At 39.1% G+C, this 551041-nt stretch overlaps 6 protein-coding genes and 2 pseudogenes across 12 annotated transcripts in view; 2 read left to right on the top strand and 6 right to left on the bottom strand.

Moving 5' to 3' along the window:
* Positions 1-59966, bottom strand: part of LOC127448657 (plexin-A1-like) — a 204745-nt gene extending 144779 nt beyond the window's left edge. Inside the window, exons 1-2 of the mRNA XM_051711354.1 lie at positions 59852-59966; positions 9182-10541 (exon numbers count right to left, since the gene is read on the bottom strand). Coding sequence (XP_051567314.1) covers positions 9182-10357 — 1176 coding nt within the window. The 5' untranslated portion in view covers positions 10358-10541; positions 59852-59966. The remainder of the gene's footprint in view (positions 1-9181; positions 10542-59851) is intronic.
* A 69728-nt stretch (positions 59967-129694) lies between these two features.
* LOC127448680 (transmembrane protein adipocyte-associated 1 homolog) lies at positions 129695-150629 on the bottom strand. Of its 3 annotated transcripts, XR_007898566.1 has the most exons (16): positions 150466-150629; positions 149437-149614; positions 147874-148006; positions 147567-147653; positions 147202-147274; positions 146525-146604; positions 146334-146444; positions 145446-145506; positions 145233-145335; positions 141619-141699; positions 139515-139846; positions 134885-134976; positions 134678-134726; positions 133595-133644; positions 133211-133329; positions 129695-132995 (listed from the first exon to the last, which is right to left on the bottom strand). XR_007898566.1 is itself a non-coding variant. In XM_051711403.1 (11 exons), the coding sequence occupies exons 2-11, from the start codon at positions 149598-149600 to the stop codon at positions 139612-139614; spliced, it is 1128 nt and encodes a 375-aa protein (XP_051567363.1). In that variant the 5' UTR covers positions 149601-149614; positions 150466-150629; the 3' UTR covers positions 137958-139611. The 3 variants fall into 3 exon arrangements, 1 of the variants encoding a protein (XP_051567363.1); XR_007898567.1 differs by lacking the exons at positions 129695-132995; positions 133211-133329; positions 133595-133644; positions 134678-134726; positions 134885-134976 and adding an exon at positions 135015-135032; XM_051711403.1 differs by lacking the exons at positions 129695-132995; positions 133211-133329; positions 133595-133644; positions 134678-134726; positions 134885-134976 and having other exon boundaries at positions 137958-139846.
* Positions 150630-159432: 8803 nt separating this feature from the next.
* Positions 159433-162377, bottom strand: LOC127449617 (tripartite motif-containing protein 75-like; annotated as a pseudogene).
* Positions 162378-169704: 7327 nt separating this feature from the next.
* On the top strand, positions 169705-177858 carry LOC127449619 (uncharacterized; annotated as a pseudogene).
* Positions 177859-179555: 1697 nt separating this feature from the next.
* Positions 179556-206444, bottom strand: LOC127449620 (phosphatidate phosphatase LPIN3-like). Its single transcript, XM_051713142.1, has 21 exons — positions 206396-206444; positions 195574-195774; positions 193878-193973; positions 193568-193794; positions 193056-193163; positions 192435-192543; positions 191072-191271; positions 190518-190660; positions 190206-190344; positions 188710-188894; positions 188384-188477; positions 187991-188060; positions 187828-187920; positions 187543-187616; positions 187109-187241; positions 185762-185910; positions 185580-185666; positions 185270-185422; positions 184919-185033; positions 184732-184835; positions 179556-183406 (listed from the first exon to the last, which is right to left on the bottom strand). Exons 2-21 carry the CDS (start codon positions 195763-195765, stop codon positions 183262-183264), a joined length of 2616 nt encoding a protein of 871 aa, XP_051569102.1. The 5' UTR covers positions 195766-195774; positions 206396-206444; the 3' UTR covers positions 179556-183261.
* A 1423-nt stretch (positions 206445-207867) lies between these two features.
* On the top strand, positions 207868-214525 carry LOC127449272 (myosin regulatory light polypeptide 9). Its single transcript, XM_051712597.1, has 4 exons — positions 207868-208023; positions 211236-211436; positions 211663-211824; positions 213745-214525. The coding sequence occupies exons 2-4, from the start codon at positions 211253-211255 to the stop codon at positions 213918-213920; spliced, it is 522 nt and encodes a 173-aa protein (XP_051568557.1). The 5' UTR covers positions 207868-208023; positions 211236-211252; the 3' UTR covers positions 213921-214525.
* Positions 214526-214805: 280 nt separating this feature from the next.
* On the bottom strand, positions 214806-235423 carry LOC127449271 (homeobox protein TGIF2-like). 2 transcript variants are annotated; one of them, XM_051712596.1, is made up of 3 exons: positions 235400-235423; positions 227940-228202; positions 214806-219003 (listed from the first exon to the last, which is right to left on the bottom strand). In XM_051712596.1, exons 2-3 carry the CDS (start codon positions 228159-228161, stop codon positions 218053-218055), a joined length of 1173 nt encoding a protein of 390 aa, XP_051568556.1. In that variant the 5' UTR covers positions 228162-228202; positions 235400-235423; the 3' UTR covers positions 214806-218052. The 2 variants fall into 2 exon arrangements, with proteins under 2 accessions (XP_051568556.1, XP_051568555.1); XM_051712595.1 differs by lacking the exon at positions 235400-235423 and adding an exon at positions 235176-235304.
* Positions 235424-239666: 4243 nt separating this feature from the next.
* Positions 239667-477072, bottom strand: LOC127449054 (disks large-associated protein 4-like). 4 transcript variants are annotated; one of them, XM_051712158.1, is made up of 16 exons: positions 476850-477072; positions 453939-454000; positions 453508-453558; positions 315669-315716; positions 305196-305687; positions 300256-301034; positions 295960-296186; positions 280957-281055; positions 278445-278592; positions 276554-276797; positions 252005-252408; positions 251620-251711; positions 247744-248243; positions 244184-244275; positions 243222-243377; positions 239667-241799 (listed from the first exon to the last, which is right to left on the bottom strand). In XM_051712158.1, the coding sequence occupies exons 5-16, from the start codon at positions 305617-305619 to the stop codon at positions 241581-241583; spliced, it is 3384 nt and encodes a 1127-aa protein (XP_051568118.1). In that variant the 5' UTR covers positions 305620-305687; positions 315669-315716; positions 453508-453558; positions 453939-454000; positions 476850-477072; the 3' UTR covers positions 239667-241580. The 4 variants fall into 4 exon arrangements, with proteins under 4 accessions (XP_051568118.1, XP_051568117.1, XP_051568119.1 ...); XM_051712160.1 differs by lacking the exons at positions 453508-453558; positions 453939-454000 and adding an exon at positions 242511-242547 and having other exon boundaries at positions 241620-241799; XM_051712157.1 differs by lacking the exons at positions 453508-453558; positions 453939-454000.
* Between the last annotated feature and the right edge of the window lie 73969 nt (positions 477073-551041).

Raw genomic sequence — 551041 nt, forward strand, 5'->3', positions numbered from 1 at the left:
AGTACTTCCCCCTTTGTGGGAAGTTTAAAAAAAATGTTTGTCATATTAATAAATATAAATATTTTGACATTTTTTATATAAAGAACATTTTGTTCAGGTCAAATGGAGTAGCCCCACAGCAAACGTCTTGATATTCTTAACTCAAATCTTTATGATGTTTTATGATTTCTTTTCACCTTTTGAAATTAACGATTAAGTAGTGTACACGTACATAGCATTTTTAATGTCATTAAATCTTTTTTGTTGTTGTTGTCGAAAATGCTATGCTATGAATCTTTTCCAAAAAATTGTAAAACCACATGGACTCAAAGATTACACTTCTATGAACTTGACATGTGCTCTTTTAAATTCTGTTGTGGTACAATGGATAATGCCATACACACCACTAGAGGGTGCCACTTGCTTACACAATGCTGACTGAAGCATTGGCTGTATGCAATCTATTTTTAAGCTTTCAAGGTTAAGTAATTGTGCAAGACCATTTTGCAATTTCAATCTTAAATCAATCATGTAGTCTTAATGGACACCATATCAATGTCTAAGAAGTCAAAGTTTGCTGGTTTCAGAGAGTTTTGGATGGTTTTACCTCATCATGTATAGCAGGGGTTCTCAAAGGGGGCAGTAAATTAGTAGAGAAGGGGGCATTTATCAGTCATATTAATCAAATCTATTGTCAAGTTCCTTTCTGCATACAAACTTTTATCTAGACTTGGAATATACCAGTTCTCTATTATACGGGTTGGTACGCATTTGTACCACAGTTCATCTAATTCTGAAGTCTAGAGACGCATCTGAAGTATCTGGTTTAGTGGGGTCAAACAGACAGGTGGAGTCACAACCTCCGCAAATGCACCTGTATGGCTCTATTGATGGATACAGCCAAAGTCTTTTTAATAAGTCAGTTCACTCGGCAGCCATCTTTGGAATGCTCCTGGGCAGCAATTTTTTTTTTTTCTGTAAATAAGCGGCATGCAAGTGCAGCTCCTATCTACTTGCATGGTGAAAGTCCGAAATCTCCAAAATGGTTGGTCAAGATCACCATCAAATAACATTTTAAATCAGCAGTCAAATCTGACAACACTGGTATCATAAATTGCACTTCTTTGCCTCAGATTACGCTAAAAACTGAATTTTTTCTGCTCGTATAGCTAATGCGCATTAGTGTTCTTAAGTTGATTGACAGGCGATGTCTGTATCTAAATTTTATATTACATGTTCTTACGAGTGCCAATCCTTCTATATTCATTATTTCTGGATTGTGCATTTGAATTCACAGAGTTTTTACAAAGTGTAATGATAATCGTCATATCGGTGGTTTAATGCTTAAAACCGATTTGCAGATGGTTTTAATTTGGTCAATAATTGGCCGATTAATCAGTGCATTCCTAGTTTTAAAATAGATTTTTTAAAGATTTCTCATTTTTTATCACCATGGACAAACTTGTTTGTCAACAAGCCTTCTACAGATAACATGTTTTTTTTAAAGCATTAAACATATTAAAATTAAACACATTCTGCTCCAAACCAATCATGAATCATCCAAGCAGCAGCAGATTCCAAACATTCAGTTCTAATGGGTATGAAATGTGATTTTGTGTTCCAGTGTGTGTCAGCATGCGTGTTACAGGTGCTGTGCTTTTTGTCAGGCACACGGCATTAAATAGGTTAATTAACAGTCTAGGCCTACATCTCTGACGTCAATGCAACACTGTCCAAACATCACTGGTAGACAAAACCTATTAAAACAATTAAAAAATGATCTAGATAAAGAAATAGTTTCAATGCAATCATTTACTCACTCTAATCATTCCAAACCAGTATGACATTCTTTCCAAAATGGAACACAACAAGGGTTGCAATACATATAAAATTACCAAAAAAGTGTCATAAAAGTACTCTAGATTACTTGTGCACTATATTCCAAGTATTCTGATGTTATATGATTGCTTTGTCTGAATGGAAAGGAATGAAATTTAAGTCATTATGCAAAGTGTCACATCAATATCAGTCACATGACATGAGAACCAATGCTATTCAGCATCACTATCAACAAGCCTAATGTACATTTCAATATACGAAATGAATGACATTTTAGAGCTACGTAGTAGAAAAGAAAATTCAATATATAACGAATTTTGCATGGTCTATGCCTTGAAAAAAGCTATTAGAGAATTTGAAAGGCTGAGAGTGGGAAAAAGAGAGGGACAGAGAGAGAGATTGAGCGCTCCAAAAGAGCTTTCGTGAATTATAGAGCACAAGCCATACATACTACATTTACGGTGCATTACTGGAGATTGACAGCCCGTGGTAACCGTCTGCTTTAGTTGTAATTAATGAATCTTGAAAATTCTACAAAAATACTTTTTTTATTGCACTGGTTTGGATTTGGACAAGTAAATTATGACAATTTTCATTTTTGGGTGAACTAAACGGCCATTACGAAAAACAAACAAAGTGTGTCATGTTGTAATGTCTCATTACATGCTAAATGGTTTCAAAAATCATAATTATTAGGGTGCACGATATATCAGTGGCCGATATATTACTGGCCGATAACAGAAAATCTAAATATTATTATCGCGCCGATAATGGAATCCCTGCGATATTTTAGCCAATAATATTTTACAGTTTATTTACTTGCAGCTGAAATACTCTGACTGCCTGCGGTGTCTTTCCTTCAGGCAGAGACTCGGGCAGTCTCAAGCCCACGCATACACATCATGTCTGTGTGAGTGAGAGCCAAGCTTATGTTGCTCTGTGAGGATTATTTCAACATCTCTGCACATTGTTACGTTGTTTTGGGGCTGGTTTTAGTCATCTGCTGTAAGTAACAATGGCATTTCTCATATTCTGTTTGTTTCATGCATGTATGCATGTTACATAGGGGCTATCGTTTTCACTTATTACTTCATGAAACATAAACAGAATGTGGGAAATAGCACATCATTACTTACATCACAGCATTGTGATTAAAACAAGTCCAAGCACAACCTAAAACGGAACATTTAATAAATTATACAGTGGAACTGTCACAGATGAGCGCTGTAGCAAACATCTGTGAATGAGATGCGCATAAGCACAAGCATGCACATTCTTAACACACACAAACCACCGCTGCACTCGCAGTCCTGCTGCCGGCACTAATACACCATGTATACAGAGATTAGGGTTTGTTTTGTGTGTTTTGTTGTTTAATAATCGTTACATGCAGTTTATCGCCTCATTTTGGTTTAATGCATTACAGCTGTTAGAAGTTCATTATTCCCTCTCTGTGACTGAGTCACCAGGATTATCGTAAACATCTATATAAATCGGCACCATAATTTATGCAAGTCCATTATTTATTTATTTCTCATTTAAATCAGCATATATCTGTAATAATGGTTCATTGCTATGGTAACCTGTAAACTGGGACCATTATCCTCCAACTTACATTCACAAGCTAGAAATCTGGGTGTCTTATTGGATTCTGAAATAAATTCTGTGGTCAAAGGAAGATTTTTCTTCAACTTAAATATTGCTAAATTAAAAACATTTTTATATTTTAATGATTGGAAACTGTGATACATGCTTTTATTTCATCAAGTCTGGACTATTGTAATGCACTTTATTTCTGTGTTACTCAATCGTCTCTCTCACACCTTCATCTGGCGCAAAATGCTGCTGCTAGGCTTCTGATTAGTACCAGAAAATGTGATTCTATTTCTCCTGTTAGCCTCACTCCACTGGCTTCCTGTTTTAATACAGGATCCAGTTCAAAGTATTACTGTTTGTTTACAAGGCCTTGCATGATCTGGCACCTTCTTATATTTCTGATCTTATTTATCTTAAACAGTCCTCTAGATCTTTACGTTCATCTAACAGCTTACAGTTAACTGTCCCCAGGTCACGTTTGAAATTAAAGGGTGACAGAGCCTTTTCAGTCACAGCGCCCAGGCTTTGGAATAAGTTGCCTTTTCATATCAGGTCTTCTCCTACTCTTGATTTTAAATCTCGTCTTAGAACGTACCTGTTTGTTTTAGCTTTTAAATCAGTGTAAATGTTAGTTTTGTTATTGTCTTGTGTAGTTGTTTTATCTGGTTTATTGTACAGCACTTTGGTCAACAGTTGTTGTTTTTAAATGTGCTTTATAAATGTGACCGACTGACTGACATATATGGTTCATGTTACATCTGTCAAACCTTAAATATCAGTCCAAATTCTAAGCTTTTAAATGACACCTATTTTAAAATGAGAAGATTTTAATGAATTAGCAAGCAGTTCCAGGTTGAAGGATGAAACATTAAAACCTTTTTTTATTATTATTTAAATATCGGTTATTGGTATCGGCCACAATGAGCTGTGAGTTATCGGTTATTGTATCGGCCCAGAAATTCCATATCAGTTAACTTCCCTCTGTTGGTATCATCAGCATTAATGCAACTGACGGATGCTTAAGGTATATTTTGTGAGTATGTGTTCACTGGGAATCGAACCCATAGCCTTGGAGAGTCGAGTCTTGAACAGCGCTATTTCAGTGGCCCGTGGAGTTACTGCCTAGGTAGAACATTCACTTATGAAGTTCTATGATGTCAGGATGCTGCTTTGGAAAGCAGCTGCTTAAGCAAGCAATAGGCCTTGAGGCAGCTCAGTAGGTTTGGGAACAGAGCATGTATCTATTTTTCATTCTGCAAAAAGCCTTTCATTCTCTAATATTCCACCCGCTTAGAGCTGTACTGATAGACTTTGAATATAAAGAGAGAAAATAGAAGATCAAACTGATTTGGGACAAGACCGAAAAATAAAAATGGGCATCTTTATCTCTGAGTGCCTGGTTAAATGAAAGCCATTCTTCGCCACTGAAAGCCCCGGGAAAGAGAAAGAGAGTGAGATGAACAGAGATGAATGAGGAGAGAGAGATAAAGAGAATGAGGGAAAGAGAGGACAAAAAGCAAGCCATGGTCCCAGAGGAATCTGATGGCGGAGAAGATGGGATCAGGACTCGCTAAACGAATTAGAAAGCATGAGCGAGAGAGTAACTCATGAAATTTACTCAACTCCACTAATGATGTTCCTGTCCGTCTGAATAATGGAAGCACTCGGGAGAAAGACAGCACAAGAGAAAGATCGGGCGCTTAAAAGAAACAGGAGGCGGGTGACAGGAACAGTGCTTGTGATATCAACATTCTACAACAATTTAATGTTCTCTATTACACACAAGGTATTATCCTAGTTTTGAGGTTGTTGGTGATCATTTTACCGTAGTCTCATCCAGATCCATCCAGGGCCAGGAACGGAGTTGTTTTTAGCCTCTCTTCCCTTACTGCATAAGACACATTTCTTAATCAGTGTTTTCCAGTAAAAATATCTAAACTTTTAACTGCATAAAATATTAAACCTTGTTTTCACTTACCCAAATGGCAAATAGTCTTTCTTGCTTTAAGCATAAATCTTGTTAAATCTTTTTAAACTGAGGTGTAAAACATGAAAGAAACAATTAGCAAATTCAAAATAAACCTAATTCAAAATATATTCCCTAAAAATAATTCTTATTACCTTGTCAAATAAATTTTACTTGCTTTAAAGGGATAGTTCACCCAAAAATGAAAATTCTCTTTTTATTTACTCGCCCTCATGCCATCCCAGATGTGCATGACTTTCTTTCTTCTGCAGAACAAAAATCATGATTTTTAGAAGAATATTTCAGCTCTGTTGGTCCATACAATGCAAGTGAATGGGTGCCAAAATATTGATGCACCAATATACAGGGCTCCAGACAAAAAGAATGAGCCATTGGCTCCTTAACTGAAACATCAAGGAGCCACATGGCTGTTTTTAGTCGCCAAATCATATAACTGCTCAATTTTGATTGCTGTTCAGAAACAAGAAGCAGAAGAAAAGGAAGACAGCTGATAACCCATTAATCAAATGTTTAATAAACAGTATATATAGTTGAGAAGATACACAAATTTGCATTCCCCTTTTGTCTCATCAGTGTTCACACCCCTTTCATAATTTATACAAATATAAACATATGGTAACATAGTAGTGTGTTGCCTTCTTGAGCATCAATCAATGTTTGCACCTTGTGTAATAGTTGTGCATGACTCCCTCAATTGTCTTAAGTGCCAAAAGCTGTATCTCATATATATATATATACAGTGGTATATATACAAGTGGTGCAGGACTTTTAATTATAAAGCTCGAAATACACATGGGACTCCTATTTTGAAATGTCTGCGCTCCCAGCTGTGAACACACTGATGGATGATTAGCTGTAAAGTGACTGATTCAAACTGCTAACTTGAGCTCCTGCGTTCACACCCTAAAAGACCTGGTTCAAAAGAGTAATTTGGTCACTAAACATTAGTCGATGAGAAGAGTCTTGGTCGACTAAGTTTTGATTGGTCGGTTGGTTGCAGAAAAAAAAAAAAAAAAAAAACTCCACAGGAAATCGACAAACACCGGTATTACTGCTGGTTGGATGCTAGATGGTACTATGGGGTAATTTTCGTTAAGCAGGGTTGGGGTTAAGCCTACACAATAAAGCAAGACACCTTGATTTCAAACTTTGAACTTTATTTTTTATTTATTTTAACTAAAAATTCAAATGAAACTGGAAAAAAAATTAAGTGCAATTAAAATGTGTGTTGTTCAACTTTTTGAAAGATGGCTTTACAACAGTTGTGAAGAGCAACATCTCCCTGGCAAAGAACCTACTTAATCTGAGCATTCTCTACCGGTCGGGTATTTCATTGTCCGGGAAAATACATCATGTGTGTGAATACATTTGTTTTCTTCCCTCCTTCACTATATATATATATATATATATATCTCCAATTACATCAGCAACCCCTGGGCTGAGGGGTCGGTGAATATTCTTGCTTTAGTGATTTTGCATTAAATTCATTTATTTAAAAAATATATAAATCAAACACATTTCTAAATTCAAATTGCACTCCAAACGAAATGAAAAAGCAATTAAAATAATGAAGTGATAAAATAATAATATATATATATATATATATCACACACACACACACACCTTTCCATTTACCGTCAGGCAAGTATATGTCTAAACCAGCAGGCGGAAAATTACTTACACAAATGAAGAAATAAAAACAATTATAAATGTAAAAATAATAATTATAATGATGATAAATCACTGAAATATAAATCATGGTTCGAGGTGAAAGTGTTTTTTGTATTATTTTATGTTTTAATCACAGATGTATAGGCTGCAGAGTTGTGGTCACAATGAACTGTTCTGTGGAAATGAAGCGAACTGAACTCAAAGCACCTCCTGAGCTGAGATTTCTGAGGTCATCTGCAGCACTCATATATGATACTGTTTCTGTCTTCTGAAAAAAATTCAGAAGACAGAAACAAAGAAAGAGTGAGAACTTTTATATGCGCGTGTTCCACAAGACTGCGCGCCTCCGTACAAACATACAGTCGCATAGACGGCATTTCTGTCATCTGTTCTTAATATAATAAAGTGAGTTTCTTCTAGCGCGTGTTTGTGTGTCTATGGGCAAATTATTTGTAATATTAATTTGCTAATAATAATAGCCTAATAACAATAATAATAATTTAATACATGGGAAAACGAGCCAAATATCATCTTGACATCATCAAAGGCATCAGCTATTGGCGATCACTTTGACCATCGTTGATCAATGAGATCATCGTCTGTCAGCAAAACCCTAATGTGCATTTCTCTCTATAAATTAACAAAATGTTCAGACAGTCTCCTTGCTGGTTTTTCCAACACATTCAGAATCATTACAGCTTTTGCCGGTGTCACTGCGGCTCGCTTCGTGCATGCGCTTGTAAAATGTATATTTTAAAGGTTCATTATTACAGTTTAGTGTTTCTCTGTAATGTAAAACAGTGTTAGTAATGTTACTTATAAAATTTCTCAGCCCTGGAACTCAAACCATTTTCTGATGCCCCCCAACATGTATATATTTAAGTAATTAAATTAGTTTCATAAATGTGCAACTAGTCGACTAATGGCTTAAATTAACGCCAATCTTTGGTCGGGGGCAGCCCTAGTCATAACTCTCTCGTGCTGGGTTTGTTGTTGCATGCGGTGCAGCTTGCTTATCACAACAGAATGGGTGAAAAGTGGATCGAGACACACTGGTGGTGCACGCTCAATAACTGATGTATTCAATAACTCACAAGATGATATCTGACAAATCCGCTTATGAACACACACAACCCTACTGTCGCCAATGGTGACTAGATTTTAAATTATTGTCGCAATCGATTATTTTTGGTCGCATTTGCATCCAATTTAGTCGCAGTCTGGAGCCCTGATCATAAAAGTAAACCATATGACTCCAGTGTTTTAAGCCATATTTACAGAAGTGATATGATAGGTGTGGGTGAGAAACAGATCAATATTTAAGTCATTTTTTGCTTGAAATTCTTCTCCCTGCCCAGTAGGGGGAGGTATGCATGAAGAATGTGATCTGTTTCTCACCCACACCAATCATATAGCTTCTGAAGATATTGATTTAACCACTGGAGTCTTATGGATTACTTTTATGCTGACTTGATTTTTGGAGCTTCAAAATTTTGGCACCCATTCATTTGCATTGTATGGACCAAAAGAGCTGAGAAATTCTCCTACAAATTTTAATTTGAGTTCAGCAGATGAAAGAAAGTCATACACATCTGGGATGACATGAGGGTGAGTAAATGATGAGAATTTTCATTTTTGGGTGAACTATTCCTTTAAGGAGGGTAAGATATTTTTACTGGAAAACAAGACTAAGAAAAATATTTTTTGCATTGCTCCCATTGGGCCAAATGAGTAAGCAATACCAAAAGTATACTTTGATTTTCCACATGCCACTACGTCTTGCAAATTTCGTCATCAGCACAGTTGAGATGGAACGCCATGTGGAAAAAACTAAGTATACACCTAACCTACCAAGGACATTACTGGACCCCCTCATCACAGGCCTCAGGACAAAGTCCCATTTGCCCCTACCCCTCATCACGGCCCTGGTATCAGCTAAAATTTGTCCACTTATAGCTACTGGAAAAAGTCACCCTTTGCACCAAGATAATGGGAGCTGAACTCTTGGAGGGGACATTACCAAAGCACAACCATCCATCCAGCCTAACTAATCAATTGTCGTAGCCATGCAGTGTTTCTTAATGGCCTGCCATCAGAAGGTGGACTTACCGAGTTGATGCATGGTAGCTCCTTGTTGAGTAGCCAAGGCAAGGACAGCCTGCCCTCTCCTCTATAGCATGACTGAATCCTTTCCTTGATTTTTTCCTTGATTCTTGTTAGTGTAAACAGGCAAAGTGCCGACTCTTTAGGAGGCTTGGCCCGGTTCTTCTGGCCTTGAGAGAAGACCGTAAACAATATGTCCTCCTGCTCGGACACTCCCAGAGAGTTTGCAAGTTGCCTTCCAGGTTTGCTCAAGAAGGCATCCTGGATTAGTCGATATTCCACTCCATCCTTGGTGCATCCAATAGGGAATTCCACGTAGGAGTAGAACCTGGGATCATCAATACAAAGTCTGACAATCTTAGAGGTGAAGAACTGTTCTCCGCTAGCATCAGGAGAAGTTAGTTGGGTATCCAGCTGCAAAGTCAAGTAGTAGACAAACTGTTCACTGTTAAAGCTGTACATGTAGTAGATGTCAAATGCTGGGAATTTGGACAATGTATCCGAGGGAATCTTGAGCTGTGAAGAGACAAACTCGTCCTGGTGGACAAAGCTGAACATGTCCGCATCCTCCTCATTGGCCATCAATTTACGGCTGGAAAGGGTTGGAAAGTACTCTGATTTTCCATCGATGGGTGTTCCGATGAAAAGCTTGCTGGAATGACCCTCCGAGATGATGACCCCAGACATGGTTCCAGACTCAATGACGCTGGAGAGATAGTGCTCCTTACGGTGGTGTGGTTCACCAAGCTTAAATAGATCATCCAGCCGCAGAAACTGGCAAATGCCTTGCGAGGTGCTTCCGCAAGCAATGAGACGGTTTTGGGGATAGTCTATTAGCAGCAGCTTGTTCACATTGCTGTTTGGGGCAAGGTCATGGGAGCATAACTGTACACTTGGAGGTGGATAGCATTTCTCGTTGTCCACCACTGGACCTGTCATATGACTCCTCAACTTGGTCAAGTTGCTAGAGAACTTGTAGATCCAGTTTACTGCACCAACATACACATCTCCTGTCTTGTTATGGATGGCTAAATGTGTCAGACCCCAGTCCGGTGGCGAGAAGGACTTGAAAGGCTCTGGAGCTCCTTCAGAAAGGTGAGGTGATATAGAGATAGTCAGCAACCCAAGGAGCACTACCGTTTCTGGGCGAATAGTGCAATGCGGCCCCTGTGGAGGCCACATAATTGCACTGGACCAACAAGGCTGTGTTGGTCCACGTTATTTGTCTTCAGTCGGGGACTGCAATCAATTAATTCAACAAACAAGAAAGGGAGGCAAAACAGCCTTTAATGTTCCAATGTTTCCTTTCCTTCTCTCAAAACAGTCCTCCACTTTAACATCCACCTCAATTCTGCATTCAGGGGTCCTGCAGGGCAGAAAACACAATATGAGTGCAAATGGAACATATCCGATTGATTATGCATCAATTTTTCAAAGCCAAAGAGCAGGGGAAAAGAGTTTAAGACTGTATCGTTCTGTCTACCACAACAAATGATTTAGACTCATGTGGTCAAATGAGGTGAACCGTGTCAACTTTTAATTACCAAGACGGATAGCTCTGAGAGTGAAGATGGAATAGAGACACACTGTACACAAACTCGTCACTAACAGCACCGCAACTATAGAGTTGGGCCTGCCACATCCATCATCACAAACTGTCTGACAGCAGATTTGTGTAGATGAAGTATGCATGTACAGTACATGGTGGCGTAATTTTAGAATAGAGCTGTTGAAAAAACAATCAAGTCCAACGTCAATGAGTTCTGAAAATTTGCACTTTGAGGATTGCATGTTTTTCCCTTTTCCTATTCACAGCTCTTATTTTGAGAACAGTTGTTGCAGTATAAAACTAGAAAGAGTTACACATCAGCGCATTGACAATTCACTGATATTTGTACGCAAAATGAATATATATTATATTTTGTTGCAATGTGGTGACAGACCATACAGCCTTACAGTTAATATGTGGACTTCAAAACTATTGGGACACTTTATCTTAAGATTTATCTACTCAGAGTATTAGTATGAATAGGACCATAAGTTTAAGTGTAGATGTCTGAGATGGCACAACAACAAAGCCAAGGGGTTGTGTGGCACAGTGAATGAAGATCCAAGTTGGTATCCCAAAGGTATTAGGTTCGAACCCTGCATGGGGCAACAACATTGTGCCTTTGATAAAGAAACTTAACCAAGTTATTGCAGGGGGGTTGTCCCTGTAAGCGTACTGGACATATCTTTGGGTGAAATTGTCTGCTAACCATGCTTCACTTGCTTGAAATGGTCTCCAAGCATGGGGAAGCTGGTCTTAAGCTAGTTTCCTCATCAGGCAAAACTAACAAGCGCCCACAACCCCTCTAAAACCAGCAAATAGACAAGTCTGACCAAAATAGGGTACCAGCTAAGACCAGCAAACCATCTAAAGCTGGTTTATTAAATGACTACTTACTAACATAGTTATTAGAATAAAACACAAACTCCATATCACAACAGAATCGTTTTCATTTTCCAAGGAATGGAAAATGCATCAAATCAGAGTTCACCATTTTCACTGGAACGCTTTCCAGCTTCATGAGAGAGAAAAATTAACAACAACAAAAAACACTACCACACCTGGAGTCGCAAGTTCGAATCCAAGGAGTGCTGAGTGTCTCCAGTCAGGCTTCCTAAGCAACCAATTAGCCCGATTGCTAGGGTGGGTAGAGTCACATTAGGGTAACCTCCTCGTGGTCGCTATAATGTGGTTCTCGCTCTTGGTGGGGCACGTGGTGAGTTGTGCGTGGATGCCGTGGAGAATAGCGTGAAGCCTCCACACGCGTTAGGTCTCCACGGTTACGCGCTCAACAAGTCACGTGATAAGATATGCGGATTGATGGTCTCAGACGTGGAGGCAACTCTGCCACCCGGATTGAGGCGAGTCACTATGCCACCACGAGGACTTAGAGCGCATTGGGAATTGGGCATTCAAAATTGGGGAGAAAAGGGGGTGAAAAGAAAACAAAAAAAACAGGAAAATCTCAGTAACAGGCTTGAGCCGGAGGCCAGTGAAAACTGTGAAAAATAAAGGAAATAAAAAGATAGAGGAGACGGGAAGAGAGAAATTAGGAGGAATGTTTTCCTTTCACTGTCCTTTTCTTCGTCCATTTCTTATCCCCATTGCTATTTTCCTGCACGGGTGACTGAAGGCTGCTTATCAGTCCATCATTCCCCAAGGATGGGATGATGGGAAGTGGCGTCATTCTGCAAATCTCCAGAAACATGGGAGCAAATGGATGGGAAAAGGGAAAATGTTCCTCTGTCCATCAGCAGAAGACTATTAGAACAATACAAATTCAGACTTCAGAAATGAGCCACTATCAGAATATTTCTTATAAAAACATTTGAATTACTTTATTTTTCATCAGAGATGAAATAAAATACAAGTAGTAATCAGTTTCCACCAAAAGACCATAATTCCTAGTAAGTTACTGCTACTACTGTAAATGGCTATTAACGTCTAACCATGGCACCACAACAGCACCTTTCTGTAAGCGAAGTCATGACATCTGTGCTCTGAGATAGTGTGTGCTATTGTGTGCATGTATATGTAACACAGAGCAAAAGGAAAATGGAGAGAGACACAAACCTGAAGGAGATTTTCTCAAAACTAATTTTTCTTCATTTGAGCGTATCGCTCATGACAGAGTCAACCGTAAACATCAAAATAAATTGCATCTGTGTGCTCTCCTATTGTTATCTGCCAATGGAACAGAGAAAATGTGATCAGACCTGCATTCTACAAACAGAAGTACTCATGGCGAGTGAAGCGATTACAAAATACTTTATTCTGTTAGAGATTCTTTTACCTTATACCAAGTATAAGGGAGGAAGAAAAAAAGAACAAAGAAAAAAAAAACTTTATACCATTCTGCCTCAGACATGTCTGATGACTGAATTATCAATCTCATTAATAGATAAAATACATTTTTTCCAACATCTCTGGAGGGTTTCTTTCATCTTGAGCTTTTAGATTCATAGATTTCCCATGAGTGAAACCCACTTCAAACGATCAGCACCAGGTTAAATGATGACAATCAGTGGATCTATAGTGCAAAGACATTATAATCTTTGGCCACATCCACATTTATACATTTTTGTTAGAAAACGCATTGATTTCACAACGTTAACACCTCTCATTCAGACTAGAATGGCATTTTTATTTTTATATTTACATTTTATTATATTTATATATATTATTTATACATTTTATTATTATTATTATTATTATATAATAAAATGTAATAAGAATTTTATGACCTGATTTTGCATTTTGTGACCTGTGTTTTTTTTTTACATTTAAAAAAAAAATGTCGTCTTACAAAAGCATCAGCATTTTATCAATACAGTCATAGAAAAAAAGAAGAGAAAGGTACATAAAAGTAATAACAGTTGTACTGCATTTATGTAGATTTAAATAAAAAAAAAATACGTCTCAAAAATCACCATAGAGAATGAGAATTAATAATAAAAAAGTACAATTTAGCAATGCATTACATTGATAAGACTTTTACGGAAAAATGTGTGTAACTGTCATGAAAATAATGTCACAATGCAAAAAATATTAATCGTCCTAAAAATACGCTTCATTTTCGTTATGCAATATATAATTACTTATTTTCTTCTTTTGATTTTGGGTTGAAATATGACCTGGCCTTGTTCTTGACAGGTTTTCAAAAAACCTGTCAGCATAAGAAACATGATACTGAGTTAATATGGAACTCAATTCATTCCCCATTTTTCCCACTGCCTGAGGACAGAGTTAATCCTGCGAGTCTTTTCACAACTCCTCTGCTGTAGAAAGCAGAGCATAAATTTACACACTGCAGACAGACCTGTAAACCCATCTCCACAGATAATGGCGAGCGGTGGCAGAGCGGCCCACTGATTTATTACTTGTGGCATATCAATTACAACACTCGCCTCTCAGATAGAGAGAGAAAACATACAGAATACACTCTGAAACACACGAGATGCTGTTTGCATGCAAAAACACACATATGCACATAAACGGGCGCTATATCCACAAACAGGTATTTTCAGACACACAATACACACAGATAGGCATTCAGAATGCCTTGTTTACACCTTCCATTTCCATTTGACTCATTATTCCATCACACTGCCTAAAGTTAAGACTTTTTTTTTTTAGAAGAATTAGTAAGGCTGAGCATCAACACAGATTTCCAGATTTGATTAGATTCCAATTCACAAGACCTCAATTAAATTCCGATTTGATTAGATTATGATTAATTTGGGACTATTTCCTTTATAATGTCCAAATAGCTGGAAAAAAATTAACGATTATCAATAACAATTCCAAATCACAAGCCCTCAGCTTGATTCCTATTCCGATTCAATTTAATTTGATTATTGATTCCAATTAATTTGGGTATATTTCAGTTTGCTTACAGATGAAAGAAATTTGACAATTCTCAATACTGATTCTGATTCACGATTTGTATATGATTCAGTTTCTATTTGATTAGATTCTGAATTAATTAGGGTCTATTTCAGTTATAATGTCCATTTTGCTGAAACCAATTTAACAATTCTAAATACAGATTCCGATTTACAAGCCCTCGGTTTGATTCCGAATCTGATTGAATTTGATTTGATTAATGATTCCAGTTAATTTGGTTACATATGAACCCAATTTGATGATTCTCAATACCAATTCATGATTCCCTATGATTCAATTTCGATTGGATTTAATTAGATTCCGAATTAATTTGGGTCTGTTTCAGTTATAATGTCCTTTATCTGAAACCCATTTAACGATTCACAACACAGATTCTGATTCACAAGCCCTCGATTTGATTCCGATTAAATTTGATTATCAATTCCTATTAATTTGGGTACATTTGAGTTATAATGCCCATTCCAAGAATTCCACACACTATTGCACTTGTGTATATGGTTGTGTGACAATAAAAGTGATTTGATTTGATTTGCTTACATATGAAAGACATTTGACGATTCTCAATAATGATTCAAGATTCGATTGATTCCAATTAATTTGGGCATATTTTAGCTATAATGTCCACTTCGCTTACGTATGAAAGCAAACTAACAATTCATTAATAATGATTCACAAGCCCTCAATTCGATTCTGTTTTCCATCCAATTTGATTTAGATACTGCTTAATTTGGGTATTTCTGTTATAAAGACCATTTTGCTTACATATGAAAGCAATTAGACTATTCTCAATACCAATTTATATAACACAAACAAAATACTAATTTGAGCAAAGACTTTCAATGACTAAAGTAATTTTTCAAAACAAGTAACTGGCCATAATAAAACGATAACAAAAAACAAAAAACAAAAAAATCAATAACAAGCAAAATAACAAATAAAAACAATAAAACAAATATACAAATTAAGAAAATGTATTCAAGTACTCCTAAACATTCAGAAATTGAAAAAAAAAAAAGTAATGAAATGTAACACGACTGGTCAATCGCAACTGATGTAATAAGCACCCCTGGCATAAAAGAACGATCTTGTGATTTTAAGAATCGTGATAAATCAGAAAATCTTTTTACCTAACCCTTAACATTTGATGCAAAATAACTATTTCCGAGATTAAAACTGGATGCCACTCATGCGACAATGTAGAATAGTACAGCTTGAAGCATTTCTCACTGCACTACATTAGGGCTGTCGCGATAACCGCAATATTGTAATACCATGCTACTGACAAGCCAACTGCAGAGTATGGCAAGCAACCGCCGCAACCGCTATGTTCACATTTTTTTCATGAGGCTATGCCCTCCTTGTTTTACACTTCATAAATGTGTATTGAATGTTAAATAAATTAATAATGAAAACAAGAGTTAAGAGTGTAATTTTTCCCTCCAACTTTCTGTTCGCATCCGGTGCTGTTGAGTTTCAGTCCTTGTTTTTTAAGACTGAAACAATGGCAGCTGCTCTGGTCCCAAAACCAAATGTAATTTCGCCAGTTTGGGAACATTTCGGCTTTCAACCGAATGAAAAGGTAGAGCCAGCCAATTTAGATGAGGCAATATGCAAAATCTGCTCCAGAAAGGTCCCTGTGAAACGGGGAAATGCATCGAATTTGAGGTCTCACCTAACTACCTAACATCCAGCTATCGAAGCACAGCTGCCACAACCAGCACCAAGTCGCGGAACAGCCTCAAGGTGCCAACCGACAGTTAGGAGTGGCTAAAGCCTTTGCACGAGTTGTCAAATACAGCCTCTAAGCTAAACAGCCCCTGTTGCTGGCTTGCTGGGATGATTTAAATGTATTTTTTCATTTAATAAAAATTTATTGAAATGAATAATATTTTAAAATGTAGCCTATATTGTTATTTTGTTAATAAAAATAAATTATGCTAATTTCAGTTCAATAATTTAACAGCCAGTAGGCTACTCTGTGCAGGATATTTAATGAATATGGCATTGCAGCCTGCCTGTATTCTGTTGCTAATTACTTAATAGATGTAGGCCAATTTCAGTTCAATAATTTAATGGCCAATACTCTGTGCAGGACTGCGCTACAAGATGGGGCATGACCAGCGACACCAGCATCTAATTCCAAGCTGGCAGGACATCGCTGTCCTTGAGTCTGTGAATGCGGCCTTGAAACCCGCGGCTGAGTTTACGGATCTGCTGTCTGGCTAGAGCTATGTTACCGTGTCATCAGTCAAACCAGTCCTGAAACTCCTGACTGGAGATGTTCTGAAACCATCAGATGGGGACACCACCTTAACATAGGACATCAAGCGAAAGATGTGCAGTGTTCTCCAGGAGATACAAACCAGCTGCCTTACAAAAACTGTTGGCAAAGGCCTGCTTGCTGGTCCCTAGATATAGGGGGGATCATATCGATGACACTGAGGAGACAAAATACACACTCATCTAAGAGATGCTGCGAGTGGAGGACAGAGGGAGCGGTGCCAATGTGTCAGCGGTTAGAGACAAAGAGCACTTTGCGCAAGCGGTGGTGCCACCTGCAGCAAAAATAAAGACTCTTGGAGACCTGTTGAAGTCACGGACAACCACCTCCGCGTCCATACATAAGAGAGCTCGAGCAGATACTGAATGCACACGCTACCTACAGGAGGAGCCCATAGTCTCCAACGCAGATCCACTCGCCTGGTAGCGTGATAACCAGGGTAGATTTCCTCTGCTCTCCAACGTCGCCCGCAAGTACATGTGCATTTTTGCAACGAGCACGCCATCATAGAGAGTTTTTAGTGCCACCGGGAACATTGTTACCCCTCTCCAATCCTCTGAAACCACAAAAGTTGAACATGTTGGTTTTCCTAGCATGCAACAAGGACATGACAACCCAGGTCTAAATCATATAGACTTTATTCCTTATGCTAAAGAAAGGAATATTTCGTTTTCATTTATTTTTTTACAATATCCAGTGCCTTTTATATTGCATTAGTTTTGCACGGTTACAGTTGCACAAATACTGGCTCTTTTTTAATTCATTAAGACTGTGTTCCATTGTGATTTGGCTCCGTAGATTTGCACTAAACAAGCCTTAACAATTTGCTTTATTTTCATTTGACAATTAATATTTAGCCTAGGCTGGCTAGGCTTAATCCTTCTTTTTTTTCATAAAGGAGAAAAGGCATGTAGCCTACCTTGCGTTCTTATTGCACCTTGTTGCCCTTCTGTGTTCTGAATTTAACAATAAACAAGTATTTAATTTGTTTTAAAACTGTGTCATCTTTGTCATTTAAAAAGCAACAATATAGGCTACATAATAATAATATCCCAACAACAGAGCTTATTTATATAAGCAGATTTATATAAAATCAGGATAAATGAAAAATTAAAAAAATGGCGCTAAAACCGCATATGCTAAGCCACTCAAAATCACCGCAAGGGAAATTCCTTCACCACGACAGCCCTACACTACATACTACTGTACTTTTTAAAGCTAAAAGAATATATCCTATAAAGCTATAATTATTTTCTTAAAAAGTATTATTACTTTAAAATCATCCAATGAGACAGAACAGTTCCTCAAATTGAAGTATCACCTTTATAATATACATACACATACTATAGTTATATAACACTAAACACACCATACATACAGTTGAAGTCAGAAGTTTGCATACACTTAGGTTGAAGTCATTAAAACAAATTTTTTAACCAATCCACAGATTTAATATTAGCAAACTATATTTTTGGCAAGTCGTTTAGGACATCTACTCACAATTCCAGTTGGTCAGAAGTTTACATACAATAAGTTAACTGCACCTTTAAGCAGCTTGGAAAATTCCAGAAAATGATGTCAAGCCTTTCGACAATTAGCTTCTGATAGGAGGTGTACTGAACTGGAGGTGTATCTTTGGATGTATTTTAAGGCCTACCTTCAGACTCAATGCCTCTTTGCTTGACATCATGGGAAAATCAAAAAACCTCAGAAAAAAAATTGTGGACCTCCACATGTCTGGTTCATACTTGGGGGCAATTTCCAAACGACTGAAGGTACCACGTTCATCTGAATAAACAATAGTACGCAAATATAAACACCACGGGACCACGCAGCCACGCATGAAATCATATGTGTAATACACTGACCCCACTTACATGCATTTAAAAAAGCACTACACACCACAGACAAAACAGCCGTCCACGTAGGCCCAGCACAGTGGGAAGCACGTGGAGACTATTTATTTATTTAATTAAATCGCAGCCCTTGCGGTTTGATAATCCCACTGGTTCATATTGCGATTTCAATGTTATTTCAGTTAATCGTTCAGCCCTAGTATGGTGTACGACAATTCCATTCCAAAACACTATCCATGCAGCAAACACACATGCTCATTTCACAGCTGTGTGATTACTGACAAACTCTAAGCGATCGAGGACGGGGCAGGATATGATACGAAGAGCATAGGAAGTGGCCAATCATCAATGACACACTCATTTCACAGCTCGTTATGCCACTAATTAAACACTGTAAATTAGCTTTAGATAAACAAACTGATGCCATGACTGAACATGCTTGTTTCTCCAGCTTTTCACTTAAGAAACAGTGATCTGTGTTTATGTAGATGTGCAGATATATTAATGCACAGGACAATCCAACACTTCTGATCTGTATGTGTACGCATTACAAAAATGTACCACATTACCACAATTTTAAAGTAGCAACCACAACTTTGGCATTTTGTCCGATGGTAAATTCTTGTAGGTGAGGGGTAAAACAGGATGTGCGAGGAGGGGATGGTAAATAAACAGGTGTTGTTTACACATCTCTTTAATGCCTGACCCCTCAAGCAGAGTAAAAAAGCCCCCTCACCCCTAATGTCCAGCCCTATCCCTTCGAATACAGCTTTAAGCTTCCTGACAAACTTCTTTCAGACAAACTGCCATGACTACATTTTAATAGAAGTAAAATTAAATAAGTAATGGAAAAAATCATTAATAATTGAATTAGTGAAATTAACCTTAAAAAAATAACATAATAATAAATAAAAATAAGCTTTTATTTAGAAACTTTCTTTGCTGCTTGCATTTTTTTCAAAGTATAGTTTCTTTCCCCCAACTCTGCTTATTTCCAGTAGACGTTCTTGACATGGGTTTGCATTTGATTTTCTTAAGAGAAATAATAATAATAATGCCCTCTAACGTGACTGGCGTTTTTTGTTTTTTGATATAAGCTCTATTATTTAGATTTCATAATTAAGTATAGGCATTGGTAAACCGCATTCAGTTGACGTATGGTCAGTGGTAAAACCATAAATGAACATATCGCAGGCAGGTGTGTATACAATACAACAACCTCTGATAACAGCAAAGATGACTGTAAATTCCTCACTTTCTTTTTAAATGCGATTTTTTTGCTAAATCAATATTTTACGATGTGAATGCACTCCATACAAAAAAAAAATACAAAAAAAAAGTTTTTATTACTGTTCGCATATATGTTAAAAGCTTCCTATTCTCATTTACTAGCGAGTCTAAAGCCTTCATGGCATTTTCATGGCCGTGGATTATGATAATTGTGAATGAACGTGCATGCACGCTCTATTTACGAATGTTTGGAATTCACTATGGCTGCAACTAATGATTATTTTGATAACCGATTAATCTACAATTATTTCTTAGAGTAATCGGATAAAAAAGAAATTTTATTTCCTGTATTTTATTACAATATTTTTTTAAAAACAGAAATGATAAAGGGCGCAAGGATTTGGTTCGATTTACATTACTGAATGCATGATTCTATACTCTCACAAAACTTTGAACAAAGCCTGAATCATGAAAAGTTACATTTGAATTTATTATTATTATTATTTTCAGTACATACTGTATGTAAAACAGTTCCTTTTATTACTTGTAAAACTTTGCAGAACAAAAAGTACTGTTCATTAAAGAGTCAAATGATCCATCAGGATGGAGTGGGACAAAAAAAACAGCCCAGCAGAGGGCAATGGTGACATCAGAATAAAAATATTAATAATTCTGCCCAGCTAACATAATTATGTTAGATACATATGCTTGTACACAGTCACTGATTACTGATACATTTTAAATTAATATGTATAAAAAAGTATTATTGCTGATTACAACTATTCTTTTCAAAATGATGTGTATGATTATCCAGTGAAATAATGTTTGTTATAAATTTACTGGTGAAATCAGACATTACATTTGGCATTATCAGGAGGACTTTCAAATATCAGGACCCTTAGCTTTATTATATGTTATATTCAGCATTATATACAGTTTAATATAGTACAATCATCTGTAAACGCAGTGCAGATTCACTCTCGTGCTGAAAAGTCGCATCCCGGTATTACTGTATTACATGTGCTCACATGTTGAGAAACGATCTAAAACATTTTAAACCGCATACTTTGACCTCTGAGACATCAGCGTGACATCAATGAAAGCTGCAAAATAGATTACATTGAAACTGAAAGCACGGTATGATGTTGCACGAGTTTAATCAAAGTTATTGCGCTCCCTTTCTCCATTGCGATCGGTTTGATTGATGTGGATGCGAGCGCTCACTCGCTTAGTGAAGTTTAACAGAGACTCGCACGTGATAAAAACAAACAGTTTTGCAAAATACGTGGAAACACGGGCCTGATTTTGAATTCATAACATGCATACATTAGAAAACAGAAAATAGCAGTAAAATGGAAGTCATGAGCTGGAGAGAAACAACTCTTAAGCGCATCAAACAGCACAATCACTCGGTCAACGCTCTTGATGCAGCAACCTCTCCGGATTAAACTGTATGCTTATTATGATCTTCTTTGAAGTGTTTATAAAGTGCTCTCATGCGCTGCACATCTTGGGTCATGTTTTTTTCACTTCAACTCGTCTCCATTGTTTTTCAAATGAGTTTCATCATGCAACACATTTTTCACCAGGCTGTAAAGTGAAGTCACTGACAGAGCTTCTGCGTGCTCGTGGCATATATCCAACCAATCGATAATGAAATTCGTTGTCGATGATTACCTTTATCGATAATAATCAATTTTATCGATTAGTTGTTGCAGCCCTAGAATTTACATAACATACACAAGATGTACTAACAAATCTGTGGAATTCGAAGCGTTCGTGAATCCGGCGGAAAGTTTTCGGGAAGCTCCATTTTACGTGGAAATTACTCCCAATTCTTTTGTATATTTGCGAAATTTTCATGAATGAGGCCCATAGTGGCCAAATCAAAAGCGCAATAAAACCATCACAATATTGCTTAAAAGATATCATCTTTTAAAAATAACAATATTAAATTTTAATTTTAACTTAATTAAAAAATTGTATCACTTTAACATCACTAAAATCAAATATATGTGGTAATATATTTGTAAATATTCAAAATATCGCGCAGCCTTACTATCCATGTACACTATATGGCCAAAAGTTTGTGGACACCCCCTTCTAATTAATGAATTTGGTTACATTAAATCCAGTAAAGAAAAATCTTAATGTTTCTTTATGTAATGGCTTGGGCTTTTTGTGCTTCCAAATTTGTGGCAACTGTTTGGTGATAGCCCTTTTCTGTTCCAGCATGACAATGCCCCTGTGAACAAAATGAGGTCCATACAGAAATGGTTTACTGTGTCTGGCGTGGAAGAAATTGACTGGCCTGCACAAAGCCCAGACCTGAAACCCACTGATCATTTTTGATGTGAACTGGAACAGCAGCTGTAAGTCAGGCCCCATCGACCAACATCAGTTCCTGACCTCACTGATAGTCTTGTGTCTGAATGAGAGCAAATCCCTGCAGCCATGTTACTACATACAGTATAGTGGAAAGCCTTCCCAAAAGAGTGGAAGCTGTTATTACAGCAAAGGGGGAAATTGATGCTTAAGGTTTTGAAATCAAATGTTCGTCAAGCACATATGGTGTCCACAAACTTTTGGCCATATAGTGTATCTACCAAGCTACCAATTTATGGACCTACATTAACTGTTGTATAAATATCATTATATAATGACAGTCTGACAGACACTAAATTTGACAGACACTAAATATTGTCCATATCAAAATGTTGTCCTCTGAAATGAAAACATCCTACAGCTGCACAACAAATAATGTTTTATTAATCACAAACAATAACCTATAACCTTTAACTACTGGATCAACAGAGACAAAGTGTATGTTGACTATGCCTCAGCTTTTTTGTATTATGACTTGACAGTCAAAGGACTTCATGCAGAAATCTCCAGAAGTCCTTCTCAGTAACATGATTTGTCTAGAACCGCAAATCAAAGGCATTTACGTTAACGTCCTTAAAACCACCAAATTGTAGACTAAGGAGGAGAAAAGCAGAACAGTTTGTCTTAAATTATTTCACAAAAGACCCAGGTGAGACAAAGCGAGTGAAATGTTCCATTTGTTTTCTTGTCTCTCATTTCATCTCAACTCTCATTTGTGACCTTTACACACATATAATTCTATTCTCTTCAGCGTCTCATTTGCTGTGGATTCGTGCACAAGTGTGTATGTGTGTGTGTTGACACGATTACTCTGAGATAATGAATGAGTGTGTGAGCTCTCTGGTCTCTGTTCAGCATTCTCATTATCAGAAAGGCCACATTTGCATCTTAAAAACAAATTAAACTGTTGCAAATTGACTTGCAGATTTGTGCCAATGCAGACAGACAGAGAGAGAGACAAAGTGTTTTGTTTATAGCAGGTGCTGATGGTCACTTCAGCGAAAGGTGATGTCACTCAATTAGACCCGCAAAAACTTTAATGGTAGAAAAAGAAGACTGAGAGTAGAATTACTCTAGTTTAGAGATGCAAAAAAAAAAAAAAAAAAGGAAAAAGAAAAAAAGAATGCCATTACCATGTTTTTTGGACATGGTACTGTGGTAATATGTTTTTTTAACATGACCTCTACTTTTGAGGGAGAAATATTTGGAAAAAAGAAATGCAATCCTCGTTGGATTTACTGCCCTCAGCAGCCTGTTACCTAATGATGAGATCATTTCATATTCTAACAGAACAGAGCTTGCAAAAGGTGTGTTTACACAGACATTATGAGTTGTGTTGTAATTAACCGTATTTTTTTCTAAAAGTTCAAATCTGAATTAAAATGTCGATGTTTTTTATTCCCCAAAAAGGACCAGCAATTAAGAGCCATTCATTCCGGAGGTAGCGCTGAATGTTTTTGCTTTAAGTTCAAAAGAAGCGTCTAATTAGAGACATTTGTTTGGGAATCGGGCTACACTGATCGGCTTCAAACAGCTTAAAATGCAGATCATCCATAATAATATTAATAATAAAACAGAGGTAAAGACAGTGGTAAAGACACTGGCTACCACCCCTGGAGTTCGCTAGTTCGAATCCCAGGGCGTGCTGAGTGACTCCAGCCAGGTCTCCCAAGCAACCAAATTGGCCCGGTTGCTAGGGAGGGTAGAGTCACATGGGGTAACCTCCTCGTGACCGCTATAATGTGGTTCATTCTCGGTGAGCCGCGTGGTGAGTTGAGCGTGTTTGCCGCGGTGGATGGCGTGAAGCCTCCACACGCGCTATGCCTCCGTGGCAACGCGCTCAACAAACCACGTGATAAGATGCGCGGGTTGACGATCTCAAACGTGGAGGCAACTGGGATTCGTCCTCCGCCACCCGGACTGAGGCAAATCACTACGCGACCACGAGGACTTAAAAGCACATTGGGAATTGGGCATTCGTAATTGGGAGAAAAAACAAAACAAAAAAAAAACACAATCAATACATTAACAATAACAGGGTAGCAGTGATACCATGAGAAAGAGTGTGTTCGTATCCAGTATATAACTGTGTGGTTTGTGGCTCTCCAGCTTTTAACAAGCAACAACCAGCAACAAAATTACCACATGCATTTTACCAACCAGCTCGGAGCGCGAAAAACTTCCTGACTCAACTAGACCGACCAGCTTGACTTCTTCACCGCTAACGCGCACAAAGAAGTTTTATTTACATGTGTGCATGATATCAGCATGTGGTTTTTCTTGCACACTGGACTCGATTTTGTAACACCTCTAACTGATCAAAGATTTACATCAAGGAAATACAGACCAAAACACTGGTGACATCATCTCTTTCTCCTGACTGACACAAACAAGAGCGATCAGTGTATACTTTCAGAAAGAGGCTGAACAAATGAGAGAAAGAAGATGCCCAAGTGTGTATTTTTTCTGCAGCACTGTCAAGTATGTGAAGTTTATGTACCTTGATACCCCATATTCAATCAGACTTGCTGTATATAAGATCATGTGAGCAGTGTCTCACCCTTCTAAGAGGTTTATACAACTGGCAGAGACAGAAGCCATCACTGTGCAACACATTTGCGTCTCCTGCAGTCAACATGCTGATTTCTCATCTGAACCTCCAGCGATGAAAACAGGCTGGGTGCGATGTGATTGGACGGCACCCTGCGATCAGGAAAACACAAGAGACCGATGCAGAGAGAAATTGCATGCGTGCTATCTGAAGACAATATGTATCTACTGAAGTCAATCAATAAATGTGCTTAAAAATACTACACATTCCAGCTGTTTTCTCACCTGGTCTGTTAATATAAACTCTAATTTTAAACATGACCAAATATCAGTAGGCTAAATAATAATAACATCATCCAAAACATTAAAAAAATCTAATAAAAATATAACTCTGCAGTAACAACTACGGTTAGTTGGCATACTGGAAAATAAAGCATCTCTTTGTCTCTTTAAAATAAAGGATCTCTGAGCTTAAACACACACCCACAACATGAGGGACGGCGTTTGCTGTCATGTGTGTCAGTGGTTTCGGGGATTACATATATAAACCGTGTGTTGTGATAATACACAGTCATTCTCCACTCTTTGACACTGAATGATACATTCACACAGGACACAATGACTGATGTTAACTATTACAGGAAAGGCATAAACCCACAACAGCGTATTGATTCATTCAGGATATAAAACATTAGCCAGCTCACAGTTTCACCAGACATATTCTAATAACCAGTGGTTGACCGATATATCACCGAGGCCGATAAATCGGCTGATATTCTGACTTTTTTAATTACCTGCATCGGCCGATAAATTTTCCCTTTTGGCCTATTTGTTTCTTGAGGGCGCAGAGAATCACCTGCTTGCATGTGAAGCAACTGAGACATGTAAACGACCAGTCACGGTTTGTTTTGTTGTTACATGCCATCGTGTTACTACAATAATAGACCGGTGTGTGTAACAATGTCATCTGAACGGTCCACATAACAGAGCCGCGGCAGACGCGTTTGAGCTCATAATGTTAATGTGCTCGCCTGTTTCATTCTCCCTCTCTCTCCTCAACAGTTCCCTGTCACTTTTAACTGTCTTGTCTAATGACAAAAAGGCAAATATCAATAAAACTAATATCATATACCGTCTGCAAATATGCGCATATCTCTTTTAAACAGATGTAATAAACCAACCTCACACAACTTCAGCAGATCCAGCATCATGTGGAGCGCTCATTTATTTACCTCTAAAGCATGTATTCTAACAGTCACTCCTCTACAGTTCCCTGTCACCTTTAACTTTCTTATCTAATGATAAAAGGCAAATATGAATAAAACTTCTATTATATACCATCTGCAAATATGCAGACATCTCGTTTAAACAGATGTCATTCACGAACCTCACGAAAATCCAGCGTTTTTTTTCCTCCATCGAGCGCTCATCTAATATCTTCCTCTGAAATGCATATTCCATCAGCCAGAATCAAAAACTTCAGGATCAGGATCAAAAGTTCCTCTGATTCACAAATCATGACGGTCTGATCTGTGACAATCTAAGTAGGCGATTCAGGCCGTTTAAACTGTCAGCAGATGGATCCGCACGAGCGTGTGTGTGCAACTTCAAGGCTGCGTCTGAAACCAGGAAAATGCTACCTCCGGAGGCTGTATATGGAGATACGATGAAAATAAGGTGCCTACATTTTCGGATGCAGCCCAAGGTAAAAGCGCTTCACGTGTGCTATAAGTAAATGTCTTATTCACTATGTACTGAATGTACAATTGGTTTGATTCTGTATTTTTGGAGTAAATGCGACTGTTAATGTGGACATGCTATCCATGGTTGCTGGACTACTATGTGTACTGATATTTCCTTCTTCCTAATATAGTAACAATTTGCAAATAAATAAAAATGTTTATGACTAAACAGAAATCTGAAGCAACTGCTATCTGCCATTTAAAATACAATATTATTTTTTAGTTTTGTGTGAAATTGAGTAAATATAGTGCTATATAAGAGTTTCTGTTTTTTTAGGAATTTTATGTTTGTTATTTACTATATTAAATTGTGTGATATATCAACATTGTTTCAGCCCATCGACCACCCTGCTCTCTGGATATTAAAAAAGGTCATTAAAAAACCAATATCGGTCAATCACTACTAATAACTAATTAGTCATTTTGGAGATTAAATGGCAGAGTGACTAAAAGTATGCATAACCAAATGGAACAGAGCGTGGCAGTGCCCGCACACTTTTTCAGCCATCCCATTCATTTCTTCCATAGGGATTTTGGTAAGACATGAATCAAACCAACGAGCTCCATGGTGAATCATAACATTACAAAGTTTGATTTGAAGCAAAAAAGTATTTGAAATTTGGACAAAAAGACAAAAGTACAAAACTGTGTGCTTAACGTCTTTAAAGGGGGAATAAACCAACAATCCAATGAAGCACTGCGAATAATGTAGCCTAATCGAAATAAAATTTCTTGATTATAAGTATTAGAAAGAATATATTTTCAGATATATACAAGTAGTTTGATCGAGTTCCCGTCATGGGAGTGAGCAGTCGCTGCAGAGCTCTTTTGGCGCGTTTCTCTGATTGGTGGATCTTTCTCTTGAGGATCATGGGTAGTGTAGTTCATCAGCTGTTGATGAAAAACAACAAAAATAGAATCATTTAGTTCTTATCACACATAGCATGGATGCGGAAAAGATGCCATTAGACAATTTTCGCTCATCCGAATCACTTCTGTGAGACACTCGCTGAACTGAGAATTTATTATAAAACACAGAACATCACGGAAGCTGACATTTTTGGTATAAAATTTATGTATGAATGCACAATTAATCAAAGTAAAATTGTAATATACACAAGTATAATGATTAAACCACAAAAGGCTGAGATACAAATAAATATGCAGTCTTCATGTGGTGCACTCTTCAAAATGACTGTGTGAAGCCGGCCACTCATTCACTGACATAATCCTGTGTGCTCTTTGTGTGCTATAGATGACAAACAGCAGACCACTCGTTCACGGTAAAGCGCGCAGCACATTCAGACTATATATTTAATTAAATCAAAGCCTTTAACGGTTTGAGCACATTAAGCTATACAGTGAACTGCTTAGCCGGAAGTGGGAAGCTGACGTTAGGGTTAGGGTTATACAATAAAACATATAAACTAAAAATCTTTCATTTGGCTTGCCACCAAGATAAAACAATCTATTTAACTTGAAGCGTGAAATTGAAGAAGAAATATTTTACTAATGTTTAGTAAAATGTTATATACAATGTAGTATTAGTAAATAATAGTAATAATAATAATAATAATGAATCAATAGTAATTACATATATATATATATATATATATATATATATATATAATTCATTTGATTAGACAGTTATTTATGATAAAATTAAACTTTAAAAAAAGGAATTCAGAAAAAATAAAACGGAAAATACAGAATTTGGGAAAAAATCTAATGGATTTCATAGGGCCCTATGCAATAAATATATATGGAATTTGTACATTTGTAAGAAGCCAAAGTTGACCACAAATATTGTAATTAACATATTTGCATTGTTCCAAGTTAGAAGAACCTCTGCATAATTAACAGCATTAGCCGAGAATTTTTTCCTATGCAAGCAAAATGGATATAATATATATTTCAATGAAATACTGAAAATAACTGATAAAAACTGATAAAAACTGATAAATAACTTCATAACTGAAACTTATTAAACTTTATTTTCAGTATAAATCAGAATTTATTCGAAAATGAATCAAATCAAATTGGGAAATATGTATCAATACCAAGCCCTACTTTTTAGACTGTACAAGACATACAAGTATAAAACAGTGGGCAATGTCAGTTTATTCAGAATCAATATTGGCTTTTCTCAAAATATCTAAACGCCCACCAAAATGTTAACCAAGAAACTAGACTGTGCTTCTGTTGGCGTGTGTTTGTGCATGTTGTGTGTGTTAGTGCGAGTGTGTGTAGAGCCGCTGCCAGTGACAAAATGATTTGGCCTGGTTCTTTTGTTTCTGTCTGGCACGACCCGTTCATCCACTACCCGAGCCAACAAAGCTGTGTGAGCAATCTCCAGGACAGCTGCTGTACCGCAGCCTGACGACACCCCACGCACAAACCTGTTGGATCAGAGCGGAAAGGCACGAGAGGGAGTGACCTGGTCACCCGGTGTAATCTGGGACAATCCCACAACAGATAATAAAACCAGATGCGCAACATTCCCTTGGCCGTGAGAAACGCTTGAGAAACAGAGAAACTGACAGGGAGAGACTGAGGGTGGACGAGCTTCCGGTATCATTCAGTCACAACATTTATTCATTTAAACATTGTCTGCAATGTGCAGTAAGAAATTTAGATTACTCATCCGTGATTTGTGATAAAAGAATGCATGCCACCTCACTGGACAGAAAACAAAACTATGACCAACCGAATTCCATCAAAATGTGTCAATCAGTTTGATCACACCCGTTTTATGAGTGTGAGATACAGTCCTGGCCTGCATGTCTCCTGAAGCTGGTCGGCCCACCATGAGCAGTGGCGGGTGAATGGGTCAAAGTGCACTCAAAGGGTTATAAAAAAAAAAATACAATGAGGCTTGACATTTTCATCTCTGCCAAGATTGTGCCTACGATAAGATTGTGCTAAACTAAAGTTCTAAAACCTAAAAAGCAAGATCTATTTTTTATGTTTGAATGTAGGAAAAATTTATATAATTTAAACTACAGTTAAAAATGTTATCAAATTAAGTATTAAATTAATCACCCCATTAATACTATTAGTATTGTATCAGAAAAACAACAAGCTCATTAAGATGTAATTGTGTGGGGGCCTGGGTAGCTCAGCAAGTAAAGACGCTGACTACCACCCCTGGAGTTCGAATCCAGGGCGTGCTGAGTGACTCCAGCCAGGTCTCCTAAGCAACCAAATTGGCCTGGTTGCTAGGGTGGGTAGAGTCACGTTGGGTTAACCTCCTCGTGATCGCTATAATGTGGTTCGCTCTTGGTTGGTGCGTGGTGAGTCGTGTGTGGATGCCGCGGAGAATAGCGTGAAGCCTCCACATGCGCTACATCTCCGTGGTAACGCGCCCAAAAAGCCACGTGATGAGATGCGTGGATTGGCGGTCTCAGACGCAGAGGCAACTGAGATTCATCCTCCACCACACGGATTGAGTCACTACGCCACCACGAGGACTTAGAGCGCATTGGGAATTGGGCATTCCAAATTGGGGAGAAAAAATAAAGAAATAAATAAAAAAGTAATTGTGCCTAAACTGGTGAGTACAGTAAAATATTTTTTTTTTTTACATCTGAATGAATAAAACTAAAATTAAAAACAAACTAAAATAAACTACCACCCCAGAAAAACAAGCTTGTTAGGATTCAATTAACCACTAAAGCTCTTTAAGTCAACATGAAATCAAAACAGACCCTGTTTATGCTCTAAATTAATGTCTCTGGTCTTTAATATTCAGTAAAGCTAAACAAAAATATTAAATAAAAAATCTGAAATTGTATCAAAATTTAGGAACTTTCTCCACCTCTGAAAAGACTTAAAAAAACAACAAATAATATGTCCAATTCTCCACCAAGGTGCAGTTTCTACCACAAAAACCTTTGCTCCAAAAACAACCACAAAAGCAAACAAACTTCAATGAGCTTCTCTGTGAAGATGAACCACCTGCAACACAGTTAAACGGGTTAGCCTGAATAAACTGTCGCTGCAGTTCGATCTCTACCTTCATTAGCATAAGCCTTTCGCATGGGATAAACGGCTTCCGTTCAGTGTGTGGCGAGCCAACCCGAAGAGTGAAGCGCCGCTACATTCCACCAGCAGCAAACAATCCAATGGCACATCATCACTCGTGACTCTCTGGACCTTTGACAAACACAAAAGCAGCGAGGACAAAGAGCGTGAGATAATATGAGGCAGATATACAGATGAACACAGGGCTTTTGAAGGGGTCATGGGTGGATGGGGTGGGGGGCATGTGTTCGGGTGGGTGACGCTGCATTCCAGAGGGATACTGAACTGCATTCCAACATTGTTGGCCAGTGCCATGGAAACACACTGGCAGTGGGTGGTAGACTGATATATACTGTGTGGCGGTAGAAATATGGCTGGTAGAGATTCTACCATAGCACTGTGTTCCAGGTTAATTACAAGTCAAGCTCAATCAACAGCATTTGTGGCATAATGTTGATAATCAAAGAAAATAGTTTCAACTCTCTCCCACTTTCAATCCCTAGTTAAAATAAAGTTAACATCTTGCATCTCCGACCATATGGGGGGTCCGTGGGCATGCTACCCTGTAAGAAAATTTTGTACATTTTAAAGTTAAATACTTCCATCTGGTGCACTTTGAGAGCAAAATTAATACAATTTTGTGCTCTTAAGCTGCAGTAGGCAACTTTGAAATAAATCGAATTGTGAGATACAGCGCCCCCAATTCTTCCCCATATACATGATGCTCAGACTGCTAACGATAGCTAGCTAGTGAAGCCATAAGCAGAGTAACGTTATGCCAGTTAACCTAGTAACGCTAACGTTAATTTACGTTAATCATCATGATTAGGGTGACCATATTCAAAAATAATTTTCACCATTGAAGGATTGGGGTGGGGTGGAAAAATAGGGTTCAAAACAGTGTTACTATGAATGCAAACTTTAATACAGTGAAAAAGACACTATTAGCATAACATAAATATATACAAATAAATAAAAATTTCCAACATTCTTTTGAATGTCCATGTACTAAAATAAAATATTTGATGCATTGAATGTACCTTCATTTACTAATAGTATTATTTTGAATGGCCATGGAAAATGAAGCTCAAAAGTAGTCCGTTAATTTACCTGATGAACTTTCACCTTTTGCTGACCCTTTATGCTTCGCAGAGCTAATGTGTGCTTCTAAATCACTTGCACCTTTATTAGCAACTGACACATAAGTGCCAGCTTTACATGTCACACATTCTGCTTTCCATGGATCTCAACCTGGACGAAAGCATGGGAATTTTTTGTGCAAATCTTCTGTAAATTTGCACTTTCGTTTGAGCATCGTTTCCACACAGCTGTCATTTGCTGCTACTGTCAAGCAACTGTTTGATGCCGAACACAACAGCACTTCGCGCGTTTGCGGAGAGATTGACAGGCAGGAATTTGGCCAATAGTTGCTGCAAGCCTCTTATAACTGACCAATTGGTGTGCGAGAAGGCGGGACTTACAAAGAGGGGTTAAAGCAATGTAAATATACGCGCACACACAATGAAGTATTAGACCAGATCCACATCATAATGCAACTAAAGCCGAATCCTGGACATTTTTGCAAATTTAGAAATCCCAGCCGGACGCTTTTTTTAAGGTCCGAAAAAGAGGACATGTCCGGGAAAAAGAGGACGTATGGTCACCCTAATCATGATTCTAACTTCAGCAGTAATATTAACTGTTTGCTCTTGTACACTGATGATAATAAATTGTGTGTGGAGTAATGTATAAATGCAGTGGATCCATTTAACGTTAGTTAACGTTACTTACCTCAAAGATTTGTCGTCCTCCTCATCCAAATAACGTTAGACGGATTCAGGAATTCTCCAGTGCATATATCTGCGAGTGTGTGTGAACACGTGAGTTTACTGAACTGACTGGAGCTGACTGGTGCGCGAGAGAGCGCAAAACACAACCTTTTATTTTATGTTATTATGAGACTGAGAAGTGTAAAAATGTTTTCGGTTCATTATGAGACCGTGGCGGGGCAAATTAGACTGTGGTGGGTCTAGTCAATTAATGGGAAACACTGATCTTGCGTCTATATTTTTGAAACAGTAAATATTTTAATGTTTATGGACTGGCCCCATTCACTTCACTGGTTAGGAATAAAGCCTCAACTGAACAAGATATCCCATCGCGGCACAACAGTAATGACTTCATGAATTTCTTTACTAATAAAATTTAAATAATCAGAAATAAAACTGGAATTATGCAATCGTGTCACAGTACCACAGAAAACAGTATCTCATAATTTTGCTCATGAGCAACTTCAATCCTTTGCTCATGAAGAGCTAACAAAACTTAATGAAACATCAAAAGCCACAACATGTATGTTAGATCCAATTAGTGCCCGCCCGATATATCGGTCGATAATAACTTTTTATTCCATCAGTTACTGCCTGGTCGGAGGCTGCCGTATATATTTAGTTTATATGTAGGGTTACGTCCTACATAAATGTAACGGTGCAACGATCAAATATTTAATAGAACGTAAATTATGACTTAGTGCCCATTTATGCCACAACTAGACTAAGTTGTAACGTACGTATAGCTGGTGCAACCGGCCCCTGATGTTTATTTAGCTATTTATCTTATTTTAATGTATTCTTTATTTAAATGGTCAGCAACTGACTGATACTAAACAGTAATACTGATGTTTATTTAGCTATTTATTTTATTTTTTATTTATTCTTTATTTTAATGGTCAGCCATTGACTGATACTAAACATACAGTACTGATGTTTATTTAGCTATTTATTGTATTTTTATTCTTTATTTAAATGGTCAGCAACTGACTGATACTAAACAGTAATACTGATGTTTATTTAGCTATTTTTTATTTTATTTATTTTTTTATTCTTTATTTTAATGGTCAGCCATTGACTGATACTTAACATACAGTCCTGATTTCTATTTTATTTTATTTATTCTTTATTTAAATGGTCAGCAATTGACTGATACTAAACAGTAATACTGATGTTTATTTAGCTATTTATTGTATTTTTATTTATTCTTTATTTTCTCAGTGTTCATTTCTAGAATTTGTTGACAATGTATAATAATAATGTCAAATGTTCTTTGATAAAAATATTTGTTTAAGAAAGCAGCCTTCCGAGTACCTTTGCATAGTCATATCAGTGCAAAATCGGTGAAAAATCCACATAGAAAAGGTCTGTTTTCATTACAGCTCAAATCAGCTATATCGGTAATCGGTGAATTTTCCCTCTCTAAAATCGGTATCGGTCTCAAAAATCCCATATCGGTCGGGCTCCAGATCCAATACCAACTAAGCTCTTAAAAGAGATATTCCCTGTAATCTCAGAACCTCTTCTTAATATTATTAACTCCTCAATATCCTTAGGACATGTCCCAAGAAACTTTAAAATGGCAATTATCAAACCGTTTAAGAAGTCCTCCCAACTATGTTCTTTTCTACAGAAAATTAGTATATATAAACAATTTCAGTCAGGATTTAGGCCCCATCACAGTACAGAGACTGCACTTATCAGAGTTACAAATGACTTGCTCTTATCATCTGATCGTGGCTGCATTTATCTTCTAGTGCTTTTAGATCTTAGTGCTGCCTTCGACACCATAGATCACGACATTCTCTTGAATAGGCTTGAGAATTATGTTGGCATTTGTGGACTTGCATTAGCATGGTTTAGGTCCTATTTAGCAGACCGCTACCACATTGTCAGTGTAAAAGAGTAATTGTCAAATCAAACAAAAGTTAAGTATGGAGTGCCACAGGGATCAGTTTTAGGGCCTCTGCTTTTCTCCTTATATGCTTCCCCTGGGAGATATTATCAGGAGTCGTGGAATAAGTTTCCACTGACGATACCCAACTTTATATTTCTTCGAAACCCAACGAAATTTCACAATTCTCTAAATTAGCAAAGTCTATCAATTATATCAAAGATTGGATAGCCAGACATTTCCTTCTACTCAATTCCGACAAAACAGAGGTACTAATTATTTGACCAAAACCTCTTAAAAATAAGCAGCTAAAATATAATTTGACTCTCCATGAATGTACTGTTACATACTCTTCTACAGCAAACAACTTAGGTGTTATATTTGATGCCAATCTGTCCTTTGAAAATCAAATTTCCAATGTTTGTAGAACAGCATTGTTCCACCTCAGAAATATTGCTAAGTTACTACACATGCTCTCTGTTGCAGATGCCGAAAAACTAATTCATGCATTCATGACCTCAAGACTAGATTATTGTAATGCATTACTGGGAGGATGTCCTGCAAGTTCAATAAATAAACTTCAATTGGTTCAAAATGCAGCTGCCAGAGTGCTGACTAGAACCAAGATATATGATCATATTAGCCCCATTTTATCATCGTTACACTGGCTACCTGTTAAATTTCGTATTAGTTTAAAAAGGTTGTTAACTACGTACAAAGCTTTGAATGGTCTAGCTCCACAGTATTTAAGTGACCTTCTACCACGCTATATTCCACCACATTCATTACGATCTCAAAATTCTGGCCTGTTAATAGTTCCTAGAATATCAAAATCCACAAAAGGAGGTAAATAATTTTCCTATTTGGCTCCTAAACTATGGAATAGTCTCCCAAACACTGTTCAGGAGGCGCACACACACTCACTCAGTTTAAATCTAGACTAAAGACTCATCTATTTAGCCAGGCATACACCTAATTTATCCATCAACTCACAATTAGGCTGCTTTAGTTAGGTCTGCCGAAACCAGAAACATCTATCATGATCTATAACTCTGCATAAAATTTAATGGCATCTACGCTAATATTATTCTATTTATTTCCCTGTCTCAACCTTGGGATTCAGCTCCACCTCCGTTCCTGCTTGGTGACAGACTGCACTGCTATGTGTCTCTGAGTGATGATGACTAAATGCAGCCGGTGCCAGCCAGATATCACTTCAGTCTATGATGGACTTCAGGGAATGAACTGATGCCAACTTCAACCATAAGACATGGGATACTTCATATGCCACTGCCTGAACCTTGGACGTGGGATAGACCTCACCGAAATGACCTGCTGGTTGAACTGCGATGCACCTCACTGATCACTGCTTGCATCACCTTGGTCTAATGATGGACTACACTCTTAAAATGGAATACACAGACTTTCAATTATTTGCCAACAAAAGCCTTCATCGGACAACAAACAAAGGACAATGCATCTGTGAACTTCTGCAGTTAATACAGAATGAACTTCAAAGACATCAGTAATTAATCTTACAGTAATCTTAAACACTGGCCCTTAACAATTACTTAGTTTACTAAATTTAAACCATGACCTGCACTACACATAAATAACTAATATTGGCATTATATTCATACTGGTTAGCTAGAGGGGAACTGGCCCCCACAGTGAGTCTGGTTTCTCCCAAGGTTATTTTTCTCCATTAACCAACATCTTATGGAGTTTTGTGTTCCTCGCCACAGTCGCCTTCGGCTTGCTCACAGGGGTTCTAAATACAATTATTATCTAATTTTTATACACAATTTACAATCATATTTAATGAAACTACAGAATGATGACTCTAAGACTTTATAAATATTACATTTTCATTTTCTGTTAATGCATGATTTTCTATAAAGCTGCTTTGAAACGATGTGTGTTGTGAAAAGCGCTATACAAACAAAAATTATGACTTTATTGTAAGTGCGTTTTTTTTCTTTATATAATTGAACGGGTCATGACATTACAGGGCTCCAGACTGTGACTAAAATGGTCGCAAATGCAACCAAAAATAATTTATTGCGACTATAATTAAAAATCTAGTCACCATTGGCGACAGTCAGGTTGTGTGTGTTCATATGCGGTTTCGTCAGATATCATCTTGTGAGTTATTGAATACATCTATAGAGCGAGCACCAGTGTGTCTCGCGCCGCTTTTCACCCGTTCTGTTGTGGTGACGAGCTCGCTGAACTGCACACAACAACAACAGCATACCCAGCGTGAAAGAATAGTGACCAAATTAATCTTTTGAACCGGATCTTTTTCATGAATCACCCGAAAAGAACTTAGGGTTTGAATTCAGGAGCTCAGGTTAGCAGTTTGAATCAGATTCACTTTCTCAGCGAATCAGCCGTCAGTGAGCTCACAACTGGGAGTGCAGACATCTCAAAATAAGAGTCCCATGTGTATTTCGGGCTTCTTTATAATTAAAAGTCCTGTATTGTGTACCACATTTTTCTCCTGGTAATTATTGATTGGTGTTTGGAGTAGCACAATAAACTGCATTAAATTTGGGATTTCATTAAATTTGCACTCTTGTAGTCTCTGTGTCTGGGCCATCTGGTAACAGTAAAAGACTAAGGCAATAGGCCTTATTCATGCTAGCACCATCTTTGATTTTTAACAGGAATGACAACGAGGCTGTGAGGGATAGACGTACAGTCTCTTCAATGGCACGAACGGTGTAAAGCTGTATAAAGCTCCTAGATCACATCTGATTTTCCACAACTTATGTTGTCTGGAGTTCTTTGTATACAGAATGTTCTTGGACAGCTATTTTATCAATGTTTTGTCCGCAAATTGATCCAAAGACACTTTAAACCCAAGGCCCAATCTCACACCCCACACCCACTCTGACCATCACTTCACACAAACACCAACACCTCCAGGGATGTGTGCTCTCCCCACTACTCTTCTCCCTCTACACCAATGACTGCATCGCCAAGGACCACTCTGTCAAGCTCCTGAAGTTTGCAGACGACACCACTGTTATCGGCCTCATCCGAGATGATGATGAGTCTGCATACAGAAGGGAGGTTAAATAGCTGGCTGTCTGGTGCAGTCAAAACAACCTGGAGCTGAACACGCTCAAAACGGTGGAGATGATTGTGGACTTTAGGAGGAACACCCCAACACTGACCCCCTCACCATTCTAAACAGCACTGTGGCAGCAGTGTAGTCATTCAGGTACCTGGGCACTACCATCTCACAGGACCTGAAGTGGGAGACCCACATTGACTCTATTGTGAAAAAGGCCCAGCAGAGCTTGTACTTCCTTCACCAGTTGAGGAAGTTCAACCTGCCACAGGTGCTGCTGACACAGTTCTACTCAACAGTCACTGAGCCTGTCCTCTGCACTTCAATAACCGTCTGGTTTGGTTCAGCTACAAAATCAGATATCAGAAGACTACAAAGGACAGTTCGGACTGCTGAGAGGATTATTGGTTGCCACCTGCCCTCCCTTCAAGAACTATACACTTCCAGAGTGAGGAAAAAGGCTGGAAAAATCACTCTGGACCCCACTCACCCTGCCCACTACCATTTTGAACTGTTGCCTTCTGGCCGACGCTTCAGAGCTCTGAGCACCAGAACCGTCAGGCACAGGAACAGTTTTTTCCTTCAGGCTATCCATCTCATGAACAGTTAAAACTGCCCCATTGAGTAATAATTATGTGCAATTCACAGTCTAGTCTTTTTATATTTATCCAACCTCTTCTGCCATTACATTCCCTTGCACTTTATATAACAGATTTGTATTTAGATTTGCACTATGTGTGTGTATGTATGTGTGTGTGTGTGTGTGTGTGTGTGATATATATATATATATATATATATATATATATATATATAGTCTTATTGTGTATTCTATATATACTTTATTTTCTATTCAATCCAATTACATTTTTATTTTTTATAAAAAAATGTATTATTATCTATGTCTTGTTGCTGTTTTGTATTGTTGTGCACTGGAAGCTCCTGTCACCAAGACAAATTCCTTGTATGTGTAAGCATACTTGGCAATAAAGCTGATTCTGATTCTAAAATGTTGATTCCTTGTATATGTGTTGGGTTTTTCTTTGCATGTACATATGAATAAAAAATAAAAATAAAAAAAAAATAAGTCCCCTTTCTGCTGGACAGAGTGGATTGTGAGGGAGGTTAATACGCTCGGTGACCTATATGAGAATGGAGTGTTGAGATCCTTTGAAAATATGGTTCAACATTTTGGGATCCCCAGGTCTCAATTCTTTAGGTATTTACAGCTGCGCCATCTGCTTTGTACTATTTTTGGGAGTAGCATACACCCCCCCTATAGCGGCAGATACTCTGGGAGTGGTGATTATTGCTTTTGGAAAAAGTCAATTCAGAGTCTGAGGGACGGAGCTTCAACTTCTCTCAAGAGATTATGGGAGAAAGATTTATACTTGGTATTGGGGGAGGGAGTATGGGCTAGGATTCTAAAAAGTGTGAAGTCTACATCTAGAGATGCAATTTAAGGTTTTACATCGATTCTATTGGACCCCCTCTAGATTGTATAGGCTTGGTCTTAAAGACACACCCACCTGCTGGCTATGCCAATCAGAAGATGGGGACACAACCCATGTTTTTTGGTGGTGTGTTAAGATCCAAGAATTTTGGTTGAGGGTTCAGAGTTTTATGTGTGACACTCAAATTTCATTTTGCCCCAGACTCTGTATTTTAGGCGATGGGGCGGTCATTAATATAGGGGATAAATACATAAAAAAATTGGGTCCTAGCCAGTGTTATGATTGGCAGACAGGTCATCCTTAGGGGATGGAAGTCAGATGGAGTGCCCTCATTTCAGGAGTGGTGCATAGAGATGGGCAGGGTGGCGGCATTCAAAGGAATATCATATAGAAGGCAGGGAACTTTGATTTATTTAATACAAAATTGGGCAGCTATTTGGTATGTTTGGAAGGCTCTCGGGGAGGGGAAGTGGAGAGAGATGTGTAGATTATATATATATATATATATATATATATATATATATATATATATATATATATATATATATATATATATATATATACACACACACACACACACACACACACACACACACACACGCACGCATGCACACGCACACACGCACACACATTTTGTTTTTTGTGTGTATTCTCAAGTTGGACCACAGGGATATTTGTTGAGGTTCAGGGTGGGGTTGGGGATTGGAAGGGGGAAAGGTAATAATGGGGGTTAAAAGTTCATTCGGTGTATATATGTTTGCTTTTCTGTTTCATTTGTGTGATCAATAAAAAGTGTTAATCACTAAAAATGAGTTTTAATTACTTCAAACTAAGTGTATGTAAACTAATGACTTCAGCTGTATATACAGTGCATCCGGAAAGTATTCATAGCGCTTCACTTTTTCCACATTTTGTTATGTTACAGCCTTATTCCAAAATGGATTAAATTAATTATTTTCCTCAAAATTCTACAAACAATACCCCATAATGACAACGTGAAAGAAGTTTGTTTGAAATCTTTGCAATTTTATTACAAATAAAAAACAGGAAAAAAAAAAATAAAAAACACCACATAATATTCACAGCCTTTGCTCAATACTTTGTTGAAGCACCTTTGGCACCAATTACAGCCTCAGTCATTGAGCATGATGCTACAAGCTTGGTACACCTATTTTTGGGCAGTTTATCCCATCCTTCTTTGCAGGACCTCTCAAGCTCCATCAGGTTGGATGGGGAGCGTCGGTGCACAGCCATTTTCAGATCTCTCCAGAGATGTTCAATCGGGTTCAAGTCTGGGCTCTGGCTGGGCCACTCAAGGACATTCACAGAGTTGTCCCAGAGCCACTCCTTTGTTATCTTGGCTGTGTGCTTAGGGTCGATGTCCTGTTGGAAGATGAACCTTTGCCCCAGTCTGAGGTCCAGAGCGCTCTGGAGCAGGTTTTCATCAAGGATGTCTCTGTACATTGCTGCATTCATCTTTCTCTCGATCCTGACTAGTCTCCCAGTTCCTGCCGCTGAAAAACATCCCCACAGCATGATGCTGCCACCACCATGCTTCACTGTAGGGATGGCATTGGCCAGGTGATGAGCGGTGCCTGGTTTCCTCCAGACATGACGCTTGCCATTCAGGCCAAAGAGTTCAATCTTTGTTTCTCATGGTCTGAGAGTCCTTCAGGTGCCTTTTGGCAAACTCCAGGCAGGCTGTCATGTGCCTTTTACTGAGGAGTGGCTTCCGTCTGGCCACTCTACCATACAGGCCTGATTGGTGGAGAGCTGCAGAGATGGTTGTTCTTCTGGAAGGTTCTCCTCTCTCCACAGAGAAATGCTGGAGCTCTGTCAGAGTGACCATCGGGTTCTTGGTCACCTCCCTGACTAAGGCCCTTCTCCCCCGATCGCTCAGTTTGGCCAGGCGGCCAGCTCTAGGAAGAGTCCTAGTGGTTCCAAACGTCTTCCATTTATGGATGATGGAGGCCACTGTGCTCATTGGGACATTCAATGCTGCAGAAATTTTTCTGTACCCTTCCCCAGATCTGTGCCTCGATACAATCCTGTCTTGGATGTCTACAGACAATTCCTTGGACTTCATGGCTTGGTTTGTGCTCTGACATGCACTGTTAACTGTGGGACCTTATATAGACAGGTGTGTGCCTTTCCAAATCATGTCCAATCAACTGAATTTACCACAGGTGGACTCCAATCAAGTTGTAGAAACATCAAGGATGATCAGTGGAAACAGGATGCACCTGAGCTCAATTTTGAGTGTCATGGCAAAGGCTGTGAATACTTATGTACATGTGATTTTTTTCGTTTTTTATTTTTAATAAATTTGCAAAGATTTCAAACAAACTTCTTTCACGTTGTCATTATGGGGTACTGTTTGTAGAATTTTGAGGAAAATAATGAATTTAATCCATTTTGGAATAAGGCTGTAACATAAAAAATTTGGAAAAAGTGAAGCGCTGTGAATACTTTCCGGATGCACTGTATTACACACACTATTTATTGATCTTAAAAGGTATATTCAGTTATTAACAGCGTAACATAAGTAACTATTAAAATACACATCACTATACAAACACACAGTACAATCAAACAAGACATATGAATTAATTTGGCTGGTAATGAAAGGCAACAAAACTGTTTGGGTAATTCCATAACTCACTGAAGCAAATAAATCTACTCATTAGTTCTCATAATTAATTTCAGTATAGTAAGTTATAATTAAAACTGCTTGTTGTTACATGACACCATTTTATATACAGTTTACATGTACACATGTCAATGATAATTGTACCATATGCATTACATAGATTTGTTTGATGCTCTTGGTGTTTATAACTGCATTTCGTTGTTTTAAATTAAACACAAAGTTAGCTGCAGTGAAAACTGTGTGCTTGCGCTGTTTACAAGCTGAGCTTAAAATACTGAATTATTTAAACATCTGCTCAGTTAAAACTGCAGGAGAACACAAGAAAAAAAATGTGTGTTTGAGTCATTGTGTGTGTGTGTGTGTGTGTGTGTATACATGCAGAGAATGCAACACGCAGTGTGAAATCACAGGAGGATATGGTGGGAAACAGTGTTGTGTTTGAGGTAGCGTTAAGCAGGTGAGAGGTCACATTACTATCTGAAGGCCTTTTCTAGTGCAGTGCTTCTCAACTGGTTTTGGACAAAAGACATCAAGTGGCGACTCAACAGTACCAGAATTGTTCATCATACAAAATTACATTTCAGTGGTTTCATGCACTCAGCAGCCAATAATTCACCACTCAAAACACATTGGGTTGACACAAATCATTTTGATTATTGAGCTTGTTTACGTGGATGCCAGGAAAGCCGTTTACTGTGAGAAAGCTGCTTAAGACACGAAAGCGCCATTCACATGTACGTGCATTATGTAAGTGGCATGTTCTTTTCCCCCATTTTCATGTGGCTCGGTCAGCAAGCGGCTTTCTCCACAGCAACGTAATTTCCCAGCAACAATGGAGTAAATACAGAACATGCCGTCTGAGAAAGACTTAACTATTTTTTGTTCTACGTTGCTTCTCTTTATTTCCAGATGTCCCACAGTTGCTGCTTTGTTGGCTTCTTTAACTTTCCATCACGACCTGCATTGTGCTGGGATAGTGGGGTTTCCCTTCCTTCCACACATGCGCACTCTTCAAAAATCTATGAGAGTGCTGCTTATGTGTATACACGACAACATAAACTGCGTTCTCTGGCAGAAACCTAGGTGTGTTCTTAATCCCTTGAAACCGTGTGAGGAAAACACCATTCGCGTTTACATGACGTTTCAGAACGGCGAATTCTGAAAATACCCTGGAATAAACTGTTTTCTTAAAGGGATAGTTTACCCAAAAATGAAAATTCTCTGATTCTCTCACCCTCATGTTATCCCAGGTTTGTATGACTTTCTTTCTTCACCAGAACACATTTGAAGAAAAATTTAAAATGATCTTAGCTCAGTAGGTCCTTCAAATGCAAATGAATGGAGATTTCTCTTCTGAAGCTCCAAAAATCAGAGACAGTCAGCATAAACATCATCATCATCATCTATTCGACTGAAGCGGTTCAATTAATGTCATCTACAGTGACATGATTGCTTTTGGTCCAAAAAAAGATAAATATTTAAGTACTTTTTAACTATAATCTAACACTTTGGGTAAGCTTCATGAAAGGATGGAGTCAAAGCCATCTCTCGTGCGACGTATTCGCATTGCCATGATACAGAGGTAATCTCACGTTCTCCATTTGGTTGAGACATCCATGATAAGCACCCAAACACACCTTTGTGAGTAAAGAAACAGATAAATACAGATCTAAACCAAGACCAACTAAGCTACTGTACAACGTTCCTCCTCCTCATTTGTAAACAGCGCTGCTCTTCCGGATGTGACGCACATGCCTCAGTTCTCGTGCAGTTCAAATGCCAAAGAGATTACATCACACGCATACCACTGCTGAGCAGAAGCATGATTTAGAGTTAAAAAAAGTACTTAAATATTTACATTTTTCACACCAAAAGTGATCGTGTCACTTTAAAAGACATTAATTTAACAGCTGGTATCGTATGGATGATGTTTATTTACATTTACATTAATGCATTTGGCAGACGCTTTTATCCAAAACGACTTACAGTGCCCTTATTACAGGGATTATTACAATCCCCCTGGAGCAACCTGGAGTTAAGTGCCTTGCCCAAGGACACAATGGTGGTGGCTGTGGGGATTGAATCAACAACCTTTTTGCTTACCAGTTCAGTGCTTTAGTCCACTATGCCACCACCACCACTCCTGTTTATGCTGACTGTCTGTGATTTTTGGAGCTTCAAAAGAGAAATCTCTATTCACTTGCATTTTAAGAACCTACTGAGCTATTTTTATATTTTTCTTCAAATGTGTTCTGGTGAAGAAAGTAAGTCATACACACCTGGGATATCATGAGGGTGAATAAATAATGAGAGAATTTCATTTTTGGGTGAAGTGCACATAAATGGGGTCATTGTTGCGAGTTGTTAACTAGTTAGAAACTAGTGTTGTCACGGTACCAAAATATCAGTAGTTGGTATCGATACCAGTGAAATTTCACAGTTCTTGATACCAATTTCGATACCACAGCAAAAATATGCTTATATTATAATGTACCAGCCAGTTCAGTTTTTTTTTTTTTATTGATTCCAAATACAAATTTAAACAAACAACACAAGAATACATGGAATCAACTTTTAACAATTATGTGCCCCCCCTCCCACCCGCCACCCAAAATACATCCCAGTGATCAAACATTAAATAACAACAGACACACATATAAACAAACAGTCCAAATAAAATACTTGATGACATAACAAAAACACATACAATTAACCAACATAAAAGAAAAAGGGTTCCACATATACATTTTAATTAAACCTGTCTCTCTCCACTGCTCCTCCCTGGCAAACTTTTAAGAAGGCTAGATAATTTATTTATGCCCCAATTCTTCCCAAAGGCACCCAAACTGCCCAGCCGTCTATGTGCAATCTCTTTGAATGCCGCCACTCTGGTCAGCTCGGTGCACCACTCATGAATTAAGGGTGCATCAGCCGACTTCCATCCCCTTAGCATTACCTGCCTGCCGATCATCACGCTGGTAAGGGCCCAGCTCTTTACATGTTTATTCATTATATTAATACCTGCCCCATCACCCAAAATACAAAGTCTGGGGCAAAATAAGATCCAAGTGCCCAAGATCTCGCAAACAAAATTCTGAAACTTCAACCAAAACTCTTGAATCTTAGTACAGGACCGAAAAACATGGGCTATGTCCCCATCCTCCAACTGGCATCACCAGCAAGTGGGTGTGTCTTTAAGGCCAAGCCTATACAATCTGGAGGGAGTCCAATAAATATGATGCAGAATCTTAAACTGAATGAGGCGCACCCTTGGATCTCTAGATGCAGACTTGACGTTTTTTTAAATCTTACCCAATTTTTTCACCCCATGTTTTTCTCCATCTTCCAGTACTAAATTAAAGTCTCTCTCCCATAACTCCTTAAGAGATGTTCCCTAAACACTGAAAAGCTGTTACCGGGCAGTACGCTGTCAGAGACAAAGCTTCGGATTTATACCAATTAACTCTGTATCCCGAGAACTTAGAAAAGGAATGAATAATTCTTGGAGGCAAGGCACAGATCTAGTAGGGTCGGAAACGAATAATAAAATATCACCTGCATAAAGCAAAATCTTATGCGCCGTTCCTCCCGCCACCACCCCTGGAAAATCATCTTCCTTTCTTATTGCGGCTGCTAATGGTTCCAGGACAAGACAGAACAATAATGGGGAAAGAGGGCAACCCTGTCGGGTGCCCCTATCCAGAGTAAAATAATCTGAAATTAATCCATTTGTTTGTACCGCTGCTACCGGGTGTCTATAAAATAACTTAATCCATCCAAAAAAAGTATTCCCGAACCCGTGTGTTTCCAAAATCTTAAAAAGATAATCCCATTCTACCATAACAAATGCCTTTACAGCGTCAAGTGAGATGGCAGCGACCGGAGTCTGATCATTCGCCACTGACCACATGACATTGATGAAACGCCTAATGTTATCAGAAGAGCTGCGGCCCCGAATAAACACCACCTGATCTATATGTATAAGAGCTGTCATAACTTTATAAGTATCTCTTTAAAAAGATATAAGTGAAAACTCTTTACATGCGCTTGTTCCAGGAGACAGGCTCGTGCTGCACACCTCTGAACAAACAGCGAATCAGACACAAGCACTGACAACTTTTCTTTTGTCTGTTGTTAAAGATATAATAAAGTGTGTTTATTCAAGTGCATGTCTTTGTGACTAACAGCATTTCTTGCCGCCCCAGCTGTTACAGGTAGATGAGCAAAATTACCCGCGCATAAAATACATTTGGATGAGGAACATGCGAATTGGATTCAACCTTGACGCATTTGGCATGTGGGTCAAAGGGTTGGCAAGATGAGCAATTCAAAAATCTTTTAAAAACTTGTTTTAAAAGCATGCATAAGGTTTGTTCAAATGTACATTTTGTATTTGTGTTGGTTTCATGTAATTTGAAATGATATTTGCAAATTTGTTTTACAAAAGGTAACACTGAATGTGCCTGAAAATGTCAAGTGGTGTAACCACAAAAGAATGAGAAATATTACACATTTTATCCACCTAGAGTGTAAGTGTACTCATCAAAATAATTACATCATTTTAAAATATCATATGAAAATAGATTTTATTAGGATTATCTCTTCATTTTAATTGTATGCATTTTTGCAATATTGAGCGGGACATATGCTGAAAGCACCTCTGTTTTCTAAATAATCTTTGACAAATTATGCAAAAATAAAAAATAAACATTATTACACTGCAACAGAAGAGTACATTTTATTCCACATTAATTTTCCTGTATATTATCATATTTTTATGAAAAATACTGGTTACGCCAACTGACACAAACCAGTTACACCACATGAACATATTGCTTCTACAGTCAAAGGCCATTGTTTGTTGAAGAAATTGACACTGAAAAGCAAGCATGACAGTCAACAAGGTGAAGTAAACTTGGTGTTTTATTTTATTTCAATGAAGGAAAAACATCTGACAACAACAAATCAGAGTAAAAACATGTTTTAAAACATTGTGTGTGTGCGAGAGAGAGAGGGGGAGGGGTGTGTGTGTGAGAGAGAGAGAGAGAGAGAGAGAGAGAGAGAGAGAGAGAGAGAGAGAGGGAGAACCATGTATGATTAGGCCATTTGAAAAACGCTGTTTCTGCATGGCTGCACACCTTGTGTATGATGTAAAAAGATATGTTGTAAATCAGAGTGGTTACATACAACAAAATATTGACCTAGAAGTGAAAATTTTAACAACAGTTCTATTTGTGTGTGCAAAACATATTTTTTCCATGGTAAGGGTGACCTTTGCATGGAATTGCCCTCTATTATATTGTATTAATTGTGAAATTGCAGAAATTCAATGAATTGTATTTTATAGATGTACATTTTTATCTTTGAGTAACGTTTCTCCTATCACTGAATTGTTGGAGTTTGATGTATTTTAAAGCTGCTGTTCATGTTCAACAGGAGGTGTCAAAGTAGTATTTACTTAATGTAATATTTATGTAAATGTTGTGCAATATTTACTTTAACTTTAATCAGCATCATAAACTACTGATATTTGTCAAAATTGGCCTCTAACAGACAGGCTTGTAATAGGAGTCAAATGGTGTAACCGGTTACAGCATTTGACATTTCAATTTAAAATCTAATTTGACAGGCATTATCATGGACACAAGCACATGGCCTTGGTGTGAATATTTCAAACATAATTTTTTTAAGTAAATAGCCTACTCATTTTTAATATTATGATGAATGATCAATGTTTTACTGGGGTCATACCATTTGACACAAGCATACCTGACCATACCCTAAACATCAAATTATCTAGAATATTTTAAAGAGAGTTACTAATCTTTTTATGCAGCAGTTAGGGTCATCAGGGGTCTTTCTCTGTGATATAATTTCTTGTCACAAGGTCTTCTTGCACATAACAAAATGGCTCCTTGAATGGTGGTTACACCAACTTGACGCTTCAGGAAATTGACTTGACTGACAGGATCCCAGAACAGAACAATGGTGTTCCATTACTTTTATTTACTATTAAATAGTTCTAATGTAAGATTATGCCAAACTAGTTGATAGGGTGTTTTATTGAGAATTTCACCTTTTTTAAGCAAGTTTAATTATTTTATACAAAGTTTTTACAGTTACACCACATTGACATTTTTGCCATCATCCCCCAATATTATCTCAAAATTGATTAAAACCAGAACTTTTAGACTAGGTCCTCAATAAAAGAATATACATTTATTTTCAAATTTTAACCCTTTTAAATTTAACTAAACCATATGGACACAAAAAAACTTCCATCACGTCATTGACCCGGGTGCTAGACCTAGTCACACCCTGGCCACTGTTTAATATATTTGGCGACTTCCCAGATCCATGGCTTTGCCATTTCCCGATATTGTCGATCATCATCTGCTCACAATTGGCATCGGAATCTTTGTAAGACATCGTCGATATCCGATTACATTGTCCCATCACCCTAATCCCCGTCCCAAAGAAACCCAAGATCAAAAGGACATAATGACTACAGACCAGTCTGTGGTCATGAAAATCATTTGAGAGACTGGTGTTGGCCCACCTAAAGGACATCACTGAACCCATTCTGGATCCCTTGCAGTTTGCCTATCAAGCAAACAGGTCTGCGGATGATGCAGTCAATATGGGACTGCATTACATACTTCAACATCTAGACATACCAGGGACTTATGCAAGGATACTGTTTGTTGACTTCAGTTCTGCTTTTAACACAATCAACCCCGCTCTCCTATGGACTAAATTAAACCAGCTTTCTGTTCCTGCCTCTATCTGTCAGTGGATTACCAGCTTTCTGACAGACAAGCAGCAGCTTGTGAGAATGGGGAAATTCACCTCCAGCACATGTACAATCAGCACTGGTGCCCCCCAGGGATGTGTACCCTCCCCACTACTCTTCTCCCTGTACACAAATGACTGCACCGCCAAGGACCTCTCTGTTAAGCTCCTGAAGTTTGCAGACGACACTACTGCCATCAGCCTCATCCAGGATGACGATGAGTCTGCATACAGAAGGCAAGTTGAACAGCTGGCTGTCTAGTGCAGTCATAACAACATAGAACTGAACATGCTTAAAACAGTGGAGATGACAGTGGACTTTAGGAGGAACACCCCAACACTGACCCTGCTCACCATTCTGAACAGCACTGTGGCAGCAGTGGAGTCATTCAGGTTCCTGGGCACAACCATCTCACAAGACCTGAAGTAGGAGACTCGATTTTGAAAAAGGGCTAGCAGAGGTTGTACTTCCTTCGCCAGCTGAGGAAGTTCAACCTGCTAGAGGCGCTGCTGATACAGTTCTACTCCTGATACAGTTGACCCTGCGCTCTGACCCCAGCTTAGCTGGGATATGTGAAAAAAATAATTTCACTGTATATGTGCAAATACAGTGTGTGATAAATAAATAAAAATAAATAAACTCAGCAGTCATTGAGTCTGTCCTTTGAACTTCTATAACTGGTTTGGTTCAGCTACCAAGCCAGACATCAGAAGACTTCAAAAGATAGTTCGGACTGCGAAGAGGATTATTGGTACTCCCCTACCCATCCTGCTAGAACTGTACATATCCAGAGTGTTGAAAAGGGCTGGTAAAATCACTCTTGAATCTAGCATACTTCCTTTTCAAACTGTTGCCCTCTGGCCAGCGCTACAGAGCACCGAGCACCAGAACAGCCAGGCACAGGAACAGTTTTTTCCCTCAGGCCATCCACCTCACGAACACTTAAAACTGCCCCCAAATACTTTCCTTTTGTCAATACAACCATGTGCAATATTCAATCCATCCGTTCCTACTTATATCCATATTTTATATTCTTTGACATATCCTACCTCTTCTTCAATACTTTATATCACCTGCACATAACTGCATATCTGTATATAAAATATTCGAACAACATTACTGCTCTATTGTATATTTCTTTTTTTCATCTGTTATATAGTATTTTTTTATTTTCATGTCACTATATGTATATATGTTTAAATGTATATGTTTGAATGCATGTATATACAGTTGCATTGGAAGCTTCTGTTACCATGACAAATTCCTTGTGTAAGCATGCTTGGCAATAAAGCTTATTCTGTTTCTGATAAATATAGAATGAGTTACCAAATTTGTTCACAGCCATTTCATTTCTTAAAATAAAGTGTTGGATAGAAGGCTAGATAATTTTTTTTTTATAAGTTTCATAAAAGATTATGAAATATATGTAAGAAACAGATCAAATAAAAAATTTGCCATTTTTTGCCCACATATTTTAAAGTCCCATTCACCCCGTCAACGACATTGTTGCTCGTTGTTACTAGTCTCTGAACTATGAAGTCGCTAGTGGCCTGTTCCAACTGATGTCACTCTAACGTTACTGGTGGACTGCACAACTAGCTTTTGAATTGCAGATTACAGATGATACTGCCTAAAACTAAGATATTCTAATTTGACAAGGAATCAGTTCTCTTGCCTCTAAAAAATTAACATTCTGCAGAGGAGAGTGTTTTATATAACCTGCAGCAGTGTTTAATGCATTATTTCCTGAACAAGATGAACAATCTATCAATGTATGAATCAAACGCACTCAGAATACCAAAACGGTTTTCCACGCATAATTTTATTAGCCCATATCCATGTATTTGGTTCCAGACAAATTATATAGAACAGTAAACCCGCTCACAGAAACTTTTAACTTCTCAGTCTTGCCTGCACTCCACTCCAGTGTCTCACACTCACAGGAGATGGATGACGTGAGCTCCGCTGCCTTCTCTCCCATTGGTAGTCGCTCCCGAATGTCGCTCGTCACTTGCATAAAGTTAAACTTTTCTCAACTTTGTTATGTTGCTCGCCAAGCCCATATCTTATTGCCAATGATCACTGTCGCCGGAAGTCGCTTTACTTGCATTCAAAATTAATTAGATCATCTGGGGCATTTTTGTCAATTTCTGTTCCGAGCCCTTAATATCTGAACCTGGTTGAGGCCCACCATTACAGAAGGACTGATCTAGTGGCTGGTCCCAGACTGAAATTTACCATAACTCACAATTACAGCTGGCAAGATGGGGAGAAAAAACAGTGTTAAAACATCTGAAGTAAAAATCTGCAGCAGAAGTAGAAATCGCCCGTTAGACAAATTACACTGCAAGAATAGATGGATCAGTAAAAAAGAAAATACTGAGTTTAAAAAAAAAAAATAAAAATAAAAAACTGACTGCATTTAAGAGAAAAACACATCTGAGATTGGGGCTGGACCAAGTCCATTTACCAGAAACTCATCCAAACACACACACACACACACACACACACACACACACACACACACACACAGACAGACAGACAGACAGAAGATGAGCAATCCGCGGGAATGCAGATACAGCAAAGAGGAGGAAAAGTAGAACAAGTGGGAGTGACGAGAGAAGGGATGATGACGGACAGTGAGAGAGAGACGTACCATCAGCTGTATTGATGCATGACCATTTCTTGTCTGAATCACACATTTAAACCCAAAGCCACACACTCAGCAATGGTCTCTAGAGCCCTTTTCAGACAGCAATTGTTTCTCAGGGTGATGTCTGTAAAAGAACATTTTCATGGCTCCTCTGTGATAAAACTCATGCGTTCGGATGACAATTAAATCACGGGGGAATCATATGATTGCAGTTGCGATTGTTATATGGAAAATTCATCAATCCACAAACTGTGTCTTCTGTATTTGCATTTAAATATGTTTGGAATTACGCTAAAGTGAAAATACATTTTTTTTAAAGCATAAGGGAACTGCGATGCGGACATTTACAGTGTACATTTTCAAATACGGAGCAAGCCATAATTCTCGCGAAGAGCAATTAAACGAATCAAGAAACTATAGGGACAAGAAATAAATCTGTCAGTGGGGGGTACGCATTTTTTGTCACCCGCATCACCTCAGCTGCACCGCTTGCGTGCTCTCTCCTAAGCTCACGCAAGGAGATATAGAAGCCGCACATATCAAGGACAGTAAAGATAGTTCAAATGAAATTTTAGGAGCTATGGTAAAAATGGTTCTTATGTTTTATCAATCAAAATGTTTAATTACCGTCCAAATCCACATCTCTGAGTTTATAATCCAAAAATCCGTTTCGGAAATCCTTTTTGACCACGGCTAAGTGCCGTACATTTCGCTGCGCGTGGTAGCAGCTCTGGCAGTAATGGACAGTTGTGAAAGTTGGAGATAGTAAAGATAGTTCAAATGAAATTGTTTTTTTGTTTTTTTTAATCAATCAAAATGATGCACATCATTTGGAATTATCTGTCAGTTTTTTAAAAGTGGAGGTGGAAATTAAACATTTTAAATAAGATAGACATTAACCCGGCAACTTTTCTGGGACTACTTGACCCGTATAAACAAGTAGTCATGCAAGCCCTATGTATAAATTTATTTAGTGAATATACATTAAAATGTGATATATTACAATTTTATTACATTGCCATAATAATGGACCATTTCAAAAGTTTACGTGATCTGGCATTCGTTTTTCTTTCCCTTCTACTTAGGAGTTCCCACTCACTGTGGTGGAGTGGTGACATCATTTTGTGAATTATTTAAAAACGTTCTGTTACACAATCCTCCAACTTTCACAACTGTCCATTACCGCCAGAGCTGCTACCACGCGCAGCGCAACATACGGCACTTAGCAGTGGTCAAAAAGGATTATAAACTCAGAGATGTGGATTTGGACAGTAATTAATCATTTTGACTGATAAAACATAAGAAAACCATTTTTACCATAGCTCCTCAAATTTCATTTGAACTATCTTTACTGTCCTTGATATGTGTGGCTTCTATATCTCCTTGCGTGCGCTTTGGAGAGATGCGCAAATGGTGCAACATAGTTGATGTGGGTGACAAAACATGCGTACCCCCATTGACAGATTTATTTCTTGTCTTGTCCCTACAGTTTCTTGATTAGTTTAATTGCTCTTCGCAAGAATTTTGGCTTGCTCCGTATGTGAAAATGTACACTGTAAATGTCCGCAGCGCTTTGCAGCGCAGTTCCCTCATGCTTTAAAAATTGTATTTTCATTTTAATGTAATTTCAAACATATTTAAATGCAAATACAGAGGACACAGTTTGTGGATTGATGAATTTTCCATGTAACAAGCGCAACTGCAATCATGTGATCAACAAAAAGTCTCGCTCGTCCCCCGTGATTTAACTGTCATCCGAACGCATGAGTTTTATCACAGAGGAGACATGAAAATGTACTTTTACAAACGTCATCCTAAGTAACAATTGCCGTTTGAAAAGGGCTTTAGTACACAATTTTTCACGCAAGTAACACACTTGACAGCATAAAGGACTAGTTCAGGAGAACATGTCTCAATCCATCATTTAAACTCCCACACTTAATACTGCAAACCATTCTGTATGATCAGAGGAAACGATGGAAGCGTTCATTTTTATGCATTCAAGAGAAATCAAGAAAATGTTTAGCTTGCAGACTGTAACTGCAGCCATTGTTGCCCAATCCAGAAAAACAGCACATAACAGATGTCAAAACGGCAAGAGAACAGTTCAAAGTGTAGGCTAGTTGATGAAAATAAAACTGGAAAAAGATGGACATTAATAATGAATAGCTTCCAGCTCAGTGTTTACACACCGTCCTACAACAACAACAACAAAAAAAAAACACATCACACTCAGGACTCACACTCACATCAAAAGCCATAGACCCCATTATAATCAATGATTCTGTCTACACTGGAAGCATACGTTGCAACGCGTCCATCGTGCCAACAGTAAACGGGTGACCCGTTCTATTTTGCGCTGCACACGCTGGCGCTGCTACACAAATTAAATGGTTTAGAACATTTGCGTCGAACATCCAGTGTAGACAGCTTCAAGCCATTGCGTCACACTACATCAACAGACGCGCCCAGTGTAGACAGGGTGTTAGAATAAAAGTGTTTCGATGTCATAACATAGCAGTGTGTGTGCAAAAAATAAGTGTTTATAAAGTCATAATCAGCCGTTGTACTCGTGATTTGTGTTAGTGAATAAAATACACAGTTGTTGTAGTGCCTCTAGTGTTAATTTCACCAGGAAACTGCTGCGAAACATAGAATTCAGAAGGTAAAAGTTTGCAAAAATATTGTATTCGTAGTTATCATAACATTCATTCTTTAAGGCTAAGTTGCGCTAATGCCAGGTGGCAAAATTTTGCTAAGATTTTATAGTGAATATTGGTTTTATTTATAAGTTTGAGAGTTTCTTTTGAGCCCTGTCTTTTCCCGATTTGGCAAATAAGGCACAAACGTATACTTTGTTTTTCCACGTGCCATCCGCGCTCATCCTTTCAAACTATACTGTCCATGTATCTAGCAACGCTAGGCTCCGTCACGTACTGCGCTGACCAAATCTGCATCACACGCACAGTGCACGAGATGCAGCAGGATGCGGAAAATCGAAGTACAGCTTGGCCTTTAGTGTTAAAGTTTTGCAGGTTGCTCCATCCATGTGTCTCATCCATAATTGCTTGCTCACATGTGGATTGTAGGGCTCCCAAACTTCCATATGCTGAAATCGTTCCTGAACAACCAGGTGCATTTACACTTGGCTGAGTCAAATCTTTAATGCTATCAGATTGCTATCGGTCTCAAATGCATTTTGGAGGGCACATGGTTTTTCAGGATTGCATTGCTATCCAATCAGTAAAAATGAATGTAGTGACCCACCAAGAGTAAATGGCAAAGGACATTTATAAACGGAATATGAATGGTATGAGCAACTTACAAGCAGCTCTGGATGCTAGACAGTTAAAAGGTCACATTGCATGTTTTTTATGACTGCTCTTGTCTTAAGTTTTGTTTAAAGTCTGTTGAACCTTTGTCTGCATTCTATGGCTTGATATCTGTGGGTGTAACTCTGATAGTGTTGACGCAATTGAACGTGCCATTTCATGGGAGGTCAAACTGTGCAGTGACTGCCTGAATGTTGGACAGAGTTAGCAATGTGTATGAGACCCGTTGCTGTTTGTTCTTTAAACAAACAGTATAACATCCAAGCCTCTTAAATGCTTTTTAATATCACCACTGGCTTCAGGACAAGAAACTGAGAGTAAGATAGAGACAGATGGGAAATTCAGGAAAATCTATTGATGAAAGAGGAAAAACAAGCTTCCCAACAAGAATGTACAGGTACCACACATGAAAGTGTGGTGCATGTATGGAATCTTGCAGTTTACAAAGCCAACACTGCTAAAATCTACAGGGTTTAAAGCTACAAAAACACAGCAGTGTAAAACTCATAAGTGGCCGTACACAGTGATTTAACGGCTAAAGTTTACTTTGATTCACTTGAGAGTCTTGATACCTCTCTGGAGTCACATCCTCTGATCAGAGATTATATTTTACAGTACTCTAACACATCTTGTATTTCTCTTTCAGAGATCATACAGGGCCAACTGGGGCCCCAGAGATTTTCTGGATCAAGTTTTAGGGCTTAAAACCTTTTCGTAGTAGATTGGTAAGGCAGCACACAAGAGTTAACCAAATACAGAGTGAGAGACAGAGAGGGACACCGAATGAGTTTATAAATAGAAGTCAAACAGAGGGTGAGCTATGAGCCACAGAATGTGACAATTATGAGCTCTCGAGATGACAGGGATGTTGACATGCAAGAAGCACACAGAATATAGAAAGACATAGACAAGTGTGGAACGACAGGGGAAAAATTGTACAACCACAAACAAAAGGTACCGCAAAATACTGTGGCCCTTTTTCTCCATGGAGTTTTGTGTTCCTTGCCAAAGTCGCCTTCAGCTTGCTCACTGGGGTTCTAAATACAACTATTATTTAATTATTTATTTTTATACACAATTTACAATCATATTTAATCAAACTACACAATGATGACTCTAAGACTTTATAGATATTACAGTTTCATTTTCTGCTTTGAAATTATGTGTGTTGTGAAAAGCGCTATACAAATAAAAATGACTTGACACTTCCGTGGTCTATCGAACATGGACTTACAAATGGGTTTTTGGACCATAGTCGTGACATGGTATTCTTTGAAGAACTTTGGAGAACCATGTAGCCTAAATACCAAGCTATATGAATAAAGTACTCATTTAGTTCCATGTTATCAAAAAAACCATGGTATTAACATCTCAAACCATCACTGTACCATGGTACCATTTGAGTAGGCCTAATTCTTGTAGTGGACATACCAATACAACATCAAGGAATCGGTCGCCACAAAAATAGCTGCAATCTTGCCAAGACTTTCTCTCACAAGCATGTACTTCATATACATTATTAATCTTTGGCCAAATTTTGTTTAGTCGTCTCCCCTTATAATAATCTATAACAAAAACAAAGGCCTAATTCTCTCCCTTTGTGCCCAATTTATTGCAGTGTGTATCTCTTGCTCAATAATTACGTCCCCACTTGTGCAATTTATTTTCAACCATTTTCGGCTTCCTGAGATAAATTATTTTGGCTGAGGACTTAATCTTGCACATTAGCTTTGCTGTGGGTTTGAGTTAAACCAGTCGCTCACGGGAGGCGAGCCCACTCTCATTCCAAACTCCACACATCACAACTGTTCCCAGTGAGAGACTGTTTAACAGATTTTTCATGGTAAAACGGGCCCTTTGAAGGGTTACAGGTCTTACTTCTAAGGGTAAAGTTTGCTCGAAACTACACGTGGTTCATCGACACACTTGAACTATAATCCTCTGAAATGAAGATTGGTGTATTTCAGGTGGTTAACCATCATTTTGGGGTCTAAGAGATCTCCAGCTCCTTTTTAAAACCTCAAAAAAACAAATAAAATTGAAGAATGAAGTTAATACTTAATGAATGTTCATAAATTTATGAGAACTGATTATAAACAGGAGTTGAACCTGACGATATGACAGGACCTCAAGTCGTCCATGAAACATATTTAACAATACTTCAAGAAGTAAGGTTTATGGCAACGCAGATTGCCGAGAATAGACTGGGTTCAGAATTGTCACTTGGGGAATGTGTGTGTGCATAGGCGCAAAACCAAAGCATGAGATATTCCCCATTCGTTTTCTCCATGTCATTTCAACATTAACAGATTGGGCGATTACGTGACTGTTGACACATTTTAGTAAGTTGAACTGTATCTTTCAACAAACCCTCTGATGTTCATTCATGTTTTTTTTCCACGCTATAATTTGGAGAGTGCGTTGCGTTCCACTCCATTTGAGTGGATAGCTACCGCAATCTGTCACACTTAACATTAAAGAGCATCAAAACAACAATTATTGTTGAATTGTGTGATAAAATTGGCAATTTCAAATTGGAGACTAAAATAGTGTTTCTCCAAAAACTACTTCCGCCTCAAATTATAGGAGCACTTCACATGTGTGATATGAAGTCAAAGGTAGAACAGTATATTATACGCTGTCTAAATGCAATTTGGAACAAAAGATAACTATGACTGTGATCTCTCTGGGATACAAGTCCTTTTTTTCCTCCCAATAAACTTCATAATATTTGGGTGGTGGGGGTTCCAATGTTCCATGATCTCCGATGATGTCATCATAGGATTATCACATCGGATTTTGAATATCACTTTATCCAACTACTTTTCGCTTATCGCATTTTCTCTGTATAGTGCAGCCCTAATTTGAACTCACTTCTGTTTGTGGAATATATAAAATATAGTGAATATACGCTATATAATTTTGAAATTTCTATTATTATCATACCTGCCAACACTCCCAATTTTACTGGATTTCTCACGTTTTTCCACCCCTCTTCCCGCTGTACTCCTGATTTACAATTTCTCCCATTAAGCTCATGATTTTCCGCATACACACTTTGCTCATGAGAATGCATTAGACCTCCAGGTAGGATTGCCACCCGTCCCGTAAAATACAGGATCGTCCCGTATTTAAATATGAAATTAATATTGAATCAATACGAGACGCGATTTGTCCCATAAGCTGGTCAGATGGCATCACGGCGAAATCTTTACAGATCGACAATAAACTTGACATAAGTTTTTGATAAGGTGGGTATGGGGTCATCTGAAAAGTCCAAACATTGTACTGAAACAGGCTAATACTGTGGAAGGTGTAGTAAGGGACCATCTGAAATGTCCACACATAAAACTGTGGATTTCTTTTAGTGAAAAACAGAAGGTTCAATATAAATGTTCAATAATATGTATAATATTACATAGATCCAACAATGTATGAATACAATCACTGAGTCATAAAGACAAGAAGTACAGGTGAAGGAAAAATAAATAATTAAAATAAAGTAAATATAAACTAACACAGACGTATACATAAATAAGATAAAGAAGATAAATAATCGTAGAAATAAAAATAATTTACTTTTTAAGTCATGGGTCAGGACATTTCTCAGCATAAAAGAAAGGATGTAGGCTACAATTTTTTTATTATTAATAACTCAAAAAATATTTATTGCCAAAACTGTGAAGGATGTGGTAAAGGACAATCTGAATGCATGGTCAATTTCTTGGTATTATTCATCTTCAATGTAGAATTACTGACCGGAACTGGCACTCACTCCCAGTCTGTTACATTAATTCTTCTGTTAAAACATTACTTGAGCTGTAAAGTTGTTTAAATATCATTCTTTTTAGGGTTTACGGCGTTACATCGACATGGCAACGAATTGTGACTATACTTTTGAAACAGTGAGTATTTGAACGTTTACAGATTGACCCCATTCACTTCCATTGTAAGTGCCTCACTAAAACAGATTTCGAAGTGCCTCACTAAAACAGGGACGAGTCGAAATTGATTTTTGTAGTAATCAACATTATGCCACAAATGCTTTCAAGTGATCTTGTATCGAATCCGGAATATCCCTTTAAATTTGCTGTTTCTGTCCAAACAACCAGAGAAATCGTTCGTACGAAAACAAATTCATAATTTAGCACGAAACAAGAAGGAGTTGGCCTTAACTTGCTGACCCACAGGATCAGTAAGTCGTTTTTGTTAACAGAGGCGAGCCGTGAGATTATTCCCGTTATAGTTGTGCCTCCTTCCAAACAAACGATTCCCTCACGCCTGAGGAAACACATTCCCAATTTACATGTGAATGTCCGTCACGGTCCTAACCGTCACGTCGCGATAACAATAGTTAAGACATGGTTCGTGAATAGTCGTCAGAGATGTCGAGACCAATCGTTTTACCAGGGTCCATTTCTGGCGAACCTAGTTACTATAAAATCCCACCAGTCCGTGATATATTTAAAACACTGTATTGCTCATGTAGGGCAGTTGATTCAGTTCATGTCAACTTTTTAGACGCCTCGCAAACAGTTTCTATATGGTTTTCTACAACAAACACGATGGAACTAGATCACATACATGTCGGCCATGTGCGTACCTACTAAATGAATCGTATGTAGGCGCGTTTACACACCAACGTACAGGCAGAAGCTTCGGACGCGCAGCAGCAACAAAAGCAGCTTCAGAACCAGGTCTTCTGTTAACGCCCTTTTAACACAACACACATTGACTAATAATTTATAAATCAATTAGAGCCTATCGATTATAAACAAAAAGCAACATGTGGTCCCATTATATGAGGGTGCTTTTAGAGCAGGAGGGGTTGTTTAAAAATAGCCCCTAAAAACAAAACAGGGTTGCATTCATACGCGGAATTCCTGAAACACACACACATACCCAATTTCTCATATTTTATGTAACTTCTACTTAACAAAACCAACAAGGTCTATCCCTGACCGCGGCTCTAAATACCTTGACATAAACGTGACTGGTTACTGTTTATCAATCTGATAACTCAGCCCGATTTGATAGTTTGACACTGTCGTTAAGACGAGCGTTCGAGGAAATCGGTAATAAATTCCAGCCTACCTTTTTTTTTTTTAATGGATACGATTGTCCCGAACACATTTCCAAGTACCAGAAGCCAGCAAACCCAACATGATTTCAACAGACAGATTCAACAGATTCAAACGTTTATGGAGTCTCCAATATGAATAATACTCAAGATCGAGCATCTGAAAACAATCCGAATGCTGGGATCTTAAAGTTTTACACACATGGACCCGTAGTATTCCTTTGGTGTAAAAGCCAAGCGCTGATTTCCACATTTAAACACACTACACCAGTCCAGGCTCCAAGACTCTGCTTCCCAAAACTACTGGCATGAACACCGAACAAGCCAAATACCTCCTCACATTTCTAACCGTTCTAACGTAGAGCGTTTCAATAAATCATTTATGGTACTTACACGTTCGATTGATCCTTGCATTGCATGTCCTACTCATAGTTAAATAAAAAAAAACTCGAGATATATCCCGTTCCGTGGCGCGACTGGAATGCGGCTTGTTGTTCCGAGCGCTAGGACTGACTGCACTGAAACGGTCAATCACGCGCTGGCTGAGTGCGCGCCCCCGGCTTTACTCTAGCGCGCCACCGTGCGGCGTGTAGAGGCACGACAGAAGCATAAACTTGCTGCAAAGTTTATTAGTCAAGTCAAATGAGAAGGACCTGGCTGCAGCCTGCAGAATGAGGCGGGGTTACATATGGGGCGGAGCTACACGTGTCGCCCCGCCCATAATAACATAGTCTCATTGGCTCGTTCATCTTTCATAGACATACATGATAGGAGATGTGGTCGTCGTTGCTGGTGTGTTATCATTGTTTGAGAGATATTGAATAGTTGAGCCAAACCGTTTGATTATGGTGCTTACTTGTATGTGATATTCAATCCTAAATTCCATGGATTTTATCCTTCGTTAAAAGTGAGGAACAAATCGGGATTTATAAAGGCTGAAACTGATGTGAAAATGTTCTTAAACAAATGCCAACTGAAAATCATGTATATGTGTTTTTTGTGTTTGGTGCTCATGCACCAGTACGTCAGTACAGTATTAACAGTTATAGCCTGTATGCCTCATGCAATATTCCTTATTTTCCGCTGTAACAGACTATATTTTGACTGGCGTTGGTTTCTGTGTACATGTCAATTAGAAAGTAATTTTTAGGCCGATGAGATAACGGAGCACACATTTTTGGAGCGAGGAGGAGAGATAATCATTTACAATCCTTCAATGACATTAATATGAATCAATATAGAATACGAGTGAAAGCTCCGCAACTATCTCAAGAATGGCATAATAATTTTCATCAGTTCATCAGCCTCTTGTTTGCTATTGTTTATAGCATAGATTAAAATGACTAAATTTCTAAAATGCAGAGTAATCAATAGATTGAGCAAACTTGGTCAATGAAAGAATCTATTTATTATTAATCATGCAAAATATCATCAATCACACATGATGATGAGCTGTTATGGCAAACTAAAAGTCTTTTTTTTATTTTTTAGAATTGCTCGTTGCATACAAGCACACGCCTTATTTTCACTCTATGGTCATATTAAAAAATTAACATATTTTATAATTAATTTAATTCATAATTCATTTCTCTAACCATGCGTTATAATGAAGGCTTTGTTAAATTGCACAGCGTTTTGATTTACAAATTTGAATGATAGCAGACACGTCAACACAATTTGTTCCCTAGTCCATGTGACGCAGTCCTACTACATTTGTTTGAAATGACACGTGAGGTACAACACAAAGTCACTTACCAGTCATAGCACTAAAATCAAAATTATCTTTCATAATTATTTCAACACTGACTACAACCGCATTAGAGTTGAATCTTCACCATTGTAGGATTAGTAATTTTGCCCTCTGCTTTCAACATGACCGAAACTACAACAGGTTGCTCAGTCAGACTCCTATTACATCTGTTTGCAATGAGCCATGAGGTACAACACCATTTCATATCACTTATGAGCCACAGCACTATAATAAAAGTTATCGGGCTACACTATTTTAAAACGCATCTCTTATCATGTACACCAATTTAAGATGACTGGGCCAATGAGAGAAAGTTATGGGCGGGGTGACACGTGTAGCCACGCCCGAATGTGTTGCCCCGCCCCGTTCTGCAAGCTGCAGCCAGGGATACTTGGGTCAAATTGCACTTGAGGAATTTGTTTTAGTGAATTGCTTTCAACATTAACAGAACGTAATACACAATGTAATACAATATAAAATATTATTTATTCAACAGTGTAAAATATAGTGTGCTATATAAAACATACAATAAACATTTCAACACACAATACACCATTTAGGGAAGACCAGGGCAAGCTTTCACACTTTTTACCACAGTTAATAATTTTCAGAGTAAAGACATTTCTGTAAAGCCACATTGTCACAAGTCTTGGCTACAAAAAAGCTGGTGAATTCTCCACCGTAGTTCCTCATGAAAAATTATACAGTTAATTAAAAAAAACATTAAATAAATTATATATATATATATATATATATATATATATATATATATATATATATATTTATATATATTTTTTTTTTTTTTTTTTTAAGAAAAATTACTCGATTAATTCTGATGGAATGTTGTTATGAAATTGAAATCCATGAATCTTAAAATAATTTTTAGAGTGTAAACATTTCGATAAATATCTGCCTTCATAATAGCTAAGGTTGACTCTTGCCTTAAAGGAATAGTTCACCCAAAAATTAAAATTCCCTCATCATTATCTCACCCAAAGCCATCCCAGATGTGTATGACTTTCTTTCTTCTGCTGAACACAAACAAACGTTTTTAGAAGAATACCTCTGAACACCTCTGTAGGTCCTTACAATGCAAGTGAAAGGTGGTGAGAACTTTGAAGCTCCAAAAGCACATAAAGGCAGCATAAAAGTAATCCAAACCACTCCAGTGGTTAATTAGGTATCTTCAGAAGCGATTTGAAAGGTGTCAGCAAGAAACAGATACATTTTAAAGTCTTTTTTACTATCTATCTCCACTTTCACTTTCACATTCTTCTTCTTTTGTTTTTGGCAATTCTTATTCTTCGTGCATATCGCCACCTACAGGCAGGAGAATTTACAGCAACAAAGGACATAAATATTGATCTGTTTCTCACCTACACCTATTATATTGCTTCTGAAGACATGGATTTAATCATGGGAGTCTTATAGATTACTTTTATGCTGCCTTTATCTCCTTTTTGGAGCTTTAAAGTTTTGGACACCATTCACTTGCATTGAATGGACTTACAGAGCTGAAATATTCTTCAAAAAATCTTCGCTTGAGTTCTGCAGAAGAAAGAAATACATACACATCTGGGATGGCATGAGGGTGAGTAAATGATGAGAGAATTTTCATTTTTGGGTGAACTATTTCTTTAATGTATGCCAGTGTGGTTTGATTATGTTTGCTTAAGCTATAACACAATATGAAGATAGTGAAAATTTCCCAGTATTTTGGAGGGTAGAATTCACAAAATGTAATACTTTACAGCATTTAAATGTATTAAATAGGGGACGGTTTATTTGATCACTTTCCTGTAACTGTAACAAAAAAATCTTGAAAATTCCTTAAAAAACAAAAGTCAGCTGCTTAGATTCTGACAATTTTTTGGTATTTTATCTTTAACTTTCTCTCTGTAATTATATAAATTTACATACTTTTTTTAAATTATTTGACCAAACATCGTGCCACACATATAAGACGTGTGTTTTTCATGTGTTGTTTTCATCAGTGTACCTGCATGTAGGGGAGACCAGGGTAAGTTTGTCACATGAGGAAGTTGTCACAAAGGCTGTATTTCAGTCCAATTGTGCAAATATGTGTTTTCTCTAGTAGAGGTTTTGTATTTTGGTTTTAAACACCTAGTAATAAACCCTCGTAATATATATATATATATATATATATACACACACACACACACACTGGTGGCCAAAAGTATGGAATAATGTACAGATTTTGCTGTTTCAGAAGGAAATTGCTACTTTAATTCACCAAACTGGCATTCAACTGATCACAAATTATAGTCAGGACATTATTGATGTAAAAACAGCACCATCACTATTTGAAACAAGTAATTTTTGATTAAATCTAGACAGGCACCATTTCCAGCAGCCATCACTCCAACACCTTATCCTTGAGTAATCATGCTAAATTGCAAAGGTGTACACTACACTCTAAAAAGACAAAGGACAACTGGCTCTAACAAGGACAGACAGAGATGTGGAAGGCCCAGATACAACTAAATAAGAGGATAAGATCAGAGTCTCTAGTCTGAGAAATAGATGCCTCACATGTCCTCATCTGACAGCTTCATTGAATTCTACCTGCTCAACACCAGTTTCATGTACAACAGTAAAGAGAAGAATCAAGTGTGTAGGCCTTATGGGAAGAATTGCAAAGAAAAAGCCACTTCTGATACAGAAAAACAAAAAGAAAAGGTAAGAGTAGGCAAAGAAACACAGACATTGGACAACAGATAATTGGAAAAGAGTGTTATGGATCTTAAACCCATTGAGCATTTGTGGGATCAGCTAGATTGTAAGGTGTGTGAGAAGTATGCGACAAAACAGCCACATCTATGGCAAGTGCTACAGGAAGCGTATGGTGAAATGTCACCTGAGTATCTGGACAAACTATCAGTTAGAATGCCAAGGATCTGCAAAGCTGTCATTGCTGCACGTGTACAGCTGCCTGTAATTCTCTCTCTGGAACTGTCATCCCCGGCCGCCTTTACCCCTCGCGCACCCCATCAGGCTGACTAGGGACCGGGTGTGTCTCATTCCAGCCCGGCCCCGCCCTCCTAGGCTCTACAATCATCTATCTATATATATATATATATATATATATATATATATATATATATATATATATATATATATATATATATATATATACACTGATCAGCCACAACATTAAAACTACTGACAGGTGAAGTGAATAATATTGATTATATCGTTACAATGGCACCTGTCAAGGGGTGGGATATATTAGGCAGCAAGTGAACAGTCAGTTATTGAATTTCATGTGTTGGAAGCAGAAAAAATGGGAAAGCGTAAGGATCTGAGTGACTTTGACAAGGGCCAAACTGTGATGGCTAGATGACTGGGTCAGAGCATCTCCAAAACGGCAGGTCTTGTGGGGTGTTCCCGGTATGGTGGTTAGTACCTACCAAAAGTGGTCCAAGGAAGGACAACAACCGGTGGACCGGCAACAGAGTCATGGGTGCCCAAGGCACACGGGGAGCGAAGGCTAGCCCATCTAGTCCAATCCCACAGAAGAGCAACTGTAGCACAAATTGCTGAAAAACTTAATACTGGTCATGATAGAAAGGTGTCAGAACACACAGTGCATTGCAGCTTGCTGCGTATGGGGTTGCGTAGCCGCAGACCGGTCAGAGTGCCCATGCTGACCCCTGTCCATTGCCGAAAGGGCCTACAATGGGCACGTGAGTATCAGAACTGGATCATGGAGCAATGGAAGAAGGTGGCCTGGTCTGATGAATCACGTTTTCTTTTAGATCATGTGGACGGCCGGGTGTGTGTGCATTGTTTACCTTGGGAAGAGATGGCATCAGGATGCACCATGGGAAGAAGGCAGGCCAGTGGAGGCAGTGTGATGCTCTGGGCAATGTTCTGCTGGGAAACCTTGGGTCCTGGCATTCATGTGGATGTTACTTTGACACGTACCACCTACCTAAACATCGTTGCAGACCACGTACACCCCTTCATGGCAACGATATTCCCTGATGGCAGTGGCCTCTTTCAACAGGACAATGTGCCCTGCCACACTGCAAAAATTGTTCAGGAATGGTTTGAGGAACATGACAAAGAGTTCAAGGTGTTAACTTGGCCTCCAAATTGCCCAGATCTCAATCTGATTGAGCATCTATGGGATGTGCTGGACCAACAAGTCCAATCCATGGAGGCCCCACCTTGCAACTTACAGGACTTAAAGGATCTGCTGCTAACGTCTTGGTGCCAGATACCACAGGACACCTTCAGAGGTCTTGTGGAGTTTTATATGTATATATATATATATATATATTCACTGATCAGCAACAACATTAAAACCACCTGTCTAACATCATGTAGGTCCCCCTCGTGCCGCCAAAACAATTCTGATCCGTCGAGGCTTGGACTCCACTCCACTCCACTGTAGTCTGTCAAACGGCTGTGTGATGTGACTAGTGCATTGGTGAAGTGTCTCACATTCTGCCCTCGCCACTGTCTAGTATATATACAGTATATATATATATATATATATATATATATATATATATATATATATATATATATATACACACTTACACACTGTAAAATGTCAAAGGGCTGTGTGATGTGACTAGTGCGTTGGAAAAGTGTCTCACTTTCTGCATATATAAATATACACTGCTGTTTTCAGCACCGCGAAAGGAGAGCTGTGTGCGTCAGTCTCTCCCGCCAGTATATAGCCTCTCAACAGCAAGCCCACAGATCTCCACTTTAAACAGCAAGTGCAGGTGGCAGGAGAGAAAACAAAGACCTGTAGCGACGAGAAAGAGACTAAATTCTTTGCAGAACATGGGCTGTCCATTACAAATACCCTGTTCCAGCAGAAGGACAGATTCAAGGCCACCTGGAGACACCCCCGTTCCAAGCACTGGTACCTCCTGGACTACACCCTGGTATGCCAGCGGGACATCAAAGACGTATTACTCACCAGAGTGATGCCAAGTGCCAACTGCTACACTGACCACAGACTGGTCCGCTGCAAAGTTGCTTTCACCTTCAAACCCCCTCCCAAGGGAAAAGGTCCCCTGACCAAAAAGCTCCTGGTTCAGCGACTCCATAGCCCTAAAGTGAAACAGAATCTCCAGGCCAAGATCAGGGAGAAGCTGGGCGAAAAGGCAGAGCCTGTCGCAGGCCCTGTCCAACAGTGGGAGCAGCTCAAGAAGGCACTGCAGGAGGCCTCAGTTGAAGTCATAGGCTTCTCAACCAGGAAACATCAGGACTGGTCTGACAAGTCAGACACAAAAATACAGGAGCTCCTGGAAAGGGAACGCACATACCACAAGTATGTCCTTGCTAGGCCCAATGACAATGTTGCAAAAGACATCTATCGAGAAGCTTGCAGTACCCTCCAGTCCAAGCTGCACACCCTCAAAAATGACTAGTGGATTGCCTTTGCAGAACACATTCAAGGTCTGGCTGATACAGGGGACACTGGCTCCTTCTATGAGACAATCAGGAAAGTGTATGGCCCCCATCACCAAGTACAAGCACCACTATGCTCTGTCGATGGGTTAACCCTTCCTGACGGACAAGGAGTGCTGGTCAGAGCACTTCGAGAACCTCTTCAGCGACAAACGTTCCATGCAGGAGTCCTCGCTGGACCTGATCCCCCAGGCGGAAGCAAAGCTGTACCTTGACCACCCACCAAACCCCTTTGAGATTGAGAAGGCCATTACCCCGCTGAGACCCAGGAAGTCACCTGGCAGCGATAGAATCCCAGCAAAAATCTTCTATCAAGGCAGCGACTTGATGCATATAAGATTAGAGAACCTGGTTCTGCTTGCTGGGAGAGCAGGACCATACCACGGGACCTCAGAGAAACAATCATCATCCCTCTGTACAAGAACAAGGGCGAGAAATCAGACTGCTCCAATTACAGGGGCATCACATTACTCTCCATCACTGGAAAGATTCTAGCCCGTGTCCTCCTGAACAGGCTCACTCCCATGCTTGCTGAGGTGAACACACCAGAAAGTTGGCTACCATGCAAAACGGGGCTCCACAGACATGATCTTCATGCTGAGGCAAATACAGAAGAGTAGAGAGCAGAATATGGGCCTTTACACCACCTTCATAGACCTGTCCAAAGCTTTCGACACAGTGAGCCGTGAGGGTCTATGGAAAATCCTAGTATGCCTCGGCTGCCCACCCAAGCTCCTCACCATCCTCCACCGGCTGCACGAGGGTCAGTTGGGACAGGTCAGACTAGCCGGCTCCCTGTCAGACAGCTTCCCCATCTCTAATGGTGTAAAGCAGGAATGTGTACTCGCTCCAAAACTGTTCTCCATCTTCTTCAGTATGATGCTCCGCGAAGCCATGGACAACATAGCCAAGGACATAGTCAACTGCTTTGCGAAGGCGGCAAAGGCCTTTGGCCTCACAATCAGCCTGAAGAATACAGAGGTTATGTACCAGCCTCCACCAGGTGAATCCTATAGTGCGCCGCACATCACCATCGATGGCACCAAAAACAGTAGAGCACTTCACGTCCCTGAGCAGTGTCATATATAATGATGACCTAGACAACCGCCTATCCAAAGCCAACAGCTCCTTTGGTCACCTTGCTAAGAGAGTGTGGCAAGACCACTCTCTGCGCCTCTCCACAAAGCTAAAGGTATACAGAGCAGTTGTAGTCTCCATCCTCCTATATGGGGCAGAGACATGGGTCTTGTACAGGTAGCAGGTGCGTCTGCTAGAATGCTTCCACCAACACTGCCTACGCACCATACTCAACATCAAATGGCAAGAGTACATCTCCAATGAGGAGGTGCTAGAGAAAGCAGATTTGCAGAGCATCGAAGCCATGATACTGAAACACCAACTACAATGGGAGGGGCACGTCATAAGGATGGAGCGCTCGCAACTGCCAAAGGCTGTCTTTTTGGTGAACTTCACAAAGGAAAGCGCAATCAAATGGCCCCCAGAAAGCACTTTAAAGGCCAGCTCAAGAAGCAGCTTTCACTAGCCGGCATCCATCATCTTTTGTGGCACCATAAAGCAAGCGACAGAAAAGGCTGGCATAGCTGCATCAATGCAGCCAGCCTCAAGTTTGAAGCTGACAGACAAGCAGCTGTTGAGGACAAGAGGAAAAGATGGAAGGAGCAGGCTGCCCTTCAGACATCACCAGTCCAGGGCTTCCCTGGTCCCAAGTGCGGAAAGGTCTGTGCTGCACGGATTGGGCTCCACAAACACTTTCGAACCTGCAGAAGATAGACAGACCATTCCCCTCCTCCCCTGATCCTCGCAAGCGAGGGAACAAGCCATACACTGTAAAACTCTAAACACTGTGTAAAAAAAAAGTTTGTTTTGAGTGACCCATCCAGCCCAACACAACAACATTGACTCTATCAACAGCATGAGTGAATATCTATTTATTTGATCAACAGAAGAAGAAGGGTGTATTCGGAAAGCTGTTTGAGAACAGTGTTTATTTTTGCAATTTTGCTGAGTGGCACAGAAATGACACACTTCAGCTTTAAAACAAAGATATATTTTTTGACGGAACAGCACAGTAAAATAATTTGGAATAGTTAATACTCTAAAAATATATTTTACTATTTAGTTATTATAACTTAAAAAGTAGAGTTAAAATTAAAGTCCTGGATTGATCTTGTTGAGAAGTTTTTGTTTGCTGAACTTGAAAAAAGTGATTGAAATTAAAAAAACTATTCATCTGAAATTAAAAATATAACACATGAGAACTACGCACATCATACATATGAATTCGGATTCCCAGCACATACTGCGGCACAAATAAATTATACAGCGTTGGACTGCGTTCCAAACAGCATAAATCACCCTCATAAGGGCACTTTGAAGGGAGAACAATCATGATAGTCATGTTCTAAGGTCACTTCAAACTGAATTTCCAATAAAAATACTTAAAAAGTCAGTTCCGAATTACCCTTATTTTTTTAGTACCACACCTTTTAGCCTTTCAAAGCTCTCAGAGTGGATGGTAAAGTCTTTGAAGGGAATAGGGCATAGGGATGATAACTTCTGAATGGAATGCATCCTTACTGTCTTTTAATTTATTTATTTTTCCTGTTTGCTGCTTTTATTTATGCTGTTGGTTGTTGTGTTCGTTGTCACTTTCAGTTATTTGTCATGTAGCTCATCTTTTTCTCAGTAATGTTTTTGATGATTGTTAGCATAATTGTGATTTTTGTGTAAAGCACTGAGTCCCATGTGCGTCTCCTTGACAAATTTAAGTCTGAATATGACAGAAGAATCAGATATCAGTCTTTGCTAATAAACTTGCCATTTATTTTACCTCTGACAATGGGTAAGCCCTACCAACTTAAATGGTTATCAATAATATTACATGATAATACAAATAATTAATCTTCTATAATCAGTTAGAATTGAAGTAGAATGAAGTTGTTTGAACTAAGAAAGTACATTTTACTTCAAAAAACATTAAGCTCATTTAAAAATTAAATTAAGTCAACTTTATATTCTGTTTAAATGACTTTCCCTCTTAAGTTGACACAACTTAAAATTTCAAGGCAGCATGAATGCTTACTTTTTAAGTTTAAACAACTCGCTTTTTTGTACATTGATTTACTAAATAGTCTCCATTGTGTGAATATAGAAAGTTTGTAGAGTATAGAAAACTTTTGCTACACGCAGAAAAATTGTCTCAAATTTATGAACGTTGTTATTTTTGAGGGACGTAATCATTTTTCAATCAGTAAACATGTTGGGAATTAAGAATAAATTACATTTTCTGAGTGCAGGGTATCATCTATTGTTATGTATAGTTTTCACCCATAATTAATGAATATTATATGTTTAATTGCTTTAAGCAAACATTGCAATTTTGCGCCGATGGGTCTCTGAGAGTTATTCAAGTCACAAGACAAACAATTGAGTGACACAAATGCACCAGCAGGTTATTTTGTAATAGAATTAACCTGCAAACACACACTATCTGATCATCACTCAATAAAGTGGTCACTAATTTTTCTGCTGAATCCTGTTAGGGCCAGGGCCACATGGTAAGCATTGGCAAACCTGCTGGGAGGAGATTAGACAAGCTATTAAAACACACACACACACACACACATACACACACATACATATATACACAAACCAGACCGTGTTAGTACCGGCGGCCACATTCCACTACTTAAAGACTCCTGCAGCCGTTAGAAGATTAACAACTCTGCACAAATGTCATAATGTCACGACACACAACCAGCAGAGCTCTCATTTGACACATATCTCTTCATTTGTTTCCGTAGTAACCCACACACTTGTTTCTTGTGGTTTCACATATTAGCAGCTACTTTGCATGGTTCTTTACACACCAAGTCGTGAAATTAAACATTGAGATATGAAGCCTTATTTTCTGGTGCCAGATTTGTTGTGCTTGTGTGGTTTCAGAATACATTTGGGCTCTGTCTCACTGGAATGTGGTTTGACTATTTTGGCTTTGACTTTGGACACTTAAATGTTTACGGTCTTCGCATTGTGAGTAGTATTTAGCTTGTTAAAGTGTCTAAGGCATTTGGCGTGTTCAACCATGCAATTTTCCATTAACAAAGTTTATAATGTGCAATCACACAGATATGAGCAACTGCTAAATCATGTTGCTTGAGGCTTCATGTTTGGACATTTACACATCAGTTATTGAATGTTAATCTGTAATGGCATCCTTTGAGAGTATATAATCACATTGTAACAAGTTCTTAGTTCAGAGCAAATGGAGGAGTCAGGAGACAGCGAAGCAGATTCAAGGTCAGTCTTTTAATTCTCTCTCTCTCTCTCTCTCTCTCTCTCACACACACACACACACACACACACACACACACACACACACACACACACACACACACACACACACACACACAATCGACGGTAACCGTAGAAACAGACTAAATAATAACCAAAAACACTTGTGGCTGTCTCCTGACTTGTCGGTCACTCTATCTTTCTCTCTGGCGTGCCTTTTAAGTCTCCCTCCGCCATCACTATAATGAGAGACAGGTGTTAGAGATAATTATGAGCCAGGTGACGAGCCTTACAGCTCTCCCGCAGACCGACACATGACCACGCCCCCATGCCACACACATCTAATTCCATCAGTTCAGCTATATGGAGGTTACATCTCCACTCAAGTTACAGAGCTTTTGGCAGGTTGATCATAGATTTTGTTCACAGCTCAAGCTCATCTCAAATCTAGGTTTTGTTTTGAAACATTGCATATTTAAGACATATTGTTTGGCATTATTGTTAGTTTGTTTTGAGGTTGATTTTTTTTTAGATTGTGTCTCTATATCTAGAGGAGAATGGGCCTTCTCTTTAGACAATTTTTTTTTTTTAAGAAATGTCTAGTAGAAGGCAGAACCGGTAACATTTGTAGACTGGATAATTTGAACTATTGGGGGCAGTCTCGACTCCGTTTGCGATCTCTGTTAATTGTATGCATCTGGAGCTTGTCAAATGTAATATTATGATATATACACTTTCCACTTCTTGAAATGCCTTTTTTAATGTATCACACAATTCACACGTGATTCCCATGTATTCATTTATAGCCTAAACCTGAGCGCGATATTAAATTCCTGACCTGAAGTGATGATTTCACGTCGGAGCCCATCTATCCGTCTCTTAAAGTTGATCATATTTATATCCACATAAGCAATTAAGAAAATTATCTGGTTAAGACTTCATTCCAAAAAAAAAAAAAAAAAAAAAAAAGTTAAAATCCTCCATAAAGGTTTAAATGCTCCATAGAGCTTAGGAATATTCCTAGTCTTTTTTTTTTCTTCTTCTTTAAGCTGTGCTACCTCTGTTAAGGTGCTATATAAATTTAACATTATTATTATTATTATTATTATTATTATTAAACAAAATAATGGTGCCTTATCATCAAAATTCCTGATAGATTTACGGGACTTTCACCTGTTTGCAGGCTATATTGATTTTATTTTCAATTCTTTTAATGTTTGAATTTGTATTTATTATTTACTGCAAAATGTGTGCTTGACATTTCACATTTTGCTTGAAATCTTCTGCCTCCAGAATAATGTTGTTATACATGCACAGACAACCAAACATTCAGTTTCATGCAGATATCAAAAATACCAGGAGAAACCACAGTTAAAAACATATTCCACAGTTAATGTAGCGTACAAATTCAGCTTCATCTGGTAAAAAAAATAAAAAAATAATATTTTTTCAAAATAATTGTTGTGTAATAATAATAATAATAATAATAATAATAATTATTATTATTATTATTAGGCTATTATTATAAAAAAAAGGCATATACAAGGCATATTTTATTAATAGAAACTATAAATGTAAGAGTAACATTTAAATATGGGCATTTCATTTAGTTTTGATGCACTTCTGGTTTAAGCCCTGCCCACATCCGGTTCTATCCAAATACAGAGACAGATACAGATAATTTTATCATATGAACAGATACAAATACAAATACAAACAATGGCTTTGCTGCACACCCCTACACACAAGGTTGAAAAAGGGGCCTTTTTCCCCCTAAAATTCACAATAAAACTGGGTGCTCTTCTATCATTACAACCTGACATACAGTACACCAGTAAGGGTTTTACATCCTGAAGTCAAAGGAGAACCTTTTTAGGTTCCACAAAGAACTTTAAGAACGTTATTCTGTAGTTCTTTAGGTTTTCATATTTTGTTGCCAAAGACCCCCAAATATGACGCTCTCCTTGTAAGGGACCCCCTTCCTGAAATATAAAAGCAGCTTTATATTTTCATGTACAGTATAAATGCCATTATGATGTCATTGTACTAAATCCAAAAATATATTAACATATATATTTTTTATAAATATATAAATAATAATAATAAAAATAATAAAAAAAACAAAAAAAATAGTAAAATATTATCTGAATTTTTTTCTTTGTATTAAGTTGACAAAATATTTTCTGCCCATTATTAATGTTTATGTATAAACATGAAGAGAACATTTTTTAATTCATTTATAAAAAATAAAAATATAATAGAAATATTTTAGAAAATAAAAGTAAAAAATATTTCAGTTTATTTTTAAGATTTACACATTTCAAATTCCTAATAAAATTTTATCAGATTCATAACAAAATTAAATTTTTAAAATGTATTTTATTTTATTTTATTAAGGATTACTAAATTCGATTTTATGCAATTTTGTCATGAAATTGGAAGGTGTAAATCTTAAAATTATTCTTTTGTGTGTATAGCACTTTTCATGTTAAATATTGTTTCAAAGCGGCTTTTTACACTGCAAGGAAAGAGAGATATGAACACTTAGAAATAAATAAGAAATATATTTTTCACAGAATTATATGCAGATATGTTTTCATTTCTTACTGTTAAAAAAAATAGGACTATCATTAAAATAATCACAATTAATCTTATGATTTCAGACCAGTCTTCAGAAAGCAGAATGAAACTGTAATAATGGCAAATTTGGTAAATGTAAAATATTTAACTCTTTTATTTATTTATTTATTTTATTTTTTTTATGTTTTCATTTATTAATTTTTTTACACCTTTTTCCACTGACATTTTTCACAGTCCCCCTTGCGTCCTTGGACCCCAGTTTGAAAAGCCCTGCTTTAGAAAACCATCTATGTACTGGTGCTTTTAAAGAACAAAGAAACCAATACATAGGTCTGAACAACCTAATGTAGCATCAAGTCCTGTACTTTTTTTAATCTCCACAAAACTAGCCAACTCAGGAACTCTATACAGCAAAAATAGAAAATGGTTCTTGTTCAGAAAAGTTTTCTTTGCTGAAAACGAAGTGCTGCAAAGAGCCATTGATGAACCTTTATTTGTAAGAATTTAGCATCTGAATCCATCTCTTTCAGATGTTGAACCTTATTAAACAGCAGCTTTTTGTTTTTAAAAGGAATGATTACTGCTGCTGTATGTTTCCCTTGCCTTCATTTTGGGTTTTCCAGTTGAGCTTTGCTTCCTCCCAAAGTTTCATTTTCATACTTTGGTGTTTTTTTCTCTCTCACCACTGTAACCTTGCGCAAAGTCACAAAGTGCTTGTTCGTGAAACAATTGCTATTATTCCAGATATATTCTGAATTCATCTTAAATTGAATAAATGAATCTTCAAAGTCAAATATAGCTCTGTTTTCATTTAATGTATTCCCTCTATCAGTAGCCCAGCCCACATGTTTTATGACAGCAGAACAGAAAAGGGGATGGCGCTTTGGAATAAATTACATTTTCTGAGCTTTTTTCTTCAGATGTCTGCTCATTTTCTGTGATTAAGAGATCTTCCTCAGATTCAACTAAAAACAACCTACCATCTTGCAAAGAAGAATGAAAGACACTTGGTAAGTACAATGGTTCTGATATTTAACCCTCGATTAAAAGAATAGTTCACCCAAACATGAATATTCAGTCATCATGCACTCATCCTCATTTTGTTCCAACCCTACATGACTCTGTTTCTTCCATGGAACACAAAATAAGATATTTTAAAGAATATCTTTTCCTGCTCTTTTCCATACAAGCTCATAAAATGATAACAAACCACTATTAAAGTACCTTATAAGTAGTCAACACAACTTATGCACTAGATTTCAAATCGTCTGAAGCCATACGATAGCACTGTGTAAAAAATAGACAGTTGCTATTCACTAAAGATATTTGCCACCACAATATCAATAACATTTATTTTACAAATGCGCATTTCAAACTTAATACATCAAGACATGTCACGCCAGGTTTTACGTCAATACAAAAAAAAAAATTTCATATAGTGTGTTGTAACCAAATGCACCACAACCAAATGATAAGCGACAAAAAAACTGCATGAAAATTCTGCAAAAGATCTCCTTTTGTGCTCCACGGAAAAAAAGACGGGTTCCACGGGTTAATTTTTGGGTGAACAATTCCTTAATTCTGAGATATCCATTGAGATATTATTCAGTCAAACTGAATAATAAAAAATAATTTACTTTTTTTTTTTTAGCATTTACGTATTTCAATTTCATAACAAAATTCCATCAAATTGATTTGTGTAATGTTTAAAAAAATTACATCAATTAAACTTTATTTAATTTAGTTTGTTGTCAACATGGCAAAGAATTCTAAATCCTCAGGCTCTGGAGGTATTATAAGACACTTACGTGCTCAAGCTGATACCTCAGACAGGCCCGCAGACCAGGGACTCGGTTTAGATGGTGCGGTGGGTGAAATTCAATGCCAACTGTCTAACATGTCTGTGATGCTGACGAAAGTTATTGCTGACTTTGAGGATCTTGCTGTAATATGTCGGTCGATTACTGTGATGGAAACTAAATTCTCTGAGTTAGTTACAAGAATCGGGGACGTCGAGAGGCAGATCGATTATCTGGAGTCATCGGAGAGGGAATTAGCTGCTAACCCACTAGCGACCAAGGAGGATTTGGAGAATCATAATCGGCGAAACAACGTCCGAATTGTTGGAATTGGTGAAATTCCTAGACGAGCTCTTCCTGAGTCTGCACGACATAACAGGACATAAGTTGGAAATTAAGCGAGCTCACAGAGTTCCGACTCACAGATCAGCTGAGGGAGACATGCATCAATCAATTCTGGCCAAATTTCTGAGATCATCTGATAAAGATCTTGTGTTGCGCGAGGCGAGGAGCAAAGGAAAGCTTTCTTGGAAGAATCACAGCATTTTCTTGTTCCCAGACTTCGAATTCGACAAGAGAGAAACGTGATCGATTCAAGGAATGCAAGAAACTCTCACATCAACGGAAGGCCGCTTTTGCACTGATGTTTCCAGCCAAACTGAGAATAGATACTAAGGATGGCTGCAAAATATTTACATACCCACAGCAAGCATTGTCTTCATAGAGACAATGGGGTGAGTAAACCATTTGGTGACTCGCTGAACATACACTTGACTTCAGTGTGGATGGACCATGTGAGTTCCTCAGTGATGTGGACACCCAGGAACTTGAAGCTACTGACTCTCTCCACTGGTGCTCCATTGAAGGTGATGGGACTGTGTTGTCTGACTTTCCTTCTGAAGTCCACCACAAGCTCCTTTGTCTTACTGACATTGAGGGAGAGGCTGTGCTCCTCACACCAGTGTCAGAGTGTGCACCTCCTCTCTGTAGGCTGTTTCATCATTGTCAGTGATCAGACCTACCACCGTTGTGTCATCAGCAAACTTAATGATGGCATTGGAGCTATGTGTTGCCACACAGTCATGTGTGTACAAGGAATACAAGAGTGGGCTGAGAACACAGCCCTGTGGGGCTCCAGTGTTGAGGGTCAGTGATGAGATGTTGCTGCCTATTCTAACCACCTGGCGTCTGCTTGACAGGAAGTCCAGGATCCAGCTGCACAGTGATTAAGCCCAGAGCCCGGAGTTTCTCATCTAGCTTGGAGGGCACTATGGTGTTGAATGCTGAGCTGTAGTCTACAAACAACATTCTCACATAAGTGTTCTTTTTTTCCAGGTGGGAGAGAGCAGTGTGTATTGTAGATGCAATGGCATCATCAGTGGAGTGGTTGTTGCGGTAAGCAAACGGCAGTGGGTCTAGAGAGAGAGTCAGCACAGAGCAGATGTAATCTCTGATTAGTCTCTCAAAGCATTTGCTGATGATGGGGGTCAGAGCAACAGGACGCCAGTCATTTAAGCAAGTGATTTTAGATTGCTTTGGAACAGGCACAATGGTGGACATTTTAAAGCATGTGGGGACTACAGACAAAGAGAGGGAAAGGTTGAAAATGTCCGTAAAAACACCAGCCAGCTGGTTCGCGCACGCTCTGATGACGCGGCCCGGAATGGCGTCTGGACCTGCGGCTTTGCGGATATTCACCCGTCGGAAGGATTGGGTTACATCCGCTACAGAGATGGAGAGTGAGCTAACTTCTGTAGCTTCGGCCGCGAGAGCTCTCTCCGCGAGGGCAGTGTTATTTCCCTCAAAATGAGCATAAAAAGTATTTAGCTCATCTGGGAGAGAGGCAGCGGTGTTCATGGTGGAGTTTTTATTCACTTTACAGTCCGTGATGATGTTAATTCCCTGCCACATGCTTCTAGAGTTGGTGGTGTTAAACTGTCCTTCAGTCTTGTTCCTGTACTGGCGTTTTGCTGTTCTGATTTTTTTCGGAGGGCATAACTGGCTTGTTTAAGCTCCTCCGCGTTCCCGGAATTAAAAGCAGAGGTCTGCACATTAAGCGCCACGCGAACATCACTATTAATCCATGGCTTCTGGTTCGGATAGATCCGTATTGTTCTGGTCGGAACGACGTCCTCTACGCACTTTCTGATGAAACACATTACGCTATCAGCGTAAAGCTCGATGTCGTCATCAGAGGCGGACCGGAACATCTCCCAGTCCGTGTGATCAAAACAGTCTTGTAGCGTAGAGTCTGATTGGTCCGACCAGCACTGGATCATTCTGAGGGTGGATGCTTCCAGTTTCAGTTTCTGCCTGTAAGCGGGCAGAAGCAGAATGGAAGAGTGGTCCGATTTGCCAAATGGTGGGCGGGGGAGGGATTTGTAGCCATCCCGGAAGGGAGAGTAGCAATGGTCCAAAACCCAGTCCCCTTGTGTGTTAAAACTGATGTGTTGGTGGTATTTTGGTGGGACTGATTTGAAACTGGCTTTATTAAAGTCCCCGGTCACAATGAACGCGGCCTCAGGGTGCGCGGTTTCCTGTTTGCTTATAATCCCATACAGTTCCTTGAGTGCCCGGTCTGTGTCGGCTTGTGGCAGGATGTACACAGCAGTGATAATGACTGCTGTGAATTCCCTCGGTAGCACTCGAAACAGAAGCATGAGAAATTTCAGATCAGGAGAGCAGAAAGACTTGATAGAATGTACGTTCCTCTGATCACACCAGGATTTGTTGATCATAAAACATACACCACCACCTCTGCTTTTACCTGAGAGGTCTTTCGTTCTGTCCGCTCGGTGCACGGAGAACCCCACGGGTTCAGTGGCTGAGTCTGGAATCTCTGCAGACATCCAAGTTTCCGTAAGGCAGATAATGGAGCAGTCCCTCGTCTCTCTTTGGAAAGAGATCCGCGCTTTCAGCTCGCAGAGCTTGTTATCCAGAGACTGAACATTTGCCAGTAGAATACTGGGTAGCGGGGGTTGATTTGCGCGGCGTCTTACTCTGATGAAAACGCCGGCTCTGTTTCCCGTTTTCCTCCTGCGTTTCCGCATCTGGGCTGCCCAGACAAAGGGCTCCGCTTGTGTGTTTGTAAACAGCAGGTCGGCATTGAGGAATTTGAAGTCCGGTTTACGGTGTGTAATTGCTGAACCAATGTCCAAAAGTGTTTGTCTGTCATAGACAATAAGGCAGAAAACATCCAAGACAAAAAACATAAACAAAACAATTGTAAACAAAACAAACAAAACACTTCCATGTTGTGTCGGAGCTCGCAATGCAGCAGACATACTCGGTGCCATCTTGAGTCCCATCAAGTTATGATATCTCTTATACATATAGATCAGGTGGGGTTTATTCGGGGCCGCATCTCTTCTGATAACATTAGGCGTTTCATCAATATCATGTGGTCAGTGGCGAATGATCAGACTCCGGTCGCTGCCATCTCACTTGATGCCAAAAAGGCGTTTGATATGGCGACAACCATCTGCGCTCCCGGTCTGTGGACCACCTTGAATTTAAATGGCTGAAGAGCCAGATAACAACAGGTGATCCACGCATTGGTATCCTTCATGCGGTGGAGCCATTGGAGTGGGGCATGGTCTGAACAGAGAGTGAAGGCCCACCCCAGCAGGTAGTACCGGAGAGTGAGGACCGCCCATTTGATGGCAAGACAATCCTTTTCAACGGTGCTGTACTTAGTCTCCCTCAGTGAGAGCTTGTGACTAATGTACAGCACCAGGCGCTCCTCCCCCTCCACCACCTGCGAGAGCACTGCCCCCAGCCCTCTGTCTGACGCATCTGTCTGTAAGACAAAAGGGAGAGAGAAATCGGGTGAATGTAAAAGCGGCCCCCCACAAAGTGCGGCTTTCACTTGTGTAAACACCTGTTGACACTGCTCCATCCACTTGACCGGGTCTGGAGCTCCCTTTTTAGTGAGATCAGTCAGCGGGCTGGTGACGTCTGAATAATTAGGCACAAACCTCCTATAATAGCCAACTAGCTCCAGGAACTGTCTCACCCCCTTTTTGGTCTTGGGCCTCGGGCAGGTTGCAATCGCTGCAGTCTTGTCAATTTGGGGATGCACCTGCCCATGGCCCAAGTGGAACCCCAGATACCGTACCTCCACCCATCCAATCATGCACTTCTTTGGGTTTGCTGTGAGTCCTGCCCATCGCAGCGACCTCAGAACCGCCCTCAGATGCTGCATGTGCCGCTGCCAATCATTGCTGTAAATGATGATGTCATCTAAACAGGCAGCGGCATAAGCTGAATGCGGTCTGAGGATATGGTCCATGAGACGCTGAAATGTAGCCGGGGCCCCAAACAAACCGAACAGAAGCGTCACAAATTGGTGTAATCCAAACAGTGTGGAGAAGGCTGTTTTTTTTATGGGAAATTGGTGTCAAGGGGATCTGCCAATAACCCTTTGTCAAATCCAATGTTGAATAAAATCAAGCAGTGCCCAACCGATCGAGCAACTCATCAATGCGAGGCATTGGGTAGGCATCAAATTTAGACACTGCGTTGACTTTTCTATAATCCACACAGAACTGTACAGACCCATTGCTCTTAGGAACTAGAACAACCGGGCTGGACCAATTGCTGTGGGATTCCTCTGTTTCCCCCATATTGAGCATTGCATCCAATTCTTCCCAAACAATTTTCTTTTTGTGCTTGGGCAGTCGGTAGGGATGGCTACATACCACCAACCCCGGCTCGGTCTCGATGTGGTGCTGGATGAGGTTTGTATGACCCAGAAGAGGAGAAAACACGTCTGCAAACTCCTGTTGTAACTTGGCAACCTCCGCAAGTGACCGGGGTGATATGATTGGGTTTTGTATTCACCTCCGGTGCTCTGCCCTCTCCGGAACTACCGTAGCCAACGTCACAGAGACTGCCTCCCTCCATAATTTCAGGAGGTTGAGGTGATATATTTGATGTGCGCCCCCTCTATCGGTACGCTTTACCTCATAATCGAGATCACCCACTCGTCGTGTGACCTCAAATGTTCCTTGCCACTTGGCGATTAATTTGGAGCTCGATGTGGGGAGTAATATGAGCACTTTGTCTCCCGGTCAAATTCCCGCTGCCGAGTTCCCCTGTTATACAGTCGGCTTTGACATTCCTGAGCTTGGAGCAAATTCTCCTGTGTTAGTTGCCCCAAAATGTGGAGTTTTTCTCTAAGATCAAGAACATATTGAATTTCATTCTTAATGGTTGAAGATCCCTCCTCCCAAGCTTCGCGTATGACATCAAGCATGCCACGCGGGCACTGCCCATACAGCAGCTCAAATGGGGAAAACCCAGTGAAGGCTTTCGGGACCTCTCGTACTGCGAATATCAGGGGATCGAGCCATTTGATCGAGCATCCTCGTGCACAAACTTACAAATCATGTTTTTAAGGGTTTTGTTAAATTGCTCCACCAAGCCATCTATTTTTGTATGGTAAACACTGGTGCGAATTGACTTAATACCCAACAATTCATAAGGCTCGTGGAGTGTCCGTGACATAAATGTTGTGTAGTCACCGGGGGAACAAACCCCCATGAACAGAAAACTGGCTTTGATGGCGTGATTCCACGCTGGAACTGGGATGACCTGTGGGGAGAGAGCAGAGTGAGAGTCGAGGGAGAGGGAGAAGGGATCGGGCGAAACATAGGGGTACGCCGACATATGGTCCTCCGCCAATTGGACTGCCTCCTCCAGCGACGCCGGGCGGTGGCACTGGACCCATTCCGTCGTCCCCTCCGGTAGTCGACGAATCAGCTGCTCCAGTACCACCTGGTCGACCACTCCCTCGACGTCGCGGTCCCCCACCCGCAGCTATTTTCGTCAGGCGTCTCGGAGTCATTGGGAGAAGGCAAATGGGCGGTCGGTCTTTTCGAACTCCATTGACTGGAAGAGCTGACGGTGCTGTTCCGGACTTTGACCGACCCACTGCAGGATGGTCTTCTTTAAATCACTGTAGCTGTTGTTGAGCAGCGAGTTGGGCCTCCATGGACAACAAAGGAATGAGCCGGGTCGCCCACTGAGCATGTGGCCAACCCCAGATTTCAGCCGTCCACTCAAAGAGGTCGAGGAAGGCTTCTGGGTCATCGTTCACCCGCATCTTCGTGAGCGTGGGCGGGGGCATGGGGCTGCTGTTGTCCGGGGTCGCAGTCGGGGCTTTCCCCTGGCTGAGAAGACTCCGGATCACCTGCCGGTCCTCTGCTTGAGCTTGGAGGATCTTGTGGAAGCGGCGATCTTGATCGTGTCAGAGCTCAAGCAGGGCCTGTTGGTGAGAGTGGTGCAGGCCGGCGAGGGACTTGAGGACTTCAGCCAATGGTGAGGACTCCATGAGGCGTACCGTCTTCGATTCCAATCCCGGGTTTCGGCACCAGTGTAAAGGAGCTTCACAGCATGTGGACACAGGAGAGCGGTTTCTTCACAAGTTAGGCTTTAATTAATATACTCCAGCGCTTTACAGCTTCACAATGACTCATCAGCTTCACAATAATAATTCATCATTTTCACAATAAGGTCTCTTGTCCCTGACTCTCTCTGCTTCTTGTCGGTGGTGTGGTCCTTTTATACCACTCTCCCCAAGCTCACTGCAATTAGAAATTATAAATCTTGCTCAGGTGTATGCACCCTTACCACTTTCTCTCTCTCCGGGCAGACGCTCGACCATGCCCCCGCTGCCACAGTTACTTTATAGACACATGGTAGCAGCGGTACTGTAACGTTCAAGCAAGGCAGGACAGGCTGAACACAGGAATGGACGAGGACGATGATAATGTGAAGAACCCAAGTGTAGTTTATTCATAAATGTGAAATCCAAAAACTGTGAACAGAAACATAAACATGAACTAAACTAGACTTGACTTGACTTGAAATAACTTGACTTGACTTGACCTGAGCTGACATCCAAACAACATTACATTAACACAATACCTGACATAGGACCATGGCAAACATGAGGGTATAAATACATGGACAAGGGTAACAAGTCAACCAATAAACAGACAGAAATATAAACAAGATAACAAGTCTAATAAACTTAAACCAGTGACAAACTAGAACTGATAACGAGTGAACCTTGCGGTTCTTATTAAAATTTCCCCAGTACTAACCGTTCCATAACACAGGTCTCATAAAATTTTGGCTCATCTGTTCAGAAAACTGTGTCAAACAAAATGGAAGTTTGTGGTGATGACTGCATGACTAAAACGTGATCTACTGTATATATTACAAAATTGGACAAAACATGTAAAGGCTTATAGCTACAATCAAATGCTGTCCATATTTTTGTATATATACATAGAATAATCAAAGGAATCTATCATTATATTTTCTGGTTGTCCTCATGGGCTTTCCTCACAGTAGTAATGTAGAAGTCAACTCTTTAAGCTGAATTATTAAAGAGAAGATGAAAGCGGAAAAAAGAATTCCAGAAAAAACTAACATGACCCTGCACTTTATACCTCTCCTTTGAAACATATAACCTTTTATCTCTTATTTCATTAATAATTTAGGGTTAAAAACCAAGCCAAACAAGTTCCCTTTTAGGATATAACCTGATATATTTCTCTGAAAACATTTAGACCCAAAAGTATCTCATATTCACGATCTGACTGCAGATCTCTGAGGAGCTGCACTGAGATCAGTGCAGGCCAAAGTATACTTAGGTTGTCTGCTTTGGCAAAGCCCTTCTGATAGGAAGCCTACAAGGTTAGCTTAGCGTAACGTGGCCATTCCATAAACGTACTATGGGCAGTTCACTGGTGAGGAGACCGTTGTTTTTGAATAGATGTCTATGGAGGAGATGCTTCACAAAGCTGAATAAACCACTTTTTGAGAAAAACACCTCATAATTTAATGAAATCATTAACCGCCTGTCTGCTAATCTTCAACATGTTTTACACTAAACAATCCTTTAGGAGTGAACTATGCGTGGAGTTTACTATGATTAAATTGCTGTTTTATGAGCGAGGTCAAGGATGATTTTACGACCGGAAGGTGTCAGTTTACGGCTCTCTCCATTCATTTGTATGACATCAGCAAACTGTCGTAAAATGCTATTTGACTGTTACAGCTGTTACGCTCCCTCCAATGATAGAACCGCTGTGTCTCATTTCGAAGGCTGCATGGTAGGTAAGACACGTCCTTTGAAGGCTGCAGTATACTGAGTGTCCTCCTTTAAACAAGCCTTGTTTAAACGAGACGCATTCGTAGGACAAACGGAAACGGAACGTAACATGGTTGCTATGACTGCACGCCACTCTTTAACAAGCACGAGTGCTTTGAGTGAGAAGGGAACAAAGTTCCTTTAGAAGGGAATATATGAGGTAAATTTTAGGACAATTATAATGATGTAAAGAGAAAAGAAAATAGATTTTACAGGAGTACTTTTAGTCTAATACTTTATTTTAATTACATATTAATATATTTATACATATTACATATTCTGCACCCGTCTTCTGAGGTACTTCAACTTGTGAATTAACATTACTTGCATTTGAACATCATATTTACGGCAAATTGGCGTCATTTTTTTAGACATTTCCGTTGAAGCAAAGAATTGTGGGTTGTGAATGCCCATGAAGGATACACCTCATGCATCCTCCGAATTCCCATGAAAGAAGGTCGCATTCAAAGGCTGCATTCGAAGTGTCCTACTCGCTTTTATGAAACGAGACAGCCTCGATGATGTATGCGGCTGACAAATGCTACCTCCGGAGGATGCAGCCTTCCAAACAAGACGCAAACATAGAGTACTATAAGATCTCTGGCTTTGGTAATCACTCCGCGCACAGTATGTGACGCAAATTTCGTCATCAACACAGCCCGTGCGGACTATCCGCGCATACTCCAGATTTTCTCCATAGTCCTCATCTGTTGCTTTGTCTGCGTATGCGCCTGCTGTTGACTGTGCTAAAAGAGTATTGCAAAGCAGTCCCCGATTTACTAAGATCTCAAATAACAGGTGCTAAGTTGTTTGTGCAATTTGTTGGGCCTCATGTATTCATATAGAAGACAAAGGCAGGCCTAATACAGTCGTAAAAACCTAACTCAAGCCCCCACCTTCCAAGTCGTAAATCTTACTGATAAAAATCGTGCCAAAATCAAACAAAGGGAGTCCAAAACAGATTACAAATCCATGAAGCCTTGCTCACTAAAGGATCGAACTCTCAACTCCTATTGGATGAGGCACACAACAGAAGGTCACCTCAAACCATGACATCATCAGGAGTTGAAATACCTCTGAAATGCTTCGTGAGTTGCTTCCAGCAACTTTGTTTGCAGCGTGTGGACGCAGCTCTTTGCTGCTCTCAGGTGCAACCTCGTGGCACAAGGAATTAACTACCGACTTGAAACTGTGGCCATACAATCTCCATCTCGCTGGACGAGTTGAGATTACTCTGTGTTCAACCGAACACTCTAACGGATCTGAAGGAGACAGCCGAGCAATTTGCATCTTCATCTGTTTGCCTACAGAAGTGAACAGATTAAAGTTTTCTCTTCCATCTTCAATCAAGTCGACATTTCTGAGTTATTCGCCAGTCAGCCGTACCGCCCGCCGACAGAGCGAGGAAACGGCCTCCCGTCATCACCCGAGCCTCAAGAAACCGTGTCAGAGTTAAAGGACGGAGGAAAACACATTCTACCTGTGTCCTCTTGCGATTCAAGTAAGAGGATTACGTCTGGGCAGAGATAGAATATTATAGTGTGTTATTCTTGTGTTTCAAGGTTTTTGCTTGTACAGTTTACGGACCGCCATGTCCGCTCATTATTAATACTCAGGGTATTAATTATCACAAATTTGTTTTGCTGTATTGTGGTCCAACCAAATTGGATTGTTGTGCAATTTCGCCATCGCGGGTGACACAGCAACTGAGTTCATCCATTAAAGAGTCAAATAACGCGGGAATTTTACGAGCCGTCCACCGCGTCTCTGAGTGATAAACTGACAGCTGTTTTCTCTCCCACTATCACGAAATCGGCTTTAGGGCTGTCACTTAATCATCTCTCTCTCTCTCTCTCTCTCTCTCTCTCTCTCGTACTAACCATACACACACACACACACACACACACACACACACACACCTTATGTGTTATAGGATTATTTTATTTCCATATCTAATCATATCACTGTTTAGTTTGTAGTTGTAAGTCGGAAGTTTATTGACTGCATTGTATTAATTATTAATTGATATTACTGCATAAATAAACTTTGTTTATATTACAAAGAGAAGTGTTTTGGTTTATTTTGCATATGCCTGTGTCATGCTGACGGGATGTCAGTGCTCGGATTCAAACCTTCATTCATTGTTTTTTTCCGGAAAATCGATATTCTTCGGATGTCTTTTTTCCTAAGAAAACAATCTAATATTGAGACTGTTTTACTATTTGGTTATTAGTCCCTAATTCCAGGGTGGTGCCCCGTCAATGTTAATCCTTAATTAATTAATATTCTATTGATTTCTGATAATTGATAATTATCTTTGATGATTGAATTTGAATGATCAATAAGCTAGTGTTAATTTTAATGTTTCATCGATATTAACAATTAACGATTATCTTTGATAATTGTTGATTTAAAGGATTTTAAAAGGCTAACATTGATTCTCATCAATGTTCTATTGATTTTAATAATTTATAATTATCTTTGATAATTATTAATTATTGCTAATAACCAAACTTGCTCCTAAACGTAGCACACTACATTTACTGGAGCCCCATATGAGGTTTTAATGAGTTAGATTCAATTGATTAATTTAAATATTAATTTATAACTACAGAAATAATTATTAATTTTTTCTGATAGTAACACTGATCTAAACAACCAGTAAAGCCCTACAAATTTATGAAATTACGTGTGCACGTCGTGGCCATTTTGCGGGTGATTTACCAAGAAAAACTGCGCAAATAACTACACATGCAAATATGCTGGACACACCCTCCAAAAGACGGCTTTGGCGTGTGGTACTTGCACCAAATGCAATTACAGTACAGCTCTCACTAAATACAATATTATTTTTATTCAGTATGGCATTTTTATGATTATTTATAGGATTGTAAGATATCATAATATCCCTGCTATTTAACAAGTGTAAGAGTAGTTGATGCGAATGCACATGACACTTATCACTTGAAACATTCATAATAGTTCATAACATATAAGTTATGATATCGAGTTTTAAAATAATCAAATATTTCATGAGTATTAATTTAATTTCACATGAATGTGTGTCAATAAAGGGTGTTCATCTGTTCTCAAAGTCTATTTTTTGTCACAATGACAGCATGATGTACAGTGCAAATCAGATTAATACCTGCCTTTCATTTGTATTAACTTGCTGACGTACTTTCTGATTCTGAAATTACTTTCAGGCTTGATAAATCATTTTGCAGGTGCTATTGTATACTGTGTTTTGTATTGGAGTTAACCACTCGGACACTGGATTGAACTCACACTCATCTTTACACCTCACATTCACACACTTCATTGGCATACACACATCTGTGACGTAATGATGTCACATGAATATATTACATCCACCATTACTTGAATATGAACTCACCCAAGTTAATAAGTTATTCTCAATTCACATTTTCCAACAATTTACACATTTTGGATATCTTGAAAAATTTTCAACTAGCAAGCGTTTTGTTTTTCCAACTCTCCATTAGCTTGTGCTCACTCCGGGGTCGTCTTGAGGTGTTGCATTCCATTCTCCTGACAAAAATTTAGGAACTGGCTGGATATGAATTGATGGCCGCAGTCTGATCGGATAGTTAGTGGGAGACAATGACGACTAAAAATGTCCTCCAAACTATCAATAACTCTTTCTGTAGTTGTGGATTTGAGGATCTCATATTCATAGTATCGACTGTAATAGTCAATGATCACCAGAATTGAATGTCCACTTGGCAATGGGCCAAGCAAGTCTGTGGACAGATTTTCCCAAGGTCCTTCAGGCAACAATGTGGGTGACAGCGGTACTGGACATCTGGCCTTGCTACTAGCTGACAGCCATGGCATGACCTCATGAACCTTTCGGTGGCTCTGTCCATTCCTGGCCACCAAACGTTTGTTCTCAAGTGTTGTTTTGTCCCCACTACTCCCAGATGACCCTCATGGGCCAACTGCAGTACTCTGATCCGTAGCAATTGAGGCAACACAATCATTTTTCCTCTGAGTACTTTCTGATCGATGATCAGGTTTGGGGAGTAACGAAATACATGTAATGGGATTACGTATTTAAAATACAAAATATAAGTAACTGTATATCTAATCATTGGTAATTAGAATACAGTTACATTCAAAAAGTATTTTGATTACTGAAGAGATTACTTTGCATTTTATTGTCATTTGTTTCATTTAATATTTAGTCCTTTCAGATAGAAAAATGTATACATATAAATGATGCGATCCAAAGTGCATTTGAACAGCAGTGAAGCATTTTCTTATGATGTGTTACATTCATACGAGCAGACAGAGAAGTAAGTTTGAAGTAAGTTTGGAGCACAAGAAATAGAAATAAACCTTGTGTAAATTGTCAGCTTTACGCTAAGCTAAAATGCTTTTTCTAGCCATTTTACATGAACGTTACCAGGCACGATCATATTTTTTTATCAAGAAAATTCACGTTGGATCATAATTTCTTTGATATTAGGGCAAAAATCATATTCTTGATAATAATTTTTGTATTGTTTTCCTGTAAAAATATCTAAAAATCCTTAAAACAAGATCAATTTGATTGACCTTGTTTTAGAAACAGCACTGCATAAAATATTTAGGTTTTTCAGAGAATGTATTTTTAACGTGTATTTTGTCTTACTGTACTGGCAGAGTTTTTATAGTCAAAACAAGTGAAAAAATCTACCGCTGCTGATGAAGTAATCCAAAGTATTTAGAATATGTTACTGACCTTGAGTAATCTAATGGAATACATTACAAATTACATTTTACAGCATGTATTCTGTAATCTGTAGTGGAATACATTTCAAAAGTAACCCTCCCAACCCTGCCAATGATACACAGTTCACCAGCAATGTGTGCATATGCTGGGCAGTTGTCGAAACATCCTGTTTGGATAGCTTTTCTCATGCTTTTTAACTCCATATCCTCAGCTGAGGTCTGTTCCACTTCCTTTGTGGTCAGGGCTCTGGGTGTTGCTTTGACAGCCACAAACCGTACATACTCCTCTGCTCTATGCATGTGTTTCCCCCTTCGCTGATGGTCCAAGTAAACGTGACAAAGGGTCAGCTATGTTGTGTGTACCGGGTATGTGAACCAGCCGGAACTCATAGGGTTTTAATCTCAAAACCCACCTTTCAATTTATGCACATGGTTTGAAACGTGGGCTGTAGATGGTCTCCAAAGCTTTGTGGTTTGTAATTAGGTCAAATATGGTTGTAGTCTTTCACAGGCCCACACCAGTGCAAGTGCTTCATGTTCTGTTTGGGAATACCTTTGTTCACAGTCTGTTAAACTCCTGCTCACATAGCAGACAGGAAACATTACTCCTTTTTGTTCCTGGACCAGAACTGTGCCGATGCCCATCGGTCCGGAATCAGCGATGACTGACTTAAGTTGGTGCATCTTTGTCGAAATAAGCTAGTATTGTAGCTTCAGCGAGCTTGTCTGTCAGAGCTTTGAAAGCTGCCTTTTGCTCAGGGCCAAAATTTGGTGTCTTTTTTTGTCAGTCTGCAGAGAGGTTCTGAGAGGCTTGTGAACTGTGGTATGAAATGGCTACTGTAGCCTTCTAAACCCAGAAAAATCCTCACCTCTGATGCCTTGCCTCCACAATGGCTCTCACTCTCTCTGCCGTTGGGCCTATGCCTTTTTGTGACAACAGCATGCCCATGAAGACCAATTTGTCCATGTTAAACTGACATTTGTCCACGTTCAATGTACGGCCGCAGCTCTCCAGTCTTTTCAGTACTGCATGCATTCTTTTGTCATGTGAGTCTTTGTTAGGTGCGTAGATGATGATATCATCTGATATGTTTTCCACGCCTTCAATGCCAGGCAGCCAGAGTAGTGGCTATTTCGTGCTGGTACTGCTCGCTTGCTGAGGAGACACCAAACACGTCGTTTGAATCTGTATATGCCTTTGTGAACAGCAAAAGTAGTGGTGTCCCTTGACTATTGCATCAACTCCAACAGGTGATACCCCCATTTAAGGTCTAATCTGAACATAACAGATCTGTTCATACCTTGCAATAACTCATCCCAGTTTGGGATTGGAAACCTCACACGAATGATCACAGTGTTAGCTTGTCTCATGTCCAGACACATCCTGATTTCCCCATTTGCTTTGGGCACGCCAACTACAGGATTTACCCATGGTGTTGCTCCTTGATTTTTCTCAGTAATGTCCATTTCAAATAGCTCATTAATTTTTTTCTCAACTGCGTCTCAGAGATGGAATGGGACATGCCTTAAGGGCTGTGCTACTGGTGTCACTGTTCTGTCAATGTACAGGCTGATTTGCTTTGTGTTAAGATTTCCTACCCAACAAAACAACTTGGGATACTGCTGTCTTATCACTGATTTCATGTCATTTATTGCATTTTTAAATGTGCCTCCCATTTTTTTCTTAAGGATTGTGAATGAATTGAATCTTGGAATCAGTTCCATCTATTCCAGAACCTGGAATCGGTGTTGATTCCAACATTTCTGGAATCTGCACTAATATCTGCTAAAAGTTCATTTTGTCAACTTTAAGGTGTATCCTTGCTGAGAGATGTTAGTCTTAAAGCAAACACACATGGACTAATAGCCACAAAACTCAAATTATTTTATTTCATGGGGTTTTCCATAATCTCATACCTCATAGCGGCTCTTCTGAGGATCTATTTTAAGGTGAGGTGACTGAAATTGTGGGTAATTTTCTTTACGGGCAGCAGAGCGGGACGGAGAATAGTTGGGCTGCTTATCCCAGCGAAGTGAGCTTTACCTGGGGTTCAGAGCTGAGAAGAGCATCAGTTTATACCTGGAGGTATGGAGTTAATCCTCTAATAACTTTCTAAAGTGACAGAAGTGCAGAGATCCGGTTGCAGCAGTGTTTGTGTGTTTAGAGAAGTTTGATAGTCCTGAGGCTGTGTAATCATTACCACTAGAGAGTGAGATACATGCACACACACACACACACACACACAAAAAAACACACAACTGGAAGTAAAATGATAAATTATTCAAACATTGTGGTAATAAAGATAACAGAAAAACACAACACTCTAATGTAAGCATATACCAACATGTTTTTCATCTATTGTTACCTAACACCTACACACACACACACACACACACACACACACACATACACACACTGTCTGCTGGGAGTTACAGATAAACCTATTTTCCACGCTTCTCAACTCTTCAAAGCTCTTCATGTGCAATGACACTCAATCTGAAATGGTGCCCTCTGGCCACTGTACAGCTACAAACAGTTTTCACTTACGAGTGCAACATCACAAGTTTTTCATCCTCAGCTATAATTTATGTAGTTTTGTTAACTTCTATTTTTGTTTTGCTGTTTTGTACAAACACTGGTGAGTTTTTTTTTTTGTTTGTTTGCTTTCAAAATACCTCACCTTTTTGTGACTGAAAACCTCATAGAGCTTAATGATAATTATTATTATTTTTTTTTTTAAATTGTGACATTTTCAGATGTTATACTTTTGAGATTTTTTATTTATTTTTTATTTCCATTATTCTCAGTGTTTTCATCTCTCTGTCGGTGTGGCCTATATAACCTCCTGTCTGTCTGTCTGTCTGTCTGTCTGTCTAGCCTATATAATTTCCTGTCGGTTTGGCCTATATAACCCTCTATCTGTCTGGCCTATATAACCCTCTGTCTCTCATTCTGTCTAGCCTTAATAATTTTCTGTCTGTCTGTCTGTCTGGCCTATATGACTTCCTGTCTGTCTGTGTTTCTGTCTAGCCTAAATTATATCCTGTCTGTCTGTCTGTCTTTATCTAGCCTATATAATTTCTTTGTCTATTTGTCTGTATGTCTGGACTATTCACCCTCCTGTCTGTTTCTCTGTCGTTCTGAATTTCTGTATTGATTAGTGGGGTCTAAATTACAAAACAGTAAACTATCATTACCCTTTGACCCTAAGGCTGGCAGCCTTTGAACAGTGCATTTGACCTAATTTGTATTTGTGAAGAACAAATCAGACTATGAATATTTGGTGATGCCTTAAAGATTGTCCAATTCGCTTGCTGCCTTTCAGGCATACATGGAATATTTTCACTGTGATATGATAAATGCGTTTGAGAACATCCTCAACATCTCCATATCATTATCCTGAGTCGAACCTTACAAATAAAAGTATTTTTTAATGTTCCTTTTATTTATCTTTATTTGGGCGGCACTTTATAACCTTTGATAATTACAGGATGGCTATAACAATCCATATAATAATTCTAATAAGATCATGTTTCTTGGCACCAGTTCATATTGTGGTTTGGCCTCTGTAATCTTAACTAGAAAATTGTGATCAAGCATAATATTTCCTCTAGAATACAGTTCAACGAGTCTTTGAAACAGGGTTTTCTTCCTATTGAGTAGCCCATATTTACTATAAAATACTCGTTACTGCAACAAGTTGATTCCAATTATTTTATACTACATTATACTAATACGAGTTGAGAGCGTGTAAGCAAGGAACTCTGAGCTCAATGGAAATTACATCAGAGAGGTTTTTATTCCCACTAATATGCTCTCACATGTGTTAAATGAGCCATGAAATGAAATCTGATCACGCACAAACTGTGTCTAGATGTACAAAGAGAGCGTACGGTAGTATTAAAAGCATTAAAGTGTTTAAAATGAAGATTGAAAGAAAGAAAAAGCCAATCTTGTTTTCAGGAGGAAATTTGCTAACATAACATCGACCTCCGTAAGTCATCAAAGGAATTGGATTTTCTAATGCCGTAATGAATGTAGCATGCAATGAAAACAAATTGCTACATTATTTCAACCCCATCGCAGTAAGTTTTGAATTTATATTACCTATGTGCACCTACTACAATGGTCATTCCTCTTTCAAAACATTTGTGCAATGACCATTCAACCCTGTTACATTCAAAATGTTTTAGGGTTGAAGGAGCAAAAATAGCTGATAATCAATATTTAAACAACAGATCACAATCATTATTTCAGCATAACAGAGTTGAACTATTAAGCTCTGCAAGCCATTAGAGTAATTTGATTTTCTAATGCCGTAATAAACGCTGCATACAGTGAACAAAAAGTGCAACATTATTTCAACCCCATCAAAATAAGTTTGGAATTCATATACTTACGTACCTTACTAAACAAACGTTCATTCCTCTTTGAAAACCAAAATTTGTGCAATGGCCATTCAATCCTGTTACATTCAAAATGCTTTGGGGTTGAATGTTACAGGGTTGAAGTAGTAAAAATGGTTAGTAAAAAATATTTAAACAACGGATCACTGTGATTTTTCCCACATATCAGAGTTGTTCTCTTGTCTTTATGTTATTTAGAGCAGGATAAGTAGAAGCAGTCTGACTGTCACCTTCACTCCTGCGGGCACAAACACCTGGCACTGCCAAATTCTGAGCTAAACAAAAAACTTTCTGAAAGATGTTTACTGTGTGTGTGTTTGTGTGTGTGTAGGACTGCGTCAACAAAATTTTTGCATTTTGTCATGGTTTGAAGGCATATTGATCCTGCTGTGGAGAAAACTTTCATTTTTGTTAATTGCACAGACATTCTCTGTTCAACAACACATGAGGTGTGTGCAAGAGACTTATTTGTAATTAGGGCAGTATATGCCAAGGTTTCCAAATAAATCCATTTTTAAATTGAATTGAATAAAATTGCAAAGTACAAATAGTATTGTATTACTATCCCTAAGACTAACCCTAAAGCGCCCATCACAGTAAGTTTAGATACATACTTTAAATTTGAATTGCTAATCCTGCTAATCAGTTAAAAGCAAATTATCACTGTGATACAGTTTTCTATAACAGAGTTTAAATATTGAGCTTGACGAGGCCAATATAAATTTAACTATAATGAAATACCAAGACTGTAAAAAGAACCTTACTTCTGCTTGAACCTTTCCTTAAAATATGATGTCAGAAAGATCAAACCATTATTTTTAAAGGGGAAAAGTCACAGCATAACAAGGTTGAACACAAAACGCAAGGACAAAGACAAATTCCGGACTGGTAAACATTTGTAAAAATGTAATGCTGATAAGTGGCAACGTGCAAAGTATCTGAGCAAACTTTGAATTACACTGTGTAACAAATGTTTTTTTGTTGTTGTTGTTGTTGTTGTTCCTGCATAGTAAGTGTTATTTCCTAATTGCTTATGCCTCAAAAGTACGGAAAATGGCTATTATTCCCCACAAACTTTGCTTTTGCGACCAGGACAGTGATATTTTGAAATTTACCTATTTCCAATGAGAAAACGGACGAATTTGTGTCTTGTTGTTCACATAAAGTCAGAAAAAACAACATATGAATCCAAATTAACATGTATTTATACTAAAGTAATATTCAAAGCTGTGCTGGTCCATAATGGTAACAAGTACCCGTCTCTTCCCCTGGCTCACTCGGTGCACCTCAAAGAGGATTACAACTGCATCAAGACCTTGCCTGACGCCTTGAAGTATGATGAGTACAGCTGGGAGGTCATAGGAGACTTCAAAATAGTAGCATTCCTGATGGGTCTCCAAGGCGGTTTTACCAAGTTTCCCTGCTATCTTTGCCTTTGGGAAAGCAGGGACGCCAAGGTGCACTACCACAGGTGGGACTGCCCACAGCGGTCCGAGTTCTCTGTGGGAGGAACAATGTCAAGTGGGAGCCACTGATGCCACCACTGCACATCAAATTGGGCCTTATGAAACAATTTGTCAGAGCTCTAGATAAGGAGTCGGCAGCCTTCAAGTACCTTCAAGACTTCTTCCCTAAGCTGTCTGAGGCAAAGGTCAAAGCCGGTGTCTTCGTCGGACCACAGATAAAGAAGGATTTTGGATTCATGTGTTGTTTTTTCTGACTTTATGTGAACAAAAAGACACATATTCACCTGTTTTCTCATTGGAAATAGGTAAATTTTAAAATATCACTGTCCTGGTCACAAAAGCAAAGTTTGTGGGGAATAATAGCCATTTTCTATACTTTTGAGGCATAAGCAATTAGGAAATAACACTTACTACTCAGAAACAAAAATTGTGTTACATAGTGTTATATATTGTAAATTGTATTTTGCATTATACATGAAACGGGGTTGATACTATCAAATAATGTGACAAAATTCATTATCAGTGAATGCTCATCTCAGTTTAGCTCAGTATTTTTGACAATGATGTGAAACCATCTGTACGTCATTTGATATCTTTAACAAAACACCAGTTTCATGTCCTGGTATTATTTTAATTTGGACCGTTTTTCGACAAACAGGTTTCTGTGATCCGTAACTCTGCAGTCCTTGTACGTTAAAGGTCTAAACACAATAAACATCTGTCATGTTTTCGATGAGAATTGACCACGCCTCCAAAACACACAGCACAGAGTGGCAGGGATGCCGACAGCACACGTGTGAACTATATTTCTGCAGCCAGCATGTTGAAATCAATGTTCAACACTCTCTTTCTATGATTCACATGCGGCTGCAGCGATGTTTGGCGATCAATATGACACATTGAGAACGCAACATTCCATATTCTGACCTGTTATCTTCCTTCGTCTACACCAGTGTTACCATGACGACAACCACATGGGCCACTGTCCTCTCTGGAGCTTCTGCTTTTAATAAAAACAAGTGCGAGTTAGAGAAAATCAGCCGTCTACTGCAGTCACACCTTACTTGAATTGTTATGGCACCTCGACAGAGGAATGGAGAGTTTCTGGGCACATATTCTCTACTTTGTTAAAAAGGAAAAAGATGGACAACATGGTAGTTTCTCAAAAGTCAAACCTCTGTTTCTACAACCAGAAAGGTAACCAAAGTAAAAAATATATAATAAAAAAAAAAATAAATAAATAAAATCAAGAGAGAAAACATGACCAATTGCTCCATATGTGCACAATTTCCACTTAAGAATGTAACGCAAACCTCCTTTATTATGACAGCTTTGAGTAATGTAACAGCGACCTGAAGTTCAGTCAGAAATGTTTCAAAACCCAACTTAAAAACACTCCCTTTATATTTTATCAAAACAAAAACATAGAGTGTCCATGGCAGCAACTCCTTACCAGTTCACTTTCGAAGAGAAAAACTTTCGAAGAAATTCACCTTCATATCAGAAGAAATTAATGAAATATTACCCTTTGCACAACATATAAGACAAAAATCAGCATAAGTGTTTGTAGAAGTAAAATAATTCTATATACATAAAATTAATATAATGACATGAGTAAATATACGGATATACCAATCAAGAAGTATATAGCTAGATTAAAAAGACTGAGTAAATGTTACTGATATACAGTTTTTTTCCATTACAATTTATCATATTATTTATTGTTTATTTGAGTGATATATAAACAATCTGAGCGTGACAGTGACCTAGAAGTCTTGCAGAATCTAAAATATTATAAATAAACTTTATATATCATAATATTTCCTTTTTTTTTTTTTTTAATCTGGAAGAAACACCTGGAATATTCTTTAATAAATTTCCCATTTTAGTGAAACTTTAGTTGCCCGAAGTAGTGAAATGGCTTAATATTCACCACTATGTTCACTTAATTGTGATACTGTGATAGGAGAAAACTAACTAATATGACGTTTTGTTATTAAAAATTGTACGTTTATTATTTGATCAAATATGTTAAGATATATGAAGGTACATGAACATTTACTGCATAACGGGAATAACCCATAACACTTTTCCTTTCTAATCTGTTTTTTCTCTTTTTTTTTCTTTTCTCTCAACTGATAGAGTGCAGCACGCTGGTTTATTACTGGTGCAGTTGATTTCAGTCAACCTGTACCTAAACATCATGTATAAAAACTGTGGTTGGTTGTTTCACACGTCGTTCAGTCACTCACCTCCTGAGTGGTACTTTTTGATGAAATACAATGATAGTCTAAATGTAACGAGGACGCCGAGTCAGGAGTGTTAAGATCCATATGCAGTTTTAATAACAGTATAAATAGTAAAACAAAGTAACAAAACAACAGAGAAAACAAAAGGCAGGCAGTGGTTCGGTACACAGGCAGAGAGTCAAGGAAGTCTAACCAAGTAAATTCAATAGGCAAAAGGGTAATCCAGTAAACAGGCAATAGTTCAGTACTGGTAAACATTCCAGAAAGGCAAACCAAGTAAATCCGATAGGCAGAAGGGTAATCCAGTAAACAAGCAATAAATCCACAAAACAAACAAGCAGGCTGGGAAATACGAGAAACAGGGAGGAGTCAAAACACAGGGAGAAACAGGATAGGTAATAACGCTCAGAAATGTTGACTAGGCAAACAAGACTTCGCACTGAATGCGAGAAAACAGGGAACTAAAATAACCAGAGTTAATGTGAAACAAGTGTGAGAGTAATCAGTCTGAGCGGAGGATTATAGGAAATGTAGTTTGTGAGATGTTAATACTCAGAGGACGACGACCTCTGGTGGCGTACAGGAGAGGTAGCAGGCACCGCAGGTGTAACAGAGCCCCCCCTGCGAACGGCTCCTGATGTGAGGAGGTTGTCTGCGTGGGGGTCTACCTCGACTTCTGGGAGTGGGATGATTAGGAAAATTGTGGTGGAATCCTGCGATAAGAGCAGGGTCTAGAATATCCTCAGAGTTCATCCAGGAACACTCCTCAGGGCCGTAGCCCTCCCAGTCCACCAAGTATTGAAGTGTCCGACCCTGGCATCGAGAGTCCAGGAGCTTGTGTACCCGAAAGGCTTCCTCACCATCAATGAGGAATGGAAGGGGTCTCTGGAGGTCTTGAGGGCCCTCCTGTCTCGGAGGCGCCGCGGGTTTGAGCAGGGAAACATGAAAGGTGGGGGAAACATGGTAATTAGCAGGGATCTGAAGTTTGAATGAAACATGATTGATTTGATGAAGAATTTTGAAAGGGCCAACATAACTGGGACTTAGTTTCTTGCATGGGAGTTGCAGACGAAGATCTTGGGTAGAAAGCCACACCCATTGTCCTGGAGCATAGTTAGAGCCAGAGCGCTGATGGAGATTGGCCTGTTCACTCTGTCGGCAAATGGCATGCTGTAAGTGGACGTGAGCTTGATCCCTGATAGTCTCGCTGTGCTGCATCCAGTCGTCAACTGCAGGTCCATTGGATGGCTCCCTGGACCAGGGAAAGAGTGGGGATTGAAAATCTAGGATGCAATTGAAAGGTAAGGTTCCGGTAGCTGGTTTGAACAATGAGTTTTGAGCATATTCAGCCCATGGCAGGAAACGGCTCCAGTCGTGCTGGGTGACTTGACAGTAGGCCTGGAGGAATTTACCCAGGTCCTGATTTAGACGTTCAGCTTGACCATTGGATTGAGGATGGTAACCAGAGGTTAGACTCACATTTACATTGAGTAGCTTGAAGAATGCAGACCAGACTCGGGAGGTGAATTGGGGACCACGATCAGAGATAATGTCTTCGGGCAGGCCATAAATGCGGAAGACGTAATGAAACAGGTTCTCAGCACATTCCATAGACGAGGGGAGCTTGGGCAGAGGGATGAATCTACAGGCCTTAGAGAAGCGGTCCACCACGGTTAAGATGGTAGTAAAACCTTGAGAGTTGGGAAGATCCGTGACAAAATCTACTGCGATATGGGACCAAGGACATTGAGGGGCAGGTAGAGGCTAAAGGAGACCAGATGGGAGCTGTCAAATAGATTTAGAGGTGGCACACACATTGCAGTTTTTTACATAGTCAGCAACCTCAGTCGCTAGGTTCTCCCACCAAAACCGGTTTTGCACTAACCTGCAAGTAGCTTGAGTGCCTGGATGTCCCGAGCAGGCCGAGTCATGAACCCACTATAGAACTGTTGCATAAGGAGCTGGGGACAAAGACCTTATCTGGAGGGCAGTCAGCGGGAGTGGGTTCTTGGTTCTGAGCTTGGGTGATGTCTGCCATTATGTCCCATTGTACGGGAGCGACAATAAGAGTAGGTGGGATAATGGAAGTCACAGGGTTGTTGCCAGTAGTGGACCCATGAATGCGGGACAGGACGTCGGCTTTGGTGTTCTTGGAGCCAGGTCGAAAGGCGATGGTGAAATCGAACCTGGAGAAGAAGAGAGACCATCGAGCTTGACGAGGATTTAAGGGTTTAGCAGACTGAATGTACTCCAGGTTGTGATGATCTGTGATCACCAGAAAAGAATGACGAGCTCCCTCCAGCCAATGTCTCCACTCATCGAAAGCCACTTTCATGGCTAAGAGTTCATGGTGACCGACATCGTAATTTCTTTCAGCAGCTGATAACTTGCATGAGTAAAAGGCATAGGGATGGAGTTTGGTGGGAGATCCTTGTAGTTGGGAGAGTACCGCACCAACTCCTGAGTCAGAGGCATCCACTTCCAGCATGTAGGGTCGAGAGGGGTCTGGATGATGAAGAATGGGGGCAGTAGTGAAGTGACGTTTGAGGTCATCAAAGACTTGACGAGCAGGAGATGTCCAGTTTAGTTTCTGGGTTTACCACGGAGCAATTAGATGAGTGGGGCGGCCACTGAGCTGAAACCTCGGATAAGCCGCCTGTAGAAATTGGCAAAACCAAGGAAGCGCTGTAGTTCTTTGACTGACACAGGTTGTGGCCACTGCAGCACGGCTTGTACCTTGGAAGAGTCCATGGTGACCCCCTCGGGGGAGAAGACATATCCCAGAATAGAGATGGTAGACTGATGAAACTCACATTTCTCAATCTTGGCATACAGTTGATGTTGGATGAGGCAGTTGAGCACCTCTCGGTCTTGTTGAACGTGCTCATCGAGGGAAGAAGAGTATATCAAATCAAATCAAATCAAATCACTTTAATTGTCACACAGCCATATACACAAGTGCAATGGTGTGTGAAATTCTTGGGTGCAGTTCCGATCAACATAGCAGTCGTGACAGTGATGAGACATATACCAATTTACAATAACATCAAATTAACACAACACAATTTAAACATCTGTTATACACATAATTAAACTCAACAATATACAAATAATAACATACACTGTACAGTATACAATACGCTGTTTTTTTTTTTTTTTACTATATAGATACACATTATTCAATAAAAATTACAAATAAAAATATCTATAAAAAAAGTATATATATATATATATATATATATATATATATATATATATATATATATATATATATATATATAGAATGTACAGTATTGTACTGTATTGACATTCAGGCTGTCGGTTGATAGTCAGTTGTTAAGAGAGAACATAATATAATAATAATATAATTTATGACAGTCCGGTGTGAGATATAAGAGTAAGGGTAATAAAGTGCAGTGCTGATGTATTTTGATCGTGGGAGATCAAGAATTCAGAAGTCTGATTGCTTGGGGGAAAAAGCTATCATGGAGTCGGCTGGTGCGGGTCCTGATGCTGCGATACCGCCTACCTGATGGTAGCAGTGAGAACAGCCCATGGCTCGGGTGGCTGGAGTCTCTGATGATCAAGCTTTTTTCACACACTGCCTTGTATATATTTCCTGGAGGGAGGGAAGCTCACCTCCGATGATGTGTCTGGCAGTTTGCACCACCCTTTGCAGTGCTTTGCGGTTGTGGGCGGTGCTATTGCCATACCAGGCGGAGATACAGCCAGTCAGGATGCTCTCCACAGTGCAGGTGTAGAACCGTGTGAGGATGTGGCGGTTCATTCCAAACTTCCTCAGCCGTCTCAGGAAGAAGAGGCGCTGATGAGCCTTCTTCACAACGACTTCAGTGTGGACGGACCATGTGAGTTCCTCAGTGATGTGGACACCCAGGAACTTGAAGCTGCTGACTCTCTCCACTGGTGCTCCATTGATGGTGATGGGACTGTGTTCTCTGTCTTTTCTTCTGAAGTCCACCACAAGCTCCTTTGTCTTACTGACATTGAGGGAGAGGTTGTGCTCCTGACACCAGTGTGTCAGAGTGTGCACCTCCTCTCTGTAGGCTGTTTCATCATTGTCAGTGATCAGACCTACCACCGTCGTGTCATCAGCAAACTTAATGATGGCATTGGAGCTATGTGTTGCCACACAGTCATGTGTGTACAAGGAATACAGTAGTGGGCTGAGAACACAGCCCTGCGGGGCTCCAGTGTTGAGGGTTAGTGATGAGGAGATGTTGCTGCCTATTCTAACCACCTGGCGTCTGCTTGACAGGAAGTCCAGGATCCAGCTGCACAGCGAGTTGTTTAAGCCCAGAGCCCAGAGTTTCTCATCTAGCTTGGAGGGCACTATGGTGTTGAATGCTGAGCTGTAGTCTACAAACAGCATTCTCACATAAGTGTTCTTTTTTTCCAGGTGGGAGAGAGCAGTGTGTATTGTAGATGCAATGGCATCATCAGTGGAGCGGTTGTTGCGGTAAGCAAACTGCAGTGGGTCAAGATTGAGTGGCAATACAGAGCAGATGTAATCTCTGATTAGTTTCTCAAAACATTTGCTGATGATGGGGGTCAGAGCAACAGGACGCCAGTCATTTAAACAAGTTATTTTTGATTGTTTTGGTACAGGCACAATGGTGGATGTTTTAAAGCATGTGGGGACTACAGACAAAGAGAGGGAAAGGTTGAAAATGTCCGTAAAATCACCAGCCAGCTGGTTCGCGCATGCTCTGATGACGTGGCCCGGAATGCCGTCTGGGTCAGCGGCTTTGCGGATATTCACCCGTCGGAAGGATCGGGTTACATCCGCTACAGAGACGGAGAGTGAACTAACCTCTGTAGCTTCAGCTGCGAGAGCTCTCTCCGCAAGGGCGGTGTTATTTCCCTCGAAACGAGCATAAAAAGTATTTAGCTCATCCGGTAGAGAGGCAGCGGTGTTCATGGCGGAGTTTTTATTCCCTTTAAAGTCCGTGATGATGTTAATTCCCTGCCACATGCTTCTAGAGTTGGTGGTGTTAAACTGTCCTTCAGTCTTGCGCCTGTACTGGCGTTTTGCTGTTTTGATAGTTTTTCGGAGGGCATAACTGGCTTGTTTATGCTCCTCCGCGTTCCTGGAATTAAAAGCGGAGGTCCGCACATTAAGTGCCGCGCGAACATCGCTATTGATCCATGGCTTCTGATTCGGATAGATTTGTACAGTTCTGGTCGGAATCACTTCCTCTATGCACGTTCTGATGAAACACATTACGCTATCAGTGTAAAGCTCGATGTCGTCATCAGAGGCGGACCGGAACATCTCCCAGTCCGTGTGATCAAAACAGTCTTGTAGCATAGAGTCTGATTGGTCCGACCAGCACTGGATCGTTCTGAGGGTGGGTGCTTCCTGTTTCAATTTCTGCCTGTAAGCGGGCAGAAGCAGAATGGAAGAGTGGTCCGATTTGCCAAATGGTGGGTGGGGGAGGGATTTGTAGCCATCCCAGAACGGAGAGTAGCAATGGTCCAAAACCCGGTCCCCTCGTGTGTTGAAACTAATGTGCTGGTGATATTTTGGTGCGACTGATTTTAAACTGGCTTTATTAAAGTCCCCGGTCACAATGAACGCGGCCTCAGGGTGCGCGGTTTCCTGCTCACTTATTCTCCCATACAGTTCCTTGAGTGCCCGGTCTGTGTCAGCTTGTGGTGGGATATACACAGCAGTGATAATGACCGCTGTGAATTCCCTCGGTAGCCAGAATGGTCGACACAGAAGCATAAGAAATTCCAGATCAAGAGAACAGAAAGACTTGATGGAATGTACGTTCCTCTGATCACACCAGGATTTGTTGATCATAAAACATACACCACCTCCTCTAGTTTTACCTGAGAGGTCTTTCGCTCTGTCCGCTCGGTGCACGGAGAACCCCGCGGGTTCAATGGCTGAGTCTGGAATCTCTGCAGACATCCAAGTTTCTGTTAGGCAGATAATGCAGCAGTCCCTCGTCTCTCATTGAAAAGAGATCCGCGCTTTCAGCTTGCAGAGCTTGTTATCCAGAGACTGAACATTTGCCAGTAGAATAGTGGGTAGCGGGGGTCGATTTGTGCGGCGTCTTACTCTGATGAGAACGCCGGCTCTGTTTCCCCTTTTCCTCCTGCGTTTCCGCGGCCGTGCTGCCCAGACAAAGGGCTCTGCTTGCGTGTTTGTAAACAGCGGGTCGGCATTGAGGAATGTGAAGTCCGGTTTTCGGTGTGAGATCGCTGAACCAATTTCCAAAAGTGTTTGTCTGTCGTAGACAATAAGACATCCAAGACAAAAAACATAAGAATTGTGAACAAAACAAACAAAACATTGCTATGTTGTGTCGGAGCTCACAACGCAGCAGCCATACTCGGTGCCATCTTGAGTCCTTTTATCAGAATGTCATCAATATATACTATAACCCATTTGCCAAGGAGATCGCAAAATATATAATTTACAAAGGCTTGGAAGACAGATGGACTGTTGGAAAGTCCGAAAGGCATTACCTGATATTCGTAGTGGCCAGTATGTGTTGAAAAGGCTGTCTTACATTCATCCCCCTCCCAGATGCGGATTAAATTGTAGGCGTTACGAAGATCCAGTTTTGTGTAGATCTTGGCATCTCGTAACTGTTCTAATGCTGCTGGGACCAGAGGGATAGGATAGCGATACTTGACGGTGACTGTGTTCAGGCCTCGGTAGTCAATGCATGGACGAAGACCCCCATCCTTCTTTCCTATGAAGAAGAAGGCAGCAGAAGCAGGAGAAGTGGATGGTCGAATGAATCCTTTTTCAAGGGATTCCGAAATGTACTCCTCCATGGCTTTAGTCTCAGGTTCAGATAAGGGGTGTAATCGTCCGCGTGGAGGAGAGGAGCCTGGCAGAAGGTCAATGGCACAATCACAGGAACGGTGAGGAGGAAGCTGTGTAGCCTTGGCTTTGCTGAATGCCTCCTGGAGATCCGGATAACAATGTGGTAGGATTGAAATCTCATTTTCCGGGAGGATAGTCATGGTGCTTACAGGAGGGAGAGAGATGGGTTCAGGAAGGTTGAGGCAAGTTTGGAAGCATTCGTTGGAAGCAATCCAATGAGTGATTTGTCCATCTCTCCAGGAGATCTCAGGGTTGTGAAGTCTCAGCCATGGTAGGCCAAGAACAATCTGGTTCTTAGGAGAGTGAGTGACAAGGAACTACATTTCCTCATGATGAAAGAGTCCAACTTGAAGACGAATGGGTTGGGTGATCTGTTGAATCTTGCCAGAGCCCAGGGGTCGTCCATCTAGCGTTGCGACATGTAAAGGAGGGACAAAAGGGACAAAAGACAGTTTTAGATTCATGGTGAGAGCCAGGTCAATAAAGTTACCTGCAGCCCCGGAATCTAAAATGGCAGACAATTGATGTTCACTACTGAGAACATGCAAAGTCACAGAAAGTTCAAACTGATTAATACGAATTAAGTTTGAAAGTTCCAAACTCACCGCCGCGTCCCCCGTCCTAGGGGACACAAAAAGCTCACATTGTAAGAGAAATCCTCAACACTTACTGGGTGATCCGTCAAACTTCTCTGGAAGTGAGAGTCGAGGATTAACAATGGCTGTAGAGTGCATTGTGCTGCAGGCTGAGTTGTTAGTGGAAACCCCCTTTGGAGATACTTGAAGGTTTGGCTGCACGAGGTTCTTCCGTGATTGCAGTGAGCTTGCACAGCTGCTGATGGTGACTGGTAAGCATGGCTGCTTGCGCTGAAACAAGCTCGTGTAACTGTTGGAAAGCTGCTGGATGTTTGGCAAAGTCTTCTGTAGCGAGGACGCCGAGGCAGGAGTGTTAAGATCCATATGCAGTTTTAATAACAGTATAAATAGTAAAACAAAGTAACAAAACAACAGAGAAAACAAAAGGCAGGCAGTGGTTCGGTATACAGGCAGACAGTCCAGGAAGGCTAAGCAAGTAAATCCGATAGGCAGAAGGGTAATCCAGTAAACAGGCAATAAATCCAAAAAACTCACAAGCAGGCTGGGAAATATGAGAAACAGGCAGGAGTCAAAACACAGGGAGAAACAGGATAGGTAAATAACGCTCAGAAACATTGACTAGGCAAACAAGACTTCGCACTGAATGCGAGAAAACAGGGAACTTAACCAGAGTTAATGTGAAAGAAGTGTGAGACTAATCAGTCTGAGCAGAGGATTATGGGAAATTTAGTTCGTGATATGTTTATACTCAGGGGATGACGACCTCTGGTGGCGTACAGGAGAGGTAGAAGGTGCCGCAGGTGTAACACTAAAGATTAATTAAATCAGACCATGCAGCATGAATTGGAAATAAATAAAAAAATGTATGTAATTTTCTCTTTAATGTCATTTCATTTTTGTTCGTACTATAGTGCACATTAAATTTTTCAGTTTAGTTTTCATCCTTTAGCAAACTTTTGTTTTTATTTCAGTTATTGAACATTTTTTTTTCACTTTTAATTTTTGTCTGTTAAAAAACTTTTCTTTAATAATGATAACATTGTTATGCTTTATTTTTTTATTTTTTTGGAAAACAATAGGAGAAATCTTGATGAGCTTTCATGAATTTTTTACAAAACAACAGTAAATAGTGACCACATCTGTCAAGGTTCAAACATGTACAAAACACAATCAAAAACATTATAATAATAGTTTACATGACTGCTACACTGTATTCAGTCTTACAAAATGATACTAAATTGCTGAAAATAAAAAAGAACAGAGAAGAGATGTCAGTGACCACATTTACATTCACATAATTTTCTAAATTATCTCTCTCCATTTACACTCTAAAAACCACAGAAATGTGACATTTTAATGAAGGTCTTCATTAGACACATGGTGAAATTCATATATTGAAGATTATAGTGATATTTTAACATTTAAAAGAACATTTAACTCTTCGTATTTACTTTTTCTCACTTCAAACTATATGTATCAGCATTTGCACCAAGAAGGATGCAACACACACATCCATCCAACCCAATTAATCAATTGTCGTAGACATGCAGTGTTTCTTAATGGCCTGCCATCAGAAGGTGGACTTACCAAGATGATGCATGGTAGCTCCTTGTTGAGTACCAAGGCAAGGACAGCTTGCCCTCTCCTCTAAAGCATGACTGAATCCTTTCCTTTCTCGTTAGCATAAACAGGCAAAGTGACAACTCTTTAGGAGGCTTGGCCTGATTCTTCTGGCTTTGAGAGAAGACCATAAACAATATGTCCTAATGTTTGCAAGTTGCCTTCCAGGTTTTCTCAAGAATGTGTCCTGGATCAGTCAATATTCTATGCCATCCTCGGTGCATCCGATAGGGAATTCCACATAGGAGCAGAACCTAGGATCATCAATATAGAGTCAGAGGATCTTAGAGGTAAAGAACTGTTCTCTGCTATCGTCAGGAGAAGTTAGCTGGATAACCAATTGCAAAGTAAAGTAGTAGACAAACCGTTCACTGCTAAAGCTGTAAATGTAGTAGATCTCAAATGCTGGGAATTTGGACAACATATGCAAGGGAGGAGACAATCTTGTCCTGGTAGACAAAGCTGAACATGTCCACATCCTCCTCATTGGCCTTCAACTTGCAGCTGGAAAGGTTTTTGAAGTACTCAAAAAGATTTTCTATCGTTGGGTGTTCCAATGAAAAGCTTACTGGAGTGATGATCATTCCGAGATGATGAACCCAGACATGGTTCCAGACTCAACCAAGCTGGATGGGTAGTGCTCCTTATGATGATGTGGTTGGCCAAGCTTGAATAGATCATCCAGGTGAAGAAATTTACAAATTGGGGATAATCTATTAGCAGCAGCTTGTTCACATTGCTGTTTGGGGCAAGGTCATGGGGGTGTAACTGTACACTTGGAGATGGATAGCATTTCTCGTTGTCCACCACTGGACCCATCATATGACTCCTCAACTTGGTCAAGTTGCTAGAAAGCTTGTAGATCCAGTTTACCATGCCAACATGCACATCTCTTGTCTTGTCATGGATGGCTAAATACATCAGACACCAGTCCAGGGGCGAGAAGGATTAAATGGCTCTGGAGCTCCTTCAAAAAGGTGAGGGGATATGGAGGTAGTCAGCAGCCCAAGGAGCACTACCATTCCTGAGCGAATAACGCAATGTGGCCCCTGGGGAGGCCACATAATTTCACTGGTCCTCACAAGTAAAGGATGTGTTGGTCCACACTACTCGCCCTCTTTCAGGGAGTTTTAAATGTCTTCAACAAATAAGAAAGGGAAGATAAACAGTTTATATTGATCAAATGTTTCTTTACTTTGGCTAAAAACAGTCCTCCACTTCAACATCCAAACATATTATGAGTGCAAATGGAACATGTCTGATTGATTATGCATCATTTCTCAAAGCCAAACAGAGGAGAAAATAGTACTAAAAAAAAAAATATGCCTGCCACAACGAATAAGTGAGATGGTGAATAAATGATCAGAGAATGTTCATTAGAATTTTTTTTTATGACATTAGCAGCTAATAAGTTATCCCATTTTTATTGTAGTCACAATACATAGAGTAACTATAATATTTTGGGGGAAACTATGGTTACCATAGTCACTTTTTAAAAGGGAACACTTGTAATTGTGCTTGTCAACTGAAATAAACACAAGTGTCAATTCCGTAAACAAATGTAAATTACCTCAACTATGACAAAGAATAACTTCCCTTACAAAAATCGAGAGTTCTAGCAAACTTTCCGTAAACTTGCCACACATTCACCACTCATTATTTTCACATGCAAATAAGGTTTGAAGCAATCTCTTCAATGTCGCCAAAGGTTTGTTGCAGGTTCACCACTACCAGTGAAGAGCTGCAAATTTCTGGCAAACATTTGCAACTAATCGTAAGCATGCGAAAATAATGAGTGGGAAATTTGGATAAAGTTATCCAGATATCTAGATTGTTTGTAAGGGTTTTGTCAGATAAAATATTATTAAATCCGAAGATATAAATGATGAAATTACACATTTCTCTGTTCTGTTTTCTGTAGTTAGTTCACAAGCTAACCGGTTAGCCTATTAGCTTAGCATACTGCCAGCCAATTAGCATGCTAGTCACACAGTGGTACAGCTTCTTCTCCTCTTCATTTTCATCAAATTTCTCCTCATTGTCGCCACCTTGTGATACGGTAGTATGGTTGTATTCAATACAACTTTTAAGTTGAGGTATACAGCATATAATAATTTTCCAAATTTGTCATTTTTTATTTTGTTGGTTAGGGTTAGGTGTAGGGTTTGTGTTAAGGTTAGGTGTAGTGTTTCATCAAAAACAAGTATGAATGTGATATCCAACTGTTTCAACACTTCAGCATTCCAAGGGTTTTTTAAAAGGGGCGTAACTTGCACTCAACAAGCCACGTGATAAGATGCGCGGATTGATGGTCTCAGATGCGGAGGCAACTGAGATTTGTCCTCCGCCACCCGGATTGAGGTGAGTCACTACGCCACCACGAGGGCCGTGAGTAACCACATTGGGAATTGTCCATTCCAAATTGGGGAGAAAAAAATTATTACCTTTTGGAACCTTCATTTTACTGAAATACACCTACCTTTTGCATCAGCCTTCACGTCGGGAGCGTCCCTATGATGCCGTGAAATGCAAAATCCAGTGTGTATGTCCAGGTGTTAAACTGGATTTTATTGAAAAGACCATCAAATAAACAATCGTTGAGAAAACAATAAACTCACTCAAGATCTGAGGACATGCAAATCTACTCTCCTTTTCTTCTAAATATTTCTGCAAGTACAGCTGGATGCATCACTGAAACAAGGTTCTTATTAATGTTAAATGACACACTGAATATGAACAGCAATTATCTGATGTCGATATCAGGGCTGCAGGGATCTAAACTTCCTGTTTATGTAAGTGCTATGAACCATCATTACCACTTACTTTCCACTTTTCTTTTTTCGAAGAAACCGTTAAAGGGATATACTGAAATGCAAATTCTGTAATCATTTACTATAATAGTGATGGGCATACACAAGCACACACCATTTACTCACCTATTAGTCTAAGGATTTTGCTTATATCTACCTAAAAATTAATAAAAATATGTAACCCAAGTGACCAGAACACTTTTGAGTGAAAACGTGAATTTTCTATTTGAAAAGATACACAGAAATTCTCAACGATTGAGAATTAAACGGGGAAGACGGACAACTCTGACTTGTTAGGATACATTTTTTAGAACATTTGTTTCAGCAGGGCGAAATATTTCTCAACCAAATCATTTCTTCCGTTTTATCCAGGCGGACGGATATTTACAGTGGAGAACGCAGTACTGCTGTTAGTCATAATTAGCAGCACGATTAACCGTTAAAAGATCGTGATCTCAATTCAATCTATCAATCACATTTATTTCTATAGCACATTTAAAAACAACACATGTTGACCAAAGTGCTTTGCAAAAAGGAAACAAATAAATCATGCAAATTCAGAAAACATAAATACTAAAACCAACACAAATAAATGTAGTTACACACATTAGACACAGTCAAAATCAAGAGAGAAGAGATGAGTCTTCAAATGAGATTTAAAAACATCAGCTGTGGTACAGGATCTGATAAGGAGAGGTAAACTATTCCAAAGGCGCGGAGCCGCAACAGAGAAGGCACGATCTCTTTTCGATTTTAAACGAGACTTAGGAATGATTAAAAGAAGACTCTGTGATGACCTTAGAGGTCTAGAAGTAGTATATTGCTGAAGGAGTTCCGCAATGTAAGGAGTTGCTAAGCCATTAAGGCCCCTAAAAACAAATAATAAAATCTTATACTGAATTATGTATTTAACTGGGAACCAGTGGAGAGAAGACAACACAGGTGATAAAATAGCATGCTACCTAGTTCCAGTCAGAAGCCTAGCAGCAGCATTTTGAACTAACTGAAGACGTCACAATGAGGCATGAGAAATACCATAATACAATGAGTTACAGTAATCCAGTCTGGAAGAAATAAAAGCATGTATAACAAACTCCAGATCCTTAAAACACAGAAAAGGTTTCAATTTTGCAATCGCCCTTAGTTGGAAGAAGCCACCTCTTACCACAGAATTTAAATGTTTATCAAACTTTAAATCGGAACTGAAAGTCACACCAAGGTTTCTTGCTTGATTGTGTAAATTAGAGATAAGGGGGCCTAGATGATTAGTTATATGTTTAGTTGAGTCAGGGGGGCCAAACACTACTACTTTGGTTTTTGACTCATTAAGCTGGAGAAAGTTCCTTGCCATCCACTTTTAAATATCATTAAAACAGTGAAAAAGTGAATGTAAAAATTAACCCCTGGCTTTAGAGGAAGATAAAGCTGAGTATCATCAGCATAACAGTGGTAGGATATGTTGTTTTTGACAAATATGGGCCAAAGGAAGCATATATAATGAAAATAAAACTGGGCTCAGAATAGAGCTTTGAGGAACCCCACAGGTGCAGAGGAGGAGGAAACATTTCCCAATTCGACAGAGAAAGATCTCTCTTTAAGATAGGAGGCACACCATTCAAGTGTAGTCCTTTGAATCCCTGCCCACAATCTTAAACGCTCTAGCAGAATTCCATGATCTATGGTGTCGAAAGTGGTACTAAGATAAAGGAGGACTTGAATTGCACAATAGCCTGAATCAACAGCCAGCAACAGGTCATTAGACACTTTGAGGAGGGCAGACTCTGTGCTGTGTTGTGCTCTATGTGATGAGGAGGAGGGCATGGCTGGGCCATGATGGAGCATGGCCGGCACTGATTCAGCTGATCAGCGAGATAAAAGGGCGGCTGGAAAAGCCGGTTCGAAAGAGAGTGAGAGACGCATGCGACCGCGCTGCATGTTTGTTAATGTTGGTTTAAAGTTTACCATTTAAGTTTATGTTTACTGTTCAGCCAGTTCTTGCCTCATCCTTGTCCATCCTTATACTGTTACAGTGGTGTCAAAACCTGGGAGGGAGGAGGGATGCACTGTTGTGGAGTCCTCGCCGCTGCCGGCCACCGAGAGCTGGAGGAACTGCTGCCGTCTGCCTAGAAGGGGAGGAACGGTTTCGTCCAGCAGGGAGGAGTGAGCTGGCATCTGCCAGAGGACGAAGGAGCGGTTGAGGACCAGGCAACAGCGTGTCCGGGAGCCAGCGAGCAAGTTCTTCTCTCTCTCTCTCTCTCTGTGTGTGTGTCTTTGCTCGCCCTTTCCCTCTCCCCACGTCTCCCCTCGTCTCTCCCCCAGGTTCGCAGGAGGTGGGGAGGACCACCGGCTGACAGAACGGCCGGAAGGGCAGCATCTCCAGTTAGATGACCGGTGGTGTCCTGGTCTGAATCAGGCAAGGGAGGAGTGTGACAAGGAGGAGAGCGTGGATGGTGCTGAATCAGCTGATCAGCGGGAGAGCAAAATAAGGGGCAGCCGGAGACGCCGGTTTGAGAGAGACGCATGCGGCCATGTTGTGTGTGTTTCTGTTTGTGTTATTGTTTATGTTTGTTTTATGTTGCATTTTGCATTAAAACTTTATGTTGACTGTTCAGCCAGTTCCCGCCTCCTCCTTGCCCATCCTTATACTGTTACACTCTAAAACCAGATTGAAATGTATCAAAAATACCATTTCCATTTCAAAAAGAAGAGAGCTGATGATAAACAACCTTCTCTAGGATTTTTGATAAAAAGGGCAATTTTGAAATTGGATGATAATTATTTAATACTTTTGGACCGTTGCACCACAGCATGTTTAAAACAGGATGGCACAGTACCATTTACTAAACTGCAGTTCACTATTGACAGTAGACTTAAACTGACAGCATCCAGAACCTGAATAAGGAGGCGAGGGGCAATAATATCTAGGGAACATTGGGCTGGCTTCATGTGTTGGACTATATCCACCGAGTAAGAAAGTGGTTCAGACTTAAGTGGGCTGCTGATGAAGGTGGACTAATATGGTCTTGGTCAAGGTCAGTGGGTGAGATGCTAGCTCTAAGAGCATCAATTTTACTTGTGAAAAACTGTGAAAAAATTTCACAAGCTGCTGGAGATATATCTGGAAATGTACTTATGGCAGAATTTAGCACTGTATTTATTGTGCTAAATAAGGCTTTGGGACTATTGGAATTCGTTTTAATAAGATCCGAGAAATATTGTGCCTTAGCAGCTTTAACAGACTGCTGGTATTTAATCATGCAGTCTTTTAGCATGTCATAAGACACCTGAAGCTTGTCTTTCTTCCATTTCCTCTCTGCTTTCCTCCACTTTTGCCAGAAACAACAGGTATCATTATTGAGCCAAGGCTGGAGTCTGGTTTTTGGTGCTAACATTTTAAAAGGAGCACAGTTGTCCATGATAACACTACATGTAGAATTGAACATTGATACCAACTCATTTAAGCCCAGACCAGAAGGCTGAATCTCTGTGGTACAAGATAGCGGGGAAGATTTATATGCATCAGAAAACTGGCTGACTGTTGAGGAATTTATAGAACGGGCACGACGGCCTGATGTCTTATGGTTACTCAGTGATTTAGAGAAAGTGATATTAAAGATAACTGCCTTATGATCAGAGAGACAAACATCCTCTGTGTCCACATTATAAACTGGGACACCCAATGATAAGACCAGATCCAGAGTATGGCCTTTCTTTTGAGTAGAACTTAAAACAGACTGACTAAGATTAAATGAATCAATAAGATGTAAAAACTTATTTAAAAAAAAAAAAATACTTATTTGAGATGAACCTGAAATTTATTATGGCCATCTTCAAATTATTAACTGTAGATGGAAATGAGGAAGTATTAATTTGCAGACTCTGTATTGAGACAAAATCCAGTGTTTGGAGATTGCTGGGATTTACTCCACCTCTGCAGAACTGTGGTCTCAATAACCCGCAACGAGACATTAATTCCGTTAATTCCAGTTGCTCCGACAAAACATGACCAAGGACTGTGTACCTTTGTTTGAGTGAGTGGGATGAGTAGAAATGATCTGGTGAAAAACCTAGACCAATGCACACAGCTGCGAAGGTCTCAGGATATCTGGCAGGGACTCTGGTTGATCTTCTCAGTCTCACCAAAACTCCACCTCTCTTGCCCCGTTTCCTATGATGTTTCTTTCTGTGAAATATACAGTCCGGTATGCAACAGATGTTCGCTGGTAAGTGTGCAAGAAATGGAGGTTCCGATGGCTTCTGTCCTCTTGGGTTCCACAGCATAAGTCTGGAATGGAATTACGAATTCTGAGAAGATGCTCATGATCATAGGTATGGAGTGAGGTAACTCTCTTCAGACACCCACGCGATATTATTCCTAAATGACAACGTTTCCCGTGGAATGACTTTGTAAGGCGGTCAAATTTAATTTTGAAATTTGCTTCGAAGCGCAATTTTAAAGGATGAAGTTAAGTTGATATGGCATCTAAAAAACAGCACTCCTGCACAAGATACTGAATAAACTAGGAAACTCAATGGCCAAAGACACGGATGGGTTACAACAGCAGAATAACATGTGGTGTTCAACTTCTGTCAGCCAAGAATAGAAAGCTGAGGCTGCAGTGGGCCTACCATCTGTGTACCTCAGGAGAAATCCAGATTCATCAGACCAGGCTATGTTTTTCCAGTCTTTAACTGTCCAGTTTTGGTGAGCCTGTGACAACTGCAGCCTCAGCTTACTGTTTTTGGCTGGCAGAAGTGGAACCCGACGTGGACTTCTGCTGTTGTAGCCCATTCACCTCAAGGTTTGGCGTGCATTCTGAGATGCTATTCTGCTCACTACAATTGTACAGAGGTGTTATCCGAGCTATCGTAGCCTTTCTGTCAGCTCGAACCAGTCTGGCCATTCTCTGTTGACCTCTCTTATCAACAAGGTGTTTCCATCCACAGAACTACCACTCACTGGATGTTTTTTGTTTTGGGCACCATTCTGAGTATACTCTGAGACTGTTGTGTGTGAAAATCCCAGGGGCTCAGCAGTTACAGAAATACTCAAACCAGCCCATCTGGCACCAACAATCATGCCACAGTTGAAATCACTGAGATCACATTTTTTCCCCATTCTGATGGTGAACATTAATTGAAGCTCCTGACCCGTATGAGAAATTTAATGGATAATAAAGTTTAAACTAAACTATCTGCATGATTTTATGCATTGCACTGCTGTCACATGATTGGCTGATTAGATAATCGCATGAATAAGTAGGTGTACAGGTGCATAAATCATGTAACTCACATGCTGATAGCAGCATGCATTTAAAAAAACTTAAAAATGTACGTTTGAGGTACTGTATGACTGTGTGTAATTTATGTTCTGGAACAAAACATGAAAGTCTCTTCAAGTAATTTTAACCACATACCTTATTTTACTCTATAGATCTGCTATTATACATAGGGAGTTCCTGAACAAACCCATGGCTTGAAAATGCTAAATGTCTTGCGGGTTTTTGGACTACAACCTGAACAGCTCTATTGGGTATGCAAAACTGAAATCCACATTCTTTAATTGTGTAGTCCAATGATAAGAAATACCTTCAAAATCTTCTTTACGGTCACAAAATAACACAATTGGCTTTGGTGAGTAGAAAAACAGATTTTTTTGGAAATACAATTTAATGTGGTTATGGTTTAAATCACAGTAAATATAAGAACCCTCACTGTTTAGTTTTTTTAAACGTACATCAGTGAATCAAATAAAATAAAAAAAACGTACATTCTATTCAAGCTGCTGTGAGTAATTTTTGTTTTTCAGAATACCACAAATAAAATGTACCAAGTCTTAGCCTCAGATGGCATGCCCACAGTCCATTCACTGATCGTCTCATGCATATTGCACACTGTATTATTGCACATATTGTATTGCAGGTCAAGAGCTGGCTTAGATTGCCAGGTCAAGTCTGACTGGCTGACTTTATGCATCTTCTGAGAGTCACGTCAAAAAAGTTTACAGTCCACCTGGAAACAAAGTCTTGACTTGACAGTCATTGTCACTGTTAAATGTTGTTGAATAGAAAAGAGATGCATTAATATAATTTTATTATCACTCAAAAAAGGATTTTTGCTGCTTGTTCAATTGTTCAAACTAAAGCAACACAATTCTAGAACATTTTGTCACAACTTCATTTTATTGTGTTCTATCCATTTTGTAAAATGGATATGTACTTAATCCATTTGAGTTGGGACTACATGAATTCTTTTTGTGGTGTTATTTCCCATCAATGCTTTTTTTTTTTTTTTTTTTTTATATCAATCCCATGATTGATAGGAAGCGTAAATGTTAAAATAAAGTGTTTTTGTGCAAGAAAAATATAAAAGAGGATACTTGTTAGTGTTTAATATTTTGTAATGTTGAGATTTAGAAGAGGTTCTGTTATGTTGGAGTTTTGGGGTTTACCATTATATTACCACTAGTTAGTACATTAAAAAATATAAGAGTTTTATGAGATTTACACTGACACTAACTGACGTCTAATTTTGTTGGGTTTACCTAATTCAACAAAGTTCATTCTACACAAAGTGTTTTTTGTTGAGATTACAGAGTAATTTTAAATTAAGAAAACTAATTTAAAGCACGTGGAAGCACTGTCCACAATTGAATCAAGTTCAGCCAAAAAGCTATTTTTCTTTAGTGTAAGACATACACAACACAACAATACAGTGTGAAATAGGCCACAGCTGGATCCTGGCGTCGCAATCAAGCCAGAGGAGCGTAAAATGAAGGCGCCAGGCGCAGTAGAGGAGCGCCGTGGGTGTGAGAGTGCTAACCACTTTCCTCCTGTTCTGTTCCTGCAGACTATGTTGTAGATTAATGACTGAGGCAGCAGTTTCATCAATGACCAGAATTCACGTTCTGAAATAAATCCCAGATCCTCACGCCTCGACTCAATGCTGAAGACCTCAGTCTCTCTGCTCAACACCTGCGCTGCCCATTATTCCCATGTTATTATAATACCCTAAGGGTGACACACTGTACCATTTTTCACAGTACTGGACAGATTAAAAAAAATAAATAAATAATTCTGTCATCATCATTTACTCACCCTCATGTCCTTCCAAACCTGTATTATTTTATTTTTGCTGTGGAACACAAAAGGAGATGTTCTGGAGAATCTTCACACAGCTCTTCACGATACCATATGACATATAGTCTGTCAAATTCCAAAACTAACAAAAAAAAAGTTTTTTTTTTTTTTTTGGTCACTTAGGTCAAACCTAAGCACAAAAAAAAAAAAAAACGTGCAGGTTCCTCAAACTGTCAAGCAGATGTTCAGTGAGCTGGTCCACTCAGCCGCAACATGAGCGCAAGCAAACGACCCACTAACTCCAATGACCCTGCCAGAAACACTCCACAAAACAAACTCCAGCCGATAGGCGGAACAAGCACAAATAGCATGTAGACTGATCCACAAACCCATCCCGGAGGTGTGTTGCTCTACAAAATAAACTCCAGCCGCTAGGCGGAACCAGCACAAAAAGAGCGCGCAGAATCTTCAAACATCCAAGCAAATGCTTAGTGAGCCGGTCCACCCAGCCGCAACATGAGCACCACAAGACGACCTACCCACTCCATTGACTGCATGAAGGACATCGGCTGGGAACATCAGTGCAAAAGTGACCCCCCGCTGATGCAAAAGCTTCCCGCACTCCCTGAATAAACTACGCCCCTCTCCCGCCGAGTTCGCAAAGTCTGGGAACAAGAAAATACCGTGGCTCTTCCAAGAAAGCCCTGCCCCACTCCCCACCTCACGCAACACAAGATCCCGATCGGACGATCCCAGAAACCTGGCCAGAATCGATCAGGGCCTGTCCCCCTTTGTGGATCGCTAAGCCGGAACCCCGTGAGCTTGCTTGACCCCCAGCCCACGGCCAGCCACGTCGAGCAGACTTGGAAGGAGCCTATCCAGGAATTCCACCACACCCTGTCCCTCCACTCCTCCCGGGACTCCCACGACAGAGGCGCCACTCTGCCGGCCACGGTCCTCCATGTCCTCCAACCTCCCCCAGACATACTCCAAATCCACCCCAGTCACCAGCGGACCAGCAGACAACTCTCTCTCCGATGATCCCAGACAATAGATCTGCCTCTCGACATCCCCCCACTCCTGCGACCACACCAGTAAACCTCGCCTCCATGGCAGCGATTGATCGATGCACCACAGCAAGATCCTCCAAGTCAGCAACGACCCCCACCAGCACCGCCGACATGCTCAGCACCTCCCGTCGCACCTCCCGTACCTCTCCGACCAAATCAACCCCCAGGCCCACAGCCCGCCCAGGGGCATCACCCCGAGCATGCAAGCATCCCCCAATGTCTCCAGAGCCTGAGGACCCCGAACTCACTGACACACTGTCCTCCCAGAACAGCCACAGAACAGAGCGCATTGAATCCCATGTCACAAAAGGCACCAAAACTAGCAAAGCACGCAGAGCCTGCCACCCACACACCCGATCCCCGCATGGCGCCACGTGACTCCAGATTCATCATACTTAAACTTCTGTACACAGCGGAGTAGGAAACGCATTAGCTTGCGTTTCTGTTCTCCCGTGTTTGGATGCATTAGAATGGGAGTGAATGGAGCTCAAAGTGTAGTGTTACCTCTTTTTATTGACACACATTGGACATTTCACCTCGGAACAGGCGCGATACGTAAGAAGCCACATCATATAACTTTGCAAAAACATTTCACAGTCACATAATTTTCATGAGATCAGGCTGGTTAAATCTGAACAGATTGATGAGAATTTTTCATGCTTTTGCAAAGGGGAAGATTACACTGTGTAACAAATTATTATTATATATTTTTTGTTGTTCCTGGGTAGTAAGTGTTATTTCCTAATTGCTTATGCCTCAAAAGTATAGAAAATGGCTATTATTCCCCACAAACTTTGCTTTTGTGACCAGGACAGTGATATTTTGAAATTTACCTATTTCCAATGAGAAAACGGGCGAATTTGTGTCTTTTCATTCACATAAAGTCAGAAAAAAACAACAACATATGAATATGAGACTTTAAGTGACGAGCCTGGACATTTGTAAAACACCTTTATTACGAAATGATGCCAAGAACCTCGCAAACTTTGGCAAATCTAGCAACTATTTTTCTCATAAGCACCCATTTTAGTCTATTTATAGCCTGCTATCTTCTAAATTAACTTTAAACATCAGATAAATGAATAATAAGCTGTCGTTGAACTACGTAAATCCAAAAGGGACAAAAATAGTTTAATGTTTTAAAGTACATAGTGTTAAAAGCAAGCAACTTCTGAGACAAAAGTTAGAACGAGTTTTAGTTTTAGTAATATTTAAATGTAAGATTCTTTGTTAGAAATTAACTAAATTTCATCAATGAGTAAGTACACCAACAATCCATCTTACAAACCATGTTTTTGCCTTACCCCGATTGAATATGGTAAGTATGTAATTATGATTTATATTTTAGAGCTGTCGGGATGGATTTGGCAGGAAATTGCATACTTCCGTCAGTCATCTGTGTGTGTTTAAGTCATGTCTGTAAATGAAGAAAAGAAGGTCCAGAGCTACTACAGCCCATGCATGTGTGCGGTGATAGGTGTGGTGCACTGTAAAAAATTTCTGTAATTTTAATGGTAAAAGACTGTAAAAATGGTACAGTAAAAAACCCTTAATTGGTAAATGTGTAGTTACCTTAAAATATACGGTACAAAATTTTATTATATTTAAAAAGACAATACATGTAGTTTTATGGACAAATTTTGTAAAGATTTAATTTTTTAGATGTAAAATGTCTGATTTTCCTGTATAATTATCGGCAAAAATGTATATCATGTTTAACAACAGAGTACATGTACTCTTTACGGTAAATTATTGTTAATATTACAGTAAAAAACAATAATCGGACATTCCCAGAATTCCTTGCGTGACCCATTACATTTAATTATATTTTATGGGAATAGTTATGTTTCTTCTTATTTTTAATATCAGTTATGTACTTTGGGGTGTTCTGTGTTATATTTGATGTAGTTTAGTTAATGTTTATTGTATTATTTTAATTTCACATGTGTTACCCTGAAGGTGTTAAGTGTTTGTGTGTCTACATGGTTATTGGTTATTGTTCCTGGAAGGGCCTCTATTGATGAACTTCATGTCAGCATGCCCTTCTGTAATTACTACAGTGATTAACAATACATTATAAAGCAAAAAGCAGATTTTTACAGTTTCAGAAAGTTAATATCAAGTTTATCATTTAATAATATAAACAACGATAAGGCACCGTAAAATATACAGGCATCAAAATTACATCCCGTAAAGCCTGAAACATAGTTACCATATTTTTTACAGTGAATTTCTGGCAACCACAGCTGCCAGTTTTTTACTGTAAATAACAGGATTTTTTTTAGTGTAGTAGTTTGAAACTGAAAGCTTGTAGCCATAACAAATGAGCGACATTGACCATGGATAATTCAAAAAGGAAACCCTCTGGAGAATCACCCGTTTTCAAAATAAAGAAACCTCGAACTGAGAGGAGTCTGCAAGCAAAAAGGGAAAGTGACAGGACCCGTATTAAAACGTAAAACAACATTGGCTTGGCTTTTTCAGAGGTGGTGACAACTCTGAGATCTGAAATTATTTAAAACCAACCCAGAGATGGCTTTTTCTTGCTCAATAGGTAAGATATTTTACTGGACTGATAGTTAGCCAGGAAGCTCTAGTACTGCAGTGCTTGATTTAATTTTCAAGGGAGGACAATGGGAAAAAAGTACTTTATGCTGGTAACAACGCAATCTCTAAACCAATTACTACCTTGGCCTATTTGCCTGCGAGCTAAGTTATAATATTTTCCATTGTTTGACTTTATCTGATATGACTAGCAATTGTTGTGTAATGTCAGCGTTGCCAAACTTTTGTAATGTTATGTAACGTTTATTGAACTTTTGTAACAATTGTTTTCAATGAGTCAAAACAACAGTGGAAGACATGCTACTTACTTGCTCATAAGACATATTTTTCGGATATCCGTCTTTTTCTTCCTTACATTAATTTTTTTTTTTTTTATTTTGAGGGGAGGGGGCAAGTTTTGTTATTGTTAGTAACAAATTTGTATCCATGGTTACACCGCTACTTCTCAAAACATCAGATTCATCCGTGCAGAAGAGCAGAGCCAAAGCCCAGCTCACGTAATAACCAAAACAATGTTCCTCCGCAAGTAACTTGCAGTTCTATGCTTCAACCACTAGAGGGCCAAAAGTTACATGGTGTAGCTTTAAAGATTTTCTATAAAAATGACACCCCACCTATGTAACATTTCAACTTTTATTATAAAGTCTATTATATTTGGATATTTCATTAAAGGATGGTCCCACATATATCCACAGAGGTCTGGGCTAAGCCCCGAATACCCACTGACCCAAGAACTGCCCCTGTTTTAAACTTCCAAATACAGTTCTGTTCACAAACAATCACAGGTCCTAAAACATCCTAAAATTAAACTGATTCAATAATCGCTTTGATCGACATTTAAACGTTTCACTTTTTTTTTTACTGATATTTACACTTTTCTACTTAATCGGTTCTTAAAAGGAATAGATCACCCAAAAATGATGCTTCTGTCATAATTTACTCACCCTCATGCCATTCCAAAATGGCAGTTAATAGCAGAGGTTGACCGTTATATCAGTTTTGCCGATTTATATCAATAGCTACTTTTGGAACTATTGGTTTTCAGCAGAAATGAACATTGATAGTGCTTCAAATTAGTCCAGTTTGGTATGAAACCCTGGCAACACTGCTCAGGTGCTGCAGCTGATCTGAGGAGGAGAGAATGACAGCACACGTGTGCAGCGTGCATCTGTGCTATTCAGAAAAACTATTCAGAAAAACAAACAAGTTTCTCACTTCATTGACAAGATTTTTATTCTTTCTGTCTTATTTTGTGTTCGTTAAGGGAGAAGTATTCTAAAAATTCTAACAAAATTGAATACATGTGCTTGAAAATGTAATGGGGCTGAATATAGTTACTTAATTTGTGTATTCTGAATACGTAACGCTGTTATATTTATTCCGTTACAGCCCAAACCAAAAAAACAGGGCCACTATGTTTGATTGCTCATATTTTAAAATTGCATAAAGGCGTTTGTACGATTTTGTTGTACTTTTACGACTTTTTGTAAACAACAAAATTATGACACTGTGATGACATCGTGAGCAACAAATTGCTACAAATAAATAAGTAAATTGTCACTTTTTACTTTCATTATGTGGAAAAATGAGTCACATTAACTACTTTTATGAAACTTTTGGGTGCTTTTTTTAAGCTTTAAAATGAGGCACTATCAACTGATATTGTATGGAAATCAGCGATTGCGACATTCTTTAAAATATCTCCTTTTGAGTTCAGCAGAAGATAGATCATACGGGTAAAGTCATCCGGGTTTGAAACAACATCAGGGTGAGTAAATTATGACAGAATTTCCATTTTTGGGTGATCTATCTCTTTAAAAATTTCTTAGACATAACCCAAAACATAAGTTGAACTCACATAGTGGAAGACAAACTGTGCAACGTCTTCGATTCCAAAAACATTTTTTAAGTTACTATTACAAATTGCAATAATTTAGTGACATGCCTTGAACCACTGTGTATTGCCAATAAAACTGGTTTATGATTTGTTGTAATACAATATTACTCAGAAACTTAGACTAATAAAATTAATCAGTATTGGCATCTGTCATAGAACAACAATATCGGTCGATCTCCATTCAGAGGGTTTATGTTAATTCGTAATCAATTCTTGTTTCTATGAATACTGAGTTAAGCGTTATATGAATGCTCTGTCTTTAGCAGCACAGTACACAGAGCTTTGGTTGGTTCTCCTGCAGCTGTAAATTATTGTTTTGGATGTAAATGACAAACGTGTGTGGCAGTGTGTACGCTCTGGTTGGCATACTGCCACAGTGCATGCTAGCCTCACATCCTCACTGACTGAGACAAAATCCTAATAAAAGCTGTTGTTATCTCGCTCTTTGTACGATGCATAAATGTGATCAGTATTAAAACGAGCTTCATATAAAAGCCTCTCATACAAACAAACACACAATTACACACCAGCACAAAAGTTGTCGCTAGTTTTTATTTCCTGCAGAGAAAATAACTGATACATGTTTCAGAATGCATTAGTGGAAAGTGAATACAAATATAAGCATGCATAATATATATCTGATCATATCAGTATCAGCCAATATTAATGTTTTTAATTATCAGCCTTGGTCTGATTCAGCCAAAACTGGAAGCAGAAATAATCAGTGTTTATGTTTTTTCATATTTAAACAATATACTCTTTTTCAAAACCATGTTTCAAAAGCATAAACAGCTATTTATCTTTTAAACTATACTGTATGTCAGGGTATGATGCCTGATTTCACTTTAATGCCAAGATCTAGATTTTTTTTAATTTATTTTTTACTAATTGACATTTTCTTTCTAATTCTTAATATAATTTTTTTGTTTTTATATATTTTCTCTATTTTGTAAAAAAAAAAAAAAAAAAAAAAAAAAAAATATATATATATATATATATATATATATATATATATATATATATATATATATATATATATGTTACAAATAATAAAATAGAAAAATAATTTATGATTATTATTATTATAAAATATAGTAGTAGTAGATCATCATGCCAGTTTTTGGTTGTATCGTTTATATAAATATTAAATACATTTTTACATTAATATATTATACATTTATATTTTATTTTATTAAATTAATTAATTTATATAAATTAAACTAATAAATATATATTTTTTATATCAAAAAAATTTTTTTTACTGACTTTCATGTATCTTTATTTTATCCTTCTGAATTATTGCTATGTAAAGCACTTTGAATTACCATTGTGTATGAAAAGTTCTACAGTATATTAATAAACTTGCCTTGCCTACCCGCATCACCTACCTTCTTGGACATGTTAATGCAGTTCATATAGTCTTTGGCGAGTTGCGAGCACTGCAGTGTCTGGTGTTTGTTTTCTCTGTAGCAGTTCAACACTTGTGACTGCAGCCCAGTGCAGATGGGGGGCACATGATGAAGCCTGATGATAAAAAATAATAATTACTGTAAATCTATCCTGGAAACCAGCATATAATGGTTTAGCTATTAACAGAACACAGAGGTGAATTACTGTAATTAGACTAACCAGATACTATATATATATGACTCTAACTTAAATACACTAAGGGCTCTATTTTCGTGAGCGTGCAAAGCATAGCACTATTGCATGTCTAAACAAATTTTCGTTAGATCGCTAATTCTAAGCGCAATTTTCGTGCCAGTGCAGTGTGCAAGTGGCCAAGGGTGGGAGTGTTTGCACTTTCTGTAGGAGTATGTGTACAAATTGTGGATGTATTTTAATGTAATGAAGTGGCGCAAAGCGCAATTTGCTATTTTCCTGAGAAATAGGTAATTGAGCTAAGACGTTTCAGTAGTAGGTCTGTTTTTTAGCACAAAGTCTAAACTCAGTTCCTGCATTTGCAGTTTGAAGATTCCACCAGCAGGAACTAAAAGTGGAACTAAAAATATAGTGGAACATCAAATAATGTCCCTGATAATCACTGTTGCAGATGTTTAATGAAACAAAAGAATATATGATTTGTGTTAAACTATCTATAGCTAATGGATTATTTTTAAATTATTATTATTATGTTTATATTTATATTTGTATTTATGATCTAATTTATATTGGTATTTTTACACCTGTTATCGTACACTGTAAAAACAAATCCTGTTACATTTACGGTAAAAAACTGGCAGCTGTGGTTGCCAGAAATTCACCACAAAAAATACGGTAACCACGTTTCAGGCTTCACGGGATGTAATTTTGATGCCTGTATATTTTACGGTGCATTATCGTCATTTATATTATTAAATAATAAACTTGATATATTAACCTTCTGAAACTGTAAAAATCTGCTTTTCACTTTATAATGTATTGTTAATCACCGTAGTAATTACAAAAGGGCACATGATGACATGAAGTTCATCAATACAGGCCCTTCGTGGAGCAATGACCAATAACCATGTAGAGACAGTGCTCAATGTCACTCACACAAACTCTTAACACCATCAGGGTAACACATGTGAAATTAAAATAATACAATAAACATTAACTAAACTACATCAAATATAACACAGAACACCCCAAAGTACATAACTGATATTAAAAATAACAAGAAACATAACTATTCCCATAAAATATAATGAAATGAATTGGGTCACGCAGGGAATTCTGGGAATGCCCGATTATTGTTTTTTAATAATTTACAGTAAAAAGAACATGTACTCTCTTGTTAAACATAATATACATTTTTACTGTTAATTATACAGAAATCATATTTTTAACATTAAAACAAATATATATTTTTACAACATTTTACTGTAAAACTACATGTACTGTCTTTTTAAATATATATAAAAAAAATTACCATACAATTTAAGGTAACTACCCGTTAACCAATTAAAGTTTTTTTACTGTAGCATTTTTACAGTCTTTTACTGTTAAAATTACGGAAAAAAAATTCAGTGATTTTTAAGACACTGCAAAGGGTGCCGGTGGAAGAAGTTGGAGATGGTAAAATGTTTAGATTTGCTATGATTTATTTCAAGCACTTTGTTTTTTTATTTTATTTTCATTTCATTTGAAGTGTAATTTGAATTTAGAAATATGTTTGGTTAAAAAATGTTTGGTTTGAATAAATGAATTACATTTTTTTTCAAATCAAAATCGACCGGTAGAAGTGAAGCTGCATTCATCCATTGAACTGCCTTCTTATATAATACACACGGCAATTAAATCCTCTGTGAAATGTTTTATTTGTTATTTCCTGCAGCTCTTCCATTTGTAATGTCTAAATGTTTATTTACAATAATCTTGCTTTCTGACAAATGCATCAGTCCAATTCATGACTTTCATGGAGGCATAAAACAAGAAATCGTAATTCCTTTTTGTTTGCTAAAAGACAATTTTTTCCTCCATCAAAGTACATTTATTCAGTAAACTTTACACTTTTCTGATTAGAAAACAACCATGTGATAATAAATAAATAAATAAATTAATTAATTTTAAGAAAATAAATAAATAAATAATTATACATATTACCGGTACATTCACTTTAATTCTTCAGGGGTCCAGCCTTATATTTTGGCGGCCCTGATAATGTTATTCAGACATAAATATGGGAAATTAATATTACATGTACAGTGTGAAGTATGAAGACCAGAACAAGAAAATAGCCAGTGGATCGTGATCAGTGTGTGTGATGCGTTTGTGTTTTGCCCAGGATTTTTCTCTGAGAGTTGAGGGAAAGCGTTGCTGATTAGGGTGTGTAGGCTGAATCTTAAAAACCTTGAGCCATCATTTAAAGATCACACACATACTGCTGCAGCACAATGCATTCATGTCAGAGCAGAGCCGATTAAAGGGCTCACCTCAATAGAGCGAGAGACACAACAAAAAATTATTTTAGAAATGGAGAAGTGTGTGTTTGTATAAGCAGGGAATTACACCAGAGTGTGTGTGGGTTACTAGGGGTGTGTAAAAATGCACAAATGCATGTGTGTGATAAACTACATGAAATGAATGTATCTAAAGAGGTTAATAGAATATTTCTGTCTGTAAGATGTAAATAATTTATAAATAAATAAATACATTTATTTTTAAGTTTTCTTAAAGATTTTCTTAGGTAATTCAAGTATCAGGGGTAGGGTTTGGGAATTGGATAACTCTCTAGTCATTATAATTAGCTTTATGTAAAAAACAATAGAAGTCTATGGTGTGTCCACATTTAGATGTAAGGGATAATGTACACAATGTGCTTTGTTTCGGGGTACTGATCTGTCGGGGTATATTTTGCAATAATGAGCAGCTTCATTTTAAATTAGTTCAATCTAAACAAGGTTAAAGGGATAGTTCACCCAAATATTTAAATTCTCTCAATATTTACTCACCCTCATGCCATCCCAGATGTGTATGACTTTCTTTTTGCAGAACACAAATGAAGTTTTTAGAAGAATATTTCAGCTCTGTAGTTCCAAACAATGTGAATGGTGATCAGAACTTTGAGGCTCCAAAAAGCACATAAAGGCAGCATAAAAGTAATCCATAAGACTCCAGTGGTTTAATCCATGTCTTCAGAAGTGATCAATATTTAGGTCCTTTTTTATTATAAATTCTCCTCCCTGCCCAGTAGGTGGCAATATGCAAAAAGAATATGAATCACCAAAAACAAAAGAATAATAATGTGAAAGTGAATGTGGAGATTTATAGCAACACAAAAAAGAAAAAAAGAAAAAAAGACATAAATGTTGATCTGTTTCTCACCCATACCTATTATATTACTTCTGAAGACATGTATTAAACCACTGGAGTTGTATGGATAACTTTTTTGCTGCATTTATGTGCTTTTTAGAGCTTCAAAGTTTTTGTCACCATTCACTTGCATTGTATGGACCTACAGAGCTGAAATAGTCTCCTAAAAATCTTTTTGACTTGTGTTCTGCAAAAGAAAGAAAGTCATATCTAGGATGGTATTAGGGTGGGTGAAAGATGAGAGAAGTTTCATTTTTGGGTGAACTATCCCTTTAATATGAATAAAGTTAATTCAGGATAAAAAAATTAAATGCATTATCAATGATCAAAACTACAGCTGTGAGCAGTCTGACTGGTGTTTCTGTATGTAACACATTTCAAACATTTCAGATCAATCTGTGTTCTTTCATAGGGTTTTCTCTCAACTGCTAAAGGCCATCTGATGTGTCCAAACAGCTTTTAATTGATTATATTTAAACCATTGAATATACAGAATGTGAGAATTAATAGCAATAGAGTTACTATTTATAGTCATTGATATTTAAAGTTCATATTTAAAACTGTGTGAAAGGAAAATTAATAAAAAAAATAAGATTTGTTTTGATATAGAATAAATATTATATTCTGTTTATTCTATTTTATTTTTATGCATCATGACATAAAACAAAGAAATATATATAGATATATATATATAGAATGAAAACCTAAATTTTAACCTTTTTAAATTTATATTCCTTACACACTCTGGTTTGGGTTTGTGTGACAAAATTACACGCCCCTCCCGTGGATCATCGCTGCCCCGCCTCTTCAGAGGGCCGTTCTTCAGCCAGGCTCACAACTGGAGTGGGCAGAGGAGAGAGAGGAGGGGCGCAGTGACTTTTCCCGTTTGGCGGTGATGGAGTTCACCTGAACTTAATGAAGCGCCTCATCACACTGCTGCCTTTAAAACCAGAAATCGGTCTCTACCTGCTGGTGTCTTTGTAGATCCAGGAACGGAACGGAGCAGGGAGGGTCTAGCGCTAATTAGATGCGTCGCCGGACCCTTACTTCGGACCCATCACATTAATTAGATGTGACGCTGGGGATTGGAGCATGCGTTGCAGCCGATGGGCAGAATGCCAGGCCGCTATTCCCCTCCAGCACTGAAGCCCAGTGAAACCAGGCTGCTTAAGAAGAGCCTCCGCCCCACGGAATCTATGAGGGGAGTAGTGATGGGTCATTCATGAACGATTTGTTCATTTTGAACGAATCTTTTATGTGACACAGAAGAACGAGTGATTCGTTCAGTTTGTGTTGGCCACGCATGTGCATTGCGCAACCTCCGTTCGTTAATTATGTGAAAACTGCATAGGCGCTTTACAGGAAACAGAAATGATTAGTTCACCTCTTAAGTCTTTTCGTCTGAGTCGTTCGTTCTTTTGTCACGTGAGAGCCGTATACGCTAGGCATTGCTCACACAGGAAACAGATATAGGTTCACCTCTCGAGTCTTCTGGTCTGAGTCGTTCGTTTTTTTGTCACGTGACAGCCGTAGACAGAATGCACATATGTCACGTGACAAAAGAAAGAAGGACTCGGACAAGAAGACGTGAACTAATCAATTTGTCCTTGGCTGCATTATCAGTTTTTCCTTTTTGGCACTAAAAACAAAGTTTGCGTAAGTAGACGTGTTGGGGGGGATTTGGCTATTGAAAATGTAATATTTTAATTTAATTCAGCTCAAATGAACAAAATGACTTGAATAAAGATTTGTTCATTTTGCTGAACGACACTCAAAGATTCAAGTCAGTAAAATGATTCGATCTTCCCATCACTAGAGGGGAGTTTGTGTGGCCAACGGACCCCGCCCACTAGCACCTTGGTAGGGTTGCACCAGCTGTGCGTAAGGTCTCACGTAAGTTGGGTTGTAAAGTTCACACAAGGGGCTTAGTAACTACTAGTTAGTTTGTAACCAAGTCAGTGCTTAATTTGGTTGCACCACCTGTTCTTAAGGCAAGACTTAACTAGTAGGTCGTAAGCTCTCCGTAAAGTAATGCGTAGTCGCATAATATGACGTTTACCTGTATTGATCCAATAAACGGCCTTCAAATTTGTTTATGTTCAAACCTTGTTTGCTCACATAACTGTCAGCTGTAATAAATTATATCCCCATTAAAATGTGATGCATAATAAAAGTAGATTTGATAAATAGTATGTTTGCCATGCGTAAATAATATATAGGAACTGCATATAAATTAAATAAGGTGTGATAAATACAACCGGCTGGAAAAACAGACATTTATTAAATTTAATATCCTATATAGCCTATATATTTTGAATGTATTGAAACTTGACACCGGGTGACACACCCTGAAAACTGCACCTTTAGAACAGTTTCATGCTGAAGAGCCTCTTAAAAGTTTATTTTTCTCACTCTTGTAAATGTCACATCATACTGTATGTCGAAAGGATTGAAGCCTGTCATGGAAAACATGAGCTCATTTATGTCATAAATTATCAGATTGCTTTTTTGTTCCATCTGTTCCGTAAATATTTAGTTTATATGTAGGGTTACGTTCTCAGCTTAACGGTGAAACGCTCAAATATTTAGTAGTGCGTAAATTATGACTTAGTGCCACTGATATACACCGATCAGCCACAACATTAAAACCACCTGCCTAATATTGTGTAGGTACCCCCTCGTGCCAAAACTGTGCCAACCCGCATCTCCGAATAGCATTCTGAGATGATATTCTTCTCACCACAATTGTACAGAGTGGTTATTTGAGTTACCGTAGACTTTGTCGGTTCAAACCAGTCTGGCCATTCTCTGTTGACCTCTCTAAGGAATTTCTATCTGCAGAACTGCCCCTCACTGGATGTTTTTTGTTTTTGGCACCATTCGGAGTAAAGTCTAGAGACTGTTGTGTGTGAAAATCCCAGGAGATCAGCAGTTACAGAAATGCTCAGACCAGCCCATCTGGCACCAACAATCATCCATGTGATTATCTAATCCGCAAACTGTGTGGCTGCAGTGCATAAAATTATGCAGATACGGGTCAGGAGCCAGCTACCATGTATAAAAAAAAAAACAGCTTGACCACACTGAGCTGGTATGACAAGTTGGTTGCTGGTTTAAGCTGGTGTCCCAGCTTGGAACAGTTTATGACCAGTTAGAAATCAGCTATCATGTTCCAAAACACAGCTACCAGCTTAAGCTGGATTTTCCATTAGGATAATTAACCAGCACTGAAGAGATTCAGAAAGAGAGAGATCAGACTTTAAGATCTGAAATTTACAAGATAAAAGCTTCTCGATATCACCAGACTTTTATCTTGTGTAATTAATTGTGGACCAGCGACTTAAAATACAACATACCAATATCAAATGCTACTGCTGCCATCTAGTGGGTTTAAAAAAAAACGCAATTTTTGATGGCACGTGCCGTACCAGTTCTAGCTTGATTTGAAAAATATGTTATAATTTTCCTCATTCACGTTTGTGTGACTTCAGAAATGAAAATCGAAAAGACAGTAAAGACAACTGTACAGATTATGACACAAAGACGAATGTTTCATTTTCATCTGTGTCTGATTCTATTACACTAATATTACCCTAGGTGCTGGAAAATCCAGCTCAAGCTGGTAGCTGTGTTTTGGAACATGTTCCAAAAACCAGCTTGACCACCTTGAGCTGGTATGACAAGCTGGTTGCTGGTCTAAGCTGGTCTCCCAGCTTGGACCAGCTAAAGACCAGCTCATGACCAGCTAGAAACCAGCTGTTCCAAAACACAGCTACCAGCTTATGCTGAATTTTTCATGCACGTTGCCACCCGACCAGGATTTTCTGGGTTCGTCCTGGTTTTTTGGCGTCTGTCCTGGAATAATTGAATTCCATTTGAGCTTTTTACTGGCGACATGTTAACAATAACAGTGTTAACAGTTAACATATATGAACACTGTCCTCTTCTGTGTTAGCGACGTTTATCTGTTCAGTTATATATTTTAAATGGAGAACATAGGGACATCCTTTGTGTATGGGAGAGAATAAGTAAATAATGGGCCTATGTTCAACTTGTACATAAAGTGTTGAAGTTTTTGTTTGAATTAATTATATGCTGTTTTGCTGTAATTTCCATATAAAACAAGGCGTAGACAGTCATAAAAAATTTAGTTTTATTGCTTGGATGATTTGGCCAGAAGTACTTCTATAGTTCATCAAATGTGTTTACATGCGTGATCTTGTACTGATCATGTAAACGTCTTAAACTGTTTGTCTTAATCAGGGTATAAGGTTATAAATGGTTTAAGCAAAAAACGATCGGCACAAGTTGATTTTTGTCCATTACCCCAAATTTGGCATTGCATGTAAACACCTTTACAGTGTTCTTACTGGCTCATCCAATGTGTGCAAGTGCTCCTGACAGTTTACGTTTTGTCAAGTCATTTTTATTTGTATTGCGCTTTTCACAACATGCATCATTTCAAAGCAGCTTTACAGAAAATCATGAATTAACAGAAAATCGTAATATCTATAAAGTTTTCGAGTCATCATTGTGTAGTTTGATTAAATATGATTGTAAATTGTCTATAAAAATAAATGATTAAATAATAATTGTATTTAGAACCCCAGTGAGCAAGCCGAAGGCGACTGTGGCAAGGAACACAAAACTCCATAAGATGTTGGTTAATGGAGAAAAATAATCTTGGGAGAAACCAGGCTCACTCTGGGGGCCAATTCCCCTCTGGCTAACCAGCATGACTATAATGTCAATATTATTTATGTGCAGTGCAGGTCATGGTTTAAAATTAGTAAACTAAGTAAGTGTTAAGGGCCAGTGTTTATACTATATATATATATATATATTTTTTTATTTTATTTATTTATTTATTTATTTATTTTTTTTTTTTCCTTTTCTTTTTTTCAGTTTGGAATGCCCAATTCCCAATGTGCTCTAAGGCCTCGTGGTGGCATAGTAACTCACCACATTCTGGGTGGCGGAGGACGAATCTCAGTTGCCTCCACATCTGTGAACGTCAATCCACGCATTTTATCATGTGGCTTGTTGAGCACGTTACCGCGGAGACGTAGCGTGGGTGGAGGCCCACGCTATTCTCCACGGCATCCACGCACAACTCACCACATGCCCCACCAAGAGCGAGAACCACACATTATAGTGACCACGAGGAGGTTACCCCATGTGACTCTACCCTCCCTAGCAACCAGGCCAATTTGGTTGCATAGGAGACCTGGCTAGAATCATTCAGCACACCTTGGATTGGAACTCGTGACTCCAGGGGTGGTAGTCAGCGTCAATACTCTGAGCTACCCAGGCCCCTTATACAAAGATTTTGTATGAACAATAAGATTAATGTCTAATGCCTTTGAAGTTCAGCCTGGATTAACTGCAGAAGTTCACATAGATGCATTGTCCTTTGTTAGTTGGCCGATGAAGGCTTTTGTTGGAAAATAATTTAAAGTCTATGCATTCCATTTTAAGAGTGTAGTCCATCATTAGACTAAGGTGATGCAGGCAGAGATCAGTGAGGTGCATCGCAGTTCAACCAGCAGGTCATTTCGGTGAGGTCTATCATAAGTCCAAGGTTCAGGCAATGGCATATGAAGTATCCCATGTCTTATGGTTGGAGTTGGCATCAGATCATCCCCTGAAGTCCATCGTAATAGACTGAAGTGACGTCTGGCTGGCACCAGCTGCATTTAGTCATTATCACTCAGAAACACATAGCAGTGGAGTCCGACATCAAGCAGGAACGGAGCTGGATCTGGCCAGCTCTGGTAACCTCAGGATATGAATCCCAAGGTTGAGACAGGGAAACAAATGGAATAATATTAGTGTAGATGCCATTAAATTATAAAGCGTTACAGAGCATGATAAATGTTTCTGGTTCTGGCAGACCTAACTAAAGCAGCCTAATTGTGAGTTGATGGATAAATGTGTATGCCTGGCTAAATAGATGAGTCTTTAGTCTAGACTTAAACTGAGTGAGTGTGTCTGCAACCCGAACAGTGTTCGGGAGACTATTCCATAGTTTAGGAGCCAAATAGGAAAATTATCTACCTCCTTTTGTGGATTTTGATATTCTAGGAACTAGTAACAGGCCAGAATTTTGCATAATGAACGTGATGGAATATAGCATGGTAGAAGGTCACTTAAGTACTGCGGAGCTAGACCATTCAAAGCTTTGTACGTAGTTAACAAGATTTTAAAATTGATACGAAATTTAACAGGTAGCCAATGTAATGATGATAAAATGGGGCTAATATGATCACATTTCTTGGTTCTAGTCAGCACTCTGGCAGCTGCATTTTGAACCAATTGAAGTTTATTTATTGAACTTGCAGGACATCCTCCCAGTAATGCATTACAATAATCTAGTCTTGAGGTCATTAACGCATGAATTAGTTTTTCGGCATCAGCAAACGAGAGCATGTGTTGTAACTTGGCAATATTTCTGAGGTGGAAGAATGCAAAAAACTGGTAATTTGATTTTCAAAGGACAGTTTGGTATCAAATAACTCCTAAGTTCTTCAGTGTAGAAGACGATGTAACAGTACATCCATCGAGAGTCAAATTATATTTCAGCTGCTTATTTTTTTAGATTTTTGGTCCAATAATTAGTACCTCTGTTTTGACGGAATTGATTAGAAGGACATTTCTGGCCATCCGATCTTTGATTTCATTTATATACACTGCTAATCTGGAGAATTGTGAAAGTTTGTCAGATTTAGAAGAAATATAAAGTTGGGTATCATCGGCATAACAGTGGAAACTTATTCCACGATTCCTGATAATATCTCCCATGGAAAGCATATATAAGGAGAAAAGCAGAGGCCCTAAAACTGATCCCTGTGGCACTCCATACTTAACTTTTGTTTGATTTGACAATTTCTCAGTTACACAAAGTAGTAGCAGTCTGCTAAATAGGACCTAAACCATGCTAATGCAAGTTCACAAATTCCAACATAATTCTCTAGCCTATTCAAGAGAATGTCATGATCTATGATGTCGAATGCCGCACTAAAATCAAAAGCAATTGCCTGATGATTTAAAATCTGAAATTTTTCATTTTTCTTTTTTTTTTTTTTTATGGCCGATGCACCCACTGAAGAGCCCCGTAACAGATGAATAGCATTAAATGATTAACAGAAACTGTTCAGACTTTTTCATTCAAAATTAAAAATCAAATAACTTGCACAGTGAGAAGGTTGGGTGGGGGGGAAATCGTTATAAAAATCCACAAACAGATGTCAATGGTAAATGAATGCAGCAGAATTATTACCTTAAAAGAGTTGTACGCCATGAACCAAACCAACCAGCTCTGAAGTGAATCACAACATTACAAACTTCGATTTGAAGCAAAAAAGTATTTGAAAATTAGATAAAAATCCAAAGGTACAATGAGGGAATGAACTGCAATTCCATAAAGCACTGAGAATGATGTAATCATAAAAACATTGTAAAAATACATAAAAAAAATTTTCATTATAAGTACCAATATATTTTAATTATATTGCAAAATATTCAGATATATACTTAGTATATAAGCAGTTTGAGAGTGTAGGTCTCAAGTTCTTGGTGTGTTTTGTTTCTCTCTCTCCGAGCACTACTGGATTCAGATCATCTCCTGGACCAGATGCTGTTTACACTCTAATCTACAGCCAAAACACACATGCACATCCACTTTAGAGACCATCAGACATGACATGAGACCCTGATCATATCACTGCTGCCATTCTAATGACAATTAAAGGCCATTAAATTAACATGAAACTGTGTTCAAAACCCATGTTTCTGGATTGGATTTCTTGAATTGACGATGTCAATATGCTCTTCTCAGAGATAATCCATTAACCAAGATTATAATGATAATTTCTGGAGTTGTAGTAAATATTTTTCAAGATTTGCTAAATCAAATACCTATATGTGGCTGATTCTTCAATTTCAGGCTCTTTTAGCTCTGTGGATTTCTAGAAGGTAAAAAAAAAAAAAAGTTTTCACACTCTCTAGTTCATTTAATTTGCCAAAATTACATCTTGATTGAAAATGATGGCCAATAAAAATCTTCTGCTCACAAGTGATATTTCCCTTGTTTTGTCTCATTTCATCTCAAACATGCTCCTTACTGACACTTTTGTCCACTTGGTTACAAGTACACTAACTTAAAAAAAAATTTAGGAGCAAAATTGTTTGGTGTGGTGGAAATGACAGCAAAACTGTGGGACAGTTTTAAATAATAATAATAAAAATTATAGAATCACACAAATATTGAAATGCTTTGTTTATTTCACTCTTTGTCTTTGTCACTCTTAGACTGTCAGGGCCTTGAAATTTAATGTGTTAATTTCTGCATTTAATAGTTTGTTTAACTTTTTAAAAACTGAAAAATGCCAGAAGATTTTGCCCAACTTTTAATTACTGATTCTATGGCATGTAGACATATACTTGTATCAAAGATTTATACCTGTAAAAATGTGTCTTAACTCTATCCACAAAAAAAAAAAAAAATTACATTTTAACATGTACATATTTAAATAAATGAAGACTAACCAATTTCTTGCAAGTTTGAGTCAAAGTATAAAGAAAATATATTTATTATTATTCTTTAATGTTTGTTTTAATGTACCATGATTAATCGCGATTATTCACAGAACACCGTGTGATTAATTAGTTAAAAATTTTAATCAAATCACAGCCCTATATCAAACATGTAATAATTTGTATTACTATTTTTATAATGAATTTTCATGGTTTAATATTGAAAGTCTGGGACAAGGCTAAAATCGTCAAATCTATAAATAAAAGGCATTTTAAAAGTAGCAAAAAATAAATGATAAAGGCCTGGTAAAAAGTTTCCAATTCAGTTTTAATGAGACTTTCATATAACAAAAAGAAAAAAAGTTTAAATCTGTTCGTTTCAATAAATCAAACTCTGGTACATGAAATTGCCCATGAAGTTAAAGAAACATCCATATATTCATTTATACAGTAGAACATACTAACCGTCTTCTAAGTTCTTCTTACATTTCAGCAGCAGATGGTCTTGGAGTTCCTAAAATCATAAATATTGCAAATTCCTTAAACCACAATGTATTCATTCATAGCTCCCATATATCAGCTTTTAAATAACTGGCCCGTTCCAGTGACTGTAAAAACTCAGAAAAGCCTCCTATGAGAATAGAATTAGAGAGCAGCAGAGTTGGACTGTACCTGGGTCTGGTTTTGGACTCTAATTTAAGCGATGCTGGTTTCTCTGGAGATGGTCCAGGCTGCTGCATCCATTGAAGAACATCAACTGACAACTAACAGCAGAGATAGACGTCCATCAATAAAAAATATATGAACCCTTCTGTGCAGTCTGGAATCAAGTAACACAGTATTACTTAGCAGCTCATACTGACCCGACTTGTTAAATCACAGTTCAGCAATCACAATTTGCATTTTTTTGCACTAATTTTCTATAAATTTTCAATTTTTAGAATATATGTATGTACAGTGTGTTCAGCAATTGTTGAAAAAAATGAATCTTGAATCATCACAATTAACTCAATTAGTAACAACAAATGCATATCCTCTTCAAATCTAAATAGTATTGTTGACATTGTTATAAAAAAAAAAAAAAAGATATTTGTTATTGTACTACCACACACAGTCAGTCTGTTGTGCTTTTATCCTGACTTTCCACCTAAAGTCAAATACACAACTGTCACCGATCACAGAACAGTCTGATCTCTCTATTCTCTCTCTCTCTCTCTCTGATATTGAGTGAGAGCAGATAAACTTACAAGTTTATATTTTTAACTCCACATTAGAGCCCATCAGCCAAAAATATGAACATATACATTACAAACCAGCACAATGCTTCAAAGTGAACACAATTCGTAATCATAATAAATGCATTCAGTGATTACAATCACAGATCAACTGTAACTTTCATTTTCTTAATGCCACTGAAGTTCAAGAGGACATATTCCGTTTATTAATACTACTACAAAACATCCCAACTAAATCATGTTACTCCATGAAGAGCAATACACTGCTGGACATAATGACGTCATCATGTGTAATATGATAATACTGTGGTGGTGTCACTTTATCTCCATGTAGAACAGTGACATTATCCTCTTCATCCAGTCCATATGACACTTATCTGTTCTTGCTTTCACTTCCGCCCATGACTACTGATATAAATTTAAAAACAAAACAATAAAATAACAGAACTAGATTCGCCCTGATTCTGTTCAGGGTCACTGTGTTCTGTTCAGAACTTCTTAAACTACTTCAAAGAGTTCTCATCAAAAAATCCTCCACAAGCTGCAATGACAGCTTTGCAGATCCTTGGCATTCAATCTGTCAGTTTGTCCAGATACTCAGGTAACATTTCACCCCACACTTACTGTAGCACTTGCCATAGATGTGGCTGTCTTGTCGGGCACTTCTCACACACACTTTACAGTCTAGCTGATCCCACAAATGCTCAATGGGGTTAAGATCCATAACACTCTTTTCCAATTACCTGTTGTCCAATGTTTCTTTGCCCACTCTAACATTTTTTGTTTTTCTGTTTCAAAAGTGGCTTTTTCTTTGCAATTCTTCCCATAAGGCCTGCACCCGAGTCTTCTCTTTACTGTTGTACATGAAACTGGTGTTGAGCGGGAAGAATTCAATGAAGGACATGTGAGGCGTCTATTTCTCAAACTAGAGACTGATGTACTTATCTTCTTGTTTAGTTGTACATCTGGCCTTCCACATCTCTTTCTGTCCTTGTTAGAGCCAGTTGTCCTTTGTCTTTGAAGACTGTAGTGTACCCCTTTGTTTGAAATCTTCAGTTTTTTTGGCAATTTCAAGCACTGTATAACCTTCATTCCTCAAAACAATGATTGACTGATGAGTATCTAGAGAAAGCGGTTTCTTTTTTTTTTTGCCATTTTTGACCTAATATTGACCTGAAGACATGCCAGTCTATTGCATACTGTGGCAACTCAAAAACAAACACAAAGACAATGTTAAGCTTCATCTAATGAACCAAATAGCTTTCAGCTGTGTTTGATATAATGGCAAGTGATTTTCTAGTACCAAATTAACAATTTAGCATGATTACTCAAGGAAATGTGGCCTGTCTAGATTTGATCAAAAATTACTTTTTTCAAATAGTGATGGTGCTGTTTCTTACATCAGTAATGTCCTGACTATACTTTGTGATCAGCTGAATGCCACTTTGGTGAAGTACCAATTTCCTTCCGAAACAGCAAAATCTGTACATTATTCCAAACTTTTGGCCACCAGTATATATCTTTATTTTCTTTCTTATTCACCTTTCACACCAAAACTACGTCTGTTTGTATTATTTAATACTCCGCAATAAAATAAAAATTGTGTTCAATGAAAACTAAGATGTAATATTAATTGTTTCACATCCCACATCACATGATATTAAGCAGGCTTTTGTATACTTTAGCAAGCATAACTATGACCATATGTCTCTGCTTTTACTGTTTACTGATTTTATTCTTCACATCTGGATTGACAAAATTCAAACCAAACTGTTGAGCGTTCCTAGATAATATAATCCAAAAATATAACAAATATATTCACATCGGATGATGACGTCACACGTCTGTGAGTTCCTGCATGAGAAAGTCACTTCTACATGGTACAGATAAGCATCCATCAAAATAAATGTCCCCAGTTGTCAAAGTGCACCAGACATACAACTACAATTTTTATACTGTGGCATTGAAATATTTCTGGTGAATTGAATTGTATTTACTGCATTTCGATGGTAGCACATTCTTGGTATACAGTCTGATATCAAACTGATGGCATCAATACTGATTACAAAAGAAATATCCAATTATTTCAGGGAAGAAAAATCATAATATCAAAATATCTTTGAGATATATTTATAAACAGGCAGGGTAGAGCCTGAGCAAAGCATTAATTGCTTTATTTTATTTTTGTTTAATTCCCTGTGTATACACCGATCAGCCACAACATTAAAACCACCTGCATAATACTGTGTACGTGCCCCTCGTGGCACCAAAACAGCACCATCAAAGCATTAATTACAAACAATATTACTTAAAGCAATATAAACTGAATTTTAGACCACTACAGCTAATTTGTGGTATTTGAGTGCACCTAATATGATTGGATTCACCTGACAGAAATCACCTAAAGCATTTGAAACTATAAAAATACATTTTAAATCATAAAACACTTTCTCTTTATGCTTAAACTGATTTGGAAAAAAAGTGAAGAGAAATGATAAAACAGAAAAAAAACATTTTACTCTGCCCAAATTTAATTGACACAAACAATCTGTCACAATGTTGTCATTCATATATACTGTATACCAGCCACAACATTAAAACCACCTGCCTAATATTGTGTAGGTCCCCCTCGTGCCGCCAAAACAGCGCCAGCCCTATTCTTCTCACCACAATTGTACAGAGCAATTATCCGAGTTACCGTAGACTTTGTCAATTCGACCCAGTGTGGCCATTCTCTGTTGACCTCTCAAATCAACAGTGCGTTTCCATCCATAGAACTGCCACTTACTGGTTGTTTTTTGTTTTTGGCACCATTCGGAGTAAATTCTAGAGACTGTTGTGTGTGAAAATCCCAGGAGATCAGCAGTTACAGAAATACTCAAACCAGCCCATCTGGCACCAACAATCATCCATGCGATTATCTAATCAGCTAATCATGTGGCAGCAGTGCATAAAATCATGCAGATACGGGTCAGGAGCTTTAGTTAATGTTCACATCAACCATCAGAATTGGGAAAAAATGTGATCACAGTGATCTGGACCATGGCATGATTGTTGGTGCCAGACAACAGTCTCTAGAATTTACTCTGAATGGTGCCAAAAACAAAAAACATCCAGTAAGTGCAGTTCTGTGGATGGAAATGCCTTGATGAGAGAGATCAACCGAGAATGGCCAGATTGGTTCGAATTGACAAATTCTATGGCGACTCAGATAACCGCTCTGTACAACTGTGGTGATAAGAATAGCATCTCAGAATGCTATTCTGAGATGCGGGATGGTGCTGTTTTGGTGCCACGAGGGGGACGTACACAGTATTAGGCAGGTGGTTTTAATGTTGTGGCTGATCGGTGTATACACAGGGAATTAAACAAAAATAAAATAAAGCAAATTAAGTGTTTTATCTCAGTATGGTTCATATTCATGCACTGAGCTCCTTTAAATGTACTTTTTACATGGAATGGTAACTGTTGTTATGACAAGCCAGGTTGGAGTCAGTTCCATTTTCATTGTCAAATGGAAAGATCGCAATATAAAGAGACTCCAACTGAGCTGTAACTGACCGAATTCTAACAACAGACTAAAACTAAATTCAACATAACACTAAAATAAATAAAAATCCAAAGGAAATACTTTCAAATCTAACTAAGATCTAGCATCATGAAATACATGATTTTACAGACTTTGGCCAGTCCAGATGAACCATTTGAAAGAGTTAGGGCATGTTGCATGCACCAAAAAAAAAAGACAGGTTTGCTGTAAAAAGAAGTCTGATGGTCCAAATTAATGCTTCTCAGTGCACAACAACCCCAATAATAGAAAAGGAACATCAAAAATTAAGCAGACTTATGCTGGAATCAGTAGCACATCTCAGAAACTATGTTTTCAGCAGATATATTTAGGTTATGCACTTCACAAAGTCCAATAATTTGCTTCAAACAGAGCTGTTGAACAACTCCAAGCAATGTACACAATTTTAAAATTAAGAGCACTGGTGTTATGAGAGGAATGTTGAATTCATTGAATAGAAATCATAATAACTTTTAAATAACAGAGCACTATGAAGAACCTTTTTGAGGCAGTAGATGTCAAAGTGAATTCAAATCCACGGCATGTCAAACTCTTCCTGTGTGGAGATCATTTTTAAAATGTTCTCTCTGTGTGTCTCAGGCATTGAGAGCTCTCCATCGGTCACTGTTGATGCTGTTTCCTGCGCCGTATGGTCCAGACACCACATCATCCAGATACGCTCCAGAACCGTCGATCTGCGTGCTGGAGTACGAGCCTTGATTGAGCTCCTTCCTGCCCAGACCGGAGGATGAGGTGTTGGGCAGGTGAACGTCAGAGTCATCTGGTTCATCAATCTGCGACTTGTAGGAGAAGAGGATCTTTGGCTCAGAACTGAGGAGAAACAAGGAATATGTGGGGGGAAAAAAGCTTAAATTGTTACAGAAAGAAAACACTAGAAAAAAACTTGAAAAGCCTTTATAATAATAACTTCTTAACATACACTACCTCAATAGTTTGGATGCACTTGACTCAATTTATGTTTCTAATCAGAGCTGGGTAGATTACTTCTGAAATGTAATCCAGTACTAATTACAATTAGAAGCAGACCGATATATCGCTTTTAACGATTAATCAGTGCCGATGGTTGCTTTTTGGAACTATCTGTTATTGGCAAAAATCTATGCCGACAGTTGCTGATTGTTTTTATTTAATATATATTTTTATTCCTCCATGTTCCAATGTGGCCGCAGATGGAGAAGTCTACCGTTAAAGTGGCTTGGTTCTACAGCATAACAGCGGCTTCTAGAGGTGAAATAAAAATAATTGTTGTCTAGACAATGTTCATCCATATTTTTATTCTCACTTCAATGCATTTTTTGTTATTTTTAATCAAGTGTTCTAAATCGAAGCAAAAGGCATGAGAAGAAAAGTAATTTTTCAACTATTTTAAAAACCATCGGATGATTTATCAGTTATATTTTACCACCTTAGTTATCGGTCGAACTCTATTGCAAATTACACAACTTGAAATGTAATCAATAAAGTAATGTTATTTGTTTATTTATTTTTTTATCACTGTTTCTCCCAATTTGGAATGCCCAATTCCCACTACTTAGTAGATCCTCATGGTGGCACGGTTACTCACCTCAATCCGGGTGGTGGAGGACAAGTCTCAGTTACCGTCAATCAGCACGTCTTATCACGTGATTCGTTGTGCATGACACCGCGGAGACTCCGCATGTGGAGGCTCATGCTACTCTCCGTGATCCACGCACAACTTACCACACGCCCCACTGAGAGTAAGAACCACTAATTGCGAGCACGAGGAGGTTACCCCATGTGACTCTACCCTCCCTAGCAACTGGGCCAATTTGGTTGCTTAGGAGACCTGGCTGGAGTCACTCAGCACACCCTGGATTCAAACTTGCGACTCCAGAGGTGGCAGTCAGCGTCGATACTCACTGAGCTACCCAGGCCCCCAATAACGTAATGTTTTACAGTAGTTTTAAAGTAGTTTTACTAACTACTAATTACATATTCTACAGTGTAATTAGATTACTGTACTAGTTATTCTTTCTGAAAAGTACTTGCATTACTTATTACTAATTACTTTCTAAAACCCCGATCAACCTCAACCAGATGAAAAATACAAGGATAGACATGAAACTGTTCTTTTAATTCTTTCAAATAAATCTTATAAAATCAAATAAATTATTCATGAACTGACCAAAGAATTTCAGGGGGCTGCATTAAATTAGAAAACATGCATTTTAACATTAGACTTTAAATTTCAATTTTAAATTCACTATTGTTTTATATAGAATTGTTCTAGAGTCTATACAGTATTTACCACAATTACATCAGAAGTACTGTAATTAAATTACTGAAAAATAAAGAGTAATCCATACTTTACTTTTTTCAATGAAAAAGTAATTTAATTACTGTACTTAATTACTTAGAAATGCATTACACCCAATACTGCTCACTGTATTTTTGATTATATTGAAATCTAATCATTAATTTTAAATGTATTAATTACCAATTAACATTCGTAAAATGGGGTTGTATGGGCGAACATGTTTGTAATATCCTGTCCTGCAACAAGAGGACAAACAGAATGAACTGACACTGAGGACGTCTGAATCACAGATGCATCTACATACCCAAAGAATCCTTTGAGGAACGTCACATAGATCAGAGGAGCAAAGACTGAGAAGTACAGGAATGTGGTCACGTCCACACAGCTGAAAACACAGAATAACACATACACAAGAGTCATAATCAAAAAAGTATATAAGTAATATGTCAGAGCACAATTCATAACCCATTGCAAGTATGCGTTACATTCTCAACATTGCCATAGGGGGTGCTATAGCAAAATTAGTGTGAAATGTCCACTTCTACGGTGAGTTTTCTTGTTTAGCTCAACTACTGTCATGGCGGAGCAACAGTTTGAAAAGAATATTGCTGAGCAAGAAAGTTATGGTCAATATTTTAATAGCAAATACCTGAATAATAGCACATCCAGTTCAATGGTACAAACTTTTGAAGGTAATTCTATCGCCCCCTTGAGGTTTGTTACTGGCACAGTAACAAAAGAAGGCACGTTAAGCAAGCTCAACCAGACCATGCGTTGGCTAAGCGCCATCTGCATAAGAATACTTGAAAAAAGCATGTTTCTTGTGAAGAAAACTGATATGCATTTAGCCGATGTTGATATCTGAAAAAGCAGAGCATAAGGGCATAATATTGCATAAATATAATGCATAATCCACAGCTAGGTATGCATTAAATGATATATACCCAACGCAAAGTGAATTCAAATAGTTTAAAGCACACCTAGCCATGGATTATCCTGCTTATACCATGGTCACTTGCCAGCATTGATTAGTTACAGCCATCATTTATTTTTACAGTGCAAATTTGGATTGGATTAATAACAATATCAGTTAAACTTATCTTCAGGTTGTTAGATCTAGAGTTCTGCCCATTCTACATCAGACACAGAGATAAAATATTGTGATAATAATCGTTTTTAACCAAACTCTCTTTAAAAATTGTGAATTTAAATACTCAATCCAGAAATACAGTAATAATAGACACATAATGTTCCTATTCCTTGTCATTTTCATATAAATGAGGAAAAACCAGGTTTGCTGACGTTGCTGAGCTGTAAAATTAGCACTTACTGTTCATGATGAAGAGAAAATCATCCAAAACACTCTAAACCTGCAGACTTTGACCTCTGAGACATCCATATGGTATACATTAATGCTGCTGATTGACTGAATTAAGAATAAAATCACAATGTGGCCTTGCACGATTACAAAACAGCAAAAGGCTGTGTGTTATGAAACAGTCTCCATCCGTTCAGAGCTTCAGTCAGTGATGTGCGATTGTGGGGCGCCCTCTAGCTGTTAGCTCTAGCATCACATGTTGAATAGTGAAACAATTTTAGATTATGTTTTTCATATTACAATATAAATTGTCTTGCCTTCTCTTGCCGGACAACGAAAGATGCATTTGATGGGTCCTGGATACCTTCTCTACCCCTTTGTGCAACACAGCTGGATGTCAAACCATCCTTTCCTTACAAGTGCTTTGGGTGAGTAATATGGGGCTGATGAACACTGCTGGCCTTTCTGTGATTCCTGTAGCTTCATAGTTGATTTTGAGACAGTACTACATGACTTGATGTTGTTTTATGATGTGACAGTTAATTCCAGCTCTGAGACTATACTCACGTCCGGAGTTTGTTTGAACAGAGGCAGAAGTCATTTCGGAGGACAGCAGAGTAGGCGCATTAATATGGAACGGTGATTAAAACTGACTAGAACTACCTGTGCATTAAACAGTTTTAACGCACATATTCCAACCAATCAGAATCGAGTTTTCGAACAGACCATGGTATAAATATATTTATATAATAATATTTTATAATAACAATATATAATATAATTTTATAATGAATGTAAACTTTTTTTTTTGTTTCATTTCCAATCATTAAACTGTGTTTTATATACTTTAGGGCTTTCAATCGATTTACATTTTTAAATCAAATTAATGATATTCTGATTAATTAATTGCAAATATCCCTATTTGCTGAGAAAGGCCCCCAAATAAAGGTAATTCAATAATATTATTGTTGTATTTGTTATACATTATAATTTAAATTATTTTATAATATACTGAATCAATACATAACAATCAAAATAATTATAAACACAATATACAGTCTACAATAAATATAATAATTCAGATAATTCAAAGACGTTACATTATTGTGGCAGATAATTGATAAGACAATACAAAAAGTTACTTTAAAAGACAATACAGGTCCTATTGTTCTTTTACATATTGTTGAACATATGCCTACCATTGGCCTACAGTCCACTGCAATCTATTTTGCAATTGAGTTCATCAATCTGTCCGAGGTAGACTTAAGAACTGTTCTAACATGATGCATTCTTGCATCTTTGTGTTATTTTTCTTGGTCTGCATACATATACATTAAACTATAGTACTTATAATTAAAACACAATTTAATGATTGCTTTCATGATTTAATGATATTAACTCAAAGGTCAAAATATTTGAAAACAGACCATGTGCATTCTCCTTTGACAATGCTGGCGCTATATTTTAGAACAGACATTGACACTTATATTGTGATGCGGTAATTTCAAAAAGACAAAATGTGTATGGACAAAATAACTTTTTTTCTCGTACATCACAAAAATATTACTATATTATTGTCGGGGCACAAAATGAACACCTGCCAAGTACCAAATGCAAATGTACCTATATTAACAACTGCAACATTTCATGATACAGTACCTTTGCTAATATAGTGACATTAAAAGAATACATTTGTTGAGCCTCATCAGATTAGTAATGCAAACCATTTCCTGGCCAATTGCAATAGCACCTGCTGAGCAAGTGCCATTAAGATGAAATCAGATGCTAACAGATAGCTCTCTACACTACAGGTTTACTCTAAATAGCTTTAAAGTGTCATGAAACCCCCCTAGTTGAGCACCAATCAGACTGAAAAAAAGTCTCATGGGTATGAACAAATGTAAAAATGTGGGTGTTATGGGGGAGGGAAGGGGAAAGGATGGGAGGGGAGGGGGTCAAGAGCTACTTTCAAAACACATATACAGCAAAGGCTGAACATCACATTATGAGTTGAGAGGAAAACAAAAAAAATGTTGGGGCACTTTGCTGTATGTTAGTCATGGGACAAAAGAGTGCAGTAAGGCACATACACTGAAAGTAAATGGGTCCAATACACAAAACATTAACAACACACTGTTTTTCAAAAGTATAGCCACAATAATTAAGCATAAAGTGTGTTAATGTAACTTCCCTCATACATAGTTGCTTCAGGTCTGTAGCCAAGAAACGCTTGCACCGTTCAGGTTATGGACTGCGGTCCGTCCTGATGAGTGCTTTCGATCTCATCTATTGTTTAGTGTTAATGTCCGCTCTCAAACCTGTTCAGCGAGTGCTGTTTTTGTCATACATGTGTACTAACTGAGTTTACGCATATACCTAATTTTTGTGACGTAGCTTCAACTTTTGTTTTTAAACCGGAAGAACGAAATGGCTCAAAGAAACGAAAAAATAACCACTTTCCCCTTGTTAATAAACATAATGAGTGCTATCAATGATGTGCAACCTGTACATATCTTTTAACATCTCAAAAAATGTGTTTGTGGTTTCATGACCCTTTAACTACCTGGTTAAAAATAATTAAAGAAAATATTAGTTCTTACCACAGGCCTTCAATTATGTCAGCACACAGCAGAGCACTGCCCAAACCCTGAACCAGATTCAACACAGACAGGATCGCAGCGTACACATAAAAACTCCTCTTGGCTGTGGGAGAAAAAGAAAGAAAACTTCATCGGATTCATCTAAGAATTAATAATTAAAGATGACAAACACAGATCACAAACTCAAACAGGCAGTGTGATGCGTTTACTCACATGGTAATGAGATTCTCTCTCTGATTGGAGTTTTGGGTAGAATGACTATCAGGAAATACACCTACGAACACATAAAATAAGCTCAAAACTTAAAGGCATACCGATATATTGGTTTAACCGATTAATCGGTGCCGATAGTTGCTTTTTGAAACTATCGGTTATTGTCAAAAATGTATGCAGATAGTTGCTTTTTTTTTCTACAGTATAACAGCGGCCTCTAGAGGTGAAATAAAAACAGTCAATGATACCTTGTGGGTATTTGTAATATCTGTCTCCAACTTCATATTTTGTGAATAATAATAATAATAATAATAATAATAAAAAACTTAATCTGGTAAAATACATATATACAGAACACCTCATCTAGTGAATTACTCTATATATGCTATTCAAAAGCTTAATTTGATAAATACCCTTTTTTGAGTATTGTAAAGGAGTCAAGTCTCCATCATTTAAAAATAAGAATCACTGGTCATTTGGGCTTATTTGTAGTTAAAAGTTGCACTTTTTGCACCAAATCTTCATTTTTTTCTGGCTATTATTTTTAATTATTTTTTCTTCTTCTTTTTATTATTGCGGTTAAAAATGATGCTGCATCTGCAATTGTCTTCTTTTTGGACTCTTGTAGCCTCTGTGCCTGTGTCTGACACAGTAAGGAAAGACTAAGAAATATTTGTAGAATTCTATAAATACATTTTAAAAATACAATCGGCCGATTAATCGGTTATCAGCCTTTTCCACCACCTTATCGGTCTCTGCAAAATTCACTATCGGTCGACCCCTAAAACAAACTAGACTGTTCAACTATGAGCAGTAGTAATAGTGATGCTTGCCTTAGCTTAGCTAATAAATAAATATGTCTAAAGAAAGAGATGATTAATTATGTACCAGGAAAAAGAAGCAGGAACTGGCCAACCAGAAGTGCCGCCCACCATGTCCGTAGATGTTGAAGTCTTTGGCCGAGAGGTGTTTATCTGGGTAACGAATCTCCAGAGTTCCCTGAGAGAGCAAAATATGTCTTATAAAAGATTTCTTCAGATCATGGATGATTATATTATCTCATATAAAACAGCACATACCTGTGTGATGGAGTACGCTAGAGACAGAACTGCAGTGATGGCCAACACTCGCTTGATACTGGACTTACTCTCCAGATGACCTGAACAAACATCATCACAAAACACGTTACTCAAGGGTTCATTGCACTTTTTGATCAATTCATTTCCATAATATTTCCATGATTTTTTCATGATTTTTTTTACAATCATTCAGATTACTGGACACTTAAAAATCATCCTTAAAGAGATTGCACTCACAAATAGGGCTGGACATTGATAAAGATTTCCAGACTTAGGACCTTCTAACATGGTAGTTTTCGAAAATGTACATTTTATTTTATCTTTTGTTTGTCATTATTTTGGTCAAATTTTAAAAATGTACAAATTCCATGTATTCCATCAATCAATATGATGTCTTGAAGTTGCATACATCTTATTGCATGTATCTACATTTTAGGGGTGTAAATATTTGCACTGACAGCGATTCAATTCGATTATGATTCTTTGCATTGTGACATCTGAAGTTTAGTCACGATTCGATTCGTTTTGAATTTTAATTCTTTTAAAAAATATACAGAAAAAAGATACAATGTTTTTACTGAACGTTCTTAATTAATATATATAAACGTGTTGTTATAAAAAAAAAAAACCTATGAAGATGAGTATAAAACAGTAATAAACATCTAAAAAGAACGTACCGAAAGCCAATCCCAGTATGATGACACTGAGCTCAATAGCCAATAAAAAGAACCTTGAGATTTCCCAAAGCACCTGTAAACACAAACCTAAATATTAGTAATGGTACTTTTATTATGCTTTTATGCACTTTTTGTCCTGGTCACTGTACAGTTTCATTGTATGGAAAAGAGCGGAGTGAATATTCTGCTAAACATCTCTTTTTGTGTTCAACAAAAGAAAGTTATTTGGGTTTGGAGCAACATGAAAGTGAATAAATTATTACAGGATTTCCATTTTTGGAGGAGAAAAAAACCAAAACAGAACTCAATAGGAAGTCACAATTTGGATAAGTCAGTACATGTATGTTTACGTGTGTATTTTTTACCTTATCTATAAGTGTAGCAGCACTGGATGTGCTGACAGTCATGGACACTATAGCGCGAGTGATGCCGACAGCCGCCACTACAAACACCTGAACAACACAAAAGAGAGAGTCTACTATAACAGTCTGATGAGTAAACCTAAAAGTATAACTCTTAAAAACACAACACACATGTGTCGTTCAAATATCAGTTACACTTTCAGATTTAAGTGACAGCTATTAAAGCGCAGTTCTCTCTCAGAGGGGAAACCCCATGAAATCCAAACATTCCAGTTTCAGTTCAGCAGCCGTGGAAAGTTCTGGTGCTTACCAGTATATAGAATGCTACGAATATAGGGCTGGAGGTGAGACGGATCTTCGCACGAGCAGAAGGAAGCTTCCACATAAGGAATATTAGGAAAGCCACATTTGGGATGAGCAGCATCAGATCCCAGAAACGAACCCTGAGAGAGAGCCAGATACAAACAGAAGCAGATCAGGACTGCAGGAGTACTGCATCTTTACTCCAGTGAGGGTGTGTCAACATGCTGTTTATTAACCATGTTCAACAGAAACAGCATGGAAAGAAACTGTTTATTACTGTAATACCTGCAAACACACACACAACACACTTATCTGAAACAGGAATTTCAGCTTTCATCTGTGATGGAAAGTACCTATTTATCCACATATATAACCTCCTGGGACCCAGCAAGCTGTTGTTTTGTAGACAACATTATAGTGTATAAGAAACACATGACTTTCAATTAGTTTCATAGGAATATCTGATTTTTAATTTATTGCATTTTTTACCTTATTAATAATTATTTTTGATTTATTCTTACATTTATTAATAATAACAGATTTCATAGGAACATGTAATTTTTCATAGGAATATTGTATTTTTTAACCTATGTACCTGAAGTATCTCCCCAACAGGTGAAAACTACTAATGTGTCCTACAGAAGACATTGAAGAATCATTCTCGTAAAAGAAAATCAAACTCTGCTTTGAAAACTCCCTATGTTTCCCCAGAGATGCTTATTTACGATGTAAATCTATCAAATAAAAATTCAAGATTACAAACTAATACTCATATTGTTTCTCTTTACATACAATTTGCTGATTTGTTATGTCAGACATTTTTTAAAAACAAAGAGAGGAAGTTGTTATGGCCACACTCCCAAACATTTGATTATCTCTGAAAAGCCCAGGATGTCCTCTTTAAAACATAACAGAATTTAGAACTGTGCCCTGGTGCATCATGCATGTATCTTCTCAGAGAAATTCACCATAAACAAATATGCCATCAACAACGGATGAAACTGAATTCCAGGGTCCAATGAGCATAAGAAGTAACCGTATTATATACAGAGGACAATCCCATTCAGAAACGAAAGCAGAAATGAAAGCTCATGTTTTTAAATAACCTACACCACTAAAGTCACATTTCATGGTCCTCACAAGTTTGACACAAGAGTGCACTGTTAGATCTTCAATATGATCATCTGTATCTAAGGAAAAACTGTTCAGTATATGTGATTCCAATCAGTATTCAGGAATTCAAACATGGCAAAGAGCCCAGACAAAAACTACTTTCCCAGTTTCCCATAACTCAGTTTCAAGCATACTTGTGCAATGCTGAAACATCATTAAACCATAATAGAAAGAGGTTATGCATATATAATAAAATAAACAATTATACAGTTAAAGTGAAAATGGCAACAACCACAGTCGGTTCCTCAGCAAATTTGCTGTAACTTGGTTTTACATACACCTCTTTGAATTTTCACTAACATATCCTAAATACACCCTATCTGTAAAGAATTTTGGACATAAAGGCAACTTTGCCTACAGGCATAATGAACATTTATTACAGTGAAAATGACCATACCTAGAGTCCCCAATGTCCTCGTACAGGATCTGCAGACATTTGTGTGGTTTAGTGATGTTGGTTTCATGATCTGGAATAATTTCAGATCTGTTGTCCGCAGTGGGAAATACACTGGTATTGCCATAATGAGAAAACCGTGCCACCTCTGTCACCGTCACCAACATGCTGGACTAAACCTCTGCAAGAGATAAACCACTGCAATTTACAATCACGTGCATGCCTTATATTTACATAAGCACATATTTCTTGAGGTAAATTGTAAATGTATGCAAATAGTCACAGAACTTTATCTAATTAGACAAGAATCATGCAATATATTTACCATCTGATGCATGGTGGACAGATCTTTCTAAAACATTTTTAATTACTCAGGGTGTGATGTTACATACAAACCACCATGAGTAACTAACTATGTTCCACTTTATAATTTTTCTCTTTACATGTTATGGCGTTTTTTTAAATTATTTTTTTATAACAAAATAGCTAATGAACGTGTTGATGCACCAATTACCTCTGAAAAAAAGATTGAGAATTATTATATTCTTGTACAAAATAAAAAAGAAAAATTACAATATTTTTTCCTTTGTCCTTTAATAATTCATACATTAGAGGGTTTAATATAGTGCACAAATCAGTAGATATGGAAAAGCATAACTTTAAAAAAAATGAAAATATTATGACTAATCCTTTTATTGACGCTAATAACAAATCAAAAATGCAGATGTTACATTAAGGAATCAAATGTTAACAATGTATCAAAGTTACTCTGCTGGAATGTGTTACATAAGAGAGCTCAAAGAGTCCATGTAAACAAACTCAACACATACTGTCCAAATAAAATTATAAATCTAAAATGAAAGGGAATCTTTCTTTATCTAGGTTGCACATATGTAGTATGTTTATATTACATTATATCATGTCAGACACACACACACACACACACACACACACACACACACACACACACACACACACACACACACACACGTCCCTGCATTTCAGCTGATAAAACACACAAACACGGATCACCTTTAACAGCTGCTGATTTGAAATCAGAGGATGATGTGCTCCAGTATTAATGCAGTCATACAGTTTAATTTAGGCATAATAACTACAGTCCGTGTGTCGGCTGTTTGTTGTTTACAGACAGAATGAAACTGATGCGTCAGTCGCGATGCGCTTGTCAGATAAAAGTCAGCGTTAATGCCGTTAACGTAACAAATATGGCAGCAATCTATGCTACACTTCAAAATAAAAGCCTTGCGCCAACTATGGCCGCTATCTTTGAGACACTTTAAAATAAAAGACTAGCCACCCTTAAATATTTGTTTCAGTTTCGTTGAAACATAATCTACATTTTCTACGACGGAAATTCTACAAAAAAATATTTAATGACTTTAAAGATGTAATTCCCTTGCACCTTGAATATACGGAAGTGTACACAACTTTTTCAAAAAAGTTTTCAAACATATTTTTCAAGGTGAAAAATATTTTTTATAAATATCATGAATTTTTTAAGAATATCAAGAAGTTTTCTCATGGTTACACTATATGACCTGAACAAAATTAGCCTTTTTATAAAAATATAGTTTTAATGATATGTAAAAATAATTATTTAAAAAATAAAAATAAAAAACTTAACAAACAATCTTGAGGGTCTAAAGGGGTCCTCTGTTTTATGTTTTTTTTTTTTTTTTTGTCACATGACAACAAAATAGCTACCTAATAATACATCTGAATTAATCCACTTGATTTGGTGGACAAAACACATTCAAATAATAATCATATTTTTCAATAAAATGGTTTTACTAAAATATTATTGTGCACTATTCATGTGAACATTTCTTTTTAAAGAGTTTCAGCTTTTAATGAGACAATTATTTATTTATTTATTTATTTATATAATTTTTTACTGTCTCCAGATGTTTTTTGTTTTTCTTTACTGTCTCCGGACAGTTACATCACATGACATTTCTGACTTTAATGCTGCTTTACATTCAAGTCGGATGTGGGATATTCCTACTTGATACCTCCGATCTCCGGATACAGTCGGCAACGCGTCATACCCGGGGTCGTGGTTTAGCGTGGGGGAAAGCAAAGCCTTGTTACCATAATTACTCATACATTCCTAAGAGGAAAAAGGGGAGAAATATCTGACAAATTTGGCTATTTTAACAACAAAAAGTATGAAGAAAAGCTGTTCACTTCAAACAATGCCAAAAAAAATAAAAAATAAAAAATAAAAATAAAAAATCCCAAAACTGTTTTTATTGCCCGCCAACTGACAGAAATATAAGCCTAAAGAACTGTGGCTGCAGTCAACCATATGCTGGATCCGTGCTTTAATGTATTTGGGATTCAAGACTAAATCGATCATCATATAATCACAACAGTGGTTCCAGCAGAGACATAATGATGAGTTAACACCAGAAAACAACACAAGATACATGAGAAAACCTGACATGACCGGAGTGGAGCTTTGCTTATTGGTTTATATGCTTTAATCAATCAAACATTTTTAAGGTGATGTACTTTCTCGTTAAGTTTGGTTGGCGAAGTGTTTAGTAAATGGGGTCTCTGGTAAAGTTGCTCTGAAATGTGAAATTTGAGCTACTTTATGTGTACAGTTATTTAATTAATCATCAATCATATTAAAAGGTATAAATAAAAATGTTTTAAGATTCCAAATCCAATGACAAAATATTAACACGAAAGTCATGAAAGTCTCCAGTTAAACATGTATGGGGAATTCCTTCTCCAACCACTAGTTAAACAATAACGCCAAAATTGTGGGGGCCTGGGAAGCTCAGCGAGTAAAGACGCTGACTACCACCCCTGGAGTCGTGAGTTCTAATCCAGGGGTGCTGAGTGACTCCAGTCAGGTCTACTAAACAACCAAATTGGCCCGGTTGCTAGGGATGGTAGAGTCACATGGGGTAACCTCCTCATGGTCGCTATAATGTGATTCGCTCTCGGTGGGGCGTGTGGTGAGTTGTGCACGGATGCCGCGGAGAATAGCATGAAGCCTCCACATGTGCTATGTCTCCGTGGTAACACGCTCAACAAGCCACGTGATAAGATGTGCGGATTGATGGTCTCAGACTCGGAGGGAACTGAGATTCATCCTCCACCACCCATATTGAGGCGGGTCACTACGCCACCACGAGGACTTAAAGCACATTGGAAATTGGGCATTCCAAATTGGGGAGAAAAAAGGGAGATAAAAAATAAAAATAACGCCAAAATTGTGATTGGCAATGATGATTAAGCCCCACCAATTAAGGCGTGCAGTTGGCCTATATAAGCGGGTGCGAAATCACAATTTCTTCCGAATTTTCTGCCTGAGGGACAAGAGTGCTCATACCCTGAAACTCTGAAGCAGTAGTGTGGCCAGTTTTTGCAATGTCTCGTTCCCTTCATCTCAGGGAACCAAGGTTACATGTGTAACCAGAGACGTTCCCTTTCGATTCAGTTCACTCAACATTGCAACAAACGCTATGGGTAACGTTTCCCATCACACCGTACTACCTGACGTTATATCCCCAGAATGATAAATATATAAACACTTGCAGCCAAAAGTTTGGAATAATGTACAGATTTTGTTGTTGCGGAAGGAAATTGGTACATTAATTCACCAAAGTGGCATTCAGCTGATCACAAAGTATAGTAAGGACATTACTGATGTAAAAAACAGCACCATCACTATTTGAAAAATGTAATTTCTGATCAAATCTAGACAGGACCCATACCAGCAGCCATCACTCCAACACCTTATCCTTGAGTAATCATGCTAAATTGCTACTAGAAAATCACTTGCCATTATATCAAACACAGCTGAAAGCTATTTGGTTCGTTAAATGAAGCTTAACATTGTCTTTGTGTTTGTTTTTGAGTTGCCACATTATGCAATAGACTGGCATGTCTTAAGGCCAATATTAGGTCAAAAATGGCAAAAAAGAAACAGCTTTCTCTAGGAAACTAGGGATGTGCGCTACGACTAATTTGACTGTCGTTTACATGGAAGTTTTGTAACCGACTAGTCGACTAGACTAAAGAGAAACCAACCATCAGAAAACAGTAAAAAAAAAAAGAAAAATTTTTATGCAACCCATTTAAAATACTTAATCTATTCCAAATCCGATGCTAAATTCTACTGAAAAGGGGCATTTATCTGCGATGTGCTCACCTTGAATTATGATCATTGTACATTAAATATAGAACATAACGCACATTCACTGAATCAACATTAGCGAATATTTAATAGACATATTTATTGAAAACAATTGAATGAATAGTGCAGGATCAATTTAACAACCCTAAAAGCCTGTTCTAAATGGAAATCACCAAGTAAAAGTTACTTAACATATTAAAACAGTCAAGACATTGTTGAAAATAATTAACAGGTAAGCCAAATCTATGAGAGAGAAAGAAATGCGCTGAAAGGTTGCGCGTATTTCACGACGTGCAGTCGTGTATTAACCATTGATCTAATATGATGTTCAGTAAAGAACGTCAACCAATAAAAGTTACGTTGTTAAAAAAAAAAAAAGAAAAAAGTAGCTATAGGATAGAAAAAATAGGCCTGTGATGTAGCCTACAATAAACCTAATGTATTCTAAACATGACGTGCACACAGAATAAAAGATAGTTTAACCCGTTAAGCAGTCGGCACCTCATTGAAAATAGCCTTCTTAATCAGCGATTAAAAAAATTGCATACCTATTTTCTAGGCTACTTACTCAAAAGCATACATTTTTGATGAGTAAAATTAACCCGTCGACATGGTCTGGTGAAAGACGGGACTTGACTCACCTGAAGCATCTATCCTGCACTTGAAAAAGCCTGCTCAGCGGAAAAATAACATCCAAGCATGCATAGATGTAAAGAAGACTCAAATGTGAAAACATCCATTGGGACTTTCAAACATTTGGAAAGCCGATTCCCGCACCACCGAAGTGATTTCATAACTACTTTGCTGAGTTTACTTGTCTAGCGACAGGATATTTTCCTGCGCGCGCCGCGAGTGAGAGAGGGAAGAAGCACGCGCAGCCTGAGGTGAAATTAAACTTTGTATCTGCTCCAGATATCCTCTTTTTAAAATAATATTTGTATTATTAATTCTATTTACAATATGTAACATTAATATGACAGTAATTTAAGTGCAGCCTCTGTAAAAATATAAAGCCAAATGTTTGATCAGTTTAATGGGGGGAAATATTAACCGACTAGTAATTCCAGTGTCGACTAGCAGCATCAGAACCGTTTAGTCGACTAGTCGACTAGTCTCGCACATCCCTACTAGAATCTCATCAGTCAATCATTGTTTTGAGGAATGAAGGCTATACAATGCTTGAAACTGTCAAAAAACTGAAGATTTCATACAAAGGTGTACAAAACAGTATTTAAAGACAAAGGACAACTGGCTCTAAAAAGTACAGAAAGAGATGTGGAAGGCCAGATGTACAACTAAACAAGACTATAAGTACATCAGAGTCTCTAGTTTGAGAAATAAGACACCTCACGTCCTCAGCTGACAGCTTCATTGTATTCTACCCGCTCAACACCAGTTTCATGTACAACAGTAAAGAGAAGACTCAGGGGTCCAGGCTTTATGGGAAGAATTGCAAAGAAAAAGCCACTTTTGAAACAGAAAAACAAAAATAAAATGTTAGAGTGGGCAAAGAAACACAGACATTGGATAAAAGATAATTGGAAAAGAGTGTTATGGATCTCTTTTTTTCTCCCCTTTTCTCCCCAATTTGGAATGCCCAATTCCCAATGTGCTCTAAGTCCTCGTGGTGGCGTAGTGACATGCATCAATCTGGGTGGCGGAGGACAAATTTCAGTTGCCTCCGCGTCTGAGACCGTCAATCTGCGCATCTTATCAATTGGCTTGTTGAGCGCGTTACTGCGGAGACGTAGCGCGTGTGGAGGCTTCACGCTATTCTCCAAAGCATCCACGCACAACTCACCACGCATCCCAATGAGAGCAAGAAACACATTACAGTGACCACAAGGAGGTTAGCACCTGTGACTCTACCCTCCCTAGCAACCGGGCCAATTTGGTTGCTTAGGAGACCTGGCTGGAGTGTTATGGATTTTAACCCCATTGAGCTTTTGTGGGATCAGCTAGACTGTAAGATGCATGAGAAGTGTCCGACAAGACAGCCACATCTATGGCAAGGGCTACCGGAAGTGTGGGGTGAAATGTCACCTGAGTATCTGGACAAACTGACAGCTAAAATGCCAAGGATCTGCAAAGCTGTCATTGCTGGAGGATGGAGGATTTTTTGATGAGAACTCTTTGAAGTAGTTTAAGAAGTTCTGAAAAAACAAATTCAAATTGTAATAGTAATTTTTCACGTAATTAATATCCTGACTATACATTGTGATCAGTTTAATGCCACTTTGGTGAATAAAAGTACCAATTTCTTTCCATTAGAGCAAAATCTTTACAAACTTTTGGAATATATATATATATATATACAGTGCATCCGGAAAGTATTCACAGTGCTTCACTTTTTCCACATTTTGTTATGTTACAGCCTTATTCCAAAATGGATTAAATTCATTATTTTCCTCAAAATTCTACAAAAAATACCCGATAACGACAATGTGAAAGAAGTTTGTTTGAAATCTTTGCAAATTTATTAAAAATAAAAAACGAAAATAATCACATGTACATAAGTATTCACAGCCTTTGCTCAATACTTTGTTGAAGCACCTTTGGCAACAATTACAGCCTCAAGTCTTTTTGAGTATGATGCTACAAGCTTGGCACACCTAGTTTTGGGCAGTTTCTCCCATTCTTCTTTGCAGGACCTCTCAAGCTCCATCAGGTTAGATGGGGAGCATCGGTGCACAGCCATTTTCAGATCTCTCCAGAGATGTTCAATCAGGTTCAAGTCTGGGCTCTGGCTGGGCCACTCAAGGACATTCACAGAGTTGTCCCGGAGCCACTCCTTTGTTATCTTGGCTGTGTGCTTAGGGTCATTGTCCTGTTGGAAGATGAACCTTCACCCCAGTCTGAGGTCCAGAGCACTCTGGAGCAGGTTTTCATCAAGGATGTCTCTGTACATTGCTGCATTCATCTTTCCCTCGATCCTGACTAGTCTCCTAGTTCCTGCCGCTGAAAAACATCCCCACAGCATGATGCTGCCACCACCATGCTTCACTGTAGGGATGGTATTGGCCAGGTGATGAGCAGTGCCTGGTTTCCTCCAGACATGACGTTTGCCATTCAGGCCAAAGAGTTCAATCTTTGTTTCTCATGGTCTGAGAGTCCTTCAGGTGCCTTTTGGCAAACTCCAGGCGGGCTGTCATGTGCCTTTTACTGAGGAGTGGCTTCTGTCTGGCCACTCTACCATACAGGCCTGACTGGTGGAGTGCTGCAGAGTTTTTTGCATTGATGTTGAGTGCTTTTGGGGGAACATGGCATCAATGAAGAATAAGGTAAGAATTATTCTGCACCCTTTGACATACACATTGACTTAATCAACTTAATGCATATGAAAATACTTAAGAGAGTATTTAGGCTTCCTATGTACATTTTTCAAAGGTAACCGGTATGAGCAGATTTGGGAGGCTCTCTCGTATTGCCAAGTTGGTGTTGGTACTTTCACATTCAAATGCTTCAAGAGGCATTACATTGCACTTTTCCTAGTAGGAAGTTGGAAAATCTGGTTTTCCGATTTGAATGGAACGCTGCAGAAAAAATGTCTAAATGCCTCAGTAATTGAAAACATGTTCATCACAGTATTCACTGTATTCAAGTTTTTTTTTTTGTTTTTTTTTTTGGTGAATTGCATACATAAGGTACCAATGACAAATTAATTGGATCTGGAGTCTGGACAAAGAGATGTTATTGTTTGTTTTCTTTTAATTTCAGAACCAAGTTGTAATGTTGCAAAAAAAAAATAAAAAAAAAAATAAAAAATAAAAAAAAATACAAACACGTCATAACATTAACATTTTATTAGATGCAATACACATTAATTTAGCTTTGCATTACATTCAACGACTGTCAAAATCTTATACCTCTTATGAACTCAGAAACACTGTATTTAATTAATAGAAATATTGCAATTAAATATTAAAATTACCGCTGTTTTCCAATAGGGATGTGCGCTACGACTAATTTGACTGTCGTTTAAACGGAAGTTTTGTAACCGACTAGTCGACTAGTCTAAAGAGAAACCAACCTTCAGAAAACAGTAAAATAATAATAATAATAATAATAATAATAATAATAATATGTGAGACCCATTTTAAATACTTAATCTATTCCAAATCCGATGCTAAATTCCACTGAAAATGGGCATTTATCTGCGACGTGCTCACCTTGAATTATGATCATTGTACATTAAATATAGAACATGACACGCATTCACATTTAGCGAATACAGGTTTATTTATTGAAAACAATTGAATGAATAGTGCAGGATCAATGGAACAACCATTAAAAGCCTGTTCTAAACGGAAATCACCAAGTAAAAGTTACTTAACATATTAAAACAGTCAGGACATTGTTGAAAATAATTAACAGGTAGACTAAGCCAAATCTATGAGAGAGAAAAATATGCGAAAATTTGCGCGTATTTCATGACGTGCAGTCGCGCAATAGCCATTGATCTAATATGACAGCTGTTCGGTAAAGAACGTCAACCAAAAATAGTTACGATGTAAATAAATAAATAAATAAATAAATAAATAAAGTAGCCATAGGACAGAAAAAATGGGCCTGTGATGTAGCCTGCAATAAACCTAAAGTATTCTAAACATGACGTGCACACAGAATAAAAGATAGTTTAACCTGTTAAGCAGTCGACACCTCGTTGAAAATAGCCTTCTTAATCAGCAGATTAAAAAAATGGCATACCTAGTCTAAAACAGTTATTTTCTAGGCTACTTACTCAAAAGGTTAGGGTTAGGGTTAATTTAGGGTTAATTATTTGATGAGTAAAATTAACCCGTCGACATTGTCCGGTGAAAGACGGGACTTGACTCACCTGAAGCGTCTATCCTGCGCTTGAAAAAGCCCGCTCAGCGGAAAAATAACATCCAAGCATGCACATGTAAAGAAAACTCAAATGTGAAAACATCCTTATGGACTTTCAAACATTTGGAAAGCCGATTCCCGCACCACCGTAGTGATTTCATAACTACTTTGCCGAGTTTGCTTGTCTAGTGAGAGGACATGCGCCCCGAGCAATAGAGGGAAGAAGCACGCGCAGTCTGAGGTGAAATTAAACTCTGTATCTGCTCCAGATATCCTCTTTTTTAAATAATATTTGTATTATTAATTCTATTTAAAATATGTAACATTAAAATGACAGTAATTTAAGTGCAGCCTCTGTAAAAATATAAAGCCAAACGTAAATGTTTTCAAGTTATTATCAGTTTAATGGGGGGAAATATTAACCGACTAGTAGCATCAGAACCGTTTAGTCGACTAGTCCCGCACATCCCTAGTTTCCATATTGTAATCCTTCTGAACATTATGTGCTTATAGGTGAACATTAATAACGTCCTGCATCAGCACAAAATTAAACAGGTAAACAAAAGTCTTACTGATTTATATATATATATATATATATATATATATATATATATATATATATATATATATATATATATAAAGCTGTTATGGGAGCTGTCTTGCACTGGACTTTATTTATCAATATCATTTCCATCTATGAAGATGATTTTGCTGAGTTTCAGGTTTCTAACAGCTTTAACATGCTTCACACAAAAATGAACCTTAGGGTGGACAGCATATTTAATTTGATGCAAACAGTAACTCACCACTGAACATATGTCTTTCCAAAACATTTCCAGAGGACCAAAAACTAGGATAATGACAATACAACCTACTGAACAAACTGGATGTCTTTCCCATTCAGCCTCGTTTGCATTTGCATCAAATTAAATATGCTGTGCACCCTGACTAAAGTCCATTGTAAGGTGTGAGTCTAGCTAAGAGTTTATATTAAATCACTAGATCACTGTTATGTGCGCTTTGGGTTGTCCAGACATCATCCGAACACCCAGATACACAGGTTCTGTGAAGTTCACTTTAAAGGTGTGCAGTTCAGTTTTTTCCCCACTCACATCACTAACACTATAAAATGCTAGAGTACCATGACTAAAGCTGAGGCGTATCTCCACTTTCTTTAGAGATGGTGTGTGTCTAAGTGGTGTGTCCTTTCCTTTTTCATAAGCCCTCAGCAGGTTATCACAATACATGAGGCACCAGGACCCAGCGCTGCTTTCCAGACCACTTCCAGAACCAGAACAGGGAAGTCTTCCATAACACATGGCCAAAACCCAGGAGCAGCCCTCAGCTAGCAAGCTCCAGAAATGCTCTCCTCTGTAGAATTTCTGGGAGCTCAGAGCCTGGAAGAAGCTGGTAAACCTCTGGGAACTGTCTGGATATGGCTGCTTTGCAACATTAAAATACACTGAACAGATCCAAGCCTAAGACGGAGCTGGGTATTATTGTGCTCAATTTCCACACAGACTTTTTTCAACTTGGTGTATAATTCCATATCACTTGCAAAGTCCTCTAGAGGCTCCACATTCAAGTTGGAATCTTAGGTCTCAATTTCTTGGAATCCATCACTAAAACACAAGGCATCTTTCTCACCCATTAGAGTATTGATCTGGACTTCAGCTGTCCTTAACTGCTTCTGGAGGTCTGAGATTGTTTGCACTCTATTCCGTGCAGCATCTTCTCTGGGCTTCAACTCAACCTCAAGAAGCTTCATACCAGCAATTCTATAGGTCTTAACCAGTTCTGCCATTTCCTCCAGTATAATGCTCACCTCCTTTCTCAGATCAGCATGTGTCGCCTTACCTACAGCATCTCTGTCTTACTCTTTGGTCGCCAGATCATCCACTAGAACAAGCTTTTCTTGAAGACTATTCATTGTTGGAAGTAATCTAGACCTGCATTCATTTTCTCCAAAAGAGTTTCCTTTCCAATATCTGCTGACAAGGATTCATCAGCTGAGCAGATATCTTCCCCGTTGTTCGTTTCATCCTCTCTCTCAACAGAGTGTCCTGAAGATGGCTCGCCATTATGGTCGATGATCTTCTCTTCTACACCCGATTGATTTTTCCCACTGACTTTGAGTTCATTGTTGTCCTTGTAGTTCTCAACTATTTTTTTTAGTTTGACATTTCTGGATCTGATCAAGAACTTTGCTGTCCAGTGTGTGGAGAGCAACATCTTAGCCCAGAGACCCTAGGGTCTCTGGGCTAAGATGTTGCTCTCCACACACTGGACAGCAAAGTTCTTGATCAGATCCAGATCTTTTATCACTCTCAGGCATTTCCAGACAAGTCAGACAGAAACTGTGACCACAAAGAAGTGTGACCGGTTCCATGAAGAGATGGAGGCAGATGGAGCAGGTGAGTTCTGATTCTAAATAGCCCTAAGAAGATGCTTGTGCCATGTTGATGGGATCTGGTAACTGTGTAACACAGATGGGGGGGAGATGCAGTTAAATAAATGGTCCTTTGGCATAAATTCAAATTTTATTGCAGTGCAGTAGTGCAAAGGCAGTGCACAAATTACACACTAACTTTCAGGTGAGTAAATTGTCATTTCTTATTGTAATTTTTGGAACGTAATCATGAGGTTCGTCTCATGCAACACAAAATGTCTTATGACATCTCTTTCACAGTTAGCTTAACGTTAGTCTCAGCCTTAGGCCACATCCACACTAGTACATTTTTGTTTGAAAATGCATTGATTTCACCACATTTACACCTCTCATCCACACTGGAACTGCATTTTCCTCCAATGAAAACAGAGACTTTCGAAAATGCTCTCTATTACTGCGTACTCTAAAACACGAAGACCTCTGGAAACTGTTAGAAAATTTGTGCGGACGTGGCCTCAGATGGACCACCCACAGTCGGTTTACTGATGTCTGATGCAAATTGCTGCATACTGGAAGCACTTTTTCTATCTGGCAAGATACAGTATAGTCTGATGTAATCTAATCTGACTGTTTTAAAGCAAATTCTGGCTGTAAAGCCCAAAGTATACTTTGGTCTTGAAGTGAAAGCTTATAGTATTCATACTATCAAACGCTCAGCATTTCAAAGTACTCCATTTGACTGTGCACCATACACAGACGGTTGACGCATAGGCACTACGACTGCTATGAGATACTGGACTAATTCTCTTCAGGAGTTTAGACCCATAAAGATATCTTTATAGTCCATCAGACTCGAGTTATACAAACGCAGGTATCTTCTGACCTACTCACACATACACTCCTGATGTGCACATCCACTGCTTTTGTTTCCACCTTCATCTCCTGTTGTTCGTTTACATCATCTTCTTGCACTTCTTCGTGAACGCAATGGCTCAATGGCAGTGTTGTAGTCGAGATTAGCTCATTCAAGTCCAAGTCCAGGCTGAGACCAGAGTAGGTTGAGTCCGGGTCAAGACCGAGACTAAATGCTTCCGAGTCCTGACCAGACAAAGACCATAAAAATATGGTCAGAGTCCGGTCTCGAGTACTATAACACTGCCCAACGGTAAGTGTTGCCACCGTGTAGACCCATCAATTAGTGCAAATACTTCCAGATGCAATTCAGCAGACTATGAGAACAGAGACGCTAGAAAAATGTCATGCTGCACGTGAACCATGCTTGAGCACTCTGCTGATGCCTAGCGTATGTGCAAAACCGAAGTATACTTTGGGCTTTTTAAAGCCCATACTATACTTTAGTTCTGATGCGAATGCTAAGTGTCTGCTTACAGTCGAACGCTAGCCTTTGTTGGACTGTTTCTCTTTAGGAGTTTAGACTCATAAAGATGTATTTATATTCCTTCAGACTCAAGTTATACAAATGCAGGTATCTCCTGATTTCCTCACACACGAGCTCTTGACGTGCACATCCACTATTGTTGTTCCCACCTTCATCTCTGATAATAAGCGGTAATTCTGCGAGCTCTTCTTCATAAAATCAACAGCTCAACTGTGAGTGTTGCCACCTTGTGGACCCAATAATTACTGCAAATAATTCCAGGAGCATGCGCATTTAGAGTATCTGGCTGCACTCTGCTGATAACGAAATTTGCGTCACATGTCTGACCAAAGTATACATTGTGCTTAAGTGCACACAGGATTTTAAACCAGTTAATCTGGAAACCAAGTTGTGTATACAAGTTACCCGTTTGATACAATGAACATGTCTGACAAAGAACTATAACGGGAGTTCACAGAGTTTGCCTAGTTATGTCTGTGAAATAAGCAGTGCTAATTATGTGTGGACAGACAGGAATTCTGATGACGAGTCTACCCATATTTGCTGCTATTTTGTCTGTACAACCGTTCGCGGAGACTGCCCTGTCCTTATTTGAATTTTTGACAGAAATGAAAACGAGGCTGTAAGGGACTGACTTACAGTCTCTTCAGTGGCATGCACTGTATAGAACTGTGTAAGGATCCTAGATCACATGTAATTTACACAACTAGTGTAAAACAGTTTCCAGAGGACTAGTGTGTCTAATGAATAGCCTATTTTTGGCATTATCGCGCTTTTATTGGTGCGTCAAAACAAACTGTGATTGGTCACTTTATATGTCAGTCAGACGTCTCTTCCTGTATAAATGAGCGGTTCTTGGGCCCTTTCCCAAATGGCACCCTCTGCCCTTGTGGTCTTCCTCTGAGTGAAGACTTTGATGACGTAAGAGAGTTCAGACCGATGGGGCACTAGTCAGCAAGTCCATGAGGGTGCATGATTGGTAAAAGTGTGCATTTGGGACAGACTTCAAGACTTCAATCAGATGACGCATTTCTTACATTAAGTTTTTATTTACATACAGTTTTACAAATTATTATTTAAAAAATCAATGGCACTGATAGATAGGGTAAAGGAACACACTTTAAACTAACTATTGAATATATAGAACCCTCGCAAGCGCTACAATCACAAATCGGACATACTACGGACTCGTAGACTTCACAAGCAGGCGCAACTTAAGGCCATGAGACCTTAAGTCCACATGAAGTGCACCATTTGGCACAGGGCCTTGGCCAGCTGCAGTGCATTTTATAAAACGTTATGCTTCTGTTTATCGCATGTGCTTAGCCCATAGACTGTATAGCCCTAGAGATTAATTAGGAAAATACAAGTTTAGCTTACCTATAACCAGCACGAAACTTGATGCAGATACATTCAAGGTTTTTTGCAAAATAACTCTTAGATGAAGTCAAATAATCAAGTGAAACGCATCGCACGACCTTTAGTGGTTGTACTTTATTAATTTTGTTTTCCCGACGTTGTATTTTAGTTATTTACTTCCATTTAAATATACTCAAATGCTCCAAACGGCGCACTAGTAATCGGTGCACCATCAAGTTTTGTTTTCCTGCCATCAGTTTTGCACCGCCTACATCGCCCCTTATTATTTACTGTATAATCCAGAGATTCAGATCACATACACCTGTTTAATAATACCACAGTATTACAAATTATTCTACCACCATAGAGTGGCAGTAAATAGTACAGTGATGGTCAAAATTAAAATAACATGATACTGTAAGATTACCTTATTCACCATGGTATTCACATGGTTTTCCAAGATATTTACCAAATAAGATTTTAATGCTTTCTTATTGAAAGAGTCTCTAATATTGTTAATGTACATCTTGATTTCATTTAGCTAAACCATAAAGTTGGGTTTTACGCTGATAAATTTAGATTTATGGATATGAAATTTGGATATAATTATAAGATTAACTAAATGAAAGCTGTTAGTATTAGTAAAGTGGGAATAATCTAATATATCTAGAACTAATATAATGTTGTTCGAAATGTCTATTTTTCAAAAAGGCAGATTGAGTTTCGTCAATAATGTTGTCCAAAACAATTTTAATTATTTTAGCAAATATAAAAGCAATTAATTTATAATCGTTGTTTAAAAGACTAATCGGTCGCCAATTATCAATAAAGAGTAGTTCTTTTTTAGGCTTAGGAATCAGAGTAATTAAGCCTCGAGTCATAGAAGATGGGAGGCTAGTGTAAACAAACTCCTGCTTGATGCTACCTGCTCGAGCCACACACGTCATATATGTCAGCATGTCGGATATATGGGGTGCCGTTTGTGAAATAAATCATTTTTCAAAAACCGGTTCAATTATGTCAGATTTAACAACAGAATCTGCTCAGTTTGTCCAGATTAATGTAAATAAGCATTTATTTATTTTCTCTTTTTTATCCATTTATTATGCAACAAATACTTAAAAATAAATATCAAATCTAAATCTTCAATTTAAATCTAAATGTTAAATGTAAATGTTATATATACACGTTAAATCTAAATGTTAAATATAAATCCAACATGTAAATCTAAATATAAATCTTAAATGTAAATAATATAAATTCTAAATGTAACTCTTAAATCTAAATCCAAATGTTAAAATATACACTGGTGGCCAAAATTTTGAATAATTTACAGATTTTGCTCTTATGGAAAGAAATTGGTACTTTTATTCACCAAAGTGGCATTCAACTGATCACAATGTATAGTCAGGACATTAATAACATGAAAAATTACGATTACAATTTGAATTTTTTTTTCAGAACTTCTTAAATTACTTCAAAGAGTTCTCATCAAAAATCCTCCATGTGCAGCAATGACAGCTTTGCAGATCCTTGACATTCTATCTGTCAGTTTGTCCAGATACTCAGGTGACATTTCACCCCACGCTTACTGTAGCACTTGCCATAGATGTGGCTGTCTTGTCGGGCACTTCTCATGCACCTTACAGTCTAGCTGATCCCACAAAAGCTCAATGGGGTTAAGATCCATAACACTCTTTTCCAATTATCTGTTGTCCAATGTCTGTGTTTCTTTGCCCACTCTAACATTTTATTTTTGTTTTTCTGTTTCAAAAGTGGCTTTTTCTTTGCAATTCTTCCCATAAGGCCTGCACCCCTGAGTCTTCTCTTTACTGTTGTACATGAAACTGGTGTTGAGTGGTTAGAATTCAATGAAGCTGTCATCTGAGGACATGTGAGACGTCTATTTCTCAAACTAGAGACTCTGATGTACTTATCCTCGTTTAGTTGTACATCTGGGCCTTCCACATCTCTTTCTGTCCTTGTTTGAGCCAGTTGTCCTTTGTCTTTGAAGACTGTAGTGTACACCTTTGTACGAAATCTTCAGTTTTTTGGCAATTTCAAGCATTGTATAGCCTTCATTCCTCAAAACAATGATTGACTGATGAGTTTCTAGAGAAAGTGGATTCTTTTTTGCCATTTTTGACCTAATATTGACCGTAAGACACGCCAGTCTTTGCATAATGTGGCAACTCAAAAACAACACAAAGACAAAGTTAAGCTTCATTTAACGAACCAAATAGCTTTCAGCTGTGTTTGATATAATGGCAAGTGATTTTCTAGTACCAAATGAGCAATTTAGCATGATTACTCAAGGATATGGTGTTGGAGTGATGGCTGCTGGAAATGGGGCCTGTCTAGATTTGATCAAAAATTATTTTTTTCAAATAGTGATGGTGCTGTTTTTTTTTACATCAGTAATATCCAGACTATACTTTGCGATCAGCTGAATGCCACTTTGGTGAATTAAAGTACTAATTTCTTTCTGAAACAGCAAAATCTGTACGTTATTCCAAACTTTTGGCTGCCAGTGTAAATCTTAAATATAACACTTAATTATAAATGTTAAATCTAAATATAAATCTTGATCTAAACATTTAGAAGACATACAAATTAATAACGCCCCTGGGCTGTCTTGACCGATTACGTTAAAGCAGTGCGACAGGACAGCAGCAGACAGCAGTGGCAGATGACCCTGTGTTCCAAACAGGATATATCCACCTTCGAAGGGCACTTAGGGGGAACGATTGTGGCCGCCATTTTGAAGGGTCGTTCCAAACCTAAGGGCTCATAAATAGTTGCTTAAAAGGGCCCTTAAAAATGAGCGTTTCAGTAGGGTTCAACTGATGGACACTTTGCTGCCAACCGGAACCGGACCATATAAATCTGCAGGTTTGCCAAGTGTAATGTAAATTAAACCAGCTGCAACTACAATTACAATCTGGTTCTATACACAATAACATGTGACCTCCCTTCATCTTCATGGTTTATAAAAGCTTTTAATCATTATAATGAACTTTTTATTATTATTTTTAACCCCTGACTTTCTTTTTGAAACTGGCTAATGCTTATTTTATTGTAAATTCCCTGGATCTGTCATTTAAAAAAAGTTTAAATAAAATAATTATACACTGTGGCATTTTATTTATTTAATAATTGAACATGCACTGTGCATTTGTTTACAGGTTCATTTTTTTTTTTTTATTAAAATAAAACTTTTTACACATGAAGCTAAAATTTCTTCATGAAGTTTTAAATAATTTATTTTCGGTTTGCATTCTGAAAGCAGTAAATTATGTATAAAGATTTCGGATTAGGTGCAGGTGGTGGTCATTTTCAGCCTTTGGCTTGGATAGATGACGCTGTAGTGCGTTTCGAATTACCGATATTTTTGAGCCCTACACCCTTCAACCCTCGGAAGCTCTCACTCTGAAGGGTAAACCCTTTGAAGGGATTAGAGCATAGGGATGAGCCCTTCGGAATGGAACGCATGTTGGCAGATTCACTGGTAAAGTGTCTTCAATGAGCCACCTTCCTGCAGTTTATCTCCAACTACACACCTGCCTGGAAGTTGGAAGGTGGTCCTGCTGGAACAGGATTGGACACCCCTGCCCTCATACACACCATTTGCAAAAAACAAACAAACAAAAAAACGTATTACATTTATTTCTGATTCGTTATATGTTCTGTTGAAATCTCAATTTAGCAATAGACTGCCGAGGGCAGTAAATGCAATAAGATATTTTGCTTAATTTTTTGCTTAATTAATAGCTTAAAATAAATAATTTGAAAATTAATCAACTTGAAAAAACTTTTTAACTTGATTAAAAAAAAAAAAAATTAAAAGAAAAACGCTAGTTCTACAAATCAAAATCAAATCAAATCAAATCACTTTTATTGTTACAATAAAACAAGCCAGTTATTTCCTCCGAAAAACTATCAGAACAGCAAAACGCCAGTACAGGAATAAGATTGAAGGACAGTTTAACACCACCAACTCTAGAAGCATGTGGCAGGGAATTAACATCATCACGGACTTTAAAGGGAATAAAAACTCCGCCATGAACACCGTTGCCTCTCTCCCGGATGAGCTAAATACTTTTTATGCTCGTTTTGAGGGAAATAACACCGCCCTCGCGGAGAGAGCTCTCGGTGGCCAAAGCTACAGAGGTTAGTTCACTCTCTGTCTCTGTAGCGGATGTAACCCGATCCTTCTGACAGGTGAATATCCGCAAAGCCGCGGGCCCAGACGGCATTCCGGGCCGCGTCATCAGAGCGTGCGCGAACCAGCTGGCTGGTGTTTTTACGGACATTTTCAACCTTTCCCTGTCTTTGTCTGTAGTCCCCACATGCTTTAAAACATCCACCATTGTGCCTGTTCCAAAACTATCAAAAATAACTTGCTTAAATGACTGGCATCCTGTTGCTCTGACCCCCATCATCAGCAAATGCTTTGAGAGACTAATCAGAGATTACATCTGCTCTGTGCTGCCTCTCTCTCTAGACCCATTGCAGTTTGCTTACCGCAACAACCGCTCCACTGATGATGCCATTGCATCTACAATACACACTGCTCTCTCCCACCTGGAAAAAAAGAACACTTATGTGAGAATGCTGTTTGTAGACTACAGCTCAGCATTCAACACCATAGTGCCCTCCAAGCTAGATGAGAAACTCCAGGCTCTGGGCTTAAACAGCTCACTGTGCAGCTGGATCTTGGACTTCCTGTCAAGCAGATGCCAGGTGGTTAGAATAGGCAGCAACATCTCCTCATCACTGACCCTCAACACTGGAGCCCCGCAGGGCTGTGTTCTCAGCCCACTCTTGTATTCCTTGTACACACATGACTGTGTGGCAACACATAGCTCCAATGCCATCATTAAGTTTGCTGATGACATGACGGTGGTAGGTCTGATCACTGACAATGATGAAAGAGAGGAGGTGCACACTCTGACACACTGGTGTCAGGAGCACAACCTCTTCCTCAACGTCAGTAAGACAAAGGAGCTTGTGGTGGACTTCAGGAGAAGAGAAAGAGAACACAGCCCCATCACCATCAATGGAGCACCAGTGGAGAGAGTCAGCAGCTTCAAGTTCCTGGGTGTCCACATCACTGAGGAACTCACATGGTCCATCCACACTGAAGTCATTGTGAAGAAGGCTCATCAGCACCTCTTCTTCCTGAGACGGCTGAGGAAGTTTGGAATGAACCGCCACATCCTCACACGGTTCTACACCTGCACTGTAGAGAGCATCCTGACTGGCTGCATCTCCGCCTGGTACGGCAATAGCACAACCCACAACCGCAAAGCACTTCAAAGGGTGGTGCGAACTGCCAGACACATCATCGGAGGTGAGCTTCCCTCCCTCCAGGACATACATACCATCAGGACATCGCAGCATCAGGACCCGCACCAGCCGACTCCATGATAGCTTCTTCCCCCAAGCAATCAGACTTTTGAACTCTTGAACTCCCATGATCAAAATACATCAGCACTGCACTTTATTACTCTTACTCTTATATCTCACACCAGACTGTCATAAATTATATTATTATTATATTATATTCTCTCTTAACAACTTACTATCAACCGACAGCCTGAATGTCAATACAGTACAATACAACCTACTGTACATTCTATATATACTACTTTATATACTTTTATTTATTGAATAATGTGTATCTATATTGTGTGTATTGTATACTGTACAGTGTATGTTATTATTTGTATATTGTGTTGTCTGTAATTATGTGTATATTAGACTTTAAATTGTGCTGTGTTAATTTGATGTTATTGTAAATTGGTATATGTCTCATCACTGTCATGACTGCTATGTTGATCGGAACTGCACCCAAGAATCTCTTTCACATGCAGTACAAGTGAATATGATATACTGCAGTATGGTTTGAAATCAAATCAAGGATTTAAAGTTGCTCACTAGTACACGTCCAATGATCGTAGAAATCTCCTGACCGCATCTAATTCACACCTTGGATCATTAGCATGGACGGACCGTCACATAACATAAGTCAGAGACGCAGAGTAGCCTAGGCGCGTTTTCTTGCATGCTGAAACAATGCACACTTCATCAGATCTAATAGCTGGGTTCGCCGAAGTACAAATGGGTACAAATGTGAAGAAGCATGACAGAACAATCACATAATTCAGCGATACAAAGAACAAAAAATGTTGTGCATGTTCCGCAGATCCAGAATCCTCGCTAAGAATCTCCCTTTAAACCGTGATTACTAGATCGCTCATCCAAGACACTTTGCCTCTGCCACTGCTCTGTCGCACTGAATAGGGGGAGGCTGCAGATCAAGGTAGGGTTGCACCAGCTGTGCGTAAGTTCTCTCGTAAGTTGGGACCTAACGTTCATACTAAAGGCTTAGTAACAAAGACTTTTGGGAGAAACTGGCCCTGCAAATGATTGGTCGTGGCTTTGTAACAAGTAATGCTCTTGCTTTTATGTGCCTCCTCTTGACATTTGGTATGCTGTATGCTATTTACAAACATTTTTTTTGTTGTTGACATTTTGCTTTTCCTGTTGTTGTTTAAGGCCAAAGTGACAATCCCTTCACTGTCCACCCCAATTACCACCTGTGGGCACCATGGATTGGAAGAAATACATGCAAGTCCAGCCAGTGCCTCAACACAGAGTTCCAGAAAATCCACCAACCCAAAGAAGCTGAGCTTTGCGAAATAACTGCTTCTGAAGATAGGCTTAAGAATGAGCTTTATAAGAAAAAGGTAAATTGATTTAATTTCTCTTTTCTGCAACTAGCATCAAATGTGTCTTGGGCTTAGTTGGACTAAATTTATTTTTGTTGCAACTGTCTTTTGATTTGTTTTTTAGGTAGCAGTGATAAGGAAACTGGGCAAGGAATGTGGTGTTGATTCCACTGGCTCAAAAAGTGACCTCCTAGAGAGGCTTTCATCTGAGATTAAATCTAGACAGATTTACGACAAAGTATTTGAAAAGATCTGGGGCGCCACAGGTGAGAAACAAATGCTTGTGTTTTGATATGTTTGTGACTGCCACATTACCTTTGTAGGACTTATACTTCTATTACTGCTGTCTGATATAGATATTTGTTCCAGGAGGATGGGCTGTGGTCATGTGCCCTTGTGGAATTGTCTACAGCATAAAATGCTGTTTGTGTGCAGAGAGTCTGAAAGACCTTGCAGATGTCCTCCTCTCATGGAAACACATACCCAATGTAGTCATCTATGATTTTGCACGGGGACTGGCCACACACACCAATCTTCGCTATCCGGAGACGTTAATCTTCACGCCACACGAAGGTTGTCTAGCTGACCCAACAGATGGCAACATAAAGATGGCAAAGCTAAAGCTCTCTTTGCCATGGCTTAATATAAAAAAACAGACAAGTCCCAGACAGCCATGGCCACCCAATTACAAGCTTAGCAGAGCACTATGCCCTCAATGACAAACTCCATGAAGACAATTCAGAAGACGAACGGGATGCTCTCCGCAAGATTGTTCTTGTAGCCCAACTTACTGGTAAAGTGAATAGCCAGGTTGCGGAGCAGTTCTTTAGCAAATTAAAGAAAAATAACTACTTTCTAAATATGACCCTTCCATCAACCCACGTCTTCCTCATGAGAAGTATCATCCACCACCACAAGTCAGAAGAATCTGAGAAGAGTAGAGGCCTTCAGAAGAGTCTATGTGACAGAAGTGGTGCTGAACATCAACCACCATGCTGTTCTTGGTAATGTTTGGATTACTGCCATACCACTTTAGAATTGGTTGTAAATATTACTTGTACAGATGTTGTCATGTACTAATACTTTGTGTTCATCCTATTAAGATACTTCAGAGATTTCAGAGACCTCCACTCAATCTGGTGCCACAGATGTTCACCAAGTGACCATTAAGTAACACAGCAGAGGATCAAGCCACTTTACGTCACTTATTTTGTCTGTTATTGCTAAGCATTGGGAAGTACAATGTTATTTTTCCTTATTTGCATGTGGCCCATTATTATATCATCTTCTAATATCAACCTCATCAATTAACCCTAGCCCCACTATTTCTTTTATATCAAACTCCCATGTACACTGTACTTGATTTTATTGACATCTACATCTGTTATTGCATGGACTTATTGTATTGTATATAGCGTATTGTATTTATACTAAGTGTCATTAGCTAATAATCTAATTTTGCATACCTTACAGACCTTAGTGGCTCAGAGGCAACTATGGATGTTCCACCATTGCCAGAATCTGTTGCCCCTGTAACAAGCATGGGTATGGATAAAGTAATTGCACTAACTAACAATACATTTTCCATTGCAGTTCATTATGCGTGACACAGATTGTTTCGTTTTATTCCCATAGTAACCTCTGCAGATGTGACCATGGAGGAAGAGGATGAGCATATGATCATGGAGGATGTGGATGAGGATTCAGCTCAACCTTGGAAGAAGCCTCATAATCCTCTACAAGACAAATTGGTAGTTGTTCATGTCTTCACTATCAATGCTAAAACATACTGTCCACAGTAGCCTATATTGTAACATCCACAATTTGTGCCAAAACTGAAACACCCATTTTATCAGGACATGTTGCCTGTCTAAACAAAATATGAAGCCTTTCTTTCTTTTGTCCTTTGCAGCTCAGATACATCCTGGACACGGGGCGGCCGCCCCGATGAGGTCATTGTGAAGGAGGGAACGACATGCCTCAGATAAGAGCAGATTTTTGGACTTTGGGTTTGAGAAGGGAAATGGAGTCTGATGTAAGTAGTAACATTTGCATGTAGATATGTTTGATGCACCAAAAAGTAAAGCAGTGGGCGCAATGTATGCTCTTTGTTTTCTTTGTGGAAAGAAGTTAGACTTTTGTGTATGTGCTAGCTATTTGATTGTTATTTCTTACAGATTGGAAATGCCTGCATGAAACTCATCTATGAAGAGGCTTGAGCGCATGTATAAATCTTTTTCACATGATTTTATATCAGCTCTTTGTAGTTTATACTTTTTAGAGAATTTCTTCATTTCATATATGAATGGCAAGTGGTAGTCTGCTTAATTTTTCCTTTTGCTCTCACAGGGCAAAGACATTGCCGACATGTATGCCATTGTCACATGGAAAAAGAGTAAAGATCCCCTAGCCTACTTTCCAGTGAGTATTGAACGCATAAATCATACTATTTGACATCTACCTCAAGTCAGAAGTATAATAAAGTGTTCTTTATTGGTGTTATTTGTTATATATATATATATATAAATGTGTTTTTTAGGATGATGCTGACATGAAGGATGCCCTTGTGTTCCCTGCATGGACACAAGCCACCGGACCAGACCATTATCCATTATGTGTAAGAGATTTTATAACTCATGGTGTAGTTCATAAGAATATTTGATGTGTATCATGGTTTTTTATACAGCTTTGACTACTTTGTGGGATGGAGGGATTGTTCTTTTATGCTGGTTTTATGGAGGGGTGTTTTCACCCCAATTTCATAAGGCAAAAGTAATGCAAATGTGAAATGGATTGTCATAACACTTTCTATACTCCCTGGCCACAACCTATGCTTCTTATGCATCCCTAAAGGTACTGAAGCCACTCTTAAGAGAGATCCTCCTACTAGACTCCCTGTATAGTAATCATGAGTCTGGTTTTGGAGATGCCCAGTACAGAGACATCTTTAGGTCCACAGCTAAGAGATAATTGCCACGTTCCTATGGCATATAATGTAGACATGCGGTTGCATTGTTCCAGCGGTCTGTTTGTTTAGCTATGAGAGTATGTGGTTATCATATTAGATACAGTTGCCACGTTCCTAAGGCATATAATGTTGAAATGCGGTTGCATTGTTCCAGCGTTTTGACTTGTTAACTTGAGTTAGTGGTTGTCATATTAACAGTTTGCTCTTCACATTATGTAGGACACTGTATAAAGGATATTTCTGGGGGCATGGGCACAATGTGAATATGACAGCTTGTTTGATAAGTACAAGTTTGGTCTTAATAGATTAAACCAGCAAAGCAAAATTGTGGATGATGATGTCCATGTTCTGTGGGAGAAAGTAGACTCAAATGGGTGTGAGCAGAGGAGGAAAAATGCTAGTTTAATTTATGGCCATATGATATGCTGTGTTACATAAGCTTCATAACATAGGACTCCCCATGTCTCTTTATATTACTTTGTGTCTTTTACCAAAATCTTAGGAGTATTGCACATCGTCTCAACCCTGGACAGTGGACAGAAGTCACAGGATTGGATATTGGGGTGACACACTTACAATACTACTGTACAAATTTTTGTCTTTGTATGTGATCCTAGGTCCTTCCTCAAGAGACCGACAGCAATGATTGTGGGGTTTTCATGCTCATGGTAAGATATATTAAATCAGATTTTGTTGTACTTTTCTCTATTTTTTTGTCTTGGAAATTAATCTTTACTTTGTTTTTCAGTATGCCCTCTACACCATGCTGAACACTCCATTCAATTTCACTCAGGTGAGCTTTTCTATTTTCTTCCTTAGAAGGTTACTCTAAAGTTGTTGCACTTTATTGCTGTTATTGAATTCTAACAGTACTAATTGAATTCTAATGCTGTAATGTTCAATTTCTGTTAGCTTGACATGCCTGCAATCAGGGAGTGGTGGTGTCTATGTCTAATTGAGCAGTTTGAGACAGAGGGGTACGTGTACTAGTTTCTGTACATCTCAGTTTGGTGTCCCATTCTTGAAGTTCCTTCCTTGCCGATGGAAATAACTGGCCAAACTGAGCCATTACAGCGCAAAAAAAAAAATGTGCAATAAACCATCAGCATAGTCATAAGTCATCAATCATGCCATGTCATTCTTTTTCATAATAAAAATTCCCACATGGCAATACCCACATTTCTATTCTTGATAACCTACATTCAAACAATTTAAATGAAATTAAAACATTTAAATTATTAATGCAGCCTGTTGTTGATTGGCAGTAACAAGTGTTGTCCTATTGGGGGCCAACAAATGACATTTTTTCTTTCTTTTGAAAGGCACGGGAAAAGGTTCGCCTACTGGACCAAGGAGGCAAGATGTCTGACCGAAGGGACCTCTTTACAGGGGTTTTCCAGGTCTAACTCATGACTTGCCGCAACATGTTGCCGAGAGGAACCGAATGTCATCCAACCAGACACTGGTGGACTTCACTGTGGCAACAAGAGGAACAGATAACCACATTCAGGTACATTCATCAAGAATGCGTTTTACATTTTACATTTTGTTTCTTTTTCTTTTTTACTGCTTTTCAAACCAATAGCTTGTCTAGTAAATAAACGATTTACAGAGACATACATGGAAATGTTTTCAATGTCATTCTCAATTTTCTCTGCACACAGTCCATCATCAGTGGCCAACAGAATTTAAAGTGGCTTGACACTTTTTCCAAGCGTTCTGCCAAGACAGTGCCTGTGCTGGTATACATTGAAGATCAGCAGCAAATTAGTGCAATTCACTCTCACCTGACTTCAGTTCTGAACAGCACACCCACAGTGACAAGATCAAATTAATTATGGATGACCTTTTTCCAGAGGTAGGTCTCATGTGTTAGCTGTGCTCTGCATGGTGTCAGATTCACATTGTTTTTAATAAGTCAAATAGTTTATCCATAATGTGAGATCATTGCTATAAAAATAATTGTCTTTGTGGTTAATATAGAAAAGACACTTTTGATTTTGTTGTAAAAACTAAACATGCAAAATTATATTTGGCTTATTTGGGGTGTGATCAATCTCAATTCTTTCTCTGGTAGTCCATCATCTGTGTCCTCGCTTTTGCGGAAAATCTGTCCATCCTGGAGGCTATGCCCTATGCCCATTGGCATAAGGTACCGTAAGGATCCTATAAAGGAAAAAATTGTCAAACATGACATCCTGCCATTATTTACAAATAACCATTTTCTCTACATCTTTTTGCAGTTCATTATAGATTTAATGTATTCCCATTTTATGTTGTTTCCACATGGATCTACAATAATGCCACAGGACCCCAAGGTGTTACATACCAGCTTCAGCATATGGCAGACATCCAAGATGGTGAGGACCCTTTGACCCATTGGACTGTTTGATGGATCTGGGAAACGGGTTCAAATTTGTGGGCTGCAGGTCTGTGCCAAGGTCCCAAAATATGGAAAAGTGTGTTGATGGACCATCACATGTGAGAGACACCACCCTTACTCCAATATCAGACAGTTTTAGGATGCATTGTCGCACCAGTGTAGCCCTATCTGACCCAGTCATGCCATGCGTTAAAAATATGCTACTGGAGCTTTCCAGTGCTCATGAATGCAGACAGCCATTAGTACCAGTGCCTCTGTTGACATTGGAATGCCTTCATTTGCTGTTTTTGTGCCAATGTCCACATATCATTCATTTTTGCATTTTGCTTTTTGTCCCATCCCACTCTATGTGCTTCATGATGGACATTTCGTCCATCATTAGTGCACAGAGGGTCTCCTGTCCTTTAGCCTGTGCAGCGGATGCTTTGGCTTCGAGAGAAGTTAGGATTTCCTCACTAAATCCGGGATCTCCTCCAATGCTGCTGTACCATCTTATTGTGGATGGGTGAGGCAACCCCAAGTTAAATGTCTCCCTGACATACTTGTAGGCCTTAGCTGAGTAGAACTGCAATGTAAGTGCAAATGACTTTAGGGCTGGGTGGTATTGTGCATGACTAAATTGATCTCTCTTCAGAATTTCTAGTTGTACATCAGGGCAATTTTCAAGCATGAACTCTGTTAACAACTGAGATTCCTTTAGGGTTTTAATGATGTTCTGAAGGTTTGAAATCCTGTTTTTTTTTTTTAAGTTTTTTAAAGTTCTGTCTGTTTTTTTGTGTGTTTATTAATTTGATTTATTGTTTTAAGCAGCCGTCCAGCGAGAGTCTTTTGGCTGGCAAAGCAATAGCTGTGCTCATCTGTTTTGGGGGCATCAAGAGGAGTGTGAGTTGAGGTATGAGGGGAGTCCTCACTGCAGTCAAATATTGTCTCTGTATCTCTTAGTGTAGGGGCCTTTCTGTGGGTCTGTTTCTGAAACAAACAAGACGTGTATTTGTCTCCTGTCAGTATTAAAACTTATCCTGACTATCAGCTTGCTCTTTTGTACTCTGCAGCAGGCATTATTTAAATTAACGTGCAGGATGCCAAGGACACAACATTCAAAGGCCACCCTCTTAAAGTTCCAACCAACAGGCCAAGCTGGCTTCCCCAACATTTCTGATAAGTAGTTGACACAAGTAATTCACTTTAAAGAATTGAATGTGTTCATAGCTTAAAGGATAGTTCAACCAGAAATAGAAATGATAAATTTGTGGTGGCTTGTCAGAATGTTTTGTTAAAGTATATTACTGATGCTACAAGCCAAAAGGAGTAACTTGAAGTAAACCATGACATGTTATGTTGCTTATCTACTTAAAGGAATAGTTGACCCAAAACTGAAAATTCTGTCATTTACTCACTCTCATGTTGTTCCAAACCCATATGACTTTTGTTCATCTTCAGAACACAGATGAAGATATCTGAAGAATATTCTCAGCTGTTTTTGTCCATATAATGAAAGTTAACTGTGACCAAAACTTTCAAGCTCCAAAAAGGACATAAAGACATTGTAAAAGTTCTCCATGGGGCTCGTGTCATATATCCCAGGTGTTCTGTAGCGATACGAAAACTTCAGATGATAATCAGTGTTTTGATTAATTTCAGCATGAATAGTCATCAATAATCGATCATATATCTTCATTTGTGTTCTGAAGATGAACAAATCATACGTGTTTGGAACAGCATGAGTGTGAGTAAATGATGACAGAATTTTTAGTTTTCAGTCAACTATTCCTTTAATTCTGTCTGCCTGTCTTCCTTTTGCAGTTGTGGAGGGAAACTGAAAATTGTTGGCACAGCATCTGGGCGAAGCCTGACTATTTGTTCTGTCCTATCTAAACACTGCAGTGAAGTGACCAGAGCAGAGGCAGGAGTAGGCAGATATCCTGAAGTTTTGCCTCCTGAGCTTCACAAGCCATTCTCTCCACCTGACTGGGTCTTTTGGAAATCTAAAGAGTCGAACACAATAAATGTAAAGCTACATAAAGTTAGTTTGTTTGCTTATTTATACATAAACAACAATGAACATGATTTGACAAAAGGGTTGTAAGATTAACAGCACTTCTTGGCATCAGTTTAAATTAATTGGAAAAGGAAAAAATATGTTGTTTTTTTTCTAACAGTAAAAAAAAAAAAAAAACAAAAACAAAAAAAAACAGAGGGATTTGTCCCATATATCTTCGAATTTTTATTGTATTGTTCAGTTTAATAGTCAATTTTTGTGTGTACTTGGAAGCTTCAGTTATTGAACAAATATATATGTATGATTTCCTTGAGTGTGCATAAATGTAAAAAATATATATATATATATATATATATATATATATATATATATATATATATATATATATATATTTCTGATTATGATTTAATAGACCAGGGGATTGTGGAAATATTGATTTATTGATTGGCCAATGATTAAATGCCCATTAGCTGGTAAGTACATATTCCAGAAATGTTTAAATGAATTCTAATGCATGGGATAATTCCATTAAGTAAAGGTAAATTAATGTATATACTACATACTGCATATGAATTGTATGTAATATACTATACTACATTTTTATATTTGGCTCTTCTGGATTTATGCTAAAGAGTTACTGTCTAGTTACAATATCAACACAAAGCTAGTCGTTTTTATTAACAATCACTGATCTCAGTGATTATAAATTTTTTTTTTTTTTTTTTTTTTTTTTTAACTCTCAAGGCAGAGAAACGTTGCATCCTGTAACAATCTGCAGATGTGTCTACTGGATACTTTTGCTTTAAAAAGTGTAATTTATACAATTTGATGTTGTATTTTTACTGTTGATTATTAAAGATTATCGTTATCCCCATGACTCATTTGTGCTTAATAGGTACATAGTCTGTATAAATTACAACTTCTGGGTACTTTTGCCACATCCTTTAGTGAATGTTGTTTCGCAGTTAAACGCAGCACATCGGGTCATCTTCAAAGTTTTCGTCCGTTGGTGGTCGATGCCCTCTGTCGGTAGGGAATAGTAAAATGGCCGCCAGAGCACTTCCGATGGCTTCACCTTCTGCTAGCAGTTTAGAATTCTATGAGCAATCGAGTTATATATACATATATATATATATTTAGATCAGTGGTCGCACTGCGTTATTTCTTACCCCTAGCTTATTCCGGCAACTCCCGCTATTAATATAATAAGACGTCAAATGATTGGACGAAAGTTGTCTATAGCCTACGTCACCAGCTTGACGACATCTTCTGATTGGATGGTTATCTTATACGCCTTCAAGACAAGGTATTGGGATGATTCTAACTTCTGACACTTTGCCATTCCGACAGTTGAAAAACTATTTGTTTTTTCTTTTTATTAATAGTAAATGGCTGAATAAATGTACTGGAAAGAAAAAAATAGTTATATGTGACAACACTTTGTCCTGAACAATAATGAGTGATATGTAGTTTTTTTTTTTCGTTTTTTTTTTTTTTATGACAAACCGATTTTGCCTGGCTCCCACAACTATGGTTGGTATGCCAAATATAAGAATATAAAATATAAAGGTAATTATCACTTTCCATGAGATAATGTGTATTTTTTTTGTAATTAACACTTTCAGACTTTTCTGAGAATGCTGTGGAAAAGAAATGCATTATTACGTAGAGATGGAATGTGAAAAAATTCAGTTTTAGATAGAAAGAGTACAAGAAGACAACATGTATATACATTTTTATTTTTTTACTGAAAAAAAATAATGTCATTGGAAATCAAATCAAAATTGTATCGACCTACAGAGCTGAAATATTCTTCTAAAAATCTTCATTTGTGTTCTGCAAAAAAAAAGAAAGTCATACACATCTGGGATGGCATGAGGGTGAGTAAATGCTGAGAGAATTTTCATTTTTGGGTGAACTATCCCTTTGTTCTAATTTTTAGTTTGAAATAGTCTTTTTAATTTAAAAAACTAATTGCAGAATTCATTAATGATAATAACTTATACAAAAGAAGTGACAAATTATGTGTCGTATATTTAGCTGTGTGGAATATACTTAAGCAATATCACATGAGCAAGAGTGCGATATGGCCTTATATCAACACTGCTGTGATTTGGCCGCAGGCAATAACAGCAGTGCTGATTTAGGGCCATATAGTATGATTGTGAGTGTGATATTGCTTATACAACAGTTCAATGAACAAGTAAATATAAAACAATAAAATAAAAATAAGGAAAAACTGAGTACGGTCATAAAAAACGCATTTGCACATGGAACTCTTTCTTACGCGACATATCAGAATCTGCCGTTACTGGTTCAAACCAAATGATGTGTCCAAGCTTCTAAATCAAAAATGTCACTTTACAACTAGTATCACGGCTTGGGATGTTTCTAACAAGTTATTGGAGAAACAAGGAGGGGTGTGTGTGTGTGTGTGTGAGAGAGAGAGAGAGAGAGAGAGAGAGAGAGAGATGGAGTGTGTGCAATCACCTGTACACCAAGCAGAGATGCTGTAGTGTGTTAGTCAACTTTCTGATGTTAATGTAATTTTTGTCAAATGCATCCTATTTTCTAAGTGGAAAAATAGCCATCCAAGCGGGGGTATTCCTCCCTTTTTTGCGGTAGCAGGTGCGCAAGTGTCTTTCACTATTAGAAACCGCAATCTCCTCCCCCATTTTGAACAGTATATCCTTTCCAATGTGGAAACTCCGGTAAGAGGTAAGCGCCTTGAGTATGTGTAATTAATCAGTCTGTTGTGTCTCTCAGCTGTGATGAGCCTTAATGCTGAAGTTGTTAGTTTAAAGCTGTTTAAAGATATTTCATAGCTTTAGTAGTGTAGTAATAATCAGAGCGATCACATAGTGCTGATGAATGAAAACACTGACTGACACTGACTCACTTCATGTCACCTGAACTGACTTATATTACACACAAAAATGTTTTTTGCCGCCACCTGCTGGTTAAAATCTGTAATGTCACAAAAATAAATGAAAAGAGACACATACTGTAGCTCTGAACACCTCTGCACTGCTCTTACACTTTAGTTTAGTACTGCACGAACACAAGCGGAGTGATATACAGTGAAGCGTCCTTGTGCTGATGTTCTGAGACATCAGTACTCATGGAACGTCTCTCGTCCAATCAGATTTGAGGACCGGAACTATTATGTATTGTATAGTAAATAAGTCAATCAGTTGCATAGGACAGAAGAGAGTAAACACACACACACACACATTCAAACAATGGAAGATGCGGTATTACATCGCCTCCATTATAATATTAATCGACAAAGCAGTAAACAGCTGATTTAAATGCATGTGATAGTTTTGCCTTGTCTAATGTTAACCATTTAAAATCCGCACTGAACTTCGAACTTAGTGGCTGTATGTTTTTCTTCAACAATATGTTACTAAGGCTATATGAATGACTTCTCAACTGCCCAATCACAGACCGCTTGTAAGTAGCTCTTAGTAGCCGATCCGAATGCAGGAGGCGGGACCTGCCAGAAAACGGCTGGGGGAAAAAAATTAACGCTGTCGCACTGCTTATGTCATCAGTCAAGACAGCCCAGGGGCGTTCTTAATTTGCATGTCCTCCAAATGTTTAACTCAAGATTTATATTTAACATTTATATTTTATATTTGCATTTAGATTTAACATTTGGATTTAGATTTACATTAAGGATTTGTATTAATAATTTACATTTAAGATTTATATTTATATGTAGGATTTATATTTAACATTTATATTTACGATTTATATTGGAGTTTTAAATTTAGATTTAACATTTACATTTAGTTTTAACATTTACATTTCACATTTAGATTTGATATTTAAAGTATTTGTTACACAATAAATGAATAATAATAATTAAAAAAATATATTAAAATGCTTATGCTTTACATAAATCTGGCTAAATTGAGCAGATTTTGTTGTTAAATCTGACAAAATGTAACCCATTTTTGTAACTTGTTTTATTTTACAAATGGCACCCCATACAGATACTGTATATTACTGTTTACTGGAAACATTTAATCCAGGATAGACAAAAAAATTCTGGTCTAATTTCAACAGGATCACTTATGAATGCAAAGGCTCAACTTAAACAAGAATATTTATATATATATATATATATACATGAACACGCATGTAGTGCTGCATACCCTTTGCAAACGTATCTCATGTTTTATAAAAAAAAATAAATAAAAAAAGCTCATGACCATGTGGCACAAAAAGATAGCATGCTGTTATGTTTATTGCAAAACATCCCGTCTTCATTATTATCTTTAGTTATGACTCCGTTTCTTGAATACTCGGGTAAAATGGAATGAAAACATCTGTGTTTTTCAGACACAGCTGCCCAAATGTGGGTGTTTCAACATCATTATATACAACAAAAGAAAGCCAAATTAATCAAGACTGTCCTCGTTTTAGTTCAATTTGAATGCTTTTTAAAGGGATAGTTAAACCAAAAATGAAAATTCTCTCATAATTTACTCACCCTCATGCTATCCCAAATGTGTATGACTTTCTTTGTTCTGCAGAAAACAAATTAACATTTTTAGAAGAATATTTCAGTTGGTCCATACAATGCAAGTGAATGGTGACCATCATTTTGAAGCTCTAAAAAGCACATAAAGACAGCATAAAAGTAATCCATAAGACTCCAGTGGTTTAATCCATGTCTTCAGAAGTGATCCAAAGGATTTTGAGTGAGAACAGACCAAAATGTAACTCCTTTTTCACTGCACATCTCATCATTGCAGTCTTTAAGCACAATCATGATTTCAAGCTTAATACACTTCCTCGTGCTTGACACATGCGCAGAGCCCAAGATGGTGCAATAGGAAGTGTGATTGAGCTTGAAATCATGATCACCAAGAAAACTTCTGATGTCAAGATTTAGAGTGAAGTTGGAGTTATATTTTGGTCAGTTCTCATCCAAAATCAATTCCGAAGATATGGATTAAACCACTGGAGTCGTATGGATTACTTTTATCCTGCCTTTATGTGCATTTTGGAGCTTCAAAGTTCTAGTCACCATTCACTTGCATTGTATGGACCTACAGAGCTGACATATTCTTCTAAAAATCTTAATTTGTGTTCTGCAGAAGAAAGTCACACATCTGGGATGGCATGCAGATGAATAAATTATGACAGAATTTTCATTTTTAATAAATAAAAGTAAAATTCAGCTGCATAAAGTCTATGCTGATAAAAAAAAATGATATTCAACCAGTTACAGTAACCACTTTTAAGAAGTAAATATAAAATTTTTCTACAAAATTACAAATAAAACAAAAAACCCTTGAAACTGTTTTAGGCCATTATTTGGTAGAGAACTTGAAATCATGGTACATTCATAATCACAGCTCTGCTGACAGTAATCTAAGTCCACAAGCTTATGCACAGTATTAAATGAGGGGCAAAACAAGTCCATCCAAGTACTGAGTATTTCTGATAACGAGAAAGAGGCTCAGTGTAGTGTTATGCCATTATGACTGTACATTCTCTTTCCAACAAACCTTTGGCTGTGTTTGAAAGGAATAGTTAAACCAAAATGAATAATTTTGTCATCATTATCAAAATACTGCAGCTAGATCAAGGCAGCGAGGTCCACCACAGGTAACGGCTCTCTCAAGAATGAGAAATTACTGATCTCTGGACAGTCGAAGGATGTGGTTGGATCATTACAAATGAAGGGGAAGACATAATCCACAAGCTCGCTGAGATGAGAGTACCTGAGGAACACACATTCACAAGTATGTTACAGGCAACTTAACATTTGCAACCAATTTTACTGCCATAATGTGATGTGTTTCCAAGTGAACCAGGATAATATATACATACACTTATCAGCCACAACATTAAAACCACTGAAAGGTGAAGTTAATAACATTTATTATCTCGTTACAATGGCACCTGTCAAGGGGTGGGATATATTAGGCAGCAAGTGAACAGTCAGTTCTTGAATTTCATGTGTTGGAAGCAGGAAAAATTGTTTAGGAATGGTTTGAGGAACATGACAAAGAGTTCAAGGTATTGACTTGGCCTCCAAATTCCCCAGATCTCAATCCGATTGAGCATCTATGGGATGTGCTGGACCAACAAGTCCGATCCATGGAGGCCCCACCTCGCAACTTACAGGACTTAAAGGATCTGCTGCTAATGTCTTGGTGCCAGATACCACAGGACACCTTCAGAGGTCTTGTGGAGTCCATGCCTCGACGGGTCGGAGCTGTTTTGGCAGCACGAGTGGGACCTACACAATATTAGGCAGGTGGTTTTAATGTTGTGGCTGATCGGTGTACATATATATATATATATATATATATATATATATATATATATATATATATATATATATATATATATATATATATATATATATATACACACACACACACACTACCGGTCAAACGTTTTGAAACACTTACTCATTCTTTATTATATTTTTTTTTCTCCACATTTTAGAATAATAGTAAAGTCATCAAAACTATGGAATAACATAAATGGAACTATGGGAATTATGTTGTGACTAAACAAAATCCAAAATAAATCAAAACTGTGTTATATTTTAGCATCTTCAAAGTAGTCACCCTTTGCCTAGAATTTTCAGAAATGTACTCTTGACATTTTCTCAACCAACTTCTTGAGGTATCACCCTGGGATGCTTTTTAAACAGTATTGAAGGAGTTCCCATCAATATGCTGGGCACTTATTGGCTGCTTTTCTTTATTATTTGGTCCAAGTCATCAATTTCAAAAAAAAAAAATTTTAAATTACATTTTAGATTTATAATGAAATAAATTAATATGGTGGCACAATTATATTTTTGTCTACAAAACTAATTTCAAACATTTAAGCATACGCCTTCAAATCAAAAGATTTTTAAGATCATGAGAAACATTTCGGTCAAGTGTTTCAAAACTTTTGACCGGTAGTGTGTGTGTGTGTGTATATATATATATATGTATATATATATATATATATATATATATATATATATATATATATATATATATATATATATATACGCATATATATTTGCATATGTGTAACTTACGAGGACTTGTTGGCTTTGGTCTTTTCCTGTATGAGTTCTCCTTTTGGGTTCACAGTGAATATATGAGTCTCTGGTACACCAACCTCCTTATATGCATAGGCATCCTTCATTTAAACATGCACACACAAAACATTGTCAGGTTTCCCTATGATTCCTGAAAGATGTTTTTTCAGGCACACTTACGTACATTAGTTCTGTTGCCGAAGGCAGCGTAGAATAGCCGTCTGATGGGATTGAAGAGATCTCTGATATCAGTGAGACACGCAATCTTAAAAACCTCTGGCTTTTTCTCAACCACCTCCCTGAAATAAACAAAAAAACAAAACAGACATGGACACATAAACACACAAAAGATCACATGAACAGTAGTCTCAGCCTCAGATGGCGTGCCCAAAATACGTTCATAGACCATGTAGCACAAAAATGGCCAGATCTGGCTGAAATCAGCAGTTCCAATCGGATTTTACGCAACTTCTAGGAGTCCGAATTTACCAGTTCAACAGAGGTCTGTGTCAAAAAGCTAGCTGGTTTTGCTCACCTGTGTAGTGCTGAAAACAAGCTGCTGGGAGCCAGAAACACTGGTCCTTTAGGCAGCACAGTTCCTCTATCATTCATCCACTGTAAATAATCTTTAGTGATGTCTGCCATGCCTATAGCTCGAGCCGAACAGTACAGGAAATTATAGCCATTCCTGCAAGAGAAGAACAGAGCGTACATGCTAATAACTGCTTATATATGTAGTATATAGCCATTATACGTCAGTGAACATTCAAATCATTTGCATTACTGTTACTTTAAGAATGTTTTTACATCTGTTTTATGAATTATTATGCACGTGTATTTCTTACTGATGTATTTTGTGATACAGTTTGGCGATGCCGTGATGAGTCCAGTCTTTCCCCAGCTGTGGTAAAATGTGACCCAGCGCATCTGATCTGAAATGGCGAAAAAGAGAAGGTGAATAAATTTATCTTATATCTATACACTAAAAAAATTTGTCACACATCAACTTATATAGCCACACACTCACTTTGTGATGGTCCCATCGATGTCTGAGATGATGATTTTGTCATTGTAGTTCAACAGGTAAATGGGGGCTTCACAGCGGCAGGTGCCCTGATACTGTGTGGTCACACTGAACACAACCTTATTAGCTCCCTCACACAGATGTAAACACTCCTGCCACACACACATACACAATATCATAAATGTATCCATGACATTGCACAAAAACTGATAGAATGAATTAATAAGTGACTGTTTTAGATGAATGTCTGGGTCATATTTCTCCAAAAGTCAAGAGAAAGTTACATTTTGCATAAGGAACATGAAGCTTCATTTTAGGTCCATTAAGATTTTTTCCATTATGTTTCAAAATATTTTAATGACAATTAGGCACATTACCATACAAATTCTCATTACTGATATGCAATAATTAAAAATTATCCTGTTGACAATTTTTTAAAATGAAAATCACAAATTAAATTCAGTACAGATACTACTTGACATACTTAAACTGTAGTTCACATATCAATAATGGCGATGAGATTTTTTTGCATTACAGTAATGACAACAAGACTTATTTGCATTTCAGTATTGACAATGAGATTGGCATTACTGTGAAATGCAAAACGATTTGCTTTTTTTTGTATTATCAATAATGCACACTGCACATATCAATAATGGTGATGATACTTTTTTGCATTACAGTAATGACAACAAGATTTTTTTGCATTACAGTACAGAAAATGAGATTTTTCACATTACAGTATTGACAGACTTTTTTCCATTTTACAGTAATGACAGTGAGATTTTTTCACATTATGGTAATGGCAAAGAGGTTTTTTCACATTAAAGACTATGAGATATTTTTTTTTTTTTTTTTTTGCATTACAGTAGGCTACTGCGAATTGAGGAAGGAGGTTTAAGTAAGCAATGACTGATGACCATTGAATTATTGAAGATTAATATACAGCCCCATTTCATGACTGTTAAACTTCTGGTGTTCATTTACACAATTACACACTTAATTTAACTGCAAATAATTGAACTGCAATTATTTTCTAATAATTATTTTTTAATACAGCCATACGCATTAATAGGCTTTCATATTATTACAGTGTTTTCAGCTCGACAATCATCCCATTCAGCTTTCTTTATGAAAGTTCAAACACAAACACACACACACTGGTGTGTCTATCCTTATGAGGACTCTCCATAGACATAATGATTTTTATACTGTATGAACTATAGATTCTATCCCCTAACCCTAACCCTACCCCTAAACCTAAAAACATCGTTTACCAGTTTGTAACCTAAAAAAATGGCCTCGTAAACCTCCCAAACCCGCCCACAAATACTTCAGATTGCTTCTTACAATCTGTTCAGAAGTCAGTCGCAGTGATTTATGGCACGTCTGACTGATACACTGTGCTGTGTTTAAACTGTCACTCTTCTGCCGCACAGAGATAGAATCATCATCATCACACGAGAGTTCAACAGAGCACTTCCTAAACACAAAGACACAACAAAAACAAAACTTTAATGGGCCAAAAGATCAAAAGAGCAATGCACATCTCCCCCCAAGTGAGCCAATAACATTGGTAATATCAACTTTCATCATGTTTATCATTAGAAAGAGTCAATAAATCATCTTTGTAACCATACAGAGTGCATTTAGTTCAGTGTTATAAAAACTGGCTGACAAATTGCTTGAGGTGCAAAAATACCTCAGTATGAACAGAACAGTATTCTAAGTTGTGGCACTCAATTTCTTGCACACAGTTTTGCAAGCACATGTGCATGGCTTACTTAAGTGTAGAGGGTCCAGCGACAGAAGCAGATGCTTCAAGTTGATTTCCCTCCGAGTCTGGCTTTGAGCTTCTCTGAGAGTCATAACATGGTAAAATATTTTATAAACCATCTAACACACAATTAACAAAGCATGATCTCTGACCTTCTAGACTGTATCTAACAAGTAAGTCTTAAAACAATGTTTTAACTTTGACATAATCTTTTGAACTGATACTGAATGCATGATTTTACCCCCATTACAAAAATGGAACATTCTATAAAATTGTCCTCTTCAGTTTGTACCTCAATATTGTTCATGTCTTTCCTCCTCCAGGAGAACCACCAGCGGGCGGACTTCTTTGGCATCTTATCTTTGACTAGTTGAACAACGGTGCTCTAAAACAGAAAAACAAGTCAATTTCAATCAATCATTTAACACTAATCAGAGAGTTCTGACCTGACGTACCTTTGGTAAATTCTTCTGGAATGCTTGAACCAACAGAATCATTGAAGCAGTTACTGCCCAGTTATAATACCTGAAAAAAAAGACAGCCCAAAAAACATGCACCATTAGAAAAAAATAAAATAAAATCATATCATGGATGTGATTAAACAATAGATAAGCAGTGTTGGGGAAAGTACTTTGAAATGGTAGCTTCCCAAACTGTAAGCTACTCATAAATTAAAGCCGTTAAACAACAGTCAAGATACTATAAAAAAAATAAAAAAATAAAAAATCAGGTAAGAAAAAAAGAAGGTAAAATTATGAAGGTTAAAATAACTGACTAACGTTAATTTCCGACACTGCTGCACATAATGAAAAATATTACACATAGGCCAAGTAGAAATCCACACTGACTTTGAGTTGATGCAGATGACAAGGTTTGGATCTTCAACAATTCCAGGGTTGTTGACAAAGTCTTGATACTTGACCAGCTGTTCTGTGAACTTCTCTGAAACACAGAAACCAAAGTTCATGTCTAAACATACAGGAAGCAAATGTAGCTAAAGTTCTAACCAGGGGCGACCGACAAGTTGAGGATCTTCTCAATGAAAATACAGCGAATTGAAAAAATCACAGGCAATCACGTTTAATATGCAACTATATGGAGCAGGATTTTGGACCATTGAGATTTCACTCTGGGTGGAGCTAGCCAGCAGAACACTTAACGAAGAACTCCTTACCTTTACTGATCTGGCTGATGTCTCCTCTTCCGCACAGGGCCATAGTGACGTCCAGCGTGTCTGTCGTAGAGTCGGACAGATACTCTGTCCCGCTGTCTCTATTCCTGCTGCCTAATGACAGTGGCTGATCCAAGGGAGGAGACAGGTTGGGTGGATGATTTGAGCAGAGTTCCGACTCTGCCTCGCTGAAAGGAAAGAGAAACAAATTTAGAAAGTAAAGTGAGAGTAGAGGGAAAAGAAAGAGAGAAAAATCACCCAATTTGAATTATCAGGCCACATGAAAAAGTATGCAGGGCTACCAAAGTCAGTGCATCAATTTATGAGATTTAATGTTTGGGCTCTCTATCGACACCTGTGGTTGAAACATAAAACTGCAAATGACTTGCAGAGGAACATTGTTTTTTTTTTTAAGTTGTGCTTCGGCACTGCTCTTCTTCTATGGATGAATCTGATAGCGGATCTGACTGGCCACACCAAGAAGAGTCACTGATAATATGAAGAAAGTCCTACAATATGTATATACAAAAAATGTCATGTGAGCAAGTAAGTGCTAAGTAGCATATCAGACACTGGATATTCTCTTTGTTTACGGACATAATGTAAACATCCAAGGCCGAATGATGGAAGCCTGAATTTTCCATCTAAATTGAACCCAACATCTCTGAATGTAAAATCCTTAACGTAGGCTTACCATAGTGACTCAGGGTAAGGCAAGAATGCGGTTTTGAACATGGATTTTACAGTCAATGTACTGGTTCAATAATAAAAGGGTTATTCCAGATGAAATTTTAAATTATGTTAAAACTTTTTCTGAAGAATGATAAACATAAATGATGATGAAAGTTAAAATATGAAATGCCATGGATCAAGACTTAATGAGTAATCCATTATTTTGTAGAGGGGTCAAAATGACAATGCCTATGATTTTGAAGTGAAAATGCGGGTCAATAAATAACCTTAGAACGGTTTTAGCGTTATTATTTTATTTTTACAAAGTCCAAAAATTGGTCTCTTTTTTTTTGTGTCGCTTTTTTTTCAAAGTTGGAGTGCCTATAAGTCCAGAATTATTAAATATATTTTAATATCCTTTTAGATTCTGGTTTAGAACAAACTTTCATTTTTCTGTCTTCATTTGTAAGGTCCCATATGGTTTAAAAACAGAGGTTTAACAACGAATAATGTTAATACATATTTTTTTTCAAAAATAGTCAAAAAATGCAGGTATTAAGAATAAGTGACACATGTGGCTGTTCAGTTAGTGCGATAAACTTTATCTAGTTTTTTTTTATTATTGTTTCAGAAATATACATTTGTAAAGCTCTTGAAAACATCATTAGGGAAAATGTATGGATTACTAGAGTTAACAACAAAAATCACAATTGATCACAAATGAGATTAATCACAATTATTATCTATTGACAGTCCCAAAAAACAAAATACAGCAGTGAGCACAACATTAAAAACTACAAGCAAGAAAATGTGTGCACATGTCTAACCTCTTAGGGAAGTACAGGGCAGCGACCTCAGAGTTAAGACTGGACAGATCTTCAAGATAAATATCCGTTGGTCCCAAATGATGAATCCTTTTGACTGGACACAGACACACTACAGGAAAAGAAAGAGAGGCAGAGAAAGTGTTTTACCCAAACTCTTTGAAATACTTTTGGATGAATAAATGCAACTTATTAAATAAAATCTTTCCATTATTTGCAACTCCTGAATTTGTTCTCTGTAATCAGTCGAGTTTAATTTAATCCACTACCTTTCCTCTTGGCTGGAGAGTCTGATGCTTTTGAGACAGACTCAACCAGAACCCTCTGATCTAATGGCAGACTCCACAGATGCTGTCAATCCAGCACTATCAGAATTCTGATTGGTTAGCAAGGTCTCTACACCTGCCCCATCCTCTGGCTCTCCCATGTTGAGTGACAGCTTTTCAGCAGAGCTTTGGCTAAAGAGAGTTGGTATGGCAGTGATTGTGTCTGATGAGTTTATTGCATTTTCTGCTTCTAAAACTTCCTCTGTGTACATCTCAATAATGAAAAAATTGCTTGGTTTTTTGGAGTTGTCCAAGACAGTATTGTTATTACCAGTCTCTGTGCTTTCTATGTTAACCACGTTGTCTGAACTAGTCATGCTGTTGGTAGAATTGGTGCCATGAATTATGCTAGCAGTGCTAGATATATTAGACATTTTGGCATAATTTTCTGCTCTGCTAACAGTAATTTTTGCATAGTCTTTGATCTTTTTGGTTTCCAATGCAGTCCAAGCTGGTGGTAAGGAGTCGTCAGCATACTGAGAGGTCACTACATGCGATTCGTTGTCACTGACGTCCAGCTGTTTGTTATTTGTTGATCAATTGTAAACTTCAGACGGGACAGGGATGGTCGTTGCAATCTGAGTTTCTGCTCTCACTATTGTTATTAATGCCGTAGAATCAGTCGTCTCCACGTCAAAGGATGCTTGCCAATGGATTGTCCGGAAGTGGGAGTGGTCAGATGGCATGAGGGGGGAGGGCGGGACATACAGGGCATCAGATTCATCTCTCTCTGCCTGGCACACCTACACAAGAGAGAGAGAGAAAAAATACTGTAGAGTATTTCAAATCAGTGCTTCTAACCTGGTGGGTAACAACCCAAAAATGGGTAACAGGATAACATATGTAGCACACAAATATTATGTGAAATTGTGAATTTTTATACTGTATAAAATATATTTATATTTCAAATTGAACAACTTTGTTGTGAACAATCCATGCAATTCTCCTGTCAGCATATTTATAACGGGAGCCAGCTGGTACGTGATAGCTGTGCAGTATGTGTAAACCTCACTCCCCTGGCCTCAAGAGGCACACTAGTGACTGACACTAGAAGCTGTAGCCTTTTGCCTCCATGTGAGTGTGCTACCACCTCCCATGCTGGCAACACCGGTTCGAATCCCACTTGGAGCGGGTTGAGCAGGACCTGTTACATATTTAGTAGTGTTTTCAAAGGCAAGCATCACTGTTACAATTGCTCATACTTGGGGTTATGGATTTTTCAAAACTGTTTGTGCAACAGACATAAATTATACCTCAAATCATGCAGCTTGTTGTGGAGAGGTGTGCTATAACTTTTCAAAGTGATCAGTCTTGGGTTTTCCAATAAATTGCCAAAGAAACCGCAAAGACTGTTAAGTTTTGCATGTGCAAGCAACAATCACTGCTATTAGATCATAGTGTTGCCTTTGAAATGTGAGATCATAACATTCTTGAGGATAGGCTTGAGAATTATGCTGGCATTTGTGGACTGGCATTAGCATGGTTTAGGTCTTATTTATCAGACCGCTACCACTTTATCAGTGTGTAAGCAAGGAATTGTCAGATCAAGCAGAAGTGAAGTATGGAGTGCCGCAGGGCTCAGTATTAGGTCCTCTGCATTTCTGTTAGTATATGCTAAAGGGAGACATTATCAGAAACCATGGAATTAGTTTTCACTGTTATGCCGACAATAGTCAGCTTTATATTTCCTCAAGACTGCTAAGAGTGGTGAGTTTTGCATGTGCAAGCACCACTCAAATTTTCTTCAGGAAATGTGAAAGTGTAGTTTCGCTGCCTATTGTTTAGATAAGCCTTGCCAAGATGTTCCTATAATGACAAAAATGTTGTACTCTTGGTTTTGGAACAGAGCAGCAGTGTCCTATTCTATTCTGAAATTTTGCAGTGAGTTTATCAGAGATAAAATTACCTTTGGAAAAGCACCCCTGTTCCACTGCATGTGAGGTCCTACAGACTTCTGTGGTTTAAACAACTCTGAGTCACTCTTAGGAGAGGAGGGATGACTGTAGAACACAGTACTGAGAGAGAGTGTGTGAGCAAAAAGGAAATAATGCACAGTATTCAGATTTGGGTTGAGATCATATAAAACAAACAGGGTTTATACAGTGGGGTCCTCTTGTGAAAATGCTTCTATTTAATTTAACACATCTTTCCCTCATTATTAATAATAGTATCAACATAACAATTTGGGTGAAAAGTTAAATTGAAAAATTGACATGAATTTGAGAATGTCTTGAAACCTGAGGATCATGTTCCATGTATGATTTGAGATTGGGGAAGCAAAGAAATCTGACTTTTTGAACAAAGGAGTTCAATTTGCATATTCCATTAGTCACTTGGAAAGTGTACACTAAATCCCACTTTTTCAAATTCTAATTCACTTCCTTATTTAATAATTTTTAAAATCCTAAAACTTTATATCCAGGTTCAAATTAAACTTTGAATCCCAGATTTTCAATGTTGACCCAGACTTTTGATCCTCACTGTGAGAATTTAGCTCTTATAAGATGATTAAGGGATATATAATTACCTCTCATTAACTGAGCATTCTCCATCAGAGTGAGGGTGCACATATCTGCTCTTAGCTCCAGACAGTTCTTCATAAGGTTCCTCTGACAGAGAGTAGTATATAGACTTACTATTAAGAGTAAAAACACAATGAACCAATAAGTTACAGCATTCTGATTGGAGCATCCAACAATGTGTTTCTTTGTTCCTTAAGTTAGTAGAACAAACTAGTAGAGCACAGCATGAGCGATGCCAGGATCTTGGGTTCGATATTCCCAGGGATAAAATCTGACAATTTGAGGAAATTCTGAAAAATGGGGCAGCACCAACAAATCAATAGCAACGGAATTTTTGGTTTGATGACAGTGGTGGCTAATACCAAGATACAATAACTGTAACATGGTATTTTGTTGAAAACGATTTTTTTGGTAAGGGTATAGTCAACAATGAACATGGAAACTTGTTAGATCTGTGGATATCATTGTTACACAAAAAATACTACAAAATACTTTATAACTTAGTATAATGTCAGACCTTGTTACCATAGGTGATTCTTCTTTATGGACATCCTGGTCTAGACTCTCTTTCTCGTCTGAGGAGGAATTGACATCCATTTGCGTGTCAGAATGTGCCCGTTTCCTGCAACGTTTCTTGTGGCGACTTGACAACGACGTGACACTGAAGGGAGATTCAGTTAGCTCAGGAACTTCAGGAACATCAGTGGGGATCGGAGAGGTGCAGAGATGAGCGGGAACCCTCGTCTGAAAGAGAGAATATAATGAAAACAATTTAACAGCAAAGCATTGTACAACCAATCTCTTAACTCAAAGTAATCTGGGTATACCTCAAAATCTTCATTCTCTTCCACAAAGAAAGCTTCTCCATTATCACCCAATTTCATATGCAGATTCACAGGCTCTCCATTGATCTCAATGTCTACCTGTGGAATCAACTGAGGAGTCACAAGACCTAAACAAATAGACCTTCCCCTCATGATGCGTTACCTAACGCGTTTCCTGGCATGAAAGCAACAGTATATCTAAAGACCATCCCATAAAGTTGCGCTACCTTCATTCTCATTAGTGACAGGACCATGACAAGGGTTCCCACACTTTTTGACCAATGCATTTCCATGACTTTTCCAGTGATTTATGATTACTTGATAAGGATTTTTTTTTTTTTTTTTTCATAAAACAGAGATTGCACTCACAAAAAGCAATTGCCTGCAGATTAAATATTTTAGAGCAGAGCATATCTAGAAAATTTAGTCACAATACATTTATATAATTTCCATGTCTTTTCTGGATCCAGAAATCAATTAAAAAATTCCCTGCATGACAACAGGTAGAACTTATTTGTAAAACATCACAGAATAAAAATATGATCATTGTTACTGCCCAGAAAAATGTGCTAACAATGTTTTAACCATTTTTTCAGTGATTACTGCTGAAAAAAAGATATCAACTCTGTTTTTGTTGTTCTTGTTGTTTTTTAGTTTTTTCAATAAAAACATTTTAACAAGCCTTTTTCAATAAAAACATTTTAACAAGCCTTTCATCATTTATTTTTGGTTCTTTTCAAATGCCTTTATGTACATATTTTTATATATTGTTTTAGCCTTGACTCAGACCCAGACTTTCAATATTATGAACTATGAAAATCCATTATAAAAATACATGGATTTTTGAATACAATACGTTTAAAAATATGATCATCTAAACAAAGAGTAAAATAAACAAAGCATTTCAATTTTTATTGTGTGTAAATGATTTCCATCAATTTGTCAAAAATGTCTTCTGTCCCTCAGTTGATGTGTCATTTCCACCACACCAAACAATTTTGCACCTAATAAAGTTTTTTTTTTCAAAAGCTAGTGTACTTGCAAACCAAGTGGACAAAAGTGACACTGAAGAGCATGCTTGACATGAAATATGAGACAAAACAAAGACAAATCAAGGGAAATATCACTTGTGAGCAGCAGAATATTTTTATTGGCCATCATTTCCAGTCAAGCTGTAATTTTGCCAAATTATGCAAAAAGTGTGAAAATATTGTTTATCTAAGTTTTTAGGATACATACAAATGTTAGCTATGAAATTAGCCTAAGAAGGACAAAGGGCATTTTATGTAAAACAAAAATTTTTCAAAATGTCAGCATCATTTACATCTGCATCATTTTCACAACAGAATTTCATTAAACACAATACAGAATTCCAGACATGCTGGAAATGACACTGTGGTGGAAATTTTCATGATTTCTTAGAGAAAAATTAAATAAATCTCCTGTGATGCATGTACTACATGCACTGTTGAACATTGCTAGTATAATAAAATTAAAAATAGTGTGTGACATTTTTTTTTTATTTAGAAATCCACAGTGATAAAAGTGCAAGAAGTTGAAGAAATACTCATGTAGGTCAACCTGAGCTCTCCTCTAAGATCCAAAAAGTTCAATAACAACTAAACTGCCCTAATGATAATAATCATAGTCACTGTAAATATTAACTTTCAAAAATGTTCTGCCCCTCCCAAATCCTTACCACTTTCTCTTTGGACTGCAGGACTCCCAGTTTTCCAAAGCGTACGTGAAACGGCGAGCACTGGAAACTGCCATCAGGCTGGCGAACCACTATGACGTCGATGCCGTTGGTGAGTGTGGCTGGATTTAGCCCATGATACAGTTCTTTAATGGTCACAAACACTGTCTCGGCCAGCTGACCCACGTAATTCATGGTCTGAGACTGAGAAGGAAGAGAAAGACAGTAAAATAATTGAGACATCTCTGATGTCCCCTCATTTGTCTTCCCTACTCCTATTCTTGAGATTTCAGACACTTACAGTAAGACTGTAAGTCTAAAACGTGTAGAGATATTGCATATTGCACTCAGATCGACAATATGCAATATCTCAACTTTATCATCATGACATGTTGCCACATTTGAAGTTATTCCAAGTGACATCAGTGGACCAAAGTTGTACAACTGGATCTATCTGATGAATCTAAACATTTTATATTCAATATATATTACAAATATTTATTTATTAATATTGTCAAGCTCTTTGTAACACTAATAAATATCTGTAGTGACTAACTAAATTTTATGTGGTAGGCATTTATCAAATGTTCGAACTGATGTATTCGTGTAAATGGCTTTAACCCAAGGAAACATACACACAAGGAATACATAAGGAAACAGCTAAAAGAATAACTAAAACAGTGACAAAGCAGTCTTCAAACAATGCTTTAAGATGAAAGAGCCTCTCCAACCTCTTCCCAATGAAACATTGGTACTACTAGTCCTTTACAAAACAATTTTATCCTGGTTTAGGTTTATAATAGAGGTCAACCGATGGATTTTGCAGATACCGATAACTAAAGTAGTGGAAACCGATTAATCAGACCGTAAAATCGATTTATAGAAATGTTAAATAAATAAAATAGTCTTGTTCCTATGCCAAGCACAGATATAGGCTACAAGAAAAGTCCAAAATGTATCAAATCCAAGATGCAGGTCATCGTTCAACCAAAATCCAAATAATAACCAGAAAAAAATTAAGAAATGGTGCATAACGTCGATCTTTTAAGCCCAAAAAACTCTTATTTTGAAATGGAGACTTGGCTCTGTTTTAATGATCTATATTTAAGTATTTGCCAAATTAAGCTAGCCTATACACTGTATGTACTAACGGGGCACTTTTCCATATAATCACATTTTCTTTGTATGTCCTCACTTAAACTTATAACATTTGATTCTCTAATCAAAACAACAAATATGGATTGAAGTGAGAATAAAAACACAATTAGTGTCTGTGTATAAATAGACAATGAGTTTGTTAGCTCTCACGTGGATGCACTGAGCAGGCTAGATACTGAACCGTGGGGAGCAGAAAAGAACTGTCAAAAGACCTGTGTAACAAGGTAATGGTACTTTATAAAGATGGAAAAGGATATAAAAAGATATCCAAAGCCTTGAAAATGCCAGTCAGTACTGTTCAATCACTTATTAAGAAGTGGAAAATTCAGGGATCTCTTGATACCAAGCCAAGGGTAGACCAAGAAAGTTTTCAGCCACAACTGCCAGAAGAATTGTTCAGGATACAAAGAAAAACCCACAGGTAACCTCAGGAGAAATACAGGCTGCTCTGGAAAAGGAAGGTGTGGTTGTTTCAAACTTGTGTGCAGATATCATGAAAATTACCCACAACCACGTCTTGATGACAGTGAATTTCAATCGAAATCTCAAATTTTATCACACACACACCAAAAACAAAACACACAAACCCCCCGAGAACAGTTTGTTCCAACAACATCAGTCTAGGCCTATATAGTTATTAAATGATGTCAAATGATATGTAAAAAAAATTAAATAAACATTTTTACACAGCTAGGCTAATTCACAAAAAAATATTTTAAAACTGATGGTGTTTATTATCCATTGTCAAGCCTGTATGATGATTTTGTAACTTACACACAGTTATCGGCAAAGGAGGTATAAGTTCATCAGTACAATAACCTCAATACAGCTAAATATCGGCTGACTAACAATTTTGTTACTACTTTAAAGTGTTTGTTAATTATCACAGATGATTAAAATACCTTCCACCGGACACTTTTTCCAAACATCCAGAGTGGATTATCTGTCATGATGAACTCTTACCCAGATTGACAGATGATGCTGACTTCTGCTTCCTGTGAATCCCGGTACCCTTCACCCTTCAGCTGCCATCAAGGTCTAAAAACCTGCTTCATTCTATGATCCTGATCAGTGTCCTAGTGATGTTGAGTTAACTAATATCTAAATGTACCATCAACACCACACAAAACTGTGTCCAGAACCTATTTCACTTTAAACTCAAGGCCTACTCACTCTCTCTTTGTCTCTTTCTCTGATGACTTGTAAAACTGACAAAAAAGGTGATACTGGTGATTTTGAGAGAGAGAACTTCTCTGTCATACACATTCAATGCCTCCCACCCCCAAGACAAACACCTACAGTATATGTTCTGTCATATATCACATGCTGTGACCTGACTGGACATACAGCTGTAAAAACTATTATTCCAACAGATAAACTAACAGATTATATTTATTGAGCTGTATTCAAACTGACTACTATATATATATATATATATATATATATATATATATATATATATATATATATATATAAAACGCAAAACAAGGATTCATTAATGATGGGGATGAAATATACTTTATTAAACGTGTAAAATAATATATAGACAGAAAAGGTGCAGATCACACCCGCTACTTATTCTGGTTTCTCTCAATGTCATGTGGGTTTTTAAAATACACATCAAAACCCTTTCTAAAATTCAGTTCAAATGATGTTTGATATCAGGAAACAAACCATCCATACCGTATTTTCCTTCAGATATTTTATATTTTCTTTAAATACAGTTGATTTCAGAAGTTTACATACACTTAGGTTGGAGTCATTAAAACTCATTTTTTAACGACTCCACAGGCAAGTCATTTAGGACATCTACTTTGTGCATGACATGAGTCATTTTTCCAGCAATTGTTTACAGACAGATTGTTTCACTTTTGAAAAACACAAGCAGCTTGGAAAATTCCAGAAAATGATGTCAAGCCTTTAGGCAATTAGCCAATTACCTTCTGATAGGCTAATTTGAGTCAGTTGGAGGTGTACCTGTGGATGTATTTTAAGGCCTAACTTAAAACTCAGTGCCTCTTTGCTTGACATCATGGGAAAATCAAAAGAAATCAACCAAGACCACAGAAGAAAAAAAATGTGGACCTCCACAAGTCTGGTTCATCCTTGGGAGCAATTTCCAAACGCCTGAAGGTACCATGTTCATCTGTACAAACAACAGTACGCAATTATAAACACCATGGGACCACGCAGCCATCATACTGCTCAAGAACGAGATGCATTCTGTCTCCAAGAGATGAACGTTGTTTGGTGCGAAAAGTGCAAATCAATCCCAGAACAACAGCAAAGGACCTTGTGAAGATGCTGGAGGAAATGGGCAGACAAGTATCTATATCCACAGTAAAACAAGTCCTATATCAACATAACCTGAAAGGCTACTCAGCAAGGAAGAAGCCACTGCTCCAAAACCACCACAAAAAAGCCAGATGACAGTTTACAAGTGCACATGGGGACAAAGATCTTACATTTTGGAGAAATGTCCTCTGGTCTAATGAAACAAAAATTTGAAAAGTTTGACCAAAATGACCATCGTTATGTTTGGAGGAAAAAGGGTGAGGCTTGCAAGCTGAAGAACACCATCCCAACCATGAAGCATTGGGGTGGCAGCATCATGTGGGGGTGCTTTGCTACAGGAGGGACTTGTGCACTTCACAAAACAGATGGCATCATGAGGAAGGAAAATTATGTGGATATACTGAAGCAACATCTCAAGACATCAGCCAGGAAGTTAAATCTCGGTCACAAATGGGTCTTCCAAATGGACAATGACCACAAGCATACCTCCAAAGTTGTGGCAAAATGGCTTAAGGACAACAAAGTCAAGGTATTGGAGTGGCCATCACAAAGCCCTGACCTCAATCCGATAGAAAATTTGTGGGCAGAACTGAAAAAGCATGTGTGAGCAAAAGGCCTACAAACCTGACAAAGTTACACCAGTTCTGTCTGGAGGAATGGGCCAAAATTCCAGCAACTTATTGTGAGAAGCTTGTGGAAGGCTACCTAAAATGATTGACCCAAGTTAAACAATTTAAAGGCAATGCTACCAAATACTAACAAAGTGTATGTAAACTTATGACCCACTGGGAATGTGATGAAAGAAATAAAAGCTGAAATAAATCATTCTTTCTATAATTATTCTGACATTTCACATTCTTAAAATAAAGTAGCGATCCTAACTGGCCTAAGATAGGGAATGTTTTCTACGATTAAATGTCAGGAATTGTGAAAAACTGAGTTTAAATGTATTTTGCTAAGGTATATGTAAACTTCTGACTGCAACTGTAGATGCCATTATTCTTAAAATGGCTAAATATTGGCCGGTTAATACAATTTATTAATAATGAATGATTATTATTCTTGTGTTGTGATAATTTACAGTAAAAAAAAAAAAAAAAAAATCCAGTACAAAATTTAGAACTCAGAAAGAGAGAGTAATCATAATCAAAAAAACCTTTAAAGAAAAGTCAGAAATCCGTTTCTATGAATAGGCCTACTGGTTCGAGGCTACTCAGTCAAACAAAGTCCAAATATCAATGCTCTGTGTGAATGGATTAACTTATATGAAGCTAGTTTCAGAACCGTCAACAGCAGGTTGTCACTATTTAGGTTTGTGTGTCCCAAACTGACAATCCTTCAAGGTGCAATATGTAACAATTTTCATGTAATATTCACCTTTTTTTTGCCAATGTGTGAACGGCTTGTGACGCAACTTAAAAAATGAGCCCTTCCCGGACTTCCAAGGTTGCCTATTAAAGCCTGTAGATTGATTTTCATGCGAAGGGAGCGGGTCGCTTTTGCCGGAAAAATCCAAACAATTTGATGTTTATGAGCGCTCCCAAGAGCCTTGCCTCAGACAGCAATAGCTTCTCTTCTGCTATTCAACAGCGACAACAAACTGCAACACTAGGTAATGTTATCTTAGAGATGGAATCCAGCAAACGGCCAGCTCCCAGCACAACACCGACTCCTACACAAACTCTGAGTAAGCCAAAAAACAAAAAAACAAAAACAATCTACTTATTCCAGTCTGGCTAAGTGGAAACGTGTTCGTGGTCGAGCGAAAACTAGAGTGAACATCGGCAGGACATTTGATTCCTGGAGGGACCTTCATTCGGTTTTGGGGATCAAAACAGACCCTGAATTGGCATTCTTCTTATTGGACAGGTAAGCTTACATAACTGCAAAGCATGTGAAATATAGTGCCATAAGGACTGATCTGTGTAATTTTAGCTAACTTGATCTTGACTGCACAGTAACTGTCATAAACAATGTTAATCTGTAACTAGATAGTAAAGTTTGAAGACAAACTTTATGTTGGCTTGACAAAGCCTTGTCTGAAAGTTTAAAATAGTTTGAAATGTTGGAAGTTTGAAGGTTTTACAGTCAGACAGACAGAAGGAACATCATACAGATAGACAGCCACCTGCAAGAAGTCCTATGCAACCCTACCCCTTGCTTGTTTTTCTGAATGGCAAATTGGTTGCTAGGGAAACCCCATTTGGTTGCTAGGCAGTTACTAAGCTGATACTGAAAAGGCTCCTTGCTACCCTGAGTCAAATGAATGAAACCAGAAATCTCTATGATGTTCTGGTGCAGAGATATGTGATTTGTTACATTGTTGCTAGGGTAACCACATCTGGTTGCTACGTAGTTACCAGGGTGATACTTAACATGGCTCCTTGCCATCCTGAGTGAAATTTGTCAACCCGGAAGTCTCTACGATGCTCTGGTGCAGAGATATGTGATTTGTTACTTGGTTGCTAGGGTAACCCCATCTGGTTGCTAAGCAGTTACCAGGGTGATGCTTATCAAGGCTCCTTGCCATCCTGAGTTAAATAAGTCAACCCTGAAGTCTCTACGATGTACTGGTGCAGAGATATTTGATTTGTTACTTGGTTTCTAGCGTAAGCCTATGTGGTTGCTAGGCAGTTGCCAGTGTGATACCAAGAAGGCTGCTTGCTGTACTGAGTCATACAAGCCAACAATGAAGTCTCTACGGCATTCTGAACTTGAGATACCCATCTAAGCGATTTTAAATGGCAGTCAGTGGGGACTGGTTGCTAGGGTGCTCTAAATGGTTGCTAGGGCGTGGCTAAGTAGTTTCCATGAAGACTGATTGCTCACCCAATTCAAACAAGCCAACTCTCATGTCTGTAGGACATTCTGATCAGGAGATATCCATCTAAGCCATTCTGAATGGCAGTCAAAGAGTTTTGGTTGCTAGGGTGCACTAAATGGTTGCTAGGTTGTATGCAGTTGCTAGGGTGTTAAAGTGATGGAGTGAAAGAAAGAATAAAAAGAGTGATAGAAAGATAGAAAAGAGAGTGATGGAGTGATGGATAGAAAGTATGAGTGGTGGAGTGATAGTAAGTAAATTGAATTCTCTAAAGGAGTTATTACAGGGAAAAGTTTTCACACCTTGATCAAATCAAATCAAATCACTTTATTGTCACACAGCCATATACACAAGTGCAATGGTGTGTGAAATTCTTGGGTGCAGCTCTGATCAACATAGCAGTCGTGACAGTGATGAGACAGTACCAATTTACGATAACATCAAATTAACACAGCACAATTTAAACATCTGATATACACATAATTACACTCAACAATATACAAATAATAACATACACTGTACAGTATACAATATGCACTATATAGATACACATTATTCAATAAAAATAAAAAATAAAAATATATAAAAAAGTATATATAGTATATATAGAATGTACAGTAGGTTGTATTGTACTGTATTGACATTCAGGCTGTCGGTTGATAGTCAGTTGTTAAGAGAGAATATAATATAATAATAATATAATTTATGACAGTCCGGTGTGAGATGGTGATGGGACTGTGTTCTCTGTCTTTTCTTCTTAAGTCCACCACAAGCTCCATTGCCTTACTGACGTTGAGGGAGAGGTTGTGCTCCTGACACCAGTGTGTCAGAGTGTGCACCTCCTCTCATATAGGCTGTTACATCATTGTCAGTGATCAGACCTACCACCGTCGTGTCATCAGCAAACTTAATGATGGCACTGGAGCTATGTGTTGCCACACAGTCATGTGTGTACAAGGAATACAGTAGTGGGCTGAGAACACAGCCCTGCGGGGCTCCAGTGTTGAGGGTCAGTGATGAGGAGATGTTGCTGCCTATTCTAACCACTTGGCGTCTGCTTGACAGGAAGTCCAGGATCCAGCTGCACAGCGAGCTGTTTAAGCCCAGAGCCCGGAGTTTCTCATCTAGCTTGGAGGGCACTATGGTGTTGAATTCTACAAACTGTAGAAGCTGTAGTCTACAAACAGCATTGTCACATAAGTGTTCTTTTTTTCCCGGTGGGAGAGAGCAGTGTGTATTGTAGATGCAATGGCATCATCAGTGGAGCGGTTGTTGCGGTAAGCAAACTGCAATGGGTCTAGAGAGAGAGGCAGCACAGAGCAGATGTAATCTCTGATTAGCCTCTCAAAGCATTTGCTGATGATGGGGGTCAGAGCAACAGGACGCCAGTCATTTAAGCATGTTATTTTTGATTGTTTTGGAACAGGCACAATGGTGGATGTTTTAAAGCATGTGGGGACTACAGACAAAGAGAGGGAAAGGTTGAAAATGTCCGTAAAAACACCAGCCAGCTGGTTCGTGCACGCTCTGATGACATGGCCCGGAATGCCGTCTGGGCCCGCGGCTTTGCGGATATTCACCCGTCGGAAGGTTCGGGTTACATCCAGTACAGAGACGGAGAGTGAACTAACCTCTGTAGCTTCAGCTGCGAGAGCTCTCTCCGCAAGGGCGGTGTTATTTCCCTCGAAACGAGCATAAAAAGTATTTAGCTCATCCGGGAGAGAGGCAGCGGTGTTCATGGCGGAGTTTTTATTCCCTTTAAAGTCCGTGATGATGTTAATTCCCTGCCACATGCTTCTAGAGTTGGTGGTGTTAAACTGTCCTTCAATCTTGCTCCTGTACTGACGTTTTGTGGTTCTCATAGTTTTTCGGAGGGCATAACTGGCTTGTTTATGCTCCTCCGCTTTCCCGGAATTGAAAGTGGAGGTCCACACATTAAGTGCCGCGCGAACATCGCTATTTATCCATGGTTTCTGATTTGGATAGATCCGTATTGTTCTGGTCGGAACCACGTCCTCCACACACTTTTTGATGAAACACATTACGCTATCAGCGTAAAGCTCAATGTCGTCATCAGAGGCGGACCGGAACATCTCCCAGTCCGTGTGATCAAAACAGTCTTGTAGCATGGAATCTGATTGGTCCGACCAGCACTGGATCGTTCTGAGGGTGGGTGCTTCCTGTTTCAGTTTCTGCCTGTAAGCGGGCAGAAGCAGAATGGAAGAGTGGTCCGATTTGCCAAATGGTGGGCGGGGGAGGGATTTGTAGCCATCCCGGAAGGGAGAGTAGCGATGGTCCAAAACCCGGTCCCCTCGTGTGTTGAAACTAATGTGCTGGTGGTATTTCAGTGCGACTGATTTTAAACTGGCTTTATTAAAGTCCCCGGTCACAATGAACGTGGCCTCAGGGTGCGCGGTTTCCTGCTCACTTATACTCCCATACAGTTCCTTGAGTGCCCGGTCTGTGTCGGCTTGTGGGGGAATGTACACAGCTGTGATAATGACCGCTGTGAATTCCCTCGGTAGCCAGAATGGTCGACACAGAAGCATGAGAAATTCCAGATCAGGAGAGCAGAAAGACTTGATAGAATGTACGTTCCTCTGATCACACCAGGATTTGTTGATCAGAAAACATACACCACCACCTCTGCTTTTACCTGAGAGGTCTTTCGCTCTGTCCGCTCGGTGCACGGAGAACCCCGCAGGTTCAATGGCTGAGTCTGGAATCTCCGCAGGCATCCAAGTTTCTGTAAGGCAGATAATGCAGCAGTCCCTTGTATCTCGTTGGAAAGAGATCTGCGCTTTCAGCTCGCAGAGCTTATTATCCAGAGACTGAACATTTGCCAGTAGAATAGTGGGTAGCGGGGGTCGATTTGCACGGCGTCTTACTCTGATGAGAACGCCGGCTCTGTTTCCCCTTTTCCTTTTGCGTTTCCGCGGCCGTGCAGCCCAGACAAAGGGCTCCGCTTGCGTGTTTGTAAAAAGCGGGTCGGCATTGAGAAATTTGAAGTCCGGTTTACAGTGTGAAATTGCTGAACCAATGTCCAAAAGTGTTTGTCTGTCGTAGACAATAAGGCAGACAACATCCAAGACAAAGAACATAAGAATTGTGAACAAAACAAACAAAACACTACTATGTTGTGTCGGAGCTCGCAACGCAGCAGCCATACTCAGCACCATCTTGATATCCATGACTCTCTGAATGGGAGTCAATTTAAAATCAGTCCAGTTCAGAAGTCCGATCAGTTAGAAAAGAGATAGCAACCCGAGTCAGAACAGTCTGAAGGTCTGACCCGAGTTTGGTGTTTGTAGCTTTAAAGCTCTAGGAGGAGATACAGTTTAAAATTTGGCTCAGAATAATAAAAATAATAATAAGCTTAAATAGTAGATCAGTATGTTGGCTTGACAGCAAGGTAAACTACAATAACACATTAAATGAATGCTAGACAGTGTTCAAGATAATGCAAAAAGACCCATTCATTAGTGTAACGTAAATTGGTTATACAGAAAATATATACATTCTATTATTATAAAACAACAGCGCATTGATGTATCAAAATGACAGTTGTGATGGAATCACATCAATACTGAATTGTGTCAACATATTTATATATTTTATAAACAGCTACTATCATCATCCACCAAATTTAGCTAACAGCTACTAGATAAAGCTGGCTAGCTAGCTAACACAGACATAGGCTATTGTATAAATGCAGTCAATGTATCATGCAAAGAAAAGTGATTACTTCAAACTACAGTCTCGCATAGTCAGACCAATATCCACACTTTGTTTTTGCCCTGTTCCAGCACTGGAGAGTCAAATATAATATACAGTCTCAAAGTTTGTAGTAAAACAATCACAACTGTGTAGTTTTAATTATGCTACCTCATCTGTCAGCATGATGCCGGTGAATCACGTTCAGTCTCTTTGTACGTTACGTCATTGTTTTGGCCGATGCTCGTGTCCCTATGGAGTGTGTGCGCGAGCACGAGCAACAGGTAGCTGACTGCAGTTCACTTAACGGCCACAGGTGTCATTAATAACAAGGGTTTCTGAATCTTACATACTGAACTTTTAATAATGAGAAAACCCAATTTAAACAATCAGGAAGAATATTTTAACCTCAGTAAATTCAACTTAATAGGTCAATAAATTCCAGAGAAAAGAGATTCATGACGTCATATACATCTGATCAATGCAAATACTGTATGTTGTTTTGACTACGTGTCCACTGGCAACCGAACAAAAACAAACATCAAAGCCCCGTACATCTTTTATTTAAAAAAGCTTTGTTTAAATATATATACATATATTTATTCTTATTATAATCATCAAAGTACAATATTACACTTCAGAAACTCAGAATCATGTCAGAATCATTCTTTGTTACATTCGTCAAAAACAGCGATACAAAGTAACTCTCCTTGTAAACACAAGACATTCATTTTAGCAGAAAGAGTCACAGCCGTGGGGTAAAACTGATTTACAAACACGTTACAATACAATCATCTGAAATAAATCTAACGTTAAAGGAACTGTAAATACACTTACCTCAGAGACACCAGCGATTCTTTAAAAACTTCCGGCACTCACACACACAGAGCACACGTCACCAGGCCAAACACTCTCAGACCAATCAAAAGCTGGCTTTGGCCTCAGGACACGCCCACATTTGTTGGCTTCTGTTGACGTTTGCGTTGTTTAGATTCTGATGTTTCAGTAAAGCGCCATCTTGTGTAAAAAAATATGCCTTTATACATCAAATAATCCATACATTTCACTTTCTTCTTTTTGATCATATTAACATACAGAATTCTTCAAACAGCCAGTTTAGTTCAGCTTTTATTTATCAAAATAGACAGATAGATAATCTATCTAGAATAAGAGCTAATGGTGAAAATTATTATTATTATTATTTTACTACATGTTATTTATTTTTCTTTATAGTAAAGAAACCCAATGTAAAGTTAAAAAATCTCACTTTTATTTGCTGTCCATCACTGCTGGCATATTAAACCCAGATTTGATTCCAAACCAGATATTCTTATATCAGGCAACCCAGCTTATTGATTAGACAAAACATAAAAAGATTGATAGTCAATTAACTCAATGAAAGTCAATGAACTCCTTGTAGCACATCTTTCAGACTTTAATATGGAAGCATCTATTGAGACATAAAAATGCTTTGGAAATGTAAAACAACACAATATCTCTAATGAAGGAGAACTATTCCAAGACAATGAGATAACATAAAAACTGAATCTTAAAGGTGCACTCAATATTTTTTCTGCAGTAAAAAAAAAAAGTTGCACTTCTTTAAGAAATGAACAGTAATTTTGAAACACATGTATAAAATCATGACCACTCACATGAGATGAAGACTAAAAGCTGTTTTTATTGGAGAGGGTCCCCGAATGGGGTGGCCATGTTAGGATCACATGACCAACCAAATACTACTTGTTTAATCTCAGGACCCAGCCTGTTATCGGACACTTTCATTCATGTATTAAATTAATCTTGGCTGACTGTAAATAGTGAATTTCTACAATGGCATCTGTAGCAGAAAATTTGCGTTTGATTGATGCTGCATCCACGCCACTAGGTGTCAGTAAGTCCAATATGATATGCGCAAGAAAAAACACTGAATGTACTTTTAATGACTTTGAAATACTATAATCAAACTAATTTAATAAGAAAATGAGTAATTTAATATGTAAACAGTTGTCTAAAATATTTAGAGGAAACAGTATTCTGTATACTGTCATAATTCCCAAATATTTTCTCAAACACCATCTACATAAGGTGTGCAAAACAAATGTGTATGTATGGAATAACCTCAAACAGCTTCATCCTATATGCAGAGTCTCGCTCACTTTTCTAAATAAGGCAGCTCATCTCTTTTCCTGTCATTTCAAGCTGATTCCTCAGGGTTTCTTCTTCTCAGTGTGCTGAGGACAGACTGAACATTCTTTGCCCTTATATGGCTAAATCCCTGCTGTGGGCTGGCTCTGTTTGGGAGAGTAGAGACTCCTGATTGGCTGAGAAGAAAATGGGAGGGGTGCATTACAGAGGCTTATGCTCTAGAGAAACTTTTGTCCCCCGCAACTGGCGTAACTGTGTCACTCTCCAGGACAAAGACAAGTTCTAGTGGACAGTACATTCCATCAGCTGTAGCCGAGGTGAGTAGTGTTGTGTTAATGTTCTCTAATTAATGTGTTATAAAGGCTTATAAAGGCATAATACAGAAGTGTTGGCTGAGTTTGGGGCTCTGAGGAAAGATCTGGATGGAGGTGGTGACATATTTTTGGGTTATGGAGCTAAAACTGATCCAGAACTGATCGAGGATCTGCTTTTACACTTCTGAGCAATGATTTCAGCCACTCTGGCTGATTTGGGACCAGCTGTTTTGGGACAAATGCCCCTCTAGAGTTTAATGGGGTTGTGTTTCCATCAAGGTGGATTTGAGAAAGGAAATATCTAGTTCTATGACCCATATATTATATCTTAATATATACTTTGCTTCTTAACTCACAAGCTTTTGGAAACCACAGGCGCTGTCTTAGAGAGCTCATAAAACTTGTTAAATTCATTTAGCTTATTCCTTATTAAAATATACTCATTCCTGAAGTCTTGCAAATGCAAAAACATACTTTTCTTAATGGGTACTTTTGTATTGTTTTCTAGTAAAAATATCTAAACATGCTTAAAACAAGATCAAGTTACTTGAAGCAAAATTGTGTAACTTTACAACACTTACTATCTTTTTTTTTTTTTTTACTCCATTTGAAAAAAACCTTTTAAGCAGAAACCTCACTATTTTGTAGTACTATTTATTTGGCAATGAGGTAGGAAAAATAAACTTATTTTAAGATATATTCTCTGAAAACAACATTACAGATGTTTTTGATATTTTTACTGAAAAAGGCAAAAAAAAAAAAAAATTTACATTATTTTTGGCAGTTTTTTTTCTCTATCTTCAGCCAAAGTTGTTGTAGAGATGATATTGTTTTCAGAGAATATATCTTGAATTAAGTTTTTTTTTCTTAGCTCACTGCTTTTTTCTTGTTTTAAACTTATAACTGACAACATTGTGTTAAATTTATGCTTTAAACAAGAACAAATAAATACATTTGCCAATAAAGTAATATAAATAAACCATTCAAGATATGTCGATATGTGTTATTGTAACACGCTTTATTTTAGCATGTCTGGAACACTGAATTGACCAATCAGCATCCAGGACCGGAACTATGCATTTCAATTAAGACTCCAACAAGCTGTCCAATGTCTTTCTGAAAAGAGTTACTCAGGAGTTAATTTGATAACAGGAAGTATGTGCTTGCCAAAACAATCTCAGAGGCCACAAATGTGAGGAAGAATGTGACAGTGTTTGATGTCCTTTGCTATCTGGTCTGGACAGTTTCTAAATTCCTGAAGATGAACTGGACATTGTGTTGTGTTGACTGTGTGACACACACATACACTTAAACATGGCCTGAAAATAAACAGTTAGTTAATCTGTAATGCGAGAAAGAATATATGTAGTTAGACAGTTTAAAATAAAGCATAGTCCAAATTATGAACAAAATTAGAAAGCAATAACTGGAAAATTTAATAGAATTTAGTCACTCACAATTGCCTATTTTAATGCTGTTGTACATGAAGAATGTTTATTTTTGTTCAGTGTAAGACATTTAGATAATAAAATGTAAAATGAAGGTGGTAAAGTACAGGTAGTTTGCATACAGACCAGGGCTGTTAAAACGATGCAGTGTAATTGAAACTGAACAGTCCACTGTATTTGGTTACTGTAGTAAGCAGATATTGAGCGACAATGAATACTTTTTTGGACAGTCACATACCGAATTCCTTCCTGTGGTGACAGTTGTAAGTCAACATCCAAATGATGTCACACACATGCACACATGAACACAAAGACAGAATTTCGTTGATAGCGACTTCCATGCACTTCCATAAAATCATGCATTTTATTGATATAGATGATGATTTCAATATATTTCACCCAGTAACATAATACAGGAATACACCGAACTTGACAACAGAAACTAGAGAGACCATTAATGAATGGAGTGTCACACTAAATGTGACTAAATCTGTTTTGCATGACAAAAAGAAAACTTCATTGGTGAAATTAGTCATGTAGTCAATAGATTACATGCATCGTTTGCTGAGGTTTGAGCAGCATCTCACAGGCAGGCAATAGACAGGCTAATTCCAACATCATCATATTGATTTTTCATATTTCATCCACAAATTGGGAAAGCCACTCTCTGCCATTTTTAACCATTGCCATTTTTGTCTTTCTCAAATTCATTCCAACAAAGTTTGCCCTATCTTCACCAAAATTAGTGCAGATCATCTTGATAAAGCTGCACAATCTTGACCAATTGATTTTGTATTTTCAAAAATGTTTGCCTGTAACATTGTAACAAATTTGCTGGCAAAGAACCCAATCAGGATTCGAGACTGTAATATTTTTGCATATTTGCATGAAATTTTGCATGTATCATTGCCGCAATGCCCTGATAACAGCACATCAATTTGGTAATAGTGCTCAAAAGTTATGTACAGACAGAAAAAAAAATTCCCTGGATGAGAGGTCAGTTAAACAGCACTAATATGGACAAAGGTCATTATTATGTTGGCTTCAAAATCCATAAACCAAGACCAAAATTTCTAACACTAACTCTTCCCAGAGCATTCAGCTTGGTACAGACCTTCAGACTGTTCTGGAATAGTGTGCTACATCTTTTCTAACTGATTTCACTTACAGTTTTCACACAGAGTACATTTAAAAATCTGAAAAAAATCACAAACATATTTTGGACAATGTTCAAACAGGTCAACAGAATGCTCATTAATTCAAACTCCAACTGTCAAAAATTCAAATGTAAACAAACCCTCAAAAGGCTTTTAATCTGCTTTAAATTGCTCTCTCTCTTTCAGATGTTTAATCTGACAATGTGACAGTCTGTCTGACTGCCTATCGAGCTAACTGGTGGTTTGTCTTCCTGTAATGTTTGTATAACCATCAAACTTTTAAAAGTTCAAGAGTAGTTTAAACTTTCAGACAGATTTGTCAAGCCAACTTCAAAGGATGTCTTGACAAACTTTACCTATCTAGTTCAGAAATATTTGACTACCAAATGCCATGATTGACCAATAAGAATCACGTATTCCAGAGAGCCATGTAATAAAGAGTTATAAATATTGGCCTATCTAAATTTTAGCTTTTAATTATCTTCCCTAAATTCACCACCAGAGGTACTATGACCCAAACAAATATACTCCATCTTATAATGTGTATGCCACTGGTGTGTCTAATCATGCTTGCAGTTCTATTCACTAACATTTTCTGCTCTTTCTCTAGACCTAAACACAGTCAACATGTCAAGCAAGCGTGCAAAGGGGAAGACCACTAAGAAGCGCCCTCAGAGGGCCACATCAAACGTGTTTGCCATGTTTGATCAGTCACAGATCCAAGAGTTCAAGGAGGCGTTTAACATGATTGATCAGAACCGAGACGGATTCATCGATAAAGAGGATCTTCATGACATGCTTGCCTCTTTAGGTAAGTCTGGTTGAGAATGTGACTGGAAACTTTTAGAGGTTTTGACTTAAAATGTCATGATATTACTTCGTTCTCTATGAGGACACTGTAAAAATAGGGCATGCAAAACGAGCTAGTCGATCAGTTGTCCAGAGAGTAGTCCTGTAAACTATGTATTTGGCTGAAGAAATTTGATCAGAGCTCCTGATATTTCCTTTGGGTTTGTGTGTGTGGTACCTGTGTCCAGGTAAGAACCCATCTGACGAGTATCTTGAGGGTATGATGAGTGAAGCACCAGGCCCCATCAACTTCACCATGTTCCTCACCATGTTTGGAGAACGTCTCAATGGAACCGACCCAGAGGACGTCATCAGGAATGCCTTTGCCTGTTTCGATGAGGAAGGATCTGGTAAAAAAAAAAAAAAAAAAACCACTATCTCCATGAAAAAGAGGATCTCTATCTATCTCCACATAATATCGGTCCTAAAACCTGAGCTGCCTTGCTTTCTTCTGCTTACATAGGCAGCTATTTTCAAAAGCCTGGTGCACACTATATGATTCTGGTCACGATTCTACCATCTGAGACAAATTTCGGGAATCCTAAAGGATTTCTGTCATCGTAGGGCAAAATTGGCAATCTTACAACGCTCATTGTGACATGTTCACCGATGGTGATTAATAGCCTTTGCGATGATCTTTAGCCTCCGACAAAGTGCTGGCAGTGTCAGAAATTTAGCACCGCAGCCATATAGTGTGACTGCTAATAGGACGGCCAGATGAGATAGTCCGCTGCTCTCTCGCACCCCATTTCACTTGGAAAGAAACCTGCTCTGTGTCTGCACCATAGCAATTAGTGCCCGGTTATCACTCTACTCAACTCTATATAAAGATATTTAATAAATAAATACGCTGAAAACACTTGGAGGAAAGTGTAACACTTCTGCAATATGAAAGCTTTATTCCCCAAATTAAATAAATACAGAGCTTACAAAATGAAAATAAAGAAATGGTTGTATGGGACCGCGGTCCCAGCAAACACAAAGTTCCTAACGTTCTGGGAACATTCTCCTAACCTAAAGGAAACGTTGTATTTACGTAAAGAAAACTTTCCTGGCTAACCAACAGGGAACGTTAGAATATCTGTTCTGGGAACATTCTGGGAACCAGGCGCTAACGTTCCCAGAACGTTCTGGGAACCAAAAATTGTTAGCTGGTGTGCGATACAGAAGCGGAACATGCCTCTGTATGCGGGGCACGCGGTCTCGTCCCGCTCTTGTATACACTATCAGGGGCCGCAACTGACTAGAGCGAAGCATAACTAACTTGAAATATTTTTGAACACATACACTCATGAAATAGAGACGGAATGAGTCAAATGGATCAAACAAAAAAAAACGCATGGGAGAATACAAGAAACTGAATGGATTGACAAGCAAGCATTTATTTTTATTATCGAAGGTGACGTTCCGGCCCAATTTAACCCCTGTTTATGGGACGTTTTAATCAAAATCAGCAGATACAATTTAATACAATTAAAAAAATCTATGTCATATGTGTGCAATAGTCTTAGGAAATTTGCAAGTGTGATATATTATCAGCCAATATACAGAAGTTTGTAATTTTTTGGGCCACAAGCCTTTTTATTTTTATAGTGAATCTTTGCTTATGGTAGATAATTATTACTGTAGGCTACCTCCCCCAATCGCATTCATTCTCATCATCTGTATTTTTTTGTATTTATGATCAGGCTCTCCACTCCCTATACGCATATTACGCAGTCTGTGTAGGGCACCAACTCCATAGGGGGCACCAGAAACTCCACCGGCTGCCCTTGCTCGCACGCTACACTTTATTCAAGGACCAGGTAGCAGTCGTGGAACATAGACTATCACCCTTTCCTCGCAACTTTCGCACTGCGTCAATCAAATCACGTCCCACCAATAACCCCACCAACAAATCTCCCCGTTTCACTTCTATTCTACTCCCGTGAGTCACGTTCATTAATCGGGATGATTGGGACCACAGTCGGCTATGATGTGTATCATACAGTCTGACAATGTTGCACAATGTGCCATGGTGATATCAGTGCCTTCATATCGTACAGTCTGACAAGCAACAATCTTAAAGGACTGTAAAAATCCTACAGTGAATAGTGGGCTTAAGACAGCATCCTAACTAGGGCTGGTAGCAATACTGATTTCCCAATCCGATTCTGATTTTTCAGAACTATTCAAGACAAATCAAAAACAGATTGTCGAACCAGCAACAGCTTAGATTCTCTAACCCTTCCTGTGTGTATGATAACTGTCTTTTATCAATCCTTGTACAGGTTTCATTCATGAAGATCATCTTAGAGAGCTGTTGACCACTATGGGAGATCGTTTCACAGATGAAGAGGTGGACGAGCTTTTCAGAGAAGCTCCCATTGACAAAAAGGGCAACTTTAACTACGCTGAATTCACCCGTATACTCAAACATGGGGCCAAGGACAAAGACGACATATAGACAATCACAGACAGACAACCACAGCAGGACAGCACATTGCAAACACATACACAACAGTCTGAATAAGCATGCATAGATGTAACTGCAATGAAGCATTTCAATATTTTGCCTTTTTACATAATATAAATACATATTTTATTGTATGCTATTTTAAATGAACAGATTAGGTTGCTAACAAAAATCTGTGAAATGAAATGTACATGTTTGGTTACTATAGGGTACATATAAATGTGTGCAACTCAAAACCTAATCAATCATGTTAAAGATGGCATAAACCTGTTTAGATGTGGTGTTCTATGCCCCAGTTATTTATATGTGCATGTTTAGGAATTTTCAGTATCACTTTTAACAGATTTCTAGGGCATTATATGAGTGTTATTAAACATTCTGAAGTGTGATGGCAGTACAACTATAGATAGAGAATTACAAAATATACTTGTACATATACTTAAAGATCACAATCTTTCAAACTGCACTTTTCCTGAGAAGTCTTTGACTCACACTTGGAATATATGAGCTGAAAAGTTTTGCTCGTACTGCAGTTTGTATTTTCCCATCAAACCCTTTGAATATCTAGCTTATGAAATAAATGATTCCCAATGGCAGCTCTCAGGTAGTTCATATGAAGTCATCCATCAAACTATTTTATAATGAAATAAAGATAGTCTCTTAAAATAGTAAAATTCTTAAATTAGTTTCTGCTCATCTACAATGGTGTAACAATGAACATTTGGAAATATTAAGAATCCAATAACAATGAACATTTGGAAATATTAAGAATCCAATAAGCTAGTAGACATTTTACTGTACAACATACATTTCCAACAGTTAAAATGTGTCAAATAAAATATGCATCTATTTCTACACAACATGAATACAATCGGATATGAAAATCAAGCTTTTATTTCTCTGTAATGTTTGTACAAAAGAACAGAGTAAAATCTCCACAGCAAATGTTTAAGGCAGATATTGCACAGGCTAGTCAAAAGGTTTTCTAAAGAAGCAGGTAAGGCACAGTTGCCGGTTTCACTGTCCTCAGTTATAGATACATGTATATGAAAAAAAAAAAAAAAACCCATTCACATCCATCTTCATGTATTTGGGTCGTATAGGAGAAAGATACACATAAATACGATGAAAGCTGATCTATGACAAAAGACAAAAGCTGATCCAAAGGGATATTTACATGTTTCACAATGTCATTTACAACGTCAGGAAAATTTACATATTTCTGATGAATTGAAAATTGAGGATGAAAAAACCCATTTACTTCCAGGACCCATCACCGTTCCAGTAAATAACAGAATGATCACAGTGGTTTCTGAAGCGTTAGTGAATTGGATCTGTTATTAAGTTTGATGTCACTACAATATGATGACCTTATCCAGTTTAAAGGGATTATTTACTCACCCGCATGTTATTCCAAACCTGTATACCTTCTTCTGTGGAATACAAAAGGGGATGTTAAGCTGAATGAAGAACGTTCTTCAAAATTTCTCCTTTTGTGTTCCACAGAAGATGAGGGTGAGTAAACAATGATAAAATTTTCATTTTTTTTGCCAACTATCCCTTTAAGTCTGTAAAAGTGGCTTGTAAACAGATTACCCTTACAGAATTCCTTCATCGGAATTAAAACTCACTTTGATGTGTTCCAGTGTAAGAGGTCACAAAACCAGACACAATGAGGTAAAATGAAGGCCAAAGCCAGCTGAAAACCACACTAAACACAAACCTCAACCTGAGACAACACTGAAATCCAATAACATACGACAAATCATCCTGAAATGTTTACAGTACTTCAAAACATGACCTCAGACCTCACCTTCAATGAAACGTTAATTTACCCAGCATAAGAACTAAATAAAAATTAAAAAAATATACAGAATGTGTCAGAATTATGGCACTTGAGTATAACAAATAATTTGAACTGACCCCAAATGTAATGTTTCTGCAGCCATCTTAAAAAGTTAAAATTATTACTAAAAAGCTATTTTGTAATCTGTACATGTTCTCACAGTTTCATGGAAACTACAAGCATAAAATACTAGCATATCTAGGTCGTCTAGTGTCCAAAGCAGATATCACTGGAAAGAATCTTCCATTTCTACATAATATTTGTCAGTTCTCTATATACATTCACAGATTACAGGTGAGAAAAGGACCTATTCAGTCCAGAGAGGTGTGAATGAAATGTTTGTAACATACTTTTTAAACTCATTTGTTCTGTAAACACACAAAATACCTTCCAGTCGAAAAACGCTGACAGTCTTTCCCTCGTCAAATTCGCTCACACACTCAGACACATTCATAACTGCATTGCATACGTCGTGAAAGAGAATTTATGAAAATGTAAAGTACTATAATTAACGCTGGGTATCTAACTCACCAAACACTACCGTTAAAACCACAATAATCCATGTAAATCAGCAAAAATAGACGACTACTATCACACTACATGAGAACTTAAGGAAATCAATGCTGACAGCATCTTTGAGATGACCCCCACCTCATTTCATCTCAGATATGAAACACTGAGCGATGCTCCCTGCAGTACGATCAATTTTCTGCCAATTCACCCACCCTCTCCTCACCCCATCGCATAGAGACACTCAGCCTTGTGTCACACCATTCACAAAGGCTCTCAGATGTTATTCCGGGAGCAAACAGAGGTGGAGAGATTGTATTGTGGTTCCGACGTCATGACCAGGTCAGATTGATCTATAATGTGCAGGACATATGAGAACACACACACACACACACGAAAGACTGAGATTTTGGGAAGTAGAGGCTTCATAAAAAGTTTTTTTTTTTTTTTTTAGCAATTTTTCAAACTGCATGTTCTTATGGAGAATCTTGGTCTAAGGATATGTAGAACTTTAAGGCCAGAGTACTCTTCGGTTTTGTGTGTGCTTGTGCGCATTAGCTTGCACAGTGCGCATGGCTAATATTTTGTCCACATTGTTGGGACATGTGTCGAACGCGTCCGTATGGGCTCATGGGTAAAAAAGTACACTTTAAAATGCTCGACTGTGCGCAAGACAGAATGGAACGTAGAAAAACGAAGTATACCCTAGACTTTAGGTGTTACTGCAAAGTATAAAGTTTTCTGGAAAATTTGAAATAAAATACTAAATTTAAATGCCTACATTTGTTTAGATCCTAATCAGACTCCAATACTGAAATGTTATATGCTGATCATTCACAAATCCAAACTATAAAGCAAGCCAGATGACAAAAATATGTGGATATATTGATGCAGAAAGGCAAGAGCAATTATATATGGAGCCTCTTGACATTTTCTGTTGTCTGAGGTAGAACACTACACGAGGCCACTTCTGAAACTACTAACATCCTAAACCTCTTGGTCGTCAGTGATACACCTAATGATGTGTACAACTCGAGAGGTTAGAGCATTTTAAATGTTCAAGGTTTTAATTTGCTGGTGCTTGCATGTAGTGGCACTCAAACTTGATAAGCGAAACAAAAGTGAGAGATTGAGTAATATGTTCCCTTTTAAAAGGGTCCACTCGGTCTCAAACTTCATAGACTCAGTTGTTCAACAATAGCTACAAACACCCTAACCAAAATCTCTTGGTCATCAGGAACCTGATGTGGACAATTCTCCTAAGATCACTGAGTTTGGAGTATTTGTAATGTTTAAAGTTTTGATTTGCTGGTGTTAGTGAAACATAAATTTGAGAGATTTTAGAGTAATGTGTTCCCTTTTGAAAGGGTCCACCTGGTCTCAAACTTCTCAGAGTCTGAAATATTTGACTACTTTTGAAGAGCATTTCATACACACCAATACATTTCATATAGTTGAAAAGGTAAAAGGTTTGGTTTAAAAAAAAAAAAAAAGTTAAAACGTCTTAAAAATATATCCTGGTGTCATCAAGTTCAAAAGTGTCCACTCCGTAATCACCTAAAGTGATTCTTGGTTGAAGTGGTTCTCTGGGCACCTAGCAACAGAAAGACAACATTGACAACAGGGTTGTCCCGATTGAGAGACACACGTAGTCAACATTTTAACATCATCCAAAATGCCAATTTTTCCATCCAAAATAAGCAAATACGAGTCCAACTTTGAGTTCTCATGTGCAAACACAACCTCAAAACAGAGCTTCCACATGGATCAGTTGACCGTTTCCGTAACCGTATTAAGCATGTACTGTTGAACCCATGTGTGCGAGATTGCACTCATAGGAGGACTGGGTTGTCGAATTTCACTGTGATGGACACTCCACATGGCAGACGACATAAAGCTACCTGATTCTGGAACATTTTTGGCTCCTACGGCCGCATTGGCGACACCAGCCGTGTAAAGAGTATCTTGCGCAACGGGAAGGCCCGGAAAAGAGTGCGTCGTTACTGGAACCGATACTGGTATTACAGGATTCTCCATCAACTCTGGTGTAGCAACGAACTTCTGTGTTTCTGCTCTGGAAGAGAAGGTTGAGACTGCCTCTGAATCGCAATTCTTGGAAACTCCAGAAATTTTGTTTAAAGGTTTGTTTGGTTGTTGTTGCATTGTTTGCTCTTTCTTCTGACAGTACTCTTGCTCAGCTGCTCGCTGCAACGCTGCATCCACTAGAAGCTTCAGATCACTGAAATCTTGAGGACACAGCTCCGGAGGTGTAGGGGGAGGGGTGTTGAATAGGACCCCAGTAGGGCTCACCGCTCCAAGGGCTGGGATAGAGGTAGAAGCAGGTGGAATGGTCGTCAGGTGATTTTCATACTGATATCCAGTTAGACCTTCTTGTCTCAGAAGACCTTGTGTGTCCAGCTGCATCAAAGCCTGAACGCCACCATCTTGACTTGTTGAACCTGATGACGGCAAGCAACCGGCTCCAGCCAAAATGGCTGTCGCTGTGTTACCCAACAGCCTTAAGTCCAATACTGGGGCGGGGCAAATGACAGAGGGGCGGGGTGTAGGGAGGGATGAAGGAAGAGGGCTTTCTGGAGAGGAGGATCTGTATGGTTTGCTGGCACGCCGTGACATGGTAAACTGGGTGGGGTCTTTGCCATCCTTCCGGATCAGGTTCGGGAGAAGTCTCCGTCGAGCATTTATAAACCAGTTACAGATCTGAGAAACAAGAGATTAAATGGTAAATGGTCTGCACTTATATAGGGCCGGGAATCGAATTAAAGAATTTAAAAGAACTTTATTGACCTTACTTTAAAATATAAAAAAAAAAGCAAAAAAAAAAAAAGCATTTAAGGTGCGGTCACATTTTCCTTTGCCCAGCAAAATTCAGCGAAAAAGGCGTGGATGAATGTGAAGCGATACTGCCAAGCAGTATCTCTTTTATGCTGCACTTTATACTCTGGGAGAGTGAAGTTAGCTCAACGCTAAAATGATTAGCTCGTCCACTGCAAATATTCAATGTACCTATGTACGAAACAAAACCCACAAAGACGTCACTGCCAAACCAAGTAACTTCCTATTGGTCAACGCTGCAAATACGCATGTCAAAGTTCACCAAATTTGAACTTTACGCAAAACTTGCATAGGGAAATCTTCGCCATTTGAAGTCCATCAGAAAAAATTCCTGATCATGCGCATTCCCATTGTGATGACTGTACAGTATTTTGCCTGCAGAATTTCACCGTGCAAAAGTAAATATGACTGCGCCTTTACTATTAAAGTTAAAGTGTGTCATTTTTTAATGTAAAATTTCTCTCATATCCCAGTTTAATGTGCAGAGTCAATTATTAGTCAAGGTAGGTTGACGTCCTGAAAAGAAGTGTAAACACTAAGACTCTGTGGCGCTAACATTGATTTTTCTTTTTTTTTTTTTTTGAGCGCGCCTGACTGGCTTACCAATGGTGTAAGTTTGGGGCAAAACTACTTGTTTGACCAATCAATGATAAACAGATGTGAGGCAGAGGGAGTGTTTAAACAAATCTGTTATGAAAAGTGTTATTAATGCAATTCTGTTTGGTGCCACTTGTTTAGGGCCCTATAATTTACCGCAGACTGAATCACGGAATTCAGTCTTTAAAATAGTTAACTTTAAAAAAAGGAATGTCATGGAATTTGAGAAATTTGGGATAAAAATTAATGTTTGAATGCACAATTTATCAAAATAAATACAGCTGAAGTCAGAAGTTTATATACACCTTAGCCAAATACATTTAAACTCAGATACGTTTTTCACAATTCCTGACATTTAATCGTAGAAAACAGTCCCCGTCTTAGGTCAGTTATGATCACTACTTTATTTTAAGAATGTGAAATGTCAGAAAAGTAGGAGAGAGAATGATTTATTTCAGCTTTTATTTGTTTCATTTTTCAGTTCTGCCCACAAATTTTCTATTGGATTGAGGTCAGGTATTTGTGATGACCACTCCAATACCTTGACTTTGTTGTACTTAAGCCATTTTGCCACATCTCTGGAGGTATGCTTGGGGTAATTGTCCATTTGGAAGACCAATTTGTGACCGAGCTTTAACTTCCTGGCTGATGTCTTGAGATGTTGCTTCAACATATCCACATTTTTCCTTCCTCATGATGCCATCTATTTTGTGAAGTACACCAGTCCCTCCTGCAGCAAAGCACCCCCACAACATGATGCTGCCACCCCAATGCTTCACGGTTGAGATGGTGTTCTTTGGCTTTCAAGCCTCACCCTTTTTCCTCCAAACATAACGATGGTCATTATAGCCTAACAGTTAAATTTTTGTTGTTTCATTAGACCAGAGGATATTTCCCCAAAAAGTAAGATCTTTGTCACCATGTGCACTTGCAAAGCAGTAGCTTCTTCCTTGCTGAGCAGTCTTTCAGGTTATGTTGATATGACTCATTTTACTGTGGTTCTAGATACTTGTCTACCTGTTTCCTTCAGCATCTTCACAAGGTCCTTTGCTGTTGTTCTGGGATTGATTTGCACCTTTTGCACCAAACTACGTTCATCTCTTGGAGACAGAATGCATCTCTTTCCTGAGCAGTATGATGGCCACGTGGTCCCATGGTGTTTATACTTGCATACTATTGTTTGTAGAGATGAACGTGGTACCTTCAGGCATTTGGAAATTGCTCCCAATGATGAACCAGACTTGTGGAGGTCCACAATTTTTTTTCTGAGGTCTTGGCTGATTTCTTTTGATCTTCCCATGATGTCAAGCAAAGAGGCACTGAATTTGAAGGTAGGCCGTAACATACATCCACAGGTACACCTCCAGTTCAGTACACCTTCTATCAGAAGGTAATTGGCTAATTGTCTAAAGGCTTGACATCATTCTCTGGAATTTTCCAAGCTGCTTAAAGGCACAGTTAACTTAGTCTATGTAAACATCTGACCCACTGGAATTGTGATAGTCAATTAAAAGTGAAAATCTGTCTGTAAACAATTGTTGGAAAAATTACTCGTGTCATGCACAAAGTAGATGACCTAAACGACTAATATTAAATCTGTGGAGTGTTTAAATTTGTTTTAATGACTTCAATCTAAGTGTACGTAAACTTCTGACTTCAACTGTATGTCTAAGTGTGATTATTAACCTCGTATACACAGGATTTTTTGGCTGCCACCTGAAATTTTTCACACTCAAATTTTAAAGCTCCCTGCTCACACATACAGTGGACTCATTTCATAAAAATGGTCTCATTTTACAGATAACCCCCTAAATTTTAAGAAATGATTGCAATAATTAATAACATTGCATATGTTACATGTACAATTTTATTATTAAAAAAAAAACATTTGGGGAAAAAAAAAAAAAGTGTCTAAAGTTTAAAAGCATACCATTTCAGTTCGCTGTCATCTATTCTCTATTAAAAAGTCTTATTTTATTCCACTTGATGGCAGCAAGTACTCCAAAAAAGATTTTTTCCTCTATTACCTTCCATCACATTATACTGATCTGAAATGTAGGTGGAGCTCTAATGCATTTTTGCCCTCACCCATAGACAGCAATTCATTTTTTGAAGTGCTGAGAGCTTCCACACAGTTTTGTTGATATCTTGGCTTCGGAGTTGTCTAGAAGACCGATCTAGGTGTCATTGGAAAGCAGAGAATCTTTACAATGATGTGTAACATTTAATTTCTATAGATGGGAACCTATTTAGCTGATGATTTGTTTCTCATACTTTTTCTACCAGACTTCATATTTTGTTCTAAATTTGACACAACATTGCATTATTCACCCAAGCAAGCTAACAAACAAGTAAACAAGTAATTTCTTTAACTCATTTTAAAGCTAACAACCCAAGGTAAGATTTTAAATAATGTTTGAGGCTATTTGGGACTTACAGATCAGTGGTCAACACAGAAAAGAGACGTTTGCATTTTACGCCATACCGAAATAAAATGTCACTGTGATATTTTTGAAAATAATTCAAACTAATTAAACTGTACAGTCACCTTCCTGAGAATGAGAGCTTTCATTTGATATGTGACTTGTCTATTTAAGTGCTACGTGAAGGACTTTTATATTCATTTTACAATTTCTACAATGTAACCTCTAGGTGGGGTCAATTTGCGGCAAATTTTTTCAGGCCTTATTTTCTCATTTTATGTAACTAAATAAAAAAAATGGGGTTCTCTGAAAATTTCAGATTCTAAGATTTCAAATGATACCACATATGCCTAACTTACGCATCCAGTGACTTCAGTGTTTTAAGTGATAAAATGGCTTGCCATATAAGGCCTCCCCAGAGTTTAAACCATCAAAGGCTGTGATTTAATTAAATAAATATATAATCTGCATGTGCTGCATGCTTCAAAGTGAATGTGTGAAGCTGGCCACTCATACACTGAAAACACAACATCATGAGCATCCTGCATGCTCTGTGTATAGTAGATGACAAAGAGCAGAGCACTCATTCACTTTGAAGCACAATTATATAGTTTATATATAAACTATATAAAAATAGTTTGTATGCATTTTTCTATATTCACAGCCTTTTCAGATTTAATAATCAATAGGGGTGTAACAATTAGCTCAACTCATGATTTGGTTCACGATACTGAACTCATGATTCGGTTCATGATTCTTTAAACTAATCAGAATCAAGAACAATTAAGATTAAAGTAATAATAATAATAAAAAAATAAAAAAAACTTTCAAAAAAGACATGCAGAACAGTTCATTTCCTTTAAAATTTAGCTAAAAAGTACTGTTCATAAAAGTGCTAAATAATCAGAGATGTACTGGGGCTAAAAATCAGCCCAGAACCGGGCAAAGGTGACACCAAATGGAAATATTAGCTAATTATTTTGCTTACAGAAAATACAGAATTATGTTAGAAACATATGCTACTTCACAGAATGTCAGTGATTACATATAAATTTATGTTTTTTTCTAATATAATATTGTCTCTGATATACATTGTCTGACATATAAAATATTTTTCAAAAATACATAATTAACAGAAGTGCATGCTTATCCAGTTAAACGATAATAATTTACTGATGAAATCAAATCAGACATGACATTTGACATTAGGATTATAATATTAGTTATGTAATATTCACTATAATAATAACAATGATAATAATCAACAATAATAATAATAATCATGAATCAATAATTATATTCAAGCAATATAACATCTGTCATGATTTTGTGTAGCACTATATTTAATAAAAATAACGAAAAAATGTTGTTTAAGCTGGGAAAATGTGCTCTTCATTTGACAAATTATGCAAAGTTGGAAATGAATTGTTCTATTTTCATTTAATTTAAGTTTTATGTAATTTACCTTTTCGATTAACAAAATAGAATTAAACTGCCCAATGAATTTCTATGACTAATCCTGTAACAAACAATCAGAAAAGGATTTAACAATCATTTCATAGAAAAATAGCAAAAAAAAAAAAAAAAGCCAATTTCATATTTTAGAGTGCAGCATAGCTAGAAACACATTCACTTTCTATTCAAGGTTGTGTCTAGAAGGGATCCCTCTTTCGTCAACTTCTTGCACATGTGCAGTCTGTTATGTATAGTCTAAGTATGTGTTATCAGTTAACTATGCTTATCAAAAGAACGACATATAAAGTTAAAGATCAGTTCAAGATGGCTAGCAAAATAACAACGGTATGCTCATGAACTGCTTTTAATTTTAAACAACATAGGCATTAATTATACAGTATTAAGAAGATGGCAACATATGTGCCGCAGTGATGTAGCCTGCTTGAGGAATCGAGAATGGCCAGCTAGCGCTCCTCGTTGCTGCGAGTTCTGCAGCTCGTGCCCTTTTCCAGTGGAATCCCATAGAAAAATGCAAACAAATGTGTCCCCACTCAAGATATACATCCACTGAGGTGCAGATGCCATATTTGTTAATTAAAATATAAAGTTGCATATGGACAGATTAGAACCCTAAGCCTCTAATGCATGGGGCGAATTAGTTACCACTAGACCACCCGGTTCGACTCCTGCTATTGCTGCTGATTGATGTACTTCTCCACTGACTTACAATATCACATGACCGACATTAGCACAAATAGAGATGAAGTTATAAAATTTACTATGTGAAATATTTATTTTAGAGCTTGAACTAATCATCAAGAATGACTATCAAAACAGACATTTTAAAAATCTTTTACTAGCGCTCATCAAATGCAGTGTATGCACAATATTCTCAGCGAGTCCACTGTATTTCACTAGGTGGGCGGAATTTCCGGTTGGCTAGCGGAACTGCAATTGGTTGGCCAGTCACTGCTTGTTTGCGTGTCATGCAGTTAGATTCTTGCTCTTTATTCATTTATTTTTTATCCCCTTTTCTCCCACTTTGGAATGCCCAATTCCCACTACGAAGTAGGTCCTCGTGGTGGCGGGGTTACTCACCTCAATCCGGGTGGAGGAGGACAAGTCTCAGTTGCCTCCGCTTCTGAGACCATCCATCCGCGCATCTCATCACGTGGCTCCTTGTGCATGACACAGCGAAGACTCTGCATGTGGAGGCTTATGCTACTCTCCACGATCCATGCACCCCATTGAGAGCGAGAACCACTAAATCGCGACCATGAGGAGGTTACCCCATGTGACTCTACCCTCCCTAGCAACTGGGCCAATCTGGTTGCTTAGGAGACTTGACTGGAGTTAATCAGCACACCCTGGATACGAACTTGCGACTCCAGGGGTTGTAGTCAAGATTCTTGCTTTTTAAATATTGTAAGATGTCTTTAAATTTCCCCAGACAATGTGTGCAGTTAATTGTTATCCTAATAATCAAGTGAAACTAAAGTTTTATCTAAAACAGCAATGTTATGATCAGAAACCACTCGCAAAGCACAGCGCTCCAGTCCCAGATGCTGCTTCTTCCATCGGCTGCCTAAAGGAGGATTGACTTAGGAACATCTGTTTGAAAAAGCTTGGAAAAAAAATTGTGTACTCTTTTCACTTCATTGGCAAGAAGTAAACAGTGGGGATTACCACAGTTACGGTCCAGCTACGATAGACGTCCAGACACGGAGCATTATTACAAAAACAATTGCATTATTGTGCTAACAGGTGTGTGTACATGTGCTGTTAGTTCATTAGACATTTTGAGAGTTTGTTCATTTCTATTCAGCGTTGGCCTGAATGCTTCACGTGTTTTGAAATGGCATTATTGAGTATAAAAACTGAACGTTGATTTACCTGAACTGTCGGTGAGTAGTATTGATTTTTTAAAATGTTTTCATGCTATGATGCTAAATGGATAAATATGGTCTTTCACTGTAGAATTTATTAGATGAGACATGTACAGTAGTGAGATGTTTTATAACTGTATTATGATTTTCCTCTTTCCTGCATTTTTCCTGCCTGCAATTCACTTCCTTTTGAGTGTCTTTGCAGAATGTGTTTGTCTTCCCTTAAGGGGAAGAGGTGATTTGGAAAACTGTGTGGACATTAATTCAGTATCAATTAAATTGATTTGTACAGTGCTTTTAATAATACATACCGTTTTATAGTTGCTTTACAGAGAACATTGAACTTTTGTGTACAATGTTTATAATATATGTCCAAATAAATATGTTTGTGTTGCATGTAGTTCTTTTTGTACAGTACAGTTTATTGTGTGGCTGCTAGACATTGTTATTTACTACACAAGAACAATAAATTCAATCTATCAACAGGATCAGTTGTTCAGTCAACACAAAAACATTTAATGTAGGTTTAGGCTAGCATTTAGATATGGAGATTAAGTATGTAAATTGACAGTTATAAAGATAGACTGAGCTCACTACACATTCATCACCCGCAAAATAATAGTATTTTGTTCGAAAAACAGCAGCATGACAGTCTCATCGCTGAGTCCTGTAATACATGTGTATCCTGCTGTCTGGACCTCCCCTGTATCTGCAGTAAGTACATAATCTCGGTACAAAAAACTCTTCAGGTTCTGACTAGATTCAATATGTGCTATAAAATAACCATAATTATCTACATTTCTCAAAACATGTCCAACTTTACAGCTGTGAAGGCGCTAATAGGCTACACAGCTTTTCAGTTTAGTCTGCTAACGTTCTTCCATCAATGTATAAAGACTCGACAAAATAGCTAAAATGCTTCTATTTGCGATATTTGGCCATCATCCTGAAACCCATAATCATTAACAGAGAGGTGAGGAAGAACAATATCACACACTATAATTCTCTGATAATTTGTTGTCAAGTTTCTGTCATTTTTAATTCTGTGTTAGTTCATAACAACGATTGTTTATGCTTAACCGGAAGTTCTGCCCACATTGCCCGTAAAACGCCATGGGACTCAGGAATATTGTGTATAATCTGTATAATCTTGTGAGATTGACGAAAGAGGGATCCTTTCTAGACACGACCTATACAGTCTGGAGTCAGATGTGGTGCCCTCTGTTGCTGCTGCAGTGAACTACATGCTTTTTCAGACAGCCGCTTCTAATGCAGACTGGAGGGAAATTATTTTCAGCACAGGCCTTGCTGTCTGCATTCCTGTGCACTGACAACACTGCAGCTCTCTGCACTCAGTCAAACACAAAATACAGCACAGACTGTGTGTGAATGTGTAAGAGAAAGTCTTAAAATTATAATTTTTAATTATGACTGCTAAATAAAAAATAAAGAATTGCTAAATAGAGAATTCATAAAAGTTCACTCTTTACTTAGACTCTGGTGCATTTTTGGGCTGCTAATTTAAAAGCTTACCATTCACAATTTTTTTTTAGTCTATCACCTCCCATCACAATATACAGATCTGAAATGTAGGTGGAGCTCTAACGCATCTCAGCCCTAACAGATGTGCTTGTGGATAGACGTTGTCTAATTTTCAGTTCATGCACCATCTTCATTGTTTCATCAAATATCTCGGCCTCTGAGTGGACTAGAATCTCAATATAGGTATCATTAGAAAGCTGAGATCCTCCCCTTTTGGACTGAAATATACCATTTTATCATCAGTAGTTGATAAATCATCATAAAATGTTGTTTAGCATGCTTTTCCTGCTGGACTGCATATTTTGTTCTAGACATCTAAGATACAACATTGGATTATTCACCCAAGCAAGCTCACTGATGACACAGATATAAAGATTGTGGCTACTTGGGCTTACAGCAGAAGTGATTAGCACATAAAAGATACGTTTGTATTTGATGTCTTACAGAAATCAGATTTCATTTTGTGATTCTTAAAAAAAAAAAAATTAAACTGTGGTATCAGGGCAACAAAATAAACTGAATAGTCTCATTCTTGAGAATGAGAGCTTTCATTTGATATAACTTGTTTTTGAAGTGCTTCATGTCAAACTTTTCTGTTCAAACACATTTCTACATTATCATCTCTAGGTGCCGCTCATTTGCGACACTTTTACGGTTTTATATTGTTACAATATATTTATATTGTATTATATTTATACAAAATGCAGAAGTGATTGTGTTTGGTGAAAAGTTCAGTTTCTAAGCTTTCAAATGATACCACATATGCCTGACTTGCGCATCCAGGGACTTTAATGTTTTAAGCGTAAACGTATTTCGCAATATAGCCCAACCCCCGTGGACCCGCCAGCAAGTCCATAGAGTTTAAAGGGTTTTAAACCCTAGTCTCCTCGGTGCTTACCTGTGATACAGACAAGTGGGTTTGACTCGACAGAGTCATTTTCTCCACTTCTGATGGATATGCGTTGAAGCGATGCTCGTACAGCCAGTCCCTCAGAACCTGAACAGATTCTTTGGGGAGGTTGCCACGGCGACGACGCTTGCCAATGGCCCCGGCTCTTCTGCTACAGGTGCTCAGGTTCAGAGGGTAACTGTCATCCTCACAGGGGTCACTGTCAGACATGGTAGAACACTCTGTGTCTCTATTGTGGTCTTCTTCAGAAGCTGAGGAGATGAAGACAACAGGGAACTTTGTTCATCTCAAAGAAAGACCAGAGACACTGCAGATGAATGCGAGAGAGTTACTTTAAAACAACTTCAGTTCGCAAACACCAGAAATGCCACTTTGAGTTCACATGTAAACAATTAAAAGATTGGCCATGTTTGGAATGTCATACTGACATCCTACTCTTGACATCTCTGTAAAGTATGAAAATATCTGTATGCATGGAATACTAGATGATCCACTAATACTACATTAAAAATGTGCAGTAAACAACAGAACACAACCCGGACAGTATACAACCATATTCCATTCTGAACATAACCAGTGCCTCCCACAACATAGCGAATCAGCTTAAGCGTAATTTCTACATTATCCCAGCCTGAAGTCAGTTATAGTCATTTAAAATGTGTCCTGGACAAAGTTGTTTGACTGCACTGTTATTTTACACATCAAAAGATGCTTAATAGCTTTTCCATTCACACCGTTAAATGTCAGTGACTGCTTCACCCCCATGATGATGACAACGACTAAGGAAACTGGGGGGACATCTAACTTATCTAGCTGTATTGTTCTGTACAGACACCCTGGGGTTTTCAGTTTACAATGAAACAATAAGTGTAGTTACTTGTGATTAAAGAATTATTATTATTATACACAGACAAGACACAGGACATACAGTTGTGCTCAAAAGTTTGCATACCCTTGGAGAATTGGTAATATGTACCATTTTTAAAGAAAACATGAGTGAGCAGGCAAAACACATTTCTTTTATTTCTTATGGGATTCATATTCAACTGTAGGTTATAACAGAAATGCACAATCATAACAAAACATGGCAACAAAAAAAAAAAAAAATGAAATGACCCCTGTTCAAAAGTCTGCATACCCTTAGTTCTTAATACTGTGTATTGCCCCCTTTAGCATCAATGACAGCGTGCAGTCTTTTGTAAGTTGTCTATGAGACCCCAAATTCTGGCAGGTGGTACAGCTGCCCATTCGTCTTGGCAAAATGCCTCCAGGTCATGCAAAGTCTTTGGTCGTCTTGCATGAACCGCACGTTTGAGATCTCCCCAGAGTGGCTCGATGATATTAAGGTCAGGAGACTGTGATGGCCACTCCAGAACCTTCACCTTTTTCTGCTGTAACTACTGGAGGGTCAACTTGGCCTTGTGCTTAGGGTCATTGTCGTGCTGGAAAGTCCAAGAGCGTCCCATGCGCAGCTTTCATGCAGAAGAATGCAAATTGTCTGGCAGTATTTTCTGATAACATGCTGCATTCATCTTACCATCAATTTTCACAAGATTCCCCATGCCTTTAGAGCTCACACCCCCAAAATATCAGTGAGCCATCACCATGCTTCACAGTGGGGATGGTATTCTTTTCACTATAGGCCTTGTTGACCCCTCTCCAAACACAGCGCTTATGGTTGTGACCATAAAGCTCTATTTTGGTCTCGTCACTCCAAATTACAGTGTGCCTGAAGCTGTGAGGCATGTCAAGGCGTTGTCGGGCATATTGTAACCGGGCTTTTTTGTGGCAGTAAAGGCTTCTTTCTGGCAACTCGACCATGCAGCTCATTTTTGTTCAAGTATCGTTGTATCGTGCTCCTTGAAACAACCACACCGTCTTTTTCCAGAGCAGCCTGTATTTCTCCTGAGGTTACCTGTGGGGTTTTCTTTGTATCCTGAGCAATTCTTTTGGCAGTTGTGGCTGAAATCTTTCTTGGTCTACCTGACCTTGGCTTGGTATCAAGAGATCCCAGAATTTTCCACTTCTTAATAAGTGATTGAACAGTACTGACTGGCATTTTCAAGGCTTTGGATATCTTTTTATATCCTTTTCCATCTTTATAAAGTTCCATTACCTTGTTACGCAGGTCTTTTGACAATTCTTTTCTGCTCCCCATGGCTCAGTATCTAGCCTGCTCAGTGCATCCACGTGAGAGCTAACAAACTCATTGTCTATTTATACACAGACACTAATTGCAATTTAAAAAGCCACAGGTGTGGGAAATTAACCTTTAATTGCCATTTAAACCTGTGTGTGTCACCTTGTGTGTCTGTAACAAGGCCAAACATTCAAGGGTATGTAAACATTTGATCAGGGCCATTTGGGTGATTTATGTTATCATTATGATTTAAAAAGGAGCCAAACAACTGTGATAATAAATGGCTTCATATGATCACTTTCCTTAAATAACAGTTTGCATAATCAGTCATATTTTCAAAATTTCTGCAAGGGTATGCAAACTTTTGAGCACAACTGTAAATGGCAATCTTGACCTGAACGTTTTTTTCCCACAAGGAGTTTTCCCCTGCACATATGAATGATTCTGAAGTACTAGTTTGCTTTTCATTGTTCCAAACAATGAAAGTTGCTCAAAAAAAAGAAGATTCAAAGTGAAAAATGAAAGCAGCAAAAGCAAATTTTATATGAACTCTTAGCCCTTAAAAGACCTCTCAACATTAGAGCAGGCAAACAAACCTGACTTGGGTATTTCTATCTGTAGTTTAATTGACCACATCACAAAAAGACCTTATTCACACTAGCGCCATCTTTGATTTTTAATGGAAATGACAACGAGGCTGTGAGAGATAGACTTACAAATCTCCTCAATGACACAAATGGTACAAAGCTCCTAGATTATATCTGACAACTCATGTTGTCTGGAGTTTTTTGTATAATGAATTTCCTTGGACAAATATTTTATCAATGTTTTGTCCGCAAAACAATCCAAAAACACTTTAAACTGCAGTACAGCCCATTGAAGAGACTGTAAGGGTGGTTTCACATCTAGTACATTAAGTGAACCAAACCCAGTTTGTTAAAGGGAACCAGCCGCAAATGACCTCAGTGCTTTTGGTGTTCACAATGTAAGTGGACTTAAAAGAGGACCCAGTTTCTTTTTTGGTCCTATTCATATTAAAAGGTGCAATATGTAACAATTTTCATGTAATATTCGCCTTTTTTTTTTTGCCAATGTGTGAACGGCTTGTAACGCAACTTAAAAAATAAGCCCTTCCCGGACTTCCTAGGTTGCCTATTAAAGCCTGTAGACTGATCTTTATGTGAAGGGAGCGGATCACTTTTGCCGGGAAAATCCAAAGGATATGACGTTTATGCGCGCTCCCGAGAGCCTTGCCTCAGTAATAGCTTCTCTTCAGCGTCAACAGACAGTCTGCAACACTAGGTAACGTTAGAGATGGAATCCAGCAAACGGCCGACTGCCAGCACAACACCGACTCCTACACAAACTCAGAGTAAGCAAAAACAAAACAACAACAACATTTATATACTGAATTCTGGCTAAGCGGGAACATGATCGTAGTAGAGCAAAAACTAGAGTGAACATCGGCAGGGCATTTGATTCCTGGAGGGACCTTCGTTCGGTTTTGGGGATCAAAACAGACCCTGAATTGGCATTCTTCTTATTGGACAGGTATCCACACTTTGTTTTAACCCTGTTCCAGCTCTGGAGAGTCAAATATAATATACAGTCTTAAAGTTTGTAGTAAAACAATCATAACTGTGTAATTTTAATTATGCTACCTCATCTGTCAGCATGATGCCGGTGAACCACGTTCAGTCTCTTTGTACGTTACGTCATTGTTTTGGCCGATGCTCGCGTCCCTATAGAGTGCGTGCACGAGTAACAGGTAGCTGGCTGCAGTTCATTTAACGGCCACAGGTGTCATTAATAACAAGGGTTTCTGAATCTTACATACTGCACCTTTGATGTGGTCTCAGACCCCTTGTTGTTCACACCACAGCTCCATAAGAACTCAGACACCATTGCAGCTACGGCTGTCACGATTATGAAATTTGGCTGACAATAAATGTTCATAAATAATTGTGAATATTATGATAAGCAATTGTCATACTTCTTAAGGTTCATGTATGCTTATTACAGATAGGCCTCCACCTTAAATAGTAATTAAGTGATGTTTAACTTGAAATCATATAATACAATGGAGCTATGATTACTTTTAAGGCTTTAAAGAATATTGAATTTTTTTTATAAATTATTGCACAGGGATTGAATAACATAAGATATTACTTATGTTAAATCATTAATGAAACCCAGACAACACCACCAATTATATTACATTATGCAATAGTAATAATGTATACTGCATTTCTGTCCTAAATTCTTCACTCTCTCACGTTGTGTTAAGGCTCTTTGCATTACTTCGCATGAATGAAAACATTTGAAATTCTCTGAAAATGTGTTTCTTTATCATCTCGAGAGTAATGGAGCAAGCCAGCGTCTCCACTTGCGCGTCATTCACAATGTGTGTGAGCCAAGAACATTTGTCATTGCGCAAACAAAATTAAGTGAAACTACAAAAATCCTCTCTTGTATTTTCGTGGGAGTTGAGCGAACCTCCGTAGACGGTACGCCCATCAGAACACTTTCAAGCGGTTCATCTTAACGCGCTGCTATGAATGCGGCCAGTCCGTCCATTTTAGGTGCTCAAATAACACAAGAACGCAATATGAGACACAAAAACACATCATGGTAAATCTATATTAGCTTAAAATTCTTATATGTGGACAATTCTTAAATTGTGACTTTAAGTACGTAATGCAGCTATGTATGGCAAACCACTAGGTACTTATGTCATAAAATGCAAAGCGGACTGGTACATCGCACAAATCAATCGAACCATAAAAGGACCCACAAACGAACCAGAGTACGGTTCGCTTTTGGGTCCTTTAAGGGGGTTCTGACGCCACTTGGGCTGTTCACATATACACGTTATACCGCTCCGAGGGCGCTTGGAGTGCTCAAACGAACTAGGTGTAAAACGCCCTAATGACGAGAAATCCCTCGTCATTTCCATTAAAAATCAAAGAAGGCGCTAGCGTGAATAAGGTCTATACACCCCAAATGCGCCTTTAATTACGAAGTGGCACCCTTACAAAATGACCACGGTAATCAATGGTACGTTACCAGTTTTAATGAACTAACAATCACTTTAATATCGTATGTTCACACTATCATGGTAATTTTTTGTAAGGGAAACAGGGAAAGCTAGACAATCTTACATGCATTCATTTCTCACGGCTGAACTCAACAGTTAAGACAAACGAAAAAAGTAGCAATTCAGAGTGTATCCGCTGTTGTAACCTGAATCCCTAAAGATCTGCCAGAAATTTGGGAGTTCCTGTGTTCTGCTTCAACAAAGGAGATTGTGTGTGTCCTCTAGACATGCATGTTCCAGTCTGCGACTGTATCCATGTCACTGTTTAGTGTATCACACCCTCACATCTATACATGCACTGTAGCAATAACTTCTAAAATAACCCAAATGCAAAGAGGGGCATGCAAACCAGTTAGACGTTTATAGTGATTTGCGTGTTTCTTTTTAATGCATTTGAGCTGTAGTAATCATCCAACTCAGAGCTGCATTACACATTCCATTATATAAACAAAGTTGACGGATGCTTGCCTTATGTTACGCTACTAAGATAAGATTAAATTGAGTGGGTAAAATCAAGCTTCCAGAACTGAATGTTGAATCTTGATAAATTGCAACCAAACTGCTGTACTAGTTAACGCATATATCAATCTTAAAAAAAAAAAAAAGGAGAAGAAAAGTATTCAATTAACTCCACAACTGCGACGCTTTTTATCCCAGCTATTTCAAGTTTGGAAAACGTTTAGGCCTAGACTGCATATAAATTATAAGAACAATAAAATACAATTCTGTTTACAAATCCAAATAAACACAAAAGGGCAGAGACAAAACGTGGAAACAAACAAACGTACAACCAAACTATTCAATGAACTCCATGTCTGTGACGTAATTTAACCCAACTCTTTCACAAAACGACAAGGCTGCATATAAAAAAACAAAGATAAAACAAATGTCTTAAAAAACAAACAAACTCACAGTTCATTGTGACAACGTTCCACATAGCCAGCTGTCCCATAAAACATTTAGATTGTGTGTAGAATATGAAAACCGCTGAAGCACAATTCTGTATAAAAAAAAAAAAAAAAAAAGGATTACACATCTAAGACGTCACTAAACCCAACTTCTCATTTAGTTTAAAAAAAAATAAAAATGGTTAGACTGAAAAAATAAAAATAAAAAACCCACATACATGAAGGCCGCAAAAAAAAAAAAAAAGAAAGAAAGAAAAAAATTTGCAATGCCATTTTCATTTTCACATTGCCAACTTTTCCACGTTCTGAAAGTTTAGATTGTATATACAAAAAATTACATTCCGTTTACAAAATCAAAATACCAAACAAAAACAAGCAAACAAACCATTCAATGAACTCAACATCTGTGACGTCGCTTAAGTAAATTACTCCACGTTTGGAAGATGTTTGGACTGCATATAAAAAAAATAAAATCACAAAAAAACAAACAAAAACAAAACAGTCTGTTTCTAAATACGAAGAAACACACTAGGGCCGCAAACATAAAACAACAAAAAAAGAACGATTCAGTGAACTACATCTGAGAGATAATTTTTCGACGACGTTTATATTGCATATACAATAATAAAACAAAACTCAGTTGCCAAAAGCAATTTAACAAACAGATCCGCAGACGCGCGAAAAAGCGATTCGCCAAACAAACAAACGCACGTTACGTCATCGAATCACAATGATACAATGTAACAAACGCGTGTAAGTCCAGAAAACACGAATGATTGGTGTTTCGAAAGACAGAGGCCCATCAGAAATAAACATACACACGAAAATAAAATAGAACATGTGCATCAGACGCATTATGAAAGATTAATCAGCGTTCCCTGCATTTAAATACTAAAAATCACGCCACGATCACTCCTGCACGTACAAACCATCCAGATGCACTGAAGTGGCTGTAACTGTGCCTCACTATTCAAACACGTTGCATTTGCTTTCAACAAAAAGCCACATTCCTTTTAAAACCAACACACATCCTGCATCAATCCACGCTCAATAAGGTACATTTTTAATACACAACTCACCTCTTTTGTGGCATTTCATCGTGGATACAGCAGAAAAACACAAAATGTTGGAAGTTGCTAGTGTGGAAATGCGCGTTTAAGACAAACGTCTTTTTCTTCCTACAAACACACAGCTGTATTTCGTCCGAGCAGGGCTCTCATTGAAGCTCCAGTAATGAATCGTAAGTGTCAGGAGAAAATGTGTGTGGCTGTGTGCTGCTGTTGAAAAATAATCAGACGTTTACCTGCAATGCTGCTCCGCCAAACTCTTTTTCTGTGTGCCAGTGACAGGAACTCGAGCTCTCCTCCACACTGCCAGGGGCCAATGAGAGTGAGTGAGACACACATCTGTGTGGCATCACTCTTTCATTCAAAACTCACTGGACATGCACTTGGAAGTTTATTTGGGATTGGTTAAATGTTATTTTCATTGACAAAAAATAAATAAATAAAATAAAAAAATAAAAAAAATCTTAAAGTGATAGTTCACCCAAAAATGAAAATTCTCTTATCATTTACTCACCCTCATGCCATGCCAGATGTGACTTTGTTTCTTCAGCAGAACACAAAAATGATTTTTAAAAGAATATCTCAGCTCTATATGTCCATACAATGCAAGTGAATGGTGGCCAGAACTTAAGTCCAAAAAGCACATAAAGGCAGCATAAATGTTATCTATACGACTTCAGTGGTTTAACCCATGTCTCCAGAAGCGATATGATACGTGTGGGTGAGAAACAGATCATTATTTAAGTCCTTTTTTACTATAAATCTCCACTTTCAATTAGCCATTATGCTTGTTCTAATAATGACCAAGTTCTAATTGAATTGAAAGTAGATTTATAGTAATAAAGGACTTAAATATTGATCTGTTTCTCACCTACACTTATCATATCGCTTCAGAAGACATGGATTAAACCACTGGAGTCATATGGATTACTTTTATGCTGCCTTTATGTGATTTTTGGAGCTACAAAGGTCTGATCACCATTCACTTGCATTGTACGGACCTGCAGAGCTGAGATATTCTTCTAAAAATCTTTGTGTTCTGCTGAAGAAAGTCCTACACATCTGGGATGGCTTGAGGGTGAGTAAATGATGAGAGAATTTAAATTTTTGGGTGAACTATCCCTTTTGTCTCGATGTTTCAGAATTCCTCGGAAGGTCTGTTTTATTTTGTATGGTTTTATGTTAAAACCGAATGTTTACTATAGTCTGTCCTTTAAGTAATCATTTGTATTTCTATAAACTGTATTGTTTTTAAGTTTCCTTCATTTCCCCAGATAGTCCTTTTATATAATCCTTATACTGTCTATACTGTACACACACACATATATACATACAATACATCTACTAATTTGTCAATAAAGTTTTTCTTATTTAAACATATTCTTTTTAAAAGGGCCATGATGTGACATCATGAATGTTGATCAATAACAAACATTTTCTCAACTTCAATTTATCAGAATATTAAGGACTATTGAATGAAACAGGGTCATAAATGCAGCTTTTGCAGGAAATGTTTGTTTGCATGAAGATCAGATTTTTAATGCATTTTTTTTTTTTTCTCAGCGCATGTAGCAAATCTGGCTTTTTCATATGCAGGAATGTGCAGTTAACAGTCGCAGAAAACACCGGTGTAAGTACAGAAAACAATTCCTTTAAAACACAGGTTCTGTGAAAAGACATGGTCATATTTCACTTTAATAGCGTCATCTGACTTGAAGACAATTGTGTGTTTGACAGTCTGATCGTAAATGTTTTACACCGATAGAGGATGTACAGTGGGGTCCAAAAATCTGAAACCACATTGAAAATTTGGGATTGTTTTCATATAAACCTGGAAATAGTGAACGTTTTGGAATCTTGAAAAATGTAGAACAAAGTAATGACATAAAATTAATAAATATTGAGTGTTTATTCGCTATTTCCATGTTCATATTCTTTACATTCAGTTCATAATGCATAATGTTAGGAAAGAAGAAAGACTCATGAACACATTTGACCTTAACTCAAATTTACTGTATTTCTTACTAAACAAAAGACCCTGACATACATACTGCCTAAACTTCATAAAGCATTAGAGACACTGAACAAACCCTAGTCAGTAAAATATGTGCTTGTTTCATAAAATATTGATTATCAATCTTTATAATAATCTTAATTCTTGTTGCTACAAACTCTTGCATTTAGATATTATTCTTTGACGACTCCCAAAAAATCTATATTAAAACACAGCTGAAGGAAGAGAGGGTGTCTAGAGAGTCTTTTGAGTCATGTCAGGCCGATGTCAACAGTGATGTGTGCACTGATGCCCGGGCAAATCCAGTTTCTTTTTGTCCCAGATGAGAAGAGAGGGTACCTGGGTTTCATCCTGACCATTTGCCGCAGGTCAGTCACTTAACAGAGAAGAAAACAGTTTATCTATTATCCAAGCAGCATGAAGAGAGAGGGGTGAAACAGGAATCCCTGCGATGCAAAGCAGAGTTTTCTCCAAAATGCTATAAACAAGTAGTAGGTGTCTTAAGAAGATATATGTTGTTTTTTTAAGCACACACTTTCCGTTATCCACAAGAGGACTGTGTTTGTGTGTCATTGTCTTCAGGGAAGCCCACAAACATTTAGGCAACAGAAGAAAATGACCAGGAACTAAATGATAAAGAACAGTTTTCATCTCATACAAACTCTAGAACAGTTAAATTACATGTTGAAAAGCAATTTTAAAACACTGACACATATGGAATGCAGGACAGACATTATCAGACATTTAAACAACTGATATGATTGCTCATTGAATAGGTTTGTGTCAATATTAATAAAATAAAATATGTTTACAGAGAAAAACAAAATAGTGAAAATTTGTATGGACATACTAATACACTACCAGACAAAAGTTTAGACACTAACTCATTTACTATTATTACTATTTTCCACATTTTAGAACAAAAGTAAACAGAAATAGGAAATAACACATTATTTAGTGACAAAAAGTTATTTCCTTTTTTCTCATTGAAGTTGCTTTTACTGATAATAACAATGCTGATTTTTAAATGTATTTTCCTTCTAGTTGACTATTGTGTAACTTTACAAAACAATAGCAATCTATGGGACAACCTTCATTTTTAAGCACATTTCATTTTGAGGTGACTATTGTGTGTGCTGTGACATTCAATGTGCTACATTTTCCCTCCACAAATTATTGTTGTGACAGTGATAATGGTTTAAATTTAAAAAAAGGTTTTGGTTAATTATTGTAAACAAAATTCTGCTATGCTGGTTTGAGGGTTAAATAATATTATAAACTGAACATTCATTTTGATTCAATTTTATAAATTCAGATAATGAATACACTTTTAGTTATGTCAAGAACTTCATATGTAGGCACAATTAATATTTTCTACAATCTAATTTCAGGCGTTTTAAGCATAAGCCTATAAATGAAATGTTTTTTTAAGATCATGAGAAACAGATGGAATCAAGTGTGTTCAAAATTTTGACTGGTAGTGTACAGTACATTTTTGCAGACATTTGTGTGCTCTATTGAATTTAATAACTCAACTCTCATTGGAGGTTTTGACTGCCTTGTGCTTAACGTATCAGACAAGAAAAATTCAGTTTTTAAGGGCATCTGTGCCACTTTACTATGCCAATCTACCACATTCAACATCATCTGTTACTAAATTCCTGATCATGTGCTGTGATCTATTGACAGTATCTGCTGTTTACCAGTTGAACATGTAAAACTGAATGCTAGTAGAGGCATTTAGTGAACAATGTTTATGATTATAACACAGGAACATTAAAAATGACAATAGTTGAAGATTGTGGTCTTAATAGGTGAATCTCATAAAAAACACATCCAGGTCACATTTAGCTTTAAAATCAAAAGAAAAAAAATTGAATGAATATACTTTTCATAAAGACTACTTTTAGGACCACAAAGATTTTTTAGCAAGATTTCACAAATTTCTCCCCAAATTCTCATTACTGTAATGTGTCTGGACATTTAACTTTTTTATTTGTTTCTTTGTTATTACCATTATTCATAATGGGGATTCTTATTAGACCTTCATTATTGTACTACTGTAATTATTTACTGTACACTCAAAATTGTTTTTTAGTTTACACATTTCAATTTCAAAATATTTATTAGTGTATTGTACAGTAAAAATTACTATATTACAATATATATATATTATTATTTTTTTAAAATTAAGTCAGTATAAATTAAAAAGTAGCACAAAAAAAATCTACCATGATTTATAAATACTTCGCAATTTAAATTAAATAGTAGTATTACTATAATTAGACTGCCCCCCCCATTACACTCTCAAAGAAATAATTTAATATTTAAACATTTCAACTTCATAACAAAATTCCATCAAATTGAATTGAGTAATCATTAAAAAAATAAAATAAACCTAAATAGTATGTTTTATTAATACAATTTTGTTAAAGATTACACAGTTCAATTTGATGGAATTTTGTCACGAAATTGAAATGCATAAATTTTAAATACAGGCAAAAAAAAAAAAAAGCTTTTGAGTGCAGTAATGATAATTGGAGGGGGGAGGGCCCGGTTGAATGTGCTGAAAACTGTGCAAATAATGTTACGTTGCCAAAAATCCTAATGCAAAATGAACTAAATTATAAGTTTCTTTCTTTCTTTCTTTTTTTTTTTTTTTTTTGTGTTGAAAATATGACCCGGACATGTTCTTGACAGGTTTTATGAGATTCACCAGTATAACCTAGCAAGACTGCATCATTTCAATGTGGACAAAATTGTGACCAGCTGGTAAATCATTTACAAATCGAGTTTCCCACAAGATAGGAGCAAACTGTATTTTCCTGGTACATCTGTTGTATGAAACTGCTAACCTGGCTTCTAAACTCTCGTCTAAATTCCAATCAACTTCATCTACTGAATTACTAAAACAAAGGATTTGATGATTCAAATTTACATGCCTTTTGCCAAGTCCATCATCCTGCCAGATAGATCATGGAACTGGTTGTCAGAGCAGTAAGACACTTTAAACTCTTCTGAATGAATACGAGATGACTGTCAATGCATAAAGTAGGTGTTAACAGCCCAACCCAAAAAAATCAAATGGACAGAATGACTGGGAACGGCTGAGAACTGAAAAGTCCAATTCACACCATCAGCGATCTGACCAACACACACAATAGCAGCCAATCACTGAGCCGTTTAATGCAGGGGACAGAAGGTGGCAGAGTTGGGGGAACTTTGTGGCCTCTAAAATGTCCAGTTTAATTGGGTCACTTTAAAATATGTCACTGAATACAGAGCTGGTTTTGAAAACATCTGCTGATGACAAATCACAACTGTGAATATGATGACAGAAAACACAAAGTTTGAAGTGTGCAAAAAGCTTGTACCAAAATAAAAAGTTAAAGAATTGGTCATTTGGATCAAATGAATAAAATTATATTATAATAACCACAAACAATTTTGACTTATTCAACTTATTTCGATTGATTTAATTTATTAAAAAAGATGATTTTAGTCTGATAAAATTGTTGCAATAGTTGATATAACTTTAATCACACTAAAATCATGTTAACACATATTGTTTACATCTTGTGACTATACTTTTGAAACGGTGAGTATTGCAATGTTTACGGATTGGCCCCATTCACTTCCATTGTAAGTGCCTCACTGTAACCCAGAGTTTTTACTTTTAAATAAGAGATTATGAGGCAAAAATATTTTGGTGGAAATCAACATGACATAAATTATGTTGATTTGAGCATAACTTGTATTGAACACTGAATATTCTTTTAAATTCAGCTGTATAAATCAAACTAAATTAAATTATGTTTATGCTTAAGCAAGAAAAAGCTATTTGCCAAAAAAATAAAAATAATTCAAGACATATTCTATGAAAACAAGTCTCAAGTAAATGTATCTTTTTTTAATTTTTTTACAGTTGTTGTTTTTTTGTTTTACTGGAAAACAAGACAAATACTGAATAAGAAAATGATGTTCTGTGTGTATAATAGGAAGACTTTCATTTGATTTGTTTGTTTGGTGGTGGACAGGTGAGTGTTGCTATTCATTTAGACGTTCAAGGAGTTCTTATCCAAAATAATTTAAAACAATTAAAACAATCTGATATTGAATTTAGGACACAATATCATTATCAATAGCAGTTCTCAATATTAATTAGAATAATATTAATATTAATGATTGCAGCTAATAAAGAGTCTTTGTGAGGTTTTCCTTGGCAGTCTTTCCTGCTGAGCCCCGTTTGCACTCCATTTCTGGTCACAATCTCTCTCTCTCTTAAATCTTTTTATCAAATGTTACCGCCAAAAGACAAAAGCAGCGTTTCCTACTGGAGCAGATGTAGTGTGTAATGACCAAGCCCTTGAGCATCTTTCTGCTTCCTCTACGATCTTTCTTCCTCAGAGTCGCGTCTGAGCCTCAGGTACGTAGATCTCGATGTTGTCTGTGCTCTCCGTGGTCGAGTTCTGTTTGACGGATTGAGCTCTCTTGGCGGCCATGAGTCTCTTGCGAGCTTCCTGTCTCTGTTTGTCGACCGTGTCATTGCTCTTCTCTCTTCCCAGAGCTGGGTTACTCTTGCCAGGTTTCTTGGGCACTGGAGGAGCCTGTTTCTGGTTCTCCTGAATACAGTTGAAAAGAGACAGACCATTTAGAGACACATTATTAGTGAACGTGATTCTGAGTGAGGATATTTTTATTTTAAGTATATATGATATTTTAACATCAGCGGCAGAAGAAATGCATATTGTTGAAAAGATGTTACATGAATTTTTAGCACTGAAAGTCTCGTTCAAAAGTTTTTCACACTCTCACCAGTTTATTTAATTTGTGTACTAACAATGTCCAACAGTGTCTGTACATGCATCACAGGAGATTTATGTCATTTTTGTCATGAAAATTCTCATTTTGTGTCATTTTCAGCACATCTCAAATTCTGTATTGTGTTTAATAGAATTCTGTGCTGGATATGACACTGAAGGAAATTACATTTATCAAAGATTTTTTAAAAATGTGGCCAACTCCATCTTCTCCGTCTTGCTGAGGCTAATTTCATAGCTAATATTTTATGTATCCAAAATACACACAAATAAATTATATTTTCACGCTTTTTGCGTAATTTGGCAAAATTACAGCTTGATTAATAAAAATACTCTGCTCACAAGTGATATTTCAGTGATATATGCTATGTATGATATATCATATATACGTCATACTAATGTGTCTTCAGTCCTGTCTGTATATATATTACTATAATGGTTATATTGTTATATTATTGCTTTTTTAAAGGGATAGTTCGCCCAAAAATGAGAATTCTCTCATCGTTTACTCACCCTGATGCCATCCCAGATGTGTATGACATTCTTTCTTCTGCAAAACACAAATGAAGATTTTTAGAAGAATATCTCCGCTCTGCAGGTCCATATAATGCATGGTGAATGGTGACCAGAACTTTGAAGCTCCAATAAGCACATAAAGGCAGCATAAAAGTAATCCATACGACTCCAGTGGTTTAATCAATGTATTCTGAAGCGATATGATAGGTGTGGCTGAGAAACAGATCAATATTCAAGTCCTTTTTTACTGTAAATCTCCACTTTCACATTCTTCTTCTTTTGTTTTTGGCGATTCGCATTCTTCGTGCATATTGTCACCTACTGGGCAGAGAGGAGAATTTACCGTAAACAAGTACTTAAATATTGATCTGTTTCTCAGCCACACCTATCATATCACTTCTCCAGACAGTTGTATGGATTACTTTCATGCTGCCTTTATGTGCTTTTTGGAGCTTCAAATTTTGGTCACCATTCACTTGTATAGTATGGACCTACAGAGCTGAAATATTCTTCTTAAAATCTTAGTTTATGTTCTGCACAAGAAAGAAAGTTAAACACATCTGTGATGGCATGAGGGTGAGTAAATGATGAGAGAATTGTCATTTTTGGGTAAACTATTCATTTAAGTATTTAAAAACCCTCACTCGGTCTCATTAATAGTAAAGTACAAAGTCTACATCGGTGCATATGTGCATGTTGTGTTTGTACCTGCTTCTCAGGTGAGTTTCCATCTAGTTTCCAGTCATTAGCTTTGAGATGATAAAGTTCGTCAAACTTGAGGCTGATATCTTCTATCGTGAGCTGCAGAAGATCCCAAAACCCAGCCAGATCTTGAGCTGTGGGTCTCGGGTTTGCGTTCACATTCTATACAGACAGCAGGAGAGAGAGAGAATATTATTAAAAACTATTACATCTGCCCCAGTTAGCAACACTTATAAAATGTCAGTTCACATGCAACATTGCTTCCTTCATCCACAAGAGGACGACACATCTCAAGACACGACTCAAAAGTTACATTCATTATTTTTTATCGCAGGAGAAACTAGAGGCATTCATGGCAGTTCAGCAATAATCAGCTCATTGTAATCACAGTTTACCAATTCTAAGAAGCTGATATGACGACAAATGTTATAAACCTTAGTCAGGGTGGACACTACGTTCAATTTGATATGAATGAATTTAGCTGTGAAGTGGGAAATACAGTTCACTGGGCTTGTTGATGAAGCAGAAAGGGTTTCTGTGTGCATCATTTGTAAAACCATAATAAAATTATGGATTTTATTGAATGTACCGTTGTGGTACCGTTGTGTACGGCAGTAGCTCAGTTAATGACACACTGAAAATAATAGTCTTTTTGTCCAGTGAAAATTTGTGCAGTGATATATTTATGTTTCGTTAGCTGAAAGATGATGGTTTTTATTTGCTTCAAATTCAATATTACATCTATCCTAACTAAGTGACTTTGTCACACAAGTGGCATTTCCATCATGCTAATTTCCTTGCAAAGACAAAGTCCATCTCTAGTGCATGTTCTGTTATGTTGGAAGTGTACGTGTTTGGCTACAAATCAGAAAAAGAGTGTGTGAGATAAATCTCCCCATTTACAGCTATATAAACATGTCTTAGTGTCTTTATGTGTGTGTGTTTGTGTGTGTGTGTGTATTACTAACCAGGTTTTGTTCACATAGTCCTCTGAATTGCTGAAATTTCTGGGACATCAAGAGTTGAGCGCTGCCCACCGCACTACGCACCTTACCCAACACTACAAACAGAGAAATAAACACAAACACAATGTTCACATCCTAACACAACGTGATGAATTTCACTTTTAGAGTTCATGTTTTTTATCTTACATTAGGTAGCGCCACCCACAATGAAATGTCATTGGTCTAAAATTCAGCTCCACATTGCTGTAAACTGAATATCAATTATGATTGGCTGTGATTTTGTCACACCACATGGCATTTCATTTTCAATCACAACAGAAAACTTAACGCTAGAAACATGTTGCGTCGCATCTGCATAAGAGCTTTTTGGGTTTCAAGTAGTAATTAGTTTAATTGTAACCAAGAATTACAAAAGTAAAAACTGGGCCAGTGTGGATTAGAGTAATATATTACATTAAATGCCACCAAAAGAGTATGCTGTTAAACATATTATCTGCTTCCAATTCAGACAGATACCGATAACTGAAAAAAATGCTAATACTGGCAGAGGAGACTAGTACTATTTTTATTATTTTTACTTATGCATAAAGTTTAACTTTAGGGGGGCCTGGGTAACTCAGCAAGTAAAGACGCTGACTACCACCCCTGGAGTCACGAGTTCCAATCCAGGGCATGCTGAGTGACTCCAGCCAGGTCTCCTAAGCAACCAAATTGGCCTGGTTGCTAGGGAGGGTAGAGCCACATGGGGTAACCTCCTCGTGGTCGCTATAATGTGGTTCTCACTCTCGGTGGGGTGCGTGGGGAGTTGTGCATGGATGCCGCGGAGAATAGCATGAAGCCTCCACACGCACTATGTCTCCGCAGTGACGCGCTCAACAAGCCACGTGATAAGATGCGCGGACTGACAGTCTCAGACATGGAGGCAACTGAGATTCATCCTCCGCCACCCAGATTGAGGTGAGTCACTATGCCACCACGAGGACTTAGAGCGCATTGGGAATTGGGCATTCCAAACTGGGGAGAAAAGGGGAGAAGAAAAAAAAAAGATTTAGTATTTTAAAGGAAAAATAAATTATTATTATGATTATATCTTTAGCGTTATTATTATTGTTAATAATAATAATTTATATTATTATTTATACAAAAAGTATAACTTTGGGTTCAAGTCAGGTTCGGGTTTTTAATTCAAGGAAAAATAAATTATTATTATAATTATGTCTTTATTAGAATTATTATTATTAAATAATAATTAATTCTTATTATTATTACTTATACATAAAGTATAACTTTGGGTTCAGATTTTAGCGCAATGTCAGCAACAAGGCTATCCACATGGTGAGAACAGATTAAATATAAAAAAAACAAAAATTAAATAAGGAATTTTAGATTTATGTTAGACAGAAACTCAAATATTTTTAGGTGATACATTTTTTAAAAATATCTGTTAAGATTGTTTCTGAATAAAACCTTTGTCTAATAATATTATTAACGGCGCAATCCAATAAAATGCTTTTAATAGTCAGTATAGTCTGACAGGGAAGACATGACGGAGGTTTCTTTACCTTTTATTAAAAGCCCATGTGTCAGTCTGGAATGACCTATTTGACACCTAGTATATACAATTTGATCATGTCTATTTTTAAAGAAAAGACTATTGGTTATACTAGGATTTACTTCATAAAGCTTATTGTTTTTAAATTCGTCCCATTCCATCTGCCACCTGTTAGAGATATGAGTTTAGTAAGGGTTTTAGGTCTGAGGGTGGAATACTACACTCTGTGATTTCTAGAGCAAGGGCTTCTTTAGCTGCGATGTCTGCTTTCTCATTGCCCGACAGTCCAATATGACCTGGGATCCAGCAGAAAAAGATACTTAAGTTTTCTTTCTGTAAGATGTCTACTTTAGATAAAATACTCAAAATAATGGGGTGGTCAATCTTCACAGATTCCAGAGCTTGAAGGCAAGATTTTGAGTCTGTGAAGATTAAAAAGTTTCATCCTTGTTCATTCTTAATATTTTCCAGGGCTAAAAGCAGAGCATGAGCTTCAGCAGTAAAAATGGAGCACTGTCCAGAAATACAGATTCCATAATGTTGATCTCCAATAACTGCTGCTGCCGAAACTTTATTATCTGCTTTTGATCCATCAGTAAATACAGGTTTATGGAGTGGAAAATCACATCTTATATCTAAAAATTGCTGGTGGTACTCATTAGGGTGTGTCTCTGTCTTTTTGTGTTGGGTCATTGTCAAAATTATATTTGGGTTCGGGTTTATAATTAATGAAAAAATAATTATTAATTATTAATTAAATTATATTAATAATAATAATTATAATTATTATATTTTGATAATATAATGTACATGTAATAAAATATAGGCTAAATGTATTTAATAAATAATATTATTTTAAAATTTGAACATGCACGTAACATGTTTTTTGTGCATCTGCGCTGTTTTTCTTTTTTTCGTTTTCTTTTTTTTTTATCCCCTTTTTTCTTCCAATTTGGAATGCCCAATTCCCACTACTTAGTAGGTCCTTGTGGTGGCGAGGTTACTCACCTCAATCTGGGTGGCGGAGGACACGTTTCAGTTGCCTCCGCTTCTGAGACAGTCAATCCACGCATCTTATCATGTGGCTCATTGTGCATGACACCGCAGAGACTCCGCATGTGGAGGCTCATTCTACTCTCCGTGATCCACGCACAGCTTACCACGTGCCCCATTGAAAGCGAGAACCACTAATCGTGACCAAGAGGAGGTTACCCCATCTGACTCTACCCTCCCTAGCAACCAGGCTCTCAGCACGCCCTGGATTCGAACTCGCGAGTCCAGGGGTGGTAGTCAGCATCAGTACTCGCTGACCTACCCAGGCCCCCATTTGCGCCGTTTTTCAAAAATGTTTCTACATTAACACGTGTTGGATGGGACGTCCTATGTTTGTTGTGGCATGTCTCGCTATTTGTTCAGTGACTTGCGCAGGACCAGCGCATTTTTTAGAAACCTGTCAAGTAAAATTTTTTTAATTCCACAACTTGAGAACCTGCATTCTGTGTCATTCGTTGTGCTGCGTCAAGCTTTTTTTTAAAACAGGTGTCACAAAGATTTTACGTTCTGAAGAATTTCAGGCTGGAAAGTGGAATTCATGTTACCATTACATTGTTACACATGATTCCAGATTGTTCTGAACCCAGCAAAGTTTCAGAGCTTGATAAATGGTAAGCCAATGTTTTTGTTCCGTTCTGCTCAGGGTGCTTTAAAACTGTGTATGTTTGCTGTTCCAATATTGTTACGAATGTTGCCTACGATGCTTCAATAAAATACAGCCTATTGCAACAAATTTACTTGCTTTGAGAATAAATTACAAAGAGAGAAAGTGATTTTGGTTTGGGTTCAGGCTTAAAATTTGACGGTACCAGTCTGGTCTGGCCACACATTCTCGGGTAATAGCCAGAATCGGGCTTCAACTTGATGTCGCTGCAGACCCTCTACCTTGTAAAACCGTCTTTACAATGCGGTCTTGGTAGGCAGCTCACTAGTGATTGAAACAGACAAAAATCCTTACCCTCCTCTGACAGCTGATGTTCTTTGGTCTCTTTCTCCATCTGGTTACACCAGCCCTCCATCCTACCAGTCTCCGCCTGCAGGAGCTTCAGGAACCAATGACCATCCCGTTGGCATGCTGACACACCCGTCATCCCTGAGAACGGCTGGGCGGAGCCTCCGTTCCCCGTCCCGTTCCCGCTCTCCAGCCAGGGGTCAGGCGGCGGCAAGGAGGAGGGGTCCAGGGCGGGGTCTAAACTCTCCGAGAACGATGAGGAGCTGCTCTGCGTGGTCGAGCGATTGGTCAGGATCTGTCGGGAAGGGCCGCTGGTCGTCACGGTAACATCGTCGTCAGGGTTACCGTTGTCGAGGGGGGGCGAGTCCACTGATTGGCTGGCGCTGTTGACCATGACTTTCTTCTCATTGTGTTTGGATGGGAATGTCGTCACAGAGGTGAGAGAGAAATCTTGTGTGTCCGAGTCAGTCTCTTGATGAGAGGCCATACTACTGGAGTGGCTGAAACTAACACGAAATGAAAGGACTAATTACATTTTATGGTGCTTTCTGAAGATTGAAAACTCCAGTCCCCTTTTATTGTAATTGCATGGAAAACAGCATGCAAAAATGTATGCAAAATTTGTATGTTCCACAGAAGAAAGAACATCATATGGGTTTGGAATGACATGTGGGTGAGCAAATGATGACAGAACTTTCATTTTTTGGTGAACTACTTAAAGAGGTTGCTTAAACATCGTTATCATCTCATTTACACATCCAACTCCAGACATTGTAAACAATACACAGTATCCGATTAAATTATATTTAGTGCTGCATTGTACAGCACAAACTAGGTAGTATTTTAGCTGAAGTATAAAATCGTATGCCCCATAGAGCAGCTACAGCCCTAATTTGTCAACTGGCATCCTTATAGGCTGATAATATTGGCATAAATTGCATGCAGGTTTGTCCATGACGTCACGTAAAAAGTAAAGACTTTTTTTTTTTTTTTACTGTCTACGGTCAGTTACACCACTTAGATATTGTTACTTTTTCAGCTCAGAAACTGAAAACATGTTCATCATAGTAGAGGTGTATTCAAGTAAAAAAATTTTTTCTGAATTCCAATTTTTATGTTTTTTTTTTATATTTTGTTAACTTAATAGATCAAAAAAAAAAAAAAAAAGAGCTTCAAATCAGAGAAGCTTAAATCAAGTAGAGATGATTTGTATCTGTGTGCATTTACAACATATGCAATAGTTCTCAATCCTTGTTTTTTTTTTTTTTTTTAAGGCAACAGACTACTTGCACAACTGCTTCCACGTTCTACGTAGTGTGGCTCAGGCGTTTCTGGTTACAGAACCAGATGCACCTACATGCAGAGATTTATTCATGCAAATGCAGATTATTTCTTTTTTATGGCTGTCAGTTGATTTAAACAATAAATCATGTTTTTGGAGGCAACGTGACATCTCAAATTTATAATTTGCTGAAATTTGCATCTAAATATATATTTTTCCTTGCCAAATGTAGCTACACTCAGCTCCTTAATATTAACTTGAACATATACAACCTGCAGCAGTCTGGCTGTCTCATTAACACGCACTTCATTCATTGATGATATTTCATACCTGTTGAGCTTCAATGATAAAATCCACAAAACAACGATTGCAAATGACTTTTCTTTGGTTAAATGTCCCAGATGGATTGATTTATAAATACATTAGCCATTCTCTTACACTGACCAGGCTTTAAAAATCACTCAGAACACAATGAAGCAGTTTTATTATCAAATTAAATAACTGTGCAAAAACATATTTAATGTATATATATTTTACATTTCAACATACACAACCCTCTACGATCATGTTGGAAAAATAATCGTCATTGGCTAGTACATTTTTTTTTTTTTTACTCGCCAGACTTTTGACGACATGTAAGCATAATGTAACTAAATATATTAAGCAAACTGAGAGAGGGGACCTCTTCATATATATTTATGCAATATAGTATATTGTAATTTATATTTTATATTTTGCTTTATGATTTTAAATCACATTTTAGCTTTTTAAAAATGTACAAATTTCACATTCTTTCATTTTATATGATGTCATGAAATCACATTTTTAATAATGATACAAGCTGTTGTCACAGTTTGAAATTTTCACAAGGTAGGAACCTAATAATGAAAATTAGGGGTCACGATTGTGAAATTTGGCTGACAATTAATTGTCAAACAAATAATTGCGATTATGAAGATTAATTGCCTGTTTTAGGGCTATGATGATTAACTGTCTGTTTTAGGTGTTTCACGAATATGACGATTAATTACCATATAAACTCACTATGTGTGCTTCATGTACACAACAAAGTCATTTATAAAAATTTAGCTTGGGTCATATAATAAAATAAGGGTATATGTTTTAATTTTCAGGCTTCAAAAACGTATGAGTGACAGTCAAATATAAAAGTATAAAATTTAAAATAATTAAGAGAATATTTTAATTATCAAAATATGTATCTCTTATTTGTCCGATTTCCTTTTGATCCATTGGACTTTTTCAATGTTTTGTTTTCTTTTGCTTCTTTTGTAACCCAGCCAACCTGTATAGCTATATTATATGATATTATATGATATTATATGATATTATTATATTATGCAATAGTAAAATATTTCTGCCTTAAATTCTTCACTTTCACACATTATTTTAAGGCTCTCTGATTAACTCACAAGCCCTTATTTCTCGTGAAGGAAGACTTTGAGATTCTGTTTCTTGCATTTTATCATCTCCACAGAAATAGAGCAGGGCATCTCCTCTGTCTCACTGAGTGTTATTAACACTGCGTGAATAAATCCACAATGACCATGGACATTTGCCATTACATGGCCGTTAAGTGAAACTGGAGCACTTTGCGTTCACAAAATTAATACGTTTATACCTTGTTTATATTTTCGCGGGAGTTTGGCGCAAGCCTCTGTAGACAGCGTGCACATCAGAGCGCTTGAGAAGTGGTTCATCTTCACACTGATGAGTTCAACTGAATGAGACACAAGTGCTTTTTCCTGCACGCTCATGAGACAGCATGCAGGGAAAGACGAGGCTGAATCCAGCTTCTTAATCAACTGCTTTTTAATCAGTAAAAGGGCCTCGGTGCTTTGACACTACACAACTCTATCACTGGCGAGTGAAATGTTAATATTTACTTGCCAGTGGCTAATAACAGATTTGTTTTTGGTCGCATAGTGTGAAATTTACTCGCATATGCGAGTGATTTACTCTCAATGTAGAGGGCTGATATATATCAATACACTTATCACTGAAACAGTGACACAAAATAAAGATTAAAACATTTAATAAAAACAGCATGATGCATGATCAGGGCTCTCTCTCCTCCCTCACACTGCAGTGTTTGAAGCGTGTAGTTGTTTCATTCAAAGAACACTGGTGCTGACACCATTTACTATTCTCCTTCAACTTTGTCATTTGTGGTTTAAGATGATTTGTGGTTAAATGTCAGGCCTCTGTGTGAAGAGAACTGGTGAAATGTGCTTGGGAGTGTACACCAATGATTGCTTTCTCAGATTGACTCGGGCTGAATTTAAGCTCTGAAAACTGTTCTCCTACTGAATTTTGAAGAAGCTGTACACAGTAATGTTTACAATATTTCTTCTCCTGTCTCTGAAAATATCCGTACTTTAAAATCTTCTCCCAAACACTCATTTTAACTGCCGTTTCGGGAACTAGACAACTACGGCACATGTAAACATGTTTAATAGGAAACTAACGGGCCGTATTATTACAAATCGGAAGTACATCATGAGGCTCAGTGCAAGTAGTCCATTATTGAGAATGAGTTTTATTATGCAGGAAGTGAGAAACAGTAATTGAGTGAAACTCACGTCCAGCTGTCCTCCACTTGAACTCCAATTGACTGGAATCTGGCCAATGGAGGGGTCTCGACTTTAGTCTGGATTTCCTGAATACAATCCACCTGAAAATTGTGTGAAAAACAAGTGAAATACAATTTTCATCATCCAACTTGCTCCTACAGTCATCACAAACATGAGATTAAATAAGGACTTCAACAAATAGTACAAACTCCACAAATAAACTCTGCTGAGAAGACATTTAAATGTCTTTGTATCAGTATAAATGGAGAGAATTTCTTCAGGACGGTGGATAAAAATTATGTGGCTCACAGACAACCTGTGCCTTATTTGTAAGGGAAAGTAAAAGCATGGTCACAAAAATAAATATGTGACGGATTCAATTTAATGAACTCACTTGTATTCCAATGGATGACAGTTTTCGACGTGGTACTGGTTCTATCGGGGGCTCGTCCGCAGCGAGGGCTTCCCCCTTCACCTGCTCATTATGGTATTCATGGAGAGGATTGGGAGAGATCACCACAGCCGCAGGGATCTGCGGTTCACGGGGCGCCGCTACAGGGTGCTGGGGTCGGGACCCTTTGGACAGACCGTTGGCCCGCGTGCTGTCCAGACTGTCTGTGGAGTTGCTGCGTCCTGATTGGCTGTTGACCTCGCTCTTGCGGTCATGGTATTCCGGGTAGCAGTCCTGGGCGGACTCGGTGCTGCTCTGCACCGTAACGGAGATAAAGGGTTTGGAGGTGGTTCGGGGGGGCACAGGGGGTGGGGCCACCTTCTTACAGGTGGTCCTACAAGTGGAGACTGCAGAGAAATAAAAAGAAATAAATAAATAAATAAAAAAAGAAAAAGAGAGAGACAGCAAACATTGTCAATTCAACACTCGGACACTTAATACAAATCTCCTTTATCTGATAAAATAGTGATCAGATTTTCACCTTTTCACATTTTTGGGACAATATCAATCAAACCTGCTGATTTCCACCCCTAATATGTGGCAGCCTCAAAAAGTATTGCAACACTAAAGGAATAGTTCACCCCAAAATGAAAAAAAAACTTGCATGGTTGATCACTCCTATGCCATCTCAAACTCGTATGAGTTTCTTTCTTCTGCGGAACACAAATATATTTTTATAGTGATATGATGTGTTTTTACCCATACAGTGCAAGTCAATGGGGTCCAAAATTTTCAAGCTCCAATAAAGCCAGCATAAAGGTAATCAATACGACTTGAGTGGTTTAATCAAAGTCTTCTGAAGCTATACGATCGTAGACCAAAATGTATCTCCTTTTTCACTTTAAATCTTGACATCTGCAGTCTCCTTGGCACAATCATGATTTGAAGCTTGATTACGCTTTCTCGCACTTGACGCATGCGCAGAGCGCTGTACCTTTAAACTGATCGTATAGCTTCAGAAGATTTGGATTAAGCCACTCAAGACTTAAGGATTACGTTTATTTTTGGAATTTGAAAGTTTTGCACCCCATTGATTTGACTGAACTGTGTGGACAAAAACACCTCAAATCACCATGAAAATATCTTTGTGTTCCGCGGAAGAAAGTCATACGAGTGAGACAGCATAAGAGTGAGTAACTAATGAGAGAATTATTCCTTTAAATCACACTTAAAAATGTCTGAATGGCATTACATTAGATAAAATATTAAAGCAAGTGTGCTCAAATGCTGCTCAAGCTTTTCTCAGAAACAACTTTTCAGAGCCATTTTTGCAATGACTTTTAATCAATGGGAGCCAACTCATGCAAGTTAGAGTATGAATAGTATTAAATGTACAGTAAATATAAACTTCTACTCATACGCAATTTGAGCACATTCAAAGCTGCAGCTCAATCTTGTGGAAAAGTATGTGTGTGTGTGTGTGTGTGTGTGTTTGTTTTATCTGTGTTTTGGTGGCACTGAGCTGTGATGTTAACATACTCTCGTGACCTTTTTCCCCCCCAACAACAGTTGTTTTTCCAGCCTTATGAGTGTGTGTGTGTTTACTTTACATATGTTAAATTCTACAAATGCAAAACGTTTTCTTTAAGGGTTGTGGTTAGTCTGTGATAATAATTAGCTTTAAATAAAAACAAAAAGAGGTCAGGGGCATGGTCTCATCTAGATTAATATATGTGTGTGTGTGTGTGTGTGTGTGTGTGTGTGTGTGTGCGCGCGCGCACACACATGTCTCAGCATGTGTTTTCACAGCCACACCAGTACTGGGGTGGAGTTGGCAGAGGGAAATGATGGCAAACATAATGAAGCCACAGAAATCCTGTGCATTTGTGTGTTGTAAATGGGCGTCAGAGCCATATATGTTTCATGCAGAAAGGCAAAACTACTCCCTGAAAACAATAGAGGTTACACTTCAAAATGATCATAAGTGAAAGTCCAATATATGAGCCAGACCAATTAATAACGATGGTTAACTTTATATACAGGTCATTAGATCTAGATTTCTTCCCGTTTTAAATCAGACACAGAGATAAAGTAGTGCAATAATATTACATTTATTTAAAAAGCTGTACGAATGATTTGAAAAATGAACATGAGTTGTTTGGAAACCACACACACTGAATTTAAATGTACAGTCCAAACATAAACATAACCACAGAATGTAAAAGGGTTGGCACTCCTAAGAACATATAATATTTAATTTATATTCTTTGCCATTTACACATTTATGAGAAATAAATACATACACACAACCAAAAGTTTGGAACAATGTACAGAATTTGCTCTTATGGAAAGTAATTGGTACTTTTATTCACTAAAGTGGCATTCAACTGATCACAATGTATAGTCAGGACATCAATAATATGAAAAATTACTACTACAATTTGAACAGTTTTTTCAGAATTTCTTAAACTACTTCAGAGCTCTCATAAAAAAATCCTTCACATGCAGCAATGACAGCTTTACAGATGCTTGACATTCTATCTGTCAGTTTGTCCAGATACTCAGGTGATATTTCACCCCACGCTTCCTGTAGCACTTGCCATAGATGTGGCTGTCTTGTCGGGCACTTCTCACGCACCTTACATGCTAGCTAATCCCACAAAAGCTAATGGGGTTAAGATCCATAACACTCTTTTCCAATTATCTGTTGTCCAATGTCTGTGTTTCTTTGCCCACTCTAACCTTTTATTTTTGTTTTTCTGTTTCAAAAGTGGCTTTTTCTTTGCAATTCTTCTCATAAGGCATGCACCCCTGAGTCTTCTCTTTACTGTTGTACATGAAACTGGTGTTGAGTGGGTAGAATTCAATGAAGCTGTCAGCTGAGGACATGTGAGGCGTCTATTTCTCAAACTAGAGACTATGATGTACTTATCCTCTTGTTTAGTTGTACATCTAGGCCTACCACATCTCTTTCTGTCCTTGTTAGAGCCAGTTGTCCTTTGTCTTTGAAGACTGTAGTGTACACCTTTGTAAGAAATCTTCAGTTTTTTGGCAATTTCAAGCATTGTATAGCCTTCATTCCTCAAAACAATGATTGACTGACAAGTTTCTAGTGAAAGCGGTTTCTTTTTTTGCCATTTTTGACCTAATATTGACCGTAAGACATGCCAGTCTATTGCATACTGTGGCAACTAAAAACAAAACCCCACAAAGATGACGTTAAGCTTCATTTAATGAACCAAATAGCTTTCAGCTGTGTTTGATATAATGGCAAGTGATTTTCTAGTACCAAATTAGCAATTTAGCATGATTACTCAAGGATAAGGTGTTGGAGTGATGGCTGCTGGAAATGTGGCCTGTCTAGATTTGATCAAATAGTGATGGTGCTGTTTCTTACATCAGTAATGTCCTGACTATACTTTGTGATCAGTTGAATGCCATTTTGGTGAATTAAAGTACCAATTTCCTTCCGAAACAGCAAAATCTGTACATTATTCCAAACTTTTGGCCACCAGTATATATAAGCAATATCACACGAGCAAGAGTGCGATATGGCCCTACATCAGCACTGCTGTGATTCAGCCATAGGCCGAGTGCCATAGGCAATCACAGCAGTGCTGATTTAGGGCCATATTGCACGATTGCTCATTTGATATTGCTTATTTACAACAGTTCAATGAATAAGTACATTTTAAAAATTACGGTCATAAAAAACGCATTTGTTCATGGAACTACTTTCTTACGTGATGGATCAGAATCTGCCGTTGCTGGTTCAAACCAAATGATGTGTCCAAGCCTCTTTAAACATCACTTTAGAACTACTAGCATCACGGCTTGGGCTGTTTCTAACATGCTATTGGAGAAACAAGGATGTGTGTGTGTGTGTGTGTGTGTGTGAGAGAGAGAGATATGGATCACCTGTTGATGATGCTGTAGTGTGTGTTAGTCAGCTTTCTGAAGATAATGTCATTTTGGTGAAATTCATCCTATTTTCTCAGTGGAAAAATAGCCATCCGAGCGGGGGTATTCCACCCTATTTTGCGGTAGTGGGTGCACAAGAGTCTTTCACTATAGAAACCGCAATCTCCACCGCCATTTTGAACAGTATTTGGATGTATGTGGAAACTCCGGTAAGAGGTTAGCACCTTGAGTTTGTGTAATTAATCAGTATGTTGTGTCTCTCAGCTGTGATGAGCATTAATTTTTAAGTTGTTAAAACTATTTCCTAGCTTTAGTAGTGTAGTAATAATACGAGTGATCACAGAGTGCTGTTGTGTGTGAATACTGACTGACGCCGACTCATATCATCAACTGACTTAAATTACGCACAAAAATAGTCTTTTGCCTCCACCTGCTGGCTAAAATATGTAATGTCACAAAATTAAATGTAAAGTGACAGATAGCTCTTAACACATTTGCACTTTACACTTTAGTTTAGAATGGCTTAAATATATATAAAGTGTCATAAACAGCAAGAAATTAAGCAATTATATTATTTGCTATAGTGAAATCGCATCTTTAGCATGTATATAAATATCATTATTACATTGGCCATCGGTCATCCTATAAACTATATTCATATCATTATTGACCAGTACTTAAGGTATCATGAACCAATAAACGTATTATTTACAGAATTGATTAATCTTGGCAACTGTTAATTTATAATTAATATAAAATATAATTAGTTAGTTGGTTCACATTAGTTCATAATGCATTAATTAAAATATGTCAAATGTAAAAATTTATTATTATATGTAGAAATTAACATTCACCAAGATCAATAAATGCAGTAAAAGTATTGTTCAATGTAAGTTGATTTTAGCAATCTAATAAACAGACCTTATTGGATCATTCAACCACTGAAGATCATAATCAAATCAGTAAATTTTATAACATCCAGGATGTATTTCTCAAAAAGCTCAAAAATATTCCCATGCTCCATGAAAAACTATGACAAAGCAACTCTCATGACAGATCATAAGCTCAACGCAAACATGTGAAAGAGATTCAGGCAAATACACAGGACAATAGAGCTGTTTGTATGCCTGGATTTGGGTGTGGGTGTATGTATTTATGTTAAACCTGTGCTTTACCTGTAACCATTTACTGTACAGTAAATAGTTACTTTGTGTCACTTAAGCGTTTAGCAGTAATCCATCACTTCACAAGTACATTTAAAACTTTTTTGCGTTTATGTCGCAAAACCACCATTTAGCTGAACACATCCCGCAAGGCAAACTCAACAATCTAAAGCCACTTTCACACTGAAATCTCTTAAATGGTGGGGAACAATTTCTTTGCAGTTGACTACACAATGCCCACAATATTTGCCAAATTTTTGTGGCAAATGTTTACATGCATGCGCTTGCTCGTGACAATTTGACATAATTTCTTCCCACAACGTAGCTAACAAAATAAATCAAACTTTGTTATGAATTGCTCAGGAAAGATGAGTGTAGCAGAGTTGAAAAGTTTCATTAAACCATGGTCTGTTTGAATCCTCAGTTCTCACTGGTTGGAATACATGCGTTAAAACAGTTTAATGCACATACAGTTCCAGTCAGTTTTAATCTCCTTTCTATATTAATGCGCCTACTCTGCTTTTCTCCGTAATGATACATTGTGAGAGTTATATGCCTCTGTTCAAACAACCTCCGGACGTGAATATAGTCTCAGAGCTGGGATTAACCGTAACATCACAAAACAACATCCAGTCATGTACTGCAGTTTTAAATTCAACTATGAAGTGCTGCAGGAAACGTGGAAAAGACAACAGTGTTCATCAACCCCGTATTACGCACCCAAAGCGCTTGTAAGGAAAGTATGGTTTTGCATGAAGAGGGGGAGAAGACGTAAGGCGGGAAGATGAGGCAAGACGATTTAAATTGTAATAGATGATTTTTTGAAAAATATCTCAGCTCTGTAGGTCCATACAATGCAAGCGAATGGTGATCAGGCCTTTGTAGCTCCAAAAATCACATAATGGAAACATAAAGGTAATCCATATGGCTCCAGTGGTTTAATCCATATTCTCAGGAGCGATATAATAGGTGTGGGTGAGAAACAGAACAATACTGAAGTCCTTTTATAGTTTAAATCTCCACTTTCAGATGTGAAAGTGAAACTAAACAGGCACCACATGTGACTTTCAGATGTAAAAGTTAAAGTGGCAAGTTAGAGTAAAAAAGGACTTAAAATATTGTTCTTTTTCTCACCCACACCTAGTATATCTCTTCTGATGATATGGATTTAAACACTGGAGTCTTATGGATTACTTTTATGCTGCCTTTATGTGATTTTTGAACTGTAAAAATCAGTGACGGCTGTAACTAATCAATGCTGGCAAGTGACCGTTGTTTAAGCAGGACAATTCACGGCTAGGTGTGCATTCAACTATTTGAATACACTTCGCAGAGGCAACCACCCTCCACTTCACGTCGGGTGGTTCTTCACCTCCACGTCATGCATTAAAATCGTTTAACGCACACCAAGCCATGGATTATCCCTTATATATGAAATCAGGTTTAAAAGCAGCTGGCTCTATTTGTATGGTCTTTTTGGAGCAGCTGTTGACAAGAGTCTCCACACTTCTGCTCTCATTAACCGAGATATCCCTGACTTACGGAAAAGCGAACGTTAACAATTCAAATTTAAAAGGTTCCTTGATTAAGATTTTGTAAATGACCGTTTGTGTAAAACCCAAGGTTTATCTGTGCTGACTATTATTTACTTTTAAGCACAGCAAGCTATCATCACACAAAAATGCTCTACAAAAGTTCAGAATTAATTATCATTTGAGAATTGCATCTTCCATTAAAACCATGTTAGAGGTCGATCCTACCAATCGACTAGTCAGTTGCTGGATGAGGTACTAAAACATTTGAGAAATACGAAAAGAAAACGAATGTTCAAATTAGTTAGAATGATTAGCAATACATAATGACATCTGTCCTCTAAAACAAGCTTTCTAAATTAGCTCATTAATTTTGGCAGAACAGTATTCAGGATGCTTAGCCTTATTTCAGGTGCATTCTTAACAATACAGCAAACAGTACAAAATCCAGTAAGACAGCAGTAAGTAGCTTTACCAAGTCTAAGAAAGAGAGCAACAGGAATTAAAACACTCGAAAAACGAACAAGGCAATTGTTCTAGTTGTTTACTCAAGTGGAATGAGAGGAATAGGAGCACCAAACCAGAGCAATGCTATGAGTAACTCCACTGGAATCTGTACAGATTAAGTGCTTATGTACATTTGGCCTTCAGTGTGGGAAATGCACAGAAACTTTCCCATGACCAACAAAAACCATTAATAGGTGGCTGCTAACCCAGAGGAACATTTACAGTGGTTAAAATGTGTTGTCGGGTGTGATGCAAACCAGAAATCAAAACCACCCTAAAAGTGAGGGACCTTCAGTGGCTTACTGCAATTGAAGAAATGCGATAAAATACAATTTTATCGCAATGTTCAGTAAATAATTACATATTAATACACTGTAAACTGTAATGTTGTCATTACTGGAAAAATCAAGTTGTCTTAATTGAACATTACTTGAGATGTCAAGTTTTGGGCTCATAAATTAAAATAACCTTGAACTTATTTTTCTTAAATATCCATAGACCTTTAAATTTTAATAACTCAAATGACTGAGTACAAAATTGAGGCTATGGGGAATACCCACAATGCCTTGCACTAGAATTATTTAATTATGTTTTCTTGGTCAAAGGGGAACATACAGTTGAAGTCAGAAGTTTACATACGCTTAGGCTGAAATCATTAAAACTAATTTTTTAACCACTCCATAGATTTAATATTAGCAACCTTTAGTTTTGGCAAGTCGTTTAGGACATCTACTTTGTGCATGACACGAGTAATTTTTCCAACAACTGTTTACAGACAGTTGTTTGAAATTGAAATTGTTTCACTTTTAATTGACTATATCACAATTCCAGTTGGTCAGACATTTACATACAATAAGTTAACTGTGCCTTTAAGCAGCTTGGAAAATTACAGAAAATGATGTCAAGCCTTTAGACAATTAGCTTCTGATAGGAGGTGTACTGAATTGGAGGTGTACCTGTGGATGTATTTTAAGGCCTACCTTCAAACTCAGTGCCTCTTTGCTTGACATCATGGGAAAATCAAAAGAAATAGCCAAGACCTCAGAAAACAAATTGTGGACCTCCACAAGTTTGGTTCATCCTTGGGAGCAATTTCCAAATGCCTGAAGGTACCACATTCATCTTTACAAACAATAGTACTTAAGTATAAACACCATGGAACCACACAGCCATCATACCCCTCCGGAAGGAGATGCATTCTGTCTCATAGAGATGAATATAGTTTGCTGCGAAAAGTGCAAATCAATCCCAGAACAACAGCAAAGGACCTTGTGAAGATGCTGAAGGAAACAGGTAGACATGTATCTATATCCATTGTAAAACGAGTCCTATATCTACATAACCTGAAAGGCTGCTCAGCAAGGAAGAAGCCACTGCTCCAAAACTGCCATAAAAAAGCTAGTCTACAGTTTGCAAGTGCACATGGGGACAAAGATCTTACTTTTTAGAGAAATTTCCTCTGGTCTGATGAAACAAAAATTGAACTGTTTGGCTATAATGACCATCGTTATGTTTGGAGGAAAATGGGTGAGGCTTTCAAGCCGAAGAACACCAACTGTGAAGCATGGGTGTGGCAGCATCATGTTGTGGGGGTGCTTTGCTGCAGGAGGGACTGGTGCACTTCACAAAATAGATGGCATCACGAGGAAGGAAAATTATGTGGATATATTGAAGCAACATCTCAAGACATCAGCCAGGAATTAAATCTCGGTCACAAATGGGTCTTTCAAATGGACAATGACCCCAAGCACACCTCCAAAGTTGTGGCAAAATGGCTTAAGGACAACAAAGTCAAGGTATTGGAGTGGCCATCACAAAGCCCTGACCTCAATCTGATAGAACATTTGTGGACAGAACTGAAAAAGTGTATGTGAGCAAGGAGGCCTACAAATCTGTCTCAGTTACACCAGTTCTGTCTGGAGGAATGGGCCAAAATTCCAGCAACTTATTTTGAGAAGCTTGTAGAAGGCTACTCTTAACATTTGAACCAAGTTAAATAATATAAAGGCAATGCTAACAAACACTAACAAATTGTATGTAAACTTCTGACCCACTGGGAATGTGATGAAAGAAATAAAAGCTGAAATAAATCATTCTCTCTACTATTATTCTGACATTTCACACTCTTAAAATAAAGTAGTGATCCTAACTGACCTAAGACAGGGAATATTTTCTACAATTTAATGTCAGGAATTGTGAAAAACTGAGTTTAAATGTATTTGGCTATGGTGTATGTAAACTTCTGACTTCAACTGTATTTGGCCATTTAAATAGTAATTAACTTCATTGAGGTTTAAGCTCTTTTGTAGTATTATGCTTTTTTTTGTGTGCAAACAATTAGTTGTTGTGTGCGATTAGGGTGTTCTGTGTCCCCTTTGGTCAAGTTGGACCCGTTAACACTATCTCAGTTCTCCTTGTGCATGTGCAACTGAAGTACAGGTATATATGTATTTCTGTTGAAAAATAAGTTTATTTAATAACCGACCCAGAAGCAGTTATAATCTTCATTATTTAAGCAGTGTTATTGTATAAGCTAAATTTGAGTCCATTCAATTAAAATATTAAGTTGAAACAACAACATTTAAATAGCAAATCTGAGTTAAGTCTACTTGCATCTAGCTACCTTAACTTAAATAGTTACAGTAATTTAAGTTCACAACGTTTGGAGACACAATTACTCAATTCAATTGAGGGAACAAGTTTACTCAATCAATTGAGTAAAGTCAACTTATTATGGTTTTCAGTGTAGTAATAATCAAAATAAACAATTCTTCCACAAATTAATATAATTAGATATGTTGACTTAGTTTATTAAGTAATAGAACTGAAGTGCGGTCATGTGAGTGTGTAACAGATATTTTACAATGGTGCTTCGAATGCCTCATGTAATGAGACCTGATTCGAATCAATATATTATTTTAGGCCAAGCACACACTACAAAACAGAAGCTTGTTGTCCTGAGCATATTAAAAGACTTCCCTGTCTTCTGTCTGTTATTGATGTTGTGTGTTAGCAGACTGAGACTAGGTTCATCAATTACAAGACCATTCTCCTCACCGACTGTAGTAACAATTTTTCTTACCCCATTAGCAAAAATTATTTTCTTTTTTTTTTAGTTCTTGTTTAGAGCATAAATGCCACTAAATTGTGTACCTCAAAAACCCATCAGGAATGACCAGTAGAATCTTTCATAGAAAATGAAAGTGAACATCAACTTTGGTTTTGGGTGTGTCCTGTCTACCAGCTCATGGTTTGTTGGTTGCAGCATTCATTCATTAATTCTGGGTGTGATGGAAGGTTGTATAACTAATTAAAAGCTTAATTATAGGCAATAATGTACATGAAGTCTTTCTTTTACTCACAATTAAACGTGACATGTCATCTACGTGTGTGTTCAACACTTCAGGAGAAGATCCTAAAATCTAGTCTACTAAAAACACTTGGTCTAGAATACTGAAAACCTTAATAAGTTGGCATTACTCAATTGACTGAGTAAACTTGTTCCCTCAATTGAATTGAGTAATGGCATCTCCAAAACTTGTGTAATTAAGTTAATTGAAATTGGTGTTCATATAGAATAAACTTAACTATTTAAATTACGGTTTCTAGAAGCAAGTAGACTTAACTTAGGTTTGCTATTTAATTGTTGTTTCTACTTAACATTTTTGTTGAACTGACTTAAAATTTAGATTATACAATTGGCTAGTTGCACAAGATGGCACCTGTGAGCTTTCACCACACGAGTGTGTGCATGTTTACATCCGGTCCTATGAGTGCTCATTGAAACTGAGTGAGTACACACAGTGTGATCGTGGTGTAAGTGGGGCTTTATTGTCGCTTTGAGAAGAAACTTCCAAAGGAGACTCGCTAGAGACTGGGTTGAGACCAGCATGAGTGTGTTTACAAGTAAAGCGAGAGAAAGGAGAGTGGTTTATCAGCGACAGGAGATAACATTTACTTTACATTGTTATGTGCCTCAACCAGCAGTGAAGAGCTGAAAAACAGTATGAAGTAAATAGTTAAAATTGTAAAAACTAACAATACTTTTACAGTATTTATTAACCTTGATTTATGTTCATTTCTATCTATATATTAACATGGGGCATATGAATGAATGGTGATTAACAATGAACAATAGTATATTTAAATGAAACATTAAACAAGATTAATGCTCTAAAATAGTCATTGTAAGTTCAATATACCAAATGCATTAACCAATTAATTGAACCTTATTGTAAAGCATTACCAAAAAGTTGCATGTGTAATCAGACGTAAGATGCAAACAAAAATTGCAACTTTATAAATGTGTTGGTTGTTGTTCAACAGAGGATTCATATGACCTTATTACCCAGCAGTTGTATATTCAACTTTAAATTGTGTATCTTACTGAATCTGTATCCAAGCCTAGCATTATTTATTCATGTTCACAGAAACTTAGATGAGCTACTGTTGTTTCTGATGTTTATTATCGTTTCTTACCTTCATATTTATTGATATATCTGCATACATAATGTGTTAACTTGTTGTTTATGGTCTTATTCTAACTGATAAGAGGAATTTTTGTTATGCATTTTACTGGGTTGTAATGTCTTGCATTGATAGCTGTTCCTGAATTTTTCATGTATGTATGTGTGCACGGGGGACTCATTGTGCTAATTGAAACTGAGTGAGAACACACGGTGTGATCGTGGTGTAAGTGGGGCTTTATTGTCGCTTTGAGAAGAAACTTCCAAAGGAGACTTGCTAGAGACTGGGTTGAGACCAGCATGAGTGTGTTTACAAGTAAAGAGAGAGAAAGGAGAGTGTGGAGTGTGTGTGCAGAAGGGGTTCACCGTTTTAAGTGTGATTCCCTAAACAATTACAGAGTGTATGGCGTGGCTATGGCCGACAATAGCCTTAAATAAACACACTGTTTATGAAATTGGCCTCATGTGTCTTCATCGTTAAGCTATAATACATTTTCAATCTATTTTCTGTAAACACCTCACATAAAATGCCATTTTTTGCGGCCTCTGTACCGGCGCCCAGCAAAACCGGAAGTGGTTATACCCACACTCTGTAAACCTGTAATCAAACATGGATTCTTATGCAACTAGTCAATAACACAGCTCAAATAAATATTATAAACTATTCTAGGTCAATCATTAAATAAACTTATTTTTCCACAAAAATGCATATAAACCTGTACTTCAGTTCCACATGCACAAAAAGTGAGATAGTGTGAACAGGGTCCAACTTTACCAAAGAGGACACAGATCACCCTAATGGTGACATCACACAAAACAACTGTTTGCAACAAAGCAACATAATACTACAAAAGAGCTAAAACCTCTAATAATTCTTAATAACTATTTAAATGCCCCCATAAGTTCCCTTTGACCAAGGAAACATAATTTAAGTCTATCTTAAGTCTATAGATTTTCAAGATAAATAAGTTTAAGGAACTTAGATATTTGACTTGTGAGCCCAAAACTTGACATTTCAAGTAATGTTTAATTGTGACAACTTGATTTTTTACAGTGAAGCCTTTATGTAGTAAATCAGTGTAAATATGGTTTATTGTTGCATAAAATGTTCCTGCTGTTTTGCAGTGTAGCTTGAATATGACACATTTGGGAAACAGCATCAGTCACTGGAGGTTGCTGCTGCATCAACTTCTTTTAAATGCTGTTGATGTTTACATGCTGCAAAACCCTAAAGAAAAGAGCTAGCAACAGCGCTCGCATAAACACAAGGGCAAACCAACAGAGAGCTTGTTATTGCTCAACTTATTCTGATCTTTCTGAAACTTGACTCATGCAGTCAGTGAGAGCCTCCATTTCCATCTGCCTGATTTCATGAAAATTACGTGACTGTGGTGACAGTTTTGAAAATCATATTACATTGTTCAATAGGAGTATCGCAGCAGTTCCGAGGTGAAATGTCCACTGTGTGGTACTAAAAGCAAGTTAAATGTACCCTGAAATGAACAAAACAGACTTCACTACCCTAAACCTAGCCGAAAGTGTCAGAAAAAGCAAATGTGGGATGAAAAACACAACCACATAATTTTACGTCTATGACACTTGCGGCTCACGTGTGGACTTGTGTGCTTTTCAGGACTTGTAACCTGATCCTTTACATCACAAGTGCAACGATCTATCAGTCGAGCTACTGCGCAATTTGATGGCACTCGAACAAGTCAAGTAAATGTAGCTGGTTATGTAATGCAAACGTTAAAATGAGTCATGCGTTATAGTAAAAGTGTTTAGATGTCATAAGATAGCATTGTGAGGAGCAGGGCGAAAAGTGCAAGTTTATGAACTGATAATCTGCTGTTTTAAATGTGCTTTGTGTGAAAGTGAATAAAAGTCTTTGAATATCCAACTAGAAACTTTCTTATTTCATCCATTGGGAATTTTTTGCACTGTGTAAAGTTTCTCTATATGACAAGTGGTTGAATAATACAAGGGCTGAATACAAAATAATAATAATACAAAAGCCAACTTCCACACAAAGTTTACCACCTAAAATGCATCTACAGACATCCTATATCTACTAGGGTTGTAATGGTTCACATTTCTCATGGTACGGTTTGTATCACTGTTTTAGGGTCACAGTCTCGATACAGTTCTGTATTTACCATGTTCAGAAAAAAAAGTATTACAGCCAAATCCAAAGTAAGAATACTCTATTTGGTAACAAACACTTCAACAGATTTGCCCTTTATAAAAATCATTGTTTTACAGTAATCATAGTTTAACTATGGTATTTGTAGCAAAAACATAGTAACCACAAAATCAACATGGTTACTGCCATGTTTACAATATAAAGTATAATCATGGTTACTATATGGAAACTACAGTATTACTGTTGTAAAACCATGGTTAATTGTATCAAAACCATGATTTCTGCAAGGAAAACCATGGTGACAGCAGTCATGGTTACTACAATATTACTATAGTAAAACCATGGCTAATTTTCGTTAGGGTCTTTACCTGAAAAAAACTTCTCTCTAATTACTAAATCAGCATTTTAACTTAATACCTGCACTATTACGTTACATGCATCGACATAAAATGCATTTCAATCTCTACTGCACATGTATTCGGAAGCTGTACATCACTATAAATGGAAATTTGCTATTAAAATGGATACAAGGGATGTTGTGACGCAGCTCGAGTGTTTTAATCATACGTGGAAATTGCACATCTTTGTCAGCGGAGTAGGGAAACACAACGTTGCCAATGAACACCCCAATCGCTTTAGTTACTGTTTTATGCCTGCTTAAAAACGAAAGGGAGTGTGCCGCGGTGCATACCCCGGTGATTTCGGCGTAATTACCACAATACAGCACTCGCGTTGAGCGATGTCTGCAAACAGTGCCTGTTTTGTAAATTTTTTTTTGGACCATCGCTGTTGTAATTGCCTGCAAAAAGAATATGTTTCTTGTTACTTGTCATTTTCAACTACACACAACGCTTGCAGAATAGTGATATCATCAAGCTGACCCACGTGAAACACAGGCAGAGCGAATCCATCTACAGATCAATTCAGGTGCATTATCGGAGGATCTGTTTCGACCTCACTCTGACTGTCACTACGGTCTAAATAGAATGATAACCTTCGTTCCGCCTTTCCTCAAGACCTAATGTAAACAAAGTCATGTCCATGACCACGGCGGCGGAACTTCCTGCAATATAAAAGTGGGTTGAACTTCCGGCTCGTCCTCTTTACCTTTCTCGCCTAAGAGACCAGGTACAGGTAGGAAACCAATTTAATATTGTTTGTTTACCACTAAATTCATCACCCAGGCGGTGCAGGTGCCTTGTGTCCCTGTGAATTGTGGTGGTTTTATTGCATATATTGCTACATGGTAGTTGAAGCTACCATGGTATTGTTTCCTTAAGTTACCTATTTAAAGTTATGTATCCACTAAACAATTCATCACCCAGGTGGTGCAGGTGCCTTGTGTCCCTGTGAATTGGAGTGGTTTATTGTATATTATATATATTATTGTGTGTGCATATCTATATAAGCTACCATTGCAATTTTTGCTGTATTACCATAAGTTATAGTATACTAGCTATTCACTGTTGGTGGTAATTTCTGTTTTCTTTCAGAGTATCCACCAGCAAAAATACAGTGATTTACTTCATTGCAAAGTTTGGTAAGTATTATAGCCCTGTTGTGCCCTATATCACTTTTCGCAGTTGCTTGGGTTTGGTACAGGACTGCTAAGTACATTTGCGTACTGGTGTGGTCCATTGTCCCGGGGTGGGCTTAATTTTACTCTTTAGTACTGTTTGCAGTTAGTAGGGTTTGATGTAGGCCTGCTAGGTACGTTCGCTTACTGATACAGGCCAATTTGTTTGTTTATTTGATTTAATTCACCCTTTATGGCTGTTCGCAGTCGGTGGGCTTGTTTGCGGGGGACATCATGGCTTCTCCATGTTGCTGGTTTTGCCAATCAGCAATGGATCCCCGTGATGGACATCGAGAATGCCCCTTATGCCTGGGGATTGCTCACTTAAAGGAGGATGTGGATAATCCCTGCAGTGCAGCTTGTGACCTGCCTAGGGAGGAGCGACTACGCCGTGCTACCAGGGTTTACAGCTCTGTGCCCGAGCATGGTAGGAAGAGAGAGAGATCTCTAGACAGGACTGGTGATAAGCGATCTCGCAAGCACTCGCATGATCATCATCATGAATCCACTCACAGGTCAAACCGTGAGAGTGTGCGGGGGGCAATGCAGATGCGCGAATTCAGATTCTGACTGCTCTGCAGAACTTATCACAGAGGATGGACAGATTTGAGGCTCACCATTCCTCCTCATCTCTTCCCCCCAGCCAGGAATGTGCTCCTCCGCTGATGACTCAGCGCCATCTTGTAGAAGATGACAGATGAGGTTGATGTGTTGTCTATTTTTGCTCCTCACTCTCTGCAATCAGAAAGGTAGAGCCATCGGGGAGATTCCCATTCAGATAATGCGGAGGTGGATGAGGAATCGACAAAGATGGAAGAATTTTATGCAAATACTCAGAGTATTTAACGCAGCCAAGATTTTTGGTTTACAACCACTCGTGTCTGAACCAGTTCCTATGGGAGGTGTCTGGGAGGGCATATCTCAGACTAATTCCCCACCTTCCATTCCGGTGGCAGATGATTACACTTCCATGCTGAGAACAGCATGGAAGAAACCATCTCAAAAGCCCCAATTTAATGCAGGCTGTAGATGATTAGCTAATGCCCATTACCCAGTAGAAACTGGTCTTGGGGATATGCCACTGGTAGAGAAGTCAATAGCATCATGGCCAGCCCTAGGGCCAGCCCGTGTATCTGCTAATCCTCCCTATCCTGGTAAGGAGTGTGCTAAAACTGACCGCATGATCTCACGCTTTTTTAATACTTCTGCACGTGCAGCTCATATGGGAAATGCTTTGGCTATCCTCCTGGCAGCCTTGCGGAAAACAATGGGTGTAGAGGATCAGGATTACAAAACTCTTATTGATTCAGCTTTGGTGGCTCTCACACAACTGACACGTGATGTAGGGGAGAGTATGTCATCAGCTGTCTTATGTTGCAGCAAATATGGCTGGTACAGACTCCTTTGCCAGATGCCATAAGGAATGAACTGATGAATTTGCCAGTAATGCCTGTTCAAGTCTTTCATCCAGATTCTCAGGATGTGCTGGATAGTGCTCCATTACATTGAGAGAAACAGTCCAACGGGTTTGTCTTAAACCAACCTAGGCCTTCAGACAAAGGTCTAGAGTACCTCAAAAGCCGCAGCATTCTGCTTGGTCTAGGCATGCGAGTGGTGGTCCTGCTGGTGTTCAGGAGCAGAGTTTTTGTACCCACAGTCAGAATCCCACCACACATTAACAGAGGAGACCTCAGTCCCGAGGGGTAGGTCAACAGAGGAACTCAGGCAGGGGTGCAGGCCGTAGCGGCGGTCCTGCATAGGGGTCAGAGGCAGGCCGTCGATTGTTCCTCCCAACTTTCTCGGGCCAGTTGGAAGGAAGTTGTGTCGGACCCATGGGTTTTATCCGTGTCGATAACTCACGGGTATCGGCTGCAGTTTCGGCAGCGACAACCCCCCCCACCCGTCAAAGGTCAGAATGACTACTGTCAAGAACACAATACTGGAGAGCGGCCGACGTTTTGTCCAGGACAGGGTCTCTTCCAGGAGAGTGGCGGTTACACCCAGATGTAGTGGCTCAAATTTGGGCCCGATATGGGGTAGCACAGGTCGATCTCTTTGCATCCAGAGAAACAACTCATTGCCAGGAGTGGTACTCCCTCATGGTACTGAGGGGCAGCTTAGGCCTAGATGCTCTATCACAAGAATGGCCGACAGAGTTGTTGTATGCTTTCCCCCTTTTCCTCTGATTCCTCAAGTACTCAGGAGGGTCAGGGAGGGTCATTACACAGTTCTGCTGGTAGCACCACACTGCCCAGGAAGACCATGGTTTCCAGACCTGATTCAGCTAATACAGGTTTACCCGTGGCAACTACCTTCATGAGCAGATCTTCTGTCACAATCAGAGGGACAGATTTGGCATCCAAACCCAACTGCCCTGCGATTATGGGTTTGGCCTCTGCAGAGTGCGTCTCTCAGAAGTTAGACGAGACGGTCCGTGAGACACTGAGCAATGCTAGAGCTCCATCTACTCGAGCTAATTACTCACTAAGGTGGAGAATCTTTTCAGACTGGTTTTTGGCCATAAATGTTGACTCAGTAGTCTGTCCTGTGCCACTTGTTCTTCGCTTCCTGCAGTCTCAATTGGATCAGGGCAAAGCAGCTAGTACAATCAAAGTTTATGCCTCGGCTATCTCAGCATTTCATGAGGGGGTGAATTTGGCGCTGTCATTGGGTCGACATCCCTTAGTGTGTCAGTTCCTGAAGGGAACTCGTCGCTTGTGTCCAAGCTGCGCTTTGCGGGCACCAAGTTGGGTCTTACCTCTCGTTTTGAACTCTCTCACTAAATCTCCCTATGAGCCGATTTCTGAAGCAGATTTGAAAGCTTTATCACTCAAGACGGCTTTTCTATTGGCTCTCTGTTCTGCCAGACGAGTAGGAGAACTGCACGCTCTCTCTGTTAGTGAGGATTGTTTAAGATGGAAAGCAGATGGCTCTGGTTTATTTTTTTTAATTTTTTTTTTGTCGAAAGTGCTTAATCCCCAGTTTATAAATCAAGTACTTGAGGTGGTTCGATTTCAACCCTCTTCCTCCTCACAGGCAGAGCAGGAGGGATTACTCACTCTATGTCCAGATAGGGCATTACGTACCTATGTAACTCATACTCAGCCTTTAAGGAAGTCTCGTTCTCAGCTTTTGGTCTGCTACGGAAAAGCCAGATTAGGGTTACCGCTCTCTAAGCAGCGTTTGTCACATTGGTTGATTGATGTCATCTCCCATGCATATGCAGGATAAGGGTTTCCAATTCCTACAGGAATACGAGCCCACTCAACCAGAAGTGTAGCCACTTCATGGGCTGCACTGAAAGGAGTTCCTGTGGGAGATATTTGTGCTGCAGCATCATGGTCCACACCGTGTACATTTACAAAATTGTACAGAGTTGATGTGACCTGTGCAACACCTGTGAGCAATGCAGTTCTGATGTCTGTTGCCCAGTGAGGTTCTGATCATGTAGATATTTCGGTTCCTTGCGACCCTTTTGATATGAGTCATCCTATTTAGACCGTAGTGACGGTCAGAGTGAGGTTGAAACAGAACGTAAGTTATAAATGTAACTATGGATCTGTGAGACTAAAGGATGACCGTCACTATCCTTGTCGCTCAGAACACTGGGGCTTTCAAGGTAAGAGGACGAGCTGGAAGTTCAAACCGCTTTTATAGTGCGGGAAGTTCCGCCTCTGGGGTCATGTGTGTGACTTTGTTTACATAAGGTCTCGAGGAAAGGCAGAACGAAGGTTATCATTCTATTTAGACCGTAGTGATGGTCATCCTTCGGTCTCACAGATCCATAGTTACATTCATAACTTACGTTGTAACTGTGCGTGTCTCTTTGACGCATTATTTTCTTCGCAAAACCTTGTGCTCCAGATGCGTCGATAAACTTGAGGTGAACCGTGGTGCCAATGCTTACCAAACCATGGGTGGCGAACCGTACAGTTCGTTTTTTTACTGAGAACCGTTACACCCCTAATATCTACAGAAGCCATTTAGCAAATACTACATTAATACTGCAGTATAAAGGCTCACAGGCATAAGAGCATTATACTTAAATGGACAAACGGTTAAATAATTGATCAGACCCATGAAGAACTAAGACCACCATAAGAGCAGGATAAAGTGAGTCCTGGAACAGAGATGGAAGCTGATGGTAATGAGACCCATGTGAATTATACATTCTTATCTACTGATTTCAAGAAATGGAACATGTTGTTCAAAACATGAATAATTTACCCAAAAAATGCCCCTATGCTGTTCTGGCCCTGTATTGTTCAAATTTTGGAGTCTTATGCTTTACATTTATGTTTCCTTTATGGGATTTTGGAGCTACAAAGGTCTGATCACCATTCACTTGAATTGTATAGACCTACAGAGCTCAGACATTTTTCAAAAAATCTTTGTTTGTATTCTGCTGAAGAAAGAAAAATACACATCTGGGATGGTATGAGGGTGAGTAAATGTTGAGAGAATTTAAATTTTTGGGTGAACTATCTCTTTAAGTTGATGACCATAGATTGGCATGAATGGTGCAGGTGGATAATGCTTTAAACCAGCGAGTCACTGTGATCTACATTCACTGTTGCTTACGTTCCAACACAAACAACCTGGGAGTGACTTACTATTTATTCAAGCCATTATACTGACATAACTCAATTTCAATGGCTTTTGTCTGTTTATACAGCATTTCCAGAAGCTTAATAAACTCACAAAACATGACACAATTGCCTTACATCAAGAGACCAGTTAAAATAATGCGGCTATACAATTAGAAAAAAATCGAGGCAATATCTCTCCACTGAAGCCATCGGACAGTAAGCCGCTCCATCAGACAGAATCTATGATTTTCTCCAAACCTCTAAGCCTGTAATCAGAACTACTTGATAACAGTTTGTCAAGCGGTCACAAAGACAATGAACCGGTTTAAGGGCAATGCACAGTAATTAAATGCAAATATAATTTTAAACCTTTGTAATGATGAATTCACACACATGAGACTAAACTATTCTAGTTTGACAGGGTCATCAAGTTCAAATACTCGATTGTTATAATCTGCTTCCATTAAAGATGATACTTAACCTCTGACTGAAGCGCATGAACAATGTTTTGGCGTGTCGTTATATTTGTTTGTACATACAGTATGTGAATGGGAGTGTATGATTCAGTGTGTGTGTGTTTGCTTAACTAGAGCCAAGTCTGACAAAACCTCCCTTTGGAGATGTCCTTAAAGGTAAAAATGAATCATAAATACAGTAAATTATTTTTGCAGTAGGTTTTGGGTTAGTCTGTATAGTCATTGTGATATGCTTATATATATATATATATAAACATAATCAGTGCGTATGTGTGCTTATATTACTTTGTGTACAGTATGTTTATGTTTTCGGGTGTATTTAATGGGTTTATATGTGTGTGAGTAGAAGTGTGGGAGCCATAGATAAACTTTACTTCAAGCAAATTGTTTAAACATATTTTTATCTAATCAGAATAAAAACCATCACTTAAAACGAACAGACACAATAATTATCATCCAGTATATTATCACAAAATATCCTCAGAAATAATGATAAATGCGATCGCGACAACAAAACATTGATTAATGTGATTAAACCTAAACAATTATGGTTTCTATAATTTCGTAAACAATTATCAGAATTATGAACCGATACATTGGGGCAGAAAACATCTTAAACAAACTAATCTGATATCTTCAAAAAAAAAAAAAAAAAGTTACACAATTGTAGAACAAATAAGCAAAATGAAATCACATACATACACATATCCCTGAATTTATGATATATCCGCATTAATCTCGATTTCCGAATCAAATGAATAGAAGTCTCTGCTTCTCACCTGCTCAGTCGGTGTAAGGCAAGCTCTAACCGTCACTGTTTTACTCATATAAAGAGATTGGTATTAATACACCATCATCAACGAAGCGTCCACGTCGCGGTCAGGGAAAGAAAGAACAGCGTGGAAACGCCTTCGTGACGCGGAGCGGAGGATTGTTAAAGAAACAACGCGTCGGAGATCAGCGCTGGACATGTGAGCTGTCAGTCATTATTGTGCGAGGTGACAATTGGATAACAGCACGGTATGTCCCTCCTTTTACTTATGTGACGCAAAATACACGTTGGGTACCAGTCTCCGCCCCTTCTGATGGTAGTACTGAATGAAGTGGAGAGGGGCGGGGCTCAATCTCCCTCTCTCATGACAACTAACTGTGCTCTTTTGTCAAACAATTTGCAGCTAAATAAAGTACAATAAAATAAATGTAAATAAATAAATAAATAAAAACATTTTTTTATATTTGAGGAATATTTTGCAAAGGAATATTTCAATTATCTTTATCTCACTACTAATCGGACAAAGGCATGAGAGGTATCAGATACAGGATAATTTACACATCCTGACATTTACCACAGCACAGACTTACATACATTATGAAAGCAGCATATACACATTACCAGTGGTGAAAAGAGTACTGAATTTTTTTTTTTTTTTACTTAAGTAAAAGTACTGCTACTAAAGAAATAATTCACTTGAGTACAAGTAGAAGTACTAAGAAATATTATGACTCAAATAAGAGTAAATAAGTAGTTTGCAGAAAAACTACTCAAGTAATTACGTTAAAAGTTACAAAAATTATATTATATATAGTATATATGCTTCCATTTTTAGAACACAAAGACATTTTTGTTCTTGAAAGAAACTCATGCTTCCATTCACCAAGGATGCATTAAATTGATCAGAAATACTGTCAAAAGCATTAATCGCCTATTATTATTACGGTTTGAAATAAATGTTTTAAGTGATATTTATTAAATATTTTCTTTACCCGTGATGGCAAACATATACTGGGTCACATATTCCTTACAAAATCATTCTAAAGTGCTAATTTGGTACTCAAGAAACTTTTCTTATTATTAGAACAATTTAAAATGATTGCGCTACCATGCGGAAATCACAATACAGTGGGTTTTTTCCCCATTTTGGTATTGAGTTCTTACAAGTTGCTTTACATTTGCAAGTCAAATGTTGGTTTTAAAAATAGGCAAAAAGAAACACATTTCTCCTGAAATTCTATCTTCTCCTAAAGTCTATTGTTTTAGAAAGATGAAGGCTATTCCATTCATTACTGTTTTGAAATAATAATCCCTAACCAGGATAGAGAGGGATGTGGACAGCTCAGATGCCCAAAAAAAGACAAGTTAATAACAGTCTCTAGTTTGAGGAACAGACTCCTCACAGGTCCTAAACTTGCAGTTTCTAAATGCCAAAGACCTGCATTGCTGCAAGAGGATTCTTGGAAAAACAGAACATTTTAAGAATACAACATTTATTTAAAAAGAAATAGCCATTTGAAACATTCTAAATGTCCCTAGATCATTTCTAAACTACATAATGTCCATTGTAACTGAAACACATTCCTATTTCAGGTTTATTTTCATTTAGGTATGTCCATGTATTTTGGCTATTAAGTTAACATTCTGTACAAAACTAATATAATGCAATATCATAGAGGAGGAAATTTATCCTCTATGATATTGCAGCAATTAACCAGATATGGAATGAGATTATTAAGCAAACTGTTATCAACTCCTACATGCCAACTGAATAAAATAAGGCAAAAATAAACATTTCACACAGTGTTTGGTGAGAAATATGATTGATTCAAACACTAAAATTGGCTGTTCTGTATATATATTATTGTATTACAGTTGTCATAATAAAGTCTTAATTAACATGGTTATTTAACACATTGAGATATTATTATTAAGTAAACTGTAGCATTTGTTTACATTATGTTTTGTGATTTCTCATATCTTCTTTATATAACATCCATCCCTTGTGCATTTTGGCCTCTAGCGGGTGAGACAGGGCAGGAAAGTACAGTACAGCACCGTGAGTGAGAGTGTTACCCGTTAGGAAAGTTTATTTTGAACAAGAGGGGCAAAAGGTTACAGAATTTAACGTGGGAGTACAATACCGAACTGATTACTTTCCACCTCTACACATTACACACACAAAGACACACAGACACACAGATAGCCTACACTCCTGAAAACTAACACACGAGTCCAAAGGCATGAAGTTCAATCACCACCACCGGCACTCGTAATAATCACTCACACGCGAGCGAGAGACAGTACCGCCGCTCCCTACTTGAATTTTCCTGTAGACCTCTGCTACTTCATTTAATGATTATTTGAATGGCTTTGCAATGTAAACATCATTAAATATGTACATACCTGTACAATAATATGGTATCATACACAGTAATTTAATGATTATTTTAATGGCTTTGCAATGTAAACATAATAAAATATGTACATACAATAATATGGTACCATACATGTTTTTATTGGCATAAAATGCAACAATCAATTTTCAGACAATATGCAACGGGGTCCCTGTTCTGTTTCTCTACATACCATGTGGTCCTTGGCCTGAAAATGGTTGAAGTCCCCTGATGTAAAGGATTTAAGAAGAATCAGAAGTGTTCTTGTGATAATATCAATGCCAGTGCTTCTACCTTTGATCATAATAAAGAATAAACTTCCTCAACAGCAAAGATAAAGCAACAAAAATTATATATATATATATATATATATATATATATATATATATATATATATATATATACACACACACACACACACACACATATGGTTCCGTATGTTTGTGCATTTCCTGAAATAGATCAACAGCATAATTCATGAGTTATTTTTATGTTAAGCTGGGGAAAGTAAATGTAAAAAACAAAAACTCCCCAACATGTTCGATATCAACAGCAGACTCCACTGAGCAACACCATCTAGTGTCCCAAATTAATAATATTAAAAGAAAATAATTAATTAAAATATAATACATTTAATCATGCCACCTCACCTTTAAAGAAAGTATGCACATAAAACATATTGACTTATAAAGCCAGTTTTTGTCTATTAAAGGCTTTGCTCGTCTGCCACTATAATGTAATTTCTTAGAATTTTCTTCATCTGGGGGATTTTCTCAGCACATATACATGCAAGCAATTAATTGCTATTAATTTGGTTAATTAATCAGCATATCACATCATATTTTGGATTAATTGACATCCCTATTCTTTATTTATTTATTTGTACTTTTTATGCTTGTTTGAACATGTCATAATATTCAGTATATGGATGGATGTACACAGTATATCCCTTTTTTATTTTTAAGGATTTGATAAGTAGTTGCTGGTCAAATATTTCTCTGCTATACTCACCTGTGCTGTTACTGTAGGTGCGTACAGTTGTTGTAGTTGTGGGTGGTGGTGAATCAGAATCCATTGATGCTGTGTCATCATCTTGGGAACAACCTGCCTGGATGGCACGTAGGTAACTATGGCTACGAGATCGGAAGCATGTGGGCATGGACATATCAGGAGGCTCGTTGGACCGTGAGTGAGGACGCATGTCTTCAAAAAATGACTCGTCTGCATAATGCTGGCTCACCTCCATGTCTCGCACCTGTGGAGACAGCAACAGGTGATGTGGGTTGCCATAGGGTGAAAAATACAGTGATGGATGGCAAGAAGTAATTGGTTATATTAAACTGAAACTGCATGAAGCATGAAGCATGCTAATTGAAGTGTAAACTGAGCATGCTTAGTCAAAATGAACAGACTTCAAAAAGAAGACATCAAGAACACGGCAAAATCATTTTCTTAATCAGTATTTCTGTGTTGTTTTAAAGTAAAAATATCTAAACATTAACAAGATAAACATTAGGCAAAATGGCAAAAAGATATGAAGACTTTTTTTTTTCCCAGAGAAAATATATATCAAATTAAGTGAATTTTCTTAACCCACCGGGAAATTCTTTTAAGCATGTACCAAAGCAAATTTTTGCTAGAGTAAAATAAGACAAGGAAACTTTTTTTCAATGCAGTAAGAAATTTGTAACACTTTTTAAGAGTAATTTCTTTTTGTAAAACCTTTCAATGAGTAAAGAAATTACTTAGTGTATCTTTAAGAGCCTTTTTATTAAAACAATATGCCTCAAGATAAAGTTATATAGCCCATTTAATGAAATGCTGGATTACAAAATTGTCTATTTATCAAATCATCAATACATATACTGTACATACTGTATATACTGTTTAATATCTTCTCAAGTATGGTTCATTTCAAGGAAAAAATAACTTTCCAATATGCATAGACAAAGCCAATTCTGTAAACGGTTATCATTCTATTCTTCTCATTCCATTAGGTTCATTATCTCCTAGACAAGACTCATTTGTCATATGATTGCAGATATGGGAGAAAACAGAATGATAATTTATCATTTTTAAAAGTCAAAGAAGTCACACAAAGATCTCAGTAACAAACCCATTTCTAAAGCTATTTAATAGAAAAGTCTTCTGTTGGCCATAGCCAGAAGGCAAAGACTGTGTCATTGTTTTCTGTCCAAATTTCAATCTCTACATCACACTATAATACCTATAATTGTGGCACTTCATTGGACTTTTCCCTGCAAATATTATTGTGGAAAGGAGAACTCATTTCAACAGCATGCACAGACACAATCTATTAACCACATTTTGAAACGAACTTTAAGGACACATCCCAGTTAATTCATTTCTGTTCTAAAAATGGTTTCTAAAACAGTCCAGTTTGGTTTTGAGAATTTGACAACAGAACAAATAAAGCTGCTACTTGCACCATGGTAAAACATGGCACTAGCAACACTAAGGTCATGGGTTTGATTCCCAGGGAACGCATGTACTAATAAAATGTACAGCTTGAATGCACTGTAAAAGCATCTGCCAAATGTATAATTTTAATGTAAAATGTTCAGCTTTCTAAATGTGAATAGAACGCTTCTTAAATGTTCTCCTAATGTAATTTCTATTAACAACGTAATATTCTAAGAACGTTGATTTGTAATACTCCAAAAGGGAGTTGTGTTGTTGAATATATATAAAATACTGTGTAAAATTCAGTTAGCTGAATTTTTTTTAAAAGTACATTTAAACAATGTTGCAATGAACGTTTCCTCCTAACATTATGAAAAGAACGTTTCCTCCTAACATTATGAAAACTTGCTTGTCTCTGATATTTACATAATAGCACAGTTTGTGGAACATTTCCTGTTACTTCATATGGGCATCTGACCTGACTGATGCAGCTACTGCGTCCAAGCGTGCTGCAGCCCTGACTGAAGTCATCATCATCCCAGTTAGGAAACGGAGAACTGCCACCGATGCAGTCCAGGTTATCCAGACTACGATTCCCAGAGAACTCTCGCAGAGAAGGAAGACAACTGAAGAAAGGAAGAGGAGAGGGATTGCAAAGAGAAGAGAAAAGAGGAAGAGAAAAAGGCAAGAGGTGAGAGAAACGTAATCACAGCATGTTCAAAGCAGGCAAGCTCTGCACTATTTCATATACAGGCTTTGCTTAGCTACTACACAAAAAGCAAATGGAAATGGTAAAGCCATAAAGCCTGACAATTCATATATCACTCCAGACACTGAATTTATCTGTTTTACTTTTAAATAAAATCCATGCACCCAAACATTTAAAACATCCACATGTGTACACTTTGAATAATAATGCATCTGCCTAAATTGTACATCCATCCATCCAGCATTTCGTCCATCCATCCATCAGACCGTCCATCAGATCATTCATCAATTTGTCCATCCCTCCATCCATCCATCTGTCCATCCATCCATCCATCATCCATCAGTCTGTCATCCATCCATTTTCCATCTGTCTATCTGTCCATCCGTCCATCCATCCATCCATCCATCCGTCCATCCACTCATTAGTTCTTCAATCCATCCACCCATCCATCCATCCATCTGTCCATGAATCAATCTGTCCATTCATCAATTTTTCCAACCATCCATCCATTAATCTGTCCATCTGTCCATCCACCCATTAGTCCATCCATTCATTCATCTATCCATCCATCCATAAGTCCATCTATTCATCTGTCCATCCATCCATCCATTCATCCATCCATCTGTCTGTCCATCCATGCATTCATTCATTCATTCATTCATTCATTCATCCATCCATCCATCCATCCATCCATCTGTCCATTCGTCCATCTATCTGTCTGTCCATTCATCCATCTATCCATCCATCCATCTCTCCATCCACCCATCTGTCTTTCCATCCATCAGTCTATCCATCTGTCGATCCATTCATCCATCCACCCATCTGTCTGTACATCCATCCATTTATCTGTCCATCCATCCGTCCATCCATCCATCCGTCCATCCACTCATTAGTTCTTCAATCCATCCATCCATCCATCCATCCATCTGTCCATGAATCAATCTGTCCATTCATCAATTTTTCCAACCATCCATCCATTAATCTGTCCATCTGTCCATCCACCCATTAGTCCATCCATTCATTCATCTATCCATCCATCCATAAGTCCATCTATTCATCTGTCCATCCATCCATCCATTCGTCCATCCATCTGTCTGTCCATCCATGCATTCATTCATTCATTCATCCATCCATCCATCCATCCATCCATCCATCCATCCATCCATCCATCCATCTGTCCATTCGTCCATCTATCTGCCTGTCCATTCATCCATCTATCCATCCATCAATCTTTCCATCCATCCATTTGTACATCCATCCATCTGTCCGTCCATCCATCTCTCCATCCATCCATCTGTCTTTCCATCCATCAGTCTATCCATCTGTCGATCCATTCATCCATCCACCCATCTGTCTGTACATCCATCCATTTATCTGTCCATCCATCCGTCCATCCATCCATCCATTAGTCTATCTGTCCATCCATCCATCCATCGTCCATCCTTAAGTTCTTACATCCATCTCTCCATATATCAGTCCATTCATCCATTAGTCCAACCACTAGTCCATCCATCCATCCCTCCATCCCTCCATCCATCCATCCATTTGTCCATCTGTCCATCATTCCACCCATCCATAAAACCATCCATCCATCCATCCATCCATCCATCCATCCGTCTGTCCATCCATCCATCAATCATTCAGTTCTTGCATCCATCCATCTGTCATTAGTCTGTTGACTACAGCAGTGCTCGGGTAAGTGGAGGAAACTAAAATCTGAAAAGGTTTGTCTTATAATACATTTCCTACCAGAGAAATGTCCTCACCAGTTTGTTTGAGCCGAACTGAGATGCTATCCAATCAGACTGAAGCAACAGAACTAATGAACAATCAGCAAATTGCCAGTTTCATTCAACATCCAATGAGAGCACAAATAGAGATCAGGGTGAGCAGTAGAGTCCTCTGAGGAGGCTTTCACTCTTTCAAGACTCAATTTAGTTATTTGCAATGGTGTAATGCAACCTAAAACCCAACTTTACCCAATTCCTGACCAAATATCGACTTCATGGAGAAAGCCACCAAAGAGTTCCATAAATGAAGGCCACAAGGACAACTATGCATCTCAGAATAGGAGAACTGTTTCAAGACTGAGTCTTGGTCATTGGTTATTTATTTTTAATCAGGTCAAACATATTTTTAATCAGCACTCCTAGTTTGAGAGGAATTCATTGCCCAGGTCACATAAAAAGCAGCATTCTGGTGTGACAACTTTTTTGTGCAGTCACTAAAGAGCTGCATTTGGTCCACCAGACAGACAGGGGGCAGTCCTCACTGCACTGACCTGACAGAGCGTCCGATCTGCTGTAGGGTAGTGATGCTGTGGATGGGGGACCAGAGAGCCTCCAGATCCCCCTGCAGCATCGAATAGTCCAGCAGACGGCTGGAGAGAGGCATGATTAAAGGGTAAGACCAGGGGTGAGGAAAGGGAAGGAGCTTAAAGAATAAGAAATGTGAGAGGAGGAGCTTAAGAGAATAGAGGTGAGGCTGCATACCAGAAAGGAGGTTTACACTGCAAAAAATCCCTTTCTTTATGCATATTTTTCCAGTAAATATATACTGTACTAATAAAATTCGTAACACTAAAACGTCCGAAATTTTACAACAAACTCACTTAAATCTCACCATCTGACCTATACAAATCTATCAATTCCTGTATAGGTCAGATGGAACCAAGGTCAGAAATCAACTTTTTCCATTAAGGGGCAATATTGATTTCCAGGGGCATTTTTTACCTTTACAAGGGCAATTTCTTTTCTATTCTAACCTTTTAAAATTAGAATTTAAACAATTAATTAAATTAATAACAAAACTGCATGATCTGTACATTGCATAATGTGCATTGTTACTGGAACAAAACTTTTTTCTCATTCACATATTTCCAAACATTTTGGCTATTAAATTAACATAGCCTACCAAACTAATGCACCGACATAGAGGAGGAGATGACAGCATTTCTCAAGATTTGGAATGAGGAGCTTAAAAAAACTTGGCAACTCCTTTATGCCAATTGAATAAAACAATGCAAAAATAAACATTTAACAATGAAAATTAGTCAGAGATTTGATTCATACACTAAAAGTGGTTAATGTAAAATTATTATTGTATCATTAATAATGTTTTATTTCACATCAAGCTATTTATCTAGATTTAATTTTTGTTAATATTACTATTAACTACATTGTAGCATTTGGTTACATGCTATTTTGTGTTCTCTCAGACCTGATTAACTTAAATATATAACATCCATCCCTACCGCACTTTTGGCTTAGCAGGTGAAGAAGCTTTTCAAACAGAGAGATGCATAAGTGAGATGAACCGATAGGCAGGTAAGTAGGCTAGAACACAGTGAGTGACAGTGTTACTTACTAGGACAGTATATTTTGAACAAAAGGACAGAACGGTCACATAATTTAGTGCATGAGAACTGCAGCGGAGTGTGAGAAGCGGGTGCCCGTTTGTGGGCGTTTATGGTGCGAGCATCCGCCATTGACTCTGCAAAATCTGCACAACGGAAGGCACGAAACAAATAAAGTTCAGCGAAAATTCCAATGAAGATTGCGATGTACATATGTATATGGAAGTAGACCTATAGGCTATCAGATGTTATTAATAAAACAACAAGAACTCTTTGCAGGGGCATTTTTTGCCACATGTTGAATTTAGGGGACATTTTTTTGTTATTAACATTTTTATTGATTCCATTCATAAAAACCAATAGACACAACATAAAATACGGAATCAGATATATAAATGAAACCCTTCCCCCTGAACATCCCCCCACCTGACACAAACACGTATTACAGTGGTCTCTTACAATTATAGCAAAAATTTGAAACAAACTAAAAAAAAAAATACTTTCAAAAATCAAGAGTGCACATACACATCAAACTAAAAATTTTAAATCAAAAATCCCTCTCCACTGCCCCTCCCCGAGAACCCTCCAAAAAATCCAAATATCCACCCCACTTCCTATTAAACAAATCCCACTTTCCTAACCTTCTGAAGATTGCCTCCTCAAATGCTGCAACCTCACTCATCTCCCCGCACCACTCCAGAAACGAGGGTGCCCCAGCCGTCTTCCACCCCCTGAGTATTATTCGCCTGGCCACCATAACTCCGGCCAGGACCCAACCTCTCAAGTGGCTATCCCCAAAATATATGACTTCCCCATCACCTAAAATGCAGAGTCTGGGGCAAAATGAAAACCTTGTGTCCAACACATCACACATAAATCCTTGAATCTTTAACCAAAATTCCTGTATTTGAACACATCCCCAAAAAACATGGGTTGTGTCCCCGTCTTCTGATTGGCATTGCCAGCAGGTGGGTGTGTCTTTAAGACCAAGTCTATACAATCTAGAGGGGGTCCAATATAATCGATTCAAAATCTTAAATTGCATCAGACGCACCCTCGAATCTCTAGATGTAGACTTGACGTTTTTTAGAATCTTAGCCCACACTCCCTCCTCCAATACCAAATTTAAATCTCTCTCCCATAATCTCTTGAGAGAAGTTGAAGCTCCATCCGCCAGACTCTGAATTAACAGTAAGTAATACACTGATGCCTCATTACCTTTTCCAAAAGCAGTAATCACCATTTCTAGAGTGTCTGCCCTTTTAGGGGGGTGTATGCTACTCCCAAAAATAGTACAAAACAGGTGGCGCAGCTGTAAGTACCTGAAGAACTGAGATCTAGGAATCCTGAAATGTTGGACCAAATTTTCAAACGATCTCAACCCACCACTCTCATATAGGTCACCGAGTGTATTAACACCCCTCTCAATCAACTCCGACCAACAGAAAGGGGACTCACCAATACGAAACTTTGGGTTTAGCCATATGCTTGAGGCAACATTTAAATAAATGTCTGAATTAAACACTCTGGACACTTTTGTCCATAGCGCATGCAGATGCGAGATAATGGGGTGCGACTTAACTTCTCCAAATAGTTTAATAGAAAGGCTTTGTAATAGTATAATAGGGACAATAACTTTCTGTTCAATTCCAAACCAGGAAGGGGCTCTCTCAGGTGGAAGTGACCAATGAGCTAAATGTCTGAGACCAAACGCATAATAATAAAACAAAATCTTGGGTAGGCCTAGCCCAACTTTGTCAATCGGCCTATGTAACTTGTTGCAATGTAACCTGGGACGCTTTCCATTCCAAATGAGGGACTTCACTATACTATCAAAGTGCTTAAAATAAGAGAGGGGGACATCTACAGGGAGAGATTGTAGTAGTTAGTTGAATTTTGGAATACAATTCATTTTAATAACTTTAACCTTCCCAATCATCGATAAATGTAATGAAGCCCACCTGTCCACATCATTCGAAAACCTTTTTATTAAGGGGTCAAAATTAACTCTAACTAAATCAGACAAATTTGCTGGGAATAAAATTCCGAAATACTTAATTCCCTGTTTGGGCCACTAGAAGGCACCCGGCTGAAAAGCTGTTATTGGGCAGTACGCTGTCAAAGCCAAAGCTTCGGATTTAGACCAATTGAATTTGTATCCTTAGAACTTGGAAAAGGAATTAATAATTCTGTGGAGGCAAGGTATAGGTCTAGTAGGGTCAGAGACGAATAATAAAATATCATCTGCGTAAAGCAAAAGCTTATGCGCCATACCTCCTGCAATCACCCCTGGAAAATCATCCTCCTTTCTTATCGTGGCTGCTAATGGTTCCATGGCAAGACAGAACAATAATGGGGAAAGAGGGCAACCCTGCCGGGTGCCCCTATCCAGAGTAAAATAATCTGAAATTAGTCCATTTGTTTGTACCGCTGCTACAGGGTGTCTATAAAGTAGCTTAATCCAACCAATAAAAGTACTCCCGAACCCATACATTTCCAAAATCTTAAAAAGATAATCCCATTCTACCATATCAAACGCCTTTTCGCCGTCAAGTGAGATGGCAACGACCGGAGATTGTTCATTCGCTACTGACCACAGGATATTGATGAGATGCCTAATGTTATCAGAGGAGCTATGGCCTTGAATAAACCCCACCTAATCTATATGTATAAGAGATGTCATAACTTTACTTGATCGATTAGCCAGAATTTTTGACAAAATGTTTACATCTAACTGGATCAGGGAAATTGGAAGGTAACTTATCCACTTGCTTGAATCTTTGTACTTTTTAAGAATCAGACTGATCCGGGCTTGTGTCATGGTTGGCGGGAGCTTTCCATTCTTTAATGATTCAGTATAAACTTCTAGCAAAAGTGGAGCCAGTTCTGTAGCTTAAGTTTTGAAAAACTCAGCGGCAAAGCCGTCAGGCCCCGGAGCCTTGCCTGTAGGTAAGGCCTTAATAACCTTGCCAAGCTCCTCCAAGGTTATCTCAGAATCAAGATAATTTTTTTGCTCAGTCGTCAGTTTAGGGAGATCTAATGGTTCCACAAAGTTTCTAATATCTTCATCAGTAGACGAAGATGTGGAACTATAGAGATCAGAGTAGAATTCTTTAAAAGCATTAATAATATCAATGGCCGAGGTAAATATTTCACCACCATCAGATTTCACTGAGGGAATGGTAGAAAAAGACTCTCTCTGCTTTATATATCTAGCCAAAAGTTTTCCTGCTTTGTCCCCCAACTCAAAGTATGACTGCCTTCCCCTGAATAGCCAAAACTCCACTTTCCGTGACAAAATAGTATTATATCTATATTTCAATCGGGTCAATTCTCTGAGGCCATCAGATGACAAACAGCGCTTCAGCTCTGCCTCTGTATTTTTAATATTTCCTTCCAACTCCACAAGTTCTCGTGCTTTGGATTTTTTGGTGAATGAGGCATACTGTATGATCCGACCCCTAAGAACCGCCTTAAGTGCCTCCCAAGCCACGCCCACAGAGGATACTGAGGACCAGTTGGTCTCCATATAAACATTGATTTCAGTCTTTAACATTTGTTGGAAATCAGGATTTTGCAAAAGGGACACATTAAGGCGCCAACTATATGATTACTTTTTCTCTGTATATGGCAACACCTCTAAACTCACCAGTGCATGATCTGAGACTAAGATATTTCCAATTGAGCAATCAACAACAGATGAAATGAGGGATTTGTATATAAAAAAAATCTATTCTAGAATAAATCATTTGGACTGATAAAAAAAAATGTATAGTCCCTACCAGTCAAAAGTCTCCAAATATCCGTAACACCAAGATTTTTACACATCCTGTGAAGCGTCAATGTTGCTCTAGGGTGTTTACACACTTTTGCTTCACTGTGATCAAGGACTGAGTCCATCAAAAGATTAAAGTCTCCTCCCAATATTATATCATGAGGGGTGCCAGCGGTTTTGCAGCATCCCTTCAAGATCTATAAAAAAGCCCTGATCATCAGCTTTAGGTGCGTAAATATTAGCCAAAATCAACCTTTGCCCTTGAATTTCAGCTAAAACAATAATGACTCTCCCTAATTTATCTTTAGTCTGTTTGAGACATTTGAATTGTAGATGTTTATTAATCAATATAATGACTCCCTTGCTCTTACTTGAGCCAGCACTAAAAAAAACATGTCCACCCCATATCTTCCCAAATTTTTCAGCTTCCTGCGGGGAGAGATGTGTTTCTTGAAGAAACACTATATCATATTTCTTAAGTTTAAGAAAAGTAATAACCTTCCTTCTTTTTATGGGGTGCCCCAACCCATTTACATTCCATGTGGAGAGAGATAGTACACTCATATTAACATTTGACATTTTGATGTAGTAGAAAAAATAAATTGTGTGTCAAAAACAAAATTATACAGATCACATTCCCCATTAGTGAAACAACCAAACCCCAAACTTCCCCCCGAACAAAACAAACAGAAAAAAGAAAAACGTGTGCATTAACCCCGCACACGAAAGCGCCAACCGGCGACAATCCCTCTAAACTCAAAAGGTCCATGAACGCCCACGAGCCCCCATGACAACTTTGCCATCGGATTGCTCAATTTCTCAACAGAAAATACTTTGTAAAATAAACCCCAGCCAATAGGAAGAATGAACACAAAGAATGTGTAGATTCATTCACAGAACTGTCTCAAAGGTGTGATATTCCACAAAACAAATTCCAGCTGGTATAAAACCTTTCAGATTCCTCGGACAGACAAACGAATGTTCAGTGAGCCGGCTGTTATGAGTTCAGCAGATGACGTAATCATTCCAATGTCCTGTAAAAATACTCAAAACAAACTCCAGCCAGCAGGAGGAATAAGCACGAAGAACGAACAGATTAATCCACAGCTGTTCCAAAGGAGTGTTATTCAATAGAACAAGCTCCAGCTGCTAGGCGGAACCAATACAAAAAGAAAAAAAAACGGCATCCCGGTTCCCCGGAAGGTCGAGTCAATTCACTCGGAGCCCGCATAAAAGTATATACCATGACTTACACAATCCTTCAACTTTATAAAAGACATCCTTTGTGTGAGCATGTAGATATTTTGCGGTCATCCGTAGTGTCCACTCTTAAACTGGCCGGGAACTTCAATGCAAAAGTAATCTTTCGTCAATGCAAAAGTTTCTTTAAGGAAAAGTGTTATTCACAAAATAAACTCCAGCCGCTCAGCGGAGCCAACGCAAAAAGCAAAAAGAAACCAAAATGACGCCCAGCTTCCTCAAAAGCCAGAGTAAATACAGCGAGTCGACCCACTCTCATGAGAATCACCCAATGGTTTACTAACCAATTGATTCAATAAAAAACATTGCCTGATTGGGACGTAAATACTTTGCGACCATCCTTCGTTTCTATTCTCAGTTTGGCCGGAAACATCAGAGCAAAAGTGATCTTTCACTGATGTAAGAGTTTCTTACATCCCTTGAACCGATCGCGTTTCTCTCTTGTCGAACTCGCAAAGTCTGGGAACAAGAAAATATTATGGTTCTTCCAAGAAAGCTTCCCTTTGCTCTTCGCCTGGCGCAACACAAAATGTTTATCGGATGATCTCAGAAATCTGGCCAGAATCGATTGGGGCCTATCTCCCTCAGCAGATCTGTGAGCTGGGACTCTGTGAGCTCGCTCGATTTCCAGCTTGTGGCCTGCTATGTCGAGTAGACTCGGGAAAAGCTCGTCCAGGAATTTCACCATATCTCTGCCCTCCTCATGCTCAGGAATTCCAACAATTCGAATGTTATTCCTGTGGCTTCTATTCTCAAGATCTGCAAGCTTTTCAAGGAGATGTTCCAAATCAACTTTGGTCGCGGGCGGATTAGCGGTCAATTCCCTCTCCGAAGATTCCAGACAATTGATTCGTCTCTCAACATCAGTCACTCTTGTAACTAACTCTTTATTTTATTTCCATCGCCGTAATCAATCGACACGTATTACAGCGAGATCCTCCAAGTCAGCAAGAACCTTCATCAACATCACCGACATGTTGGACAAATGACGCTGGATCACCTCTCCCGCCGCGCCATCCAAATCGAGTCCCCGGGCTGTAGGCCTGTCGGGGCTTTCATCCTGAACACATAAGTGTCTTTTAATGTCTCCAGAGCTGGAGGATTTTGACTTCTTTGCCATGTTTTGCCTCAAAGAGCAAATGTGTAACTGGGTGTATCAAATTTCACCAGATTATAACATGAAAATAATAAAAAATTTAGCAAAGTGCGCAGAGCACGTCTGCTTCTTGCATGGCGTCACGTGACATATTTGCACAGAGCCCCCGTAAATTTCCGACCCTGGATGGAGAGATGGAGATGAGAGATGTAATAGGTATTTAAGTGTCTCTCTTCACCGTGCAGCTGGTACCCAAAGCATTTTTGGAATTTACGTTTTTCTTGTCAAATGTGTTGCATTATGATGATGGAGCGCCAAGATATGAAAGGCGTCAAAACTATAGATCACTCCAACACCATGTGCATGCAATGTTAACTGCTTTGTTAATTATTAATACTATATAGTACATTCTATATATACTATATATACTTTTTTATTGTATTGTGTGTATTGTATACTGTACAGTGTATGTTATTATTTGTATATTGTATTGTGTGTAATTATGTGTATATTAGACTTTAATTGTGTTGTGTTAATCTGATGTTTATTGTAAATTGGTATGTCTCATCACTTTCACGACTGCTATGTTGCTCGGAACTGCACCCAAGAATTTCACACACTATTGCACTTGTGTATATGGTTGTGTGACAATAAAAGTGATTTTATTTGATTTTATTTGATAACAGGAGCGATAGTTTTATCGCATCTCTTGCTAACAGACATGCAGTACAATGCCATTTGCATGTCGAATTAACAGTTTTAGATATGTTTATACATTTGTAACATCTAAAGTTCAATAACTATGTGACAAAGCGCTCAAAGGTGCTCAAGGTGCTGCTGACAGCTGCACGTGAGAGAGAGAGGGAGAGACAGAGCGTATATACTTGCGCATCTTCTGGAGTTACAGTTTGATACAAATACAAGTTTATTGATTAGAATTTTTCATCTGTATCTATTGGTTTAATAAATCGCAGCTGTACTGTAAAGTGAATAAAAGTGTGCAGGAATTCCCACGCTATGAATGTGGAACTTGCGGGAATGATTAAAATTGTGTGCTATAAGAGGGGCCTGGGTAGCTCAGTGGTAAAATACGCTGGCTACCACCCCTGGAGTTCGCTAGTTCGAATCCCAGGGTGTGCTGAGTGACTCCAGCCAGGTCTCCTAAGCAACCAAATTGGCCCAGTTGCTAGGGAGGGTAGAGTCACATGGGGTAACCTCCTCGTGATCGCTATAATGTGGTTCGTTCTCGGTGGGGGTGTGGTGAGTTGAGCGCGGATGCCGCGGTGGATGGCATGAAGCCTCCACACACGCTATGTCTCCGTGGCAACATGCTCAACAAGCCACGTGATAAGATGCATGGGTTGATGGTCTCAGACGCGGAGGCAACTGGGATTCATCCTCCGCCACCGGGATTGAGGCGAACCACGACCACGAGGACTTAAAAAAGTGCACTGGGAATTGGGCATTCCAAATTGGGTGAAAAAGGGGGAAAAAAATCCCAAAAAATAAAATAAAAAATTGTGTGCTATACCCGCAATCCCGCACCGAATTTCAGGCCCTTATACAGGTGCATCTCAATAAATTAGAATGTCGTGGAAAAGTTCATTTATTTCAGTAATTCAACTCAAATTGTGAAACTCGTGTATTAAATAAATTCAATGCACACAGACTGAAGTAGTTTAAGTCTTTGGTTCTTTTAATTGTGATGATTTTGGCTCACATTTAACAAAAACCCACCAATTCACTATCTCAAAAAATTAGAATACATCATAAGACCAATAAAAAAAACATTTTTAGTGAATTGTTGGCCTTCTGGAAAGTATGTTCATTTAATGTATATGGACTCAATACTTGGTAGGGGCTCCTTTTGCTTTAATTACTGCCTCAATTCGGCGTGGCATGGAGGTGATCAGTTTGTGGCACTGCTGAGGTGGTATGGAAGCCCAGGTTTCTTTGACAATGGCCTTCAGCTCATCTGCATTTCTTGGCCTCTTGTTTCTCATTTTCCTCTTGACAATACCCCATAGATTCTCTATGGGCTTCAGGTCTGGTGAGTTTGCTGGCCAGTCAAGCACACCAACACCATGGTCATTTAACCAACTTTTGGTGCTTTTGGCAGTGTGGGCAGGTGCCAAATCCTGCTGGAAAATGAAATCAGCATCTTTAAAAAGCTGGTCAGCAGAAGGAAGCATGAAGTGCTCCAAAATTTCTTGGTAAACGGGTGCAGTGACTTTGGTTTTCAAAAAACACAATGGACCAACACCAGCAGATGACATTGCACCCCAAATCATCACAGACTGTGGAAACTTAACACTGGACTTCAAGCAACTTGGGCTATGAGCTTCTCCACCCTTCCTCCAGACTCTAGGACCTTGGTTTCCAAATGAAATACAAAACTTGCTCTCATCTGAAAAGAGGACTTTGGAACACTGGGCAACAGTCCAGTTCTTCTTCTCCTTAGCCCAGGTAAGACGCCTCTGACGTTGTCTGTGGTTCAGGAGTGGCTTAACAAGAGGAATACGACAACTGTAGCCAGATTCCTTGACATGTCTGTGTGTGGTGGCTCTTGATGCCTTGACCCCAGCCTCAGTCCATTCCTTGTGAAGTTCACCCAAGTTCTTGAATCGATTTTGCTTGACAATCATAAGGCTGCGGTTCTCTTGGTTGGTTGTGCATCTTTTTCTTCCACACTTTTTCCTTCCACTCAACTTTCTGTTAACATGCTTGGATACAGCACTCTGTGAACAGCCAGCTTCTTTGGCAATGAATGTTTGTGGCTTACCCTCCTTGTGAAGGGTGTCAATGATTGTCTTCTGGACAACTGTCAGATCAGCAGTCTTCCCCATGATTGTGTAGTCTAGTGAACCAAACTGAGAGACCATTTTGAAGGCTCAGGAAACCTTTGCAGGTGTTTTGAGTTGATTAGCTGATTGGCATGTCACCATATTCTAATTTTTTGAGATAGTGAATTGGTGGGTTTTTGTTAAATGTGAGCCAAAATCATCACAATTAAAAGAACCAAAGACTTAAACTACTTCAGTCTGTGTGCATTGAATTTATTTAATACACGAGTTTCACAATTTGAGTTGAATTACTGAAATAAATGAACTTTTCCACAACATTCTAATTTATTGAGATGCACCTGTATGTATATATATATATATATATATATATATATATATATATATATATATATATATATATATATATTTTACAGTGTATATATATATATATATATATATATATATATATATATATATATACACATACGTACATATACACTGTAAAAAATTTCTGTAATTTTAACAGTAAAAGATTGTAAAAATGCTACAGAAAAAAAAGTTTAGTTTAGAGTATTAACTGTAAAATATACAGTAACATTTTTGAATATATTTTAAAAGATTATACAGTAGTTTTTACAATAAAATATTGTAAAAATTACATTTTTAAGATGTAAAAAGAACGATTTTCCTGTATAATTAATGGTAAATATTTACATTATGTTTAACAATATTTTACAAAAGCTTTAAACTGTAAAATGTACAGGTTGTTCTGTAAAGTTGTTTACATTTTTACTGTATTTTTTACATAATTATTCTGGCAACCACAGCTGCCAGTTTTTTTGTTTTTCTTTGTAAAAACAACACGATTTGTTTCTTTTTTTTTTTTTTTTTACAGTGTATCCTAAATACATAAAATCACATGATAAACAAAACTGTGTAAGATTTGGAGAGTTGTTTGAGAATGTACAGTATTTTGTACTGTAAGTGTGTTTGGTTTTGTAGCAGATTTTTTCTCTCTCATTTTTCACTTGTTTATGCTTATAATACACATAGATTTAAGATAAATTCCCAGATTTTAAGGATGTTCAGATATTTTTACTGGAAAACAAGAAAAAGATACTCATTAGGAATATGATTTTTGGCTGTTTAACAAAAAGGGAGGAGTTTTAAAGTGCAGAAAAATTAGGAGAGGGGCATGAGAGAGGAGGGGCGGGGCTTCAGACCATGATGGAGGGGTTTAAAAGCTAGTAAAAGGCAATTTTACAGTACAGATGAAAAAAGAAAGGAAACTTATTTATAATAGTAGCAGATGAGAGGGATAGGGAAAGGGGAGGGGTTTGAAAGTACAGAAAAACAGGGGAGTTGTTTACTACGGGAGAGGTGGGACTTCAAATCAGAAAGGAGGGATTTAAGTACTGAGAGAAGGTTATTTTGAGTAGAGATTAGTTGAACGGAAATCTGTTTATTAATGAAGCATATGCAAGAGATTGGGAAAGAGGAGGAGTTTTAAAGTACAGAAAAAAAAAAAAACGGGAGAGGGGCTTAAGAGAGAAAGGGTGGAGCTTCAGCCCAGGAAGGAGGGTTTTATGAGTTTGGAGAAGGTTTTTTTTGGGGTACAGATGAAAAAAGAAAGGAAACTTATTTATAAAATAAGCAGATTAGAGAAATGGGGAAAGGGGATGGGCTTATTATACAGAAAAAAATGGGGGAAGGGAGTGAATAGGTGGGGCTTCAGACCAGCAAGCAGGGGTTTAAGACCTGGGAGAAAGTTGTTTTTGGGTAGATAGTAGAATAATATGAAAACCAAATGATCAGACGCAGATTGGTGAGATGGTGAAAGAGGAGGAGCTTTATAACACATACAAATAGGAGGGGCTTATGAGTGGAGAAGTGGGGCTTCAGAGGAGGGAGTAGGTATTTAAGACTTGGGAAAAGGTTATTTTGGGGTAGAGAGTAGAATAGAATGAAAACTAATTTATAAAAGAGGCAGATTAGAGAGTTGAGAAAAGGGGAGTGGCTTTATATTAGAGAAAAAAAGGGTGAGGGTGAGGAGCTTAAGAGTGGAGATGCGAATGAGTCCAGAAGAAATGGGAAGTTGACACAGACGTACATTTAAAACCTACACTTACTAAAGGACTCTTCTGAGCATACCTGCCAACACTCCCGATTTTTCCGGGCTTCTCCCGTTTTTCCACCCCTCCTACCGCTGTACTCCCGGTTTACAATTTCTCCCGATAAACTCATGATTTTCCGCATCCACACTTTTCTCATGAGAATGTATTAGACCTCCAGGTAGGGTTGCCACCCGTCCCATAAAATACGGGATCGTCCCATATTTAAATATGAAATAATGCATCCCTATCGAATCAGTAGGTGACGCGATTTGCCCCGTAAGCTGGTCATGGCGTCACGGCAAAATCGTTCAAGACCATTAATTTAACACTGACATAAGTTTGACATTTTTCATAAGGTGGGCAAGGGATCATCTGAAAAGTCCACACATAGTGCTAAAACTGGGGATTTTTTTTTTATTGAAAAACAGAAGGTTCAATATAAATGTTCAATAAGATGTACAAAATTTACACAGATCCAACAATGTTTGAATACAATCACTGAGTCATAAAGAAAAGAAGTACAGGTGAAGGAAAATAGGTAAATAAAAGTAAAAATGCATATAAACCAATACAGATGTATACATAAATAAGATAATGAAGATAAATAATTGAAGAAATACAAATTATTGTATTATTTATATGTCATGGGTCAGGAAAGTTCTTAGCATATATGAAAGGATTTACACTTTTTATTATTAATAACTCAAATAGCATTTATTGCTAAAACTTCCATCCGAATACATTTCTTGGTATTATTCATCTTCAATATAGTATTACTGACTGATACTGCAGCTCCCTGCTATTCGCATATTACGCAGTCTGCGTAGTGCACCTACTCCCTATGGGGACACCATCTTACCCTAGGGGGGCACCAGAAACTCCACCGGCTGCCATTTCTATATAGGATGAGACTTAAATGAAAATATAAAGAATGAATCGATAATCAAGTGTTTACATATACAGTACCAGATATCAGATACGGATTTAGAACCACAAATCCGTTACATATTCATTAGTGGTCCAAATGAATAAATTGTGAAAAAACAAAACAAACTGATCTTATATGTGTTTTTGCAATTTAGATATAGAACAAGATCCAGATATTGGTTGACTGTGTAAACGCAGCCTTCATGACCACAAAATTGACAAAATAGCATCCATTCTCTGTAAAATCTCTAGATGAATTCTGTTCAGGAACAAAACAGAAACAACATTGTTTCACATTTTTTAGCACAGCTGATATGAGAATGTACAGCAGAAGGACTGGTGAGAGTAACAACATATGGTCGAAGAGAGAGAGACTAGCTGTGCTTAATCTAGCACATGAACAAGCACAGCTGGATTCTGATTGCGGATGTGTGTGTGTATGCGAGAGAGAAAAAATGCAGTTAAACTAATCCTGAATCACAAGGCATGAACTAACTTAGCTCACACCTCAGGCAGGGTCTTTGGCAATGAGACAGAGCACCAGAGTGATATACTGTGTTTGTACCCTAATATATCTCCAGCCTTCTGTACAGAAACAGACTGCAGGGGTTTTGTGTGGTTTACAGTGTGTGTTGTGGAAGTGTGTGTCTAATTAACCAAGTTGACTGGGTGTCCTTCTTGGTTATGCCCCCAGAGAGCCATGTAAGCTCCTATTTACTTGTATAGGGAAAGACAGAAATCTTCAAAACTGTTTGCCAAGCCTACATTTAAATAACATGTCAAATCACCAATAAATTCTGGCAAAATGTATGGCATATTTAGTTCAAATCAGGTTAAAACTACATATTTTTAAGGTACTCCGGTTTTAAGGCGAAAGCTTATTGTCTGCATACAGCCGAATGCTAGCTTTTTAAAGTATACTACTTGACTGTATGCGCATCCACAGGTGGTTGACAAATGCACACTACGACTGCAATGAGATACTATTTCTCTTCAGGAGTTTAGACCCATAAATATGTCTTTATAATTCTACAGACTCGAGTTTTACACCTCACACATGCGCTTCTGACGTGCACATCCACAGTTGTTGTTTCTACCCTCACTTACTGATTTAGTGGCGATTTAATCTTCTTCTAGCACTTCTTCATGACAGCAAAGGCTCAACTATCAGTGTTGCCACCTTGTGGATCCACCAATTACAGCAAATAATTCCAGGCGCATGCGCATTCTGCACATTAAAAGTGTGCACAGTTAGAAAAATTGGGCCGCAAGCGTTCAGTACTCGAGCACTCTGCTGATGACAAAATTTATGTCACGCATCCTGTACACAGATGCCTAGTGTTTTTGTCTGACCGAAGTATACATTGGGCTTAAGGCCACGTCCACACTTATCTGTTTTTGTTTGAAAACACATTGATTTTTCTACATTTACACCTCTTAGCCACACTGGAACAGCGTTTTCTTTCAGCAAAAACTTTCAAAAATGCTGTCTATTACAGCATATTTTGGAAAACAATTTTTCAATATGAAATACTTATACAGTTTTCATATCAAATCAAATCACTTATATAAAAATCTATAAGTGTGGATGTGGCCTAAAGCAAAATGACCAGGCATGTGATGACACAATTATGTCTTATAGTAAAACAGTGGACCTATAGGAAAGAAAATTCACAAATACAGCACTACTATCTCATTTGTTTCTCCTAGACAAAAATGATATTACATGGAAAACAAATAGAGACTTCTGCATTTTTCACCAGAGCAAATACCCAAATACTTAAGCAAATACAAATGTGTCTCCTGTAAATTTTCAGAAGAGATCTCATTAAATGTCATGCCCTTTTCATGCAGATATTTCAAAATCAAAAAAATTGACAAATTTGCTTGTTAAGTTGAGTATTGTGAACTTGCCCATTTTTTATGGAGTCTCCTTTAACTGTCTCTAAATAAACTTGCAGTGTGTTCACTTACTTTCTTGAAGTGAACTGGTCACTGAGTGATTGCTGTGTTGCGCGTAAGTAGCTCTGCCTCCGTGCGGCAGTTTTCGGTGAGGGTGTTGGACTGCCATCAGAGTCGTCACTGTCCTCCAGGTCGGCCATGGCTTTCACGTAACTGCCGCTGCGCATCCTTCTACAGGGGATCTCACCCATGGTCCCACTTCTGCCCGGAGTCCCTAACCACTCACCTGTAGAGGGCATCTTAAAAAACACCAGAGGACACCATCAATCTAATACTGTAGATGCACAAAAATGGCACAAGCTTCTGATTAGCTGGCTTTATACCATTTTCAGGAGTCAGGAAAAACATGCTTATACTGCAAAAAACTTTTTCTTACTCAGCATTTTGTTTTGTTTTCCAGTAAATACATATAACATTCTTAAAAACAAAATAAATGTACATAAGAAGCAAAATGTTATAAATAATTAGGTCCTGTTTTTAAAGAAATCTATAACATTTTTGTGAGTTTTATGCTTGCAAACAAGAAAAAAAAAAACTACAACTAATTTGGGGAGACCTGGGGAAGTTGTCACAGGGACTATCGGTAACTATAAGGCCATGGTACTCAACAGGCGACCAGCAGACTATCTTTTTTTGGCAAAATATGAATGTGCATGAATTTTTAGATGTCGATTTTCTAGAGCCTTTACGGTAATTCTCAGTATTGATAGGTTGCTGAACCCTGCTGAGTCTTTCTTCCATGCCTGCTCGTCACTGCTAGGGATGGGCAATACCACTTATTTTCTTTTTGATCCGATACCAGTAATTTCAAGTCCAATATCATCGATACCGATACCAATACAATACTTCTATTAAATTGATTTTTTTTTGCAATTTCTTGGGATAAAATTGATAATTTAAAATATTATTTTTAGTCATAATTCAAGTTATTATTTATTTAATTTTTTACATTTGTGAGCCTAAACAGAAAATTATTAAACTTCTGTTTTGTTTACCCTTACAAAAATTAACCATGTTTTCACTACAGTAATATAGTTTAACTATGGTATTTAGTTTAACTATATTTACCACACAATTAACCATGGTTACTACTACAATATTACTGTAGTAAAGCCATGGTTTCAGTAAAAAAAACAAAAACATGGTTACTACAACAATACTACTGTAGTAAAACCATGGTTAGATTTTTTTTTTTAATTATATATTAATAACAACCACACACACTAATTATAAGAAATGTCACCTTTAGATATGTTGTTATTTTAGTGTGAATTACACCAGAAGCAGTTTCTATGATTACCTCTACAAGGAACTGATCCCTCTTGTTTGAACGAGCTTTGTGATGTCGCAAGCGCTTGTCTGCTTGTGTCTTTTAGTGTTTTAATGTTAAGATGAGTGGAAGAAGAAATAGTGTCCATCCTGCACAAGTATGTGCTAATATAGCCTAATCCTTTTTATTTCACTTTTAAGTTTATGATGTTCATGTTAACCAAATAATAATATCCCTAGTTAAAAAAAAAAAAAATTTAGAATCAATATTTTTGTGTGAGGATTGATATTTTTGATACAACATCAGTATTGGAAGTATTGATACTTTAGGATCTGCCCATCCCTAGTCACTGCCACAGCGTAAGTCAACGGGTGTTGAGTGACAAACCTGTTTGAAGAGCTCAACAGAGATACTGTATATGCTCGCGGTCGCTGCGAACAGTAATAACAGGAAAAAGAAAAAGATCTATCCTGCAAAAACATTTGGATACATCTTCTCCCAAAAGCTTAATTACTAGTGATGTGTGTAACTAACCTAAAAATAACTCTTAAAAGATGGTAATCAGAGACAGGAATGATTTCTCACTGAAGCACATCTGGAGCCAGAATTTGATATATTTTGGACATATCTGTCTTATTTTGAGGGTACTGTGTGTGTGTGTGTGTGTGTGTGTTTGTGTATGTGTGCGTGCATGTGTGTTCACAAACCAGTGTGTCATGAACAGAACAGATCCTATCTTCTTTCTATATATGGCATGTTGACATTTCACGAAATAATTTTTAATTGTAAATTGTTATTTTTTAGAGTGGTGCATTGTGTTGCAGAATATGGCCTAATTGTAAAAGTGTGGATCTTAAAAAAACAAAACAAAAACAAAAACAAAAAAATCAGACAACATACATTCATATATGATCATTATAATAATATACTGTATATCACAGTTTTTTTTTTTGAAAGAACCACAATTTTTATAAGAATTTAGCTATATAACTTTATCTATGTTTATGTTTTTATTTTAATTACATGTCCATGATGTATTAAATAACATATTTAGCATTGTCTACTTGCCTCATTAATATGGAAAGTAATTAAAGTATTTAATAAATAAATAAATAAAATAATAATAACTAGGCTATAAAAAAAAAGTGTGCAGCCCTCAAGGCTAAAGGGATCCTGCTTTCCGGCCCCCCAGCTTTTCAAAGTTGATTGCCCCTGCTATAAGGTTTTGTGACAAAAGTCCAATTACACAAATGTGTGTTTTTCTTTTCTAGCAGGGGTTTTGTATGTTGGTTTCAAACATCATAAATCAAAACTCTCTTAAATTAGAATAATTTTTCTGAATTACGTCCTGCAAACAAAAATTTCAATATCATCACATTTTTGTAATTGCTGTTAGGTATCAAATGAAAACAATAAAAATATAATGAAGGCAGATTTTAGTTTATAAATGTCAGGTCGGGGCAAGTTGTCACATTTTTATTGGGGCAAGTTGTCACATTTTTATTGGGGCAGGTTGTCACATGTTTTAATTGTCAGTTATTTATCAGTTGCAATATTTGTTTGCCAGAACAACAGTTTGATATTTTTGTATTTCATAAGTTGTTGTCATTTGTTGTCAAGTTATTTTTGTGCCTCAAAATTGTTTTACTTTTTAAATTTGGTTGAGAATTCAGTAATTTGCTGTTTAATGCAGGCGTAAATTTAAAGGGATGGTTCACCCAAAAGTGAAAATTCTCTTATTATTTACTCACCCTCATGCCATCCCAGATATGTATGACTTTATTTCTTCTGCAGAACACAAATTATGGTTTTTAGAAGAATATCTCAGCTCTGTCGGTCCATACAATGCAAGTGAATGGGTGCCAACATTTTGACGCTGCAAAAAGCATTACAAAAAGTAATCCATACGACTCAAGTAGTTAAATCCATATCTTCAGAAATGATATGATAGGTGTGGGTGAGAAACAGATCCATATTTAAGTCCTTTTTTGGTAGAAATTATTATATATGCATGCAGAATGCGAATCACCAAAAACAAAAGAAGAAGAATGTGAAAGTGAAAGTTTTCAGACTGATGATCACTTCTGAAGACATTGATTTAAACACTGGAGTTTTATGGATTACTTTTATGCTGACTTAAGTGCTTTTTGGAGCTTCAAAATTTTGGTACCCATTCACTTGCATTGTATGGACCAAAAGAGCTGAGAAATTCTTCTAAAAATCTTCATTTATTTTCTGCAGATGAAAGAAAGTCATACACATCTGGGATGGCATAAGGGTGAGTAAATGATGAGAGAATTTTCATTTTTGGGTGAACTATCCCTTTAAAGAGAGGCGTGTTTTGTTTTGGTGTTCACATCAAAACTATGGCAGGTGCCATTGTGACAACTTACCCCATATACTTTGACAACATGCCTTGCTATTGGGGCATGTTGTCACAAGTTAAGCTTTGACACAAGTTAAGCTTTTGTGACAACATGCCCCAATAGCAAGGCAACATAGCTTTTGTGACAACATGCCCCAATATCAAGGCATTTTGCCTTGCTATTGGGGCATGTTGTCACAAAAGTTTAACTTGTGTTCAATGAACTGTTTCTTTTTTGCTGTGCAGGAACAGTGAAAATGTTCCATAGCTTTATTTGTAGCCAAGATTTTACAGTATGTTGCTATACAGAAATTGACTTTAGAAAATAAACCTACTCTTGTAAATATTCACCGGAGTAAAAAGTGTGACAACTAGCCCTGTTCTCCCCTGCTGAAAAACTAAACTGAAACTAGAAAACACTGAAAAAACTAGAAACTAAACTAAAACTAACAGTCTAGACTGATCTCACTGTGAATTCAGTGACAGTAGGTCTAAAGTTTTGCTGCTCAAATAGGTCTTTGCCTACGGAAAATACAAATCGCTGCCCCCTGTGGCTGAAGCTGGAAGGATTTCCATGTGAAATGTCCACAGAGTGGCGCCAAAAGCGATTTGCATTTTTAGTTGAAATAAATTTTTTTGGTTGAATAAATTCAAAATTCAAAACTATGCTCACCCTCCCTCGAACTTGCAGGTAGTGGCAGCCCATGTCCTGTTGAACCGACTTTGACTTCAGTAGGGTGCGATCAAGAGTGGCCGAACCCTTCTGGCAAACTTGCCTGGTGGGCCCTAACGTGAGCGTGGACCAGGGTGACCCTTTACTAAAGTTCCCGTCAAGCATTGCCACTCTTCCTCCACCACCTCCTCCACCTGGTCCTGGGAGTGCTGGGAGTGCCTGGTGCTTTAGGTCGCTGTTACTTTTTGAAGATTTGAGCGTGTGCTCACTGATGGTGCTGTATCCCTGCATGATGTACCTGGACGCCACCTGGCTGTCTGGCACCGGCACGGATCCCACCCCCTGCCGACCCAACGTCACCATGGCCATGGGGTTTCTATAGTTACTCATATCGCTGTCCAAATCATCGGAGCTCCAGTAACCGGACATATTGGAACGCGGCCTCCGTTTGGCCGTTCCTTCACTTTTTGCGCGGTCTTTACTTTTGCTCCGACGATGTTTGTCGTTACTGTCTGATGATCTGCTATTGCGGCTGTTCACGTTACCCTTCATGGCGGAATTTTCAAGTGACTGGGATTTTGCAAAAAGTTTCTGGACGGAGTGAACTAAATAGCGTATTTTTCCCGGACTGTCCGTGCGCTGTTGTTGTTGCTGTTTCGTTGTTGTCACCGCCGTGCTACGATGGAACTGTAAAGTGCTGAAGCCATCCTGTTGCCCTGGCAACTGTTTCTCGAACTGGTCCAGGATGTTGGGGGGTAAACGGTTCATCTTTCCTGCCCCTGGAGGGAAAAAGAGGTCAATAGTAGGAGCATAACAGTTTGTATCATGGATTTGTGGTCACGGTTTCGGTTCAGTTCAGTAAATACTTTGTACATCGCTATAAGAAAATGCTGCAATTAACTTAATTTGGCTAATACCAATACCCAATATTTTAACACTATGATAGGCTGATGCCTATCCTACCATTGCTGTCAAATTCCTGGTAACTTACTTCGCCAATAAACCTAAATTACCACACTTTTACATGCATAATCAAGTAAAAGTGGCACGAAGTCCCGATGGGACTGACAAACAGGTAGTGCCTCTGGGATTTCGCCGCACTTTTCCTTGATTATTGCAGCCCAAAATGACTGAATTTGCTGTAGCTCTTCTCAAAATTTGCAATGCCATTTGCTGTGTTTTTCGTTTTGTTTGTTATTTTGCAGTAGAAACTAAGAAATAAGTCAGTGACAGTATAAGTGCAATTACATGCAAATATATTAGTGCATAATAACTGAACATGCAGTTATCAAAAAAAATGACACGAGACCACAAGATGATAATTATTATAAAACATTTTTTTTAAATTCAAATTGTCTGCCTCAGACAATGCAAGTAAACTTTGGTATGGTTAAATTAGTAGATCTACAATAAAACTGTAAACTAAAAACACAAATCTAGGACTACCACAATCTCCTGGGGCCGGTTGCATAAAACTGTTTTAGACAAGTCTTACTAGTTAGTCATCTAAAATGTTGGTCTTAATTTTTTCAGTCAGTTGCATAAAAACTTAGATCAGTGTAATTTAACACCAAAATGGAAGACTGCAGACCCCTAGGCTAACTTTTGCTTACAATCCATGTTGTCATGGAAAATAACTGTCAGCGGAGCCAATGGGAGCTTCAGTTGAGTGCTGAAAGGGGCTTCAGCTAAGATTTTGTAGAAAATTTTGACTTCAATGATGGTAACAAAATGTCATGTGTTTTTTATTATTTGGGTTAAAATCACTACATTTGTTCATTAGAATAAATTTTGAAGCACTGTAGTCCTCTAATAAGCAAATATTTTCAGTGAATGAAAACTGTATTGAGCATCCACTGTCGGCCATTTTTTTAAAGCTGTTCAGTGTCTTACTTTTCCCACAATGCAATGCAAATTAGACTGTCTTACTAAAGACAAATGTGAGCTTGTTTTATGCAACAGGCTTTCTATGGCGTCTTCAGCTAGTCAAACTAATTGTTAAATGCAGTCTTAAGTTAATGGCTATGTTTATGCAACCGGCCCATGATCGCAGTCTTTTGATTTAACTGTGATAATTTGTGATTTTTGTGCACTTTAAAATGTAATAATATTTTAATATACAAATAAGGGAATTATAAATGGATAAACAGTAGAAATGCCATGAATGCCACGTTTTTGCATTTCATTTTCCAGTGCAACAGTGCATTAGGTGAGCACTCCAAATGAAGTTCATTACCGACCCGCACTGCAGACTGCACTCAGAGCAACCCCTGAAGAGCGTGTAAAGATTGTGATGTACAAGTGCTGTTCGCGGAATTTTAGACAGTAGCCTAGTTTCCATCCACTTTTCGCGCTATTTTGTTATCGACAAAGTGAAAATGCGTTAAAAAAAGTTTGGGAAATTTGCTGTCTTCTGCCTGTTTCCATTCAAATGGCCTTTTAGCGATAAAAATGGTGTGTGTGATGACATCATGCCTAAAAAATCACTTTGTCGCATAAGTTTTGTTTTATTGCAAAAGAAATCTGCCGTTAAGCCATTTCCATACAGAAATGTGTGTTTATCGCTAATTGTCTACCTTTCGCCTCCCAGATGTCCCTAATTTTTTTTACCCCCGAAGTTTTGGTAAAATGGGGAGATTATTGAGACAATTCATTGAAATTAGCCAGCTTATTGTCATTTTAACTTCACAAATAAATGCAATCAGAAGAGGAGGAATTGCAATCAAAAGGGAACTGTTGCCCTTCTGATAGGACTGTAATATTGGTCCTGATGTTGCGCCTATCGCAGGTTCCCACCGGTACTGACCTGAAATCGAATCGACATGGTGGCTGTTCAAGCTGGCAACCTGCACCAAGTAGTGGGGGAAACTTTCGGACTTAGTATAAGGACCATCCATCTATGTGTATATGCTGTGTGCACAGCTATTACAGAAAAATTGATGCGGTGTAATATCAGGGTTTACATACTGTATATGATACATGCCTGATATACAATAGGCTATTTTGAACAATCATCTAATCTAAAGCATTGCCATCACAACTGCATTATGTCCCGCATATTTGTCCAGCAACTTTTAACGACCAACTGAACTTAATCTCAAATTAATTTCAATGTCATAATATCAATTTACATTTTCTGAAGAAGCTGAGCAAATGCGATCAGAGGTAAAGAGGGTTAGATTTAAAATATTTAAAAGTTTTAAAATGTTCAAAAGCTAGTTTTTTGAAAGTGAACTCAGCATTGGACAAATAGTTCTGATAGTTTATAGACTTGAAAAAGTGTAGAACATTCTGAGAATGTCATTCAGCCGACTTTTTTTGTCAACAGGGTAAGGCTAATTTAAGTTTGTTTAAAGAAAAGGCATATATAGGCCTAGATCTAAAATATAATTTTTTATTGTTTATTAATTAATTATTTTATTTAATGCTTTATTAATTTGGTAATTTAATTTAATACAGGGGGATTTTGCCTGCATTTTTTCAAAAGTAAGCCAATAATTTTATATAATTGGGCTATATAGTGTTCCAAAAAAGCATACTGATGTTTGTGCACAGAAATGATATGTTTTTTTGTATTTTGTATTGTGGGCTTATTCCATGACTGCCATCTATTATTTTGAATGGTGTGGAAAAGCAACTGTAATAAATAAACGGATGTCTACCGCGATTAAATTAATCGCAAATAGTGGTCATTAATTTGTTTTCCGTGCACTTGTCAATGTGCATGACATGAGATATTTGTGTTGGCACTCCTGGAAGTGTCATGCTTCCAGCATCAGATCTGTGCAGGTATGCCGTTAAGATCAATCCATAATCACGTACAATAAACTGGCTTTCAAGGATGCATACCTTGTTGTCATGATTAAACACAGGCTAACGATTTGGGTAAATTCTGTTATGTGACACTTCATTTCTGCGTTAATGTCAACTTTCTCGATAAATGTGTTTCCAAACCAGTCTGAAGTATCAACATAGAATTTATGCGCTAGAGTTAAACAGAAAAATATTATGTTGACACTTTTCATCAGCTTTATTCTGATGCGCTAAAACTTTTTTCGCAAAAAATCCTTGGATGGAAACATAGTTAATGATTTTGACAGTGAATGCAAAGAGCTCTGATCCACTTTAACAGTCATGTAATGGCAAATGTTCTTGGTCGTTGTGGATTTATACATGCAGTGTTAATAACAGTGACAGAGGAAGAGACGCCTCTTATTCTATTTCTGTGGGGATGACAGAATGGAGGCTTCACAGTTGGAAATGTCTTGCTTTGAAAGCTTTGAGCATTCATTTGCCGCTGTCAGACATGGAGAAAAGGGATTGGTTTACCTACTAGAAAAATTGCGGGAGTTATTAAAAAATTGTGAACTACTGCAAACAATGCTTAACGTTTTTGGATTTGAATTAATTCTTACAATCGCAATATCACAAAATCCTGGAGGGACTGGTTTGTCTAAACAATGAAATGTGAGGGAGTGTTTGAAACTTGTTATTTATTCAATTCAGTCTTATTTGTAATGTAATGTACATTACACTGTAATGTTCTGTGTGCACTTGTTTCTCCTATCACAAAAAAAATAAAAAATAAAAATAAAACAAATCCTTGTGCACGTGAGAACACTTGGCAATAAAGCTCATTCTGATTCTGATTATTTATCCATTTATATTCTTGCTTCATTACTAATTGTGCCATACAGATTGTGATTTGCACTAATTTGTGGCATGTTTCTCACCTTGACCTTTTCACCTTTTCCCCTTTAAACAATTTTTTGTCATATTTAACTCATAGTCACGACCAAATAAATTCTTCAAAAGTTCTCCTTTTGTGTTCCAAGGAACAAAGAAAGCCAAAGAAGGGGTCTGGAACTACACGAGGGTGAGTAAATAATGACAAAACTTAAACTTTCCCTTTAATATTTTAACAAACCTCCATTTCTTACCAGATATCGTCGCTGATCCACTGGTGATCATGGCAGTCCGACCGACTCCGACACCCATTCCCATGGACATGGACGTCCCCAGCGTCCCTGTACCGATTCCCCCGATACTGTCCCCTGCAGAGTGACCGAACTCGCCCTGATCAAAATGTGAGTTATAGTGAATGCGGGGGAAGGTGCTACTGGACGACAGCTGGTTGTTGATTGGCATCAGGCAGTCGGGTTGGAGGCCACCCGGGCTGGCTGACGGAGAGAAGTGATGGGGGTCCAGGGCCCCGTAGTGGTCCATGGCTACTGGAAGGAGATACGGGGTGTGAGACAGGGTGGACGAAGCAGAGGGGGTGTACAGAGTGTCCAGACGACTGGGAGAACAGGGCGGCTCGTAGTTGGACAGGTGACGGGTGCGTTGGGGGGTGTAGCCTTTCATGGCAGAACGGGGCAACGCCCCCCCACCCTAGATCAGGAACATGGTGCCACCAGGAAGAAGCAAATACCCTGAGAAATACCAGAATGAGAGATAGAATGAAAAAAGTAGAAGCAAAATATTGAGAACAAGATGTTTACATTTTCTGAGCAAAATGTGAATGGTGCTTTCCCCTGCAAAACTCATTGCCACGGTGACAATGTTTCTTACTGAATCTTTGTGTCTCATTTTCCAATAAAAATATTTAAACATTCTAAATACCAGATACATTTACTTGAAGAAAAATTACTAGGGCTGTCAATCAATTAAAGTTTTACATGCTGTCAATTAATTAATCAATCAAATTAATCAAAATTAATTGACTTATTAATATTTGCTAAGAAAATCCTAATTGAATATATACCAATTCAATATATCATAATTCAAATGATTATAAATATAATTAAAAAATAAATAGGCAATAATAATTAACATAATTCTAAGACATCAAAAAAAAATTAATACATTATTTTTACATAATTACTGATTTAACGTTAAATTGACAGCCTTAAAAATATATATATAAAATATATTGAGTACAGTTTTCAGAGAAATCTAACAAAATGCAGTGAAGTTTATGCTTAAAATGAGAAAAAGAATGAATTGCCATCAGGGTATGAGCAATTAGCAATGGACCCTTTTCACAGATTGTGAAAATGCAATTTTGCCTTATTTTAACAGCTTTAACAAACTTTTGTATATTTTAAATTTTTTCATTAATGAATTACATTACTCAATGGCACTAATTAAAAAAAATTAGGTTTGCTGTGATGGGGTTTGAGGGAGTGAGAGTAAATTTGGCATCTTTCTCTCTTCTGACTGTTGTAATCCATCTCTCTCTATTTTGTCCCTCTTTTGAAAAGTAGTGGAAACGTAATATTGGATTTTTTTTTTTCTTTTGCTGTTGGAGCAAATGGAAACAAAATAATATTTGCTCCTATTCACAGCTGTAGAAGTTTACCCTGCTATAGTTTGCAAAAGGGTTCAGAGTGATTCTTGCCTTAGTAAACACCACCCATGAGTCATTATTGGGCTTTTGGGCTGTATCTGCAATTTTATTAAATTTGGACTCTTGAAGTTTTTATATCTGGGCCGCCTTGTCACTGGACAGAGGGAATTTTTTTTATTTTTTTTTATTTATTTTTTTTAACAGTTTAAATGTATTTTTTTAAAACCAATTTAAATCAGTTAATCCAATTAATCAGTTATTGTTATCAGCAAAATACAATATCGGTCAACCTCTAGTTGTTATCTAATGCAATAACATTCAAAAAGTGTGACTTGAGTGTCCAAACTCTTTATGGGTCCTCTGTAGGTAAACAATCATCTTTTGACAATCAATATGTTTGTTGTACAACTTGTGATATTATATTACATATAAATATATATATACAGTAAATATGTTATATATGTTATTACTGGCATTTTGGGCCAAATCTTATTTTTACTGGTAATTATTGAGATTTTACGCCAAATATTTGTTTTCTTATTTATTTTAATTTTTTCCGTTTATTATTAGGATTTGGGGCCAAAACTTTTTTTCTGGTTATTGTTGGGATTTGGGGTCAAAATGTTTTTTTAAATATTTTTATTTGTTTTTTATTATTATTGGGATTTGGGGCCAAATCTACATTATTATATTTTTTCCAGTAATTATTGGGATATTGGGCCAAATCCTTTCCCTTTTCTCATTAATTTTGAGATTTTGGGCCAAATCTTTTTTTTTTTTTCTGGTTATTATTGGGATTTGGGGCCAAATATTTATTACTACTATTATTATTATTATTATTATTTCTAGAAATTATTAGGATATTGGGTAAAATCATAGTTTTTGTTCAGGTTACTACTGGTATTTTGGGGAAAATCATTTTCTCTGGTTATTATTGAGATTTTGGGCCAAATCGTATTTTATTTTAATTGTATTTTATTTATTTTTCTGGTTATTGTTGGGATCAAATTTTTATTATTATTAGGGGTTCAAGTGCTTAGCGCCGAACCCCTATTGTAATTGTTAAGATTATTATTATTATTATTATTATTATTATTAGGGGTTCAAGCGCTTAGTACTGAAACCCTATTGTAATTGTTAAGATTTTTATTGTTATTATTATTATTATTAGAGGTTCAAGCGCTGAAACCCTATTGTAATTGTTAAGATTTTTATTATTATTATTAGGGGTTCCGTAGGCTAGACTGTCCCAATTAACAATACTCAGTCCGACCTTCGCGGCCTTCAAAGGCGTGGCCTTTGAAGTCTGAGTCCTTCGAAGGATGCAGCCTTTGAATAGGGACACAGCCATTGTGTGTATGTGTGAAACACCACGTGATTACAAAGGTGTAAAACTCGTTAGCGCCATCCATTGGCCGATTCCTTTCAAATTTCTCACAGACCTCTAGGGCCAGGAGTCGAACAGTCCCACCGAGTTTTGTGCCTATCGGCCTCCGGTAACCTTGTCTAATAGGTGCTCAAACTTCATTGGCCGATGGCAGCCATGTTTTCTGAAATACGCCAATGTCCTAAGAGTCAGTCATGGCACCTTGGACAAAGTCACTGCATGCCGACTTTCAACACAATCAGACTAACGGTTGTGTAGTTAGAGCTGTTTTCATGTTTTTAGGTGTTATTACTAGCCTGTTCTTGTTGCCAAACAACTGTGACAGCTGCCGAGTCACTGTAATGTTTGTATTGGACTTTTTTGAAAGTTATATTAAACTGTCTGAAAATAAAACAGGGTTCACACACTGTCTAAATATTTTCACAATGGTTCATTTCTGTATATAATAAAGAGTATAAACTATATATAATCACATCTTAGTAAGATATAAGTCAACATTTGAACCACTTTAAAGTTTTTTTTTTTTTTTACATTTGTATCATTAGATATTTGAGTAAGTTGAAGCCCAATACTTAACGTTTAAAAGTATAAATCGGCAATTTCTCTAAAAAAACTCCTGTCGTCACTGGCGTGCAATGAATTCTGGGGTAGGCAAGGCCGTGAAGGATCCATCTGTTGTATCCTTCGTTTCATGGGAAATGAAGGACGCATTTGGAGGCCGCATTTGAAGGAGCCTTCGAATTGGGACAGCCTTTGTCGCGCAGCAGTGATGCAATCGGCCTTCGAATGCGACCTTTGAAGGATGTAGCCTCTGAATTGGGATGCAGCTATAATTTATATTATTTGTTAGATCTCCTCATACTGAACAACTTTGCCTCAAGAACCATTGCTGTCAATCAAATCGTTCATTAAATATACACAATTATGTAAAAAACATACTTTTGTGAACTAGTCTTAGGTTTTTCGCTCAACCTCAATAAAACCAATGCAGTACAATTCTCTGGACTCTCTAGGGCAATAATTATCAATTTATTTTTAACTTCACCCTTTGGGTAGCTATAACAGTGTCATTTAAGAAAATGGGTGTGGTCAAGTGTACAAATAAGCCCATAATTCCTAAACAAAAACTCAGTTCACGAAATTAGCTGTGCACATGCGACATATGATTCTAAACAAGCATGCAGACTTTTATGGAGATCGGACCATAGGTGGTGCTATGAGCTTTAAAAAGCTTTAAAAACCATATATTTCCTTAGTAAATTGCCTGTATTGGCTGTAAATGGTCTATTCCATCTATGATCTAGGTGGTTACATGCTTGCTGTATAAAACATAATACCTTTTTATGCATGTGCTTAAAGGCCTTAAACCGCTTGAACCCCGTTAATTGCTGCTCGCAGCTATATTTATTATTATTATTATTATTTCTAGAAATGATTAGGATATTGGGTAAAATCTTAGTTTTTGTTCAGGTTACTACTTGTATTTTGGGGGAAATAACATTTTCTGGTTATTATTGAGATTTTGGGCCAAATCTTATGTTTTTTTTCTGGTTATTGTTGGCAACAAACTGTATATGAGATTTCATTCAATTTGGACTCTTGCAGTTTTTTTTTTATCTGGACCGCCCTGTCACTGGACAGAGGGGATTTTATTTATTTATTTTTTCAAATTAATCAATATTGTTTTCAGCAAAATCCAATATTGGTCAACCTCTAATTGTCATCTAATACAATAACATTCAGACATTTTTTAAAGTGTGACTTAAGTGTCCAAACTCTTTATGGTCCACTGTAGGTAAACAATCATCTTTTGAAAATCAATATTTTTGAGGTACAACTTGTGATAAAAAATTTCTGAAAACCATCTCTCACTCTCTCATCCCATGCCAGCACTTTGCACACAGATGGGCTTCATGGAGGTAAAGCGGATTGAACTGTTTGAATGCCCAGACCGTCTGCGCCATGGCATCACCTGCTCACCAGAAAACTTTCGTTCAAGCAACAAGCTTTTAGCTGTACAGGAACCAAAATCCTGCCATCAGTATCTAGACGTGCACGAGCAGCAAGAAACAGCTAAAAGAACACAGACAGGTGATCCATCTCCATCACAGTGAGTGCAAAACAACCACAGGAGGCCATAAATTAAGGCAGAGGAAATAAAAATAATAAAAAAATAAATAAAATAAAAGAGCTGTCTGTCTTTAAGAGAGAGAGAGAGTGAGAGAGGGGATTAAATTACTTTCTACACATATTACTATGTGTTTGAGTACCTCTAGTGTACAGGCCATATTTTTCTAACTTGTTGGCTGAGTGTCACCATCTGCTGTGGTGTGTGAGGTGTGTTTAACACAGGTGGGCTCTGCTACCACAAGACATACACATAAACACGTTATGTGCCATAGTGAGGTTCATCCTGAGCATCAATAGAGGTCTATTATTTACCATAAACTCCTGTTATCCACTGTATTTTAGGTATCCAGGGATACTGATGCCTTTTAAACAGAAATTCAGACATGGTTTTAGGTTTCTCTTTGTTGATCTCATTCACAGAGAAAGAAGCAGCTCACTCATTCTGACAGCAGGGGGCGCCAAGAGCCTAAACATAATACTAGACCACCCGAAACTTCAAGAGACTTTGAAGATCTCGTCAATGCCGATGTGAAATAAAACGAAATATAACACACTACGAAGCATCTGTGTGCCATTTCAAGGGTCATAAATTAACCAAATAACCACACTGAAAGTGACAAAAATGCCCAAGATGTGATTATTTTTTTTTCCTGTAATGTGTAGCTGTCATATACTGTATTTGTATTCACTGAAAGGGTTAGTTCAACCAAAAATTTACATTCTGTCATCATCTACTTGCATGATTTTGTTCCAAATCCATATTAATTTCTTCCATGGAACACGAAAGAAGATGTTAGGCAGAATGCTTGTCTCAATCACCATTCCCTTTTATTGCATCTTAACAAAGTCATGCAGGTTTGGAACAACATGATGGTGAGAATTTTGTTTTTGTTTTTTTGTGAACTATCCCTTTGAAATATCTATTTGTCAGTAGCAGTCACACCTTTCCTAAAATTACAACACCAGCACTCCATTATAAAATCACATAATTACATTTATGAAAATATAATATAGAAAAGAAATAAAATAACAACACATGCAATGGTGTTGAATTGCCCAAAAATGGCAAACACATTAAATAGACATTGAATAAGTTTACATGGACACCAGAAAGCCGTTTATTGTGAGAAAGCTGCTTAAAGCTCGAAATCAGTGTAGGGGTTTACATGAGATGTGTTAGAGGCTTTCTCTTTACTCCTGTATATATGTGGCTCGGTCAGTAAGCAGCTTTATCCACGGTAATGTTATTTCCCAGCAACGCTTATGCAAATAACAAACATGGGATCCGAGGAACACTTCGCTATTTTATTTTCTGTTTCTTCGCTTTATTTCCAGATATTCCAGAATTGTTGCTGTGTTTGTTTCCTTCACTTTCTATCGTGATCTGCATCGGAAGTGCACTGCAATAGTGGTGTTCCCTCTTACGTCATACTCTGGGATTCCCTCAATGGACGAGCGCATATACGCGAACGTGAGGGACAGTCGATATTTTACATTGGCGTGTATATATGGTTATAGTTTATTGTGTGCTTTTCCCACTGTACTTGAAACGTTGAATTCTTCGTTGTGCTCCATCTTAGGACGTTTGCTATCTGGTCTGTTCATGCACATGCACACTCCTCAAAAACCTTTAAGAATGCATCTATTATAGCAGGCGGTTGTCCGTGTTTTGTATGATGTTGGGGTATTTATCTTCCTGTCTCATTGAGGAGAGAGATGGAAAACAGGGAAACTCAGTGAGAAAGAAGTGTGTGTGTGTGTGTTTGTGGAGGAGAGGAGCAGATGGGTTTCCACAGTGTGACTGAGATGTTGCTCTGGCAAATTGATGCTTTCAAACGATGATTGTGTGTGTTTGTGTGTGTGTGTGTGTGTGTGTGTGTGTGTGTGTGTGTGTGTGTGTATGTGTGTATGTGCTCCTGCTGTAACAGTACACACACACACACACACACACACACACAAACACTTCAGGGTCATTTGCAGATCCTGTGATGTGTGAATGGGGTTTTTTGGGACATAAATAGCACAGGTGTAAGGATCGGTTCAAAATTTGTTATAGTGAGACACTTGTTTAAAGATCCATAATTCATAACTTAAGAATCACCACTGATTAGTGTTTAAAAAGCTGTGGGATTAGCATTAAAAACACTTTTAAATTTGACCATGATAAAAGTTCTTATTGACCATGTTTACATGCATTTAAGAAAATGGTTTATTACAGGGTTTTTGCAGAAAGTGGTGTTCTGAAACGCCATGTAAACAAGAACGCTGATTTCCCTACGCCGCTTAAGGGATTAATAGAAAGCAGTTTAGCACACCTGGGTTTCTCCTGGAGAATGCAGCTTATGTGGACATGTAAACGCGTAAGCGACATTTCAATGGGCATTTGAAGGGTGCGCATGTGCGTAAACAGACCAAATAACAAACGTCATAGGATGGAGCCCAACAACATGTCAACACAGTGGCAAGAATTCAACATTTCTGGGAGTACAGTGGGAAAATCACATACACAAACTATACCCATTTATACACACCAATGTAAAATATCAACTGTCCATCACATTCACATACTGAATATGCACCCGTACATTGAGGGAATCCTGGAGTTCTATGCAAGAGGGAAAACCCCACTATTGCAGCTCAATTCTGCTGCAGGTCACGATAGAAAGTTAAGAAGAAACTTTCTGAAGAAACTGTATTCGAGCTCATGTCAAGCCTCGAGCCCTTCGCCCAGGACAGCAAGCCACACACACTTACACTATCCTCAAAGCAGGATTACATTAACTTGCGAACTACTGAAAAGCAATATATGTGCAGTAGATAATGTGTAATTTGTCTTGTTTACATTCACACTATACACGGCCATAATATGCACTGATTACACTCTGTTATTGTAATTTATGATGACACTGATACTACTGCAAAGATATAAAAGTGTGTTAATAGGTGGAATACAGACAAAAGCAGATGTGAGCAGATGTGTGAAAGACTTTCAGCTGCAGATGGTACATGATCGAATGGGTACTTAAGAGTATTTGAATTGATTTGATTCCTTTTTTAGACTAATTTAACAAAAAAAAAAAAAAAAATCAAATGACATGTTCTTGAAAAGATTTTCTATGTGAACAATCGCACAGATGTAGATACATTTGTACCAGATCGCTAATAACTCTGCATGCCGATTTGTTCATGTTGACTTATCTTAAATGACTGAATGGGAATTAGCTGTCGGCCTCAATGTAGGTGGAGCTCCAGGTCACACCTACCAATAACGTGGAACAATGGCAGTAAGAAGGTGTTTAGCACCCGGTAAGAAATTTTGGATGGATGGATGGATGGACAGATGGATGGTTGGATAGATAGATGTGTGTGTGTGAGTGTGTGTGTGTGTGTGTGTGTGTGTGTGTGTGTGTGAGAAAGAGAGACAGACCGAGAGAGAGAGAGAGAGAGAGAGAGAGAGAGAGAGAGAGAGAGAAAGAAAGTCTCACAATTACCTTGTCCTAATTACATTTTGCAGTGGTGATTTTTGCCCTATTTCCATGGTTCTAAATATATTCTCTCTCTCTCTCTCTCTCTCTCTCTCACACACACACACACACACACACACACACACACACACACACACACACACATGCATGCATGCACACACACAAACACACACACACACACACTCGGGTACAGGCATAGACACTAACATTAACACATTGATAATAACACAGTCACATGTGGACACTCGCACTGCTGTTGTCATGTAATACACCATGCAGCATTTTCACACTGTCCTAACCACACACAACGTAACAGATTAACAAGCAGTAGAAGCTCTCCTCCATGTAAATCTAAGTTTTTGACCAAACCAGTAACGACGAGTGACAGGACATTGAAATTTCTGCTGCGTCCCACTGGGCAACACTCCCAGCTCATCGTCACTTTGTTCCAATATCCTGCTTGATCAAACATCAAATCTGTTCTGATTGGCTGTGATTGTCATATCGATCAGCAGTTTTGCATTCAATGTGGACAGACAGTGTGTATGCTTTGCACCTGGTTAGGACATTGTGTTAAAAAGTACTAACTTCTGGCAGGAATAGAAAATACTGGATGTGTTTTGGTCAATTTAACAGAAGAAATTCTGAGTAGGATGCAGTTAAAAGACTTCCAAAATCAGTTTGAAACAACATAACACTCGTCCCCAGTTTTACTCTTTTAATGTTGAAACAAAATGTCAAAATCAGCATGAAATCCTTTAATTATGGCATGTTTGCTGGGAGCGCAAGACATATCTTTGCCTGAGGACTGTATGTGTGTTAGTTTGTGTGTTGTTAAATCAGCAGTTCGGATGCTAAATCTAAATGCAACAAAAAAGAAAATTTATTTAAATGTACGCATAAAAAATACATTTTCTGACAGTTAAAATCGAAGTCACAAAAACTAACCAAAAGGAGGATTAGCTTACAACTGAGTAAATTTATTTCACTAAAAAGGGAACCCATGAAGTGTATAATGATCGAATACAACACAAGGTCAAAGCAATTATTTAACTGAGATAATGAGCTCTTTCAAAGACGCCACCCTTGCATAATGTGCTCGCTGTGGAAAATAAAATTAGGAAAATCTGAATTTTGAAGTCAAAATGTACAATTTTAAAGCTATGAAGTGTATAACATGAGTTGAGGACACATCAGTTAGGTCAACGTTAGACAGGGGCGTAGATTACGGGGAGAAGGGGGGAAGGTACCCCCCCCCCCCCCTCCCCAACCCAATAATCAAAACAAGCAAGTACTACCCCTCCAATATTTATACTGCAACCCCCCCAATGTTCAAGCCAAATCTATGCCCTTGATGAGAGAACACAACATGCATTCGGTTTGATCACCTGGTCTTAATCCGATTTCGATTTTCCTGGATTGAACACTGTACTAAAATACACTAAAAATTGTTTCCTGCACTGTTTCCTAAAAACATTTTCCTATTCAGTGGCAGAGCTGCACCTTTACTGAATCTACAGTGCAAAACACACAACCAGTTTTTAATAAAAACATGTAGCATGACTAGTGTAGTTCGATTTCCGTACAATTGACTCTTATGAGCCGTTTATTTAAATTTAATTAAAACATACAGATTGACAAGTGTAGTCTGATTCCCAAACAAATGACTCTTATGAGCCAGTCCATTTGAGTCTACAGCATGGAACACACAACGTGTGTTGAATCATTTAATTGAATCATTAAATTTATCTCTGATTTGTTATATCTGCTTTGTCCAAATCTGAAATGATCTCATCATTTGATAACAGACTGCTGAGCGAATTGTTAATTGAACTGTTAAGAAATCGGAATCGTTGAGAAGAATCAGAATCATTAAATATTATTTATCTCTCTATACACCATGATACTGAATGATTACCTTATTCATACACAAGTTCAGATTCAAGAATATCACAGTATCACCATTATGGTAATGTCTAAAAATAAACATGGTATTACCATGGTATCACAACCAAGAAACATGGTTGGAAAGGGGTGGAAAGTTGTATACATACAAACTTACATTTGTAGGTCATCCTATTTCTGTGTGCCAAAACTAGCCGTTGAAATCCTGTTGAAACAAAACATAAAGGGATCATTAGCATACAGTATATGCAAAATAAATACAAATCTCATATCATATTCATACAAATAACTGAATTGTGCGTCCTGAAAGACGTGATTCTAAAAACAACAGCAGAGTTATGATAAATGAACACGCCTCGCTGTCATGGGACAGGTTTGATATCATCAGTCTTTACCTACAGTACTTATCTATGAACTCACCTTCATGAATATTTAACGTGACATCACGATGCCTTTAGGGTTCATTGAGTGAGACTACAAACCCTGATGCTGTGTGTCTGGTATTTACATATGTATGTCTATTTGCCGAAGATTATTCTCTTACAACACGGGATGCTATTTTCATGAGAGAAACCATTTTAGTGCTAAAACCAGTGACATACATATTCATGGCATTATAGTACAAAACAATATTAATATAAATGAGCGCTACTTAGAGACATGGGTTCTGATCCCACTGGAACCAGGAAGTAATAGTGTTCACATAAACAATTGAGCGCAATTCTGAAGTTACGTTTTCACTCTAAAATAAAAATTTTACTCCACTGACAGTTAGGTTTATGATTGTTGTTTTTGGTTCAAGGGATATGGTTAATAAAATATGCATACCTGTTGACTGTATTACATCATTTACAACTAAAAACAACTTGCTTTTAGCACCACCCTGTGGACATCTCACCTCAACATCACTTCCAGCTCCGACCACTGGGGGCAGGGATTTAAATTTCGGTAAGTACAGACAGATTTCAGCTGAAGAACTTTCGACCTACTGTTGCCAAATTCACAGTGAGATCAGTTTCTCTTTCTCCTTTTGTGTTTCATAGAAGACAGTCGTGCATGTTTGGAAAGACATGAGGATGTGTAGATATTGACATAATTTTCAGTTTTGTGTGAACTATCCCTTTAAGGAGCTATTTATATCATCATATGATTGCCTGCTTGTAATATAATCTGTGAGTTTGTGATTGTGGCCAGTCCAACTACATTCATAATTAATCCTATCAATCATCTTACAGACTTAATTATGCCATGGATGCAAAAAATGATTGCAGGGACAATGTGATGATAAGAAAATCTCAGGCAACAGAAACACACACAGTAGCTAGTTTATGTTAATTGCTGTCTTTTGTACTTGATTCTTCAATCTAGTCTATTGAGGAGCTGAGTTTAGAAAGCAAACAGCAAACAACTACTTTAGGTTCTGTTAATTTCCTGGTGTGGCACACTGAATGTTAAAGCCTGTCCAAATAAATGTACAAGTATTCAACAATTCATTATAAACCATATATATCACTCTGAGCTCATGTATAATATGTATATCCATGTTACAGTGTCTAGACTGTTTTTTTTTTGGGCAAGTAACAACAGCAGACCCTTGTTGTGCTAAATAAAACCATTTTTGTGCATTTTTGGCATTAACATTATGATGTATTAAATCATTATGGTCCTCAAACTGGCTTCATTTTCTTCATCAAAATATAATTTCTTATTTAATTCTTTCATTTTACCAGTGAAATATGACTAGGACTTGTTTTAGTGGGATTCACCAAATTACTACAAACAAACCCTATCATACCTAGAAAAGCAAACATTTAGCATTTTTTGGATTAAAATAAAACATATATTTATTAACAAATTTTCCTTTTTAGCACATCCCCAAAAGGAGTTTATTCCCCTCACCCCCAATTTAACTGGTATAGACATGAAAAGCAACCCTGTATTTTTAATATCTGTTACCTACAGTACATTTAAAAGTGCAAAGCAGATTTATTTTTACAGTGTACATACAACAAAAATAATTTTATGTATGTTGCCTACTGGTTGCAAACCCCTTGAACTGTCCTGCTGTATACTGTATATCTGCGGCATAATGGATGAGCTGGTGTTCATGTTAAAGAAGGACACGTCTGAACTTGAAGCCCCATGGACTAAATTAGACAACAGTCTACATTAGACAACTAATTTGGCCCGGAATTTTACGTAGCCCAAAGGGGGGGGGGGGGGGGTTGCTGTCCTTTTCTGCATATCGCCGCCCCCTTCTGCATATCGTGGCGCCGTTTTGTGACGCATTCTGCATAATGCAGTGGCCCATGCGGCCCCATTTCGCGGCCGGCCCACCGGGAAAAGTCCCGGTTCTCCCAATGGCCAGTCCTCCACTGGGACCAAGAATAAATCTACCTTTAAAATACACAATTTATAAGTGACATAGAAGAAACTACATTAGGTATTACATTCAGTGTAACAATTTGAGTATAACATACAACACAATACAATACAATAACAGTGATTTATTCAAACACAACTCTAATGTCACATTAGTCTGAGAGAGGAAAGAGGATGAAATACACTGGTCAAGGAAACTAAACCACTTAAAAACCCATTTCAATCTGTTCAAAGATTAACTTCTTTGCACATTTATTAGAAAAGTAATTGTAATATGTTCAGGTCAGTTCAGTCACGATTAAATGCTTTAGTGAACTTGAAATAAACTGCAACAATCCCTTCAGGCTAGTGATTTTAGATGTCAGATGTTTGCTTTCAACTCTTATACACTTGAAGTTTGGAGAACTATAATTGGTAGAGTTTAAATTTATTTGTGATAGCAAAATGATAATATAATGTGTATAATATAATAATATAATAAATAAATAATGTGATCAAAATAATTTCTTCTTAACATGCTTTGCTTGCATAGAATAAATATAACATTCTTTCAGTCTCTTTTTGAACATTTTTAAAGGGATAGTTCCCTCAGAAATGACAATTATGTGATTATTTATTTACCCTGTCACACAAAAGGAGACGTTAGTCCCCATTCACTTTCATTGTAAGGGAAAGAGCAACGTCAACATTCAGGGTGAGTAAATGATGCCAGAAGCTTCATAATTGGGTGAACTATCCCTTTAACTTTGCCTTCTGAAAGTTTATTTATTTTGAACAAATTTGCAAAACTTCAAAAATCCCTGTCATGCTCCACGATGACCCACTCCACTCCTGAAAAAAAGTACTTCGACTTTTTGCAGCTTCTCTTTCTGACCTGTCCACTGCTACTTTCCTAAGCAATTTCCTGCATATGGGACGACCCTATATCATCTGGCATCCAGTTATCATGTTGGAAATACATGCATTACCTTGCCTCTTTCCTCTCCCAGGGTTCAAAATCAACAAAACCGAACTGATAGTGTCAGAAAAAGCAAATGGGAATTGCCTCAAGAAGTACCCCAAAAACAATTTAATGAATGGGATGGGATGATTTTGAGGTTCGTCTGGAACAGTAGAAGACCTAGGTTAAGGTTTAGGACAATGCATTTGGCAAAAGAGAAGGGAGAGAGAGCTCTACCATGCCTGCCGGATTATTATTATGCTACACAATTGAAACCCCTAGTATGCTGGTGTCAACCAAACTATGAATCTAAATGGAAGACCCTGTAAATTACACAGATAGATACACCAATACAGTCGATATTAGGACATAAAAGAAAGGAGTTATAACAGATTAAACAATTGGGCCGTATTCTCAGTGAAGTTGTGGTTCAGGATCTTGAGGAAATTACAGTTGGTGAAACAGGCTGGGGTCTTGAGCTGGGTAGCATATGACCCAGGATTTGGGCCTGCTAGGATGGACGAGAGGTTCAAATAGTGGTTTAAGAGAGGTATTACGCATTACTGTTCAGTCACCTCAAAAGGACAACTACAGAGCTATCGGGTCATATCAGGCATATTTGGACTAGAAAAGCGGGACTTCTACAGATATTTGCAAGTTAGGGATTATTTTAACAAAAAAGAAAAAAGCATAGAGGCAAATGACTACAACTTAATCACTACATTTTCTAATGCAAACAAAATAGAAGACAACAAAATGTTGGTTTCAAGACTATAAGGAAGTATACAAGCCTCTAAGAAATCACTCGACAAAGTACATTAAATAAAAATGGAAGAAAGAGTCAAACTCCCAAATAACAGGGGAAGAATAGACAGAGATATGTAATGCACAGGCAACTACTACAAACTCGAGATCCTGGAGGGAGTTTGGATGGAAGAATCTATTGCGATTCATCACTCCTAAATTAACAGTAATGCAAACAGGCACACAGAGCCAGGGATTTTGTTGGAGGCAATGTGGAATCTCAATGGCTGACCATTCCCATATTTTTCGAAAAGATAATGGGAGTGGAGATTGACTATTCATTCCTTACACTATACCTAGGGAAAATACCAGAATCTGTACTAGTCAAGGACAAATACTTATTAAAGATACTTTTGGCAAGTGGTAGGAAAGCCATAACTCGTAAATGGTTACAGGTTGATCCTCCAACAGGGGATCAATGGCTAGGGATTATAAATGAAATATACTGTATGGAAATACTCACATTTATTTTCAGGCTTAATTTAGAAAAATGTAACGAGTACTGGGAAAAATGGATTATGTATATACACCATTGAGAAAAGTGTGAAATTATATATCAAGATGTATGTAGAAAATGTACTGTGATCTGATATTGTAACACCCATGATGACTTTTTGTTCTTTGTTTTCAAATAATAAAAAAAAAGTTTAAAAAAAAGAAAAGAAAAAGCAAATGTGAGATGAAAAACACAATTGCCAAGCAACGACATGGACAGCAGGGGAAAAAATACTGCTAATGAGAAAATACAATTTTTATTATTATTACAATTATTATCCGTATATTATAGTGATATCAACTATTTCAGATAAACCCGCTCCTAAATGGCATGAAAGAACACAAAGAGCTATGATTGGTTGCTTTTCATTTTATACACACAATAACGGCAAGAGCTTGCTGAGAATTTCCAACCATGCTGGCTGATTGGCTTCTACACAAAGTCGTGAAGATAAATCAGATCATAAACATAACATAAAATAACAAAATGTGTTTCGTCGCTTCACATGTCAGTCAGATGTCTGTTTAAGTGGGCGGTTCTTGTCCAGAACAAACTGCAATTTGGACCAGACTTCAAGCCAATAGTCAAGTTTGGCTAAGACTATAAAATTAAATGCAAGTTTACAGAGCACATCATCAAATTCCCCTACGATGGAAAGTATATTGGATTGCGAAGGGAAAGAGGGAGATCTATTTATTCTGAAGAGATTCAGCTGTAATCTCGTTTGGATTTCTTGTCAATCTGTCACAGAATATTGAGTGTACCATAGACAGTCGGGTTAAACTAACGGTTAAAAAAAGGATGAAAGAGAGCTAAAATAAAGAGCCATAATGTTTGTTGTCTCTCAGGTTTTATCTAAATGGATTAGATCAGATTACTAAACCCAAGCGTACACTACATGACTTGCCATCTGCAATCTGCAACTCACAGTCTTGTTTTTCGTTGTGCTAGTGTGCACAATACAGGACTGTAGTGTATCAACTACAGAACCATTCATCCCCAACTGAGGCCATGTGTACACTGGTATTACGATGCGTTTTGGGTGATCCGATCACAAATGTACAAGTGAGACACATCACCGTAACACCTGGTCATCTCTTTTGACCACTTGTGTTCGGATTTCGAGGAGAGAGTCTCTGATTTCATGAGGACATATGCCAATCATTATGCCTGTGTCTTACTGAATGATAATAAAGCACAAATAAAGTAAAAGACGGGAAAGAAAGCACTAAAAACTGGCACACAGTTTCTCTTAATTATTTACAAACATGATATTTAGAGCAAAATTCTGAGTTATTTTAGTGCAGTACCTGTAACTGAGCTTCTAGTGTGTGTGCTGCTCATATCTTTGTCCCTATTGTGCATGTTCATGCATTCGATTGATTGTCTGATTGTACGCATATTTCCCTTTAAATCTGTACGTTACCGGCAAAAACCGACCATTACAGCTGCCTTTAGCGTCGTCCTGTTTCAAACAGATCTCCCAAAATGCATCTTAAAATTAAGATAATGAAATTCATTCACAAACTTGTGAAGTTTATTCTTGATAACATGACAACAAACATGAATGAACGGCTCTCACCCATTTTTGCGCTTTTTGGCACCATTTAGAAAGGAAAAAAACTCTAAATACAGCGAGCAGGTTGATGTGGGTGATGTTTTATTTTATTTTCTAATTATTTTTGCCTCCTGCTACCCAATATCTTGCTCTACTTTTTCAACAAACATGAAAGAATGGCTCGTGCCCATATTTACGCCTATTTGTGCTAATTTGCAAAAGAAAAAAAATAATAAAAACAGCTGAAAATAATAAAGACAGCGAGTAGGGAGATGAGGGTGAAATTTAATTACATTTTCTAATAATTTTTTGTCTTCTACTTCCTAATACCTTGCCCTTCTCTTGTGCTCTCTCAATATTGCATTGGTCTTGATTCATAATGGTCTCTCACTCGTCGGGACAGCGCTCACACCTGACAACAAGACTTCTAAATATCAAGTCATTAGCGTCTGGGACTAGTCTCAGCATGTCACAGGAGTGCGCACACAATAGGACCGTTCATCGTGAGATCTTAAGACTTCTTGTCGCAGACCAGTCGCTGACTCAAAACCTCAAAGGAGACGAGCTTGAGTCGTGTAGAGTCCACTAGGCATAAGACAGACTCCTGGTTAAAGGCCCCGATATACTTCCGGAGAAGTTCTTCTTCTTTCTTCGATCAGGGGTAAAAAGAAGTTCTAAACAGCCAAGCAACGGTATACTGTTTCCGAACATTCAGACAGTACATTTAAATATGAGGACGCTCAGTAAATCCTTAAATAAGGTGACATTAAAATGTGTTATCAATGACTTTATGCCTCATTCTATGAGTAGAATTCATATGATATCAGTAAAAAAAGTTGTTTTGACCACTCAATGAAGGTTTAAAGTATTATATATGCAGTATAAAATGTTTAATTTGTCTTGTTCAAATTCTGAATTAATGATGCTAATGTGCTAACATGCTATATGCGGCCATAATATGCGCCGATTACACTCTGTTATTGTAATTTATGATGACACTGAAACTACTGCAAAAATGGGCATATAAAAGAGTGTTAATGGATGGAATACAGACAAAAGAACGATGACAGGCATATTTTACTTTGAGCAGATGTGTGAATGGCTTTCAGCTGCAGATGGTACATGATTGAATGGGTACTTAAAGAGTATTTGAGAAGATTTTAATCCTTTTTTAGACTAATTAAACCAAAATAAATTGCATGACATTGAACGATCGTACAAATGTAGGTAAGTTTGCACATGCCGATGTGTTAATGTTGACTGATCTTAACTGACTGAACGGGAATTAGTCGTCTACCTCAAAGTAGGTGGAGCTCCAGGTCACATCAACCGATGATGTGGACCAACGGCAGTAAGAAGGTGTTTAGCAGCCGGTAAAAAGTTTTCTTAAAAGTTCACCCTGGTGAGCTCTTACAAACCACCGAAACCACCGAAACCACCAAAATGTACTCAAAAACACCTTTGTTTTGGCCAAATTCTGTTCTAAATGACATCACAACCATTTGTTCTTTGATTTTGTAGGAAGTGTGCAGTGTCCAAGATTTAGTTTCTGTCCAAAATAACCTTCCAAATGATCCTACAGTAATCTCTGTAATCATCAGACTGGATTCTGACCTAAATGTCCCACTCGAGCACCACAGGTCAATGTGTCTGGACCTGGCTCCAAAAAGTTTCCCCATCTTCCATTGTTTAAAAAATCAGGTAGTCACGCCCTAAACTCACACCATTGGTTGAGCCAGAAGTTGACATGTCGGACCTCTCAAACAAACTAAGATTTGATTATGTTCAAAATAATATACTAGCATAGTACTTATGGGGCTTGTCCACTGCACGGTACAGCTCGAATCGACTCTGCTCGCTTTTTGGAGATTTTCCACTGTGGATAGTACCTGGTACCTGGTACTTTTTTTAGTACCACCTCGGTCGAGGTTCCAAGCAAGCCGAGCCGATACTAAATGTGATGTCAAAACCCTGCAGATCACTGATTGATCAGAGAGAATCGTCACTACCAGCGTCACTGGACTTGCGACACGGGACATCAACCCACTAGTTTTAAAGTTAGCAACAGCGATAGCAGTATCATTTGTTCACGCGACGTTCGAATTGTAAAAAGAAATGGCTGTTGCGCAAAACCATGCCGTGGTCAGTAAAAGAGCTGCAGACGTTCCTCTCATTAACAACAAACTAATCTTCAAAGTGACTACAGAACCATCAAGAACCACAACAGCCGGAGTGGTTCAAACAGAAGAAAGTGGAAATGGTTCGACCAAATGGACACTATCTATGGCAATAGACCGGCGAGCAATGGGAGGGAGAGTGCCCTGGACTCGGCCATGGCATTGTTGGAGTCCATGATGGAGGATGGTACGTTTTGTTACGTTAACTCTATATTCTGCTTGAAAGCTTCACTTTATTTAGTTGACCAGCTACTGGAAAGTTTGCTTCTAAAACAACCAGGCCAATTTAACTGTTACACTTGTGTAAGATCACCATGTAAAACTGCTTTAGGCAGCAAAATAAGCTAGTAGCTAACAGCTAGCGGTCGTGTTATTGTTTAGTCAGTAATGTTTGTGTCGCGTTTAAGATGATGTCATGGCAGTAGAGGCGGCGCAACTATGACGATCAGCCTATAATCCCACCCACATTGAGGTGGCACTAAACTGCAGTGGAAAAGCAAGCTTAGAAAAGTAAAGCGAGCAGAGTCGAGTTGAGTCAAACCGTAACGTGCAGTGGAAAAGTGCCATTACTGAACAAAGCGCAGTACAGTATATTCTGTTTTTTCAACTTTTTTTTTTAACATTTCAAACAGCATTATGCATTATTAGCCATTTTTCCACCATCGGGCCGAACGTTTCTGAGCATGGCGAGTGACAGTTCCAGTAGCATTTCCACTTGTACAGGGTTCAGCCGGGTATGGTTACAAAATGTTCTCTGCCCTCATTTTTCAGCACGGTTAGCTAACCATGCTCAACCGTGCTGGTGTAATGTTTTAGTAGCCTACGTGGTGACTCAAGGTTGTCAGTTTGCCAACACCAAGGTAACTCAGTCCTAGTTTGCTAATATTTATAAGTTAATAAAAATTAGTAAAAATGTGTGTATGTTTAGTTTATCTTCATGTTTTTATGATGATGGTTTATCTAGCAGTACATAATTTTTCAACATGCCTTTTTCGTCAGGGAGATTCTTTACGCTAACTATGCTAGATATGATGCTAAACCTCTTGCCTTTTCCTTTTCCTTGCTTTCTTTTTTGTGACGTATCCTGTTTTTTTCTGTGCTTTAGCAGAGTAAAAACCAGGGGAAAAACAGTCCGCACTCGGTCCAATGTTTACCTCTCACGGCATCATTACGTACATTCTGATCCTGATTCCGCAGCACCACAGTGAACAAGAGACCGTAACCACACCAGCTGGCCCGGATCAGCAACGAACGGCACGGTTTCACAATGAACTGTTTGGCCCGATGGTGGAAAAGCGACTATTGTTACATGATTCAGCATGCAATGTTGAAATTAAAAAGGTAATTTTCACATACATTTTGTATAAAAATGTTTTAACTCTTTGAAGCCTGATTAAAGGAGTAAATATATTTGACCCCTGGATTTGATTACTTCCTGGGATTTATTTATTTTTTTTACCTAAATGAGGGCATATTTTAAAAATGTAAAATGTCAGTTTAATCAATTAATTAACATAAATTCTCAATTCATTAACATAAATTCTGAACAGATTGAGAATGTAACACCAATATAATTAAAACAATTTGTAATTTTCGCACTAATGTGTATAACCCTACCCTGCTATATATTGCAACAACAATATGAGTAGTATGATAGTAAGTATCCTATTTTAAACAGCGCCGTCTATCAGTGAAATTTGTTTTGGTCGAAATATATCCAATTTAAAAAGTCTGGGGAAATGACCCTCAAAATTACTTTCATTCTCTATGTAAAAGGTACACAACACAGCAGAACTACCTCTTAAGGAACACAAGTAATAATGCTCAAACTAATAACTGAATAAACTGACTGCCCTTCAGCATGTGTTATATATGCTGTACTGCAAAACAACCAGCCCGGACTGCAAAGAGATTAACGTCCCCAAAGATTAGCAAGCCATCTAAAGTGCTGCCTTTTCAGGCCCTACAGGGATTACTGTATACTACATACTGTGTGTGTGTTTGTGTGCAATGCCGTTGGGCAGCCTGTATTCTCGTCTCTGTGGATCTGAGTTGATTTAATGCCATTTAAAGGCCTCTATTGTGTATGTGGACATCCAAAGCTGGCACATAAAATATCATTCAACCTTCCTTTGTGGTATTCCCTCTAAATCTAATTTCAACCATGATCCCAAGGGACTACGGCTCCCAGGAGGCTTTGCCACAGGAAAGCACCTTCTTGTGCCATAAACTAGCTTGATCGTTTGCTAGTTCTGCTGCTAGAGTAAACACAATTATTGCTCCCAAATTATAATTAAAAACAGCAGCATGGTCGCAACTATTTTCAGTTATCTCGGCAGATGCCATCCCAGATAGCAGGGAACGTTCCCACAACATTGGCTACCATTACCTACAAGTTCTATTAATGTTTTAAAGAAAACTTTTAATCTAATGTTCAAAGAATGTTTTAAGGATGTTTTCTCATTTCAAATAATGTTCCTATAAGGTTAAATGTTAACTAAGATATAACGTTATGTTATGTTACATGACAACAAAGGAAGAACATTCTCACTGCAACATTTGAAAAAATATTTTTATAAAATGTTCCTGTAATGTGTTAACAAAGGTAGAACATTTTCTTTTATTATACATACACAAATTATGTACTGCTAGATAAACCATCATCATAAAAACATGAAGATAAACTAAACATACACACATTTTTACTAATTTTTATTATACAATGTTCTTTTATAAAATGTTGGCACAATGTTTCATAATAACAAAGGAAGAACATTCTCACTGCAATATTCGGAAAATGTTTTAAGGATGTCATTGAGGCTGAGATGACAGAACGTTTTTTATGAAATGTTCCTGTAATGTGATGTGTTAACAAAGGTAGAACATTTATGCCCACAACATTTGAGGATGTTTTGGGGATGCTGTTGAGGTAACAGTTTGTAGAATGGTCTTTTCTAAAACATTTGTACAATGTTCCATATTAACAAAGGAGGAACATTATCAAAGCAACATTTGTAAAATGTTTTGAGGATATTATTGAGGCCTGAGATGACGGAACGTTTTTTTATAAAACGTTCCTGTAATATGATGTTTTAACAAAGGTAGAACATTTTGCCCTCAACATTTTGAGGATGTTTTGGGGATGTTGTTGAGGTAACAGATTATACAATGTTCTTTTATAAAACATTAGCACAATGTTTCATAATAACAAAGGAAGAACATTCTCACTGCAACATTTGGAAAATGTTTTAAGGATGTTGAGGTGGGGGGGGGAGTCCACTCTCATCTCCACTGTTTTGAGCATGTTCAGCTCCAGGTTGTTATGACTGCACCAGCGAGCCAGCTGTTCAACCTCTCTTCTGTATGCAGACTCGTCATTATCTTGGATGAGGCCGATGACAGCAGTGTCATCCGCAAACTTCAGGAGTTTGACAGAGGGGTCCTTGGCGGTGCAGCCATTGGTATACAGGGAGAAGAGTAGTGGGGAGAGCACACATCCCTGGGGGGCGCCAGTGCTGATAGTGCAGGTGTTGGAAGTGAATTTCCCCAGCCTTACTGACTGCTGTCTGTCTGAAAGTTGGTAATCCACTAACAGATAGGGATGGGAGAGCTGTGTTAGTTTAGTCCACAGGAGAGCAGGGATGATGGTTGTGATGTGGAAGAGGGCGGGGCCAGGCCGTGACTACGCACGCCCGGCCTCCAATCGGGCTAATCAGCCGAGGAGAGGGATAAGTGCAGCGGGATGTGACAGTTCGAGAGAGAGAGCCACACACAGCTGCCGTGTGTGCGTTTGTGTTGTGTGTCTTTTTGTTTCATTATATATTATTTTGACCGTTCAGCCGGTTCCCGCCTCCTCCTTTCCCATTTTAACCCTGTTACAGTGGTGTTGGAAGCCAAGCTGAAATCTACAAATAAGATTGTGGCAGCGGGGACGTGGTCAAGCATCTGTCCGGAGAGAGAGAAAGCCGTAAGGGCACTTGCACCTGAGCTAGATTATGTTTAACACCTGTTTCTAATTCCAGTGAGCATGAGGAGAGCGGCATATAAGCAGCCTCGCCACCAGCAGAGGAGAGAGAGAGTCTGGCACAAGGAAGGCCACGGTGCTCCTGAAGCTGTTGAGTTTAATCTGTTATGTTTGTGAAGCTGATGTGTTTAAGTTACTACGTGCCTGTGAAACTAATGAGTTTAAGTGACTACGTGCCTGTGAAGCTGATGAATTTGTGAAGTTGTAAAGCATTGAAGTGGCCGATTAAAAGTCCTACCTAAGCCTGGAAAAACCTGCTTCCCTGTGTTCTCCTTCCCTTCTGTTTGTGAAGCTGTGTTACACTGGTGCTGAAACCCGGGATCTCGAAGTACGCCCCATGGAGTCCTTCCAGTTGGCAGAGATCTTCAAATCCCTCGCTGGCTTACACCAGTCCCACCAACAATCCCTGCTTGAGCTCCGGCAAGATCAAGATTGCCGGTTCTTCGAGGTCCTTCGGGCTCAAGCAGAGGACCGGCATGCGATCCGGAGCATTCTTAGCCAGGAGAGAGCCCCGGCCGCGTCCCTGGACAACCACAGCCCCATTCCCAGCCCACGCTTCTGAAGATGGGGGTGGAGGACGACCCGGAAGCCTTCCTCGACTTGTTTGAGCAGACCGCTGAGATCTGGAGCTGGCCGCGTTGCTCCCATTGCTGTCCGGGGAAGCCCAGCTTGCAGCACAACAACTGCCAGCGGCAAACCTCCTGGCTTATGAGGACCTGAAGAAGACCATCCTGCAGCGAGTTGACCGCAGTCTGGAGCGGCATCGCCTGCTCTCTCCCCAGAGCCCGTTCCTGCCCCATGGAGGCACGGAGTCCCGCCACCGAAGCCAGTTCCCTGCATGCGGGGTGTTGCATCGCCCACAGCAGCGACAGTGCCCTGCCACTCTCCCCCGCAGGAGGAAGTGTCCGCCAACACAGGTGCGGGTGTGGTGCCTGGGCCGGTCTGCTGGAGTTGCTGGGACGATGGTCCGGATCCCCGACACTCCGCAGGCTGCCCCCGATCGGGCCGGAGTGTACCAGATACCGGTAAGTGTCAAGGGGGGTACTCACCAAGCATTGGTGGACATGGGTTGTAATCAAACCACTATCCACCAACGCTTGGTTCAACACGAGATTTTGGGCACAGCAAAAACAGTGAGGGTGAAGTGTGTGCATGGCGATATTCACAACTACCCTGTGGTGACCACTGTGATTAAATTTCGGGGAACAAAACACAGAGTGGAGGCCACGGTTAGTTCCCGCCTCACCCATCCGCTGATTTTGGGACTAATTGCCGCCCATCCTCAGGGGATTTCCCGAAGGGGATTTCCCTTTGGAGCAGTCGTGAGACGAGACCCTCAAGCACGCCTTTGACCAAGTGAGAGTGATCGATGGTCAACAACTCCAGCTGAATGTCGCACTTTCATATCCTTATTTCGCAATTATAAACAAGTGGTTGTACAGAGTGATGCAGGATGCTCAAACAAAGGAAGATACAACTCAGCTCTTAATACCGTGGAGCCGTCGGGAAATGGTGTTCTAGGCGGCTCATTATAATCCCATGGCGGGGCATCTCGGGGAAAGGAAAACACTGAACAGCCTAATAGCCCATTTTTATTGGCCGGGCATTGGCAGCGATGTCCGCACGTGGTGTGTGGCATGCCGTGAATGTCAGCTGGTGAATCCACCGGCCACCCCAAAAGCGCCATTGCACCCCCTTCCGCTGATCGAGGTCCCCTTCGAGAGAATTGGAATGGACCTCGTTGGGCTATTAGAGCGGTCAGCACGCGGACATCTCTTTGTATTGGTCCTAGTGGACTATGCAATGCCACCTCAAGATGGCGCCGAGTATGGCTGCTGCGAGCTCCGACACAACATAATAATGTTTTGTTTGTTTTGTTCACAATTCTTATGTTTTTTGTCTCGGATGTTGTCTGCCTTATTGTCTACGACAGACAAACACTTTTGGACATTGGTTCAGCAATTTCACACTGTAAACTGGACTTCACATTCCTCAATGCCGACCCGCTGTTAACAATCACGCAAGCGGAGCCCTTTGTCTGGGCAGCACGGCCGTGGAAACGCAAAAGGAAAAGGGGAGACAGAGCCGGCGTTCTCATCAGAGTAAGACGCTGCGCAAATCGACCCCCGCTACCCACTATTCTTCTGGCAAATGTTCAGTCTCTGGATAACAAGCTCTGCAAGCTGAAAGCGTGGATCTCTTTCCAACGAGATACAAGGGACTGCTGCATTACCTGCCTTACGGAAACTTGGATGTCTGCAGAGATTCCAGACTCAGCCATTGAACCCGCGGGGTTCTCTGTGCACTGAGTGGACAGAGCGAAAGACCTCTCAGGTAAAACTAGAGGAGGTGGTGTATGTTTTATGATCAACAAATCCTGGTGTGATCAGTGGAACGTTCATTCTATCAAGTCTTTCTGCTCTCCTGATCTGGAATTTCTTATGCTTCTGTGTCGACCATTCTGGCTACCGAGGGAGTTCACAGCGGTCATTATCACTGCTGTGTACATTCCCCCACAAGCCGACACAGACCAGGCACTCAAGGAACTGTGTGGGAGTATAAGTGAGCAGGAAACCGCGCACCCTGAGGCCACGTTCATTGTGACCGGGGACTTTAATAAAGCCAGTTTAAAATCAGTCGCACCAAAATATCACCAGCACATTAGTTTCAACACATGAGGGGATCGGGTTTTGGACCATTGCTACTCTCCCTTCCGGTATGGCTACAAATCCCTCCCCCGCCCACCATTTGGCAAATCGGACCACTCTTCCATTCTGCTTCTGCCTGCTTACAGACAGAAATTGAAACAGGAAGCACCCACCCTCAGAACGATCCAGTGCTGGTTGGACCAATCAGACTCTACGCTACAGGACTGTTTTGATCACATGGACTGGGAGATGTTCCGATCCGCCTCTGATGACGACATCGAGCTTTACGCTGATAGCGTAATGTGCTTCATCAGAACGTGTGTAGAGGACGTGGTTCCGACCAGAACAGTACGGATCTATCTGAATCAGAAACCTTGGATTAATAGCGATGTTCGCGCGGCACTTAATGTGCGGACCTCCGCTTTTAATTCCGGGAATGCGGAGGAGCATAAACAAGCCAGTTATGCCCTCTGAAAAATTATCAGAACTGCAAAACGCCAGTACAGGAGCAAGATTGAAGGACAGTTTAACACCACCAACTCTAGAAGCATGTGGCAGGGAATTAACATTATCACGGACTTTAAAGGGAATAAAAACTCCGCCATGAACATCGCTGTCTCTCTCCCGGATGAGCTAAATACTTTTTATGCTCGTTTCGAGGGAAATAACACCGCCCTTGCGGAGAAAGCTCTCGCAGCTGAAGCTACAGAGGTTAGTTCACTCTCCGTCTCTGTACTGGATGTAACCCGAACCTTCCGACGGGTGAATATCCGCAAAGCCGCGGGCCCAGACGGCATTCCGGGCCATGTCATCAGAGCGTGCACGAACCAGCTGGCTGGTGTTTTTACGGACATTTTCAACCTTTCCCTCTCTTTGTCTGTATAGTCCCCACATGCTTTAAAACATCCACCATTGTGCCTGTTCCAAAACAATCAAAAATAACTTGTTTAAATGACTGGCGTCCTGTTGCTCTGACCCCCATCATCAGCAAATGCTTTGAGAGACTAATCAGAGACTATATCTGCTCTGTGCTGCCTCCATCACTGGACCCATTGCAGTTTGCTTACCGCAACAACCGCTCCACTGATGATGCCATTGCATCTACAATACACACTGCTCTCTCCCACCTGGAAAAAAAGAACACTTATGCGAGAATGCTGTTTGTAGACTACAGCTCAGCATTCAACACCATAGTGCCCTCCAAGCTAGATGAGAAACTCCGGGCTCTGGGCTTAAACAGCTCACTGTGCAGCTGGATCCTGGACTTCCTGTCAAGCAGACGCCAGGTGGTTAGAATAGGCAGCAACATCTCCTCATCACTGACCCTCAACACTGGAGCCCCGCAGGGCTGTGTTCTCAGCCCACTCTTGTATTCTCTGTACACACATGACTGTGTGGCAACACATAGCTCCAATGCCATCATTAAGTTTGCTGATGACACGACGGTGGTAGGTCTCATCACTGACAATGACATGCAAATACCACTCGCCAATTTTCATTGGCCTTTTATCAAAGACCAGAGGTGTCTCGGGCTCCCAAGAGTGACCCCTAGTGTCACTACATCGACACAACGTTGAGTGAGTGACAGATAGGGAACCGTGGATGGCACGGCTAGTTGGAAAAAAGTCATGGGTATGTAAGCACTTTTGAATTGGATTAAACTGAAAAATAAGCTGTAAACAAACGATTGATGATCACTTGTGTGTGATGTTATTTTTTTTTAATTATTATCTGTATAATTTTTTCAACATCTGAAGTATCTTTTTTTGTTGTGGATGTCCCAATGTGGATACTAAATTTGCTCTTTTCAGAGAGCTCGATTAAATATTCAAATTATATTATTGGTTGCAACTGAGGACAAAAATGTTTTTATTGATTGTTTAAAATAGGCACATAATATCGGAATAACTATCGCAGGGCCCTGAATTGAATCAAACTGAAATCGTAACGCAGCAGACTTTGAAGTATCGGCAAATATCAGATCGCAGGCCAAGAAAATCGGTATAAGATCGTATCATGATGAAACGTCCAATTTACACCCCTACCTGTATGTTGGTGTTAACATGTTTCCATCACTGAGCTTCTGCAGGTCTTAAAAAGTGCTGAATACAGTTTATTCAAGTAAAGGCCTTAGGAAGTCTTCAAAAGTCTTGTAAAACTCAAATATATTTAATTTACCTTCTTATATGACCAAAACAATCAGCAAATCTTTACATTTCTGCAGTTAAAACCAGCAAGTGTTTGACATTTTGCTTGAAAAATGACTGAAACTATTAATCAAAACAGTTGCTGATTTCTTTTTTTTAATCAGCTAATCAATGCAGCTCTAAATATGTGATGTAAAAACAAATAATTGGCCTTTGTCACATAGTTATATGATATCCTGTCGCTTTTTTTTCTTCTCGACTTTGGGTAGCGCTCTCTTTTTTCACCACGTGTCTGCATCCCTGAAATGATGTCACCCCATTTTCCTTTTGAAAAAAACAAAAAAATGTATGTAAGGGCATAATGTTCTAACAATGTTATCACTAATATTCACTGATTTTCATGCGTAGGGAGCGGGTCGTTTTTGCCAGGAAAATCCAAAGGATGTGACGTTTATGCGCGCTCCCGAAAGCCTTGCCTCACCAAACATTTTTAGAATGTTTTAGAGAACATTATCCTACCTTTTAGGAGAACATTCTGGGAACAAAAAGAAAACTTCCCGCTAAACATGTTGTAAGAATGTTAGGGCATAATTTTCTAACAATGTTATCACTAAACATTTATAGAAGGTTACCACTAAACATTTTCAGAATGTTTTTAGAGAATGTTATCCTACCTATTAGGAGAACATCCTGGGAACAAAAATAAAACTTCCCGCTGAAAACATTACTAGAACATTGCATGGTAAATTTCTTAGTACATCTTTAGAACAAAATATTTCTAGCTGGGATAGTGCATCAAAACACATTTATGACAATTACTGCTGTTCCTGTCTCAGTGCGACATCACTGTCTAAAATCACTGCAAACTTCAGCTGCGCACACACATCTGCTAGAGTCATAAATAGCCATAATTAAAGGGATAGTTCACCCAAAAATGAAATTTCTCTCATTATTTACTCACCCTCATGATATCCCAGGTGTTTATGACTTTCTTTCTTCACCAGAACACATTTGAAGGAAAACAGAAACATTTCTTAGCTCAGTAGGTCCTTAAAATGCAAGTGAATGGAGATTTCTCTTTTGAAGTTCCAAAAATCACAGGCAGTCAGCATAAACATCATCCATATGACACCAACTGTTAAATTAATGTCTTCTAAAGTGATATGACGCTTTTGGTGCAAAAAAGATAAATATTTAAAGAGAAAGCAAAAAAAAAAAAAAAAAAGCAAAAAAAAAAAAAAAAGTAGTCTGTAGCTCAGTAGATGATAAAATAATGTGTCCAAGAACTTTTATTCCCCAACACATGGGGGGGCCAGGCTTCTGTCAGCGGGGGGGTTAATTCCTGGTAATTATTAAAATTACTGTGTACTGCTTATAGCTTTAATGTTTGCTGATTTTATATACTCTGCTGTTTATATTTGATGTAACTTTCAGTTGTTTGTCATTTGGTGATTATTTAGTGCTCATCTTATTCTTACTACCTTCATTGTGATTTGTATGTTAAATGGTCCATGTACGTTCTTCTAGCCAACAAGAGAGCTACAAAGCAACTAGAGCCAAAACAAATGTAAAATTTAAAGTCCTTTATTATGTTATGGTGACATGTTCTTGAACTACGCATTTTCCGCAGGGCCCCCTGGGCATGTCGGTGCACTTGGAAGCCACCTATATCGCCTATAGAACAGGCCGGCCCTGCCCAGCTGTCTATTTGATGTGTGCGTTTTCATCTGGAAGATGTATTTGTTATAAAAGGACATTCAGCAGATGTTAATGATTTAAACTGTATGCTGTTTTGAAGATGTTTCCATGTTTGTAAACAAAAATTAGCATGATTTCCAGATAAAACGCTCATAAACAGACATCTCTTACTTGTATGTGTGCTACATTGAAACGATTTAAGAAAACTAGAGTGCAGTTTTATCAACTGCTTTGACTGATTTGCTATTAAAACAGGAAGTTTTTTTCTTTTTAAACAGCCTACATACTATTGCTTGTCAAATGTAAGTGTCATATTATAGGACATTCTCATTCTAGAGCATTTATCAGATAAAAAATTTGGATGCCCCCCAAGTGTATAATGATGTCGTCAATATTTTGGTCATTTGGGGAGAACGATAGAATATAAATGATCTCAAAGCTATCAGACATGGATTAAAGCAACAAAACTCCAATTTAAGTATTCTATTAGTAGTAGATCTTAATTAAAAGAATGGTTCAATACAACTTAAGCTCAGTCAGCAGCATTTGTGGCATAATGTTTTTACCACAAAATAAATAAATAAATAATAATACAAAAATTATATATATGTTTCAACTTTTTAGTGAGATTTCAGTGAGATGAAATCATCAAGTTACCAGTGTAACAGCATTTACCAGATAATAGGGTTTACCGGTGTAATGTTGTCATGACAATAAGGTTGCTATTGGATACAATTTTAATAATGAATAATTTAAGTAAGTGATTTTATCATGATCATGTTAACACAAATATTGTTTACGTCTTGTGGCTATAATTTTGAAACAGTGTGTTTTTTAATTCTTATGGATTGGCCCCATTCACTTTTATTGTAAGTGCCTCACTGAACCATGATTCTTGATTATTTTTAAAGGTGCAATATGTAACAATTTTCATGTAATATTCGCCTTTTTTTTTTGCCAATGTGTGAACGGCTTGTAACGCAACTTAAAAAATGAGCCCTTCCCGGACTTCCTAGGTTGCCTATTAAAGCCTGTAGACTGTTTTCATGCGAAGGGAGTGGGTCGTTTTTGCCGGGAAAATCCAAAGGATGTGACATTTATGCGCGCTGCCGAGAGCCTTGCCTCAGTGCTTCTCTTCCGCTATTCAACAGCGACAACTGTCTACAACACTAGGTAATGTTATCTTAGAGATGGAATCCAGCAAACGTCCAGCTCCCAGCACAACACCGACTTCTACACAAACTCAGAGTAAGCCAAAAAAAAAAAAAAAAAAAAAAAAAAAATATATATATATATATATATATAGAATCCTGTCTGGCTAAGCAGGAACATGATCGTGGTCGAGCGAAAACTAGAGTGAACATCGGCAGGGCATTTGATTCCTGGAGGGACCTTTGTTTGGTTTTGGGGATCAAAACTGACCCTGAATTGGCGTTCTTCTTATTGGACAAGTACGCTTACATAACTGCAAAGCATGTGAAATATAGTGCCATAAGGATTGATCTGTGTAATTTTAGTTAACTTGATCTTGCCTGCTAACGCTGACGAATTGCAAGCTACCTTGCTTCGTAACATTCAAATAATTTCAGTGATCTTCTCTTTATACTGAAAGTCAGGTATGCTGATTCATAGTAACTGACATAATGTTAATCTGTAATTATTCAGCAAGGTAAACTACAAAAACACATGGAATGAATGCTAGACAATGTTCAAGATAATGCAAAAAACCCATTCACTAATGTAACGTAACTTGGTTATACAGAAAATATATACATTCTATTATTATAAAACAATAGCGCATCGATATATTAAAATGACAGTTGTGATGGAATCACATCAATACTGAATTGTGTCAACATATTTATAATGCACAGTCTATTTTATAAACCGCAACTGTCATCATCCACCAAATTTAGCTAACAGCTATTGATAAAGCTGGCTAGCTAGCTAACGCCTACATAGGCTATCGTATAAATGCAGTCAATGTATCATGCAAAGAAAAGTGATTTCTTCAAACTACAGTCTCGCATAGTCAGACCTACTATATCCACACTTTGTTTTAGCCCTGTTCCAGTCAAATATAACATACAGTCTCAAAGTTTGTCATAAAACAATCATAACTGTGTAATTTTAATTATGCTACCTCACCTGTCAGCATGATGCCGGTGAACCACGTTCAGTCTCTTTGTACGTTATGTCATTGTTTTGGTCGATGCTCACTCACTCGCGTCCCTATGGAGTGTGTGCACGAGCACTAGCAACAGGTAGCTGGCTGCAGTTCACTTAATGGCTACAGGTGTCATTAATAACAAGGGTTTCTGAATCTTACATACTGCACCTTTAAGTAAACGACTGATGAGTCGAAATTATTTTGTATGTGTTAATCAACATTATGCCACCAATGCTGTCAAATGAGCTTAACTTGTATTGAACCCGAAAAATTCCTTTATGGTGATGGTAACAAACTGTTAAATTAACACTTAATACAACTAATACATTTAGCAACACTCTTATTTACAAAACGGATAGCAGGAATTAAATAAACATATCGCTACAAAAGACAAAACCTGAACTACCACACAAGGATGAATGGGGTTGGGGAGTAACGAAATACATGTAATGGGAATACGTATTTAAAATACAAAATATAAGTAACTGTATTCCACTACAGTTACAATTTAAATCATTGGTATTTAGAATGCAGTTACATTCAAAAAGTATTTTGACTGTAATTTATACATATAAATGATGCGATCCAAAGTGCATTTGAACAGCGGTGAAACACTTTCTTATGATGTGTTACATTCATATGAGCAGACAGAGAAGTAAGTTTGAAGTAAGTTTGGAGCACAAGAAATAGAAATGAACCTTGTGTAAATTGTCAGCTTTACGCTAAGCTAAAATGCTATTTCTAGCCATTTTACATGCATGTTACCAGGCACGATCATATTTTTTTATCAAGAAAATTCACGATGGATCATAATTTCTTTTTTTCTTTGATATTAGGGCAAATATCATGATAATGATATTTGTATTATATTTTTGTATTGTTTTCCTGTAAAAATATCTAAAAATCCTTAAAACAAGATCAATTTGATTTATCTTGTTTTAGAAACAACACTGCATAAGATATTTAGGTTTTTCAGAGAATGTGTTTTAATATGTGTATTTTGTCTTACTGTACTGGCAGAGTTTTTATAGTCAAAACAAGAGAAAAGATCTACCAGTCCTGAAGAACTAATCCAAAGCATTTAGAATACGTTACTGACCTTGAGTAATCTAAGGAAATACGTTACAAATTAAATTTTACAGCATGTATTCTGTAATCTGTAGTGGAATACATTTCAAAAGTAACCCTCCCAACCCTGAGGATGAATAAGTGAATCATTGTTTTGAACAGTCAAAACTAACCAATTTACCATGAAGTGAATCAGATTCGCAACACTAACTGAAATAGAGACATGCTATGAAAGCACGTTGATTTTTGCCTCAGGTTAGTCATTGTAAAGCTGCCACAAAACAGCACAGACACACATAAATCCTACACATCTACACCTAATGAATGTCAAGAGAATGAACAGAAGAGAATTCACCAGAAAAAACTTTACTTTGCCACACATAATGTGTGAGTCAGACACCCTGAATTCACACGTCTGGGAAGATGGATTGTTACTTGTGAGGAAACAGAAAAACTGAATTGAAGAGGAAGGAAGATAAATGTACCCAATCCAAAACACTAAGTCTCTGCAGACAAGACCTGTCTCGGACTGGAGTCAACCAACGAGAATGAGCTCTGGGCTTTTACATTTATCGAATTCTACAGTCCATTAAAGGGCCTTATTCTACACTTTTGTAGCATAAAAAAAAAAAAGTCAAGCTTTCTTGCCCCCAAAACAGTCGCCGTTTTCCACTCTCTCTCTCTCTCTCTCACCCTTTCAATATAAAGGAATAGTTCACCCAAAAATGAAAATGCTCTCAACATTTACTCACTCTCCTGGTATCCCGGATGTGTATGACTTTCTTTCTTCTGTAGAACACAAATAAATGTTTTTAGAAGAATATTTCAGCTCTGTTGGTCCATACAATGCAAGTGAATTGGTGCCAAAATTTTGAAGTCAGCATAAAAGTAATCAATAAGTCTCCAGTGGTTAAATCAATGTCTCCAGAAACTATATAATAGGTGTGGGTGAGAAACAGATAAATATTTAAGTCCATTTTTACTATACATTCTCCTTCCTGCAGTCATTTCCATTTTAACTTTCACTTTCACATTCTTCTTGTGTTTTTGGTGATTCACATTCTTCATGTATACACCCCCTACTGGGCAGGGAGAAGAATTTCTAGCAAAAATGACTTAAGTATTGATCTGTTTCTCACCCACACCTATCATGTCACTTCTGAATATATGGATTTAACCACTGGAGTCATATGGATTAGTTTTATGTGGCCTTGATGTAATTTTTTGAATGTCAAAATCTTGGCACCCATTCACTTGTATTGTATGGACCTACAAAGCTGAAATGTTCTTCTAAAAAGCTCTTTCCAGTATTGTGTGCAATATGCATTGAACGGTCAGTGAACTAATGGTGGGCGAGCTGACTGGCTGAGACTCAGCCAAGTTCAACTAAGAACCGTTTTCTGAGTGTTCCATTCAAAGTTTATACAGGTCATTGGTGTATGTCCTCAACAAGCATACGTGTCAGCAAGTTTGTCCTGCAGCAGGTGGATGTGAATTCATTGGCAGCAGTGGAGACCATGTGGGCTTTTCTCTTTAGAGCTCAGTAATTAAACCCAATGTGGAGCTATTAGCAGCCGTAACGGTGACAGAAGACCATTCGCTGCTTAGCTGAATCATCGTGTCTCTCACAATTCAACAAAAGAGACAAGTTATGTCAAGCATGCCTCATTCGTTAGTTACACCACATGTGGTGTATTTGTGTTGAGTATTATCATTGGAACCCTGTTCCATACATTGACTGTCTCTGGTGACCCTCCTATTGGTTACATTTATACCAGTAGGGGGGTCACCAGAGATAGTCAATGTATGGAACAGGGACCTCCTTACAGGGAAAAAATGGATAGTTCACTCAAAAATGAAAATTCTGTTATCGTTTACCCACCTTCATGTTGTTTCATGCTACTTATCTCAAAGGAAACTTTCAGAATATCAGGCCAGTTACAGATAACTTCCAAGCATTTAAATGGTAACCTCACTGTGTAATAATGTTTCTTGCTAATTGCAACCAATTAACTTCTGTGATTTCTATTGTTTCTTTAGTTCGAGATTTTTAAAATGCTTTTGATAACACTTGGCAGAATTATTTTTTACAGTGACACTGTACAATGAGGTTGTATTTGTGAACATTAGTTAACCCAATAGTTAACATGAACTAACAATGAACAATACTTTTACAGCACTTAAAGTATCAGTCTTGGTTAATTTTTCTTTAATGTTAATTTACTTCTACACATACAAATAACTTTTTTATACTTTAAAAGTTGCATATGTTAACGTTAGTCAATGCAATATCAGTTATTTAATTTATGTACTATGATTTGTAGTAACTGATAAGTTAATGCTAAGATTAATAAATGTTGTTAAAAAATGCACTTTAAAGTACAATCCATTGTATTTCTACAGTTGTGGCCAAAAATATTGGCTCCCTTGGTAAATATGAGCAAAGAAGGCTGTGAAAAAAAAATCTGCATTGTTCATCCTTTTGATCTTTCATTCCAAAAAAAAAAAAAAAAAAAAATTACAAAAATATAAACTTTAATTTAAGTAAAACAACTGAAACAGGAAATATCTCATTATTAAATAAATATTTTTCTCCAAAACGCACTGGCCATAATTATTGGCAGCCTTTTCTTCAAAACTTTTTGCAACCTCCCTTTGCCAAGATAACAGCTCTGAGTCTTCTCTTACAATGCCTAATGAGGTTGGAGAACACCTGGCAAGGGATCTGAGACCATTCCTCCATACAGAATCTCTACAGATCCTTCAGATTCAGAGGTCCATGTTGGTGGGCTCTCCTCTTCAAATTTTCTATGGGGTTCAGGTCAGGGGACTGGGACGGCCATGGCAGAACCTGGATTTTGTGGTCAGTGAACCATTTTTGTGTTGATTTTGATGTTTGTTTTGGATCACTGTCCTGCTGGAAGATCCAACGAGGGCGTATTGTAAGCTTTCTGGCAGAGGCAGCCAGGTTTTGATTTTTTACCTGTTGGTATTTGATAGAGTCCATGATGCCATGTATACAAACAAGATGTCCAGGACATCGGGCAGAAAAACAGCTCCACTACATTAAAGATCCAGCACCACATTTAACTGTGGGCATTGGATACTTCTTCATCTCTGTGTGCACCAAACCTATCTCTGGTGTCAGCTGCCAAAAAGCTCTTTTTTTGTTTCATTTGTCCACAGAACATGGTCGCATTTGAAGTTTCAGTAGTGTCTGGCAAACTGAAGACGCTTGAGTTTGTTGTTGGATGAGAGCAGAGGCTTTTTTCTTGAAACCCTCCCAAACAACTTGTGGTGATGTCTGATATTTTTTTTGAGACTTTCTGACCCCAAGACCCAACTAATTTCTGCAGTTCTCCAGCTGTGATACTTAGAGATTCTTTGTCCATTTGAACCATCCTGCTCACTGTGCAGAGACAATATAGACACATCCTTTTACAGGCCGATTCTTAATATCTCCAGTTGATTGGAACTTGTAAATTATTGCCCTGATGGTGGAAATGTCACGGTCCTGTCACCTTGTCATGTTGGGTTTCTGTTTGATGGGACCATGGCATCATCGTCCCGTCTGTCTCGTGTTTCATGTACGTTCTTTGTGTGAGCGCACGGGTCCGGTTGTTAGTGACCGCCGTGCACGAGTTATTGCCATGCACTCTCCGGTGATGTCACGGTCCTGTCACTTTGTCAGGTTGGGTTTTGTATGACGAGGACAATGGCATCATCATTCCCTGTCTGTCTCGTGTTTTGTGTAAGTTCTTTGTGTGAGCACACAGGTCCAGTTGTTAGTCACTGCTGTGCGCGAGTTACCTCTGTGTGCTCTCTGGTGTTGTCACGGTCCTGTCACCTTGTCAGGTTGAGTTTTTGTCTGATGAGGACCATGGCATCATCGCTCCCTGTTTGTTTTGTTCCAAGCGTGTTGATGGTTTCTTCCTCATGTGTTTCAGGTGCCGCTGGCACGTGGAATCAACGTTTCCATGGGGGATGATCAGCATTCCCATGGTAACAATCAGGGTTTGATTGTTACCATGGGAATGCTGATCATACCAACTTTAAGCTGGCAAGCGGCACCTGTTCCTTGTTTGTTCATGCCTATTTTAATCCCCTCATGTGTCATGTCCCCTGCTGGATTGTTAAATGTTGCTCAGGGTTGACTGAGTGTTTGAGTATTGTTGTATGATGTGAATTAACTAACCTCACTCTCTCTGCCTAGTTGGTCCTGTCTCGTGTATCTGCTGGTTGCCCACGTGTCGGGTGTGTGGTTGCCTTCCAGTTTTGCTGCGTCTCAGCTAGTCTTCCACAGAGGATACCTCAGCTCTGCCTGCGTGTCGGAAGTAAGATTGCCCTCAGCTGGCCGTTGTTCTGCACCTCACTAAGCTTCAACAGAGGATTCTATGAATCTATTCCTAACCTCCACAACGCACACACTCATTCTATGAACACACTCTTCACGGATTGCCCCTCATGCGGCCACAGCACACACGCTTCTCTGAGATCGCTTCCTGCTGGTGCAGCTGGTGCCGGGATCTTTGACATTCTTCAGCTCAGTGACTGTTTATATTTTGTGAATAAATCCTTTGAACTGTTCCTCTGCTCTTGGGTCTGTTTGTCTTGCTATCGCTCGTTACAGGAATTGGGCATTCAATGCTTTGGCTATTTTCTTATAGCCACTTGCCATTTTGTGAAGCTCAACAACCTTTTGCCACACATCAGAACTATATTCTTTAGACTAACCCACTGCGATTGATGATTAAGGGAATTTGGCCTGTGTGTTACCTCATATTTATACCCTTGTGAAACAGGAAATCATGGCTGAACAATTTCATGTTCCTAGTCACCCAGGTGCACTAAACAATGTAAAATATGAATGGGAATATACTTCAGATATATTTTACTCGTATGAATTTCTAGGGGTGCCAATAACTGTGGCCAACGTGTTTTGGTGAAAAATATTTATTTAATAATGAGATATTTCCCCTCTTTACAATTCAATTCAATTAAAGGATAGATTTTTTTGAATTTTTTGAATGAAAGATCAAAAGGATAAACAATGCAGATTTTTTCACAACCTTCTTTGCTCATATTTACCAAGGGTGCCATTATTTTTGACCACCACTGTATTAACACTGCATGAACAGCACTTGCTGTGGTCAAGCTGGAATTGTTTGGTTAAGCAAAGCGTCTTTTGATCATAAATTACTAACCTGATTATAGTGAAAAAAATTTAAATATATATTTATGACATTTCTTTATGAAAGTATAGTTCACCCAAAAACAGCAGAAACCTGGAACATTAAGGTGTCTCGAGATGGAACTGTCTCTTTGAAATGGTCTACATTGTCCATCTTGAGCTTGATTTCCTCAACTCTCTGGTTTTCTTTCTTTTCTTTATGTCCACTTTGTGAGTGAGACAGTAAAAATATATTTTCTCTAGCTACAATGGTTGTATAATTGATTTTATTTAGCAAGCACCTGCAATCACCCCAGGAGAACTCAGTTCCAAAATATAAGAGTACAAAACAATGTATTTGCAAGTCTCAGGTTTTATTTGTGAAATAAGTTGCACTTGTAATTACAGGCAATTATGAAGGTAAAATACTGTGAATGATTCAGCTTTTGGTTTCATTCCACACCAAAATCCAAGTGTGAATGCCACGGAATCATAACTTCAGCTTTTTTGTAGAAAATATATTGCATCAACTGAAAAAGTGCAAGGATGATGACATTTTTGGCTACCACGGTTTGAATTTCAGCACACTCGATTGCAGTCAGCATGAGGAGTGATGCAGGTTGTATTATACACAAGATGAGTCTGGTATAGAAGCAATAAGACGCTTGTTCAGACTTAATTTGGGTTCAGGCCCCATGGGAAGCCCGCTGAATGCAGCTGTGCCTCCAGAGATGTAGGGCAGAGGCAGGTATTGAGAATACAACCCTCACTATTGTAGAAATACCCTGGAGACACAATGCATAAGCATAGAGCTCACTATAAAGATGAGGAGCACTTGCAACAGCAGAAGATGCATTACCTTCGCTCACCTTATGATTCTCCAGAGAGAATACATTAAGAACGAGGCAGTGGGTAGCTGAAAGTAAAGCCATTTTTGTTTTTTTAGGGATAATTTCATGGAAAATCTGAAGAGAAAACTAGTTTATTTCTTTTACCCCATGGACAGATGTTTTAAGCATAAACTTAACAAAATTTTAATAGATTTCTCTGGAAAAAAGTATCTTGTGTCGTTTTGCTTCTCATGTAAAAGTATCCTGTTTAAGGATGTTTCCATATTTTTTTTTTTTTTGCTTGCTAGTCTTGATTATGGGGGTATGCCCCTGCATACGACTCAGGTGAATTAATTAAAGAGCCCATATTATGCTCATTTACAGGTTCATAATTTTATTTTGGGGGTCTACTAGAATAGGTTTACATGCTTTAACGTTCAAAAAACATAATTTTTCTCATCCTGTAATATTGCTGCAGCACCTCTTTTCACCCTCTGTCTGAAATGCTCTGTTTTAGCTCCTGTCTCTTTAAAGCCTCCCTTTTCGAAAAGCTCAGTCTGCTCTGATTGGTCAGCTGGCCCAGTCTGTTGTGATTGGTCAACCACTTAGAGCGTGTGTCAGAAATGTAACGCCCCTTCCCATAACCGAGTTTCAGCTCCCGAGGCTTCCTGAGCAGCTGTAAACACTATTGTAACTACAGTAACAATGGTGTCGGTTTTGCCGTACCAGTTCGAGCCCAAGTCTTATAATGAAAGTTTGGAAGAACAAGCTGGTCAACCTGAACCACCTTCGCAAGCACGACTTGAACAGGACGTTTCACAGTGGTAAGTTTTTATTTTGCAGCTCTCTTACATTTAAGATGTGATGTTATAACTGTGTAATTTCTCTACATCATGGTAACAACGGTAGTGTAACTCGGGACCAAGTACACTGTTGATTATTGTGAACCTAACAAAGCTTCAAGTAAAAGACACGTAGTGCATCTAAGTTAGTCATCTTTTGCTGGGATGGGTGTAGCTGAACTTTTGTCACCAGAGCTATGAACAGAGAACAGATGCTTACTCCCGGTTGGACATTACCGGGGGTATTAGAGAGTGAGCAAATTAGCTGTGGACTACCGTGGATAGCGCCCGTAACATTACAGCTTGTAATTATAAGTAAACCTCCTCACTTTATGATAAAGACTCTTGAGATCGACAATTTTGTTATTGTTGTGGTTGTACTGCTGAGGAATAGTGGTAAAAATGAATTTTAACCACTGATTCTTCAATTTGTCTGCCTTTGGAAGTCCATACAAAGAGTTTTTGCTTTCGCAGTGAAGAAAACAGCGTCTACTCGACATTGCGACAACACTAACACAACTCATCCTGGCCTCGGCTATAACTACCTTTGTTTGAGGGTGGGCCAAAGTAGTCCTTAGGCGGGCATTATGCAAATGTGTTACATAGTGACGTACCTATGTCATGGAAGTAATGGCAAACCAGGCATTTCAGGCAGTTCAGGAGCAGTGTTTTCTGTGGGAGAGAGTAACTCCCTTTGACGTGGACTTTATGCTTTGTAACTTTTGCAGACCTTTTACATGCACAAACAGCTATATTACACACTAAAGGAAAGGTACAATCCCAAAAGCATAATAGGCCCTCTTTAATGTCTTCTGAAGTAAAACGCTAGGTGTGTCTAAGGAATAGATCAATATTTAAAACTTTTTTACAAATAATTCACGAGGGTCAAGGCAGCGCAGCCTCTTTGGCAAGTTCACACGAGAACTGATGCGTGAAATACGGAAAAATACAGAAACGCTTTGTTGTTTACCACAGAGGAGCATTGATATTCATGCATAGATGCCTAATTTGGCTGGTTTGGATACGTCAACTGCTGCACCATCTTGTAACAGTTAACAAGGAGAGCTGTTTGAATCAGTTTGAATGCAGGTGAATAGAGGAAATGCCTCAGACTGAGCTCCTTGCTCAAACCGCTGCATAAAATGCTTTTGTGTGGAAATAGTATTACGGTCCATAGGAACAGCTGTTAATAAAGGATCTACGTATGAATATCTATGCAGAGGAAGCTTTCGCACTTACGTTATGCGAGAGGCCGTGCAAACCATGGCTGGCTGGAAGGGAACATTTTTAGTAAAAAAAGTTGTATGGATTACTTTTATGATGGCTGTATGTAATTTTTGGAGCTTTGGCACCAATTCAATTGCATTGTATGGACCTACAGAGCTGAAATATTCTTCCAAAAATCTTTGTTTGTGTTCTGCTGAAGAAAGAAAGTCATACACATCTGGGATGGCATGAGGGTGAGTAAATGATGAGAGAATTTTCATTTTTCAGTGAACTATTCCTTTAATGCTCTATCAAGTTTTAAATCAACAAAACTGACCTCCCTACACTAAACCTTAAACCAAAACCTAAACAGTAGTGTCAGAAAAAGCATATGTGACTTAAAAAACGCAACCACGTCATTTTGTGTTGATTCTATGAAACTTTGGACTCGCGTGCTCTTCAGGACTTGCCCCTAAACAAAACATAAGAACAAAAGCTGTGGTTGGATGCTTTACATGTCAGACTGATAGTACTTGACAAAAATAAGCTGCAATGTGGACTATTTTGGCTGATAGCCAATATGAAAAAAACAAAAACAAAAACAAGGCCATCATATTGCTTTTGACTTAAAAACACATCTGACAAAATAGATTTAAAAGCTTTGTAATAAACTCTTAAGCTGTAATAAGCCTCCATCTGTATGGCCATATTCCTTTTCTTTGAGCATTCCCAGAATTCCCACGCCTGCTTTTTCTACGACTCCTAATAATTCTGGGAAAAGTGCACTGAATGGCCGCCATTGCTCTCTTTGGGCAAAGTAGGGCATGCGAGAGCCTGGGGACGTGCAGGATTAATGCATTAATTCCATTCATGCACTATTCAGAACGGCAAAGGTGCTTTCATGAGTAATCTGCTGAGCAGAGTAGTGGCCCAAAACTCACTCACATTACACTGTATCATCAGAATCCATCTGTAACACACTTCACAGTACTGCACGCTTAGGGCCGTTAATAAAAGGCACTTTTCAGAGCTCTTTTGGAGATGTCAGTATAACCAACCTTGCTGGGTTAGAGAAGCGTTGGGACTTTTCAGACCTTTTGCATGGCTTGGAGACACCCAAGAACCTCATGAGGCTGTTCAATGTTATTTTTGTTATTTTCTGTGTGTTATTCTACACTGTAAAAAGTAGTAACCTAAAGTTGTTGCCTTAAAGAAATAGTTCACGAAAAATTCAAATTCTGTCATTTTTTACTCCTTATGTATAATCCTTTCCTCCTTATAATCCTTATGTTGCTCCAAACTTATTTGATTTTCTCGTATGTTCACGTAAGAACTTGCGTTGTTTAGTGCTAAAAAGTTCTTGCATGCCACTGTAAATGTGCTTTTCTCATGCAATCATAATAGCACAACGGACATCAAGATTTTCAAAGAAAAATTACTTACATTTCATGTTGTTTCTCAACTGAACCTATCATACGTCTTCAGAAAACTTGGAATATGATGTATGAGTCGCATGAACGATTTTTATGATACTGTAGAGTCGAGGAGGGCGGGGCCGGGCTGGAATGAGACACACCCGGTCCCCAATCAGCCTGATGGGGCGCGCGAGGGATAAAGGCGGCCGGGGACGACAGTTCGAGAGAGAGAGAATTGCAGGCAGCTGTACTGTGTGTTTTCAGTTGTGTGTTTTGGTTGTGTTTTTTGGTTAATAAATTGTTATTTAAGTTGTCAAGCCGGTTCTCGCCTCCTCCTTTCCACTAAATCCCCTTACAGATACCTTTGGGTCCTTTTAAAGCTTTAAAGTCACTTAAATGCAATTGTCTTAAAAAGCTGAGTAATATGGGTTTGGAACAACATAAGGATAAGTAAAGGATAAGTTTCTACTTGATCTAATCCTCAAAATTACATCCATCTAGTTCACGTTTACATAGCAAAACAATTTCAAACAGCGCAGACTGTGAAAAATGTGTTTTGTATGAATGGCTACTAATGCCAAGTTCCCTATCTGTCACTCACTCGACATTGGTGTCGATGTAGTGACACTAGGGGTCACTCTTGGGAGCCCGAGACACCTCTGGTCTTTGATAAAAGGCCAATGAAAATTGGCGAGTGGTATTTGCATGCCATTCCCCCGAACATACGGGTATAAAAGGAGCTGGTATGCAACCACTCATTCAGATTTTCTCTTCGGAGCCAAACGGTCATGCTCACTGAGCTGAATACTACTGTTCATTCACCTCTGTTGGATCTGACGGCGTATTTCAGCGGCTTCTCCCTCCTCTGCACTGGTGCACTGCAGAGAATGCCCCTGGGCGCTTCGGCAGAAAAACTAGAGAGTATATTTTCTGAAAGAGCATTTTTCCCCTCTAAAAGAGTATATATTTCTCTAAAAGAGCGCACATTTTTAAAGACGCGTCTTTTTAAAGATGCTTTTCCGATTGTGTGTTATTCCTGGTTGTGCTCGTTATCTCTCGCCTTCTAACGGTCACGATCACTGTCTTTCGTGTCTGGGCACTGCTCACGCGGAGACAGCGTTCGTGGATGGTCATGTTCTCATTGTGAGAATATGTCCATGGCAACGTTGCGGTCGCGGCTCGCCTTCATAAGAAATCCCGCCTCGGTCCTTTTACCCATGGGTTTGAGGCCAGCGCGGCTAGCACTGGGGGCGATTTGGGGACCCCAATGGGACCGCCTCCGCCGGGTATCCCCCCGCGGACCTCCCATTCCCCAGCACGCTTGTCTGCCCCGATTGGGCTTCTGGGTGAGTCCACCGGCTAGTCTCACAGCGAGTTCGACCTCTTATTCGGAGCCTGCGAAAGTGATGAGCTCTCGAGTGCAGCATCGGAGAGCGGGCTCATCCAATCGGAAGCATCAGCTGGGCTCCTCCCTTCGGGGTCGATCGCCCAGTCACAGGCTGACGCGGAGATGACGACATGCTTTCCCGGGCAGCCGCGAGTGTCGGTTAGAGTGGATTTCACCGCTCTTCCCTGAACCCTCGCGGCTCGGTGATTGGTTCCTGGGCTCGCAGCACCGCTCAAAGCCACGCCCCGCCCCGTTCCTTTCTTCCTGGAAGTGCAAGAAGAGCTGACAAGGTCGCGGGAGGCACTTTTTACTGCCCAGTCCCGATCTTTTCAGCTTCCCCGCTCTCACTACCCTCGATGGTGGAGTGGCCAAGGGTTATTCGGCAATCCCCCGGTGGATAAAGGCGCTCGTGGTGCACCTATGCCCGCAGAGCGCCACCACCTGGCGTGGGTGCCCAAAGCCCCCGTCCAAGGCCTGTAGGTTTACGTCGTCTCTGACGGCCAAGGCCTATGGTGCCGCTGGACAAGCCGCCTCCGCCCTGCACGCCATGGCTCTTCTGCAAGTCCGCCAAGGCGCTAAAGGAATTGCACGAGGGTAGTTCCGCCCCGGGATTGATGCAGGAACTGCGCTCGGCAACCAACCTCACTCTCCGAGCGATGGAGGTCACGGCACGGTCTCTCGGGCGGACGATGGCCACACTAGTGGTCCAGGAGCGCCACCTTTGGCTCAACCTGGTCGAGATGGGTGAGGCCGACAAGACACGATTCCTTGCTGCCCCCATTTCCCAGGCGGGCCTATTTGGTGACACCGTCGAGGACTTTGCCCAGCAGTTCTCGATGGTAGAGCAGTAGATGGATGCTACCCGGCATATCCTGCCCCGGCGCGGCTCAAGATCCCGCACCCCATCTACTCATCACCAAGGGTGTCCCCCTGTGGTGACTGCACCGACTCCGCCGGGGCCAGGCCGAATGGGCGGGCTGCGGCGGAGCTCACCGCAGGAAGCAGACGCCACCCGTCTTGCGGCCGCCCAGAACCTGTGAAAGTCTTCAAAGCGCCCTTGAGACGGGCAACCCAGGGACAACGAAACCCACTGCTCTGGAGCTGGTAAGCAGATCTTCATCTTTTTGTTACCTTTTGCATTTAATTGCGCTGCATGCCCAAGTGGCTGCAGTACTCAAGAGCTCAGCAAGAGTGGTTTCCTTGTTCCCTTGGTCACGTATCCGGTGTGTACGGCTGGCATCACGACCACCGTCCACCACTCCATTTGGCAGGTTGGCGCTCCAGCGGCGGTCTCCGGCCCTGAGCGCCCAGCTGTGGCACAAATCCGCCCCCGATGTGACAGTCTCCACGGGTCACGAGGACAGGCCTCTTCCTCCCCGTCCCAGGCTGTTCCAGGGGTTGTCACAAGGAGCCAGGTAAGTGCTTCGATGTCCTCGGACTCAGCACGGCCACGACGTGGTGTGGCACCTTGAGCTCTGCCCCTCTGCGAGGCCCCACCTGCAGGTACATCCGATGACGTTGTACCTTTGGTCCCCCTTGCACGGAACTTGGACGCATGGCTTGCGCCTTCCAGTCCGTCACGAGGGCTGGTCCGGACCGTCCGACTCGGCTGCGTGATTCACTTCGCCGGGCATCCGCCCAGGTTCAGCAGTGTCCACTTCACCTTGGTGAAAGACAAAAACGCTGCTACCTTGCGCGGAGATCGCTACCCTCCTACGGAAGAACGCGATAGAACCTGTCCCACCAGTCGAGATGATGAAAGGGTTTTTCAGCCCCTACTTCATTGTACCGAAAAAAGGCGGTGGGTTGCGGCCAATCTTGGACCTGCGAGTACTGAACCGGGCTTTACACAGACTCCCGTTCAAGATGCTGATGCAAAGATGCATTTGAGCGTCCGGCATCAAGATTGGCTCGCGGCGGTAGACCCGATGGATGCGTACTTTCACGTCTCGATCCTTCCTCGACACAGACCCTTCCTGCGGTTTGCGTTCGAGGGTCAGGCGTATCAGTACAAGTCCTCCCTTTCGGCCTGTCCCTGTCTCCTCGCGTCTTTACGAAGATCGCAGAGGCTGCCCTTGCCCCGTTAAGGGAGGTGGGCATTCGCATTCTCAACTATCTCGACGACTGGCTAATCTTAGCTCACTCTCGAGATGTGTTATGCGCACACAGGGACCTGGTGCTCTCACACCTCAGCCGACTAGGGCTTCGGGTCAACTGGGAAAAGAGCAAGCTCCTCCCGGTTCAGAGCATCTCTTTTCTCGGTTTGGATTTGGACTCAGTCTCCTTGACGGCGCACCTTACGAACGAGCGCGCCCAGTCGGTGCTGGCCTGTTTGAAGGCGTTCAAACAGAAAACAGCGGTTCCACTGAAACTTTTTCAGAGGCTCCTGGGGCATATGGCAACCTCGGCGGTGGCCACCCCGCTCGAGTTGATGCATATGAGGCCGCTTCAGCACTGGCTCCAGACTCGAGTCCCGAGATGGGCATGGCGCCACGGGACACACCGCGTGGCCATTACGTCGGTCTGTCACCGTCTTTTCAGCCCTTGGACCGACCTCTCGTTTCTACGAGCAAGTGTTCCCCTAGAACTGGTCTCCAGGCACATCGTGGTCACGACAGACACCTCCAAAATGGGCTGGGGCACTGTTGGCAACGGGCACGCAGCCGCCGGCCTCTGGACGGGTCCGCGGCTGCGTTGGCACATCAACTGCCTCGAGTTACTGGCAATTCTGCTCTCCCTGCGGAGGTTCCGGCCGTTGATCCAGGGCAAGCACGTGCTAGTTCGGACAGACAGCACGGCAGCGGTAGCATATGTCAACAGCCAAGGCGGTCTGCGCTCCCGCTGTATGTCACAACTCGCCCGCCGTCTCCTCCAACGGAGTCAGCAGCACCTCAAGTCGCTGCAAGCCACTCACATCCCGGGCAACCTCAACACTTCGGAGACTCCACCTTCAGGTGGTCCAGCTGATTTGGAGTCGATTCGACAGGCACAGGTGCACCTGTTCGCCTCCCAAGAATCCTCCCCACTGCCCGCTCTGGTACGCCCTGACCGAGGCCTTCCTCGGCATAGACGCGCTTGCACACAGCTGGTCCCCTGGCATTCGCAAATATGCATTTTCCCCCAGTGAGCCTACTTGCACAGACCCTGTGCAAGGTCAGGGAGGATGAGGAGAAGGTCATCCTGGTAAGCACCATACTGGCCCGCCCAGACGTGGTGCTCGGTCCTTACACTCCTCGCGACAGCTCCCTCCGGGCAAATTCCCCTGAGGTAGGACCTTCTTTCTCAGGGAAGGGGCACCATCCGGCACCCACACCCAGACCTCTGGAATCTCCATGTCTGGCCCCTGGACGGGACGCAGAAGATCTAAGCTGTCTCCCACCTGCGATGGTAGACACGTTCACTCAGTCTAGGGCTCCCTCTACGAGGCGCCTGTATGCCTTTAAGTGGCATCTGGCGTCTGAAGGGAGGCTGTCCCCTTCCACCTTGAAGGTGTACGTTGCTGCCATAGAAGCACACCACGACGCAGTCGACGGTAAATCCTTAGGGAAGCATGATCTGATCATCAGGTTCCTAAGAGGCACCAGGAGGCTGAATCCCTCCAGGCTGAGCCTCGTTCCCTCATCGGACCTCTGTAGTTTTTCAGGGTCTACAGAGAGCCCCCTTTGAGCTTTGCAGTCAGCCGAGCTTAAGGCACTCTCCCTGAAGACTGCCCTCCTGACTGCGCTCACTTCCATCAAGAGGGTAGGTGACCTGCAAGCGTTCTCTGTCAGCGAAACGTGCCTGGATTTCGGTCCAGGCTATTCTCACGTGATCCTGAGACCCCGACCGGGCTATGTGCCCAAGGTTCCCACCACTCCTTTTAGGGACCAGGTGGTGAACCTGCAAGCGCTGCCCCAGGAGGAGGCAGACCCAGCCCTGTCGTTGCTGTGTTTGGTGCGCACTTTACGCATCTATTTGGATCGCACGCAGAGCTTTAGAATCTCTGAGCAGCTCTTTGTCTGCTTTGGTGCACAGCAGAAAGGAAGCGCTATCTCCAAGCAGAGGATCGCCCACTGGCTCATTGACGCCATAACTATGGCATATCTCACCCAAAACATGCCGCCCCCGGTAGGGCTACGAGCCCATTCTACCCGTGGTGTAGCGGCTTCTTGGGCCCTGGCCAGAGGTGCCTCTCTAACAGACATTTGCAGAGCAGCAGGCTGGGCAACACCCAACACCTTTGCAGGGTTCTACAACCTCCGGGTGGAACCGGTTTCATCCCAGGTAGTGGCACGCAACACAAGTGGATAAGCCCGGGATAGCCGGCCGGGTGTATCGCTTGGACATAGCACCTTCCACCTCCTTTTGAGCTGAAGACGTGCGCTGTTAATTCCCAGTAGTGTTCACAAAACTTGTTCCTGGTTGACTTCCTCCGAGCCCTGTGGCAGTCGAGTTTTCGGAGAGACTCACTGCCGGCCCAGTACACGCGCTAACTAAGAGCCCGGTTCTGGGGTAGGTGCTCCGCATGTGGTGGTTCCCTGTAAGGCTAATCCCATGCGATCTATATCTTCCACTAATTAGTTTCCCTGCTGGCAAACTGCATCTTCCTTGGGCAGAGCCCCTCTGCCCCAGTCTCCATGTTGTAGTAACTCCTCCCCCATTGGGCAGGATCTACCTTGAAGGCTCTCCACATGGTTGGAAAGACCATGTGATGTATTCTTCCACTTAAATATCCCCCCTCTCTTGGGGCGAGGTGTGGTCTCCGCGGTGTCTTCCCCTTGGGAGGGACACCCCCCGACTAGACCTGGCGGCCCAGTCGGATAATCCCCCTTCTTTTTTAGGGAGTGGAAAAAGAGAAGGGGAAAGAGGCCACGACTGGGTTAAGCCTGTCTCTATCTCTGGGTAGTCGACTTGTCCCCAAAAAGGGCCGTTCGACACTCATAACTGTGTTGGGGGAGGTTACGTGTTGACCTGGTGTGCTGGCTATGAGGCACACAGCAAGTCTGCCCACCACACACCGCCAGTTCATGTAACACAGTTCAGCCTTGTGGCGTATTGTATAGGGACCCCTAGTGTCACTACATCGACACCAATGTCGAGTGAGTGGCAGATAGGGAACATCATGGTTACTGGTGTAACCTCCGTTCCCTGATGGAGGGAACGAGATGTTGGTCCCTCCTGCCACAACACTGAAATACCCGCTGAAATGGCCGGACCTTATATCGGCTCCTCAGCGTAAAACCTGAATGAGTGGTTGCATACCAGCTCCTTTTATACCCGTATGTTCGGGGGAGTGGCATGCAAATACCACTCGCCAATTTTCATTGGCCTTTTATCAAAGACCAGAGGTGTCTCGGGCTCCCAAGAGTGACCCCTAGTGTCACTACATCGACACCAACGTCTTGTTCCCTCCATCAGGGAACGGAGGTTACACCAGTAACCATGACGTTGCATTAGTCATTTTTAAATAATATTTTTTACTTGAGTAAAACCAGAAAATTTAGAGGATATTTACTAGTGCCCGACCAATATATCTGTCGGCCGATATTATATTTTTTTCAGAACATATAATGCAGAAAACAATGCTTTAGAATTGGTGTCATTATGTAGTTTGTCCAGCAGAGCGTGTTCCGACTCCATTGTTTACAGAGCTGAGCTGAGCTGACGGTGGCTCTGCAGACAGGGCGGAGTTAAGCGGTGTCTTCTCGGTAAGTTGCTAACTAGTTTGTGAAATACATACTGGAAAGTTAATAAACAATGAGCCAATCATTTTCCCTTTTCAATATTACTAATATAACTTTAACCCTGTCCCTGACAACCATGTCACTCATGTTTATCACATCTGTTTTCTATGTTAGCCAGCTATAGTTTGTCAGTGCAGTCAGTAATATAGCAGATTGAAAGGTAAACATCAGAGCATCTTTTTGCAGCTCAGCAGACAACAGTGTGGTGGTGGGTTGCGTCTGTTGCGTGTTGATTTCATGCTACGTTGTTACCTAGTTGGTGAGACACAATGCTGGAAAGTAAATAAACAACATCCATCTTTTACTCTCTGTGACAACGAGCTTGTAGCTAATTAGCTAACCACGTAGCTACTTTCATGTGGAAACTAATGTGTAAACATGTATTCATCAAACTGTTTTGTTCAGGATTCACAGTTTGGTACCCCCTTCAACCGAACAATTCCAGTCATTGCATTTATAAAATGTAATATTTAAAAGTCTGGTTTTCCATCATTGAAAGTTTCCCCTGAACTTGCAAAGCAGAATAGGGTGTAACACCGCTGCCGCCGTTTATCTTGACTGTCAGTATTAAAATATTCAGCATTTGACTGATACTAAACAGTAATACTGATGTTTATTTAGCTATTTTTTATTTTATTTTATTTATTCTTTATTTAAATGGTCAGCAATTGACATACTAAACAGTACTGGTGTTTATTTAGCTATTTATTGTCTTTTTATTTATTCTTTATTTAAATGGTCAGCAACTGACTAAACAGTACTGATGTTTATTTAGCTATTTATTGTATTTTTATTTATTCTTTATTTAAATGGTCAGCAACTGACTAAACAGTACTGATGTTTATTAAGCTATTTATTGTATTTTTATTTATTCTTTATTTTCTTAGTATTCATTTCTAGAATTTGTTGACAATGTATAATAATAATGTCAAATATTCTTTCATAAAAATATTTGTTTAAGAAAGCAGCCTTCTGAGTACCTTTGCATAGTCCTATCAGTGCAACATCGGTGCACAATCCACATAGAAAAGGATTGTTTTCATTCCAGCTCAAAAATTATCTATATCGGCCACCATATCGGTAATCTGTGAATTTCCCCCCCTCTAAAATCAGTATCAGTCTCAAAAATCCCATATCGGTCAGGCTCTAATATTTACACTTGGCCACATAAATGTGTCTCCACCAAATGGATATAAATCCAGTCTTGAATTCCCGCGCTATACAGAATGCAAAAAAAAAAAAAAAAAAAAAAAAGACTACACTTCTGTGATTATGCTGATGCCAGGCAGCGAATTTTAAAGATGTGATTTATTATTTGATTCCAAGTTAAATCAATGCTACTGCTTCCTGATTGGCTCAAAAGCTCTGGACCACAGTCAGCCAATCATGACACTTTCCACTTTCACACATAAGACTCATTAAATTGTCAAAACATTGGCAGATTAGCCATGAGGTCAATGCTTGTCTTGTTAGCTTCGGCAATCAGCCCCTGCTGTTAGATGCCGTAACCACACCATTATGCGAGCAAAAAGCATGTTTTTCCATGAATTTATTATAATTTGATCATGTCCGACCATCTGGAGCACACACGTATAGCACACAAACTTAAGGCCTTTAATAACAGACACTTTTAACAGCTCATTTTGGAGATGTCAATTAAAGCAACCTCTCTGGTTTCTAGATGCTTAGGGACGTTTTATACTGAAGAGCTGCTCTTAGAGCCAGAGAGAACCTTGTGAGACTCTTACAAGAGTTCTTCAGGGTCTTTATGGCCTTTCATGCTGATGCAAGTTTGGTTCAACAGCATTGCATCACAGTCAGCCAATCATGACACCCTAAAAAAGATTTACGCATTTTAATTTCATAACAAAGTTCCTTCAAATTGAATTCAGTAATCTTTAAGAAAATAAAATAATAAAAAACTAAATATTGATATTAATATTATTTTATATGATATTATACATATTATATATAATATACTATATAATATATTAATATAAAATTGTATTAATTTCATTTTGTAAAAAAATTACACAATTAAATTTGATGGAATTTTGTTATGAAATTGAAATGTGTAAATCTTAAAAATAGGCTAAAATAGTTTTTGAGTGTACTAGTCTACTAGAAATTACACAGGTAGTTATGGAAGTTTTTACTGTAGCTTTATGTTCTTTGACTAATTTGTTGATTTTAAGCAGTTGTATATATGAAATATTTCAATTATTTTTGAGTGTATATTCAAATATTTAGGATATATTTATTGAAAAGTCAATATTTTATACACAGTACTATGTTCGTTATGCTTTCTTTGGTGATCAGTGAAATTAAGCCAATAATTAACTAAAGTTACAGGCAGTGTTGGGTAAGTTACTCCAAAAAAGTAATCCACTACAAATGACTAATTACTTCTCTAAAATTTTTATCAGAATACTTTACCGATTACTTGAATGAAAAAATAATCACATTACTAATTACATTACTTTAAGTTACTTTCTAAAAAAATTCCACAGAAAAGTTTTTGTTTTTCCACTAATGAATTTAAAATAATGTTTCGAATGTTTTCGTTATGGGGTACACGGCCTAGAGCTGTCACAGTAATGTTAAAATAATTAATGTTTTAAATGCATTCTACATAAATAATATTATTTGAGAAATATGTGTAACCCAAGTAAATGTACTTAAAAAAATTAACCCCACATTTTTTTTTACATATTATTACGAGTAATGTAAATTGTGTTTTTGTTTGAGTTACATTACTGTAGGTTGTCAGTGGTTTAAAAATTTGTTGTGGGGGGCCTGGGTAGCTCAGTGAGTAATGACACTGATTACTACCCCTGGAGTCGTGAGTTCGAATCCAAGGTGTGCTGAGTGACTCCAGCCAGGTCTCCTAAGCAACCAAATTGGCCTGGTTGCTAGGGAGGGTAGAGTCACATGGGGTAACCTCCTCATGGTCGTGATTAATGGTTCTCGCTCTCAGTGGGGCACGGGGTAAGTTGTGCGTGGATCACGGAGAGTAGCATGAGCCTCCACATGCTGGGAGTCTCAACGGTGTCATGCACAACGAGCCACGTGATAAGATGCGTGGACTGACAGTCTCAGAAGCGGAGGCACCTGGGACTTGTCCTCCGCCACCCACATTGAGGTGAGTAACCGTGCCACCACGAAGACCTACTTAGTAGTGTGAATTGGGCATTCACAAATTGGGGAGAAAAGGGGATAAAAAAATAAAATAAAAAATTGTTGTGGGTTTATGGGGCGGCGTACAACATATGCTAAATGAGATTTCACAAGAATCCCTGCAGTAACAAAAATGTATTCCATAATTTGATATATCATTTGAAATTAGTAAATTTGATAGTTCAATGAGTTTTAGAGGGTGTGGCATCAGAAGATACTAGGCTTAACATGCTAATGTACTGTATATGTCTTAAGTGGTCTTTAAGTGGCCACTGTGGATAATATGCATAATATATGAGACCACTATAAATAATAGCTTGAGGGATGTGTAAAAGAGTAAAGTTAGAAGAACTATCACCTCAGAAAGTACCTCAAAGTCTTCTAATGGCTAAACAAAATTTAGTGCCTCAATTTTTTATACACATCAACTGATATGCAGTAGCAATTATGCATAATTAATAATTATGCAATTATGCTCATACCACTGGAGCAACACATAACACGAGTATTGGTGTTATTTGTTTTAGTTTATTATTTGTTTTCTAGCAAATACTGTATATGGTATTATCACAAAAGGGTTTCAACATGGTTAATCATGCTTTTCCTTGTGATCTGTTCATTGAAACTTCATTTGACAGAACTCAAATGCACAGAAGACACTCAGGTTGGCCTGTTCTGCTTAGTCATTCCTGCTGTTAAACATGTTTTAAGACACATATACCTGAAAATGCTGCTTAGATAAGATAACTGTCTAGGTTTTGAGACACATGTTACCCTGATCGACAACTTACTTGGTTTGAGACATGTGCCCCAAAATGCTTCCTAGATAGACAACTTACTAGGTTTTCAGATACATGTTGTCTCGATAGATACATTTCTAGGTTTTGAGACACAAGCCACAAAATGTTGCCTGGAAAGACAACTTGGTTTGAGACGGGCAGCCTGAATAGACAACTTTCAAGGTTTAGACACATACCCAAAAATGCTGCCATAGATAGACAACTTACTAGGTTTTAAGACACGTGCCCAAAAATGCTGCCTAGATAGACATCTTCCTAGGTTTTCAGACACAAACCCAAAAATGATACCTTGATAGACAACTTACTAGGTTTTCAGACACATGCCCAAAAATGATGCCTAGATAAACAACTTAGTAGATTTTGAGACACAAGTCACAAAATGCTCCCTAAATAGACAACTTACTAAGTTTTGAGACACATACCCAAAAAAGCTGTCTAGATAGACAACTTATTAGATTTTGAGACACAAGCCACAAAATGCAGTCTAGACAGACAACGTACTAGGTTTTGAGACACAAGCCACAAAATGCAGTCTAGATAGACAACTTACTAGGTTTTGAAACACAAGCCACTAAATGCTGTCTAGATAGACAAATTACTAGGTTTTGAAACACAAGCCATAAAATGCTGTCTAGATAGACAACTTACTAGATTTTGAGACACATGCACAAAAATGCTGCCTAGATAGGCAACTTACAACGTTTTTAGACACATGCCCCAAAATGCTGTCTAGATGGACAACTTACTAGGTTTTGAGACACTTGTTACTTTCATAGACAACTTACTAGGTTTTGAGAAACAAGCCACAAAATGCTGCCTAGATAGGCAACTTACAACGTTTTTAGACACATGCCCCAAAATGCTGTCTAGATGGACATCTTACTAGGTTCTGAGACACTTGTTACCTTCATAGACAACTTACTAGGTTTTGAGACACAAGCCACAAAATGCTGCCTAGATAGAAAACTTACTAGGTTTTCAGACACATGCCCCCAAAATCCTGTCTCGATAGACAACTTCATAGGTTTTGAGACACAAGTTACCTTCATAGACAACTTACTAGGTTTTGAGACACGTTGCCTTGATAGACAATAGACAACTTACTACTAACTTCCTTCCTCCTAACAGTGTATTGCTAGAGACAGAAGACTTTTCCTGTCTTTCTGTCTAACATGACTGATTTATAAGACCATAAATACAGCCAAGGGGAGTCCAGCGATGAACAACTACAGGCAATTTTCCTGATTAAGATCTGGCAGCAACAAACATACAGTACGCCAAAAACAACAGCGTCACTATTTAGTAAAATATCGACACTACACTGCTGAGAAGCATTGATCTTGTTTGATGTGTACAGTACTTTGATCAAAGTGAGTAACTGGTCTTTGAAATTATAATAATTACTTTGGATTACAATTACAATTCTTCATTAGCAGCCCACCCTATTCTTAAAGGGATAGTTCACCTCACACAGAAACTAATTTTCTCACCCCCATGTTGTCCCAAACCTATTTGATTGTCTTTAAATCTTTGGCAAGGCAAATGTATTTATGTAACACATTTTATTAACAATGGTTAACAAGTATTGACGCTGACTACCACCCCTGGAGTCACAAGTTTGAATCCAGAGTGTGCTGAGTGACTCCAGCCAGGTCTCCTAAGCAACCAAATTGGCCCGGTTGCTAGGGAGGGTAGAATCACATGGGGTAACCTCCTCGTGGTCACGATTAGAGGTTCTCGCTCTCAATGGGGCGCGTGGTAAGTTGTGTGTGGATCGCGGAATTTAAAATTTTAGAATCGCGGTGTCATGCACAGCGAGCCACATGACAAGATGCACGGGCTGACTATCTCAGAAGCGGAGGCAACTGAGACTTGTCCTCCACCACGCGGATTGAGGTAAGTAACCGTGCCACCACGAGGTCCTAGTAAGCAGTGGGAATTGGGCATGCCAAATTGGGGAGAAAAGGGGATAAAAAAATATATATATATAAAAAAATAAACAATGGTTATTCAAAGTGCTTTACATAGACATGATAAAGAAAATAAAAGATGCATAAAAGTCAACACAAAGTTAGATATTTTGAAGAATATCTGTTTTCCATACAATGAAAGATGTTGATTTACACTGTCAAGCTCCAAAAAAGGCAAAAAGCATCAGAAAAGGATCGTATAAGTAGTTTAAATGACTCTTGCGCTTCTAACAACATTCGAGAGCTTAGTGAGAGAAACAGTCCCTGTTAACCGATAATCCTCCACCGCAGATCTTAAATGTCTTTTGTATCCATGCATATTCAAATATGCCACGTTACATTTGATGTTAATGATGCCATTTGTTCTCACGTGACCGATCATGTCATTCCATGTAAAATTATAAATATGGAAGTGCAAATGAGATTTGAGAGCTGAGAAGATTTGAGGGTGGGTAAATGATGACAGAATTTTCATATTTAGATTAATCTATTCCTTTAAAAAAAAAAAGCAGACAGACAAGTTGCATGTCATTTTGTGAGTAATTCTGTGGGGTAGTTAATGTTCAGGCGAGATGGGCAAGTCAAGACTTGCTTCTGGACAACAAAGTCATCTGGGTTATACTGTAATTGTCTGGACATGTGTGAGGAACAGATATGACAAAACAACACAAAATGACATGCTAGATCAAGCTAAAACCTACATTCTTATGCTCTGAAACAATTCTAGTCCTTGTAATACAGACAGATTCAGATGTACAGGTGTGCAATTCTTTTGTTTGTATTGTAATTTAGTTAGGCCTAGTTTTTGTTCTTCTTTCTCTGTTAAATCTCATACTGTATCAACACTGCAATTTGTTATATTACAGATAACACCCAGCCAGTTAGCCAGTATTGCTTGTCTTAGAGGTGTTTAGACTGAACATGTTCTTGTACTACAAAAAAAAAAAAAGAAGAAGAAGAAAAAAAAAAAGAGCTAGACGCAGCGGAACAAATAGAACAGAACACAAATGTCACAAGATGTGTTTTTAAAAGTTGAAGTTCTTTATAACCCCATGACATCTAAAATATGTGGCGCTTCCTGCACGAGACACTGAAAAAAACAGTGAGATGCACCACAACGGTCAAAGATGTCAGTTTAGCACACACTATAATCTAATTACTTTCTAGTCAAAAGTAGTGTAACACATTACATTTTCAATTCTTGTAATCTGATTATGGACTTTTAATTAAGGTAATCACTTTTACATACATTATTTAGACAACACATATTCTAAAATATTATGTATAAAACATTTTAAATATTAATTTTTATGTCTATACAGTATAAACACCTGTTTCTGTTAAAAATCCAACTTGCAAAAAAATGATCCCAAAAAAGATAAATAAGTATTGTGAACAACGATTTTTCAGTAGAAGTCAATTATAATATATTATTATTTGAGTAAACTAAACAAAATTAGCCTAAAAATGTTTAAAGTCTTATTATTTGTTGGCTTTATTTATGCTGCTGCTGCTGTTTTTTATTGTCACTGTTATTTACCTGTCATATGGTTCAGAGTTAAACAATGAAGTTTGTTGATTTTCACAGTGATTAAAGTTTGTGTGTAAAGTGGACACAGTAACTTGACTTGTACTCTCAAGAAAAAATCTTAGCTTCTAGTGTTTAGAGGTCAAAACTCTCATCATGTAGTCCAAAGTCTAACCAAATCTAACAATGGATGACACAATAACTAATGTACAAACAAACAATCTTAAATTGCCTTGATAAGACTATCTGTGTTAAATGAAGTTGTCAGATTTCTTGGCTGAAGAAATTTCTTTCCAGCTGATTTACAGTAAACAACTTTATAGCTCAAATTACACACGTTTTAACAGAAGAATTAATGTAAGTGCTTTTATAAAATTAAAAGCTTCACATTTCTGCCTTTAAACCCTCCAAAAATTGGCCACATTCACTTCCATTGTAAGTGCCTCTCTGTAACCTCGATTTTTGCTTTTTTTTTTTTTTTTAAGAAAAGGTGGGACGAGTTTAAATTAGTTGAGTTTACTCAAAAAAGTGAGTGTAAACGGTTGCCTAATTTTTTAAAGTGGGCTCAACTATTTTTTTTCCAGTATATTATTAGGATGGGTATTGATACAGATTTCCTGATTTGATTCGATTCTGATTCACAAGCTCTCGATTCGATTCCTTTCAATTCGATTCGATTCGATATCAATTCATATGGGTATATTTCAGTTATAATTTCCCTTTTGCTTACATATGAAAGAAAGTCTCTCCCAGCTAATGCTTTTACAAGGGACCTTCTAACTAGGTACATTACAAAAATCATAATTTTTATTAAATTATTAATAATTCTATTTCATTAGGTTTTCATAATTTTGGTCATATTTTGGCTTTAAAAAAAGGAACAAATCCATGTATTCAATCAATAAATAAGATATTATATTTATTATATTTATAAACGTACATTATATTTGTTATATGTTTATTGTTTAATTGCATAATTTGAACTATTTACATTGATTTGTTGAACGTGCTAAAACCCGGTACTGTGTCTTTAAGCAAGCCGGCAGTTCTGTAAAGAGCGTCTGTAAATGAGCGCATGTTAATCAGAGAGACCTGAATAGTTTTATCTAATCTGTGCTATGCATGATTAGAATAAAATGTTTATTTTTGTTGTTTTTGATCAACAACTGACTGTAGAGAACAGAAAGGGTATTAAAAGAGACATTATTCAATGACAAATGGGTCGCATGGATCTCATCTTTGGACACACATTACACAGAACAACTTTTACCCTCAACATGCAGCAAAAGGATCTCGCTGCTGAATACTCCACCACTACACTACACAATCTGATTAAATGAGTGAAATATGAACATTTTCGAGCCAGTTGCCAAATATATACTGTACATTTTAGTTGCATAGCGTGAAATTTGATTGCAAATGTGAGTGATTTTCTCTCATTGAAGTATTGGGTTGCGCATAGAGTAAATGATCGATCTTGGGATTTAATCGAGATCATTCAAATGAAGATCGCGATGCATTGGAAAATCTATTTTTTTACACCCCTCTAGTATATTCTAAGCTTTGTTTTCAAATTAGGCCACTGAGCAGAATGTCACGTCAAGAATGCCACATCAAATCCACACCCATAATTAGTTTTAACCAATCATTAACTGAGTTGTCCTAGGTCAAGTATTTCAGGAGAAATATCATCAAATGAAAACCTTAGCAGAACAAAAAAGTCAGAGCATTTCGCTATAATTTTTAGGTGAACTAAAAGAAGCCTGTTAGCCCAGAAAGTACAAATTAGCCTTAAAAAGCAGCAACATTTTCTGCTGTTCTCACGTGTGTTTTCTAGTGTTTTCTGTACAACTTTTTGTGTAAGAAAAAGCTGCTAAATGGACCAGCCTTTAAGTTGATAGCCAAAAATCTGGTTCCGCAAGACTAGAGCAATACTAACCAAGAAAAGATATGTTAAGGGGGCCATAGTTGACACTTTGGTCGCATTTATTCAACTTCTTGCCCTCAAAACCCATCTTGCCCATATCAATTTTTCACCCTCTCTCTCTCTTTTGAAATTAGAATAATATTAATTTCTCCCTCATCTTGACTTGCTGAGACACATCCTGCTCTGTATTTTCACATTACTCCATGTATATATAACAAAGCTGTCTTAAAAATAGAAATAGTCACTTAAATATATCTACCATGGTATAAATGGTGTAGAAATACCTTGGTAGACACATTTCTTCTAAGAATTCCAGTTATGAGAGTCTTTTTGTGGATGACGAGACTGAGCTATGAATATATTTTAAGTGGATTGTGGATTGTATACTGCACAGAAGTCATCTGTGCAGACAGCACTGTTACATTAACATGACAAAATACCCCTCCGTCTGCCACATTGATAACCGTGGTGATGGATGGCGAGAGAGTGCCTCGCTGATGCTTCTCGGCGAGATTGCTCCATCAAATGTACCACGAAAGAAATCTGAGAGAATTCAACATGTTAGACCCTAAAGCCACTGTCACTAAAAATATACAGATATACTTGCCTCGGAGTTTACTGTTATGATACACTCTATAAGTATGATGGACTGCAAGTGTGGCAGCAACATCTGAGCAATACAACCTCTCCATTACTCATCTTACCACAACAAACAGACATTATTGTTGTCACCATGTACAATGATACGTATAAGTCAGTCAGAGACGTGTTGTGTAAATGATGTTATTATTTCTGCACACAGCTCATATCAAGCGAGTGAATCCGTGATAAAATGCGAGGAACACACCATTTGTTTCAATCCATGCCGGAACATTCACTTTAGTTCTGGGTTTTAGTTCCAGACTGAATGTACAACCAAGGTTATGGTGTATAATCACGATAAAGTTATTTTGCTGGCAATATAACGAAAAATGGTTTGTATTTTAAAAACCATGTGGTATGGCCTATTTTTGGATAATCCAGTGAAATTAAGGTACTTCATTTTATTTCATTATTTTCTCTTGTTGGACGTAAAACAAGATATAAGCTAACTAATGACAAATTAATGATAAATCATTGTGAAAAACGTCATGGTTCCTTGTGTAACCTCCGTTCCCTGATGGAGGGAACGAGACATTGTGTCGATGTAGTGACACTAGGGGTCACTCTTGGGAGCCCGAGACACCTCTGGTCTTTGATAAAAGGCCAATGAAAATTGGCGAGTGGTATTTGCATGCCACTCCCCTGGACATACGGGTATAAAAGGAGCTGGTATGCAACCACTCATTCAGGTTTTATGCTGAGGAGCCGAAATAAGGTCCGGCCATTTTAGCGGGTAGTTCAGCGTTGCGGCAGGAGGGACACAATGTCTCGTTCCCTCCATCAGGAGGTTACACAAGTAACCATGATGTTCCCTATCTGTCACTCACTCGACGTTGTGTCGATGTAGTGACACTAGGGGTCCCTATATGAAACACCACAATTGGCTGAACTGTGTTACGTGAACTGGCGGTGTGTGGTGGGCAGACTACTGTGTGCCTCATAGCCAGCACACCAGGTCGACACATAACCTCCCCCAACATATTTATGAGTGTCGAACAGCCCTTTCTGGGGACAAGTCGACTACCCAAAAGATAGAGACAGGCTTAACCCAGTCGTGGCCTCTTTTCCCCTTCTTTTTTTCCACTCCCTAAAAAGAAGGGGGATTATCCGACTGGGCCGCCAGGTCTAGTCGGGGGTTTTCCCTCCCAAAGGGAAGACACCGCAGAGACCACACCTCGTCCAAAGAGGGGGGGGATATTTAAGTGGAAAATACGTCACATGGTCTTTCCAACCATGTGGGGAGTCTTCAAGGTAGATCCTGCCCAATGGGGAAGGAGTTACTACAAACATGGAGACTGGGGAAGAGGGGCTCTGCCCAAGGAAGACGCAGTTTGCCAACAGGGAAACGAATTAGCAGAAGATATATAATCGCATGGGCTTAGCCTTACAGGGAACTGCCACATGCGGAGCACCTACCCCAGAACAGGACTCTTAATTAGCACGTGTACTGGGCCGGCAGCGAGTCTCTCCGAAAACTCGACTGCCACAGGGCTCGGAGGAAGTCAACCAGGGAACAAAGTTTGTGAACACTACTGGGAATTAATGGTGCATGTCTTCAGCTCCAAGGGAGGTGGAAAGCGCTGTGTGCAAGCGATACACCCGGCCAGCTATCCCGGGCTTATCCGCTTGTGTTGCGTGCCACTACCTGGGACGAAACTGGTTCCACCCGGAGGTTGTAGAACCTTGCACAGGTGTTGGGTGTTGCCCAGCCCGCTGCTCTGCAAATGTCTGTTAGAGAGGCACCCTTGGCCAGGGCCCAGGGAGCCACTACACCACGGGTAGAATGGGCTTGTAGCCCTACCGGGGGCGGCATGTCCTAGGCGACATATGCCATAGTTATGGCGTCAATGAGCCAGTGGGCGATCCTCTGCTTGGAGACAGCGCTTCCTTTCCGCTGTGCACCAAAGCAGACAAAGAGCTGCTCAGAGATTCTAAAACTCTGTGTGCAATCCAAATAGATGCGTAAAGCGCGCACCGGACACAGCGACGACAGGGCTGGGTCTGCCTCCTCCTGGGGCAGGGCTTGCAGGTTCACCACTTGGTCCATAAAGGGGTGGAGGGAACCTCGGGCACATAGCCCGGTCAGGGTCTCAGGATCATGTGAGAGTAACCTGGACTGAACTCCAGGCCCATTTCGCTGACAGAGAACACTTGCAGGTCACCTACCCTCTTGATGGAAGTGAGCGCAGTCAGGAGGGCAGTCTTCAAGGAGAGTGCCTTAAGCTCGGCTGATTGCAAAGGCTCAAAGGGGGCACTCTGTAGACCCTGAAGAACTACAGAGAGGACCGATGAGGAAACGAGGTGCGGTCTGGAGGGATTCAGCATTTGGCGCCTCTTAGAAACCTGATGATCAGGTCGTGCTTCCCTAAGGACTTATCGTCGACTGCGTCGTGGTGTGCTGCTATGGCGGCAATGTACACCTTCAAGGTGGAAGAGGACAGCCTCCCTTCCAACCTCTCCTGCAGGAAGGAAAGCACTGATCCGACTGCGCATCTCTGGGGGTCTTCCCGACGGGAAGAACACCACTTAGCGAACAGACGCCACTTAAAAGGCATACAGGTGCCTCGTAGAGGGGGTGCTAGCCTGAGTGATCGTGTCTACCACTGCTTAGGTCTTCCACGTCCCATCCAGGGGCCAGACATGGAGATTCCAGAGGTCTGGGCGCGGGTGCCAGATGGTGCCCCGTTCCTGAGAAAGAAAGTCCTTCCTCAGGGGAATTCGCCGGGGGGGAGCTGTTGCAAGGGTGTGAGGTCCGAGCACCACATCTGGGTGGGCCAGTAGGGTGCTACCAGGATGACCTGCTCCTCGTCCTCCCTGACCTTGCACAGGTTCTGTGCAAGCTGGCTCACTGGGGGAAATGCATATTTGTGCATGCCAGGTGGCCAGCTGTGTGCCAGCGCGTCTATGCCGAGGGGGGCCTCAGTCAGGGCGTACCAGAGCGGGCAGTGGGGAGGATTCTTGGGAGGTGAACAGGTGCACCTGTGCCTGCCGAATCAACTCCAAATCAGCTGGACCACCTGAGGGTGGAGTCTCCACTCTCCCCTGAGGTAACCTGTTGTGACAGCGCGTCCGCTGTAGTGTTGAGGTTGCCCGGGATGTGAGTGGCTTGCAGTGACTTGAAGTGCTGCTGACTCCAGAGGAGGAGACGGCGGGTGAGTTGTGACATACAACGAGAGTGCAGACCACCTTGGCAGTTGACATATGCTACCGTTGTCATGTTGTCTGTCAGAACTAACATGTGCTTGCCCTGGATCAATGGCCGAAACCTCCGCAGGGCGAGCAGAATTGCCAACAACTCGAGGCAGTTGATGTGCCAATGCAGTCACGGACCCGTCCAGAGGCCGGCGGCTGCGTGCCCATTGCAAACAGCGCCCCAGCCCGTTTTGGAGGCGTCTGTCATGACCACGATGCACCTGGAGACCAGTTCTAGAGGAACACCTGCCCGTAGAAATGAGAGGATGGTCCAAGGGCTGAAAAGATGGTGACAGACCGGCGTGATGACCACGCGACATGTCCCATGGTGCCATGCCCATCTCGGGACTCGAGTCTGGAGCCAGTGCTGAAGCGGCCTCATATGCATCAACCCGAGCGGGGTGGCCACCGCCGAGGATGCCATATGCCCCAGGAGCCTCTGAAAAAGGAACCGTTGTTTTCTGTTTGAATGCCTTCAAACAGGCCAGCACCGACTGGGCGCGCTCGTTCGTAAGGCGTGCCGTCAAGGAAACTGAGTCCAACTCCAAACCGAGAAAAGAGATGCTCTGAACCGGGAGGAGATTGCTCTTTTCCCAGTTGACCCGAAGCCCTAGTCGGCTGAGGTGTGAGAGCACCAAGTCCCTGTGTGCGCACAACATGTCTCAAGAATGAGCTAGGATTAGCCAGTCGTCGAGATAGTTGAGAATGCGAATGCCCACCTCCCTTAACAGGGCAAGGGCAGCCTCTGCGACCTTCGTAAAGACGCGAGGAGACAGTGACAGGCCGAAAGGGAGGACTTTGTACTGATACGCCTGACTCTCGGACTCAAACCTCAGGAAGGGTCTGTGTCGAGGAAGGATCGAGACATGGAAGAACGCATCCTTCAGGTCTACTGCCGCGAATGAATCTTGATGCCGGATGCTCGCCAGAATGCGGTTTTGCGTCAGCATCTTGAACAGGAGTCTGTGTAAAGCCTAGTTCAGAACTCACAGGTCCAAGATTGGCCATAACCCACCGCCTTTTTTCGGTACGATGAAGTAGGGGCTGAAAGACCCCTTCTTCATTTCGGCTGGAGGGACAGGTTCTATCGCGCCCTTCCATAGAAGGGTAGCGATCTCCGCACAAGGTAGCAGCATTTTCGTCCTTCACCAAGGTGAAGTGGACACCGCTGAACCTGGGCGGACGCCCGGCGAAGTGAATCGCGCAGCCAAGTCGGACGGTCCGGACCAGCCCTCGCAACGGATTGGAAAGTGCAAGCCATGCGTCCAAGTTCTGCGCAAGGGGGACCAAAGGGACAACGTCATCGGACGTACCGGCAGGTGGGGCCTTGCGGCGGGGCGGAGCTCGAGGTGCCACACCACGTCGTGGCCGTGCTGAGTCTAAGGACATCGAAGCACTTACCTGGCTCCTTGTGACCACCCCCGGAACAGCCTGGGACAGGGGAGGAAGAGGCCTGTCCTTGTGACCCATGGAGACTGTCACATCGGGGGCGGATTTGTGTCACAGCTGGGCACTCAGGGGTGGGAGACCGCCGCTGGAGCGCCAAACCTGCTAAATAGAGAGGTGGACGGTGGTTATGATGACGGCCGTGCACACCGGATACGTGACCCAGGGAACAAGGAAACCGCTCTTGCTGAGCTCTTGAGTACTGCAGCCACTTGGGCATGCAGCGCAATTAAATGCAAAAGGTAACAAAAAGATGGAGAGATCTGCTTACCAGCTCCAGAGCAGCGGGTTTCGTTGTCCCTGGGTCACCCGTCTCAAGGGCGCTTTGAAGCCTTTCACGGGTGGGCTCCACGCCGGGGCCGGGCCGAAGGGCGGGCTGCGGTGGAGCCAGTGCAGTCACCGCAGGGGGACACCCTTGGCGATGAGTAGACAGGGTGCGGGATCTTGAGCCGCACCGGGGCAGGATATGCCGGCTAGCATCCGTCTACTGCTCCACCATCGAAAACTGCTGGGCAAAGTCCTTGGCGGTGTCGCCGAATAGGCCCACCTGGGAAATGGGGGCAGCAAGGAATCGTGTCTTGTCGGCCTCACCCATCTCGACCAGGTTGAGCCAAAGGTGGCGCTCCTGGACCACTAGTGTGGCCACCGTCCGCCTGAGAGACCGCGCTGTGACCTCCGTCGCTCGGAGAGCGAGGTCGGTTGCCGAGCGCAGTTCCTGCATCAATCCCGGGGCGGAACTACCCTCGTGCATTTCCTTTAGCGCCTTGGCGGACTTGCAGGAGAGCCATGGCGTGCAGGGCTGAGGTGGCTTGTCCAGTGGCACCGTAGGCCTTGGCCGTCAGAGACGACGTAAACCAACAGGCCTTGGACGGGGGCTTCGGGCACCCGCGCCAGGTGGCGGCACTCTGCGGGCATAGGTGCACCGCAAGTGCCTTTATCCACCGGGGGATTGCCGAATAGCCCTTGGCCACCCCACCATCAAGGGTAGTGAGGGCTGGGAAGCTGATAAGATCGGGACCGGGCAGTAAAAAGTGCCTCCCGTGACCTTGTCAGCTCTTCATGCACTTCCGGGAAGAAAGGAACGGCGGCGGGGCGTGGCTTTGAGCGGTGCCGCAAGCCCAGGAACCAATCACCGAGCCACGAGGGTTCAGGGAAGAGCAGTGAGTTGCCGACACTCACGGCTGCCCGGGAAAGCATGTCGTCATCTCCACATCAGCCTGTGACTGGGCAATCGTTCCCGAAGGGAGGAGCCCAGCTGAGGCTTCCGACTGGACGAGCCCGCTCTCCGATGCTGCACTCGAGAGCTCATCACTTTCGCGGGCTCCGAATAAGAGGTCGAACTCGCCGTGAGACGAGCCGGCGGACTCATCCGGAAGCCCGATCGGGTCAGACGAGCGTGCTGGGGAATGGGAGGTCCGCGGGGGGATACCTGGCAGAGGCGGTCCCATTGGGGTCCCCAAATCACCCCCAGTGCTAGCTGCGCTGACCTCATACCCATGGGTAAAAGGACCGAGGCGGGGAGCCTCTGGGGTGGCTTGCTTTCTTACGAAGGCGAGCCGCGACCGCAACCTTGCCGTGGACATATCCTCACAATGAGAACATGACCATCCACGAACGCTGTCTCCGCGTTAGCAGTGCCCAGACACAAAAGACAGTGATCGTGACCGTCAGAAGGCGAGAGATAACGAGCGCAACCAGGAATAACACACAATCGGAAAGGCATTTTTAAAAAGACGCGTCTTTAAACAGACATTCCGTGTGTGCCGCTCTTTTAGAGAAATATACTCTTTTATTTCTGCCGAAGCGCCCAGGGGCATTCTCTACAGTGCACCAGTGCAGAGGGGGGAGAAGCCGCTGAAATGCGCCATCAGATCCAGCAGAGGTGAATGAACAGTAGTATTCAGCTCAGTGAGCATGACCGTTCGGCTCCAAAGAGAAAATCTGAATGAGTGGTTGCATACCAGCTCCTTTTATACCCGTATGTCCGGGGGAGTGGCATGCAAATACCACTTGCCAATTTTCACTGGCCTTTTATCAAAGACCAGAGGTGTCTCGGGCTCCCAAGAGTGACCTCTATTGTCACTACATCTACACAACGTCGAGTGAGTGACAGATAGGGAACAACTGCTTCATGTTGTCAGGGAATTTTAAAATTGGGCTCTCCAGGCCTGGAAAAATAATGGAAATTAATAAAATCATCGAAGTCATCGAAAGGTCATATATATAGTGAATAAAAAAATTCTCATTATGCTCTGTTATAAAATATTTGATCAGCTGGGATTTGCTCTTTTGTGAGTACAATCTCTGTTAAATTATTTAATAATAATAATTAAAAAATGCTCATCCAGAAGTCTGAACGTCTTGAAAAGTTCCTTGGTCAAAACCTGTGGGAACCAGTTACATTTGAGTAAAAAAACATAGATCTACATGTTAACTAATATTTTAGTCCCACCTTATAGTAGGTGTCTTTACCTACTATGTACTAACATTCAACTACATACAATACAATGTATTTATTGTGTAACTACATATTGTTCTGCAAAATTCTCACAAGATTCATATTTACTGTTACTGAGGTTACTTGTAGATTTAGGAGTAGGGTTTAGGGGTAGGTGTAACAGTGTAACTACAAATAGAATTAAATGCAGGTACTTTAAATGTAAGTAAAATGCAACAACACCTTTGTGCTTATCAGTACATAGTAGTTAAAGACACCTAATATAAAGTTGGTCCAATATTATAAAATGGATAGTTCTGACTCTAAAATCGACTAAAAACTGTGACTGCACATCAGTTTAATTCTATATTGATGCCAAAATTTGCGACATTCTCAGTAAGCATACACAACTAAACTAGGGGTTAGAGGTTTGTTCATATCCCTCACCGTATCTATGAGCAATAGAAATAGTGATGTGTTAAATGTATTTAAAAATTCTTTTAATAAAATAAAATTGAGTACTGTATGAATCGAGCCTTTGAAATCTTTGGAGAATTTTGAATTCTCAGGGGTTGTTGACAAATAAGGTTGTCAGAGATGCTAAAAAAATGTAAATCTTTAAAAAAATCTAGTTTAAAACACATGAATCTAGTTTGTTAGAAATGTAATCTTTGTGTCTTTGTGGATTCATGCATTTTTGAAAAAAACATTTATAGCATTTGCTACAAATAAAATTATTTAATGGCTTAAAAATGTCAAGTGGTATAACCATCAAGTAAAATGTATTAAACTACTTTTCTTGCAACTTTAATATACATGAATGCACACAACTTAATCATTAATTTTAGAAAAAGTTTTCAAGTAAAAAAATATAATGCATTTTTGAGTCATGGACATCAAGACATTTTCTCAGGGTTACATAGAATGACCTAATCAGAATGTGCCTTTTCATAAAAATGTCAAAATATCTAAAAAAATTAATAAATAACACACAGTCCTGAGGGTTTAAAGGGGTCCTTTATGCTTAATGCAGTTCTTGTCACATGACAACAGAATTTCGACCTGGATGTTGGTTACACCACCAGACTTTGATTTGTTGGACAAAAGTTTTTCAAATATTGATAAAATTTAAAAACTAAATTATTTTATTGCTTATGCTAGTGTTTATTTTTTTCAAGAATTTCAGCTTTCAATAAAAAACAATTATTTTATTTTATTTTATAGTTTCTCCGTACAGTTACACCACTTAGACATTTTTTACTTTAAGCCTCAGAAACTGAAGACATGTTCATCATGTTCTTAATAGATCCTGTACAAAAAAAAAAAAAAGAAAAAAAAAGATTGTCACGTCATAGACAGAATATCCCCTTATTAGCACATATTCCACTTATAATATATGAGCTATAATAATATGCTTACTAATAAACATAAACACTGCATGTAACATGGTGTAGACAAATTATATTTGAAAACATCTCTTATCGGCTCTATCTGTGAAGTTCGTTTTGAGTGAAAAAAACTCAAGTGCCATCTAATTATCAGCCGTTTCCATGCCGACGCTCTGTTGGTCTGTGATAAGGTCAAATGAGTGCTGTGACTGATTGACAGGTCACTTAGAGCATCTTGAGAGGCAGCTCAGAGTTTAATGGTGTGCGGATGTGCAGTTGGTCTCTCTGTGGTCGCTGCTGATGTGATGTGATGCAGTACGACTCACTCTCTCTGACAATAAAGAGAGCTAAAGGTCATCAGAGTCGGGTGGAGGAGAGAGAGAAAGAGAGAGAGCAATGAAGACAGAAGCAAACAGAATCTACGATGACTGGACTCAAACACACACAGGAATCATATTTACAACAACGTTTCTTGGAGTAACCCTATTTGCACTGCATAGTACATGTTTATACTGTATCATATTACTGTGCTAAAAATACATTATATATCTTTATATTTTTCAGCCTTTTGACTATCTTCAGTATGTAAGGGATAATGTACAGTCAACCTATTGTTATCGGCAATGCCGTTTCTGAGGTTTTACCACCCTTTGGGGCCCCCACAACACCATCCACCCCCCCAAGATAACGACTTACCCCATTAGCAGGATATCACAGTGTGTTCCTATACTTTCACAATATTTAATTATTACATCAGAGAGTATCTTAACCAGGGAGTTTTGGGAACAGCGTTGCTTCAACTTAAGTGTCACAGTCTGCATGTGGGTCTCAGATTGGTAGATTTAGCTCATAGGAGGGAGAGTGTGTGCTGAAGAATGAGCATTCTGGTTTGGGTTTGGGGATATAAGCTGTGTGTAAGGTCTCATTTAAGTTGGGATGTAATATAAGCTGTGTGTAAGGTCTCATTTAAGCTGGGATGTAGTAACTACTTGTTAGTTTCTAACTAAGTCAGTCCTTCATTTGGTTGCACCTGTTCTTAACACATGACTTAGCTAGTAGGTCGTGAGCTCTTTGTAAGTGTAAAGCAATGTGCAGTCACATAATATGACGTTATTATGATCAATTTATTGATCCAGCAGCCTTCAAATTTGTAAACCGAAGTGTTGAAAAGCCATGCATTTCAGGTTTATTTTGTTGCTGTTGATATGCGACCCTTTTGTCTTACGTAACTGTCAGAGTGATTAAATAACATTTTTATTAAAATATGATAAACTAAAAAAATCTGTAAATATAATTCATAGTATATTTAAATGTGTAAATATTAGGCTAATATTCAGGAACTGTATGCAAAATTAATAAGAGAATAAACAAATACAGACTGGAAAACTGCCATTTATTCATTTTAATATCAGATATATTTTTTATGTGTTGAAACTTGAAAAGCCAGTGACATCCGACGACGCACACAGGAAAATTTATCATTTAGATGGGTTTCATGCTGAAGAATCGCTAGAAGTGGGTTTTTTTTTTTTTTTAACAATATTTTCTCTCTTAAATGTAAACACCTGTAAATGTCAACCTCTGAATATCTCAGGTGATGATTGGATTGGAGTCTGCCACACAAAACACTGATGTCATTTAATCAATTGCTTTTTTATTCCTACTGTATGGCTGCCCCTGGTCGGAGGCTTCCGTGAATATTAAGTTTAAACGTATTAACGTTTAACACGTACTGCAAGTTGTTTACGCATTTACGCTATAACTAGTCTAAGTTGTTACGCAGAGCTGGTGCAATCGGCCCCATGAGAGGGTGATATGCTCTCTGCCAAGGTTTGTCTGTTTCTTTCTTTAAAATGTCTTTTTAAATAAGGTTTGGAAGATGATGTTCCCTATCTGTCACTCACTCGACGTTGGTGTCAATGTAGTGACACTAGGGGTCACTCTTGGGAGCCCGAGACACCTCTGGTCTTTGATGAAAGACCAATGAAAATTGGCGAGTGGTATTTGCATGCCACTCCCCCGAACATACGGGTATAAAAGGAGCTGGTATGCAACCACTCATTCAGATTTTCTCTTCGGAGCCGAACGGTCATACTCATTGAGCTGAATAGCACTGTTCATTCACCTCTGCTGGATCTGACGGCGCATTTCAGCGGCTTCTCCCTCCTCTGCACTGGTGCACTGCAGAGAACGCCCCTGGGTGCTTTGGCAGAAAAACTAGAGAGTATATTTTCTAAAAGAGCGTTTTTCCCCTCTAAAAGAGTATATTTCTCTAAAAGAGCGCACACACGGAACGTCTTTTTAAAGACGCGTCTTTCTAAAGATGCCTTTCCGTTCGTGTGTTATTCCTGATTGCTGTCTTTTGTGTCTGGGCGCGACCCACACGGAGGCAGCGTTTATGAATGGTTCATGTTCTCACTGAGAGAACATGACCATGGCAACGTTGCGGTTGCGGCTTGCTTTGTAAGGAAGCAAGCCACCCCAGCGGCTCCCCGCCTTGGTCCATCTACCTACGGGTTTGTGGTCAGCGCGGCTGGCGCTGGGGGCGATTTGGGGACCTCAATGGGATTGCCTCCGCCGGGTATCCCCCCGCGGACCTCCCATTCCCCAGCACGCTCGTCTGCCCCAATCGGGCTTCCGGATGAGTTCGCCGGCTCGTTGCACGGCGAGTCTGGCTTCTTGTTCGAGGCCTGCGAAGATGATGAGCTCTCGAGCGCAGCATCGGAGAGTGGGCATGTCCCCTTCGGGGACGGTCGCCCAGTTACAGGGCGATGCCGAAATGACTGACAAGCTTTCCCGGGCGGCCGTGAGCGTCAGGCTAGAGTGGAACCCTCCGCTCTCCCCTGAACCCTCGCAGCTTGATGATTGGTTTCTGGGCTCGCGGCGCCGCTCAGACCAGCTGCGCCCCGCTCCAGTGCCATTCTTCCCGGAGGTGCATGAGGAGCTGACGAAGTCGTGGGAGGCACCTTTTACTGCCCGACCCCGACTCCGCAGTTCCCCCACTCTCACTACCCTCGATGGCGGGGCGGCCAGGGGCTATACGGCGATTCCCCGGTGGATAAGGCGCTCGCGGAGCACTTATGCCCGCAGAGTGCCGCCACCTGGCGTGGACACCCTAAGCTCCCCTCCAAGCCCTGTAGGCTCACGTCGTCCATGACGGCCAAGGCCTACAGCGCTGCTGGACAAGCCGCCTCTGCCCTGCATGCCATGGCTCTCCTGCAGGTCCACCAAGCCAAGGCACTGAAAGAACTGCACGAGGGTAGTTCAGCCCCAGATTTGATGCAGGAACTGCGCTCGGCGACCGACCTCGCCCTCCGGGCGACGAAGGTCACGGCGCGGTCTCTGGGGCTGACGATGGCCACACTAGTGGTACAGGAGCGCCACCTGTAGCTCAACCTGGTCGAGATGGGTGAGGCCGACAAGACACGGTTCCTTGCTGCCCCCATTTCCCAGGCGGGCCTATTCGGCGACACCGTTGAGGACTTTGCCCAGCAGTTCTCGATGGTAAAGCAGCAGATGGAGGCAATCCGGCACATCCTGCCCCGGCGCGGCTCAAGATCCCGCACCCCATCTGGTCGTCAGCAAGGGCGTCCCCCTGCGGTGACTGCACCGGCTCCGCCGCAGCCCGCCCCTCCGGCCCGGCCCCAGCGTGGAGCCCACCGCAGGAAGCTGACGCCACCCGTCTCACAGCCGGCACCGAAGAACCCACGGAGGTCTTCGAAGTGCCCCTGAGACGGGCAACCTAGGGACTAGGGAACCCACTCACCTGGAGCTGGTAGAAAGACCATCCCCCGGTGGAGGGCCGGGTGGAAAATCTTTTGTTGCCTTTTTGTTTGATTTCGCCGCATGCCCAAGTGGCTGCGGTACCCAACAGTTCAACAAAAGAGTGGCTTCCTTCCTCCCTGGGTCACATACCCGGTGTGTATGGTCGTCACAACGACTACCTTCCACGGGCTTTATCTTGCAGGATTGGAGCTCCAGCGGTGCCCTTTCCGCCCCTGAGCGCCCAGCTGTGGCACAAATCCACCCACGATGTGACAGCCTCCACGGGTCGCGAGGACAGGCCTCTTCCTCCCCCGTCCCAGGCTGTTCCAGGGGTGGTCACAAGGAGCCAGGTAAGTGCTTCGATGTCCCTAGACTCAGCACGGCCACGACGTGCTGTGGCACCTCGCGCTCCGCCCCGCCGCGAGGCCCCACCTGCAGGAACGTCCGACGACTTGTCCCCATGGTCCCCCTCGCACGGAATTTGGACGCATGGCTTGCGCTTCCCAATCCATTGTGATGGTTGATCCGGACCGTCCGACTCGGCTACGCGATTCAGTTCGCCAGGCGCCCACCCAGGTTCAGCGGTATTCCCTTCACCTTCGTCAAGGGCGAAAACGCTGTTACCCTGCGCGCGGAAATTGCTACCCGCCTACGGAAGGGCGCAATAGAACCTGTCCCTCCAGCCGAGATGAAGAAAGGGTTTTACAGCCCCTACTTCATCGTACCAAAGAAAGGCGGTGGGTTGCGGCCAATCTTGGACCTGCGAGTACTGAACCGGGCTTTACACAGACTCCCGTTCAAGATGCTGACGCAAAGACGCATTTTAGCGAGCGTCCGGCATCAAGATTGGTTCGCGGCGGTAGACCTGAAGGACGCGTACTTTATGAATGGTTCCTGCAGTTCGCGTTCGAGGGTCGGGCGTATCAGTACAAAGTCCTCCCTTTCGGCCTGTCCCTGTCTCCTCGCGTCTTTATGAAGATCGCAGAGGCTGCCCTTGCCCCGTTAAGGGAGGTGGGCATTCGCATTCTGAACTATATCGATGACTGGCTAATCTTAGCTCACTCTCGAGACGTGTTATGTGCACACAGGGACCTGGTGCTCTCGCACCTCAGCCGACTAGGGCTTCGGGTCAACTGGGAAAAGAGCAAGCTCCTCCTGGTTCAGAGCCTCTCTTTTCTCAGTTTGGCGCACGCCTTACGAACGAGCACGCCCAGTCAGTGCTGACCTGTTTGAAGGCGTTCAAACAGAAAACAGCGGTTCCACTGAAACTTTTTCAGAGGCTCCTGGGCCATACGGCATCCTTGGCGGTGGCCACCCCGCTCGGGTTGATGCATATGAGGCCGCTTCAGCACTGGCTCCAGACTCGAGTCCCGAGATGGGCATGGCGCCACGGGACACACCGTGTGGCCATTACATCGGTCTGTCACCGTCTTTTCAGCCCTTGGACTGACCTCTTGTTTCTATGAGCAGGTGTTCCCCTAGAACTGGTCTCCAGGCGCGTCGTGGTCACGACAGACGCCTCCAAAACGAGTTGGCACATCAACTGCCTCGAGTTACTGGCAATTCTGCTCGCAGAATTCGGACAGACAGCACGGCAGCGGTAGCATATGACAACCGCCAAGGCGGTCTGCGCTCCCGCTGTATGTCACAACTCGCCCGCCGTCTCCTCCTCCGGAGACAGCAGCACCTCAAGTCGCTACGAGCCACTCATATCCCGGGCAACCTCAACGCTACAGCGGACGCGCTGTCACGGCAGGTTTCCCACAGGGGAGAGTGGAGACTCCACCCCCAGGTGGTCCAGCTGATTTGGAGTCGATTCGGTCAGGCACAGGTGGACCTGTTCGCCTCCCAAGAATCCTCCCACTGCCCGCTCTGGTACGCCCTCACCGAGGCTCCCCTCGGCATAGACGCGCTGGCACACAGCTGGCCCCCTGGCATTCGCACATACACGTTTCCCCAATGAGCCTACTTGCACAGACTCTGTGCAAGGTCAGGGAGGACGAGGAGCAGGTCGCCCTGGTAGCACCCTACTGGCCCACCCAGACATGGTTCTCGGACCTCACGCTCCTCGCGACAGCTCCCCCCTGGCAAATTCCCCTGAGGAAGGACCTTCTTTCTCAGGGACGGGGCACCCTCTGGCACCCGCGCCCAGACCTCTGGAATCTCCATGTCTGGTCCCTGGACGGGATGCGGAAGACCTAGGTGGCCTACCACCCGCGGTGGTAGACACGATCACTCAGGCTAGGACCCCCTCTATGAGGCACCTGTATGCCTTGAAGTGGCGTCTGTTCGCTAAGTGGTGTTGTTCTCGACATGAAGACCCCCAGAGATGCGCAGTCGGATCAGTGCTTTCCTTCCTGCAGGAGAGGTTGGAAGGGAGGCTGTCCCCCTCCACCTTGAAGGTGTACGTTGCTGCCATAGCAGCACACCACGACGCAGTTGACGGTAAGTCCTTAGGGAAGCACGACCTGATCATCAGGTTCCTAAGAGGCGCCAGGAGGCTGAATCCCTCCAGACCGCCCCTCGTTCCCTCATGGGATCTCTCCGAAGTTCTTCAGGGCCTACAGAGAGCCCCCTTTGAGCCTTTGCAGTCAGTTGAGCTTAAGGCACTCTCCCTGAAGACTGCCCTCCTGACTGCGCTCACTTCCATCAAGAGGGTAGGTGACCTGCAAGTGTTCTCTGTCAGCAAAACGTGCCTGGAGTTTGGTCCGGGCTATTCTCACGTGATCCTGAGACCCCGACCGGGCTATGTGCCCAAGGTTCCCACCACTCCTTTTAGGGACCAGGTGGTGAACCTGCAAGCACTGCCCCAGGAGGAGGCAGACCCAGCCCTGGCGTTGCTGTGTCCGGTGTGCGCTTTGCACATCTATTTGGATCGCACTCAGAGCTTTAGACTCTCTAAGCAGCTCTTTGTCTGCTTTGGTGCACAGCGGAAAGGAAGCGCTGTCTCCAAGCAGAGGATTGCCCACTGGCTTGTTGATGCCATACCTATGGCATATCTCGCCCAAGACATGCCACCCCCGATAGGGCTACGAGCCCATTCTACCCGTGGTGTAGCGGCTTCTTGGGCCCTGGCCAGAGGTGCCTCTCTAACAGACATTTGTAGAGCAGCGGGCTGGGCAACACCCAACACCTTTGCAAGGTTCTACAACCTCTGGGTGGAACCAGTTTCGTCCCAGGTAGTGGCACGCAATCTAAGCGGATAAGCCCGGGATAGCCGGCCGGGTGTATCGCTAGCACATATCGCCTTCCACCTCCTTTTGAGCTCAAGACGTGCGCTTTTAATTCCCAATAGTGTTCACAAAAGTTGTTCCCTGGTTGACTTCCTTCGAGCCCTGTGGCAGCCGAGTTTTTGGAGAGACTCACTGCCGGCCCAGTACACACACTAACTAGGAGCCCAGTTCTGGGGTAGGTGCTCCGCATGTGGCGGTTCCCTGTAAGGCTAACGCCATGCGATCTATTTCTTCCGCTAATTCGTTTCCCTGCTGGCAAACTGCATCTTCCTTTGGCAGAGCCCCTCTGCCCCAGTCTCCATGTTGTAGTACCTCCTCCCCCATTGGGCAGGATCTACCTTGAAGGCTCTCCACATGGTTGGAAAGACCATGTGACATATTTTTCCACTTAAATATCCCCCCCCTCTCTGGGGTGAGGTGTGGTCTCCGCGGTGTCCTCCCCTTGGGAGGGACACCCCCCGACTAGACCTGGCGGCCCAGTCGGATAATACCCATTCTTTTTTGGAAAAAGAGAAGGGGAAAAGAGGCCACGACTGGGTTAAGCCCGTCTCTATCTTTGGGTAGTCGACTTGTTCCCAAAAAGGGCCGTTCGACACTCATAACTGTGTTGGGGGAGGTTACGTGTCGACCTGGTGTGCTGGCTATGAGGCACACAGCAAGTCTGCCCACCACACACTGCCAGTTCACGTAACACAGTTCAGCCTTGTGGCATTTTGTATAGGGACCCCTAGTGTCACTACATCGACACCAATGCCGAGTGAGTGACAGATAGGGAACCTCATGGTTACTGGTGTAACCTCCATTCCCTGATGGAGGGAACGAGATGTTGGTCCCTCCTGCCACAACGCTGAACTACCCGCTGAAATGGCCGGACCTTATATCGGCTCCTCAGCATAAAACCTGAATGAGTGGTTGCATACCAGCTCCAGCTCCTTTTATACCCTTATGTTCGGGGGAGTGGCATGCAAATACCACTCGCCAATTTTCATTGGCCTTTTATCAAAGACCAGAGGTGTCTCGGGCTCCCAAATGTGACCCCTAGTGTCACTACATTGACACCAACGTCTCGTTCCCTCCATCAGGGAACGGAGGTTACACCAGTAACCATGACGTTTTCCCTGCATCTTCGCTGACTTTTTTTTTCCACCTTGCTGCGCCTCTTTTGTAGTGTCATTCCATGTTTTGTTTTGTCACTGAAATAGGCTGATCTATTCCTTCATAGTTAACTATTTGGCTCACACTCAAACGAGCTGTCCGACAGTGTTTGATAGCCAGATGCAACAGATAAAGAACTCTGCGTAATGAGGGAGGCAATATTTACCTACATTTATTTTACTAAAAACAGTATGATTAATATAAAGTTTGATAAATGCAAGCATAGACTTCCATGAACATTTTTGAGTTCATATGATTTATTGAATCTGATTAACGAAGATGAAATGCCATTGCCTGTCATGTGTATTTTATTGATTCATGTCTTTTATTTTGAAATGTTTAGTTCCTGTTTCCCTTGTCATGTGATTCCTGTTTTCCCTCCATGTTCATGTGTCATGTTTTCATTGGTTTATTGGTTAATTGTCTTGTTAGCTTGTTATCAGTTCTGTCTGTTCATTGGTTTATGTTCTCCCATGTCTTGTATTTAAGCCTCATGTTTTCCATTGTGTCTTGGTCAAGTATTGAATGTATGTGGATTTGTTTTGTGCTAGACATAAACATAACCTGGCTTGACTTGGCAAGTCAAGTTTTAAGTCACAGTCAAGTTCATGTATATGTTTTATGTTTCACGTTTGTAGTTATAGGGTTATAGGTTATCACGTTTGTAAATAAACTGCACTCGGGTTCTTCTCATCATCATCGTCTTCATCATTGCCAGTGCCAGCATCGTTACATTGCCACTACCGAATTATATTGTCAGAGACTATACTCGCAAGTTGTGAGACCTGCAAACTAGCCAAAGGCTGAACATGATCTTAAGGAAAATTGATGGCCAAATAAAACTGGGTTTGAATCATCACGATATTCACAACGTTGTTTAATTTAATTATTGCCGGCAAAATCATAGTGTATCGAGAATATCCAATATATTGCCCACCTCTGTTGGGTTCGGGTTTGTAATTAATTAAAAAATAAATTATTACGATCAATGCCGGGACCATGCGTCAATGCAACTCTAATGGATAATTATATATATATATATATATATATATATATATATATATATATATATATATATATATGTATATACAGTTGAAGTCAGAAGTTTACATACACTTACGTTTAAGTCATTAAAACAAATTTTTTAAACACTCCACAGATTTAATATTAGCAAACTATAGTTTTGGCAAGTCGTTTATCTGTTTTGTGCATGACACAAGCAATTTTTCCAACAGTGGTTTACAGACTGATTGTTTCACTTTTAATTGACTATATCACAATTCCAGTGGGTCAGAAGTTTACATACATTAAGTTAGCTGTACCTTTAAGCAGCTTGGATAATTCCAGAAAATTATGTCAACCCTTTAGACAATTAGCCAATTATCTTCTGATAGGAGGTGTACTGAATTGGAGGTGTACCTGTGGATGTATGTTAAGGCCTACCTTCAAACTCAGTGCCTCTTTGCTTGACATCATGGGAAAATCAAAAGAAATCAGCCAAGACCTCAGAAAATAAATTGTGGACCTCCACAAGTCTGGTTCATCCTTGGGAGCAATTTCCAAATGCCTGAAGGTACCACATTCATCTGTACAAACAATATTACGAAAGTATAAACACCATGGGACCATGCAGCCAGCATACTGCTCAGGAACTCGACGCATTAACATAGTTTGGTGCGAAAAGTGCAAATCAATCCCAGAACAATAGCAAAGGACCTTGTGAAGATGCTGGAGGAAACAGGTAGACAAGTATCTATATCCACAGTAAAATGAGTCCTATATCGACATAACCTGAAAGGCCGCTCAGCAAGAAAGAAGCCACTGCTCCAAAACCGCTATAAAAAAGCCAGACTACAGTTTGCAAGTGCACATAGGGACAAAGATCTTACATTTTGGGGAAATGTTCTCTGGTCTAATGAAACAAAAATTGAACTGTTTGGCCATAATGACCATTGTTATGTTTGGAGGAAAAAGGGTGAGTCTTGCAAGCCAAAGAACACCATCCCAACCATGAAGCATGGGGGTGGCAGCATCATGTTGTGGGGGTGCTCTGCTGCAGGAGGGACTGGTGCACTTCACAAAATAGATGGCATCATGAGGAAGGAAAATTATGTGGATATATTGAAGCAACATCTCAAGACATCAGAAAGGAAGTTAAAGCTTGGTCACAAATGGGTCTTCCAAATGGACAATGACCCCAAGCATACCTCCAAAGCTGTAGATAAATGGCTTAAGGACAACAAAGTCAAGGTATTGGAGTGGCCATCACAAAGACCTGACCTCAATCTGATAGAAAATGTGTGGGCAGAACTGAAAAAGCATGTGCGAGCAAGGAGGCCTACAAACCTGGCTCAACTACACCAGTTCTGTCTGGAGGAATGGGCCAAAATTCCAGCAACTTATTGTGAGAAGCCTGTAGAAGGCTACCCAAAATGTTTGACCTAAGTTAAACAATTTAAAGGCAATGCTACCAAATACTAACAAAGTCTATGTAAACTTTTGACCCACTGGGAATGTGAAGAAAGAAATAAAAGCTGAAATAAATAATTCTTTCTACTATTATTCTGACATTTCACATTCTTAAAGTAAAGTAGTGATCATAACTGACCTAAGACAGGGAATGTTTTCTACTATTAAATGTCAGGAAATGTTATGAAAAACTGGGTTTAAATGTATTTGGCTAAGGTGTATGTAAACTTCTGACTTCAACTCTCTCTCTATATATATATATATATATACACACAGTGATGTGAAAAAGTATTTGATTTCTTCTGTTTTTGTGTATTTTTCATGCTAAATTGTTTTAGATTTTCAATCGAGATATAACATAAAAAAGGCAACCTAAGCAAAAACAAAATACAGTTTTCATATATATATATATATTTTTTTTTTTTTTTTTTTTTTTTTTAAGCAAAATGTTATCCAACACATATATCGCCCACGTGAAAAACTAACTGACCCCTTAAACTTAATAGCTGGTTGTGCCACCTTTAGCAGCAACAACTGCAACCAAACGCTTCCGATAACTGGAGATCAGTCTTTCACAACACTGTGGTGGAATTTTGGCCCACGCTTCTTTGCAGAACTGCTTTAGTTCAGCCACACTGGAGGATTTTTGAGCATGAACTGCCCATTTAAGATCCTGCCACAGCATCTCAATCGGGTTCAAGTCAGGACTTTGACTAGGCCACTCCAAAACTTTAATTTTGCTTCTTTTGAGCCATTCAGAGGTGGACTTACTCCTATGCTTTGGATCATTGTCTTGCTGAATAATCCAGTTGCGCTTGAGCTTCAACTCACGGACTGATGACACAACCACCACCATGCTTGACCATAGGTATGATGCTCTTTTTGTGGAATTCTGTGTTTGATTTATGCCAGATGTATAGGGACCCCTGTCTTCCAAAAAGTTCCACTTTTGACTCATCAGTGCACAGAACATTCTCCCAAAAGGTTTGAGGATCATCAAGGTGCATTTTGGCAAAATTCAGACAAGTCTTAATGTTCTTCTGGGTCTGCAGTGGTTTTCGCCTCACCACTCTTCCATGGATGGCATTTTTGGCCAGTGTCTTTCTGATAGTGGAGTCATGAACAGTGACCTTTATTGATGCTAGAGAGGCCTGCAGTTCCTTGGATGGTGTCCTTGGCTTTTTTGTGACTTCCTGGATGAGTCGTCGTTGTGCTCTTGGGGAATTTTGGAAGGTTGGCCGCTTCTGGGAAGGTTCACTACTGTGCCAAGTTTTCTCCATTTGGAGATATTGGCTTTCACTGTGGTTTTTTGGAGTTCCAGAACCTTTGAAATAGCTTTGTAACCCTTCCCAGGCTGATGTATTTCAATCACCATTTTCCTCATCATTTCTGGAATTTCTTTTGAACTTGGAATAATGTGATACTGGGTGAGACCTATTAGCCAACTTCATGCTGCTGAAAAAGTTATATTTAGGTGTTGATTTGATTAAACAGGGTTTGATTATCCAGCTGAACCTCATTGTAATGAACTGGCCATGGAGATGGTGTTAGGATCCATGTGCTGGAAGTTTATTATGAACACAAGCAAACAATCCAAATCGGCAGGCAAATAGAGGTAGTTGTTAAGCAAGTGGTATAATCCAATAAACCAAAAAGACAGTCCGACAAGACAAACAAAACAAAGGGGTATCCAAAAGGCAGTAAATCCAGGAAAACAGGGAATGGTTGTAACATGAAAACAATCAGCAAAGGCAAAGGAAAAATGCTTGGTAAGGCTGGGTAAACTGGCAATACTTCGCAAAGTCAAAATGGAACAGCATGGTATTTATATAGTTTAAACAGGAAGGCACCAAAGAAGAAACAGTAGAGTTTGTATTTGGGAGAGGGCTCCCTCTGGTGGTTGGTAGGAGGAGTAACAACCTCGGATGTTACAGAACCCCACCCTCTACGAACAACACCTGGTGTTCTTTTACTGGGACTTCCCCTTGGTCGTGGTGCTGGACGATTAGGATGGGCATGATGAAATTCTTGGATCAGGGACAGGTCCAATATGTCCTTGGCGGCTACCCATGATCTCTCCTCTGGTCCGTAGCCCTCCCAGTCCACCAAGTATTGCATCTGGCTCCCTCGTCATCTTGAGTCCATGATCTCTCCGACCATATATGCTGGGGCTCCATCTACCTCCAATGGAGGTGGAGGCTCAGAATCCGTGGTTCCAGAGCCAGACCCGGGTGGACGGGTTTCAGCAAGGACACATGGAAGGAAGAAGAGATGCAGTAATTAGCAGGAAGCTCTAAACGGTAAGTAACTGGGTTTATTTGATGGATAATCCTGAAAGGACCCACATACCTTGGACTGAGCTTCCTGCAGGGTAGCCGCAACTTGAGATCCCTTGTGGACAACCAGACCCTCTGTCCTGGCTGATAGTTGTGATGGGGGCACCTCCATCGGTCAGCCTGGAAGCGTTGTGCTCTGACCACTCGCTGTAGCCAGACATGTACGCTGTCCCACACCCTCTCGCTTCGCTTAATCCAATCGTCCAGCGCTGGCACCGTAGAAGGTTTTCCTGACCAAGGAAACATTGGGGGTTGGTAGCCCAGCATGCATTGGAAGGGGGTTAGACCCGTAGAGGTATGAGTGAGGGAATTCTGTGCATATTCGGCCCAGGGCAGGAAATCGCTCCACTTCTCCTGTTCACGGCTAAATTAACTCTGAAAATATCTGCCTACCTCTTGGTTTAGACATTCCACCTGTCTGCTGGCCTGAGGGTGGTAACCAGAGGTGAGACTCACATTGATATCCAGTTGTTTGCAGAAAGCCTGCCAAACTCGAGACGTGAACTGTGGACCTCTGTCAGACACGATGTCCTCTGGTATTCCATAGACCCTAAAGACTTGGTGGAACAATCCATTAGCGGTTTCCATGGCAGTGGGTAAACCCTTGAGAGGGACAAGACTACATGAGTTAGAAAATCGATCTATTATTACCAGAATGGTAGTGTTACCATGGGAGTTTGGCAGGTCTGTGACGAAGTCGATGGACAAGTGGGACCATGGTTTTGTGGTATTGGCAGTTGTTGAAGCAAACCCGTAGGCAGTTCTCTGGGGTCTTGGACTGGGCACACACCTGACAAGACTTTACATAGTTACATCATGAGTCAAAGTTGGCCACCAGAAGGAATTACGCACCAAGGTAACAGTTCTTTGGATGCCAGGATATCCAGTGCTCAAGGAAGTGTGGACCCATTGGATAGTCCTCTGACGTAGAGCTTGGGTACGTAGTGCTTGGTTGGGGGGCAGTTAGGAGGTGACGGTTCATGCTGTTGTCCCACACCCTCTCGACAGACAGCACAGCAGGAAGAGATTTCCATTGTTGACATCATTGATTTAAGTGATTGCCTCCATGATGTCCCAACTAATCGGTGCTATGATGACAGATGGTGGTAGAATGGACCCAGGGTGAGGTTGGAGAGGGGATCATGTCTGCGTGAAAGTGCATCTGCCTTGCTGTTCTTGCTGCCAGGGCAGTAAGTGACTGTAAAATTGAATCTGGTGAAAAACAATGACCATCAGGCTTGACGTGGGTTCAATATCTTGGCTGCCTTGATATATTCAAGATTTTTGTGATCTCGACTAGGTTGAGCCAAAGGTGGCACTCCTGGACCACTAGTGTGGCCATCGTCCGCCCGAGAGACCACGCTGTGACCTTCATCACTCGGAGAGCGAGGTCGGTCGCCGAGCACAGTTCCTGCATCAAATCTGGGGCGGAACTACCCTCGTGCAGTTCTTTCAACTCCTTGGCTTGGTGGACCTGCAGGAGAGCCATGGCGTGCAGGGCAGAGGCGGCTTGTCCAGCAGCGCTGCAGGCTTTAGCCATTAGGGACAACGTGAGCCTACAGGGCTTGGACGGGAGCTTAGGGCGTCTGCGCCAAGTGGCGGCGCTCTGCGGGCATAGGTGCACCGTGAGCGCCTTATCCACCAGGGGAATCGCCGTATAGCCCCTGGCCGCCCCGCCATTGAGGGTAGTGAGAGTGGGGGAACTGCAGAATCGGGGCCGGGCAGTAAAAGGTGCCTCCCACGATTTCGTCAGCTCCTCGTGCACTTCCGGGAAGAATGGCACTGGAGCGGAGGGTAAACTGGCAATTCTTCGCAAAGTCAAAATGGAACAGCATGGTATTTATATAGTTTAAACAGGAAGTCACCAAAGAAGAAACAGTACAGAGTTAGTATTCGGGAGAGGGCTGCCTCTGGTGGTTGGTAGGAGGGGTAACAACCTCGGATGTTACACTCATAATGAATGCAGTTTCATAGATTTGGGGATTTAGTAAATAAGGGGGCAAATATATTTTTCACACAGGCCCAGTTGGTATTGGATAACTTTTTTGCTTTAATAAATAACATTATCATTTAAAAACTGTATTTTGTGTTTACTCAGATTGCCTTTGTTTTATGTTAGATTTTGTTAATTTAGTATGATATATATACACAAAAACAGAAGAAATCATGGGGCAAATGCTTTTTCACAGCAATATATATATATACTGTATATTTGCCATTAAGTCTGTTAAGTCTTTTAGGCTGTGTAATGACTCAACACCTCCTAGCAATCGTTTTGGCCACATTAAAGTCATTAACAGAAAAACCCAGATGAAGACAAAACTAAAGACTAAAGCGCACTGAAATAAAACAGAAACAGGCCAGTAAACAGTACAGAACTGACAGAGTATCATCAGGAAATGTCTTGTGCTGTCTATGGATACAATGTATTAAATAGAGTTAAATTAAAGATTATTTAAATGTGCCTAATCAAGTATTTATGTGAATACACAGTCCAAACAAACAGCTCTCATTAGCTGTTCAGAACATCGCTTATAATTGTACAATCACAAAAACATGAGTTACCGCCATCTCTTCATCTCTGATCTGTTGGCAAATTCAACAGCCGTTTCCTGACTGATGTGTAAAGATAATAATTAAATGAAATGAGGTTTCTCTGCAATTAGAGCTAATCAATATACAGTACATTACCTGATTAACAAAAACATGCAGCCACAAACACACATAAGAATTCAAAGTGGAGTATAAAATCCCTTCTGCTGGTCATTCTGTATTAATATATATTTCTCTGTTTGATTGTTTACATTTTTAAATTTTGATTTCAGAGCTTAATAGATACACTCACATGCAACGTGATGAGGTCATGTGACATCAATGTAGCACACTACTGCTAGTAACAATACTGTTGCATAATGCAATCTATTCAACTTTTAAATATTTTAAGCAGCATATTGTGTATATTGCTGGGTATTCAGTAAATAGAAGGTAGTTTTCCATTCCAAATAGGGATGTCCCGATACCATTTTTTTGAGAACGAGTACGAATACCAATACTTCATTTTTGGTACTTGCCGATACCGAGTCCGATACTTTTCTTTTTCAAAATCAACAGTTTATTTAACATTTTTTATCAAAATGGTGTTTAAATAAATACATTTATTAAAACCTTTATCAAATTAATATATAACAATTAATTTTCAACATAATATTGTATTATTTTTATCAAATGATAAAATACAGCAATCCAAAATACAGCATTGGAGTTATATTTTATCAAATAAAGTGCTGCATAACAGAGCATCACAGATGTGAGATATTGCTTAAATATAATACGATTACTATTGATTTATTATTATTAGTAGTAGTAGTAATACAGTGAATATTACATAACTTTACAGTAGAGATATATTTCTGTCATCCTTTTTTAAATTTAAATTGAGCTTTTATTTTGATGGAGCTTTTATTTAGAAGTGTTTCTGTGTTATGACGGTAGCTTTTCAGTCCGGAAAAGCCGGTCGGGCTACGTGACTACGTGATTATCAAACTCCAAAAGGCAGCTATTTAATTAAATAAGTATGCACTCTGTATGTGCCTCACTCTACAAAGGGAATTTGTGCTATGTTTGCTGTCATCTGTTACAAACAGAGTGCACAATGTTCATGATGATGACAGGCCCTGTATGAGCCAAGGAGGAGCTTTAAAAGGTATGTGCAGCCGGCACCAGCACAACACTGGCTCCACGCATTCACAAGTGCTCACATTTGAAGAGTGCAGAACATGCAAACTATATATTTTTCTCATTAAATTGCAGTTTTTGCGGTTAAATAATCACACTAGGACATAACGTGATTTTAAATTGTGTGCTGAATGTTTACATAATGACAATTCGTATGTCAGATGGTACTGGTTTTTGGTATCGGAGCATTTTTACAAGTATGAGTACATGAGCGCGGTATCGGACCCGATTCTGATACCAGTATCAGTATCGGGACATCCCTAATTCCAAAAATAATCCATGTTTGAACTTAAACTTAGTTCAATGTTCATGGAAAACAGTATTTTTCTTGCTCAATTGAAATAAGACTTTACTGTACTGTGTTGTCATACTGTAGCGCTCACAATGCGAAACTTCCTCGCCAGTCCACCCAGAATAATAAAACGAATCTGCAAAAACAGCCTGTTCAGAAATCTTCATGGTAATGCCATCACAACCATGAGCTCATTAATATACAACTGCCCACATTTACATATCAACAGCAATTAAGTATTTTGCAACTCATTTTAAAGCAAAAACTTAAAGGGACAGTTCACCAAAATTGACTACTCCCATGATGCACTGTGAATGACGCAATGTCACTACACTCTCAAAATTACTCATATATTTGTATATATCTGAATATTTCCCGATTAAATCCGAATACATTGTTTCTATACTTATAATCAATAACTTTAAATCAATAGTTTTATAATCAACAACTTTAAATCAATAGTTTTATATTTTTCCATCATTTTTCATTTGTTTATGTCAAGCAACTTGACGGTGGATATTGTTACTCATTTCATATGCAAAGACAATTTTAAAGGAATAGTTCACCCAGAAAATAACAAAAAACAAAACAAATAAATATATCACAATTTACTCAAGTCGTTCCAAACCTATTTAACTTTCTTATGCACAAACAAAAGCAGAATTTTTGCTAAATATGTTTTTACAATACAATGGCAGTGGATAGTGCCTCATTTAAAACTTAAAATGAACCAAAAAGTATCATAAAAGTGGTCCACATGACTCGCCCATCGTCCAAATCTTCTGAAGGCGTACGATAGCTTTTGTTAAAAAATATCCCAAAAAGTAAGTGATTTATCAGTGAAAATCTTGATATCTCTTGCATGTTTATGAGTGCTAGAGAGTAGCTCGTTCATGTGAAAATTTCATTGTTTAGCACTAAAAATGATGACATGTGGGTGAGTGTAATGATGAGTCATCAGAGTTGAGATCCATGTGCAGCTTTAATAATGATAAATGTCATAATACAGACAGGCAGGGTCAATCACCAGCAACCAGTGGTAGAAAATAAATAGGCAAGAGGTCAGGCAGCAGACAATCACAGTTTATTTCCAGGTAAACAAGGCAGTAGTAGTAGGCAGGCAGCAACGGGTCAAAACAGGGTAAACAGTCCAGGATCATACACAGATAATGCAAAACCTCAGAGAACGCTTAGAAATGTCAGCCAGGGCAAAACAAGACTTTGCAATGATAGAGAGTGAGAGTGAGACTTAAATAGCTGAGTAAATGAGAAACAACTGAGCAGGTAATCAGTGACAGGTACTGGGATTATAGGAAATGGAGTCCAGAAAGTTATAGTCAATCCCCAGGTGATGGAGCCCTCTGGTGGTGAGCGGGAGGAACAACAAAGGCGGGATTCATGACAGTGAGTAAATTATGATTGAATTGTCATTTTTGGGTCAACTATACCTTTCATACAAAACAGAGAACTTTAAAGGTACAATATTGCAGCAAAAACAGACGATTTAATTCTATTAACGAAACTGACAAGAAATAACAAGTGGCGTTCCAATCGGCCAAAATAACTAGTTTCTTTTGAGAATGAGAACACAAGAACATCCAATACTATCCCATTATACTAGTTCAGATCAGTCGCCACTAGGAATGTAGATGGTTAACTGGTTAACTGGCACAATCAATTTGTTTGACTAATAATGTTGGTTAAAAATTCATTGAAGAAATAACAGAGATGTGATTTGATGGGTTTTACATGTAGGGCATGTTATGTACACACGAGGGCACTGTTAACACATAAACCACTAGCTTTACTCGCAGTATGAAAGACAAGGAAATTTTAAACATGCGCTGTGGGGTAATTTAGTCCGTGAAGACATGTTCCAGTGCAAATTGTAAAATAGGACTTTAAAGTTTAGTAGTGGCACGACTCAGAGGTGTAGTCAAGACCAGACCCTCCAAGACCCAGACCAATAAGAGACCCCTTAAGACCCAGACCCAGAACAAGACTAGACCCCACGAGACCCAGATCCAGACCAAGACTTGACCCTTCAAGACCTAGATCCATACCAAGACTTATCCCCAAGACCAAGAACTGTCAGTCCAAGAACAAGGCAGTAAATTTTAATGAACAAAGATGCTGAATTTATTGCAGCAACCATTTATAACATTCAACAGTTATGTTTAACACCTTTTCATTTATTTTAATTAATTGAACAAGGAACAACAAGTCAACAATCAAACTTTACCACCTTTTCGTTTTAGGTTTTTCCCAATAAAATGAATAAAAGAAAAGTGTAAATAAAAAAGTAAAGTAAATAAACTTTATTAAATAATTGTTTCATCTGCATTATTAAGATAACAAAATAACAATGTTTTATTCTGGTTTTTTTCAAAATCACAGACACGTTGTGATGAGGAGGAGGGTGTGTCCAGGCCGTGAGGACGCACACCTGGCCCTGAACTGTTCTAATCAGCCGGGAGGGGATAAAGACGAGCAGGAGGCACCAGTTCGAGAGATAGAGAGAGAGACACACGCAGCCGCTGTGTGTATGTGTCTGTGTGTTTAAGTTGATTTAAGTTGATTTATGTCATTAAAAGTTTCGTTGACTGCTCAGCTGGTTCCCGCCTCCTTCTTGCCCATTTTTTACCTGCTACATTGGTGCCGAAACCCAGGAAGGAGGAGGGATGCGCTGACATGGAATTCATACCGCTACCGTCCGCCAGGGGAGGAGCCATGGCCGTCCGCCAGTGGATGGAGGAGTCACTGCCAGGAGTCGGAGGAACTGCTGCCATCCGCCAGGAAGGGGAGGAGCCGTTCCGTCCACCAGGGATTGGAGGACTCGCTGCCATCCGCCAAAGGGCAGAGGAGTGGCTGAGGACCAGGCGACGGCATGTCCGGGGACTCTCCTCTCTCTATCTCTCCCCCTTGCTCTTTCCCTCTCCCCTCAACCCCCCCCGGACTCCAGAGAGGCGGGGAAGACCCGCCAGCAGAAGGACGGCCGGAAGGGCAACACTTCCCCTCCAAGAAGGGGATGGCCGGGCTGTGAGGATGCACACCAGGCCCTGAATTGTTCTAATCAGCCAGGAGGGGGATAAAGACAAGCTGGAGGTGCCAGTTTGAGAGAGAGAGAGACACATGCGGCCGCTGTGTGTGTGTGTCTGTGTGTTTAAGTTGGTTTAAGTTGATTTATGTCATTAAAAGTTTCGTTGACTACTCAGCCAGCTCCCGCCTCCTCCTTACCCATCCTTACCCATTACACATGTCTTTTGAGTGCATGAATACAACTGCCAATCAGAGGCGTTACGTTTCCACTGGCGCTGAAAAACACTGCTTTTTATTTTCCCTTTTATTTCCACAAAAAACAAAAAAAGAACCAAATTAAGATTAAATTGTGTTATTATCTAATTACTGTGTTTAATAATAAATATTGAAGTAATATTACAGTTTATAGTCTGTGAATAAAAACAAATTAATTAATCCTCAATCTTAAGTTTTTTGTTTCAGAAGAATATTGTGCTTTACTCACAATTTTATTGTTGAAATTATAATAATTTACCAAAAAGTACAGAGCTTTAGTGATCTCATATTTCGTCGCCCTGCGGATGGCATTAAAACCTGTCTCCCTAACTTTGTGTTTAAAATGAATCGCTTGTGTTGTTTTTTTTTTTTTATTCCTCACTTATTCATCCCTGTATAATCGCTGGAGACAGCTGAAGACTTGACTACGAAATAGCATGAGCCAGCAAAGACTCACACATGTAAGATTAATGGACATACACAGAGATTATTGACACCTTGGATGTTGAAAATCTCATGAAGACATTTATTAGCAACACCCCTGTGTGAAAGGCCACATTTGGGGTCTTCAAGTAACAAGTAGGACATTTCTTAATAGCTTAATATTTTAGAATATGGGTTAATTTTAATAGCTATTTTGTCTGAACAATTATATTGTGTTTTATGGTTATTTCTCATTCACACTGACACAACAACAGTTTTGAACGTAATAGAATGTAACTAATGCCTTGGCTGGCTTATTGAACGACTTAAACATTCCATTGCGTTTTGTATGTATGTCTGTGTGTACGGTAATAGACATGATCCCCAGGGAGACATGGTTCTCTGATGCCCTTGTTGCGTGTGCTGCAACACCCCTTGCCAAAAATTCATTCAAGTGCCTTTGTGCTTTGGGGCGTGTTTGTAATATCCAAAGCCAGTGCGTTTTGTCTATCATTGATTTCAGAATACGAGCAATATATTCATTTTATATATGCGAGATTACAGTTAGAAAGATTTTGAATGCCCACAATGTACACAACAGTGTTGATTCATTACACTTTCGTTTACCCAGCCTCAGAATTGCCACAATGAATGCATGCAATCATCATTTGAAGTCTGTTTGAAGTCAGAAATATACATGATAATGTGATTAAAGCACTGAATCCAGCAGAAACTCCAGCATTAAAGGCATATTTTAAGCACTTAAGACAGACGTCACTGCTTCCAGCTCACAGTGATTGGCTGGCGCCCGCCGTTTTCCGTTCCTCATTTCAATAAAGCAGAGAAATCAACGATCCCTGTCAATCCCACAATTTGATTTCCATAGGACTGAACTGAAAACATTTCCTCACCTTCGCTCAAAACGCACCAGTGGAAATATACGGTTAGTCAACGGCACATAAATAATTTGCTCAGCACGCGCTCACTGATAGTCATGCTGAACTGAAGTGGTTGACAGCTTCGGTGATTATAAAGGGAGTGTTTTTTGCTCACTTTCTGTATATAATTTAATCACAATTTGAATAGCAGTTGTTTTTCATGCTGCTATAATGAACAATGTGAAGTCTTGATTTACTAATGCATAGAACAGCAACTAATACAGGAACACAGTTCTCAGCATGTTTGGGATGTGTAGCTACATACACATAAATAATATGGCATGCAATAAATGTATAGTAATCACTATTATTAATAGTGGTAACAATATCAAGGGAAATAAATTCAATTATGATTTTAGTCATAAGCGTGCAGCCCTACTCCCGCCAACAACTAAGAATACTGGCCACTCGTGCCACATAACAATTGGGTCCTGTGGCAGTTTACTTTTAGAGTAGGTTTAAAAGTGGGTACTTTTTACTCTCACTCAAGTAAATTTAGAATGACATTTTTTTACTTTTATTTTGTTACGTGCAGCATTCCTGTCGTTACATTACTGGGTTTAATTTTAATGAATGCGTAATTTATTGAGAGATTATTAAATGGGACTTTTACAACAGCGGAAGTTTACACAGCTGCGTGCGCTGTCACAGTCACTCACACCGAGTCTATCACTGATGCAGCATGGAGTTCTTCTAACTAAGTGAAGTTAGAAGAGCTCTGCACAGTGAAAAAATAATAGTTTCGTCATGCAACACCATTTTACACCAAGTCAAATGATATTTCAAGATTAATATTGAAGCTCCAACTTAAGGAAGCATGCTGAGGTAAGTTGTGGCTCTGATGCTAACGCAGGCTTTTCTGTGCCATGGTGATGGTAATTTTCAGGGTGATTCTGTAACTAGGCTCTTATGACATCGTTGTTTTAAGTGTACATTTTTAAATCAGTGCAGCAATATATCAGTGCGCTTTGTCCCACGTCCCGCATATCATAAGCAGTATTTACGCATTTACCCCACGCCCTCGCGGGGGTTCTGGAAACTATCGCAGCTACTTTGGGCTGATTAACTGTATAAATCCATGTAAACATCCATGTTAAGTGTAAATAACTTTTGCTCTGCCAAACGTGTAATTGACAACTGGAGCGCGAACAGACAGCATTTCTCTGTGTGGTGCCGTACCCAGGCTGCATACTCTGCGTTTAGGGAGCAACGGTATTGTGTACAGAACTAATGATCAAAATTCTTTCGACACTGAAAACTTTAACTACACTGAGCTAACAACTAAAAGCTATGAAATAGCGAAAGTAGGAATTAATCAAATATGTTCTTGCTTTGGTTTATATTTCAGCATTATATATAATGTCCCTGTGGGACACTGTTAACATTTTCACCGTAATAATGACTAGAAAGGTTTCCAAACCTCGTTTCTTATTGACAAATTCATCCAGACCTGACAAGAGCCTTTAAAGGGATAGTTCACCCAAAAATGAAAAGTCTCTGATCATTTACTTAACCTCATGCCAGATGTGTATGACTTTCTTTCATCTGCTGAACACAAATGTAGATTTTTAGAAGAATTTCTCAGCTCCTTTGGTCCATACAATGCAAGTGAATGAGTGCCAACATTTTAAAGCTTAAACAAACCACACAAGTCAAAATAAAAGTAATCCATAAGACTCCAGTGGTTAAATCAATATCTTCAGAAGCGATGTGATAGGTGTGGATGAGAAACAGATCACTTTCACATTCTTCTTCTTGTGTTTTTGGTGATTCACATTCTTCTCTGCATATCACCCCCTGCTAGGCTGGGAGAAGAACTTCTAGCAAAAAATGACTTAAAGTAGTTCTCTAGCTAGCATTAGCATTGCTCTTCTTCGTGTACTTTAAGTACCGGTGTTACAGTGGTGTTAGACACTATACTGCTATCTTTCGACGTGGAGCAGCATGATTGTTTCTGCTGCCATCGCCAGCTTTGGAATATCATTTGCATCTGGAAAATGTTGGTGTTTGAGGTAATTTCTGAAGCTATTTATTACTCTTATAATATAATTGCTTTGCCTAAAAACAACCGTCAGAAATCAAGTGAACAGACTTCTACTGTTAAGGATAAATTATTATTGTCCCTCATATCGATAATCTTTGGAGGCTTTCTACATTTCACGTTATTTCTAAAGACAGTTATTACCTTTATTAGAGAACTGCTTAGCGTAAAATAAACCTCAATTATCTAGCAATACAGAGTATCATGGTAAAGGAAAGATTAGAATTGTTTTGATGATCAAATTTAGCATGTCCATGAATACTGTATTTGAAGAACTCGTTTTATTTCCAAGCAACCAACATCATGGTTTACAAAAAATCCACAACAATCACTGTGCCAAGCTACTTTGCACTAAACGAATGAAGATGTAGATGCCTTAGCATTTTCTGTCTTCTTGCTTGAAGCAAGTTGCTTCAGACCTTTTATTGCTTCTTCGGGAGTACAGCTACTGGATCTCCCGTTGTCTCCGCTGCTAAAGCATGATAAATAAGTATGTTCCATTGTGTTCTGTCACCATGACAAATTTCTTGTGTGTGTAAGCATCCTTGGCAATAAAGCTCATTCTGATTATTTTCGCTCTTCGCGTCACCAAATAACAATGTTCTAAACATAACCAAGCATATCTATCTACACAGGCGGCAGCCAATTAGCGTGAGGATTCTCTTCTTCGACGTTTAGTGAAATGCGGCGGGTCATGTGATTTCAACATGACGAAACACATTGAAGGGGGTGACCCGAACCATGTATAATAAAAATACTTTTTATAGAAAACTATTATGAGTACAGTCTTCATCTCATGTGAGTGTACACCATTTGGATCAAACTTCACAAAAACACAATTAATTAGTTAATGTGTAAAACTTTTTAAATTTACACCAAATTACTGAATGCACCTTTAAATATTGATCTGTTTCTCACACACACCTATCATATCACTTCTGAAGATATGGATTTAACTGCTTGAGTCGTATGGATTACTTCTATGGTGCTTGCATTTGCTTTTTGGAGCATATAAATTTTGGCACCCATTCACTTGCATTTTATTGACCTACAGAGCTTAAATATCCTTCTAAAATTATCATTTGTGTTCTGCAGAAGAAAGGAAGTCATACACATCTGGGATGGCATGAGGGTGAGTAAATGATGACAGAATTTTCATTTTTGGGTGAACTACCCTTTAAAGTGACAGCTCAGCCATAATTTAATATTCCATCATTTCCCTACACTCATGTTGTTCCAAACCCATATATATATATATACAGATATATATACAGTGTCTTGCAAAATTATTCAGACCCCTGACCAATTATCTCATATTACTGAATTACAAATGCTATACACCCAAATATACACCCATCCAAATAATTGAATTCAGGTGTTCCAATCACTTTCATGGCCACAGGTGTATAAAATGAAGCACCTAGGCATGCAGACTGCTTCTACAAACATTTGTGAAAGAATGGGCCGCTCTCAGGAGCTCAGTGAATTCCAGCGTGGTACTGTGATAGGATGCCACCTGTGCAACTAGTCCAGTCGTGAAATTTCCTCGCTATTAAATATTCCACAGTCAACTGTCAGTGGTATTGTAACAAAGTGGAAGCGATTGGGAATGACAGCAACTCATCCACGAAGTGGTAGGCCACGTCAAATGACAGAGCGGGGTCAGCGGATGCTGAGGCGCATAGTGCGCAGAGGTCGCCAAATTTCTGCAGAGTCAATCGCTACAGACCTCCAAAGTTCATGTGGCCTTCAGATTAGCTCAAGAAGAGTGCGTAGAGAGCTTCATGGAATGGGTTTCCATGGCCGAGCAGCTGCATCCAAGCCATACATCACCAAGTGCAATGCAAAGCGTCGGATGCAGTGGTGTAAAGCACACCACCACTGGACTCTAGAACAGTGGAGACGCATTCTCTGGAGTGACGAATCACGCTTCTCCATCTGGCAATCTGATGGACGAGTCTGGGTTTGGCGGTTGCCAGGAGAACGGTACTTGTCTGACTGCATTGTGCCAACTGTGAAGTTTGGTGGAGGGGGGATTATGGTGTGGGGTTGTTTTTCAGGAGCTGGGCATGGCCCCTTAGTTCCAGTGAAAGGAACTCTGAGTGCTTCAGCATACCAAGGGATTTTGGACAATTCCATGCTCCCAACTTTGTGGAAACAGTTTGGGGATGGCCCCCTTCCTGTTCCAACATGACTGCGCACCAGTGCACAAAGCAAGGTCCATAAAGACATGGATGAGCGAGTTTGGTGTGGAAGAACTTGACTGGCCTGCACAGAGTCCTGACCTCAACCCGATAGAGCACCTTTGGGATGAATTAGAGCGAAGACTGCGAGCCAGGCCTTCTCGTCCAACATCAGTGTCTGACCTCACAAATGCGCTTCTGGAAGAATGGTCAAATATTCCCATAAACACACTCCTAAATCTTGTGGAAAGCCTTCCCAGAAGAGTTGAAGCTGTTATAGCTGCAAAGGGTGGGCCGACGTCATATTAAACCCTATGGATTAAGAATGGGATGTCACTTTTGGCAATATAGTGTATGTACCCCAGTTATTGCAGCAAAAGGTGGCTCGACCAAATATTAATGTGTGGGGGTTGAATACTTATGCAAGCAAGATATTTCAGTTTTTTATTTTTCATAAAAATATTTCCCAACAAAAAAACAATGTCACCTTGCAATTCACATTCACTGAAAGTAAATGGTGACCAAGGCTAACATTCTGTCTAAAATCTCCTTATTGTGTTGCATGGAAGAAAGAAAGTCATACGGGTTTGGAACAACATGATGGTGACTTATGACAGACTTTCCATTAATAATAATAATAATAATAATAAAAATTATAATTCTGTAATACGTTAAATGTGTATTATGTAATGGAATATAGGGAGTTAACATCCATTTTGTCATTTGTGAAAGTAACGAGTTACTCACTACTTGATTACTCTTTTAATTGGATACTTTCTTACTCTTACTCAAGTAATTATTTATGTTAGCACTTTTACTTCTACTTGAGTAATTTTTCTTTTTTAAAGTAATTGTACTTTTACTTGAGTACAGTTTTTGGCTACTCTACCCACCTCTGGTTATAACCATAAATCACTAATGATTGCTTTGTGTTTTTAGACCATAGTTCTTGCACTTACATTCATGTGATGAGCGAGACAGTGCTTGTCAAAGCATGCATGATGATACAGAGGCAGAAGTACTTGCAAATTCACATTAATGGTGAAGATGCCACGCCAACTAATGGTTGAAATAATTATTGCATTTAGTGTATTGGTTATACACTGCGGTCTTGACTAAGACCATAAGCCGAGACCCAGATCCAGACCAAGACTTTAAGGGTTGAGACGCAGACCCAGACCAAGACCACGTTTATATGGTCTCAAGAGGTCTTGAGACCAAGACCACAAGATCACGACTCCAAATCTGGCATGAGTACAATGTGGTACCATATAAAAAAACCATCTACAAGCCTCAACATCTAATGGTGCATTCCGTTCAACTGGGAAATTTGGATTTTCCAACCTCCTATTCGTAAATATGCAAATGGAACGCCACTTGAAGTTGGAATTTTAACTTGGAAACTCGTGCGAAAATTTTCAAATCCGATTTCGCCGAGATTCAGGTGTGTAACATCACACAAACATGTCGTCACTCAAGGAGATATAAAGTAAGTAATAAACATTCTCTTTTATTAAATAATATTGATCAATGAGTCAAGGTTCCTACATAACATGATATTAAAGCTTGTTTAACAAATGCCTGTAGAAACCAGTCTATAAAACATTGTATATTATCCTCTCTTTTGATAATCGTCTACCTGTAGTACAAATGCTAACGTTGCTGCATTGTTTATCAATTGGGTTACTAGGAGACATCTCTGGTGACAGTCAAAACACCTGCTAAGCTAAAGGGAGTGTTGCAGCTTTGTTTCCTTACACATCATCTTCTGGTAATGGAATGCCTTTATGGTCGGAGATCAGAGATGTGAAGTAGGAATATCCCACATCCGACTTGAATGGAACATAGCATTAGCCCCCACGTATATTGCTTGGGAAACAGGAGTGTGATGCGTGGGACTCAAGAGCCTTCGGAGCGGGTTTCAGTCTGCGGGCTTTCCGTCAACCATCTTCGTACCATACTGACCGCTGCCATATATATCCTGTATATGTTGATTTTTCTAAACAAAAATAATAAGGATTGTACAGCAGCACAATTTGTGGATAGGCTGGCTGTTTTTATTTCTCCACTGTTACACTGCCAAAAGTTATCGCCTTATTGTAGGTTAATAGGGCATGCAAGCGATCCATTCAATAACTGTATATTACAAAACATAAGAAGGAAATATATGGTTGTTCATTCAAATGTTGATGTAATAATTACTGATAAATATGCACATCTGTCATGTGAGCCTATTTTGTTTCAGCCAGTATAGATCTCTGTCCTGCCTGTTTGGCCACTTGTTTGATTCATGGCTTATTGGCAGTGTCGGCACAAAGTGGCCAAACAGGCACTGTGCCCCCCAACTTTGACCACATTTCAACCACCATCATTTTAGTGCAATGGTTGGACTTTTAAGATGGTCCCTTACACACTGTAAGTGAAAATACAAGGTACTTCAAACATAAAACTACCCCGCTTAGAATTAATGGTCTGCCCATGAAAAAGTCTCTTTAATAGAAGCACAAAAAACAAGCAAAAAAAAAAAAAAAAAAAAGAGAGAACGGATACAGTACAAAGGGTTAAGATAATAAAAAAATCACAAAATAAGATGTGCTCCATATGCATATAGTCTTCATACAGTTGAAGTCAGAAGTTTACATACACTTTAGCCAAATATTCACAATTCCTGACATTTCATCGTAGAAAACTTTCCCTGTCTTAGGTCAGTTAGGATCATTACTTATTTTAAGAATGTGAAATGTCAGAATAATAGTAGAGAGAATTATTTATTTCAGCTTTTATTTCTTTCATCACATTCCCAGTGGGTCAGAAGTTTACATACAATTTGTTAGTATTTGGTAACATTGCCTTTAAATTGTTTAACTTGGTTCAAACGTTTTGGGTAGCCTTCCACAAGCTTCTCACAATAAGTTGCTGTAATTTTGGCCCATACACCAGACAGAACTGGTGTAACTGAGTCAGGTTTGTAGGCCTCCTTGCTCGCACACACTTTTTCAGTTCTGCCCACACATTTTCTAGCGGACTGAGGTCAGGGCTTTGTGATGGCAACTCCAATACCTTGACTTTGTTGTCACAACTTTGGAGGTATGCAAATACCCATTTTTTTGGACCCATTTGCAACCGAGCTTTAACTACATGGCTGATGTCTTGAGATGTTGCTTCAATATATCCACATGATTTTCCTTCCTCATCATGCCATCTATTTTGTGAAGTGCACCAGTCCCTCCTGCAGCAAAGCACCCCCACAACATGATGCTGCCACCCCCATGTTTTACGGTTGGGATGGTGTTCTTCGGCCTGGAAGCCTCACCCTTTTCCCTCCAAACATAATGATGGTCATTATGGCAAAAAAAAAAATTATTTTTGTTTTCATCAGCCAGAGGAAATTTCTGCAAAAAGTAAGATCTTTGTCCCCATGTGCACTTGTAAACTGTAGTCGGACTTTTTTATGGCAGTTTTGGAGCATTGGCTTCTTCCTTTCTGAGCAGCCTTTCAGGTTATGTCGATATAGGACTCATTTTACTGTGGACATAGATACTTGTCTACCTGTTTCCTCCAGCATCTTCACAAGGTACTTTGCTGTTGTTTTGGGATTGATTTGCACTTTTCGCACCAAACTACGTTCATCTCTAGGAGACAGAATGCGTCTCCTTCCTGAAAGGTATGATGGCTGTGTGGTCCCATGGTGTTGATACTTGCTTACTATTGTTTGTACAGATGAACATGGTACCTTCAGGCATTTGGAAATTGCTCCCAAGGATGAACCAGATTTGTGGAGGTCCACAATTTATTTTCTGAGGTCTTGGCTGATTTCTTTTGATTTCTCATGATGTCAAGCAAAGAGGCACTGGGTTTGAAGGTAGGCCTTAAAATACATCCACAGGTACACCTCCAATTGACTCCAATTAGCCTATCAGAAGCTAACTGGCTAATTGCCTAAAGGATTGATATCATTTTCTGGAACGTTCTAAGCTGCTTAAAGGCACAGTTAACTTTGTGAATGTGAACTTCTGACCTACTGGAATTGTGATATAGTCAATTAAAAGTGAAACAATCTGTCTGTAAATAATTGTTGGAAAAATTACTCATGTTATGCACAAAGTAGACGTCATAAACAACTTGCCAAAACTATAGTTTTCTAATATGAAATATGTGGAGTGGTTAAAAAATGAGTTTTGATGACTTCAACCTAAGTCTATGTAAACTACAGACTTCAACTGTACACTAACATGCTTTTTCTTTCCCAAAAAAAAAAAAAAAAATCACTGAGTGTTTGAACTTGAGCTATTTATCACTCTGTAGCAAAGTTCACACCAGCAAAAGTCATGTAAGTAAATTATATTTGTTTATTATATTTACGAAGTATCAATACTCTTTGTCCTTGACTTTCTTGATTTTTGGTTTAAGTTCTTTTATCTAATATAATTTTAGTCTATTTTAACAGAAGGGGAATTGAAAAAAGGACAAAAGAATATTCAAATAAGATGACTAATATTTACTGCTCGTCGAGGCAACATTAAATTCAGAACCAAATAGGAATAGTTGTCCAAAGGCCACCATGATTTAAAAGACCTTTTTACTCAGAAAAGAAAGATCCTAATGCTGTGATTCGTGGCTAATTTCTGATTTCAATAGATAATAGGCGAACATAACTACATTTACAACAAATTTGGGGAGATTCTCAAGGTGGGACGCATGGAATTCGTGTTCAAGTAATGGTAGGAATACACTAAAAAAAAACAGTCTTATGGACTTAGCAGTTGCATAGCATAATTTCTGGTTAGTCTGACATGTGGGTATGATTTGGTGAACTGAACTGACTGCTGTGAAAGATTTGATTTGCTAGTTATATGGTTTTGAATTTTGACTCCCTACAAAACTGCAAAGGCTCTGGACTGATCTGGGTCCCGTTCCCCAATAACGACTGATCTTAGCGGTTAAGAGCGTTTTCTATGAGCAATTTTACGAATGTTCGTTATTTTTTACGTGCATTTCCCAAAACTAAACTTAACATAAATGCGCCAGGACGTGCTTATGTCCTTAATTATCATTCTCAAAATGTGGCCCCCTCTGAAGTTCCAAGTGCTCCCCCATGTATTTCATCCTGGTGCCAACTCTGCTTATCGTTTAACCAATAACCGGTTAATACTCGTGAATACCCAGTTAAAGAATTAACCGAAATTTGCATTCCTATTCGCCACCATACTGTAATAATTCAACTTTGCATCTAGTTGCACAGTTCTAATTTTGCCAATATAAATGTATGCCACAACATATGCATAAACTCTAATAATACTTCTGCATTGTTTAAAAATACCAGACATTATCCACAGTCTCTATTTTTACTTTAAATAAACAGCTGTCTAGAATATGTTGAGTACAAGTAATACAGTGCTTTAACTGAGATTATTTCTGTGCCATTCAGAGGACTCAAAAAGTGTTCTCGTACTACAGAATTACCGTCAGGTCAAAGGGCACAGACAAAGCAACATCTCTCTGAGAACAAAAACACAGACAGCAGCTTTATACTTAGACCAGGACACACAATAACACTTTAAAATAGATAAAAGAGGACTTTGTGTGTGTCACAGCTGTAAGGATTGCCTGAGCATCATTACGACAGATTTGAACCGAGTGGCCAAAAGCACCTTGGCGAAAGAAGCTTTGCGACTCAGTAAAAACACTGCTCCATTAGAAATCACTATTTTGTATCCTGACACTGAAGCCTGAAGACCAAACAGCATGTTACATAAGATTACTTCAGCAATAGACTGGAAATATCCTGTTCAGGACAGTATACAGACCACTGCTTGGGGAAAAAAGGGTGCACTTTCAGTATGGCTGGGTGATAAAATGATCTCAATATTTATCGCGATAAAAAACATTATTGATAATAGGCTTTTGAGTAATTTTTGATATTTAGCCTACAGTATGTTCTACATCTAGATTCATATTTATCTGTGTGCGACTCCACGTAACATAAAAATCTAATAAATTCTCGAACTTCAATATCATACACAGACACACACAAAAAAGTAAGTGATTCCTTTTTTACTAAAATTTGGTAATGTTTTCCCCATGGTCTACTGCCAATAAAAAGACTTTTGCTACTCTTTGAGGGTTCACACTTGAGTCCTTTTAAGAAGTGCCAAACTCTGACCTTTTTCACTTAAGCCACGAACAACAAATAAATACATAAAACAGTGAAACAAAGAGACGGGGAGAGAGAGAGAGAGAGAGAGAGAGAGAGAGAGAGAGAGAGAGAGAGAGAGAGAGTGAGAGAGAGAGAGAGAGAGAGAGAGAGAGAGAGAAAACACTGTATCTGTCCACTGTGTACCTGTTTTTGTCCACTTTGTGATAGGGTCTCAGCCTACTATTCATCATCATTATTTATTGAAACCCAGTCAACTTGAACTGTATATTATTGTAATTGTAACTTTGGTTCGAGGAGTGGAAGAGAGGAGATGCAGGAGTAACGTTTCAATCTTTTAATAGTAGATGCTGGAGTGGAACAAATTCAGAGAATCAGTCAAGGAATCGCATTGGAGTGGAATTATATATGTGGAATTAGTCAAGCAAACTCACTGGAGTGGAACAAAATATAATGCTAAACATAACAATGTAACAATACAACGAAACACTTCAAGAACTGACAAGGAATGAACAAAACGGGAGGGTATTTATACAAAAAGGTGCTGATGAAGGAATGGAGAACAGGTGAGGATTGGGAACAGATGGCAGTGATGAGGGCAGTGCATTATGGGAAGTGTAGTCCAGGGGAAACTAAGGAAGGATGACACAAAACCAATTCAAAATAAGAGTCCATGGATCAGTACGGTGAATAACTGTGACAGTAATATTATAATCTATTATACATTATTATTATTCAATAGTAATATATTTCTGTAATAAGATTTTAACTTGCACAGGACATTGCAATGCGGTCCAGTTAAACCAAAGAGTTCTAAACCGGCGAGCTATTCTTTTGATGGAAAAATGCAGGAAGTTTTTCTGTGTGTAGCTGAATTCACAACAGCTGTATAATGTGCTTCATATTTTAACATCTTCTGCTCTGTCCACAAATATCTGGTGCATTGGGGTTTATTATTTGTGTTTGCGTATTAACCTGTAGCGGCCAAACATGTCTGGAATTATGTAAAAGTGAAATTAAAGTGAATCTGGAGCACTTTAAATATAACACGTTCAGCAAGCAAATGGAAGCAAACTCGGAGCACATCTGTTACTCTGAGCACCGTTCTGAAAACACTTTAATAATGCACTAACACAATGCAGACAGGACAGATCAGCGCACATAAACAAAGACAGCAGACTGTTTATTTATTTAATTAAATCGCAACCCTTTACGGTTTAATAATTGCACAAGGTCACATTGCGATTTCAATTTTATTTAGATTAATTGTGCAGCCATTTATAAATGGATGCTTTAAATGTCGGTCAGATGGTCTCTTCCTGTGAAAGTGGGTGGCTCTTGGTCAGAATAAGCTGCAAAGTGGACCAGACACTAACAGAATATGCTGGTATTGCAAAGTCGACACATTTAGGAGCAACAACATCTCAGCTGTGAAGTGTTTGGCTACACAATCTCACAGAACAAACTGGAGGCTACATTTGTTGGGAAGCACATAAACAGTCTGAACTCAAGAACAGTTTGGTGTTTGTGAGCTACAAAAATCAATGAATCTTTCAACTGTAACAGGAACACTGAATGAAAAGCTGATAAGAGCAAACCTGTATCCCTTGTTAAACTACTGTAAATAGAAAATATTTATCTGATAAATGCTAAAAAAGTGAAAAAGCAAGTAATGGCAAATGGCAAAAAAAGGCATTTAAAACCTGCCAAATAGCTGAAAGCATGCAGCAGAGAGTAGGCGGGTTGCTTACAACCATTTCTCATGCAAAGTACTTTCTGTATTACCTTGAGCAAAGTATTGCATATTTATCAACAAGAAACGTAGCAGTAAAAAAGGCCTTTTTGGAGTAAAACTGCAGTACAGTATAATCCCAAGGCTTCCATACTAATGACTATAATGGAAGGAGTGTATTAGCATTTCTCCAAAATATATGATCAGCAAGAGAAATGCAAATGTAAATTTGATAGTCAACTAATTTTTACTATCCACCTCCCATGACCTCACGCGAACTTTAACATGCAGTAGTCAACTGGGTCTCATAGAATCATGTTACAATGCCTACATTTTTTAGAAATTATTTTTTCGTGGCTCATTGTTTGTATCGCAGAAGTTTCCTGGTCAAATGAACACTAGAGGCGCTCGAGTGTGATCAAATTGCGTGGTAGCTCAGCTGATAGAGTGTTGTACTTATGATGTAAAGGACTGGCGTACGAGTCATGAAGAGCATACGAGTTGACACATGAGCCGAAAGTGTCCCAGAAGCACCACAAAATTATGTGGTTGTGTTTTTCATCTCACACTAGAGATGACACTATCGGCTAGGTTTAGGTTTATAGTTTAGTGTAGGAAGGCTGGTTTTGTTGATTTAAAACTTGATAGAGCATTTACACTAAAAACTTCATGTGTCTGAGGAACATTTAACATGTTTTTAGTGCCACACAGGGACACCTCGGAACTGCAGCGATACATGTAATTTCTATGAGAACAGGCTGGCAACAAATGAAGCAATACACTCAATAACATTCCTCATAATAAATGTGATCCAAAACAGACTGCAACTAACTGAGTAACATATTTTACACAAATATGAACCAGTTGAAGATTTGAACATACTTGTACACGGTTTAAGGACACTTTGATAGTGAGATGATTTGAGTATAACAGTCGTGTAGAATTCAGCCTCTTTTCTGTGCTTCTGGTGGAAATGGCTGTGAACTACTGTTTTAATTGAGGTGTCCCTGTTAATTAGCACACAAATCGAGTTAGCTTCAGGAGCCACGAAAACCACGTGTGTGTGCATGCGTGTGCTTGTAAGAGAGAAAAAGAGAGAGTTGTCGACAGGCTGAGGCAGAAAAAGAATGGGTTTATACATGAAAACTAATAAGAATCCTTCACTCCTGAAAACCTGACAGAAGTACTGTATTTCCATCTGCATTAGCAATAAAAAAGAGAAAGTTTAGTAGAATCGACAAGGTGCTTTTTTTTGAGAATGAGATTTGAGAACTGCAGAAGAGAGGAAGATTATCAGTGGATGGGTTGTTGACAAATAAGGTTGTTCGAGATGATAAAACTGAAAAATATTTTAAAAATCTAGTTTAAAATACATGTCAGGTTTGTTATAAATGTAATATTTGTGCCCATTTTGATCCATTTTTTAAAACATTTATATAATTTGCTATCAAAAAAAGAAGGATGAAATTACTTTAAAAATGTTAAGAGGTGTAATCACGAAGTAAAAGGTTTTAAAATACTTGCACCTTGAATAAATGTGAGTGTACACAACTTATTCATTAATTTAAAAAGCTTTCAAACTTTTGTTTAGTGTAAATATATATATGTGTGCGTGTGTATATATATATATATATATATATATATATATATATATATATATATATATATATATATATATATATATACTTTAGCCAAATACTTTTAAACTCTACTTTTCACAATTCCTTTTTTTTTTTTTGATTTTCTCCCCAATTTGGAATGCCCAATTCCCAATTCAATCTAAGACCTCATGGTAGCATAGTGACTCGCCTCAATTCGGGTAGCCTAGGACGAATCTCAGTTGCCTCCGCATCTGAGACATCGATCTGCACATCTTATCACGTGGCTTGTTGAGCGCGTTACTGCGCAGACATAGCACGTGTGGAGCCTTCACGCTATTCTCTGAAGCATCCATGCACAGCTCACCACGCGCCCCACCGAGAGCCAGAACCACACATTATAGCGACCATGAGGAGGTTACCCCATGTGACTCTACCCTCCCTGGCAACCGGGCCAATTTGGTTGCTTAGGAGACCTGGATGGAGTCACTCAGCACGCCCTGGATTCGAACTCGCAACAGGGGTGGTAGTCAGCGTCAGTAATCGCTGAGCTACCCAGGTCCCCCTACTTTTCACAATTCCTGACATTTCATCATAGAAAACATTCCCTGTCTTAGGTCTGTTAGGATCACTTTATTTTAAGAATGTGAAATGTCAGAATAATAGTAGAGAGAATGATTTATTTCAGCATTTATTTCTTTCATCACATTCCCAGTGTTCCTAGAAGTTTATATACACTTTGTTATTATTTGGTAGATTTGCCTTTAAATTGTTTAACTTGGGTCAAATGTTTTAGGTAGCCTTCCACAAGTTTCTCACAATAAGTTGCTGGAAATTTGGCCCATTCCTCCATACAGAACTGATGTAACTGAGTCAGGTTTGTAGGCCTCCTTGCTTGCACACGCTTTTTCAGTTCTGCCCGCAAATTTTCTATCAGATTGAGGTCAGGGCTTTGTGATGGCCACTCCAATACCTTGACTTTGTTGTCCTTAAGCCATTTTGCCACATCTCTGGAGGTATGCTTGGGGTCTTTGTCCATTTGGAAGACCCATTTATGACTGAGCTTTAACTTCCTGGCTGATGTCTTGAGATGTTTCTTCAATATATCCACATAATTTTCTTTCCTCATGATGCCATCTATTTTGTGAAGTGCACCAATCCCTCCTGCAGCAAAGCACCCCAACAATATGATGCAATACTGAGAGCTGCGGAACACTCTCCTCCTGCAAGAGGTCACGCTGTGTACTCACAGGACAACAGAGCAACACACTTACAGTACATAGGCGAGAACATCGATGGCAAACAGCAAGTAGATTGTATTGTAGCGGTACAGCTTGTAGAATTTGTCAAACAACAGTGTAATAACCCGGTGCTACAGTACATTAAACATTTTGTTTTATTTACACCGACATCACTGCGCAAATCTGTGGAAACAGAAGCAGAGTCGACTCTCCAAGTCGACACTGAGCGTGACATGCACAGCAAGATGCTCATAAGCTGTGATGTGCACAGAACGGGGGCAGTAGGGGCTGAAACCTGGGAGGGAGGAGGGATGCGCTGTCGCGGAGTCCTCGCTGCTGCCATCCGCCAGGGGAGCACCATGGCCGTCTGCCTGGGGTCGGAGGGGTTGCTGCCAGACGCTGAGAGCCGGAGGAACCACAGCTGTCTGCTGAGAAGGGGAGGAGCGGTTCCGTCTGCCAGGGGCTGGATGACTCGCTGCCATCTGCCGGGGGAGGAGCGAGCTGGCGTCCACCAGAGGGTGGAAGAGCGGTTGAGGACCGGGCGACAGAGCATCCGGAAGCCAGCGAGCAAGTTCTTCTCTCTCTCTCCTCTCTCTCTCTCTCTGTGTGTCTCCTCTTGCCATTTCCCTGTCCCCACTCCTCCTCTAGTCTCTCCCCCAGGTTTGCAGGAGGCTGGGTGGACCATTGCCTGACAGAACGGCCAGAAGGGCAGCGTCTCCCATCCAGAGATGGGGGGGGGGATGGGAGGTTAGTCAGACCGGTGGCACCTCGGCCTGAATTGGGCGGGGGAGGAGTGTGTCGAGGAGGAGGGCGTGGCCTGGCCGTGATGGAGCACAGCTGGTGCTGAATCAGCTGATCAGTGGGAGAGCGAGATATGGGGCAGCTGGAGACGCCAGTTCGAGAGAGAGAGAAGCACGCGGCCATGTTGTGTGTGTCTGTTTGTTTAAGGTTTAAGTTGTTAAAAGTTCATTTATATCATTAAACCTTTATGTTGACTGTTCAGCCGGTTCCCGCACTCCTGCTTGCCTGTCCGTTTATCTGTTACAATGGTGCTTTTTGTTAGGAATATAACAGCATAGGCTATTATATGTCAATAATGGAAAAAAAATTATGTTTATAATACAAGAAAAATGCTTAAATACTCAAAAAGCAAAGAATATGTTAAGTATATCAAAGTGCTACTCTTTAAAAAAATTATATATATAAAAAAAAAAAAACGGTGCCCTTTTTTTCGCCCGTCCCTGCTGAAGTCTGTGCATGCCACTGCTCATAAGTTATGATTCATAACTATCAAAAAAACAGCTTATTAAAAAAACCGACAAAATAAGAAACCCGCGTTTACGTGAGACTTATAATTATCTGCTTTTTACTTAAATTGTAAACAGCTTTGAGAACAACACTTGCACAAGTGTTACAAGGCAGTAATAATGACGGTAAAGTTTACAAACAAAGTGAAACAGGGGGAAGAGGGCAAAAAAAAATAAAATTATGTGTGCCAATCGGTTTTTGCTCAAGTCCACATGACGTGCTTGCCACATGTTACCTCCCCTCCGGGCAGGATGTGGTCTCCGCAGGGTGTTTTCCACCTGAAAGAATAGGATAGGAAAAGAACACCTTCCCCGGCGCATATATTGAGCGTTAAAATGGCCCCAGCCAAATAACTGAATACTCTGTGGAGAGAAAACATAGAGAGAAAAGGCCGCGGCTGGCGTGGCCTGCTCCCATATTAGATATGTCTCTCCCCCCCCCAGGGATGTGGGGAACTATACAACGTTTTTTGGGGTGTTGGGGGAGGCTACATGCAGACCGGTGCACCTGCTACTATGCACGCAGCAGCTTGCTTGCACCTGCACCGGCAGTCCACATAACACGGTTCAGCTAGTTGTGGTGTTTCATATAGGGACCCCTAGTTTCACTACATCGACACAACGTTGAGTGAGTGACAGAAGGGGAACGTCTCGGTTACTGTCGTAACCTCTGTTCCCTAATGGAGGGAATAAGACTTTGTGTCCCCCCTGCCACAACGCTGTACTACCCGCTGAAATGGCCTCAGCACAAAACCTGAATGAGTGGTTGTGAGCCAGCTCCTTTTATACCCGTATATCCAAGGGAGTGGCATGCAAATTCCACTCGGGAATTCTCATTGGCCTTTTCTCAAAGATCTGAGGTGAGGTTTGGGGCTCCCAAGGGTGACCCCTAGTGTCACTACATCGACACAACGTCTTGTTCCCTCCATCAGGGAACGGAGGTTACGACAGTAACCGAGACGTTTTCCTTTTTTTGACTACCTACATGTTGCTTACACCACCTGATTTTGATTTGGTGGATAAAAGTTTCTCTTTTTTTAATTAAAGTTAATAATATTATTATTAATATTATTATAATAATTTAATTAAATAAAAAGATTATTCAAATTTTTTTTATGTAGCTGTTAATGAGACTTTTATTATTATTTTTTTCTGTCTCCAGATGGTCTCCTAACCTTAACCCATTGACCCAAATAACAGCTTGCATTCCACACAAATCTACCATGACTTGGAATATAGCACACGCATTGTATAAACTTCCTTTATGATAATTTTATGGTGCTTTTTTGTTATTTTTAGAGCTTGACAGAGTCTGTCCCTATTCACTTTCATTGCACGAAAAAGGCACCTTTGAGATTCTGCAAAACAACACCTTTTGTGCTATAAAGGAAAAAGTAATTTATCGAACTTAGGTTTGGACCAAGCAATCGAAACCAGTTTTGGGCAAACTATGCCTTTAAAAGTTTTAAGAATGTTGTCTTTAAGACTAAACTTACATACAACTCTTTCAGGAAATACAGCAATTAACAAATACTTAATTTACTTAAGATGTTCAACTGGATATCTGACAGGTGCTCGGTTGATTGAGGTTGTGTGATGTCTTATCTCTCTTCAACAGCTGGACTGACACTGGAGGCTGATATTTAACATGTTCCAACAACACAGACATGAACATAGGCAGCAGCCACAGTAATCAAGATTACTGATAAACTCGAGGCAGGGTTTATTTATCATGTATTCCAATTTGGATAATATGATTTCAATACTTTCTGCAGAAAATGTGCTGTTTGACTGAGCAAAAGCTGCCTTACATCTCCTTTTGTGTTCCTCAGAGGAAATACAGTAAGTCATACAGGTTAAGAAGAAAATGAGGGTGAAAAATATATGACAGAATTTTCATTTTAAGGTGAACTATGCCTTAAAGTGAAGTGTTTAGGTGCTGCAAGAAAATTCCACCTGGTTGTGCATTTGTCATCATGTTCAGCCGAAATTCAAACAGGCCTGATTAATGCGTCCTCGTTGCTGTCCAAGTACACCTAGCATTTTTTTCTCTCCTCTGTCATGTACTCTGCCTGCGGGTTATTCTGCACATGCTGTCGTCTCCCTGCGTGACAGCGATGATGGTATTTGGACATCATGACTGTCAGCCAGGAAATAGACTTTTACACAAATGTGGCCAACCAACATTTATACAACAATTTATACAATAGTAAATAACAGTAAACTTATGTAAACACGCTCTGTAATAAATCTGTCATATTAATCACTTGAGTTTTCAGTGAGAGAGAGAGAGAGAGAGAGAGAGAGAGAGAGAGAGAGAGAGAGAGAGAGAGAGAGAGAGAGAGAGAGTAAAATACTAAGGTTTTTAAAGCTTTGGGTAGATTTTGTTTCAACAAGCCTTGAGCAGATTAAAGCATGTTAATGTAATGCTGCTACACACACTGAACACACTGTTGAGTGTTTGAATAGAATACTGGCCTACTGGTAGTAGTATATTTAAGTGGCTTCTGGCATGAAATACTTGGCTCAAAAATGTACATTAAAACTAGGGCTGTCAATCACTATTATAAATTGCTATAAATCAAATATAATAAATATTATAATTCAGATAATTCAAATACATTACATATTATACATATTTTCTGGCAGCAGCATAGGTTAAGCATTTAGACAATACAAAAAGTGGCTTAAAAGTCCAAATATTTATATTTCGATATCATTGAACATAAATGTATTATTGTCCTACTTCCATCTGTACTGTTTTTAATTGTTGGTCTACATACTCATGCGTCAGATGGTCTGGTTTTCAGTGTCTCTAGTCACCAAGCTGCATTTTTAGTATGCTGTGTCAAGTTAAACATAGTTTGAAACTTTGGAAAAAAAAAATCTGGAGATCCCTGCATTCTGTTGTGCTCAGTCCAGCTCTCTTTGGCCCTGTCCCAATGGCACACTTAATGTGGACTTGTGGTCTCATGGCCTTTATTTGCACATTCCTGCAAAGTCTACGAGACCGTAGGGTGTCCAATTTGACATTTTGCCGCTCAGAGGGGTGCTCACAAGCGCCTCCTTTGTACTCTCAATGCGCCCTTCAGCTATGCCCGCATCAGTGCGAGCTCCACAGTGGACCCTACCCAACAGTCCATGCTGGAGATCTTCACGACCAATCACAGCGGACCGGAGTGTAGTGCCAGTGGAAAAATCATGGCAGACGAGGCGATGTCAATTGTGGATTAAATATTGATTTCAATAAGCTTTTTATTTTTCTGACTGTCAATGACGGATCACTTGCTTTTCTTGTGTATATATTATCACATTTTAGTCTGATGTGTATAACAGGGCCAAACTTTGTTTTATGGAATTACTCCATGTTTTTATTGAATACTTTTTCTTGGGGAAGTTTTACATTCATAAAAGTAAGTAACTTAACACTAAACATTTGATGTTTCAAAGAGGATTTTAGAATTATTGTGAGTCTCAAAAATATCAATACAGGAGAGACAAAAGTTCCAGCTGTCCCTCCTTATCGGCAGCCCTGTGCATCCGCCGATAAATTTTCCCCTTTGGCCAATTTGTTTCTTGAGGGCACTGAGAATCTCCTGCTTGAAGCAGTTGAGACATGTAAATGACCAGTTGTTATGTGCCATTGTGTTACTACAATAATAGACTGGTGTGCAACACAGTCTCATTTAACGGTCTGCATATCAGAGCCGCGTCAGACGCGTTCGAGCTCATAATGTTAAAGTGCTCGCCTGTTTCATTCTCCCTCTCTCTCCTCAACAGTTACCTGTAACTTTTAACTGTCTTGTCAAATGGTAAAAAGGCAAATATCAATAAAACTAATATCATATACCATCTGCAAATATGTGCATATCTCATTTAAACAAATGTAATATACCAACCTCACACAACTTGAGCAGATCCAGCATCTGTGGAGCGCACATAAATCTTCCTCTGAAGCACGTATTCTAACAGCCTCTCTTCAACGGTTCCCTGTAACTTTTCTAAGGATAAAAGGCAAATATCAATAAAACTTCTATTATATACCATCTGCAAATATGCAGATATCTCGTTTAAACAGATGTAATTCACGAACCTCACGAAAATACAGCATTTTCTTCCCGTCGAGCACTCATCTAATATCTTCCTCTGAAGCATGTATTCTATCAGCCAGAATCAAAACTTCAGGATCCGGATAAAAAGTTCCTCTGATTCACAAATCATGATGTCAGTCCGTGACAATTCAAGCAGGCGATCCAGGACGTTTCAACTGTCAGGAGATTGCTGCTCGAGCTGGATCCGCTCGAGCGCGTGAGAGCAACTTCAAAGTAAAAGCGCTTCACGTGTGCTATAAGTAAATGTCTTATTCACTATACACTGTATGTACAATTGGTTTGATTCTGTATTTTTTTAGAAAATGCGATTGTTAATGTGGACATGCCATCCATGGTTGCTAAAGAAATTTTATGTTTATGTTATTTACTATATTAAATTGTGTGAACTAGGCATTGTATTGGCCTATCGGCCACCCTGCTCTCTGGATATCGGCATCAGCCATTAAAAAACCCATATCGGTCGATCACTACTCCTAATTTAAATTGATGGGGTTTTGTTGTTGTTAAATGTACACTCTGTTTTTCAGGTTCTTGATTAAAATGTCTAATGCATTATTGTCAGTGTGTTGTTTGGAATAATTTAATAAAAAATAAATTTCCAAGAGTTAGTTTAAAGTGTGTTCCTTCACCCCATCCATCAATGTCATGACTTTCCAAATAATAATTTGTAAAACTGCATGTAGTATATGAAAAACATAATGTATATAAATTCATCATCTGATTGAAGTCTGTCCCAAATGCACACTTTTATAATTCATACACCCTCATGGACTCACTGACTAGTGCCCCATCTGTTTTCACTCGTTTACGTCATCAAAGTCTGGACTCAGAGGAAGAACGCAAGGGCTAAGGGAGCCATTTAGGACAGGGCCTTTGAGTGCAAAAGCACATCTGGAGGGCTGTGCTGCCTGTCGCTTTTGTTGGGTTGACGAGGCGTGTTGCCAGTACTGCTGGAGTTGTGCTGACTGCCCCTACTATTGAGGTGATACATCAAGATTGAATTGGTCTGATGGTAGGAACATTCCTTATAAACGGAACTTATGTTCGGGAACATGATTGTGTAAATGTTATTCCCATATACTTAAATCACACTAAATTAGCACATTAAATCGAAAGCCCTTTACAAAATGGTTCTGTTCGTTAACATTTGTAAATGCATACAGAAATATTCTTAGCTATACTATTATAATGATATGAGTTAATAACAAACCTGTAATAAAAAGTTAGCTGCAAAGCCATGAGATTGAAACGATCTTATAAGTCCAGTCAGCTCTGTTGATGGAATCAGATAAAAGTAGGGATGGCACCAATCCGATACCTGGATCAGTATCGGCTCCAATACTGACTTTTTTAGACAGATCGGTTATCGGTCCGACGAGCCCGATCCAAATTCGATACTGTGTGTTAGTCATGTTTGTTACTGTCAAGATCCAAAAATGACATAAAAGAACCATAAAAACACCATTAAAATATTTTATATGACTCATGCATTTTATTCAAAGCCACTTGAAGACATGTGATAGCTCTGTGAATCACAAAAGGCTGTGTTGAATAAGTAAATATACAAAATGCATGCGCAGCACCAGCGCGTTAGTGAATGCCACTGCTCTGTTGACACACACACACACTCACTCGCGGCTATTTTTAGCCTTTACGCAGTGCACAATATTTGAGCGCTACTCACGAACAACATCTCAGATGTAGATGCTCAATAGTTCAGTTCACGTATAACATGCATTTTTACCAGAATTTGAATAAGAAGCGAATTAAACTACTGTGAACTTTCCTACAAACAGACACATACAGGACTTCCTGTAGAGTTTAGAATGTCAAAATAAAAGCCAGAGGGTTTTAAAGTTAAAGGTGCATGATTGAGAAATATTACTGTTGTATTTAAAATTCTAAAAGTCATTAATAAAAGTAATACTATTAATAATAGTAATAATAATTATTATTATTATTTGTTAAAAATTATAACAATATTTAAGTTGAATGGGTTCCAAAAAATAACTGTGAATGAAAAGTGAACTGATATCTTACAACTAAAAAAAAAAAAAAAACAATAGATCTGAATCCTTTAAAATCCAGATACAAAATGAAATTTTTTTGCAGGAAAAAAATCCTGCCTTTTCTACTGACCACTTAGACTGGAATTACTGTTAATTTTGCTGCTATACTATCCAGTAGACTAGTTAACAGTAAAGTTTTTCTTAATAAGCTATACATTTATATTGAAATAATGTGTAGTTAGAGGTTTATGTTTCTTTACATATTACAGAGTACCCTCAGTTATTTCCACACAATAATGTAAAGATATTCTAAACTGATTTTGCAAAAAAAACAACACTGGTATTGGATCGGTATCGGCCGATACTGAGATTTCAGATAACGGATCGGAAGAGAAAAAAGTGGTATCGGTGCATGAGCACTGAAAATGACGTAATTTAATTAAAAATGATAGAAAAATATAAAACTATTGATATACAGTACATTTGTTGAATATAAGGTCTAGAATCAATATATTTTATTTTATTGCAAAATATTAAGATATATATACCAAAAATTAGTTTGAGAGTCTAGGGAGAGCGACTCAACTGTATCATTAACGGGAGTGGGTGGTCGCTGCAGAGCTCTTTTGGCGCGCTTTGTTTGCGGCGATTCTTTGATTGGTAGATCTTTCTCTTCAGGATCATGCGTTAGTTAGTATACTGTTTGTAGAAATGAACATTTACCATGATTAATAAACGCTGTACAAGTATTACTCATTGTATATGTTTTATTTTGTACATATATTCACATGTACTATTTTGTTCTGAAAAATACTGCAATCTAGCCAAAAATTATCAAAACAAGAATGCAAATCCAGCAATTAAATGGTCATTTAATTTGCATAATTCATGCTTAAAGATTTCTTTGAGCTGTTTACATCGATGTCAGACCTTTTTCACATATTTTTTTGCCCATAAAGGTCAGCATTTCATTAGCTTGTTCATTTAAGACTTTCAAAACAGAGAGTCAGTCGTAGTGTTGGGTTCGAGTCCACTTTAGTCGAGTCCGAGTCAAGTCCAAGCCTTTAAACAATCGAGTCCAAGTTGAGTCCGAGTCCAAAAGAGGCCGAGTCGGACTCAAGACCGAGTCCATAAAAGGCCTAGTCCGAGTCCGAATGAATCTGTTCATGAATCGAATTAAAATTGTAACCGTACACTCAACATCAATATTTTAAGCTTATTTTAAACGTCACAACTAAGAAAAACAGTTTGTCAGTATAAATGTAACAAAATCACCTCTGTTGCATTTCATATATATATATTTTATGATTAGTTTCCTGCTGAACAAACTTCAAAGTGGTTTCAGAATGAAAGCATATGCTTTAGGTGTATGAACACAAAACTGTCCTTCAACACAATTCTTATTGCGTTCTGTTAACATTTCAATTATTTGTTGCTTTTTCCACTCCATTCAAACATAGATTAAAGAAAGTGAAAGCTATGTTAGTCATTACAACCAAGGTTATTATGTTTCGAATTTTAATTTAGTTTTTATTTCTACTTCATTTTCAGTTTGTCACCACAATGGAACCACAATGTGAGCACAGTCTTGGCTGCACAAACGCCACACGCAATTTTACCAGTTGTAAGGTCCCGTGTCAAGAGAAACTGCCTTGTTTAGTTTCTATTACATTGGATACATGCCCATCGTTAAGTTTTCGTTGTGCCAGCCACCTCGGTAGTCGATGTTATACAGTAGTCTCTGTAGTAACATTCAAGCGTATTGTTTGACTGATGAGTGTGCCTGTGCACCTGTTTGTGCGTGTGTGTGCTTAAACACAGTGAAATAACTCTGGCTACGTCTACGGCTTCAGGGGCTAATACAGCTGCATGCAGACAGAGATGTGTTCATTAATTTCTGTTTTTGTTATTTATCTATTTATTTTTTCATTGCATCACAAATGTCATGGACTCGGCTGGACTCTGAAAAAAATCCAGAGTCCCAAAGACTCAAGTCCGAGTCAAGTCCGTTTAAAAATGCATCCAAGTCCATGAAAAGTCCAAGTCCATTATAATTGGACTTGTGACTCGGACTCGAGTCTGAGTCCAAACTTGAGTACCCCAACTCTAGTCGATCAATACCTGTCTAACTGAAGGATGGAGCAGATCTCGACAAGCTCTGTCTAAAATACTCATGCCTGTCAATATCAACACCTATTCTGTCCATCCACAAATTATTTAGCAAAACCAAGATGGATCGCTCTAAACAAACTCTTTAGAATTTTTTTTTTCTAAGAATGTTGCGGCATTAAATCAATAAAAAAACCGAGATCAATGCAAAATCGAATCCTGTTGAACACAATTTGTCTTGGACAGACATTTATCCACAGGACAGAATCTCACACATTAGCTCAAGAACACAAAGATCTCTTTCACCCGAATCACACGCTAGTTTTGCTCCACTGAATTCAATTTATTTCACACGCTGCCTAACTCGCTCCATCTCAAATTCAGCGGCCGCTGAGAAACAAACCTGTCCAAGGACAACTGATAACAACCTCTGACCTCAGAGTCTCTGTGTCTTATTCCTGAGGCGATTCCAGTTCAACCAACCTCAACAACTGACCCAGTCCACATAATTCCCACTTGTCCTGTTAAAGCACTTAGTAATGGTTGACCTTCTCCTTCTCACCACCAAAGACCCTGAGAAAAGGGTCATCATGAGGTCAGGGTTATGGCATCGAAGCATAAACCTGTTTAGATATGTGAATAACCTTCACTTGCTCAAAGATGATCTTGTTGTCAGGGAGAAAATGAGATTTGCAACCTATATTCATAAAATCTACTTGTCGACTTCATTTAAATTAATAGTTTACCAAAGAATGCAAATGTTGTCATCATTTTGTCACACTCATGTCATTCCCGTATGACTTTATTTCTTCGGCCAAACACAAAATGAGATTTTAGGCAGAATGTCTCTTAGAATGTCAACTCGTGTGCTCTTCAGGACTCGTACACTGGTACTTTACATCACAAGTGCAATGTCGAGCTACCGTGCAATTTGATCACACTCGAATAAGCTTGTAAAAGTAGTTGGTTATGTAATGCAAACGTTAAAATAAGCCATACGCTATAGTAAAAGTGTTTCATGTCATAAGATAGCATTATGTGAGGAACAAGGAGAAGCGTTTATGGACTGAAAATCTGCTGTTTTACTTGTGATTTGTGTGAAAGTGAATAAAAGTAATTGTTGTTGTAGCGCCTCCATTTCACCTGGAAACTGCATGTATGTACGTACGTACAATGGGCCACATAAAAATTATTTAGCAAAAATGTAGGTATATTTACAGTATTGTGTGAGTCCAGGTTGGGTTTGTGTGAGGAACAGACAAAAAGTTGTTATTTACTGATGATCTTCCCCTTCTCTCCAGCTCTTAAATCTCATTTGTGTGTGAATTCAATAAAAAATTATGCATTTAGATGCGTCACACTAGGTTTCACATTGCTGACAGCAAACACCTTTGTTTCTCACATGTTGTGTGGCTAATTGTGACATGGCATGTTAATGTGATAGTAGATAATAGATAATCTTGTGTGACAGCAGAGAAAACTTGAAAGATGAGGAATCAAGAAATCGATTGCTTTGGGAAAAATTAAGAAAAAGAAGTCTTTTGAACTAGACTGCCTATAACCTTAAAACATTATTATACATTACTTTTTTAAAGGAAGAGTTCACCCAAAAATGAAAATTCTCTCATCATTTATTATATGTGTTTCCGCTCTGCTGCATTCAGATGTGTTTAACTGGGAGTGAATGAAGCACGAAGTGTAGTGTGACTGCCCCTTAATACCTTCTGATTTCATGGCAGTGCAGATTATTGAACCTCATTAATTAATGCATGTAGTCATGAATGCAACATCTCAGATGTATATGACTTTCTTTCTTCAGCAGAACACATTTGAAGAAATATAGAAAAATATCTTAGCTCAGTAGGTCCTTAAAATGCAAGTGGATGGTGATCAGACATTTGAAGCTCCAAAAATCACAGACAGTCAGCATAAACATCATCCATACGACTCCAGCGGTTAAATTAATGTCTTCTAAAGTGACAAGATTGCATATGGTGCAGAAAACATCAATATTTAATTACTTTTTAACTATAAATCATCGCTTCCGGTAAGCAGCAGTATACTGTACGTGTTAAGCTCATGAGAGCATTGAGTTCACGTGGTCTCTCGTGTAACGTATTCATGTTGGCATGTCAACGATGTAATCTCAAATTTTTCTCTTGGTTGAGAAATCCAGCATAAGCACACAAACGCACCATTGTAATCAAACAGATACAAGTACAGGTCTAAACTAAAACCAGCAACACTTCTGTACAGCGTTCCTTCTACTCAGTTGTAAACAGCATTGCTCTTCTGGGTGTGTCGCACGTGTGTCAATTCTCACGTGAATAAGTCAATGCGATTATGTCACATGCACATTACGCTGTTGACCGAAAGCGATGCTTTATAGTTAAAAGTACTTAAATATTGATTTTTTTTTGCACCAAAAGCAATTGTGTCACTTTAGAGGACATTTATTTAACTGCTGGAGTCATATGGATAACGTTTATGCTGACTGTCTGTTCTTTTTGGAGCTTCAAAAGTCTGATCACCATACACTTGCATTTTAAGGACCTACTGAGCTAATACATTTTTCTATTTTTCTTCAAATGTGTTCTACAGAAGACAGAAAGTCAAACACATCTGGCATGGCATAAGGGTGAGTAAATGATGAGAGAATTTTCATATTTGGTTGAACTAACCCTTTAAGTAAACTGAACACTTCTTGTGAAGTAAAAATATTTTTGTCATGTAATAACTTCTCAAACAAGGTCAAAATTGCTAAAAAATAAATAAATAAATAAATAAAAAATCAGCAATATGTATAATATGTGAACAATGTCAACAACAAATGTTCCCATTACAGCAATATGATTATCATAAAAAGAACAGTAAAAACCCATCAGGGGGAACTGAGAAATCCATAATGCTTTAAAGGGATAGTTCACCCAAAAATTACATTTCATGATTTACTCATCCTCATGCCATCCCAGATGTATATGACTTTCTTTCTTCTGCAGAACACAAATTAAGCTATTTAGAAGAATATTTCAGCTCTGTAGGTCCTCACAATGAAAGTGAATGGGTGCCAAAATTGGGAAACTCCAAAATCCACATAAAGGGACCGTAAAAGTAATCCATATGACTCCATCCATGTTTTCAGATACAATATGATAGGTGTGGGTGAGAAACAGATCAATATTTAAGTAATTTTTTTGTCATCAATTCTCCTCCCTGCCCATTAGGGGGCAATATGCAAGAAAGATGTGAATAACCAAAAACAGAAGGAGAATGAGAAAGTAAATTGGAAATTGACTGAGCAGGGAGGAGAATTTATAGTAAAAAAAACTTAAATATTGATCTGTTCCCTATCTGTCACCCACTCGATGTTGTGTCGATGTAGTGACACTAGGGGTCACTCTTGGGAGCCCGAGACACCTCTGGTCTTTGATAAAAGGCCAATGAAAATTGGCGAGTGGTATTTGCATACCACTCACCCAGACATACGGGTATAAAAGGAGCTGGTATGCAACCACTCATTCAGATTTTCTCTTCGGAGCAGAACGGTCGATGTTTACTGAGCTGACTGTTCATTCACCTCTGCTGGATCTGATGGCGCATTTCAGTGGCTTCTCCCTCCTCTGCACTGGTGCACTGCAGAGAACGCCCCTGGGCGCTTCGGCAGAAAAAAGAAAGTATATTTTTCTAAAAGAGTATATTTCTCTAAAAGAGCGGCACACACGGAACATCTTTTTAAAGACGCATCTTTCTAAAGTTGCCTTTCCATTTGTGTGTTATTCCTGGTTGCAGTCATTTCCTCTCAACTTCGGATGGTCACGATCGCTGTCTTTCGTGTCTGGGCACGACCCCGCGGAGATAGGGTCTCCACAGAGCGCCGCCACCTGGCACGGATGCCCAAAGCTCCCGTCCAAGGCCTGTAGGTTCACGTTGTCCATGACGGCCAAAGCCTACAGTGCTGCTGGACAAGCCGCCTCCGCGCTGCACGCTGCGTGCAGATCCGCCCCAGATTTGATGCAGGAGCTGTGCTCGGCGACCGACCTTGCTCTCCAGGTGACAAAGGTCATGGCTTGGTCTCTCGAGCAGAGGCAGCTCTTGCCCCGTTAAGGGAGATGGGCATTCGCATTCTCAACTATCTCGACGATTGGCTAATCCTAGCTCACTCTCGGGATATGTTGTGTGCACACAGGGACCTGGTGCTCTCGCACCTCAGCCAACTAGGGCTTCGGGTCAACTGGGAAAAGAGCAAGCTCCTCCCGGTTCAGAGCATCTCTTTTCTCGGTTTGGAGCTGGACTCAGTCTCATTGACAGCGCGCCTCACGAACAAGCGCGCACAGTCGGTGCTGACCTGTCTGAAGGCATTCAAACAGAAAACAGTGGTTCCACTGAAACACTTTCAGAGGCTCCTAGGGCATATGGCATCCTCAGCGGTAGCCACTCTGCTCGGGTTGATGCATATGAGACCGCTTCAGCACTGGCTTCAGACTCGAGTCCCGAGATGGGCATGGTGCCGGAGGACACATCGCATGGTCATCACGCCGATCTGTTACCGCCTCTCCAGCCCTTGGACCGACCTTGCGTTTCTACGGGCAGGCGTTCCCCTAGAGCAGGTCTCCAGGCGCGTTGTGGTCACGACAGACACCTCCAAGACAGTCTGGGGCACTGTTTGCAACGGGCACGCAGCCGCCGGCTTATGGACGGGCCCGCGGCTGCGTTGGCACATCAACTTCCTCGAATTGCTGGCAATTCTGCTCACCCTGCGGAGGTTCCGGCCGTTGATACAGGGCAAGCACGTGTTAGTTCGGACAGACAACACGGCAACGGTAGCATATGTCAAACGTCAAGGCGGTTTGTGCTCCCATTGTATGTCACAATTCGCCCGCCGTCTCCTCCTCTGGAATCAGCAGCACCTCAAGTTGCTGCGAGCCGCTCACATCCCGGGTGACCTCAACACTGCAGCGGACATGCTGTCACGGCAGGTTACCCTCAGGGGAGAGTGGAGACTCCACCCTCAGGTGGTCCAGCTGATCTGGAGTCGATTCGGACAGGCACAGGTAGACCTGTTCACCTCCCAAGAATCCTCCCACTGCCCGCTCTGGTACGCCCTGACCGAGGCATCTCTCAGTACAGATGCGCTGGCACACAGCTGGCCCCCTGGACTGCACAAATATGCATTTCCCCCAGTGAGCCTACTTGCACAGACCCTATGCAGGGTCAGGGAGGATGAGGAGCAGGTCGTCCTGGTAGCACCCTACTGGCCCACCCAGACGTGGTTCTCGGACCTCACACTCCTCGCGACAGCCCCCCCCCGGTGAATTCCCCTGAGGAAGGACCTTCTTTCTCAGGGACTGGGCACCATCTGGCACCCGCGACCAGACCTCTGGAATCTCCATGTCTAGCCCCTGGATGGGACACGGAAGACCTAAGTGGTCTACCACCCGCGGTGGTAGACATGATCACTCAGGCTAGGGCCCCCTCTACGAGGCTCCTGCATGCCTTTAAGTGACGTCTGTTCGCTAAGTGGTGTTCTTCCCGACGGGAAGACCCCCAGAGATGCGCAGTCAGATCAGTGCTTTCCTTCCTGCAGGAGAGGTTGGAAGGGCGGCTGTCCCCTTCCACCTTGAAGGTATATGTAGCCACTATAGTGGCACACCACAACACAGTGGACCGTAAGTCCTTAGCGAAGCACGACCTGATCATCAGGTTCCTGAGAGGCACTGGGAGGCTGAATCCCTTCAGACCACGCCTCTTTCCCTCATGGGACCTCTCTGTAGTTCTTCAGGGTCTACAGAGAGCCCCCTTTGAGCCTTTACAGTCAGCTGAGCTTAAGGCACTCTCCTTGAAGACTGCCCTCCTGACTGCACTCACTTCCATCAAGAGGGTAGGAGACCTGCAAGCGTTCTCTGTCAGTGAAACGTGCCTGGAGTTCGGTCCGGGCTACTCTCACGTGATATTGAGACCCCGACTGGGCTATGTGCCCAAGGTTCCCTAGACCCCTTTTAGGGACCAGGTGGTGAACCTGCAAGCGCTGCCCCAGGAGGAGACAGACCCAGCCCTGACGTTGCTGTGTCCGGTGCATGGTTTACGCATCTATTTGGATCGCACTCAGAGCTTTAGAGTCTCTGAGCAGCTCTTTGTCTGCTTTGGTGGACAGCGGAAAGGAAGCGCTGTCTCCAAGCAGAGGATTGCCCACATGGGCTATGAGCCCATTCTACCAGGGGTGTAGTGGCCTCCTAGGCCTTGACCAGGGGTGCCTCTCTAACAGACATTTGCAGAGCAGCGGGCTGGGCAACACCCAACACCTTTGCGAGGTCCTACAACCTCCAGGTGGAACCGGTTTCGTCCCATGTAGTGGCACAGACAAGCAGGTAAGTCCGGGACAGCCGGCCGGTTGTATCGCTTGCGCATAGCGCCTTTCACCTCCCCTGAACTGAAGACATGCGCCGTTAACTCCCAGTAGTGTTCACAAACTGTGTTCCCTGGTTGATTTCCTCCGAGCCCTGTGGCAGATGAGTTTTCGGAGAGACTCGCTGCCGGCCCAGTACACGTGCTAACTAAAGCCCTGTACTGGAGTAGGTGCTCCGCATGTGGCGGTTCCCCCGTAGGTAACCCCATGTGACGTATATCTTCTGCTAATTCGTCTCCCTGTTGGCAAACTGCGTCTTCCCGTAGGGTAGGACCTACCATGGGACTTCTCCACATGGCATACTTCCAAAATAGCTCGGCAAGACCATGTGACATATTTCCACTTAAATACCCCCCCGGTCTCCGCAGTGTCCTCCCCCCGACTAGACCTGGTCGGCCCAGTCGGTTAATCCCCCTTTTTTGGGAGTGGAAAAAAAGGGGATAGGAGGCCATGACTGGGCTAGCCCATCCCTATCTTTTGGGTAGTCGACTTGTCCCAAAGGGCCGTTCGACACTCATAACAGTGTTGGGGGAAGGTTACGTGTCGGCCTGGTGTGCTGGCTACGAGGCACTCAGTGGTCTGCCTGTCACACACCGCCAGTTCATGTAACACAGTTCAGCCAGTTGCAGCGTTTTGTATAGGGACCCCTAGTGTCACTACATCGACACAACGCCGAGTGAGTGACAGATAGGGAACGTCCTGGTTACTTGCATAACCTCCGTTTCCTGATGGAGGGAATGAGACGTTGTGTCCCTCCTGCCACAACACCGAACTACCCGCTGAAATGGCCGGGACCTTGTCTTGGCTCCTCAGCATAAAACCTGAATGAGTGGTTGCATACCAGCTCCTTTTATACCCGTATGTCCGGGGGAGTGGTATGCAAATACTCGCCAATTTTCACTGGCCTTTTATCAAAGACCAGAGGTGTCTCGGGCTCCTAAGAGTGACCCCTAGTGTCACTACATCGACACAACGTCTCGTCTACTTATAAAAATCTTCGATTGTGTTGAGCAGAAGAAAGAAAGTCATACACATCTGGGATGGGATGAGGGCGAGTAAATGGAGTTTACTCGTCATTTTTGGGTGAACTAGAACTAACACTTGAACTCACTTGTTTGAAACTTTCTATTGATAAAACTTCACTTCAGCCTTTTACTTGTATTACACAATGTATAAATTGCCCTGTAATTCATACATTTCAGCCTGAATTCCCATCTGGACTGAACGATACTTGAACTGCATGAATCAGCAGATGCAATTTCAGAAATTCATGGGTCCCAGAACAGCTTATATCTGGACTCATTTATTACTCAACTGAGTGAATTCATGGACTGTGCAGTTGTTTAATTGACCAAAACATGAATCATAGATTGACAGGTATTTGATCAGAAACACTGCTGAGATGAAACAATTTAATTAGGACTTTAGACTTCAGATTGGGATAATCTGACTTTTGAAATGGAACACTTTAAAGAGTCTGTGACAATTTCATCTAATTTAAACATGATTAAATGTTTGTGCTTAATCATATGCACAAATCAATCAGTAAATATTAAGGCATTTTACAGCTTGGGTTTGAAATATTGTAATTATTAAAGGATGTTATGAAATAAAACTGTACTTGCATGTCAGATCTTTCAATCAAACTATCTGAAGGGTTACTATAGACCATTTCAAGCACTGTTCGACAGTTTAAGGAAGTGACGTCTTTGTCCCTTGAACATTTCCAGCTAGCTGTTAAACTCATTCAAAACAACACAGGCAGCACTTCATTCATAGTGACTAACATGATTAATGTTACTAACGTTAATACGATTGTAATAGAATGTAATTATTAAAATGTGGACCATGTTTTTCTGTGGCTGGATTCTCCCTGGATGCCTGGAACTAACAGAAATTAAAGTGTTTAGATCTCAGAAAAAGCAACCACAAACGGACGCATGAACTGCTGCAGTGAAGCGAGACGACTGAATACGTGCAGTACTATCAACTATAGCACACATCTTGGTAGATGAACAACATTTTTGACAACTAATAGTTTGATAGGTAGAGTTTAGCTGGCTAATTAAGTCAGGGTATTTCTTTACGGGCTATCAAAGTGACTGTAAAGCACTCCTATTATAACAAATGAGCTGCACACGTCATTTACATTTTCATTTAGTCATTTAGCGGATGCTTTTAACCAAAGCGACTAACAAATGAGGAACATAAGCAATTTGTCACCAAAAGGCAACATCATCTGCAGTATCACACTGCCAAGTTCTCAGAGTAGCTTGAGTAGTATGCAAAGTTGCGCAGAAGAAAGAAACACAGAAAGTTTTTTAATACCAAAAAAAAAGAAAAAAACCTTACCTTGTCTGCAAGTCACATGCTTCCAGCGTTAACAGCTTCATTGATTATAATAGAAGCGATCCAATATTCCCAACCTTACAGCTGAGAAAATTATAAGCATCTAAACTACGATACAATTTCATCACCTTTCTCGCGTAGAGAGTATCACGCTCAGTATCAACACATCTGGATAAGTCACTTCAGGTAAACGTTTGATGTTCTTTGAGAAAAATGTTAACTCCGAGTATTATTTAAAGGATCCATTAATGACACCTCATTGTTTACTTTCAGTTTTTGCACATATCTCATTTGTTCTGTTTTAGCTAGACTCTAAAAGCATGCACTAGTCATTTTATTTTGACAGTTATGGTTTATAAAAATGCCGCTACCTGAAATGCTTCAGGGCAAGACGTGCAGTAGCATTCTAATTCCTTTGTTATTGTTTACATCCTTGAAATGGTCTATAAAAGTCTGTGGTTTGATGTGCATTTTGCATTCATGACTACATGCATTAATTAATAAGGTTCAATTATCTGCACTGCCATGAAATCAGAAAGTATTAAGGGGCGATCACACTACACTTTGCGCTTCATTCACTCCCAATCAAACACATCTGAATGCAGCAGAGCGGAAACGCAAGCTCATGCGAAGAAATTTCATACTACGCTGCGTACCAAAGTTCAAGCTTTGTGAGCTCTGAACCGCGAATTCGTACAACAAGAGAACGCGTGACCAATAGGAGACCGAAATTTCGAACACTGACCTTTTGGCTCGATTCATAGGCTATGTCAAAGCTGTGAGATTTATTGTTGCAGGAAAGTGAGTAGACAATATATTTTAACATTTTTAATATAATATTACTTGTTTTTTGTGATTTATTATTTATTCATTCCCGTGTGACATCATATCCTGCCCCTTTACTGAGCAATAATATCCCAAAACATTTAAAACCCCCAATGAAATGGGTTGATGAGCGCAGTATTCTTTCCCGTGCTGAAGTCTTTCCTTTTGAAACAGGAAGTTGGGGTGGGACATGTCGAAGAGCTTGTCCTTTTGTTATTTTAACAACCAATAGCCTTAAGTTTAAGTGAGAACCACGAACTATGATTTGCCACTTGTTATTGCAAGTGAGAGGTAGGTGACATTCGGGGGAGGGACATTCTCATTCTAGAGATCATATTATTGGACACAAATATGAATACGCCCCTACTGTATGTGCAAGATGATGCCATCGATATTTTTGGTCTATTTTTTCAGAAGAGAAAGACTGGGCATTTTGAATCGGGTATATCTGCTAAAGGTAAATTTTGTCAACTTTTTAGGTCTAGCATATGATGACCTCGAAGCTAACAGACATGGACTAAAAAGGAAAAAATTACCATCTTAGATTTTTTTTTTTTTTACATAGAGAAAAAAAGAAGAAGAAAAAAAAACCTACTCCATAATACTTTCATCAATAGTCAGATATCACTGTAATAAAATTCTTGGAAATTTTGTTTTTTATTTTTTTGCAAAAAAAAAAAAAAAAATTAAAAAAAAAAAAATATATATATATATATATATATATAATATATACAGTATATACTATTTATCTGCATTGGTCCACATTAAATTTGAAAGAGTTATGCAATTTGTTGCATTTGTTATTTTATGAAGCTGTTCACGATCGATTTTTCTAATATACATTGCAAACAAAGTGAATATGACGCAACACAACTAAACAATACTAGGTTCCTAATTTACTGAAAAAGAAATCAATTAGAAATTTGAATTTGTATATAGAAACTAAAGTCTATTTTTAGGACCATATCATTTTTAACACTGTAACATTACTTTCATGACATTTGCGCATATTTTACTGAAATGCAAAAAAAGATGGTCATTATAATATACTCATTATCGCAACGTGAAAAGTATTTATACATCATGGTGGTACTGCCTTTCATTTTTGCAGATTTCAATTTTAAAAAATCATTGTATAATAGCATCTTTTTTACTGTACTATATTACACAAACAATGATTGTGTTATGGTAATGAGAATCATCATTGATAACAATGGAAATAAAAAAAGTTAAACGGCCAGATGTGTTACGGTAATGAGAATTGTGGGGTAAAATGTGCTCAAGTGTCCTGAAAATGTACGCTTAATTTTCTTTAAGCAAAATATATATATATATATATATATATATATATATATATATATATATATATATATATATATATATATATGTCCTCATCCTATACAGTTTGTGCCAGTATCAGTGTTTGTAACACTCTGATGGTCAGCTTTGCCACTCTGGTATAAAAGCATTTAGTCTGGGGAATTCTGCACTGGGCTTTGTTGTGCCATAGCTCTACTTTTTGCTCCACTTTTTGCTCTAGTTTGTGATCTTATTCAGGTCTCGTTTGTCCTGTTTGAGCTTCTTTTAGCTCACTGATATGTCCTCAGGTACATGTCCAACATCGCTAGATATTTCATTTGTTACCCTCTCAACACAACACTTCAATTTACAGCAATAAAGTTTCACTTTAACAAAACCAAACTTTTCTAATCAGTGTTTATTATCATGAAACATGAGAGAAATAATCATCAAATTTTGACTGTGGCTAGACTTCAGAAATGCATTGCTTTGGATGGAAACTTACAAAGACGATCATGTTGTTACATCCCCTTGGAAGCGAATTCAGGTCATGACATTAACAAACTGTATTTTTTTGGACACAGTTGCAAGTTATTTTACAAGTAGCATGGTAATACTTTGTTGTTGTTGTTGTTGTTTTTTTTTTTTGGGGGGGGGGGGGGGGGGGTCATGTGCCATGGACATGCCAAGGTATTCCTGGAGTAACATGTAAATACCATTATACATGAAAATGGCAATCATTCTGCACCATGGCATACATCAAAATAACATGGTAATATCAAGGGTGAGCTATGGAGATTTGGTGGCCCAGTGGTTCTTATTTAAGCTGCTAAAACACAAACATTGCAAACAGTCCTCAGTATTTATGATCACAAACAGACATTTCCACTAATTTCTTCAGTGTTTCTGTGTGTACAAAGAGTCAGACACCAACACCGCTGTCCAGTTATCTGAATGAGTCTATTATTGTGCTATCACCTATTTTACCCGATTACTTTATACTATTTGATCAACTATTTTTATTTAACCCACCATAAAATGGCACATTTAAATAAAACCAACTGTGGTTGGTCACTTTGCATGTCATTTAGATGGTTTCTTTCTGTCTAAATGCATGGTTCTTGGCCAGATTAAGCTGCAATGTGGATTAAAAGCCTGTGCTTTTGACCCAACAATTAGTGCTCTGAAATTGAGAGTTTGCTAAAAGACATTTAACTACCATTTAAACTAAGGTCATTCTAGGATACACAGTGTGTTCGCCGACTGGCTGCCAGATGATGACAGGTGACATATCAATGTGTCAGCACAGCAGCGAGGGTTTCAATCTCTGCAAATGCTCAGCTATCAGGGGATCAGGTGGTACAAACCTGTACACACACACATAAACTTCAAAGTCAGTCATATAAAGAACTTCTGTTCACGCTGCTGCTTTGTTTTTTGAACACGAATGTGAGAGTAAGTGTGTTCAAGAATAACAGAATGAGTGTCAATAAGTGTTTCACGTCACAATTCTGACATTTTGGGTGACAGTTACTTGTAATTGGAATAAATGATTGAATCATCTGTTTTGTTCATGTCACTTAGAGCAGAGGCTTAATGCACATATACAAGTCATTTATTCACACTGAACTTGGAATCATACAAATATTTTACAGGAGTAGAATGACATGAATAATATCTGGAACATTAAAATTTTTACAAATGTTTACAATAATTCTCTTTGTGGGCCTCTTTAGCTTTAGTCCATTTTCCATTCACTCTGTTGAAATATGCATTTATACACAGTTTTCACTTCAATTTCCCTTGTTTGAATGTTATCTCAAATAATAAAATTATCAGTCTATTAAGTAATAATCATGACAAGCCTAATTGACCCAATTTAATCTTGTTCCGTACTTAAAGATTTTGTCACACTAGACTTTGTGTTCCATCCATTTCCATTATTCATTACTTACAATAATTGTATTCATTTTTTTATTTGTAGTATAGTGTGACATCATATTCCTATAATTGTTCAAAATACTGTATGCGGGCTCGGAAGTAAGATTCTTGTAAAGAAACTCAGTTAACATGATAACGTGATTTAACATCTCCATACATGATGAATGAACAATTTAATTCCAACAGACCCAAACAATCTGTAATGAGTCAGTACATCTAAGTGACAAAACTGTGACATAACTGTATGTGCTTGGCTGTTTCTGCAATTCCCTATTGTATACTGAATATACACCAATCCAACATGGAAATACATCTCTCTCTCTCTCTCTCTCTCTCTCTCTCTCTCTCTCTCTCTCTCTCTCTCTCTCTCTCTCTCTCTCCTCTCTCTCTCTCTCTCACATAGGGGTGACCTTGAAATGAACAGAAAAGCCTTCAGCCATCGTCATGGAGACAGGATGCTGCTAAAGCTATAGGCCACTGTGGGGGAGAGAGAGAGAGAGAGAGATGGGGAAAGAGTGAAAACAGAAGGAGAAAGAGAGATGGGGGGATGGGGGAGATGCAGGGCAGGATGACTGAGTCCAGAGATTGAACAAGTGAATGACGAATCCATGTAGCCATGATGCAAGAGGAGTAGTGAGTGAGAGATGAGGGAGGAACAGAGAGATATTATGGATGAATTTTACAAAACTTGTTAAGAACATGTCAATTTTCTTGCATTGGGTCATTTTTCCATGGCAATTAAAGGAATATTCCAGGTTCAATACAAGTTAAGCTCAATCGACAGAATTTGTGTTATAATGTTGATAACCACAAATATGTATTTATTTTCTTTAAAAAAAGAAAAAATCTGAGTTCCTGTGAGGCACTTATAATGGAAGTGACTGGGGCCAATTACTTAGTTTCAAAAGTATAGCCACAAGACGTAAACAATGTGTTTTAACATGATTTTAGTGTGATAAAATCCAATTTTGATCCTAAAATCGAGATTTCAGATATTGATGTTGTCTCAAGAGGATCGATACTCACATAAAAATATAGATACTAAAGGTTTTTACTAAACTAATGATTTTATTATTTACCATGAAAATTACTGCGTTTCATGTGATTCAAAGTGAGAAAAAAAAAAGAACTGCATTAGCAAATAGCTGCGTATGATTGGAATATTTCTCCTTCCGTTCATCTTAACGTGCAGAAAGTTTAATTTATTTATATTAAAATGTCAATAAGGTTTGAAAATGTTATTGTTATTATTTTATTGTTAAATTGTTTTAACATTATTTATTTTTAACATCTTGTTTTTAAAGATTAAAAATGTTCTGTCATTGCTAGTAAATAATACACAAAAAAGAGGTCTGATAATTTGCAGATTTACCAATACATTTATAAAATGATGATTTAAAATGTAATGTTAAATGGCTAAAATTAGCATTTAAAAAATTACAAATTAGATATTGGCCTTGACAGCACTTGGTATCGAATTGCAAAGAAAATAATTTGTATCATCCATCCCTTTTGAATGTCTCCTTTTGTGTTCCAAAGAAGAAGAAAAAAAGTCATACAGGTTTGGAACAATATGAGGATGAGTAAATAATGATAGAATTTAAGTTTTTTTGGCGAACTATTTCTTTAAGTGTCATGAAAATAATGTATATAATTTTAATATTTCTGTAAATAGGCTTACTTTTTTTTTTTTTTTTTTTTTGCAAAACTTTTGATTTTTGGGTGAAATGTGACCTGGACATTTTTTTTTTTATGAGATTCACTCTTACAGCAGTAATTCCTCACAGACGGCTTGGAGGAGGAGGAGAGAATGGCGTGTGTGTGGGGGACAGAGAGAGAGAGAGAGAGAGAGAGAGAGGGCACACACACTGGCACAGGAAGTGAGGGTACTGTGATGGGCTTGGCTTCCTCTCTGTCTCTGCTCCATAATCTGTTTTCGATTACTGTAATACAGCTGTCTTCCTCCACTTTCTCTCTCTCTTTTACCCATTTTTTTCTCACTTGCTTTTCCTCCCTCTCTCTCTCTTTCTCTGTCTGTATTACTGGCAAAACAACCCCGCTCTGTTATAATCTCCTCCTGCCAAGCTGCCATTGCATTTAGATAAGACATGAAACTTCTGTTCCATTTTATTCCTTGAGTAATTGCCATCAACATTAATTTTAATCAAAACCATCCATTAGCTATGTACAGTTTGCATACCCTTAAAGAATTGGTAATATATGTACCATTTCTAAAGAAAACATGAGTGAGTAGGCAAAACACATTTCTTTTATTTCTTATGGGATTCATATTCAACTGTAGGTTATAACAGAATGGCACAATCATAAAACAAAACATGGCAACAAAGAAAAAAATGAAATGACCCCTGTTCAAAAGTCTGCATACCCTTAGTCCTTAATACTGTGAATTGCACCCCTTTAGCATCAATGACAGCATGCAGTCTTTTGTAATAGTTGTCTATGAGGCCCCAAATTCTTGCAGGTGGTATAGCTGCCCAAATGCCGCAAAATGCCTCCAGGTCATGCAAAATCTTTGGTCATCTTGCATGAACCGCACGTTTGAGATCTCCCCAGAGTGGCTAGATTTTTCTGCTGTAACCACTGGAGGGTCAACTTGGCCTTGTGCTTAGGGTCATTGTCCTGCTGGAAATCCAAGAGCGTCCCATGTGCAGCTTTCGTGCAGAAGAATACAAATTGTCTGCCAGTATTTTCTGATAACATGCTGCATTCATCATGCCATCAATTTTCTCAAGATTCCCCATGCCTTTAGAGCTCACACAGCCCCAAAACATCAGTGAGCCACCACCATGCTTCACAGTGGGGGTGGTATTCTTTTCACTATAGGCCTTGTTGACCCCTCTCCAAACATAGCATTCATGGTTGTGACCATAAAGCTCTATTTTGATCTCGTCACTCCAAATTACAGTGTGCCAGAAGCTGTGAGGCTTGTCAAGGTGTTGTCTGGCATATTGTAACTGGGTTTTTTGTGGCATTTGTGCAATAAAGGCTTCTTTCTGGCAACTCAACCATGCAGCTCATTTTTGTTCAAGTATCGTCGTATTGTGCTCCTTGAAACAACCACACCGTCTTTTTCCAGAGCAGCCTGTATTTCTCATGGGGTTACCTGTGGGTTTTTCTTTGTATCCCAAACAATTCTTCTGGCAGTTGTGGCTGAAATCTTTCTTGGTCTACGTGACCATGGCTAGGTATCAAGAGATCCCCGAATTTTCCAGTTCTTAATAAGTGATTGAACAGTACTGACTGGCATTTTCAAGGCTTTGGATATCTTTTTATATCCTTTTCCATCTTTATAAAGTTCCATTACCTTGTTACGCAGGTCTTTTGACAGTTCTTTTCTGCTCCCCATGGCTCAGTATCTAGCCTGCTCAGTGCGTCCACGTGAGAGCTAACAAACTCATTGTCTATTTATACACAGACACTAATTGCAATTTAAAAAGCCACAGGTGTGGGAAATTAACCTTTAATTGCCATTTAAACCTGTGTGTGTCACCTTGTGTGTCTGTAACAAGGCCAAACATTCAAGGGTATGTAAACTTTTGATCAGGGCCATTTGGGTGATTTCTGTTATCATTATGATTTAAAAAGGAGCCAAACAACTATGTGATAATAAATGGCTTCATATGATCACTATCCTTAAATGTTCAATATGTTCAAAATCAATGCCAAAATGTCACAATTTCTGCCAGGGTATGCAAACTTTTGAGCACAACTGTATATTAAACTGAGCAATCACACTCAAACTAGTTTATAAAATGCTTCCTGTTGTGTTTTATTAACACAATTACCACTGAATGGCCTAGATTTAAAAAATAATATTCTCCATAACTGTAGATTTAGAACAAATGTTTGAGAATTATCTTGTTTTATTTTGTATAATCTCACTGCATACTGCATGACCAATAATGGGATGTTAGTCTATATATACCAGAGTTGGAACCATGGGCTGACAGCAAAAGGGGTGGTGTCTGGAATTAAAAGGGGTGTGGCATGAGAAAAGCGGGTTGGGCAGATAGAGAAAGGGGTGGGGTCTGATATGGAAAGGACGTGGTATGAAAAAAGAGAGATGGGCTGAGAGAAAAAGGGGTGTGTCTGAAATTAAAAGGGGTGTGGCATGAGAGAAAAGGGTCGGGTTGAGAGTGAGAGGTTGGGTTGATAGAGTATGGGTGGGGCTGCTAGAAAATGGGTGGGATTTGAGGGTAAGAGGTGTGGCATGAGAGAAAAGGGTTGTTCAGATGAGGCAGGGCCTGATATTGAAAGGGGTGTGGCATGAGAGATGAAGGTTGGGCTGATAAAGAAATGGGTGTGTCCTGATATGGAAAGGGGTGTGGTAGGAAAAAAGACAGATGGCTGAGAGCGAATGGGGTGGTGTCTGGAATTAAAAAGGATGTGGCATGAGAGTAAAGGGTTGGGTTGATGAGGTAGGGCTTGTGAATGAAAGGGGACCACTTAGGGACATGGTATAGTGAGTGTGAATTTATGTTTTTAGTTCAAGAGCAGTATTTTCATCTTAAATATGTGCAATAACAGTTGGAAAGATGCCAGCCTCATGTCTGAATGCCCAAAGTATATAAACACTATTGATTTATTACACTTTTGCTTACCCAGCCACAGTGTTGCAACAATTAATGTGTGCAATCATCATTTGAAGACTGTATGAAGTCTGCATTTTTTTTTTTTAATTTGTGGAAAAACTATGTTGGGTTGTAGACCTGATAGAGAAGGGATGGAGCCTGAGATGGAAAGGGGTGTGGTATGAGAGAAGAGGGTTTGATATTATGGGGACAGGGGTGGAGACTAAAAGTAAGGGGTGTGGCATGAGATATGAGGGTTGGGCTGAAAGAGAAATGGGTGTGGCCTGAGATGGAAAGAGGGTGGAAAAAAGGGATGGACTGATAGAGAATCTGGTGGTGCCTGGTATTAAAAGGGCTTTGGCTTGGGTGGAGATGGAAATGGGTGTGGTATGAGTGAAGAGGTTTGAGCTGATAGAGAAAGGGTGGGGCCTGATATAGAAAGGTGTGTGGTATCAGAGAAGAGGGCTGGGCCAGCTGGAGAAGGGGAGGGATGTGAGTAAGGGGTTAGCTACGATAACTGTTCTTCCCCCAAGGCATCAATTGTCGCCACGATCTGCCCACAATATTTTAGTACAGATGAATATCAAGAGTGCCACACACCACTTTAAAACATCACAGATACAAACAAAGAAACACTGATTTACCTTAGATTATTGATTTATCCGGCGCTGTCTATTCAGCGTGCACGCCGCCATTACTACAACACTATTGCCAAGCCATTCATAAAGGGAGCGTGGGATCGGTATCTACCGTAATCATTCTGGGAAACAGGACTACCGTAAACCCAGGCACAGTCACAGCTATCACATACCCATACCCCCCTCCCCACCCCCCAAAAAAAACAACAACTGATCATCATCTCGATGATCTCCATTAAATTACTTTCTACTAAGCACATCTCCATAATCCCCTTAAGCCTCCCTAACTATACCGACACAACATTTCTTAAAGTACTATTAGACCATGATGGTCAATATAAGCCACTACCTTATTCTTTAACTCCATCTCCCCCTATATTAGACACAACTGATCTAGGTAGATTAAACAGATTGGTGTGCCTTCCTGCTGTTCTCCTACTAGAGTGCTTTAATTGGGCAGGAGGCAAGGGATCATCTTTCCCATCACAAATCTGAGATTCGCCTGAATCTGACGGTTCCACCAGGTCTACTTCAGAGATGGAATCACTAAATAGTTCAGGTTCAGATAAACCCTCCGGGCTTGACAATGACCCAATTGTAGCATCCCCTCTAACAACCTATGCTATATCACCGTGGCCCTGCAAACCCTGAGAAGATAAGTGTTCTGCAATAACAGCTGTAAGTAAAATGAGAAGTACAGCTAAGTTGCTGTATAAGTCTATAACGAGAGATTTATGTCTGAGGAGATTCACTGAGCCAACAGACGGGATTAAAGTGGGATTAAAAGGAAAAGCTGTTAAACCTGCCCTTTTAAGTCCAGTAAAATACATTCCCTTAAACGTTTCAGAGAACACTGCTGTCCATCTCTGTAGATGACTATATTATTTAACAACAATCTTTTGTAGTCATTATCACGGCAACCGCTGGTTGAACTGAAAAACCTGACACTTCAAACTGTCTTACAAGTGAAATATTTCCTCTTCCTTGTACAGTATATGCTGTTTTACAAGTTTCACTAGCAAGAACATTTATCGTACATCACCCATTTAATCATGTACAGTAGTGTCCCAATGTAAATGTCTTCAATGGCCTCTCGTTATACAGTATATAGGTGAATGTCCAAATAATTGGCCATTTTTAAATTTGTATTTACCGATATCTGTTATCTAAACTCTAAACTCTAGAGTTCTAAACTCTAACTACAACCTGACCAATTTTTGAGTAAATATTGTTTAAAATTAGTGCGCTTTTCCTTTCAGTAATTTGTGTACATCTCATTTGCTGTCATTCAATTGTACGTGTATATATCTATATCCGCCCAGTGAGCTCTGATGGTTCCTTATCACTGTGAAAACCGGTAAAAGCTGGGAATTTCAGCTGATAAACGCACAGGTGAAATAGCACTTCTGGTGTTAATTTCACCAGGAAACTGTTGCGAAATGTAGAATGCAGCATGTAAAAGTGACTTTGCAAAAATGTAGTTATAGTAATATTCATTCTGTGAGACTAGGTTTGATCCACCCGAGGTGGATAGAAGCAGCTCACTAGGTTTTGGAACATGGCTTATTTCTGTGGCAGGTACTGTCACATCAAATGTGGGCCATTGTGTGTGTGTGTGTGTGTGTGTGTGTGTGTGTTATGGTGGTCTTATCGCTGACTTACAAGTGACAGTTCATTCAGTGGCTCTCAGGAGCCATCAGGGTCCTATTGAACTCATTCTTTCTTTGCTGTCCTTCATATCTTCTTCTTTCTCTCCTGTCACTCTCTTTCTCTCTTTCAGCCTGAATGCTCTTGTCCTCTTGTCTGTCTGTCTCTCTCTCTCTTCTGTCTCTCTATTTAAGTGACAGCTGCAGCAACAGCAATTAGGTCAAGCAGCACACTTGGGCCTATTTTAAGCTTCACTCGTTTTGTAAAAGAATACAAACAGCTGAATTTCAATGTGTGCATTCAAATCAAAACAAGGCATAAGTGCAATCCTATTTCAGAGTGAAAATAAATTCAACTACTGTGTAGTTATACTGTATATTTGTGTATAAAGTTTTTTCAAAATGTAACAACTATCTCCACCTCTGAAATGACTTTCCTTTTCAGTTGATGTCACCAAGCCCTGTTATTTTTTTAACCCTTTCCCTCCAACCCCCTCAAAGTAAAATGGATTGCAATTAGCATTTCATGTTGACTTAAAAGACCCAGTGAAAAAAAAAAATTGTGGCCTTTAGTCAATTTTTTTTTAATTTTTATTTTTATTTTTATTTTTTTTAGCTTTGAGGCCATTTAAATGCCCCTAAAATTGACAAAATAAACTTGTGGCCCCCAACATCCTCTTTTAATAAGAAATATGTCAACACAGGACAGATAAAATGCATTCAACAAACTATTTCATGTGGTTTTTAATATAATGCAGGAGATGAGGTAAGAAAACAAGATGAGAGGGCTAGTCTACTTCCTCTGATCCAATTTGATTAATATTCATTTTGTAGAATATACTGGATTGATCCTTTCAAGAGGAATTACCAGTAAAGGCTGAACAACTTCTGCCTGTAGATTTGATTGGAAAGGAAGAGGAATTATGTTAATCCACAGAAATTCTGGAATTATACACGAATGAAAGTTGACGCGACTCTCTGAGATTATTCCTAAATTCAAAGGGTCTAATAAAAATGATCAAAGCTGTTTTAGACATTATAAATAGCTGGCTTAAACCCATCTGAGTGACTTAGACTCAGATCATTTGACAACATCTCTTTCATTGGTAAAAACGTAAATGTGGTTTCTGATGTGTTATTCTAAAATCTTAAAAGTCAAAATGAAACAGCATTTGCAACTAATTTTATTTTCATATTGTGACATTTCCAAGTCAAACGGGATATTCAATGAGAAAAAATATGTAGGGTTAGACTTGATTTTATCCAGCGGGAATTGATAGGATGAAAGTGGTCTCTATGCGATGTCGGACGAAAAGGAAAGTTGTTTCAGAGTCAGAGCAAGTTACTGCATTTTGATGAAGGACTATGAAGACACATATTCTTTTTCGAAAAGTGAACCAAAAGTGTCATAGAAGCACCATAAAATGACTTGGATGCTTCAGCATTTTTATTTTTCATCTCACATTTGTTTTTCTGATACTACCGGTCAAGTTTAGTTTAAGGTTTAGAGTAGGGAGGTAGGTTTTTTCTATTTTTATTTTTTTATTAACAATTTTATTGATTCCAAACATAAAACATACAAACACAACACAAAAATCAATTATTCATATTAAAACCCCTCCACCCAAACCCCCCCCCCCCCACCCAACACAAACACACACTACTGGGGTCACCAACAACTAGATCATCAAAAATCAAACAACAAAAAAACAAGATATACATTCAAACGACATCAATAAAACACATACCCAACTAAACTACAAATCCCTCTCCACAGCCCCTCCCTGAGAACCCTCCAAAAACGACAAATAACCTCCCCACTTCCTGACAAACAAATCCCATTTCCCCAGCCTTCTAAAAAACATCTCCTCAAACGCCGCCACCTCGCCCATCTCCCCCCACCACTTCCTAAATGAGGGTGCCCCAGCCGACTTCCCTCCCCTGAGGATGATTTTCCGACCAATCACAACTTGAATATCTGTCCCCAAAATTAAGTGTCCTCCCATCACCCAGGATACACAGTCTGGGGCTAAATGAAGATCAGTGTTCAATACCTCACACATAAAGTTCTGAACCCCCAACCAAAATTCTTGGATCTTTACACATCCCCAAATTACATGTATTGTGTCCCCGTCTTCTGATTGGCACCGCCAGCAGGTGGGTGTGTCTTTAAGACCCAACCAATACAATCTAGAGGGGTCCAGTAGAATCGATGCAAAATCTTAAATTGCATCAGACGGACCCTTGCATCTCTAGATATAGGGGGGTGTAAACTACTCCCAAAAATAGTACAGAACAGGTGGCACAGCTGTAAATACCTAAAGAACTGAGATCTAGGAATCTTAAAATGTTGAACCAAATTTTCAAAAGATCTCAGCACTCCACTCTCATATAGGTCACCGAGCGTAGTAACCCCCCTCCCAATCCACTCTGACCAACAGAAAGGGGACTTATTAATATGTAATTTAGGGTTCAGCCATATGCTTGAGGCAACATTTAAATAAATGTCAGAATTAAACACTCTGGACACTTTTGTCCAAACCACGTGCAAATGTGAGATAATGGGGTGTGACTTAACTTCTCCGGTTAGTTTGATAGAAAGGCTTTGCAATGGCGAAATAGGGGCAAGGACCTCCTGTTCAATACGAAACCAGGGAGGGGCTCCCTCAGGTGGAAGCGACCAGTGAGCCAAATATCTGAGACTGAATGCACAATAATAAAACAAAATCTTGAATAGGCCTAGCCCACCTTTGTCAATCGGCCTATGTAACTTATTGAAATGTAATCTGGGACACTTACCATTCCAAATAAAGAACTTCGCTATGCTATCAAATTGCTTGAAATAAGAGAGGGGGACATCTACATTGAGAGACTGTGGCAGGTAGTTGAATTTTGGAACACAATTAATTTTAATAACATTAACCTTCCCAATCATAGATAAATGTAATGAAGCCCACCTACTCACATCGCTCGAAAAACTTTTTATTAAAGGGTTGAAATTAACTCTAACTAAATCACACAAATTAGCTGGGAATAAAAATTTCCAAATGCATAATGCCCTGTTTGGGCCACTGAAAGGTGCCTGGCTGATAAGCCGTTACTGGGCAGTACGCTGTCAAAGCCAAAGCTTCGGATTTAGACCAACTGACTCTGTAACCTGAGAATTTAGAGACAAATAATAAAATATCATCTGCATAAAGCAAAAGCTTATGTGCCACACCTCCCACCATCACCCCTGGAAAATCATCCTCCTTTCTTATCGTGGCTGCTAATGGTTCCAGGGCAAGACAGAACAATAATGGGGAAAGAGGGCAACCCTGCCGGGTGCCCCTATCCAGAGTAAAATAATCTGAAATTAATCCATTTGTTTGTACCGCTGCTATCAGGTGTCTATAAAGTAACTTAATCCATTCAATAATATTATTCCCGAAACCATACATTTCCAAAATCTTAAAAAGATAATCCCATTCTACCATATCAAATGCCTTTTCGGCATTAAGTGAGATGGCAGTGACCAGAGTCTGATCATTCGCCACTGACCACAGGATATTGATGAAATGCCTAATGTTATTAGAAGAGCTGCGGCCATGAATGAATTTAAGAATCAGACTGATCCGGGCTTGTGTCATGGTTGGCGGAAGTTTTCCATTCTTTAATGATTCTGTATAAACTTCTAACAAAAGTGGAGCCAGTTCTGTAGCATAAGATCTAAAAAATTCAGCGGCAAAGCTATCTGGCCCTTGCCTGTAGGCAGGGCCTTAATTACCTCGTCAAGCTCTTCCAAGGCTATCTCAGAATCAAGAGAATTTTTTTGCTCAGTCATCAGTTTAGGGAGATCTAATGGTTCCACAAAGTTTCTAATATCTTCATCAGTAGACAAAGACGTGAAACTATAAAGATCAAGATAGAATTCTTTAAAATCGTTATTAACATCAATGGGCGAGGTAAAAATTTCTCCACCAGCAAATTTCATTGAGGGAATGGTAGAAAAAGACTCTCTCTGCTTTAGATATCTAGCCAAAAGCTCCCCTGCTTTGACCCCCGACTCAAAATATGACTGTCTTGCCCTAAATAACCAAAACTCCACCTTCAATGACAAAATAATATTATATCTGTATTTCAGTCGGGTCAATTCTCTGAGGCCATCAGATAACATTCGGCGTTTCAGTTCTGTCTCAGTACTTTTGAAATTCTCTTCCAACTCCACGAGTTCTCGTGCTTTGGATTTTTTGATGAATGAGGCATACTGTATGATCCGACCCCTAAGAACCGCCTTAAGTGCCTCCCAAGCCATGCCCACAGAGGATACTGAGGACCAGTTGGTCTCCATATAAACACTGATTTCAGCCTTTAACATTTGTTGGAAATCAGGATTTTGCAAAAGGGATACATTAAAGTGCCAACTATATGATTTCTTTTTCTCCATATGTGGCAACACCTCTAAACTCACCAGGGCGTGATCTGAGACTAAGATGTTTCCAACTGAGCAATCAACAACAGATGAAATTATGGACTTAGATATATATATATATATATATATATATATATATATATATTATATATATATATATATATATATATATATATATATATATATATATATATATATATATATATATATATATATATATATATATATATATATATATATATATATACAGGTGCATCTCAATAAATTAGAATGTCGTGGAAAAGTTCATTTATTTCAGTAATTCAACTCAAATTGTGAAACTCGTGTATTAAATAAATTCAATGCACATAGACTGAAGTAGTTTAAGTCTTTGGTTCTTTTAATTGTGATGATTTTGGCTCACATTTAACAAAAAACCCACCAATTCACTATCTCAATAAATTAGAATATGGTGACATGCCAATCAGCTAATCAACTCAAAACACCTGCAAAGGTTTCCTGAGCCTTCAAAATGGTCTCTCAGTTTGGTTCACTAGGCTACACAATCATGGGGAAGACTGCTGATCTGACAGTTGTCCAGAAGACAATCATTGACACCCTTCACAAGGAGGGTAAGCCACAAACATTCATTGCCAAAGAAGCTGGCTGTTCACAGAGTGCTGTATCCAAGCATGTTAACAGAAAGTTGAGTGGAAGGAAAAAGTGTGGAAGAAAAAGATGCACAATCGAGAGAACTGCAGCCTTATGAGGATTGTCAAGCAAAATCGATTCAAGAATTTGGGTGAACTTCACAAGGAATGGACTGAGGCTGGAGTCAAGGCATCAAGAGCCACCACACACAGACGTGTCAAGGAATTTGGCTACAGTTGTCGTATTCCTCTTGTTAAGCCACTCCTGAACCACAGACAACGTCAGAGGCGTCTTACCTGGGCTAAGGAGAAGAAGAACTGGACTGTTGCCCAGTGGTCCAAAGTCCTCTTTTCAGATGAGAGCAAGTTTTGTATTTCATTTGGAAACCAAGGTCCTAGAGTCTGGAGGAAGGGTGGAGAAGCTCATAGCCCAAGTTGCTTGAAGTCCAGTGTTAAGTTTCCACAGTCTGTGATGATTTGGGGTGCAATGTCATCTGCTGGTGTTGGTCCATTGTGTTTTTTGAAAACCAAAGTCACTGCACCCGTTTACCAAGAAATTGTGGAGCACTTCATGCTTCCTTCTGCTGACCAGCTTTTTAAAGATGCTGATTTCATTTTCCAGCAGGATTTGGCACCTGCCCACACTGCCAAAAGCACCAAAAGTTGGTTAAATGACCATGGTGTTGGTGTGCTTGACTGGCCAGCAAACTCACCAGACCTGAACCCCATAGAGAATCTATGGGGTATTGTCAAGAGGAAAATGAGAAACAAGAGACCAAAAAATGCAGATGAGCTGAAGGCCACTGTCAAAGAAACCTGGGCTTCCATACCACCTCAGCAGTGCCACAAACTGATCACCTCCATGCCACGCCGAATTGAGGCAGTAATTAAAGCAAAAGGAGCCCCTACCAAGTATTGAGTACATATACAGTAAATTAACATACTTTCCAGAAGGCCAACAATTCACTAAAAATGTTTTTTTTTATTGGTCTTATGATGTATTCTAATTTTTTGAGATAGTGAATTGGTGGGTTTTTGTTAAATGTGAGCCAAAATCATCACAATTAAAAGAACCAAAGACTTAAACTACTTCAGTCTGTGTGCATTGAATTTATTTAATACACGAGTTTCACAATTTGAGTTGAATTACTGAAATAAATGAACTTTTCCACGACATTCTAATTTATTGAGATGCACCTGTATATATATATATATAAATCTATTCTAGAATAAATCTTATGGACTGATGATGGAATTTATAGTCCCTACCAGATGGGTTCAAAAGTCTCCAAATATCTGTAAGACCAAGATTTTTACACATCCTGTGAAGCGTCAGTGTTGCTCTAGGGGGCTTGCATACTTTTGCTTCACTACCATCAAAGACTGAGTCCATCAAAAGATTAAAGTCTACTCCCAATATTATATCATGAGGGGTGCCAGCGGCTTGCAACATCCCTTCAAGATCTGTAAAAAAGCCCTGATCATCATTGTTAGGTGCGTTCATATTAGCCAAAATCAATCTTTGCCCCTGAATTTCTGATAAAACAATAATGACTCTTCCTAATTTATCTTTAATCTGTTTGAGACATTTGAATGTTTACTTATCAATGTAATGACTCCCCTGATCTTACTTGAGCCAACACTAAAGAAAACATGTCCACCCCATATCTTCCCAAATTTTTCAGCTTCCTGCAGGGAAAGATGCATTTCTTGAAGAAACACAATATCATATATCTTACGTTTAAGAAAAGAAATAACCTTCCTTCTCTTTATGGGGTGCCCCAACCCATTCACATTACACGTGGAGAGAGACAATCCACTCATATTAACATTTGACATTTTGACATATTAAAAAAAATTTACTGTGTGTCAAAAATAAAATTATAAAGACCACATTCCAACATTAGTGCCACAGTCAGACCCCGAACTTCCCCCAGATCCAAACAAACAGAAAAAAGAAAAATGTGTGCTTTAACCCCACGCACGACAGTGCCAAACGGCATACATCCCTCTAAACTCAAACAGTCCATGTACGCCTACGAGAGTCCCCACAACAACTTTGCCGCTGGATTGCTCAAGTCCGGTGCTTCTGTACAAATTTTGTGAGACAGAATTACATAACAGAAGATAAAACCTATAAAACAAACTCAAGCCAATACGCAGAATAAACACAAAGAACATGTAGATTCGTTCACAAAACTGTCTCGAAGGTGTGTTCCTCCACAAAACAAATTCAAGCAGCTAGTTGAACCAGCACACACACACACACACACACACACACACACACACATACACACACACAAAAAAAGAAAAGAAAAAAATATTAATTATAATAAATAAAATAAAGCCGTTCAGTTTCCTCGGACAGTCAAACGAATGTTGAGTGAGCCAGCTTTTCATGAGTGCAGGAGATGACCTAATCATACCAATGTCCTGCAAAAAATACTCCACGAAACAAACTCCATCTAATAGGAGGCATAAGCACAAAGAACGAGCAGATTCATCCACAACTGTCCTGAAGGAGTGTTATTCCACAAAACAAACTCCAGCCGCTAGGCAGAACCAGCACAAAAAGAAACAAAAAAGGCGCCCAGCTTCCTCGGACGGTCAAGTGTATGTTCAGTGAGACAAGCTCACTTGGAGGCATGTGAGAAACACACCATGACTTCCTTAGTCCATTGATTTTATGAAAGACATCGTTTGCTGTGGCCATGTAAATATTTTGCGGCCATCCTTAGTATCCACTCTCAACTTGACTGGGAACCTCAGTGCAAAAGTGACCCTTTACTTACACTTAGATTATTAGACTATTCGGCTTACTAACAATAAAGAGGACAAAATCATCTTTTAAAAATACCTCTAAATGACATTCACTGAATTAAAGGGAAACATTTTTTTTTTTATTAAGTTAAATTCAGTAAAGAAATTCACTGCAAAAAATCCTATTGTTATCAAGTGTTTTTGTCTTGTTTTCCATTTAAAATTGTCTAAAAAGATACATTTACTTGAGAAGCAACATATAAGATATTTAGACTTGCATTAAGAGAATGTATCTTAAATATAAGTGTATTTTTTCACTTTGTTATACTTCTGCGAGTGCAGTAAAGACAAAATATACTTATATTCATGATCTATTCTCTAAAAGCAAGTCTAAATATCTTATATGCTGCTTCTCAGGTGAATGCATCTTTTTTAAAGAATTTTTAGATATTTTAAAATATTAGTATTTTTAATATTATATTCAACATTCTCAGATAACAATTTTTTCTTCTGCAATATAGCTGCTAAAGAAAATGTACATTGTTTTAAAGGAGTTTTAGATATGTATATTGGAAAACAAGCCAAAACAAAAACAAATCAAAAACATATTTTGTTGCAGTGTATAATGGGCGAAGACTACCCTCTCTCACCTTTCTGTTCACTTCAATCCATCTTTAACTCACAATAAAACAAACTCTCTCTTATTAATAAAGCTGCGTATTGCCAATTTTCTTCATGATAAGAAATGCTCAGTGACATATATTTTGATTCAATAAGTCACGAGCCATCACGTTATAATCTAGATGCATTAAGCGCGCGCTCGAGGGACAAGTGTCCCCGCGACAGAGTGTGCCTCAGCCGAGTGCAGTTTCAATCTCTCCCCCTGAGATCGGGACACTTCGAGCAACTCATGAAGAGGCGCTGACCACACAGAGAAATGCCAGTTTTGGAGTTTGTAGTTATTTACATGATCTGCTTCCGTATTATTGAACTTTAATAAAGCTATAACGCAAACGACTACTCGACAATGAAAATTTTTATTGATAACGTCGACTATTCGTTTCAGTCCTACTTTACAGATAATCAAAAAGAGCTCAGCATTCAAAAATGAACAATGGTCTAAAGTTCTGAAAACGTCATGTGTCACATTTGTGTTGTGGATACTCATTCAGAAGGTACTTATATTCAAAATAACGCACAAATAAGGAAAAATACAAGCAATTTATCATAAAGGAGTTACTACAAGATTAGCAGTGCCACAATACCAAATTTCATTACATTTTAATTTGATAGTAAATGTGGATCAAGGGATGTTTTTTTTTTCACACACTTCACTTCTACCTGTCGATTTTGCTTTAAAAATGTAATTAATTCATTGAAACGAAAAACTTAAACCAAAAATATTTCTAAATTCAAATTACACTTCAAACTACTAATTGCTAATACAAATTATATCATAAATACAATTGTAAATAATGTATAAACACAATAATAATAATAATAATAATAATAATAATTGAATATAAACTATGACCTATAGAAAGTTTAACACAAATATCGTAATTTTTGGTTTCAAAAAATGGCTACAACAGTGATTGTTAGGGACATAATTTGATGTTATATTTTCAGAGTTTGGACATTTCAGAGTTTGAACTTTATCACCACCTGCTGGAGGAATCTCCGAACTGCAAATGCAGGAACTGAGTTTAGATTTTGCTCTGAAATCAGACATGGTCCTTAAACGTCTTAGCACAATGACCTATTTCTCAGGAAAATAGCAAATTGCGCTTTGCGCCACTTCCTTATACATGCAGTTCACTACAGTTTGTGCACATACACCCACAGATCAAATCAAATCAAATCAAATCACTTTATTGTCACACAGCCATATACACAAGTGCAATGGTGTGTGAAATTCTTGGGTGCAGTTCCGATCAACATAGCAGTCATGACAGTGATGAGACATATACCAATTTACAATAACATCAAATTAACACAACACAATTTAAACATCTGTTATACACATAATTACACTCAACAATATACAAATAATAACATACACTGTACAGTATACAATACGCTGTTTTTTTTATTTTATTATATAGATACACATTATTCAATAAAATTAAAAATAAAAAATATATTAAAAAAAAGTATATATATATATATATATATATATATATATATATATATATATATATATATATAGAATGTACAGTATTGTACTGTATTGACATTCAGGCTGTCGGTTGGTAGTCAGTTGTTAAGAGAGAACATAATATAATAATGATAATATAATTTATGACAGTCCGGTGTGAGATATAAGAGTAAGGGTAATAAAGTGCAGTGCTGATGTATTTTGATCGTGGGAGATCAAGAGTTCAGAAGTCTGATTGCTTGGGGGAAGAAGCTATCATGGAGTCGGCTGGTGCGGGTCCTGATGCTGCGATACCGCCTACCTGATGGTAGCAGTGAGAACAGCCCATGGCTCGGGTGGCTGGAGTCTCTGATGATCCTCCGAGCTTTTTTCATACACCGCCTTGTATATATTTCCTGGAGGGAGGGAAGCTCACCTCCGATGATGTGTCTGGCAGTTCGCATCACCCTTTGCAGTGCTTTGCGGTTGTGGGCGGTGCTATTGCCGTACCAGGCGGAGATACAGCCAGTCAGGATGCTCTCCACAGTGCAGGTGTAGAACCATGTGAGGATGTGGCGGTTCATTCCAAACTTCCTCAGCCGTCTCAGGAAGAAGAGGCGCTGATGAGCCTTCTTCACAACGACTTCAGTGTGGACGGACCATATGAGTTCCTCAGTGATGTGGACACCCAGGAACTTGAAGCTGCTGACTCTCTCCACTGGTGCTCCATTGATGGTGATGGGACTGTGTTCTCTGTCTTTTCTTCTGAAGTCCACCACAAGCTCCTTTGTCTTACTGACGTTGAGGGAGAGGTTGTGCACCTCCTCTCTGTAGGCTGTTTCATCATTGTCAGTGATCAGACCTACCACCATCGTGTCATCAGCAAACTTAATGATGGCATTGGAGCTATGTGTTGCTACACAGTCATGTGTGTACAAGGAATACAGTAGTGGGCTGAGAACACAGCCCTGCGGGGCTCCAGTGTTGAGGGTTAGTGATGAGGAGATGTTGCTGCCTATTCTAACCACCTGGCGTCTGCTTGACAGGAAGTCCAGGATCCAGCTGCACAGCGAGCTGTTTAAGCCCAGAGCCCAGAGTTTCTCATCTAGCTTGGAGGGCACTATGGTGTTGAATGCTGAGCTGTAGTCTACAAACAGCATTCTCACATAAGTGTTCTTTTTTTCCAGGTGGGAGAGAGTAGTGTGTATTGTAGATGCAATGGCATCATCAGTGGAGCGGTTGCCGCGGTAAGCAAACTGCAGCGGGTCAAGATTGAGTGGCAATACAGAGCAGATGTAATCTCTGATTAGTCTCTCAAAACATTTGCTGATGATGGGGGTCAGAGCAACAGGACGCCAGTCATTTAAACAAGTTATTTTTGATTGTTTTGGTACAGGCACAATGGTGGATGTTTTAAAGCATGTGGGGACTACAGACAAAGAGAGGGAAAGGTTGAAAATGTCCGTAAAAACACCAGCCAGCTAGTTCGCGCACGCTCTGATGACTCGGCCCGGAATGCCTCTGTAGCTTCAGCCGCGAGAGCTCTCTCTGCGAGGGCGGTGTTATTTCCCTCGAAACGAGCATAAAAAGTATTTAGCTCATCCAGTAGAGAGGCAGCGGTGTTCATGGCGAAGTTTTTATTCCCTTTAAAGTCCATGATGATGTTAATTCCCTGCCACATGCTTCTAGAGTTGGTGGTGTTAAACTGTCCTTCAATCTTGCTCCTGTACTGGCGTTTTGCTGTTTTGATAGTTTTTCGGAGGGCATAACTGGCTTGTTTATGCTCCTCCGCGTTCCCGGAATTAAAAGCGGAGGTCCGCACAATAAGTGCCGCGTGAACATCGCTATTGATCCAAGGCTTCTGATTCGGATAGATTCGTACAGTTCTGGTCGGAATCACTTCCTCTACGCACGTTCTGATGAAACACATTACGCTATCAGCGTAAAGCTCGATGTCATCATCAGAGGCGGACCGGAACATCTCCCAGTCCGTGTGATCAAAACAGTCTTGTAGCATAGAGTCTGATTGGTCCGACCAGCACTGGATCGTTCTGAGGGTGGGTGCTTCCTGTTTCAATTTCTGCCTGCAAGCGGGCAGAAGCAGAATGGAAGAGTGGTCCGATTTGCCAAATGGTGGGCGGGGGAGGGATTTGTAGCCATCCTGGAACGGAGAGTAGCAATGATCCAAAACCCAGTCCCCTCATGTGTTGAAACTAATGTGCTGGTGATATTTTGGTGCGACTGATTTTAAACTGGCTTTATTAAAGTCCCCGGTCACAATGAACGCGGCCTCAGGGTGCGCGGTTTCCTGCTCACTTATAATCCCATACAGTTCCTTGAGTGCCCGGTCTGTGTCGGCTTGTAGGGGAATGTACACAGCAGTGATAATGACCGCTGTGAATTCCCTCGGTAGCCAGAATGGTCGACACAGAAGCATAAGAAATTCCAGATCAGGAGAACAGAAAGACTTGATGGAATGTACGTTCCTCTGATCACACCAGGATTTGTTGATCATAAAACATACACCACCTCCTCTAGTTTTACCTGAGAGGTCTTTCGCTCTGTCCGCTCGGCGCACGGAGAACCCCGTGGGTTCAATGGCTGAGTCTGGAATCTCCGCAGACATCCAGGTTTCTGTTAGGCAGATAATGCAGCAGTCCCTCGTCTCTCGTTGGAAAGAGATCCGCGCTTTCAGCTCGCAGAGCTTGTTATCCAGAGACTGAACATTTGCCAGTAGAATAGTGGGTAGCGGGGGTCGATTTGCGCGGCGTCTTACTCTGATGAGAACGTCGGCTCTGTTTCCCCTTTTCCTCCTGTGTTTCCGTGGCCGTGCTGCCCAGACAAAGGGCTCCGCTTGCGTGTTTGTAAACAGCGGGTCGGCATTGAGGAATGTGAAGTCCGGTTTTCGGTGTGAGATCGCTGAACCAATGTCCAAAAGTGTTTGTCTGTCGTAGACAATAAGGCAGACAACATCCAAGACAAAAAACATAAGAATTGTGAACAAAACAAACAAAACATTGCTATGTTGTGTCGGAGCTCGCAACGCAGCAGCCATACTCGGCGCCATCTTGAGTCCAATACCCACTTCCATGATCAGCCCCGTTGACACACACACACAAACTGATTAATAAATATCACACCAAATGCTAATGGATGGTCATTAAGAGTATCACACATAAGCGTGTAGCGCTGCAGGCAAACACACAGATCAAACCTCCGTTCGGTGTCCAGACACACTGACTCTCTGTTGCTTTCTGAACACCAGTTCACTCTGATTCACTCAGTGAATGAATCGATGCTATACCCACTCACATTAATTTACAGTCCATGATTTACTCATGCTGGGTGTTTGTGTACATATGCATGAAATGTGTTAAAGTGATCTTTTAGTGTTATTAACCATCAATTTGTTATTGTACAGTAAATGTAGCATGTTCCAAATTTCACAAATAAGAATAAAATTAAAATATGATTACAAAAATGTGTGTGTGTGTATATATATATATTTATGGGGCGGGGTTGTCATATAAGAACAGAAAAAACAATTAAGGTATTGTTAACTCTTGAATATTTCTAGTTATAAATGGTGCATTCAAGTCCTCCTGGGAATTTTGCACTGACAAGGTTGGAAATTGTTAATACGATGTGATATGCGTTCAAGTAATTTTAAAAAGGAGCCATTTTTCATACATGAATTCATACTTGTTTCTTTGTTTCTTTTTGCAATTTCTAATTTGTTTTTATGTCTTTTTTACTTTCTGGCAAAGACATTGTTTTTTTTAGCAACACTGCAAGTAAATTAAGAACAAAGTCGAACATTAGGTGTGTATAATTAATGCTTTATTTATATCTACCCATTTTTATCATTCTTGTTCACGGTTTTGTTTCTCAAGCCTGTCGCTGCATAAACCAGCAAAACAGGTCTTATTTTCTGGCAAGCTTTATTGTTATTCTCATTAACAGTACAAAAATGTACACAAACTAAACTGAAGGGTCAAAATCCAAGTAAAACGGAATTATTACCAATAGCAATTTGTTTCCGCCATTCTTAAATTGACACACCACTAACTCAGAGTAAATCCAGTTGCACTCATAATCACAACTACAAGAGTGATCTATTGGTTAATCTAAGTAGATATTTTATGTTTCAAAATGGTTATGATTAATGACTTAAAAAACACATATAAATCTCTGCAATTTGTGAAAATGGTAAAATGCTTTCTAGTATGTCATCTGTTTTCTTAGGTGGGTTGTAGCAGTTAGCGTAGAATCATCAACTGTGAGCAAACGCAAATCAGTCGTTTACAAGATATTAAAAAATCAAACATTCAAGTAACTACTCTCTAATATTATTGTCAGTGTATGAACACTGCAACTTATCTTTTCATGGAATTTGTAATGTTGACATGTATAGCAAAGCTTTCAGACAAATGCCTGTATAGAATTAAAGAGGAAAACGAGCAGCTGTTGACCCTGATCTGACAAGCATGACACGTGACATTTGACCAATCCCTCTCAGCAAAGACTCCACAAGTGTTCTCATGGACAGATAACCATTACAAAAGCACATGAACACACTGACCCAAGAGCACCACAAGAGCGCCAGTGAGATGCGAGCTTTCAGTGCATTTCATAGAAGGCCAATGAAAATGCATTAATGTTCATGAACATTTCATGGAAAGGTCTTCTGGGATGGAGAATAGGTCGGTTTTTTATAACATGAATTGATGTCTGCTTTTGCTATATAACAAAAGATAGTAAAAGTCTAAACTCTACCTCTACACGCAACAACATAAAGAGGACAGGTACTGTATTTGCAACCTACTGAATTTGCTTGTAGTGTGTGATGCAGATTAAAGAAGTATGTGATTTTCTTGCCATAACGTCACCAAACAGAATTGCAAAAATAATGATTGTTTTCAATGCAACAGAGTATTGTTAAAAAAATCGAAGGCGTTTTCTGAGGAGGAAGGTTCACGCATGATTGATCACGTACAGCACGGCTCACATCTGCTCTACAATGATGTTAAACTCAATTGATGATACACCTGAACTTCTGAACCAGCGTCACATCTCTCCCAGTGGGCTTTTCCCATAACCTTGAGGGACAGACAGAGACATGAAACTTCTTTAATAAGTCCATGAAAGTAGGTCACAAACACACACTCACTATAATAACTGAATGTACTACATAAACATGAATACTTAAAGACTATCTTTGAAGGAACATTCCAGGTTCAATATAAGTTAAGCTCAATTGACAGCATTTGTGACATGATGTTAATTAAGACTACATTTATTTGGACTCGTCCGTCCTTTAAAAAAAGAGCAAAGATCTGGGTTACAGTGAGGCACTTGCAATGGAAGGGAGTGAGACTAATCTGTAAACGTTCAAATACTCACTGTTTCAAAAGTATAGCCACAACATAAACAAAATGTGTGTTAACACAATATTAATAAGATAAAATCGCTTACTAACCTTTTCAGTGAAAAGTTAAATCCAATTTTCTTCTTTGCCATGATGACGTAATGCTTTAAAACCTTGAAATTTAAAAAAAAAAAAAAAATAATTAAATTTTACAACTAAATAATACAAGAGTTTGAACAGAAGAATTAATGTAAGTACTTTTTATAAAATTATAAGCCTCACATTTCTGCCAAATGGCATTTCTGCCATTTCTTCCAAAATTGGCCCCATTCACTTCCGTTGAAAGTGCCTCACTGTAACCTCGATTTTTGCTTTTTTTAAAGAAAAGGAAGGACAAATCGAAACTATTTTTAACATTATGTCACGAATGCTGTTGACTGAGCTTAACTTGTATTGATTGTATTCAACAACAACACAAAAGAGAGAAAGAGAGCACATCAAACACAACAAAACACCAAACACAGACAGATAATTCATTATCAATAGAGAGAATTCAGGATCTATTTATAAAACTAAAACTAAAGTTAAACTGAAGAACAAGATAATATATTAAGAAGCCTCAGTGCATCACTTCCTCAGAATTATTACGAGTTGTCATGAGTCTGTGTTGAAACCAAGAATAAATGCATTTATTTTTATTTCACCTTGTTTCATTTGAAATCTAAATAGGATTCAAATATGACTACTGTTTATGTGTCCTGCGAGCATGATTTACATGAGCCAGAGCAATCTTATTAATAAATCAATAATTGACCCTTTAAACATTCAGCATGATCACATGGGATGTCGGCATGTTGTTTCCGATCCATCCAGTACCCTAGGATTGGCCACATTATGCAGACTCACTGACAAGCTCCATCTCCTATCAGACATCAGCAGCATGGGAGACCCGGGTTCGGATACCGCTTTGAAACCAGGAAGTAATCACGTTCGCATAATCAGTGACAAGTGCGAATCAGAGGGTTGTATATTTTTCCCTTTAACATTAATTTTTTTTCCACTGATGGTTAGGTTTAGGTTGGGGTTTGGGTTGGGGGTACAGTTTATGAATATGGATTCCTCTTCACTGTATTACAGCCTGTACAGCTGAAAACACACTTCACATCTTGCTTTTGGTACCCCTCTATGGAGATTACACCTAGATAATGAAGCTCACACGTGCCCATACGTCCAACAACACTTACCACTTTGGCCACTGGGGGCAGTGTTTCGAATTTCGGTAAGCACAGACCGATTTTAGTTAAAGAAACGTCATCCTACTGTTTCCGATTTCACTGTGAGATCAGTCTGAAACATTGTATTTACCAAATATGGCATTTGTATCTGTATAATACTTTAACTGTATATTTACATAAGGTTTTATGGTGCTTTAACACAAAAATAATCTATGAGGGGCAAAGTGGAAGTAAACAGATCTGGTCATGTGACTTTTTGCACCACCCAGTACCACAACCTGCACTTTTATTTACAGTTGACAACTCTGTGTTAACTACATCAACAAGACCCTTCAAACTCCAAATAACTTCATTTCAGTGAGTGTGATTAAATATTGCTTAGAACTTACTAATGTAAACAAAAAAGTTAACACTAATGTTAAATGTAACATGAACAGTGTATCAATTGTTAATTGTTCAGAAGTGTATGTTTTAATAACCAGAGCCAGTCCAACTTTCATTTGTCTTGTGAATTAGATGAGCATATTTTGAGACAAAACAATGGCAGGCAGACTCTAATTCTTCTGAAATAAATTTCAAATGACTTGAGTGGAAGGAACAAGGCTATTATGCTCTCCAACGTAACAATAAGGTAACTCAGAAATGGGCATATATGAAAAACATGTAAATCACCTGCCTGCCTTTGAACAGACTGATTTTGTACTGAAGTCTTTAAAGTGTGACTCCAGCTGTGCAGCTCCGTTTGATCAGAAAGCTTGAACAGCGTTTCATCTTCTGCTACTTATTGGAAAGACAACAGTGCAGTCCAGGTCAGGCTCTTCTCCAACTGTATATAGAACGACCATAGCCAAGGTGTGTAAACATGTTAGAAAATTATTCAAATAAGATTTTAGCACTGTTGTAACTCTAGCCAAAATTCCTTTACGTTCGCAAGTCAAGACAAAAAGGCTACTTCTGCTTTTAAAATATTAAGTCAAACTAAAGCAGCCATCTTCAAAATCAACTTGTCAGGGAGTAACTCTGTTTAATATACCACCATAATCGTATTGTAATTCATAGTGTAAGGAGTTTCAATCTTTATATCTTTGGACTAGTCCTTGAGAATCAGGAATAACCCTGATGTAACAAAAAAAATCAAAGCTGTCCCCAATATCCGCGTAATTGGCCTGATTTGTCGAGTTGCACAGCGAGATAAGTAAATGGAAGTCATCAAACTTTAATGAACTGCTTTTAATACGCTCTCAAAGGACCGGCGAGCCTCTTTAGAATTAGACACTGTGTCCTGGACTCACACACACACAGACAGCTGGAAACAAGATGATTTAAAGTACAGCATGCGCTTAAGTCAGTAACTAGTGAAACGGTCTTTGTGACTGTGGACATGGAGGCGTAGAGGGTTCAAGAGAGACCCAACCTGAAGAAAACAAACCCAAGCACACTGAATTCAGTGGACACTGGCAGTTCACATCCATTTTAAAGATCTTATCATGAGGAATCTTATAACAAAAAGAACATTTATTGAAATTAAGCCTGTGTGAATGGCCCCTTACTTTCCCTTTGATTCTAAATTTCTGTTCTGTTCTTTTCTCAGGCACAAAGAATGACGAGTGAGCTACAAAAAGCAATAAAGCAAAGCTGACTATTTATACTGGCAGCCAAATTCAGGTAGAGGCCAGAATGCGGTGAAGATTTACAATTGATTTATTAAAGCCATGAACGCTGGTGAGGGTTTCATCCAGCAGTGGGGAGGCCATCTGTGATGTGAAGGTCTAATGATAAATTACACACACTCTCTGGAGCACATGTACAGACAAACATGAAAACACACACAAAAAAAACCCTGTCCTGAGATTAACATTAAAATGGTGCAGGTTCTTACACAAAAACTAATAAAATTTGAATATGAAAAGAAAGCTGGGCATGGTGATATGTGCACAGAAAGCAAAAACCTCTTTGGGAAGAAATTACTCATTTCAAATCCAGTTTCAACATATTCTGGGACAACACATCTTTGATTTGATTTACATCTCTTAATTTGCATTATAATTGGGAACCACCATGTATGGCCCTTGATTAGACATTGTGCGTCTGGTTGAAAGTGTAGCTGCTGCATAATTAAATGAGAATAAGAAACAAAACAAATATGAAAACCTCAATTACCCAATCAACTGACAGTCTCTTGCTAGTGTTTTGCCACTGATGGCTCACAGATGGCTTACAGCTGTTTCACAAAATATTAAAGTTTATCATAAAAGAGAACCAGAGCAGCATTTGCAGGAATGAAAAGGATTAGAAAGATAGACAACTATGACATAAAAATTAAGGTAAAAAAATCTCTGGAGTCTGTAAACTGAGAATAGCCCTAAACAAAAAGTCTTGGTGTCTTTCTATTGGACCAAAGAGAAAAAAGAGAAAATTTACATATACAATAGAAGGAAAGAATGACAAAGATATTATTTTTCTAGTTTTTTTTTTATTTAGCATTTAACCAGAGCGATTCAAGTAACTCAGTCGATTCCACTACCAACCTTGTGAGCTTCATCAAGGTGCCTTTTTAAGTCAAGTCAGTCCACTCGGCGGCCATCTCTGTAATGCTCCCGTGCAGCTATTTATACAAGTGGTATGAAAGTACAGCTCCTATTAACTTGAATGGAGAAAAACCGAAATCTTCAAAATGGTTGGTTGAGATTATGATCAAAGTACACACGGTATTTCAAATCAGCATAAATTGTGCTTCTTTAGCTCAGATCACTCTAAAACACTATTTTTTTCAGGCTTGTCCAGCTAATACGCATCCGCATTCCTGAGTTAACTGACAGGCGATGTCTGAATCTAAAAAGTGATTGGCTCTTTTACCTGTCAGGCGGGACTTTCTTTTCTACACCCGCCATATTGGGTGTTTTTCCTCTTAATTTTTCCTATTAATTTAACTACAAGTGCTCCGTCTTGGGCTAAACAGTTTCTGGCTGCGTACACAGACAGCAATACTGTACGTAGGCATCTCAAGTCCATTCCAAAAAGTAAGACAGCATTATGCTGCCTTCTAAGTAGTGGTCGACTGTTATTTAGAAGAGGACAATAATCAGGTGATATTCAGATTTTTTAAATAAACAGATTGGCCGATAAATTTTCCCATTTGACAGTCTCATTTAAACGGTCCGCAGATCAGAGCCACGACAGACGTGTGTGAGCTCATGTTGTTGAAAGTGCTTGGGTGTTTCATTCTCCCTCTCTCTCCTCAACAGTTCCCTGTAACTTTTAACTGTCTTGTCTAATAATCAAAAGGCAAATATCAATAAAACTAATGTCATATACCATCTGCAAATATGCAGATACCTCGTTTAAACAAAATTCATGAACCTCACGAATATTCTGCGTTTTCTTCCTGTTGAGTGTTTGTATAATACCTTCCTCTGAACTGAAGCACGTGCTCTGTCAACCTGGATCAAAACTCAGTTCCTTTGATTCAGGCCCGGTTCTGCGGGGGTGCTTGAGGGTGCTATATGCGAGCAAAACCAAGCGAGAGAGGAACATTTTTGTTCTTTGTGTTATTTGTGAAATGCTAAAGTCCCCCACACTTGTATGCAAATGTTACTCTGGTAGTAATCATTTATCAGTGTCATGCAGCCTGTATTATTCAGTTGTGTGCTGAATGGGATGCCAAACAAACCATTGAGGAGACTCACATCATGACCCATGAGCGTGTAAACAGGTTCATAATGTTTTCAGAATAAAACAAGTAAACGGGTCCACTTTGCGGCCAACATTAAAATAAGCTTTTAGAATCTCTTTCCCGAATATTTTATTTTATTTTTAAACCAGACTCCTGATATAGTGTTAAACTGAATACTAAATTATCACTGAAATATGGTAAAATAATCAATTACCACATGATAGAAATTATAGCAGCAAAATCTCAAGCAATCGCAGAATGGTCCCATCAGTATACACTTCAGAAAATTGTGCATCATTCATTGAGTGCATGTCTGGACTTAAAAGATACAACTATGCAGAACTTTTTATCTTTTCTGTTCCATGTTCTACTTAATGGCTGATGTGGCCCAGTAGCCTACCAAAATAATTGCACACCCCTGCTCAATTGAATATGTAAGACTAATACTGTAAATTGGCAAGCAGATTTTCTTGAATCCCAGCAAACACACAAAAATCCTTGCATTTTGTGAATGCACAAAATGCTGCATCAAAACTTATAAACGTGTATGATTTTGCAAATCAGTATGTCCTAATCTGCAGGCGCAGCATTTTGATGTCATTTTCAGTGACAGATCATGGGGGAAAAAAAACCCTGAAGCAATAAATATTTTGAACATTAAAAAAAAAAAAAAAAAATCTTTTCGTTGTTTAAGTAGCATTTAAACATGATTTAATCTATTAATTAATGTGTAATTATGATACATCTCCACTTTATACAGTGCACCCCCGCTATTTTCAGAAGCACCCTCAGTGATTTTGATCTGGAAACGGGCCTGCTCTGATTTACGAATGTTACATGACGGTCAGTCCATCACAATCCAAGCAGACGATCCGGAACGTGTAAACTGTTTTCTGCTAGCTGGATCCGCACAAGCTCGTGAGAGAAACGTAAAAGTTAAAGCGCTTCAAGTACGTTGTAATTAAATGTAATATTCACTGAACTCAATTTACCAACTGTATGTACAGTTGGTCTGATTTGGTCTTTTGTGAGAAAATGCGATTTCTAATGCATGTGCACATGCCATCTGTGGTTGTTAGACTACTGTGTGCATTGTTATTTCCTTCTCCCTAATACAGAATAATAACAATTTATTTTAATAACAACTAAATAAAAATCTGAAGAAACTGCTATCAACCATAACACAATTTTATTTTTAATTAAAGTTAAAATTTTGTGAGAAATTTTGAGTAAATAAAATGCTAAATAACAGTTTTATTATTTTTTTTATAGCAATTTTATGTATATGTTATTTACTACTGGCATTACTGTATATCGGCCACCCTGCTCTCTGGATATCAGCATCGACCATTAAAAAACCCATATCGGATGACCACTACTAAGATACCTTCTTTTATCCAAATTCTAAAGCAGCATCGCATTTATCCTTCACAGAAAAGGTAATCTCAGAATGCATAGCGACAAGCTAAGTGAAAATAAGAGAAATGCTCATTCTAAATATAATTAATTAAATACTAAAAAATATCAATAAAAATAATTATTTTACAATTTTACCCAATAGTAATATTTATTGCCGGGATTAGCTCACACGATCAAAATAAATGGGTTAGCATAAACAATGGTGAGTGTGATTCTAGGTTACAATTTCGCTCAAAAAGTACATTTTTACTCCACTGATGGTTAGGTTTATGGTTGGGGTTTGGGAGCAAAGTACATAGAATATGCATTCCTGCTGCATCATTTTCAACCAAAAATATAACTCACTTTTGGTGCCACCCTGTGGACATTTCACTTCAGCACTTTCAGCTTCTGCCACTGGGGACAGTGATGCAAATTTGAACTTGTCTGACATGCTAACGGCAAACCAGAGACATTATAAGGGTAGAGGACAAAGCGCTTGTAAATTAATGTGATAAATCGTAATGCTAAATATGGCAGTTGTAGTACCACTTTACAGTTAAAAGAGCCGATCGCATGTTTGTTTACTCGAGAACACGCATGTGCATTAGCTGGATGAGCCTGTTTTTTGTTTTGTTTTTTGTATGATTTGAGCTAAAAAAAGCACAATTTATGATACATTTGATGTCAGATTTTATACCTACTTTGATATGTTATTGGAGCGTAATCTGGACCAATCTCGTCATCAGCAGAGTGCTCGAGCACTGAGCTCGCGCAGCCGATGTTTCTAACCGCATGTCTTTGAATGCACAGGATGGACATGTGCCTGGAATTATTTACACAAATTAGTGGGTCTAAAAGGTGGCAACACTCACATTTGAGCCATTGTTGTCACAAAGATGCGCTAGAAGAAGGTGTAATCGCCGGTATATAACAGGAGATGAAGGTAAAATCAAGAACAGTGGATGTGCACGTCAAGAACACGTGTGTGAGGAAGTCTGGAGATTGCATTTGTATAACTCGAGTCTGACGGAATATAAAGACATCTTTATGGGTGTAAACTCCTGAAGAGAAGTAGTCCGGTGTCTCGTACAGTCGTAGCATGCATGCGCCAACCACCAGTGTATGTGCACAATCAGATGGAGTATACTTTGACAGGCACGCATTTGACTGTATGCAGATGCTGAGCGTTCACGTCAAAATCAAAGTAAACTTTGGGCTTTAGGTTCTGTTCCAAAATTCTGTGAGCTGCCTCGCTGTCTCCTGCCTGCAAAGGCAGATGTCTTCTAGGCAGCTTCTTACCTGACATGATGCCACATAAGAGTCCGATTTGGAATGTGCTACATAGGTGGCAGCTTCGCGCATCATTCAAATAGCGCTACTCACATGCAGCACACAAGACTTGACTCACAACTGATTTCAATACAGGTGACGTGAGAGAAACAACGCGATCCTCTACTGAGCATGAATACGCAGAGCACACACACATTTTGGGTAAAATAGTCAGTTTTGTATCATATTAAACTGTCATTTATCAATACTTTTTAGTATTGAACGTATTATAAGTATATTTATAATTTACATTTCTCTCGCTTTGTCCACCATTTTTCCGCTGAGCTCATCATGGTGCATTCTGGGAATGCCTATCCGGGGAAGAATATATATGCTGCTTCCTTATAATTTGGCCAAAATGAGATATCTTAGGAGGCAGCATCATTAAGATACCTACCTTTTGGAACAGCCTTTGCGTCGGGAGTGCGCCTATGATGTCTTAAAATGCTGCCTCTGGTGGACGCTCACTAGGTTTTTAAAAAGACTTTTCATTTTGGAACGGCACCTTTATGTTCATTTCTTACACTTCTATTATTTCAAGTATAGCATGAAGTGTTCTTACAGGTGAAAAAACAAGTTCAGATGTTCCTCAGATGGACAAATGTGTTTTTAACTCCTCCGTACTTCAGGTGCGAGGCATAAACAGGTCATGGTCAAGCTGCTAAAAATACATCTCCTTCTCTCTTTCGCTCTCACTCTGTCTTTTCTTGTCACATGTTTTTTTCTCCTCAGCTTTATATGCTGTCTTTCTCACTTCAGGGAAGTGAGCTTTTAAAAGATTCATTTGTAGCCTAAGGATTTGTGACACCTTCATCACCTGTAGCTGTTCTCATTCAGGACAATCTGTACAAGATGAAGACTTTAACCACACGATTTTCACTTTGAAACTATTATCAAAGCAAATGTTTGCTTTTAGCAGTTACACAGACACAACTGTAATTTTCCATGACACTTCTAGGACATATTGCAGATAACAACACAGCTCTTTTCCATACAATGACAGTTCAAAGTAAGATGTTCAAGAGTGACTCCATTGCATCAGAGATGTCACTTTACTCACAGCTGATATGTTCAGTGTCTGTGTATGATCTGTTACCTAGAATAACACCTGCTTTGGAGCAGGTCAGCCTTGTAGCATAAGTTACCATGGCAATGAACAGCGGTAAAACCGACCCGCCTTCTTGAGACCAAAAAAACAGAGATTGCTCAAAATAAACTCAAACTTACCTGGATAGCCACAGAATTCACATGGAATTCCTAGTGAAAGACCACACTACCCATGATCCTGAAGAGAAAACATCCACCAGAGAGTCACAGTGAACAAAGCGCGCCAAAAGAGCTCTGCAATGACCGCCCACTTTCAGGCCAAACTACTTCTATATTTATATATCTGAATATTTTGCAATAAAATGTAATAATGTTTCTGTGCATATAATCAAACTCTTTAAATCAATAGTTTTATATTTGTCCATCATTTTTAATTAGATTTATGTCACTGGCAATGCTTCATGGGATTGTACTGTAGTTCATTCACTCATTAAAGACTTCAAGTACACCATCTTGTACTTTTGGCTTTTTACTTCAAATCAAAGTTTGTAATGTTGTGATTCACCTCGGAGCTGGTTGGTTTGGATTGTGGCCTAGAATGCATTTACGAAGGATTTTATGAAATTCCTATGGAAAAAAGGAATATGAAATACTTCTGGACAACCGAAAAAATTATGGTAACTGTTGCACTCAGTTGGAGATAACAGGTAACCAGGTTTCATATTAAAAGCCTCTTAGTCGGCCTGGGTAGCTCAGTGAGAAATGACGCTGACTACCACACCTGGAGTCGCGAGTTCGAATCCTGGGTGTGCTGAGTGATTCCAGCCAGGTCTCTTAAGCAACCAAATTGGCCCGGTTGCTAGGGAGGGTAGAGTCACATGGGGTAACCTCTTTGTGGTCGCTATAATGTGGTTATCGCTCTCGGTGGGGCGCGTGGTGAGTTGTGCGTGGATGCCGCAGAGAATAGCGTGAAGCCTCCAAATGCGCTATGTCTCCGTGGTAACGTGCTCAACAAGCCACGTGATAAGATGTGTGGATTGACGGTCTCAGACACGGAGGCAACTGAGATTCGTCCTCCACCACCCGGATTGAGGCGAGTCACTACGCCAACATGAGGACTTAGAGCGCATTGGGAAGTGGGCATTCCAAATTGGGGAGAAAAGGGAAGAAAAAAATAAAATAAAATTAATAAATAAATAAAAGCCCCTTAGTCATTGAAAAGCAACAGCTTAGGAAGAAGATGCTGCCGTGACACCTGATATTCCTCGTCTAGTGTCTAAATGGTCAGTTTGGATAAAAGGCACCTTGCACATATTTCTGTTCCATTTAATCTACATTACTAATGAAGTTCTCAGAATGACACAGTTGGAGTTGGTCAGGGTTGAAAATAGAACATCTTTTTTAAACACTTCGCATGTGGCAGTCTTTTACAGCTTGATCGGTAGAATCAGTCTGTGCTTGAGTGAATTATGTATATATACTGGCGGCCAAAAGTTTGGAATAATGTACAGATTTTGCTCTTATGGAAAGAAATTGGTACTTTTAATCACCAAAGTGCCATTCAACTGAACACAATGTATAATCAGGACATTAATAACATGAATAATTACTATTACAATTTGAAAAATAAAATAAAAATCAGAACTTTAACTACTTCAAAGAGTTCTCATCAAAAAATCCTCCATGTGCAGCAATAACAGCTTTGCAGAGCCTTGGCATTCTAGCTGTCAGTTTGTCCAGATACTCAGGTGACATTTCACCACACGCTTCCTGTAGCACTTGCCATAGATGTGCCTTGTCGGGCACTTCTCATGCACCTTATAGTCTAGCTGATCCCACAAAAGCTCAATGGGGTTAAAATCCATAACATTCCTTTCCAATTATCTGTTGTCCAATGTCTGTGTTTCTTTGCCCACTCTAGCCTTATCTTTTTGTTTTTCTGTTTCAAATGTGGTTTTTTCTTTGCAATTCTTCCCATAAGGCCTGCACCCCTGAGACTTCTCTGTACTGTTGTACATGAAACTGGTGTTGAGCGGGTAGAATTCAATGAAGCTGTCAGCTGAGGACATGTGAGGCATCTACTTCTCAAACTAGAGACTCTGATGTACTTGTCCTCTTGTTTAGTTGTACATATGGCCTTCCACATCTCTTTCTGTCCTTGTTAGAGCCAGCTGTCCTTTTTCTTTGAAGAATGTAGTGTACACCTTTGTATGAGATCTTTGGCAGTTTCAAGCATTGTATAGCCTTCATTCCTCAAAACAATGATTGACTGACGAGTTTCTATAGAAAGCTGTTTCTTTTTTGCCATTTTTGACCTAATATTGACCTTAAGACATGCCAGTCTATTGCATACTGTGGCAACTCAAAAACAAACACAAAGACAATGTTAAGCTTCATTTAACGAACGAAATAGCTTTCAGCTGTGTTTGATATAATGGCAAGTACCAAATTAGCAATTTAGCATGATTACTCAAGGATAAGGTGTCGGAGTGATGGCTGCTGGAAATGGGGCCTGTCTAGATTTGATCAAAAATGATTTTTTCAAATAGTAATGGTGCTGTTTTTTACATCAGTAATGTCCTGACTATACTTTGTGATCAGCTGAATATCACTTTGTTGAATTAATTTCCTTATGAAACTGCAAAATCTGTACATTATTGCAAACTTTTGGCTGCCAGTGTATATGAAAGAGAGAGAGAAACAAGGAAAGACTTTGAAAACGTTGTGTCAGTTTCATTTTCAAACATACTGAAGACCTAATGATGACAGCAAAAAAAGATTTTTCAGTTCAATATGAAACAAACTAATCACACTGTGAATTCGGCGACAGCAGTTCGAATGTTGTTCAGCTGAAATGGGTCTGCGGTTACCGAAATTCGAACCACTGCCCCTAGTGGCTAAATTTGGAAGTGTTGTTGAATGAATGGGCACATTGTGAGCTCCAGTTTCTGGGTGAAATGTCCACAGAGTGGTGCCAAAAGCGAGCAATATTTTTAGTTGTAAATAATGTAATCCAGTAAACAGGAATGCATATTTTATTTACCATACCCCCTAAACAAAAAAACAAAAAACAAAAAAACAACCCTAAACCTAACCATCAGCAGAGTAAAAAGGTTATTTTGAAGAGAACATGCAACCTCCAAAATCACGCTCTGTATTGTTTATGTGAACAAAAACTTCCTGGTTTCCACGGGACCAGAACCCATGTCTCAGAGGCTGCACTAGTGGAAAATGTGTTCGAATTGGAATAGATGCAAAAATGTCTGATGGGGGATAGTGCTTGTGAGTAATTCTGCTGTATGGGGTTAATTTCAAGGTATATGAACATTTGGAAGCAACATGTCGATTTTCCATTTATCGAAATGCCATTTACAACCAATTTTACTTCCCTAATGAGGAATTTCCAAGTGAAACTGTAGGGACTTGAGCTTTTGCCTACATTCGGATAGGACAGTAAACTTTAAATCAGCTACATTGTGGGGAGCAGCCAACAGTCTTCACAAGGAAAACTGCTTTACAAACATACTAATAATGTCTTATTAAAAATGTAAAAATGCAGAAACGTTTGTGTGAGGGTTAGGGTTGAGAAAATACCATTTGCTAAGTATAAAAACAATAGAAGTTTGTGTGTGTGTGTGTGTGTGTGTGTGTGTGTGTGTGTGTGTGTGTGCGTGTGAGTTCTGTGCTATCCTGAGCTGCTTGTCTCTCTGGGTTGTGTTTGCAGGCGAGCAGGTGATGTACAGTATATTCATCATGTCCTGAATTAGACATGGAAAGGTTTGTGTAAGTCTCTCACTGTTTGTGTGTGTATAATGAGAGAGAGACATTGAAACAGCCTCAGCTTTTCTAGGACACTTAACTGTTGCCACAAGGGTGAAAGTGCAGTCGCTTTGGATAAAAGCGTCTGCCAAGTACAGTTATGTAAATGTAAAGATATGTGATTATGTACAGAAGGTGATCAGGGTTATCATAGTACAATCCAGACAGGAAATGTGATTCCAGTGCCCAGTTTTGGGGCGTAATAGTCCTGATAGACTAATAAAGAGGGGTGTGCAGTGAAGCCATTATCATTATATGTATCTGTTCCTATTGCAAAATTATCTGTATCTGTATTTGGATAGAACCGGATGTGGGTGGGGCTTAAACCGGAAGTGCGTCGTCTCTTGACAAGCTCCAGATGCCTGCAAAAAACGGAGATGGCAAATGGAGTTGACATCGTGACCATCCGATTTAAAATCACACGTGCGCATTTTCATTAATAAGGTTTACACTTTAGTAATACTGGCTTCAAAGACTCATATATACTGTATATATGAGTATATACTGTATTTACTGTATATACTGTATATACAAAAACCATTTAAGTCAACCACTATTAATCCATAAATGAAGCTTCATAGTAATTTCTGACCTCAAACCATGTAGCTATTGCAAAAGTATTTTCTTGAAACCCTGTTTCAAAAATGCCATTCTCACTGAGCAAGAGCATGAAAAAATAGCGAAACAATGCAACGCCAAAAGACGACTGATGCATGCGTACATCGACCAACAAAAAAACACATCCTGTGTGAGTTTTATTGTGTCTCTCTGGCTGCTTTATGATATTGGCATTGGCCATTGAAAAGTAACTGTATTATGAATAAATCGCAAACCATGGCATGCAATCAATGCGATAAGAACCCAAACCCGTCTCATGATAAGCTGTAATAATTAGTACGAGATGGTGTACAAAAAATGTATGACTTTTACTCTCATAGAGAAATATAAAGAACCAACAAACAATATTTTTTACATTTTTCCTAAGTTTAACCTCTAACCCAAACCTAACCATAAAGTCTAACCCATTACCCAAACTCTTTTTCTCACCTGAAAACCACGGAAGAAAGAAAACTTCAGGATTGGAATGAGAAGAGGGAAGTGTTTTAAAGGTTCTTAACATACATCAATATTTGTACTGCATAAATAAATATGGAATGAGTAACTAAATTTGTTCACAGATGTTTCCTTTCTTAAAATAAAGTGCTAGACACGAGGCTAGCTAAAATTTTATGCCCATATTGTTTAGACTTTGAAATTCTGTTTGTTGATTGGTGGGTCTCTATGGAAATAAGTCGTTACCTTTCGTATGAGGCAAGTTGTACAACATCTTGCAATTTCGATCTTACAATTTGTCATGAGACTATGTTGGAACAACTTCAAAACACACAGCAATGACCAACTGAGCTGCTAGACTAGTGTATAAAATCACTTCACTACACAAAGAGAAGAGAAATATGAACAGTTGAGAGTAATGAACTTTTATGGATTTAGCAAAACAGCATAAAATAAACTTGTTAAAAGCAAGTGTCATTTTGTAAATAAACGCAATGGTGTACAGACAGTATTTACCAAGTGTAGCTAAGACTCTCTCTCTCTCTCTCCACCTTCTTCAAAAGTGTGATTTTTCATTCAGCGCTAATTTGAGAAAGACAAACAGCTCGGGGCTCTCAGGACAGCCTGCTTGACATTTTCACAGCTTCAATTATTCACACTTTTGACAATACAGCCGACAGCCCAAAAGGGTACCGCAGCTAAATGAATAGAGCATGTTATTTTCTCTTTTCTCTCTGTTTTGTCTATTTCTTCTTCTCTTTCCTTCTCATGTCTTTTTTTCTATCTCATTCTGTCTGTCTAGTATAAATTTGTCCATGAAATATAAGCACTGTAACATATAAAGGTTAAAATCACCATATTTCACCACGTCATACAGAACTAGTCAGTGGGTCATTCCGACTTTGTAGCACATTTTTATATCCCATCATACAGTATAGGCCTACTGTATGTCTTAGTATATTGGATAAAATGTTCAATTCATAATTATTAAATCATATTAGATTAAAAAGTGAACGTATTGATGAATTAAAAATTTGTCGGATGTACTGTTTCTGCATTTTTCCGTTCTCTAATCAAAAGATTTTTAAAACTTGTTTTCTTGAGAATATTGTCTTAATTGGTAATCACATTATAGTTTTTTTTTTTTTTTTTTTTTGGCCCTAAAATCACTTCCCATCCTATTAGTTTAACATCCGTTTAAACACATATATATATATATATATATATATATATATATATATATATATATATATATATATATATATATATATATATATATACAGGTGCATCTCAATAAATTAGAATGTCGTGGAAAAGTTCATTTATTTCAGTAATTCAACTCAAATTGTGAAACTCGTGTATTAAATAAATTCAATGCACACAGACTGAAGTAGTTTAAGTCTTTGGTTCTTTTAATTGTGATGATTTTGGCTCACATTTAACAAAAACCCACCAATTCACTATCTCAAAATATTAGAATACATCATAAGACCAATAAGACCATAAGACCACCTGTATATACGTTGATGCCTCATTCTGCTGAGTTGTATATGTCAAATGTGCCGCTATCTTGGAATGGACAAGGAGTGCTGTTTGCTTGCAAGTCAATGGAGGAGATGCCTCAGAGTGCTGCATAAACTGCTTCTGTGTGGAAGATAAGCTCATTTATAATAAACTGACTGCCTGAGTGCTAATTTTTCAATGTGATTGCCATAATTTATTCATTTGTAGAGGACTTTATTTGAAATTTGCTAAAACAAAAGGGCTGTTTTAAACGATATGTCAAGGGAATTTTGCATTAGGTATGATATATCTGCAGTACTAACTATTTTAAAACTGAAAGCATATCTTTGTTTATACTTATCAGAAAACAAATGATTGGATAAATTATGAATACTGCACTACCATTTTTTTAATATTTGTGTAATACAAACTCATTTTATGGTAATATAGATACACATTGTAATTCTAGACTAAAACTGCATTGCAATTATTTATTCAGTTTAATTAATAATTTGGTTTAATTCTTTAATGTACCAGGTCATAGATTATAATATATATGGATAGAACTTACTATGTGTACTAATTGAACTTACTATTGGTGTTTCATGATTTCATATCAAATACATGATTTGAATAAACATATATATTATGGATGTTTTTGGAGCTAGATTTATTTACAGAATAGTTATAACCTAGCCATCCTGTTGCATTTATTATCGCTAGTCCCACCACTTATATTAGACGCTTCAAGCATCAGACATTGCTCTGATTATGAACATTATTTATAAGAGCGTTTTACCAATATTCAGTTTTAATTTGGGATTTTTACATCATCTACAATATTGCCTAATGTTAATGCACTCATAAAGATTTATGTATTTTAATTTCATTACAAAATTAAATCAAATTGAATTTGGTAATCTTTAATAACATAATATAAAAAAACTAAACATTTTAAGTTAGATACATTTCTTGCTAAATTTTACACAATTCAACATGATGGAATATTGTTATGGAAATGAAATGAGTAAATCCTAAAAACAGGCTAAAATACTTTTTGAGAGTGGAAAGTCAAATCATGTGAAGTTGGTTGAAAAACTGTTACTGTAAATGAACAGTTCACCCAAAAATGAAAATTCTCTAGTCATTTGCTGTCCCAGATGTGTATAACTTTCTTTCTTCTGCAGAACACAAACAAAGATTTTTAGAGGAATATTTCAGCTCTGTAGGTCCATACAATGCTACTCCTAGTTAATATATGCCTAGAAACAGTACTGATTAGATGGATGGATAGGTAGATAATCATCTTATTTTTAAAAAAAGTTAGAGTGCCTGAGCTTTACCAGAACATATTTCTGAAAGTATGGTATAACTTTTTATAGAAATACTTCCTCGACGTACAACACAAACCAGTTACAGAGATCAAAAGGTACTGTATAACAGGGATGAGCGCAGTACAGTATGTTTTTGCCTTAGAGCACAGCAGCACAGTGTAACAGGATATTTGTTACTTGTGTGTGTGTGTGTGTGTGTGTGTGTGTGTGTGTGTGTGTGTGTGTGTGTGTGTGTGTTTCTACGCTATAAAACAAATTGAACCATGACACCTTTGTTTTCCTTATCTAGTTCTTCCATATAGTTTCTTCCTTCCTATCAAATTTTGGAGATCAGTCTCTCTTCACCCACAGGATTGCTGAGCTTTGTGGTTTACAAAGAAAAAAGAACACAGAGTTTTGTTTTTTGTTTTCTTTTCTGCATCGCTCTCCTTCCGATTGACGCAACACTGTGAAATCAGACAGACGAGCTACAGGACGAAACGCTCATCTCCATTTCTGCAGATATTCAATACAAAGAAGTTCATAAATAATGTAGATGCCAGCAATGCTCTGCTTTATCAACCGGATGCTTTTCTGTCCAGATAGTGTTATTAATACAAAGACATGTCCTTGGGCAATTAGGCCCAATTTGTCTGCACATATGTAGGTTAGAACTATCAAAACTGTGATTTGTTTTATATAAAAATCACTGCTGGTATTAAGAAGGTCATCTGAAATCTAAAATAGCCTGTTGAAAGCGTTACTTCCCGGGTAGAACAATGACATTTAGGAATTAATGTAGTATAAGTCGTTTCTTCCGACGGATTTAATGACTTGACGTTTAAAAACAAAAACACATAAGTGAGTGTGCGTGTGTGTGTGTGTCTGTGTGTGTGTGCGTGTGTGTGTGTGTGATAGAGGTAAAGCTGGCTTTATTCTACTGATGTCTCTTAAAACCGTAGCTCTGTTCCAAAACCTAGTGAACTGCCTTGCTGCCTAATGCATACATAGGCAGCTGCCTTCAAAAGCAGCATGCTTTCCATCATGGAAATAATTTGGAACACCCTACTTAACTCCTTGAGTCACACAAATAGCGCTCCTCATGTGAAGAGCACAGGAATATCAACTCACAATTGATTCTAATGGAGTTTGACATTAGCACATTGCTAAGCTAATGTTGCCATACTCTAATAACCATAAACTTGGCTTTGATGATTTAAAATGCTATCAATGTAGGCAGCTTAGAAGGTTTACAAATGTAAAATGTATGTCTACGCAGGATGCCTGCGGCACATTGCGACAAAATGATAACCTACTCACATTATGTGAAACGTTGCTGTCCACACTGGAATGCCTGTTGCGTCATTTGTGTTTTGGCAATGCATTAAAATGATTACATATGTAAATTACGTCTAACCCTTACATTAAAGCCAGCTCATGATGTTTATGGTCACCGACTTTGTAAGAATTCAGTCCTATTGAATATACTTAAAAAACATGTGCCTTGATGTGGCGGTAACAATCCTTGGTAATCAAGAGGGCGATAGAGTTACCTTTAAATACCTGTGTTATTAAATCAGTTGTAAACATTTACACGTTAACTAACTTCCTCAGCAAAATTTCCTTCAAACTGATGCTCTGCCATGATTGCAGTTGACCTGATAGATTGATCTCACTGTGAATTAATTCAGCAACACTAGGTCGAAGCTTCTTTAGCTGAAATTGTTCCGTGCTTCAAAACACTGCCCCCGGTGCCATAAGCTGGAGGTGTTATTAAACGTATTGGCACATGTAAGCTCGTTTCCAGGTGTAATGTCCACAGAGCAGAGCCAAAAGCAAGTTTTTTTAGTTGTAAATAATGTAATAAAGTCAACACAAATGCATATTTTATTAAACATATCCCCTTCCAAAACCCCAACCCTAAACCTAATCGTCAAAGTAAAAATGTAAACTTAGAGGGAGATTACAACCTGCAAATAGCACTCATCATTGATTACATGAAAGCAGTTATTTCCTGGTTTTCCATAGGACCAGGACCTGTGTTTTTACTAAGGTTACTCATACAATGAGCTATAAGTAGTGCCAAATGAAAAGGTAAACGCACATTTGATGCAAAGATGTCTGATGGGAGATGCTGCTTGTCAGTAACTCAACTGAAACTTACTGACACATTCGGTAGCAACATGTCGAGTTCCCGTATGATCCTGTTGGACATTGAAAGAGAATCCTGACTGTTTGCTAATGTTCGCTATAGCGCCCCTTGTGGCATTCCAGAGAATGCTTACATTAATTCGGCTTGTTATTTTCCCTTTTTAGCACAATTGAGCATATTGAGGTCGCTAAAGCAGTTAGGTGGGGCTTATTCAGGCAAATAAAAAAAGCATCCACGCACACACACTGAAATGGTGTTGCAAAAGTGAATGTTAATTCGGTGGCATAAAGACACAGCTGGTACTCTGAGACATGAACACTGTGTCACACTGCAGCAGCGAGCACACAGAAAGAAAGCGCTCTCAGCCAGAGCCGTGTTTAAATACAAGCACTATTGAAAAGGCTATTGATCTGGCTTTGATTAGCAGTCCATTCATGGTGTTCACTGTGGCTGTTGGCCTCGCACCCTTACTGACTCACAGTGATGGACTGACTTGAGCCCATTCAAGAGAATGAACATTTTTACAACAGCAGATTGAGATAAGATGTAAATTTCATTGCTGTTTTAGGGGTCTCTACTGATAAGATTGTTTGAAGGTTTCTGCAGCAAGTCAGTGTCAATGTTTGGTGCATTATGATCAATATAAAATGTAATGCCACCTAAGCTCTGATCCAAAGCCAAGTGAACTGTCAATGTAGGCAGCCTTTTGAAAGATTAAGATTAAAAACAATGAAATAACAATACAATTATTAACAGAATATTATGCCACCATAATTAAAAACACAAAGCATTATTACATTACTCAGCACAGAATGCACAGAGAATTGCAGCAAAAGCCGAGATATCTGGGTCTTCTGTGGGTGCGTGTTTTAAACAGAGCATGCTAAAAAAGCATGAGCCAGTGTGCCCAGAGAAGAATCAAGCTTTTGCCAACCACTGCCATGCCATCAGCCTGTTACAGAACACCATAACAGATTACAGTCACAGCGCTAGATAAAACTTATTACAAATAAGTGCTGGCACAACAATCTGAGCAGTTTTGTTTAACTTTCAAAGCTGGCGAAAGAAAAAGCATCAGTTACACAACAGTAATGTACAGGAGTGAGAACATTTTGTATATAACAGCCATGCATAATAACAACAGAGAGGTGCATTTTATAGAAAATCAAAAGGTAAGAGTAAAATGAACTAGTGGGGATTTCAACAAGAAAGGCAAAAACAATAAAGATGGAGCTGATTGCGCACAGAAAGCAAGTGCAGATTTGTTAAAATGCTCTATATTCATCCATTAGGCCTATATTGTTCATTAAAAGGTGTCTGTATTACAAGACTAAAGTTGTGACATGTAAAGAGATGCCATCAAATACAACCACCTTCTTCAGCAACAATCAAATCACTTTATTATTACTACACCACAAGTGTACTAACAAGTGAAATGTCTTTGATGTAAAAAAAAAAGGGACACATTTGCCATAGCTGTTTCACTGTTTTGTACAACAAGCCAATTTATCACTGCAGTTTAAAATCACTTATACATTTTGGTAACAGAGTTGCAAACCTATACGCTAATATAAATAGTAAAGAACACATAATATTTAGTTTAACCTCCTGAGGTGGCCATACAACTATTTTAGATTATTTTTCTTTTTATAACAGAAATACTATATTAAGGTCACTAAATCAGTTAGGTGGGCCTTATTAAGGCCAATAAAAACATCCAAACACACACTTACTGAAATTGTGCTGCTAAAGCAATGTAAATGCTAATATAAAATAATGTAACACATATCATTTTTAGTTTGACATGAGGTGGTCAGACAACATTTCTGACAGTAAAGCAAGTACCTTCTTTCCCTGATACTGAAAACATTTGACTTCCTTGACTGAAATGTGAAGCCTATAGTTTTAAGCACTGTTTTTGTTCCCCGCTCTTGTAAAGTGCCATGTAATACGGTGGCCCAGTGGTGCACAACACAATTAGCAAAGCAAATAAAAGCTGCAACACAACACAATGGAAATAAACCACAGCACAATACAACTAAGCCACAAGATAATAAAAAAGCCAGAGTTCAATTAAGTTAAACCACAACAGGCTGGAACAGTTACAGCAGAACAGAAATAAGCCACAGCACAACAACATTAAACAATAGCCCAACCAAATTAAGGCACAACACAATGAAAAAGCCCCAGCACAACAATATTAAAGGGACAGTTCACCCAAAAATGAAAATTCTCTCATTATTTACTCACCCTCATGATATTCCTAGTGTGTATGACTTTATTTCTTCACCAGAAAAATAGAAATCAGCATAAACTTCATCCATACAACACCAGCTGTTAAATTAATGTCTTCTAAAGTGACACGATCGCTTTTGGTGTAAAAAAAAATCTATATTTAAGTACTTTTTAACTATAATCCCATGCTTCACGAGAGGGTGGAGTCCAGGCGGTCTCTTATGTGACGTATTCATGTTGCCATGGATACATATGTAATCTCATGTTCTCCACTCGGGTGATAATAACAGATAATAACAGATCCAAACCAAGCTACTGAACAGTGTTCCTTCTCCTCACTTGTAAACAGCGCTGCTCTTCTGGCTGTGACACACGTGCGTCAGCTCTTGCGTGTTTCAAATGCCAATGCAATTACGTCACACACATGTACCGCTGCTGAGCGGAAGCATGATTTAGAGTTAAAAAAAAGTACTTAAATATTTATCTTTTTTGCACCAGAAGCGATCGTGTTGCTTTAGAAGACATTAATTTAACTGCTGGTGTTATACGGATGAAGTTTATGCTGACTGTCTGTGATTTTTGGACCTTCAAAAGAGAAATCTCCATTCACTTGCATTTTAAGGACCTACTGAGCTAAGATATTTTTCTATTTTTCATCAAAAGTGTTCTGGTGAAGCAAGAAAGTCGTACACACATGGGATATCATGAGGGTGCGTAAATAATGAGAGAATTTACATTTTTGGGTGAACTATCCCTTTAAGAAATAACACAACAAAATTAAGCCACAACACAACTGAAAAGACACAGCACAACAGTAATAAGTCATAACACCATAAAATGAAGACACAGCATAACAGAATTAAGGAACAACACAATGAAAAAGCCACAACACAACAAATTAAGAGATAATACAATGAAATTAAGCAACAGCATGACAATACTAAGCCACAACACAATGTGTTGCGGCTTTTTCATTGTGTTGTGGCTTAATCTTGCTGTGTTGTGGCTTAATTTTGTTGTGTTGTGGCTTAAATTTCATTGTGTTTTCAGAATTTATTTGCTTTGCAAATTATTTTGTGTTGTGCACCCATGGGCCACAGTAATGTAAACATGTTAAACTGCACATGTACATATATGTAAATTAATATAGTCCTTTTTAGCAGCACACACACACACACACACACACACAAATTGAATTTAGCCCAGGATTAAAACGAATGTTTAATCCCTGTGTGAACCCACTTAATCTTTAAATTTGAGATTATCAACATGAGGCCTTGATCTGTCACATAATAATATAACCATCACTATCACATTATCTGTGAAAAAAATGAAAAAAAGAAAAAGAAACATATCTGGAAATAAAAATCATAGCTTTGCAGTCAATATCAATATCTGTGCATATTCACCATCAGATATGCAACATAAACAAATTATTACTGTAGTTACTAGTTTTCATCTTCCAATAAATCTTCCAGGTCGACTCTAAACTGCCAACACTAGAGTAAAAACAACATATGAACCTACAATTATCACTTTTTTCAATGTTATTACACCCGTTGGTGGGCATTGTTTAAATCCTCATACAGTATACGCGATGAGACTGAGAGCGGTCGTCCGGCCGATATGATCATTTCCCCTCACTCAGTGCTAATGAGTTCAAACGCACAAATTAAACTACACCCACACGGTTAATAGTCTCTGTGGCTGTCTCAATGCCTAGTAAACTGCCTAGATAACATTTTGAGCGCATTTCGAGGCAGCGTTATGTACGTCGTTTTTTTTTTTTTTTCTTCTTCTCGTCAGTCTGCGCTGTTTTGCTAATTATTTTGCCATGTAAACACTAGCTAAACGGAAGTATTTGACCTTTGCGCCACGTCTCGCGCAGGAGCTACGCGTTTTTGAAGATGCCGTGTCGTGTTAAAAGTAAATTCAACGGTTAAAAACGCGTCTCGCGACACTTGCGTTTCGTCGGCCGCGTTTTGTGCACAAGAACTAGTCTAAGTAGGCAGCTCACTAGGTTTTGAGACGCAGCCAAAGCCCATCACACAGTCTTACGGCTCATTAGATAGACAGACGAAAACAACAGCTAAAACACGTACATGTAGCCTATTTTGACGCAAATCTCAACGCAAATAACATATTACAATTCCCTTCACTAAACTCACCTATGTCAACATATTCTGACACTCTGTTATCATCAGACCACACGACAGTTGTTCAAAAACCACAGCAGAGGTGTAATAGATTCAGGAGTTTTACCTCAGATGTGCAGATGACTGTTTTCCATCGCTCTTGAGAAAGATTAAACTTCCCAGTCGGCGAGCGTAGGTCTTCGTCTCAAACTGCACTCAGACTGAGGTGTGTGTGTGAGACAGAGAACAGTATGTTCTGACTGACGAGTGTTTTATTATGATAGAAAATTCGCATCATTTCTCCTTAAAAACACTTTTGACTCCAGCAAACGCGAAAACAAGCGGCTCGAATTCCCATCACTGCGAGACTCATCCGCGAGCGCTGAGAAAGTGAGAGAGAGAGAGAGAGAGAGAGAGAGAGAGAGAGAGAGAGAGAGAGAGAGAGCATCTAATTCAGCACCGCGGACAGCGACCCCCATTCATTGCACCGTTTGCCATGTGATTGAACGGAACATTGAACGGACTACCAGTAAAGTTCTATGGAGTTCTGTGGATTTAACTTATTCTTTAACCTATTCTTTTTATTTCTGATTTAGACTTAATTTTATCATCTTCGCGAACTTGCTCAGTTATTTTAAAGGAATAGTTCATCGTCAAAATGAAAATATGTCATCATTTAGCCCAGAGGTTTTTCGTTTTGGGCTCCGGGGGTTCATAGAAAAAAAGTGTAAAAAAAAAAAAAAAAAAAAATATATATATATATATATATATATATATATATATATATATATATATATATATATATATATATATCAAATAATAATAATAATTTAAGAATGACACTATTCAACATTATTACAGTTTCATTCTGAAATCATGAGATTAATCACAATTACTTCATTCTGTTGACAGCTGTAGTTTTAAACAGTGAGACATAAATATACTGTATTATATATATATATATATATATATATATATATATATATATATATATATATATATATATATATATATATAACTTAATTGTAAGAAATAAGGATTGTAATTCACTATTCTCTGCAAAGCTGCTTTGAAACCATATTAATTATAAAAAGTACCATACAAATAAATAGACAAATTAACAATTATAGGAATAAAGGACTTAAATATTGATCAGTTTCTCACCCAAAGTGATCATATCACTTTAGAAGACATTAATTTTTCCACTGGAGTCATATAGATTACTTTCTGTGCTTTTTGGAGCTTTAATCCACTTGCATTGTATGGACCAACAGAACTGAAATATTCTTCTAAAAATGTTTGTTTGTGTTCAGCAGAAGAAAGAAAGTCATACACATCTGGGATGGCATGAGGGTGAGCAAACGATGAGAGAATTTTTATTTTTGGGTGAACTATTCCTTTAAGGGGGTCCCATGCAGGGGGATCATTTTATATGGGGTCATTGGCATCAAAAAGTTTAAAAAACCCTGATTTAGCTGACCTTTCCTTTCTTTTTCATGGAACACTAATGTGGATGGTGATTTAAGCTAATAATCTCCAAAAAGAAAAAAGCATCATGAAAGCAGTCCATACAACATGCAAAATATTCAAACTCTTTTGAAGCCATAGCTTTGTGTTAGGAATAGGAATTTAAGTCATTAATAACTGAAATTCTTGGACTCTCCCAGAGCTCTGGAATCTCATCCATGCCTCCACATTTTTAAACACTGAGTTATCGTATGGCTTATTTATAATCATATAACTGTTCATATTCACTTTGTACAGTGATGCTCACAATAATACTGACATTTTAGTAAAATATAGCATTTTGGTATTATGAGAAACAACAGGTTGAGTCTGAGGCTGAGACTAATGTGAGCCAGACTTTATGCTGTTAGTCAAAAGTCTGGCTACGTGAGACTAACACAAACAGAACGAACAATATGACAGCCTGAAGAACACATGGATCATTTAAATGTCAAAAATTGTACATGTCAAACTTTAATTAATCTGACTGTTACACACTGTACAGAATACTGCATTCTTATAAGGACAGAATTACATTATTCATAGAAATTCTTGATTTTACCGACTGGTTATAATTCTTTGCATATCTGAATATTGCACAGCCTTTTCAGTTCTAGAGGGGAGTGGAATCTGAAAATAACACATCATCATCATCTCTTATTTACCTGTGAAAAAACTGTGACGTGCTGATGTCTTCTGGGAGCAGATGTTGGGAATAATATGACAGGTGTGATCTGAGGGGCTGAGTGAAGTGTTTGACTCTTTTGAAGTGATTCGCTGAAGTGATGCATGATGTATTTGAATACAGCTGAACTGGGTTAAAGTAGGTGTCTAAATCAAGTGCACTAACAAATATGGAAATCTGCATCAGTCTGAGAACCCTGAGAATATTGCTTATGTGTACCACAAAATAATCAAGGACCCTTCTAGAAATTTCTCTCCACCATTTAAGAGTCAAGATAGCTTAGCATTTGGGTCATTCCAGTGATGCAGTGTCTCTTGAACATAAACTTTTAAAAATTAATATTATCACATAGATTTCTGTCATTTTATCAAACAGAATGGAAATTTTCAGAGTGAAACGAACCAACTATTAGCACAAAACATCAAAGAAATAATCAAATCCATTGCTCTTACTGATATTTGTAATGTTGTTTTCCCTCCAAAATTGTGTCACTTCCTGGAGGACCACGTTATTAAAGAACTGACTTTTATTAGTAAAAGGGATATTACAAAAGACTAACAGGATGGAAAGTAGTATTGAGAACACAGGACAAACCTACAGTATAAATTAATCAACAATTAAAACAATATAGTTTGAAAGATCTTGATCAGAGAAAAGAAAAAATTAAGAAACTTCTGGAATATATATATATATATATATATATATATATATATATATATATATATATATATATATATATATATATATATATATATCTGTCTTTGTAAAACTTTCAAACAAATGTTTTGTCAAGCCAGCATCAAAGTTCTAGTTGTAATATTGCGATAAAAGAAAACTAACTGCCGCTGTTTTATCATCATGGAGCTCTTTGGTAAAGCTCTTATAACCTCAAGCTGCTATTAGGAAACTGTCCTGACAGTCTACAGCTATAGCTTTGGATTAAAATTTCTGGTATGCTTATCCTTTTGATGCCCTTCTTTGCAGAATCAAATGAAGCTAGATCCAATTCAATCCCAACCTTAGCTTTGATCTTACCTCTGACATTAACATTTAACCTAAGCATTGATTTTACCCTGAACCAAACGTTACCCGAACTGAACCCTGACTCCTCCACTGGATAGAATTATCCTGAAGTGACCTGAACTTGAGAAGACTTCTCGTATATAACTGTATTCCTGAAAGAGCATAACATATTCATCTCTTCTTGGATAAAAATACAGGAGCTTATTAAAGTAATGGACATTGAACCTCTGTTCAGATAATATAAGTAATCCACATTTGGGTACATGTACATGAGCTTTAAGAAGTTATTTTAAATGTCACTCAGTTGGTCAAATGAGGTAATGTATAAATCAAACCAATCAGGAATTCTATCATCCTATTATCCTAAAAGGATAGTTCACCCAAAAATGAAAGTTGTGTCATCATTTATTCACACTCATATCATTCCAAACCAGTTTGACTTTCTTCTTTGGAACACAAAAGGAGATATTAGGTAGAATGTTTGAGCTTCTGATTTCCATACAATGAAATTGAATGATTTATATTCTTAATTTTTGTATGTACCACACAAGTAGTCAATTCAACTAGAGCACTATATTCCAAGTCTTCTTAAGTCATACGCACTGCATGATGAACCTACCCAAATCTAAGTTGTTGTTCACTGATAATCTTCTTCACAGCAGCTCTCAAATCTCATTTGCAGTTGTGTATATTCAAACATGTCACGCAATAACCAGTGTCATTTGTTGTCAATGATGGGGTAAATACAAATTAGATTTGAAAATGTTAATGCCAACTGAATGAGATTTCAGGCCAGATTTGAACCTGCATCAGCCGCATGAGCACCAGAGCTTAACATGTAAGAAACATGTGCCGTTGTCCATGGCAATGCTGTATAACTGACCTTCTACATAGCTTTGCTCGTGATCTGTCTCTCAGTTCACTCCAATTTCAACTCAAATCAATATTTCCTGCTCATGTATTTATTTATTTGGTAAGTAGCTGTGTAGTAAGCGGGGTAATGTAGAGTCAGTAGGTCATATTAGCAAAATAAACCCCTCCTGAAGACTCTGTCTGGGTTTAATTTGCAATAATGACTGGTTGACTGTACATTATCCATTACGTATCATTGAGGATAAAAACAGCTACACTACACTACTCCCACAAAAGACAGATATTCTGTGTTTGTTTACTCTTTTAACTGCATTTTAGCACAAATTTGCATTGAATCTTACCTAAGATTCCCTCTTATCGCTCTTGAATGAGATAAGACATAGGATCAAATTGAGAGAGATGAACAGAGATGTCAAAATCAGCAAAATGAGCTCATGTGATGTGGCATCTGACGGGCAGATGGTTGTGAGACTGCCAGTGATACAGAACATCCACATTCAGACAGGAACAGCTGCCCTCCACCAAATTCAACTGTAATCACTTCAAACTGCTAAAATGGTCTGAAACTACAGTAACTTTTTACGCTCACTGACAACAATTTTTTATACAAGTATACAAGGCAGACATACAGCACAGGAACCCATAAGTTAATATCGCCAAACCACATGTGAAGAATTAGCTATAAAAATGCTATAAATTGTGATTAATTCGATTGTTTAATCAGTAAATCGTGTATTCTGTTCGATTAAACATTTCAATCGATTGACAGCCCTAATATGTAATAGTATATCAAATTATTGTCACTGTACATTTATCAGTCTGTTACTGGGTTTTTTACACTGTTGAACATGGTTATGTTTAGGGTAGGGTTAAGGGATCTAAAATATCTATAAAATGGTAAAAAAAAAAAAAATAAATAAAAAAAAAATCAAAATGTAACTATACAAATATATTTATAATATAATGGATTTGTAAATATGTTAAGTTTCTGTAAAAAAACAAACCATGTTTACATTTTAGATGCTTTCAATACGTCCATATTGTACGTTTCAGCATCTATCCGAACGTGCAAAAATGCATGTTCAAATATTACATACAAATAGCTAAGAATAATAATGAAATCAGGCTGCCAAAACAGTACGTAAATACAAAACAAACTGTGGTTGGTCACTTTAAATTTCAGTCAGACTGTCTCAGAATAAGCTGCACAGTGGACCAGACTTTATGCTCATAGTCAAAAGTAATAACATTAATATAATTATAATAATAATAATAATAATAATAATAATAATAATAATAATAATAATAACAATAATAATAATAATAGGCTAATGATAAAACCATTAGGAATAATTTTATGTTTGAGGACATCCCCAAAGGGAGGTTTTGTCAGATTAAGCTTATTTCTGGGATACATTTTGCAGTTAAGTGAACCTGCACATACAGTAAATCTTGCTTCACACAGTAACTCATACTGCTCGTGCATATAAAAGGACACTCATAACTTTACCATTTAATATTGTGCAATAACATCAAATTCATCAATTTACATTGTTTTTTCTTATCAGCTGCTTGTGAGACCAACCAAATTGTTCATGTTGTCCTGTTTCTTCTCAAACCACGCAGCTATAAATGTCTCTGTCCACACCTTTTCACCAGCTTGTGAAATCACTCACAGGACTGCTCATAATATGTCCCTGTGCTTTTCTCATTAATTATCACCTCCAAAGATCCACATTTACAACTTTTAAACACAACTATTCTCAAAGCAGTGATTCACACGCTTTCAGGTACACCAAACACACACTCAACACAAAGAAAAGGTTTTCAGGTAGGAGCTCCTGCGTGCTTAGATAACTTGTCATACTTCCAGACATTATTAGATTGCCATATCGCTGGGATATGATTTCAGGGACTTTCTATGGAGAGGACTGGTTATAGTTGTGTTGAGTGACAGTTAAATGACATCCTGTCTAATGATTAATATCACCATGACACAGAAACTAGGCCTTATAGCAAAAGCGCATGACCTTAAACTGAGAAGTTAATAAAAATGCAAGCGAAATGGCTCGTTACTGTATGGGGTGTATGGGAAGTGTGTATAAGATTCGTACAGAAAGGTGTGTGTGTGTGTGTGTGTGTGTGTGTGTGTGGGAGCAGCACCAATTACAGCAATGCGATTTGAGATAAAAACGAAAGAGACATTCCCAGACTCTCTATGTCAGCAGAAACAGATATCAGGAAAATGTGTCAATGCCAAAAGCACTCTTCCTATCTTTCTCTCATGCACACAAACACATGCTCATTGCTCTCAATATGAAACATCGAGTGTCATCTTCATTATGTAAATTTTGTCTCACTTTCCCATGATGCATCTGTCCAAGGTTTCAGTATTGAGCGCAACAGTGCCCATCCACTTTTTCAGCCAACTTGGTTCCAGAAGTATTTTTCCCAGTTATTTTTTTCCATAGGGATTTAATCAAATCATAAAAGAGTTGTATGCCATGAACCAAACCATCCAGCTTCTAGGTGAATCACAACATTAGAAACTTTGATTTGAAGCACAATTTTTTTATTTTATTTTATTCGACAACAAAAAAAATCAGCACAAATTGAAGCCTATGTTATAAATGAACATGCACATGAGATAGTGTATGATGCACCCACAAAAGATGCAATAAGTTACCTGTAACTGTATAGGACAGACGGGCATGAGAGCTCTTACTCAAGTGTCCCATGCGCCACCTGGTCGATATTTTGAGGAGTGCAACAAATGTATGTTTATTCTAAGAAGGCAGCCTGCCCACTGCTGTGCGATTTCACGTGATGTGTGGAGTTGACAGTGTATGAAAAATCGTGCATTTTTAAAGGCCTCATCTGTGCACAGTTTGTACAAAAGTATCAGACTGCAGAATGCCTTAATTGATGAATCACAATCAAGTATTCCAGAGAGCTGTGTAATAAGTCTCATTATTACATGACTCTCTGGAATACTCGATTCTGATTGGTCAATGGCACCATCCAGCGGTCAGATATTGCTCTGTAACAACCTCACATCCGGGGATTAAGATGTATCTGACCGCTCATCCAGGTTCTGCGAGCCATCTCTCCTGCTTTTCGGATCACTGTGCGATCACTATAAATAATAATAATTTTAACTCAAATCAGTCTTTCATGTGCATTTATTTATTTATTTGATTATATAGAATAATATCAGATGGTCATTTTTACAAAGTAAACACCAACAGAACTCCGACACAAACCGGAGGTTGATTTCAGCTGTTCAGCAATTTCCTTCTTCTCACATAATTACACAATTTCAGCGCAAATCAATGTTTCATGTCCATTTATTTGTTTATTTGGCAAGTAGTCTTGTAATAGGTTGAATATTGAAGAGACGAATGGTAATTTTTCCAAAATAAACACCAACAGATCTAAACCGGAGGTTGATTCCAGCTGTTCAGCGAATTCTTTCTTCTCAAGTTACATAATTTCAATGCAAATCAATATTTAATATCCATGTATTTATTTATTTGGTCAGTAGCCATGTAATAAGTGGGACAATGTATAGTCAGCCGGTTGTTATCGCGAAGTAAACCCCTTCAGGGTGATACAAGACCCCTCCACTTCGCGTCTTGACGGGGTTTATTGTGCGAAAATGATCGGCTGACTGTACATTATCCCTTACTTGGCACATTATTTTGTGTATGTGGTTGGGTTTTTATGAAGCACTGCCTGTTTCAGTGGTGGATTCTCTGATGTTGAGTTGAAACCACCAGAACTGCTATTTAAAACCCACATCAGCTACAGAGGGAGAAATTTGCTCAACCCAAGGCAAGCTGTACACACACACACACACACACACACACACACACACACACACAAGCACTACATGGTATGAACACACATATTCACACAGACAGGCACACACAAGACTTCACACAGAAATCACTGTGGCATTCAGCCTGAATGGGCCACATGTCATTTTTCCATTGCACTCATCTGACTTTCCTTCAGTCTAACTCTATCAATGTCTCTCTCTCTCTCTCTCTCTCTCTCTCTCTCTCTCTCTCTCTCTCTCTCTCTCACACACACACACACACACACACATTTTAGTGAATTTAGTGATAAATTCACTAAAAACTAAATACTAAAATCTGCAATTGTTCACTAACTACCTGCAATCTAGTTTTCCCTGCCGCTAAATGTCACTGTCATTCTTTTTAGGGAAACCTTGCCTTCTTTCTACTCAAATTAGGCTCATTATTCCAGTCTGATTTAATGAAAATGACATTACCATGGCAACATTTTTGCATAATGAAATTACATCCTACATTACACGTTTTGTTGCAGTTTCCCAGTGAAATGTCCAGCGGGGGGCACCAAAAGCAAGTGAAATGGTGTCGTAATCAGATGAGGTTTTTAATGTGAATATTAGATAGAGGTTTTAATGAGTAAAAATTACCTCCCTAACCTAAAACTTTAACCTAAACCTAACCAATGATGTCCTAAAATTAAATGTACAAAACAGACATCCTCACCCTAAACATAACCAATAGTATTGTAAATGCAAATGTAACATGAAAAGCACATTTTGTGAATCAACCATGTCATATAATTATGCTTCTAAGCCACTTTGGTCTCACGTGTCATCTTGCGTGTTTAGCTGGGCTCGAATCACGCTCTTCCAAGTCCAAAGTCTAACACTCTGTTAGGTGGGGTACTGCATAAGCTAATCACATTGGAATAAGAGTGTAGGTGGGTCTATAATACAGCTGTTAATGTGAGACTCCTGACCAATTCCCTGGTTGGCCACTAGGGGGAGCAATGAACTTTTGAACTCTCTCCACTCTGTTTGATTAATGATCTAGTTCACCTGTGCCTAGTTTTGTTGTCTGTATTTAAACACAGTCTTTTCAGTTGTTATTTGCTCAGTCTTCTCTTGAAGTAAGTCAGCCTCAGTTTTTCCCCTGTGCTATGTGCCTGTATGTTCTTGTACTTTTTGAGATTTTTGACTTCTGGAACTTTGGAATGTTTCCCTTATTTTGGTGCCCCTCCATGTAGATTATATACCTTGAAGCTTGGAATTGCCTTTTCCCCTAAGACTGATTTGTGCCTTTTGTATCTCCTGATGTGTTACCTTTTGTGTTCAGTAAAGACAGCCTTTTGAACTACACACTGTCTCCAACCTTGTGTCTGCATTTAGGTCCAAGAACAAAAGTGTCTCCAGTAGCTCAGGGGCAGCAATCCTTTCATGCTAGAGACCCAGGTTTGAGCCCCTACTTGGGCACCCATTATAACAGCAAGACTGAGCCAAAGCATGGACCCAGCAGACCCGGATATGCTTGCAACAGCCACCACAGGACAAACCCCATCAGAGTTTTAACACCTCATGGCAGCAGTGACCAGTCAACAATCCATCATGAACAAGACTTGGCTAGACAAGAAGCTGTGGGTGGGAGACATGAGCAACTGCTTGTCCAGATTCTTCATACGCTGCAGAGTCTTACCAGCCAATCTTCCAACCTGCTACCACCCTCAAGCCTCGGGTTCTCAGTCTGCTCTGGTGCTGCCTCAATTCCACCTTCAACTGGTCCTGAGCCTCGTCTTCCGGCTCCTCAATGCTATTATGGCAAGGCTGGAGAGTGCTGGGGATTTCTTACTCAGTGCTCCTTGACTTTTGAGCTGCAGCCTACCACTTTCCTCTCAGACAGATCTAAGATTGCTTACCTCATCACCCTGTCGACTGGAAAGTCCTTATCCTGGGCCACAGCAATCTGGCAGCAGCAAACACCCCCATGTTCTAGCTACTAGTTTTTCACTGAGGAAATGCAAAAGGTGTTTGATCACCCAGTCTGTGGAGATGAAGTGGCTAAGCATCTCTTACGACCCCACCAAGGGAACATCAGTGCCGCTGAGTATGCCATAACCTTCCGCACTTTAGCTGCAGAGAGCAAGTGGAACATGGAAGCCCTGACAGCAGCCTATGAGCATGGTCTCTCTGACATCAAGGATGAACTAGTCTCCAGAGAGGCCGTGGCAGATGTAGAGACACTAATTGATTGATCTGTCTATACAGTTAGATAACCGACTTAGGGAGAGATGGATGGAACGTCACTCCACCCCTTACCCATCATCTGAAGTTAAGGTTCCACTGAGTTCTGCGCCACTGATCTTTCATCAAGTTTCTCTTCAGCTTTGGAGGAGCCCATGCCATTGGGGCGTACCCATCTCTCTCAGTTAGAACGTCACTGAAGAATGAGGGACAGGTGCTGTCTCTATTGTGGGAAACCTGGACATTTCAGATCTTCCTGCCTAGAGCTGATGGAAAAAGACAAGGCCTGTCCAGGGAAGGGAGGACTGTGATGGGTCAAGCAACAACTCCCGAGTCTGGGGCAACTGGAGTCCTCCTCAGCATATCACTTTCTTGGGGAATGGATGAACAACCTTTGAAGGCTTTCGTGGACTCTGGGGCTGCTGGAAACTTCTTGGACTCTAATCTAGCCTCCCAACTCAAGATCCCTTTGGCCACCATTGACCCTCCTGTGAATGTCACTGCTCTTGATGGACGTCCCCTTGGTTTGGGTAAGATCCATCATCTCAATGCTCCGCTATGTCTGTGTGTGGGGGAACACCAGGAGACACTTCAGTTTCATGTTATTCCCTCTCCAGAATTCCCCATGGTCCTAGGATATCCTTGGTTGAACCGTCATAATCCACATATTAAATGGACCTTTGGTTCAATAATTGAATGGGGAACCTCGTGTCATGCTACTTGTCTTTTCACTAAAGCTTCTCCCTCTCTTGAGTCCCAAGTCTCCCCTGAATTATCCCGAGTCCCTCAAGCTTACATGGATCTAAAAGAGGTCTTCAGTAAGGCGCGAGCTGTTCTTCTTCCCTCTAATCGATCCTATGATTGTGGCATTGAATTGTTGCCTTGAAATTGATTATATTGTTGCCTTGAAATTGAAATAGATTTATTCTCTCTATGCCCCTGAAAGTGTTGCCATGGGGAATTATATTAAGTATGCCCTGGCCTCTGGGTTCATATGCCCTTCCTCCTCACCTGCTGTAGCAGGCTTCTTTTATGTTGAGAAGAAGGATGGCAGGCTCCGTCCTTGCACAGACTATCATGGACTGAATAAGATTACTGTTAGGAACCGATACCCACTTCCCCTAATGACTTCTGCCTTTGATTTGCTTCAGGGAGCGATCATTTTCACCAAGTTAGACCTGCAAAATGCTTACAACCTTGTCCATATTCGTGAAAGTGATGAATGGAAAACCGCATTTAACACCCCTTGTGGTCATTATGAATAATTGGTTATGCCTTTTGGTTTAGTTACTGCCCCCGCTGTGTTTCAAGCTTTCATTAATGATGTCCTCAGAGATATGCTTAATCATTTTGTTTTTGTTTACTTAGATGATATACTTATCTTCTCCAAGAGCCTCCACGAACATGTGCAACATGTCAGACAAGTCTTACATCGCCTCCTGAAGAACCATCTGTTTGTTAAGTTGGAGAAGTGCGAGTTCCACTGGCCCACAGTCTCATTCTTTGGGTTTATAGTCTCGAATGATCTCATCCAGATGGACCCTTGCAAGACTCAGGCAGTTACTGACTGGCCACACCCCACCACAGTTAAGGAGCTACAATGCTTTTTGGGGTTTGCAAATTTCTATAGATGTTTTATTAGGAATTTCAGCTCCATAACTGCACCTCTCACTGCCCTTATTAAAGGTCTCCCTAAGGAGTTATCTTGGACTCCAGAGGCAGACAAGGAATTCAAGGAATTGAAGAAGCATTTTGTCACTGCTCCAATACTTACCCTGCCTGAACTGGAGCTCCCACATGGGTGTGGGGGCTATACTTTCCCAATGAGCAAGCACTGATGGGAAACTACACCATGCACATTTCTCTCACGCCGTCTCTCTCCCAGTGAACGTAATTATGACATTGGCAACAGAGAACTGCTTGCGATCAAGGTGGCTTTAGAAGAGTGGCGACACTGGCTAGAGGGGGCTAAACATCCGTTCCTGGTCTGGACTGACCATAAGAACTTATCTTACATACAGGAGGCTAAGCAACTCACACTGCATCAGGCCAGGTGGGCACTTTTTTTAATCGCTTCCACTTCACCTTGTCCTACCGCCCAGGCTCTAAGAATCAAAAATCAGATGCGTTGTCCAGGCAGTTTGATACCCCAGAGTAAGATCAGATCCTGAGCTGATCCTCTCAAGCACCCGGATTGTGGCACCTATCCGGTGGGGAATAGAGACTTTTGTCAGGAGGGCACAAAGAACAGATGCAGACACGGGTAATGGCCCACCAGGCTGTATATTTGTTCCCAAATCAGTTCGTTCTCAAGTACTACAGTGGGGGCACTCCTCGAGACTGACAAGTCACCCTGGTAGTGGAAGGACACTGGAGTTTCTGAAGAGACAATTTGGTGGCCCACCATGGAGGAGGATGTCCATTCATTTGTAGCGGCCTGCCTCACTTGCGCTCGAAGCAAGACACCTAGGATGCGTCATCAAGGGTTGTTGCTCCCACTTCCCATTCCATTCCAACCTTGGTCTCACATCTCAGTTGATTTTATCACGAAACATCCCCCATCTGAAGGTAACACCGAAATTTTTGTTATTGTCGACAGATTTTCAATGGCTTGCCATTTCATATTTTTAACCAAGCTGCCCTCTGCCCAAGAAACAGCTAAGCTCCTGTTGCAATATGTTGTCCAACTACATGGCATCCCTCAGGACATTGTGTCAGACCGTGGACCACAATTTACTTCTCAGTTCTGGAAGGCTTTCTGCAGACTCCTGGGTTCATCAGTTAGCCTCTCCTCGGGGTTTTACCCTCAGTCCAATGGGCAGACTGAGATGATGAATCAAGAGCTGGAGACCACCTTGAGATGCCTTGTTTCGTCCAATCCCACGTTATGGAGTAAAGATCTGTTTTGGGTGGAATATGCTCACAATACCTTAAAGAGCTCCTCAACAGGTATGTCACCATTTGAAGTTCAGTTTGGTTACAAACCTCCTCTGTTTCCAGAGTAAGAGTCTGAGGTGGGTGACCTTCAGCAGAGTCAATGGTTCGTCGCTGCCATCGCATATGGAGGAAAGCAAGGTCAGCCCTACTATGAGCCTCACGTCATCAACAACAAGTCAACCAACGATGCAGAGGAGCTCCACTGTCTTGCCCGGGACAGAGGGTTTGGCTATCCACACAAGATCTTCCATTGACTCTCGACGGGTTCGTGGAGGACTACAATACCTAGTGGATTGGGAGGGGTATGGACCGGAGGAACAGTCCTGGGTTACAGCCCAGGACATCCTGGACCCTGAACTAATTCAGGAGTTTCACCATCGCCACCCTGACTGTCCCAAGGGGAACATCAAGAGACTTTCATAGAAGGGAGGGTCCTGTGAGACTCCTGACAATTCCCTGGTTGGCCACTGGGGGAGCAATGAATTTTTGAACTCTCTCCACTCTGTTTTATTAATGATCTAGTTCACCTGTGCCTAGTTTTGTTGTATTTAAACCCAGTCTTTTCAGTTGTTATTTGCTCAGTCTTCTCTTGAAGTAAGTCAGCCTCAGTTTTTTCCCTGTGCTATATGCCTGTATGTTCAAGTACTTTTTGAGATTTTTGACTTCTGGAACTTTGGAATTTTTCCCTTATTTTGGTGCCCCTTCATGTGGATTATATACCTTTGTTGAAGTTTGGAATTGCCTTTTTCCCCTAAGACTGATTTGTGCCTTTTGTATCTCCTGTTGGATTACCTTTTGTGTTCAGAAAAGACAGCCTTTTGAACTAGATTTACATAGATAGATTTACACTCTACAATATCAGGAAGATAAGACCCTTCCTCTCTGAACATGCCACACAACTGCTTGTACAGTCACTTGTCATAACTAGACAGGACTACTGTAACACTCACATTGCAAGCCTCCCGGCATGTGCAATTAGACCCCTGCAAATGATCCAGAATGCAGCAGCATGTCTGGTCTTTAATGAACCAAAGAGAGCACATGTTACACCACTCCTTGTCTCTCTCCACTGGCTGCCAGTTGATGCACATATCAAATTCAAGGCTCTGATGCTGGCATACAGAACAGTCACTGGGTCTGCTCCAGCATACCTAAAATCATTTATGCAGAGCTACGCGCCCACTAGAAGCCTGCGGTCAACTAAGGAATGTCGCCTTGTTGTACCAACACAAAGAGACACCAAAACACTTTCCCGGACTTTCAGCTTCATCGTACCACATTGGTGGAACAACCTTCCCAACTCCATCCGTGAAGCTGACTTACTCTATGTCTTCAAAAAACAACTAAAAACACATCTGTTCCATGAGCACTTAACCAGTCATTAAAAAAAAGAAAAGAAAAAAAAAATTCCTGTTGCACTTTATTCTGTTTTGAATACTATTATGATGCTAGTGATACTTTGTAATACAGCACTTTTCATACCACTGTCTCCTAAGATGATTCGCTTATGTTTTCCTCTTTTGTAAGTCGCTTTGGATAAAAGCGTCTGCCAAATGAATAAATGTAAATGTAAATGTAAACTACACACTGTCTCCAGCCTTGTGTCTGCATTTGGGTCCAAGAACAAAAGTAGCTCAGGGGATAAGACTGCAATCTTTTCATGCTATCAACCTGGGTTCAAGTCCCTTTTCGGGCACCCATAATAGCAGTTAAACTGTGTAGTTTTTAGTTTAGAGTAAAAGTGTTTCGATATCATAACATTGCAGCGTGTGAGTAAGTGCAAAGAATACATGTCTATAAAGTCATAATCAGATGTTGTTGTCGTAATTTGTGTGAAAGTGAATAAAACGCACAGTTGTTGTAGCACCTCTAATGTTAATTTCACCAGGAATCTGCAACAAAACGTAGAACGCGAAACATAAAAGTCAGTTTGTAAAATGTAGTTATGCATGTATTGCAATATTTTTTAGATAGCACCGTATTTACAAAACTCAATTTGTCTTCCATAATTATGTAACATTGCATTATTACTGCCCAGTAAGGCAATCCGGCAGTCAAACCAATTTTATTAACAAGAGAAGATCATATACATTTTCTAATGATTTTGGCATGAGTAATTCATCAAATGATGGATGATCAAATGAAAGAATTTAATTGAACTGTACTGTGGTGGTGGAGCGATGCTGTACAATCACACTAGTCACACAAGGCCAGAAACATACTTTACGCAAATGTGCGAATACGTAATGTGTGATCTTGGGTTACTGTGGGGGCGTTCAAGGGGGCGATAGAGTTGCCTTCAAAAGTTTGCTTCATCAAACTGTTATTTTTCAGTAAAATGTATACATACAGGTGCATCTCAATAAATTAGAATGTCGTGGAAAAGTTCATTTATTTCAGTAATTCAACTCAAATTGTGAAACTCGTGTATTAAATAAATTCAGTGCACACAGACTGAAGTAGTTTAAGTCTTTGGTTCTTTTAATTGTGATGATTTTGGCTCACATTTAACAAAAACCCACCAATTCACTATCTCAAAAAATTAGAATATGGTGACATGCCAATCAGCTAATCAACTCAAAACACCTGCAAAGGTTTCCTGAGCCTTCAAAATGGTCTCTCAGTTTGGTTCACTAGGCTACACAATCATGGGGAAGACTGCTGATCTGACAGTTGTCCAGAAGACAATCATTGACACCCTTCACAAGGAGGGTAAGCCACAAACATTCATTGCCAAAGAAGCTGGCTGTTCACAGAGTGCTGTTTCCAAGCATGTAAACAGAAAGTTGAGTGGAAGGAAAAAGTGTGGAAGAAAAAGATGCACAACCAACCGAGAGAACCGCAGCCTTATGATTGTCAAGCAAAATCGATTCAAGAATTTGGGTGAACTTCACAAGGAATGGACTGAGGCTGGGGTCAAGGCATCAAGAGCCACCACACACAGACGTGTCAAGGAATTTGGCTACAGTTGTCGTATTCCTCTTGTTAAGCCACTCCTGAACCACAGACAACGTCAGAGGGGTCTTGGCTAAGGAGAAGAAGAACTGGACTGTTGCCCAGTGGTCCAAAGTCCTCTTTTCAGATGAGAGCAAGTTTTGTATTTCATTTGGAAACCAAGGTCCTAGAGTCTGGAGGAAGGGTGGAGAAGCTCATAGCCCAAGTTGCTTGAAGTCCAGTGTTAAGTTTCCACAGTCTGTGATGATTTGGGGTGCAATGTCATCTGCTGGTGTTGGTCCATTGTGTTTTTTGAAAACCAAAGTCACTGCACCCGTTTACCAAGAAATTGTGGAGCACTTCATGCTTCCTTCTGCTGACCAGCTTTTTAAAGATGCTGATTTCATTTTCCAGCAGGATTTGGCACCTGCCCACACTGCCAAAAGCACCAAAAGTTGGTTAAATGACCATGGTGTTGGTGTGCTTGACTGGCCAGCAAACTCACCAGACCTGAACCCCATAGAGAATCTATGGGGTATTGTCAAGAGGAAAATGAGAAACAAGAGACCAAAAAATGCAGATGAGCTAAAGGCCACTGTCAAAGAAACCTGGGCTTCCATACCACCTCAGCAGTGCCACAAACTGATCACCTCCATGCCACGCCGAATTGAGGCAGTAATTAAAGCAAAAGGAGCCCCTACCAAGTATTGAGTACATATACAGTAAATGAACATACTTTCCAGAAGGCCAACAATTCACTAAAAATGTTTTTTTTATTGGTCTTATGATGTATTCTAATTTTTGAGATAGTGAATTGGTGGGTTTTTGTTAAATGTGAGCCAAAATCATCACAATTAAAAGAACCAAAGACTTAAACTACTTCAGTCTGTGTGCATTGAATTTATTTAATACCCGAGTTTCACAATTTGAGTTGAATTACTGAAATAAATGAACTTTTCCACAACATTCTAATTTATTGAGATGCACCTGTATATTTACCTTAACTTACTTGTTCAGCAATATTCTCTTCAAACTTTTGATCTGCTATGACAGTAGTTGACTTGAAAGAGAAAACTTCTCACATCTTATATTCTTTATTGTGTTTAATAGAATTCTCTTCTGGAAATGACGCTGATGGAAATTACATTTTTAATGGCCGGACAGTTTTAAATTAAATGGCAGACTCTTTTGTCTTGCTAAGGCTATTTTCATAGCTAACATTTTATGTATCCTAAATACACACAAATAAATAAGAATTTTCATGCTTTTTGCATAATTTGGCAAAATTACTGCTTGACTGGAAATGTCGGCCAACAAAAATCTTCTGCTCAAAAGTGATATTTCCCTTGATTTTTCATCTCAAGCATGCTCTTAACTAACACTTCTGTCCACTTGGTTAACAAGTACACTAACTATTGAAAAAAAACTTTATTAGGGGCAAAATTGTTTGGTGTGGTGGAAATAACGCCACAACTGTGGGACAGTCGTAATTTTTGTCAAATTGATAGAAATAATTTTCATACAATAAATATCGAAATGGTTTACATTTCTTTCACTCTTTGTTTAGATAATCATAGTTGAATACAACATTTTTATTTTTATATTGGATTTTCATAGTTTAATATTGAAAGTCTGGGTCTGGGACAAGACTAAAACAGTCAAAAAAATAAATAAATAAAAAAATAAATAAAAAAATATATAAAAAAAATTATATATATATATATATATATATATATATATATATATATATATATATATATATATATATATTTTAACGTGAGTTTCATGTAACAAAAAGAAAAAGCTGAAATCTGTTACTTGTAATTAAAGTCAGCCCCTGGGACATGAAAGTGGACGAAATTGAAGAAACATTTGTTTTTATGCATGCTCGAACTGTTACCTGATTAGCATAATTCCTTTAGTACATCAGTTGTAAAACAACGCAGACAGCGGGTGCAAATAAACGATGCTATCAGTGGGCGCAATTCTGCCTAAACCAAACACTGCAGTCCTTGGGGAAGTTGATGCTTGACCCTCTTGTCTGGTTACAGTAAATCCAGTAAATGTCATGACCCGTGTCCTGTCTGACTCTATACATTTAATTGAATGACAGCAGGTCGGCCAGTGCTGCTGCCTCTTGCCAAGCTACTGCAGGATTAACTCTAGCTTTTTAAAAAGCAGATTATGCAAGGAGATTTTTGAGCAGATGAGAACTGTTCTGTTCTCTCCATGTCCCATTAACTAATTGTTATGTGTTACCTTAAATGCTCCTCTGATCATACAAACACGTAGTGCATGAAGGGAAAGAGCACTGAAACAAATATACTCCCCTAGAGACTGTTTCATTTCATTTTAAGGCAGCAAAGGAATAGTGATAAAAGTTTACGTAAATTTAGGTCTTACACTTTTGTTCTGCCTAAATGAAATGCCGTATTAAAGCACCACTAAAGTTTGACATTGCCATGATTCTCACTGCACATCTTGATATCTGTTAGCTGCGCACAGTAATCATGTATCATGAAACCGTCTAAAAGGTGCCTATATGGTTAAACAGATGCAGGAAATCACAGTTCAGCACACAAATATTTTCAAAGACATTAGATGTTAGACGTTTACATGCATAATAACATGCTGAAAACTACCAAAAACCAACTTATTCAAAAAATCTGACAACGCAAGAAAACCATGTTTACATGAGATTTGAAATTATCTGGTTATTCTCTGTACTTGACGTCAAAACGCAAATAGTCATGCTCTTGACACTTGCGCACATTGGATAAGCTGGGAAGTACGTCGGTAAAGGTGTTTACATGCAATGCAAAATTGGGGTAATGGGCAAAACTTCTATGTGTGCCGAATGTAAACTGTTTATGACCTTACCCCGATTAAAGAAAACCTTTCAGGAGTTTAAATGACCACGCATGCTGTCGGCTTATTAAGATATATCATGCATGTAAACACACTCAATCACATAAAATCTAATTCTGCCCAGTGATTTTTCTGCAAAAGCTCTTATGTAGCTATAGTTCTTCCCTTACTAATCTGCCAAACATTGTCTCTGTCCTAAAGAAAAATGTAAATTGAAGATTGTTGTATAGTGATTATTGTTATAATGAATTGTTTACTGTGTGTAAATGGGAGCGCAAATGTCAATGCACCAACTGCACATAAAAACCATAAAACCGTAAGATCTTAAAACACTGTCAGATTGAAAGGAGTCCAACATTTTTATCAGAAGCATCAGATATATAATACTACAATGCCCTCAGGCTATAGAGCATACCAGCTTATTTTTAACTCTGTCACTACCAGCAAAAATTCAGGCCATCAAATCAGACCAAAGCCGACAGAAGAGCACTTCCCTTAGCTTTATATTCGAATCAACTCCCATACTCTGAATCAGAAGACAATTTTGCTTATATGTTACATTACAGTGTTTATTTTACATACGTTAGATCCTTCAATTATAAATTTGTATCGTAATAAAATAACAGTGTGTAATTGTACTATACATTCATACATTACGTACATTGTAAGTATTGCTTAGTATGTACTAATAAAGCACTGCACACTCGTTTTCTTTATCAGTATTTTTGTCTTATTTTTCAGTAAAAACAGATATTAAAACATCATTAAAACAAGATTAATTTACCTGAGAAGAAAAATTGTGTAAGATATTAAGATGTTCTTTCAGAAGACATACAGAACTGTATTTTTTCACCCTATTGGCAAATTTAATTTTTTTATTTTTGTCTTGTTTTGAGCTTAAATTGAACAAAATGTATTGAGGTTTATGCTGACACAGCATGATTTTCAAAGTTTCCACTACTTTTAACTCATGCATCACTCATGAATTATCATGCATTATTTATATTAATTATCTTTATTTTGGGGCCTTTCTCAGCAAATAATGATGTATGTGATTAATTGCGATTTATTAATCGGCATGTCATGTAATTAATCAGATTAAATTTTTTTTATTGATTGACAAACCTAAATTCAATATAATATAATATAATATAATAGTACAAGAGATTTCCTACAATTCTTTCTTTGTCTCTGAAAAACACTTTTCAACAGGCTGAGTTCCATGTTTTACCAGCTATATTTGTATCAGTGAAGCTGAAAATAGTTGACCCTTTTCTAAATATACATCCCTATATATTCATCATGGCCAGCTGTAGAATTTGCATAAAAATGAAATCATGCATATTATTGTAATAAGAGCCTGAGGGTTAAAGACATGCCAGGATATTTTTAATTACAGCATTATAAGAATGTGTTTAACTAACCGAACTATCAGTGACCATTGGACAGTCCACTGCATGCCATTTGGGATATATGTAACATCATATACATCACATATTGTCAATTCTCAGGGGTGTATGAAGAAGATTTTTCATTGGTGGCTTTCACAGCCACCATGATTTGTAGGACATTTCTTCGTGTTTTTCATTTACTTTTTACAGTGTAAATAACACCTCCATATTTCAGTCCCCTGGTAAGTGTATTTGTCTAATGGCACACAGAAAGCAAGTCTTAGAGGACAATAACTATCACTTGAATTTATTGTGAACTTAACCTGTGTAAATACAAGCAAATATATTCAGATTAATGTATGAATTTCACGGCAATCCGAGAGAGAATATTAAGCCTCCCTGAACATTTTGACACTGAAATCAAAAGAATTAAAATTTGCCTTCATTCCCCATTCTTACCAGGTTCAGCTGAAGACACGAGTTATATAAGTATTTAAATGAGGTTGATTAGCATATGCACATACTTTGCATAAATCAAACCTAACTTTGCTGGCCTTGTGCTTAGAGCAAAAATATCCACCCGTTGAACAACAGGGCAAACGCAGGCAACACTGATGCCTTCAAGAGGTAAACAAACCAAACTGTGCTGCAAAATGCTGATCAGTACTTAAAATAGTTAATAATTACAACAAACAGCCAGGGAATTTAGGAATTGTGAACTTGATTTTTGCATTTTCTTAAGAGTTACTTACTGGCCCAAATCAAGAGATCCTCCTCAAGTTTGTATGATATTCTGCTCTCTGAAAATGGTGGAAATGGCTCACAGGACCATGATGCAACAAAAAGTTGAGAACATTTTGAATGCTACATTACTGTCACATAATTGAATACAGCCCTAACCCCAAATATGAGCAATATTAATAGTGTTACCGGTAACACTTTACAATAAGGTTCCAACAATGAACAATCATATTTGTATTAACTAACATTAACAAAGATTAATTAATGCTGTAAAATATATAGTTAATTGTATGTTCATGATACCTAATGCATTAACTAATGTTAACGAATGGAACCATATTGTAAAGTGTTAACGTGTTACCTTATCAAACATTAAAAAAACAATAAAATCTGTCTCTCTTCTGAAAATATAAGGAGCTGTATAGCAGGAAATTTTGCAGAGTTGTGTTTGGGAACTCGAATAATATCAAATCACATTGATTAAACGAAGTGATCATCACTGACGTCCTTGTACAAAAAGTTGCATCTCAAGACAGGTGAGCAGAGGAGGAATTTTCAGCCTTCAGCTGTTTTTATAACAAGACAACAAAAGATCAGAGAGTCTCTGTTACTGCAGTGAACAGTGGCGGTACACAGACATCATGACCTACTTAGAGTTTGCGCTCAGAGTAATTCCACCAAGGGCCTAGATTTGGCTTGACCACTGGGGGGGTTGCAGCATGAAGTATTTATATGTTTCCATTGATAATAGTATAAATTATCAATGGAAACTCTGCAAATGTCTGTTAGAGAGGCGCCCCTGGTCAAGGCCCAGGAGGCCGCCACACCCCTGGTAGAATGGGCCCGTAGCCCTACCGGGGGCGGCACTTCCTGGGCATGATATGCCATAGTTATGGTGTCAATGAGCCAGTGGGTGATCCTCTGTTTGGAGACAGTGCTTCCTTTCCGCTGTCTACCAAAGCAGACAAAGAGCTGCTCAGAGACTCTAAAACTCTGCGTGCGATCCAAATTGATGCGTAAAGCGCGCACTGGACACAGCAACATCAGGGCTGGGTCTGCCTCCTCCTGGGGCAGTGCTTGCAGGTTCACCACCTGGTCCCTAAAAGGGGTCGTGGGAACCTTGGGCACATAGCCTGGTCGGGGTCTCAGGATCATGTGAGAGTAGCCCGGACCGAACTCCAGGCACGTTTCGCTGACAGAGAACGCTTGCAGGTCTCCTACCCTCTTGATGGAAGTGAGCGCAGTCAGGAGGGCAGTCTTCAAGGAAAGTGCCTTAAGCTCAGCTGACTGCAAAGGCTCAAAGGGGGCTCTCTGTAGACCCTGAAGAATTAGAGAGAGGTCCCATGAGGGAACGAGGTGCGGTCTGAAGGGATTCAACCTCCTGGCGCCTCTCAGGAACCTGATGATCAGGTCGTGCTTCCCTTAGAACTTAGTGTCCACTGTGTCGTGGTGTGCCGCTATATCAGCTACATGCACCTTCAAGGTGGAAGGGGACAGCCACCCTTCCAACCTCTCCTGCAGGAAGGAAAGCACCGATCCGACTGCGCATCTCTGGGGGCTTCGCATCGGGAAGAAAACCACTTAGCGAACAGATGCCACTTAAAGGCATACAGGCGCCTCGTAGAGGGGGCCCTAGCCTGAGTGATCGCATCTACCACTGTGGGTGAAAGACCGCTTAGGTCTACCGCGTCCCGTCCAGGGGCCAGACATGGAGATTCCAGAGGTCTGGTTGTGGATGCCAGATGGTGCCCCGTCCCTGAAAAAGAAGGTCCTTCCTCAGAGGAATTTGCTGGGGCGGGGGGGGGGGGGGGGCTGTCACGAGGAGCGTGAGGTCCGAGAACCACGTCTGGGTGGGCCAGTAGGGTGCTACTAGGATGACCTGCTCCTCGTCCTCCCTGACCATGCACAGGGTCTGTGCAAGTAGGCTCACTGGGAGAAACGCATATTTGCGAAGTCCAGGGGGCCAGCTTTGTGCCAGCGTGTCAATACCGAGAGGTGCCTTGGTCAGGGCGTACCAGAGTGGGCAGTGGGAGGATTCTTGGGAGGCGAACAGGTCTACCTGTGCCTGTCCGAATCGACTCCAGATCAGCTGGATCACCTGAGGATGGAGTCTCCACTCTCCCCTGAGGGTAACCTGCCGTGATAGCGCGTCTGCTGCAGTGTTGAGGTCGCCCGGGATATGAGTGGCTCGCAGCAACTTGAGGTGCTGCTGACTCCAGAGGAGGAGACGGTGGGCGAGTTGTGACATACAATGAGGGCGCAAACCACCTTGATGGTTGACATATGCTACCATTGCCGTGTTGTCTGTCCGAACTAACACATGCTTGCCCTGGATCAACGGCCGGAACCTCCGCAGGGCAAGCAGAAATGCCAGCAACTCGAGGCAGTTGATGTGCCAATGCAGCCGCGGGCCCGTCCATAAGCCGGCGGCTGCATGCCTGTTGCAAACAGTGCCCCAGCCCATTACTTGGTGGACTTGCAGGAGAGCCATGGCGTGCAGGGCGGAGACAGCTTGTCCAGCAGCACTGTAGGCTTTGGCCATCAGGGACGACGTGAACCTACAGGCCTTGGACGGGAGCTTTGGGCGTCCACGCCAGGTGGCAGCGCTCTGCGGGCATAGGTGCACCACGAGCACCTTATCCACCGGGGGAATCGCCGAATAGCTCCTGGCCGCCCCGCCATCGAGGGTATTGAGGGCAGGGGAGCTGAAAGATCAGGACCGGGCAGTAAAAGGTGCCTCCCACGGTCTTATCAGCTCCTTGTGCACTTCCGGGAAGAAAGGGACTGGAGCGGGGCACGGCTGCTTTGAGCAGGAAAGCATGTCTGTCATTTCCGCATCAGCCTGTGACTGGGCAACCGTACCCGAGGGGGGGAGCCCAGCTGAGGCTTCTGCGTCTGACTGGATGAGCCCGCTCTCCGATGCTGCGCTCGAGAGCTCATCAGCTTCGCGGGCTCCGAGCAAGAGGTCAAACTCGCCATGAGACGAGCTGGCGGACTCATCCGGAAGCCTGATCGGGGCAGACAAGCGTGCTGGGGAATGGGAGGTCCGTGGGGGCATACCCAGCAGAGATGGTCCCATTGGGGTCCCCAAATCACCCCCAGTGCTAGCCGCGCTGGCCTCATACCCGTAGGTTGAAGGACCGAGGCGGGGAGCAAGCCGCGACCGCAACGTTGCCATAGTCATGTTCTCACAGTGAGTGCATGATCCATCCACGAACGCTGTCTCCACGTGGGTCGCGCCCAGACAGAGATCGTGACCGTCAGAAGTTGAGAGGTAACGACTGCAACCAGGAATAACACACAAACGGAAAGGCATCTTTAAAAAGATGCATCTTAAAAAAGACGTTCCGTGTGTGCCGCTCTTTTAGAGAAATATACTCTTTCAGAAAAATATACTCTCTTTTTTCTGCCAAAGCACCCAGGGGCGTTCTCTGCAGTGCACCAGTGCAGAGGAGGGAGAAGCTGCTGAAATGCGCCGTCAGATCCAGCAGAGTTGAATGAGCAGTCAGCTCGGTAAACATCCACCGTTCAGCTCCGAAGTGAAAATCTGAATGAGTGGTTGCATACCAGCTCCTTTTATACCCGTATGTCCGGGGGAGTGGTATGCAAATACCACTCGCCAATTTCAATTTTTTATCAAAGACCAGAGTCTCGGGCTCCCAAGAGTGACCCCTAGTGTCACTACATTGACACAACGTCGAGTGAGTGACAGATAGGAAACAAAAACTAACTAAAATCATTTTCGTTAACTAAAATAAAAATAAAAACTGAAATTATTGGAAAAAAAATTAAACTAAATTAAAATACTTTGTCATAACTCCAAAACTAACTAAAATAAAATAAAAATGATCTCAAATTCATTTTAGTTTTAGTTTTTGATATACTAAGGTGAATATGGGTAAAGTGGGACACTTTAGGGGAAATGTTTCTATTCTTGACACTATGAACTATTATCTAAACAACATATAACCTAAGATTATACCTTAAAAGAAAGCTTAGAATGTCTTCTACCTATGACATAAGCAAAAATGAAGAAATATTCAATACTGGAATGTAGAACCTTTGAAGACCCTCTTTTGACCAAATCCCAGATTTTTAAGCAGTACTGGTAAAGTGGGACAGAGTAAATCTGATTCTCTAGAAAATATCTGCATCTATTTGTAATACATTTTTATATTTTCATATACACTTTCACATCATAACATTAAGTTAACTTGTACTTTTTTTATAACCTTAACAAGGTTTAACTCAAATTTCTGTCATTTTCTTTACCACTGCTTTCCCCACCAGTGGTCACAAAATGAGCTTTGCCACACATCCCAAAGTAAAATCATTAATTTAAAACCTCAAAAAGATAAAGGGATAGTTCACCCAAAAATGGAATTTCTCTCATTATTTATTCACCCTCATGCTGTTCCAGATGTGTATGACTTTTTTTGTTCTGCTGAACACAAATAAAGATTTTTAAAAGAATATTTCAGCTCTGTAAATCCATACAATTCAAGTCAACAGGGTCCAAAACTTGGAAGCTCCATAAAGCACATAAAGGCAGCATAAAAGTAACCCATAAGTGGTTTAATCAATGTCTTCTGAAGTGATCTAATCTGTTTTGGGTGAGAACAGACCAAAATGCAACTCCTTTTTCACTGTACATCTTACAATTGCAGTCTACAGGACCGGTCATGATTTCAAGCTCGATTAAACTTACTAGTAGAGTTCGCAGGGTGCTAGACGGCACTGGGAAATATAATCAAGCTTGAAATCATGATTGCCAAGGAGACTGCTGGGGTCAAGATTTACAGTAAAAAAGGATTTAAATATTGATCTGTTTCTCACCCACAACTTTCATATCACTTCTGATATATGGATTAAACCTCTGGAGCCTTATGGATTACTTTTATGCTGACTTTATGTGCTTTTTGTAGCTTCACAGATTTGGCCCCTATTGACTTGCATTGTATTGACCTACAGAGCTGAAATATTGTTCTAAAAATCTTTGTTTGTGTTAAAGTCATACACATCTGGGTAAGTAAATGATGAGAGAATTTTCATTTTTGGGTGAACTATCCCTTTAATTGTTTACTCCTCAAAGATTAGTTTAGCAATGATTTATATTAATTTAAGGAAATACCTATGGATACATTGTGGATCAAGCTTAAATGTCCTGTCACTTTACCCATATTCACCATATATTATATAATTTGCAGCATTTACAGTCCACATTAAACATGAAAATACCACTAGATAGATGTAACACAAGACTATCCTGAAAAATGTAATGATGTTAGACTTTTTAAATTACATCAGTGAAAGCTCAGCTTTGGCAGCCATAAAAATACTAAAAACTAAAATAAGAACGAACTAAACTGAAACTACAAAACACTAACGAAAAGAAAACTAAAATTAACAGAAAAACTGTGAAAATAAAAAACAAAACAAAAAAAAAACTAAAACTAAACTAAATTTTTATGACAAATTGAATATGAAATAGAAATAAAACTAAATTAAAAATCCAAAACCATACAGACATTCCGTCCTGTTTGATTAAATTACTAAAATCAGTATGATATCAAAATTATATATATATATATATATATATATATATATATATATATATATATATATATATATATATATATATATACACACACACAGAGAGTTGGGGAGTAATGGAATACATATAATGGGATTGTGTATTTATAATACAAAATATAAGTAACTGTATTCCACTACAGTTACAATTTAAATCATTGGTAATTAGAATACAGTTACATTCAAAAAGTATTTTGATTACTGAAGAGATTACTTTGCATTTTATTGTCATTTGTTTAATTTTATATTTAGTCCTTTCAGATGGAAAACATTTATACATATAAATGATGCGATCCAAAGTGCATTTGAACAGTGGTGAAACACTTTCTTATGATGTGTTACATTCATACGGGCAGACAGAGAAGTAAGGTTGAAGTAAGTTTGGAGCAGAAGAAATATAAATAAACCTTGTGTAAATTGTCAGCTTTACGCTAAGCTAAAATGCTATTTCTAGCCATTTTACATGAACGTTACTAGGCACGAACGTGTTTTTTTTTTTTATCAAGAAAATTCACATTGGATCATAAAAAAAATTGTTTCTAGTAAGACCTTTGATATTAGGGCAAAAATCTTATTCATGATAACAAAAATCCTTAAAACAAGATCAATTTGATTCATCTTGTTTTAGAAACAACACTGCATATGATATTTAGGTTTTTCAGAGAATGTATTTTTAACATGTGTATTTTGTCTTACTGTACTGGCAGAGTTTTTATAGTCAAAACAAGTGAAAATATCTACCAGTGCTGAAAAAGTAATCCAAAGTATTTAGAATACTTTACTGACCTTGAGTAATCTAACGGAATATATTACAAATTACATTTTACAGCATGTATTCTGTAATCTGTAGTGGAATACATTTCAAAAGTAACCCTCTCAATCCTATATATATATATATATATATATATATATATATATATATATATATATATATATATATATATATATACACATACATATATAGTTAACAAAGTTGACACTCTTATGTAAGCTAACTTTCAGTAACTCCCTGAACAATGACTAATTTTCACTCTTTATTTCCATCCTGTCCATTTTCTTGCCATTGTGCAAATAATCAAGTGGTAATAAGTGCAATTTAAGTGCCTACCTACAATGGTTTACTTATAGTTGTTTCTGCCTATTAATAGTAGACAAGATAGATAGAATAGTATCTAGATAGTAGAAAAGTACATTAACATTAAAAAAATCACACACATTAGCTTTATATTATCACAGGAATGACCCATTTGTTATCATCCCCGTTGCTATAACGATGACCTATCTCATCCAGTAATCACTGTATCATCTATCATGATAAGCATCACTACACTACTCTGATGAACAATGCAAACCGGTCACCTCACTGCTATGCGGCTTTAAGAAACGCCCAGCGCTTCTGTGTATGTGTGAGCTGTCCGACGGCTCTCTGACTCAAATTCTGCTCCTCTCCATCCAGCAGACAGGTGGAGAATTGCCACACAGCACCTCACTACGACTGTGCCGCAGTGTTCCGCCTGCGATCTCAAAGCTGCAATATTTATTCTAAGGAGGACACTTGGCTTTTTTTTTTTTTTTTTTTTTTCCTAGAACTTCTGATAAGTTGACGCTGAGCTAAGCAGGCCACACAAACCCACAGGGAGCCTGAATTAGGCTGAGTCACATGCACAACACCCTTGTGAACTCGGGCACATTCACTAAAAAGTTGTGCCACTTTAGTATGCAGTATTTCAGCGCAAACCTCTGCATGTACAATCCCAGTAAAGTGCGCCAGTGCATTCTTCACAACCTGGCACACAAAAGTAACCCAGATGTGTTCAGCACTAATTTAGAGGGCCTATTTTCACCGTTTCTTGATTTGCATAATAATTGTTAGTGACGCTGAAGCAGCGCTGACAGCACATGCAAATAAATCATGCTATTGGCATCCACAGTTAGTGAATTCTCTCTCCCTGCAATATTCTACTTTACATTCTTGTTTTGGCACAGAATATGATCATGTGTTTTCATCTTCAAGGTCTGCAGTCACGGCACAAGGTCTCTCCTTGATTTGTCAAGACTTGAAGCGTGCTTTTCATTCCCACATTAAAAATTAAAAATCCACATACGAAAAAAATCACTTCATTCACATCAAACTGCACTTTCATTCATTTTTGTGTGACATGTGCAGTATCACTACTTCTCTCAAATAAATGGATATGAGTTGTGGTTTATGCTGCTTTATAAAAGCTTGTTGCCTTTTTCTATTATACAGCTCACAGGCTCCATCTACTGGATGATATTGCTACTACAACAAACTGGTTAAAATCAATGTCTCTTTCTTTCTTTCTTTCTTTCTTTCTTTCTTTCTTTCTTTCTTTCCACTGTCATCAAATAAAGAAATTGAACAAAATGACAGAAGGATACTGGAAATAAATCCCATATTAATCTATTACTGTAACTGCAGTTATATCAATAACTGTAACTACAGTACAGTGATTCTGGAGCAAAACTACAGGTGAAAACCATAACCTTAGGTAGGTGGCAGTGTCATTATTTTATTTTAACCACATTTGTTGCTTATTGTTAACAACAGTGTATTTTTGGACTCTCAAAGGAGAGTCTCTCTCTCTCATTTTGACATTATTGTTTTTATGTGAATAAATAAAGGTACATTTCTAGTTTCAACATTATTTATACTTCAGACCTCTGTTTTGTTGAACAAGAAAAATGCTTTAAACCATGTGTCCCACATTTGGTTTTCCACCATTAAAAATTGGTCAAATTAAACAATTTATGCATGGAGCAACATTGAGAGCCCCAGATTTAACCATATATGGCTTAAAAAAATTGATATAGAAAAAGTAAAGTTTATTCTGAAGCAGAATATAAAAGGATATTAAGATGTATTTAATACTTCTGTAGTTACAGCTTTTTCCAATTTTTGGACTCTGAAAAAAGTCAACTGATTTCAGCAATAGACCTAACTTTCTCTATGTAAAAATAAAATAATGATGCTGCTACCATTCTAAGGTTATTTAATGACCTGTTGTTTTGCTCCAAAATCATCAGCATTTAGAATAATAATAATACTAATACTACTACTACTAATAATATGCATTACTCTGTAAATGCTGACCTATGGCATTGAATTTCTTTCAGAAAAAGTATTAACAAAATATACAAAAATTCAGCCAGGATGTTTCTTAAATTCAGTTTATTTGATTTGGAATAACCCAGGGGTATAAATCAGAAATCCTCCAGTCACCCTGAACTCTCTCTCTCTCTCTCTCTCGCTCTCTCTCTCTCTCTCTCTCTCTCTCACACACACACACACACACACACCTGTTGGCAGCAGCACCTGGCTATGTTCAGTCACCTGTCTGTCACATTCAAACACATGCCGTTAGAGAGCACAGATCACAGTAAGAGAGCAACACTCGAGTCTAGAAAACTGCTTAGGGTGAGTGTCATTACATACATGGTGTAAAATGTAATTTTTAACGTATTCCGTTAGATTACTCAAGGTCAGTACCGTATTCTAAATACTTTGGATTACTTCTTCAGCACTGGTAGATTTTTTCACTTGTTTTGACTGTAAAAACTCTAAAACAAGATCAATCTAATTGATCTTGTTTTAAGCATTTTTAGATATTTTTTACAGGAAAACAATACAAAAATGATAATCAAGAATAAGATTTTTGCCCTAATATCACAGCTCTTACTAGAAAAAATGAAATTATGATCCAACGTGAATTTTCTTGATAAAAAAAATATGATCGTGCCTGGTAACGTGCATGTAAAATGGCTAGAAATAGCATTTTAGCTTAGCATAAAGCTGACAATTTACACAAGGTTTATTTCTATTTCTTCTGCTCCAAACTTACTTCAAACTTACTTCTCTGTCTGCTTGTAACACATCATAAGAAAGTGTTTCACTGCTGTTCAAATGCACTTTGGATCACATCATTTATATGTATAAATGTTTTCCATCTGAAAGGACTAAATATTAAATGAAACAAATGACAATAAAATGCAAAGTAATCTCTTCAGTAATCAAAATACTTTTTGAATGTAACTGTATTCTAATTACCAATGATTTAAATTGTAACTGTAGTGGAATACAGTTACTTATATTTTATATTTTAAATATGTAATCCCATTACGTCTGTTCCGTTACTCCTCAACCCTGAAGAAATGTAAGGTAACTGGATGAAATCAAATCACTTTATTGTCACTCAACCATATACACATGTGCAACAGTGGGTGAAAGTCTTGGGTGCAGTTCTGAGCAACAGCAGTCATGACAGTGATGAGACATATACCAATTTACAATAAACATCAGATTTACACTACACAATTTACATATCTAATATACACATAATTACACACAACACAATATACAAATAATAATATACAATGTACAGTATACAATACACACAATATAGAATACACATACACACAATATAGAATACACAGTACACAATAAAAATCGTATATATAAAATGTACAGTAGGTTGTATTGTACTGTATTGACATTCAGGCTGTCGGTTGATAGTCAGTTGCCAGTGTGTTGTTAAGAGAGAATATAATTTATGACAGTCCAGTGTGAGATTAATAAAGTACAGTGCTGATGTGTATTGATCGTGAGAGATCAGGAGTGCAAAAGTCTGACTGCTTGGGGGGAGAAGCTGTCATGGAGTCGGCTGGTGCGTGTCCTGATGCTGCGATACCACCTGCCCGATGGTAGCAGTGAGAGCAGCCCATGGCTCGGGTGGCTGGAGTCTCTGAGCTTTTTTCAAACACCGTCCGGTATAGATGTCCTGGAGGGAGGGAAGCTCACCTCCGATAATGTGTCTGGCAGTTCACACCACACTTTGCAGAGCTTTGCAGTTGAGGGCAGTGCTATTGCCATACCAGGTAGTGATGCAGCCAGTCAGGATGCTCTCTACAGTGCTGGTGTAGAACCATGTGAGGATGCGGTAGTTCATTCCAAACTTCCTCAGCCGTCTCAGGAAGAAGAGGCGCTGGTGAGCCTTCTTCACAACGGCCTCAGTGATGTGGACACTGAGGAACTTGAAGCTGCTGACTCTCTCCACCGGTGCTACATTGATAGTGATGGGGCTGTGGGCTTTGTCTTTTCTCCTGAAGTCCACCACAAGCTCCTTGGTCTTACTGACGTTGACGGAGAGGTTGTGCTCCTGACACCAGCGTGTTAGAGTGTGCACCTCCTCTCTGTAGGCTGTTTCATCATTGTCACTGATCAGACCTACCACCGTCGTATCATCAGCAAACTTAATGATGGCATTGGAGCTGTGTGTTGCCACACAGTCATGTGTGTACAGGGAATACAGGAGTGGGCTGAGAACACAGCCCTGCGGGGCTCCAGTGTTGAGGGTCAGTGATAAGGAGATGTTGCTGCCCATTGTAACCACCTGGCATCTACCTGACAGGAAGTCCAGGATCCAGCTGCACAGCGAGCTGTTTAAGCCCAGAGCCCAGAGTTTCACATCAAGCTTGGAGGGCACTATGGTGCTGAATGCTGAGCTGTAGTCTACAAACAGCATTCTCACATATGTGTTCCGTTTTTCCAGGTGGGAGAGAGCAGTGTGTAGTGTGGATGCAATGGCATCATCAGTGGAGCAGTTGTTGCAGTATGCAAACTGCAGTGAGTCCAGTGAGGCAGGCAGCACAGAGCAGATGTAATCTCTGATTAGCCTCTCAAAGCATTTGCTGATGATGGGGGTCAGAGCAACAGATGCCAGTCATTTAAGCAAGTGATTTTGGATTGCTTTGGTACAGGCACAATGGTGGACGTTTTAAAGCATGTGGGGACCACAGACAAGGAGAGGGAGAGATGCAGACAAACCTAGTGAGTGGCCTATGTTGGCAGCATTTTAAGGCATCATAGGAACGCTTCTGACGTAACCACACACTCTCACAATGAAATCGTAAGGATTCATATGACTTTTCTAAATTTGGCTTATTCGTATGATATCATATGACTGCACTCGTATGAATTTGTATGACTTTCACTACAGCCAATGACGTCACTGGACATCGCATCCATCTAATATGCGACAATGACTTGCTTCTGTCACACACAACAGCTTCCTATCATATTTACACACTCTACTGATCGGTTAGGTTTAGATAAGGGGTTTTGGGTAAAGGCATAATTATTAATAAGCATGTACTTAACACCTCGTGCGGGAAACTCGCGCTTACTTCTGCATTAGACATCCGGCATTTGCACATGATGAAATCGTACAAATTTATACGAACAAACTCGAAAATCATATGAAATAGCCAACTCGTAAAATATGTACGAACTTTCATGAGACTGGTTGGAAATAAAGACTGTTCCAGAAGATAGGCAGTTGCCTTCTAAGTAGTGCTCGACCGATATATCGGTAATATATCGATATTAGCCTTTCGGTATCGGCGTATATTTTACCGATATGCGCCGATATGAAAACTTTTTTCAGAACATATAATGCAGAAAACAATGCTTTAGAATTGGTGTCATAGCGTAGTTTGACCAGCAGAGTGCGCTCCGACTCCACTGTTTACAGAGCTGACTCTGAGCTGACGGTGGCTCTGCAGACAGGGCAGAGTTAACCGGTGCGGATTTGAATGGTCTCTTCTCGTTAAATTGCTAACTAGTTTGTGAAATACATACTGGAAAGTTAATAAAAAATGACCCCATCATTTTATATAACTAATATAACGTTAACCCTATCCCTGACAACCATGTCACTCATGTTTATCACATTCACATCTGTTTGCTGTTAGCCATCTATATTTTGTTAGTGTAGTCAGTAATGTAGCAGATTGAAAGGGAAAACATCAGAGCATCTTTTTGCAGCTCAGCAGACAACGGTGCGGTGATGGATTGTGTGTGGTGAGTGTTGAATTCAGGCTTTGCTGTAACCTAGTTGGTGAGACACAATGCTGGAAAGTAAATAAAATCAATCTTTGGCTCTCCATGGCAACGAGCTTACAGCTAACTAGCTAACCACGTAGCTACTTTCATTGCTTGTCAGCGTGTAAACATGTATTCACCAAAATGTTTTGTTAAGGATTTACAGTTTGGTACCCCCTTCAACTGAACAATTCCAGTCGCTGCATTTATAAAATGTAATATTTAAAAGTCTGGTTTTCCAGACATTAAAATAGGATACGCAATAAAAGTAGATTTAATAAATAGTATATTTGCCCTGTGTAAATAATAATATATAGGAACTGTATCTAAAATAAAGGAGGGGTGATAAATACTAATACAACAGGCTGGAAAAATAGACATTTATTCATTTTAATATCCTATATATTTTGAATGTGTTGAAACTTGACACCGGGCGACGCACCCTAAACAGCACCGTTAGATCAGTTTCATGCTGAAGAGCCGCTTAAAAGTATGTTTCGTTTTTCTTTCTCGTAAATGTAAATGAGTAATGCCAACACCATCATATATGTCGAAAGGACTGATGCCTGTCAACCAAAACATGAGCTCATTGATGTCATTAAATGAGTCTTTTTATTCCATCAGTTCATCCTGGTCGGAGGCTTCCGTATATATTTAGTTTATACGTAGGGTTACATCCTACATATATTTAATGGTGCAAAGCTCAAATATTTAGTAAAGCGTAAATTGTGACTTAGTGTCCATTTACGCCACAATCAGGCTAAGTTGTATTGTACGTATACAGTGCATCCGGAAAGTATTCACAGCGCTTCACTTTTTCCACATTTTGTTATGTTACAGCCTTATTCCAAAATGGATTGAATTCATTATTTTCCTCAGAATTCTACAAACAATACCCTATAATTACAACGTGAAAGAAGTTTGTTTGAAATCTTTGCAAATTTATAAAAAATAAAAAAAAATGTTAAAAATCACATGTATTCACAGCCTTTGCCATGACACTCAAAATTGAGCTCAGATGCATCCTGTTTCCACTGATCATCCTTGAGATGTTTCTACAACTTGATTGGAGTCCACCTGTGGTAAATTCAGTTGATTGGACATGATTTGGAAAGGCACAGACCTGTCTATATAAGGTCCCACAGTTAACAGTGCATGTCAGAGCACAAACCAAGCCATGAAGTCCAAGGAATTGTCTGTAGACCTCCGAGACAGGATTGTATCAAGGCACAGATCTGGGGAAGGGTACAGAAAAATTTCTGCAGCATTCCATCATCCGTAAATGGAAGAAGTTTGGAACCACCAGGACTCTTCCTAGAGCTGGCCGCCTGGCCAAACTGAGCGATTGGGGGAGAAGGGCCTTAGTCAGGCCTTAGTCAGGCACAGCATTTCTCTGTGGAGAGAGGAGAACCTTCCAGAAGAATAACCATCTCTGCAGCACTCCACCAATCAGGCCTGTGTGGTAGAGTGGTCAGACGGAAGCCACTCCTCAGTAAAAGGCACATGACAGCCCGCCTGGAGTTTGCCAAAAGGCACCTGAAGGACTCTCAGACCATGAGAAACAAAGATTGAACTCTCTGGCCTGAATGGCAAGCATCATGTCTGGAGGAAACCAGGCACCGCTCATCACCTGGCCAATACCATCCCTACAGTGAAGCATGGTGGGGGCAGCATCATGCTGTGGGGATGTTTTTCAGTGGCAGGAACTGGGAGACTAGTCAGGATCGAGGGAAAGATGAATGCAGCAATGTACAGAGACATCCTTGATGAAAACCTGCTCCAGAGCGCTCTGGACCTCAGACTGGGGCGAAGGTTCATTTCCCAACAGGACAATGACCCTAAGCACACAGCCAAGATAACAAAGGAGTGGCTCTGGGACAACTCTGTGAATGTCCTTGAGTGGCCCAGCCAGAGCCCAGACTTGAACCCAATTGAACATCTCTGGAGAGATCTGAAAATGGCTGTGCACGGACGCTCCCCATCCAACCTGATGGAGCTTGAGAGGTCCTGCAAAGAAGAATGGGAGAAACTGCCCAAAAATAGGTGTGCCAAGCTTGTAGCATCATACTCAATAAGACTTGAGGCTGTAATTGGTGCCAAAGGTGCTTCAACAAAGTATTGAGCAAAGGCTGTGAATACTTATGTACATGTGATTTTCTTTTTCTTTTTTTTTTTTTCTTTTTTTGTCTTTTTATAAATTTGCAGAAGATTTCAAACAAACTTCTTTCACGTTGTCATTATGGGGTATTGTTTGTAGAATTGAGGAAAATAATGAATTCAATCCATTTTGGAATAAGGCTGTAACATAACAAAATGTGGAAAAAGTGAAGCGCTGTGAATACTTTCCGGATGCACTGTAGCTGGTGCAGCCGGCCCCTGATGTTTATTTAGCTATTTATTTTTATTTATTCTTTATTTAAATGGTCAGCCATTGACTGATACTAAACAGTACTGATGTTTATTTAGCTATTTATTTTATTTGAATGTATTATTTATTTTAATGGTCAGCATTTGACTGATACTAAACATACAGTACTGATGTTTATTTAGCTATTTATTGTATTTTTATTTATTCTTTATTTAAATGGTCAGCATTTGACTGATACTAAACAGTACTGATGTTTATTTAGCTATTTATTTTATTTGAATTTATTATTTATTTAAATGGTCAGCAATTGACTTATACTAACAGTACTGATGTTTATTAAGCTATTTATTGTATTTTTATGTATTCTTTATTTTCTCAGTGTTCATTTCTAGAATTTGTATAATAATAATGTCAAATATTCTTTGATAAAAAAAATTTGTTTAAGAAAGCAGCCTTCTGAGTACCTTTGCATAGTCATATCAGTGCAAAATCGGTGCACAATCCACATAAAAAAGGTCTGTTTTCATTCCAGCTCAAAAATTATCTATATCCACCATATTGGTAATCGGTGAATTTTCCCACTCTAAAATCGGTATCGGTCTCAAAAATCCCATATCGGTCGGGCTCTACTTCTAAGATACCTTCTTTTTGGCCAAATGCATCATTACGCATATCCTTTGTGAAAAAGATATATAAAATATGGCAGATACGTTGAGAGAAATGTTGATTATAAATAATTCATGCAATACCGACAATGCAATACTGTATTTTTATGCTTATTATTGTGGCATTAGCTTAGTAACATGCTAACACCAAACCCTATAGTTGTTGATTAAAGTCTGTTGTGGGCTTCATGTGAGGAGTGCTGCCTATGTAAAGTGTTCCAAATCATTCACTTATGACCTTACATTTTAGTTAGAATACTGTCTTAGAAGATAGCTGCCTACATAGGCTGTGGACAGCAAGACAGCTTGCTAGGTTTTGGTACAATAGTCCATTTTTAACCCTGTTGGGTTAAAATCATGTTTCAGGGACACAAAAAAACAAAAAAAAAAAACAAAAAAAAAAAATTGGCAGTGCTTTATTTCTATCTGAAATGCAGCCATTAATGATAATTTAAAAAAAAATAAAAAAAGTTTATTTCAGTTTGGTTTTGAATGGAAGCAGCACCCAAGTAATAGGTCCATGTACATAGAATTAATTCTAATTTTGTTTCAAAATTAAAAAACTGAAAATCAATTATGTTTTGAATTTGGGTTTTGAATTTCAAAAGAAATAAGCAAAAAAATTAGAAAATGGCTTATATTTTAATTATTCTTTTTGTTTGAAAAGTTAAAAAGTAAGAAATCAGCTTAATGTCTATTTTTTATTGCTCATGGATATAAAATGAATATAAAGCTTTAATATTTGATTGCACATGTGGGAGGATATGAAACATGATTGGTCAACATACGCTGTCATCTATCATGCCTCAGTCACGTCCATCATAATTCTGTTTCAACACAATACAGCTCTGCAGATGGATAAATGTAATTTTTAATTAACATTAACATTCTTCCAAATGTTTGACAAGCTGTGTAATGAATTTTTTATCCAAGAGCAATAAACATGAGAAATTAGCTGATTTTAACTTTTCAAACAAAATAAATAATTTATATATATATATATATATATATATATATATATATATATATATATATATATATATATATTGCCTAGTTCTTTTGAAATGAAAAAACAAAATTCGATGCATAATGAATTTTTTGTTTTTTCAATTTCAAAATGAAAAACTAATTAACGCAAAATACACAGAATGTAATACACTGAAAAAAATCATTTTCGTACTTTGTATTTTTATATTATTTTCCAGTACAAATACTGTATATAAACATTCTTAGAAGATAAATTTACTTGAGAAGCAATATTTATTGTGTATAAGATATATTGTCTTGTTTTCAGAGAAATATGACACAATTTTGTAGTTTATGCTTAGGCTTATATCAAGAAAATAAAAACAATTTGTCAATGTGTAAAAAAAAAAAAAAAAAAAAAAAAACTTGATTCAACAGGAAAAGGTTATTTCTCTTATGCCCTTAGGATATTGTTTTTTTCTTGTTTTAAGCATAAACCTCACAAAATTTTAACAGATTTCTTGGAAAACAAGACTTAATATCTCGTCATTCTGATTCTCAAGTATTTTTTTTATTTATTTTGTCTTGGTTTAAGTTTGCAAGAAAGTTTAGTTATTTTTTTTATTTTATTTTTTTTACCAGAAATTAACACCAGAATTGATTTATTTATTTAAAAACTTTAACTAATTTTAAGTTCATGCTACATCATTCAGAGTCAAGTTGTTTTCAATAAATCAACTGATTTTCTAAAAAAAATATTAACATTTAAAGCTGAAATCTACATACAGTATTGATTTTTAATCCCATAATTGGAAGCAGATAAAGCTAGATAAAAGCCTATCAGTGACCAGCTCAGATATTTTGTTTCCAAAAAGATCAGGTTTCCAAAGAGACACCAAGCTGAATGTCAATAATAAATGCTTTTGAATATAAAATATCCATTTGATCACTTCAACAACAGAGAAAAGTGATGTGCATTGGAAAGGATGCAGGGTCTGAAAGGGTTCAATAGCATACACTAGCCTATTTTGAATTGTTTCTATTCAGTCTTAAATAAAATGTATTAATAATTAACATTTTGCTCGACTCTGCCCTCTTGCATTTATCTTTTCTGCCTACTTTTGCCTACCTTTTGGAACAGTCTTTATGTCAGAACCATGCCTGAGACTCCTTAAAATGCAAGACAAGAATGTTTTGCTGGTCTTAGCTGGTTTTAGCTATTCTAGCAGGTCCACACCAGCTAACCTCTAAAATAAAATTAGGCTGATTTAATCCAGGGGGGTCGGGGGGGTTTTCAGCAGGGTAAATCATTATGAGTGACATTTCTGCTTGTAATAGGAAGTTAAGGTCAAGTTTAATCTCTAGTCCCCTGATAAGTCTCAGTGCCCACAGTCAGAGTACCAGATGTGATGTCATTGTTATCAGACTTCTCTTGGTTCATGTCACGCATGTGTGTCTGTTTGTACAGGAAGTTATGTCTGACTGTCTGATGCCTTCAGAGGCCAGAGCAATAATTAACGTTATCAGCAGTCTATGGGTGTTCCAATCCTAGACTAAATACTGACTCTATTTTAAAGTATAGTTCATGTCTGAGGAGAGAGACCTAGTTGCAACACTTAGTTCTGGAGCACTGAGTGCAGTCTATTATTTGAACAGCCTGAATCTTTTATGTAGAGAGAGCAGGGGGTGTTCATGCAGTTTTTTAAAGGAATGTTCCAGGTTCAATACAAGTTAAGTTTACAGCATATACTGCATGTTGTTTATTACCAGAGACAATAATTTCAACCTCAGTTTCAATAAAAAAACACAAAATCACAGAGGTCGTTCCCCAGTCGCTGCCCGTGCTCACGACCATGGAGGTCGTTCCCCAGTTGCTGCCCGTGCTCACGACCACAGAGGTCGTTCCCCAGGTCGTGCCCTCAGAGTCTTCCACGGCTCCGCCTGCTCCCCCGGAGACTTCTCCTCCAGCGGTTCTTCCCGCTCCTCCGGAGACTTCTCCTCCAGCGGTTTCGGCCACCCTCCCAGTGACTCCTCTTACAGCGGCTCTGCCCGTCCCTCCTCCAGCGGGACCGCCGCCTGATCCAGTCCCTGCCCTGTGGCTGCCTCCCAGGCCCCCTGACCCAGTCCCCGGCCCTGTGGCTGCCACCCAGGCCTCCTGCCCCGGCCCTGAGGCCACCTCCCAGACCTCCTGACCCAGTCTTTACCCTGAGACAGCCCCCCCAGACCTCCGGACCCAATTCTTACACTGGGGTCTCTTCCCTGGCCACCTGGTCATCTTCCTTGTCCCCTTCCTCACCTGTATCTTCCTGCCCTCCTCAGCCATCTTTGGGGTGCCAGGAGTCAACCCTTAAAGGGGGGGTTATGTCACAGTCTGTCTCCCTCATGTTTCCTAGGACTCTTATTTTGAAGTGTTTTCCCAGACTACATTTCCCAGTATGTACTTCCCTCATCACTGCCATCTGTTCCTGATTGTTCTCACCTGTTTTCCATTCCCTCATTAGCTTTTGTTTATATAAATACCCTGTAGTTTTTGCATTCCTTTGTCATTTCTTGTTGGTTGTTGTTTTGAGTTCCCGTTTGTTGTTTCACTGTCATCAGTTTTATTAAAGCCTGCAAATAGATCCTATGTCTCATCACAGCAACCATTCGTTACGGTTACATTTGATAACATTAGTTGACAACATTAGTTAACATGAACTTTCAATGAACAATACTTATTAAGCGTTTATTAATATTAGTTCATGTTACTTTTAACATATACTAATACATTTTTAAAGTCAAAAGTTGTATTTGATAACATTCAACATGCACTATGAACTAACATGAACTAACAATGAACAATTGTATTTTTATTAACTAACACTAACAAAGATTAATAAATGGTGTAAAAAAATGTATTATTAATTGTTTATTAATTGTTTGTTCATGATCCCTAATGCATTAACTAGTGTTAACGTATGGAACCTTAGTGTAAAGTGTTACCAGATATTTGTATGCAAATATTTGGGATATCACATAAAAAAAATGTGAAGAAAAAAATTCTAAAATTCACCTCAATTGCTTGAGGTGAATACATTTTTATTCACTCTACTTTTTAATATCTACAGTGAACACAAAATTTTGCACAACTTTGCCCAGCAGTGATTTTGTTCTCTTAAACACATGGAATTGAAACACACATCCACAAATTGTTTTGCCATATTCCAATTTATTTATTTGCAAAAATTAAATCCACAACTTGGATAAAAACGGACGTACTTTTTACCATTACTTGGGTTTTTCTCTGTGTAAAAAAAAAGTCCTTTACCTTGGCCATATTCCATGTTACAGTGTTTACTGGCTTTACATAGTCATGACAGGAGTTGACAAATTGGATCATAACTTTGAATAAACAAGGCTAGTAAGCAATTTTATCACACTACTCTCATGTTAAAATGTATAAAGACTTCTGGCTATACTTTTGAAACAGTTTGTATTTTATCATTTATCTCAGTGTAATGCCTTGCCCCACAGACATTGACATATGATTACTGTAAACATTATTTTTCTTTGTTTTAACAAACTAAAGGACAAATCAAAATGATTTTCTGTGATAATCCACAGCATGTCACAACCCAAACACTAAAAAATAGTTAAAAAATATATTTAAATGTACATACTATCTGTTAATATTTGCCAGTTATTTTACAAAAAAATAAAAATAAATAATAAGGGCCAATTTCTGCACTACAAGCACCACTGAACAGACTTGCAAAAAATAAATAAATAAAAATCAAACAGATTTTGAATAAACCTCCATCTGCTGATCAAACAAACAGATAGCCCCGCCCCAACTCAAGCCATTGGTTGAGTTAATGTTCTTGTGAAGGCTGAACGGGTTGCTCAGAACAAACAGATAAATTTATATAGCGCCACAGAAGCAGTCAATTTACCAACAAATGGCTTATAGTTTTCTCTGTGTATTAAACTGGGATAAAGAAAGTAGTTTAACACTGGAGGGAATCACCTGTTATACAAACACTTATGTTGGTCATATAAATATGTTGGATCAGTATAAGAGCAAATGGAGCAAGAGAGTAAGTAAGCGAGAGAGAGAGAGAGATCTATATGGTCTATATGACCAGCTGAATACTACTCGCTTAATCTTAGTAACCATCTTGTTATTGGACACTTTCACTCGTGGATTAAATTAATCATGGCTTTCTGAGAATAGTGAATTTCTACAAAGGCAACTGTAACCAGGGTTGGGGAGTAATGGAATACATGTAATGGTATTCCAGCTAAATAAACATCAGTACTGTTTAGTATCAGTCAAATGCTGACCATTAAAATAAAGAATAATAAAATAAAATAAAATAAATAGCTAAAACTGAACAAAACAGTTTGGTGAATACATGTTTACTCATTAGCTTCCACTCAGCTGACAACAATGAAAGTAGCTACGTGATTAGCTAGTTAGCTATAAGCTCATTCCCACGGAGAGTAGAAGACGGACGTTATTTATTTTACTTTCCAGCATTGGTCTCGCCAACTAAGTAGTAACGTAGCATGAAATCAACACTCAACAGACACAATCCACTACCTCACCGTTGTCTGCTTAGCTGCAAAAAGATGCTCTCATGTTTACCTTTCAATATGCTCTATTACTTACTGCACTGACAAACTATAGCTGGCTAACAGCAAACAGACATGAGTGGCATGGTTGTCAGGGACAAGGTTAACTTTATGTTAGTTATATTGAAAAGGGAAAATGATGGGGTCATTGTTTATTAAGTTTCCAGTATGTATTTCACAAACTAGTTAGCAACTTACTGTAAAAACACACAGCTCAACTCCGCCCTGTCTGCAGAGCCACCGTCAGTTCAGAGTCAGCTCTGTAAACAATGGAGTTGGAGCGCGCTCTGCTCGACAAACTACACTATGACACCAATTCTAAAGCATTGTTTTCTGCATTATATGTTCTGAAAAAAAGATTTCATATCGGCGCATATCGGTAAAATATATGCCGATACCGAAAGGCTAATATCAGCCGATAATATCAGGCACTATATTATCTAACGGATATGTGTCAAATTACATTTTACAGCATGTATTCTGTAATCTGTAGTGGAATACATTTCAAAAGTAACCCTCCCAACCCTGCCTGTAACTGAATGATACTGCATCCACACCACTAGGTGTCACTGCAAGTCCAAGAGGACACGAATAAAAAGAGTGCACCTTTAACATGTAGAGTCAACTAAGTAAGTCACATGCAGACTAATTTCACTGTGTATCTGTTGCAAACATTCCGCTGTTTGTTTAAGCAGCTTGACACCACACCATTGAGCACGTTTACATGCACAGCATTGATAACTGTAAAAAATCAGCTTATTACAAAAACAGACAACATAAAAAACCTGTGTTTGCATGAGACTTGAAATCAGCAGGTTATTCTCTGCTTTGTCGTCAAAATTTAAACAGTCATGCACACAACACTTGTACACTTTGGATAAGCCTGTATGAGTGGCAGTAAAGGTGCTTACATGCAGTGCAGGATCATTTTTTGATCATTTTTTGCTTAAACTGTTAATTACCCCGTTTACTGCATTTACAAGACCTTACATGTTATCACTTTATTATGCATAATCATGTAAGAATGTGCATGCAAACATGCTCATTTATATCATCAATGGTGAGTTTGGGTTGGACTATCAGGGTTTTTTTCTGCAAATGGAAGATGGAGCGAGTATTCAAGGAAAGTTGTTTGAAACAGTGACTATTTTTGCAATACCATTTGATGACGCTAGTGGCGTAGAAATAGCACACTGTATGATTTTGCCGTCTAAGACAAATTTTGGTTGATAATGTTGTATATAGTGATATTATTATTGAATTGCAAATGCAGTTATCAATATTAATGCAGCATAATTGGATTGGGAGGCAGATGCGCATTTACTGAAATTAACAACACTAAAATTAGTAAACAGTAATGTATGTAAGATTATGACAGTAGGACTTCTTAACTGATATTTCTCTTTAATCAGGATCTTATTGAATAAACTCTTTCCATTAAAGTTCATTAGAACTGAACATATTTATGGAGGAAAACTCGTAGATTCATCCTTAATTCACGGGGGTCCAGACTTTTAATCTCTTGTTAAATTCTCCTTTGGACTTGCCCTTATGAACATTTACCATAGTTCTTGCATAGTATCCATGGTATAAGTAAGAGCATGGTGATTGCAGGTAAAACCATGCTCCTTATTACCAGACATAATTATGGTTTCTAAAAAACAAACTACATGGATATTGTTTTTCATCATTTTAAATTCCACAGAGACTATATAAAAAATTTAAAAAATCTGCCATAAAAATGACATATTCCCCTAATATACAATATTTAATATATTTATAATCAAAGTGACATATTTCAACCGTATACAATATTTCTGTATTTTCTCGCTCGGCTCTTGCGCTGCGCGGGAGGGCTGGTGCCGCTCGGCTCTTGCGCTGTGCAGTTTAAATGGGTAGCGGCGTTTCGTCATATTTTGGGGTATTTAGTGTTTTCCGGGAAAATGCCCGGTGTGCCAGATGGCCAGTCCATCACAGGACAATGCTGTCAATTGTGACCAAAGCCTTAGCTAAGATGTTGCACAGCCTGTCTTGGCTTTTACTCAAGATCTTACTGTGGCCCCTAAACCTAACAAAAAAACTTTCTGCATTTTTACATTTTCAGTAAAACATTGTTTAGTATGTTTAAGCGATTTGACTTATGGGGACACTAGAAATGTCCTCATAATCCACATGTATAGCATAATACCCTTGTAATTACCAGTTTGTAACCTAAAAAAAAAAAAAAGTCCTCGTAAACCACTAAAACCTGCCCACTGTAACGAGCTGGCCATGGAGACGGTGTTAGGATCCATGTGCAGGACGTTTTTTAAAGTACACAAGCAAACAATCCAAATCGGCAAAGGGGTTTGTTAAAACAAAACATTTGTTAAGCAGGCGGTATAATCCAAAAGACAGTCCAACAAGGCAAACAAAACAAAGGGGTATCCAAAAAGCAGTAAATCCAGGAAAAACAGGCAATGGTCATAACAAGAGAACAATCAGCAATGGCAATGGAAAATGCTTGGTAAGGCAGGGTAAACTGGCAATACTTCGCAAAGTCAAAATGGAACAGCATGGTATTTATATAGTTTAAACAAGAAATCACCAAAGAAGAAATGGTACAGAGTTAGTATTCGGGAGAGGGCTCCCTCTGGTGGTTGGTAGGAGGGGTAACAACCTCGGATGTTACAGAACCCCCAACATGGAGACGAAATTCACTGAGGTGGTCACAAGAGTGGGGGATGTCGAGAAACGGATTGATTATCTGGAGTCATCGGAGAGGGAACTAGCTGCTAATCCACTAGCGAACAAGGTGGATTTGGAGCGCTATTAACAAGCGGAATAACGTCCAAATCGTCTGAATTCCTGAAGCCGAAGAGAGTCAGGATATGGTGAAATTCCTGGACAGGCCTTTTCTGAATCTGCTTGAAATAACAGGCCAGAAGCTGGAAATCGAGCATACTCACACGGTTCCGGGAGACAGGCCCCGATCAATTCTGGCCATATTTCTGAGATCATCCGATAAAGATCTTGTGTTGCGTGAGGCGAGGAGTAAATGAAGGCTTTTTTGGAAGAACCACAGCATTTTCTTGTTCCCAGACTTTGCAAATTCAACAAGAGAGAAACGTGATCGATTCAAGGAGTGCAAGAAACTCTTGCATCAACGGAAGGTCACTTTTGCACTGATGTTCCCGGCTAAACTGAGAATAGATGCTAAGGATGGCCGCAAAACATTTACATGTCCCCAGCAAGCGATGTCCTTCATAAAGTCAATGGAGTAAGTTATTTTGTAGTACTCACATTGCAGCCAAATGGACCGACTCACTGAACATTCACTTGACTGTTCGAGGAACTGAGTGCCTTTTTTGTTTCTTTTTGTGCTGGTTCCGCCTAGTGGCTGGAGTTTGTTTTGTGGAGTAACACTCCTTCGGGACTGTTGAGTGGATGAGTCTGCATGTTCTTTGTGCTTATGCCTCCTATTGGCTGGAGTTTGCTTTGTAGAGCATCTCTTGCAAAACATTGGAGTAATTAGGTCATTTGTTGCACTCATGTAGTAGCCGAATGGGCCGGCTCACTGAACATTTGTTTTATTGTCCAAGGAAACTGAGCACCCCTTTTGTGTGTTTTTTTTTTCTTTTTTTTTTCTGCTGATTCCACCTAGCGGCTGGAGTTTGTTTTGTGGAATAACACACCTTAGGGACAGTTATGTGGATGAATCTACATGTTCTTTGTGTTTATTCTGCCTGTTGGCTGGAGTTTGTGTTATAGATTATCTGTTGTTGTGTAACTCTGTCTCACAAAATTTGTATAGAAACACCAAACTTGAGCAATCCGATGGCAAAGTTGTCGTGGGGGCTCTCGTAGGTGTGCATGGACTGTTTGAGCTTAGAAGGATGGACGCCAGTTGGCGCTGTCGTGCATGTTGCACTAATGTTGGAATGTGGTCTATATTATTTTGTTTTTGACACACAATCTATTTTTTCTCATATGTCAAAATGTCAAATGTTAATATGAGCGGATTGTCTCTCCATGTGGGATGTGAATGGGTTGGGGCACCCCATAAAAAGAAGGAAGGTTATTTCTCTTCTTAAGCGTAAGAAATATGATATAGTGTTTCTTCAGGAAATGCATCTTTCTCCGCAGGAAGCTGAAAAATTGGGAAGATATGGGGTGGACATGTTTTCTTTAGTGCTGGCTCAAGTAAGAGCAGTCGAGTCATAACACTGATAAGTAAGCATCTACAATTCAAATGTCTCAAACAGATTCAAGATAAATTAGGAAGAGTCATTATTGTTTTAGCAGAAATTCAGGGGCAAAGTCTTATTTTAGCTAATATTTACACACATAGCGTTGATGATTAGGGCTTTTTTATAGATCTGGAAGGGAAGTTGCAAGCTGCTGGCACCCCTCATGATATAATATTGGGAGGAGACTTTAATCTTTTGATGGACTCAGTCCTTGATCATAGTGAAGCAAAAGTGTGCAAGCCCCCTAGAGCAACATTGACACTTCACAGGATGTGTAAAAATCTTGGTTTTACAGATATTTGGAGACTTTTGAACCCATCTGGTAGGGACTATAATTTTTTTTTCATCAGTCCATAAAATGTATTCTAGAATACATTTTTTTTTATATATCTAAGTCCCTCATTTCATCTGTTGTTGATTGCTCAATTGGAAACATTTTAGTCTCAGATCATGCCCTGGAAAAGGAAATCATATAGTTGGCCCTTTAATGTATCCATTTGCAAAATCCTGAATTCCAACAAATGTTAAAGGCTGAAATCAATGTTTATATGGAGACTGGTCCTCAGTATCCTCTGTGAGCATGGCTTGGGAGGCACTTAAGGCAGTTCTTAGGGGCCGGATCATACAGTATGCCTCATTTACCAAAAAATCCAATTCCCTTCCAACTCTTGGAGTTGGAAGGGAAGATTAAAAGTGCCGAGGCAAAGCTGAAGTGCCGAGTGTCGTCTGATGGCCTCAGAGAATTGACCCGAGTGAAATATAGATATAACACTATTTTGTAGCGGAAGGTGGAGTTTTGGTTATTCAGGGCAAGACAGTCATTCTTTGAGTCAGAGGACAAAGCAGGAAAACGTCTGGCTAGATATATAAAACGGAGTCTTTTTCTACCATTCCCTCAGTGAAATCTGCTGGTGGTAAAATATTTACCTTGGCCATTGATATTAATAATGCTTTTAAAGGATTCTATCTTGATCTCTATAGTTCCACATTTGTGGAACCATTAGAACTTTCTAAACTGACGGCTGTGCAAAAACAATTCTCTTGATTCTGAGATAACCTTGAAGGAGCTTGGCGAGGTTATTAAGGCCTGGCCTACAGGCAAGGCTCCGGGGCCAGATGGCTTTGCCGCTGACTTTTTTAGATCTTATGCTACAGAATTGGCTCCACTTTTGCTAGAAGTTTATATGGAATCATTAAATAATGGAAAGCTTCTGCCAACCATGATGCAAGTCCGGATCAATCTGATTCTTAAGAAGGACAAAGATCCAAGTGAGTGTAAGAGTTAATGTCTAATTTCCCTGATCCAGCTAGACGTTAAAATATTGTCCAACATTTTGGCTAACCGATTAAGTAAGGTTATGACATCTCTTATACGTATAGATCAGGTGGGGTTTATTCGGGGCCGCAGCTCTTCTGATAACATTAGGCATTGCATCAATATTATATGGTCAGTGGCGAATGATCAGACTCCGGTCGCTGCTATCTCACTTGACGCTGAAAAGGCATTTGATATGGTAGAATGGGATTATCTTTTTAAGATTTTGGAAATGTATGGGTTTGGGAATACTTTTATTGGTTGGATTAAGTTACTTTATAGACACTTGGTAGCAGCAGTACAAACGAATGGATTAATTTTAGATTATTTTACTCTGGATAGGGGCACCCGGCAGGGTTGCCCTCTTTCCCCATTATTGTTTTGTCTTGCCCTGGAAACATTAGCAGCTGCAATAAGAAAGGAGGATGATTTTCCAGAGGTGGTGGCAGGAGGTGTGTCACATAAGCTTTTGCTTTACGCAGATTATATTTTATTATTTGTCTCTGACCTTACTTGATCTATGCCTTGCCTCCACAGAATTATTAAATCCTTTTCTAAGTTCTCAGGATAAAGAGTTAATTGGTCTAAATCCAAAGCTTTGGAGCAAACAGGGCATTAAGTATTTGGGTATTTTATTCCCAGCAAATTTGTCTGATTTAGTTAGAGTTAATTTTGACCCTTTAATAAAAAGGTTTTTGAGCGATGTGGGCAGGTGGACTTCATTACATTTATCGATGATTGGGAAGGTTAATGTTATTAAAATGAATTGTATTCCAAAATTCAACTACCTGCTACAGTCTCTCCCTATAGATGTCCCCCTTTCTTATTTCAAGCAATTTGATAGCATAGCGAAGTCCATCATTTGGAATGGTAAAATCCCAGATTACATTTCAATAAGTTGCATAGGCCGATTGACAAAGGTGGGCTAGGCCTACCCAAGATTTTGTTTTATTGTTATGCATTCGGTCTCAGACATTTGGCTCATTGGTCGCTTCCACCTGAGAGAGCCCCTCTCTGGTTTTATATTTAACAGGAAGTTCCTGTCCCTATTTCACCATTGCAAAGACTTTCTATTAAACTAACCGGAGAAGTTAAGTTACACCCCGTTTGCACTCGGTATGGACAAAAGTGTCCAGAGTGATTAATTCAGACATTTATTTAAATGTTGCCTTGAGCATATGGCTGAACCCAAAATTATGTATTAATAAGTCCCCTTTCTGCTGGTCAGAGTGGATTGTGAGGGTGGTTAATACACTCGGTGACCTATATGAGAATGGGGTGTTGAGATCCTTTGAAAATTTGGTTCAACATTTAAGATTCCCAGATCTCAGTTCTTTAGGTATTTACAGCTGCGCCACCTGCTCTGTACTATTTTTGGTAGTAGCATACGCCCTCCCTAAAGTGGCAGATACACTGGGAATGGTGATTACTGCTATTGGAAAAGGTCATGAGGCATCAGTGTATTACTCCCTGCTAATTCAGAGTCTGGGAGATGGAGTTTTAACTTCTATCAAGAGATTATGGGAGAAAGATTTAAACTTGGTATTGCTGGAGGGAGTGTGGGCTAGGATTCTAAAAACATCAAGTCTGCATCTAGAGATGCAAGGGTGTGCCTTATGCAATTCAAGATTTTACATCGATTCTACTGGACCCCCTCTAGATTGTATAGGCTTGGTCTTAAAGACACACCCACCTGCTGGCAATGCCAATCAGAAGATGAAGACACAGCCCATGTTTTTTTGGTGGTGTGTTAAGATCCAAGAATTTTGGTTGAAGGTTCAGAGTTTTATGTGTGACGTATTGGGCACTCGGATTTCATTTTGTCCCAGACTCTGTGTTTTGGGCGATGGGGCTGTCATCGATGTGGGGAATAAACACATAAAAAATTGGGTTCTGACCAGTGTAATGATTGCCAGACAATTATTTTAAGGGGATGGAGGTCAGCTGGAGCGCCCCCATTTCAAGGGGTGGTGCACGGAGTTGGGGAGGCTTTTGAGGAAGTGTCATTTAGAAGACTGGGTAACTTAGATTTGTTTGTTGGGAAATGGGGCAAATATTTGGAGTTTTTGGAGGGCTCTTGGGGAGGGGCAATGGAGAGAGAGGTATAGGTATAAATGTGTGTGATTTTATATATTTGTTTTGTTTGTTTGTTTGTTTGCTTTTTTTGTGTGTATATAAACTCATGTGACCACAGGAATGTTTGTTGAGGGTCAGGGCGGGTTTGGGGATTGGGAGGGGGAGGGGTAATAGGGGTTAAATGTTGATTCTATGTATATATGTATTGCTTTTCTTTATTTACTGTATGAATCATTAAAAAATGTTAATCACAAAAATAAGTTACTTTATGAAAATTATATTATATATAGTTGTGGCAGTGGGGGCGTGGTCAAGCATCTCTCCGGAGAGAGAGAGAATTACAGGCAGCTGTACTGTGTGTTTATGGTTGTGTGTTTTGTTTAAGTTGTTTATTAAATTATTATTTAAGTTGCCAAGCCGGTTCTCGCCTCCTCCTTTCCTCCTCTTTACACTGGTGCCGAAACCCAGGATTGAAGTTTGGGTTGAAAATGGATGGAAGTCGTCCCGTAGAGTCCTCCCAGTTGGCAGAGATCCTCCAAGCCCTCGCTAGCCTACATCAGAGCCACCAACAGACACTGCTTGAGCTCCGATAAGACCAAGATCGCCGGTTTGTCGAGCTCCTGCACGCTCAAGCCGAGGACCGGCAGGCGATCCGGAGCCTCCTCAGCCAGGAGGTGTCCTCAGCTGCGACCCCGGACGCTCCCACGCCATTGCCCCCGCCAGCTTTACAGAAAATGGGGGTGGCGGACGACCCCGAGGCCTTCCTGGATTTGTTTGAGCGGACCGCCGAGATCTGGGGCTGGCCGCTCGGCCAATTGGCGGCCCGACTGATCCCACTATTGTCCGGGGAAGCCCAGCTCACGGCTCAACAACTGCCAGCAACGAGCCTCCTGGCCTACGGAGATTTGAAGAGAGCCATTTTGCAATGGGTTGGTCGCACTCCGGAGGAAAGTTGTCAACTCTTCCGGAGCTTGAAGTTGGAAAGCTCCGACCGCCCGTTTGCCTTCGCCCAGCGGCTCCGTGACGCCTGCCGAAGATGGCTGCTAGCAGGGGACCGCGACGTCGATGGAGTTATCGACCAGGTGGTACTGGAGCAATTCACACATCGACTGCCAAAAGGGATGGCGGAGTGGGTCCAGTGCCACCGCCCGGCGTCGTTGGAGGAAGCTGTCCGGCTTGCGGAGGACCACATGGCGGCGATCCCGAGGGCGGAAGAGCCCTCCTACATTTTTTCTCCTCCTTCTGTTTCTTCCCCCTCCCCTCTCTCCTCTCGTTCTGCTCTCTCTCCAGGTCCCGTTCCTGCCCCACGCAGACGAGGAGGACTTCAGCCCCTGAGACCAGTTCCCCGGGTGTGGGAGGCGACACCTACCCCTATCCCTATGCCCCGCCGCTCTCCCCCTCGGGGGGGGCGCCCGCCGACGCAGGTGCAGGCGTAGCGCCTGGGCCGGCCTGCTGGAGGTGCGGAGACCCGAACCACTTCCGAGATCAGTGCCCTCTGATGGAGCTGGGGATGGTGGTGCGGGTCTCTGACCTCCCACAGGCTGCCCCCGACCGGGCCGGAGCGTACCGGATACTGGTAAGTGTCAAGGGGGGTACTCACCAAGCGTTGGTGGACACAGGGTGTAATCAAACCACTATCCACCAATGCCTGGTTCAACCCGAGGCATTGGTCACTACTAAAACGGTGAAGGTGAAATGTGTACACGGGGATATTCACAAGTATCCGGTGGTGACCCTGACGATTAAATTTCGGGGGAAAAAGCATAGAGTGGAGGCCGCGGTTAGTTCCCGCCTCACCCATCCGCTGATTTTGGGGACTGATTGGCCTGATTTTAGAGTTTTATTAAAGGGAATTTGCGCGGATGGGTCCTGTACGAAAATAGGGAGATGTGTGATGTGCGATGCTCTGGCAGGGGAGGCGGAGCCGGAGCCGGGGCCGTCCTCGACAGCTCCACGTCATAATGACGAGAGAGGGGGAGAGGCTGCAGCCCCTCCCCTTCTCAGGGAATTCCCTGACGGGGATTTCCCTTTGGAGCAGTCGCGAGATGAAACCCTCAAACACGCCTTTGACCAAGTGAGAGTCATCGATGGTCAACGACTCCAGCCGGACATCGCCCTCTCATACCCTTATTTTGCAATTATAAGTGAGCGGTTGTATAGAGTGACACAGGACACTCGGACCAAAGAGGATACAACCCAACTCTTGATTCCAAGGAGCCGTCGGGAAATGGTATTCCAGGCGGCTCATTATAATCCCATGGCGGGTCACCTAGGAGAAAGGAAGACACTGAACCATCTAATAGCCCGTTTCTATTGGCCGGGCATTGGCGGCGATGTCCGCATGTGGTGTGCGGCATGCCGCGAATGCCAACTGGTTAACCCACCAGCCACCCCAAAAGCGCCATTGCGCCCTCTCCCTTTGATCGAGGTCCCCTTTGAGAGAATTGGAATGGACCTCGTCGGGCCATTAGAACGGTCAGCACGTGGACATCGCTTTGTATTGGTCCTAGTGGACTATGCAACGCGATATCCAGAAGCAGTGCCTCTTCACAACATCTCAGCACGCAGTGTTGCGGAGGCACTCTTCAAAATAATCTCCCGGGTGGGGATTCCGAAAGAAATCCTCACCGATCAGGGCACAACATTTATGTCACGGACACTACGCGAACTGTACGAGTTGTTAAATATTAAATCGATTCGCACCAGTGTATACCATCCTCAAACGGATGGCCTGGTGGAACGATTTAATAAAACACTCAAAAACATGATTCGTAAGTTCGTACACGACGATGCTAGAAATTGGGATAAATGGCTCGACCCCCTGTTATTTGCAGTAAGAGAGGTCCCGCAAGCCTCCACTGGCTTCTCTCCATTTGAACTGCTGTATGGGCGACGCCCACGCGGTGTGCTTGATGTATTGCGAGAAGCCTGGGAGGAGGGACCTTCAAACAGCAAAAATGAAATTCAGTACGTTCTTGATCTTAGAGCAAAACTCCACACTTTGGGACAGCTAACACAGGAGAATTTGCTCCAAGCTCAAGAACGACAGCGCCGACTGTATGACAGGGGAACTCAGCTAAGGGAATTTGCACCGGGAGATAAAGTGCTTGTATTGCTTTCCACATCGAGCTCTAAAGTACTCGCCAAGTGGCAAGGACCCTTTGAGGTCACACGACGAGTGGGAGATCTCGATTATGAGGTTAAACGCACCGATAGAGGGGGCGCACGTCAAATATACCACCTCAATCTCCTGAAATTCTGGAGGGAGGCGGTTCCCATGACGTTGGCTACTGTAGTTTCCGAGAAGGCGGAGCTCAGACCAGAGGTGAGTTCAAAACATTAACAGTTCACCCCAGTCATTTGCGGAGACCACCTCTCGCCGAGCCAACTCGCGGAGGTTGCTTGGTTGCAACAGGAGTTTGCAGATGTGTTCTCCCCTCTACCGGGACGTACAAACCTCATCCATCACCACATCGAGACCGAGCCGGGGGTCGTGGTACGTAGCCGCCCCTATCGATTACCCGAACACAAGAAAAAAATCGTTTGGGAAGAATTAGATGCAATGCTTGATATGGGAGTAACAGAAGAATCCTACAGTGATTGGTCCAGCCCAGTTGTTCTAGTACCTAAGAGCGACGGGTCTGTACGATTCTGTGTGGATTATAGAAAAGTCAATGCGGTGTCTAAATTTGATGCATATCCAATGCCTCGCGTTGATGAGTTGCTCGATCGGTTGGGCACTGCTCGTTTTTATTCGACATTGGATTTGACGAAGGGTTATTGGCAGCCCCGGAGCCCCGGCTACGTTTCAGCGTCTCATGGACCGAATCCTCAGACCACATTCAGCTTACGCCGCTGCCTATTTAGATGACATCATCATTTATAGCAATGATTGGCAGCGGCATATGCAACATCTGAGGGCAGTTCTGAGATCGCTGCGCCGAGCGGGACTCACAGCGAACCCAAAGAAGTGTGCGATTGGACGGGTGGAGGTACGGTATCTGGGGTTCCACTTGGGCCACGGGCAGGTGTGTCCCCAAATTGACAAGACAGCGGTGATTGCGACCTGCCCGAGACCCAAGACCAAAAAGGGGGTGAGACAGTTCCTGGGGCCGGCTGGCTATTATAGAAGGTTTGTACCTAATTATTCGGATGTCACCAGCCCGCTGACTGATCTCACTAAAAAGGGAGCTCCAGATCCGGTCCAGTGGACGGAGCAGTGTCAGCGGGCGTTCATGCAAGTTAAAGCTGCACTTTGTGGGGGGCCGCTTTTACATTCACCTGACTTCTCTCTCCCTTTTGTTTTACAGACAGATGCTTCAGACAGGGGGCTGGGGGCCGTACTCTCGCAGGTGGTGGAGGGGGAGGAGCGCCCGGTGCTGTATATTAGCTGTAAGCTCTCGTTAAGGGAAACTAAGTACAGCACCATGTAAAAGGAGTGTCTCGCCATCAAGTGGGTGGTCCTCACACTCAGATACTACCTGCTGGGGCGGGCCTTCACCCTCTGCTCGGATCACGCCCCACTCCAGTGGCTCCACCACATGAAAGATACTAATGCCGGATCACCCGTTGGTATCTGGCTCTTCAGCCGTTTAAGTTCAAGGTGGTCCACAGACTGGGGGCACAGATGGCTGTCACCGACTTCCTTTCCAGGAATGGGGGGGGAGTGGTAGGCTGGCCGGATGCCGCCCCGGCCTGAGTCGGGCGGTGGGGATATGTGGCAGCGGGGGCGTGGTCAAGCATCTCTCCGGAGAGAGAGAGAATTACAGGAAGCTGTTTATGGTTGTGTGTTTTGTTTAAGTTGTTTATTAAATTATTATTTAAGTTGACAAGCCGGTTCTCGCCTCCTCCTTTCCACCGAACCCCCTTACAATAGTATACTCTTCCATTTTTAGAACACAAAGACATTTTTTTGCTTGGAAGAAATGTATGCTTCCTTTCATCAAGGTTGCATTGAATTGATCAAAAATACTGTCAGAATCATGAATTGCCAAATATTATTACGATTTGAAATAATTGTTTTTGTTTGTTGTTTTGTGTGTGATATTTCTTCAATTTTTTCTTTACCTGTGATGGCAAACATATACTGTGTCACCTATTCCTTATAAAAGCATTCTAAAGTGCTAATTTGGTACTCAAGAAATTTTCTTATTATTAGAACAATTGAAAATGATTGCGCTACCATGTGGAAATCACAATACAGTGTTTATTTTTCCCCATTTGCTGAGGCACTGAGTTCTTACAAGTTGATTTACACTTGCAAGTAAAATTTTGGTTTTAAAAACAGGCAAAGAAAAACACATTTCTCTTGAAATTCTATTTTCTCCTAAAGTCTATTGTTTTAGAGAGATGAAGGATATTCCATGCATTACTGTTTTGAAAAAAGAATCTCTAACCATGATAGAGAGGGAAGTGGATGGCCAGATGCACAACAAAAAGACAAGTAAATCACAGTCTCTAGTTTGAGAACCAGACTCCTCACAGGTCCTAAACTAGCAGCTTCTAAATGCCAAAGACCTGCATTGCTGCAAGAGAATTCTTGGACAAACAGAATACAACATTTATTTAAATAGAAATAGCAATTTGTAACATTCTAAATGTCTCTAAATCATCTCTAAACTACATTATGTGCATTGTGACTGAAACACATTCCAATTTCAGGTTTATTCTCAGTCAGGTACGTCCAATATTTGGCTATTAAGTTAACATACTGTACAAAACTAATATACCGCAATATCATAGAGGAGGACATTTATCCTCTATGATATTGCAGCAATTATCCAGATATGGAATGAGATTATTAAGCAAACTGTTATCAACTCCTACATGCCAACTAAATAAAATAAGGCAAAAATAAACATTTCACACAGTGTTTAGTGAGAGATATGATTGATTCAAAAACTAAATATGGTTGTTCTGTATATGTATTATTGTATTACAGTTGTAATAATAAAGTCTTAATTAACATTATGGTTATTTAACATATTGATATATTATTATTATGTCAAATATAGCATTTGAGTACATTATGTTTCGTGATTTCTCATACCTTCTTTATATAAAATCCATCCCTTGCACACTTTTGGCCTTTTTAATTGTAACTATGTTAAATATTATTAATAAAACATGGGAACTTTTTTTTTGCCCCCATCTTTTGAATTTTGGGGATATTTTTGCCAATTTCGGTATCATTTTTGCCACGAGTCCCGGTTAATTTTTGACGCTGTTGGCATTGTATCTTTCTAAGGTATATAAAAAGTTTGTTTTAGACATATAGTAGCAAGTAAACAAGATATCCCCACATATATGTCAAACTACATTGTGTTAATGTTTGACACAGTTAAAATATTGCCTACCTTAAAAACAAGTGAAGTTTGATCGGTTGTTAAACGTGTTCAGATGTTTCCCTCATACCTGAATGAATGGCTCCTTTCCAGAATAAAATGAAATACGCAGAAGATCACAGTATTACAGTGCTTGTATATTGATGGCAGAAAGTCATGGAGAAGCTAGAGAAAAGAGGACACCGGTAGCAGTTTATGCAAGCTGCTGTGCTCATGATGCTGTGCCCTGCACAGCGCGTTTTAGTTTATAAACAGAATTAGCGCTTATAACTTTCTTCTTCAGAAAATATATATATATATATTTTTTATTTTTTTTATTTTTTTTGTACATTGTAATTGTGGTGAAAAATAATTGTAGCGAAGTTGAATACTTAATTTTTAATCAACTCAAGTAAAAGTACTATTATATATTTATACTTAAAGTTGAAAAATGTGAAATAATTTACTCAAGTACTGTAACAAGAGTAGTTGTAATTCATTACTTTCCACCTCTGGCTGTCATAATAGTCATGTTACAATGTGCCCCTCAGCTGTTACAACGTAACATTTCATTTTCCTTTTTTCCAGGTTGTATTCATGAAACAAGTCCACATATTTGTACCTGACACGTGTAAAATTAATGTGAAAAAGTAAAAACACTCGAACCCCAAGTGAATTTACACAAACTTAAGAAAACCAAAAAGTGTTAGTTTGTGTTCCACTCTCCTCTATTTTAAAGTTTACGGATTGGCCCCATTGACTTCCATTGTAAGTGTCTCACAGTAACCCAGAATCTTGCTGTTTTTAAAGAAAAGGAGGGACGAGTCTAAATAGATTTTTGTGGTAATCAACACTATGCAACAAATGCGGTCAATTGAGCTGAACTTGTATTGAAGCCGGAATATTCCTTTTACATCTAATTCCATCACTGTATTGTCACAGCAATTTTTGCAAGGTAAAACTATTTTAAAATCTAGATAATTTCACTATTTATATAAAATATTTGGTCTAGAAATTCCTAAATTCACTGCAAAGGCAACTTTGAAAGGCTTTGAATTACAGTAACAGGCCAAAGTTGTTGAGAAATCATAAATAACATACTGTATTCAGTATTTATTTCTCTATAAATCATCTTAATATATGTGAAATAGTTTGTTTTTAGATTTAGAATAGTGGTTTCTCCTCATGTACTCCTCACACAATACACAACTGCTAATACATTGAATGTGTTTACAATCATGATTATGTTAAATAAGCCGACAATGTGTGTGCTCATGTTAACACATTAAACAACATTCTTTATTGGTGTAAGGTCATAAAAGGTGTAAGAATAAACTGATCGACATGGGTAGATTTTTGCCCATTACCACAATATCACGTTAAATGTAAACACCTTAACCGCCATTCTTACCCGCTTATCCAATGTGCGCACGTTATGTGCATGCCTCTTCACGGTTTGACATCAAAAGCGGAAAATAACACAGTTATTTGAAATGTCATGTAAATGGATATATTTCTTGCTTTGTCGAGTTTTGTAAATAAGCTGAATTTTGGGAGTTATTGCCGTATTGGTGTGTATGTAAACGGGCTCAAATTGAGTGAAAATCTCTATGAAAACCAGTTCTTCTGTAACCCACTTTGTCTTCATTCCTCAAAGCACTATATAAAATATTCTGAGAAACACATTAATTCACGTCTTTTGTCTTGTTATTAAAATTGAGAAGAGTTCTCCATTCAAATTTTTAAAACCCAAACCCCACTCTAACTCACACACAACAGCTGTCCTTTGTGTTTGCCTGTTTTTTCCACTTTGGTGATTTTATGTGGTTTGTCTATAATGGCTTATTACACAGCTCTTTTGAATACTTGATTGTGATTAGTCAACTGCGGCATTCTGTGATCATGGATTTTGTATATTGACTGTTAAACGGTTTAATTGATCGTTGTCCCATGCAAACTATTTTTACATACTGTAGCATATAGCTTCATGTTCTCCATTCTGTTGTGGTTTATTTAATGACTGGCTGAATATAGATTATCCTTTACTTAGTTTATTTTTCTCAAATCATGTCATCAGAATGGATTGAGAAGGATCCCTTCCAATGTTGTGCAAGAGCTATAAGATTGTTCTCATCATAACAAATTAAAAACACACAACAGAGGATTTCTCGTTTAACTTTTCATTACAAATTAAAGAAAAAAATTTCAGACTTCCGTCATTCATCCTTGATGATTCTATCGTTGCAAACCTGTATGACTGTCTTTCTTTCACGTAAAACAAAAGGAGATGTTAGGCAGAATGACGACAAGCCATTCAAATAGAAACATTTCTTCTTATCCCATTTCATCCTTAGTAATGCTTTTTACCAGCACGTTTCATAGTTTAAACTCAAACCTCTCTGATAGTGTCTCCTCATGAGAGGCTGCTGAGAAAAGCAGAAACAGATGGGCAATCATGAAGAGTTCTGCTTGACCATTTAGTGCTCAGAAAAGACAAGCATCACAATAAAGACAGAAATATAAGAGGAAACATGATTTATGATGGAGATGCATCAGTCTGTAAAAATCTCCACATAGAAAACTGGCCTGTAAACCAACTAGTAATATCTGAATCCATTTGTTTGTATTTCAACATTCCAAGCTGACATACATCCACACATAATCATGAACTCAAATCGTCCACAGCTGTCTATACTTCAGATGTGCACCTCAGGCTACAACCGAGAGATAATGCGTTCCTCTGTCAGATCACTTTTTCCATCTGTAAAGAATGGATCGATTTTCTTCCTTTGAGATTTTATTTAAAGTATTAAGTGTGGCTGATGTCTTTTAGACTAAAATGAAAGCTTATATTTTCTTTCACAGAAATCACAGGTAAAAACGGCAGATTATCAGTTCATAAACACTTACTTTTCGCCCTGATTCTCACTCAATGCTATCTTTTGACATCTAAACACTTTTACTATAGCGTATGATTCATTTTAACATTTGCATTATACTACAACTACATTTACAAGCTTAAGTGTGATCAAATTGCGAGGTAGCTCAACTGCTAGAGCGTTGTACTTGTCATCTGAAGGACTGGGGTACTAGTCCTGAAGAGCATGTGAGTTGACATGTGAGCCCAAAGCATCATAAAAGCATCATAGAAGCACCACAAGATGATGTGGTTGTGTTTTTCATCTCACATTTGCTTTTTCTGACACTATCAGTTAGGTTTAGGCTTAAGGTTTAGGGAGGTTGTTTTTTTTATTTTTTATTTTTCATCCTCTTTTCTCCCCAGTTTGACATGCCTAATTCCCACTACATACTAGGTCCTCGTGGTGGCGCAGTTACCTCAATCCGGGTGGCTGAGGACAAGTCCCAGTTGCCTCCGCTTCTGAGACAGTCAATCCACACATCTTATCTCGTGGCTCACTGTGCATGACACCGTGGAGACTCACAGCATGTGGAGGCTCATGATATTCTCCGCGATCCACGCACAACTTACCACGCACCCACTGAGAGAGAGAACCACTAATTGTGACCACGAGGATGTTACCCCATGTGACTTTACCCTCCCTAGCAACCGGGCCAATTTGGTTGCTTAGGCGACCTGGCTGGAGTCACTTAGCACACCCTGGATTCGAAATCGCGACTCCAGGGGTGGTAGTCAGCATCAATACTCGCTGAGCTACCCAGGCCCCAGGGAGGTCAGTTTAGTTGATTTAAACCTCGATAGAGCATGAACCTTAAAAACCTCATCTGTTTGGGAGAACATTTAACTCGCTTTTAGCTCTACACACAGTGGACATTTCACCTCACAACTGTCGCAATGAACCACCTGATATCATTTCGCTATGCTCACATTTGTTTTTTGCATGATATCAGGATCAAAGTATATTGTTAATGTTGTTGTTGTATCTGAACAATAAGTATGTCTAACCTCCTGAGACCAGAGAATGACTGCTGTGTGCATTTTCCATTTCCCTTTTTGGTTTGTAACTAGTAGCACCTAATAAACAAGCAAAAAAAAAAAAAAATTCTAGAGGAAGTATTTTTCCTAAAAACAAATTACGTGCACACATATGGACAGCGGGACTTAGTTGTGAAATTTTATATATTAAGCTATAGAAAGTCTTTTTTTTTTCATCAAATTGTTTATTATGTGTCCAGGAGTGTTGGTTATTCATGTTTTTGAGAAGATACCGACATTACAGCTGATTTTCTGTAAAGCTAAATAAATAATTATGATTAAAAGTACGGCCAACATCATCTAATATCTGCCAACAATGTTAAAATAAAATTATACATTATAAATTCTGAATCTATGTACTGATTACCATCAGGGGCAGACTGGTCTGACTGACTCGTTTCGCGGCCAGCCCACCAGGAAAAGTCCCAGTTCTCCCAATGGCCAGTCTGCCTCTGATAACCATTGTCCCATGTCTGCCAAACATGTTGAGTCCAAACATCATGTGCAGCCTGAAACGGAACTTTTGGTCAGATTTTAGGAGTAAAGGCACTTAGATGCATAGAAAGCTATAGGATGCTCCCTTTAGTGAATGACTTAACCTCCATTGTGCTGTCTGCAGTGGTCTCAAAACAGTTCGAAATGCACCTTATTTTCATCAAATCTCCATATAAAGCCTCTGAAAGCAATATTTTTCAGCTTTTGGATGAACCCATTAATTCTTAAAGTGAAAATGCATAGTAAATAAATATGAAGGTAAATGAGTAGCAAACCTCGAGAGCTTGCATATTTGGATTTGAGAACTTATACAATAAATATTTGTACTCGTAAGTTGAAACTTACACTTACAGCACCGATATGAAAACTTGTAAAATAAAAATTGTAAGTTGAATGTTGCAATCTGCACTCACAGACAATAATTCAAAGCTTGTGTTCTGAATTCTCAATTGCAGACAAGTAGTCACAAATGTGTAAAATGGTATTCACACAAATAGAACTACAGACACAAACTTGTATTACACATTAACTTTTGTATTTACTTTTCGCAGTACAACCACAAATCGGCATTTACAACCTCTCAAATCTGGCACTGCAACTTTAAATCTTCATGCCTTGACTTTTGCAACTACTTTTGCGAAAAACCTGTAGCAAAACTCACTTGTAAAATCCTGATGCGAGAGAGCAAGACCAGTATTCGGCAGGGGAGGGGTCAGTTAAGTCGTTTTATTGGTTGATGCCTTGCCAATGAATGCCACCTTGTGGATTGTGTTAACTGGGGATGTGCGCATGCATGTGAATAATTTCACTTGCCTTTTCAGCAAATTCGTTCAGTGTGAATTGCCAAGGAGCAAAGAAAATAAGTTTTGCACATTATACATTTTTTTCTTTGGTAACATTATTAACCCGCTTTGTTTCATTTATGTCTGTTCTAATGAATTTGACACAGTTTAACGGCTTCACAGGGTAACATCTGGTTTCCCGTGTTAACGTGGGACATTGGTTTGAATGGGAACTGGCGATTACACTTGTCAGAGCAGTAAATCACAAGTTTAATTATTTTATTTGCAAAATTAAAGCATCATAGGCTGAAATGTCTCAATAATTGGCCTATACACTTCAATTACACTTATTTATTTATAAAATGATCAATATATTTTCAATGGTTCTGTTGGTCTAGTGGTAGTGTGTCTGCTAAATATGCAAATTGACCTGGGTTCAAATCCCCTGTGAACATCTATATTTTTATTTACATTGTTATAACAGCATCTTTTACTTTTCAAAGGTTATGTGCATGACAATGTCATATGTTTATAACTTTCCATGACACTGGAAAAAGATGATCTTTCAGAACGGTGCTTTTTTTTTTTTTTTTTTTTTGTGGAGAGCAAGTACAAATGCCAAATTGACCATTGAGTGAGAATAAACTCTGAGAAAGCATGAGAAATTTCTTCAGAAACATAATAATTCTGTTTGGAAAAATCTTGGTTTGACCATTTTATAAAGCCTCTTAACTATGTATGGAAAATGCTGTTCATATTTTCTCAGTAATTCAAGCATTCTCAGAAAATTCAATAGATTATACTGTAATTGCTAGCTGTCAGATTCAGTTACAATTTTGATTGATGTGTATGTGTGTTTTACTAAATTGTTTTCATTATATCTGTTAAAAATACATCAAAATCTGCAACAAAGCTACAAATACATCCTGTCTGACCTGGATTTGAACCCAGGTTGCTGGCTGTACTGCCAATAAGCCTAACCACTGGAATTTGTTGATTTTCAGGTTAATCAAGTCATTATTCATTATAAAGAAATAAAGGCAATTGAAAGTATATTATTGACACATATCAATCTATGATGCTTTAATCTAGCAAATAAAATAATTTCACTTGTAGTTTACTGCTCTGACATGTGTATCACCAGTTCCCATTCAAACTAATGTCCCACGTTAACATGGGAAACGTCCTGGTGACTTTCATAACCTCCGTTCCCTGATGGAGGGAATGAGACGTTGTGTCGATGTAGTGACACTAGGGGTCACTCCTGGGAGCCCTAAACACCTCTGATTTTGAAAAAAAAAGGCCAATGGGAATTTGCATGCCACTCCCCGGACATACGGGTATAAAAGTAGCTGGCTCGCAACCACTCATTCAGGTTTTGTGCTGAGGAGCCGAGACATGGTCCCGGCCATTTCAGCGGGTAGTTCAGTATTGTGGCAAGAGGGACACAATGTCTCGTACCCTCCATCAGGGAACGGAGGTTACAAAAGTAACCAGGACGTTCCCTATCTGTCTCTCACTCGACGTTGTATCGATGTAGTGACACTAGGGGTCCCTATACGAAATGCCACAATAAGCTGAACAGTGTTATGTGGACTGGTGGTGCGAGATGGGCAGACTGCTGTGTGCCTCGTAGCCAGTGCACTAGGCCATCACGTAACCTCCTCCAACGCTCTTATGAGCGTCTAACGGTCCCTTCGGAGACAAGTCAACTGCCCAAAAAATAGGGACAGGCTAGCCCAGCTGTGGCCTCTTCTCCTCTTTTTTCTTCTCAAAAAGAGTGGAAATAATTTACCGACTGGGGGCCATAAGTGTCCATGTCGGGGGGGGGGGGGGGGGGGTCACTCTCAAGGGGAAGACACCACAGAGACCACACGGGGGGTATTTTGAGTGGAAATACATCACATGGTCTTACCGAGAATTGTCGGAAGTATGTCATGTGGAGAAGTCCCATGGTAGGTCCTACCCGAGGGGGGAGGAGCTCTAAAAAAATGGTGACCGGGGGCAGAGGAGCCTCTGCCCAAGGAAGACGCAGTTTACTGACAGGGAAACGATTTAGCGGAAGATATATCACATGGGGTCCCCTATAGGGAACCAGCACACGTGGAGCACCTACCCCGGTACAGGGCTTAGTTAGCACATATACTGGGCCTGCAGCGAGTTTCTCCGCAAACTCGTCTGTCACAGGGCTAAAGAGGAAAGTCATCCATAGATCACAACTTTGTGAACACTACTGGGAGTCAAAGCGCAGGGGAGGGTAAAGGCGCTAAGCGCAAGCGGTACACCCGGCCAGCTGTCCCGGAACTTACCTGCTCGTACCTGACAATACACGGGGGTGAGACCAGCTAAACCCAGAGATTGTAGAACCCCGCATAGGTGTTGGGTGTTGCCCAGCCCACTGCTCTGCAGATGTCTGCTAAAGACGCGCCATTGGTCAGGGCCCAGGAGGCTGCCACACTCCTATAGAGTGGGCTCGTAGCCCCACGGGGGGCGGAATGTCCTGAGCATGATATACCATCATGATGGCGTCATTGACCCAGTGGGCAATCCTCTGTTTGGAGACAGCGCTCCCTGTCCGCTGACCTCCAAAGCAGACAAAGAGCTGCTCGGAGCTTCTAAAGCTCTGCGTGCGATCCAAATAGATGCGTAAAGCATGCACCGGACACAGCAACGCCAAGGCTGGGTCTTCCTCCTCCTGGGGCAGCGCTTGCAGGTTCACCACCTGATCCCTAAACGGGGTCGTGGGAACCTTGGGCACATAGCCTGGTCGGGGTCTCAGGATCACGTGAGAGTAGCCTGGACCTAGCTCCAGGCACGTTTTGCTGACAGAGAATGCCTGTAAGTCCCCTACCCTCTTGATGAAAGTGAGCGTAGTCAGGAGGGCAGTCTTCATAGAGAGTGCCTTCAGCTCAACTGACTCCAGGGGCTTGAAGGGAGCTCCCCGTAGACCCCGAAGGACTACTGAGAGGTCCCACAAGGGGATGAGGTGCGGTCTGGGGGGATTCAACCTCCTAGCGCCTCTCCGGAACCTAATGATCAAGTCGTGCTTCCCCAAATACTTACCATCTACTGCATCGTGATGTGCCGAAATGGCGGCTACATACACCTTCAAGGTGGAGGGGGACAGCCGCCCCTCCAGCCTCTCCTGCAGGAAGGAAAGCACCAATCTGACTGCACATCTCTGGGGGTCTTCACATCGGGAAGAACACCACTTAGCGAATAGATGCCACTTCAAGGCATACAGACACCTCATAGAGGGAGCCCTAGCCTGAGTGATTGTGTCTACCACCGCGGGTGGTAGGCCACTTAGGTCTTCCATGTCCCATCCAAGGGCCAGACGTGGAGATTCCAGAGGTCTTGTCGTGGGTGCCAGATGGTGCCCCGTCCCTGATAAAGAAGGTTCTTCCTCGGGGGAATTCGCCGGGAGGGGCTGTCGTGAGGAGCGTGAGGACCCGAGAATCACGTCTGGGTGGGCCAGTAGAGTGCTACTAGGACAATCTGCTCCTCATCCTCCCTGACCTTGCACAGGTCATATTTGCATATATTTGCATAGTCCCGGGGGCCCGCTGTGTGCCAGCATGTCTATACCGAGGGGTGCCTCGGTCAGGGCGTACCATAGCGGGCAGTGGGAGGATTCCCAGGAAGCAAACAGGTCTACCTGCGCTTGATGGAATTGACTCCAAATCAGCTGGACCACCTGGGGGTGGAGTCTCCACTCTCCCTTGAGTGTAACCTGTCGTGACAGCGCGTCCGCTGCGGTGTTGAGGTCGCCCGTGATGTGAGTGGTTCGCAGCGACTTGAGGCGCTGCTGACTCCAGAGGAGGAGACGGCGGGCGAGTTGTGACATGCAATGGGAGCAAAGGCCGCCTTGGCAGCTGATGTACGCTACCGTCACCATGTTGTCCATCCAGACCAACACATGCTTGCCCTGAATCAATGGCCGGAGCCTCCGCTGGGTGAGCAGAACTGCCAACAACTCAAGGCAGTTGATGTGCCAATGTAGTCATGGGCCAGTCCAAGAGCCGGCGGCTGCGTGCCCATTGCATACGGCGCCCCAGCCCATCTTGGAAGTGTCCGTTGTAACCACGATGCACCTGGAGACCTGCTCTAGGGGAACCCCACCCGTAGAAATGCTAGGTCAGTCCAAGGGCTGAAGAAGTGCCAACAGATCGGCGTGACGACCACGCGATATGTCCCACGGCGCCATGTCAATCTCAGGACTCGAGTCTGAAGCCAGTGCAGAAGCGGTCTCATATGCATCAACCTGAGTGGTGTGGCCACTGCTGAGGATGCCATATGCCCCAGGAGCCTCTGAAAAATTTTCAGTGGGACCGCTGTTTTCCATCTGAACGACTTCAGATAGTTCAGCACTGACTGTGCATGCTCGTTCGTGAGGCACGCCGTCATCGAGACTGAGTCCAACTCCAAACCGAGAAAAGAGATGCTCTGAACCGGGGAGAGCTTGCTCTTTTCCCAGTTGACCCGAAGCCCCAGCCAGCTGAGGTGCATGAGCACCAGGTCCCTGTGCGCACACAGCACATCCCGAGAGTGAGCTAGGATTAGCCAGTCGTCGAGATAGTTGAGGATGCGGACACCCACCTCCCTTAGCAGGGCAAGGGCTGCCTCTGTGACCTTCGTGAAGATGCGAGGGGACAAGGACAGGCCGAAGGGGAGGACCTTGTACTGGTATGCCCGGCCCTTGAAAGCAAACCGCAGGTAGGGTCTATGTCGAGGTAAAACAGGAAGTACGTGTCCTTCAGGTCTACCGCCGCGAACCAATCTTGATGCCGGACTCTTGCTAGAATGCGTTTTTGCATGAACGGGAGTCTGTGCAAAGCCCGGTTCAGTACTCGTAGGTCCAAGATTGGCCGCAACCCACCTCCTTTCTTTGGCACGATGAATTAGGGGCTGTAAAACCCTTTCTTCATCTCTGCCGGAGGGACAGGCTCAATCGAAGGGTAGCGATCTCCGCACACAGGGTAGCGGCGTTCTCGCCTTTCACCGAGGTGAAGCGGACACCGCTGATCCCGGGCAGGCACCTGGTGAACTGAATCATGTAGCCGAGTCGGACGGTCCGTGTCAGCCATCATGAAGGGTTGGGAAGCGCAAGCCATGCGTCCAAGCTCCAGGCGAGGGGGACCAAGGGGACAATCTCACGGCGGGGTGGAGTCTGAGGCACCACATCGAGAGGGCTCGAGCCCCGTGGCCGTGCTGAGTCCAGGGACATCGAAGCACTTACCTGGCTCCTGATACCTACCATAGGATCGGCCGGGGAGGGGGGAGGAGTAATATCGTCCCTGCAGTCCGTTGGAACCAACCTGTGTTGGCATGTTTGTGCCACAGCTGGGCGCACAGGGGTGGGGGGCCCGCCACTGGAGCGCCAAACTTGCCGAAATGGGACAGTGGATGGCGGTCGCGACAATGGCCGTGCGCACTGGATATGTGACCCAGGGAACAAGAAAACCACTCTTTTGTTTAACTTTTGGGTACCGCAGCCTCTTGGGCATGCGGCGAATTAAATGAAAATGTAACAAAAGATTCTCCTCCCAGCCCTCCACTGGGGGATGGAGTGGTCTGTCCACCAGCTCCAGAGCAGTGGGTCTCCTCATCCCTGGGTCGCCCGTCTCAGGGGTGCTTCGAAGACTTCCTCGGGTTCTTGGTGGCCGGCCGTGAGACGGGTGGCATCTGCTTCCTGCGGTGGGTTCCACACCGGGGCCAGGCTGTGGGGGCGGGCTGCAGTGGAGCCGGTGCTGTTGCTGCAGGAGGACCCCCTTGGCGACGAGCAGACGGGGTGCGGGGTCTTGAACTGCACCGGGGCAGGATATGTTGGATGGCCTCTGTCTGCTGCTTCACCGCTGAGAACTGCTGGGCAAAGTCCTCTACGGTGTCGCCGAACAGGCTAACCTGGGAGATGGGGGTGTCAAGGAACTGTGTCAGCCTCCCTCATCTCGACCAGGTTGAGCCAAAGGTGGTGTTCCTGGACCACCAGGGTGGACTTCGCCTGCCCGAGAGACCACGCCGTGACCTTCGTCGCCCGGAGAGCGAGGTCGGTTGCTGAGCGCAGTTCCTGCACCAATCTCGGGTCAGAACTACCCTCGTGCAGTTCTTTTAATGCCTTGGCTTGGTGTACCTGCAGGAGAGCCATGGCATGCAGGGCGGAGGCGGCTTGTCCAGCAGCACTGTAGGCTTTAGTCGCCAGAGACGACGTAAACCTACAGGCCCTGGACGGGAGCTTCGGGTGACCACACCAGTTGGCGGCGCTCTGCGGGCACAAGTGCACCGCGAGCACCTTATCCACCTAAGGAATCACCGGATATCCCTGGCCGCCCCACCATGGAGGGTAGTGAGAGCAGGGGAGCTGAAAGACTGGGATCGGGTAATAAAAGGTGTCCTCCACGATCTTGTCAGCTCCTCATGCACCTCCGGGAAGAAACGCACCAGTGTGGGGCCCGGCCATGAGCGGCGCTCTGGGCCCAGGAACCAATCATTGAGCCATGAGGGTTCAGGGGAGAGTGGAAGGTTCCACTCTAGCCCGACGCTCGCGGCAGCCCGGGCAAGCATGTCCGTCAGCTCTGTGTGGGCCTGAGACTGGGCGACCATACGCGAAGGAGGAAGCCCAGCCAAAGCCTCTGCATCAGACTGGATGAGCCCGCTCTCCGATGCTGCGATCGAGAGCTCATCTTCTTCCCAAGCTCCAAATAAGAGGTCGAACTCGCCCTGAGACGAGCCAGCGGTCTCATCCGTGAGTCCGATCGGGGCAAGCAAGCATGCTGAGGAATGGGAGGTCCATGGGGGGTTACCCGGCGGAGGTGCTCTCATTGAAGTCCCCAAATCGTCCCCAGTGCTAACCGACGTGGCCTCATTCCCGTAGGTAGAAGGACCGAGGTGGGGAGCCACTGGGGTGGCTTTCCTTCATAAGAGGAAGGACCGCAAAGTTGCCATAGTCATGTTCTCACAATAAGGACATGACCCATCCACGAACGATGTCTCCACATGGGCAGTGCCCAAGACAGTGATCGTGGCTGTCAGAAGCGGAGAGGTAACGACCGCAACCAGGAATAATACACAAACGGAAAGGTATCTTTAAAAAGATGTTCCCGTAAGTGCCACTCTTTTAGGAGAGTGAGTGACAGATAGGGAACCAGATGTCACCCTGTGAAACCGTTAAAATCGCTCTTAAACTGTGTCAAATTCTTTAGAACAGACAACAATGAAACAAAGCGGGTTAAAAATTATACCAGCATTGTTGTAATGTGCAAAACGTCTTTTCTTTGCTCCTTGACAAATCACATTGAAGGAATCTTCTGAAAAGGCAAGTGAAATTATTCAGATGCACACGCACATCCCCAGTTAACACGATCACCAGTTGATCCATAACACTGGCTCTGCTTTGCTCTAACAAAATTGCTTTACGTCATTGCGTACAAAAACGTCCCATTTCATTGGAACACTGGTCATGCTCTCTCGCATCAGGATTTTACAAGTGCACAAGTGAGTTTTGCTACAGGTTTTTCGCAAAAGTAGTTGCAAAAGTCAAGGGTTGAAGATTTAAAGTTGCAGTGCCAGATTTGAGAGGTTGTAAGTGCCAATTTGTGGTTGTACTGCGAAAATTAATGAAAGTACAAAAGTTAATGTGTAAGACAAGTTTGTGTCTGTAGTTGTATTTATGTGGATGTCATTTTACACATTTGTGACTATTTGTCTGCAATTGTGAATTCAAAACACAAGCTTTGAATTATTGTCTGTGAGTGTAGATTGCAACATTCATCTACAAATTTGTATTTTACATGTTTTCACATCGGTGCTGTGAGTGTAAATTTCAACTTACGAGTACACATTTATTGTACAATTTCTCAAATCCAGATATACAAGCTCTCGAGTTTTGCTACAGATTTACCTTCATAAATATATAGGATTGCATTTTCTAATGTTAATGAATAGAACCGTGTTGTACGGTGATAACAAAATAAAATATAACAAAATGTATATTAAAATGAAGTGAAATGACCCAGAGATGTGTTAATGTTGAAAGTTATTAAAAATAACTAACATGTTTTTTCAACTTCTGAGGGAATGCAGACCTAATTTCCACATATATGGACATCATGTTTATCAGAGTGCTAACGAGTGAAAAATTAATGGATTTTTTAAAAGCAGCATATCAAACCAAACTAGAGACGCTACACTTTACAACCAAACTGGTTTCTATAAAAAAAAAAAAAACTTAAAGAGGTTTCTTACCAGAGGCACTTTTGTTAGTGCTGGGTCAGTAGAAACGATTCACAGAAATCGACATCATGCTGTAGTGTTGTGTGACCTGGTGTGCCAGAAGTTATCCCATTAAATGTCAGTCTGGAGTGTTGTGAGCAATATTCAGTTTGTTTAAATTCATTTAAACTAAGCGTTGCCTATAGCAAAGCCAAAATACAATGTCCACGCACGGGTACACACGAAGCTAAGAAAATCGTTGATCACCCTGAAAGCTTTAGTATGTGTGTGTGTTTATATATTGTGTGATTCAAGTTAACTAACTATTTACTGTATATATGTATATATATATATATATATATATATATATATATATATATATATATATATATCATTTGTACAGATCTAAAGGGGGTTTAAATTGTATTGTACTGGGACTATAAATTATAATTTATTATGTGCATTTATTTATAATTTTTATAAAGGGGATTGTGTTTCTCTTTATAAAGAGATGATCCTTTAAGCATTTACACTCACTCACTCATTCAGAGAGAGAGAGCTCCAGTGTGTGGGTGAATAAGATCAGGGCATGGTGACACCCAGATGGAGGGTGAGACCCCTGCAGGTCAAGTAGCTTGAGGGCTTTTGTTGGATTAAGAGTATTGTGTTTTAAATGCAGCTGAATATACATCCTACAGCAGCCACATCTCTCTCTCTCTCTCTCTCTCTCTCTCTCTCTCTCTCTCTCTCTCTCTCTCTCTCTCTCTCTCTCTCTCTCTCTCTCTCTCTCTCTCTCTCTCTCTCTCTCTCTCTCTGTCCCCTGGGCAGTTTAAGAAGAGCCATCAATGATTCTTTTCTGTTTTCTCCTTCCTGTTTCTTTCCACTTATCCCATCCCCATCAAAGTTTTATTTTGCTGCTTTTTATCTTTTAAACTGTCCACTCAATAATTACTCAATTTTTGCCATTAGTCGTGTTTGCTAAGGTAAACATAATCACTATTCCTACTGTATATACTTTGGGTTAGTGATTAGAACAAACCTCTAACAACAAGGATTAAATGTTCAGTGTGTAAATAGTCCTGAAGCATTTGTACTCCAGACATGAATGATACCTCAAATCATGTGTCTTGATGAGGAAATGTGTGCTGTTACTTTACTAAGAGATCACACGTAACCATTTTCACCTGATGCGGGACGATAAAACAGGTCCCACAAACTTACATTGAAGGATGGACTCGGGTCATATCTAGTGACCAGAATATCAGAGAGACTTATCAACCTCCCAGAACACCCTAGTAACCACACAAAAGACATTACCAACCGCACAGCAACACCATGACACCCACCTAAAATACCTTAGCATTGTGGTGGCGTGTTTTGCACAAGCAAGCACCACTCACATTTTCTACTGACGTTGTAAAAGTTCAGTTGTCTTTGCTTTGTTTTGGTGTTGCGTTTTTGTAAACCCCTCCTGTATATCCAGATATCTGTGTTTCACATGAGGCTGTGTTTCAGTCTGGCTTTGATCAGATGTCTGGAGATCAGACTCTTCCATATTTGAACATCAGATAAAACATCAGACGATAAAACACAGCAGAGTTCTTTTGTTGTCCTTCTTCTTTCTTTGCAAAGTTTTTTTTACACCAATCTAAATTCCCACAGTCAAATGGACAGCTTTGAACAGTGATGCTTATTCTCCAGCAATAAATTTAACAAAAACAGAGAGTGAGAGTCTTTGTACATGGCTACTGATTGGTGAAATCACACTTACTGTTTATGTTTAATGTCAGGCCAGAATCATCAGTCATATAGGCCATGATTTAATAAGATAAATAATTGGTACCAATTTGCGCGTGCAGTCCAACAAATTGTGCGTCCACGTTGTGGGCCCACTGCAGGTGATTTATTAAGAAAAACTGCAAATAGCTACATGTGCAAATATGTTTGGACACACCCTCCAAAAGGAGGCATTTGCATGTGGTAATTACACAAAATGCACACTGACTTACAGTTTGATTCTCACTAAATAATACCTTTTTATTTTAATGAAATATAATTTGGAATTTATTCGTTTTTTTAATCACTTTTGTACTATTTTCACATGCAAGTGGTAACTATTAAAACACCAAATCGATCCCACTTTTGTAACAAAGTTAGTTGTTCTTTCAAAACCTCCTAACATGCTTTCATCAGGGCTGTACATGTTTCCTTTCATATAATCACTGTTTCAGAACACAAGATTATTGTGATGTGTAATGACAGCATTTGGTTTAATCAACCAAACACAACAGAATGATCTTCTTTCAATTTTGTCATTTTATCAGTCTGTTCATTCTGTAGCAAACAATACAAGATACATGTTTCAAATTAACCTTAAATATTTTGAATATTTTTTTTTACAGTACTGTAAAGTCAAAAGATGTGATCAATGTAGAGACAGTATGATGCTGGACTGACGTTCTCTGTCATTTCTCACAGTCCAGGTTATGTTGTCAATATGTGATACTGTAAGAATTGTGTAACAAGTACAGTCATTTACAATGTAATGTCATGTAATGGACCATAGTGTACCTTACTCTTACAATACAGTATAAATGAACTGACAGTTTAACTTTTCAGATTGGGTTAGTGTGATTGGGGCGAGTAATTACATTTACTTTTAGTAATTTAGTGGATGCTTTTTTAGTAACCAAAGTGGCTTGAGAAAGACTCACAAATTTGTCACAGTCCTGTAATTTGCTTTACAGTAGTTAGGCCTTTGTTTACTGAATCACATAGTGGACATTGATGGCCCAGATGTCATTGGGCTCACCACAGACAAAAGAAAGTACGAGAGAAAGTACAAATTAAAGTACGAAGGAAAGAAAAAGTATGAAAGTACAAAAGAAAAAAGAAACAATGAACAAAAGGAAGTACGAAGAAAAGAAAGTACGAACAAAAGAATGAAAATAAGAAAGAAAAATAGTACGTAAGAAATTACAAAAGATCGAAAGTATGAAAGAAGGAAAGTACGAAACAAAGTACAAAGCAACAAAATTACAAACGACTGTACGAAAGAACAAAAGTATGAACAAAAGAATGTACAATTGAAAAAAGTACGAAACAACAAACGAAAGAAAGAAAGATCAAAAGGAAGCACAAAAGAAAGTATGAAAGAAAAAGTAGAAAAGTAGAAAAGAACAAAAGAAACAACAAACAAAAGTACAAATAAATGAAAGTACGAACGAAAGTACGAAAATACAAATGTAAAGTACGAAAGAGAGCACAAAAGATCGAAAGTACCAAAGAAGGAAAGAAAGTACGAAAGAATGGACAAAAAAACTGAAGTACAAAAGAACAAAAGTACAAAAAAAAACCCCGAAAGTACGAAAGAAAGTATGAAAGAACAAAATAACAAACAAAAGAAAGTAAAAACAAAGTAAGAAAGAAAGTACAAAATAAAAGCTGTGTTTGTTGTGTTTCACATATATAGTGAGTTCTTATCAGTGTTGGGAAGTAGTAAACAACTAGTAGTGACGCTACAAACTGTACATTTTCAGTACCGTGACAGTAGAACTCAGTCATTTTTACAGGAATTTTTGGTTCTTTTAGATGGTTCAACCCAGCACACCTTTAAAGGGACTTTTTTTTTTTTTTTTTTTTTTTTTTGTGAAATATTTAGTGAATTGCAGCTGTATTTGCAACTATATTTTGATTCAGTGTTTAATAGTTTATTAGTGTATTTTAGATATAAATGTATGTTCAATCTAATGCTGCCACTGTATTTGATTTACCTATGGTTTTACTATAGTATAATTGTAGTAACTAGTGATTGACCTAAATGGTTTTTTTAATGGCCGATGCCGATATCCAGAGAGCAGGGTGGCCGATACAATGCCAATATATCACACAATTTAATATAGTAAATAACATAAACATAACATTTCTAAAAAATGAATAAACTCTTATTTAGCACTATTTCACACAAAAATTTAACTTTGTAAAAAAGATAATATTGTATTTTAAATGGTAGATAGCAGTTTCTTCTGATTTATGTTTAGTCATCAAATTTTAGTAATTTATTTGCACATGAAGAAATTGTTAGTATATTAAGGAAGAAGGAAATAACAGTACACACGTAGTCCAGCAACCATGGACGGCATGTCCACATTAACAATCGCATTTTCTAAAAAAAAATACTGAATTATACCAATTGTACATACATTGCATAGTGAATAAGACATTTACTTATAGCACACGTGAAGCGCTTTTACTTTGAAGTTGCACTCACGTGCTTGTGCGTATCCAGCGCGAGCAGCAGTCTCCTGGCAGTTAAAATGGCTTGGATTGCCTGCTTGAATTGTCACGGACTGATGGTCATGATTTGTGAATCAGAGGAACTTTTGATTCGGATCCTGAAGTTTTGATTCTGGCTGATAGAATATGTGCTTCAGAGGAAGATATCGGCCAAAGGGGAAAATGTATCGGCTGATGCCGATAATTAAAAAATTCTGAATATCAGGCGATTTATCGGCCTCAGCGATATTACGGTCGACCACTAGTAGTAACCATGACTGCAGTAACCATGGTTATTTTTGTGGTTAATGTGGTTTTACTACAAATACCATGGTTAGAGTATGAATACTGTAGTAAAAAACCATGGTTAATTTTCATAAGAGAATATCACTTTTATTAAAAATATAACAGTCAGGTGATCTTGAGTTAAATATCACCCGATTGTTATATATCTAAAACTATTTTCTTAATGCTATGAGCTTGCGTTGTGGCTAACTACTTTTTTTTTTTTTTTTTTTTTTTAAGAGTAGCTTGACTGTAGT

The sequence above is a fragment of the Myxocyprinus asiaticus genome, chromosome 12, assembly GCF_019703515.2.
Source record: "Myxocyprinus asiaticus isolate MX2 ecotype Aquarium Trade chromosome 12, UBuf_Myxa_2, whole genome shotgun sequence".
Classification (NCBI taxonomy): Eukaryota; Metazoa; Chordata; class Actinopteri; order Cypriniformes; family Catostomidae; genus Myxocyprinus; species Myxocyprinus asiaticus.

Excerpts from the sequence above, each read along its gene's own strand:
- LOC127448680 (XM_051711403.1), bottom strand. The coding sequence starts at position 149,600 with ATGTTGGTGACGGTGACAGAGGTGGCACGGTTTTCTCATTATGGCAAT. Across the intron at positions 147,275-147,566 it reads CTGCTACACTTATAGATAAG|GTGCTTTGGGAAATCTCAAG; the intron begins GTAAAAAATACA and ends TTGTGTTTACAG. Across the intron at positions 141,700-145,232 it reads GACATAATTGAAGGCCTGTG|CTGTGTGGACGTGACCACAT; the intron begins GTAAGAACTAAT and ends CTGTGTTTTCAG.
- LOC127449620 (XM_051713142.1), bottom strand. The coding sequence starts at position 195,765 with ATGAATTACGTGGGTCAGCTGGCCGAGACAGTGTTTGTGACCATTAAA. Across the intron at positions 190,345-190,517 it reads CATTAGATCAGAGGGTTCTG|CTTTCTCTGCCTCTCTTTCT; the intron begins GTTGAGTCTGTC and ends TTGGGTAAAACA. Across the intron at positions 188,061-188,383 it reads GTCATCTGCATCAACTCAAA|GTATTATAACTGGGCAGTAA; the intron begins GTCAGTGTGGAT and ends CTTTTTTTTCAG.
- LOC127449272 (XM_051712597.1), top strand. The coding sequence starts at position 211,253 with ATGTCAAGCAAGCGTGCAAAGGGGAAGACCACTAAGAAGCGCCCTCAG. Across the intron at positions 211,437-211,662 it reads TGACATGCTTGCCTCTTTAG|GTAAGAACCCATCTGACGAG; the intron begins GTAAGTCTGGTT and ends ACCTGTGTCCAG. Across the intron at positions 211,825-213,744 it reads TTTCGATGAGGAAGGATCTG|GTTTCATTCATGAAGATCAT; the intron begins GTAAAAAAAAAA and ends ATCCTTGTACAG.
- LOC127449271 (XM_051712595.1), bottom strand. Across the intron at positions 219,004-227,939 it reads CCCACTTGTCTGTATCACAG|ATCTGTAACTGGTTTATAAA; the intron begins GTAAGCACCGAG and ends CTTGTTTCTCAG.
- LOC127449054 (XM_051712157.1), bottom strand. The coding sequence starts at position 305,619 with ATGAAAGGCTACACCCCCCAACGCACCCGTCACCTGTCCAACTACGAG. Across the intron at positions 281,056-295,959 it reads GACCAGTTCACTTCAAGAAA|CCGTCTGCTGGACTATTCGA; the intron begins GTAAGTGAACAC and ends GCCTCTCTCCAG. Across the intron at positions 278,593-280,956 it reads CAGATCGGACGCTCTGTCAG|TTGTCTTCCTTCTCTGCGAG; the intron begins GTCAGTGCAGTG and ends TCCTTTCTTCAG.